Genomic DNA, 553,760 nt, shown 5'->3' with positions numbered 1-553,760 from the left:
AGGCAAGGAGGAGGGCGGAGGGCGGGGGCAACTTGATTGGGATGGGAATCGAATCGGACAGAGTCAGAAGCAGCTGCAGCAGGGGCCAGGGGTCCGCAGGCAGCCAGGCCCCCCTGGGGTGCCGGTCCCGGTCGCAACTGCGACCCCTGCGACCCCTATATGTACGCCACTGAGTCTCGGCAAAAAGGTGATTCCACACTCGGATATTCCGAGCAGCTCTTTCCAGCACAATTCTTTGATTTGGCCCTCTCGCCAAGCACGCTTGAAGAGGGACATATCTTGTGCTGGAAAATGAAGGTGGTGGACAATGAAGTCAATGACCCAAGGTGGAAATCCGAGCGAGGACAGCAGTACAGAGGGGGAGGGATCTGTTGCACCGCAACAGGCTGGAAGAGGCAGTGGGTGGCAAAAGGGAGAAAGCGGGCCACATCAAACAGGCCCGCAACTGTTCCCCGGAGCACACCCTTGCGGAAATCTCCCTTGCCAAGGGGCAGGTGTTCCGCAGTCTGGCACTTTTTTGAGGAAAGTGCGGACGACAAAAGAATTCTAATTTGCAACCTGTGCCATACAAAAATGAGCAATGTCACCATTACCAGCATATCCGTCACATGGTATCAAAGCACTGTAATAGGTGGGTCAAAAGACTGGGTCCACATTTTGTGTCTTCGGGTCACACCACTGCCTCCTTTTCACCTGTGTTACGTGCTGGCCAATCCCCTGTCCAAGATGCAGGCCAGGATGCCTCCCGCTCTGCACCTGGACCTTTGCAAGCACCATCAGCAACCACATCCACTTCCGTGTCCCAGTGCAGCATACAAATGTCATTACCCCAGGTATTTGAACGCAAGCGCAAATACCCAGCCACCCACTTACCCACAGGTCATAGCACTAAATGCACAGCTTTCCAAATTACTGGCTCTGGAAATGTTGCCATTTAGACTTGTGGACACTGAGGCCTTCCACAGCCTCATGTTGGCAGCCGTCCCGCGTTAGGCAGTCCCCAGCCGCCACTATTTTTCATGGTGTGCCGTGTCCGCCTTACACCAACATGTGTCCCTTAACGTCACACGTGTCCTGACCAACGCAGTTACTGGTAAGGTCCACTTAACCACGGACAAGTGGACAAGTGCATTCAGCCAGGGACGATACATTTCCCTGACGGCACACTGGGTGAATGTTGAGGCCGAGAGCGAGTCGTAACCTGGGATGGCACAGGTGCTACCAATGAGAAGGATTGCGGGCCCTATATCGATCAGGGTTTCCGCCAGCACCTTCGTTAGTGACTCCAACCCCCATTTTACTTCCTCTGCCTCTTCCTCCACTTCTACCTCTGAATTATCCACGTGCAGCACCAGTCAGTCATCAGTGGGTAGCTGGAAGCAGTGTAGCACTGCAGTGGTAAAGCAGCAACAGGCCGTGCTCAAGCTGATATGCCTAGGGGACAAACAGCACACTGCTGCAGAGCTGTGGCAGGGGATCAGAGACCAGACTAGGCTTTGTATCTTGGCAAGCTCAGACACATCCCATGCCTAGCCCACATCTTAAAATTAGTGGTTCAGTGGTTGCACAAAATCGACCCCAATTTGCCTGAGCTATTGGTGAAGGTGCTCCACGTGTATGGACATTTCAACAAGTCATCGACAGCTTCAGCTGGTCTCTCAACGCTGCAGCAGCGCTTGAAATTGCCAGCTCACCGGCTGTTGTGTGATGTGAGCTTGCGCTGGAATTCGACATTCCAAATGTTGGCCAACTCAAATGCTCGCTGCTCACAATTAAGGATGACGCTTTGCATGTGGAAGAGGTGGAAATGGGGGAAGACATTACACAGACTGATAGCCAGACCACCCTCAGGTCGTCTTCTCAGCGTGAATTGGACGATGAAGAGGAGGACGAGGAGGAGGAGAAGCAGGAGACGGTTGCCTCTGCTACTGTCACGGACGGTGTACAGGAAACAAGACAAAGCAACATGCATATATGACTCACTGGATCCAAAGCTAAGGAACCAAGGGGAGACCCCTGCACAAGACCTAGCACTTTCCCTGGCTGCTCAGCCTATGCAAAGATCCCAGAGGTGGATGGTTGCATATCCACATACCTCGACTATATAACCCCTGAACACCCTACAATAGTGAGGGGACACGACCACTGGCTCCCTACATCAGACACGGAGGGAGTCAGGGTCACCTGGGATCCAGCAAACAGAAAATAACAGATGAAAGTACAGCACTTAACTTTAGTAGCAGACTGAGAAATGGGATCAGCATGCACACACACTCCAGGAAGAAATATAAGCCGCTTAGTAATGCATCATGGGGAGGAATTTAAAGGGAAGCAATCAGTCCAACTACATGACAGCTGAGAGAGGCTAACGAGATGAGGAACTGAACAGCACAACAAAGAAAACTCAAGGAGGAGGTTCTGAAAGGCTTCTGTCAGAGCTTCTCAGCTGTCTGGTTGTGACAGTACCCCTCCCTCTACGAGTGGACTCCGGACACTCAGAGCCCACCTTCTCAGGATGGGACCTATGGAAAGCCCTGATGAGACGAGAGGTCTTAATGTCCGTCACTGGGACCCACATCCTCTCCTCAGGACCATAACCCTCCCAATGAACAAGGTACTGAAGAGAACCGCGGACAAGACGAGAATCCACAATCCTAGAGACCTGAAATTCAAGATTCCCATCAACCATAATCGGAGGAGGAGGCAAAGGCAAGGGTACAATGGGTTGAACATAAGGTTTTAATAAGGACTTATGAAAAACATTATGGATCTTCCAAGTCTGAGGAAGATCAAGACGGTAGGCAACAGGATTGATGACAGACAGGATTTTGTAAGGCCCAATAAACCTAGGACCCAACTTCCAGGAGGGAACCTTCAATTTGATATTCTTGGTAGACAACCACACCAGATCACCAACATTCAGGTCCGGACCAAGCACACGTCTCTTATCTGCCACACGCTTATATCTCTCACTCATGCTCTTTAGATTATCTTGAATCTTTTGCCAAATAGATGACAAAGACGAGGAGAATCTGTCCTCATCAGGTAAACCAGAAGACCCCTCTCCCGAGAATGTCCCAAACTGCGGATGAAACCCATATGCACCAAAAAATGGTGACTTATCAGAGGACTCCTGACGAAGGTTATTTAAAGCAAACTCAGCAAGCGACAAAAAAGAACACCAATCCTCTTGATTCTCCGCCACAAAACAGCGCAGATATGTCTCCAGATTCTGATTGACGCGCTCTGTCTGGCCATTCGACTGCGGGTGGAAAGCAGAAGAGAATGACAACCGAACCCCCAAGAGAGAACAGAAAGCCTTCCAGAATCTGGAAACAAACTGCGTGCCCCTATCAGAGACTATGTCTGAAGGAATACCGTGCAATTTGACAATGTGATCAATAAATGCCTGCGCCAGCATCTTAGCATTGGGCAAACCAGGAAAAGGGATGAAATGCACCATTTTGCTAAAACGACCACCAGCAGAATCACCATCTTCCCCGAGGAACGAGGCAGGTCCGTTATGAAGTCCATGGACAGATGTGTCCAAGGACGGGAAGGAATGGGTAAGGGAAGGAGAGGACCTGATGGCCGTGAATGAGGGACTTTGGCACGAGCGCAAGTATCGCAGGCTGCCACAAAACCCTCAACCGATTTACGAAGCGCAGGCCACCAGAATCTCCGAGCGATGAGATCCAGTGTGGCTCTTTCCCCTGGGTGCCCAGCAAGGACCGTATTGTGGTGTTCCTTAAAAATCTTGTGTCTTAAAGCGAGAGGCACAAACAACCTCCCAGGAGGACAAAGATCAGGAGCCTCTGACTGGGCTGCCTGCACCTCTGCCTCCAATTCAGAAAAAAGAGCAGAGACCACCACACCTTCAGCCAAAATGGGAACCGGGTCTTCAAAATTCCCGCCTCCCGGAAAACAACGTGACAGGGCATCTGCCTTCACATTCTTAACTCCAGGGCGGAACGTGACAACGTGACCATCTGGCCTGTCTCGGGTTCAGACGCTTGGCTGACTCCAAGTAGGCCAGATTTTAATGGTCAGTAAACACGGTAATAGGGTGTCTGGCTCCCTCCAGCCAATGGCGCCATTCCTCAAAAGCTAATTTGATGGCCAACAATTCCCTATCTCCCACATCGTAATTTCTCTCTGCGGAGGAAAGTTTTTTTGAGAAAAAGGCACACGGTCGCCATTTGGCAGGAGAGGAACCCTGAGACAAGACCGCACCCACACCCACCTCAGAAGCATCAACCTCAACTATGAAGGGTAAAGAAATATCAGGTTGCACCAAGATGGGAGCGGAAGCAAAACTCTCCTTGATATTAGAAAAAGCCTTACGCGCCTCTACCGACCAAGAAGAAAAATCTACCCCCTTTCTGGTCATATCAGTGAGTGGTTTAACAATAGAGGAATAATTCAAAATAAACTTCCTGTAATAATTGGCAAAGCCCAAAAAACGCATCAGCGCCTTCTGATTCTCAGGAAGCTCCCACTCAAGCACAGCGCGGACCTTCTCGGGGTCCATGCGAAAACCAGAAGCGGAGAGAAGAAACCTCAGAAATTGAATTTCTGGAACCGCAAACACACATTTTTCCAGTTTCACATATAATTTATTCTCCCGCAGAATGAGCAAGACCTGACGTAAGTGTTCCTTATGAGTTTTGAATTCAGGAGAAAAAATCTAAATGTCATCCAAATACACTAATACAAATTTTCCCATCAAATGATAAAAAATGCTGTTCACGAAATGCTGAAAAACGGCTGGGGCATTCATCAAACCAAAAGGCATAACCAAATTTTCAAAATGGCCCTCAGGGGTATTGAAGGCCGTCTTCCATTCGTCCCCTTCTCTGACCCTGACCAGGTTGTATGCCCCTCTTAGATCTAATTTGGAAAAGACTTTAGCCCCAACAACCTGGTTAAACAGGTCCGGGATTAGAGGAAGCGGATAAGGGTCACGAATAGTGATACTGTTTAGCTCCCTGAAATCCAGACAAGGTCTTAAAGAACCATCTTTTTTCTTAACAAAGAAAAAACCAGCGGCAACAGGTGACTTCGAGGGTCGTATGTGTCCTTTTCTCAGACTCTCAGAGATATAAGCATGCATAGCGATCCTCTCAGGTTGGGAAAGATTGTATAAACGAGATTTAGGCAGCTTGGCGCCTGGAATGAGATTAATAGGGCAATCGTACTCCCTGTGCGGGGGCAAATCCTGAACTCCACTCTCAGAGAAGACATCCGAAAATTCAGAGAGAAAAGATGGTACAGTCTTAGTAGCAACCTCAGAAACAGATGTCGTGAGGCAATTCTCTCTGCAAAAGTCACTCTAACCATTTATTTGCCTTGCTTGCCAATCAATGGTTGGATTATGTTTAGTGAGCCAGGGTAGCCCCAACACTAGAGGAGTAGGCAAACCGCTAAGGACGAAACATGACACATCCTCAACATGAGCATCACTCACAATTAAACGGATATTGTGAACTATGCCCTTTAATGATTTCTGAGAAAGTGGAGCGGAATCAATAGCAAAAACAGGAATATCCTTTCCCAAAGTGCACACCTGGAAACCATGAGTTATTGCAAATTGACTATCAATGAGATTGACCGCTGCTCCACTATCCACAAAAATCTCACAAAAAATGCTCTTGCTCTCTAGCGCCACCCTAGCCGGCAGGACAAAACGGGAACTACAAGCAAACGGAAAACCTTCAATTTCCGCCTCAACCCTGCCAATAGTAACAGACGGAACATTTTTAAAAGATTTTTTCCTGTTGTTTCTTTCTTACTCCCAGAAAACTGCCTGAATCTCCTAGAGGGACAAACATTTGCCAAATGATTTATACCTCCACAACAAAAACAAACCCTCCCATACGAGCTGAATCTTCTATTGTCAGAAGCAATCAACCCCAGCTGCATGGGCTCCTGCTCAGAAGGGGCTGACAGCGACCGAGAGCCCTGCACACAGAAAGAGACCGCTGCACTGTCCTGGGACTGAGTATGACAGGAAGGAGATATCTCTTCTCTCTCTCTAAGACGCCTGTCAATACGAACGGCCTGAGACATAGCAGAGTCCAAGGAAATTGGTCTCTCATGAAAGGCAAATGCATCTTTCAATCCCTCTGAAAGACCATGGCAAAATTGACTTCGGAGTGCAGCATCATTCCAACCAGTATCAGCTGCCCATCTCCGAAATTCTGAGCATTATATCTCTGCGGATTGTTTACCCTGGCATAATAGACGTAGTCTAGACCGTGCCCCCTCCGGCAGTGAAAAGGCCCAAGACTGAGCGTTACCCCTGAGCAGCGATATAATGATCCCCACCCTCCATTCCTCATCACCAGAGGAATGGGGAAGAAGGCGAAAATGGAGTTTGCAAGCCTCTCTAAAACGCACAGAATTCTCACTACTCCCGGAGAACGTATCCGGGAGCGAGATCTTAGGCTCAGAACAGACTCCATGAACGCAAGCTGAACCGGTCACTTGAAGCTGAGAAAAAGTCTTACGAAAATCAGCTACCTTCAATGAAAGACCCTGGAAGCGTTCAGCCAAAAGTGAAACCGGATCCATGCTTGAGACGGTTTTGGCGGCTTATAATGTCACGGACGGTATACAGGAAACAAGACAAAGCAACATGCATATATGACTCACTGGATCAAAAGCTAGGGAACCAAGGGGAGACCCCTGCACAAGACCTAGCACTTTCCCTGGCTGCTCAGCCTATGCAAAGATCCCAGAGGTGGATGGTTGCATATCCACATACCTCGACTATATAACCCCTGAACACCCTACAATAGTGAGGGGACACGACCACCGGCTCCCTACACTAGACACGGAGGGAGTCAGGGTCACCTGGGATCCAGCAAACAGAAAATAACAGATGAAAGTACAGCACTTAACTTTAGTAGCAGACTGAGAAATGGGATCAGCATGCACACACACTCCAGGAAGAAATATAAGCCGCCCAGTAATGCATCATGGGGAGGAATTTAAAGGGAAGCAATCAGTCCAACTACATGACAGCTGAGAGAGGCAAACGAGATGAGGAACTGAACAGCACAACAAAGAAAACTCAAGGAGGAGGTTCTGAAAGGCTTCTGTCAGAGCTTCTCAGCTGTCTGGTTGTGACAGCTACAGAGGGTAGTACCCATGGAAGTTTAATTCCATCTGTTCAGCGTGGGTGGGCCGAAGAGGAGGAAGAGGATGAGGAGATTGAGAGTGATCCTCCTGAGGACGACAACGAAGTCTTGCCTGTTATTACTCTGGCACACATGGTTGACTTCATGTTAGGCTACCTTACCCAAGACCCACTCGTTATAGAGCATTTTAGACATAGTGATGAGCAGGAGGTGCCATATTCGATCTCGCGATATTTCGCGAATATTCAATTGAATATTCGTGTTATATTCGTTGAAATCGAATATTCGTAATTATTCCAATTATCGCGAATAATATGTGATTTAATTAATCGCATATTGCGATTTTTCTTTTGATAGTATAAGGCAACGTTCCTATGACTAATTGACTATGGCTAGGCTAATATGTGCATTTTACGAAATTTCGTAATATTGCTCTAACTTCGTCTTTTAGAATATTACGAATATTCTAAAAGAAGAAGTTAGAGCAATATTAAGAAATTTCGTAAAATACACAAGTTTGTAATTTAGCTAATATAGTGCTATAATCCTGTTTTTTCTCAAAATTTTTTTGCCTCTTCTGAACTTAAGTTTTGTAAAATATGTACACTATTTAAAAAAATTACTATAGCAGTATATTAGCAAAATTACAATATATGTGTATTTTACGAAATTTCGCAATATTGCTCTCACTTCGTCTTTTAGAATATTCGTAATATTCTAAAAGACGAAGTTAGAGCAATATTATGAAATTTTGCAAAATACACATATAGATTGTAATTTAGCTAATATAGTGCTATAATCCTTTTTTTTTCTCTAATTTTTTTTGCCTCTTCTGAACTTAAGTTTTGCAAAATATGCACACTATTCAAAAAATTACTATAGCAGTTTATTAGCTAAATTACAATCTATATGTGTATTTTACGAATATTCTTAATATTGCTCTAACTTCGTCTTTTAGAATATTTGTAATATTGCTCTAACTTCGTCTTTTAGAATATTCGTAATATTGCTCTAACTTCTATTACGAATATTCTAAAAGACGAAGTTAGAGCAATATTAAGAATATGCGTAAAAAGTTGAAATCGCAATTCAATTATTATAATTTGAATTCATCGGATTGCGATTTCAACTTAACACTGCTATATTCCATATTCGTTAATTCTAGCCTAATATGGAATATAGCAGTGCTAAGTTGAAATCGCAATTCGATTATTATAACTTGAATTAATCGGATTGCAATTTCAACTTAGCACTGTTATATTCCATATTAGGCTTAGCCTAATATGCCATATAGCAGTGCTAAGTTGAAATCGCAACTACACACGCGTGGCGATCTCCATGCAGTCATGCACACCTGACCAGTTAGTCTGCTCTGGAGACTGGTTTTAAAGTCAGTATAAAACTGAGTCTGCTTATATAGCACCTATCAGTAGCCATTTGGCTCCAGGTGAAGTATATAGTGGGCTCAGCATGCATGTTGGTACTTGCATCCCTGCATCCGATGAAATCTGTAATGGCACCGGACGGGGTTAAAAGCAGAGTGTGCTTGGCGTGCATGCTGTGCCTGCGCTCCCTGGACTTTGTGTGGCTGTCATGGCCCATAACAGGTAGGAACTAGTGTTAGGGACCACTCATGGAGGTGACCTTGACGTGGTGAGTGGCTTATTACTCTTTGGCCAAAATGTACACCAATGCCTCATTCAACATCCAGCATAGAGGCAAGGCAGAGTGCTTGTTGCAGAGTGCGATTGCATTTGTGTTTGTATCTGTATTTCGCCATAGCAATGTGCACCTGCATAGGGTTGTGCTGACTGAACCTCCCACATTTTTTTCTTAGTAGTTTATAGGTGCATCTAATCTGTAGCTTGGCCTCTAGATAGTTTGTATAGGTTAATTGATTATAAAAATGTATTGATTTCTACAGCTGTTGGTTGGTGAATGTTGGTATCATCTTTCAGATTTACAAGCTATGATAATAGGTGCTGAATTCATCAGCGATGTGGATTTATTATTTTCCGGTGACTGCTCTTCATTTGTAAAAATGCCACTCTGGTCTTTACTCGCGCTGCTGTAACTCTGTTTGCCATTAATTTACTCGCTTTATTATAATAGTTATAGTAGGATAACTTGAGGACACTAGAGGATTTATCAAAGGCTTGAGCTAGATTATTTTTAAGGGCTAAGCAGGCGTGTAGTTGGTCATATATCTGTGAGGAACTATTGGCTTTGTGTGGCTTTCTAGTTTAGAGATTTTATTCAAGAGGTTTTATTCAAGTGGTTTCCTTACGTCAAGACCGATTGTAATGAAAGGTATTGTCACATAAGGATGGAGTGTGCGCTGCCCTGAGCTCCACCCACACCTCTGTCCCTGCTTACTAAAAACATAACTCACCTCATCCACTTGATCGCACAACCGGCATCGTCTTCTTTCTTGTTCTTTCAGGACCTGTTAAAGGACCTTTGATGGTGTAATTGCACTCACCATGTGGTGAGCGTGGCGACGTCAGCGCAGGTCCTGCTGAATGAAGATAGAAGGTCCTACCATCTTCATTCAGAAGGACCTGCGCTGACATCACCGCACTCACCATGTGGTCAGCTTGATTACGTCATCAAAGGTCCTTTTTGCAGGCCCTGAAAGAACAAGAAAGAAGACGATGCCGGCTGCGTGATCAAGTGGATGAGGTGTTATTTTTTATTTATTTTTTAACCCCTCAAGGCACATTTTACTAAGCATTCTGTATTAAGAATGCCATTATTTTCCCTTATAACAATGTTATAAGGTAAAATAATACAGTAAATAGACTTTAATGGGGTCCGGGGTTGGTCATCCCTATCATTTCATCGCAACCATGTGTTTCAATGGGTCTGTGTTTTTTTAAGTTTCAGTTCTGTGTTGCGTGAAAAACGCAGCATGTTCTATATTCTGCGTTTTTCATGCAGCGTTGGCCCCATAGAAGTGAATGGGGCTTCAGTAAAAAACGCTTTGCATCTGCAAGCAAGTGCAGATGCAGTGCGTTTTTCCACTGATGGTTGTAAAGAGATGTTTGTAAACCTTCACTTTTTTATTACACGCGTGAAAAATGCATCAAAACGCATTGCATAAAAAAAATGCATTTAAACTGAACTTGCTTGCAAAATGGTGCGAGTTTCACTGAACGCCCTCTGAACGCATCCGGACCTAATCAGTTACGCTCATGTGAAAGAGCTCTTATACCCCTTTCACACGAGCATGACGGATTAGGTCCAGATGCATTCAGGGTGCGTTCAGTGAAACTCGCACTATTCTGCAAGCAAGTTCAGTCAGTTTTGTCTGCAATTGCGTTCCTTTTTTTCCGCGCGAGTGCAATGTGTTTTTCACGTGCGTGATAAAAAACTGAAGGTTTACAAACCACATCTCCTAGCAACCATCAGTGAAAAATGCATTGCATCCGCACTTGCTTCCGGATGCAATGCGTTTTTTACTGAAGCCCCATTCACTTCTATGGGGCCAGGGCTGCGTGAAAAACACAGAATATAGAACATGCTGTATTTTTCACGCAACGCAGAACTGATGCGTGAAAAACAACGCTCATGTACACAGACCCATTGAAATTAATGGGTCAGGATTCAGTGTGGGTGCTATGCGTTCATGTCACGCATTGCACCCGCGCGGAAAACTCGCTCGTGTGAAAGGGACCTAAGGCTACATGAACACGACCATTGTGTGTTTTGCGGTCCGCAAATTGTGGATCCGCAAAACACGGATGGCGTCCATGTGCGTTTCGCAATTTGCGGAACGGCACGGACAGCCATTGATACAACTGCCTATTCTTGTTCGCAAAACTGACAAGAATAGGACAGGTTATATTTTTTTTGCAGGGCCATTGAACGGAGCAACGGATGCCGACAGCACACGGAGTGCTCTCCGCATCTTTTGCGGCCCCATTGAAGTGAATGGGTTCGCATCCGAGCCGCTCGTGTGCGGACCAAAACAACAGCCGTGTGCATGAGGCCCAATACAGTAATAAAAAAGTGAATGAGATATTGTGTGACAAATCTGAAGTACACTGCTTTTTTCTTAGATGCGGAAATTGACCTTCTGTGTGGATTTTAAAATTCACAGGATGTCAATTGTTTGTGCTATTCTTGTCCACCTTCTGTAGAGTGGTTTCACCATAGACTTCAATGGGGTTGTGTAGTAGCCCAGAGGGGGCACTACCATTCTTATACCTAGCTACTGTCTCTAATGGCTAGCAAAGAATAGCAAAGAATGTCATCTGTGTATTTAATTCCAGATCCTCTGATAATGTGCCTTAATAAAATTGATATGCAACTGTTATTACATATAATGTGCCTGTGTCACGGCGGGGAGTGGGGGAAAACCCCCACCATACAATGTAAGACGTATAATGGTAGCTACTAGGCCAGGATCAGGGAGCAGGTCACCTCCTATTGCATCCCTAGTCCTCTCCCTAACTCCTAACCGTATGAGCGGACCCTGATGGTGGGACGGCTCATACCCTGGAAACCTAATATCCTGAGTCGCCCTGGAAATCCCTCACTAAGGAGCAGGGGAGAGACGACCTGTTCATCCACAACATGGAGGAACAGGAGTCTCTAAAGGCCTAGAAGCAGGGAAAGGGAAAAACATACAGCTTAGGAGATGGCAGGTAAGCGAAACCAATAACACACTCACCTGCCACAGACACACTCACTGGAACCCGTGCACAAGTGCTGGTATCCACACCAACGTTAAAGGACACAGCACACACCACAAACCACAGAAGAATCCAGGACACCATAGCTGCAATGACATGAGACAGGGGAATGTCTAGAAAACATGACACCAAACACCACCAGACATGTAACACCAAACTAGACATATAAACACTCTGAACATAACCCACTCCATAAAAATAGGGACAGGAAGGGAAGGAGAAACTGGGGTGACATTGAACATCTATGACCACAAGGGTGGCCCTGACTGGAAAGATGGTAAAGCCAGGAGCAGTGAACCAGCAGCACACACCAAGCCTGGAGGAACAATCCGCTACAGGCTTCCAGCAGAGACTAAATAGCCCAAGCAGCCACATCCACAAACACATAAAGCCAGTGTTCACAAAACACTAGGAAGGGAGTTAACCCTTCCAACACCAGACAGAGGAAGGAAGCCACTTAAAGGGGAAGTGCACACACAAGCAAACTAAGCCACACGTTACCACCGGCAACAGCATGTGTGGCAACCATGTCACGGCAATCACCCAGAAGGCCGAGACACTGCCACCGCATGCTCTAACAGGAACACGTTGCCACGGGCAACCGCAAGTGTGGCAACAGTGTCACAGCGTTCACCATAGCCCGTGACAGCCTGGTTGTCCAGCAGGTGGCAGTGTATCTGGTAGAGAGTACCTTTAGGTAGAATGGAACTTACCATTCCATTCTCCCCCTTTTAGGCAGAAGTAGGCTAGTCCTGTTTCCTACCAAGGGAGGGGTTGGCGGAAGATATAGTGGAGTAGAGAGTGGAAAAGTTGAGAAATGGAGTGGATAGTTGGTCCTAGATTGTAAAGCAGTGTGGTGATGGAGCGTTTCCCCTCCCTTCTGCAGGAGCTTTGGGAAAGTAGCTCTGAGAGCAGCAAACTCCTTATATATAAAAGTTATCAGTAACTCTGAGAAGCAAAACAAAGTCAAAGACCCCTACTCAGCCAAACAGGTCACAGGATACCTCACTTTCACAAGAAACAGTAACTGAAGCTGATTGGAACCAGACTAAAGCCAGAGATTAGCACAGCAGCAGAGAGATAAAGCAAAATATTCAAGTTACCCTTAGCCTGCTGGAGCCAAGAGAAAGATCAAGTAATGTTTTGAACTTCACCAAGTCTGGACTCTACTTACTCCACCAAATAGAACTCTTTTGTTGCTGCGGAGCCTAACCCCGTGGAGTGACAGTATCCAGGTAAGAGCACGTGACACAAACTATTAGGGACACAACATACCACTCGGCATTCCTAAAGACTGGGACCCCATCGGCCTTTGGGGGTAGCATACTGCAGTTGTTTAAGTAAACAGAAAATCAATATGAAAATCCACAACAAATATTTCAGCCCCCCACCTTCTGCATGCTATATGGGACTATATGATCAAATCTGGATTTTGAGCACCATACTTTGAATAGTTCATTGCCTAGTGCTGGTCTCTTTATCTATCTATCTATCTCATATCTATCTCATATTTATCTATCCATATTCAATTTGTATACCTCTTGATCAATTGTGTACATTAGTTGAGTAATTTCCTTCATAACAGACGCATCTTTCACATTTGTATTTACAGCATTAGAAAGGAGTTCTGAATGCAGAAGTCCCTCTAGTGGCCTTGAATATTTGCACAGCTTTCAGATGCTTTCAGAAATCAACATCACAAGAGATCTTCCTGTGGTGTAATCTGAAAAACAAGTACGTATGTTATTAACATTGAGAATAATTTATTAGGTTGCATAATGTCATCGAAGTGCATTATGCAAATCCACCTACATATCTGCATTTGGTAAATTAGCCAACATTATGTAATAACTGGATTCCTCACAACGTTATAATCATATTGTAAGGTTTCTCTTAGCCTGTATCATCAAAGTAAAACATGACAAATTATGCTTCCGGTTAAACAATACTGATCATAGCGAATATTCTGATGAAAAGTATTGGGAATGTCTCGTCTCACACTCCCAAATCATTCATGACCTTACACTGACTGTACAGACTTATGTTCCTTCTCCCTTAAAGGATATGGACACCTTTGTTAAAAAAATAAAATAAATTTACACTAATTAATTTATGTGGAGAAAATCATTTCTCCAATTGGTTGTATTTATTTTTGTTTTATCGTTTTGATTCTGCAGCCTCTGTGCTTCCTATGCACAGCAGGCTGCTCTCAGTGAATTTACAGAGAATCCGTCATCTGACGGATTCTCTGTAACTCCTCCCGGCTCCACATGGGAGCAAGCACTGTCTCCCCCCCAACAGAATGGCTGAGGGTGCAGCGTGTCAATGACACTCTGCTTGAAACAGCAGATATAACCCCTTCCATGCTGTGGTCCTTTGCTAACTCTGTATGAAAGGGGCTAACCATCTGGCCGATGCTCTACTGTTGCAGCGGCCTGATACTTCAAGGGTTAACCCTCCCCCTTCTCCCTCTACCCTCCCTCCACCAACGCTGGTGGACAGAACACAAACACCCCCCCTTGTACTTTGTGGAGGGGGGACCGCGTGGTGCTGCTACCTAATATGTATACTTTTTTTTATATATTTAAGTTTTATGCACTAATATCATTTTTGAAGCAGCCATAGTTTATTAGAATTTTTTGGGAGATTCTCTTAGGTAAGGGATTAATTTTTGTGGGATGCGATGACGGTTTGATTTGTACAATATTGGGGTGTATATGACTTTTTGATCGCTTGCTATTACACTTTTTGGGATGTAAGGTGACAAAGAAATGGCTTTTTTTACACTTTTTTTTTAAGGTGTTCACCTAAGGGGTTAAATCATGTAATATTTTTATAGAGAAGGTTGCTACGGACACGGCGATACCTAATATATATACTTTTTTATATATATTTAAGTTTTATACACTAATATCATTTTTGAAAGAAGAAAAAAATCATGTTTTAATGTCACCGTAGAGAGACATATATATATATTTTTTTTGGGGGGGAGATTCTCTTAGGTAGGGGATAATTTTTGTGGGATGAGATGACGGTTTGATTGTTACAATATTGGGGTTTATATGACTTTTTGATCACTTGCTATTACATTTTTTGTGATGTAAGGTGACAAAATGTCTTTTTGACACCGTTTTTATTTGTATTTTTTACGATGTTCACCTGAGGGGTTAAATCATGTGATTTTTTTTTATAGAGAGGGTTGTTACGAATGTGGTGATACCTAATATGTATACTTTTTTTATTTGTTTAAGTTTTATACACTAATATCATTTTTGAAAGAAAAAAAAAATAATGTTTTAGTGTCACCATAGTCTGAGAGCCATAGTTTTTTTTACTTTTTGGGAGATTCTCTTAGGTAAGGTATCATTTTTGCAGGATAAAATGACTTTAATTGGTACAATTTTGGGGTGCATATGACTTTTTGATCGCTTGCTATTACACTTTTTGTAAAGTAAGGTGACAAATAAATGGTTTTTTTTTTACACTTCTTTTTATGGTGTTCACCTGAGAGGTTAGATCATGTGGTATTTTTTTTTTTTTTTTTTACATTTAACACAATAAAAGCATTTTTGAAAAAAAAAAAAAATCATGTTTTAGTGTCTCCATAGTCTGTGAGACATATTTTGGGGAGTGAGATTGTCCTATGTAGGGGCTCATTTCTTGCGGGATGAGGTGAAGGTTAGATTGGTACTATTTTTGGGGCCATACACCTATTTGATTGCTTGGTTTTGCACTTTTAGTGCTGTAAGGTGACAAAAATGGCTTTTTTTAATACAGTTTTTATTTTGCCTCTGGTGCCCGCCCGATCAGCCAGCCATGCATGTACTTATGCAACCACATTATTTTAGTTTTTTGTTTTCTTCCCTCCACCTAAAATATTTCAGTTTGTTTTTCAATTGAGTGGTACAGTTTATAGGTCACATTAAAGGTGGAAAAAGTTCTGAAATTATTTATCTTTGTCTCATTTTTTACATCACAGAAACCTGACATTTTAACAGGGGTGTGTAGACTTTTTACATCCACTGTATATATTATAATTATAACATAATTGGTTAAAATAAAAATTTTAAAATAAAAAACACTAAACATGTTTGGTATCGCCGCGTCCGTAATGACCTGATCTATCAAAAGATCACGTTACGCCATTATGGTGAACGCCATTAACAAAAAAAAACTATGATGGAATTGCAATTTTGCCTATCTCACTTCCCAAAAGATTGTATAGAAAGTGGTCAAAAGAGTCATATGTACCCAAAATTAGTACCAATCAAACCGTCACCTCATCCCGCAAAAAAATTAGCCCCTATATAAGACAATCGTCCCAAAAAAAAATATGGCTTTCAGAAAAAAGACACAAAACCAGGATTTTTTTCCAAAAAATTCGGTCTAAAAAAGCCTTTTTTTTCACCTTACATCACAAAAAGTCTAATATCAAGCGATTAAAAGTCATATCTGCCCCAAAATGGTACCAATCAAACCATCACCCCATCCCGCATAAAATTAGACCCTACCTAAAAGATAACAATTAGGCCTTTCAGAAAATGGAAATACAAAAGCATGATTTTTTTTCAAAATCACACACACACCTATTAACCTATATACACTGCCTGTCCAAAAAAAAATCGCCACATGGATTTAACTAAGCAAATAGTTATGAGCCTCCTATTGGATAATTACTGAATGGGCGATAATCTTTCAGCTGGCAACAAGTTATTTAACCCCAACTGGTGCAATGAGTTGCCTCTCATTTCTTAAACAACCATGTCGAAAAACACATCTCGTAGTCGTGAAAAAGATGTTAGTCTATTTGAGAAGGGTCAAATCATTGACATGCATCAAGCAGAGAAAACATCTAAGGAGATTGCAGAAACTAAAAAAATTGGGTTAAGAACTGTCCAACGCATTATTAAAAGCTGGAAGGATAGTGGGGACCCATCGTATTCGAGGAAGAAATGTGGCGGGAAAAAATTCCTGAATGATCATGATCGGCGATCACTTAAACGTTTGGTGAAATCAAATTGAAGAAAAACAACAGTAGAACTCAGGGCTATGTGTAATAGTGAAAATAAGAGCATTTCCACATGCACAATGCGAAGGGAAAACTACTAATCAGTAGTCCGCATGTCAGACAGTTTCTTTGTAGCGCTTGATGGTTTTTGTGACTGCACTTTCAACGTTTTCCCAATTTTTCGGACTGACTGACCTTCATTTCTTAAAGTAATGATGGCCACTCGTTTTTCTTTACTTAGCTGCTTTTTTCTTGCCATAATACAAATTCTAACAGTCTATTCAGTAGGACTATCAGCTGTGTAAGCACCTGACTTCTCCACAACGCAACTGATGGTCCCCACCCCATTTATATGGCAAGAAATCCCACTTATTAAACCTGAAAGGGCACACCTGTGAAGTGAAAACCATTTCAGGTGACTACCTCTTGAAGCTCATCAAGAGAATGCCAAGAGTGTGCAAAGCAGTAATCAAAGCAAAAGGTGGCTACTTTGAAGAACCTAGAATATGACATATTTTCAGTTGTTTTACACTTTTTTGTTATGTATATAACTCCACATGTGTTAATTCATAGTTTTGATGCCTTCAGTGTGAATCTACAATTTTCATAGTCATGAATATAAAGAAAACTTTTTAAATGAGAAGGTGTGTCCAAAATTTTGGTCTGTACTGTATACATATATATAACAATGGCAGCACATCAGGCCAAATCTCAATATGGAGGTGCAGGCCAATGGATCTGGCAACAAATCCAGGACAATAAAATAATTTTATAAAATGGCAGCACTCACACAAAAATGAGTGAAAAGAAAAATACTTTATTCACCCCTGTGGTCGCAACTAGGTATGAGCGAACTTGTGTTTCAAGTTTGGCGTACAAGGTTCTGGTTCGGGTTATTTAAGAATTCCATTATGGATTCTGCTACTACGGACCATAACTAAGGGTCCATTCACACGTCCGCAATCTTGTGGAAGGAGTGCGGACCTATTAATTTTCATTGGGGCCGCAAAAGATCCACACTTCCGTTCCACAGCCCCGCAAATAATAAAGAGCATGTCCTATTCTTGTACGCAGCCACGGACAAGAATAGGCATTTTTATCATAGTGCCAGCCATGTGCGGTCTGCAAAATACGGAACGCACATGGCCGGTGTCCGTGTTTTGCAGATACGCAATTTGTGGACTGAAAAAAAGTTGTGGACGTGTGAATGGACCCTTATGGTCCATGGTAGCGGAGTCCATAACGGAATTATTAGATAACCTGAGCCTTGTATGCTGAACTTGAAACACAAGTTCACTAAACACTAGTCGCAACGTTTTAGCTCATAGCTTGAAAAGAGACTCTGTGAATGAGCTGGAAGCATTGCGACCACAGGAGTGAATAAAGTGTTTGAGGGTGTAGACATTTTTTTATTTCTATACATATATATAGTCATTTTTCAAACTGGTGTAAAGTAGACCTGGCTTAGTCTACTTTCACACTCGCGTTTTGGCTTTCCGTTTGTGAGATCCGTTCAGGGCTCTCACAAGCGGTCCAAAATGGATCAGTTTGCATTCTAATGCATTCTGAATAGATAAGGATCCGCTCAGAACGCATCAGTTTGCATCATTTCAGTATCCATTTCGCTTTGGAGACGGACACCAAAATGCTGCTTGCAGCGTTTTGCTGTCCGTCTGATGAAGCTGTGCCAAACGGATCCGTTCTGACACACAATGTAAGTAAATGGGGACAAATCCGTTTTCACTGACACAATCTGGCACAATAGAAAACTGATCCGTCCTCCATTGACTTTCAATGGTGTTCAAGACGGATCCGTCTATGTTGAAGATAATTCAAACGGATCCATTCTGAACGGATGCAGATGGCTGTATTATCTGAACGGATCTGTCCATGACGGATCCGCACAAAACGTGAGTGTGAAAGTAGCCTTAGTTGTCCATAACAACCAATCAGATTCCTCCCTTCATTTTTCACAGCTTCATTGGAAAATGAAAGAAGGAATCTGATTGGTTGCTATGGGCATCTAAGCCAGTTCTACTTTATACCAGTTTTGATAAATCTCCCCCACTATGTACTTCTATGTGTACATAGTAGTGTTTATCGAGCACTATAGCGCTCTGGTGCTTGGAAGCTCGGGCCGAGCACCCGAGCACAATGGAAGTCAATGGGAGAACCCGAGCATTAAATCAGGCACCCCCTGCTCTGAAGAGGGGAGGGTGTCTGGTTCATAGGAAAAGGTCAGAAATTGATGGAAACACCACCGAAATGGTTCTGGAACACCATGGGGAGGATGTCTGGATGCATCTTGGACTCCCAGGTCGCTGCTGGGAACGATGTTGTCCGAGTAGTACACCACTTTTACAGTCTGACAATAATACACACAAAACTGAAGATAAAATTGATTTTAGAGGAAAAACTGTTAGGAAACATTCTGTCCTGTATATTTACTTGTATAAAAAAGTACAAGTGCTGCCAAAAATTACAAGAAAGAGGCACTGCGACACAACCTGTATATCACATAAAGGAGGGCCTCATTCACATTGTGGTACAATTGTTCAGGTAGTGGGACTCCACATTACACTCATAAAGCCTGCCAAATGAAAAGGCTGCCAAAAATTACAAGGAACCGGCACTCCAATAAACCCTTTGTTACACATCAAGGAGGGCATCATACACAGCTTTGAACAATTATGATTGATGGCCTGCTGTTGACCTTCAAAAACATTTGGAGCAAGGGCCTGCTGATCTGACCATCTAAAACATTATGGGCGAGGGCCTGCTGCCACTATGGTGACTTTAGATAACCTCGGCACGATCGCATGTCCCCGTGAAGGCGACGATCCCTTTGGATGTCTGCCATATCAACTTTCGATGTTTTTTTCAGCGCGAACCACGGTGACCATGGGTAACGGGGAATCAGGGTTTAATAGCAGAGAGGGAGCCTGAGAAATAGCTACGGCTACCACTTCCAAGCAAGGCAGCATGCTACCAGTAATCCGTGTTGCCTAAAATGCATATAACGCGTGGGTCGCAGGAAAGGCAGCCTAACATGAAGTCAGACAAATGGAGTACCAACAGGCGAGACTTTGCTGTTGTCATCAGGAGGATCACTCTCAATCTCCTCATCCTCTTCCTCCTCTTCTGCCCATGGGTACTACCCTCTGTAGCGGAGGCAACCGTCTCCTGCTCCTCCTCCCCTCCTCTTCATCATCCAATTCGCACTGAGAAGACGAACTGAGGGTGGTCTGGCTATCACCCTGTGTAATGTCTTCCCCCATTTCCACCTCTTCCACATGCAAAGCGTTGTCCTTAATTGTGACCAGCGAGCGTTTGCGTAGACACAGAAGTGGGATGGTTACACTGATAATAGCGTTATCGCCGCTCACCATCTGTGTTGATTCCTCAAAGTTTCTTAAAACCTCATAGAGGTCTGACATTCATGCCCACTCCTTGCTTGTGAATAGCGGAAGCGGACTGTAAAGGCGGCGCCCAATTTGCAGCTGGTATTCCACTACTACAGTCTGCTGCCCAACATGTGGAACGTCGAGTTCTAGCGCGTGCTCACGTTGCACAACAGCCGGTGAGCTGGCAATTTCAAGCGCTGCTGCAGCATTGACAGACCGGCGGAAGCTGTCGATGACTTGCGGAAATGTGCACACATGCAGTGCACCTTTACCAGTAGCTCATGAGAATTGGGGTAGATTTTGAGCAACCGTTGAACCACTAAGTTTAAGACGTGGGCTAGGCATGGCATGTGTCTGAGCTTGCCGAGCTCCAAAGCCGCCACCAAGTTACGGCCATTATCAGTCACAACCATGCCTGGTTCTAGGTTGAGTGGCGAGAGCCACAGCTCGGTCTGGTCTCTTATCCCCTGCCACAGCTCTGCGGCGGTGTGCCGTTTGTCCCCTAAGCAGATCAGCTTGAGCACGGCCTGTTGCCGCTTCCCCACTGAAGTGCTACACTGCCTCCAGCTACTGACTGATGACTGACTGGTGCTGCACGCGGATAATTCAGAGGTGGAAGTGGAGGAGGAAGCGGAGGAGGTGCTGGCGTAAACCCTGATCGATGTAGGGCCCGCAATACTTGGCATCGGTAGCACCTGTGCCATCCCAGGGTACGACTCGCTCCCGGCCTCCACAACATTCACCCAGTGTGCCATCAGGGAAATGTAGCATCCCTGACCAAATGCACTTGTCCACGTGTCCGTGGTTAAGTGGACCTTCCCAGTAACTGCGTTGGTCAGGACACGTGTGATGTTACGGGGCACATGTTGGTGTAAGGCGGGCACGGCAAACCTTAAAAAATAGTGGTGGCTGGGGACTGCGTAATGCGGGACAGCCGCCGACATGAGGCTGTGGAAATCCGTTCAGGATGCATCTGGATGTCTTCAGTTCAGTCTTTCTGACTTTTTAGGACAGAGATAATACCGGAGCATGCTGTGGTTTTATCTTCATCCAAAATTCCGGAACACTTGCCGGAATTCCGGTTCCGGTATTTTTTCCCATTGAAATGCATTAATGCCGGATCCGGCACTGAGTGTTCCGGCAAAACCGATCTGGCATTGCAGTCTGCGCGTGCTCAGACTGCAAAAAATAAAATGATGGATCGTTTTTTCCAAATGACACCGGAGAGATGGATCCGGTATTTCAATGCATTTGTCATACGGATCAGGATCCTGATCTGTCTGGCAAATGCCATCAGTTTGCATACGTTTTGATGAATCCTCTGCCGCAAGTGTGAAAGTATCCTAAGACTCACCATGTTGTGGATTGGAATAAAATCTTACAAGTTCCAGCAGCCTATTTGTAAGTGGCTGCTAGCTATGCTGTGTAACAGGATGTGGGGGCAGGGCAGCAGAGTTTGTGCTGGTGCATGTGAAATCAACAGGAACGCCCACAGATTCTCACAGGAGATGATAGCACTGAGCAAAAATCATATCGGAGCATTTCTGAGAGCATGTGAAGCAAAGCTAAAACCAGTAAACAAACCAGGGGAATTTTATTACGTGCTGCATTACGGTAAGATATAGGTTTACAGATTTTTAGTGCACAAAGTTGTCCATAGCCTTTAACCCCTCTAGCACAATGACAATCAATACACATTTTAAAGGGGTTTCCTACTAAGTAAATTTGAAAATACTCATTTGGATATTCTAGTTTATTAGATCAGGATCTGTCATTCATGACTACCTTCAATTAGCCAAAGTGGAACATGCAACTCTTGCTGTAGAAGACTCGTCAGGTCCATTACAGAGACAGTTTATTGATTTTAATAGGAACTATGTAAAGCTATATTTCCTCTGTAAGGGTGCTTAAGCATGTTTAAACAATTCTTTCTATGTTAAAGCTGATAGCGGGGTATCTCACCAGTGAGCAATATCCAGCAAAGGATATAGATATTGTCTCCTTTTTTGGAGGGCCTCTCCCGAAGATGTCTCCCACTGATCTATATGGGAACTGAGCAATGCTTTGTTTCTTCTGCAGGGACACTGCAAGAAAAGTGAACACTTACTGCCAGATTTCCCGACAAAGGATGAGTAACCTCTGTGGGTCCCAGCAATGGCACATGTTGTGATCAACTTACTATGTAAGAACCTTTCTAACAAGTAGGAATTGTTCAAGTGTCACGTGTCCTAGCATCTTTCCAGTGTCAGCAACATATTTTATATATAAAATCCATAATCCTACAAAAGCCCTAGTTTAAACTTCAGTTATTTGGTCAGTGATTTCCAACAGTGATTGTAAGCCAAAATCAGTAGTGGAGGCAACATAGAGATAAGGTATAATGAAAAGATCTGCACCTGCTCTGAGTTGTCAAAGTGCACCTGATTTTGGTTCACAATCACTGATGGAAGTTACTGACCAAATCACTAAAGTGTTACCTACAAAACCATGATAAAGAAAACGATAAGGCTAGGTCTACACGAGGGCGATGGATTTTTCTGCGACTGTCGCGTCGCAGTCGCAACATGTCGCATGTTGCAGTGCGACACCATAGACTGCCATTATAAAAATTGTCGCGCGACATTGGTGCAACAAAATGTCGCGCGACAACTGTTGCGCCCTATCTGTCGCGCGACTTTTTGTCGCGCGACAAATGTCGTCGTGTAGACCTAGCCTAACACTCCAGTGATGCTCCTTTCAGTTGGAAATCATTCAAAAATAGGTTCATTCATGTGGCTTAAAACTTGCATTGGGTCAATAAGGAATCAAATGAACCTTTCCCAAACTGATTTTGAGCTGAAGCTGGAAGTTCCTCCTTTACCAATACTAGGCTTGCTTGGGTCTTAACAAGGCTTGCACCATATATTGGCCTTTACTCTGTGTAGCTCATTTCTCTGTTATTAAAGAAAACCCCTGAGATTTCTGCTGACACAATGATTGCTCTTTACTTATAAACTATATTACTTGCTGCTGAAGATCCTTGGATTTTTTACCAAGTTTACTTTTAATTATTTTGGGAAAAGTAGGTTTCTTGTACCTATTCCCTCTTTTGCACTTCTAAGCCTGCAAGTGTTGCTATACCTTATGGTGGCTTCAGAGCACAGTTGGATCAGATTGGAACCCTCCCTTCTTGCCTAATGAAGCAAAAAATACAAATATGTCCTTCATATGCTTCAGTCATTAATCATTAAGCCTTAATTTTCATGTGAAGCTGTCTTATTTAACCCTTATGCTTTAAGATAGAAAGGTAAAAAGAGGAGACAGAACAACACCAATTTGCATTGTCAATTGCTTATAAAGTGTTCCTTTGGGGAAACTCTCCCACTCCTTCTGACATTGGACATGAAGAGATGCAACTGAGTACTAGGTGGTACAATTGTCAAGACAGCCATACAACACCCGAGTATTGTGAGTTTTGTGCATGAGTCTTATTGTAATTAATAGAATCCAAGATCCAAAAATGCACTGGTAGACAACCATTTACGCCTCTCACAGCAGTAGGTTGAAGTTTCTCTACTGCCTGTGGCATGTCTGCTGCTGCACAGTGCACAGCCTATAGCCTCTACAGTACAGGCCGGACCTAGGGCTGCAAGCCTGGGGGAGGCCTGGCATGACAGAGGCTTGGAGGGAGTGAAGCGATAGGGAATTATGGGGTTAATTGGTAGGTTAAGTGTGGGCATTGCATTAGGGGAGGAGGTTAAGGTTTTAAATGGGGTAGGAAGAGCTGGAAAGGGGCCATTTTGCAGGGGAAGGCGGATCTGCAGCAGCCCCCACCCACCCTTCGGGTTTCGTTTTTCAAGAGGTAGTTTGGTTTCCTGGAGTGATTGAGGTTCTTGGATTATGGTAGAGTGGTTATGGGTGGATTTTGGTTTGGTCAAGCAGGGACTGTTTTTGAATATCATAGCGGCCGGGGCGGTGGTTGGTCCTTGGAGTTGGTGGTTATGGTGGATCTGGCGTGGTGGGTAGGAGCCAAGTGGGCTCTAGACTCCGCAGGTACTGGAATTTGAGGCGTGATATGGCAGATATCTGCCCATGTTTGTTGCCCATGGTTACCATTTTCTGCCTCTAAACTGGCGTTTATCGGCTAGAGGAAATTTCATTTAATTGAGGGGTGGGTCAGTTACCCGTCAGGTTGCGGGGCTCCAAAGACCCTCCCTGTGTTTTTATGTGTTCCTTGGTCGGGCCTTCAGGTGGGAAGGCCTTTTGGGGTTGGTTAGTCATGTTATTTATTGTATGTTTGTTATTTAATAAATTGGCTGCTGTGGCCAATAAAAGCCACCTATGGTGCTGTGTCTTTATTTCGTTAGGAATGGGGGGACTTAGGGGAGAACGACTCGACAGTACACTTGTCATGTGCATTTTATGTACTTTAGCTACACATCTGTGGATCTACAGCATTCTGCTAACAATTTAGATGGATTTATAAAACTATAGCATCCGCTACAGTAATTTAGGCATAACTACTCTATCTTTGTAAAGCATAGGCAATGCATATGTAGTTTCTCGACCTACTGGACGAAGACAGTGATTTCTATGGTTAAGATGGCAGACATATATAGCACATTAAAGGGTTGCACTGGGGAAACACTGTAAAAATGTGGATGAGGTTAAGGGGTGACAGATACAGTCAGTGCCATAAATATTGGGACATCGACACAATTGTAAAATTTTTGGCTCTATACACCACCACAATGGATTTGAACTGAAATGAACAAGATGTGCTTTAACTGCAGACTGTTAGCTTTAATTTAAGGGTATTTACATCCAAATCAGGTGAATGGTGTAGGAATTACAACAGTTTGCATATGTGCCTCCCACTTGTTAAGGGACCAAAAGTAATGGGACAACTGGCTTCTCAGCTGTTTCATGGCTAGGTGTGTTATTCCCTCATTATCCAAATTACAATAAGCAGATAAAAGGTCCAGAGTTCATTTCAAGTGTGCTATTTGCATTTTGAATGTGTTGCTGTCAACTCGCAAGATGAGATCCAAAGAGCTGTCACTATAAGTGAAGCAAGCCATTATTAGGATGAAAAAACAAAACAAACCCATCAGAGAGAGGCTGTGCCTAAAATATTTAGGGCAAGCGTCCTTCTCCTTTGAGTTTATTTTTAATAAATATCTACTAATAAAATTATTATTATTTTGTTTTAGTATCCTCTTCAGGCAGTGAATATACACCAGAAGTCAACACCAGAACTACACAGCTCTATCAACCTTGTAGTGGAGGGATCTCGTTACCACAGTGGTGCTCCCATTGAAATCAATGTGAGTGGCGTTGCAATGATGAGCTTTTTCCAGTACAAGGTTAAGGGTGCTGTTTACTTAGCGCCAAATTAAGGTAATGGAGCTACACCCACACAGCTGATCAACGGGAGTACAGGGTGTGGGACCCCAACCAATCAGCTAGTGATGGCCTAGCCTGAGAAAAGGCCATGACTTCGTAAAGCTTGAAAAATAATATGCCTTTCTATGGCATACATAAATACATCTAAAAAGATGGCATTAGGACTGAAAGTCATATTTAAGAGGCTCCTGTGCACCTTTTCTGACATGTGCAACTGTGAAAATGTTAGCTGGACTTTAAAGCAACAGAGTGCAATCTCTGCCATTATTATAAAAGTAACATAAAATTATGTGAGGCGTAACAGACATTACAACTGTAAGGTGGGCCCATTCTAAATTTTGCTATAGGACCCTATAATTTCTTTATATGCCTCTACATCTAAGTCTTCGTGGTTGGAAGATAGATCACACTGGCTGTAGAGTCTAAAATTATAAATAGGGATTAAAATACACAAACAACAGTCTGCTGGGGAGGGATGGGGATTACAGAGGCTGTGTACTCACAACCTTCTACTTAGAGGCAAGGCTTTTAGCCACTCAGCTATAAAGCTGAAGGATAAACTGTGTCAGAAAAACCTCATAGTAGTTTGTCATGTAGTAAGTATTCCTAAACAGCCGAAGTATCATTTCATATTTCACTGCAAGTTAACAAGAAGTTGTATAGCAAAGTGGTTAAGGTTCTTGGCCCTAATGTAGAATGTAGTGAGTTCAAATCCTGGCAGAAACTTTTTAGAAATAAAGGCTAAATTTAACTTAAGCATATATATATAAATAAGTTTTTAGCCATAATATATTTACAAATGTTATTATATATTTAGAATATATAATATATTATAATATATGTAAATATATTATGGCTAAAAACATCATCAGTAGTTTCCCACATATTATGCATTTATATATATCAAAAGTATGATTAAATATATATATTTTTTTGTAATTACTAGTGTTGGTTGAGCATCAAAGTGCTCAGATGCTCGAGTTGCACCCGAGCACAATGGAAGTCAATGGGAGAACTCGAGCATTAAACCAGGCACCCCCTGCTCTGAAGAGAGGAGGGCCTTTGGTTCATAGGAAAAGGTCAGAAATTGATGAAAACACCACTGAAATGATTCGGGAACAGCATGGGAAGGATGTTTGGATGCATCTTTGACTCCCAGGTCACTGCTGGGAACGATGTTGTCTGAGTAGTACGCCACTTTTACTGATCGATTTTAGAGGAAAAATTGTTAAGAAAATATTCTTTCTTGTATATTTACTTGTATATAAAGTGCAAGTGCTGCCAAAAATTACAACGAAGAGGCACTCCGATACAGCCTGTATATCACATAAAGGAGGTGCTTATTCACATTGTGGTACAATTGTTCAGGTACTGGGACCCCCTACACTCATATAAAGCCTATGCACTAAGTGAAAGGGCGGCCAAAAATTACAAGGAACCAGCACTCCAATACACCCTTTGTTACACATAAAGGAGGGCATCATACACACCCTTGAAAAATTATGATTGATGGCCTGCTGGTGACCCTCAAAAACATTAGGAGCAAGGGCCTGCTGGTGACCAGGCGACATCAACCCAATGTCAGAGAGATGCTAATGACCCCCTTATACACGTAAGGCCAGTTAAATGGTCTGGCATTAAGCTGGCCTTACGTGTATAAGGGGGTCATTAGCATCCCTCTGACAGTGGGTTGATGTCGCCTGTTCCCCACTGCTTTACACTGCCATACTGACAACAACATTCAGTTGGCAACAGCCTGCACTAAGTAATACGGCATTGCCCTGCATTACAAGTAATAGGGTGGGAGGTGGTGCACCCCTCCATGCCCCGTCATTGCCGTTTAACATCTCAATTCTCTAGTGGAGTGCTAACTGTATTTTTAATATAGTATTTTTTGGTTTGTAAAATAGTTAATAAAGGTAAATAAAATGAGCACTCACTTAGTAATTCAGATTTTAATATATATAATAATAAAAGTGAAGTATTAATTTTCACCTGGGTCAAGATAGGTCTTATTTCCTTCCTAGGCATTTGTAAAATTATTTGTTAATAAACCTTACCCAGGTTAGGTCCTAATCATTATTAAGCTGACTATCTAAAAACATTTGTGGGCGAGGGCTTGCTGCCGAGCTGACAATCTAAGGCTACTTTCACACTAGCGTTCGATCGGATCCGTTCTGAACGGATCCGATCATATTAATGTAGATGGTGGCTCAGTTCAGAACGGATCCGTCTGCATTATATTGGCAAAAAAGCTAAGTGTGAAATTAGCCTGAGCGGATCCGTCCAGACTTTTACATTGAAAGTCAATGGGGGACGGATCCGTTTGAAGATTGAGCCATATTGTGGCATCTTCAAACGGATCCGTCCCCATTGACTTACATTGTAAGTCTGGACGGATCCGCACGCCTCCGCACGGCCAGGCGGACACCCGAACGCTGCAAGCAGTGTACAGGTGTCCGCCTGCTATGCGGAGCGGAGGCTGAACGCCGCCAGACTGATGCAGTCTGAGCGGATCCGCATCCATTCAGACTGCATCAGGGCTGGACGGAAGCGTTCGGGTCTGCTCGTGAGCCCCTTCAAACGGAGCTCACGAGCGGACAGCCGAACGCTAGTGTGAAACTAGCCTAAAAAATTTTGTTGGCGAGGGCCTGCTGCTGAGCTGACCATCCAAAAATTTAGGGGTGAGGGTCTGCTGCTGAGCTGACCCTCAAAAACATTATGGGCGAGGGCCTGCTGGTGAACCTCTAAAACATTATGGGTGAGGGAGGGCCCACTGCAGAACTGACCCTCTAAAACATTAGGAGCGAGGGCAGCCTAATAAGCATGTTGATATGATGGAGGAGGAAGGAGAAGGATGAGAAAAGGGAGATTGAACCATATACCCTTTTTAGTGGTGGAAGGGGTGTATGGGAATACAGTGTATTCAATACACCATAAAAGCCACATGTAGAGTGCCTTTGTGTTCAGCCGCTTTCCTCTGGTGGAGTAGAGAAGTCAGGGGCAATCTAGGCCTTGTTCATTTTTATAAGAGTCAACCGGTCAGCATTTTCAGCTGACAGGCAGATGCGATTATCAGTTATTATACCCCCAGCAGCACTAAATACACGCTGTAACAAAACGCTGGAGGCGGGGCAGGCCAGCACCTCCAACGCATAGAGTGCCAGTTCGTGCCACGTGTCCAGCTTGGACACCCAGTAGTTGTAAGGCACTGAGGGATCATTGAGGACGCTGACACGTTCTGCTATATACTCCTTCACCATCTTCCCCAAATTTTCCCTCATTGTGACACTAGGCCACGCATCAGGGTGAGGGTGCTGGCGGGGTGTCATGAAACTGTCCCAGGCTTTGGAAAGTATTTGCCTGCCACTGTTGAAACTGCTGTGTGTTCCCCTCGTCTCCCCTCCTCGGTTGGCCAAGGGACTACGCACTCTGCAGCCAGCTTTGTCAGCTGGAAATTTTTGGAGCAATTTTTCCACAAGGACCTTCTGGTATTGCACCATTTTGCTCATCCTCTCCACCACAGGAATGAGAGATGAGAAGTTCTCTTTGTAGCGGGGATCAAGAAGGGTGCGCAACCAGTAATCGGTGTTGGCCAAAATGCGTACAACGCGAGGGTCAGGGGAAAGGCAGCCTAACATAAAGTCAGCCATGTGTACCAGAGTCCCAACAGACAAGACTTTGCTGTCCTCATCAAGAGGATGACTCTCAATCTTGCTTCCTCTTCCTCCTCTTCTACCCATCCAAGCTGAATAGATGGAGTAAAACTTCCATGTGTACTACCCTCTGTAGCAGAAGCAACAGTCTCCTGCTCCTCTTCCTCCTCCTCATCATCCAATTGGTGCTGAGAAGACGAACTGAGGGTGGTCTGGCTATCACCCTGTGTACTTTCTTCCCCCATTTCCACCTCTTCCACTGATATTTCGGATACGCAAATGTTATATAGGAGATGTAGCGCAGATAATGTCGCTGACTGCAGCGGCCAAACAATTGTAAGCTATTTAGCGCAGGTTGCGCTAAAAATATATATTGCTGCCAGATACAACTATAGGACTTTTGGGTCTCTAACAAGTTTTAGCAATTTAGTGCAGGTTGCACTAAAAATATATATTGCTGCTACACACAATAGTCCTTAAAAGGACTTTTGTGTCTCTAACAAGTTTTAGCAATTTAGCGCAGGTTGCACTAAAAATATATATAGCACCCGATGATGCTTTCCGGCCAGCCAATCACTGTAATGCCAGCAGCCAACATGGCTACGGCATTACAGTGAATGTCAGTACCTACCTTCGTAGCAGCCAACTAACGTGTGGGAAGGAGACTCGAGCATCGCTCTCGAGTACACGCGGTATTCGGCCGAACACCGCAATGTGCCGAACTAGTAATTACACATTTATTTTGGGCCATACTTTTTTTACAATTACAAAAAAATATATAAAATATATAAATTTTATGCAGCCTCTCTTTCTGAAATGTTTCTGCCGGGATTTTAACTCTTAACAACTTTCTACTTTAGAGCCAATAACTTTAACCACTATGCTTTACAGTTACCTGTTAACCTGCACTGAAATATGAAATGATACTTCTGCTGTATAGGAATACTTACTACATGTCAAACTACTATGAGGTTTTTCTGACATAGTTTATCATTCAGCTTTATTGCTGAGTGGTTAAAGTCCTTGCCTATAATGTAGAAGGTTGTTAGTTGAAATCCTGGCAGAAGTTTTTCAGAAATAGAGGCAAAATTAGGTGTAAATACACTGGGTATCCTCATGCACTGACTCCATATATAGACATAGCTATATATGGAATCAGAGCAGGGACTTCTAAGCTGGGGACCCGGCACCCTCCCCTCTTCAGAGCAGGGGGTGCCTGGTTTAATGCTCGGTTTCTCCCATTGACTTCCATTGTGCTTGGGTGTAGAGCACCCGAGCATCGCAAAGTGTTCTACCTGAGCACTTTGGTGCTCGATCAACACTACAGGTGACATATTTGTTCAATTAATGTCAATTACCACTTTGTAAAATTGCTAAATCACAGCGAAAATGCATTTTTTGCAAAGAGTTTTTGATGCAGTGTTTTGCAAAAAAAATGAAATGCAAAGTTTAAACCCAACCTTCAACCTTTATGAGAATTGGATTTTGCAGCACTCATCATACCTAGCTAGATGTATTGCACTCAGGTAAAAGATAATTCGTTAGTTGGTATTTTGGCACGGTCTGTGTTTACGGTATGCTATGATTAAGAATCCACGGTGTGCTCGAAATGCTTAAGCCACTGTTTTTTTTTTTTTTTTATTGTCTATTTTTGTACATCATTTGGATTTTTATATTGTGCCATGGAGTGCTGGAAAAAAAAAATATTTTCTATATTTTAATTTTGTCCTGATTTCTGATTCTCCATAAGGCATTGTTAGGATGATAAAAGCATAAGCAAGTCTTCCAGGAACAGCGATATTCTTGTCCAACGGCTAAGTATCGGATATTGCAGGTCAACCTTTTTTTTTTGGGCAGTAACAGATACAGACTAATAACGCTGCTTCTGTGAGAATCACTTATACTTTTCTATTCTCACACAGTTCCTTTTAAAACCTGAAGTACTAACAGGCTGGTAAGTATGAGTAAAACTGCTGCGCTCTGTAGTAGAAAAAGAACTGGCTAGAGGTCTTACATGAATACTGACCAGTGATAAGTTAAGATTGATCCAATATTCTGGTAATGAGGTCCCACATATTAGGCCTTGTGCACACAACATATGTATTTTGCAGTCCACAAACTACAGTTCCGCAAAATACGAATACCGTGCTTGTGCCGTCCGATTTTTTTGACATGTTCTATAATTAGCAGATGGAAAAAAAATATGAAAAATACATATTGTAGTGTGCAAAAGGCCTTAATTTTGGATGTCAGACCAGTTTTCAAGAGAATATATCATCAAAAGATGACATATTATTTAAAACAGGTGTTGGTGATATTACTATTATTATTATTATTATTGTTTTACTTGATTACTCATATAAAAAAAAAATATGTTTTGAGACTGGCCACTGAGCATGCACTATAGGTTGACACCCCTTTTCTGTAAGTCACTTAGATTTTCTGTGTAGACTGGGAGAGAGTAAACAGAGTGATCTCGTTATTATTAGACAATAGGTGTTTAAATAGCAGCTGAATTATATTTATAGAAACCTACATAAAGCGGGTTAGCAATGCTATACTATACACACAGATTCGTCTCTGTTCCGGCCATTCACTGGCCAAACAACAAACACATTGGGGGGTTTACCATTCCCCCATAGTTTTATGGTGTGAAAAGGTCACAAATCCCAATTTTTTTACTTTTTAAATGACATTGTGACCACACCTGACATTTTGACACTACTTTCACAAGGTTTCAAAAGGAGGTCAATGAGGGTGGGTTGTCAGTGGTGCCATCCGCTCAAACACATTTTTTATTATTTACACCAGAAACTGGTATAAATAATGACTGAAACCTATACCAGCTACAAGCTGGAGTAGATTTCAGGCTGGTGCCACAGAAGGCTCTTAATTTACAATTTACACCAATATAGAATAGCTCCAACTTGATAACCACTGTGCAAAGCACATTAGAATCTCCACACCAAGCCAAGAACTTTAAATACAGAGTATGTAATTAATTCAAATATATATTTTATTAATTTCATATCAAATAACAATTTGACTGTCTCCCTTAATGAACTTTTGTATGGAAGGGTTTGCACTAGCAATTATGGGTACTCACCCAATCCCTTTCTAATGGTGGGAACTGGACTACGTATTAACGCCAAGTTCAGTGATGGGATTTTTTTCTTGATATATGACACGTCTACATCTTTTCTTTGTATATGTATGCCGCTGCTACTAACTTAATTTAGAATGAAGCCTGCCCTTGCCATAAATTAAATACCTCCTCCAGAAGTGCAGGTCCCATCAAGGTCGTCTTAATAAATTAGGGCTATTATTTATCTTCTGCATACTTACATCTAATTCATAAAACTAAAACAAATATACATTAATGCATAAATAAATATACATTTAAGCCATTTTTTGCATTGGACAAGCCAAACCCAATAAGTATTGGCACATCAAGAAAATGGCTGACTTTATACCAAACCCGCTGATGTGGAAGACGTATCTTATTTTTGATGTTGAAACACTGCTTTTCTCAGAAGCTCAAGCAAAACAAACTTATGTGTCAATGAACTCATGTGACATAAATTGTTTCTGGCGCTTAATCCATCAACACTCTGAGCAGCGAGGATACGACTAGCCTTAATCTGACACATTAACTGGATTTCACAATTTTATTAGAAAAATAATTATAGAGGGATCAGCTCGTAGACAGGAGACTGCTTTAAACTCTGCAGTGCTGGAGGGGGCAGCAATACACTGCATTGTAAGCCACTGCTGTTGAAAGCTTGCAGCCATGCAAGGGGTTAAAATATGAGAGTTACAGTATGATTAAAAAGTAACAGTGAGAATTACTAAAACAAAATGTTCAGTGAAACATTGGGTAAGCTTTGTAGCCTGCAGGAAATTATGTGGTCCACATTAAGATGGATTTATCTGCCATATCTCTGCAATGAGAATACACTGTTACTAAATTAATGGGGCTGTGCATGATAAGGAGAAACAGGCTGGAATATCTAAGTCAGGGCTGGGTTTATATATCACATAAATCTGCTTCTTCTCCAGATGCTCTGGAATAATTCCCTAGGCTGTCTGCAGGAAATAGGTACAGCTGCGTAGCTCTCCTCCATGTACTTGTGACGGGCAACACCTCATACTTCACATTAAATTTACTGTCTGGTCGCTGCAAAGAATATTATGCAAGGAATATACGATTGAGCCATAATATTAAAACCAACTGCCTGCCAAAACAGCTCTGACCCATAGAGGTATGGACTCCCCGAGACCTCAGAAGGTGTCCTGCAGTATCTGGCACCAAATCAAATTAGTTATTAGATGCGACCTCCATGGATCAGATTTGTTTTTTCCAGCACATCCTACAGATGCTTGGATGCTTGATTATATTGAGATACAGGGATTTTGGAGGCCAAGTTATCTATCACCTACAACTCTTATTCCTTGAACTGTTTGTCACATTCCTCAAACCATTACTGAACAATTTTTGCAATGTGGCCGGCGTTATTTTGTTGAAAGAGATAGGGAATAATGCTGCCATGAACTAGGGGTGGGGTGGGGGGGGGGTACATGTGCAATGTGCCCCCCCCCCCAGGTCACGATCGTGGTCCCAGTGTGTAGGAATGCCGATTGGTGATGCAGCCTTAACAATTCTGTGCATGTCATACTGCTCCTACCTAAAGGGGAGAGTTGTAGGAGGTGGAAAATAAGTTGAGTCCAGACTTTATAAAGTTCAACAGCTTTATTTGAATAAACTTGCATCCAGACAATACAAAAGTAGTCTTTCTCTTGGCTCCAGCAGGTTTTGGGGTAAACTGGCAGGCAAAGTTTGATACCTTGCATTATCTTTCTTTGCTGTGGTCTGGTAGCTGGACTTTATGACAGTTCTGATACCTTTTGCGTGGGGTGCCTTTGGCTGTTGACACCCTTGTGATATTCTATCTGTATCTGTAAGGAGTCATGGTGCTCTATGAGCTGCTTCCCTTTGGAGACTCCTGCTGCAGGAGGGGTGGGGCCATTCCCCTCACTACGCCATCTTTCATCTTCTCAGCTCCACTATCAAATCTAAACTAGACTAGACTGACTATAGCTTCCTGCAACCCCTCTGTTGGTAGGAAGGACTACCCCACATCTGGCCAAAAGGGGGCAAATGGAATGGCAAGTTCCATTCTATCTAAAGATCTCTCTCTCTCTCTGTCAGATACACTGCCACCTGCTGGATAACCAGGCACAGTGCATTAGATAACAATACATAACAGTTACATAGCAATATTAAGGCACAATGTAGGAGGAACTGAAATAAATACACAGATGACATTATTGTTAACCATTAGAGACAGTAGGAGGGTAAAGGAATGGTAGTTCCTGCTCTGGGCCACTACACATGGTACTGGAGGTGTAACTTGTGAAAGTAACATTCACATAAATGCCAGGATCCAAGTTTCCCCAGCAGAAAATACATAGAGCATGACCCTGTGTCTGCCATCTTGCCTTCTTTACATAGTGCAAACTTGTTTAATCTCTTCCTCAAGTAAGTTATGCGCATGAATCCAGCTATCTGCACAATGTAAAATAAAATATCCTTCATCACGCCGGGCCACATTTTCCATTGCCCCATGGTCTAGTTGCTCGCATGTCCATTGTAGGTCATTTCAAAGTTGCACAGGGTTCAGAATGAGCACTCTGTTACATAAGCTGCTTATGTCCGTCAGTGCCCCGCTACTTTTATTAGAAACATTATTCCTTGAACTACTACTCCTATTTTTGCCATCACCATCACTCCCCTCCTCTCTTTGCTCTGCGTGCAGTTGCACAGCTGCTTTTAATTGCTTCTGCTATAAATTCTTGGCTGCATTCTCACTCCTTGCCTGAGCTTAGGTTCCTAGTGTACTAGTTTAACCAATGAAGGGGTGGCATTCTGATTGTCTGCCTATTTACTGAACTTTTGCCTGTTTACTGAATCTTATACTTCTCTGCCTGCCCTGACCTTTGCCTGTCTATCTTACTGATCCTTTTTTGCATGAACTCTACTTGCCTTGACCTCTGCCTGTTTATGAGTATTGTCTGACGCCTTGGTGCTTCGCTGGGACTATTCCAAGAGGGAGCAGCCTGGTGGGTCCTCTGCAGCTAAGGCCAGATCCCTGTATAGGTTAAAAGGTGTAAACCAGGGGATTTTTAAAATAACACCCTTAAGCCTCATTCACACATACGTGGACCATGGTCCATGAAAACCCATCCTGCCATCCTGCTGAGATCATACAAGTATATTACTGTACAGCAGCGGCACAAAGCACACAGCATCATAGCAACCAATGATGCAGTGCGCTAGTGCACTCAGCAGGATGGCAGTCTGGGTTTTCACGGACCGTGGCCCACGTATGTGTGAATGAGGCCTCAGGACTAGCCCAAAATCAAACCGCTTAGCTGGTATAGTGGGTCCACACACTTATCGTAACACCCTCTGACTGGTCTTTGGCTACAAAACCCCATACATAGAAAGCAGTAATGCCCTGTGTGGCAACACTTTTCTATTATATCCACCATGAGTTTTTCAGAAATTAAGCGCTGATGTGGGATTGAAGCAGTCTGGATAGCCTTCTCTTTTCAAAAAACCCTTGGGCACCCTTTTTCCAGTTTCTTAGACAGTCTTTCCTGGACCTCTTTTGCTGAGTACTAACCACTGCATACAGGGATCACCCCATAAGACCAGCTGCTTTGACGATGCTTTGAAGACCCATTCATCTAGCCATCTCAATGTAGTGTCCCACCAGGTAAAGGTGGGCACTGCACAGGTTAATGTGTTGCATTGCATTAAATGTCATGTGCATGTTTTTCCCTGTATTATCTGGGTGTCAGGCCTGTCAGGGTGTAGTTTAGCCTCCCAGACGTTAGAGGGAGCTGGAGAGCCCTAGTTATATATAGGAAGGCCCAGACAGGGAAGTGTTAGTTCATTCCAGGGGACTAGAGGAGTCAGCTCGTCCACCTGAGGCTCCTGAGGCTAGGATTAGCTCAGTAGAGATACCCCAGTTGCAGGATCCAACCTCCTGGGAGAAAGCCTACAGTTATCCACCTGATAGGAGGAGGCGACCCAGGGTAAGCAAAGTGACCCTGATGGGCAGAGGATCTTAGGAATCATAGCAAGCAGTATAATACCTGAGGAAGGAAGTAACCAAGGATATAAGCCACCCTTTTAGGCATCCGGGCCTTGGGAGATATAAAGCCAGAGCAGGAGTTCTATAAAGGACAGTGTACAGTGATTCTGGGAAAAGTACAACCTGCTGCTGAGTGCTTGTGGAATTTACCCTCAGTGTAACTTGCATGACTATTGCCTGCCATATTTGTGAATAAGCCCCTTTTGTGGAACTGTAATATCAAGACTGTGCTACACCTGCTGTACAAAGTTGGATTGTCCAGTAAAGTTTACGTTTGGTTCACTATATACTTGTGTACCTTCATCATTCCAACCACCAACCGGCATGCCACCGTCCAAAGGCACTGGCGTCACGAATACCACAGGGACCTTGCCCCAGGCACACAAAATACCTGTAACATCCAGGGCACCTCAACTACCATCAGGCCTGGTCCCTCTCTACAGAGCGTGCCCCAGAGGAACTGTGTCTACCTCTCCTTCACTGCCACGTGCCTGCCCAGGGTTCTTCAAATACAGTGAGTACCCTCGATTGCCCATAACTGTGACCTCACTTCGTCATACCCTGCAGGTCTGGCGTGTTGCATCAATTTGGTCCTTGTCAGAATCACTCACTTCCACCACTTGCTGATTTTTTTTTCATTCCAGCACATGGACTCTTACAACTGAATCTTTTCTAGAAGCCACTGTAATAATATAATAATTGTTATTTGCTTCACACGTATGTGGGTTTAATTCTATCACTGTACTGATTGCCTTCATCAAGCACAAAGTTATATAGGGCGTAGAAGTAACCATCATACCTGGACCCAGAGGAGCACCAAAGGCCACTAGTGCTATAAATGCTGCAATGTTAATGTACAGTATGCTTTCCTACATTCACTCTGAGTTGTATGTGCCTGCGAATCCCATGAACTTTTCACAAGTCTAGCCAACCAGCATGATAGCAAAGAAATTTACTTTATCTGCCAGGTACAGATTGGATTGGATAGGTTCCAGCATATTAACTTCTGGATTTGCCACTGACAAAGTGGATTTTGAGGGCATGCAGTACCAACCTGATATAAGACTAACTGAAGAAGTGAATTGAGCAGGACAATCTGGTTCTAATGCAAAATACACATTGAATATACACTACCTATTTGCAGAAACTAAAGTACATGAAAGCAATGGATTTTTTTAAAATCTGTGCAGACTATTGGGCTGAAGACAGACAGCTGTCGGCGCCAAATACATTTGTTCGTAAATTGTAAGAGGTACTGCCAAGACATTTTGGATATTAGAGTAAACTATTTCCATGTTCATAGAGCAGAAAGAGCTGATATTGCACTAAAAGATCTCTCTATATGTAGCATATGGCTCAGCTCAAATGCTAGGCTCTGAACTTTTAGAAAAGTTGTATTTAAAGGGGTTGTCTGGGACGTGTATCTCCCTTTTACTAATGTTCTTCTTTCCCACCAGAGGTAGAACTCTAATGAAGGTAACAAAGGTGGTAGATCAGGCAGCACCATTCCCGAGGCAATTCTATGATGACCACAAAACTCCTTAGAGCACTGGAAATACCCATCAAAGTTATGATAGGATGTTTCCTAGGAAGTGATGGCACAGCACGTGTGATGTGATGGATCCCAATGAACAGAACGGCTTTTCCTAACCATATTCCATAACATTCATTTTAAATGACGAACAATCATGTGTTATCTTAAGAAAGTGCATTGGCCACATGACATGCCTAATAGGATCCTACAGGAGCATTTGGCCTCTCTATATAGTCTTAAGAAGTTCTCTTTAAGGTCATCCCCTCTGTGATTCCCATCAGCAAAATAGTTTTTTTTAAAGGATATTGGGGGTCAATACTCAGGGTTAACTGTGCCCATTTCTTTAATTAGGACCTGTCCCCTCCCCTGACATGTCTGTTTGACTGACTACTTTAATTTCCCATGTAATAACAAGGAAGATCTTTTCAAACAGCTCTGTTATTTATCCCCCCCAGTTATTGCCACTAAAAGTTTATAAATTAATCTGCAACTGGGTGTTACCAGTTAGGGGTGTGTCCCCGCACTAAATGATACTATCCAATCAGTGTTGCCACACTGTTAACACCTAGTTGTAAATTAATTAAAAAACTTCTAGTAGTAATAACGAAACGAAAAGATGCACTGGAATCGTTATTGCATGGCGAACAAAAATACTTTGTAAAACTGACATGTCAGGAGTGGTGACAGCTCCTCTTTACCTTGATTGAGCAATTCTACAAATAATATAAATAAATCATACCTTAGAATAGTGAGTATCAAACTCCAAACATTGTCCCTCATTGCTTCCTTAGAAGGATCATATCTATTCACTCTAGGCTGAAAATTGTTTGTGTTTTGAAGATCCACTTTCAATTGAGGCAAATTTTTTATTTCAGCTGAAATATATTCTCCATAGTTTATATTGGTCAAAAAGCATTTTTGCTGTGCAAATGATATTCTTTGATTAATTGATTGAATAATTCATTAGGCCTAACTTCTCTTAGGAAAGTAATTTCACTTAACGCAACGACAACAAGGCTCAGTTGACCTAAACCCGATTACATACACTGATTACATTTCTATAGTAAAATTGTAGCCACATGAGACTTGCAAATGACACAATAATGTAGTAGAGGAACATCTTGTAATCAGACATCAACTAATACATCTGAAGAGAGTCAATTTATGCTGCCATCCGCCTGTCATTTGTCAGTCACTTTATGTTCTCCAATTTTAATAATTCTTTGAGACGGAGAGCAGGGTGTTGGAATGAAAAAAAAAATTGCATTAGAGTAAGAAATGAAACTCTAAAACAGGAGTGGTCAAAAGTCTACTGTGTGTAGCCTGAGTTAGGTGATCTACCAGGGGACCAAAGACAATCAGATGTGGCATTGTTCATGGATGTAGGGAGGTCATGGAAGGTAGTGTATAGATCAAGAATGACCTCCTACGCACAAGGCTGTAGAAAGTCTGTGCACTGCTATATGGGCTCCATGCCATTGTGCAACCGCTTCTTGCTTTACCTTCTTCTTCATAGATCATCATTCAGCTTGAAGGGGTGTGTTGGACCCACACCAGTGAGTGAGGGCCACATTATTCAATACCAACTGTGTCTAGTCTGAAAGCCCCAGAAGAAGCCATGACTGTCGAAACCAGTGGTGCTCTTCAGTGCATTGGAAGCTATCCAGAAGGTGTGGAGCAAGGACTTGCTGAAAATTGCAACAGTACCCAGCAACCGGAAGAAGAGAGCTGCAACGCCATCAATCAGCTACGTGTTGCAGAATTATATGAATTTTTAAGTTTGAACAGCTAACTAGAATTAATTTCTTCAACATTCAGTGACATAGAGTGTATTTTTTTTCTCCAGCTAGAGACATTCTTACATGCCTTGTATATGTTGGAGGGTTGAGCAGTAGATGTTAGAGGTAACAGAGTAATCAGTCTGGTTCCATTATTTTCCACCTGTCTTCTTCCTTTTGCAAAATACGACTACATGGTTTGTTGCTTATTGTCTGTCACCATGGATACATATAAGCCTGTATAAAAGCTGTCAACAAAAACAGAATAGGATATTTTAATGAAGACATCATTGCTTAGATTTTCAATTTAGACACATTAAAATGGTTGTGAAGGAGGCACGTGGGGGCGCATTAATTAAGACCATCATTTTAGACATTAGTCTTAATAAAGCCCTAAGCTGGCGCCGGCCTCTCCATAACGTTGTCGCGTCCAGCGCCAGTTCAAAATGTAAGAGAGCTTCCTAGCTGTCTTACATTTAGACCTTTTTCTATGCTTGAAACAGGCGTAGAAAATGGTAAATAAGATGGGCCTGCTGGGCTGTCCCCTTCCTCGCCTACGCCACGCCCACAATTGTAGACCTGGCGTGAGTGGGGCGAAGTCGCATTTAGCGGTGCAACCAACCACACTCTGCACCTCAAATATGCCTAATATTTCTGAATAATATATGACCTCCATTGCCTTTAAAGCTTACTGTTTTTTACAGATTCCCTCTGTATCTTCCTCTTATATATTCTAGTGTAATGGTACGGTTGCATCAGTAATATTAGCCTAATTTTATTAAAATCTAATGTACAAGACCCGTTGCAGTCAATAGGGAAGAACTGACACTAGATTATTTCACATTAGCAAATCCTGGTCAGCACACTGGTATGGTTTGGTGCTCTGTGGTAGGAATATATCCACATCAAATATATAGAAAATAAATGTAAAGTCAATGCATATTCAATGTGTGGTAACTCACTGGGCACACACACCACTATTCTGAGCGTGAAGACAGTCCGGGGTGGACCAAAACACTGCTGGAGATCTGAATAAACTGAATATGCATTAAAGGGGTTGTCTCACTTTAGCAAATGGCATTTGTCATGTAGAGAACGTTAATAAAAGGCACTTACTAATGTAGTGTTATTGTCCATATTTCCTCCTTTGCTGGCTTGATTCATTTTCCATCACGTTATACAGGGGTTATGACCACTCTGTAATCCAGCAGCGGTGGCCATGCTTTCACACTATAGGAAAAAAAGCCAGCCTTATTGGTGGCTGGAACCATAGTAGTGCACATAGGCAGGTATCTGCAGCAGCTCCCATCCCAGCCACCATATATCTGCGCTGCAGCAGTGGCTGTAACCCCTGGATACGAGCAGTGTGAAATGTGATGGAAAAATGAATCAAGCCAGCAAAGGAGACAATATGGACAATCACAATACATTAGTAAGTGCCTTTTATTAAGTTTGTCTACATGATAAATGCCATTTACTGAAGTGAGACAAGCCCTTTAATTTAAAGAAGAACTCCTGCAAAAAAATGTTATTCTCTGACCTGTTAGAAAGGTACATGATGTAATCTGTAGTGAATGTAATCTTCTTACCAGTGAGCTTTCCCCTTCCTTCTGATCCTCAGCTGTGCCATGTGACCAGCAATCAGACTTTCCAAATAACACAGGATCTTATGTGTGGACAGGAAATCGGTTAAGCTATGTATTTCTATGCGAGCCTCACTCTCAGTCTCATAGGAATAAATAGAGAAGTAACTGACTTCCTGTCCTGCGTCAATTGGAGATTAGAGAGTTGGTCACATGACACAGCTGAGGATCAGAAGGGAGGTTAAGTCACAACTACAGTCACCGGTGAGAAGATTACATTTACTACAGATTACATCATGCACCTTTCTAATAGGTCAGAGAATAATATTTTTTGGAGGAGTTCTTCTTTAAATAATTTTTTTGTGCCGTAATTACTTTCTTTATACTAGATTATTCTGCTAAGGACTAAAGGACTATGTGAACTCTCATTTACTAACATTGCATAGCTCACCATTACAGAAAAACTACAAAATGACACAATGTGAACATGACCTGCATTATGTACTACCTGAAGGTTCAACTACTTAAATTGACCAAGAACAAGATGTGAGAAGTTATCAGTTCCACCTGGTAGCATTGGAACACTGTAACCATAGGGCGAATATCTGTAAAGAATAATTCAAGGCAACTGGACGTACTGTAGATTTCTTGAAAACGTTTCACTCGTTCTTCCAACGAGCTTTCTCAATTCTGAGTGATTGTACAAAAATTCTGGGAATAAAAATGTAACTGAATCCACATCTGGTAATTATGCCCAGCATTGGGTCAAAGGTGTTGATTCCATTATCCTAATTAGAGTCAGTAGGTGATAAAGACTTCCCAGAAAAAGGTGTCAAGACAGCATTGTATGTGGCAGACAATAGTACTTACCGTGCCGTGTACTTACATCTAAAAGGAACAGGTCACACCTTTGAAGACAGTCAAGTACGTGTTTTAAATAAGGAGGTCGATTGGTACAAAGAGGCGTGAAGGAGGCCATCTACGTAAAAATGGAGAAGTCAAGCTTGAATAGAGGTGGGGGGGGGTAAACATCTATTGTCAGCCACATACAATGCTGTCTTGACACCTTTTTCTGGGAAGTCTTTATCACCTACTGACTCCAATTAGGATAATGGAATCAACACCTTTGACCCAATGCTGGGTATAATTACCAGATGTGGATTCAGTTACATATTTATTCCCCGAATTTTTGTACAATCACTCAGAATTGAGAAAGCTCGTTGGAAGAACGAGTGAAACGTTTTCAAGAAATCTACAGTACGTCCAGTTGCCTTGAATTATTCTTTACAGATTTATACCATGACCTGGATAAATGAGAACCTTCACAGACATAGGGCGAATAGTGCAACTACACCAGGCCCACCGCCAGCAGCACATATGACTCCTGCCTCCCAACTAGCCCGGGTCTGATGGAACGGTTGGGATAATGCATCTTGTCCAGCTTTCATCTGCATCCTGAGGACAGCTACAGTGTAATGCAATGGTGAAGCAGGGAGTAGTCATCTGCTTCACCATTCCCCGGCCTGTGCTCTCTCCATCAGCAGGAATGATGAAGTGATGTCATTGCATCTGCTGCTCTGAGTGGCAGAAAGCACCAGCCTGGTTAGAAAGTGCTCCATTCCTTTGGGGTGCGTGGCTAGGTGAAGAGTGATTTTTTCTTTTACTACAGGGGCTTCACTATTCAGGCATGACTATAATGGGATCCAGCAGGAATCCGGCCACTCCTTGGCATTTTTGCAGGGACTCAACTGGACAAATATCACTGCGTGTCCAGCTGAATCCTGGCATAAATGCTGGGGAGCGTCCAGATCCCCGCAAGTTCCCATTGAAGTTACCAATTTCCTGTGCCCACTAATGTATTAACACGGCCCTGGATAATGGCATGGCAATCATACGAACAATACTTAAGATAAGAGCATGGGATAATGGAGCGATATGTTGTTCTTCTGCTTTGATTAAGAAGAAAAATCGTAACGTAGGAAAACATTAGGGACATTGAGCGTCTTGTGAAGTGATCTCAATGTCTGCGGAATTGCTATAAAGCTGCCTATTACTCAGGCAACGTATGCAGGCATTAGTCAGCGAGTATGCCGAAATAAACACAGAAACAGCCACAGTATCTCTTCTCTCCAACAGCACAGGATAAAACATGAGGACTAGTGCCCCATTACAAGCGCAATCAATATCACATTCAGATGGGTTAACAAGCAGCGTTCCTTTCCACCTAAGTAATAAGACAACAAAACTTGCTATCTCTACCCACAGCGACTGTAAATTCATTAGGGAAGGCAAGATGGAATTGAATAAGCTCCTTGAGAAAGGGCAGACACTTATTTTCAAGGATGCAGAGACTTCCCTATAATAAATATTCAAGGCACTGAGCATTGTGACTACCACCATGTACATATAGATGACATACTTATATCTTCTATTGAGGTCCACGGATGTTGGTTTGAATCCTCTTTTTCCAGGTCGAGAGAGCACATGCAATATATAACTCTATTTACAGCCATCGTTTCAACCCTGTCATGCAAGGTCATCTAATAAAATGTTATCCCCGGAATGAATTCATCATATAATAAATATAAACTATATGGACAATTTTTGCTATGACAGTCAAGGCAGCACAGGACTCATGTTTCATGCTAATGAATTTGATGCTTTTCTTACCCCATATATTGAAAATCCTTAATTCTGAATGATCTTACGGAAACGCTCAGAATGCAAAGAAATGCAAATTTCTAAATAGGATCTATAAAACGTCATGGGAACTGCATCAGTTTCTAAATAATTAGGCGCCTTTTATTTATTTGCATGCCCCTTTCTGTGGTTAAAACATCTCTAATTCAAAGTAAGTGTAGTTTATTTATGCCATAGATTTACCATTTAAATTCACAATTTTTGTGCACCCACAATTTCATGCTCTGCAGCACTCTGTAGATGACCTATTCATCCTGGTTCATGAATAGAATTCCAGAACTGCATTGTACTCTTTTATCTCAGTGTACAGCCATTTCTTGGATCACTTGGGTGCTTCAGTGAGTCAAAACATGCTGTTTAGCGTGACTGCAAAAAGGCCTTAAACATATCCTTAAATGCTATGTAGACCTATTGGAGGCAATTTTTGTTTCTGATTGCATTTTACTCATTTTTGGCTAAAAATCATATTTTCAATTGGCTTTTATTAAAAATATTGAGCCATTCTGTCACAAAGGGTTGACTGGTACTGACTTGTGCTTTCACTTTATCTCGGGCATCTAATAACCCTTATCTCTACACTACTAAGAGGTCATTAACACTTATTTAAGCCACATATTTATCAGCAAAATAAGGATTGAACTTTAATGATTGTTTATAATGTCAGAGAGCAGAGATAAGGAGTCCGTCAGTTCCCCAGATGACAGAAAATCCACATTCAACTAGTAGAGCATGTTGGCTCTGTACACAAAAAAGGATTCCACATTGTTAATAAAGACCAATTAAAAAATATATTTTTAGCTCAAAATAAGTACAATGCGATAATAAAAAGAAATGCCCTCAAAGGTATACATAGCCTTTAAATGAAAGCTGTTATGTTGAACATGCTGTCTAATCGGAGTCATGGTATACAGCAGGAGGAGCTGAGCAGATATATATATATATAGTTTTGTGAGGAAATATTCAGTGTAACGTGAAGTATATTGATTTAAATCTCTGTTCTTTCTATGCTTAGAAGTCCAGTGGGCGGTCTCATCAGTGACTGACAGCTATTTCTGCATGCATGCTTATACAGTGAACTCTGTCAATCACTGAGACTGCATACCGGACTCCTTAACTCAGAATGAGCAGAAATGACAATCACTACATTACAGGTTATACTGAATCTGTTTCCACAAGACTATACATTAATCTGCTCAGCTTCTCCTGGTCTATACCAAGATGCCTGTATAATACCTAACACTTTCATGGTGACAGGTTATATTTAATGTGATAAAACTTACAAATATAATCAGGGGTGGACTGGGAACTTATTGTGGCATAGGAAAAATAGTAAAAGTGGCCCCATTTTGTAGTCAAGTCCAAATTCATTGAAGGCATGCCAGCAATACCATTTTGTGGCAAATTATATCACCTCAAAAGAGGGAAATACCACAATCCATAACAAAATAGTGCCAGCAGCACAAAATACATCCCCCAAAACTTCCACTGGCCGGCCGTCAGGAGGGCTCAGGTTGCCCCTTTGGCATCAGCCCACTGGGAAATTTCCCTGTAAGGTCTATGGCCAATCCGCCCCTGAATACATTTCAACTATCCAAGGTGCACTGATCTGAAAATATTGCTATGGTCCCAGCACCTCTACTTTCAGCTTGTGCTTCAAAGAGGACAGCTTTTTGTGTCGACATGTCATGAGTAAGATGTGCAAAAGGGAATAGCTAAGTCAGCCTCCTTCTCCATCACAGCCAAATCAAAGAGGGGAGCTGGCTTAGGCTACTTTCACACTTGCATTCTGGGTTCTGCTTGTGAGTTCCGTTTGAAGGCTCTCAAAAGCGGCCCTGAACGGATCCGTACAGCCCCAATGCATTCTGAATGGATGCGGATCCGCTCTGAATGCATCAGTATGGCTCCGTTTGCAGCGTTTTCGTGTCCACCTGGCCGTGCGGAGCCAAACTGATCCAATCTGATCCATCCAGACTTACAATGCAAGTCAATGGGAACGGATCCGTTTGACGTTGACACAATATAGTGCAATTGCAAAAAAATCCGTCCCCCATTGACTTTCAATGTAAAGTCAGGAGTCCCTATTAATATACCATCTGATCGGAGTTTTCTCCAATCCGATGGTATACTTTAACTTGAAGCGTCCCCATCACCATGGGAACGCCTCTATGTTAGAATATACCATCGGATTCGAGTTATATTGTGAAAACTCAGATCCGACAGTATATTCTAACACAGAGGCATTCCCATGGTGATGAGGACGCTTCAAGTTAGAATATACTGAGAACTTTGTACATAACTGCCCCCTGCTGCCTGGCAGCACCCGATCTCTTACAGGGGGCTGTGATCAGCACAATTAACCCCTCAGGTGCCTGAGGGGTTAATTGTGCGGATCTCAGCCCCCTGATCGGGGGCTGCCAGGCAGAAGGGGCCAGAACCCCTCCCTCCCCAGTATTAAATTCATTAGTGGCCAGTGCGGCCCCCTCTCCCCTGTATTAAATTCATTGGTGGCCAGTGCGGCCCCCTCCCTCCCCTGTATTAAATTCATTGGTGGCCAGTGCGGCCCCCCCTCCCTCCCCTGTATTAAATTCATTGGTGGCAGCGGAGAGTTCCGAATTTTAGAAGCATTATACTTACCTGCGCTGTCTGTGGCCGGCCGGTCGCTCCTCATACTGGTAAGTGACAGATCTGTGCTATAAGCAATGCGCCGCACAGACCTGTCACTTACCAGTAGGAGGAGCTCCTGGACGGTCAGTAGCGTCCTGGCTGCCATGGTAACCGATCGGAGCCCCAGCGATTAAACTGGGACTCCGATCGGAACTCTCCGCTGCCACCAATGATGGGGGGGGGTGATTTTAATTAGGGGGGGAGAGGGGGGGCCGCACTGGCCACCAATGAATTTAATACAGGGGAGGAAGGGGGGGCTGCACTGGCCACCAATTAATTTAATACTGGGGAGGGGGGGCTGCACTGGCCACCAATGAATTTAATACAGTGGAGGGAGGGGGGCCGCACTGGCCACCAATGAATTTAATACAGGGGAGGGGGGGGTCGCACTGGCCACCAATGAATTTAATACAGGGGAGGGAGGGAGGGGGGGCCGCACTGGCCACCAATGAATTTAATACTGGGGAGGGAGGGAGGGGGGCCGCACTGGCCACCAATGAATTTAAAACTGGGGAGGGAGGGGCTCTGGCCCCTGCTGCCTCGCAGCCCCCGATCAGGGGGCTGAGATCCGCACAATTAACCCCTCGCACCTGAGGGGTTAATTGTGATGATAACAGCCCCCTGTAAGAGATCGCGTGCTGCCAGGCAGCAGGGGGCAGTCATGTACACAGTTCTCAGTATATTCTAACTTGAAGTGTCCCCATCACTATGGGAACCCTTATGTGTTAGAATATACTGTCGGATCTGAGTTTTCACAATCTGAACGGATGCAAGCGTTTGCATTATAGGTGTGGATCCATCTGTTCAGATACCAGACAGATCCGCACTGAACGCAAGTGTGAAAGTAGCCTTAGCTATTGAAATAAGCCAGTCAGCCAGCCAGCCACCTTCACACACACCACTGACAATGTGCTGCCATAAGAAAATGCTGTCCTGTGCTGAGCACAAGCCAAAAGTAGAGGTACCAGAACCTGGTACTTAAGCAGATATCGCCAGATCAGGGAACCTTGAATAAGTACTTATATTAGTAAGATTCATAACTTGCTGTTTAGCACATCACAAGACATAGGGAGTAATTTACTAACTTGCAATATGCCTAAATTAGGTGTATTTCAGGCGCAGATGGTGGTGCAGTGGTTAGTTGTGCCGCCATCTACGACTTTTCCCCGCTCAAGCCAGGACTAAAATTGTTGGCGTGGCGTGGGAAGGGAACGAGCCGGCAGGCCAATCACATTCATCATTTTCTACGCCTGTTTAAGGAGTTTAAGGAGTACAAAATAAGCTAAATGTAAGACAGCTAGGAAGCTGGCTTACATTTAGAACTAGCGCAAGATATGCCAAAGTTAAGGGTAGGCCGGCTCCTCTTGACAACTTCTGCGGATCCACTGCCAGCTATGGGGCTTATTAAGATCGGCGTCTAAAACCCCGTTCTTTATAAATATGTCTCATATTTTCTAAGTTGACAATCACTTTATTGGTCACATCATTTTTAACCTGCAAAATCACGTGGACATAAAAGAGTTGACCTTCAATGGCTGCACTTATTTTCATGAAAATAACAGCACAATTTTCAGCTACATTGTGGCCACGTATTGACCATCCAGTGCACATTATGCTTGTCCATACTCTAAGATTCTACTTAGGAAGCCAAGTATATAAAACTGATATTTGGGTTCCTGACAAAGCTAAAAGTTTACAACAATGCTAATGTAGTGTTTATTAATGTAATAACAAATTCTGGATGTTATACAGTTTTTTCAGCATGGAGTTATTGATGATCTTTCCTCAAGTTAGGTAGGCAACATCAGATAGGTTGGGGTCCAACATACAGGACCCCCACTGATCTGCTGATTTCTGCAGCGACCGATACTGGATACTAAACAGTTGATGGAGCTGGAAACATGAATGGAGTTTTTTTTTTCTGGCCATCCATTTTTTTGTTTCTGGTGCCAGCAGCTGACAGTTGGGGTGCCAGCTCTCCACCAATCAGGGGCGTAGTTATAGGGGGTGCAGAAGTAGCAGTCGCTACGGGGCCAAGGAGCCTGAGGGGGCCCAAAGACCCTTGTGCTGTATAAGCAAACACGGGTATTATAGAAAGTGCATGCTGGTCAAGGTACACCTCTGGCTGGAGGAAAGGGGTGAGGTCAAGAATTTGGCATGGGGGATGTGCCGTTTCAATTTTTGCCTCAGGCAGCATGAAGGCTATGTTCTTTCTCTGCCCCTGGCAACAAGGGACGGGGGTCCAAGCTGAACTACTGCACCAGGGCCCATGAGACTTTAGATACTCCCCTGCCACCAATTTGATACTGACTACCTATCCTAAAGATAGGACATCAATATATTTCCAGGCTGGAAAAACCCTCTTAAAGGGTTAGGTTTAGAGGTCCTTAAAAAAAATCTTATGTTTACACCTACAATACAGAGTGATTGACATAAGTGTTTTTCTCTCCTCTGTGATATCTCAGTAGATTGGATGCTTCATGGTACATTAATTCTTTTTAAGTTTATTTTGCCGAGCCAATACATCACATTGGTATAAGTAAAGCCAAGCCATGTTTACTTTTGCGCGGTATCAGGCCGGTTTCTATCAGATAATCGCTGCTTAGTGGACATTTCAATTAGTCTGTGCAAATAAAGAGGAGCCAATTCTAACAAAGCAAAACTATAGTATCTATTATCTCTTAACTAAATCGCCACATCCAGCCACATTGTTTATAGAATGCTCCTTTAACTGAGGTCCAAAATTCAAATCAAATCAATCGAAATTATTATATAAAGTGAGCAAATTAAGATTTTATGAATTGCAAAATATATTGTTTTTAATAATTTCAAGTGCTATGCTTTTCTTCGTGGCATATTGGATACATGCACATGCACTTCTTCAGCTCAGATAAGAATTGATGAACCCCCATTCACACTGTGCATAAGGGGCCTGCACACCATGCTGAGCAGTGAGCATTGACATGGCACACATGACCAGTATGGCTACTGATTGGCTGCAGTGGTCTCGCTGCCAAGACTGTACCCCCGACAGTTCTGGGCTGGGGGGGCCCAGGAGCCTCGTTACTAATTCAGAAAGAAGCCCAGATGCTCAAAGGGGAACATAGCAACTACGTCCTATCCATCGCTGGGAGTCCTTAATAATGGACCTCAAATGATGGCATCTTCTCATCTGCTCTAGGCCTCTTTCACACTTCTGTGTCCATGATGACATCCGTGACAAGATGTCCGTGAAGCATCAATGTTTGGTCCATGTGTCCGTTTTTTGCTCTCCATTTGACATCCATATTCCATGGACACTACTAACCTGAAAATTAGAAATAAACAAAAATGGAGAAAATATATGAAAATATCTCAAATAACTCCCTAACTACCACAATTAATTCAACTTAAAAGGACTGTAGGTAGTTAAATATTAAAACATAACTTTTTTGGGATACTAAGATAAGAAAATACAAAAATGACGTATAGGGCTAAGTGTGTGCACGACAACAATCATGCAACAATCATTACCCACAAAAAACAAATAACATTGCCATGGGTGACTAGACCTTCATAGTCACAACCACACGGCCAAATAACTAAATTTCCCAATCAGGTATGTATTCCACTTTGCAAAAGGAACAATCTTACCAGTAGATGGGGATCATCTGGATACCGTCTTGTGGTTCCAGTGATCAATCTTTAAGCACGGGAAGGGTTCTAATCAGACTCACTGTCCCTAGAATGCCCTGTCGGGCCTAGAAATCCCTATAGCCCAACCAAGGGCGGCCCGTCCGGAACCTAACACTAAAGTATTAGAGGCCCTGGACGTCCCTAGCTAAGGATACTAATGTAACAAGGACCCCTAAAGCAGGTAGAATCCCTACGTGTTTCGTCTATAATCAATAAAGCCCAAGACTCATCAGGGGATTGAGGGCTGGAGGGGGGTGGCCACCTATAACTGGTGTATACTAGAAGTGCCCCCCACTTTTACTAGGGTATATAAAGGATGATACCTGATGTAGAAAGCAAAACTGAATACACCTAAAAATACAATATGGAGACCAGGAGAGGCGAACTGGAGCATATGGCTACATAAGAAATTCCCCCTACTGGTTGCTCAGACGGTCTACTATCAGCAGGGAGAACGGCGTATGGCCTGTCCTCAGCATGTGTAGTGTGAGCTGGCGTGTCTCACCGCTCAGCATATAAGAGCGCACAAATAAGGCGCAAACCTCTCCTTCTCGCCGTGAGTCCCCGTGACGTCATCCGAACATTACTGGCAGCCGGGGAGGACACTTGAGGGGTGCGGCTTGGACGATGCGCTGAGAGCACTTTATGACTAGCAGCTGGATCGGCGCAGCGCTGAAAAATTTGATAGTTACTCCTATTGGAGTGTCATTATCTATACATTAAGGCAAAATAGAGACATTTTACACCGGCCTATTCTCAAATAACAGTACAATATGGTAACATTAAGGCTATGCAAATGATGTCTAAAACGGAGGTAAAGAAAAGAGAGATAATGTATTGACATAAAGTATAGACATCGGTCCGTATAGACACAGTAGCTTGGACAACCCAACCTTATGCTGTCCAAACAGTCTAGCGGGCCAAATCAGAACCTGGGGTGTTTTTACATTATGTTACCAATCAGTGATGATTCAGTGTGGTAAATCATCACATGATATCCTTTTTCAAAGTAATGGAATTAAAAACAGTGATAATGTAAACCATGTCCTACAAGGATCATTGCAAACCAAGGACAAAGCCAATGATCGTGGCCCTCAAATAAAACAGACTAAATGAATTGTTCATTTAGTCCATTTGGACCCCTGACTTGAGCATCGGAGCAGTTCATTCTCCGATGCTCTCCTTTGCCCTGCACTGAATCGCGCAGGGCAAAGGTATTTTGTGGAGTTCCCGTGATGTACCGGGCTCTCCTTCGGGCTGCCAGGTGGAGGCTTCCGCCCAGCAGTAAGCCCGGTGATGTCACCAGCACTGATAGGCAGTGCTAAAGCCCGCCCATCAGAGCCAGTGACGTCATCGAACACACTGCTGGGCGGAAGCCTTTGCCCGGCAGTATGTTATTGTAAATAAAAGAGCCCTTGCCCTATGCTAACATCAAGGGGGCTGCCTTGGGGAAATTATGGGTATGTCCGAGTTCAGCTCTGAACCCGGACAACCCCTTTATTTAGTGTATATAGAAAATATGTATGAGAAGAAGCACACAGAAATATGTGGGAAGGCAGCTAATGGGGTAACAACGTAGATATCAATCTACGTGTAAACAAGACCAATAAGAACTTAAAAAAAGTAACATAATGGGTTCATTATAACATAACTGTAATCATAAGTTTCGTCAGTTTTTTATTTATTCTCTGAGCAGAATCTTTAAATAAAGGAATTGATTAGAAGCCACCAGAGCCTGTGCTGCCATCAATATCCACCACTCTACGGGGGATTCTGGCTAGGGGGGTACAAGGGGGTGCAAGGTGTCTTGAGTTTATCCTACGGACCATCTTATGTTTTCCTATGAATTTTAACACTTGTTATTTAGAACCAATTTCCCGTGTAAGAAGTCTGATACGAGAAAGGATTATAACCCAGACCACCCCACAGTGACACATCAGACTAACACTAAGATCCCTCTGTTATTATTTAGACCCAATCAGTCAAACATCACATTATTAGCTTTGGATCACGATTTCATTCCTAAAAGGGTTTAGCGCTTCCTCTGGGGATAAAATAAAATAAAAAAACTGACAACACTTATGGATACAGTTATGTTATAATGAACCCATTATGTTGCACTTTTTGAACTTCTTTTTGGTCACATCTACTACATCACAGGTCTACTAAATATGTTCTTCAGCCCTGCTGCACCAGTGCTACTTGTCTGTGCTGCTCATCCAGACCAAAGGCTTAGAGGATCCATCTCAGAAGGTGAGAACATAATTACATACTGGACTGCTGCCCATATAATACCTTGATGAGCCAGGTCCATCAGAACAAGGGCACAATAGATCCACATTATTAGCTTTTCATTGTGGTTTATTCAGGGATACCCAAGCTGAGGACTCCCCTCCATGACATCCAGTGCCCTAATAGGACAAAAAATAGGGCAATCTTTATAAATTTCGAGCTTTTACATTAAAGTGGCTATCCCATGATTCATGTAAAAAATGAAAATCGTACATAATCTAGTACAAGACAATATATTTCTGTTTTGGATCTGGTCAGGGTACCAGGTAGGTTGAGAAAATTATCTTAACGTGCACAGATAAATCAAACTCTGACAAAGTAAATCTCTAGTTTAAAAAGTGATCACACAAAATATACCCTTCTGGTGGGAGGTGACTAAATGTGGTGCATATTTATTGGTTACTGGGAAGCAATAGCAAGCATTCAATTGGTTAATCTTACACTTCTTTTTCATCAGGCTGACTTAAGAAATCATCTAACAGCGCAGCTCAACAGCCCCCTCATTGACATGTACCTAGGGCTTTGGAATGCTCTCCTTCCTCCCTGCTATCTTTAAGATAGTGGGAAAGCTGTGTGCTCGCCTTGTGGTACATCCAGGAAGCGGGATTTTTCTACTGAGCGGTGTCTGAGCAGTGTGACGCAAGTGTATAAAACAAGCGAATATCCATACTGTTTCATTAGTCCATAACAGTCCCCCCTTGGAAAATTGATTGTAGGCTATGCCTAAAGCATAGCTAATCCACTGGGCATACCCTTCGTATCCTCTTCACCTGCAGTGGTGACAACTTATCTCTAATAGTTAAGCTCCCGGTTACAGAGCTTATGGTAGTACCCAGGGATTCATCTTACCCTATCTTTGCACGGCATCATAGCTGGGAGGGGGAACCGTGTTGAATGGCTTTCTTTTGTTCTTCCTCATTGTAGACAAGCATGATAGGTTGCTCATCAGTTTTCTTCATTCTTTTTGAAAGGCGGGTCACACAAGTAGAACAAGCTTAATTACCATATATATCACCAATAGTATTAGGACTACCTGAAATATTCCTTGGACAATTCCCATGAGCCAACCCCCAATACCTTTAAACCAGTTGGCGGGGTTAAGGAATGAGAAGGTATCAGACCACCATGTATCTTTATCAGCTTTATGTGCATCCAGCCATTTATCCCTTAGATCCGCGATTTTCTCTAGACCCACCTTAACTTGCAAATTACCCTGCGGGTCTATGTAATGGCAACAAACGGGTCTCACAACCTGGCACATACACATGTAGCAGGGATAACACTCAAACCCTTAACTCAAATTTCATTATGCTATCGGGTTATCTTGAAAGAAAAGCCATTGAAAAGCAATTGCTTAACGCATTTAGTTAACTTTAGTTTAGTTAACACATCTCATAATGCATGAGTCTTAACCCTACTACATCCGTACCTCCATCTTTAGCTGTAACATAGTCTAGAACTAATGTGTGTTGGTTGGTGACAACAATCAACTGGTTCTGCACGATGTTCAATGTATTCATAAGTCTCATCACTTCCCATATTTGATCATCTAGATCAGGGATCAGCAACCTTCGGCACTCCAGCTGTGGTGAAACTACGACTCCCAGCATGCACACCTCCTTGGCTGTACTCAGAACTCCCAAAGGAGTGAATGGAGCATGCTGGGAGTCGTAGTTTCACAACAGCTGGAGTGCCGAAGGATAATCAGTTGCTACCACCAAATGATCCCACATCTGCATTACCATGGGATATATGAAAAGGGTACTGAGAACTTTATTGGGAATGCTCATTTCTACAACATGTGGCTTACCATTTAGTCTGGGTGTTTTTAGGAATAGCATTTATGTCAATTTTAGAGTGTGGTACTATAAAAGTGGCAGGAGTAAGCCTGACAATGGTGCACAGTCCTGTGACATTGTTGGATAACCATTTGTATGCTTTGTGTCCACAAACTAAGTATATGTCCTCTGGAACTGCCACTGCTGTGCTATTGAATAATTGAGTAATTAATTTGGCAAATTTTATCCCTTTCGCCAGCCCATATCCTTTTAACTGATCTTCGGTGTTATTAGCTAATGTGCCTGTCAGGAGATCCTGTACAGTACGTCGGTTAATGGGTAGGTCTTTTCCGTTCTCGGCATCTACACCCATACACTCCATGTGGCTGTCTGTTTTTGAGTCACTGCAACCTCAGTGTATGTGTGGACTAAATGTCATGCCTTTGGTTTGTACTTGGAGACGATAACTGTTTGTCCAGCTAGGAAAACATGTGACATTAGCCCAGTATCCCACTTGCCAGGGGGTAGAGCTATGATCTATTGAGGGTCCTAATCTGTTTATCATGAGCCATGGGGCATCTACCCACCCTGCAACAGGCAAGGGCACCTTCCTGTCCTTATCATTACTTGATTTAACTTGGTATATGTTAGTGAGAAAGATAGTGGAGTTAGACAGGTCAATCAGTTCAGAAAGGTCCAGGGGGATTGCAAAATAAGGCATACTGGCTGAGCTCATGGAACTGTAGGTACAGATCCAACAATCTCTCAGAGTTTCAGTCTCCTTCACCCCTGGACTAGAATTAGATGGTGCTGTATCAGTGAATTGACCCATTCATCACCCAGTGGCGTGAACACTGCAGATATCCCTACGGTCAAAGTCATGATAAGTAGGTGGATCCTCATGGCTTATTGTTCCGGGGTCATCAGGACGGCCTTAACTCTTTTACAATGTGAGGCATGGATCCAGGTGGGTTTCCCTTCGAGTTTCATGGAAGTTGGGGTAGTCAACAGCACGTTGTAGGGTCCCTCGTATCGTGATTCAAGGGTGCTTCTGACGTGTTTCTTGGCTACTACCCTCTCTCAGGTTTAAGAGTGTGGCTTCCTTCTAGGTAGTCAGGATCTGGAATGGAAGAGAGCACTTGTGCATGTATGTTAAACAATTGTTTGCTCAATGCTATCACATATTTAGCAAAATATTCATAATGCATTTGTAGCTGCTGCGGAAAATACTGTCCCATTCTTGGCCCTGTCCCAAATAGGATCTCGTATGGGGTCAGTTTGTGTGGGGGCCTTGGCATGTGCCTAACTGAAAAAAAGGCAAGCACTGAACCCAATTAAGCCCTGTTTCCCTGGTCATCTTCAGCATATTTGATTTCAACACTCCGTTCAGTCTTTCAACTTTGCCACTGCTTTGGGGTCGGTAAGGGGTGTGAAACGCTAGGTGTGACCCTACCATCTTCCAGACCTCTTGGGTTAGACTAGCAGTAAATGCTGGGCCCTGATCACTCTCAATGATCTCAGGTAACCTTAAACCTACAAACAGTTTTTTGCATTAGTTTCTTAGCAGTCGTGGCTGCTGTTTGGTTTCAGACAGGGTAGGCTTCTGAACACCCAGAGAAAAATTCTATCACTACTAGCACATATTGAAACTCTTGGAACATTGGCATCTGGATGTGGTCGATTTGAATCCTTTGGAATCGGTACAAAGCTCTGGAAAGGCACTTGGTGGGTGTGGGTTCAGTCCTGCCTGGGTTGCACTCAGCACAAATGAGGCAAGACTGGGTATGTCTTACCAGGACTGGGGTGATTCCTGGGGCCACCCATATTTTGTCAATTAGTTATTTCATGATGGTTTTGGATTGGTGGGTGGGCTCATGGGCCACTGAGGCTTTAAAGAAATAGAGGGCTCTGGGTAGGCACACTCTCTTTCCTTGTGTCCAGAGTCCATATTCTTCTTCGAGGGCTGACTCTTTCAACCAGGTTTCCTTTTCCTTGGGACTGGCTTGTTTCTGCATTTGTTTAAGTAGGTCCCATGTGACTTCTTTCTGTTACAGGTCTTCCTATGCTACCATAATTTGGTGAGACTGGACTCTTTTCCCTTCCACTACTGCTTTCTTGGCTGCTTAGTCAGCTAGAGCATTTCCTCTGGCCTCAGAGGTGTCAGTTCGAGTATGGGCCTTTACCTTGATCACTGCCACTTGGGTGGGCATGAGTACTGCTGCCATTAGAGCCGCTACTGCTGAAGCATTCTTGATTGGGGTTCCTGCAGCTGTGATATAATCCCGGGCTTTCCATATTACTCCAAAGTCATGAACCACTCCAAAGGCATATCTAGAGTCTGTGTAGATATTGGCGGTAGAGTCTTTTGCAATGAGGCAGGCTTCAGTGAGGACAATGAGTTCAGCCTCCTGTGCTGACTGGTCTGGGCGCAATTGTCTTGCACACATCACCTCATGCTCACTAGTGACCGCTATGCCTGTATGGAACTTCCCTTTGTCATACCTTGAGCCATCCACAAAGAGTCCAATGCGGGTTTGTCAGAGGAGTGTCTTGGACTAATGGTGGTGTTCCTACTTCAGCTTCCATCATTGTGATGCAATCATGGTCTTGTTCCTTGTAAAGAGTGTCAGTTGAGGCCATAGTTCATATTCCTGAAGATCCTCTTCAGCATGTAGATGAATAGAATCTTCAGAATCTCCAGTATACTCCCCCCTTGGAAGAGGAAGGAGTGCAGCAGGGTTGAGGATGTGGCATCTCCGAATGGTGACACTATCTGTCAGGAGCAGACTACACTAGAGCTGGAGGTGGCGCTGTGCAGTGAGTTGTTTAGGTTGAGTCTGCTGAAGGATGGCAGAAATGTCATGGGGAGCGAGAATACTGAGGGGGTGACCAAGCACACTGTCAGATGTGACATCCAGAAGAGAGCTGGCAGCATGAATGCCTCTGACACAGGAAGGGGCGGCTCTGGCTACGGGGTCAAGGCGCTTATGATATTAACCCAGGGGACTTTTGCGGCCACCATTAATTTGAGTAAGGATTCCAGTTACGTGGCCTTGACGTTCCATGATATACATTCGGAAAGGTAGGTTGTAGTTTGAGATGCCAAGAGCAGGGGCAGAAGCAGTGGTGGCCTTCAATGACTGAAAGGCTTCTCTGGCCTCCATTGTCATCTGGAAAGGAGTAGTAGCATTGCGGGGTATACAGTCATATAGGGGCTGCATTAGGACTGAAGCATAAGGGATCCAGGGTCTGCAGTAGGAGATGAGTCCCAGAAAGGTTTGCAGCTGATGAGGAGTGTCCCGGAGTTGGATGTCAGAGATGGCATTTTTCTTGGCATCAGTGAGGTGCTTGCTACCTTGAGAGATACAATAGAAAGACAACTTTGGCGACACACAGCTGCAATTAGGCTTGTGAGACTCGACAGCCAGGAACTGGAGAAGGGAAACAGACATGGATAGGCAGACTTGTGGAGAAACGGCACAGAGGAGTAGGTCATCCACATATTGCAGGAGTTCCGCTTCCGAGTGGTCAGACTGCCAGGGTTGAAGAACAGAGGACATAGCCTTGCTGAAGCAGGAAGGGCTGTTTTGGGCCCCTTGAGGCATAACAGTCCAGGTGTACTGTTTGCCAGCATGAGTGAAAGCAAAAAGGAATTGACAGTCCTCGTGTAAGGGAACAGAAAATAATGCATTGGCCAGATCAATGACGGTGAAAGTAGGGGCGGTGGGTGGGATGCTAGCGAGGAGGCTGTGCGGGTTGGGGACAATAGGTGTCTCCAGGACAGTGGCCTCATTGACAGATCCTGAACCATGCAATAAATGGGAGGTTGTCCCTTCTCCCTATTCTTCTACACAGGGTAAAGGGGCGAGTTACAGGGAGAGGTACTTTGATTGCCCCATTCTGCAGGATGGCCTGCACTTGGAGTGTAATCGCATCCTGTTGTGAGACAGAAAGCTTGGGGTCCTTCAGGGTCACAGTGACTGGAGGGACATTGAGGCGTCCGATATCCTGGGGTCCTTTGGCCCAGAGGGTATCGGGGATGAGGTGCAAAATGGTTTGCAGCGAATCCCCTTGCTCACATGAATCAGTGACTTAAAGAGTTGTTAATGCCATGAAGAGGCAAGTTTCTTCCGGGTATAGGGCTGTACCAAGGGTGACCATCCCATCCTCTCTGAACTGGATATCACCTTGGATTTTCTGAAGAAGATCAGAGCATAACAGATTGAAGGGGCATGTTTGGCTGACAAAAAATTGCGACATGACTCCTGCTGGAAGATTGAGCCGAGGAGTTTTGGTCCAGGAGAATCCAGGTGAAGTGACTGAAAGTGGCTTGGTAACGGGGTTATGCTGCATGACCCCTTCTAGTCCAGAACAGGGTAATTGAATGTCAGTGAGTCAGGAAGGAGGTACTGCAGTCTTACATAAAAAAACTGCGGTCTGCACTAGTGTCTACAAGGAATAAGAGTTCCTTCCCTGCCACCTCAAGGGTGACTCGAGGGGTGGGACCGACAGGAGGGGGGGGGGGACTGCTATACATTGAGTGTCCCCTCCCTGCACTGGTTTGCCAGCGTCCTATTGTGATGAGGGAGGCGGAGTGTCTCCCTGTCGCTGTTGATTGGTTGGCCACAGATGTCTGCTACGGAAGTTCCGTTTGATGTGTGCGGGCTTGCCACACCCATAAAAGACACAACGTGGCGGGTGTTCTCCAACATCTTCTCCTGACAATGCGGCTATCACAGCCGCTCAAGTCTTCTTAGTGTTGCTTTCCAAGCCCTTTGCAATTTGCTCCAAGACTTCCAGGTCAGGGATTTCCACTCAGGACGACAGGTCACAAGGGCTTTGTTTATCTCTGGTCGCAGACCATCGACAAATGAGCGGGCCAGGAGTCTGAGGAGTACAGCTTCATTCTGGCTGAAACCCATGTCCTTGTAATTCTGCTTGACTCTCTGTGCAATCTCTCAACAGTTTTGGTTTTCTCCTGAGCCATGTCCTGCAATGTGGTAGATTGATCAGCTTACTTTGCTTTTGCCCATTTGTGTAACCTCTCTATGAAGTATCCCCCAGACTCATAATAAGTTGAAGGTCAGACCCCTTAGGATAGGGGTGGGAATATGGTCCATTATTAGTGAAGAATACTCTACTGTCTAGTTTTCCACAATACTCTGTAGGTCTGACCATGTACATCCATACGTTTGATGTACCTGTCACAGTTTCCTGACAAAGGGCATAGGATTGCTAGGGGCCATAAACGTGCTGTCTGGAATTTATCATTGGATATAACGGAGCCACTGGTGAGATTACAGGGGCGACAGGAGGATCAGGGCTAAAGAAGATTAATGGTCCAGCAGTGGGCGTCAGCTGGGAATAAGATGGCGCCGTAGCAGGGACTGGGAGGACATGCTTGGGGGCTTGCAGGGGTGTGATTATGTGGGCGTGGAGCACCACAGGCAAAACAAGTCTCTCGGGAGGTGGGGTTTTGCTAACAACATACATTACAGACCCACCCACTTCTTTTCTTCTCGGCGCCATTATAGGGTGTGGCTGCCCCAGCCCAACAAGATTACCAGGTTTACAATAATATCTGCCACTAGCTTCATCAAGATTTTGCTCTCCTCCTGTCTCTTCAAATTACTTGCTACAGTCCAGCCACATTCGGACTGTATCCACTAACTTCTCATCTTCTAATCTACCTTTCTTTTCTGTCAGCAAAGTTTACCATGTAGTACAACACAAAGTACCACCTTTACATATATACTGTATTCTTTCTCTAGCTTGCTCAGACTCTTCACAAATCATTTTCCTCTCCTGTCCGCCATGTATTGCTCAGGTGAGCAGTAACCATTTGGGACACTTGTGTTATGTCCTATTGTCTCTCACACCTACTGGAGCTGTCTAGAGACCTCTGTATAGAGTAATCACTGGACCTGATGAAAATTTGAGTCCCGGACAAGGACACTCTGGACTGCTGTGGTCCGGTCTCCCCCCTTCTGTGATCGAGTCAGACAACCGGGCTGCACTCCGATACAGGATAGGAGAACTCTTTGTCTCTCAGTCAGTGAAACTTGTCAACAGAGTCTTTACAGTTTTTAAACACATTGTTGTGCCTTTTCATAGGTAAATGCATTGATCAGTGGCGACTCTAGGATCAATATATAGGGGGACACAGAAGATACAGCATCAAAAATGGGGGGGCACTAATAATTTTCCTTTATAATAATGTACCCTGATATCCCTTAGTTATATGACCCCGCTGGGCAGTGGCGTAGCTAGAAATGACTGGGCCCCACAGCAATTTTTTGAATGGGGCCCCCCTCCCCCACTAACTTTTTCGCAGCCCCTTCCTTTCATGCCGCCCCCATTCCTGTGCCTAGTAAAGATCTCTCTTTCAGACCAGGCCCGGCAGCTGTTTCCATCCTTTTCCTACTCTGTCTGTACTATCTGTATATTTTTTCATAGTGTAATACTGTTGAGGAGGCCCTGACAAAATCTTTTAGTCCTCCTCCTCCTGGATGGGCCCCTTCTAGGTCAGGGCCCCAAAGCAGCCGCTTCCCCTGCAGCTACGCCCCTGGTGCCGGGGTAATATAATTAAGGGGTATCAGGGTACATTGGGTGTAATATAACATGAGGAGGGCTATCAGACATTATAAAGGGGTAATATAGCTTACATTACCCCTGTATTTCGTCCCTGATAGGATAGCACTCCTCAGTTATGTTACCCCTGTATAATGCACCCTGATACCCCTTAAATATATTATATAACTAAGGGATATCAGGGTACATTACACAGGGCTAATATAACTGAGGGGTATCAGGGTACATTATACAAGGGTAATATAACTGAGGAGGGCTATCATGGGACATTATACAGGGGTAATGTAAGCTATATTACCACCGTATAGTGCCTGATAGGCCTCCTGAGTTATATTACCCCTGTATAATAATGTACCCTGATACCCCTTAGTTATATGACCCCGCCGGGATCATATAATTAAGGGGTATCCGGGTACATTATTATACAGGGGTAATATAAGTTACTCAGGAGGCCTATCAGGCATTATACGGTGGTAATATAAGTTATATTACCCCCTGTATAATGTACCCTAATACCCCTTGGTTATATTACCCTCTGTATAATGTACCCTGATTACCCTCAGTTATATAACTAAGGGGTATCAGGGGACATTATGGGTAATATTATAACTAAGGGGTATCAGGGTACATTATACAAGGGTAATATAACTGAGGAGGACTCAGTGCTATCAGGGGACATTATACAGAAGGTCCTTAGTTATATTACCCCTGTATAATATACCCTGATACCCCTAAGTTATAGGGGTATCAGGGTTGAGGAGGGGCTGGGCGCAAGCAGGCAGGCCATGAGGCGAGGTAGTGGGGGTACATACTTTTTTAAAACTTTTATTCTTACTTTGTTTTCTTCTTAGCTTGCCTAGGGGCCGGCCGGCCAGGCAGAGTTCTTGGGAAGTTGCCACAGTGAGCCACACACAGTCCTCCTCTGGACCTCTACTGTCCGAAGCTGGGGCCTGGGCTGGGCACAGACAGGCTCACTGACACTAGCAGACGCAGTAGCAGAGCTGCAGAACAGAAGCAAGCGTTCGCGCGGGCGGGCAGGCACGCAGCTTTACGTGGTGAGTCGTGACTTCAACTCTGTGGCTGCCGCACTCCCAGCCTGCGCCCGCCCTGCACGCTCTGCCTCAGCTGGGTCTGAACGCCACCCGTACCCCCATCTGTCATGTCTGTGTATATGTTGTCTGTGTTGTGATTTGTGAAAAACCCGGGGGGCAAGGAATGACCTGGGGGGGGGATTGCCCCCATGGCCCCCCTGTAAAGACGCCACTGGCATTGATATCCAAATATTCCAGTCAAGATGGATGTTCATTACCTTTAAGAGCCATGCTTGACTATAGTTACAATTTTGTAAGTCTTGATTAGGCCTAAGTAAGGTCGCACAAAGGTTTATACTTTTTAGTGTTATTCTTCTCATGAATGTACCAGTCTGAGAAGAATACTCCTTGTTTACTCATAAATTTATGACGGGAGATAAAGATAAGCTCTATGCAGCTGGTGATAATTACCTACATAATTAGGTATTTATTAATGAAGCAAAATATATAATTTTCATGTATTCATTTAATGAACCTTAGTTAGTCCTTAGCATAAAACAATCGGTAGGACATATATACAGTACAGACCAAAAGTTTAGACGCACCTTCTCATTCAAAGAGTTTTCTTTATTTTCATGACTATGAAAATTGTAGATTCACACTGAAGGCATCAAAACTATGAATTAACACATGTGGAATTATATACATAACAAAAAAGTGTGAAACAACTGAAAATATGTCATATTCTAGGTTCTTCAAAGTAGCCACCTTTTGCTTTGATTACTGCTTTGCACACTCTCTTGATGAGCTTCAAGAGGTAGTCACCTGTAATGGTTTTCACTTCACAGGTGTGCCCTGTCAGGTATAATAAGTGGGATTTCTTGCCTTATAAATGGGGTTGGGACCATCAGTTGCGTTGTGGAGAAGTCAGGTGGATACACAGCTGATAGTCCTACTGAATAGACTGTTAGAATTTGTATTATGGCAAGAAAAAAGCAGCTAAGTAAAGAAAAACAAGTGGCCATTATTACTTTAAGATATTAAGGTGCCACGGTTATGGCCGTGACTCCTTGGGAGCCGCATACAGTTGCCTTCGGTTTGGGTTGTTGTTTCAACCGCAGCTTGAGGCATGATGTTGTTTGCCTCAGGTGCGGTTGCCGCGGACAACAGGTATGTGTGCGGTTCCCTTGGAGTTTGTGTGCGTGTATGTATGCACTGTTGTTTGTCTGTGTGCACTCTGTGTTTGCACTGACACCTTTCCTGCACTGTGGTTGCCCGTGGCAACGTTTGGTATTGTGTACATGTGGTGGCAGTGTCCCGGCCTTTGGGCTGACTCCCAGGACACGGTTGCCACCCATGTCGTTGCCAGCGGCAACAGCCACAGTGTGTTCTAGTGTTGGACACTTTCTCTTTATGTTGGTGTTTCCCTACCCTGGTGCTGTAAGGGTTAACTCCCTTCCCAGTGAGTGTGAGTCACTGGGTGTGTCTGACCGTTGGGTGTGGCCTCTTAGGCCTATAAAGCCTCTCACTTTGGCATGGCTCAGTAGGTTGCTTCAGTCATGCTTTGCTGTAGCAGCCTCCTGTGATTTCCATCTTCTTGTAAGGGCCACCCTTCCGGTCATAAATTCTATCACCGTGATGTGTTGTTGATGTCCTATGTCTTTGCTTTTTAGTGCGGCTATGGATGTCCTGGTTCCTGAGTGTTCGTATGTGTGTGCTGTTTCTCTTATGTTGTGTGGACAGCGTTTTCTGAGCACGGGTTGCAGTCAGCAAGGCTGAGACAGGTTTGTGTGGAACTGTTTGGTTCACCTGTCTTATCCATAGTCCTGTTTATGTTCCCCATCTTCATGCTGCTTGGCCAGTGAGACTCCTGCTCCTCCGTGCCTAGGAGGAGTGGGTTGTCTTACTCTGTTCTCTAGTTCAGGGCCGACTTGAGGGCTTGTAGGGACTATAAGGTTCCAGCGTATGAGCCCTCCTACCACCAAGGTCGGCTCATACAGACAGGAGACAGGGTCAGCATTAGGGACGCAATAGGAGGTGACCTGCTCCCTAATTCTGTGGTCCTGGACGAGTAGCGACTGGACATCCTCCACCACCGCACGGCTGAGGATTTCCCCCATCCTCAGCCGTGACAGAAGGTCAGTCAGTCCGAAAAATTGGGAAAACTTTGAAAGTGTCCCCAAGTGCAGTCACAAAAACCATCAAGGCCTACAAAGAAACTTGCTCACATGCGGACCGCCCCAGGAAAGGAAGACCAAGAGTCACCTCTGCAGCGGAGGATAAGTTCATCCGAGTCACCAGCCTCAGAAATCGCAGGTTAACAGCAGCTCAGATTAGAGACCAGGTCAATGCCACACAGAGTTCGAGCAGCAAACACATCTCTAGAACAATTGTTAAGAGGAGACTGTGTGAATCAGGCCTTCATGGTAGAATATCTGCTAGGAAACCACTGCTAAGGACAGGCAACAAGCAGAAGAGACTTGTTTGGGCTAAAGAACACAAGGAATGGACATTAGACCAGTGGAAATCTGTGCTTTGGTCTGATGAGTCCAAATTTGAGATCTGTGGTTCCAACCACCGTGTCTTTGTGCGACGCAGAAAAGGTGAACGGATGGACTCTACATGCCTGGTTCCCACTGTGAAGCATGGAGGAGGAGGTGTGATGGTGTGGGGGTGCTTTGCTGGTGACACTGTTGGGGATTTATTCAAAATTGAAGGCATACTGAACCAGCATGGCTACCACAGCATCTTGCAGTGGCATGCTATTCCATCCAGTATGCGTTTAGTTGGACCATCATTTATTTTTCAACAGGACAATGACCCCAAACACACCTCCAGGCTGTGTAAGGGCTATTTGATTATGAAGGAGAGTGATGGGGTGCTGCGCCAGATGACCTGGCCTCCACAGTCAACGGACCTGAACCCAATCGAGATGGTTTGGGGTGAGCTGGACCGCAGAGTGAAGGCAACAGGGCCAACAAGTGCTAAGCATCTCTGGGAACTCCTTCAAGACTGCTTGGAAGACCATTTCAGGTGACTACCTCTTGAAGTTCATCAAGAGAATGCCAAGAGTGTGCAAAGCAGTAATCAAAGCAAAAGGTGGCTACTTTGAAGAACCTAGAATATGACTTATTTTCAGTTGTTTTACATTTTTTTGTTATGTATATAATTCCACATGTGTTAATTCAGAGTTTTGATGCCTTCAGTGTGAATCTACAATTTTTATAGTCATGAAAATAAATAAATCTCTTTGAATGAGAAGGTGTGTCCAAACTTTTGGTCTGTACTGTATATATATATATATATATATATATATATATAACTTTATATTATATGGTTGTATGTTATGAAGAAGACAAAATGTATTCAGTATATTATATATATTTCTCATTAGGAGAATATTAGTCTCTAAAAGAGTGTCTGTAAAGATGTGTCTTTTGTAACAATGAATCACATCTTTGGTATGACAGGAGGTACTGATATCTCTGTGAGAAAACAAGGCCATTCATATCATTATGGTACATAAATCAACAGTGTGAGAAACATTCAGAGAGACGCCTAGAGGTCTGTCTCTAATTGCTAAAAGTGTCAGAATTAATCCTGCATAGCTTTGAATTAAAGCTTTTAAGGTCAAATGTATAAAATATGTTTTATTCAGACTTACATAAGTTAACCCTTTATACTTTGATGCAAATAGCTTATACAGCAGTGCCACCTAGGTATGAGTAGGTGACATTACAACAGTAGTAAAGTGCATTCTGGTCACGCACATCCGATAATGATTGGAAAGTTCCAAACTAGGAAGGTGTGCCTAACTGATAAGTTTGTGGTCATAAACCACACAAAGAAAAAAAGAAATAAAAGGAGGAAAGAGACAAAGTTGAGCACTGTAGAGGGGTCTATCAAGATGAAAGCCATGGTGAGATGTGCTATGATGGACCACCCAGCTTTTCTAGGAGCAGAAGTAAGATTCCTACTAGGACTTGGTAAGAGACACAGAAAATTATATTTCATTTTATTAATACTAATTGGATAGTATTGGTGAAATTATACCATCTAGATTGGCGAATAAATAAATTAATTAATGAATTGATCATCTTCATATTGAGATGTAGTATTAGGATATTGTGAGGCTTCATTCTACCTGCAGAATAATCAATACTCATAATCTAGCAAAGCATTAAATAGTTACAAATATATATATATATATATATATATATATATATACATATAATAAATGGCAGCACCAACCTTGGAATATTGGAGATTGGGTGCAAGCTCCAGTGGGAATAGCGTCCCAGGATAATATCAATGAAAAACAGAGAAGCACTCCACCACTGGGTTTATTCACCCAGTGTGTCACAACCAGACAGCTGAGAAGCTCTGACAGAGGCCTTTCAGAACCTCCTCCTTGAGTTCTCTTTGTTGTGCTGTTCAGTTCCTCATCTCGTTAGCCTCTCTCAGCTGTCATGGAGTTGGACTGATTGCATCCCTTTAAATTCCTCCCCATAATGCATTACTGGGCGGCTTATACTACTTCCTGGAGTGTATGTGCATGCTGATCTTGTTTTCCAGTCTGCTACAAAGTTAAGTGCTGAACATTTATCTGTTATTTTCTGTTTGCTGGATCCCAGGTGACCCTGACTCCCTCCGTGTCTGGTGTAGGGAGCCGGTGGTCGTGTCCCCTCACTATTGTAGGGTGTTCAGGGGTTATATAGTCGAGGTACGTGGATATTCAACCTTCCACCTTTCGGATCTTTGCATAGGCTGAGCAGCCAGGGAAAGTCTCAGGTTTTGTGCAGGGGTCTCCCTTTTGGTTCCTTAGCTTTGGATCCACTCAGTCATATATGCATGTTGCTTTGTCTTGTTTCCTGTACACCATCCGTGACATTGTAAGCCGCCAAAACCGTCTCAAGCATGGATCCGGTTTCACTTTTGGCTGAGCGCTTCCAGGGTCTTTCATTGGAGGTAGCTGATCTCCGTAAGACTTTTTCTCAGCTTCAAGTGACCGGTTCAGCTTGCGTTCATGGAGTTTGTTCTGAGCCTAAGATCTCGCTTCCGGATACGTTCTCCGGGGGTAGTGAGAATTTTTTGCGTTTTAGAGAGGCTTGCAAACTCCATTTTCGCCTTCTTCCCCATTCCTCTGGTGATGAGGAACGGAGGGTGGGGATCATTATATCGCTGCTCAGAAGTAACGCTCAGTCCTGGGCCTTTTCGCTGCCGGAGGGGGCACGGCCTCTCCGTTCAGTGGATGAATTCTTTTTAGCCCTGGGTCAGATATATGATGATCCGGATCGTATTGCTCTGGCTGAGTCTAGACTACATCTATTATGCCAGGGTAAACAATCCGCAGAAATATACTGCTCAAAATTTCGGAGATGGGCAGTTGATACTGGTTGGGATGATGCTGCACTCCGAAGTCAATTTTGCCATGGTCTTTCAGAGGGATTGAAAGATGCATTTGCCTTTCATGAGAGGCCTATTTCTTTGGACTCTGCTATGTCTCAGGCTGTTCGTATTGACAGGCGTCTTAGAGAGAGAGGAGAGATGTCCCCTTCCTGTCATACTCAGTCCCAGGACAGTGCAGCGGTCCCATTCTGTGCGCAGGGGTCTCAGTCGCTGTCAGCCCCTTCTGAGCAGGAGCCCATGCAGCTGGGGTTGATTGCTTCTGACAATAGAAGATTCAGCTCGCATGGGAAGGTTTGTTTTTGTTGTGGAGGTATAAATCATTTGGCAAATATTTGTCCCTCTAGGAGATTCAGGCAGTTTTCTGGGAGTAATAAAGAAACAAACAGGACAAAATCTTTTAAAAATGTTCCGTCTGTTACTATTGGCAGGGTTGAGGCGATAATTGAAGGTTTTCCGTTTGCTTGTAGTTCCCGTTTTGTCCTGCCGGCTAGGGTGGCGCTAGAGAGCAAGAAAATTTTTTGTGCGATTTTTGTGGATAGTGGAGCAGCGGTCAATCTCATTGATAATCAATTTGCGATAACTCATGGTTTCCAGGTGCGCACTTTGGGAAAGGATATTCCGGTTTTTGCTATTGATTCCGCTCCACTTTCTCAGAAATCAATAAAGGGCATAGTTCACAATATCCGTTTAATTGTGAGTGATGCTCATGTTGAGGATGTGTCATGTTTCGTCCTTAGCGGTTTGCCTACTCCTTTAGTGTTGGGGCTACCCTGGCTCACTAAACATAACCCCACCATTGATTGGCAATCGAGGCAAATAAATGGTTGGAGTGACTTTTGCAGAGAGAATTGCCTCATGACATCTGTTTCTGAGGTTGCTACTAAGACTGTACCATCTTTTCTCTCTGAATTTTCGGATGTCTTCTCTGAGAGTGGAGTTCAGGATTTGCCCCCGCACAGGGAGTACGATTGCCCTATTAATCTCATCCCAGGCGCCAAACTGCCTAAATCTCGTTTATACAATCTTTCCCAACCTGAGAGGATCGCTATGCGTGCTTATATCTCTGAGAGTCTGAGAAAAGGACACATACGACCCTCGAAGTCACCTGTTGCCGCTGGTTTTTTCTTTGTTAAGAAAAAAGATGGTTCTTTAAGACCTTGTCTGGATTTCAGGGAGCTGAACAGTATCACTATTCGTGACCCTTATCCGCTTCCTCTGATCCCGGACCTGTTTAACCAGGTTGTTGGGGCTAAAGTCTTTTCCAAATTAGATCTAAGAGGGGCATACAACCTGGTCAGGGTCAGAGAAGGAGACGAATGGAAGACGGCCTTCAATACCCCTGAGGGCCATTTTGAGAATTTGGTTATGCCTTTTGGTTTGATGAATGCCCCAGCCGTTTTTCAGCATTTCGTGAACAGCATTTTTTATCATTTGATGGGAAAATTTGTATTAGTGTATTTGGATGACATTTTGATTTTTTCTCCTGATTTCAAAACTCATAAGGAACATTTACGTCAAGTCTTGTTCATCCTGCGGGAGAATAAATTATATGCGAAACTGGAAAAATGTGTGTTTGCGGTTCCAGAAATTAAATTTCTGGGGTTCCTTCTCTCCGCTTCTGGTTTTCCCATGGACCCCGAGAAGGTCCGCGCTGTGCTTGAGTGGGAGCTTCCTGAGAATCAGAAGGCGCTGATGCAGTTTTTGGGCTTTGCCAATTATTACAGGAAGTTTATTTTGAATTATTCCTCTATTGTTAAACCACTCACTGATATGACCAGAAAGGGGGTAGATTTTTCTTCTTGGTCAGTAGAGGCGCGTAAGGCTTTTTCTAATATCAAGGAGAGTTTTGCTTCCGCTTCCATCTTGGTGCAACCTGATATTTCTTTACCCTTCATAGTTGAGGTTGATGCTTCTGAGGTGGGTGTGGGGGCGGTCTTGTCTCAGGGTTCCTCTCCTGCCGAATGGCGACCGTGTGCCTTTTTCTCGAAAAAACTCTCCTCCGCAGAGAGAAATTACGATGTGGGAGATAGGGAATTGTTGGCCATCAAGTTGGCTTTTGAGGAATGGCGCCATTGGCTAGAGGGAGCCAGACACCCTATTACCGTATTTACTGACCATAAAAATCTGGCCTACTTGGAGTCAGCCAAGCGTCTGAACCCGAGACAGGCCAGATGGTCTTTGTTCTTTTCTAGGTTTAATTTTGTGGTCACGTTCCGCCCTGGAGTTAAGAATGTGAAGGCAGATGCCCTGTCACGTTGTTTTCCGGGAGGCGGGAATTTTAAAGACCCGGGTCCCATTTTGGCTGAAGGTGTGGTGGTCTCTGCTCTCTTTTCTGAATTGGAGGCAGAGGTGCAGGCAGCTCAGTCAGAGGCTCCAGATCTTTGTCCTCCTGGGAGGTTGTTTGTGCCTCTCGCTTTAAGACACAAGATTTTTAAGGAACACCACGATACGGTCCTTGCTGGGCACCCGGGGGCAAGAGCCACACTGGATCTCATCGCTCGGAGATTCTGGTGGCCTGCGCTTCGTAAGTCAGTTGAGGGTTTTGTGGCAGCCTGCGAGACTTGCGCTCGTGCCAAAGTCCCTCATTCACGGCCATCAGGTCCTCTCCTTCCCTTACCCATTCCTTCCCGTCCTTGGACACATCTGTCCATGGACTTTATAACGGACCTGCCTCGTTCCTCGGGGAAGACTGTGATTCTGGTGGTGGTGGACCGTTTTAGCAAAATGGTGCATTTCATCCCTTTTCCTGGTTTGCCCAATGCTAAGACGCTGTCGCAGGCATTTATTGATCACATTGTCAAATTGCACGGTATTCCTTCAGACATAGTCTCTGATAGGGGCACACAGTTTGTTTTCAGATTCTGGAAGGCTTTCTGTTCTCGCTTGGGGGTTCGGTTGTCATTCTCTTCTGCTTTCCACCCGCAGTCGAATGGCCAGACAGAGCGCGTCAATCAGAATCTGGAGACATATCTGCGCTGTTTTGTGGCGGAGAATCAAGAGGATTGGTGTTCTTTTTTGTCCCTTGCTGAGTTTGCTTTAAATAACCGTCGTCAGGAGTCCTCTGATAAGTCACCATTTTTTGGTGCATATGGGTTTCATCCGCAGTTTGGGACTTTCTCGGGAGAGGGGTCTTCTGGTTTACCTGATGAGGACAGATTCTCCTTGTCTTTGTCATCTATTTGGCAAAAGATTCAGGATAATCTAAAGAGCATGAGTGAGAGATATAAGCGTGTGGCAGATAAGAGACGTGTGCTTGGTCCGGACCTGAATGTTGGTGATCTGGTGTGGTTGTCTACCAAGAATATCAAATTGAAGGTTCCCTCCTGGAAGTTGGGTCCTAGGTTTATTGGGCCTTACAAAATCCTGTCTGTCATCAATCCTGTTGCCTACCGTCTTGATCTTCCTCAGACTTGGAAGATCCATAATGTTTTTCATAAGTCCTTATTGAAACCTTATGTTCAACCCATTGTACCCTCCCCTTTGCCTCCTCCTCCGATTATGGTTTATGGGAATCTTAAAATTTCAGGTCTCTAGGATTGTGGATTCTCGTCTTGTCTGCGGTTCTCTTCAGTACCTTGTTCATTGGAAGGGTTATGGTCCTGAGGAGAGGATGTGGGTCCCAGTGACGGACATTAAGGCCTCTCGTCTCATCAGGGCTTTCCATAGGTCCCATCCTGAGAAGGTGGGCTCTGAGTGTCCGGAGTCCACTCGTAGAGGGAGGTGTACTGTCACAACCAGACAGCTGAGAAGCTCTGACAGAGGCCTTTCAGAACCTCCTCCATGAGTTCTCTTTGTTGTGCTGTTCAGTTCCTCATCTCGTTAGCCTCTCTCAGCTGTCATGGAGTTGGACTGATTGCATCCCTTTAAATTCCGCCCCATAATGCATTACTGGGCGGCTTATACTACTTCCTGGAGTGTGTGTGCATGCTGATCTTGTTTTCCAGTCTGCTACAAAGTTAAGTGCTGAACATTTATCTGTTATTTTCTGTTTGCTGGATCCCAGGTGACCCTGACTCCCTCCGTGTCTGGTGTAGGGAGCCGGTGGTCGTGTCCCCTCACTATTGTAGGGTGTTCAGGGGTTATATAGTCGAGGTACGTGGATATTCAACCTTCCACCTTTCGGATCTTTGCATAGGCTGAGCAGCCAGGGAAAGTCTCAGGTTTTGTGCAGGGGTCTCCCTTTTGGTTCCTTAGCTTTGGATCCACTCAGTCATATATGCATGTTGCTTTGTCTTGTTTCCTGTACACCATCCGTGACATTGTAAGCCGCCAAAACCGTCTCAAGCATGGATCCGGTTTCACTTTTGGCTGAGCGCTTCCAGGGTCTTTCATTGGAGGTAGCTGATCTCCGTAAGACTTTTTCTCAGCTTCAAGTGACCGGTTCAGCTTGCGTTCATGGAGTTTGTTCTGAGCCTAAGATCTCGCTTCCGGATACGTTCTCCGGGGGTAGTGAGAATTTTTTGCATTTTAGAGAGGCTTGCAAACTCCATTTTCGCCTTCTTCCCCATTCCTCTGGTGATGAGGAACGGAGGGTGGGGATCATTATATCGCTGCTCAGAAGTAACGCTCAGTCCTGGGCCTTTTCGCTGCCGGAGGGGGCACGGCCTCTCCGTTCAGTGGATGAATTCTTTTTAGCCCTGGGTCAGATATATGATGATCCGGATCGTATTGCTCTGGCTGAGTCTAGACTACATCTATTATGCCAGGGTAAACAATCCGCAGAAATATACTGCTCAAAATTTCGGAGATGGGCAGTTGATACTGGTTGGGATGATGCTGCACTCCGAAGTCAATTTTGCCATGGTCTTTCAGAGGGATTGAAAGATGCATTTGCCTTTCATGAGAGGCCTATTTCTTTGGACTCTGCTATGTCTCAGGCTGTTCGTATTGACAGGCGTCTTAGAGAGAGAGGAGAGATGTCCCCTTCCTGTCATACTCAGTCCCAGGACAGTGCAGCGGTCCCATTCTGTGCGCAGGGGTCTCAGTCGCTGTCAGCCCCTTCTGAGCAGGAGCCCATGCAGCTGGGGTTGATTGCTTCTGACAATAGAAGATTCAGCTCGCATGGGAAGGTTTGTTTTTGTTGTGGAGGTATAAATCATTTGGCAAATATTTGTCCCTCTAGGAGATTCAGGCAGTTTTCTGGGAGTAATAAAGAAACAAACAGGACAAAATCTTTTAAAAATGTTCCGTCTGTTACTATTGGCAGGGTTGAGGCGATAATTGAAGGTTTTCCGTTTGCTTGTAGTTCCCGTTTTGTCCTGCCGGCTAGGGTGGCGCTAGAGAGCAAGAAAATTTTTTGTGCGATTTTTGTGGATAGTGGAGCAGCGGTCAATCTCATTGATAATCAATTTGCGATAACTCATGGTTTCCAGGTGCGCACTTTGGGAAAGGATATTCCGGTTTTTGCTATTGATTCCGCTCCACTTTCTCAGAAATCAATAAAGGGCATAGTTCACAATATCCGTTTAATTGTGAGTGATGCTCATGTTGAGGATGTGTCATGTTTCGTCCTTAGCGGTTTGCCTACTCCTTTAGTGTTGGGGCTACCCTGGCTCACTAAACATAACCCCACCATTGATTGGCAATCGAGGCAAATAAATGGTTGGAGTGACTTTTGCAGAGAGAATTGCCTCATGACATCTGTTTCTGAGGTTGCTACTAAGACTGTACCATCTTTTCTCTCTGAATTTTCGGATGTCTTCTCTGAGAGTGGAGTTCAGGATTTGCCCCCGCACAGGGAGTACGATTGCCCTATTAATCTCATCCCAGGCGCCAAACTGCCTAAATCTCGTTTATACAATCTTTCCCAACCTGAGAGGATCGCTATGCGTGCTTATATCTCTGAGAGTCTGAGAAAAGGACACATACGACCCTCGAAGTCACCTGTTGCCGCTGGTTTTTTCTTTGTTAAGAAAAAAGATGGTTCTTTAAGACCTTGTCTGGATTTCAGGGAGCTGAACAGTATCACTATTCGTGACCCTTATCCGCTTCCTCTGATCCCGGACCTGTTTAATCAGGTTGTTGGGGCTAAAGTCTTTTCCAAATTAGATCTAAGAGGGGCATACAACCTGGTCAGGGTCAGAGAAGGAGACGAATGGAAGACGGCCTTCAATACCCCTGAGGGCCATTTTGAGAATTTGGTTATGCCTTTTGGTTTGATGAATGCCCCAGCCGTTTTTCAGCATTTCGTGAACAGCATTTTTTATCATTTGATGGGAAAATTTGTATTAGTGTATTTGGATGACATTTTGATTTTTTCTCCTGATTTCAAAACTCATAAGGAACATTTACGTCAAGTCTTGTTCATCCTGCGGGAGAATAAATTATATGCGAAACTGGAAAAATGTGTGTTTGCGGTTCCAGAAATTAAATTTCTGGGGTTCCTTCTCTCCGCTTCTGGTTTTCCCATGGACCCCGAGAAGGTCCGCGCTGTGCTTGAGTGGGAGCTTCCTGAGAATCAGAAGGCGCTGATGCAGTTTTTGGGCTTTGCCAATTATTACAGGAAGTTTATTTTGAATTATTCCTCTATTGTTAAACCACTCACTGATATGACCAGAAAGGGGGTAGATTTTTCTTCTTGGTCAGTAGAGGCGCGTAAGGCTTTTTCTAATATCAAGGAGAGTTTTGCTTCCGCTTCCATCTTGGTGCAACCTGATATTTCTTTACCCTTCATAGTTGAGGTTGATGCTTCTGAGGTGGGTGTGGGGGCGGTCTTGTCTCAGGGTTCCTCTCCTGCCGAATGGCGACCGTGTGCCTTTTTCTCGAAAAAACTCTCCTCCGCAGAGAGAAATTACGATGTGGGAGATAGGGAATTGTTGGCCATCAAGTTGGCTTTTGAGGAATGGCGCCATTGGCTAGAGGGAGCCAGACACCCTATTACCGTATTTACTGACCATAAAAATCTGGCCTACTTGGAGTCAGCCAAGCGTCTGAACCCGAGACAGGCCAGATGGTCTTTGTTCTTTTCTAGGTTTAATTTTGTGGTCACGTTCCGCCCTGGAGTTAAGAATGTGAAGGCAGATGCCCTGTCACGTTGTTTTCCGGGAGGCGGGAATTTTAAAGACCCGGGTCCCATTTTGGCTGAAGGTGTGGTGGTCTCTGCTCTCTTTTCTGAATTGGAGGCAGAGGTGCAGGCAGCTCAGTCAGAGGCTCCAGATCTTTGTCCTCCTGGGAGGTTGTTTGTGCCTCTCGCTTTAAGACACAAGATTTTTAAGGAACACCACGATACGGTCCTTGCTGGGCACCCGGGGGCAAGAGCCACACTGGATCTCATCGCTCGGAGATTCTGGTGGCCTGCGCTTCGTAAGTCAGTTGAGGGTTTTGTGGCAGCCTGCGAGACTTGCGCTCGTGCCAAAGTCCCTCATTCACGGCCATCAGGTCCTCTCCTTCCCTTACCCATTCCTTCCCGTCCTTGGACACATCTGTCCATGGACTTTATAACGGACCTGCCTCGTTCCTCGGGGAAGACTGTGATTCTGGTGGTGGTGGACCGTTTTAGCAAAATGGTGCATTTCATCCCTTTTCCTGGTTTGCCCAATGCTAAGACGCTGTCGCAGGCATTTATTGATCACATTGTCAAATTGCACGGTATTCCTTCAGACATAGTCTCTGATAGGGGCACACAGTTTGTTTTCAGATTCTGGAAGGCTTTCTGTTCTCGCTTGGGGGTTCGGTTGTCATTCTCTTCTGCTTTCCACCCGCAGTCGAATGGCCAGACAGAGCGCGTCAATCAGAATCTGGAGACATATCTGCGCTGTTTTGTGGCGGAGAATCAAGAGGATTGGTGTTCTTTTTTGTCCCTTGCTGAGTTTGCTTTAAATAACCGTCGTCAGGAGTCCTCTGATAAGTCACCATTTTTTGGTGCATATGGGTTTCATCCGCAGTTTGGGACTTTCTCGGGAGAGGGGTCTTCTGGTTTACCTGATGAGGACAGATTCTCCTTGTCTTTGTCATCTATTTGGCAAAAGATTCAGGATAATCTAAAGAGCATGAGTGAGAGATATAAGCGTGTGGCAGATAAGAGACGTGTGCTTGGTCCGGACCTGAATGTTGGTGATCTGGTGTGGTTGTCTACCAAGAATATCAAATTGAAGGTTCCCTCCTGGAAGTTGGGTCCTAGGTTTATTGGGCCTTACAAAATCCTGTCTGTCATCAATCCTGTTGCCTACCGTCTTGATCTTCCTCAGACTTGGAAGATCCATAATGTTTTTCATAAGTCCTTATTGAAACCTTATGTTCAACCCATTGTACCCTCCCCTTTGCCTCCTCCTCCGATTATGGTTTATGGGAATCTTAAAATTTCAGGTCTCTAGGATTGTGGATTCTCATCTTGTCTGCGGTTCTCTTCAGTACCTTGTTCATTGGAAGGGTTATGGTCCTGAGGAGAGGATGTGGGTCCCAGTGACGGACATTAAGGCCTCTCGTCTCATCAGGGCTTTCCATAGGTCCCATCCTGAGAAGGTGGGCTCTGAGTGTCCGGAGTCCACTCGTAGAGGGAGGTGTACTGTCACAACCAGACAGCTGAGAAGCTCTGACAGAGGCCTTTCAGAACCTCCTCCATGAGTTCTCTTTGTTGTGCTGTTCAGTTCCTCATCTCGTTAGCCTCTCTCAGCTGTCATGGAGTTGGACTGATTGCATCCCTTTAAATTCCGCCCCATAATGCATTACTGGGCGGCTTATACTACTTCCTGGAGTGTGTGTGCATGCTGATCTTGTTTTCCAGTCTGCTACAAAGTTAAGTGCTGAACATTTATCTGTTATTTTCTGTTTGCTGGATCCCAGGTGACCCTGACTCCCTCCGTGTCTGGTGTAGGGAGCCGGTGGTCGTGTCCCCTCACTATTGTAGGGTGTTCAGGGGTTATATAGTCGAGGTACGTGGATATTCAACCTTCCACCTTTCGGATCTTTGCATAGGCTGAGCAGCCAGGGAAAGTCTCAGGTCTTGTGCAGGGGTCTCCCTTTTGGTTCCTTAGCTTTGGATCCACTCAGTCATATATGCATGTTGCTTTGTCTTGTTTCCTGTACACCATCCGTGACACAGTGGTGACGCGACGTTTCGGCTCCAACATGAAGCCTTTCTCAAGCAATGTGGCAATACAACTGAACATACTTATAGTGTGAGGAAGTGACATCATCAAACATAATTAGCATTAACCCATGCCTATACAGGTGATAATTAAATGATAATAATGATACATGTGTATACATTTGTACATCAGGTGAACACAGTGCTTAGACATAAAATAGAACCGTGATACGATTGCATATCATAATACATTATCTAAATAAATGCAAAATTCATGAATGTAAAGTGCACTTGTGCAATGACCCAGGAAACAATTGGTTAAAATAAGGAGCTGTTACCACACATTCATCATGGGGAATGGACAGGTCACATAACTATGGACATGGATACATGCATACAATCAAACAATATATATATATATATTGATAGAACATTCTTTGCCAAGCTAAGTGATGGATTCCTACAGGAAAGACCTGTTTCAAGTCCTTCCCATTTAAGATATGGTCTAGCAAAGATCCTAGATCCCTGTTATTTGTCTTAATATTTTTACCAAAGTCATATGTGTGAAAATAGTCAAGGATACAGTTATCTCCTCTAAGTTACATCCTTGGATGGATTTGCCCATGCCTGAAGTCATGTGATGTGTAATTGGTTAGAGGGGGGTGGAATGTATTTAACATTCCATATTGATGTCTAGGATTAGACATGCCCATCCTGATATCATAAGGTCACCTCTGAACAGAAGTAATATATATAACTTATGTTCTTATTTTGATATCCTAACCTAATAATAGCTTGGTTATAATGTGACAAGTTATTTCCACTCACATGTATTGTTAAGCTTGTAATACTTTATATCAATGCTATATATATTCATTTGCATATATATCATTGTGTTTATTTACTTATATATGTTTATAACCTTGTAACCAATAAACCTGTGTATTATTGTATAATGCAGAACTACATGTTTGTCATTAGCATCATCTCACGTCAAAAGAACTTATTTATCTGAGGGAATAGTCAGACTCAGATGTGAATTGTCTACAATTCACCAGGTCATGATTTTAAGAATTTATGACAAATTTTATCATTTTTTTTATTATGGTTAATTATTTTTATGACCACAATTAATAATTCTTGATTGAATTATTACTTCCCGACAACATCAAGACTTTAAAACACATGGGGTTCCTACTTTCATGCCCTCGAGGACGCCCCAAGCTGACACGGCACCCTTCCCTTAGACAGACATGGATGGACTACACCAAAGGACACATGGAGACAAGATAATACGTTGTCCTACCTTTTATCACGGGCCTACAGTCTCGGTGTCTGTTAGTGAGGTCCTCCTCATCTGGTAATTGGGGGTACTGGATCAGGGGGTCATGTCCTTCAAGCCCCACATTGGGCAGCCAACTGTTTTGGATCTGGTCAGGGTACCAGGTAGGTTGATGTACTACTCCAAATTAGTAGAAAATTAAAGTCAAAGTAAATCTTCAGTTTATTTGTAAGTGTTCACACAGAATATACCCTCCCATTGGAAGGAGACTAAATGTGGTGCATTTTTATTGGTTACTGGGAAGCAATAGCAAGCATTCAATGGGCTTCTTTTTCATCAGGCTGACTTAAGAAATAATTTAACAGTGCAGTTCCCACATTGACATGTACCCAGGGCTTTGGAATGCGCTCCTCCCCCCTCCCATCTTCAAAATGTGGGAAAGCTGTGTGCTTGCCTGGTGGTACATCCAGGAAGCTCATGGTGTGTGTCCTTTCTCAGAGGGTGCATCTTTTCTGCTGCAGATGAAGCCAGCTAAAGGATGGAACTAACCATATGCTTCCATTTCAGTGAGCAGGACAGAGAAAGTAGGGGGAGAAAAAAGCAAACAGCAGGTGGCGCTATACAGATAGATTTTATTGAATTACTGTGTAGCTATAATAAACTTTTAATTACATGCAATTACAAAAGTATTCAGATCCAGGTGCTGGTTTGAAAAGTGCAGTATATTATTTGTGGGACAACTCCTTTAAGGTATCAGTATTTAAATATAAAGTATTAAATTATCCTCGTTATTATAACCATATATACACTGAAGAGTCCATGTAAAACCTGTACAGCAAACAAGCATAATTACTTGCAAATAAATGGTGATTAAGGTCCTTGTTTGTGACATGTTTCAGGCTCTGCACCATATGCTCTTGGACAGGGCACAAGTAAACTTGTGAAATTCCAGTGAGTGACATAACTTCATAAAAACTATTCTCCACAGAGTCTCGCCTTGCAGGCTCTTCCTGTCAATGAGAACAAAATGAAGCTAAAGCAATTAATCTTTACAACCCTCTTTCCCAAATGCATTATGTGGTATCCTGGAATACAATTGAAACAAATCTGACAGGGGGCTGATATTAATGAGTTCATTAAAAATCTCTCTGTCCACAGTCTTAAGTGCCAAGTCCATTAACACCATGTTATTGATCACAGCAGAATTACAATTGCGATTGGGCTATATATTGAGTATTCACTATTATTAAACATTTCATTTACAAATAGCGATGCCTATAATAATTTATCTCCCCAATGTATCCCTGTTGATCAGCATTAAATGGAATGTGTCATCAGAAAATGATTGTTTAAAAAAAATCCCCAAAATACAGTCCGCAATGCACCGCACCGACCGTAGGGCTGCCGTATGCGGATGCAGGACCCATTCACTTGAATTGGGTCCGCAATCTGCATCCGATGGTCTGCACCGCAAAAAAGCAGCGCATGCGCTACTTTTTTGCAGTGCGGGGGCACGGAGAAAAACCCCACGGAAGCACTCCGTAGTGCTTTCGTGGGCTTCCAATCCGTGCCTCTGTTCCGCACTGTATCTCCCAGATTACAGACCCATTTAACTGATAGGTGATACAGTGTGCACATGGCCGGTTACCCGTATATTGTAGACCCACTGTTTACGGGCTGCAATAAAAGCATGGCCAGGCAACAGCCGTGTGCATAAGCCCTAAGCCTAATTATAGAAGGAAGCTCTTCCTGTTCCGTAGGGATCGATTTTCAGCAGTATTCTGTCTTGATACACGTTCACACAGTGTGCAGTCTGACATTCTGCATAAACCATTCCTGTCTTCCAAATAAGAGGACTGTTCTTTGTAGTCTAACTTGTTTATCGGTAACACAGGAATATTTGATTGGTAAAACAACAAGAACAAAAATAGCAAGTATCAGTATAAAGTATATATAGCTTGTACTATAACATTTGCATTAACACAGAAACACATGGTAAAATGGCTGCCTGTACATAAGATTACATGTCTAACAATGCAGCGATCTTTGTAACAAGAAAAACAAAGTGTAATGCAATTTAGAACTGCTAGATGGTGCTACAACCACACTAATCACCACAGAAATAGTGAAACTAAAGCAGATGTGAAATAGAATCATTTTCCCTGACCCTGCTGGGCAGAACAAGCAGTCTCATTATCATCACAGAGATTATTAGAATAATTTACATTTCTGAATAGATAATATACTATCCACCATTTACCAAATGTGATGGCACAGCATTAGAGTTGAGCAAACCCGAACTGTAAAGTTTGGGTTCGTACCGAACTTTAGGTTTTTCGGCATCCGGACCTGAACCCGAACATTTACGTAAAAGTTTGGGTTCGGGTTTCGGCAATTTTTATGCCGCTTTTTGAAAGGCTGCAAAGCAGCCAATCAACAAGCGTCATACTACTTGCCCCAAAAGGCCATCACAGCCATGCCTACTATTGGCATGGCTGTGATTGGCCAACTGCAGCATGTGACCCAGCCTCTATTTAACCCCTTCCCGACCTATGACGTGTATACTCGTCATAAAGCACTGCTAGTTAGTGCTCCATGACGAGTATATTCGTCATGGCATTAAACTGTCACCATGTCTGCAGACATGGTGACAGCGCTGAGTGCCGGCTGTTACACACAGCCAGGCACCCAGTGTCAATGCCGAGGGGGGTCCTGTGACCCCCCGTATCGGCGATTGCTTCAAACCGCAGGTCAATTCAGACCTGCGGTTTTTTAGCGCTTTATGTCGTTTCTGATCTTTGCGGTCCCTGACCGCAGTGATCAGAAACTTTAAAATTCCCCAAATAACGTTTTTTTACCTCCCCCTGCACCCCTGAATGGTATTATGTGGGCGGGTGGTGCAGGGGGAGGGTTGCGGGCGGTGCGGGCCGTGCTGGAGGCGAGCGGTGCGGCAGGCGGGATCGCGATCCCCCGCCCGCCTCCCATTGCGTAATCATTGGTGTACAGTGGGTATACCAGGGTGCCAGCACATTGCTGGCACCCTGGTATAAACGGCTGACATCGTTGATGCGATGTCAGCCGTTTAACCCTTTCCATACAGCGGTCCGTACGGACCGCTGTATGGAAAAGGTTAACAGCGCAGGGAGCTCCCTCCCTCTCCAATCGGGGGGCTGCTGTGCCTTTGCAGCCCCCGATGGGAGAGGGAGAGAGCCCCCAGACAGCCCCCCCGCCAGCCCCGTCCTCACCCTTCCCCGTCTGCGCAGTTGTGACAGACAGGGAAGGTTCCCATGGCAACAGGATGCCTGCTCAGGCATCCTGCTGTCCATGGAACTGAACAGATCTATGCTGAAAGCATAGGTCTGTTCAGGCAAACTGTAAGTAAAATACAGTGCAGTACTGTATAGTATATTGTACTGTACTGTATTATACAGACATCAGACCCACTGGATCTTCAAGAACCAAGTGGGTCTGGGTCAAAAAAAATGTTAAAAAAAGTGAAAAAAGTAAAAGATAAAAAAAAAAACATTTATCACTGAATAAAAATAAAATAAATAAAAAACGCTACACATATTAGGTATCGCCGCGTCCGTAACGACCTGATCTATAAAACAATCATGTTACTTTCCCCGCACGGTGAACGCCATAAAAATAAAAAAATAAAAACTATGAGGAAATAGAAATTTTGCCCACCTTACTTCGCAAAAAAGATAATAAAAGTGATCAAAAAAGTCGCATGTACGCCAAAATAGTGCCAATCAAACCGTCACCTCATCCCGCAAAAAATGAGCCCCTACATGAGACAATCACCTAAAAACTGAAAAAACTATGGCTCTCAGACTATGGAGACACTAAAACATGATTTTTTTTTGTTTCAAAAATGATATTATTGTGTAAAACCTAGATAAATTAAAAAAAGGTAGACATATTAGGTATTGCCACGTCCGTAAGAACCTGCTCTATAAAAATACCACATGACCTAACCCCTCAGGTGAACACTGTAAAAAAAATTAAATAAAAACGGTGTCAAAAAGCAATTTTTTTGTTACCTTACATCACAAAAAGTGTAATAGCAAGCGATCAAAAAGTCATATGCACCCCAAAATAGTACCAATCTAACCGTCATCTCATCCCGCAAAAATGATACCCAACCTGAGACAATCGACTAAAAACTGAAAAAACTATGGCTCTCAGACTATAGAGACACTAAAACATGATTTATTTTGTTTCAAAAATGATTTTATTGTGTAAAACCTAGATAAATTAAAAAAAAGGTAGACATATTAGGTATTGCCACGTCCGTAGGAACCTGCTCTATAACAGTAGCACATAATCGTACCTGTCAGATGAACGTTGCAAATAATAAAAAATAAAAACAGTGCCAAAATTTTCCATTTTAATCCATTTTTTCCCGTAACAAAGCAAGGGTTAACAGCAAAATAAAACTCAATATTTATTGGCCTGATTCTGTAGTTTATATAAATGCCCCATATGTGGTCGTAAACTGCTGTATGGCCACACGGCAGGGCACAGAAGGAAAGGAATGCCATATGGTTTTTGGAAGGCAGTTTTTGCTGGACTGGTATTTTTGACACCATGTCCCATTTGAAGCCCCCTGATGCACCCCTAGAGTAGAAACTCCAAAAAGTGACCCCATTTTGGAAACTACACCCCTCAAGGTATTCAAAACTGATTTTACAAACTGTGTTAACCCTTTAAGTGTTCCACAAGAGTTAGTGGCAAATGGAGATGAAATTTCAGAATTTCTATTTTTTGTTACTTTGCCTCACAAAAAGTTTAATATAGAGCAACCAAAAATCATATATACCCTAAAATAGTACCAACAAAACTGCCACCTTATCCCATAGTTTCCAAAATGGGGTCACTCTTTTGGAGTTTCTAACCTAGGGGTGCATCAGGGGGGCTTCAAATGGGACATAGTGCCCAAAAAAACTGTCTAGCAAAATCTGCCTTCCAAAAACCATATGGCATCCCTTTCATTCTGCGCCCTGCCGTGTGCCCATACAGCGGTTTGCGACCACATATGGGGTGTTTCTGTAAACTACAGAATCAGGGCCATAAATAATGAGTTTTGTTTGGCTGTTAAACTTTGCTTTGTAACTGGAAAAAAAAATAGTAAAATGGAAAATTTGCCCAAAAATTGAAATTCTGAAATTTCATCTCTATATGCCAATAACTCTTGTGGAACACCTAAAGGGTTAACAACGTTTGTAAAATCAGTTTTGAATACCTTGAGGGGTGTAGTTTCTTAGATGGGGTCACTTTTATGGAGTTTCTACTCTAGGGGTGCATCAGGGGGCTTCAAATGGGACATGGTGTCAAAAAAACTGTCCAGCAAAATCTGGCTTCCAAAAACCATACGGCGCACCTTTCACTCTACGCCCCGCTGTGTGCCCGTACAGTAGTTTACGGCCACATATCGGGTGTTTCTGTAAACGGCAGAGTCAGGGCAATAAAGATACAGTCTTGTTTGGCTGTTAACCCTTGATTTGTTAGTGGAAAAAATGGGTTAAAATGGAAAATGAGGCAAAAAATGAAATTCTCAAATTTCATCCCCATTTGCCAATAACTCTTGTGCAACACCTAAAGGGTTAACAAAGTTTGTAAAATCAGTTTTGAATACCTTGAGGGGTGTAGTTTCTTAGATGGGGTCACTTTTATAGAGTTTCTACTCTAGGGGTGCATCAGGGGGCTTCAAATGGGACATGGTGTCAAAAAAACTGTCCAGCAAAATCTGGCTTCCAAAAACCATACGGCGCACCTTTCACTCTACGCCCCGCTGTGTGCCCGTACAGTAGTTTACGGCCACATTTAGGGTGTTTCTGTAAACGGCAGAGTCAGGGCAATAAAGATACAGTCTTGTTTGACTGTTAACCCTTGCTTTGTTAGTGGAAAAATGGGTTAAAATGGAAAATTAGGCAAAAAAATGAAATTCTCAAATTTCATCCCCGATTGCCAATAACTCTTGGGCAACACCTAAAGGGTTAACGAAGTTTGTAAAATCAGTTTTGAATACCTTGAGGGGTGTAGTTTATAGAATGGGGTCATTTTTGGGTGGTTTCAATTATGTAAGCCTCACAAAGTGACTTCAGAGCTGTAGTGGTCCCTAAAAATTGGGTTTTGGAAATTTTCCGAAAAATGCTTCTAAACTTCTAAGCCTTGTAACGTCCCCAAAAAATAAAATGTAATTCCCAAAATGATCCAAACATGAAGTAGACATATGGGGAATGTAAAGTCATCACAATTTTTAGGGGTATTACTATGTATTACAGGAGTAGAGAAATTGAAACTTTGAAATTTGCTAATTTTTCCAAATTTTGGGTAAATTTGGTATTTTTTTGTGCAAAAAAAAACATTTTTTTGACTTCATTTTACCAGTGTCATGAAGTACAATATGGGACGAAAAAACAATCTCAGAACGGCCTGGATAAGTAAAAGTGTTTTAAAGTTATTCACACATAAACTGACACTGGTCAGATTTGCAAAAAATAGCCTGGTCTTTAAGGTAAAAAATGGCTTGGTCCTGAAAGGGTTAAGCTGAAGTCACTTAGCGCCGCCCGTCACTCTGCTCAGATTAGTGTAGGGAGAGGCTGCAGCTGCTGTGAGGGAGAGATCAGAGAGCGATCTTATCAAGAACTGGTTTATGTACTCAGCGATCTACAGAAAAAGTTTTTGTGAGCGATCTACAGAAAAAGTTTTTGTGGGTGCAGTGCACAATTTTTTTAAACCTGCCCTGAGCCAACTACTGCTGAAAACGAATTTTTTTTTCTTCATTTCATTTCATCAATATCAATACCTGATCGGCAGCCATTTTATGCAACAATAGTGCACCAGCATAGGCTATCTGCAAATCCAGAAATACAGCTTTGGCATACTGAGGTGAAAAAACCCTCTAATATACTGCACATCTGGGATTAGACAAGCATAAGTGACTGTCACATTTAGGACAGAAATATGGCTTTTTGGTTAGGGTGAAAAAAGCCTCTAATATACTGCACATCTGGGATTACACGTGAATAAGTCACTGTCACATTGAGGACAGAAATACAGCTTTTTGGTTACTGGGGTGAAAAAAGCCTCTCATATACTGCACATCTGTGATTACACATGCATAAGTGACTGTCACATTTAGGACAGAAATACAGCTTTTTGGTTAGGATGAAAAAACCCTCTAATATACTGCACATCTGGGATTAGACAAGCATAAGTGACTGTCAAATATAGGACAGCAATACAGCTTTTTGGTTACTGGGGTGAAAAAAAACTATCATATACTGCACATCTGGGATTACACCTGCATAAGTGACTGTCACATTTAGGACAGAAATACAGCTTTTTGGTTAGGGTGAAAAAACCCTTTAATATACTGCACATCTGGGATTAGACAAGCATAAGTAACTGTCACATTTAGGCCATAAATATGGCTTTTTGGTTACTGGGGTGAAAAAAGCCTCTAATATATTGCACATCTGGGATTACACATGCATAAGTGACTGTCACATTTAGGCCATAAATACGGCTTTGGCATACTGGGGTGAAAAAACCCTCTCATATACTGCACATCTGGGATTACACTTGCATAAGTGACTGTCACATTTAGGATAGAAATACAGCTTTTTGGTTACTGGGGTGAAAAAAGCCTCTTATATACTGCACATCTGTGATTACACATGCATAAGTGACTGTCACATTTAGGCCATAAATACGGCTTTGGCATACTGGGGTGAAAAAAGCATCTCATAAACTGCACATCTGGGATTACACGTGCATAAGTCACTGTCACATTTAGGACAGAAATACAGCTTTTTGGTTAGGGTGAAAAAAAACCTAATATACTGCACATCTGGGATTAGACGTGCATAAGTGACTGTCACATTTAGGCCACAAATGCGGCTTTGTGCTTACTGGGGTAAAAAAAAACCTCTAATATACTGCACATCTGGGATTAGACATGCATAAGTGACTGTCACATTTAGGCCAGAAATATGGCTTTTTGGTTACTGGGGTGAAAAAGCCTCTGATATAATGCACATCTAGGATTAGACATGCATAAGTGACTGTCACTTTTAGGCCAGAAATACGGCTTTTTGGTTACTGGGGTGAAAAAACCTTCTGATATACTGCACATCTGGAATAAGACACGCATAAGTGAGTGTTACATTTAGGCCACAAATACCGCTGTCATATAGAGTAAAAAATAAATAAATAGAGTGCAATACCCCACATCAGGGTTTTTATTGGCGGTTAATTATTTTTAACATACTTAACCACTTTTTACTTTGCTTTGTGAACGCTAAGTATGAGGCAAACATCTAATGAGGGACGCGGTCATGGTCGTGGTGGTGGTGGTGTTGGTGGAGCCTCTGGTGCAGGGAGAGGATGTGGCCGTTCTGCCACAGCTACACGTCCTACTAAACCTACTACCTCAGGTCCCAGTAGCCGCCAGAATCTACAGCGATATTTGGTCGGGCCTAATGCCGTTCTAAGGATGGTAAGGCCTGAGCAAGTACAGGCGGTTGTCAATTGGGTGGCCGACAGTGGATCCAGCGCGTTCAGATTATCTCGCACCCAGTCTTCTGCAGAAAGCGCACAGGTAGCGCCTAAAACCCATGCCCATCAGTCTTTGACATCATCCTTGTGTATATCGGGGAACATGTCTGAGCCTCAAGTCATGCAGCAGTCTCTTATGCTGTTTGAAGACTCTGCTGGCAGGGTTTCCCAAGGGCATCCACCTAGCCCTTCCCCAGGGGTGGAAGACATAGAATGCACTGACGCACAACCACTTATGTTTCCTGATGAGGACATGGGAATACCACCTCAGCACGTCTCTGATGATGACGAAACACAGGTGCCAACTGCTGTGTCTTTCTGCAGTGTGCAGACCGAAAAGGAGGTCAGGGAGGAAGACTGGGTGGAAGACGATGCAGGGGATGATGAGGTCCTAGACCCCACATGGAATGAAGGTCGTGCCACTGACTTTCAGAGTTCGGAGGAAGAGGCAGTGGTGAGACCGAGCCAACAGCGTAGCAAAAGCGGGAGCAGGGTGCAAAAGCAGAGCAGCCGTCGCCAAAACAGTTTGCCTGCTACTAGCCACCGTCACCAGGGACCGAGCACATTAAAGGCAGCTTCAAGGAGTTTCCTGGCATGGCACTTTTTCATACAATGTGCTGATGACAAGACCCGAGTGGTTTGCACGCTGTGCCATCAGAGCCTGAAGCGAGGCATTAACGTTCTGAACCATAGCACAACCTGTATGATCAGGCATTTACATGCGAGACACGGGCTGCAGTGGAGTAAGCACCTTCAAAATTAAGAAAGGAAAGGGCTCAGGCCCCTCCTGCTCCCTCTTCTGCTGCTGCCTCGGCCTCTTCCTCTGCCTCTGGAGGAACATTGGCACCTGCCGCCCAGCAAACAGAGGATGTGCCACCAACAACACCACCTCCATCACGAAGCATCTACACCATGTCACACGGAAGCGTTCAGCTCTCCATCTCACAAACCTTTGAGAGAAAGCGTAAATTCCCACCTAGCCACCCTCGATCCCTGTCCCTGAATGCCAGCATTTCTAAACTGCTGGCCTTTGAAATGATGTCATTCAGGCTGGTGGAGACAGACAGCTTCAAACAGCTCATGTCGCTTGCTGTCCCACAGTACACCACTACTTCTCCAGGAGAGTCGTGCCCTCCCTGCACAACCAAGTATCCGATAAAATCAAGTGTGCACTGCGCAACGCCATCTGTGGCAAGGTCCACCTAACCACAGATACGTGGACCAGTAAGCATGGCCAGGGACACTATATCTCCCTAACTGCACACTGGGTAAATGTAGTGGCGGTTGGGCCCCAGGCAGAGAGCTGTTTGGCGCACGTCCTTCCGCCGCCAAGGATCGCAGGGCATCATTCTTTGCCTCCTGTTGCCTCCTCTTCCTACTCGGCTTCCTCCTTCTCTTCTTCCACCTCCTCATCCGGTCAGCGACAGACCTTCACCACCAACTTCAGCACAGCCAGGGGTAAACGTCAGCAGGCCGTTCTAAAACTGATGTGTTTGGGGGACAGGCCCCACACTGCGCAGGAGTTGTGGCGGGGTATAGAACAACAGACCGACGAGTGGTTGCTGCCAGTGGGCCTCAAGCCCGGCCTAATGGTGTGCAATAATGGGCGAAATCTCGTTGCAGCTCTGGGACTAGCCGGTTTGATGCACATCCCTTGCCTGGCGCATGTGCTGAATTTGGTAGTGCAGAAATTCATTCACAACTACACCGACATGTCAGAGCTGCTGCATAAAGTGCAGGCCGTCTGTGCGCGCTTTCTGTGTTCTCACTCTGATGCTGCTCGCCTGTCAGCGCTGCAGCGTAACTTCGGCCTTCCCGCCCACCGCCTCATATGCGACTTGCCCACCAGGTGTAACTCCACCTTGCACATGCTGGAGTGACTGTGCGAACAGCAGCAGGCCATAGTGGAGTTTCAGCTGCAGCACGCATGGGTCAGTCGCACTGCGGAACAGCACCACTTCACCACCAATGACTGGGCCTCCATGAGAGACCTCTGTGCCCTGTTGCGTTGTTTCGAGTACTCCACCAACATGGCCAGTGGCAATGACGCCGTTATCAGCGTTACAATACCACTTCTATGTCTCCTTGAGAAAACACTTAGGGCGATGATGGAAGAGGATGTGGCCCAGGAGGAGGAGGAGGAGGAGGAGGAAGAGGAGTCATCTCTAACACTTTCAGGCCAGTCTTTTAGTAGTGGCTCAGAAAGAGGATTTCTGCAACAGCAGAGGCCAGGTACAAATTTGGTCAGCCAGGGCCCACTACTGGAGGACGAGGAGGAGGATGGGGATGAAGCATATTCACAGCGGGGTGGCATCCAACGCAGCTCGGGCCCATCACTGGTGTGTGTCCTTACCTCTGGGCAGCCTGGCACACATGAGCTGCTACATGCTGCAGTGCCTGCGCGACGACTGCAGAGTTGCCCACATTTTAACGTGTGCTGACTACTGGGTGGCCACCCTGCTGGATCCCCATTAAAAAGACAATGTGCCGTCCTTAATTCCCTCACTGGAGCGTGATCGGAAGATGCGCGACTACAGGCGCACGCTGGTTGACGCGCTCCTGAGAGCATTCCCGACTGACGCCGGGGGACAAGTGGAAGCACAAGGCGAAGGCAGGGGAGCAGGAAGAGGTCGCCAATGCAGCTGTGTCAGCGTCAGCACCTCAGAAGGCAGGGTTAGCATGGCCGACATGTGGAAAAGCTATGTCACCCCGCCGCAACAACCGGCCCCAACTGCTGATATGGAGCGTGTTAGCAGGAGGCAGAATTTGAACAACATAGTGGAACAGTACCTGTGCACACACCTACACGTACTGACTGATGGTTCTGCCCCATTCAACTTCTGTGTCCCCAAATTGTCCACATGGCCAGAGCTTGCCCTGTATGCCTTGGAGGTGCTGGCCTGCCCTGCAGCCAGTGTACTCTCTGAACGTGTATTTAGCACGGCAGGAGGCGTCATTACAGACAGACGCAGCCACATGTCCACAGCCAACGTGAACAAGCTCACGTTCATTAAAATGAACCAGGCTTGGATCCCATAAGACTTGTCTGTACCTTGTGCAGAATAGACATTTATACCACCATCAAACATTCATTCTTGTACTCAAGTCAAGTGCAATGATTCTTTGTTTTCTTTTTTTTATTTGTCCCAATATTTTGGGGGCTACCTACCCAATAAAAAAAAAAAAAAAAAAAAAACATTGTTGGCTACCTGTTCCTCCTCCATTGCTGCCTCCACCTACAACACCACATTCACCGCCTCCTCAACCTCCGACTCCATATCCACCTCCTTCTCTCTGAGTTGCATGTTAATAATTTTATTAAATAATTACATACAAATAATAACAAGACCATGAAAGACAATAAATCTAAAAAATGTGAAGCAGCAATACAGGTGATGTTGCAAGTGGTAGCTCACATGCTGACCGGCATGTTATAAGATCCCAGAAGCAAAAATAAACTAGGCACCAAGTCAATACCAGCAGTGCCTAAGGAGAAAATGTCTATGTACCGATGTTGCCCTAAAAACGTGTCTGATATTCCAAAAGAGCCCTGTATAAACAAGCATCCAAATAAGGTCCCTGCAGGTAACCTGAAGTGGGCATACAGGCAGCAATAAACTAAAGGAAAAAAACCAGACAATACCTGGGCTATGGTGCAAAACAGGGATCCAACCTCCGGTCAGCTGTGAGCGCACCCCGACGTACGTTTTGCTCCGCTTTCTCAAGGGGCGTATCTAATTAAGCACACAGCCACCATATAAATCCAAAGATTGATTGCAAAAACTGGGGCATCTGTGGCTGGACCAATGGAGTGATTTCCCTTTGCCATGGGCGGAATCCCGCTGGGATAGTCACATGACAACAGGTATACTTAAAAATGGTGACAAAGTGAAATAAACTTGCACTTTATTTTACTTTGTCACCATTTTTAAGTATACCTATTGTCATGTGACTATATGAATTGCATAGACAATACAAAACTTTGACATGCTTATTCTTTATCATGTCTCTACTATATGTGCACTTTATATGTGTTTATATGCCTTGTGTAGTTATTTCACATTAGTACTTGTTGTTCCTTCAGATTCGGTACCCAAGCAAATGAATTCACCTATAAGCTGTATATTCAGCATGATTTTTAAATTTTCCCATTAACTTATGACACATCATTATATTATTTTTATCATATGTCGATTTGGCTGTCCTTGATATCTACTATGTATGTATAACCTGCATCCCTGTGGTTGAGATCTCTTGCTCACCTTAGGAGGAGACGGCCTGGATGCAATCACGTGACCTAGTGGCAACTGTCACGGTCATGTGACCACGATCGAGCGATGACACCATGTGTGGGATCTCACGAGACCTGGATCTCTGAGAGAGATATGGTACTATGCGTCTCCGGCATAGCGGTCACGTGACCGAGGCTGAGCCAGGCCACCCTGGTCACAGTATCGTGAGAATGGCTGTGACCTTAACTGTGACGCGAGATTGAAGGCAGTCCGTTCATGATCATGTGACCGTGATGACGAGGTATTACCTCCGGCCAGCGGGATCCCGCCCATGGCAAAGGGAAATCACTCCATTGGTCCATCCACAGATGCCCCAGTTTTTGCAATCAATCTTCGGATATATATGGTGGCTGTGTGCTTAATTAGATACGCCCCTTGAGAAAGCGGAGCGAAACGTACGTCGGGGTGCGCTCACAGCTGACCGGAGGTTGGATCCCTGTTTTGCACCATAGCCCAGGTATTGTCTGTTTTTTTTTCCTTTAGTTTATTTGCTGCCTGTATGCCCACTTCAGGTTACCTGCAGGGACCTTATTTGGATGCTTGTTTATACAGGGCTCTTTTGGAATATCAGACACGTTTTTAGGGCAACATCGGTACATAGACATTTTCTCCTTAGGCACTGCTGGTATTGACTTGGTGCCTAGTTTATTTTTGCTTCTGGGATCTTATACCATGCCGGTCAGCATGTGAGCTACCACTTGCAACATCACCTGTATTGCTGCTTCACATTTTTTAGATTTATTGTCTTTCATGTTCTTGTTATTATTTGTATGTAATTATTTAATAAAATGTAATATTTTGTGTATGTATGGGTGTTTGGATTACTTTTTGGGTTTCTATATGATGACATACATCTTACCAACTGGTTGTTGGTTAAATAGGTTGTACAGGTTAATAATTTGCAATTTTTAGTTATTTTATTTCATTTTCAGTTATTTCCCTCTCCACATTTGTTTGCAGAGCAGTTGCCATGCTCTTAAGCACATTTTACTGCCTTTTACATCCCTCTAGCCTTTTCAAGGACTATTTTAGAGCCATTTTAATTTAAAAAAGTGGCAATTTTAGTGCCCTAAAAAAAAAATCTTATTTTCAATTGTCGGGTGACTTTTTACCATTTTTGGCGTATACAAACCCCTGCTGTGCCTGGGTGACAGGGGCCTAAATCTCTCAAAATCCTCAGTTCTATTGCTGGGTGAAATGTACCCCCTTTTGCCATGAATGACCCCTGCTCTGCATTACTGACAGGGGCCTAAATCTCTCAAAATCCTCTGTTGTATTGCTGGGTGACATGAACCCCCTTTTGCCGTGAATGAACCCCTGCTGTGCCTGGATGACAGGGTCAACTAGAGGGCCAGGTATGTCAAAAAGGCCCACTAAATCCCAAAATTAAGTAGCAAAAAGTACTGATCCCGTAGGACAGAGGGATAAAACTTAGCATTTATTTTCGGTCAATCTAAAATTAAGGACAACAGAGGAGGAGCCTCTATACACAACAAATATAACAAGACAGCCCAGCGGGCAAAGTAATAAATACAAAAACAGTGTGACCAGAGGTTTGAATATAAGCAGGAACGTTCTCACCCGGTTGTTGATCAAGATGTCTCATGGAGAAGACTGGGGGTGAAGAACGGTCCTTGGATGCTTCTCGTTCACACACAAGAGATAGATGAGCCCCTTCAAGGATGGTTGGTGGCGAGGTGGTTAGCCCTAGGCAACCCTAAGAAGGGGGGCAGGGGCTAGTATGCCCTACCTATCTACACGGGGACTTACCCCGCAAGGAGCGTCCCCGTCCAGATACCTGTCCCTGTGGGGACAGAAACCCTAGTAGTCCCTAAGAGATGCTGCCTACGTGTCACGTTTCAGTTCGTTCACAGAAAATCATCAGGGGAGATAAATGGTGCACACAGGGCTATGGATTGGGCCTGTGCGACCAAAGAGACAAAATAATACTAAAAAGGGTATTTTTAGAACATGGGTCAGAAGCCTAAAAAAGTGTGAAGCCAGTCAGGCTAAGACACACGGGGCATGACCGCATTGGACGTGTTAATCAGGATAGATACACCAGTGGGTGCCAGCTATGCAGTAACACTGAGCCACAGGGACGATCAATCCAGGGGCAGGGCCGACAGCCTGCCCCTGGATTGATCGTCCCTGTGGCTCAGTGTTACTGCATAGCTGGCACCCACTGGTGTATCTATCCTGATTAACACGTCCAATGCGGTCATGCCCCGTGTGTCTTAGCCTGACTGGCTTCACACTTTTTTAGGCTTCTGACCCATGTTCTAAAAATACCCTTTTTAGTATTATTTTGTCTCTTTGGTCGCACAGGCCCAATCCATAGCCCTGTGTGCACCATTTATCTCCCCTGATGATTTTCTGTGAACGAACTGAAACGTGACACGTAGGCAGCATCTCTTAGGGACTACTAGGGTTTCTGTCCCCACAGGGACAGGTATCTGGACGGGGACGCTCCTTGCGGGGTAAGTCCCCGTGTAGATAGGTAGGGCATACTAGCCCCTGCCCCCCTTCTTAGGGTTGCCTAGGGCTAACCACCTCGCCACCAACCATCCTTGAAGGGGCTCATCTATCTCTTGTGTGTGAACGAGAAGCATCCAAGGACCGTTCTTCACCCCCAGTCTTCTCCATGAGACATCTTGATCAACAACCGGGTGAGAACGTTCCTGCTTATATTCAAACCTCTGGTCACACTGTTTTTGTATTTATTACTTTGCCCGCTGGGCTGTCTTGTTATATTTGTTGTGTATAGAGGCTCCTCCTCTGTTGTCCTTAATTTTAGATTGACCGAAAATAAATGCTAAGTTTTATCCCTCTGTCCTACGGGATCAGTACTTTTTGCTCCTGGATGACAGGGAACTAAATTTAGTGAAAACATCTGTTACTGAGGCCGGAAGATGCGCGACTACAAGCGCACGCTGATGATAGCATTCCCACCTGACAGCGGGGGCACAGTGGAAGCACAAGGCGAAGGCAGAGGAGGAGGAAGAGGTCACCAACGCAGCTGGGGCACCACCAGCACCTGAGAAGGCAGGGTTAGCATGGCCAAAATGTGGAAAAGCTTTGTCAGCCTTGGAGGTGCTGACCCGCCCTGCAGCCAGTGTATAGTGTGAATGTGTGTTTAACACGGCAGAGAGCATTATCAGAGGCCGCAGCCAATGTGGACAAGCTTACGTTTATTAAAATGAACCAGGCATGGATCCCACAGGACTTGTCCGTACCTTGTGCAGAATAGACATTTATACCAGCCTCAACCATCCATTCTTGTACTCAAGTGCACTTATTCTTTGTTTTATTTTGTTATATGTCCCAATATTTTGGGGGATACCCCAATTTAAAAATAAAAAATAACACAAATCAGTGTTGGCTACCTATTCCTCATTCACCGCCGCTTCCACCTACACCGCCACGTCAACCTACACCGCCACATCCACCCATCCACTGCCTCCTCAACCTCCTACTCCTAGATCCAGATTGTTGTTTTAAATTGTTCTGTATTTTATGTCATTTTAAGTCATTTCCCTATCCACATTTGTTTGCAGAACAGTTGCCATGCTCTTAAGCACATTTTGGTGCCTTTTGCAGCCCTCAAACCCTTTCCAGGACTATTTTAGAGCGATTTTAGTGCCCAAAAGTTCGGGTCCCCATTGACTTCAATGGGGTTCGTGGTCAAGTTCGGGTCCCGAACACAAACTTTTTTTTCAAGTTCGGCCAAACCCAAAACATCCAGGTGTCCGCTCAACTCTACACAGCATATCTACTGCCCTCCCTGCACAATGACATTTGCATGGGTCACAGAGAATGTCCACAAAAATCAATGTGTCATCTCTAGGCTACAGGTTCCTGTGGTAACATAGTTTGGAAGTTTGTAACATACGGTAGGTTGTAAATCTGAAAAAAAGACATACGGCTGCTAGAAAGCATACCTCGAAATGCTGTTAACAGCAGCCCAGGCAAGATGGCTGCTCCATTATCATGTGCAGAAACTAAAATAAAAACTAAAATCTACCATCAGAAAATAAAAACAGATTAGGAAATAAGAATTTTTTTAAGCATCTGATTGAATTAGTAAAATAAATCTAGGCGATACAAACCCTTTAATGCCAGAAGGCCACAACTGACTTCCACTGACAGCAACAGTATCGGTTCAGAGTCACCAGGCTCATCCCCCCATTATAGCATTAGAATATGAAAGAACCTGAGCCTTATCCCACCTATATGTGTATATATCTAATATATAAAGCTGAGTGTGTGTGTTTGTGTGTGTATGTATGTCCACTAAAGGAATCCGCACCATCGCATTTACAATCCCGAAATTTGGCACACAGGTACATCAGGTGTCTAGGAAGGTTTTAGACCGGGTCTCAGCTTTCTAGCACGTACCGTTACTGATAGATCCTTAAGAGAAATAAAATTGCCGCCGTCCTGTCAGTACACACAAAGCCTGTCCTAATCACACAGGAGGACAAGTTACTTCACCACAATGAGCCATAGTGCTGCCTCATCCTCCTCTCTGCTCTGATTGTCAGGAATCATGATCCTGAATACAGGTGTATCTCTGTGGGTATGGAGATGATGAGGAGACATGAGAGGAGAGTGAAGTGTGTTTAATGAGCAGCAACACTTCTTTACAATCTCCATTACCACAGCCTGTTCTGTCCGCCCTCTCTGTACTTCATGTCTCCTCATAAACTAAATTCCCCAGAGGTTCAGCTAAAGTTCCTATCATCTGTATTCAGGATCATAATCCCCGACAAGTAGAGGAGGATGAGGCAGCTCTTTACCTCAGTGTTGAAAAGTAACTTGTGTGATCAGGACAGGTTTTATTTGAACTAATGGGACAGCGACCATTGTGTTTCCCCTGTTCATTGCTCCCCAGACAAAATGAGCCATTATAAATGATGAAAGGCATTTGAGAATATATTTATAATAAAGTAATATTTCAGTATTTTCATTTTCGGAATTGCCAGAGAACCCCTTTAAGGAGATGGGGTTCTGTGGAAGTCACTAATAAAGGGGCAGCCGCTGTGGAGGTCACTGTTAAGGGGCGGGATGCTGTGGATGTCACTGTTAAAGGGGTAGGCACTGTGGAGGTCACTGTTAAAGGGGCAGCAGGGTACTGTGAGGTCACTGTTAAAGGAGCGGGGTACAGTGGAGGTCACTGTTAAAAGAGCAGGGTACTGTGGCAGTCACTTTTAAAGGGGCAGTCGCTATGGAGGTCTCTGTTAAGGGGGCCGAGAATGGTGGAGGTCAGTTAAGGGGACTGTAACCTATGGTCAGTGCTAAGGATCGGGTGCCGTAGAGGTCACTGTTAAGGGGGCAGGCCCCTGTGGAGGTCACTGTCAAGGAAGTGGGGTGCTGTGGATCTTACTGTTAAAGTGGCAAGCTACTTTAAAGGTCAAAGTTAAGGGGGTGGGCTGCTGTGGAGGCCCCCGTTTAGGGAGATGGGGCATAGTAGGGGATCAGTGTTAAAGGGTCGAGGCTGTGGAGGTCACTTTTAAGGGGGTGGGGGTGCTGTAGATGTCACTGTTATAGTGGATACTGTTGATATCTTTTAACCACACACACAAACATTAAAAATAGAAATAGATTAAATATACCCATGCGAAGACTGGTCCTTCAACTAGTATATATATATATATATATATATATATATATCCCCTACGGATGGCATAGTACAAGTACCCACGTAGACCTAATCTAAAAATATTAAACATTTCCTTAAAGATCAGTTGATGTAAAAGTCATTGCCACAGTTTATAGTTCCAGTGAAATTTGTTTAGTGTCTAATTCATCTCCTTTAAAAAATAATTATTTGATTAGTGGCTGAATCGATTCTACACAAATCAAATGTGTTTCCCAAATTCATATATGACACTCTGAGGTCTCCTAGGACTCCGTTTTTTGTAATGCCTATAGGTAGAAACAGAATTGAACAGTGAGCCTTGACCTAGAACCCAGCCCGCTTCCCTTACCTTCTTGCAATTCAAGCCCTACAGTAGGTAGCAAAACCACAACTAATAGCACCTGTTTTATTTTTCCCAAAAACCTGTTGAAATTTTTCTACATTTCATAAGTGTGCAAATAAGAGTATTTTAGTGTGACATAAGCAGTGTGTAGTTTGGTTACACTCGGGGTATGTATAATTGTGCCTTTTGCTGTTTCCTAAAAAGCTCTATCATTTATAAGTGCACACATAAGCGCACTTTGGTGCAACTTATTGTGTATTTATAAACTTTAAAAATTTAAAATCGGAATGGAGCAGTGTGTTTTTAATCAGGTTGTTCGTGAACGCCATCAACAATATTTTTACCCATAGCTATATATGTCAATGTCACTGACTTGATGACTTCTGTCTGCATTAAAATTCTTGAAAGAGGACAGACAAAGAGACAGAGAGACAGAGAAATGTGAAAAAAAGAGACAGAGTTTCAAGAGACCTCTGAGTGCAATATACACATTTTCAGGCCAATTGGATCACTTTTCATTTGGGTAAAATTGACTCAGACCAAAATCAACTTATCATTAGACCCAGGACTGAAACAAACTTAAAAAAATGTGCCCACCTCTAAGCAGTTGTCCTGGAACTTCCACAAAATGGGACACCTTTGCCTTCCATGTTTAAATCATTCTGCTATCAATATAAACTGTTTATCAACTTATAGTATCACACTACTAAACTACCAAATTTTGTTACATTTGCTACCTACAGCCAGCAGACGGTGCCAAGAGCTTTTTCGGCCACTATTAGGCAGAGGGTGCTGCTAGCACCACCTTGGTTGCATTTGTTTTCTTCTGTTAAGTGTACCAGGTGTATGATATACTATGTATATGGCATCTGAAATAAGATATATTTTCTGCTTTGTGGAGGGTTCCTCAACTCAAAAAGGACAACAGTTCCCATCCAATGGTTTGCCCAGAGCTTCTACCAGCATTGACTAAGCTATGGTCATTGGTAGACAAGTCGCACACCGGTCTTCTTCCTAACTATTTATTTTTGCATTGCATTACTTCAGTCCATTTCAGTTTATTTTCATGAGAGACATGTCAGAAGGTAGAATCCAGCAATGATTAATAGATACTCGGGCTGATTTACATGACATAAAGCAATCTATGAAGAATGTAATATTGCGGGAATGCTTCTTTTTACTGAGCTGTGAGGTTTTTCTTATCACTTGAACTTGAAGAATCTCCATTTTGTTGTGCTGCTCCAAGCTTCGCTTTCATTATCTTCAGCTGAACAAGATCTGGGGGGCGTTAGAGCGCCATGCTAATGCATAATGGGAAACAGTTACCACGTTGCTTTGTGAATATGTTTAATGCAGCAACATATTAAGCAGCAGACTGCTTTTAAATTGCTGGTAATGACCTGCAAGTTCACTTTCTAGAGAGAATTAAAGCACCATGAGGTTTGAGGACAGAAACCAGGACAAGTAAGAATATTAATGTCAAGACTTGACCTTTACTAGTTTTCATAATACTGTAGTCACTGCTGTGAGAAGTGAGGGCTATACTAGTTTTCAACATCTACAATTTCCAGAGTATATTTTAGCAATAATCCATGATGGTATCTAGTGCTGGGCTGGGGTTCCTAGGTCCAACTAGAGTCACTTACAGTTGTGCTCATAAATTTACATACCCTTGCAGAATTTATGATTTCTTAACTATTGTCCAGAGAATATGAATGATAACACAAAAACTTTTATTTCACTCATGGTTAGTGGTTGGCTGAAGCCATTTGTAGTCAAACAACTGTCTTTACTCTTTTTAAATCATAATCACAACACAAACTACCCAAATGACCCTGATCAAAAGTTTACATACCCAGTTGATTTGGCCTGATAACATGCACACAACTTGACACAAAAGGTTTACAATGGCTATTAAAAGGTAACCATCTTTACCTGTGATCTACAGTTGCAAGAAAAAGTATGTGAACCCTTTGGAATGATATGGATTTCTGCACAAATTGGTCATAAAATGTGATCTGATCTTCAGTCACAACAATAGACAATCACAGTCTGCTTAAACTAATAACACACAAATAATTAAACATTTCCAAGAGCTAATTGGAGTGAGGTGTCAGCCAACTGGAGTCCAATCAATGAGATGAGATTGGAGGTGTTGGTTACAACTGCCCTGCCCTATAAAAAACACACACCAGTTCTGGGTTTGCTTTTCACAAGAAGCATTGCCTGATGTGAATGCTGCCTCGCACAAAAAAGCTTTTAGAAGACCTACGATTAAGAATTGTTGACTTGCATAAAGCTGAAAAGGGTTATAAAAGTATCTCCAAAAGCCTTGCTTTCATCAGTCCACGGTAAGACAAATTGTCTATAAATGGAGAAAGTTCAGCACTGTTGCTACTCTCCCTAGGAGTAGCCGTCCTGTAAAGATGACTGCAAGAGCACAGTGCAGACTGCTCAGTGAGGTGAAGAACAATCCTAGAGTGTCAGCTAAAGACTTACAAAAGTCTCTGGCATATGCTAACATCTCTGCTAGCGAATATTTGATACGTAAAACACTAAATAAGAATGGATGTCATGGGAGGATACCACAGAGGAAGCCACTGCCGTCCAAAAAAAAACATTGCTGCACGTTTACAGTTTGCACAAGAGCACCTGGATGTTCCACAGCAGTAGTGGCAAAATATTCTGTGGACAGATGAAACCAAAGTTGAGTTGTTTGGAAGAAACACACAACACTATGTGTGGAGAAAAAGAGGCACAGCTCACCAACATCAAAACTTCATCCCAACTGTGAATTATGGTGGTGGGGGCATCATGGTTTGGGGCTGCTTTGCTGCGTCAGGGCCTGGACGGATTGCTATCATCAAAGTAAAAATGAATTCCCAAGTTTATTAAGACATTTTGCAGGAGAATTTAAGGCCATCTGTCGACCAGCTGAAGCTCAACAGAAGATATGTGTTGCAACAGGACAATAACCCAAAGCATAGCAGTAAAACAACAACAGAATTGTTGACAGAAGAAAATACGCCTTCTGGAGTGACCCAGTCAGAGTCCTGACCTCAACCCGATTGAGATGTTGTGTAATGACCTCAAGAAAGCGATTCACACCAGACAATCCCAAGAATATTGCTGAAGTGAAACAGTTCTGTAAAGAGGAATGGTCAAGAATTACTCCTGACGGTTGTGCACTTCTGATCTGCAACTACAGAAAACGTTTGGTTGAAGTTATTGCTGCCAAAGAAGGTTCAACCAGTTATTAAATCCAAGGGTTCACATACTTTTTCCACCTGCACTGTGAATGTTTACATAGTGTGTTCAATAAAAACATGGTAACATTTAATTCTTTGTGTGTTATTAGTTTAAGCAGACTGTGATTGTCTATTGTTGTGACTTAGATGAAGATCAGATCACATTTTATGACCAATTTGTGCAGAAATCCATATCATTCCAAAGGGTTCACATCCTTTTTCTTAAAACTGTATTTGCTTGTAATGAGAGGGTGTTTATAAAAGGTCAATGACTTTCTTGACTCTTGACAGACCCTTGCATCTTTCATCCAGTGCTTAAATGATGTTGTTTGGATTCTAAGTCATGGGGAAAGCAAAAGAATTGTCAAAAGATCTGTGGGAAAAGGTAGTTGAACTTGTTGTGGAAATTTTATTATATGGACATTTTACTTTAGGATATGTATTTAATATATTGTGTATTGTCATCATGTCTCTCAGTGTCAGGGTAAACCATTGGAGTGGATATCTTCCCGTGTATGTCCTGTAAAGGAACGTGCGCTTGTTGTCTCTAGTGCGCCTGATCAGCCGCTGGAGATAATGACGCTGTACTGTAAATAAACATGCATGTGGATCATAGTAACTTTATCTGGCATTGATCACTGAGCAAGGCTGGATAAAGTTTGCTCCAGTGGTATTTTATACGTGTTTGTTAGCTGGCTATGTTATTCTTGTCTTCCTATGTCATCACTTCCTGTATGTCATCACTTCCTGTATCCTTGTCTTGGGCCAGCCCCTTTTACACCTTTTGTTTAGTCAATAAAGGACGGACACTGGGCAAGGAGGAGAAGGAGTTGCTCAGAATTTCAATCAAGCTGGTAGCAACAGGGTCGGTCTCTAGCTGCAGCTGAGGGAAAATGGATTTACCTTTTTCCTTACACAAACTTTGATGCGAGCTGATTGCAACTATTAATATTTTGTCTACAACAAACTCTATAAAACAGTAAAGGGATATAAAAAAATATCAAAGGACTTGAGAATGCCAATCGACAGTTTTACGGTCAGGTAGACCAACTAAACTTTCAGCCACAACTGTTAGAAAAATTATTCGGGATGAAAGGAAAACCCCACAAATAACTTCAGTTGAAATACTGGACGCTGCTTGCAGAGTTATTCTTTCCGCGTTGGTGACACATCCAAACGGAACGGTATGCATTCTGGTGCATTTCATTCAGTTTAGTTTTGTCCCCATTGACAACGAATGGGGACAAAACTGAAGTGTTTTCCTCTGGTATTGAGAACCTATGACGGATCTCAATAGTGGAAAGGGAAAGCACAGATGTGAAAGTAGCCCTAATTTGATTCAGCACTACCAAACATATCCAGTGACTAACAAGTGATGTTCTGTCTTTCTACATGTTCACACAGTGTGCAGTCTGACATTCAGCATAAAACATTCATGTCTTCAAAATAAGAGGACTGTTATTTGTAGTCTAACTTGTTTATTGGTCAACAGGTTTATATATGTGAATATATGTGATTATATATGATTAATTGATTGATTAATTGATTCATTCATTCATTGATTGAGAAAACAGATATGCTTTTACAAGGATGGTGGAGTTTGAGAAGGAGACATGCACAGGACAGCTCTGACGAGGTGTCCTGTAGACTGGAGACTTATTTTTCCCAGGATGCCTTGCACTCCCATAATGCAGTGCACCACCCACAATGCAGTAGTCTTTGTAACAGGCAAACACTATGTAATACAACTTAACACCGCTAGATGGTACTGTAACCACACAAAACACTTCTGAATACCATGACTGAGGCAGAAGGTAGACTGCAATGATTTTCTAACCCTGCTGTGCAGAACACTCCCCACCTGGCGTCAACAGACACCACTACTGAATCCTTCTTTCTTAGCAACCCATTTTGGTCAATTATGGGATCAAGGTTTTTATGGGATCAAGTGCTATCCTTAAAGACTGTCCTTTGCTGAGGTAGTCGATTTCCTTAGTATAACATTCATGTTGTATAGTGCGAATTATCATGTTCTTGGACGTTACCAGATTAGTAGCGGTAAAGACGTGTTTGCAGTGATGCCAACATTTGCAGGGCTTCTGGCTCAGAGGTAATGTCAACTTGTAAGATTGAGCTATGAACTAGACAGGCTATAGCACGAACGAGTGACACCTGGAGAACATGTTGAAGCTATGGGATTTGAGTAGGTGGTCCGAAGTCACTGTATGCAGAACAGATACATCAGGTCGGATTTCTTCATCGACATCTGGGTCTACCAATACAAACGTGTCGGATCCGATGCTGCGAGATGTTGAACGATACAGGAATACAGGACCCATGAACCATACCGTATCCTTAAGGTGGCTCGCTGCAACGGGTCTAGTTGTGTAGTCCACAGGATTATGGTGTGTGGGCACATAGTGCCACTGTTTAGGACAAGTGGATCTCCTGATCCTTAGCACTCGATTGCTTACATAGATGTAAAAGCGTCTGGTTTTGCTGCAAATATATCCTAGTACTACTTTACAGTCTGTATAAAAGTCGACTTCCTCGATTTCCAGGTTCATTCCTGATGTTATAAGTTCAGCCAACTCCACTGCAAGTACAGCAGTGCAGAGCTCCAGTCTGGGTATTATGTGTTCGCGGAGTGGCACCAGTTTGGTCTGGCTCATGACAAACCCTATATGGCATTGTTCTTTGACATCTACGGTCTTTAGGTATGCTACGACTGCAATCGCCTTGACTGAAGCAACCTTGACCTCAGTTGATGGCACTGAGGCATACGGTCGTGCCACATGAAGGCTGGTCAAAGCTTTGAGAGACTTCCTCCAAACTGTTCACAAATCTTTTTTCGCCATGGGAACCGGATCATCCCAATCCGTTGTCTCTGTGGTGAAGTCTTTTAACATAATTTTGCCTTGGATAGTAACAGGCGCTAAGAATCCCAGAGTATCATAAGCTGTTTATGGTGGACAGAGCTCCTCTACGTGTGGAACTTCCCTGCTGATTTGGAAGGTGAATGTGTCTGCCTTTAAATCCAAGAGCAAAAAGAGGCTCAGCTGCATGGGAAGGGAGTTGGTGCTAATATCCAAGTCCTTTAGATCATTTGAATGGTCTTGGGGTGAGAAGGCCTCTATTAACTCACAGCTGTTGGAGGTAATTTTGTACAACCTCAAATTAGATAGAGCAAGCATTTTTTAGCCATTTTTAGGAGACTGGTTGCAGTCTTGTTCGTGGGTGTGGATTTCAAGCAGTCGTCCACATAGAAATCTTTTTTCACAAAGGACCTGACATCAGACCCATTCTTTGCTTCACCCTCTCGGGCTGAATGTCTGAGACCATTTCTGAAGATGTGCATTCTCATACAGCACTCAACAATGTCTTCATTGGGGTCTTTATTGCGGTACCAGAAGAACCTCAAGTAGTTTCTGTGTTCTTCCTTGATGAGTAAGCAGTGGAACATCTGTTGTGTGTCGTCCATAAATGCTACAGAATCTCTGCAGAAATCTGTTGTTGAGGTCTGGACCAGACAGTAAGACATCGTTTAGCGAGACACCTTCACACATGGCACTCAAGTCGAATACTACTCTTATCTGCCTTGGTTTTTTAGGATGATACACGCCGAATATGGGTAAGTACCAACACTCCTCGGAGTCTCGGAGCACGGTTGCCATTTCTGCATAGTTGTTCTGGAATATTCTTTCTGTGAAGGTAAAGAAATGTTCTTTTGTCTCTGGTGTCCTCTCAAGTTTGTGTTTGAGGGAGATAAATCGATTGTAGACAAGTTCTTTGTTGTTAGGTAAGCGTCGTCTCTGGGGTTTAAACGGCAAAGGTGTGATCCAGCTTTTTGACTTGTCTTTTACTATTCCTTGATCCATGATATCCATGAACAGCCTGTCTTCTATGGACATTGAAACTCTGTTGTCTTCTCTTCTTCTCTAGATGACTGTGCACCCGAAGTGATCTTGCTCACCATCGCAGGCGTGGTCTTCACAGAAGGGATCTGCGAAAGGACAAGGCACGGGAGCGCTGTGTGGCCATTATTCAGGAAACTGCTCTGACATGGCTGGAATAGGGAAGGATGTCCATTTTCAAATGTGTTGGTGAGCACACTGTTGACTGAGATCAGCTTATGTGCTCCTCCTAGACAGACATCTCCTATTATGACCCATCCTAGGTTAAGTTTCTGAGTGTATGGAGCGTTTTGGGGACCATTAATTTGTCCTCTAGCCTTATGTACTCGTAGTATGTCTCTTCCAAGAAGTAAGACTATCGGGGCTTCTGGGTCCTGTTCTGGTATCAGGTTATATGCTTCTGGTGGAGGTGGTATGTCACTATCTCTGGTGTAGGCATCTGAGACCAGTTGTCAGGAATAGTGACGGACAAACATCGTCCGGGACGGTTCGTGAACGCGATCACGCGAACGCGATCAAATGTTTGCGAACCATAAGTCCACGGCTGGCCCCTCTCACTTTAATGGCAGGCGAACATGAAAAACCTTCAAGTCATGTTTTCAGCCACTAAATACTTGCTAGAAGTGCGCAAATAGTCAATGACAAAAATTCCCCCAAAAAATAAGTATTTTAATCAGGGGCCATTTTTATGCATCTTAAAAGGAAATTCTCAAAAAAATGTGTCCCGCTGGAGCCTAGAAACATTTTAGGCCACAAGAGTACGGGCCCTAAAAATTAAGCATTCAACTGACATAAAACAACAAGTGATTATGTGGCTCGAGGTACAAATTTTACTGTAGTCCACTGGAGTACAGTCCCCAAACATTAGGCATTCACCGTACAGAAAAAATCAAGTGATTATGTGGCTGGAGGTATATTAGACGGTCATTGAATCACAATTGTACTGCAGACCAGTGGAGTACAGGCCCTAAAAATTTGACATTCACTGTACAGAAAAGAACAAGTGATTATGTGGCTGGAGCTACATTAGGCGGTCACCGTATAACAATTTTACTGTTGGCCAGTTAGATTACAGGCCCCAAAAATTATGCATTCACCATACAGAAAATATCAAGTGATTATGTGGCTGAAGGTATATTAGGGTACTTTCACACTACGTTTAGTTTTTTTTCGACACTGAGTTCCGACCCAGGTGCTCAATAACGGAAAAGAACTGATCAGTTTTATCCCCATGCATTCTGAATGGAGAGAAATCCGTTCAGGATGCATCAGGATGTCTTCAGTTCTGTCTTTTTGACTTTTCAGGATGGAGATAATATCACAGCATGCTGCGGCTTTATCTCCGTCCAAAATTCTGGAACACTTGCCGGAATGCCAGATCCAGCATTCATTTACATTGAAATGTATTAGTGCCGGATCCGGCATTAAAAATACTGCATGCGCAGACCTTTAAAAATGTGGAAAAAAAAAGAAACTGAGGATGCGTTCTTGCAATGCATTTGTGAGACCGATCCGCATCCGGGTCCGTCTACAAATGCTGTCCGTTTGAATGCAGATTGCCACTCTGCCGCAAGTGTGAAAGTAGCCTTAGACATTTAATGGATATCAATTTTACTGCAGGCTAGTGGAGTACAGGCCTCAAACATTAGGCATTCACCGGACAGAAAAGATCAAGTGATTATGTGGCTGGAGGTATATTTGACGGTCATTGGATAACAATTTTACTGTCAGTACAAATACATGTCAAATACATACAGGTGAAACTCGAAAAATTAGAATATCTTGGAAAAGTCCATTTATTTCAGTAATGCAAATTAAAAGGAATTGCATTAATGCAGCTTAAAATTGGAATTTTGTGAAAAGGTTCAATATTCTAGGCTCAAAGTGTCACACTCTAGTCAGCTAATTAGTCCATACCCCCTGAGCAAAGGGTACCTCAAAATTGTGACTTTGGTGTTTTATAAGCGGTAAGCCATAATCATTCAAATTATAACTGATAAAGGCTTGAAATATCTCGCTTTGCATGTAATTAGTCTATCTCATATGTTAGTTTCACCTTTTAAGTTGCATTACTGCATTAACTCGATATTCAAATTTTTTTAGATCACCTGTATGTTTAAAGAACTAAAAATATAAAATTGGATTAAAAACATGGCTAACAAAATCCCCCCTCTTGAATAAACCCCAAATTATAATAGGTCAAATTTGATAACACGTGGTCATCAAAGGTGTTGAATTCCTCAGAGGCCCCAACAATTAGGCACTGTACAGAAAATATCAAGTAATTATGTGGCTGGAGATATATTAGACGGTCATTGGATAACAATTTTACTGTGCGGCCAGTTGAGTACAGGCCCTAAAAATTATGCATTCACCGTACAGAATACATCAAGTGATTATGTGGCTGGAAGTATATTAGATGGTCATTGGATATACAATTTTACTGCAGGCCAGTGGAGTATAGGCGCCAAACATTAGGCATTCACCGGACAGAAAAGAACAAGTGATTATGTGGCTGGAGGTACAGCCACAGGTCAAGCCTGCACACCCAGTAGTCCAGGGGTTCCTTGCTTCTCAGAGCGTCCACATCAGCCATTAACCCAATGTAGTTGGACACCTGTGAGTCTAGGCTTTCCCTGAGGCTGGATCCGGAGGGCGGCTGCCGATGGGTTGGCTGCAAGAAGGATCTCATATCTGAAATAACCAACACATCTTTAAACCACCCTCTTCTTGCATGTGCGGTAGGATTAGTACCCGCACCTATTTTTCTGTGGGTGGAAATTCCTCTGCCAGCGCCTGCAACAGTAGAATGCATCATCTCTCACAGCAAGGCCTGGAAATGCTGCATTCTGACAGCCCCACTGTGATGCTGTTAACATGTCTGCCATTTTGTGTTTGTAAAGGGGGTCTAAGTACGTTTCCACCCACTACTTGTCCTTGCCCTTTATCCTTTTTAAACGGGGGTCCCTCTTCAAACACTGGACCATGAAGGCCCCCATTTGCACTAAATTGGAAGCAGTGGAGCGCCCTGGCTCCTGCTCATTGCCTAGGAGAATGTCGCCCTCGGTCTCCTCCCCTCAGCCACGGACAACACCAGGTTTAAAGCCTGCTCTTCTTGCTCCTCCTCCTCACCTAGCCACCATCCTCCTCTGACTCCTCTTCAGACTCCTGCTGACTTGTTTCAGATGGAGTAGCCCCCCTGGGAATTCATTCAGTAGTGCGACTTCCTCATCTTCCATCTCCTGCTCCTCGACGGCTTAATCAAGACGTCTGGACCCCGGGGTATTTGGCAATGAATCGCTGCATGACTAAGTCCAGGATGTGTGCCATGCACGGCAAGTGAGTTTTTTGCCATGTTTCAGTGCGCTCAGCAGATTGGCACCGTTGTGGCACACCACTTTACCAACTGTCAAATTGAGCGGGGTTAGCCACTAATTGGCCTGTGATCGAAGAGCTGAAAGCAGTGCAGGACCGCTGTAGCTCTTGGCTTCCAGGCACAACAGCAGCAGCACAGCAAGGAAACATCTCACCTGGCACATCAAATAGGTTCTGGGGAGCTTGGGGGGCGCAGCAGAAGAGGCGGTAGCAGTGGAAAAGGAGCAGGCAGCCGAGGAGGAGACGGATTGTGTAGGAGGAGGAGAAGAAGAGGCAGGCCTGCATGCAATCTGTGGCGGTTACACGAAATCCACACAGGTGCCACGGGTTGCATGCTTTACAGCTGTCAGAAGAATCACCCAGTGGGCAGTAAAAATGATGTACCTTCCCTGCACGTGTTTGCTAGACCACGTGTCTGTGGTCAGATGTATCTTAGCACAGACACTGTGTGCCAGAGATACATTCACTTGCCGCTGAACATGGCCATATATCTATGGGATGTCCTGGGAGAAATATTTCCTTCCGGCGACCTTCCATTGCGGTCTGCCAATGGCAACAAATATTCTAAAGGCCTCCGAGTCCACCAATTTATATGGCAGTAGTTGGCGGGCTAGCAGTTCCAACAAGCCAGCTGTCAGTATTGGGCAAGAGGGTTATCTGGCGTCATCAACTTTTTACGTTCGAACATTTGGGCCACGAAAGCCTGTCTTTTGGCAGATAAACGCGACAACCGCACGGTGGAAGGTGGAGTGGAGGAAAAATGGGAGAAGAGAGGAGAAGAGGCAGGACATGGAGTGAAACAGGTATATAGAACCCCTTAATAAGTATTTCCTGGAAGCTGGTATATCAAACCCCTTAATCAATATTTGGTGGAAGCCGGTGTATCACACCCCTCAGTCAATATTTTGTGGAAGCTGGTGTATCCCACTCCTCAATCAGTATTTTGTGGAAGCAGGTATATCAAACCCCTTAATCAGTATTTTGTGGAAGCAGATCTATCGCACCCCTTAATCAGTTTTTTTGGGAGCAACAGGTATATCACATCAGTTGCAATTAGTTATTCCGATAGCATTTGTCCCTCTATCTAGCTGCGGTATCTTAGCAGAACCGCACACAACTGCTGCACAATACAAATGCGCTATAATATATTTTCTATGTTATAAGGTATATTATAGTTATATCACACCCCTCAATCAGTTTCTTTTTTTTGGGGGGAGGGGCAACAGGTATACGTATATTACATCAGTTGCAATTAGTTATTCCAATAGCGTTTGTCCCTCTATCTAGCTGCGGTATATCAGCAGAACCGCACACATCTGCTGCACAATACAAATGCACTATAATATACTATGTTAGAAAGTATATTATAAGTATATTACGCCGCTCAGTATGTCACACCTATCGATAGCACACCTATACCAGTCCTCTAAAGGACTTTTGTGGCCCTATTAGCTAGTGTTTGGTGTCCCTTACAGTCTGTCCCTGCTCCACACAGCAACCTCTCTCTACACTGGCAAAAAACAGAATGTAAAATGGCTGCCATATCGGGTTTATTTATAGGGTGTGTCTATGTGCTGAAACATCTCAATTGGCTGTCTTGTCCTGTGTCATGGGTCAAAGTTTGGCACAATGCAAAAGAATATGGCGCTGGCGGACATCGCCATATATTCACATGTTCGGCGAACGAGCAAAGTTCACCGCGAAACAACTGCCAGGCAAACTGCAAGACCATCTTTAGTCAGGAATGTGATTGCACTCCAGTATGGTTGTCAGGGACAAGCAGGTCTGACCATCCTCAGACTCTACCTTGTGCCCAGTTGCTTTCCTCCCCGCCGTCACAACAGTACCAGCTCATGTACTTAAGGAGTAAGGAGAACTGGGCCCTATGATGTTGAAGGTGTCAAAGAAGGTTGTTGCTTTGATCATCTAAGATTGCATATACCTTGATCGCCTTATCTGGTTATTTGGGTGGCCAACCGGATAAACTCTGACAAGGCAGATATTTGAGAAGGACTTCCCCCCTACGAGTCCTTTACAAATTTCTGTATACTGAGAAGTGACTACTGGGGTGTCTATGTCAGTGTCTATCTGCTTTCCATCATGCTCCTCTGCTTGGGATGATACCTAAGAGGCTGGTCCAGGGTATAAAGCCATGTTGTGTTCTGTGCATGTTACACCAACCTTACAGTTCCTGGCGAAGTGTGATGTTGTAGTGCAGAGCTTGAAACCGATGTTTTCTTTCAGGAAATCTTTGCGGTCCTTTAAAGACTTCTCTCTGAAGGCTCTGCATTTTAGTAGAGAATGTGGTTTATTGTGCAGGGGACATTGTTTGGTAGAAGACTTAAACTGCCTGTAAGGAGAACCTGTGGAGATAATGTTAGTTTTGTGGACTGCCACTGGTGTTTTATGAGGTTTGACACCAGGAGTAGTGGGACATGACAATGTAAAGTTAAAACTGGGATAATTTCTAATCCTTGCCTGTTGAGTAACAAAGTCTACAAACACCAGAAAGGGGGGGAATGGTACATTATGAACCTGTTTATAACAGGAACCATGTGTGATTCCCTTCTCCTGTAGGTTACAAGGGAGGTTTTGGACAATCGGATTAACACCTCTGGTGGTGTCCAGGAATGATAATCCTGGCAGATCGCCTTCTGCCTGAGCAACCTGTACCTCTATCAACAAGTGACTGAGTTCCCTGATATTCTGGTAACCCCTAGCCACTATTCTGGGAAAAATATTGACCCATAACACTCATTAAGTCTTTCCCACACCAGCTTTAGGCCTTTGCCCGGATAGTTTATATTAATGTCTCTGATTCTTTTGGTGTGTTCAGCAGACTCGCTTCCAAGCCACTTTACTAAGAGATCTAGCTCCCCACTACAGGAAAGATTTAAGTCTCTTATGGCATTCTGGAAGGAGGCTCGCCATGCCCTGCAGCCAGTGTATTGTCTGAATGTGTGTTTAGCATGACTAGAGGCGGTTATCACAGGTCATATTTCCCAATGTTTTGGGATGTACCCTAATTTTTTTATTTATTATAATTTAAAACAAAAAACAGTGTAGGCTACCTCCCCCTACACTGCCACATCCACTGCCTCCTCAACCTTCTACTCCATATGGACCTCGTCCTCCTAGATCAAGATTATTATTTTTTATTTTTACGTATTTTATGTTATTTAAAGTCATTTCCCTATCCACATTTGTTTGCAGAGCACTTGCCATGCTCTTATTTTGATGCCATTTGCCGCCCTATAGCCTTTTCCATGACATTTTTACAGACATTTTAGTGCTTAAAAGTTCGGGTCCCCATTGACTTCAATGTGGTTCGGGGTCAAGTTCAGGTCAAGTTCGGGTCCCAAACTCAAACTTTTTTGTGAAGTTCGGCCGAACCCGTCGAACCCGAACACCCAGGTATCTGCTTAACTCTAGTTAAAATGCTTGGAAACAGCTTCATATTGCTTTCAAAGGCTAATATTAGATTTGAGCAAACACCTGGATGTTCGGGTTTGAGAAGTTCGGCCGAACTTCCCGGAAATGTTCGGGTTCGGGATCCGTACCCGATCTGAACTTCGTCCCGAACCCCATTAAAGTCAATGGGGACCCGAACTTTTCGGCACTAAAAAGGCTGTAAAACAGCCCAGGAAAAGGCTAGAGGGCTGCAAAAGTCAGCAACATGCAGGTAAATCCCCTGCAAACAAATGTGGATAGGGAAATTAATAAAAATAAAAATAAAATAAATAAAAATTAACCAATATCAATTGGAGAGAGGTCCCATAGCAGAGAATCTGGCTTCACGTCACCAGAGAATCAGTCTTCATGTCATAGCAGAGAATCAGGCTTCACGTCACCAAACACTGTAACAATCCATTGTCATAAATTTAGACCCTGGCACCCAGGCAGAGGAGAGAGGTCCCATAACACAGAATCTGGCTTCATGTCACCAGAGAATCAGTCTTCATGTCATAGCAGAGAATCATGCTTCACACGTCACCCACCACTGGAACAGTCCATTCTCAGATATTTAGGCCCCGGCACCCAGGCAGAGGAGAGAGGTCCCGTAACAGTGAATCTGGCTTCATGTCACCAGAGAATCAGTCTGCATGTCATAGCAGAGAATCATGCTTCACGTCACCCAACATTGGAACAGTCCATTGTCATATATTTAGGCCCCGGCACCCAGACAGAGGAGAGGTTCATTCAACTTTGGGTTGCCTCGCAATATAATGGTAAAATTAAAATAAAAATAGGATTGAATGAGGAAGTGCCCTGGAGTACAATAATATATGGTTAAGGGGAGGTAGTTAATGTCTAATCTGCACAAGGGATGGACAGGTCCTGTGGGATCCATGCCTGGTTCATTTTTATGAACGTCAGCTTGACCACATTGGCTGTAGACAGGCGGCTGCGTTTGTCTGTAATGACGCCCCCTGCCGTGCTGAATACACGTTCAGACAAAACGCTGGCCGCCGGGCAGGCCAGCACCTCCAAGGCATAAAAGGCTAGCTCTGGCCACATGGACAATTTAGAGACCCAGAAGTTGAATGGGGCCGAACCATCAGTCAGTATGTGGAGGGGTGTGCACAAGTACTGTTCCACCATGTTAGTGAAATGTTGCCTCCTGCTAACACGTTGCGTATCAGGTGGTGGTGCAGTTAGCTGTGGCGTGTTGACAAAACTTTTCCACATCTCTGCCATGCTAACCCTGCCCTCAGAGGAGCTGGCCGTGACACAGCTGCCTTGGCGACCTCTTGCTCCTCCTCTGCCTTGGCCTTGGACTTCCACTGCGCACACCAACGTGCGCTTGTACTCGCGCATCTTCCTATCACGCTGCGGTGCAGGAAGTAATGTGGGCACATTGTCTTTGTACTGTGGATCCAGCAGTGTGGCAACCCAGTAGTCCACACACGTTAAAATGTGGGCAACTCTGCTGTTGTTGCGCAGGCACTGCAGCATGTAGTCGCTCATGTGTGCCAGGCTGCCCAGAGGTAAGGACAAGCTGTCCTCTGTGGGAGGCGTATCGTCATCGTCCTGCGTTTCCCCCCAGCCACGCAGCAGTGATGGGCCCGAGCTGCGTTGGGTGCCACCCCGCTGTGACCATGCTTCATCCTCATCCTCCTCCACCTCCTCCTCATCCTCGTCCTCCTCGTCCTCCAGTAGTGGGCCCTGGCTGGCCACATTTGTACCTGGCCTCTGCTGTTGCAAAAAACCTCCCTCTGAGTCACTTCTAAGAGACTGGCCTAAAAGTGCTAAAAATGACCCCTCTTCCTCCTCCTCCTCCTCCTCCTGGGCCACCTCCTCTTCCATCATCGCCCTAAGTGTTTTCTCAAGGAGACATAGAAATTGTATTGTAACGCTGATAACGGCGTCATCGCCACTGGCCATGTTGGTGGAGTACTCGAAACAGCGCAACAGGGCACACAGGTCTCGCATGGAGGCCCAGTCATTGGTGGTGAAGTGGTGCTGTTCCGCAGTGCGACTGACCCGTGCGTGCAGCAGCTGAAACTCCACTATGGACTGTCCAGCATGTGCAAGGTGGAGTTCCACCTGGTGGGCACGTCGCATATGAGGCGGTGAGCGGGAAGGCCGAAGTTACGCTGTAGCGCAGACAGGCGAGCAGCGGCAGGATGTGAACGCTGGAAGCGCGAACAGACGGCTTGCACTTTAAGCAGCAGCTCTGACATGTCGGGGTAGTTGTGAATGAACTTCTGCACCACCAAATTCAGCACATGCGCCAGGCAAGGGATGTGTGTCAAACCGGCTATTCCCAGAGCTGCAACGAGATTTCGCCCATTATCGCACACCACCAGGCCGGGCTTGAGGCTCACCAGCAGCAACCACTCGTTGGTTGTTCTATACCCTGCCACAACTCCTGTGCGGTGTGGGGCCTGTCCCCCAAACATATGAGTTTCAGAATGGCCTGCTGACGTTTACCCCGGGCTGTGCTGAAGTTGGTGGTGAAGGTGTGTGGCTGACTGGATGAGCAGGTGGAAGAAGAGGAGGAGGAAGCTGAGTAGGAGGAGGTGGCAACAGGAAGCAAAGAATGTTGCCCTGCGATCCTTGGTGGCGGAAGGACGTGCGCCAAACAGCTCTCCGCCTGGGGCCCAGCTGCCACTACATCTACCCAGTGTGCAGTTAGGGAGATATAGCGTCCCTGGCCGTGCTTACTGGTCCACGTATCTGTGGTTAGGTGGACCTTGCCACAGATGGCGTTGCGCAGTGCACACTTGATTTTATCGGATACTTGGTTGTGCAGGGAAGGCACGGCTCTCTTGGAGAAGTAGTGGCGGCTGGGAACAACATACTGTGGGACAGCAAGCGACATGAGCTGTTTGAAGCTGTCTGTGTCCACCAGCCTAAATGGCAGCATTTCATAGGCCAGTAGTTTAGAAATGCTGGCATTCAGGGCCAGGGATCGAGGGTGGCTAGGTGGGAATTTACGCTTTCTCTCAAATGTTTGTGAGATGGAGAGCTGAACGCTGCCGTGTGACATGGTTGAGATGCTTGGTGACGGAGGTGGTGGTGTTGGTGGTACATCCCCTGTTTGCTGGGCGGCAGGTGCCAACGTTCCTCCAGAGGTGGAGGAAGAGGCCGCAGCAGAAGACGCAGAGGCTACAGCAGCAGAAGAGGCCGAGGCGGCAGCAGCAGAAGAGGTAGCAGGGGGAGCCTGAGTGACTTCCTTGTTTTTAAGGTGTTTACTCCACTGCAGTTCATGCTTTGCATGCAGGTGCCTGGTCATGCAGGTTGTGCTAAGGTTCAGAACGTTAATGCCTCGCTTCAGGCTCTGATGGCACAGCGTGCAAACCACTCGGGTCTTGTCATCAGCACATTGTTTGAAGAAGTGCCATGCCAGGGAACTTCTTGAAGCTGCCTTTGGGGTGCTCGGTCCCAGATGGCGGCGGTCAGTAGCAGGCGGAGTCTCTTGGCAGCGGGTGTTCTGCTTTTGCCCACTGCTCCCTCTTTTGCTACGCTGTTGGCTCGGTCTCACCACTGCCTCTTCCTCCGAACTCTGAAAGTCAGTTGCACGACCTTCATTCCATGTGGGGTCTAGGACCTCACCGTCTCCTGCATCGTCTTCCACCCAGTCTTCCTCCCTGACCTCCTGTTCAGTCTGCACACTGCAGAAAGACGCAGCAGTTGGCACCTGTGTTTCGTCATCATCAGAGACGTGCTGAGGTGGTATTCCCATGTCCTCATCATGAGGAAACATAAGTGGTTGTGCGTCAGTGCATTCTATGTCTTTCACCGCTGGGAAAGGGCTAGGTGGATGCCTTTGGGAAACCCTGCCAGCAGAGTCTTCAAACAGCATAAGAGACTGCTGCATAACTTGAGGCTCAGACAGTTTCACTGGTATGCATGGGGCTGATGTGACAGACTGATGGGCTTGGTTTTCAGGTGCCATCTGTGCGCTTTCTGCAGAAGACTGGGTGGGAGATAATGTGAACAAGCTGGATCCACTGTCGGCCACCCAATTGACTAATCCCTGTACCTGCTCAGGCCTTACCATCCTTAGAACGGCATTGGGCCCCACCAAATATCGCTGTAAATGATGGCGGCTACTGGGACCTGAGGTAGTTGGTACACTAGGACGTGTGGCTGTGGCAGAACGGCAACGTCCTCTCCCAGCACCAGAGGGTCCACTAACACCACCACGACCATGTCCGCGTCCTTTACTAGATGTTTTCCTCATTGTTATCGTTCACCACAACAACAAAAATATTATTTGGCCCAATGTATTGAATTCAAATTCAGGCCTTTTTTTAAAGATATCTAACACTATCTGGCTATCTATTTAGGTACCGTATTACACTAATACAGGCACAGCAGTAACCACAGATTTAGCTGACTATAAATTTGAGGACTATTATTTAGGCGCTGGGTGACAGGTATACGTTTACAGACAGAATTAGACTGGGATATGCACAGTAGCGTGTGTGTGAAGTTATTGAGAATGACCCTATCTGCACCTTGAATCTAATATACCTTTTTAGGGATAGATTTTTAGTAGGCCTGATACAGCAGAAACCACTAATTTTTAAGAATTGCTAAATTGGGAATTGTATTTCAACCCAGAACAAAAACTGTGCTTTCACGGACACTAAATAACTTGACCAGCTACAGCAATAACGACAGATTTGGATGACTATAAATTTGAGGCCTATTATTTAGGCGCTGGGTGACAGGTATACGTTTACAGACAGAATTAGACTGGGATATGGACAGTAGCGTGTGTGTGAAGTTATTGAGAATGACCCTATGTGCACCTTGAATCTAATATACCCTTTTAGGGATAAATTTAAAGTAGGCCTGATACAGCAGAAACCACTAATTTAGAGAATTGCTAAATTGGGAATTGTATTTCAACCCAGAAAAAAAACTGTGCTTTGACGGACACTAAATAACTCGCCCAGCCACAGCAATAACCACAGATTTAGCTGACTACAAATTTGAGGCCTATTATTTAGGCGCTGGGTGACAGGTATACGATTACAGACAGAATTAGACTGGTATATGCACAGTAGCGTGTGTGTGAAGTTATTGAGAATGACCCTATCAGCACCTTGAATCTAATATTCCCTTTTAGGGATAAATTTAAAGTAGGCCTGATACAGCAGAAACCACTCATTTAGAGAATTGCTAAATTGGGAATTGTATTTCAACCCAGAAAAAAAACTGTGCTTTGACGGACACTAAATAACTCGCCCAGCCACAGCAATAACCACAGATTTAGTTGACTACAAATTTGAGGCCTATTATTTAGGCGCTGGGTGACAGGTATACGTTTACGGACAGAATTAGACTGGGATATGGCCAAAAAATAACCACACTATTGATGGTTAAATGCACTTGGTGTGACAGCTTGACCAACCACACTATTGAGGGTTAAATGCACTTGGTGACAGGCTCAGCTTGCCCCTGATGTCGTATATGGCCAAAAAATAACCAGACTATTGATGGTTAAATGCACTTGGTGTGACAGCTTGACCCTGATGTAGGATTTAGCCAAAAAACAACCACACTACTGAGGGTTAAATGCACTTGTTGGCAGCTTGTGCTGGCGCACCACAAGACACGAAATGGCCGCCGATCACCCTAGAAAAAAGTGACTGAAAAACGCTCTGGGCAGCCTAAAAACAGTGAGCAATTCAATAGCAGCAGTTCAATCATCCACAGCTGCAGATCGATCTCTGAATGAAGTCTTTTGGAGGAGTTAATCACTGCCTAATCTCGCCCTAACGTTGCAGCTGCAACCTCTCCCTATACTGATCAGAGCAGAGTGACGGGCTGCGCTATGTGACCCCAGCTTAAATAGAGGCTGGGTCACATGCTGCACTGGCCAATCACAGCCATGCCAATAGTAGGCATGGCTGTGACGGCCTCTTGGGGCAAGTAGTATGACGCTTGTTGATTGGCTGCTTTGCAGCCTTTCAAAAAGCGCCAAGAAAGCGACGAACACCGAACCCGAACCCAGACTTTTACGAAAATGTCCGGGTTCGGGTCCGTGTCACGGACACCCCAAAATTCGGTATGAACCCGAACTATACAGTTCGGGTTCGCTCATCCCTAGCTAATATGTGTCATAGTTCATAGATGCATATTTTTTTACTTTACTTTGTCTTTAGATTTTTCCAAAATACACTCCAAATATGCTGATCTGCAATTTGATACGTATTTTATGGTCAATTCAATAGCTGAAAATGCTGCTGAGAAAAGGAATACACCAAAAAAATGCCTGTGTTTCAAAACTATGCTATGTGAACATAGCCTATAATTTAGTGATTTGTATGACAAAGGCATATTAGAAAACTGCTGTAAATGCAATTTAGTAAAATACAAAAAGGTCAATCTAGAATTGATGGTGATCTGCATTCTCTACCACTCTAGCCTATTTACATTCAAACATTTGAAATATAGGCAGAGATTTATAATAAGGTAAAGATATTGGAGGGCACTCACTTATCAGGTGTTGCACAGAAGTAGAAAATTGATGGTTAATAAACCATAATTTAAAAGTAAAAATATATAAATGGGTCAAGGTAAGCAAAACAATTAATTCCCCAAATTCACAGTCTCCTGGTTGTATCAATATCTGAATTTCCCATAGAAAAAAATCAGCACATACTACATTTTATACCACATAAAAATAATATTAAAAAATATGTTAAAAAGTAGAATAAATCAGAATGGATCTGATTAAATATATGGGGCACTGGTTTTGAATGTCAATGAACTTACTTTGAATATGTGCAACAATTAATTCCACACCAGTATGCTTGAACTGATGAATATATATAGTATTGTAATTAACTACTTCCCCTATATTGCATCTGAAGACTCCCAATTTATAAGTTATTGCCTGTAGGGAGGAGACACTTTAAATGAGCATCATATTCTTCATAAACACGTAGCAACAGATCAGAATGATTGTTAATCTAATATATGATTATGCATAAATCACAGCTCGGTTATCCAATAGAGTTCTTATAATGTTCAAAGTCTCTAAGGTTTTATGATAGAGCAAATTGATATTGGATATACCCTCTTGGTATGGAAGGTCCAGACAATATGTAAATAATTGACTATCTCCTGCAGTGGCTTGTCAGTATTCTCATTCTAATGCCGATATTAATGAGGCACCTATAGAGTGTTCATAAATAGTAACAAAAGTGATGGTTACATTACCACTCTTGGATCTGCAGAGATGTCACTGTGTCCGGTTGTAACAAAATCGCAAAGGCCACTTGGTTACGCTTGCTTGTTACCTCAGCGTCCCACATGGCGTCCCACGTGATCGGGAACAACTGCTTTGATACTGCTGCGATGTGTCAGGAGCCTGTATTCGACGATGTAAGTTAACGACCCACAGGAGGCCGGCACCTGGGTTGGAGTCAATTGATTTCTGTTCACTGGAACGTCAATGCAAATATACAAATAGGAAGTGAAGAACCACTGTAATATAGGCCTAAATAAGGGAATCCTGTTAGCTCGGGAGTTTAAATACATAATGGGAATGCAGAGGAGACTTCCTGTCTTCTACTGTATTCCCAAAATACACAATGTTTATAACAACCCACCCGGGAGACCCATCGTCTCTGGAATTGGTTCGGTCACCTCTAATTTGTTGCAATATATAGACAATATTTTACAACCAATTGTCAAGAAGGTACCATCATATGTAAAAGATACCACAGATATTATATCTATGGTTGAGAAACTAGATTTTCATGATGAATGGATCATGGGAACTATGGATGTTAATTCCCTATATACTATGATAGAGCATGAACAAGGATTAGAAGCTTTGGAAAAACAACTAGAAAATAATGGCTCATTGCAGATGGATCAAATAGTATTCATATTGAAGGGAGCACAGTATATATTATCACACAATTATTTCGTATATGAGTCAGAGTTTTATGTTCAGAGGAGGGGAACCACCATGGGTACCAGATTTTCCCCCAGTTATGCCAACCTCTTCATGGCACAATGGGAGGAGGATACCATCCGCTCCAGGCTGGGGACAAGTCTGGTACTCTGGCGACGTTATACACACAATATTCTCTTCATCTGGCAAGGGACTGAGCATGACTTACCTTTTTTCCTTCAGAAGATTAATACTAATGACAGAAATTTGAGTTTCACCACCAGTATAAGTAGAACACGTTGAATTTTTAGATCTAACCATAACAGTTGAAAAACAAAAGCTAATATGTAGCACTTATCACAAACCAGTGATGAAGAACAGCTACATTTTATATTCGAGCTGCCACCTCCCAAGGTGGCTTATGAATATACCCACTAGTCAATTTAGAATGATAAAGAAAAATTGCACGATTGATGAACAATTTGAAAAAGAAGCGGCAGAATTGAAATTAAAATGTAAAAATGATCCTAATACGATAGTTGATTTATCCCTTGAAACGTGTCTGAAGGTTCTCATTTATCCAGGTCATAGTATATCTGTAAAGAATAAATCAAGGCAACTGGACAGCAATGCATGTGGCAGACAATAGAAAATAATTTTTAATAAACATCACATCCCTGTCTGCTTTAAGCCCAGCAACACACTGAGGCAACAACTGGTTCACCCAAAACACCCAACGCCTAAACACAAGATGGACAACATTGTGTATTCAGTGCAGTGTAATGAGAAATGCTCAGAACTGTAAATCAGCTAAACAAAACAACAACTACATCAGCGTATGGCTCAGCATAGAAGAGCCAAAACCTCTGATCAAGATTCAGCGTGTACTTACATCTAAAAGAAACAGGTCACACCTTTGAAGACAGTCAAGTACGTGTTTTGGATAAGGAGGCCGATTGGTACAAATGAGATGTGAAGGAGGCCATCTATGTAAAAATGGAGAAGCCAAGCTTGAATAGAGGCGGGGGGGTAGACATCTATTGTCTGCCACATACAATGCTGTCTTGACACCTTTTTCTGGGAAGTCATTATCACCTACTGACTTCAATCAGGATAATGGAATCAACACCTTTGACCCCATGCTGGGTATAATGACCACTGACCCCATGCTGGGTATAATTACCAGATGTTGATTCAGTTACATATTTATTCCCAGAGAATTCTTGTACAGTCACTCAGAATTGAGAACGCTTCGTTGGAAGAACGAGTGAAATTTTTTCAAGAAATCTACAGTATGTCCATTTGCCTTGATTTATCCTTTACAGATATCCCTTGAAACGGTAAAGGCCATGAACAGAGCAACATTTTTTGAGACTATCAAAAAGGAAACAGTACAGGATGAGAATTTTCGCATGGTTTTACCCTTCCATGCACAATACAGGAGTGTGGAGCAAATAATTAAGAGGCACTGGCACCACCTTTTAAGGGATAGGACCATTGGTTAGTATTACGTATATAAAGGCCCCCAGTTTAGGCTTACAGGTTGCAACTACTATAAAACGAAGAAACATTGGAATTAAATCCAATTGGATGTCATTAAAAGTTTTTTTTCAGATGCTGCAGGTGCAATAATTGTAGAGCAACTAATTTTCCTAAGAAAAACACTGAAATTAGGTCAGCCCATAATACTTACCATCTGGAGATTAAGGATCATCTCACGTGTGACTCCACCGATATATTATACATGTTTCAGTGCCCATGCAACACAAATTATATATAGGCAGAACTAAACGACCTTTAAAGAAAAGAATATCAGAACACATTAATAACATTAGAAAAGGATACGAACAACACTCAGTTTCGAAGCACTTTGGGGACTAGCATAATAGAGATCCTACACGACTTACCTTTGTGGCTTTTGAAAAAATTAAAAGACCAATGAGGGATGGCAACCATATAGAAAATATGTCCAGGGCAGAATCAAGAATGATTTTTGAGTTTGACACCTTAATCCCTATTGGTCTCAATGCTGAGATGTGATACGGGGTGGGTGCCAATGTGGGACAGGACATCGAGGTCCGGCTGTTATACCAGGACCTCGATCTCCCCTCCCGGGTAGGCCCTCAACCCTTTATCTATGGGATTCCTCTCATGATTCCCCCTTTTATGAATTCCACCTGTCTGAAATATTGAATATATGAAATATTGAATAGTAGAAAGTTAGCAATAAAACAATAGGATAAAAGAATATATATTTTCATTGTATACCAGAAGATAGTCATAATATAATAATATAGCAAATATATGTATCTTTTGACCTATAATTATGCCATTCAGGATATAATCAATATTAAATCAAAATTATCTATGGAGCTTCTTAAGATCAATTAAAGCATATTAAAAATGCAATAAAAGCGCATTATTAACGCATATGCCTTTTTATACTATCTCTTATTGTTTTCACATTTATGTTCACATCTCCTCATAAGTTTCAGTTTTCGATTCCACCTATCTGAATAGTAGTAAGCTAGCAATAAAACAATCCAATAAAAGGATATACACTTTCAATGTGCACTAGAAGACTTTCAATGTATATTAGAAGATATCTATAATATAACAATAAGTAAATATATGCATCTTTTGATATACAATTATTCTATTCAGCATGTAACCAATATTAAATGAATATTATTTATGGAGTTATCCAAGATGAACTGAAGCATAGCAAAAACGCATTAGAAACGCATTACTAACCATTTATACCCACCACTGTTTATTCACCGACCATGGGTGGGTCGCGGAGTGTGCAGTTTCTTTGGAAAATTATAGTGGACAAGTAAGACTATTTTCCTTTGCACCAGTTTTCATAAATCAGCCCCAAAGTTTTAAAATTGTATTCACCTTCTTAACCCCTTAAGGTCGAGGCCTATTTTAATTTTTGCATTTTGGATTTTAACTCACCACATTCTAATAACCATAACATTGTTTTTTTCCATTCACATAGCGAAGGGCTTTCCATTCACATGTAAGGGCTTTTTTTTTTTTTTTTTTTGTGGGACAAGATGCATTTTTATTGCCACCATTTAATTTACCATATCTTGCATTGGGGAATTTGTGTGCCAAAACTGAAAAAGAAAAAACTGAATTCCACCAAGGTTTTTGGGGTTTTGACATCACAGAGTTAAATGTGTGCTAAAAATGCCATCCTTATTCTGCAGCTTAATATGAATGCGGCGATACCAAACATTATAGTATAGTATTGTTTTTTTTTTTTTTTTGTTTTTTACTACTTTGCATTGCCATATTCTGATAGCCATAACTTTTTTTTATATTTCGGTCTACAGAGCTGTATGAGGGCTAGTTTTTTTGTGTAACGAACTGTATTCTTTATTGGTACCATTTTTGTGGTATGTTTTTGATCACTGTTAATGAAATTTTGGGGGGACAAGATAAAAAAATTTCGAATTGCGCGTTTTTCAATTTTTTTTCCGTTATGGCGTTCATTGTACAGGAATTTTTTTGTAATATTTTAATAGCTCTGACATTTTTGGACGTGGCGATACCTAATATGTTTATTTTTTATTGTTAATATATTTTTTTATATGTAAAAGTGGTAAAGGGGGTGATTTAAACTTTTAATATATTGGTGTTTCTTTCTATTTTTTTAACTGTTTTTTTAAACTATTAGCTCACATAGGGACCTAATACATGGGATTTTTTGATCCCGTCTCCTATTGACACTAAGTCTACATTCACACGACCGTATGTGTTTTGCAGTCCGCAAATTGCAGATCCTCTAAAAATACGAATGATGTCCGTATTGCATCCGTTTTTTGGGGGGGGATCCATTGTAACAATGCCTATCCTTGTCCGCACAACGGACAAGAATAGGACATGTTCTTTATTTTTTGCAGGGCTATGGAACGGGCATACTGATGCTGATAGCACACGGTGTGCTGTCCACATTTTTTTGCAGAGCCAATGAAATGAATGGTTCCGCATCCTATCCGCAAAAAAAAAACCGCAACAGACATGGAAACAAAATACATTTGTGTGAATGTAGCCTAATAGATATCTATGAGGGTGAATAGGATTTACACACTGTCCATTCTGAGCTATACCTCGTGCATAGCTCAGTATAGAGAAAGCAATGGCAGGCCTGGATCTCTTCAGACCTGGATCGCTATTTCACTGCGGGGGCTCCGATCAGAAGGCAGAGGGAGCCGCATCCCTCTGCCTTCACTCACAGGCACCTGAGGAGTTAAATGACAGGGGCTGCATGATCAGTGTGCTTCCTGTCAGTGCGGGTGGGTTCTGGCTGTATGATACAGCTAGCACCCCCCATGTATGGAGCGGGCATGCAGAAGCCCGCTCCATACATCCCTTCACACATTATGATGTAGTTATGTCATAATGCATGAAGAAGTTAAAGACAATGATCAGTACTGTACTTAAAAAGGATTTTTTACAGTTCTATGCCATGGTCAAGTAGGATATTCAGCTACAACACTTATGCAGCCAAGTATACACAGACCACCTGAGAGAACCGGGTTGATGGAATGGCAGGACGATTTTACCAGTGAGAACACATTTTTTTGTCATTTTATAACATTTCCTCCCTTAGACAAATGTTCTAATAACCCAGAAACACATTAATGTTGAGCAGCAAAAAATAATCTGATAAGAAAATGAGAGAAACGAATTCAGTGTATTCTTGATAGATTCACAACAATGAAATTAGCAGCATAAATCCCTATAATAATGTCTACAGTATTTATATTCCACTTTTAAAAATCACTTTTAAAAATCAAGACTAATAAACTCAATCATAAACCTAGATTTTAAAAAAAGGAGTCACTTCTCAAATGGTCTTGTAAAAATATGTGAAGAATTGCCTTTCAGGGAATCTTCCTTGGTCACTTTCCGGACTGTACCTGGCTGGTGCGGAGGATGGGAGAGGTAGTGCTGTGTCAGGTGCAGCACTATGAAGTGATTTTTGCGCTGTGGCATTAGAAGAATTTTTATATCTCTGACTTTTAGTCTAACCAGACTGTCTATTACTTTGTAATTCCTCTAGCGCCGTTCTATGGAAACAGTAGGTTTAAAGAGCACAGCAAATGCTTCAAATAACTTATTTATTAACTTCAACTTTTCATCATATATAACACTAACACCTCTGCAGCAGATAGTCCATGTACAAAACACGTGTTGAAAAGATATCACAAAATGGCGGTATGCAGTTAGCAGTAACTATTTGCAGATTGGTTGAGTATGATCTGGTATGGTTGTATGCAATTTGGATTGCAATATATTTGTATGGTATTTGTAGTAGTTCACAGTTTGCAACTGTACCTTGCAATTTGCAATTTGTATTTGTACTTTGCAATTGAATTTGTATGGTTGCAATTGGTGGAACTGTAAGTAAACACATATATATCTAGTTCAGTATACAGTTCTAAACAAAATACTAACAATATAAACATAATATAACTGTTTTAAATACCTATATTGGCCTCTTGTTCCCATAAAACTCAGCTCTCAGTGGAGTGAATGTCTCTTCAGCTCATGTCTCTGGTGAATAATGATTCTAGCAGCAGGAGCTGGGCGAATTCCCAGAAAGGCTGTGTGTGAGGCTGGCTGGGATTTGTGAAAACTTTTGCTGTATGAGAAGCTGGCTGTGATTGGTCTAGACTTCTTCCCAGTAACAACAGATTAACATGTCTCATGCACCCTTGCTAATTTATTTCTTGCTATTTTTGAAGAGAGGTATATCTACACCGTCCAGAATCCATTAATTTGATATATCAAAGTTTACCTTCGATATATCGATGATATATTTATTCTTTCAGTGTTTGCTTATATCTTTGTGCAATTGACTAGCAGAGTGCTGTTACCTGTAGTTCTACTAATCCAATTGTGTTTCAGCCAAGGTAGCGTGCACCTGCGTTCTCATATTCACTTATTATGGAGGTGCTGGTTCGTTTTATTTTTTCCCCATTGTCACTGCCACTAGGGGGGTGGCTCCCCCTGGTGGTGAGATTGAACCGTGCACCATTAGCCCATTTACCATGTGCTTTTAATTAGATAGCTTGTACAGCTGTATTCTACTCAGCCCATACTGCAGGCTCAAAGCCTGGGAGAGGCATGCGTAGGATACAGCTTGGTACTACTTTGCCCAGATTGTCGGCTGTAAGCCCAGGAGAGGCATGTTAGAGTAGGCCCCATCTGATTAGAAGCTACCTTGTCGACTGGTAGATGGGCCCGAAATATTTTTGATCAATTATATTCGCAAAGAGCTTCTAGCTGCATTTGCAGTAAGTATGACCACCAAGTATTTATTCTTTCAGTGCTTATATCTTTGTGCAATTGACTAGCAGAGTGCTGTTACCTGTAGTTCTACTAATCCAATGATATATTCATTGTCTGGACAGGTGACAAACATATGTTTAGCGCATTCATGGAATATCTGAATCAAGCTAACAATATGAATATGTGGTTCACCAACACAATCAGTGCGGAGGAACTGGATTTTCTTGATGTCAAGGTAAGGGTTAAGGGTGGTCAGTTAAAGGGGTTGTCCGGGTTCAGAGTTGAACCCGGACATACCCTTATTTTCACCCCGGCAGCCCTCCTGAGCCTGGCATCGGAGCATCTCATGCTCCGATGCGCTCCCGTGCCCTGCGCTAGATCGCGCAGGGCACAGGCTCTTGTGTTTTCAATAACACACTGCCGGACGGTAACTGCCGCCCAGCGGTGTGTTCGGTGACGTCACCGGTTCTGAGGGGCGGGCTTTAGCTCTGCCCTAGCCGTTTTACTGGCTAGGGCAGAGCCAAATCCCGCCCATCAGTGCCTGTGACGTCACCGGGCTGCCTGTCAGCCCCATAGAGAGCCCCGGTACGTCACCGGAACTCAGAAAAATGCCTTTGCCCTGCGCGATTTAGCGCAGGGCAAAGGAGGGCATCGGAGCATGAACTGCTCCGATGCTCATGTCAGGGGGGCTGCCTGGGTGAAAATGGAGGTATGTCCAGGTTCAGCTCTGAACCTGGACAACCCCTTTAAACCCCACTATTTACAGAAAAGCTACATCCACCAATGCACTATGTGAGACAGTGACAGGTCTCACTCAGGTTAGAGGCAAGGAAGGGGTGGATAGTTCGGTCCACACCCCTGTTCCACCACAGGTGAGAGAAGCTGGAGGTAATCAGCCTAGCACAAAGCACCTCCCAGAGTGTCAGAAAGGGGGGAGTGTGGTACCTGTGGACAGAGGCCTGGAGGCTCTGTCTGTGTGGTCTCAGCTGGGCAATGCTGAGGGACCACAAGGCTGTGAGATAGCCTGGAGTTGGGGGACACAGCGACGCCTGGGAGGGTCGCAGGGCCATAGTCAGGCAGACTACTGAGCCCCAATCCCCCACAAGAAATACTGAACTGGAGACAATGGGCGTACTGTGCTCTGTACAGCCAGGAGGCTGTGGGACTTTGGCTCAGAAAGCCGCACGTGTTCACAGGGTGTGAACAGGGACTTAGGTGAGTCAGGCATCTATTTGTTTAGTTAGAGCCTAGCCGGGCAAGTGTTTGTTATTTTGTATTATTGTTTATGTTTAAGCGGATGTGCCGCAATAAAGCACAGTGTTTGGATCTTAAACTTGGTGTCCTGAAGATATCTGTGCGAATGACCCCCAAATAAGAGGCGATCCCTTACAACTATTACATTACATGAGTTATCACCCACCTCACATCAAAACCGCTATTCCATACGGCCAATTAATGCGCCTTGCCAGAATTGTGAAAGATGACACTGAGTTCAGAGAGCAATGTGGGGACATGAAGAAACGATTTTTACAGAGGGGTTACCCGGAGAAGATAATAAATAGCGCATATTTAAAGTGCATACACAGGAGGGAGGTTCTGGGTAGGGACATCAATACAAAAAAGAAAAAGAGGAGACAACAAAATAATGATGGTGAGTGTAGAGCAGCGTTCACATTCGACTTTCCCCCAATGGCTTCCACTATTAAAACAGTGATTTTGAATAACTGGCAGATGCTGCAAAGGGATCCCTCCCTGGCAGCTATAGTAGACAATCCCCCAATTGTTAGTTTCCGCAGAAGTAAGACTATAGGGGATGCCATCGTCAGGAGCAACCTCCCCCGTCCAGTGGATATCTGGCTGGGCAGGAGTGCTCCCAGAGGAAACTTTGCATGTGGACACTGCTCTATGTGCGCATATGTACATGAGCAGAAATACCTGCAGCTGGGACATGTAGTCAAACAATTCATACACTGTAAGACCCAATATGTTGTATATGCGATTTTGTGCCCATGCGGGAGATTTTACATTGGAAAGACACACAGGTGTCTATATGTACGCTTTAGGGAACATAAAAAATCTATTATTACAAGAAATTGAGCAACTAGATTAATTGAGCATATACATAATGAACATGCAGGGAACAGTCAAATTTTGAAATGTGTGGGTATTGAAGTGGTCCACACCCCCATGAGAGAGGGGGGGACAGAAAAGGCATTCTCCTGCAGCGAGAAGCTGCATGGATAATCAAAACGCAAGCCATGGGCCCTCTAGGGTTAAATGACCAGAATGACTTAGCTGTTTTCATTTGATTGGTTTAAACACACATGTTTTTTATATCACTTTAATTGTAACCAGTGACGTGCATGAGATGAGGGTATTTCTTACCCCCTCCTCCTCCACGTCACAGGAGGCTTGACAAAGCGCAACACAGCGCGAAACAGTATTCATTCACCTGTGTTCTGTCCGCATCCACGATGTGTATTGAGAAATAAACTGCAAACAGCAACTTTGTGACCAGTGGTGAGTGCCGTGGTGCTTTCTTTCTCATGCTATCAGATTAACACTATACTTTCTGTTATTTCTGCTGTGTCACTGAGCTTACCTTACATTACCAAATGAATCCTAAAGACATATTATCTTTTTCTGCTTCTGTGAATGCAAAATATAACAGTTATATGACATCCAAAACATGATGTTGCAGTAAATAACTCTGCTTTTCTCTCTAACACATAAACATAGGAACTGAATTAAGGCTATTGGCAGGTCTAGCTGTATACACATATAAGCTATACTAGAAACCTTGGACAGGTCTTAACTGGCCAGCTACACTCCTACCAAAATTACCTATAATTCTATGTTCTTAGTGGTAGGACTTGAACATGAATTTGAGGAATTTTCCATCAGGTTCTCAACTTCCAAGTGTCTTATATCACTCTCAATTAGAACAACTAACTTCTGTATAGGACGTTCCAACTTGAGTGGAGTAGTGAGACGTTTTCCTTTTTTGTCAAGTTTTAAGTCTCCGATTTGTAACAACACTCTTCTTACTAGTTTGTCTTCCTCCTTTTGAACTTCTAGAACTTTGGCCAATTTCCATTGACTTCTAGGTAATTCTTCTTTTTTTTACTAACACTATGTCACCAACTTGGAGATTTCTTCTGGGTGTTTGCCATTTACTTCTTAGCATAAGATTGTCTAAGTACTCTTTCCTCCATATTTTCCCAAACTGTTCTGATAGATATTGAACTCTTTGCCATCTCCTTCTGACATATACATCCTCTTTGGTGAACTTGCCAGGGGGTGGCTGTATGTAATCAGACTTAAAGGGAACCTGTCACTTGGAGTTTGGGTATAGAGCTGAAGACATGGGTTGCTAGATGGCCGCTAGCACATCCGCAATACCCAGTCCCCCTAGCTCTGTGTGCTTTTATTGTGCAAAAAACTGATTTGATACATATGCAAATTAACCTGAGATGAGTCTGAGCTTGAAAATATGACTCTTCTCTGGTCACACAAGTAAGATATGATCTTTGATGTTAATTTGCATATATATCAAATCGTTTTGTTTTTTTTACACAATAAAAGCACAGAGAGCTATGGGGACTCGGTATTGCAGATGTGCTAGTGGCCATCTAGCAACCCATGTCCTCAGCTCTATACCCAAAATCCAGGTGACAGGTTCCCTTTAAGGTGAAGTAGATGGTTGGGAGTTAAAGGGTCCAAACTTGTTGGATCGTTGATGTTATTAACTGTAAGTGGATGACTGTTACCAATAGACATTTCTTCATAGAATAGGGTCCTAAGTGAAGCATCATCTATTCTTCCGGCGTTCTTTTTCAACACTGAACTTAACAAATTTCTCACAGTTCTGATTTGTCTTTCCCAAACTCCTCCTGTATGGCTTGCATGTGGAGCATTCATATGAAAATCACACTGTTTCTCTAACAAATACTAAGTTACTTTTTCTTTATCGATCTCTTTTAGACCTTTCTTCAATTCATTCTTTGCTCCGACAAAATTAGATCCTTGGTCAGATCTAAGCTCTCTGACGGTACCTCTAATAGCTATGAAACATCTTAAGGCATTGATTAATGTGTCAGTTGACATATCCTCTAACATTTCCAGGTGAATTGCTCTAGAGCTCAGACATGTAAATATTAGTCCATATCTCTTGTACTTTCCAAAATCATGAGGTACAAAACATCTGGGTATTCGAAATTCTCTAAAGTTTTGCAAGTCTCTTATCCAACTCTCCCACCTTGGCCTCAAATTTTTAGGTATGGTTTTATCCCATTCCAACTTCTGTCTGCATAATTCTTGCAATATTTCTTTTGCTCTGAGGATTACTGGGACCAAAAATCCCAATGGATCAAATATAGAAGCCATGCGGAAAGAATGGTTCGTCTAGTTGCAACTTTCTCTTCAATAGATATTTCAAAGAAGAACTTGTCATTCTCTACATTCCCTCCCAATCCAAATACGTTCTGTACTGGAAGATGATCATAATTGAGATCTACATTCTTCATTGTTGCTGCATGTTCAAAGTCACTGATGTATTCCAGTTCCTCTCTGTTGTTTGAGATGAATTTGTGAAGGCGCAGGTTTCCTCTTGCGCATAACTCTTGGCTTTCTTTCACTATTTTGATTGCAGATTCTGTAGACTCTAGACTTATGAGACCATCATCTAAATAAAAGTTTTTCTCCAGAAAATTTGCAGCTGATGGGCAATCCTTTTCATTCTAATTTGCCAGGTGCTTCATACCATAATTGGCGCAACCTGGAGATGATGCTGATCCAAACAAGTGTACTTTCATTCTGTATTCTGCTGGCTCTGTATCTGTATCTCCGTCCTCCCACTGTGGAAACCTCAGGAAGTCTCTATCTTAATTTTTCACATGAAACTGGTGGAAAATCTTTTCAACGTCACACATGACCGCTACTGGATGCTTTCTGAATCTACAGAGTACTCCAATGCAGAGCGTTTGTAATATCTGATCCTTTTAGTAGATGATCATTCAATGCAACACCATTGTACTTTGCTGAGCAATCAAATACTACTCTTATTTTATCTGGTTTCTTTGAGTGATAGACACCTTGATGTGGCATGTACCACACTTCTCCTTCTTTAAGGTTGGTTATTAACTTTCTCTGTATGTCCTTCTTCGGGGGATGCCTTCCATGAATTTTAAATAATCCTGCTTGAATTTTGGATCTCTTCCCATCTTTTCCTTCAAACATTTCAATCTTGTTAGGGCAACATTTCTGTTATTTGGCAGATGAGGTCGTTCTCTAAAAGGTAAGGGAATTTCAAGATGACCTTGTTGATTCTGCTGAATACTTTCTTCTATAGTGTGTACAAACTTTATGTCTTCTTGAGATACACTGTTTTCTTTAGAACTTATATCTGCAAAGTCGGATTCAAGGATCTTGATTATGTTTGCTGGACAGATATTTGATGACACAATCCTGTCACCTGTTTTGAGTTTGCGATCTTCTGTTTTCCTCCAACAACACCCCATCCTAGATGAGTTTGAACAGCATAGGGTTCACCCTTTCCTCCTGTTATTATCTTTTGTGGTACCAAGGCTTTGGGACAATCGTAGCCTATCAACAGACCAACACCAATCTCCTTCAGCAGGGACATTTCATGAGATATGACAGATAGGTGCTCCCATTCATTGGCTGTTTCCCAGGTAGGTATGCGATCTCAATCTAGAGGTATATATTTTGTTGTATAAGCTGGAGGTAGATCCAATGTGCAGTTTGAATGAAGTCCTCTAACTCTCAGTCCTTTGACCCTTTGACTGTTCACTAATATGTCTCTGCCCATCATTGTGGTGAGTTTGAGCTTCAGTGGTTCTGTAGCCGCTTGTAATTTCTTGCAGATTTCTTGATCAATGAAGGTGACATCACTCTGGGCATCCAGTAGCGCATAGGCGTATACCTTCTTGTTCCTCCTTTTAAGATTTGAAATGCACACTGGCACAACCATTGATGTGCCATTGCTTTCTCCTTCCCTCACTTTGCAAGAGAATACCGATACTTTCTTTCCTTCCTCAGTATCTTTAGGTATTGAGGATTTATCTTTCTTTGGACGTTCTTCATGTAGTGGTGTAGGATGGCGTCCTTTGCAAACGCTGCATGTGGCCTTTTTCTTACACTCCTTAGTAACATGGCCTTTTTTCTAGGCATCCGAAACACAGTTGGCTATCCAGCACAAATGTTTTCTTTTCTTCTGGGGACTTTGCCTTAAATTGTTTGCACTTGTGTATGGAGTGGTTCTCTTCACAGAATATTCACTTGAAGGTAGTCTGAAGATTTGTCGGTTCCTTCTCTCTACTGATCCCAGTAGTGACTTTGAACTTGCTCTCGTGGGTATCTGGACCTTTAGCTGCTGTGTTGGTCACAAAGCTAGTTGCTCTGGCACGTCTTATCTCTCTTGCAGGCCTTTCTTCTAAGGATTTTATGATGTAAGATGATGTTACTGGATTACATGCTATCCGTGCTTCCTTATTGATGAACTCAGAGAACTCTTTAAAACTTGGGAAGTCCTTACCTAGATATAACTGTTCAGTCACATAGCGATTCCATCTAGAAGCCACTTCTTTAGGTAGCTTAGTTAGCATCCTGTGGTTTTCTAGATAGTCGTTCAGTACTTCCATTCCTTGAACGTGTGCGATGGCATTGCTGCATGCTTGCAGGAAGTCACCTTACTCTTGGAGTCTGAAGTGTTCTTTAGGACCTATTGTAGGCCAGTTATTCAATTTCTCTCTAAAAGCTCTTTGTACTAAGAAAGGATGACAATATCTTGCATTAAATTTTTCCCAAGCTTGCTTGTAGGCTTCTTTGTCTTTTCTAAAGAAGTTAGCTTCAAGAACTTTCTTTGCTTCCCCACCAACATATCTCTGAAGGTAGAATAACTTGATGCTCAATGATCATTTCAAAACTTGCCTTACACTCTATGAACTTCAGTACGTCTCCTGAAAATACAGTGGGTTCCGGCACGGGAAGTCTAGCGAGGGCTGTTTTCTGTTGTCCTGTTGGGACAATAGTTGTAACATTCTCCTGAGCATTGTAGTGACATCTAGGAATAGAATCATCCAGTTCTATTTTCTCACCCACCTTCACACTCTGTCACCTTGCCACTCTGTGGCCTCCTGATGCTGCCGCCACCTCCACCCTTTGTCAGTTTGCCACTCTGTGGCCTTCTGATGCTGCTGCCACCTACAGACTCTGTGATCTTCTGATGCGGCTGCCACCTCCACACTGTAATTGTGCCACTCTGCAGCTTCCTGATGCTGCCTCCACCTCCACACTCTGTCACTGTGCCCCTCTGTGGCCTCCTGATGCTGCCGCTATCTCAACACTGTCACCTATCCACTCTGTGGCCTCTTGATGCTGCCGTCACCTCCACACTCTGTCAGTTTGCCACTCTGTAACCTCCTGATTCTGCCGCTACCTCCAAACTATGTCATCTTGCCACTCTGTGTCCTCCTCATGCTGCTCCTACCTCCACTCTATGTCACCTTGCCACTCTGTGGCTTCCTGATGCTGCCGCCACCTCCATACTATGTCACCTAGCCACTCTGTGGCCTCTTGATGCTGCCGCCATCCAGTGGCGTACCGCCAATATAGGCAGGGTACGCCACTGCTATGAGGCCCGCGGCACAGGGGGGCCCCGAGTGCACAGAAGGCCCTGCCCCCTGCAACTGAGCTCACTGCAGGCTCAGCTTGAAGGCCCCCCTCCCCGAACTCTCACGGACTCTGTGCGCTCCCTAGGACCCAGCCTGGCTGCGTGCTTCCCTCGGCTCATATACCTGCACAGCACATTGGGCCAATCAGCATTAGGAGTGTGACGGGCAGAGACCCTTGACTTCTTCCCTAATACAGTCCAATTATTGTCCAATAGACAGTGTCAAAATATCATACTACAGTATACATATATTTCCTTCACTTGTCTATTGGACGATAATTGGATTGTATTAGGGAAGAAGTCAAGGGTCTCTGCCGGTCAGTGGTGCTGGACAACTGGGAGGGCCCATTCAAAAATCTGCTGTGGGGCCCGTTTAAAAATTTCCTGTGGGGCCCAGTCATTTCTAATTACGCCAGTGTCCCTAACGTTTTTGGTAGGTCATGTATACATTTCTTTATTTGCAAATGGGGGTGTGGCAGGGGAGGAGCCAAGGCAGAAGGTGGGATGGTCCAGGCTAGGGAGCGGGGTTAGGGGGCCCAATTCAGATTCTTGCTATGGGGCCCAATGATTTCTATGTATGCCCCTGCCGCCATCTACAGATTCTGTGATTGGGCCACTCTGTGGTCTCATCATGCTGCTTTAACCTCACCACTATGTCACCTTGCCACTCTGTGGTCTTCTCATGCTGCCACCACCTGCACACTCTGTCATTGTGCCACTCTGTAGCCTCCTGATGCTGCGCAACCTCCACTCTCTGTCAGTTTGCCACTCTGTAGCCTCCTGATGCTGCCGCCACCTCCACTCTATGTCACCTTGTCACTCTGTGGCCTCCTGGTGCTGCCGCCATCTCCACACTCTGTCATTGTGCCACTCTGCGGCCTCCTGATGCTGCCAGCACCTACAGACTCTGTAATTGGGCCTCTCTGTGGTCTCCTCATGCTGCTTTCACCTCACCACAATGTCATAGATACAATTCTGTGGACTTCTCATGCTGTTACCACCCTCCCTACTTCATTGCTGGGCCAGTATTTAGCCTTTTATGGCTTAGCTGACATCATTATTTATTTGACCCTTCCTCTGATCTGTCAGAAGGAAGGTAAAATGAGACACACAACGGATCCTGTCTGTGTAGCTGCTGTAAGGCCAGTGTGGTCCTATCAGAATTGGCTTGTGATTTGGTAGCCAAAAGCAGGAGTGGATACAAAACACAAAATACATGCAAATATTCCATTCATGTGTCATCTCTGTTTTGGATCCACTCCTGTTTTTTTTTTTTGCATTAGCAATATTGATGGATTACTGACCAAATGCTGACCGAGTGAAGGCGGATGCTCAACAGACAGGATCCGTTTTTTGTGGGCTATTGTTCTGACGGATCAGAGGAAGGGCAAAATAATCAGTGACGTCCACACACACTTACTGCTGACACCCTCTCCACTCTGTCGGGGGGCTCTACTTGTATAAGAGTTTAATAGGTTAAACAGGTTCTGTAGACATTTATGTGGAATCAGCTGACGGCGGTATAAAAGGAGTGCGCTTCTTCTTGGTGCTAACATCTACCTGTAAGGCTGAGTTCATACTTGAGTTATGTGGTTAGTTTTGGTCCCCTGATTGCCTAAATAAGTGAAGTGTGCAGTGATTCTAAGTGCGACACCTGTCATCTGCATGTCATACGGACTCACAGTATTATTTCACTACCAAAACAGACTCGCTATGACCAAAGCAGACTCTCTATACATGTTATTGCAAGGCACAGTGTTCTACACCACAATAAAGGCTCTGTGCAGCTAGGAAACAGCTGTTTTTTAACGTAATTAGCATCAAATTTATTTGGATCAAACCACATTTTTCTAAAAAAAATTGGCGAACCGGCAAATCGAAATTTAAAAAAATTCGCTCATCTCTAGTTGTACCCTCTACTTATTAAACATTTCTTACATATTACATTTGTATCATAAATCTTTATTGAAAGACATCTACATTTATAGTATTAAGTATTGAAGACACCAATGATTAGAGACTGACGATAGTTCATGGGCCACAAAAAAGTTTCAAAAAAGCATAAACAAATTTAAAATGTGGACCTTCAAGCATCTTTTTAGAGATTACTTATAGAATTAATCTACATACAAAGTTGACCATTAATGCATTTTATTTTGTTCTAATGAACCTAAGTTACAGTGTGTATTATAGCCCAGAGCTGCATTTATTGAAGGAAACAGTCAACAAGCTGGCAGTCATTCACATCCCTAAGGCCCCTTTCACACGAGCGAGAATTCTGCACGGGTGCAATGCGTGATGCGAATGCATTGTGCCCACACGGAATCTGGACCCACTCATTTAAATGGGTCTGTGTACATGAGCGGTGGTTTTCACGCATCACTTTTGCATTGCATGAAAATCGCAGCATGTTCTATATTGTGCGATTTTCACGCAACCCTGGCCCCATAGAAGTTAATGGGGCTGCGTGAAAATCTATTTTCACGGATGGTTGCTAAGAGATGTTGTTTGTAAACATTCAGTTTTTTATCACGCGCGTGCAAAATGCAGTAAATCGCATTGCACCCGGGCAATAAAAACTGAACAACTGAAAGCGATCACAAATAAAACTGAATGGCTTTGTTTGCGAAATGGCGCAGTTTTCACTGAACGCATCCGCAATGCATCCGGACATAATACGGACACACTCAACTGCAAGGGGCCTAACAGCTTGGTTTTCCTGACATCACATTACTCCTCAGTGCCTGATGTAACACCTTAAAAAGGAAAAATAAAATAAAAAGTGAAGTCCTCTGGACAGGACATACGGAAAAAGGAATGCACATGGAGTACCTTCAGGGTTTTTTTTGTGAACTAATTGAAATGAATGGTTCCGTATACGGTCCGCAAAAAAAACGGAACGGACACGGAAAGAAAATACTCCTAATTTATTAAGAAGTATGCATCTTTGGGCCAACCGTCCACCACTATGTGAAATCTATGGCAGCTACTGGATGAAACGGCTGTAATATATTATAGTAAATTTCTCTCTCTCTTGCTAAGCTTTACATACGGTATTTTTTTTAGAAAAGTGGAAAGAGCGATAGAAGAAGGTAAAAAGTAAAATAAAATCACAAACCATACAAATATTTACAAAAAAGGCATCATCCGGGAATGTTGGAGATTTTGGATCTGAACCTTACAGAATTGTAAATGCTGCTCTTGTATGTCTGTATATAAAAGCAAAGGTGCACATAAATAAGGTATGGACCCAAATCCTTAATACAGCCACATGCATAACCCTCACGCTTTTTTTTTTTTTGTGCTATAGAGGGTTATATAATATTATTCTTTTATTATTTTTATTAATTATTATTATTATTATTATTATTAATTCTGCTGTATGTTTGCAAATGTGTGCTAAATGATTTCTAGCTTTGGGCAGACATCTATATTATACAGTAATAATATAGGCATAATGATTATTATAACCATTATTAATAAAAAAAATCTAACTAAAGCAAATTTTTATTATTATTATTACAGTTATTGTTACAAATTAAATCAAAAATCTCCATGCAACGCCACCTAGTGGTCAATCCGGCGATTTTTTTGTTGTATGTGTCTATGCATAAACATTAAGAGATAATAAATGCCAGTCACTGTTGTGAAAACCTGACGCTGCCTTCTATCTACACACACTGAAATCTTATACGTATATTATACTTGATTTATTCTCTCCACATAATGATTGTCTCTGGTATCTGCAGCTGGTACTTATGATGCATAAATGATCAGCGACTTGTAACACTTAGCTTAAAGGGCTTCTCCGGGAATTATTTAAAATGGCTGCCAGCAATCTGTCCTAGAATTTGAGCAGGACATGTTGCAACCACTTGCAGAGCTGCCTAGGGGGTGAGGTGGCATGGCCTCACTATACACTACACTGCTCTACAATAGATATTTTGTAATTCTGCCTACGATATGTCATCATGGCCGAGCAGCCTGACAGGAAAACTGATCAGTATGTAGTATATGCAAGTGCCAGACTGTAGTGTGTAGTGAGGGCCCGTCCCATCACCCCGCTAGGCAGCTGTGCAAGTGGAGGCAACCCGTCCTGCTCACACTCTAGGACAGGTTGCTGGCGGCCATTTTGAATAATTCTCAGAGCGCCCCTTTAAAGGGGTTTTCCAGCCTGTAGATATCTTAAGGATAGGTCCTCAATATCAGATCGGTGAGGGCCTCTGTGCCCGACACCCTAACCGATCAGCTGTTTCACCCTGACTCTGTGGTGACTGTGCTGGGCTTGTGCAGTTGCCAGTCTGCAGGTGTGCCAGGTGTCAGCCCCCCACCTGTCTAATATTAATGCCCTATCCCGAGGCTACGTCATCAATATCTACAGGCTCGAAAACCCCTTTAATAAGAACAGTGAAGAGGGGTATTAATTAGAAGGTGTCTGCTGTAAGGGACAGTGTATCAGTGTATGGGTCAGACTCTTCAAGGATTCAGTGTACATTTAATTGAATAGAAACTTAGTGAAATTCCCTGGACAATGAATTAATTGATAAGTAACCAGAATTTTTTTTTTTTTTTTTTTTTTTTTTTTTACCAGTTATAAATGTTGGATCTATTCCTAAGCCTGACGGTAAGCAGCCATAAATGTTTGATGATGCCAGCTAGATATTTCAAAACCATTGCAGTAACATTTGCAAGAACACCATTTCAGCTGTACCGATGCCAATTAAGGCATTAACCCTTACTGCCGTCAGATGTCCCCCCAATAGAACTGCTGAGACTGGTAACTCTCTTCTGACGTTTGTCTAAGGCTCCATTCACACGTCTGCAACGTGTTTTGCGGATACAGGGAGCCGTGGATCCGCAAAACACGGAAAGCGGCAATGTGCGTTCCGCATTTTGCAGACCGCACATTGCCGGCACTAATAGAATATGCCTGTTCTTGTCGCAATTGCGGACAAGAATAGGACATGTTCTATTATTTTGAGGAACGGAAGTGCGGATCCGCAATTCCGTGTCCGGGCAGCACAACATGCTGCCCCTTAGGAATGAATGGGTCCGCAATTTCGTTCCAGAACGAAATTGCAGACGTGAGAATGGAGCCTACGGCTACATGCTCACAAACGTGGTTTGGGTCCGCAGGTGTGGACTCGTTTACTTTAATGGGGCTGCATAAGATGCGGACAGCACTCGTTGTGCTATCCGTTGCTCTGTTCCGTAGCCGCGCAAAAAAAATAGAACATGTCCTATTCTTGTCCGTTTTGCGGACAAGGATAGGCATTGTTACAATGGATCCACAAAAAAAAAGGATGCCATATCGACGTCATCTGCTTTTTTTGTGGACCGCAAAACACATACGGTCGTGTGCATGTAGCCTAAAGGGTACACACACCAGTTTTGCTCTTTTGATACTGTAATTTACATTAGCGGCTATTGTGATAGTAAGGCCTCTTGCACATGGTCGTATGTATTTTGTGGTCCGCAAAAAACGGAACTGCAAAAAATATGGATGACATCCGTGTGCATTCCGTATTTTGCAGAATGGAACAGCTGACCCCTAATAAAACAGTACTTTCCTTGTCCGTAGTGCGGACAATAATAGTACATGTTCTATTTTTTGGCAGAACGGAAATACGGACATACGGAAACGCAATGCACATGGAGTAACTTCATTTTTTTGTGTGGACCCATTGAAATTAATGGTTCGGTATACAGTCTGCAAAAAACCCGGAACGGACACAGAAAGAAAATACGTTCGTTCGCATGAGCCCTAAGGGCTCTTTCACACGATCGGATCCCGTGCGGGTAATCCGCTGCATGAAAGAGAGTCAAGCCCAGTTGCGGACAGCAAAGACACGGAGCATTAACATGATTGATAATGCTCCGTGCCTCTCTGTGATCATTTTACTACAAAATCAAAGTGAGATAAAGTTGTCACCGGGATTTTGTAGTAAAAAGGTCACAGAGAGGCAAAGAGCATTATCAATCATGGTAATGCTCTGTGTCTCTGCTGTCCGGAACGGAGCTTGGCACTCTTTCAAGCAGTAGATTACCCGCATGGGATCCGCTCGTGTGAAAGAGCCCTAATGGTACTTTCACACTAGCGTTGTTAGAATCCGGCAGGCAGATCCGGCAAGCCGTATACAAACAAATGGCTTTTTTGCCGGATCCGTTTCTGGAATAACAGATCCGGTATTAAACATTTTTTCAAAGATCAAAAGTAGCTCCTCCTATATCCCGGCGCATGCGCAGACAGGAAAACCAGATCCGGCAATTTTCCGAATACTTGGTATCGGATCCGACATTAATACATCCCTATGGAAATTAATGCCGGATCTGGCAAGTGCGGTATTGTTCCGGCATTTTGGCCAGAAAAATACTGCAGTCAAATACCGTACAAGGGACGGAACTGAAGACATCCTGATACATACTGAATGTATTTCTTTCCATTCAGAATGCATTAGGACAAAACTGATGTGTTTTTTTCCGGTATTGAGACCCTTTACCAGATTTCAATACCGGAAAAGAATAATGCTAGTGTGAAAGTACAGGTATTTGGATGTAAATACCCTCAAATTAAAGCTGACAGTCTACAGTTAAAGCACATCTTGTTCGTTTCATTTCAAATCCATTGTGGTGGTGTATAGAGCCAGAAATGTTAGAATTGTGTCGATGTCCCAGTATTTATGGACCTGACTGTACAGGTCCTTCTCAAACAATTAGCATATTGTGATAAAGTTCATTATTTTCTGTAATGTACTGATAAACATTAGACTTTCATATATTTTAGATTCATTACACACAACTGAAGTAGTTCAAGCCTTTTATTGTTTTAATATTGATGGTTTTGGCATACAGCTCATGAAAACCCAAAATTCCTATCTCAAAAAATAGTATATCATGAAAAGGTTCTCTAAACGAGCTATTAACCTAATCATCTGAATCAACTAATTAACTCTAAACACCTGCAAAAGATTCCTGAGGCTTTTAAAAACTCCCAGCCTGGTTCATTACTCAAAACCGCAATCATGGGTAAGACTGCCGACCTGACTGCTGTCCAGAAGGCCATCATTGACACCCTCAAGCAAGAGGGTAAGACACAGAAAGAAATTTCTGAACGAATAGGCTGTTCCCAGAGTGCTGTATCAAGGCACCTCAGTGGGAAGTCTGTGGGAAGGAAAAAGTGTGGCAGAAAACACTGCACAACGAGAAGAGGTGACCGGACCCTGAGGAAGATTGTGGAGAAGGACCGATTCCAGACCTTGGGGGAAACTGCGGAAGCAGTGGACTGAGTCTGGAGCAGAAACATCCAGAGCCATCGTGTACAGGCGTGTGCAGGAAATGGGCTACAGGTGCCACATTCCCCAGGTCAAGCCACTTTTGAACCAGAAACAGCGGCAGAAGCGCCTGACCTGGGCTACAGAGGAGCAGCACTGGACTGTTGCTCAGTGGTCCAAAGTACTTTTTTCGGCTGAAAGCAAATTTTGCATGTCATTCGGAAATCAAGGTGCCAGAGTCTGGAGGATGACTGGGGAGAGGGAAATGCCAAAATGGCTGAAGTCCAGTGTCAAGTACCCACAGTCAGTGATGGTCTGGGGTGTCATGTCAGCTGCTGGTGTTGGTCCACTGTGTTTTATCAAGGGCAGGGTCAATGCAGCTAGCTATCAGGAGATTTTGGAGCACTTCAAGCTTCCATCTGCTGAAAAGCTTTATGGAGATGAAGATTTCATTTTTCAGCACGACCTGGCACCTGCTCACAGTGCCAAAACCACTGGTAAATGGTTTACTGACCATGGTATTACTGTGCTCAATTGGCCTGCCAACTCTCCTGACCTGAACCCCATAGAGAATCTGTGGGATATTGGGAAGAGAAAGTTGAGAGACGCAAGACCCAACACTCTGGATGAGCTTAAGGCCGCTATCAAAGCATCCTGGGCCTCCATAACACCTCAGCAGTGCCACAGGCTGATTGCCTCCATGCCACGCCGCATTGAAGCAGTCATTTCTGCAAAAGGATTCCCGACCAAGTATTGAGTGCATAACTGAACATAATTATTTGAAGGTTGACTTTTTTTTGTATTAAAAACACTTTTCTTTTATTGGTCGGATGAAATATGCTAATTTTTTGAGATAGGAATTTTGGGTTTTCATGAGCTGTATGCCAAAATCATCAATATTAAAACAATAAAAGGCTTGAACTACTTCAGTTGTGTGTAATGAATCTAAAATATATGAAAGTCTAATGTTTATCAGTACATTACAGAAAATAATGAACTTTATCACAATATGCTAATTTTTTTAGAAGGACCTGTATATTGCCCACCTGTAGTTCCACCAGAATTTAATGCCCCCAGTAATTACAATTGCCCCTTGTATCCAGTATTTATAATTATCCCCTGTAGTGCCCCCAATATGTTTAATGTCCCCCAATAGTGTCCCTGAATTTATAATGATCCCACCCTCTGTACTGCCCCCAGTAGGAAAAAAAAAAGTACTTACCTGACACCAGCTTTATGCTTTCATCTGTGATGCAGGCCACAGGCCTCTTCCATTCTGCAGCCTCAGTTTCCTGAGCCCCGGAACAGTTACAGTCATGTGAAAAAATTAGGACACCCTTTGAAAGCATGTGGTTTTTTGTAACATTTTTAATAAAAGGTTATTTCATCTCCGTTTCAACAATACAGAGAGATTAAAGTAATCCAACTAAACAAAGAAAACTGAAGAAAAGTCTTTTCAAGATCTTCTGTAAATGTCATTCTACAAAAATGCCTATTCTAACTGAGGAAAAAGATAGGACACCCTTGCCCCTAATAGCGAGTGTTACCTCCTTTGGCTGAAATAACTGCAGTGAGACGGTTCTTGTAGCCATCTACCAGTCTTCGACATCGGTCTGAGGAAATTTTACCCCACTCCTCAATGCAGAACTTTTTCAGCTGTGAGATGTTTGAGGGGTTTCTTGCACGTACAGCCCTTTTCAAGTCACCCCACAGCATCTCAATGGGATTCAAATCTGGACTTTGACTTGGCCATTCCAGGACTCTCTCCCTTTACTGTAATGGCAGCCTTCTCACTCTGTGACTGTCTTGCACGATAATTACATATCCCGGACGAGCCCCCAAATGTTACCCGTGTTTGTGGAGGTAGTGCAGACTAGTGCCACGATGCAGCCGACAGCGTCTGTTTTAACAGAGAGACATGACATGTGGCTCAGTGGATGTCCAACTTTAATATGAGCATCAGGCCCTAACTCTCCTCAACCAGTGTAATCATGTTAGAGCTCCCTCTAGTGACAGCCTTATGTTTTTGTGCTGTTGGGAAGTCTGAATGTAACCCTGTTACAATGACATACAATCGTGACCAAAAATGCAAACAAAAAAATATTTAGGTGTTCATGCCAGCCTAACTGCTTCTTCCCGCATCCTCCACCAATTGTGGGGATTCTCTCTGGTAGTTAGGATAAATGGGTGCAATACAGATGCAAAATACAAGTTCGTAATTCAAACTTCAGTGTTTGTTCAAGCATGATGCCAAAAACAAAATGTCACTTTTACAGTATTGGTGTTACTTCACACCCAATGGCAAGTTAATATAACAAAAGTCACCTTGGTGGCAATTCTGCCTCAGAAAGTTCAAATACAGGCTTTAGACAGCCTGTTCCCCTGACACACGGGTCTCCGCACTCCAGCCCAGGCCTCAGATCCCAGCACACAGACCACCTGTACTCCACTGTCGGATGGAGGTCTATTCAGAGAAATAAGGAAACAAGATCTTCTCTTCTCTGTGTCTTTGTGTGCAGTGTATAGAAGAAATCATAGCAGCTAGTTTGCGTCCACTAGCTTAAGGAGAGCTGACAATTAGAATCAGAGCCTGTAGAAGGCAAACTGGTGAAAAAAGCAGAATACAAGTCACATAATGGTCACAAATAGTGTTATTCCTCATACGGACATATAGCAGCTAATTTTAAAAAATGCCCTAAAACCATAGGTACATAGTAAGCAACAGCTTAAAGGAATTAAACCAAGATTAGAAAAAGGATTTAAGTTTGTGCTCTTGAATGACCCCCTTTAAATGGATCCCCCACCGCTCCAGCATCGGCACTCTGTTATGTCTACCAGAAGACATACTGTATCATCAATGCAGCACAGTAAAGACTGTTGGGAAACACAGGAATTGCCCTGAATTTGACAGGTAAGCAATAGTTCTTTAGTTAATGTATCATGTCCTCAACTTCTCCTCTGGCCTAGGTCTTTTTGTTACCAGGAAAACTCAAGCAATCTGCATAGGATTTACCTATTTTACTGGATCATGCCCTAACCTTTTTATATGGCTCATGACAACGTCCTAACGACTCAGGCGCAAGCTCAGCATGCACATGGGCCCATGTGGTGGCGCACAGAGTCCACACAGTATCGTAAAACTCTTCATGCATACTATTTTCCTTATGGATTCTGAATGAATCAGTAAGAAAAATTAACTCTATTTGTTTTCTTATAAAATCAGAGGCACACAATATGTTCCTGGGCCACACCTCTGCAAGAAACAGTAAATGAACCCTTTGGAACAATTTAGTTTGATTGTGTGTGTATAATTGAGTCACATAACAATCAGACATTTGATTAGTAATCAGTGCACAAATACAGGTAATTACAAAAGGTTCACTTACTTTTGGGTGCTGTATTATGAATAGCAAGGGTTCGTAATACAGCCATGTGCGTAAGGCTTAGTTTTGGGCAAACATTGCATGTGCACTTCTCTTTCCAAGAGTTTCCCCTTAACAAATTAACAAAGTATATGTTTAGAATACCTTCTGTATATTTTACAGGTGAATTTTTCATTAAAAGGGAAGTTCTCCATCATCATAATGATAATAATGTCTCCTTTGCATTCATAGTGCATATTTTACACTCTTTTTAGTTTTCTTGTAACCTATAGCAACAATAAAATTTTGCTCTCGTTTGTCCCCATTACCACAGCTAATATTAAGCTATAGAACGTATGTTGGCAAAGAAAATCCATAAAAATTTGGTTTAACAAAAAAGTAATAGGATTTTGTTCTGACAATCACCATTGTGATTACTATTTTAGTATGTAAATGAGATTTAGGATATTTTTATTCTGAGGAGAGAAGAAAAAATGGGGAGCAATTCTTTCTGCAGAAATTGCCTCTATTCTAATTAAATATTTATGTCTGTAGACGATTTCAAATATCGAAATTGGTCTAATTGGTAAAACTCTTGGTATACTACATAATTTAAGGGGTTTTCTAGGATTTTTCTTACAGATTGCCAATACTCAGGATAGGTCATCAATATGAGATTGTCGGGGATCTGACTCCCGACACCCATGCCGATTAGCTGTATATAGAGGCTGTGATGCTCCGTGAGTACTTAGGCTTCTTCCAAGGCCATGTGATGTCAAGCTCATTAGTCACATGGCCTAGGCGTAGCTCAGTCCCATTCATGTGAATGGAGCTGAGCTGTGATACCAAATACAGCCGATTGCTATCCAATAGACAAAACTGTGCTTGGTAAGCTGTGAGGAGGCTGCGGTAATCATTGAAGCTCTGGTGAGCGTAGCTGATAAATGGTGGTGTCTGGAGAGACTTTCATCAATCTAATCCTAAAGACCTAACCTAATGATAGCCCATCAATATGAAACCTCCTTTCAAGTTGGTCATGGTTGTTAAGCATTGGCCATAATATAGTTTTCTTTTAAATTTAAAAATTATTAGGGAAGAGGCAATAAAAAAATCATATCCCCCTTGGTTCCTGATATAAGTAACATATACAGTACAGACCAAAAGTTTGGACACACCTTCTCATTCAAAGAGTTTTCTTTATTTTCATGACTATAAAAATAGTAGATTCACACTGAAGGCATCAAAACTATGAATTAACACATGTGGAATTATATACATAACAAAAAAGTGTGAAACAACTGAAAATATGTCATATTCTAGGTTCTTAAAAGTAGCCACCTTTTGCTTTGATTACTGCTTTGCACACTCTTGCCATTCTCTTGACTCTTGCCATTCTCTATGGCTGAGATATGCTAATTTCACAGCTGTAGGCACTGTGAGATATGTCAGTTTACAATTACCTTAAGATAGCATGCTCTACTAAGCTAAACTTAGGCAGGTGTCACAGGATCAAAAGAGCAAGTGTTGAGGGGAGTGCCCTCACATGGCTATGATAACACATTCCCAACTGCAGTAGCGCTTCACCACACAAGAAGTAGACTGGTTCATGGAATCTGGTATAGTCCAGTGGTGCAGGAAATAGTCCACATAGTTCCACTAATAGTCAGATGCTACTCGCGATGAACATCTCTTCGGGATGTTGGCCTCAGCTTCAGCTTCTCTCATGCAGGCCATTCTAATCAATGGGTGTTCTTCTAGTGTTCTCTTAGGGTGCTAGCCTCAGCATCAGCTCCACAGATCAGCCTTCACGACCAGACAGGAACTGTCTCTCTCTCTCTATAGGATCTATAGCTCCAGTATTTTAACTCCTGACATCTGGGCAGTGTTTAGTTGCCCCTCAGCATTAAAGGGTGCATTCCTAAATCAATGCTCTGCAGAAAGTGTCTTCTCAAAATGGACAATAAGTGTCATAGATGCCAAATGTCCTCCTTCTTCAATCTCAGCGGGAGGTCATTAGGTGGACGCCAACATCATTTAGCTCAGACATAGATGGACAATAAAATCTGATTCAATTATCTCCGCCTATTGTGCTGACTTCCAAGCTGGTGCAGGCAGGTTGGGCAATACACTTGATAAAAGCAGACAAAAATTATATAAAATCATACAAAATATGGAGATATGTAAAAAAACATAGCAGAAAATCATAATACCCAATTTCAACAAGGTTCTAGGGTGATCTTGATTTGGTCCAGTAGAACTACTCAGACTATGGGTATTACAGCTGTAGTATGGATCCTAATATACCACAGTCACCTAAGTGGGCCATAAGAGAGTGAGTGAAACACCTGCAGCGGAGGGAATTGTCAAACAATCATTAATTTATTTCTCAGTATTTCCCCATAATGTTTTCCTGCACTTTGCTTCACAGCTGGGATTTCTTTTTTTATTGGAAACAAAAAATACAATGTTTCTTCTGCATGCAAAAAATTGATTTTAATATTTTTTTCAATGTATACTAATACTTTTCCAGTACCTCTTTGGCAATGTATGGTAAGTACAGTGAAACCTCTTTTGGGGCGAATTGCACTGTGGGTGATTCTCTGAAAGAAAACAGTCAGTATGCATAATATAATGATAAATGACAGAACTGAAAATCAGTCCCAGATAACCAGATAACCAGATGTGTATAAGGGGTAGTCTTCTCAAACAGATGGTCTTTTGGGAGAAATCAATGTATTCCTTTAGGCTAACACCTAAGAACTATTACCTAGACAAACTTTCTTGCAGGGCAATCTGTACATTTCAAAGATACTATTTTGGTGTGTGTATTTTGACCACATTTTTTATTTGAAAAAATTTGAGAGGTGAAGCATCGTTCAACGTATGGGATAAATACTTTTATATTTTAATAGTTATAGGTGTTTTTTTCATTACAGAATACAGAATTCTGTATATTCCAATGTAGTGCTTCCACCTACAGGCCATCCTTGTAATATACCAGTAATACGCTTGGAAGCCTTGTACAGGCTCAGTCCTATCACTACCATTGAATGCCTTCCCCGTTCTCAGCACGCACTTCCGGTTTTAGCACTGTCTGATGCCATGGTCACATTTGATCACAGCATCTGAGCGGTCAAATGGCTGTGATAAAGGTTATAGCCATAAGGGAAATAAAGGTATGGTTTTTTTCAACGTTTTGAGCCCTACCTGCCTATATATCTAGTAGGGTATACATGAATCAGGTGACAGAGTGTCACGGAAGGTGTACAGGAAACAAGACAACACAAAATGAATATACAACATACTGGATCCAAAACTAAGGAACAAAAAGGGAGACCCCTGCATCAGACCTGGTACTCTCCCTGACTGCTCAGCCTATGTGAAAATCCCAATGATAGATGATCGCATATCCTCGTACCTCGACTGTATAACTCCTGAACACCCTAGAATAGTGAGGGGACACGACCACCGGCTCCCTACACTAGATACAGAGGGAGTCAGGGTCACCTGGGATCCAGCAAACAGAAAATCACAAATGAATGCACAACACTTATCTTGTAGAAGACTGGGAAGTAGGATCAGCATGCACACACACTCCAGGAAGAACTATAAACCGCACACTGATGCACTATGGGGCGGAATTTAAAGGGAAGCAATCAGTACAACTACATGACAGCTAAGAGAGGCTAACGAGATGAGGAACTGAAAGCAAAACAAAGGAAGCTCAAGGAGGAGGTTCTGAAAGTCATCTGTCAGAGCTTCTCAGATGTCTGATGGTGACAGTACCCCTCCTTCTACGAGTGGACTCCGGACACTCAGAGCCCACCTTCTCAGGATGAGACCTATGGAAAGCCCTGATGAGACGAGTGGCCTTAATGTCCGTCACTGGGACCCACATCCTCTCCTCAGGACCATAACCCTCCCAATGAACGAGGTACTAGAGAGAACCGCGGACAACACGAAAATCCACAATCCTAGAGACCTGAAATTCAAGATTACCATTAACCATAATCGGAGGAGGAGGCAAAGACGAGGGTACAATGGGTTGGAAATAAGGTTTTAATAAGGACTTATGAAAAACATTATGGATCTTCCAAGTCTGAGGAAGATCAAGACGGTAGGCAACAGGATTGATGACAGACAAGATTTTGTAAGGCCCAATAAACTTAGGACCCAACTTCCAGGAGGGAACCTTCAATTTGATATTCTTAGTAGACAACCACACCAGATCACCAACATTCAGGTCCGGACCAGGCACACGTCTCTTATCCGCCACACGCTTATATCTCTCACTCATGCTCTTTAGATTATCCTGAATCTTTTGCCAAATAGATGACAAAGACGAGGAGAATCTGTCCTCATCAGGTAAACCAAAAGACCCCTCTCCCGAGAATGTCCCAAACTGTGGATGAAACCCATATGCACCAAAAAATGGTGACTTATCAGAGGACTCCTGACGACGGTTATTTAAAGCAAACTCAGCAAGGGACAAAAAAGAACACCAATCCTCCTGATTCTCCGCCACAAAACAGCGCAGATATGTCTCCAGATTCTGATTGACGCGCTCTGTCTGGCCATTCGACTGCGGGTGGAAAGCAGAAGAGAATGATAACCGAACCCCCAAGCGAGAACAGAAAGCCTTCCAGAATCTGGAAACAAACTGCGTGCCCGTATCAGAGACTATGTCTGAAGGAATACCATGCAATTTGACAATGTGATCAATAAATGCCTGCGCCAGCGTCTTAGCATTGGGCAAGCCAGGAAAAGGGATGAAATGCACCATTTTGCTAAAACGGTCCACCACCACCGGAATCACAGTCTTCCCCGAGGAACGAGGCAGGTCCGTTTTGAAGTCCATGGACAGATGTGTCCAAGGACGGGAATGAATGTGTAAGGGAAGGAGAGGACCCGATGGCCGTGAATGAGGGACTTTGGCACGAGCGCAGGTCTCGCAGGCTGCCACAAAACCCTCAACCGACTTACGAAGCGCAGGCCACCAGAATCTCTGAGCGATGAGATCCACTGTGGCTCTTGCCCCCGGGTGCCCAGCAAGGACCGTATCGTGGTGTTCCTTAAAAATCTTGTGTCTTAAAGCGAGAGGCACAAACAACCTCCCAGGAGGACAAAGATCAGGAGCCTCTGACTGGGCTACCTGCACCTCTGCCTCCAATTCAGGATAAAGAGCAGAGACCACCACACCTTCAGCCAGGCGGTTTATAATGTCACGCAAGGTGTACAGGAAACAAGACAACACAAAATGAATATACGACTCACTGGATCCAAAACTAAGGAACAAAAAGGGAGACCCCTGCATCAGACCTGGCACTCTCCCTGACTGCTCAGCCTATGCGAAAATCCCAATGGTAGATGATCGCATATCCTCGTACCTCGACTGTATAACTCCTGAACACCCTATAATAGTGAGGGGACACGACCACCGGCTCCCTACACTAGATACGGAGGGAGTCAGGGTCACCTGGGATCCAGCAAACAGAAAATCACAAATGAATGCACAACACTTATGTTGTAGAAGACTGGGAAGTAGGATCAGCATGCACACACACTCCAGGAAGAACTATAAACCGCACACTGATGCACTATGGGGCAGAATTTAAAGGGAAGCAATCAGTACAACTACATGACAGCTGAGAGAGGCTAACGAGATGAGGAACTGAAAGCAAAACAAAGGAAGCTCAAGGAGGAGGTTCTGAAAGTCATCTGTCAGAGCTTCTCAGATGTCTGGTGGTGACACAGAGCCTCTGTAAGTAAACAATTAAAGAGGCTTTCCGAGATTCTGATGTTGATGGCCTATCCTCTGGAAAAGCCAACAATATATGATTGATGGGGGTCGCCCTTGTTACAACCTCGCCGATCAGCTGTTTGAAAAGACTTCTTCCTCTCCCTAGGCTATGTGACATCACCTTCATCGGTCACGTGGCCTAGGTGCAGCTCACTTCCATTCAAGTTAATGGGACTAAACTGTAATATCAAGCATGGCTTCTATCCAATGGACGGCGCTGTAATTCATAAGCTTCTAGGAGGCCACAAATCGGTGGCTGTGCGAGTTGTTAGAAAATCTCACAAATTTCCTGGTTGGCATATTAATAAAACTGTTGCATTTTATCCAGATAAGTGTGCTCAGATATAGCATTGTCTGCAGGTTCTGTTTGTTCAGTAAAATGTAGTTCCAGGTCGAATATTGACTTACAGGGTAGTTTCCTTCCAACTAGTGGCACCAGAGGCTCAGCTTTCTTTCTTTCTTTTTGGAAAGACAGCTCATTTGCTTCTGTTTTCCGCAGAGGAGCTTGCATAGCCTATAAGACTCCTTACGCCTACAAGGTTCTCTCCACAAGTACAAGTAGTACCCCCCTCCAGTTCTAAAGACAAAAACACTCTACAGTCCAATCTGGTCTACTGCTTTGTTTTAGGTTTGATTTCTTTGAATTAATATTGTGAATTGATTCAGGTATGAATCGATTCTGCCCTAATCAAAAGTATTTTAAATTCTAGGAAAAGTCTTTCTCTCTATCTTTCTCTCTCTCTATTTGCCCAAATCTAATCTGAAGAAATTTAAATTCTAACAAATCAGAATAAATTAAAAAAAATAAGGTAGGTCTAAAGACTCGATTTGCTCATCTGTCATCATGATGTTGTGCGTTTGGGTCAGAGGTGAAGTGTTCTGTTCGGGAAATGCGGTCATCAAGCAGAACGTGTTTCCAAGACTGAACACCTGAACACACTCAGAAGCTTTCATATGCTAACAGGCTTGCTTTTTTGAGCCGTGATTTTGCATCCTCCATACTTCCCATGGTTTTAATAAACTGAACTCTTATTTCCAAAGGTTCTGTTGAATATGGGGGTCTGGGTGTTTGGGTCAAAAAACACAATAATCAAAGCAAAAATTCTTATGTCGAATAATGTAAAAATCGCATGCTATGCTTAGAACATTTTGCTATAATTGAGTAATTTTCCATAATTTTATTGCTAGTTGAGCTTTTCAGAATCAATTAAATATCTGATCAATTTTATAACTGAGGGGGATTTTTATATTTATAACCCGCTGCCATATCATAGCAAAGATTCCCTGAACTGTATTTTTCCAGGGGGTACACACCATATCAAGGCATACTGACACTGTGCTCATGCTATGCCTTTAATACTGCAGCACAATGTATGATCATAGCCCATGGTCTCGTTCACATTACCGTGTTCATTTCACGTCTGTGAAAAAATCAGTCAATGGCACATCCGTGAAGTTGTCCGTGTTTGGTCAGTGTGTCTGCTTTTTTCCCTTCGTGTGGCATCCGTATTCCACTAACATTGCTAGGCTGAAAATCAATTTCAAAAGCATCTCCTATCAGTGGTCAATAAAAAACTAATACAACACGGATGCCATCCGTTTTATCTCTGAGATTTTTCACTGACCCATAGACTTCAATGGGCGTGTTGGGTCCACATCACAGGAAAAAGTAATGCATGTCTCCATGATATTTTCAATGACCCACAGTCAGTAAAAAAATACTGATGTGTGAACATATCAAAATAAATGGGCACGTGTGCTGTCCGCGGAAAACAGAAATGTGAACAACGCCTTAGGCCCCTTGCAGACGAGTGTGTCCAGATTAGGTCCGGATGCGTTGTGAATGCGTTCAGTGAAAAATGCGCGATTTCTCAGGCAAAGTCATTCAGTTTTGCCTGCGATCTTGTTCAGTTTTTACTGCGCGGGTGCAATGTGTTTTGATGCGTTTTGCATGCACGTGATAAAAAACGGAAGGTTTGCAAACAACATTCTCTTAGCAACCATCCGTGAAAAATGTGGATGCGATGCAATTTTCACGCAGCTCCATTCACTTCTATGGGGCCAGTGTTGTGTGAAAATCACAGAATATAGAACATGCTGCAATTTTCACGCAACGCACAAGTGATGCAAAACCAACCCACACGTACACAGCCCCATTGAAATTAATGGGTCCGGAATCCGTGCGGGCGCAATGTGTACGCATCACACATTGAACCCGCGCGGAATACTCGCTCGTGTGAAAGGGGCCCTTAGGGGTACTGTGATGTAACCTCTTTTGGTAGAGGCTATTTGCTTTAGTAATACTGAGACTGCCACATTGTTTGCTTTGAAAACGAAACAAAAACACAATAAAACATCTAATAATTTATAAATGTACATATTTACAAATAAAAAAAATGATACATAAATGGGGGCCTGTGCCTTTAAAAAATGGAATACAATAGTTAAAATAGGTGATCACAGCACTCAGACCTATGGAGCACTTGAGCTTATGTCCTGGAACCCATATGCTCTGGTATTCTATCCAAAGCGCTAAGGAAATATCATTTTAATATTACCCAGATTATTGTTAAATACAGTAGGAGGATCAGATGATTACTGACTATTACACAGACATTTAAGAAAATCCCCTTCTGCCAGCTACATGAGCTTCAGTGAAAGGAAGCAGTCAGAGCCCTGGGTGGTATAGCATGACTGACACAAAGACATCCTCCAGGCTAATGGCTGCGCAATCATTTTGATAGAAATAACATATTTAACCCTAACCCTGGTTCAAAGTGCAAGCCTTGCAATAGGACCTTGTGCATGCTTTGTATGGTCAATACATGGCCGGGAAGGAATGTAACTGAGAGGCAGATCATATACTCCATTTCCATTGTCCAGGAATTGATTTACAGTATGTCAAAATAATACATTATCTGCTGGTGCAATATACATACAGCATCAAAGCAGGACATTTCATATGCCAAAGGATGGTATATCTATCGCCAAACTATCTATCTTCTATCTATCTATCTATCTGCATTAGGAATATGATATAGAAATAACACACTTTTAACCCTTACTGTATGCAATAGTGCAAAGTACAGGACAATGCATATGATAAGAGGCACAAATGGGCAGCTCTATGGTATATATTATATGTACCAAGTGTGTCCATACACACTGTTAACCCTTATTTTGTGCTGGTGCAAATTCCATACACTGTGCAGAACACTGCTTGTGCATTTTCAAGACACACCAGGGGTCCTAGCCCTGCTATAGACATCATTGCACTGCTTTGTAATGAGACATATTGTACAGTGCAGCAGAACACATTCAGGGGCTGCAGCTTTAAAGCTCCCCCCATCTCTGCTGAGCTTTGAGAAGTGGTTAAGTGAATCCAGCTTTTATGCATTTGAACCTGTGCAGCCTCAGAAGAAAGCACCTGCTTTTCCCACGGTCTGTCCTAATGCATGCAAGCAGAGAGGAGGCTTGTCTAGTCTGCTAACCCCCTCTAGTGCTGAGCTCTGCATGTGACCTGCACAGAAGAGCCAGGGATCTGCTCCTCGATGTGCCCAGCTCTCATTCCCCTCCAGTGGAGACCAGAGCAGCTGGATCTTCTCCACTCTCCACGTCCTCCTCTCTTCTCCACATCTCCTCTGCTGCTGCTGTGTCTGCTCTGGAAGCTGCTCACTGACTTCCATAGGGATCTCTTACCTTCTGCTTTTCCATGGCATAGGCTGCAATGCCATATGTGGCTAAGCAATCACTTGTCAACTTGATTATATCTTGAGGGGGGGAAAGAGCTTCAAGTTTTCTATGAAGAGCCTGGAATATAAGATGTCCTGTCTGCAACCTTGAGCCACTGATTCCTCGGAGTGAGGTGAGATAGATGGAATTTCCCTGCCACTGACTTTAAATTTGGGAGGAAAGGAGATCTGCTGTTGATGGGAGAGGGGGATGGGGGCACTGTCATGGGAAGGGAGGGTCCTACAAGGAGCCTTCAAACTTCCCACCTGCAGCCCAAAGCAGAGGTATAGCCAAGGAGCACGACTTAGTGCACTGCAAATGACTGATCACTGGGGGGTCAGTGCACACAGCACATACCTCATGCACTGCTTGCACATCCAATACCTCACACAGTCTGGGAGGCTGGTATAGTCCATACTGCCTACACATCCAAAAGCCTGGGTGCAGGCTAGACCTGTACCGCACCAGCCCTGGCAACATCACCAGTGGAGTTTCTTCAGGACATGATGCTTCATGTGCAGTCTGTGCTGGGATTAACACTTGTCTAGCAGTGCAAGCCTTCAGTGTGTCCCCTTATATGCCTCCTGCACGGGGCTCCTGGCTCCTTGCACTGACTACCCTTCAACCTATGGCTATTTCTACCACCATGAAGCAGATAGCATTGCATATCCAGCAGGTTCAGGTACCAGACAGAGAGCAGCAGGATACTACCTGGTGGTGCTACATGGTGCGACTAGACTGGTGAGCCTCAGACTGAGCTACTGGCCAAGGTGTGACCACAGGGGACTTATAGTCGTGCTTGAGACTGTCTGCTACATATATGACTATGTGGATGCTCTATACGTCCTGTCCTGGACACCCCACCTGGTGAAGGAACACCAGGAGACTTTATCCTCCTGAAGGTACATGACTGTTGACTTCTTTGCAAGGCAAGTGCAACTTCATTGGAACTGTCTGCATGGATCCTCAGACCCTAGACAAAAAGCACACGATCCTGGATTTTACAACTGAATGAAAGGAGCTGTCTATAGCTTATATCCTATCAGGACATACAAAGGTTGAAGAGTAGAGGCATCTGGAAAGATTGTTTGGAGTACATTTCCGTTTTGCACATGGCCACTTTGGCTTTTTAACTATCTTAATTTCTATTGGTGGGCAGGGCTCAGTGCCACACCCCCACGGATCCTGCCATTACTACTGCTGGATTGGTAAGCGGTGGTAAGGCAAAAGGAAGAGGAGCTGGAGCCCTCTTCAGAGGGACCCAGCTAGACATGGAGTCCTGTAATGGGAGGACTCTGGTTTTGAGGGCTCTTCTCCTCCTTATTCTGCTCCTTAAATGCTTTGTCAGCTCCAACCACTTCTCTGACAACCAGGGTAAGTGACAGTTTCTAATTTTCTCCATGCCAACTCTTTGCTTTTCAGATAGCTATACCATGTGAAATCTATACATCTTGGTGAGAGTCATTTCAATTGCAAATCAGTTTAATAAAACATTATGGAATCTATAATTTACTGTGTGAGCCGAAATAGAGGAAGGGTGTCACAATTAGGTCACATTTGCATACGTTTTCTTCTATTAGAATTCTAACATACACTTCTCAGAAAAATACAGATAAGACCTAGGAATATAGATTGATATTAGGTAGATGATAGATAGATAGATAAGAAGTTGCAGATAAAACTTTGGCCTTAACTTTTTGAGAATGGTCTATGAAAGTTCTTGCTGGCTTCTTAAAAAAATGGCTACAATGAAGTATGCTGTTCTTCTCTCTATCCTTGGCTGTAGAGTAACTGGGGCTGGACCTTCACTTAGAATGGCCTCTGCAGGAACCTGTGACTGAAATTCACTTTGTGATGTGAATGGATCCTTCCAATATAAAAATGATCCTTTGGATGTTTTGTGTTTCTGAGGTCTTGTGAGAAACTTATAACAAACTGCTATGATCATACTGTTAATCATACTGTTTCATCATGTTACTTATGTATGTGGAGCCTAATACAACGGTGTCCCAAAGCTAAATACAATCAAACAAAATACAGAAGCAAAAATAAACAGATCGTGCTGTAGCATAACATTGCATTATCCTTCAGCACTAAGATTGCTCAGTACACCCAGGTACTGCGGTGTAATACTTTAGTATTTATGCTGCACAGTACTCATAAGCACCTAAATATTGCCCTGCTCTTTCATGTGAATATTTACTTTGCGTGTGAGGTTAGTACGCTATAAGATAAGGTATAAGTGTGTCCATGGGTGTGAAATACTTTAGATACAGCGCATCCTAGTTTGAGAACATATGGACATATTTACTACTGATACATGTTGCCACTTATTGTTTTACATCAGATGTATAGGAGAATGTGCTGTTTCTGTTCACTCACAAAGACTAGTTAGGCTACCTGCACACCTGGTGGATTTTGTGTGGCTTTTCCACGTGGATTTTCATGCAGAATAAACGGTGAGTAATACAGTACCAGCAAAGTGTATGAGATTTAAAAAAATGTATGTATGCCCCATGTATGTTTTCCATGCGGAAATTGACCTGCTCTGCCCTAGGTCAATATATAAAAAATATGTTACATAAACAGAAAATCATAAAAAAAAAAAAAAAAAAAACATAAAACCTTCACCAGAACCACACAAAATAAATATTGCGGATTTATGTGTGGATTTCCTACGCACTTTCTGTGTACAAATCTGCAACGTGTACAGGTAGCCTTATAGTATCCATACGCTTTCTTCCTGTGTAATAATAGTGTACACAAGCAGTGTAGCACCAGTATATTCAGTGGCATTGTAAAGAGAATGCCCAGTATCAGTTCCTGCCTCACAGAGGCTCACAATCTAATCACAAGCTACCTTACAGTACTGAAGTGTATCTGGAACCCTATAGCAGTTAGTATACTATTGTAGCTCTATATCCAGTAGGAAATTACAGCAGTGGATAGATAATTGCAGATTGATATCATACCGTATATGGCCAAATCTTAATTCTATATGTTTAAAAGGGAACAAAGTGAATAAATTGCTTCAAATAAATGAACGTTACAAGTTCGCCCCCATACAGAATCCGTGTGCGCAAATTATTCTCTATTGTATAGACTGCAGTACAGCTGACCTCAGCGGCGTTCTATGGGCCGCTAACATTGGCAGTGTACTGCTATTTTTATTTTATTTTTTATTTTGTTACCCCATCTTACCCCTCCTGTATAGTAGAAGAGATTGATTGTGTGACAATTCATCTACAAACCTCAGTGAAAGGCGCTCTACAGGTGCGCACGCTGTGACAGTCGTTGTGAATCAATTTGACAAAACATTATAAGCAATGAAAATGCTCATTGCTGTAGAATTACACTTTATGCGTACATGAGTGAACCAATATAGATCTTGATGAAGTCAGTGGTTTTCATGTACTAAAAAGGCACAATAAACAAAGTATATTTGTATTTCCCCTTTAAGTTAGATCTTTCTTTATGCATTGTATATGTAGGTAAGAATGTTCATCAAATAGTTGTTTGACAAGTAATAAAGTTATATCCAAAAAAGTGCAAAAGTACACAAACAGCCAGAATCGACCAGTCTTCTTTAGAATATGGAATTATAGTTGTTGCGTTGTCAATTGTCCCTCAAAATACCCCCTACTCAATAAATTATGTCTAAGTAACATCACGACTATAAACATACATTGAGGAACAGCAAAACTTGAGGACAGGACTGTTCCCCCCCTACATATATCCCTTGTAGCCCAAGTACTACAGGTTGATAAACTAAGGACTTGATATAGTTAAGTGATAACATATACGTATAGTGCAGAGTCTTTGAGATGGCCAACCAAAATGACAGTAAAAAATGGGTCCTCTACAGAGGTGGTCTTATCCAAGAAGAAGTCAATTAGAATTTAATCTACTTTAGATCAAACTAGACTGGAAATATCAATATATCTAGATGTTCTATTTAATTAAAAATGTTACATAAATTTAAAGCAAATCATCGCAGACTTCTGGTGTGTTTGTTGTGCTTTTACATGGGACTGACTGCTGGTGAGTAGAGTTGAGCGAACACCTGGATGTTCGGGTTCGAGAAGTTCGGCCGAACATCCCGGAAATGTTCGGGTTCGGGATCCGAACCCGATCCGAACTTCGTCCCGAACCCGAACCCCATTGAAGTCAATGGGGACCCGAACTTTTCGGCACTAAAAAGGCTGTAAAACAGCCCAGGAAAGAGCTAGAGGGCTGCAAAAGGCAGCAACATGTAGGTAAATCCCCTGCAAACAAATGTGGATAGGGAAATTAATTAAAATAAAAATTAAATAAATAAAAATTAACCAAAATCAATTGGAGAGAGGTTCCATAGCAGAGAATCTGGCTTCCCGTCACCCACCACTGGAACAGTCCATTCTCAGATATTTAGGCCCCGGCACCCAGGCAGAGGAGAGAGGTCCCGTAACAGAGAATCTGTCTTCATGTCAGCAGAGAATTAGTCTGCATGTCATAGCAGAGAATGAGGCTTCACGTCAGCCACCACTGCAACAGTCCATTGGCATATATTTAGGCCCAGCACCCAGGCAGAGGAGGGAGGTCCCGTAACAGAGAATCTGTCTTCATGTCAGCAGAGAATTAGTCTGCATGTCATAGCAGAGAATGAGGCTTCACGTCAGCCACCACTGCAACAGTCCATTGGCATATATTTAGGCCCAGCACACACACAGGCAGAGGAGAGAGGTCCCGTAACAGAGAATCTGGCTTCATGTCAGCAGAGAATCAGTCTGCATGTCATAGCAGAGAATGAGGCTTCACGTCAGCCACCACTGCAACAGTCCATTGGCATATATTTAGGCCCAGCACACACACAGGCAGAGGAGAGAGGTCCCGTAACAGAGAATCTGGCTTCATGTCAGCAGAGAATCAGTCTGCATGTCATAGCAGAGAATGAGGCTTCACGTCAGCCACCACTGCAACAGTCCATTGGCATATATTTAGGCCCAGCACCCAGGCAGAGGAGGGAGGTCCCGTAACAGAGAATCTGTCTTCATGTCAGCAGAGAATTAGTCTGCATGTCATAGCAGAGAATGAGGCTTCACGTCAGCCACCACTGCAACAGTCCATTGGCATATATTTAGGCCCAGCACACACACAGGCAGAGGAGAGAGGTCCCGTAACAGAGAATCTGGCTTCATGTCAGCAGAGAATCAGTCTGCATGTCATAGCAGAGAATGAGGCTTCACGTCAGCCACCACTGCAACAGTCCATTGGCATATATTTAGGCCCAGCACACACACAGGCAGAGGAGAGAGGTCCCGTAACAGAGAATCTGGCTTCATGTCAGCAGAGAATCAGTCTGCATGTCATAGCAGAGAATGAGGCTTCACGTCAGCCACCACTGCAACAGTCCATTGGCATATATTTAGGCCCAGCACCCAGGCAGAGGAGGGAGGTCCCGTAACAGAGAATCTGTCTTCATGTCAGCAGAGAATTAGTCTGCATGTCATAGCAGAGAATGAGGCTTCACGTCAGCCACCACTGCAACAGTCCATTGGCATATATTTAGGCCCAGCACACACACAGGCAGAGGAGAGAGGTCCCGTAACAGAGAATCTGGCTTCATGTCAGCAGAGAATCAGTCTGCATGTCATAGCAGAGAATGAGGCTTCACGTCACCCACCACTGCAACAGTCCATTGGCATATATTTAGGCCTAGCACACAGGCAGAGCAGAGAGGTCCCGTAACAGACAATCTGGCTTCATGTCAGCAGAGAATCAGTCTGCATGTCATAGCAGAGAATGAGGCTTCACGTCACCCACCACTGCAACAGTCCATTGGCATATATTTAGGCCTAGCACACAGGCAGAGCAGAGAGGTCCCGTAACAGACAATCTGGCTTCATGACAGCAGAGAATTAGTCTGCATGTCATAGCAGAGAATGAGGCTTCACGTCAGCCACCACTGCAACAGTCCATTGGCATATATTTAGGCCCAGCACCCAGGCAGAGGAGAGAGGTCCCGTAACAGACAATCTGGCTTCATGTCAGCAGAGAATTAGTCTGCATGTCATAGCAGAGAATCAGGCTTCACGTCAGCCACCACTGCAACAGTCCATTGTCATAAATTTAGGCCCAGCACCCAGGCAGAGGAGAGAGGTCCCGTAACAGACAATCTGGCTTCATGTCAGCAGAGAATTAGTCTGCATGTCATAGCAGAGAATGAGGCTTCACGTCAGCCACCACTGCAACAGTCCATTGGCATATATTTAGGCCTAGCACACAGGCAGAGCAGAGAGGTCCCGTAACAGACAATCTGGCTTCATGACAGCAGAGAATCAGTCTGCATGTCATAGCAGAGAATCAGGCTTCACGTCAGCCACCACTGCAACAGTCCATTGTCATAAATTTAGGCCCAGCACCCAGGCAGAGGAGAGAGGTCCCGTAACAGAGAATCTGGCTTCATGTCAGCAGAGAATCAGTCTTCATATCATAGCAGAGAATCAGGCTTCACGTCACCCACCACTGTAAGAGTCAATTTTCATAAATTTAGGCCCAGAACCCAGGCAGAGGAGAAAGGTCCCGTAACAGACAATCTGGCTTCATGTCAGCAGAGAATCAGTCTTCATATCATAGCCTAGAATCAGGCTTCACGTCACCCACCACTGTAAGAGTCAATTTTCATAAATTTAGGCCCAGAACCCAGGCAGAGGAGAAAGGTCCCGTAACAGACAATCTGGCTTCATGTCAGCAGAGAATCAGTCTTCATATCATAGCAGAGAATCAGGCTTCACGTCACCCACCACTGCAACAGTCAATTGTCATAAATTTAGGCCCAGCACCCAGGCAGAGGAGAGAGCTCCCGTAACAGAGGATCTGGCTTCATGTCAGCAGAGAATCAGTCTGCATGTCATAGCAGAGAATGAGGCTTCACGTCACCCACCACTGCAACAGTCCATTGGCATATATTTAGGCCTAGCACACAGGCAGAGCAGAGAGGTCCCGTAACAGACAATCTGGCTTCATGTCAGCAGAGAATCAGTCTGCATGTCATAGCAGAGAATGAGGCTTCACGTCACCCACCACTGCAACAGTCCATTGGCATATATTTAGGCCTAGCACACAGGCAGAGCAGAGAGGTCCCGTAACAGACAATCTGGCTTCATGACAGCAGAGAATCAGTCTGCATGTCATAGCAGAGAATGAGGCTTCACGTCACCCACCACTGCAACAGTCCATTGGCATATATTTAGGCCTAGCACACAGGCAGAGCAGAGAGGTCCCGTAACAGACAATCTGGCTTCATGTCAGCAGAGAATCAGTCTGCATGTCATAGCAGAGAATGAGGCTTCACGTCACCCACCACTGCAACAGTCCATTGGCATATATTTAGGCCTAGCACACAGGCAGAGCAGAGAGGTCCCGTAACAGACAATCTGGCTTCATGACAGCAGAGAATCAGTCTGCATGTCATAGCAGAGAATGAGGCTTCACGTCACCCACCACTGCAACAGTCCATTGGCATATATTTAGGCCTAGCACACAGGCAGAGCAGAGAGGTCCCGTAACAGACAATCTGGCTTCATGTCAGCAGAGAATCAGTCTGCATGTCATAGCAGAGAATGAGGCTTCACGTCACCCACCACTGCAACAGTCCATTGGCATATATTTAGGCCTAGCACACAGGCAGAGCAGAGAGGTCCCGTAACAGACGATCTGGCTTCATGTCAGCAGAGAATCAGTCTGCATGTCATAGCAGAGAATCAGGCTTCACGTCAGCCACCACTGCAACAGTCCATGGTCATAAATTTAGGCCCAGCACCCAGGCAGAGGAGAGAGGTCCCGTAACAGACAATCTGGCTTCATGTCAGCAGAGAATTAGTCTGCATGTCATAGCAGAGAATCAGGCTTCATGTCAGCCACCACTGCAACAGTCCATTGGCATATATTTAGGCCTAGCACACAGGCAGAGGAGAGGTTCATTCAACTTTGGGTAGCATCGCAATATAATGGTAAAATGAAAATAAAAATAGGATTGAATGAGGAAGTGCCCTGGAGTCCAATAATATATGGTTATGGGGAGGTAGTTAATGTCTAATCTGGACAAGGGACGGACAGGTCCTGTGGGATCCATGCCTGGTTCATTTTTATGAACGTCAGCTTGTCCACATTGGCTGTAGACAGGCGGCTGCGTTTGTCTGTAATGACGCCCCCTGCCGTGCTGAATACACGTTCAGACAAAACGCTGGCTGCCGGGCAGGCCAGCACCTCCAAGGCATAAAGGCTAGCTCTGGCCACGTGGACAATTTAGAGACCCAGAAGTTGAATGGGGCCGAACCATCAGTCAGTACGTGGAGGGGTGTGCACACGTACTGTTCCACCATGTTAGTGAAATGTTGCCTCCTGCTAACACGTTGCGTATCAGGTGGTGGTGCAGTTAGCTGTGGCGTGTTGACAAAAGTTTTCCACATCTCTGCCATGCTAACCCTGCCCTCAGAGGAGCTGGCCGTGACACAGCTGCCTTGGCGACCTCTTGCTCCTCCTCTGCCTTGGCCTTGGGCTTCCACTTGTTCCCCTGTGACATTTGGGAATGCTCTCAGTAGCGCGTCTACCAACGTGCGCTTGTACTCGCGCATCTTCCTATCACGCTCCAGTGCAGGAAGTAAGGTGGGCACATTGTCTTTGTAGCGTGGATCCAGCAGGGTGGCAACCCAGTAGTCCGCACAGGTTAAAATGTGGGCAACTCTGCTGTCGTTGCGCAGGCACTGCAGCATGTAGTCGCTCATGTGTGCCAGGCTGCCCAGGGGTAAGGACAAGCTGTCCTCTGTGGGAGGCGTATCGTCATCGTCCTGCCTTTCCCCCCAGCCACGCACCAGTGATGGACCCGAGCTGCGTTGGGTGCCACCCCGCTGTGACCATGCTTCATCCTCATCCTCCTCCACCTCCTCCTCATCCTCGTCCTCCTCGTCCTCCAGTAGTGGGCCCTGGCTGGCCACATTTGTACCTGGCCTCTGCTGTTGCAAAAAACCTCCCTCTGAGTCACTTCGAAGAGACTGGCCTGAAAGTGCTAAAAATGACCCCTCTTCCTCATCCTCCTCCTCCTCCTCCTGGGCCACCTCCTGTTCCATCATCGCCCTAAGTGTTTTCTCAAGGAGACATAGAAGTGGTATTGTAACGCTGATAACGGTGTCATCGCCACTGGCCATGTTGGTGGAGTACTCGAAACAGCGCAACAGGGCACACAGGTCTCGCATGGAGGCCCAGTCATTGGTGGTGAAGTGGTGCTGTTCTGTAGTGCGACTGACCCGTGCGTGCTGCAGCTGAAACTCCACTATGGCCTGCTGCTGCTCGCACAGTCTGTCCAGCATGTGCAAGGTGGAGTTCCACCTGGTGGGCACGTCGCATATGAGGCGGTGAGCGGGAAGGCCGAAGTTACGCTGTAGCGCAGACAGGCGAGCAGCGGCAGGATGTGAACGCCGGAAGCGCGAACAGACGGCCCGCACTTTATGCAGCAGCTCTGACATGTCGGGGTAGTTGTGAATGAACTTCTGCACCACCAAATTCAGCACATGCGCCAAGCAAGGGATGTGCGTCAAATTGGCTAGTCCCAGAGCTGCAACGAGATTTCGCCCATTATCACACACCACCAGGCCGGGCTTGAGGCTCACCGGCAGCAACCACTCGTCGGTCTGTTGTTCAATACCCCGCCACAACTCCTGTGCGGTGTGGGGCCTGTCCCCCAAACATATGAGTTTCAGAATGGCCTGCTGACGTTTACCCCGGGCTGTGCTGAAGTTGGTGGTGAAGGTGTGTGGCTGACTGGATGAGCAGGTGGAAGAAGAGGAGGAGGAAGCCGAGAAGGAGGAGGTGGCAACAGGAGGCAAAGAATGTTGCCCTGCGATCCTTGGCGGCGGCAGGACGTGCGCCAAACAGCTCTCCGCCTGGGGCCCAGCTGCCACTACATTTACCCAGTGTGCAGTTAGGGAGATATAGCGTCCCTGGCCGTGCTTACTGGTCCACGTATCTGTGGTTAGGTGGACCTTGCTACAGATGGCGTTGCGCAGTGCACACTTGATTTTATCGGATACTTGGTTGTGCAGGGAAGGCACGGCTCTCTTGGAGAAGTAGTGCCGGCTGGGAACAACATACTGTGGGACAGCAAGCGACATGAGCTGTTTGAAGCTGTCTGTGTCCACCAGCCTAAATGACAGCATTTCATAGGCCAGTAGTTTAGAAATGCTGGCATTCAGGGCCAGGGATCGAGGGTGGCTAGGTGGGAATTTACGCTTTCTATCAAATGTTTGTGAGATGGAGAGCTGAACGCTGGCGTGTGACATGGTTGAGACGCTTGGTGACGGAGGTGGTGGTGGTGGTGTTGGTGGTACATCCCCTGTTTGCTGGGCGGCAGGTGCCAACGTTCCTCCAGAGGCGGAGGAAGAGGCCGAGGCGGCAGCAGCAGAATAGGCCGAGGCGGCAGCAGCAGAAGAGGTAGCAGGGGGAGCCTGAGTGACTTCCTTGGTTTTAAGGTGTTTACTCCACTGCAGTTCATGCTTTGCATGCAGGTGCCTGGTCATGCAGGTTGTGCTCAGGTTCAGAACGTTAATGCCTCGCTTCAGGCTCTGATGGCACAGCGTGCAAACCACTCGGGTCTTGTCGTCAGCACATTGTTTGAAGAAGTGCCATGCCAGGGAACTCCTTGAAGCTGCCTTTGGGGTGCTCGGTCCCAGATGGCGGCGGTCAGTAGCAGGCGGAGTCTCTTGGCGGCGGGTGTTCTGCTTTTGCCCACTGCTCCCTCTTTTGCTACGCTGTTGGCTCGGTCTCACCACTGCCTCTTCCTCCGAACTGTGAAAGTCAGTGGCACGACCTTCATTCCATGTGGGGTCTAGGACCTCATCGTCCCCTGCATCGTCTTCCACCCAGTCTTGATCCCTGACCTCCTGTTCAGTCTGCACACTGCAGAAAGACGCAGCAGTTGGCACCTGTGTTTCGTCATCATCAGAGACATGCTGAGGTGGTATTCCCATGTCCTCATCATCAGGAAACATAAGTGGTTGTGCGTCAGTGCATTCTATGTCTTTCACCGCTGGGGAAGGGCTAGGTGGATGCCCTTGGGAAACCCTGCCAGCGGAGTCTTCAAACAGCATAAGAGACTGCTGCATAACTTGAGGCTGAGACAGTTTCCCTGGTATGCATGGGGGTGATGTGACAGACTGATGGGGTTGGTTTTCAGGCGCCATCTGTGCGCTTTCTGCAGAAGACTGGGTGGGAGATAATGTGAACGTGCTGGATCCACTGTCGGCCACCCAATTGACTAATGCCTGTACCTGCTCAGGCCTTACCATCCTTAGAACGGCATTGGGCCCCACCATATATCGCTGTAAATTCTGGCGGCTACTGGGACCTGAGGTAGTTGGTACACTAGGACGTGTGGATGTGGCAGAACGGCCACGTCCTCTCCCAGCACCAGAGGGTCCACTAACACCACCACGACCATGTCCACGTCCGCGTCCCTTACTAGATGTTTTTCTCATTGTTATGGTTCACCACAACAACAAATATATTATTTGGCCCAATGTATTGTATTCAAATTCAGCGGGATATAAATTTGAGGCCTAGTATTTAGGCGCTGGGTGACCGGTATGGATTTAGTGACAGAATTAGACTTGGAAATGCACAGAAGCGTGTGTGTGAAGTTATTCTGAATGACCCTATGTGCACCTTCAATATTATATACCCTTTTAGGGATAGATTTCAAATAGCTCTGATATAGCAGAAACCACTAAATTATGAAATTGCTAAATTGGGAATTGTACTTCAACCCAGAACAAAAAATGTGCTTTGACGGACACTAAATATCTTGCCCAGCAACAACAGTACAGCGGTGGGTAACGAGAGATTTAGAGGGATTTAAATTTGAGGCCTAGTATTTAGGCGCTGGGTGACAGGTATGGGTTTAGTGACAGAATTAGACTTGAAAATACACAGTAGCGGGTGTGTGTGAAGTTATTCTGAATGACCCAATGTGCACCTTCAATATTATATACCCTTTTTGGGATAGATTTCAAATAGCTCTGATATAGCAGGAACCACTAAATTATGAAATTGCTAAATTGGGAATTGTACTTCAACCCAGAACAAAAATGTGCTTTGACGGACACTAAATATCTTGCCCAGCAACAACAGTACAGCGGTGGGTAACGAGAGATTTAGAGGGATTTAAATTTGAGGCCTAGTATTTAGGCGCTGGGTCACCGGTATGGATTTAGTGACAGAATTAGACTTGGAAATGCACAGAAGCGTGTGTGTGAAGTTATTCTGAATGACCCTATGTGCACCTTCAATATTATATACCCTTTTAGGGATAGATTTCAAATAGCTCTGATATAGCAGAAACCACTAAATTATGAAATTGCTAAATTGGGAATTGTACTTCAACCCAGAACAAAAAATGTGCTTTGACGGACACTAAATATCTTGCCCAGCAACAACAGTACAGCGGTGGGTAACGAGAGATTTAGAGGGATTTAAATTTGAGGCCTAGTATTTAGGCGCTGGGTCACCGGTATGGATTTAGTGACAGAATTAGACTTGGAAATGCACAGAAGCGTGTGTGTGAAGTTATTCTGAATGACCCTATGTGCACCTTCAATATTATATACCCTTTTAGGGATAGATTTCAAATAGCTCTGATATAGCAGAAACCACTAAATTATGAAATTGCTAAATTGGGAATTGTACTTCAACCCAGAACAAAAATGTGCTTTGACGGACACTAAATATCTTGCCCAGCAACAACAGTACAGTGGTGGGTAACGAGAGATTTAGAGGGATTTAAATTTGAGGCCTAGTATTTAGGCGCTGGGTCACCGGTATGGATTTAGTGACAGAATTAGACTTGGAAATGCACAGAAGCGTGTGTGTGAAGTTATTCTGAATGACCCTATGTGCACCTTCAATATTATATACCCTTTTAGGGATAGATTTCAAATAGCTCTGATATAGCAGAAACCACTAAATTATGAAATTGCTAAATTGGGAATTGTACTTCAACCCAGAACAAAAAATGTGCTTTGACGGACACTAAATATCTTGCCCAGCAACAACAGTACAGTGGTGGGTAACGAGAGATTTAGAGGGATTTAAATTTGAGGCCTAGTATTTAGGCGCTGGGTCACCGGTATGGATTTAGTGACAGAATTAGACTTGGAAATGCACAGAAGCGTGTGTGTGAAGTTATTCTGAATGACCCTATGTGCACCTTCAATATTATATACCCTTTTAGGGATAGATTTCAAATAGCTCTGATATAGCAGAAACCACTAAATTATGAAATTGCTAAATTGGGAATTGTACTTCAACCCAGAACAAAAAATGTGCTTTGACGGACACTAAATATCTTGCCCAGCAACAACAGTACACCGGTGGGTAACGAGAGATTTAGAGGGAATTAAATTTGAGGCCTAGTATTTAGGCGCTGGGTCACCGGTATGGATTTAGTGACAGAATTAGACTTGGAAATACACAGTAGCGGGTGTGTGTGAAGTTATTCTGAATGACCCTATGTGCACCTTCAATATTATATACCCTTTTAGGGATAGATTTCAAATAGCTCTGATATAGCAGAAACCACTAAATTATGAAATTGCTAAATTGGGAATTGTACTTCAACCCAGAACAAAAAATGTGCTTTGACGGACACTAAATATCTTGCCCAGCAACAACAGTACAGCGGTGGGTAACGAGAGATTTAGAGGGAATTAAATTTGAGGCCTAGTATTTAGGCGCTGGGTCACCGGTATGGATTTAGTGACAGAATTAGACTTGGAAATGCACAGAAGCGTGTGTGTGAAGTTATTCTGAATGACCCTATGTGCACCTTCAATATTATATACCCTTTTAGGGATAGATTTCAAATAGCTCTGATATAGCAGAAACCACTAAATTATGAAATTGCGAAATTGGGAATTGTACTTCAACCCAGAACAAAAAATGTGCTTTGACGGACACTAAATATCTTGCCCAGCAACAACAGTACAGCGGTGGGTAACGAGAGATTTAGAGGGATTTAAATTTGAGGCCTAGTATTTAGGCGCTGGGTCACCGGTATGGATTTAGTGACAGAATTAGACTTGGAAATGCACAGAAGCGTGTGTGTGAAGTTATTCTGAATGACCCTATGTGCACCTTCAATATTATATACCCTTTTAGGGATAGATTTCAAATAGCTCTGATATAGCAGAAACCACTAAATTATGAAATTGCTAAATTGGGAATTGTACTTCAACCCAGAACAAAAAATGTGCTTTGACGGACACTAAATATCTTGCCCAGCAACAACAGTACAGTGGTGGGTAACGAGAGATTTAGAGGGATTTAAATTTGAGGCCTAGTATTTAGGCGCTGGGTCACCGGTATGGATTTAGTGACAGAATTAGACTTGGAAATGCACAGAAGCGTGTGTGTGAAGTTATTCTGAATGACCCTATGTGCACCTTCAATATTATATACCCTTTTAGGGATAGATTTCAAATAGCTCTGATATAGCAGAAACCACTAAATTATGAAATTGCTAAATTGGGAATTGTACTTCAACCCAGAACAAAAAATGTGCTTTGACGGACACTAAATATCTTGCCCAGCAACAACAGTACACCGGTGGGTAACGAGAGATTTAGAGGGAATTAAATTTGAGGCCTAGTATTTAGGCGCTGGGTCACCGGTATGGATTTAGTGACAGAATTAGACTTGGAAATACACAGTAGCGGGTGTGTGTGAAGTTATTCTGAATGACCCTATGTGCACCTTCAATATTATATACCCTTTTAGGGATAGATTTCAAATAGCTCTGATATAGCAGAAACCACTAAATTATGAAATTGCTAAATTGGGAATTGTACTTCAACCCAGAACAAAAAATGTGCTTTGACGGACACTAAATATCTTGCCCAGCAACAACAGTACAGCGGTGGGTAACGAGAGATTTAGAGGGAATTAAATTTGAGGCCTAGTATTTAGGCGCTGGGTCACCGGTATGGATTTAGTGACAGAATTAGACTTGGAAATGCACAGAAGCGTGTGTGTGAAGTTATTCTGAATGACCCTATGTGCACCTTCAATATTATATACCCTTTTTGGGATAGATTTCAAATAGCTCTGATATAGCAGGAACCACTAAATTATGAAATTGCTAAATTGGGAATTGTACTTCAACCCAGAACAAAAAATGTGCTTTGACGGGCACTAAATAACTTTCCCAGCTACAACAGGACAACGGTAACGAGAGATTTAGAGGGATTTAAATTTGAGGCCTAGTATTTAGGCGCTGGGTGACAGGTATGGGTTTAGTGACAGAATTAGACTTGGAAATACACAGTAGCGGGTGTGTGTGAAGTTATTCTGAATGACCCTATGTGCACCTTCAATATTATATACCCTTTTTGGGATAGATTTCAAATAGCTCTGATATAGCAGAAACCACTAAATTATGAAATTGCTAAATTGGGAATTGTACTTCAACCCAGAACAAAAAATGTGCTTTGACGGACACTAAATATCTTGCCCAGCAACAACAGTACAGCGGTGGGTAACGAGAGATTTAGAGGGAATTAAATTTGAGGCCTAGTATTTAGGCGCTGGGTCACCGGTATGGATTTAGTGACAGAATTAGACTTGGAAATACACAGTAGCGGGTGTGTGTGAAGTTACTCTGAATGACCCTATGTGCACCTTCAATATTATATACCCTTTTTGGGATAGATTTCAAAGAGCTCTGATATAGCAGGAACCACTAAATTATGAAATTGCTAAATTGAGAATTGTATTTCAACCCAGAACAAGAAATGTGCTTGAACGGACACTAAATAACTCGCCCAGCTACAGCACTAGGGACAGATTTAGCTGGATATAAATTTGAGGCCTAGTATTTAGGCGCTGGGTGACCGGTATGGATTTAGTGACAGAATTAGACTGGGATATGGCCAAAAAATGAACAGACTATTGCTGGTTAAATGCACTTGGTGTGACAGCTTCACCCTGATGTAGGCTTTAGCCAAAAAACAACCACACCATTGAGGGTTAAATGCACTTGGTGACAGGCGCAGCTTGCCCCTGATTTTGTATATGGCCAAAAAATGAACAGACTATTGCTGGTTAAATGCACTTGGTGTGACAGCTTCACCCTGATGTAGGCTTTAGCCAAAAAACAACCACACCATTGAGGGTTAAATGCACTTGGTGACAGGCGCAGCTTGCCCCTGATTTTGTATATGGCCAAAAAATGAACAGACTATTGCTGGTTAAATGCACTTGGTGTGACAGCTTCACCCTGATGTAGGCTTTAGCCAAAAAACAACCACACCATTGAGGGTTAAATGCACTTGGTGACAGGCGCAGCTTGCCCCTGATTTTGTATATGGCCAAAAAATGAACAGACTATTGCTGGTTAAATGCACTTGGTGTGACAGCTTCACCCTGATGTAGGCTTTAGCCAAAAAACAACCACACCATTGAGGGTTAAATGCACTTGGTCGCAGCTTGTGCTGGCGCACCACAAGACACAAAATGGCCGCCGATCACCCCAGAAAAATGAGACTGACAAACGGTCTGTGCAGCCTAAAAACAGTGAGCAATTGAGGATCAGCAGCTCAATGATCCACAGCTGCAGATCGATCAGTTAATCAAGTCCTTTGGAGGAGTTAATCTGCCTAATCTCGCCCTACTGTCGCAGCCGCAACCTCTCCCTACGCTAATCAGAGCAGAGTGACGGGCGGCGCTATGTGACTCCAGCTTAAATAGAGGCTGGGTCACATGGTGCTCTGGCCAATCACAGCCATGCCAATAGTAGGCATGGCTGTGATGGCCTCTTGGGGCAAGTAGTATGACGCTTGTTGATTGGCTGCTTTGCAGCCTTTCAAAAAGCGCCAAGAAAGCGTCACAAAAGCGCGAAGAAAGCGACGAACACCGAACCCGAACCCGGACTTTTACGAAAATGTCCGGGTTCGGGTCCGTGTCACGGACACCCCAAAATTCGGTACGAACCCGAACTATACAGTTCGAGTTCGCTCATCCCTACTGGTGAGATGTATGAATCGTGTAGCCACAATTTAAATGACAATTAAAAGCCCAATTCTGCTACAACTGTCCTTTACAAATCTACTCTTCATGGGCTGCGATCTGAAAGTATTTCTGTTCTGTATCTCAGCTATTATCTGTTTATTTTATAATTGCCATGAATGTGTGTCCCAAATTCTGAGCGATTTAGAAAAAATACACAAACTGAATCCAATTATTACTAGACTCAGCGATGTTGCTTGCATTACGTCCTAGTGATCCTATTTTATAATCTGAGATAACGTCTTCTTTCCGTCTGACAAGGACTTGGCAGTGATTCAGTTCGATGATCTGTGTTTTGGGTTCTCAGTCCCTCCATCTTCTACTTTCATTTTTGCCCTTACATTTTTAGCACTTGTGTTACATTGTCTTTTATTGCGTTGGCACAATTCCTAATGCTAGGGTTTATCATTGTAACATTTTTCTCACTTAGACTTTTCATATTGCTTTGGAGTGGGTTCACACGTAATATTTGCTGGTGTTTAACTGCACTTTTGTGGGTTTTGGTGTATTTTTTTGTCGTGGTAAAAACTCCAGCTGAAGGTCTACGGGAAATATGAAACACTGGACAAACAAGAGTTTGTTTGTTTTGTTTTTTTAACTCCAGGTAATTTTGTTGATTTGGTGTGCTTTTTTTTTTTTTCTTTCTGGCTTCTTTAAAAAAAAAACGCAGCATGCTGTAACTCTTGGCCTTTTTCCAATCATTTTCACATTACCTCTATAGGGAAAAGTGGTAAGACATACTGTTTGCAAAAAAATGCCTTAATAAATGGCACAAAAAAAATGCAGCAAAAAGCTAAGGGGTCCTAAAAAATGCGACTATGCTGGAGTTTTTTTTTTGTGGTAAAAAATGCCAGCCAAAATTTGAGTGCAAGGACCCTTATTGTGACGTAGATAGAAGTAGCGTAATTAGGGGCAGCGTACATCTATCTATGTTAGTTTGTGGCGACACTTATGTCTATAGATGAGCACTCACTCAGAAAGCTGATTTAATCCCATGCTTGGAGATAGAGATTTTGAAAACAAAAGCAAAATCAATAAAAGTATAAGCTTTATTAAAAGTCGACATTTACAACCATATATTGTGAATGTCAGAATGTCAAAAATAAAATAAAAAAGAAAAGTCATATTTGACTGTGAGTTGATGTGGTCAAAATGAATATTCTTTACATTTTTAAAGGTTACGGATCAATGTTTTGAATGCACGTTGGGGATTGAATGAAAATGAAGCTTCCTCATTCCCCGCCAACGCTACACTCACCTTGTATTTGGACAGGGCACTGAAAAATTCAAGTCATACAATCATGGTGGTCAAAAAATGCAAAACCTATAGAAGTGCAGGGAAAAAAATAATAAAACCAGTGACATATCGTATGTTGTACTTTCCATAATTGCTGTCACTATACTTCTAATATCTTGACTGTAGGCAATAGAGTTTCCAGTACATATGAAAGTATTCCATACTTCAGATACATCTTGTAGGTATGGAGCTCGGCATAGAACAAGTCTCAGTTTAAAGGATGAATCTTGTAGCATGTTCTGCATTCAGAGCTGCTCACAGTGTATGTTTACATGCCTACAATTGTGTAAGATTCTCTAAAAAGTTGACGCATGGCCTTCTCAATATTCAAATAAGGTATCCTTATAGCAGTAGATGAAGTTACCCAAAGGCCCAAAGAATACATTTTTTCACTAAAAAGTTTTCACTATATGTGCTTACTCCATTAATATCTATATACAGAAATGAGAATACCCTTTGAAAGGAGTTAACTAATCGGGCATTCTACCCCTCTATGACCCATTATCGAGATCTGCTTTAAAGCAACACCTCTTGCCGTGGTTGTCCCAGTTGGTCCATGTATTATATTGTCAGTCATTTGTTGAAATGGCGACATCTAATGCTACATTTTCCCTGTAGTGGTTGTTGTAGAGGAGCTGATGGCAGCTTCTCCTGGTAAAATCAGCTGTTTGCCAGGGGTTTTGCTCTTAGTATAAAAGAGTTGTCTGTGATAAGCCAACCCCTTTAACCTCTTCCTTCTCTGCTCCATAATAGTACATTGCTGCAAATAGATAGTGGTCAGCAATGTACTATATCGGCAATGTTTGGGTAGAGGCTCAGGAGGTGTCCATGTGCCATTACTTGCGGTTGGCAAAAAGGCATTATGTCAGTTTCTACAGTAACAGATATAATACACTGTAAGGGCACGGATGCAGACCAAATCTCAGGGTGTCATGACCAATCTCTGACCCTTTTGTGCCTGAGGTCAGAATGTCGCAGTGGGTGGCTACTCGCTTGGCTTCAAGAGATCACTCCATAACCTAGTGGTGGGAATGGATTCCGGTCCAGGTTTTTCAACTTAGGTTTGAGATCCTTTTTGTCCCATTTAGGAATCTGTAGCTTTTCCTTTCAGCTGTTCTCTGTCAGCCACTCCCAGCTCCTATATATTCTCCCTTTCTGCTTCCCTTGTTGCTAGATATAGATCTTCTAGTCTGACCACTGGTGGAGTTGGAGTTGCTTTGGAGGTGTTGGAACTGGAGCTGTCGGATCTCCTGTTTGTTGTCTCCTGTTTGTTGTTCCCTTTGAGGATTGTTTGTGTTGTTTGACCTTTCCCTGTTGTCACCTTAGGTGACAGTGGTGAGGACTAGTGCTCCTACCGTCCTACTCACTACCTAGGAGTTAAGCCAGGGACGAGGCATGTGATCGGCATACGGGTAAACAGCCAGGTGTCAGTGCTATGTGAGTTAAGGGTCACCACTCCTCCCTCTCCCTAGTGAAAGTATACTCTCCTTCCCTCCCCTCTGCGCCACATGTCTATTACTTTCCATATCAGACGCGAAACCAAAACTACGACCGTGTGTATGAACCCTAATATAGATGTTTTGCAGTGTTTTATATGGCTGATCAGTGGGACATATAAATAAAGTATGAAAAGTGTTTGGAAAAATAAAAGAAATCAAGAAAAACAAAACATTTAAGTATAGTATGTCAAAAATTTAATTAAATAAAACATATACATAATTGGAATCACTGCATTTGTAACAACCCATTCAATGAAATGACCACATTACTTGTCCTGTCTGATGAATGTCAGAAAATGAATTGAAACAGTTCTGTTTTTTGTTCATTCAACCTCACATAAATGCAATGAAAACAGCTCCATGGGTGAACAGCAAAAATGCTATGTTTTTGAATGCGGCAACACAAAATAAAATAGTTACATTTATAAAGAAAAGAATATATAAATGTGATATTGGCAGATCATACTGGCCCAGACAATTTGTATTACTTATAGCATACTGGGAACAACATGAAAAAAATATATATATAAAAAAAAAACGGCAGGATTAAGTAGTAGAGTTGAGCGAACACCTGGATGTTCGGGTTCGAGAAGTTCGGCCGAACATCCCGGAAATGTTCGGGTTCGGGATCCGAACCCGATCCGAACTTCGTCCCGAACCCGAACCCCATTGAAGTCAATGGGGACCCGAACTTTTCGGCACTAAAAAGGCTGTAAAACAGCCCAGGAAAGAGCTAGAGGGCTGCAAAAGGCAGCAACATGTAGGTAAATCCCCTGCAAACAAATGTGGATAGGGAAATGAATTAAAATAAAAATTAAATAAATAAAAATTAACCAAAATCAATTGGAGAGAGGTTCCATAGCAGAGAATCTGGCTTCCCGTCACCCACCACTGGAACAGTCCATTCTCAGATATTTAGGCCCCGGCACCCAGGCAGAGGAGAGAGGTCCCGTAACAGAGAATCTGTCTTCATGTCAGCAGAGAATTAGTCTGCATGTCATAGCAGAGAATGAGGCTTCACGTCAGCCACCACTGCAACAGTCCATTGGCATATATTTAGGCCCAGCACACACACAGGCAGAGGAGAGAGGTCCCGTAACAGACAATCTGGCTTCATGTCAGCAGAGAATCAGTCTGCATGTCATAGCAGAGAATCAGGCTTCACGTCAGCCACCACTGCAACAGTCCATTGGCATATATTTAGGCCCAGCACACACACAGGCAGAGGAGAGAGGTCCCGTAACAGAGAATCTGGCTTCATGTCAGCAGAGAATCAGTCTGCATGTCATAGCAGAGAATGAGGCTTCACGTCACCCACCACTGCAACAGTCCATTGGCATATATTTAGGCCTAGCACACAGGCAGAGCAGAGAGGTCCCGTAACAGACAATCTGGCTTCATGTCAGCAGAGAATCAGTCTGCATGTCATAGCAGAGAATGAGGCTTCACGTCAGCCACCACTGCAACAGTCCATTGGCATATATTTAGGCCTAGCACACAGGCAGAGCAGAGAGGTCCCGTAACAGACAATCTGGCTTCATGTCAGCAGAGAATCAGTCTGCATGTCATAGCAGAGAATCAGGCTTCACGTCAGCCACCACTGCAACAGTCCATTGTCATAAATTTAGGCCCAGCACCCAGGCAGAGGAGAGAGGTCCCGTAACAGACAATCTGGCTTCATGTCAGCAGAGAATTAGTCTGCATGTCATAGCAGAGAATCAGGCTTCATGTCAGCCACCACTGCAACAGTCCATTGGCATATATTTAGGCCCAGCACCCAGGCAGAGGAGGGAGGTCCCGTAACAGAGAATCTGTCTTCATGTCAGCAGAGAATCAGTCTGCATGTCATAGCAGAGAATGAGGCTTCACGTCACCCACCACTGCAACAGTCCATTGGCATATATTTAGGCCTAGCACACAGGCAGAGCAGAGAGGTCCCGTAACAGACAATCTGGCTTCATGTCAGCAGAGAATCAGTCTGCATGTCATAGCAGAGAATCAGGCTTCACGTCAGCCACCACTGCAACAGTCCATTGGCATATATTTAGGCCTAGCACACAGGCAGAGCAGAGAGGTCCCGTAACAGACAATCTGGCTTCATGTCAGCAGAGAATCAGTCTGCATGTCATAGCAGAGAATGAGGCTTCACGTCAGCCACCACTGCAACAGTCCATTGGCATATATTTAGGCCTAGCACACAGGCAGAGCAGAGAGGTCCCGTAACAGACAATCTGGCTTCATGTCAGCAGAGAATCAGTCTGCATGTCATAGCAGAGAATCAGGCTTCACGTCAGCCACCACTGCAACAGTCCATTGTCATAAATTTAGGCCCAGCACCCAGGCAGAGGAGAGAGGTCCCGTAACAGACAATCTGGCTTCATGTCAGCAGAGAATTAGTCTGCATGTCATAGCAGAGAATCAGGCTTCATGTCAGCCACCACTGCAACAGTCCATTGGCATATATTTAGGCCCAGCACCCAGGCAGAGGAGGGAGGTCCCGTAACAGAGAATCTGTCTTCATGTCAGCAGAGAATCAGTCTGCATGTCATAGCAGAGAATGAGGCTTCACGTCAGCCACCACTGCAACAGTCCATTGGCATATATTTAGGCCTAGCACACAGGCAGAGGAGAGGTTCATTCAACTTTGGGTAGCCTCGCAATATAATGGTAAAATGAAAATAAAAATAGGATTGAATGAGGAAGTGCCCTGGAGTCCAATAATATATGGTTATGGGGAGGTAGTTAATGTCTAATCTGGACAAGGGACGGACAGGTCCTGTGGGATCCATGCCTGGTTCATTTTTATGAACGTCAGCTTGTCCACATTGGCTGTAGACAGGCGGCTGCGTTTGTCTGTAATGACGCCCCCTGCCGTGCTGAATACACGTTCAGACAAAACGCTGGCTGCCGGGCAGGCCAGCACCTCCAAGGCATAAAAGGCTAGCTCTGGCCACGTGGACAATTTAGAGACCCAGAAGTTGAATGGGGCCGAACCATCAGTCAGTACGTGGAGGGGTGTGCACACGTACTGTTCCACCATGTTAGTGAAATGTTGCCTCCTGCTAACACGTTGCGTATCAGGTGGTGGTGCAGTTAGCTGTGGCGTGTTGACAAAAGTTTTCCACATCTCTGCCATGCTAACCCTGCCCTCAGAGGAGCTGGCCGTGACACAGCTGCCTTGGCGACCTCTTGCTCCTCCTCTGCCTTGGCCTTGGGCTTCCACTTGTTCCCCTGTGACATTTGGGAATGCTCTCAGTAGCGCGTCTACCAACGTGCGCTTGTACTCGCGCATCTTCCTATCACGCTCCAGTGCAGGAAGTAAGGTGGGCACATTGTCTTTGTAGCGTGGATCCAGCAGGGTGGCAACCCAGTAGTCCGCACAGGTTAAAATGTGGGCAACTCTGCTGTCGTTGCGCAGGCACTGCAGCATGTAGTCGCTCATGTGTGCCAGGCTGCCCAGGGGTAAGGACAAGCTGTCCTCTGTGGGAGGCGTATCGTCATCGTCCTGCCTTTCCCCCCAGCCACGCACCAGTGATGGACCCGAGCTGCGTTGGGTGCCACCCCGCTGTGACCATGCTTCATCCTCATCCTCCTCCACCTCCTCCTCATCCTCGTCCTCCTCGTCCTCCAGTAGTGGGCCCTGGCTGGCCACATTTGTACCTGGCCTCTGCTGTTGCCAAAAACCTCCCTCTGAGTCACTTCGAAGAGACTGGCCTGAAAGTGCTAAAAATGACCCCTCTTCCTCCTCCTCCTCCTCCTCCTGGGCCACCTCCTCTTCCATCATCGCCCTAAGTGTTTTCTCAAGGAGACATAGAAGTGGTATTGTAACGCTGATAACGGTGTCATCGCCACTGGCCATGTTGGTGGAGTACTCGAAACAGCGCAACAGGGCACACAGGTCTCGCATGGAGGCCCAGTCATTGGTGGTGAAGTGGTGCTGTTCTGTAGTGCGACTGACCCGTGCGTGCTGCAGCTGAAACTCCACTATGGCCTGCTGCTGCTCGCACAGTCTGTCCAGCATGTGCAAGGTGGAGTTCCACCTGGTGGGCACGTCGCATATGAGGCGGTGAGCGGGAAGGCCGAAGTTACGCTGTAGCGCAGACAGGCGAGCAGCAGCAGGATGTGAACGCCGGAAGCGCGAACAGACGGCCCGCACTTTATGCAGCAGCTCTGACATGTCGGGGTAGTTGTGAATGAACTTCTGCACCACCAAATTCAGCACATGCGCCAAGCAAGGGATGTGCGTCAAATTGGCTAGTCCCAGAGCTGCAACGAGATTTCGCCCATTATCACACACCACCAGGCCGGGCTTGAGGCTCACCGGCAGCAACCACTCGTCGGTCTGTTGTTCTATACCCCGCCACAACTCCTGTGCGGTGTGGGGCCTGTCCCCCAAACATATGAGTTTCAGAATGGCCTGCTGACGTTTACCCCGGGCTGTGCTGAAGTTGGTGGTGAAGGTGTGTGGCTGACTGGATGAGCAGGTGGAAGAAGAGGAGGAGGAAGCCGAGAAGGAGGAGGTGGCAACAGGAGGCAAAGAATGTTGCCCTGCGATCCTTGGCGGCGGAAGGACGTGCGCCAAACAGCTCTCCGCCTGGGGCCCAGCTGCCACTACATTTACCCAGTGTGCAGTTAGGGAGATATAGCGTCCCTGGCCGTGCTTACTGGTCCACGTATCTGTGGTTAGGTGGACCTTGCCACAGATGGCGTTGCGCAGTGCACACTTGATTTTATCGGATACTTGGTTGTGCAGGGAAGGCACGGCTCTCTTGGAGAAGTAGTGCCGGCTGGGAACAACATACTGTGGGACAGCAAGCGACATGAGCTGTTTGAAGCTGTCTGTGTCCACCAGCCTAAATGACAGCATTTCATAGGCCAGTAGTTTAGAAATGCTGGCATTCAGGGCCAGGGATCGAGGGTGGCTAGGTGGGAATTTACGCTTTCTATCAAATGTTTGTGAGATGGAGAGCTGAACGCTGGCGTGTGACATGGTTGAGACGCTTGGTGACGGAGGTGGTGGTGGTGGTGTTGGTGGTACATCCCCTGTTTGCTGGGCGGCAGGTGCCAACGTTCCTCCAGAGGCGGAGGAAGAGGCCGAGGCGGCAGCAGCAGAATAGGCCGAGGCGGCAGCAGCAGAAGAGGTAGCAGGGGGAGCCTGAGTGACTTCCTTGGTTTTAAGGTGTTTACTCCACTGCAGTTCATGCTTTGCATGCAGGTGCCTGGTCATGCAGGTTGTGCTCAGGTTCAGAACGTTAATGCCTCGCTTCAGGCTCTGATGGCACAGCGTGCAAACCACTCGGGTCTTGTCGTCAGCACATTGTTTGAAGAAGTGCCATGCCAGGGAACTCCTTGAAGCTGCCTTTGGGGTGCTCGGTCCCAGATGGCGGCGGTCAGTAGCAGGCGGAGTCTCTTGGCGGCGGGTGTTCTGCTTTTGCCCACTGCTCCCTCTTTTGCTACGCTGTTGGCTCGGTCTCACCACTGCCTCTTCCTCCGAACTGTGAAAGTCAGTGGCACGACCTTCATTCCATGTGGGGTCTAGGACCTCATCGTCCCCTGCATCGTCTTCCACCCAGTCTTGATCCCTGACCTCCTGTTCAGTCTGCACACTGCAGAAAGACGCAGCAGTTGGCACCTGTGTTTCGTCATCATCAGAGACATGCTGAGGTGGTATTCCCATGTCCTCATCATCAGGAAACATAAGTGGTTGTGCGTCAGTGCATTCTATGTCTTTCACCGCTGGGGAAGGGCTAGGTGGATGCCCTTGGGAAACCCTGCCAGCGGAGTCTTCAAACAGCATAAGAGACTGCTGCATAACTTGAGGCTGAGACAGTTTCCCTGGTATGCATGGGGGTGATGTGACAGACTGATGGGGTTGGTTTTCAGGCGCCATCTGTGCGCTTTCTGCAGAAGACTGGGTGGGAGATAATGTGAACGTGCTGGATCCACTGTCGGCCACCCAATTGACTAATGCCTGTACCTGCTCAGGCCTTACCATCCTTAGAACGGCATTGGGCCCCACCATATATCGCTGTAAATTCTGGCGGCTACTGGGACCTGAGGTAGTTGGTACACTAGGACGTGTGGATGTGGCAGAACGGCCACGTCCTCTCCCAGCACCAGAGGGTCCACTAACACCACCACGACCATGTCCACGTCCGCGTCCCTTACTAGATGTTTTTCTCATTGTTATGGTTCACCACAACAACAAATATATTATTTGGCCCAATGTATTGTATTCAAATTCAGCGGGATATAAATTTGAGGCCTAGTATTTAGGCGCTGGGTGACCGGTATGGATTTAGTGACAGAATTAGACTTGGAAATGCACAGAAGCGTGTGTGTGAAGTTATTCTGAATGACCCTATGTGCACCTTCAATATGATCTACCCTTTTAGGGATAGATTTCAAATAGCTCTGATATAGCAGAAACGACTAAATTATGAAATTGCTAAATTGGGAATTGTATTTCAACCCAGAACAAAAAATGTGCTTTGACGGACACTAAATAACTTTCCCAGCCACAACAGGACAGCGGTAACGAGAGATTTAGCGGGATATAAATTTGAGGCCTAGTATTTAGGCGCTGGGTGACAGGTATGGGTTTAGTGACAGAATTAGATTTGGAAATGCACAGTAGCGGGTGTGTGAAGTTATTCTGAATGACCCTATGTGCACCTTGAATATTATATACCCTTTTAGGGATAGATTTCAAATAGCTCTGATATAGCAGAAACCACTAAATTATGAAATTGCTAAATTGGGAATTGTATTTCAACCCAGAACAAGAAATGTGCTTGAACGGACACTAAATAACTCGCCCAGCTACAGCACTAGGGACAGATTTAGCGGGATATAAATTTGAGGCCTAGTATTTAGGCGCTGGGTGACAGGTATGGGTTTAGTGCCAGAATTAGACTTGGAAATACACAGTAGCGGGTGTGTGTGAAGTTATTCTGAATGACCCAATGTGCACCTTGAATATTATATACCCTTTTAGGGATAGATTTCAAATAGCTCTGATATAGCAGAAACCACTAAATTATGAAATTGCTAAATTGGGAATTGTATTTCAACCCAGAACAAGAAATGTGCTTGAACGGACACTAAATAACTCGCCCAGCTACAGCACTAAGGACAGATTTAGCGGGATATAAATTTGAGGCCTAGTATTTAGGCGCTGGGTGACAGGTATGGGTTTAGTGCCAGAATTAGACTTGGAAATACACAGTAGCGGGTGTGTGTGAAGTTATTCTGAATGACCCAATGTGCACCTTGAATATTATATACCCTTTTAGGGATAGATTTCAAATAGCTCTGATATAGCAGAAACCACTAAATTATGAAATTGCTAAATTGGGAATTGTATTTCAACCCAGAACAAGAAATGTGCTTGAACGGACACTAAATAACTCGCCCAGCTACAGCACTAAGGACAGATTTAGCGGGATATAAATTTGAGGCCTAGTATTTAGGCGCTGGGTGACAGGTATGGGTTTAGTGCCAGAATTAGACTTGGAAATACACAGTAGCGGGTGTGTGTGAAGTTATTCTGAATGACCCAATGTGCACCTTGAATATTATATACCCTTTTAGGGATAGATTTCAAATAGCTCTGATATAGCAGAAACCACTAAATTATGAAATTGCTAAATTGGGAATTGTATTTCAACCCAGAACAAGAAATGTGCTTGAACGGACACTAAATAACTCGCCCAGCTACAGCACTAAGGACAGATTTAGCGGGATATAAATTTGAGGCCTAGTATTTAGGCGCTGGGTGACAGGTATGGGTTTAGTGCCAGAATTAGACTTGGAAATACACAGTAGCGGGTGTGTGTGAAGTTATTCTGAATGACCCAATGTGCACCTTGAATATTATATACCCTTTTAGGGATAGATTTCAAATAGCTCTGATATAGCAGAAACCACTAAATTATGAAATTGCTAAATTGGGAATTGTATTTCAACCCAGAACAAGAAATGTGCTTGAACGGACACTAAATAACTCGCCCAGCTACAGCACTAAGGACAGATTTAGCGGGATATAAATTTGAGGCCTAGTATTTAGGCGCTGGGTGACAGGTATGGGTTTAGTGCCAGAATTAGACTTGGAAATACACAGTAGCGGGTGTGTGTGAAGTTATTCTGAATGACCCAATGTGCACCTTGAATATTATATACCCTTTTAGGGATAGATTTCAAATAGCTCTGATATAGCAGAAACCACTAAATTATGAAATTGCTAAATTGGGAATTGTATTTCAACCCAGAACAAGAAATGTGCTTGAACGGACACTAAATAACTCGCCCAGCTACAGCACTAAGGACAGATTTAGCGGGATATAAATTTGAGGCCTAGTATTTAGGCGCTGGGTGACAGGTATGGGTTTAGTGCCAGAATTAGACTTGGAAATACACAGTAGCGGGTGTGTGTGAAGTTATTCTGAATGACCCAATGTGCACCTTGAATATTATATACCCTTTTAGGGATAGATTTCAAATAGCTCTGATATAGCAGAAACCACTAAATTATGAAATTGCTAAATTGGGAATTGTATTTCAACCCAGAACAAGAAATGTGCTTGAACGGACACTAAATAACTCGCCCAGCTACAGCACTAGGGACAGATTTAGCTGGATATAAATTTGAGGCCTAGTATTTAGGCGCTGGGTGACAGGTATGGGTTTAGTGCCAGAATTAGACTTGGAAATACACAGTAGCGGGTGTGTGTGAAGTTATTCTGAATGACCCAATGTGCACCTTGAATATTATATACCCTTTTAGGGATAGATTTCAAATAGCTCTGATATAGCAGAAACCACTAAATTATGAAATTGCTAAATTGGGAATTGTATTTCAACCCAGAACAAGAAATGTGCTTGAACGGACACTAAATAACTCGCCCAGCTACAGCACTAAGGACAGATTTAGCGGGATATAAATTTGAGGCCTAGTATTTAGGCGCTGGGTGACCGGTATGGATTTAGTGACAGAATTAGACTGGGATATGGCCAAAAAATAAACAGACTATTGCTGGTTAAATGCACTTGGTGTGACAGCTTCACCCTGATGTAGGCTTTAGCCAAAAAACAACCACACCATTGAGGGTTAAATGCACTTGGTGACAGGCGCAGCTTGCCCCTGATTTTGTATATGGCCAAAAAATGAACAGACTATTGCTGGTTAAATGCACTTGGTGTGACAGCTTCACCCTGATGTAGGCTTTAGCCAAAAAACAACCACACCATTGAGGGTTAAATGCACTTGGTGACAGGCGCAGCTTGCCCCTGATTTTGTATATGGCCAAAAAATGAACAGACTATTGCTGGTTAAATGCACTTGGTGTGACAGCTTCACCCTGATGTAGGCTTTAGCCAAAAAACAACCACACCATTGAGGGTTAAATGCACTTGGTCGCAGCTTGTGCTGGCGCACCACAAGACACAAAATGGCCGCCGATCACCCCAGAAAAATGTGACTGACAAATGGTCTGGGCAGCCTAAAAACAGTGAGCAATTGAGGATCAGCAGCTCAATGATCCACAGCTGCAGATCGATCAGTTAATCAAGTCCTTTGGAGGAGTTAATCTGCCTAATCTCGCCCTACTGTCGCAGCCGCAACCTCTCCCTACGCTAATCAGAGCAGAGTGACGGGCGGCGCTATGTGACTCCAGCTTAAATAGAGGCTGGGTCACATGGTGCTCTGGCCAATCACAGCCATGCCAATAGTAGGCATGGCTGTGATGGCCTCTTGGGGCAAGTAGTATGACGCTTGTTGATTGGCTGCTTTGCAGCCTTTCAAAAAGCGCCAAGAAAGCGTCACAAAAGCGCGAAGAAAGCGACGAACACCGAACCCGAACCCGGACTTTTACGAAAATGTCCGGGTTCGGGTCCGTGTCACGGACACCCCAAAATTCGGTACGAACCCGAACTATACAGTTCGAGTTCGCTCATCCCTATTAAGTAGGCTTTTTACACCGTCACCCTAATGTATTGTATAAGGCTATACATTCATAGAATGTACCTCAAAATGGTGCTGTTAGGAAATACAACTCATTTCATTATGAAAAAAACAAGACCCCCCCTACATGGAACAATGTTGGCTACATTCAATAAGTTCCATAGTAGTGAATGGGGAAAGCCGGCTCATATTCACATTGGGTCCACAATTTTGAAATAGTAGCTGGTCCCAAAGGTGGAACCCTCACCTATTGGACATTTATGGCATATCCTAGTGATATGCCATAAATGTCCGGATGGGTTAATCTGTTTAATGTATCCATATGTAATAGAATTGCCCATCGTGTAACATGCAAATGAGCATAGGTGATTAAGGTGTTAAATTTGTTGTTGGGGGAGCAGCTTTTGTGGGAGTGTGTGTATATATAGCCACATAGTAATAGCTTGCCTAATTATAGCTTTCTGATTTTTAAAGTGCTGATTTTTATAAGTGCATTGGAGATACTCAGGAGGTAATCTGGAGGTGGATACAATCTAAACAAGTAAGATTTGTTTGTTTATAATCTTTCCCCTCTTTAAAATGGCAGACCTGGTTCGGTGCAGGAATTGTTCTGCTTTTATTTCAGGTTCCACTCTTCAGAGGTTTGGATGCTGTCTGATCTGTAGACAGCTCTCCATATTGCAGCAGGAAATTGCATTTTTGAAATTAACCGTTAAACAAACTCAGGCTGAGAACGTTGCAATGCCACTGCCACAAAGGCCCCCTAGAAATGGAAGATGGGTTACTGCAGGTTCTGGTAGATTGAGAGTTGTTGATAGAAGACATGTCCCACAGTCTGAAGCTCTCCATAATTCATTTGCAGCACTTTCAGAGTGCAAGAGCAACATGGAGGATGGCTCAAGCACAGTGGGTGAGGAACAATCATCTCCCAAGCCTAAAGTATGCAAGACTGCAGCCAAAGACAAAAAGGAGAAGGTGAGGACTGATAGTAAGCAGCTGTTGGTGGGCGATTCCATTATAAGAGGTGTGTGAAGTTTGAGAAAAATGGTGTTGTGAGATGTTTCCCTGGTGCTACCGCTAGCAGGGATAGACGACTGATCCTTAATATTGTTAGGCAAGCAAAGCAGGAAAGGGAGGTGGATGTTATTGTCCATCTTTAAACAAATGATCTGGCTTGCAATGAGGTTTCAAAGGTGAAGGAAGCTTTTCACACACTTGGAAATGATATACGGGAGGTTGCATCAACTGTTTCATTCTCTGCTGTTTTTCCTGTGCATAACTTTCAGCATGACAGGAAGATGCACATTAAGGAATTCAATGTATGGCTTGGTTAATGGTGTCTGAACCAAGGGTTTGGCGTTGTGTCTCATCTTAGCTCTCGTTGGAATGGAAAAGAACTGTACAAAAAAGATGGTTTGCATCTTTCTCTCAAAGGAAAGAATGTCCTCAGTGAACAGTTCCAAATATTTGCTAAGGAGCATTTAAACTAGGAAAGGGGGGCAAAAGAGTGATAATCCAGCAGTCCGACTGCCCCCTGGAACAATGCCAGAAGATGCCAGTAGCTTAAAGGTTATGAAATGACAAGCTCAGATTCTTGTCTAAAATGCTCGCAGCTTAGGGAATAAGATCAATGAACTTGAGGCTACAATGGCATCTGAGAATATAGATTTAGTGGCTGTTACTGAGACATGGTTCAATGGGAGTAATGACTGGGATATAACAATACCAGGGTTCTCTCTATACAGGAAAGACAGAGAAGGCAATAAGGGGGGAGGGGTAGCCCTGTATGTGAACGATAGCATGAAATCTAATTTGATACAAGTTAGCAAGACCAATTTAGAGTCAGTTTGGGTTACCTTGCAGCATGATAATCATAAGGTAACTCGTGTAGGTGTGATATATAGACCCCCTAGCCAAGTCAAAGAATTAGATGATCTACTAGTTGAAGAAATAGCTAAAATGGCATTGAAGGGGGAAGTTATCATTATGGGAGACTTTAATCTTCCTGATGTAAACTGGAAACCCAAAATAGCTAGTTCTGCTTGGAGTACAGATATTCTAAATTCCCTACTGGGATTATGTCTACAGCAAGTAGTTGAGGAGCCAACTCGGAAGGAGGCCATTTTACATTTAGTATTCACAAATGGGAATTTGGTATCTGATATTACTGTAAGGGAAAGCTTGGGATCTAGTGATCACCAGTCAGTGTGGTTTACTATAAGTACAGTGACTGAGTCACACCACACAAAAACAAAAGTTTTAGATTTTAGAAAAACAGACTTTTCTAAAATGAGATTAGTGGTATACAAGTCCCTATCAGATTGGAACAGTTTCCATGGAGTCCAGGAGAAATGGGACTACTTAAAAGTGGCACTATTGAAGGCAACAGATAATTGCAATTGGCTTGACAGTAAAAAGCAAAATAAGGAAGGGACCACTGTGGTACTCAGCAGAAGTGGCCCAAATCATTAAAAACTAAAAGATAGCATTTAGTAATAAAAAAAAAAAAAAAAACAAGGATGACAGGCAAATTTATAGAGTATGCTGAGAGAGGCCAAACAAGTTATAAGAGCTTCTAAAGCACAGGCAGAAAGAAATTAGCTCAGTCAGTGAAAAAAGGCGATAAGACATTCTTCAGATACATAAATAAAAAAAAGGGAACTAAAACAAGGAATTACTAAATTAAAAACAAAAGAAGATAGGTATATGGAAGAAGATAAAGAACTAGCTGACTGCCTCAATAAATACTTCTGTTCAGTTTTTACAAAGGAATAAGTTAGGAAAGAAGACTAATGAATCTTTTGATGCATGTGTCTTTATGGAGGAAGAGGTTCTAAGTCAGCTGTCTAAGATTAATACAAATAAGTCAAAGGGGCCTGATGGGATACACGCAAAGCTATTAAAAGAGCACATCGGCGAACTAGCAAAACCATTAACAGATTTATTTAACCAATCACTGGCAACAAGAGTCGTCCAAGAAGATTGGAAATTGGCAAATGTTGTGCCCATTCACAAGAAAGGTAGTAGGGAGGAATCTGCAACTATAGGCCAGTAAGCCTGACATCAATAGTGGGGAAATTAATGGAAACCATACTTATGGGGAGGATTGTGGAACATCTAAAATCCCATGGATTGAAAGATGAAAAACAGCATGGGTTTACCTCAGGGAGATCATGTCAAATAATCTTATTGACTTTTTTCATTGGGTGACTAAAATAATAGATGGAGGAGGTGCAGTAGACATCGCTTATCTAGACTTCAGTAAGGCTTTTGATACTGTCCCACATAGAAGGCTTATCAAAAAAAATTGCAGTCTTTGGGCTTGGACTCCCATATTGTTGAATGGATTAGGCAGTGGCTGAGGGACAGACAACTTAGGGTGTTGATGTTCCTGGAGGGATACACCAAATGGAAAAGGATTTAGGAAAACTAGAGGAATGGTCAAAAATCTGGCAACTAAAATTTAATGTTGATAAGTTCAAGATAATGCACCTGGGGCATCTGAGGAAAGACATTTAGGGGTCATTATTTCAGAAGACTTAAAGGTAGGCAGACAATGTCATAGAGCAACAGGAAATGCTAGCAGAATGCTTGGGTGTATAGGGAGAGGCATTACCAGTAGAAAGAGGAAGGTGCTCATGCCGCTCTACAGAGCACTAGTGAGACCTCATTTGGAGTATTGTGCGCAGTACTGGAGACCATATCTCCAGAAGGATATTGATACTTTGGAGAGAGTTCAGAGAAGAGCTACTAAACTAGTACATGGATTTCAGGACAAAACTTACCAGGAAAGATTAAAGGACCTTAACATGTACAGCTTGGAAGAAAGACGAGACAGAGGGGATATGATAGAAACTTTTAAATACATAAAGGTGATCAACAAGGTAAAAGAGGAGAGAATATTTAAAAGAAGAAAAACTGCTACAAGAGGACATAGTTTTAAATTAGAGGGGCAAAGGGACAAAAGTAATATCAGGAAGTATTACTTTACTGAGAGAGTAGTGGATGCATGGAATAGCCTTCCTGCAGAAGTGGTAGCTGCAAATACAGTGAAGGAGTTTAAGCATGCAAGGGATAGGCATAAGGCCATCCTTCATATAAGATAGGGCCAAGGGCTATTCATAGTATTCAGTATATTGGGCAGACTAGATGGGCCAAATGGTTCTTATCTGCCGACACATTCTATGTTTTTATGTTTCTATGTTTCTATATATAATTGTATAAAAATATTAAAGTGGTTTTGCGAGATTTTTTTTTAACTGATGATCTATCATCTGGATAGGTCATGAATACCTGATCGGTGGGGATCCGACACCTGGGACTACTGTTGACCAGCTGACGGCATTCACAGTAGCACCACAGTCTTCTTGCAGCTTAGCCTAGGCCATGTGATGTCACATTCATTGGTCACATGGTCTAGGCACAGCTCAGCCCCATTGAAGTGAATGAGGCTGAGCTGTGATACCAAGCACAGCCGCTAAACAATTTACAACGCTGAGCTTGGTGGGCAGAGAGAAGGCCGTGGCGCTACTGCAAGCGCCAGTGCCTTCTCAAACAGCTGATTAGGGGAGGTCCCCGGTGTCCAGGGACAGATTGGGAACTTAAAGTGTCTCTGGAAAAATAAATAAAAGTGTTCCCATGTTATGGTTGGGTCCAAAGTAACAGAAGGCAAGCAACACAACTAGTACAGGTCAAAACATGTGGTCAGGGACAACAGAATTAGGCGGAGACAGCAATACCATAATGCAACACAAGAACCAAATATCACAGTACAGCACAAAATATGGCCGCTCTAGCAGCAGTAATCAACTGTGAGGATGGCCTGCAGCCACCAGCCAGGTGCATAAGTACCTGATGCCCCTAGAATCGGTCCACTGGGAAATTTCCATGTAGGATGTATGGCCATTCCACCCCTGCGGGTATCAGCCCCCACCAATCAGGTACTGATGATCTATCCAGAGAATAGGTCATAAATTAAAAAAATCTCAGAAAAACCCTTAAAATAACATTTAGAGAAAATATATATGTTGAGAAAAAAGAATATAAAACCCCCTGGTGATACATTTGCTCAGTCAAATGAGGTCACTTCATATTCTTTTGTGCATTAAATACAGTAACGTGGAACTGTATTTTGTGTAATTATATTGACTTCAACTGACTGACTCAACTTTAGTAGGAGATTTTACTTAAATAGAGGTCTGAACCTACAGTATGGAAAATATCATTCTGTGTTAAAAAAATAAAATAAAGCATGGTAAAATTGACAGCTGTTGTCAGATACAGACTAGAAAAATCAGCACTAACCAAATTGTCCTTCCAGTACATCGACACCTTTTAAGGGCATTTGGTTTATTTTGCATTGCACTTATTTGGGGCTAAAACTCATCTTTCCAATTGTTTTTTTTTTTATTAAGAAATATTAACCGTGTGTCCTATACAGGTAGCATCTTTTCATATACAGGGCAGGCTGCTCTGTCTCCTTCATAGTCAGATCTGTCAGAGGAGCTGTCTGAGGGCTCGCTCTGTGATCCTTATTTCTGCAGTGTTGAGAAGTCCTAAATGATCATTTAAAGGGTTTCTACCACCAGGGTTTCTACCACCAGAAATACCGTTATGTAGCTGACTGACATTAGCTCATCGCTAATGTCAGCACCACATAACAGTATGTTATCGCTACATAACGTTATTTCTAGTGGAAGAAACCCTTTAAAGGGGTAGTGCCATGAGAATATTCTACATTTTTCGAACCAGCACCTGGATCTTAATTCTTTTGTAATTGCATGTAATTTAAACTTTTGTATAGCCACTGAGTTATTCAATAAAATGTATCTGTATAGCGCCACTTACGTTCTTATTTCGTTGACCTGCTCACTGAGAAGGCCGCACATGCTCAGTTTCATCCTTCAACTGCCCCCTGAGCTGTCATAGGGAGAGCTGAGACACGCCTCCTGAGCTGTGATAGGGAGAGCTGAGACATGCCTCCTGAGCTGTGATAGGGAGAACATGGACACACCCCCTGAGCTGTGATAGGAAGAACATGGACACACCCCCTGAGCTGCAGCACAAAAGACCCTCCACTTAAGCTCTCAGCTTGATATAAATCTAGCAGAGCAATGAATGTAGAGATCTCTGGATCCATGTGAGGTACAGGGCTGGTTCTAGCTTTATTAGAAAGGTATTGTCATGCACTTTTTACATTATTTGTGGGATAACCCCTTTAAACCAAATTCAATTTGATAAGAAATCAGCTTAAAAGGGGTTGTCAAAGTTATCTCCTAGGTAATAACTATTACATCAGTGGGGGTCCTATTGTTGGGACCCCCAATGATTATGAGAACCTGTCCCTATACCCCTGGGAGCCCCCCAAAATAAACGGAGCGGACGGTTGAGCATGTGCACTGCCACCCCATTCATCTCTACAGGAGTTGCGGAGACAGTTAGGGATATTGCTTGGCTGTTTCTGGAAATCCCACAGAGATGACTGGATCGGTGCTTCGTATGCCTGATCAGCCACTCTGTTCTCGTGATCAGTGTACCCTTTTGATAGATGAGCTGTCAGAAGTACAGAATTATGGGTTTCAGATTAAGCCACCAGACAACAGATTGAGCCACCAGACAGATCTCACTATGAAGGGGTCAGGGCATCCTGCACTACAGTATGTTAGCATGTGCAGGCTGTACCAGCCATTACAAATGATTAACACAGAGCTGTTGGAAAAATGATTTTCTTTTTTTCCCAAAATAAGTTCTGTGCAGTAATATAAAATGTCCTCAAAGGTGTCCATAACCTGTTTCCATCCAATAATACATATTTTATTAAATCTGATGTTAAAGGGAACATGACATCTCCATAATGCTGCCCCAACCGCCCGGGAGTCTGCACCTGCACAATGATCCTCCGAAGCCCAGCACACTACACCCGAGCACACTGCGCAGGTGCGGAAAAACATAGAGGACGGGGCAAGTGTGAGATATCAGGAGTGAAGGAGGCAGGATGGGGAATTGGTAAGATTGATTTGAAGCGTGAAGGCCACAGCCCCCTTGATGCCAAGTTGCCTCATTCACATACACAGAGCCAGGGGAATAAAGTTGATTTTCAGCTAACTTTTAGCCATCAGAAGACAAGATAGAGCTTTGAAGACAAGATAATTTGAGCTTTAAGATACTTGGGTGGGGGGAACATTATAGAGATGTCAGGTTCCCTTTAAAGTAATGGTCGTTTAGTAATGATGTTGGATTCATTAACAGGGATAGTGACATTTCCAAGTGACAACAGTAAGTGCATCCATGTTGGTTTTCACCACTGAATTGCTTTCTAAGCAACGGTTGGTTAGGCCTTATTCACACAGTCAGTGTTCTGTCAGTGATTTCCTTCAGTGATTTTGAGCCCAAACCAGGTACGGTTTTAACCAGCTCAGCCCCCCTAGCCAGGGGCGTAACTAGAAGTGACTTCGCACCTCCCTCCTCCTGTGTAAACCCCACTCCTTTGGCACAGTGTAGCGGTATACTGTATATTGTGTGGCACAGTGTAGGCTATTTGTGTATAACATAAACATATTTCATATGAAAACTTACAGTTACTTGGCCCTTTGGGATCTCGGACACCACTTCAACACTTGGCTGGGGGCTCGGCGGAGCTGATGTTGTGTTTTATCCTAATGAGAAAGATTCCATAATAAGGATTTGGAGAAGGGGCAGAGGGATAGCAGAGCAGGGAGAGGCTGGTGCTGCTACTAGGGGGTCATACCATGGGGGTGTAATAAAGACCACTATAATGCCCCCCAGTAGTAATAATTCTCCTTATAATGTGACAGTGCAAAAATACCCCCTTATAATGCCCCCAGTTGAGCTAATGTCCCCATAGTGCCCCCATAATGTGCCAGTATAAAATACCCCTATATAGTGCCCCCAGTAAATTCCCCCATAGTGCTCCTCTCCCCCCTTCCTGCTAGTGCCCCCCATAATGTACCAGTATAAAATGGCCCATATACAGTGCCCCAGTAGATGCCCCTCAGTGTCCGGCCTCTGATAGGCTGCCGGCCTAGTGTCCCCCATAATGCCCCCAATGTGCCAGTAAGTGTCCCCATAGATGCCCCCCATCATGTGCCAGTATCAAGTGCCTCTCTCCTCCCCCCACATGTCCCAGTATCATAGTGCCATCCCCCCCCAATGTGCCAGTATCAAGTGCCTTTCTCCTTCCCACCCCCCATGTGCCAGTATCATAGTGCCAAACCCCCCCATGTGCCAGTATCAAGTGACTCTCTCTTCCCCCCCATGTCCCAGTATCATAGTGCCATCCCCCCCCCAAAAAAAAAAGTGGCAGTATCAAGTGCCTCTCCCCCCATGTGCCAGTATCATAGTGCAAAACCCACCCATGTGCCAGTATCAAGTGCCAAACACCCCCCACATGCCAGTATCAAGTGCCTTTCTCTTCCCCCCCATTTCCCAGTATCATAGTGCCATCTCCCCCCCCAAAAAAAAAGTGCCAGTATTAAATGTTTCTCCCCCCATGTGCCAGTATCATAGTGCCAAACCCACCCATGTGCCAGTATCAAGTGCCAACCCCCCCACATGCCAGTATCAAGTGCCTCTCTCCCTCCCCCCATGTGCCAGTATCAGGTGCCAACCCCTCTCCACCCATGTGCCAGTATCAGGTGCCTCTCCCCCGCCCATGTGCCATTATCAGGTGCCAATCCCCCCCATCCCCCCCAGGTGCCAGTATCAAGTGCCTCCCCCCATGTGCCAGTATCAGGTGCCAACCCCCCCTCCCCCCAGGCGCCAGTATCAAGTGTCTCTCTCCTCCCCCCATGTCCCAGTATCATAGTGCCATCTCCCCCCCACCACAAAAAAAGTGCCAGTATCAAGTGCCTCTCTCCCTCCCCCCATGTGCCAGTATCAGGTGCCAATCCCCCTCTCCCCCAGGTGCCAATATCAGGTGCCAACCCCTCTCCCCCATGTGCCAGTATCAGGTGCCAACCCCCCTCCCCCCAGGTGCCAGTATCAGGTGCCAACCCCCCTCCCCCCATGTGCCAGTATCAAGTGCCTCCCTCTCTCCCCATGGCAGTAACAGTCGGCTATTAAAAAAATAAAATAAACACTCCATGTCAGCGATGTGATGCAGCCTCTTCCTGTGTCCCGCCCTGTATGTCCATATATGGAGTCAGTGCTTGTATAGCTGGCTAAGTGTACATCTATACACATGACAGCTGCTCATACATAGAGATATAGCAGTGCTGAGTGTGCTGGGACAGCTGTCATATAGAGATATAGCAGTGCTGGGTGTGTTGGGGCAGCTGTCATCTGTATAGATGTACACTTAGCCAGCTATAACAGTAGAAGTCTCATATTTTTTCAATCAGTTGCAATGCAGCCTTTATGGCTGTGTGGGTAAACGCTTTGCCACTGATACATTGGAGGTTGTGAGTTCGAAGGAGACAGTAAGATTAGATCACATTTCCGAGGGGGCCTGGTCAGCCGCTACTGTGAAGGGGCCCTGAACATTAAGACAAGAATCGATATTTAACTGACTTTAAAATAAACTGTCACACACGCTGCCGGGGCGCCAGGCCCCCTTGGCAGCCCGGGCCCCAAAGCAGCTGCTTGCCCGGTAGTTACGCCACTGCCCCTAGCTTAAACCCCCTTAATGACCAGACCACTGTTTACAATTCTGCACTACACTAATTTGACGGTTTATTGCTCGGTCATACAACTTACCACCCAAATGAATTTTACCTCCTTTTGTTCTCGCTAATAGAGCTTTCATTTGGTGGTATTTTATTGCTGCTGACATTTTTACTTTTTTTATATTAATCGAAATTGACCAAAATTTTTGCAAAAAAACGTCATTTTTCACTTTCGGTTGTAAACTTTTTCAATTAAAACTACATTTCAATATACATTTTTCTCTAAATTTATCGTTCTACATGTCTTTGATAAAAAAAAATGCAATAAGTGTATTTTTATTGGTTTGGGTAAAAGTTATAGCGTTTACAAACTATGGTGCAAAAATGTGAATTTCCGCATTTTGAAGCAGCTCTGACTTTCTGGGCGCCTGTCATGTTTCCTGAGGTTCTACAATGCCCAGACAGTAGAAACACCCCACAAATGACCCCATTTCGGAAAGTAGACACCCTAAGGTATTCGCTGATGAGCATAGTGAGTTCATGGAAGTTTTTATTTTTTGTCACAAGTTAGCGGAATATGATTATTATTATTATTATTTTACAAAGTCTCATATTCCATTAACTTGTGACAAAAAATAAAATTTTACATGAACTAACCATACCCCTCACGGAATACCTTGGGGTGTCTTCTTTCCAAAATGGGGTCACATGTGGGGTATTTATACTGACCTGACATTTTAGGGGCCCTAAAGCGTTAGAAGTAGTTTGGAATCCAAATTCGTAAAAATTTGAATATTCGTGATGGACACTAGTGGCAACCAGTTTGGACTTTCTTCCTGTTGTTACTTTCAAAAACGCTCTAAATAGGAAAAGCTAATATTTTGACTTTTTTTTTTTCTAATATTCAATTTCGGGTCGTGTGCATGAGACCTAAAGCTCGGGTGCGGATCCATTCACTTCAATGGGGCCGCAAAAGATTCAGACAGCACTTCGTGTGCTGTCCGCATCCGTTGCTCCGTTCCGTGGCCCCGCAAAAAAAATATAACATGTCCTATTCTTGTCCATTTTGCGGACAAGAATAGGCATTTCTACAATGGGCCGTTTTTTGCGGATCCGCAATTTGCCGACCGCAAAAAATGGAATGGTCGTGTGCATGTAGCCTTAGGCTTATTTAGTACATATTTTTTTTTTTTTACCAGGCTTAACTGCTGACAGCATTAGGGTACTTTCACACTTGCGGCAGGACGGATCCGACAGGCTGTTCACCCTGTCCGAACCGTCCTTCCTCTATTTCGCCGTGCCGCTGGACCACCGCTCCGTCCTGGGAAAGTAGCCTTAGGTAGGGGCTGGGGAAAGCAGTACAAACTTACATGAAAAATTTGTCCATTTTACAGGTGTTTTTTGTGTTTAAAAATTGCCAAACCAAATGTATGTGTAAATCAAGCCTTAAACGCGTTGTTCAGCTGTTTCAGAGTTGCTTTGTTGACAGAAATATGTGCTGAAACTACGCAGCTCTGTCTATTCTGTGGTGGACGAAGCTGGTTACTGCTGTATTCACTTCAATAGGAGCAACACAGCAGTAATCGGCCTACACTGTGGATGGAGCTATGTAGTTGAGGTGCCAACTTCCAGCGCTGGAGCTTCTGCAGAACAGTTCATCAGCAGGGGTGCAGGGTATCACAACTGTGCCGTTCAGATAGTGATCCAAAAGGAATATCATGCAGTATTAATCTCATAAAAAATTTACATTTTATTAAGAGTCATTATTTTAATACAAAAATGGAGTAAATCTTGAGAAAAAGTACCAGCAGTGTATATTATCCCATCGAACCATGTTTTCCTTTCCAACCAAGTCTTTATAAATACAAACTGAAAAGAATGGCGTGGTGTTAAACAAGCAGGAAGTGCTCAAACCCACATGCAGTCATGCATATATATAGGGGAGCAAATCCTGCACTTGTGGCCCATTGCTAATGACGATCCCCAGCAAAAATGCATACAGTGGAGGATGCCCGCAGCGGACCACAAGTACCACAGTAGACATCCTACACAAGATAGCAATTATGTGGCTGTGATAATCAATATAGCAATATAACAAAATAATAGCAAAGACAGAGTGCACCTGTCTTTGCTATTATTTTGTTATATTGCAAACAAGTCTTTACTATAAAACCCCATATACACAACTTCAGTACCAACAATAGTGTAACACGTGGCTACAGATCACAGTGGCGTGTTTACAACGTTCATATCCTCGGCACTAGAATCCATATACATAGCAACTAAGTCCAATTACTCTTCAGGCTGTCACTGTGTGCATGATCAGTAATACAGATACCCACAGAGGAGCCCGCACTACCAGAAATAAATGAACTGCCTCAAAGTATATTTTGTGTCCTCTTTGTCAAGAGGCGTCCTCTGATGGAGGGGACACTGAACTTGCATTAACCATTTCCTGACGGAGTGATTTTAAATTTTTTTTGTTGCATTTTTCGTTTTTTGCCGCCCACCTTCCTGGACCCTTAACTTTATTACTTTTCCGTTTTATATAACTGTACGAGGACTTATTTTTTGCAGAACACGTTGTAGTTTTTAATGGCACCATTTCATATTGCGTAGGATTTAGTGGGAAGCTGGAAAAATTACAAATGGGGTGGAATTGGAGAAAAAAAAAATGCGATTCTGCCACAGTTTTATGGGTTTTGTTTTTACGGCGTTCACAATTAGTGATGAGCGGCAGGGGCAATATTCAAATTCGCTATATTTCACAAAGTCAAGAATCCAAGATTTTTTTCTTGATTGCGAAAATCGGCAGTGAAACAGCAGACACTCGTTTGCTATGGTGCCTGCTTTGCACTAGAGCGGGAGCCAACTTTAAATACCTGACATCTGCCATACATGTATGGAGGATTTCGGGAAGGTGTACATGTTTTTTTGTTGATACTGTTATCAATGTTGCTGTTGCAACATTTTAACATGTTTCCTGTGGGTTATTGGTGAGTTGCACAAAATAATGTTACTATTATGTACTATGTTACTATGTTACTAATATTAGCTAATCATTGGCAATACATCAGGAAAAAAGCAGTCAAAATTGAACAACATTTACGTCATGTCTATGGCCAACTTGAAGTTTACATACAGTACATTTTTAGTCTTTTTAGTCCATTTTATATATACTGTGTGTGTGTGTGTGTATATATACAGTACAGACCAAAAGTTTGGACACACCTTCTCATTCAAAGAGTTTTCTTTATTTTCATGACTATGAAAATTGTAGATTCACACTGAAGGCATCAAAACTATGAATTAACACATGTGGAATTATATACATAACAAAAAAGTGTGAAACAACTGAAAATATGTCATATTCTAGGTTCTTCAAAGTAGCCACCTTTTGCTTTGATTACTGCTTTGCACACTCTTGGCATTCTCTTGATGAGCTTCAAGAGGTAGTCACCTGTAATGGTTTTCACTTCACAGGTGTGCCCTGTCAGGTTTAATAAGTGGGATTTCTTGCCTTATAAATGGGGTTGGGACCATCAGTTGCGTTGTGGAGAAGTCAGGTGGATACACAGCTGATAGTCCTACTGAATAGACTTAGAATTTGTATCATGGCAAGAAAAAAGCAGCTAAGTAAAGAAAAACGAGTGGCCATCATTACTTTAAGAAATGAAGGTCAGTCAGTCCGAAAAATTGGGAAAACTTTGAAAGTGTCCCCAAGTGCAGTCACAAAAACCATCAAGCGCTACAAAGAAACTGTCTCACATGCGGACCGCCCCAGGAAAGGAAGACCAAGAGTCACCTATATATATATAAACACCTGGATTCTTCAGCCTCTGTTGGTGTTTGGAAAATGTCACTTATTGTTTGTCGGTACAGTGCCTCCGCTGGAATCTTGCTTGAAGGTGGGTAGTGGGAGCTTCTTCCGCCAGGGATGACTCGGGGAAGGCCTGCCCAGAACTCTGTAAATAGTAATAATAGCACAATATATTTATACCATATGTTGGTATCATAAAAGAAAGAGGCCTATATTGCCATAGCACAGGTAGGCAGGAGTGGTGGGTCTAGTGCACAAGTGCAAAGCACAATCTACTAGAGAACAGGTGAAATATAATAGTAGTCATATAACACATAGTGAACACAGTACAAGATTAATACAGTAACAGCAAAAATGTCATCCCCACCCTCACACCGTGCCCACGTTCACACTCACTAGTACCTACCTTCCTAACTTGCTCACTATCTCTGAAGGCTAACGTTACATACTAGTCCCTAATGTTGGCAGCTGCTGGCATCTTTGGTGCACTTAAATGGGAGGGTAATTATACAATGTCCAGTCCATGTGGAGGCTAAGAGTAGTAGTAGGACTACTGGCTTCTATTTACTCAGTCCTCGTCACTTACCCACGGGCTGATGGGAAAGCAAAAGAATTTGGTCACCCTATTAGGCTCAAAATCTCTCACAAAAATGGGGCGGTTTGAGTCCCCTCACAGAGCGCCCCTCTCTGCTGTCACTGATGTTTACCTTAGAGTGTCTCCTCAGTCTGCCCCCAGTAGCGATGTCTCAGTTGCCATAGAAAAGCTAGGTACAGGGACTCAGAGGACGTCTCCCATGCCTGTCTCTGTAGTAGGGGGTCAGAGATTAGGGGACTCTCGGGCAGTAATGTCTCTAGTTGACCTTCTTTGTGGTCAGTCACGTTCTGTGTCTCTGTGGACTGACTGAGATTTGCACCTGACAGTCTGTATGCTGGGGATGGGCTCAGTAGTCCCCCTAACAATATTTACGTTGTGGCTGGGCTCTGTAGTTCTCTTGACATGCTGGAGGCTGTAACTGCATACTTACCAACGTTTCAGTTGGTATAATCGGGACATGTAGGACTCTTGTGAGTGGGGTTTGTGTTAGCCCCAACCAATGGGTCAGGAGCCTCTTTCAGCATAATCAACCCTATTAAACCAGGCATATTGCCTTTTTGGGTTGATCATGCTAATCAAAATGATAACTTAATTGTCTTTGTAGGCTGCAGTGTTCTCAAGATGTCAACATTTTAATCTTTATACAAATGCTTCAAGTACTACTACAGCTATGACCCAAGTGTTCATGACGCTCCACCCTCCATTTGATGGACAGGGCTAGTCCTTGTGTAGGAATGCTCCAGCTCTGAGGATGAAAAGTTCCGTATTTTCTGCTTCCCGCACAGCTCTTGCTCCAATGACTGCATACACATAAACCACAGCACATGATCAAAATCATAAATTCCTAGTGGTGTGCATGATTCTGATAAAACTCGTTGGCAACAGTGACTCCATATAGCATATTAACGCTGGACTATCAATGCCATCAACAGTTATTAGTGAATCACAGTGCAGGCGCCATTAGACAGGACTATTAGTTCTGTCAAAGAAAGGGGAGGGGCACTAGGGGCATAGCTGTTGTGGTGCTCAAAGCGCTACAGCCCAACCCTTGGTGCTCCACCTTCTCCAACTATTTAACCTACAAAGATAAATTAGGTTTTATTTTAATCAGCACGGTCAACCCTAATAGGCAGTAGGCCTGGTTTAACAGGGTTGATCATGCTGGCAGAGACTATTTAATACTGTAGCACTGGAAGCAAAGATCAGTTTGGCGCCACAGAACATTTGGAAAAGAGTTACAAGTTGTGAATAATTATGGTTTAGAAGAAAAGAATGACACTAGATAGGGCATGTTTTTTGTAATATTGTTCTACAGAATATATTGTTCTTTTGTAAGAAGGCACATTCATTTCTTGCAACTCAGGCACAATTGTATGAAGGCACCTGCTTGAATAGGATGACAGACAAAGATCCAGAAGGGTAGAGTAATCACTGAGAAGTTAAAAGCTTAATCCAGTACAGGCTCTGATATATTAGGCATACAGTATTACATACAGTAAATGATAGTATGGCTATACAGTACTAAGACTATGCAGAACCGTCATCTACAGTCTATGTCATACCATTTACCAAGCACCTTAGGGGGGGTCATTAGAGTTAAAAAGAGGATTAAACCTTCTAAAGGGCCTGATGAAGGGATGAGGTCAGTCCATTTTTATTAAGATGGTCGTAGTATGATAACCATTTAACCCCTTTAAGATGTGCAAACAGTTATGAGCATAAAGGGTCTCCCTGTTGCTTCATGTGCACCTTATTTGGGGCAGTCGCTGTGCAGCTATCTCGCATCCTATTGCCTAGCCTTGCCTGGTTGATTACAGTGGAGTTGCTGATTCCTGAGCATTTAAATGTAGTATTTGCTACTTGCATTCCCTTTCAGATATTTTGTACTTTGTTCTCAATTTTGGAATCTGAAGTCCCACAATTGTATTTTGTCTAGTGTGTTTTTCCTGTATTCTTGGATCTGTAGTTCCACGGTCTCTTGCTGTGTTGGAGATTTGTTTGCTGTTGAGCTGTTGTACTGACCATGATGATTTGCTGACTTGAATTAAGATAGGGTAAATTCAATATTGCTTTGTTTTTGTTCAACGCCATTTATCCATTATCTACCTGTACGTCATACATCTGCGATTCACTCCAGCATTCAGGTCCTGTCATCCCCCTGGAAAGTTTATTTCTTGTTTTCTGTGGGAGGTTTATATGTGCTCCATATGTTTTTTTTTTTGCGACTGTCAAGTCTAGTGCTGTTTAACCCTATTTTAAGGCCCCTTTCACACGGGCGAGTATTCCGCGCGGATGCGATGCGTGAGTTGAACGCATTGCACCCGCACTGAATACCGACCTATTCATTTCTATGGGGCTGTTCACATGAGCAGTGATTTTCACGCATCACTTGTGCGTTGCGTGAAAATCGCAGCATGTTCTATATTCAGCGTTTTTCACGAAACGCAGGCCCCATAGAAGTGAATAAGGTTGCGGGAAAATCGCAAGCATCCGCAAGCAAGTGCGGATGCGGTGCGATTTTCACGCACGGTTGCTAGGAGACGATCGGGCTGGGGACCCGATCATTATTATTTTCCCTTATAACATGGTTATAAGGGAAAATAATAGCATTCTGAATACAGAATGCATAGTAAAATAGCGCTGGAGGGGTTAAAATAAATAAATAAATAATTTAATTCACCTTAATCCACTTGATCGCGAAGCCCGGCATCTTCTTCTGTCTTGATCTTAGCTCTGTGCAGCAACAGGACCTGTGGTGACGTCACTCCGGTCATCACATGATCCATCACCATGGTAAAAGATCATGATATGGATCATGTGATGACCGGAGTGACGTCACCACAGGTCCTGTTCCTCAACACAGCTAAGATCAAGACAGAAGGAGATGCCAGCTTCGTGATCAAGTGGAATAAGGTGAGTCAAATTATTTATTTATTTATTTTAACCCCTCCAGCGCTATTTTACTATGCATTCTGTATTCAGAATGCTATTATTTTCCCTTATAACCATGTTATAAGGGAAGATAATACAATCTACAGAACATCAATCCCAAGCCTGAACTTCAGTGAAGAAGTTCGGGTTTGGGTACCAAACATGCGTGATATAATGTTTTGCACTCGCGCGTAAAAATCGCGTGTGTTCCCGCAACGCACCCGCACATTTTCCCGCAACGCCTGTGTGAAAGAGGCCTAAGTATTCATAGTATCTGAGTACAAAGACTCATTGTTATGAATTAGGAAATGTAACTACTTTAGGTGAAGTCCAGTTCTGCAGTTTTGTGCACAGTGAGCTTATACTCATTCTGGCCTTGGAACTGCAGTGTATTTTCCATGTTTGCCTCCTTCTGATCTGCCACAATATTTTGGTTCTTCTGGAGTGCTCTAGTTCAGGAGGAATGACAGATCTGCATCACGTCAGTAGCTCAGACCCGAAAACCATCAGGGCAGAGATTAATCAGCCCAAGATGACAGCCTTTACAGATCAATGTAAAAGAGTCATCTAGTCTAAAGCCAAAATAACCAAATCTAGATTTATTGTAAGGAAAGCCAAAGTCGGAGTTTCTGTAATAAATAGATTATGTACTAGGTTTACAGTTTTTTTTTGTTTTGGGTTTTTTTTACAATTATTTTTATGTTTTTATTGTATATTTCAGGAGTGAATGATTTCAATGGGTTTTCCAGTTTCTGAAAGAGTCTAAGGCATCTTGCACACGACCGTATGGCTTTTTCTGTATTTTGCAGTCCCCTTTTCACAGATCCGCTGTTCCTCTTTTTGTCTCCGTTGTGTTTCCATTTCCATTCCATATTTCCGCAAAAATATCTCCGTATGGTTTCAGTATGCGATCTGCTTTTTGGCGGATCGCAAACGGAAACATATAATTTGTAATAATTGCTGTAATGTACTGTAATGTTTGTAAACACATGGGCAAAGTGGGCATGGATCCGCAAAATACGGATGACATATGGATGTGTTCCGTATGTAATCTGTATCTTTTGGGGCAATAATAGGACAAGTTCTATCTTTTCACAGAACGGATATACGGAAATTCCCGAGTACATTCCATTTTTATTTTTTTTTGCAGAACCATTGAAATAAATGGTTCCGCATACGAAACCCACGGAAACAGAAAAAAAAAACATTCCTGTGCAAGAGGCGTAAGGGTTGGTCCACAGTTTTCCACAGTAATTGTAAAATCACCGCCTTCTCAGCCAATGAGCTTTCAGCATGATGAAAAAGGTGTTAAATTATGTAGAGAAAGAAAATGGAAAGGGATGGAAAGAAGTGCAACCCCTGATGAAATTATATTTAAAGCCATGTTATTTTCGGTGCAAATAACCTTCTCCCATAGTGCAGAATATACTGAAAGCATTTTAACATTGATTGGTGTGAGCTGTGTGGTTTGACGGAAAAGCCTTGGGTCCTAATCAACACTAACCATACGCACATTTGTGTGGAAATGAAACAGATCACAGAGTTATGTTTTGCATTTCAACTGAATGAGTATTCAGTCTCTGGAATGAAAAGTTCTACAGAATATATAAATATATATACATATATATATATATATATATATATATATATATATATATATATATCATATAGCTCTCTCTCTCACTATATATATATATATTGTGACGAAACCAACCTCGCCACGATGTTTTGGAGGGGGCTGGTTGCCAGCCTCTTGCCTCAGGATTATGGCCCATACTAACTTTAAAGAAGACAGGCCGGCCGCACAGCTTAAATCTGTCTTTGGAATTGTATTTTGTTATGTAAGGGTACCCAGATGGCTAGTTTAATTGTATTCGTGTGGTCTGAGTGTCATTCGCCTAACGATATGCACTCAGACTTGAGCTATCTGGGAATATGTTAAATGTCTGTGGTTGCTGGGAGGGTGTGACATTGTGTGTTTAACTGGTGATTTCTGTCCTGTTGTCCCCGCATGTGTATTGGCGATCTCCCCTTTGTCCTGAGAGATAATTGGATTATCCCCCGGTTGTCTCTGGGGCAGAGAGGAGGAAACCATGATGCATTGTGGGGATATGTTGTATCTGTTCGGTGTGTCGCAGTCTCCATTCTGGTCCCCTGTGGGCGTGTCCACCAGATATGGACCTGCATAAATACGGGCGAGTAGCCCTCAATAAAGTGTTCCTGTTTTATCCTTCATCATGCTGAGACTGGTGTTTGGATAACTGATCAAACTGGGGGATTGCTATACGCTGAAGATTTGCTATACTCCCCTGGCATAACTACTAGCTCTTGTAAGAGCTGTTCCTGCTCTCTGGCTGTAGGAGAGGTTCACCCACTGGAGCCTGGAGCCTTGTCGTAGGTCCAGCGTGGGTGGAGGACGGTGAGACCCCAACCAAGCTGCGGCGGTTCGTGGGGTCTGCAGGGTGTACGGTGTCAAGTGGAGTGCTTGGAGTCCTCGGAAAGCACTAGGAGCATCTATCGACGGAGGTACCCGGTCGGGGTGCTAGGCGATCCGTTACATTGGTGGCAAGCAGTGGGATGGCGTCCTAGTGTGAGGAGAAGCAGCTCGGAGACACCGTTCGTGGAGTATATTGAGGGCAACGCTAGTATCCGTACAGCGCCCCAGGCTACAGCAGGATGGAATCGGCTAGTCTTCGAACAGCGTTCCACTACGAGGAGGATGATGACCCGGACTGGAGGGATGCAGTCCGGAAAGGCGTCTGGCACGAGGCCCTGGAAGATGTACAGCGTCGGCGGGGCGAGTGTCTCCCCAGTGAGGAGCAGCAGTTGCGGATGCGAGTGGCCCTGCGAATGCCCCATCTGGGAGAGGAGCCCCTGAATGAGTGGGTGACAGAACTGGAGAGCCTGGTATGGAAGGAGCTTTGGCTAGATGACGCCTACCAGGCACTCTGGTGGTATGTGATTCGGCACTCTCCCTGGATGGCTGAGCACGACAGACCCGAGGGTGAGGATTATGATGGCCCTGGCCTGTTGTTTGAGGCCTTCGCAGAACCGGAGTTCGGAGATACTGGAGGGTCCCGGTTCTGGGATATCTATGACTACAGAGAGGCTATGCATGATTGGGCTACAGCGAGAGAGGTGAGACAAGACCTGGCATCTCTAGTGACAAAGGAGTGGGAGCTGGAGCAGGACTACCAATACTTCTTCAGCTCAATTCGGTCCCAATATACACTGCCAGAGAGCTGGGTGGCAGACCCAGATCTACAACCCTACAGCTGGGAAGACCCGACTGAAGTATCCCCTGCTTCAGTACCAGCTACAGAGGTAGGGGTCCTCATAGACTGGTCCTGTGAGGAACCACAACAGGCAGGTGGAGATGGGACCGAGGGCTCTCCACCGGGATGCTGGGATGCTGGCCCAGACCCTCAGCAGCAGCCGGAGTTGCCAGGTGTGGACGCAGGTGATCCTGACTCGCAAATGTTGAGGGACCTCACAGACTGGTCCTGGGAGGACCCACAGATGGCAGGTGGAGATGGGACCGAGGTCTCTCTACTGGCCCTACAGGGATGCTGGGCCGCCTGCCCAGATCTCCAGCGGCAGTGCATATCACAGGGAGAGGAGACAACCGGTCTCTCTCCCCAGCGGCAACCTGAGTTCCAGGGGGAGGAGATGCGGGGTCCCTCTGCCTTACAGCAACCAGAGTCCTGGGGAGGAGAGGCAACCGGCCTCACCTTCCACCAGCAGCCGGAGATACCAGGAAAAGGGGAACACAAGCCCCTCTGCATGGGCGCAGATGAGACCGCGGGCTCGGTGCCAGTCCTACAGGGATGCTGGACAGTCGGTCCAGATCCCCATCCATCTCCGCAGGGATACCAGGAGGAGGAGGTAAGCGAGCCCTCCCCTTCCCAGCTACTTCCCAACAGAGTTCTGGGGGCAGGGGATGAGCCTGCGCTACCCACTGATTTCTTCCCAGCAGAAGAGCTGGCATCAGGGCAGAGCGCAGTCGGCCTCTGCCCTCCTCTATCCTCTTCTCCAGAGCCGGACATCCCACAGGCTACCCCAGCGGAAGTGCTGGCATCTGGGCAGAGTGCAGTCGGCCTCTGCCCTCCCCTATCCTCTTCTCCAGAGCCGGACTCCCCACCGGCTACCCCAGCGGAAGAGCTGGCATCTGGGCAGAGCGCAGTCGGCCTCTGCCCTCCCCTACCCTCTTCTTCAGAGCCGGACTTTCCACAGGCTACCCCCGCGGAAGAGCTGGCATCTGGGCAGAGCGCAGCCGGCCTCTGCCCACCAAGTACCTACAGCTCCAAGCTGGAGAACCACAAGGCAGCAAGGAGTCGCAGATGCCCACTCAACAGCTGGGGACATACGGAACAGAGCCAGGCCCCAAAATTCAACAGGTCCAGTATGGGGTTGTGGTTGGACTGCCAGACTAACTCAGGTACTGACCGTGAGGTCAGGTATCTGGTTAGTCTTCCCTGGAAGGGGGAGATGTGTGACGAAACCAACCTCGCCACGATGTTTTGGAGGGGGCTGGTTGCCAGCCTCTTGCCTCAGGATTATGGCCCATACTAACTTTAAAGAAGACAGGCCGGCCGCACAGCTTAAATCTGTCTTTGGAATTGTATTTTGTTATGTAAGGGTACCCAGATGGCTAGTTTAATTGTATTCGTGTGGTCTGAGTGTCATTCGCCTAACGATATGCACTCAGACTTGAGCTATCTGGGAATATGTTAAATGTCTGTGGTTGCTGGGAGGGTGTGACATTGTGTGTTTAACTGGTGATTTCTGTCCTGTTGTCCCCGCATGTGTATTGGCGATCTCCCCTTTGTCCTGAGAGATAATTGGATTATCCCCCGGTTGTCTCTGGGGCAGAGAGGAGGAAACCATGATGCATTGTGGGGATATGTTGTATCTGTTCGGTGTGTCGCAGTCTCCATTCTGGTCCCCTGTGGGCGTGTCCACCAGATATGGACCTGCATAAATACGGGCGAGTAGCCCTCAATAAAGTGTTCCTGTTTTATCCTTCATCATGCTGAGACTGGTGTTTGGATAACTGATCAAACTGGGGGATTGCTATACGCTGAAGATTTGCTATACTCCCCTGGCATAACTACTAGCTCTTGTAAGAGCTGTTCCTGCTCTCTGGCTGTAGGAGAGGTTCACCCACTGGAGCCTGGAGCCTTGTCGTAGGTCCAGCGTGGGTGGAGGACGGTGAGACCCCAACCAAGCTGCGGCGGTTCGTGGGGTCTGCAGGGTGTACGGTGTCAAGTGGAGTGCTTGGAGTCCTCGGAAAGCACTAGGAGCATCTATCGACGGAGGTACCCGGTCGGGGTGCTAGGCGATCCGTTACATATATATATATATATATATATATATATATTAGGAAGGTACAAGTAATCATCGTGGATGATAGGTACGTGTCACCGAGGTTCCTGGCCTCGGTGGAGTAAGAGCCGTTTTTTATGTGTCAGCAGCAGTTGCTGTTTGACACTTTAATACTTAGTGTGGCTGTATAGCTGATTCGGGATGGCTCTTACTGGGAGTAGTCAAAGTGCTGGGTGGGTGACTACTCCCCATGTTCCAGGCCGGGTTTTTCCAGGCTTAAAAACCAGCCAGCACTGCCAGGTGAGGAGAATTACCTCAGTCTGACAGTGGAGCTCAGGAGGTGTGTGTGCTGGGATCTGAGGCTTGTGCCATGCTGGAGGGCTTAGACCCGTCTCTAAGGGAAATGGGCCCCCTAAAAGCCTGCCATGGACTGCTGGAGGCAGAACTTCCAACAAGGTTATTTTTGCTATGTGGACTTTCCATTGTGTGTGAACTAACACAAAGACTGCAAAGTGAGGTTTTGTTTTTGCTTTATGTGTGAATAAACACAGAAGTTTGATTTAAGAACTGGTAATTTGCCTCTGTACAGCGTCCGCACACCCTGTCTACCAGAGCGAATCCCCACAATAAATATATATATATATATATGTATATATATATATATATATATAGTGCGCGCTTTGAATGAATGAGCAATTTTCTGGCCTCTTGTTTTGGTAACGGAAAAAAAAAGAGTAACAGATAACTGTGGAGCTGTAATGAGTAACATAGGGGCAAGGTGGAATGGGTATCACAGGGGCAGATGCGACAGCTGAGGGCCCTAGTGCAATAAGGTTGTATAGGTCCCCATTACATTGCATTCAGAATCCTGCAGGGGCCAAGCCCTGCACCCACTTGTCAAGCACTATTTACTAACGTCAATAAACTACACCCCCTTGAAAACGTACACTGGACAGAGCCATGTTGGAATTTCGTGATCTCCTCAGAACCCTGCTGCTGTTACTTCATGTGTTAAAGTAGTTTGGAAGGCCTCCTACACAAGACCTATTGCACAGGCAATATGTCTACCACTTGTTAAGAATTAGTGTAGTGCAATAAGTATTTCCTTTTAAAAATTTGTTTCCAGAGACTATCCGAAACATTTGCCTCCCTCTGTTATGAGGATATCATAACAAAAGTCCCCTAAGAAGCTTTATATGGCTTCTGTGTCAAAATGTGTTAGTCTTGTTTTCTCTATAGCTCCTCCACATAGAAATCTGTCCTGAATACTCCTTTATGGTAAATATTCTTGAAAGGTGTGTTTTAGAAGTTGTTAGGGCAAAGTTTCAAGGTTACTCCGACAAAATGTTAATTAAGGACATCTTGGAATGTTAGTAACATGGCAGATTTTGTTCCAGAAAATCAGGTTGAAAATAATTTCCATTTATTTGAATAAGGTTGCTTTGGTGAGAAGCATATGCAGGCCATTCAAATTAAAAGAACTGATTTTCAGTTGCAGATATCTTTAGCAACAAAATTTGCCAAATATAAAGAAACCCAAAAAGGGGTGGTCTAATCTGACCAATGTCAGTGTTATAGGTGGGACCCTCTACAGAACAGGCCCCTGAAAGCAAAAGAGAGTGCACTGTGCATGCTCGGCGTGCTCGCCACTCATTTCTACAGAAGTTGAGAAAATAGCTGAGTGAGCTCACATTTTAGAGGTTCCATTTAAATGAATGGAGAGCGCGCCACGCAAGCACAGCCACCGCTCCATTCATTTCTGTGGGACTGCCGAAGATATTCGAGCCAGTGCTCAGCTATTTTCAGCAGTCCCACAGAAATTAGTGCAGGGCAGCCACGTATGCGCTTCTGCTCTCCTCTTACTTAAGAAGTCCCATTCTGAAGATAGGTGCAGATCCCATTGGTGGGACCCACACGTATCTGACATTGGTGACATAACCTAGTGATATGCCACCAATGTTCCAAATGAGACAACCCCTTTAACCTCATGTGTATGTCATGTCTATAATTTACTGTATAATGCCAATTGTTTGTTTATCTTGTCATCCTTAAATTTACATTTTTAACACTTAGGTTTGACCACAGCTGCTCCACATTTTGTAAATGGTCCTGTACCATTTTGTGTATATGAGGAGCTTCCTTGTGTACTTTATAGCCACAACATGGGAACAAGGTCTTACTGCTAAAGACACATCAATTTTAAACCTGTGGGTGCACTGATATTTGTTTTCATATCCTGTCTATGCTTAGGTATCTCCCCAGTTGTACCACAATGTACTGTTAAAGGGTTTCTACCACTTGGATTTCACATAATTAGGTGTCAGACACTAGCGCTCCGCTAGTGTCTGCTCTGCCAAACTATCCTGCTATAATAGCTTTTGGGGCAGCCGTTTACCTAAAAAAAGAACTTTTATTAATATGCTAATGACCCTCTAGGTGCTATGGGGGCGTCATTAGCACCTAGAGGATCGGTCTACCTTCTCAAGATGCCGCCGCCCAGCGCCTCCCTCCAGCCCGCCCATCTGCTTCGGAATGCATCAAACGGACGACTTCACGCGCATGCGCCGTGCACGGCTGTATTCGGCGCATGCGCAGTGAATGTCCGACCGCTTCCCTGTTCAGACATCTCCACTGCGCCTGCGCCGATGACGTCATCGGCGCAGGCGCAGTGGAGATGTCTGAGCAGGGAAGCGGTCGGACATTCACTGCGCATGCGCCGAATACAGCCGCGCACGGCGCATGCGCGTGAAGTCGTCCGTTTGATGCATTCCGAAGCAGATGGGCGGGCTGGAGGGAGGCGCTGGGCGGCGGCATGTTGAGAAGGTAGACCGATCCTCTAGGTGCTAATGACGCCCCCATAGCACCTAGAGGGTCATTAGCATATTAAAAAAAGTTCTTTTTTTAGGTAAACGGCTGCCCCAAAAGCTATTATAGCAGGATAGTTTGGCAGAGCAGACACTAGCGGAGCGCTAGTGTCTGACACCTAATTATGTGAAATCCAAGTGGTAGAAACCCTTTAATTGCCATAGTTCTAGACAACATGTATGCAACCAACCTGGTGCTTTAAAGAGAGTTGGGAAGTTGGCAGTATAGGTCAGAGACAGGAAAATCTCAGCTACAGTCTAAAGGGGTTCTGTTCTCCTAGGTGGTGAGTCCTGACTGAACCTCTCTTAATGCAAAAGTCCAAAATGTCTTAATAAAAGGCCAGATTATAAGATTTCTAAGGATCTTCAATTTTCTAGGAGCCCTCAACTCCCTGTTTCCTTCTGTGATTCAAGAAGCTTCCAGCAGTAAGACATGAGTGTTTTAAAAGTTTTTATATGCATCTCCATCTATATATCCTAGTTTGTGGTGGAGGAGTTGATTACGCAGCCTTACATGTTACTTGGGGTTGAAGTTCCTTTCTCCTTGTTCAGAGCTCTGATTTCTCATCCGCCTGCGCAGGAATCTAGCTCCTAAGCAACATGCATGGTTTTTGCCATGAGGAGATGGATTTAAGAGGCTGCCTGCAACTCTGGCTTTCTTATCCCCAGGCTGACCAGTGCATAGTTAGACCAAACTTGCCTGATCCTTGTTTTTCCTAACAGCAGACATTGGGTAACCACTGGGTGTCCACCATTGCATTTAATTCAGTGAGTACTGCTGATTTTCATGGCATCTGTCCACAATTATTTAATGTTTATGGTCAGCTTTAGTTAGACAGTTATTATATGACATTGGTATTGCATAAGGGGCACCCAGCAATAACTGTTTCTGGTGGCCACCACCAACCTTGAGCTGACCCTGTCTCTGTGACTTGTCAGAAGAAAGGAACGCAATAAAAAGTTCTGACACTTAGAAAATGCTGCTGCGTGGTAGGATCTGTATTCCATTGTACATAAAGATAATTACATGCTGAATTACCAAAGCAATTTGTCAAATTGGAGGCAGGCACATTACAATACTTTATTTGAACTACGGTACATCAGAATTTCTTTTGACTTGTCTTGTAAATCATGTTCCACTTTTATGTTTGTGTTCTTTTTATTGCTGTTGTTGTAAAATGGGAAATTGCTTAACTGAGCATTTGGTTTTTGTGAAAAATGTAATCATGCTTAACAATTCTTGTTGAATTTGCAGAAGCTTTCAGTTTTTCTCTGTAAGAACTCAGGATTGGGGCTACAGTTGTCAATCAGATGTCCTCTCTAGCGTTAGCTGAATCTGTCTCTATCATACCGCCAGAACATGCTAAGCAGGAAAAGAAGGACAGACGGTTTCCACTCTTTCTAATGGCATATGCAGCTCAGCCTCTTGCAGTAAATGGCGTAGGCAAAGCTCTTTGTCTCATTTCATAGCATGCTCTATCGTTCTTCTCCAACCTTGGTGTCTTAACCCTTGTCCTGGAGCTGAAGTAATTGCCCTGACTGGTCTCTGTTTCCTGTGACTGCCTATGCAGAGAAATAAAGATGAAACATGTCTTCTATTTGGGGGTTTTACCAATAATATGGTTATTGTAATAGAACATCCCCGTCCATATCCCCTATTAAGGCATGTGGATTGTCATAGATGGGGGCCCTTTGCTGAGCCTGAAGATCCATTGTATATGAGTGGCTGCAGTTCTGGCATATTTAAGCCACCTTTGTACATTGGATGACTATTTATCTGAAGGAGAAATGTCTGACCAAAAGAGAAATGTCTTGGCAAAAGTTTTCTTTGCCACGAACTGGACCCATGACGAGCAGCTGCCTTTGCTCTGTGCAGTCTTGCTCCTTCTGCTACCTCTTTCAGCCCCTCGCTCTCCTTCTTGATTGACAGGGCCAGGAGAGATGACTATGCAGGAACCAGGTCCTGTCAATTAAAAAGAGGTGGAGGGACTGGCAGAGGAAGTAGGAGGAGCAAGATTGACTACGGTCCGCCCCTTGGAGCACTTAACTGCTTATTTGCTTATTGAGTAAAAGTCCTTTTTCTCCAGAATGAAGGAATGGATCTCTAAGTGAAAGGCATCATTACATTGATCTGAGCTAGGCGTATACTGCATTGCACCTGATTTATCAGTGAATTTCCTGGTGACAGACTCCCTTTAAACATTTTCTTGTTTGCTGGATGTCTGGAAATAATGGAGTAAGGAGTGTTCCATTATGACGATAGATGCATATTGTAGGTCATGTGACCTTTCACTATAGATGTGTCCTCAAAAAATTTGGTTAAAAGCATTGTCCCTTCTTGGACCTTTATGTCACTTTGATAAGATATGCCATAAATGTCCAGTAGGTACAGGTTCCACCTCTGGCACCTAGTCCTATATGAAGAATGGTGCCCTACCATAAATGGACAGGACATTGTATTCAGGGCGGTGAATAGTTGGGTGCCTTTCCATCCATTCACTTTGAGGTTCCGATCTTGAGATGTGAGTGGGTCCCAGAGGTTCGACACCTTTTAAACATTAATGGCAAAATCTACCAATAGGCCATACATTTCCCAAGTGGGGACACCCTTTTAAATACTTGGGATGATCTTTTTGCATGTGTTCTATATAAATTACATCACGTATCCTTTCATGGGCTGTATCTACATATTCCCATACATTTTAATGTATGCATTTTAACTGTACAAGCTGCAAACTAATGGTTTCATACGTTTCAATAATGAAGAGATGGAGATATTTACTGTAAAACCAATTATTGACAATGTTGATAATGAATTGTGGAGCCATAAGCTTATGAATGTGCTGCCATATTTAGTTAAACTATTTAATAAATAATGACAAGATATGTTTAAATATTAATATCCCCATCAATTAGAAAGCTATAATCTATCACAGAGACATTATCTTCTTCATATTCCTATCTGCCTTGCCATTCCCTTTCCTGTTATCCTGTGTATTATTAACTGTTAAAAGAAAAAGATTGCTAAATTCTCAAAGGCAAGGTAAGTAGTTTGCTAAAGCTGAGGATCAGCTGGTACAAAACTTTTAAGTGTTCACTGCACTGGAAATTGAGACATCCAGCCAAAGCCATAACAAAAAAAAAAATCCAAAATGTTACTTCCCGCTGTGGCAAAGAGGATTATCACATCCGGAGACTAGATGTGAAGGAACAACTACATATAGACATTGTAAATCACTCTAGACCAGATTTTTCTGTGATAGAGTTTCAATTTCTTATATCCTAGGTAAATGTAAATTGAAATATATTGCTAATTATTATTAATGATTTAATAATTATTATTTTTTTAATTATGTACACATAGTTTCTGTTCGCGTCCGTGTTGGATGCTCTGCTGGAAGCCTTTCTAAGCAGATTCTGTTAAAAATGCAGGAAAATGTAAAAAATAGAAAGCCAATGATCCCAATTATGGTTAAAGGGCATCTGTTAGCAGATTTGTACCTGAAACTCAACCATGAAACTGGCTGACCCGTTACATGTGCGCTTGGCAGCTGAAGACATTTGTGTTGGTCTCATGTTCATATGTGTCCACATTGCTGAGAAAAGTGAAGTTTTAATATATGCAAAGGAGAAATTATATGCAAAGGAGCAATGGTGGCATTGCCATTACACCTAGAGGCTCCAAGCTGCCAAAGATCTCAGTCTGGTGTGCAGACTTCCAAAGGAAGCGTTTAATTTACATAAATCTTCATAAATTAAATTCCTCCTCCGGAATTACAGGCCCTACCAAGGCCAGCGTAGCACACTTCAGTCTTGATAAATCAGGTCCAAAGTGCAGTGTGATGTGACAAGGATTGCTAGTTGAACACATGATGGAGTGGAGATACCTGTGACCAGGTAAGGTCATGGACTTTGGCTCTATGACTTAGATCATTTTAAAGAAATGCTTATAACTGGGAATATTAGGAGCAAGTCATGGTCCAGGATAGTGAGTTCCACAGAATGGGTGCATCACGAGTGAAGTCCTGCGGACGGGGACGGGAGTAAGTGTCACAACCAGACAGCTGAGAAGCTCTGACAGAGGCCTTTCAGAACCTCCTCCTTGAGTTTTCTTTGTTGTAGTATTCAGTTCCTCATCTCGTTAGCCTCTCTCAGCTGTCATGTAGTTGGACTGATTGCTTCCCTTTAAATTCCTTCCCATAATGCTTTACTGGGCGGCTTATACTTCTTCCTGGAGTGTGTGTGCATGCATGCTGATCCTGTTTCCCAGTCTGCTACAAAGTTAAGTGCTGTACATGTATCTGTTATTTTCTGTTTGCTGGATCCCAGGTGACCCTGACTCCCTCCGTGTCTGGTGTAGGGAGCCGGTGGTCGTGTCCCCTCACTATTGTAGGGTGTTCAGGGGTTATATAGTCGAGGTACGTGGATATGCAACCATCCACATTTGGCATCTTTGCATAGGCTGAGCAGCCAGGGAAAGTGCTAGGTCTTGTGCAGGGGTCTCACTTTTGGTTCCTTAGCTTTGGATCCAGTGAGTCATATATGCATGTTGCTTTGTCTTGTTTCCTGTACACCGTCCGTGACAGTAAGTGGCTGCAATAAATTGTCGGCCTTTTGGTGCAGTAATGGGAACATGTAATTTGATAGATTGGGAGGGGAGGAGAGCAGAACAGTATTTCTAGACTAGTAGGAGAGGTTTAAATTCAATTCTACAAGAAATACAGTAGGTAATTGACTGAGGGCAGAGGTGTTAGTACTGAAAATCTAGGCAAACAGACCAACCTGACTGCTACATGTATGATGGATTGAAGTGGAACCGTTTTGTTTCAAGTAGTGAGAAGTTCTACTGTAACCCCCATAGACTAAGATCGGCCATCTCTGCATTGACTTCTATGGGGAAAGTAGACGGTCTTAATTGGCAACCAGTGTCCAATGCATTATGAATACATTCTCATCTTATAAGGACCTTAAGCTGGAATTGTTGTAAGCCACAGCGTTTTTGTAATTGTTACTGCATTGGAAAGTCTTAGTCTTTGCACAGAAACAAATGAAGCTGAAAATGCACATTATTCGATGAATGAGATGAATACATAGGTTATATGGTTGTACATTGCATGGCTTTTGACTTTCTTTTATTGTTCTGATTTCTGCTTAAAAATGTTGGCAGATGGTGAGTAGGAGACTCTTGTTTAGAGGCTGAGGTTACACATCATCTTCCTTTCCTTTTTATTCTCCTATTTTTCCGTACTAAAAGTGCAGCCAGCCAGTAGCGCATGGGCAACACGTGAGGTGCACGGTGGACCAATAAGGGGCCAAATAACAACACAGTTCATCAGTTTACTCATGGTTAGCAGAAAGCCTCCCTGGGCTGGCAGCACAGTGTTGAGGTGGACAGCATGAAATCCTCCGGGGCACGCTCTGCGGTAGGGAAGCATCAGCCAAGATCGTGGTTGAGGTGCCCTTGATGTTAGGGGTGCTTAGGGTGCTTGTTGCGGCTGAGTCCCTTGATGGTATTTGTCGTGACGCCAGTACCGTTAATTGTGGTACAACCAATAGTAGTAATAATGAGATAGACAGTGGTAAGGTGCAACTGACAACTTTTTCTGATGTTGACTTTGGCTGCAGCAGTACAGAATACAGTCTCTTGTTGGTATTAGAGTTAATCTGCATATCCACTGTTTCTAGGCTTGCTTAGGCCTTGATTCAGGCTGTGGTTATGGAGTACCTTATTCCTGTTGATGTGCTCAGTCCTATGCCTTGTCCTTTCCCTCGAAGCTGAATATTGGGACAGGTAGCTAATCTGTTTCCCAGAAATATGGTGTGGCTGCCAGAAGCTATAAGTCCTCCACCATGCGCAAAGGTGTCTGTGGCCCTAAATAATGGCTATTATCACCGATGAATCTTTCTGATGCTTGTTTCTATTCCAGGGAGGCAAACTCTCTCCTACTGGTCAGGGATGCAAGTATATAGTCCGGCCACAGAAGGAAAACGCTCTTCTTCGCCTCACACCTTGGTACTACCACATAGCGAAGTTGGCTCCACTCACTAATCTGTGGTGTGAAGTCTTCATCTCTGAGTGTATGATCTCTCCCACTAGTCTCAACTGACTAACTGGGCCTGACCTAGGTATATATATGACATAAGTTTTATCCCCATCTAGTAGTGGGATGTATAAATTACACCTAATCTGCCTGGTAACAGGAATTTTGCAGATAAGTTAGTACAAAGTCACATATCACAATTTTTAAGCAGAGCCTACACACATGTAGTGGGACACTGCATAAGTTTATTTGCATACTCTCAGAAATAAGCTGCCAACACGTATAGACTGCAAAAATCTGCTTCTGTAAGTCAAGCCACTTTATGTTTGCTCTTTGACACTTCCAACACTTCCTGGTAAAATGGATGGGCCTACATTTGACCCCACATGACATGTTGCAGGTCCTTCAGCATTGCAGTATGGTGCACTCTCCTCCACAAGACCTTCCCCGCCTGACATTAGACATCTTGACTGCCTGAGATAACGCCTACATCGCTCCCCAAGGTAGCTTGTCCAAACAACCAGTATGCTCCATCCATTGGTTGGGAAGGGGGCAACCTAAATCGGAGGATGTCTTGCCACATAATTAAATGTTGGAATCCCCCAGGCAAATGACTACCGGTCGAAACTTGTAGTCAGAGCCAAAATTGAAAGCAGACTCTAATCAGTAATGACATGTTTTAGGGGACTCCAGCACTGTTAAATTTTTCGTTTTTATTTGATAGCAAAACCCATTTGTTACATTGTATGGTAGTATTTAGTGTTGATTGCGAGTATTCTAATCGCAAATTTTTATCACGAATATTGGCACTTTGTAGAATATGGTGCTATATCTTCGTGATCATGAATATTCCAGATTTTTTTTTTCCATCTGTACTACTGCTTCTTGCTTGTGGGCCAATGAGAAGGCTACAATGTCTTTGTCTGAGCTTAACAACATATCTGGCAACCAATAGGAAAGTTGCCTACCCCTTACTATATAAGAACCTCCCCAGCAGCCATTTTCTGCAGTTTTTTGCAGTTTTGAGAGAGAGAGCAGTGACATTGTTGTGCTCTGTGCTTTGCTGTGTCGTTACATTAGATAGTTAGATAGCTTATATATATATATATATATATATATATATACAGATAGTTAGTGGGAGGTAGTCAGTGTAGGTTAGATAGTGATATAGTGTAACTGATAGATTCCAGTGCAGGGTGTTAGGTAGTGTGATAGGAATTACTGTACTGTGCATTTTCTCCAGTTTTAGGAAACTTCAAGCAGCTTGAAAAATGTAGCAAAAGTGAGCCACGACTGTATTGTGCGTGCAATACACGCATATTACATTGCTGATTTTCGCAATCAAGAAAATAATGACTGGAGATCACGAATTCTAGAATTTTCGAATTTATGGCGAATATTAGACCAACAATTCTCAAAATATTGTGAAAATGAATATTGACTATGCTGCTCATCACTAGTAGTATTATTTGGGCTTTGAATGGCAATGTTGTATGGGCACTATGGGTAGTGTTATGTTAGATATTATTTAGGCATTATGGTATTATTTAGACATTGCATAGCAGCATTATTTTGACACTAATAGGTGATATTTTATTGGCATTGTATAGAAGTATCAATCTGTGTTTTATACTTTATGTACATTTTGAAATTATGAAACCATCTAATATCTGTGTGCCAGGGAGTATATTGTACCGGTATACACTTTGGATTTTATAGAGAGGTACAGTACACTGCTTCTTTGCCAGGTTGAAATTCATACTATAATAGAGTGGTATTCTCTTCTCAAAGCATTGTTTCCAGTGGCACATAATGTAGCTGCAAATGTGTGCTGGGACGGTGCGTGGAGCAGTGCATAATCCCTTAAAAATGCATAAAAAAATTGAAATCTAGTATATATTTTATATGCTTTTATCTCCAGTAGTTCAAAATGTGCTCGTTTGTTACTGTTTTGGCTCACTTTTCATATCAGAATATTTGCTATTCAAGTCAGGTCCAAACTAATTTGTACTCATAAATATGTCTATAATTAATTTTTAAAAAAAACTGAAAGAAAGGCTGCATATTGACAGCTGGCATCACTAGTTGTACACTCCTCCACATGGAGTCTACATAGACAAACAGCTCATATTAGGAGAGCAAATCCCACACTCTGACCTTCCCGATTCAGCTGCTTATAATTTACAGAGTTACGTTACCACTGGAACTGGAGGATATTCTTGGCTTTGACTATGGTATTATTAGATTTTCTGATGACTCTCTCATGGGAGTACATTCTGTAAATTAGACTGTAAGTTCCTCACCCTAATAATATTTAAAGTGTACCTAACCTTTCAACAAACTTTGTATAAATCACTAGTACAGTATGTGTTCACTATATCTGGGCTTATATCTCCTGTAGCTGGAATTTTTTTACATTTTTTTCCTCTGTATGCCAGTTTGTAGTTCTGGATACTAGCTGCCATCCTCTGCACACAGAAAGTAGAAACTTTCTCTTATTCACTTACAAGCAGCAACAGGATCATGGAGGACATTATAGAGAACTACTATCCTGCATGTATGTGAATAAAACACTTGGGTGGAGACAAAAACTGTCAATGTAGTATCTCATAATGTGCCCGTCTCTGAGTTCCTGCACACTCCTCCTCTCTCCATAGACTTTATTGGCATGTGTAATCTGATTACTCAGGGGACATCAGGACATTTTTCAAAGAGAAAAACATTTAATAAAGAAGACAGGGGAGGGGAGTAAACAGCTGAAAACAGGAGAACTAGACATTTCTCTCTGATAAGGTATATTACAAAGTTTCATATGTTTGCTAGTAATTCTAATTTATGCAAAATTGTATAAAAAGTTAGCAACCATTTAATGCAAATGTTACACACAGCCCAACCCAATTTAAGATACAATCTTGAACGTATTAACCTACTCCCTTGAGCCTGTATACTTTGGAGAGTGGCTTTGTTCAAAGGGTCCCCGAAGGATAAGCTGAAAAGAGCCCCAGCAGCAATATGTGGATAAACCTGACAGCAAGTCCTTAATCTCCCTGCTTCTCCACTCCAGGAGAAATGAAGTATTAGGCCTGATTCACACCACCGTGCTCAGTCCAGAAAACAGGGACTGTGTGTCGGCCACATTTCTGAGACCAACTGTGGATCCTCTGCCCCAAACTAACTGTATGATAGTGAGTTATGATACAGTAAGTCTCTATCTGATTGTTGGTCTGTATTGTACTCTCGTGATGAGGTGAGCACTGTACAATAAACCCAGGATCAGATAGGAACTGACTACATCGTAAACTACTATGATGCAGTGAGTTAAGGTCAGGGGAGCCAGAGTCGGTCTGGGAGATGTGGTTAACACGTGGGCTGTGTATCCTAGACCGAGCATGGTCGTGTGAAACAAGCCTTACACATTATTCACTTAAAGGGGTTGTCTCATAAGGACAGCCCCAGTCCATAAGCCATGTTAGGACATAATGACCTCATAGAGGGTCCGATGCTCAGGAGCACCATCTTTGAGCTGGAACAGAGAATCCAATGGACTTGAGCTGTCCTGTTACAACATGTACCCATTTTTATAGGAGTATCCGATAATCTATCATTTATGACAACCTAATAGCCATCAGGTCCCATTGGTACCAAATTATAATTTAAGAGGTTTTATCTTGCATACTTGTATATTTTGCCCTGATCAATATTTTCTGGTGACTTTCTGGGCTACCATATTGATCCTGCAGTATTGAAAATATGTATAGAATACACATGAAACACACACTCAAAGCAGAGAAGAACTAAAAGGTTAACAGACAAAGTCACGTTTTCTATCTGTGAGAAGCTGTCACCACACAGCGGGCAGTTTTTGAGATATTTCAGTGATCAATAATAGGTCAGTGCACTGACTTCCTTTCTATTCGCAGAACATAAAGCAAAGTGTGTAAATGTCTTTGAAACACATCTCAATGACCTTAATGTTCAGCTTCCAGACTCTGGGGTGAAGTTGTGATAATGAAGGGTATCAGGTCAGCTCAGAAAATAATTACCTGGAAAGCAAAATTCATTTGGAGGAACTTGCTAGAACAGCCCGTCCCTCACACCAATCGTGTACCGCCCAGGCCATTATCTCTGACCGTGCCATGTTTTGTTTTAATTCCCCCCTTGTGACAAGGTGATTGTTACCTCTAATGCATCTGAAGACACTTAGGTAAAATCTCTCCCCTTTACTGCAAGTCCAAGCTCATTACTTACTGCCCTGTTCTGCAGAATAAGACTTGCTATATGCTGGAAGACCATGCTTTGCATTTGTCATTTGTCACATTATAGTGGTTATTCAACCACTATAATGACCCCCCTCAATACCCGAGCCCCTCATATAGGTTATACTTACCCTGTTCCCCGACACCCACGTCGCTCCTGATCCCCACACTGCTGCTGCTGCATCTCCCTGTCGCATGGATTAAAACATCCGGTGACGGGCAAGGTTGTGGGGTAAGCCAATAGCAGGCCTCGACGGGAGGTGACGCTAGAGAGGCTCGTTCCCGTCACGGCCTGCTATTGGCTGCTCCACCTTGTTGCCATATGTTTTGATCCGTGTTATGGGGAGAAGCAACGCGGGTGGTGGGGAGCGGAGTAAGTATGACCAGTATGAGGGGCATTGGGGTGCATTAAAAGGGCTGGATAACCCCTTCAAAACATTATATTTAGTGATGAGCGAAGTTATGAAAAATTCTATTTTTCGCCTGCTTCACCAAATTTCACATTGAAATTCAATTTGAGACAAGAATAGGCATTTCTTTAGGGGTGCCGGCCCGGTGTATTATGCTATACGCTACGGACGTGTGAATGGACCCTTAAAGGGAGTCTGTCACCTACCTGACCGGTTTCAAACAGGTGACATTGTTCAGTGGGGCACAAAGACATGACACAGATGTTACCAGTGTTTAGTTCTTCTGATGCTTCAAATCACCCAAAAAGTCGTTGTTATCATATGCTAATGAGCCGTCGCAAGTGCTCAGGGGCGGAGAGTTTTCTGAAAGTGCCCAAGTTCCCCCGCCTCACTCGAGCCTATCTCCGCCCCTCAGTAAGCTCAGGCCAGCCCTGTGACATCATATTTCCCTATAGGCTGTTCGCCATCACTGCCGGGGCAGTGGCACAGAGATATGCAGTGTGCATGCGCCAATTTCACGCCAGTAACTGGTGCTTGCGCACTCTATATCCCTGTCCCTCTGCCCACAGTGAGAAGAACACTGCGCATGCCCAGGCCGGGCAGTGATGCGCGAACAGCCTATAGGGAAATATGATGTCACAAAGCTTACTGAGGGGCGGAGTTAGGCTCGAGTGAGGCGGAGGAACTTGGGCACTTTCAGAAAACTTTCCGCCCCTGAGCACTTGCCACGGCTCATTAGCATATGATAAAAATGACTTTTTGGGCAATTTGAAGCATGTGAAGAACTAAACACGGGTAACATCTGTGTCATGTCTTTGTGCCCCACTGAACAATGTGATCTTTTCTACAACCGGTCAGGTAGGTGACAGACTCCCTCTAATGGGCCATTTGACAAGAAATGGTTTGCACACCATTGCTCCTGTCCCTTTTCCTGGCATATTCATTTTAGATCCATTTCCAGTATATGGTTGTACTTCACATTCAATGACCATTGTGGAGCATCTCTTCTTATGACTCCATGTTGTTGCATTCCTCTATTATTACTACAAGCAGTTTTTGAATAAATCGCCAACTGGGCGTTACCAGTTTGGGATGGGTCCCTGCGGAGTCTGATACTAGCCAATCAGTGCTGCCAGGGGCCCACCCCAAACTGGTAACTCCCAGTTGACAATTCATTCAACTTCTAGTAGAAATGATAGATGAAATACTCACCATAGAGTCATAGAAAAAGATGCCCCAGAATTGTCATTGCATAGGGAATGCAAATAGTTACCAAAACACGTCAGGAGAGGTGACAGGTCCTCTTTAAATCACAGTTGATTTTGTCCGTAGCCGTATTTGAAATTCCCAGTCTCCATTTACATTGTATGGTATTAATAGAAAGATCTGCTCCAGCAGCCGTTGTGCCAGAAACCGCTTCACTTTGCCTTTCTTGTGACAGAAGTGATTCCCCGGTGTTTTCTGCCACCCTGCGGAGTTACGGAGCTGGGTGTTATGGGTGTCACGGGAGAATGCGAATCTGTCTGGGGATTTCTTTACATCCCCTCCATTACAGCTTGTTTAGACTTTCTAGGAATTATCATAGGATGAGTAACATTAAAATAAAACCCACCAAGCCTCAGAACTTGATTAATCGCACTTGTCAGGGTTTTGATTGATCATCCCGCATTTTCTCCTGTCTTAAAACCAGATAATATTTCCTCGCCGCCCTACAAGGGGGGTCCCTCGTACGGACAAGCCCGCAATAGAGATGGCTTGGAGGGACAGCATGGGGAAAAATCAGCATGTGGATGTAAATTGATGAAAGTGGCACTTACCGGCTACTGATCATTAGCATGTACAAGCTTGGATTTTAGCTGGGCAGCCTGACCCCGCACCACTTGTAAAACGCTCCTACGGTGCAGGCCCTCTGCTTAAAATGGTAAATTATAAATGAAGAGCCTCTAAAAGCAGTGGCAGGCAGCGCGGCACAAAGAAAGATGGCAGGGACGTGGAATATTACTGCTTTACCTTATAAATCTGTAATTGCCCTGATGCTACCACAGGTAGAAGGGCTAAAAGGGAATAATAGGAGTTCTGCGCCTTAGGGGTGACAACTGATTAATGTGGCGCGTTCGCTGAAATATGACAATCTGCTTCTGCCAGCTCGGCTTTTATACACATAAACAGCATTTTATATGATGTAATTGAGAGAAAAACAATGAAAACGATGCTCTGTATCATCAGCGGAAAACTGCAGCGCTGAACGCTTTGAAGATGGTTGATAACTGGAGACATTGTTTCCCGGCATAAATGTTGCAGCAATAAAATGAGTAAATAATTTGTTTATTGGCATTTTCTTTTTTATTCTACTGACAGAAGGGGATGATGCTTTCTGCAGGTTTCCCTAAGGCCCCTTTCATACGAGGGTGTTTTCGGCCAGGCTGCGATGCGTGAAGTGAACGCATGGCACCCACACTGAATCCTGACCCCTTAATTTCAATGGGTCTGTGTACATGAGCGCTGTTTTTCACGCATCAGTTCTGCGTTGCATGAGACTCGCAACTTGTTCTATATCCTACATTTTTCACGCAGCCCTGGCCCCATTGAAGTAAATGGGGCTTCAGTGAAAAACGCATTGCATCCGGATATAATCCGGATGCAGTCCGGGTGCAATGCGTTTCTCATTGATGATTGCTAGGAGATGTTGTTTGTAAGTCTTCTTTTTTTTTTTTCAAGCGGGTAAAAAAACGCATCAAAACTGATTGCGCCTACGCGGAAAAAACAACAGAACGCAATTGCAGACAAAACTGACTGAACTTGCTTGCGAAATGGTGCGAGTTTCACTGAACGCATCCTGAGCCAATCCGTATGGTTCGTGTGAAAGAGGCCTTACTGTGGTTAAGTGTGCATTGAAGTTTTTTGAGAAACTGTTCAAGCGGGAAAAAAAACAACTAAAAATCAAATCTGTGTCATTATTGTCACATTGTATATCCGCCCTTGAACATAATTTTTTTTTCTTCTTAATCTAAATAGGTTTAATGTTCTGCATTGATTCATTTCTTAATATGTATTTATAGTGGTCAGAGCTATGGTTTTGTGGAACAGAGCCCCAAAATCCCTGCACAGAGTACAGGAAAATTATTAAATTGCAGCTGTCTGCAGACACCACTAGGGGGAGTTTAGGAACATTGTGCATACTGTTAAACATTGAATAAAACAGTACACAGTCAGCTTCCATCGTAGGCAGCTACAGGCAGCTGGATTTTTATAATGATTCATAGTTATAGTGAAATGTCTTGTTGCCGCACTCCTACCTCTGCCGGTGTGCCTCTCACCTCTGCCGCTCCTGTGGTCCTGTTTTCTGTGGATGACGCCCTGCTTCCGTTCCCCACCACTCCATAGACTGGGGCTGTCCTGCCCAGAGTCCTGCTCACAGGTAGTGTCTTTCTGCTTTGACGGTGATGATTCCAAGTTCTTTTAAAGGGTTCTTTGGTTTAATAATAAACTGCCCAAAGTACCCCAAACTCTGCATATTTTTGCTCCATGTAAATGTCTTTCATGTCACCACTTTCCTTCCCCTATTCTCGGCATCACTGCATCCTGGCAGGATGTTTATATGCAGAGCTTCCTGTTTTCATCAGCTTCCTGCTTTTTTTTAACCAAACCCAGCATGCTTTGTTCTGTACTCAGTGGCGTACCGTCAATATAGGCAGACCACGCACTGGCTATGGGGCCCAGCCAGGCTGCATGGCTCCGCCCACTTTCCGACCTGAATACACGCTGCATCAGTAGAGAGATAAATACCGGCAATGGCTGATTATAATAGGGCGTTTGGGTCGGCAGCCCTTGGCACAGTGTCAGTGAGGGGCCCATTGCCACCCCAAACGTCCCAGTGCCATTACATATTTACATTTTATTTGTCACTATGGGGAGCGCTGGGCTGGAAGGAGATAAAAAAGAAAAATGTAGCAGCACTACAAAAAATGAATATTGTTCCTTACTGTGGTGGTGCCCGCTGTGTCAGAAGCCAGTCTTGTGCTTCCCCAATCCAGATGCAATTGTAACAGAAACTGCAGCACTCTCCAGCCTTGGTCTTTACAAACTTTTATTCACCAATACAAAATGCGACGTTTCGATCTGTGTGATCTTTCTCAAGCAATATCTGGGCTGGAAGGAGGGAGAGTGAGCAGCCGCTTCCTCCAATTAGGTAGCAGCTCACTGCCTGATGTGCCCGCCCCTCTGTGATGTCTTTGGTGGAAGTTTGCTCCCACAGCTAGCAGCCCTGTATTTACTTTTCTCAGCAGTGATGTCCCACATGCTGACCCTCCTCTGGGTCCTCCTGCACTTCTCTATGCTTGTTTACCCCCAGCACTGCCATTCACTTCCTTCATACTATCCCTAGGCTGGGTGAGAGGTCAGAAGGAAGCAGAAGCGCTCTGCATGATGGAGCAGAGCTGAGGAGAGTGGAGCAGAGCTGAGGAGAGAGGAGCAGAGCTGAGGAGAGAGGAGCAGAGCTGAGGAGAGAGGAGCAGAGCTGAGGAGAGTGGAGCAGAGCTGAGGAGAGAGGAGCAGAGCTGAGGAGAGAGGAGCAGAGCTGAGGAGAGTGGAGCAGAGCTGAGGAGAGAGGAGCAGAGCTGAGGAGAGAGGAGCAGAGCTGAGGAGAGAGGAGCAGAGCTGAGGAGAGAGGAGCAGAGCTGAGGAGAGAGGAACAGAGCTGAGGAGAGTGGAGCAGAGCTGAGGAGAGTGGAGCAGAACTGAGGAGAGAGGAGCAGAGCTGAGGAGAGTGGAGCAGAGCTGAGGAGAGTGGAGCAGAGCTGAGGAGAGTGGAGCAGAGCTGAGGAGAGAGGAGCAGAGCTGAGGAGAGAGGAGCAGAGCTGAGGAGAGTGGAGCAGAGCTGAGGAGAGAGGAGCAGAGCTGAGGAGAGAGGAGCAGAGCTGAGGAGAGAGGAACAGAGCTGAGGAGAGAGGAGCAGAGCTGAGGAGAGAGGAACAGAGCTGAGGAGAGAGGAGCAGAGCTGAGGAGAGTGGAGCAGAGCTGAGGAGAGAGGAGCAGAGCTGAGGAGAGTGGAGCAGAGCTGAGGAGAGGTGAGCAGAGCTGAGGAGAGGGGAGCAGAGCTGAGGAGAGTAGAGCAGAGCTGAGGAGAGTGGAGCAGAGCTGAGGAGAGAGGAGCAGAGCTGAGGAGAGGTGAGCAGAGCTGAGGAGAGGGGAGCAGAGCTGAGGAGAGTAGAGCAGAGCTGAGGAGAGAAAAGCAGAGCTGAGGAGAGAGGAGCAGAGCTGAGGAGAGTGGAGCAGAGCTGAGGAGAGTGGAGCAGAGCTGAGGAGAGAGGAGCAGAGCTGAGGAGAGGTGAGCAGAGCTGAGGAGAGGGGAGCAGAGCTGAGGAGAGTAGAGCAGAGCTGAGGAGAGTGGAGCAGAGCTGAGGAGAGAGGAGCAGAGCTGAGGAGAGGTGAGCAGAGCTGAGGAGAGGGGAGCAGAGCTGAGGAGAGTAGAGCAGAGCTGAGGAGAGAAAAGCAGAGCTGAGGAGAGAGGAGCAGAGCTGAGGAGAGTGGAGCAGAGCTGAGGAGAGGTGAGAAGAGCTGAGGAGAGGGGAGCAGAGCTGAGGAGAGTGGAGCAGAGCTGAGGAGAAAAAAGCAGAGCTGAGGAGAGGGGAGCAGAGCTGAGGAGAGAGGAGCAGAGCTGAGGAGAGAAGATCAGAGCTGAGGAGAGAAGAGCAGAGCTGAGGAGAGAAAAGCAGAGCTGAGGAGAGCTGAGGAGGAGAGTGGAGCAGAGCTGAGGAGGAGAGTGGAGCAGAGCTGAGGAGAGAGGAGCTGACAAGAAGACAGGCTGTTTGCAGGGTGACTGAATTTACAGCTGTTAGGGTCAAACAGGAGCCCCAGCTCTGCTCACTGTAGTGCATATGCATTCTTTCATATGGAACCTGAGGCATGTGCTGGATGCTCCAGATAGACTACCACTGAGGTAAAAGGATGGGACATGCCTAAAATTGCTCAGCTCTGCTCCCTGTTAATAACAAAGACAGAGATCTAATGCTGTGGACCTGCACAAGATCTGTCCCAGGGGTCACATTGACCAGTGTGGACAGTCCTGCTGCAGTAATTAACCCTATAGGCTCTCCTCTGCTTTACACCTATCTAAAAATAAATAAAACTTAAAGGGTTAGGTCACTTTCACACTAAATAAGACACTGCACTCTTCCCAGCCTTTGCCAGCCCACTATCACACACTGAAGGTGTACCCCCACACACTTGCCAATAGATAAGACAGGCTTATAGTGATTACCTGTTCCTTGGCGCTTCCTCTGTGTCTATTCCTTCTTATGTGTGAACAGACGTGATGCTGGGTGTCAGGCTAGGACAGTGGTGGCGAACCTATGGCACGGGTGCTATAGGCGGCACTCAGAGCCCTCTCTGTGGGCACTCGCACCCTGGAAAAAGTCTATGGTGTACCAATATGCCTTAGACTTTTCCTGCCATTCATCAACGCAGGGCATACTATGAACAGCACAGGCAGGGCATTGAGGGTAGGCAGGATGTTATAGCTAAATTATAAATTACATTGAAGATATAATATTGGTATTCATTGCCATTGCAGTCTTGGCACTTTGCGATAAATAAGTGGGTGGTAGGGTTGCAGTTTGGGCACTCGGTCTCTAAAAGGTTCGCCATCACTGGGCTAGGATAACTAGATTACGTCTCGCGCCCCGGCCAGTGGCCTGATGCCAAGTGTATACTTCGTACCTCGCGCAGATAGTGACGTCACTATACAGACTACTGAAGTCTGTATAGTTACGTCACTATCTGTGCGAGGTACAAAGTATACACTCGGCATCAGGCCACCAGCCGTGGCGCGAACCGTAATCTAGTTATCCTAGCCTGACACCCAGCATCACGTCTGTTCACACATAAGAAGGAATAGACACAGAGGAAGCGCCAAGGAACAGGTAATCACTATAAGCCTGTCTTATCTATTGGCAAGTGTGTCGGTGACACCTTCAGTGTGTGATAGTGGGCTGGCAGAGGCTGGGGAGAGCGCGGTGTCATATCTACTGATATTTACAGTTTGGCAGCGGTTTGTGCGTAGTAGGTAAGCAGGAGTATAAGCGAGCGCCAGTGGTACTGTTTGCTACTTTCACTCTAGCGTTATTCTTTTCATGGATAGAGTTCCGTCCTAGGGGCTCAATACCGGAAAAGAACTGATCAGTTTTATCCCCATGCATTCTGAATAGAGAGCAATCAGTTCAGGATGCATCAGGATGTCTTCAGTTCAGTCTTTTTGACTGATAAGGACAGAGAAATGCCCCGGCATTTTTTTTTTCATAGGAATGTATTAGTGCCGGATCCGGCATTAAAAATACTGCAATGCCGCATGCGCAGACCTTTAAAAATGTGAAACAAAATAGAAACTGATCCATTTGTCTGTATGAAAAACGGACAGACGGATCCATTCTTGCAATGCATTTGTTAGACGGATCCGCATCCTGATTCGTCTACAAATTCTGTCTGTTTACATGCAGATTTACGGATCACTCTGCCGCACGTGTGAAAGTACCCTAAGGCCGAGCTTATAGTTTTTGCGATCCGTTTCATGTATACATACAGTGGGATCCTTCATCATAGAGTTTGAAAGAAAAATGTATATGTTAACATATACGCTTTTTCTACTGGACTCTGCCGGATAGAAAAGCGTGGGGTGCTGCACTTTTCCCTTCCCCCCAACATATACATAAAAACGTATGGCAAAAACGTGATGTGAACACAGCCTAACCTTTTATTTAACCCCTAATGTACCCCACACCCACACTAATCAGCTTTATTAATTGGACTTTTTATTGGAGGGGGGGTAATTCTGAGTTTTGCTATGGGGCCCCATGATTTCTATGTACGCCCCTATCTGTTCTGTTTCTCAGGGCTTGCTCTGCGTATCTAACATGGAGAGGAGAGGTATCGGAGGCACAACTACTGCAGAGCAACCCAGCAAAGTGTAGCTGGCCAGCTAAGTCCTGTCCTAGGTTGCTAACATAACTTATATGTTTATACAGCTAGACATGCTAATAACCTTAATACAGTTCCTGTGTTTGTGTGTTAAAGACAAAAACAGAGTTATTTACAGTGACTTCATGTTTGGATGTCATATAACTGTTATATATTGTGTTCACAGAAGCAGAAAAGATAATATGCCTTTAAGATTTATTATATGGATGTGAGGTAAGCTCAATGACAAAGCAGAAACAACAGAAAGCATAGAGTTAAACTGTTGTTGCTGGGCAGGAGTTTTGACCAATTACAGCCAGCCTCACACACAGCCTGTGTGGGAAATTCTCCTAGCAGGAGCTGTTAGAATCATTACTCCAGAGGAGAGAAGCTGAACAGACATTCACTCCACTAAGAGCTGTGTTTTATGGAAGCAGAGAGGCCAAAATAGGTATTTTAAAACAGTTATATAATGTTCCTACTGTTAATATAGTGATCAGAACTGTATACTGAACCAGTTATATGTGTGTTTACTTACAGTTCCACCAATTGTAAACTACAAAGTTCACAAACAAACAAACTACTGAGCCATACAATCATACAATCCAAACAAATTGCATACAAATGTAAACTGCTCATACCAAATCATAAGCAATTGTATAGAGCAAACCAAGTAGAGCAAGTGAACTATTGGTTAACCTCAGATACACCTATAAGAGAGAGATCATAAAGTGCTTAAATCACTTAAAGTGACAGTACAGATACTCAAGAGAGAAATATATCCACCATTTTATGTTAAATTACAAGATTGAACAGTTGAACCACCATCTTATCACCATTTTATGATACATTATGCAACACGTGTTTTGTACATGGACTATCTGCTGCGGAGGCGGCAGTGTTATATGAAGAAAAGTTAAAGTTAATAAAGAAGTTATTTCAAGCATTTGGTGTGCTCTTTAAACCTACTGTTTCCATGGTTAGACTAAAAGGTCAGCGATATCAAAATTCTTCTAATGCCACAGCGCAAAAGGCACTCCATAGTGCTGCGCCTGCCACACAAAGCATGCTGGGTTTGGTTAGAAAACCCATCAGAAAAGTGATGAACACAGGAAGTTCTGCATGTAAACATCCTGCTAGGATGGAGTGATGCTGAGTATAGGGGAAGGAAAGTACTGTCTTGAAGAATATTTACATACAGCAAGAATAATAAATGTTTGAGGTACTACGAGATAAAAAAAATTAAAATCCATTATGAAACTGGAGAAATGCTTTAAAAGCCCAGATTGCACCATAGTCCTCATGCTTCTGTCAGTACCCTCCACCCCCCACCACCCCCCTGCCAGTGTTTTAAGGGCTTTTCCTCCAATACTACTGCCTGCGGTCCGTAGTGTACCAGTCTATAGGTCTTCTGACCACATCTACCTGTTTTCAGACCTCTGTCTCCACCCTTTTTACTGCTGTTCCACTAAGCCTAGTGCAAGAATCGGACCAAATTAGTGCATGCTGCAATTGATGGTCTGTGTGGAAAATCAGACTCGAGAGTTGGCTCACTGACTATAATATGTCTGTTGTCAGTCTGTGTGCTGTCCGTTCAACCCTCAGACAGCACATGGACTTCATCGCTCAGCACGAACACTGTAAGTCCTAATAGTGGCGACTTCATACCATCACATTTGTCATACAGTGAGTGCTATCATTGGGTTTGTATGTTTGATTGATTGAACCATTTTGATCATTTATGTCGGGCAGCTATCAATATAATTTTTGAAAGCAGAGCTGACAAAAAGTGGAGCAGTTGCTGATAGCAGCCAGTGAAATCTTATTCATCAGCAGAAAAATGAGAGTTGAATTCTGATTTCTCCCCTGTTCTGGGTTTCGATACCTCTCCGTCAGTAAACCTTCAGATCTCCTAACATTGATGAATCAATAACATATCGTCTGCTCTCCCTTAGTGTTTCCATGATACGTTGCACAGAGCCTTAAATGCTGCCTGACTTTAGTTGCCTACGTCCCTCTGTGTTTGTCTATGTGAAGAACGGCAGGGCTGGCTGCGCAATATTGTGAGGAGGCAGAAAGGAGGGGAGCGGAGTCACAGCTCTGTGTTATGTAACCACACCAGCAGGCTGACCTTCACATCCGTTTTTTCTGTGATTTCTACATCTAAGACCAGAAGTAAATATTATCAATTTGATCTTACCGGTAAAAGGGGCTTTGTGAGTAATTCCTTTACAATATTTTATGTACCTGTATGGGGATAGCAGCATTATATATTACCATATCCCCATGAACAATATGTGACAATGGACACAGAAGTTCAGAACATGGGAGAGTGTCTGAGATTGACAGCTTCTCTCATGAGGTGAGGGCCAAGATTGGCAATAACCCAGATCCCAGCCATTTAAAGGGGTTATCCAATATCAAGAACCCCCCACCCCACACACACACCCATTGGGCCCCTCACCGGTAATACATTTACCCCGCTCCCGGCTCCGCTTCTGGTCCCCGCACCGCCGCTGTTGCTTCTTCCTGTACACGGATGAAAACATCCAGTGTAAGGGGGTGCGGGGACCAGGAGCGATGCCGGAAGCGGGGTAAGTATATTGCCAATAAGGGGAACAGCACATGTGGGGGGTTTTCTTGAAATTTGATAACCCCTTCCGCACCGCAATAGGTAGCAGTTAGTGTTACGCAAATCAGAGTCCACCGAATTTCAGGATAAATTTGATCTGCCACAAAGCCGAATTTCCTCTTGCTGGTGAATTGATTTAACCTGAAATAGTGCAAAAAACAAAAAAAATCATACTTACCTGCTCCATTTGCTTGTGATGGGCCGGCCGCTGCCATCTTACTTGAAGATCTCGGCCGAAATCCTGTGTGCACGCAAGATTTCGCGCCAGATCTTCAAGAAAGATGGCGGCTTGCTCGTCTAAAGCAAATGGAACAGGGTAAGTATGTTTTTTTTTTTTTTTCACCATGTTATGTACATCAGATGCCGTGATCATGTATGAATGCGGCATCTGAGGGGTATAATGACCGGGGGTAGCACAATTGCCGCTCCCTGTCATTGCACCCACTACTTCCAAAGAAATGTGCTTTGTGACAATGTCATTCATCATGAAGCAACTTTTTATTTAAAATTCGGCAAAGCAGACGAATCGAATTTCCCAATACTTCGCTCATGTTTTTTTTTTTTTTTCACCATGTTATGTACATCAGATGCCGTGATCATGTATGAATGCGGCATCTGAGGGGTATAATGACCGGGGGTAGCACAATTGCCGCTCCCTGTCATTGCACCCACTACTTCCAAAGAAATGTGCTTTGTGACAATGTCATTCATCATGAAGCAACTTTTTTTTTTATAATTCGGCAAAGCAGACAAATCGAATTTCCCAATACTTCGTTCATCTCTAGTAGCAGTCATGGTCCTGTCAAATGGAGAGGGCTTCCTTTGTATAACAATTACTGCCCCATTATTCCTCGGCAGACCAGGACATAACAGAAGCGCCCCGATCTGTCCAGGGCTGCTATCTATACTCTTGCAGGCTACCTGCCCCATTGTATATCCCCTAATTGAATTATAAAGCAGCAAAATAAATGAAAAGTTATAATCCTCTGCTTAAAGGGAGTCTTTCACCTAGATTGACTCTATTTAACCCTTGGCAATTCTGTGTAGTGCTGCTTAACAAATTCACAAGCATACAGTACCTTTTTTTAATATTAACCTTAATTTAGAACTCCAGATATTGAAGTTTGATTGGTATGCTAATGGAGCCTCAATGTGCCCAGCAGGGTGTGAATGTGGTCCCAGGGGTTCAAGACCGCCTCAAAAAAGAGCCCAGGCCAGCTTGCATCAAGAGCCCAGGCCGGCCTACATCTAGAACTCAGGTCAGCCTACATCAAGATCCCAGGCTGGCCTACTTCTAATGCCCAGTCTGCCTTCTTCAAGAGCCTAGGCCAGCCTACTTCAAATGCCCAGGCCTTTCTCTTCACTCTATCCCAGTACCTACCCTTGCACCATCAAATCCGCCCCCTCCTCTGTGATGTCATGATCAGCAAAGAACTTCTCCCGCTTGGGCTGGATGATGTAAGGGGAGGCACTGGGATCGAGTGAAGAGGCTGGTCTCAGCGGACGGGCACATAAGGCCTCATTAGCATACCAATCAAACTACAATTTCTTGAGCTATAAACTAAGCATAATAGTAACAAAGGTATGGTTTTGATTATGTTAAGCAGCACTACATAGCACTGTGAAGGGTTAAATAGAGTCAAACAACTGTAGGTGACCGATTCCCTTTAAGCTAACTTTTTATCAAACATGATGATTTAGCTTAATTGGGTTGTCCAGCATTTTGTCCTTTCTTAATTGTTCCCAGCAGCTGTTGTACGTTGTGCAAAAAATTATACTTACCTGGCCCCTGCCACTTTGTTCAGCAATCTTACTGTCCCCAGCCTATGGTTACATGGAGCCCTGACATGTCCCCAGGAGGCACGTCACTGCTGGGTGATGTCAGAACAACAGTGGAAGTGGACGTCTAAGACCACTAGAGCCTAAAAATTGGATATTGGTGCAGATTTACTTTTTTTATGGACAGCCCCCTTAAAGGGAGTCTGTTACCCCCAAAAAACTGTTTCAAAATCAGCATTCTACCATGTAGGACAGGCACTCTGAATCATACCTCCCTAGTGACACACAACCGGATGAGAGGAGCAGTGTTTAATAAGAATGGTATGGTTATGTTTTAGAGGTCCTACCTTTCGCTTACATGGTGATATGATTATCTTGAAGTCAATTTTGGAGGTGACAGATTCCCTTTAAAAGGGTTATCCAGAATTAGAAAAGCATGGCTGCTTTCTTTTAAAAACAGTGCCACATCTGTCTACAGGTTGTGTGTGGAAGTACAGCTTTGGTGCATTCACTTCTTTGGAGTAATACCAGCTACAACCCATAAACAGGTGTTGCATTATTTTTGGAAGAAAGCAGCCATGTCATTCTAAGTCTGGGCAACCCCTTTAAGTATATTAGCAAAAAATACTGGCAGAAAATATGAATATTTTTGGCCCAGTTCACTCTTCTATTCGCTGTTCTCTAGAAGCTTATTTTGACTGTTCTGTGCAAAAAAATAGAAATAAAAATTCTGTTGTTACCCTACATCTATTAATGATGATTCAAGAATGGCCTCCAGTTTTGCAACAGGCTGTGAAGCGAGATGATTTCTCCATCTCTTCTGCACTGACCTCTAATGGCCACTGCATAAACTACAGTATCTCAGATTTTATTCTTAAATGGATTTTCACATATTTTAAAGATACATTGTTAATACAGAATAAAAAATATCTATGCAGTTTGAACGATTCATCATATGTTTTTTTGTGGAGTGCTTTTAGATGTAGATAAGAATTCAAATGAATATTTGTATGCTAAGAAAGTGGTCTACATAAGCTCTATTATGCAATTCCATCAAAAAAAAAAAATGGGAGCTTCACATGGTGAATTAAATAAAAATTGGCTTTTGTGAAAGAGCTCATCATACCAGACATTTCCTCCTACACACAGCGGATTTAAAGGAGTGCACATTTTATGTGCTACCTCACCTATTTTATTACTTATTATATTCCTGACTGATTCATTGCTTAGTATAAAGCTATGGAGATGATTTACATTATTATTTTTACTGATATCTTTGAGGTTTTAAAATGACTACAGACTTCTTGTTTCTACTTTCTCACTCTCCTTTATTAGTTCTTGGTCAAGTACAAATGTCATAAAACATTTTGTTGCCAATGCAAAGTTAACCAAGCAATTTTTTAAAAGTAATGATAAGAATGTGTTATGTAACAAAGTGGATTTCTTTGACACTAAGGGCTCATGCACACGGCCGTTGCCCGTCCGTGGCCGTATTGCGGCCCGCATACGGTGGGTCCGCAATACACAGGCACCGCGTGTGTGCATCCTGCATCACGGATCGCGGACCCATTCACTTAAATGGGTCCGTAATCCAGGAGGTGCAGAACAGAGACACGATTTGCGAGCCCACAGAAACACTACGGAGTGCTTCCGTGGGTTTACTGTACGTGCCTCCGCACCGCAAAAAAGTAGTGCATGCACTACTTTTTTTGCGTTGCAGACAGATCACGTACCCATTCAAGTTAAATGGGTCTGGATCTGTCTACGGCAGCCGCACGGATGTTGCCGTGTGCATAAACCCTAAGGGCTGTTTCACACGAGCGGATGCCGTGCGTGACATCCGCTGCATGAATGACGGCCAAGACCAGATGCGGACAGCAGAAGCACGGAGCATTAACATGATTGATAATGCTCCGTGCCTCTCTGTGATCTCTTTACTACGAAATCACAGTGAGATAAAGTTGTCACTGTGATTTTGTAGTAAAGAAATCACAGAGAGGAACAGAGCATTATCAATCATGTTAATGCTCCGTGCTTCTTCTGTCCGCATCGGGTCTTGGCTGTCATTCACGCAGTGGATGTCACGCACGGCATCTGCTCGTGTGAAACAGCCCTAATAGTGTTAAAATAATTTCTGACACCCACTACACACAAACAGGATAGGAATGCTCAGGTAGCGTTATACAATAATTAGATTTCTACTTTTTTCAGTTGAGTAAAAGGGGATTCCTTAGCAAAGGCTAAAACAGAGGCCCCCTTTGGTGTTCACTGAACCATTCATACCTCTTATCACCAAAGGCAGGGGAAGGTAAAGGCATTACAAAAAGTTGAAATAAATCCCTAAAATAAATCTAAAGCTAATAATTCCCCAAAAGTGTCTTCAAAGGTAATTAGCACATGGTCTACCTGGATAGTGGATCAGCTGGATTGCCAGAGATGGAGATCAGCACCTCTGGTGTGGAATCCATGGGCAGTGATGGGCAGTTTGCAGTGTTTGCCAGCGAATACATGCGGGTTGCCATCTTTAGTAAGGTAGACTCACCCATCCGGCGATGCACAGGTAAGCCCTTACCTGTGTCGGGAGGCAGTCTAAAATCAAATGCGGTCACCGGGACCAGGCAGTTCCGAGAACAGCCGCCAGGGGCCTTCATCGGGCTGTTCTTGCAACTGCCTGCTCCCGGTGATCTCATTTGAGTTCAGACCGGCTCCCGGCACAGGTAAGGGCTTACCTGTGCATCGCCGGACGGGTGAGTCTACCTTACTAAAGAGTAGTAACCAATTCATAGTGGGAAAATTGAGAGATGGAATTTGTAGTCAATCAAGCAAAAAGTCAGGGCTGGTAGAGTCCAAGTCAAACTAAAATTAGCTAAATGGCAAAAAAGTTATGCTTAATGGGTCAAACCCCTCCGCTCCAGCGCTGCTGCTTCAGTCCTTTGTTTACATGGCTGCAGTAGTGATGTGTTTGTATTGGCAAATTGAATCATTTGCAGCCACTTTTATTCTGGAAACAGCTGTATAATAGTTTAATGGGCTGAGCTTAATTTACCTTGTACAGTACATCTGTAAAAATCACTAAAAATGCTGTGCTTGCACAACTATGCTGGATGTTGCACTATTAATATTGTGATCTGGCTGTAAAGTGCTGCGCAGTGTATTGGAGCTATACAAATACAGGCCAATGGTATGGTGATCAGTGAACGATAATGATGTGTAATAATCACTAGGTATCTACAGTATGTCACATAGATGTCATAAAATAAAGAGTTAAAAACAGTATATCAATCATAGTGGTCGTACAGAACTGTAGATCCTGAATTGCAGCTAATGCAGATTGTGAGCGCACAGTAAGGAAGAGAGAAATGATCCAATCCTAAAATGGAAAAGTCCCCAAGTAGGTTAAGTACCTGCAGGTATCAGCCTTTTGGATTGTGGCCAATATGTATACTAGAAATGTAGCCAGGATCATTTTAACCATGTGTGTCATATACTGTAGCTTTTGCAATTAAATTCCCATTCCCAACTCTGAAGTTACACAGCCAGGGAGTTATTTCTTTATAATGTACTGCATATGCCTCCTGCCTCAACTCTGTAAAAGCTGCCAATATGCAGATGCAGAAAACAGATAAAAGTGGAACGATGGAATGACTAAACTAGTAAAGAGCTGGGAAATAACCAGTTTATATTGTGCTCTTCTTTATAAAGAGCATTTCACATGTGACAAGGAATTTGGGTTATTGTTTTCTGTTATCCCAAGGGCAGCACGACCTTTACTATAGAAATGTATTGTGTTATATGACTCCCTTTTGTACTTTTTAAAGGGGTTCTACATTTTTCAAACCAGCACCTGGATCTGAATACTTTTGTAATTGCATGCAATTAAAAATTTAGTATAGCCAGTGAGATTTTCCAAAAATATTAGCATGCCAGTGTGACAGGAAGGGCAGCTCACTTACCATAATAGGCATAGCCACATGTATGCCATGATGTGTCTGGAATAACAAGAAAGAAGCCCCTAATTTTGATTGGTGTAGGTTTCGGTAGTTGGACAAGACATTGATGGCCTATCAATAGACATTTTTGGGAAACCCTTTAGAGAGGACCTGTCACCTCTCCTGACATGTCTGCTTTAGTAACTACTTGTGTTCCCTAGTTGGGAAAAAGATGCAAATATTTGTGCCAATGAGCCATGCATCAAAAAAAAAAATTCTGGTATCATTCTGATGCACAACAAGTGAATGGGTTGTCCAGGATTTTTGAAAAAATCCCACACCCATCCAACAGGACCTGCTCCCCGATGTTCCATTCCAGCTTAGTGGCCCCTGGGATCTTTTCACTAGACCCTTGGTCCTCATCTGTCAACCTATGCACATGAACCGGGTCACGTACGCCGTTGCACCTAATTACTGACTTCAAGGTGCACTTGACCAAGCAGTGATGTGCCACTTGGGGACACGTCAGTGCTGAGACCAGTCATTGGCTGAAAAAACGCATGCAACCCCTCCCCCTATTCCCTTCTATCCATATCCCAGCTGGAACTAAACAAACCAGGGACCCGGAAGGTCGTTGAGTAGAGCCAGGGTGCATGACCGGATTGGTACCACACATTAAGGAGACCCAGTCCTGGAATAGCCCTTTAATAAATCCCCCTATATTTTAGTAAAAATGACAGGTAAGGGCTCATGCACACAACCCTTGTTTGGGTCTGCATCCGAACCGCATTTTTTGCAGCTCGAAAGCAGACCCATTCACTTCAGGGGGCAGCAAAAGATGCCCATCTGTTGCTCCATTCCTCGGCTCCACAAAAAAAAAATAGATGTCTGTCTTGTGGACAAGAATAGGCATTTCTATCATGGGCCTCCTGTTCTGTTCCTCAAGGTACGGAACACACAAGGCCGGCATCCGTGTGTTGTGGATCCGCAAAACAGGGCGTGGTCGTGTGCATGAGCCCTAAGGCTAGGTTCACATCACTGATCCATGAGAAGAACAGAAAACAAAAGGATCCTATATTGTGGGGCGTCCGTTATGCTAATTTAGCTTCCGTTTTAGCCTTTTCCATCTGAGATCTGTTATATTAGATGAGAGCGAAACTAAGGACTTTTTCTTACATTTAAAATAACAGATCTCAGATGGAAATGGCTAAAACGGATGCAAAATGAGCTCAAGGGCTCAAAATAAAGGATCCATTTTTTTTCTGTTCTTATGACGGAAAACGAAACAGTGATGTGAACCTACCCTAAGGACTACAACCTGCTATAGAGAAGTAAGACACGTCAACTGTATAGTTAGAAATCTTCTCCTTCCGTTATATACCGTGTGATATTTCGCTATAGGGATTTTGTAGTAATTTGCTGTCAGCTTCCTACTGCTGCATTCAGGGGATTGACAACAAGTGTTAAGAAGAAACTTCTCATAACGTGACACTTAGGTTAAAAGTGCATCTTCCATATACTGTAGGTTACGGCGGCTGTACATCATCTGAGCACCTCTCGTCGACAGGCCTACCGGTTTGTTGTCACTGCCTCATGTCTAAGAGTCCTTATGTTTTTCCTCAAAAACTCCCCTCCTGTCGCTTCCATTGCCGAACTTCAGTAAAGTGCGTGCTATTTTAAGCTGACATGATAGGACGTGGCACATCAGATGCATCATGAGGTCTACAGCTGCCTGTCGGTTCATTGCTTATTGCAGAATTTTGCAGAAGCCAGAGCTCTCTGCTTAATGGCATCTCTAATACTTGATGACCTTAGTTGGGAGGGAAGTACTTTAAAAGAAAAAAGAGAAGAAGAAGAAAAAACCTCCTATCTGCCTTTTGCATTATGGTCAGGTTAAAATATTTTGACTGGAGTAAAGTGAAGGGACACAATTTTATCTTCAGTGGTGACAAGTAAGGAGGGACAGATAAGGTTGTCGGACTTGTGCGCTCTGTAGTAAATCTTACGATAATGCCCATATCTTGCTGTTTCAGGACTACTCCCTTACAGGTAGCCATTTGACCTTTTACAATGTTAACCTTTCTGCACAATATGTATGAATGATACGTCTATCGATAGTTGCCTTAAGGCTCCTACATAAGAGGGATTTTATCTCCTAGGTTTTTCCTATGGGAGGTTTTCTTTAAAAGTCATTAGCTTTTTTTTTTTTTCCTAGCGCGCTATCTATGTCTAAACCCTAATGATTTGGATAATATTCCATACTGTCAGGTTAGACTTGAGAAAATGTCATGCTTTTGGGTTAAAATGTCTTTGAACGTTCAAATGTGCTGACAGTTTTGTTTAAAAAATCCAGTTTTTAATGCTTCACGGTGTATATCCATGCCACGCGCCGCCAGGAGGGACTGCGTTTCATTTAGAGTAGATCATATATATATATATATATATATATATATATAATTTTTAATTCTTATGTTAAAAAAGTACAAAAATAAAGTATATAAGCCTTATGTATTTTATAATAATATTTAGATATGTTAGGGCAATGCTTTACGATAACAGTTTAAAGGGATTTTACAGAATTCAAATATTAATGACCTAATTCGCAGGTTTGGTCCTCAATGTCTGATCCGTAGGGGTCTGACTCTCTGCACCCTCATCAATCAGCTGTGGGAATGGACTTCAGCGCTCGGACTGGTGCTGCAGCCTCCCTTTATAGTATACCAAGCATAGCACAGTACATTATGTGGTGACTGTGCTTAGTATTACAGCTCAGTCTCATTCACTTTCACGGTACTGAGCTGCACAAAGGACATCACCCCCTTTAAACAGCTGATTGATGGGGGTGCTGGAAGTCAGACCCCTACCAATCAAATTGTTATGGCCAGTGGAGGGGATCCACTGGTCTAACCAGAGATTGTGGATTCTTTGGGTCAACCACACGAGACAGGACAGAACGCAGCAAGTGGGAACCACTGAACCACTACCTACAGGATTAGCTAATATAATTGACAGCTGACTCACTGAGTCAGACAACAGGTAATGCTCCAATAGCTCAAGTTGCAGTAAGAACCGTAGTTAGTGTGAACAGAGTCCAATAACAGTGGTATTGCAGTAAAGGCAGCAGCTGATGATTGTCAGAGGCAGAAGCTGAAGTGTGGTCAGAGACAAGCCAGAGGTCAGAAGCCGGTATCAGATAGTTGCGTGGTACAGAGTATCAGACAGGCTTAGGGTCAGTCAGTTCCAGTATTCGGTGCAGGCAACAGGCAAACAGAATGATCAACCAGGCTGGGTCAAACACAGACGATCAGAAGAGAACATTTTTTCTATTACTGATAGTTAGAGATGTCGCGAACATAAAATTTTCAGTTCGCGAACGGCGAACTCAAATTTCCTCAAATGTTTGCGAACGGGCGAACTGGGCGAACCGCCATAGACTTCAATAGGCAGGCGAATTTTAAAACCCACAGGGACTCTTTCTAGCCACAGTAGTGATGGAAAAGTTGTTTCAAGGGGACTAACACCTGGACTGTGGCATGCCGGAGGGGGAACCATGGCAAAACTCCCATGGAAAATTACGTAGTTGATGCAGAGTTGGGTTTTAATCCATAAAGGGCATAAATCACCTAACAATCCAAAAATTTTTTGAACAACGTGGTTTAAAAAATCCAGTGTGTGTATACGATCAGGTATGATGTTGTATCGATCAGGTAGTATAAGGGTTACGCCCGCTTCACAGACATTGACAGACCAAACTCCCCTTTTAATGCACCGCAAACAACCGCAAACAGTCCATTTGCCCAACCGCAAACTCCCCATTTACACAAGGTTGGATACCAAGCTAGCCATGTCCCGTTGATGTCATTGAAGGTTTCTTCCTCCACCCAGCCACGTACAACACCAAGGGTCCCCGAAAGGTGAATTGAATAGATTTTTCGAACGGGGAGATGGTTAAAAAAACGCTGGCTCCCTCCCCTTTGTTTGAATCCACGGTCACTGCGTCTGCGCCGTGCAATTTACTCTCACACCCGATATGAGTGTTATTTTCTGTAGTTCTCTTCTCATCAGTTTAATCCCTGTTACGTCCCCAATCTGGGGTCCATTTATTGAATAGATTTTTTGAACGGGGAGATGGTTAAAAAAACGCTGGCTCCCTCCCCTTTGTTTGAATCCAGACACTCACTGGCTTGCAACTGCGATTATATCACAGAGAAAAAATAAATTTACTTTAGTTTTATCTGCAAGGTATTGTGACACCCTGTAACGGTATGAGTGGTGGCCTGGCCAGTGGCCACAGTACAGTCTGTGGGCCAGACACTCACTGGCTTGCAATTGCGATTATATTTATTACAGAGAAATAATAAATTGACTTTAGTTTTATCTGCAAGGTATTGTGACACCCTGTAACGGTATAAATGGTGGCCTGGCCAGTGGCCACAGTACAGTCTGTGTGGGCCAGACACTCACTGGCTTGCAACTGCGATTATATTTATTACAGAGAAATAATAAATTGACTTTAGTTTTATCTGCAAGGTATTGTGACACCCTGTAACGGTATGAGTGGTGGCCTGGCCAGTGGCCACAGTACAGTCTGTGGGCCAGACACTCACTGGCTTGCAACTGCAATTATATTTATTACAGAGAAAAAATAAATTGACTTTTGTTTTATCTGCAAGGTATTGTGACACCCTGTATGAATGGTGTGCACACAGTACAATCTCAAGCACAGCCTCTCAATGTCTGGCAACTGCGATTATATTAAAATAAATAATAATAAATTGACTTTTTTTTATCTGCAAGGTACTGTGACACCCTATATGAGTGGTGTGCACACAGTCCAGTCTGTGGACCTGCAGCCTCTCACACACAGGCAGGCAACTGCAATATATATATATATATATATATATATATATAAAAAATAAAAAAAACGCAGACTGATGTACCAGCCCTAAAAAGGGCTTTTTGGGGTGCTGTCAGGATGCTGTCCTTACAGCAGATGAGTCTGTGGACACAGAACAATGCCTTGCTATCGATTTCCCTATTAAATGAGCAGAAGCTACACTGTCCCTCCTCTCACTAAGAATGCAGCTTCCGAATGAATCTAAAATGGATGCTGTCCAGGAGGTGGGAGTGTCTGGGAGGGAGGGTCTGCTGCTGATTGGCTGGAATGTGTCTGCTGACTGTGAGGTACAGGGTCAAAGTTTGCTCAATGATGATGTATAGGGGGCAGACCGAACATCGCATATGTTTGCCCGCCGCGGCGAACTTCCTGGAAGAGGAGGCTGATATTTAACCTTGCTGAGGCAGGAGATGCTGGGGATATGACAGGTGAGAAAGCTGGTGGTATGGCAGAAGGCCCAGGCCTAACACAAATATTGATATTTAAGACAATCCCTTTTAATGTAATTATTTCCTTTTGCTTAGCAGTATACAGATATTCTTATCGCTCACATTAGTTAATGTGCCAAGAGGGGTTCACATTCTTATTTCCCCTATCTCACATATGAACAGTAGGGCCAAATTCATAAGTAGCTAAAAAAAGGGGTTACGTTCACACTAGTGTTGGATCCATCACACCATTGGGTCCTTTTGGAAGGATCATTGACTTATAATGGGGTCTGTTGGGTTCTTGCAAGGTGTCCAACAGCACGATTTTCCCCATCAGATAGGGCATATTCTGAAGCAAAATCTACAAGCAGGATCTCCAAACCCATTTGAACAGAACCTAACCTGTCAGTATATCTTTTTTATTATAGGAGAAAATGAGAGCATTTCAATAAAACCCAGTCAAACACTGGGAAAACCGATACAAGGGATGAGGTCAAACTCCTGCACTCAATCATTGCTTATACACTTATATTATTGATATCCCCATTTCTGTAAGATTTCCACAGATCAATAGAGGATAACAGGAAAAGCATAACATCATAGGAAAAATACTCAACACGATTTGTCAAGGAAGACAGACCTGATTTACGGTATGTGTCTCCCCACCATAGGGTGGAAAGAAGCAGATATTGGTGTGACTTAAACATGGAGGATTACTTGCCTCACGTGGGACAAGAAGCTTCGTGGTTGCAATAGTCTTATGTGAGACAACATATTAATAACAGTACAAAAAGCAACAGGTGTAGTGGTTACACTCTCTAAGGGTACAGTGGCAACAAGCAATTATAAAAAATTAGAGGTGGGACAAATCCAATTTTTTTCAAATCCGAATCTGAAAAGGTTCTCGAATATATTGAATCTTTCAAATGTCGAATCCTACGAATCCTGTGCATAAGAATTGTGTGCACGGTGTAAGAAACAAAGTGATCTGTGGATGACACGGTTATGGGAGGGATCTCTGGGGATCTCTGGATGACACTGTTATGGGAGGGATCTGTGGATGACACTGTTATGGGGGATCTGTGGATGGTGCTGTTATGGGGGGGATCTGTGGATGGCATTGTTATGGAGGGGATCTGTGGATGACCATGCTATGGGTGGATCTATGGATGACACTATACTGTATATAGCATCTTATGCTATATGTGTCATCCACAGTTCCCCCCCATAACAGCGCCATCCACAGATCCCCCCATAACAGCGCCATCCACAGATGCCCCCTCATAACAGCGCCATTCACAGATCCCCCATAACAGTGCCATCCACAGATCCCCCTCCCCATAACAGTGCCATCCACAGATCCCCCTCTCCATAACAGCCCCGGCCCGGCAGTAACTTTTACTTTAACTTTAAATCAGGTTCAGCGCATCTTTATTACCTTACAATGAAGCTCCAGTAACAGGCAGAGCGGGCGGCGGCGTAACATCAATCACTCATGTGTCGCGCCTGCTCCGCCCACTTTTGAATGAAGCAGGCGGAGAAGGCGCGTCACGTGAATAAGTGACATTACGATGCTGCCCGCTCTGCCTCTTACTGGAGCTTCATTGTATGTAACGCTTTCCAGACCTCTGCCGTACATGTACGTCAGAAGCACTGTCTTTAAAAGTGGTTTAAGGCTGGGTTTACACGGGCGTTTTGGGAAAAGATGCGGGTGCGTTGCAAGAAAATGCACGATTTTTCCACGCGAGTGCCAAGCATTTTACTGCGTTTTGCACGTGCGTTAGAAAAATCGGTATGTTTGGTACCCAAACCCGAACCCGGACTTCTTCACAGAAGTTCCGGTTTGGGATCGGTGTTAGATGTAGATGTAGATTTTATTATTTCCCCTTATAACATGGTTATAAGGGAAAATAATAAAGATCGGGTCCCCATCCCGATCGTCACCTAGCAACCATGCGTGAAAATCGCACCGCATCCGCACTTGCTTGCGGATGCTTGCGATTTTCACGCAGCCCCATTCACTTCTATGGGGCCTGCGTTGCGTGAAATAACGCACAATATAGCGCATTCTGTGATTTTCACGCAACGCACAAGTGATGTGTGAAAATCACTGCTCATGTGCACAGCCCCATTGGAGTGAATGGGTCCGGATTCAGTGCGGGTGCAATACGTTCACCTCACGCATTGCACCTGCATGGAAATCTCGCCAATGTGAAAGGGGCCTAACATTTGCCAGGTTTCTGCTGTTTCATACAGGTCTAATATATCTGCCATCGACAATAATGCCGATCACAGGCATTTAACCCCTCAGATACCATGGTGAAATGCACTTGGAAAAGCTCCCCACACAACAATTGGGGAAGCTGTTCATTGTGAAAGGCATGAGCCTGCTGCAGGCTCCAATGCATGTAAAGGTACATTACATTATAGGCCTGCAGGTGGCAGCAGTACATTGGAATATACTATATCTTCTATTTATCAATGGATTTAATTAATTTGATAAATAGAAGTGGCAATTTGACAACTGCATACTATTAGGCCTTTGAGGGCCTAAACAATAGTAACATAAAAATAAAAAATAAAGTCATAGACATCCAAAAACATCCATACTAAAATAACTATAAAAAGTTATGAGGGGTAAGAATATGGTGATGAAAGTAAAAAAAAAAAAAAAAGTTTTTTTTTTCAGTATTAAAGGACAAGAAAAAACTGTATAAATTACTATTATTGTAATCGTCCTGACCCAGAGAATGAATGACATTGGGTCAGTTTTACTGCATAGGTAGCACCTAAAAACAAAACCCATAAAACTGTGGTGGAATTCCATTTTTTGGCAGCTTCCTGCTACAGTGTATTAAATAGTAAATGATGATGATGCCATTAAAAAGTACAACTTATTCAGCAAAGAACAAGCCCTCATATGGCTATGTGAACGGAAAAATAAAAATATAAATTTGGGAAGACATGGAGTAAAAACAAAAACACAAAAATAGAAAATCACAAGTTTCTCTAAAGGTTAGAGAGCACCTGTTACCCCAAAATGCAGTGTCATCTGCAGGCAGCATGGTGCAGAGCAGGCCTGGGCCGATTGATATATCATTTTTGGGGAAAAGATTTAGTAAAACTTGTAAGTTATACATTTATATCTCTGCCATTTCTAACTTCACTTTTACACGGTGAGGTGTTATCAGTGATTAATAGCATTCTGTGTGTAAGTGTATATACATATATAGCTGTCAGTCACTGATATCTGTACACAGGGCAGGTGTTATTGTTGGAGAGCCATTATGGGACGTGGCGGCATGACGTAGGGTGCGTGCCGCGTCTCTCCCCCTCCTCTCCGTTATTAATCTTAGTAGCAGCATGGTGTGGCCTTACTTCCCGATCCAGCATCTATTTTCCCCGTTCTGATTGGGAAGCTGATGGGACGCGTGCCTCAGCTTGGACGGCTGCCTCTCTGACTTCAGTTTCCAGCTGCAGAGGAGCGACTGCTACTGCCTTTTCCTGCCAGGGTCTGCTGGAAGCTGAGTAGGGTGTTGGAGGGCGGAGCTTCAGGAGAGCCGACATGGCGGGAGAGCATAGGAGCCTTGTGGGGAGTGTGCGGTTCTGGCGCCTGGTGGGTATTTGGGCAGAGCGGAGACCCCTACTGGAACTGGAGACACCAAATGGGTCAGTAAGAACCCTGTCGATTGCGGGGGGACCGGCTGTGAGCCTGGGGAGAGCCTCTGACCCATATTCATTCATTTTTACCACTTTAAGCGCAAGTTCACCGGTCTTCATATCAAGCTTAGTAAAACAATAGGTGTCGGAACCGCGCTATACGCCAGTGATATATGTCAGTTAGTTCAAATGGAATCCTATAGAAATGGGGAACTGAATTCGCATCCAGCTTTCAGAAGCAACAGTCACAGGTACGTATTTCACATACAGGGAAGCTGTTATACACCTCCAGAAAAATCCGGGAGAAAAAAAGGCGAAGTGTAGCGCGGCGATCCCTGCTGATAGGCGAAGGCCTCCCCTCCCCAGTGCCATTTTTTTCTCCCGGATATTCGTTGGACCTTCCTCCAATCAACATCTTCATCTTCACTTCCCCAGGGTTTTTTAGGCTGTACCATTTCCATCTATATCCAGGTTCACTCATATGAACATACTCCATTCTACACGCTCTGCTCTCCTGGACAAGGCTGAATGAATTATTTTTGGAAGATCTTGGCCTAATGTGGGAGGATGTAACAATCATGACACTTCCTTTACATGATTAGTATGACAAATTCTCTTCAAGGAGTTGTGGGCTATTTGTTTTGGACCATTTGACTCAGAAATAATTTGAAGGCAATTTTTCAGTTTTACAAGTACACTGCAGACAACAATGAAGTCATTGGTTCAAGTCTTACTTATTTGCATAGTTCTGAAGGTGGATCACATCAATTTTCATTTGAACCCCAAGGTCATTCTGGTATTTTGACCCGGTGTTGGAATTAGCAGTCGGTGGCTCATGACGGGATCTGAGGGCCAGCTGGACGTGTATAACAGCTTCCCTGTATGTGAAATACGTACCTGTGACTTTTGCTTCTGAAAGCTGGATGCAAATTCAGTTACCCATTTCTATAGGATTCCATTTGAACTAACTGACATATATCACTGGCGTATAGCGCGGTTCCCGCACCTATTGTTTTACTTTGCTATTGAGGAGACTGAACCTACTCCATTAAGGGCACCGCTGCTTTTGTCCTAGTTTTTCACACCAAATATTGTTTATATTTTTTCCCTTCATATCAAGCTTGCAGTGTGAACACTCTGCCTGCCAGCATAATCTACGGTTCAACATAGGTCTGGTGAGATCGATATGTGTAAAAAAAAAAAAGGGGTATGTAGTTTAAAAGTAGACACTGACTTTAATTCTAACTAACTCTAACAGTCCACTAATCTGCTCTGCCTTATAAATAATAGTATAATTAATGTCAATCTTGGTGCTGTAGTTGGAGACGCAACACGGTTTTGCTTTGGGAAACAAAAATCTGTCTATAATCTCATCTCCCTTCTACATCCTACCTTTTTGCTCTTATTGCTTTTTTTTGCTCTTATATTTCTATGGCCCCCAAGAACAGCAGAAAGTCTGGGGAGTTACTATGCCCCAAAGGCCGCCCTGGCAACAGGGTAGAGGAAGGGCCTCAAAGAATTGAAAAGTTTCTAAAGTCTCCTACAGCAAAAACTTGAACCGCTGTAAAAAATGCCCAGGGAGAGAGTTCAAAATCTATGAATACTAACGCCCCCTTAGATCGGCCAGTAATGGCCTCTGGTCCAATAGTAACTTGTAATCTATCAGATATAAATAATAAGGACTCTATGATCCTGGGCGAAATTCTTAAGCAGGTCAAAAGATCTAATGAAGCATTGGAAACGTTAACCTCTCAAATGGGTTCGGTGGAAACTGATATTTCTCTAATCAGAGATGATTTGAATAAAATGCGATCCAGAAATCAGGAGGTGGAATCTATAGTAACCACACTGCAAAAATAATTGAAATCTGAGGTTCTGCTACTAAAAGAAGATAGAGGGTCCTTACAGGCCAAACTCACTGACTTAGAGGACAGAGCTAGACACTGTAATATTAGGATTTTGTGAATCCCGGTGGGAGCGGAACAAAGTGATCCTGCATCTTTTTTACAGACCTGGATATTGGAGAGTCTGGGAAAAGATCATTTTTTTGCCTCTGTTTGGAGTGAAACACGCCTATCAGGTGTATGGGGGTAGGAGGCCCCCTGGGTGTATCCCTCCGATTATGTTGGCCAAAATTCTCTGTTCAAAAAACAGAGATATGATCCTGAAAAAAATCACGGGAAAAAACAGATCTAAGCTATAATGGCTCCCGGGTATCTATTTTTCCAGGATTTTCCAAGGCCACACAGGAAAAAAAAAAATAAGTTACAGTGCAGTTAAAAAGCAGCTGATTCACAAGAATGTTAAATATTCTTTTAATTTTCCTTTTAAACTTCGCATAGTTTATGAGAATAAGGTTCATATTTTTTATTCCTCAGCTGAGGTTGCAGAATGGTTGGATATGAAAGGAATTTAGTGTTCAATGTTTGTTGGGCTAACACGCTGCAATTTCAATTGGGGGGGGGAATGCCTAAGGTTAGAGTTCCCAGGTTAAATCCAGGGGACAATAGGATGGGGTAGGATGGGCAGGATGGGCAGGACGAGGGGGGTGGGAATGAAGCGATTGTGGGAGGTTAATGTTGGAGGTGAGCTGAAGTTGTGTGTCCCCCCTTTTTTTTTCTGACCCAAAATGTTGGTTAAAATCTTAGTGTGGAATATCCAGGGAATGGGGGATAGAGTAAATAGATGTGCCATTTTTAGTTTGATCCACCGACACCTTCCAGGAATAGTTGGTTTGACTGAGAGTCATTTAACTAAAGACACAGTTTCCCGAATCAGCAAAGACTGGGTGAGTCAAAGTTATCACTCAGTATACTGAAACTATTCCAGGGGTGTTTCGGTTTTGATTCACAATAAGATTAATTATAAGAATATCACCGTCTTGTGTGACAGAGAAGGGGGATTCATTTTTTTGTATGGTCAATTAAATGGCACAAAATGTATATTAGCATTTGTTTATATCCCACCCCCATACCCCCCATACATTTTGGGTCAGTTATTATTGTTTAAGGACCAGAAGGACGACTGTGCAAAAATAATTATTGGAGATTTTAATTGTGTGATGAATTTAGAGTTGGGTTTAGGGAATAATCATTTAAAAAGTTATGCATCACCGATGGCAAGGTTTTGTAAAGAGGCGGTCTTCGTGGATATATGGAGAAGTAGGAATGCAAATACCAAATCCTTTTCCTGTTATAGTAGCTCAGGGAGTTCGATGTCACGAATAGATCTAGCATTGGTGAACAGCCACTATATTAGTAGTGTTGGAAAAGTTGCTTATGAGCCTAGGGTTACATCTGATCATGCTCCTTTGGTAGTTTATCTTAATTTGGGTCAGGGTGGTGGCTGCATGGTCCCTAGGAGAATAAACCCTTACTGGGTGAATATAATTCAAGATCATAAGTAGAGTTGAGCGAACACCTGGATGTTCGGGTTCGAGAAGTTCGGCCAAACTTCCCGGAAATGTTCGGGTTCGGGATCCGAACTAGACCCGAACTTCGCCCGAACCCGAACCCCATTGAAGTCAATGGAGACCTGAACTTTTCAGCACTAAAAAGGCTGTAAAACAGCCCAGGAGAGGTCTAGAGGGCTGCAAAAGGCAGCAAAATGTAGGTAAATCCCCTGCAAACAAATGTGGATAGGGAAATGAATAAAAATAAAAATAAAATAAATAAAAATTAACCAATATCAATTGGAGAGAGGTCCCATAGCAGAGAATCAGGCTTTATGTCACCCACCACTGGAACAGGCCACTGTCAGATATTTAGGCCCCGGCACCCAGACAGAGGAGAGAGGTCCCATAGCAGAGAATCAGGCTTCATGTCATAGCAGAGAATCATGCTTCATGTCACCCAACACTGGAACAGGCCACTGTCAGATATTTTTAGGCCCCGGCACCCAGACAGAGAAGAGAGGTCCCATAGCAGAGAATCAGGCTTCACGTCACCCAACACTGGAATAGGCCACTGTCAGATATTTTTAGGCCCCGGCACCCAGACAGAGGAGAGAGGTCCCATAGCAGAGAATCAGGCTTCATGTAATAGCAGAGAATCAGGCTTCATGTCACCCAACACTGGAACAGGCCACTGTCAGATATTTTTAGGCCCCGGCACCCAGACAGAGGAGAGAGGTCCCATAGCAGAGAATCAGGCTTCATGTCATAGCAGAGAATCATGCTTCATGTCACCCAACACTGGAACAGGCCACTGTCAGATATTTTTAGGCCCCGGCACCCAGACAGTGGAGAGAGGTCCCATAGCAGAGAATCAGGCTTCATGTCATAGCAGAGAATCAGGCTTCATGTCACCCAACCCTGGATCAGGCCACTGTCAGATATTTTTAGGCCCGGCACCCAGACAGAGGAGAGAGGTCCCATAGCAGAGAATCAGGCTTCATGTCACCCAACACTGGAACAGGCCACTGTCAGATATTTTTAGGCCCCGGCACCCAGACAGAGGAGAGAGGTCCCATAGCAGAGATTCAGGCTTCATGTTATAGCAGAGATTCAGGCTTCATGTCATAGCAGAGAATCAGGCTTCATGTCACCCAACACTGGAACAGGCCACTGTCAGATATTTTTAGGCCACGGCACCCAGACAGAGGAGAGGTTCATTCAACTTTGGTTTGCCCCACAATATAATGGTAAAATGAAAATAAAAAGAGGATTGAATGAGGAAGTACCCTGGAGTACAATAATATATGTTTAAGGGGAAGTAGTTATAAATGTCTAATCTGCACAAGGGATGGACAGGTCCTGTGGGATCCATGCCTGGTTCATTTTTATGAACGTCAGCTTTTCCACATTGGCTGTAGACAGGCGGCTGCGTTTGTCTTTAATAACGCCCCCTGCCGTGCTGAATACACGTTCAGACAAAACGCTGGCCGCTGGACAGGCCAGCACCTCCAAGGCATAAAAGGCTAGCTCTGGCCACGTGGACAATTTGGAGACCCAGAAGTTGAATGGGGCCGAACCATCAGTCAGTACGTGGAGGGGTATGCACACTTACTGTTCCACCATGTTAGTGAAATGTTGCCTCCTGCTAACATGTTCCGTATCAGGTGGTGGTGCAGTTAGCTGTGGCGTGTTGACAAAACTTTTCCACATCTCTGCCATGCTAACCCTGCCCTCAGAGGAGCTGGCCGTGACACAGCTGCGTTGGCGACCTCTTGCTCCTCCTCTGCCTTCCCCTTAGGCTTCCACTTGTTCCCCTGTGACATTTGGGAATGCTCTCAGTAGCACGTCTACCAACGTGCGCTTGTACTCGCGCATCTTCCTATCACGCTCCAGTGCAGGAAGTAAGGTGGGCACATTGTCTTTATACCGGGGATCCAGCAGGGTGGCAACCCAGTAGTCCGCACACGTTAAAATGTGTGCAACTCTGCTGTCATTGCGCAGGCACTGCAGCATGTAGTCGCTCATGTGTGCCAGGCTGCCCAGAGGTAAGGACAAGCTGTCCTCTGTGGGAGGCGTATCGTCATCGTCCTGCGTTTCCCCCCAGCCACGCACCAGTGATGGGCCCGAGCTGCGTTAGGTGCCACCCTACTGTGAACATGCTTCATCCTCATCCTACTCCACCTCCTCCTCATCCTCGTCCTCCTCGTCCTCCAGTGGTGGGCCCTGTCTGGCCACATTTGTACCTGGCCTCTGCTGTTGCAAAAAACCTCCCTCTGAGTCACTTCGAAGAGACTGGCCTGAAAGTGCTAAAAATGACCCCTCCTTCTCCTCCTGGGCCACCTCCTCTTCCATCATCGCCCTAAGTGTTTTCTCAAGGAGACATAGAAGTGGTATTGTAACGCTGATAACGGCGTCATCGCCACTGGCCATGTTGGTGGAGTACTCGAAACAGCGCAACAGGGCACACAGGTCTCGCATGGAGGCCCAGTCATTGGTGGTGAAGTGGTGCTGTTCTGTAGTGCGACTGACCCGTGCGTGCTGCAGCTGAAACTCCACTATGGCCTGCTGCTGCTCCCACAGTCTGTCCAGCATGTGCAAGGTGGAGTTCCACCTGGTGGGCACGTCGCATATGAGGCAATGAGCGGGAAGGCCGAAGTTACGATGTAGCGCAGACAGGCGAGCAGCGGCAGGATGTGAACGCCGGAAGCGCGCACAGACGGCCTGCACTTTATGCAGCAGCTCTGACATGTCGGGGTAGTTGTGAATGAATTTCTGCACCACCAAATTCAGCACATGCGCCAGGTAAGGGATGTGCGTCAAACCGGCTAGTCCCAGAGCTGCAACGAGATTTCGCCCATTATCGCACAACACCAGGCCGGTATCAACGTTGCTTTACAGGTTGGAAGTTTTTATTCACTTAATATTATTCCCCTGATTATAAGGATTAAAGCAAAAGTGGTTAAAATCTGGTTAAAGCTGCCTTTATCAAAGGCAGACATGATTGCCCTTATAAAAATGGTTATTCTCCCCCAACTTTTATATGTATTAATGGCCTCACCTATATGGATTGACAACAATACATTTGTGGTAATTGAAAAATTACTAAATTAATTAATTTGGGGAAGAAAACGGGTCAGGTTGAAGATCAAGTATCTATATAGTTTGGTTGGGTTGGGTGGACTGGCGGTTCCATACTTCAGGGGGTATTTTGTTTCCTTTCAGCTCCATATGTTAGCGGAGTGGCAACAGAATAGTATTTTGTACGAAATGGTTCAGGATATGAGAACATTTTCAAATTGCTAGAATCTGGTCAATTAAAGAGGAAGAAAATTAGTTCACGTAATCACTTAATACATTTTGTAGATAAGACATGGGAATTTATAAAGGAATTGTTGGGTATCACAGCTGCATTTGGGTTTATACCTCTATGTATTTTTAAAACAATTTATGTTTTTTGACTTGTTCTGGGAAAAATCAGGTATACAATATGTTTCACTAGTATTGTCACATGAAGAACTTTCATCTATGGAGAGTGTATGTGGAATTGACTGGTTTAGATATAATCAATTATATTTGGCGTTTAGTCGCACAGGTCACTCTCGTTTCTTCACGATTGCAAAGAATAGGTGTGTAGATATGTTGGGTAATCCACATAGACATAGGGTTAAAGTGTCACACATTTATAAGATAATGATTTCTCATATGTTGGATTGTATGTCATATCCCAGTCAATCAAGATGGTGTCGGGAAGTTCCTGGGCTGAACCGTGATGGCTGGGATCGGATTTACAAAAATATGAGCAGTGGTTCGATTAATCGTAACCATGTAATGGTGCAATTTAATTTTGTGCATAGATTATCTCTCTCTCCTGTGATAGTGGCTAAAATGTATGGAAGACAGAGGTCAGTTTGCCCTCGTGGGGATCAAGAATCTGCCTATTTCATTTACTTATCCTGGTCTTGTAGATACATTAGAGAATTTTGGCAGGAAGTTTATGAATGTATTAAGAATAAGTTGGGGGTTTTGCTTCCTTTTGATATTAAGGTGGCTATCCTTAATGATTTAACGTGTCTCACTTGTCCAACTGGCAAGATTAAATGTATTTCTAAAGTACTTTTACTTGCTCGAGTGATAATTGCATGAGGTTGGATGGCTAGTGCCCCACCTAGTGTTACTAATCGGACTAACTTGATTAATAAGGTAAAGAGTTATGAAAAATGTTTTATTTCAATCATAGAACATTGGTCTAAAATATGGTCTGAATGGAATTAAATTTTATTTTTTCCCTCCCTCTCCATCTCTCCTCCAATCAGTTAGGTAAAAAGGGGAAAGAGGGGGAGGGGAAAAGGAGGAACAGGAAGGGGTAAAAAAAAAGGGGGGGGGGGAATTGAAAATTAGTTTATAATGTCTGAATTGGAAATTACTTTCTATTTATGGATTTTTAAGTGTATTTTGTATTAATAAAAAAAAAGTGTGTATACAGAGATAGCTGTCACTGATAGCTGTTCATGGGGGAGGTGTTATCAGTAATAGCATTCTCTGTGTAAGTGTGTATACAGAGATAGCTGTCAGTCACTAATAGCTGTACACGGGGAGGTGTTATCAGTGATAGCATTCTCTTTGTACCGTAAGTGTGTATACAGATATAGCTGTCAGTCACTGATAGTTTGCATGGGATGGTCTTATTGGTGATTAATAGCATTCTGTGTGTAAAGGTGTATACTGAGTTAACTGTCAACCTGTGTAAGTGAATGCATTTTCTAACTTAAAAAAAACATTTCACTGTTATACCAAAAGCAATATGGTCCACCAGTAAAATTTATTTTGGGGGCCCACCTTACATATACATTCAAATATAATAAATATTTTAACAAGTTTTTTATATGAGCATAGGCTGGTTGAGGTGATCTGCATTGAATACATGGTTGTAGAGAAGTAAATCCACTGTGTTATGTGACACTTTTGCAGGGGGTGGGAGACTAGGGACCCACCTTGCTCAGGGGCCCACCGGGGGATTCCCCTGTACCCCTGTGGGCCAGTCCGAGCCTGTGCGTGATCCTCCTTTCATCAGTTGCTTGGTGCACACCGAGGTAACTAGGAGCAGCACTATATGTGCAGGGTCTGCTCTCCTGAATGTAGATGTCCAATGGCATAGAGGTTTAGAGTAGGTTCTGTCTGACTGAGACCACCTTATTGCTGGTAGATGGGCACAGATGTGTTTTGATCAAAATATATTGGCGGAGAGTCTCAGATTTTATCATATCAGAATAAGGGCTTAGTCCTTATATATCATTTGCATCTATTGTTTTAGTGCATTATTTTCTTAGATTTTTCTAGTGTATTTTACATCCAATTTTTGGGAGTCCTGGAAGTGTATCAGACATTTTTGGTATAAACAGTTGAGTCATAAAAGGTTCAGTTGGTCATACCCCTTTAAGTTTATTTTTGGTCTTTGAGATTGGTTCAGTCTGACACTGGCCAGAAAAGATTGTACATCCCTATTTCAGATGGTCAAACCCTCTTTAGATTATAGCAGCTGATAGAAAACTAGGTGGTGAGGAATCGGTGTAAGTGATTTGGAGAAGATTTGAAAGGGTAAACTGTCAAAATTTGTCACCCTAATGGGGGTCCATATTATCTTTACTGTGTGGCTCCTCTTTTCTGTGTAGCTCAGTGTTGGTTCATCTTAACATAGTACACGTCCACACATTTAGATGCTTCCATATAATGAAATTGCATCCAAAGATTGCGATTACAAACCGTGGTGTGCCAAAATAAAAGTAATCAGTGAAAGTAATATACAGTCAGGTCCTCTATTCACCACCACAATCGATTTGAAATGAAACAAACCAGATGTGCTTTAACTGTAGACTGTCAGCTTTAATTTGAGGGTATTTACATCCAAATCAGGTGAACGGTGCAGGAATTACAACAGTTTGTATATGTGCCTCCCACTTGTTAAGGGACCAAAAGTAATGGGACAAGTGGCTTCTCAGGTGTTCCATGGCCAGGTGTGTGTTATTCCCTCATTATCCCAATTACAATGAGCAGATAAAAGGCCCAGAGTTAATTTCAAGTGTGCTATTTGCATTTGGAATCTGTTGCTGTCAACTCTCAAGATGAGATCCAAAGAGCTGTCACTATCAGTGAAGCAAGCCATCATTAGGCTGAAAAAACAAAACAAACCCATCAGAGAGATAGCAAAAACATTAGGAGTGGCCAAAACAACAGTTTGGAACATTCTTAAAAAGAAGGAACGCACCAGTGAGCTCAGCAACACCAAAAGACCCGGTAGACCACGGAAAACAACTGTGGTGGATGACCAAAGAATTATTTCCCTGGTGAAGAAAACACCCTTCACAACAATTGGCCAGATCAAGAACACTCTCCAGGAGGTAGGTGTATGTGTGTCAAAGTCAACAATCAAGAGAAGACTTCACCAGAGTGAATACAGAGGGTTCACCACAAGATGTAAACCATTGGTGAGCCTCAAAAACAGGAGGGCCAGATTAGAGTTTGCCAAATGACATAAAAAAAGCCTTCACAGTTCTGGAACAATGTCCTATGGACAGATGAGACCAAGATCAACTTGTACCAGAGTGATGGGAAGAGAAGAGTATGGAGAAGGAAAGGAACTGCTCATGATCCTAAGCATACCAACTCATCAGTGAAGCATGGTGGTGGTAGTGTCATGGCGTGGGCATGTATGGCTGCCAATGGAACTGGTTCTCTTGAATTTATTGATGATGTGACTGCTGACAAAAGCAGCAGGATGAATTCTAAAGTGTTTTGGGCAATATTATCTGCTCATATTCGGCCAAATGCTTCAGAACTCATTGGACGGCGCTTCACAGTGCAGATGGACAAAGACCCAAAGCATACTGCAAAAGCAACCAAAGAGTTTTTTGAGGGAAAGAAGTGGAATGTTATGCAATGGCCAAGTTAATCACCTGACCTGAATCCAATTGAGCTGCATTTCACTTGCTGAAGACAAAACTGAAGGGAAAATGTCCCAAGAACAAGCAGAAACTGAAGACAGTTGCAGGAGAGGCCTGGCAGAGCATCACCAAGGATCACATCTGGTGATGTCTATGTGTTCCAGACTTCAGGCTGTAATTGACTGCAAAGGATTTGCAACCAAGTATTAAAAAGTGAAAGTTTGATTTATGATTATTATTCTATCCCATTACTTCTAGTCTCTTAACAAGTAGGAGACACATATGCAAACTGTTGTAATTCCTACACCGTTCAACTGATTTGGATGTAAATACCTTCAAATTAAAGCTGACAGTCTGCAGTTAAAGCACATCTAGTTTGTTTAATTTCAAATCCATTGTGGTGGTGTATTGTTAGAATTGTGTCTGTCCCAATATTTATGGACCTGACTGTACATGAGTTAGTTTAAAGGGAATCTGTCAGCAGTTCTGACCATGCTAAACTGCTGACAGCACTAGGTGGTAGCTGGGGAGAACATTTGTTATTAAGCAGCTGAACAAGAAAAGAAGCGAACATATCCAGTTGGGACCCGGGTGGAAGAGCCCGTAGCCTATATGAGAACAGTGGAGACGGCAGCATTGGCTAAGTGAGGGACAGGTACTTATTAAATGATTTTCCTTCCACAGGGCTGAAAAAAGAATGGATTTTTTTTAAAGTTAGGAGAACAAAAAAGATTGAAGTATTTCTATACTTTGATACAGTTTCTATACAGTTTCTTATTTATTTTATCAGGAAATGTGTATTATAACACTGCAGAAAAATAAAAGCATAACTATAATAAAAGTTATGAATTGGACTACAATGCTTAATAGCGCATTGGGAAAAAAATAAAGGAAGCAAATTACAGACATTACTATAACTGCAGTAGATGTTTTCCTGTGTCAATTCCTACTGTGCTTTCTTAACAGAGAAATTGATGGAAAATATATTTTAAGCCTCTCTGACAATTTCACTCCTCTGCCATGTGATTTAATCATTGTTCCTGCAGAATGATTTGTGAATTTCTTCTAAGTTCCATGACAGCACTTATCTGCAATGTTGCTACATTGTATTGTATATACTTACGTAATGAGTAGTAGGTGCTAAAGAAAATGATTTAGCTTTTTCATCTTGACGTTAATGTCTGTAGGTTTGGATTTTTCTTTTAGAGGTATCCGTATGTAATCAGCTTTAATTGGGAAGCTCAGATTATTGAGGCGTTGCGGCCAGTTGGTTAGTAGAACATTTTAAGAGCAATGAAACTGTACTTGTATGAAACTAAATAACTAAGCTCTGAATATAAAATATTATTTAATAAGATTACAAGGAAAATGGGTGCCTACTATGATACCAGGAATCTTTGTGGTGCTGTTCTGTAAAATGTAGTGATATATGAGCAACTGACCTGATGTCTTATCCTCCAGGGTTTGATGATTTGCAATATTAGAACATCTATTTTTTTTTACAACTTTGCAAACTTTTGTTCTCACACTAAAAACAAGCAAAATAAGCAGATAAAAAGAAGTGAACTAAAAGTTTCTGGCCATTAAAGGGGTTGTCTAGAAACTTGATGCTGACAGTCTATCCTTAGGATAGGTCATCAGTATTAGATCGGCGAGGGTCTGGCTCCCAGCACCCTCAGTCACCGATCAGACGTTTGAATGGGCTCAAATCTGACCAGGCACATCCCCATGCATTGTATAGTGGCTGTACTGTATTAACTTGAATGGGACCGAGCTGTAACTAGGCCATGTGACCGATGAATGTGACATCACTGACCTTCAAACAACTGATTTTGAGGGTGATGAGAGTCAGACCCTCATCGATCAGATACTGATGACCAATCAAGAGTATAGGCTTTCAATATCGGAATGCAGGACAACCCCCGTAAAATGCCTTACTCAAGAGCTCATCATAATCTGGTACCATGATCTAGGTGAGAGGAATTACTTATCTGTATACACATCTCATCCATGGATGAAGAATTTATATGGGAATGAGACGCTCATCAATGCTTAGCAGACTACAGAATTTGAGGACTCTAATGACTTTCTGAGCAGTGATAAGTGGCCACCCTCTCCCCAGTCTCAAAATTCTGTTTTCATTGTTGAGTATAGTAAAAGAGATCATGTAGGTATGACTCCTTGGGAAAAATCTGGCATTTTTGGGCTAATTTGTCATTTGGACAGTTGTAGATTACAGTTTTACTTGCAGACACTTTCCTCTCCTCCTTGTGTAGTATTTTTTATAAGAAATTTTTCTTAAAGTATAGGGAGCTGGCTGACAATACATGGGGAACGAGATGCTGCTGAAATGGGATCAATATATCACCTTTCCCTGATAAGATATACAGTATTACAAAGTTTCATATGGTTACATTTACTACTAATAGATGCACAGTGTAGGACTGAGGTGCCTAGGGCAGTGCAATACATTCTGGACTGATTTTGGGGACCCCTGCACAGCTACATGAAAATACTACCCGACCCCTACTCACAAATCACTAAAACATCCAAAACACATTTATTTTAAGTAGTAGCCTGCTAACTAGCCTGTGCCTCAGTCTGTTCTGTCCTAATGCCCCTGTCAATATCCTGCTGACGGTCTCTTAGCTATGTGAGCCAGTAACACATATCCACAGTGTCAGTCTCTGCAAGGTGATTGATTATGGGGGCCTCTGCAATGATGTCGAGACGGCAGGTCAGTGGGGAAAGAGGATACTAGCGGGTCTGTGCTGGTCTGGCCTCTATGGCCGCTACACAGTGGATGGAGCCTTCTGCCTCCGGTTCCACCCACTGTGTAGTTTTTGCCACTGGCAGCTGCCTAAAATAAACGGTGCTTGTGTAGGGTATAGGACCCCCACTGAACTATCCTGAGGATAAATCATCATCAAAGTGCCAGAAAACCCATTTAAATAATCTACCCTTTTTATGTCTTTTTTTTTTTACAGATACATAGGGTGGTTGGGATTAGAGATGAGCGAATCTATTCACAGATTCGGAGATTCATTCCGAATCTCAGTTTTTTAGGCACCAAATCAAACCCAAATCTTTTCTAGTTTAATTTGAATTAATTTTGTAAAACGGAACTCAGCTCATAAGCAATCAACAGTGTTCTGTCAACACCAGGTGGGAGGTTATTACAATCAGTTGCAGCCAAGCAATAACCGCAGGTTACGGCGGCAACAATAAAAGTAGATACAGTTACACCTGACGCTGTAGCAGACCAAGAGGACGGGTGAGGGAAAATGAAAAAGCAAATAGCAAAAAAATTTACAAAATGAGATTAAAATCTGTGCTTTAGAAGACTAGAGGGGGTTATATACCAATTGCCAGGCCAATTGGAGCAACTTTGGTTCAGAACAAATAGATTCAGACCCGAATCGAACTTTTTGAAAAATTCGTAGAATACGAAACGAAACGAATCTTGGAAGATTCGCTCATCTCTAGTTGGGATGCTGTATGGCCCCGAGACCTAGAAGGGGATTTAGGCACAATTATGCTATAGAGCCATACAATTGATCTGTTTAGCTTTGTAGCCACATTTTCATGTAGAAAAATTCACATGTAATATAGAGTCAGAAGTATGTTATACAAATATGTTCAAGCAATGTACTTATCTTTGTATTGAAAGCTGTGTAATGGAAGGAATTGTTTACCTGCTTAGTGGGAAAAACATAAAATGAACGCAGCAGCAGGGAACCTAAATGTTTCCTATGAGATGCCAATATAAAGCAATGTATCTTAGGTTCTCTTTTATATAACAGAGAGAATACAATCATTGATGTTGTTAAAATTGCAATTATAGTAGGTGAGTTGTCAATGTAAAGTTGTAAAACAAATGTATGCGGCATATTGAATATAGTGGAACGATACAGGACAGCTAAATTACAGTATACTGCCGTTACTCAAATATGTTCGGTTTGTCATTATGTGCGACAACTGACTTGACTAGAAAATTGAAAATTACAGGAAAATTACAAATTACACCAGTGAGAACTGAAATTTCTGGAGGGATCGAAGTTATGAAAATGGTTTTATTCTTTGATCATTTTCTTGACAAACACCTATTTTTTATGTCTCTGTATTGCAAACTGTCAGTGTTAATTAAAGGGGTTTCCCATCTGCAAGATTTATGGCATAAATCAGTTCTTTTTGTAACTTACTATAACTTCTAAAGACCCGAGTGAGAAGAACCTAGACTTGATGTGACTGCCTAGTGGAACAGGGTTCCTGAAGGTGGAACGCCCACCTATCAGACATACCCTGTGGATATGAGAGGGAAACACTTCTTTGATAGGACACTAAAAATATTTAATCTCACAGCCCCTCCCTCTCCCTAATTGACAAGGTCGGGTTCCTGCATAGTCATCTCACCTGGTCCTGTCAATCAAGAAGAAGTGGGAGATGCTGGCAGAGGAAGCTGGAGGAGTAAGGGTGCACAGAGTAGTTGGGCCCCACCGTTGGTGCATCTAACTGCTTATTTGCATATGGATTATCATTTTTTTGCCAGAATAAAACAATGGATCGCTAAGTGAAAGGTATCATTAAATTTAGCTGGGCTACAAAGGAGATGACCTATGCTATCAGACTTGTGGGCGTTTGACTCCGGGCACCCAAACTGATCAGATGAATGACTTTAATAGGACTTACAATAGCTTTCAGTACTTTGCCTGTCATTTTATGTCGTGCTGCTGCTCCTTCAATCAGATGATTAGTGGGGGTGCAGGGAGTCGGACCCCCACTGATATGATATTGATGACCTATGCTAAGGAAAGGCCATCAGTTTTAAAATGCCACCATTTATTAAAGCTGCCTACCATTGCTCCCTGTGGTAAATCTGTTTTGATATTGAGTTGCTGTAAGTTGCATCCTGCATTGAAGCCTTGTAATGTAGGATGTAGGAAGTGTCATTGGTAAGAACAAGAGGCGTGGCTAGTGTCACGTGATATGGTCAGGACATGCCTCACTGCCCTAAGGCATGATGGGACAGCAGTCATATGACAAACCAGGAAGTAGGATTCAAGCATGGGGGGGATACGAAAAAACTGCAAACGGGCTATATAAAACAAATCCAACCCCTTTAAGTTGTGGAAACCCCTTCAACTTTTTTGTGCAGATTATATTTACATATACATGTAAATGAGCAGGGCACTCAAGGAAAACCGTGACCATGTATTTAATTACAATGATAAGTATTTATTATTAAATAAAAATGAATAAACAAGGTAAAGTTGATAAAACAACAGAATATATAACATGCAATAAACTTCACATCAGAATAATCGATTGCAGATCTAATAATTCAATTTGACCAACTTCCAAATGATCGATATCTGATCGAATATACTCCAGTCCAATATTGGTATCCAAGACACACTGTCAATAATTCTGATCGTTAATAACGAATCCAAGAAAGTCCTGCAATGTTCCAATTTAACACAGTGGCGTCTCACCACAACAGCGTGGGTAGCGGCGTCCCGCTACTGAATAGCTAGCAAGTGAGAATGATCCGTTACCTTTGTAGCGACCTGATGTTCGTCCGAAATTGTCACATGAGCCTTCAGATGTACTCACTCCCAGAATATGCCTTTTGATGTTTGTAGCACTATTCAGTCAGGATATTGAAGACGGCTCACTGTTCGGTTGCGGTCGATTTGTTGATATGGTAAACGTCTCAATACAGCAATGGGGTGTAGCACCAGACGCGTTTCGGGGTTCAACCCCTTCCTCAGTGGCATGCTTCACCCCATTGAAAGACTCCTCTTTTATACTGAACTTTCTTTACTTTGATTGGTCCCAATTTGATCGTCACATCCTGTTTGCCAATTAACTCAGATGTTCTCCATTACGGCTCAACCATGGATGCAATGATATATGGAATACAAAGGGTTATATAAAGAAACAGTAGAAAAAACCCTTTTAAACATCTTTAGCAATTCAACATGCTACTGCAATTTCATCCAGTTATACATTACTAGTTTCTACATTATTTAAAATAAAAATAAAAATAATAATAAATATAAAAACGCATCCATGCAAGTTAATTAAAAACGCATATATGCCGCATCAACACGCAACTTGCATGGATGCGTTTTTATATTTATTATTATTTTTATTTTTATTTTAAATAATGTAGAAACTAGTAATGTATAACTGGATGAAATTGCAGTAGCATGTTGAATTGCTAAAGATGTTTAAAAGGGTTTTTTCTACTGTTTCTTTATATAACCCTTTGTATTCCATATATCATTGCATCCATGGTTGAGCCGTAATGGAGAACATCTGAGTTAATTGGCAAACAGGATGTGACGATCAAATTGGGACCAATCAAAGTAAAGAAAGTTCAGTATAAAAGAGGGGTCTTTCAATGGGGTGAAGCATGCCACTGAGGAAGGGGTTGAACCCCGAAACGCGTCTGGTGCTACACCCCATTGCTGTATTGAGACGTTTACCATATCAACAAATCGACCGCAACCGAACAGTGAGCCGTCTTCAATATCCTGACTGAATAGTGCTACAAACATCAAAAGGCATATTCTGGGAGTGAGTACATCTGAAGGCTCATGTGACAATTTCGGACGAACATCAGGTCGCTACAAAGGTAACGGATCATTCTCACTTGCTAGCTATTCAGTAGCGGGACGCCGCTACCCACGCTGTTGTGGTGAGACGCCACTGTGTTAAATTGGAACATTGCGGGTCAGGACTTTCTTGGATTCGTTATTAACGATCAGAATTATTGACAGTGTGTCTTGGATACCAATATTGGACTGGAGTATATTCGATCAGATATCGATCATTTGGAAGTTGGTCAAATTGAATTATTAGATCTGCAATCGATTATTCTGATGTGAAGTTTATTGCATGTTATATATTCTGTTGTTTTATCACCTTTACCTTGTTTATTCATTTTTATTTAATAATAAATACTTATCATTGTAATTAAATACATGGTCACGGTTTTCCTTGAGTGCCCTGCTCATTTACATGTTCTTGTGCTTTCTTGTATTGAGTGAGTGGTCTCAATTTGCAGGAGCACCTGGTGTTGTTTCAGTGCCTTAGTGCGACATTTTTATTAATTTTTCAAGTATATTTACATATAAACTGTAAAAATTATGATTAAAGGTAAAATAGCTTTTAAATATAAATGTAATATGTAATGGGTGCCTTATGCTGACATGTTTCTTAATTTTTTCAGTTGTGCTTCTCGATACAACAACAGCCATTGGAGAATTAGGATGGAAGACATATCCATTAAATGGGGTAAGGATTCTGTTTTTATCATATTTATTAATTATAAATGTTCCTGGATTTGTTCTACCCAATACACAGGTACACTCTTTTTCTACTCATTCGTATTATAGGTTGTCCACATCGCTGTATATATAAGCTGCATATCTATTTCCGTGGACAGGAGTGGATCCTATCCTGGGAGATCATAAAGAGTATTCCCAAAGTAGAAATGAGTTGTTTGCATTGTATGTTGATTCTGTTCACCTTTAGGCCTCTTTCACACTACCGTTTTTTTTTTTTTTCGTTTTGCTGGCCGTATACGGTCCGTATACGGAACCATTCATTTCAATGGTTCAGCAAAAAAAAAAACTGAATGTACTCCACATGCATTCCGTTTCCGTATTTCCGTTCCGTTGAAAGATAGAACATGTCCTATTATTGCCCACAAATCACATTCCGTGGCTCCATTCAAGTCAATGGGTCCGCAAAAAAAAACGAAACACATACAGAAATGCATCCGTATGTCTTCCGTATCCGTTCCGTTTTTGCGGAACCATCTATTGAAAATGTTATGCCCAGCCCAATTTTTTCTATGTAATTACTCTATACTGTATATGCCACACGGAAAAACAGAACGGAAAAACAGAACGGAAACACAACAGAAACAAAAAAACGGAACAAGGGGTCCGTGAAAAACAGACCTTAAAACACTGAAATAGCCATACGGTAGTGTGAAAGAGGCCTTAATTTCAATATGTTAGAAAAATAGAAGAAAGTGTCTATCCGGAAAAAAAAGGCAAATATGTTCATATGAAAGGTCGATCAATGTTGTTGATGGTGGTGGGCCTGTTTCTGTGACTTGAGCGTGGATTGTCCCTCAATGGGGATTGGACAACAGAATCAAAAAGTACATAAATGGGACAACATATTGTATATGAATCAGGAGGGACCTGTTTCCGGTCTTCAGCGGGGCACCTTGTCTGTTACATTCATATGTCAGTATGTTATTAAAAGCAAAGTTGAAATGGTAGATATCAACATAATGTTTGTGGCCAGCATAGGCTAGGTTCACATCTGCACCTCGATATCCATATTTTGTTTCCTCATACGAAAAGAAAAATGAAAATGACAGCAACTCCAGATCCTTCAAATCATTACAACAATGGCGCTCGACCGACTCCATAGACTAAAATTAATGCTGTTGAGTTTCTGGAAATGTGTCAGTCGTTTTACCAGACAAGAAACTGTAGCATGCAAGCTATTTTTTTCATCAAATTTGATGGCATCTGCATTGAAAGCTCATGACGGAACCTGCAAAAAGGATATAAACCCAGCTTTGGGCCTCATGCATATAGCCGTGTCTGTATTATGGTCTGCAAAAAGCAGATTCGCCAAATACGGATAGCTTCTGTGTGACTTTCCTATTTTCAAACTTCCATTAATAGAAGGTGATGTTCTTGAAGAATCAGGCCTTCTCTATAATTTGCAGAACAGCCCCAAAGATCCACTCCACTTCTAGGAAGAGTATGTAGCAACAGTCTTAATTTTCTCTGTTTTTAGACTGATGTACCCCCAGATCTTTAGCAATGCTTTTGTAGCTTTTTCCAGCTTCATATGTCTCTATAACACATCTTCCAGGTCTTCTGAAAGTTGTCTGCATCGAGTCATGATTAACAGTGGCCAGTATTTTTTCAGAACACATTTGCCAGTAACCAGGCTTTGTGTGCCTTCTCTTTAAGGGCTTTTCTGAGTGTTTTATACTGATGACCAATGTTCAGGATTGGTCATCAGTATGTGATCGGTTGGGGTCTGACATCCGACACCCTCACCAACCAGCTGTTTGAGGAGGCCACGGCACACTTTAATGTGTTTAGCACCTGTGAAACCCACACTTCCAATCTCTTCTGCTTAATTTAAACACCTTTTGCAAATTAGCATTAACACCTCCAAGATCACATACGTTTCTTCCTGCACTGGGGATATTTTATTCATTGTGCTCAATAAAAGAAATGAATGGCATGACTGTTTGTATGCTATTAGTTTAGATTGTGTTTTTCTGTAATTATGACCAAACTGTTCTAATGGGCACTTACTATATTCTCTTCTACGAAAACCACATCATCTATAACTTGGGGTTGGGGGGTGTTACAAATAGTGAAGCCCTGATTTATGTTATAGAGGACACAACAAAAAGTAATTTCCCTTTTTTTATTAAATTACCACTCACCGATTACCATAATTATACTTAATTCTTATTAAGAAATTTTTATTTTTGAAATTCTTGATCACAGTGGAGGCATATTTTAAGGGTCCAGGGCATGAATGCACCATCAGCAACAGCTACTGCATATCATTCATAATGCTAGTTTGTTTTATTTATTATAGTCAGCCATATAGCACTGACATATTCCGCAGCGCTTTAGGCTGGGTTCACATCACAATTTTCCCTTCCGTTTAACGTATATAAAAAAAAAGGAAAATGTTAAATGGATGCTTCAGACTGATGCCATACAGTGGCATCCGTTCACCATAGAGTTCCATTGTAAAGAAAAAAAAGTATAATATAATTTAATATTGTAAAAAAAATGCATACTTTTTTTTTACTGGACTGTGCAGGATACAAGAATGTGGTGTGCTGCGTTTTTGCATCCTTTTTTTGTTGTTGTAACGTATATGTCAAACGGAGGCATAAAATGTGATGTGAACCCATCCTTGCAGACATTATCATTATGCACTGTCCCCAATTGGGCTCACAATGTAGGTTCTCTATCTGCATGTCTTTGGAGTGTTGGAAGAAACCGGAGTATGTACCTGGAGGAAGTCCACGCAAACACGGGGAGAACATGCAAACTCCTCATATAGAGAAGTGGGACTTTTCAGTGCCCATCAAACCCCAAGGCTCAGGTTCAACCCCATTTGATTATGTTTGCGTCATGTTTTCCTGAATGAAGTCTGGCTATTTCTATTATTGCATCTTAATGTTACATATAAAGGAAATATTTGGGCGAAATTTTAGTGAAGTTGAAAATTAATAAACACATCTTGTGCTTTGCTCAGGCAGCATCCTCTTCAGACCTCATACATTTCTCCCAAATTCTCCCGTTCTATGTGCCTTTCCGCTTGATGGAACTAACCAGATTGGGAAAAATGCTGCATTTTTTAGTGTTCTTTGCTAAGTAACTCTAGCATCTGGCTATTCAGACTAATGCCTTACAAACATATGGCCTACCCGCATCCATGTGTAGCACATATTTATAATTTTGCTACGTAATTAGGCTGCACCGATAGAACAAATCCCAATTATTGCTCTTAAAAATCGATGTTGCATTGACACTTCATGTGTACTCGAGGCGGACAGAGTAACATTAGTGTACCTTGCTAATAAATAGTTAAAGGCATTATAACGAGGAGTTATTTATGACATAGGGAGCTTCAGTGATCAAAAGACTCCAGTACAATTTAACATAACTTTCAACTCTCCCTAGATGACTGGACATCTTAATGAAATTATGTGGCAGCCAGGCAGCGTCGCTGGCAGTCTAATTCAAGCTCAACTGAAAAGCCAATATTAAAATCATATTAAAATCAAACTAATTTTAAACACTTCCCACTGCTTCCAAATAGTTTCTTCCCCTGGCAAGGTCATATATGACATCATATAAAGCTACAATTAGCAGAGAGGATTTAGTTTTTGCACCAGGCTGATTATTTGTAGTAATCTTTAATCAATTGTACTCGCGGTATCCTATATTATTAAAAAACACAATCAGTATACCCCCTAGAGTGCAATTGATTTGAGTACCAGGCAGAAATTGGCCATTATATATCACATACTTCCTATAAACAGGCAAAGAAGTGGAGGATTGCTGAAGACTTCTAATTAAAGACGAGCTTTAAAGGACATCTTGACCCAAAATGTTACATTTACATATGGGAAGGCAAAACGCTCTTCACAGAGACATGAGAAGCAGGCAAGACATCTTAGATTAAGTTATACTTTGAAGAGTTTCCAAAATGATTGCTTGAGTTAGAAATGGAAATATTCTGTTATGAAGACAATTGGTTGTACTGTAAGTCAGAACAGAAAGCTGTGTACATTGTGGTAGTGACTATTGAGGTCAGGGGCAGACAGGCCCACAAGAGTACTAGAGGATCCTCAGTTGGGCCCAAGCTCCGACAATAATAGACTTCTAATAAAAACAGGGCCATTGAGGTCCTATATGCACAGATGGTGGGCGTTCAGAATAATTTCCTCTGGTGGTCCCAAGGGACTTCAATCCGATGCTGATTCAGGTGTCGGCTGATTTGGATCCCTCTTTTTGAAAGAGCCTCTCCATAAATAGAACTACCACTACTGAGACTCAAGTAATCAGCTGTAATCTGTGTGGGTAGCTCACTGCATTGGTTCAGTTCCCCTGCAGCAGCACCACAGGATGAGTTAAAGGGGTTGCCTTTAATGTAGTATAGCGAATTACCGTATTTTTTGCTTTATAAGATGCACTTTTTTAAAGTGTCTTATAAAGCGCTCATTAGTACCGGAGGACCGGGAAGCGGTGAAGGCTCTGTACTCACCGCTTCCTGGTCCACGGCTGTTGGCTGTGCTGTGGCTGCGCTCTGTGACCTCACGCTGTGCGTGTTGGGTCACAGCACAACCGCAGCAGGAAGAAGACAGAGTGAGCTGGAGGTGAGGAGTGGCTGCGTCCAGGAGCAGGAGGTATGAGTGTTTATTTTATTTTATTTGATCTGTGGCATGGGGGCTCATAAATTACATGGGGCTCATAATGGGGGCTAATAAATGGAACTGGGGGCTCATAATAGGGGGCTAATAAATGGACACTGGGGGCTCATAATGGGGGCTAATAAATGGAACTGGGGGCTCATAATAGGGGCTAATAAATGACACTGCGGCTGATAAATGGCATGGGGGCTAATAATAGAGGCTCATAAATGGCACTGGGGCTCATAGATAGATACTCCATCCATTTAACCTTCTACTCCATCCATTCAGGGGATTGGGACTTCTGTTTTCATGATCATTGGGTCAGACCCCCACTGATCGGATACTTTTTCCCTATCCTGTGGAGAGGGTACGAGCATGTATTGTGGGAAAAATCCTTTTATTATGAATGACACAATATGGTGTTTGAAATAGATTTTCTAAACCAGACAACCACTTTGAAGTCTGGAGGAAATCAACAGTAACATTTAATTTATTCTACATGTGATATTGTCAAAAAATTCCAAAGTCTGACTCTTTCTATCTGGTACAAAACTACAAAATAATATGAACGTTCACCAGTTTCACAGGACCAGGAACCTAAAAGTGAGAAAAGAGAACCAATTATGAGACTTCTCTGCTCACAAATATGTATGGCATTAGCATATTTTATTTTTTGGATTGTCTTCTCTACTCTTTCACGTAAATTTGATTTGCCTATGATTGCATGAACATAATAATAATCTGATGCCTATTAGGTCTCAATAATTCCAAATTAAAACAATAATTCCATATAGAGTGCATAAAAAAAAAGGTGCTGATTGTATCAAGTCAGATGCTAAAAGACGTGTTCTGTCTCTACTTGTCAAGCTGGGATATGACCAGTGCCCCTTATGCGTGACCCTATTTCTTGAAGTTGCCATAATATCATCACATCAGGCATTCTTGGTACCTTCTTGGTTTAATGTATCCTTTCCTTCGTCATCTATTCCATCCCGTCATCTTCTGTTTGTCTATTATCGTTCATGTTTACTTCCGTGTCTGGTTCTTATCTCCTATATCTCACTTTCCAAAAGTTCCTTTCACGATTAAAGATCTTCAGCTAACTGAACTGTCACAACAAGCCAACGAGCTTCGTATTCATGATGTATCATCGTGGTGCATTATTTATTACTTGTGTTGTGAAGTGTGAATTTAAATGTCTTTATTATCAGTTGCAGTGTCCATAAAAATACTCGCACCGTGGAAGTGCATCGAGACCACATAAAATATGGTACATTTACAGCTAGGTATAAGATTCAAGCTGATGCAGTCAAGTGCAGTTTTTGCCTTGCCTGCCTATAGTTCAGGGTAGCAATGTATTGTCCATTGGTGCCCTTTACACTAACGCTAGCAGATGACCTCTGCCTTCCATTAGCACACGGGTATGATCTACAGTATTTGTGTCTTATTTGATCCAGGCATTTTAACCACAGTTGCATCTCTTATGATTCAATTAAACCTATGAGTTTTATGGTGAGCAGTTCAACATCTCCATTCACTTTTATTAAATAATGTTGTGCCGCCATTAAATGTTATTTTAATATACACATCATGAAAAAAGTGTGACTTTTGTAATTTACTGCTCCAAATGTGAGATATTCTCTTTATTATAATGGAGCCCCCCTGTGGTTTAATCTGTATAGTAAGGTGCATGTCCACCTACTGAGGTGGTTGCACATGCTCAGTTCCATCCTTTAACTGCTGCTAGCTATCTATTAGAAGCTGTGATAATTACAGGAAGAGAGCTGCAGCAGAAACGACATACCCCCTAAACAAAAAAACATAAAATTGTTGCAGAATATTTTTTTTTTTCCAATTGCCCCACCCTGGATTTTTTTTCAGTCTCCCTGTCACGGGTGAAGTTGCAGATAGCTGGAACTAATAAATAAACGACCGACTGGCTTGATCCCAAACTAAGGAGCATATAAGTGAGCCCTATAAAACCCTAAGAGCTCTCCCTGACTGCTATGCTCATGCAAGGGTCTCAATGGTAGACGATTGCATGCCCACGTACCTAAGACTGTGTTACACCTAAAAACCCTATAATAGTGAGGGGACACGACCACCGGCTCCCTGCACTTAATACGGACTGAGTCAGGGTCACCTAGAATCAAGCCAGCAAGGAAACACAATAAAGGAAAAGACTTATCTGAACAAACAGCAGCAGCCTCCAGCAGTGAACACTTCATCCAGGTAGTAGTATAAACCGCAAAGTTAGGCAGTATGGGAGGGAATATAAAGGAAGACAATTAGTCTAAATAAGTGACACCTGGGAGAAGGAAAGAAGATGACAAAGTGAAACCAAAACAAAGAACATCATACAAGAGGTAGAGAAGAACGTCTGCCGGGCCTTCTCACAGAACTGGCAGTGACACTCCCACTACATTATATGCAAAAGTAAATGGGGTTATTAGAAAGTACAACTTGTCCCTCAAAAAAAGCAAGCCCTCATATGTTTATGTGAATGGAAAAATAAAAAAGTTCTGGTGCTGGGTAGGCAGGGAGTGAAATTTTTTTTTAAGCAAAAATGGAAAATCACTGTGCCAGGAAGGGGTTAAAGGGATACTTTGGTCGTAACAAGTTGTCTCCTATCCACAGGATAGGGAATAACTATAAGATTGCTGGGGTCTGACCATTGGGACCCCCACCGATCGTGAGAACAGAGACACAATATCCTTTGAGCTTAAAGTGGCGCCATTCATCTCTATGGGTGTGCCAGAAATATGGTAGCTGCACTTCCTGCACCGATCTAATAGTTGTCCTGTATCCAGTAGATAGGACATAGCTTGTTACAACCAGAATACCACTTTAAGAGTTTTGGATTCTGATGATATTCCGCTATAATATATTACAGAGGAGTAATTATTGCTATTTGTTAACAGAAGCAGCATCTCTGCAGCGTGTCTGTCTGTCTAGCCTTTAATGCTCCATTAGTTATACAATATGTGTTACGTGAGGCTTAGTGAAAGCCGGCTGTGCACCCCGTGTGTGTACATAACAAAATAGATTGTTTTCACAAAAATGCTTGCGGTTTTCCTTTATTACTGTTCTCCTCAGGACTTAAAATGTGCTGTCATAGTAAACTTTGCTGAATTATGACTCATAAGTTGTTCTTTTTTTCTAAGCTGTCATGCAGATGGTAATTAAGGGGAAAGATTTACATTTATAAACTGGCGCTGGAGATGACATAGGTATGTGAAGCCCTCATTAGCATTCTTTAGGCTCTTTTTTTTTCTATAGCAGAAAGGGTTTGGTTTTTTTGGCAGCTGAAATTGATTAGCACTAATTGAAAAACTTATTGCAAATTGCTATGCTAATCGGGGTAAATCTAGTCCGAGCAGGTAGAGCAGATAAGAAGCTAAAATTATTTCTGGGTCTGTGCATTTGTTATTTTGGCTTCAGTAGACACTGGTATAGAAAATGCATCAAGGCCTCTGATTTCATCGATGAGCTTAGTGCTGTTGGGTGACTTAAAGTTCTACTTGTTCAGTTGTTACAAATAGGAAATGAGAATGCCATTGTACCACTGACCGATCATGTGAGAGGTTATAAGAAGGACTAAGCTGCGGGGACTAAAATGTTAAAGCATACCATGGTTTCCAAAAACAGTTTACATGGTGGCTGTGCTTCTTTGTAGAACCATAACTGTGAAAGAAGAGATCTTTTTTGGGCTTCCCTAATGTCATCCTCAGCCATATTATTCCCTGGTTCAGCTGCACAGCTAGATGCATTTCTCTCAAAGGCAAGGGGCATCACTTGTCTGAAGAATCTGTCAGTACTGTGTGCAGTGACCTCACCTCCCTTACTTTCCGCTATGTTTGTTTTCTTCTTGGGCTATTTTCATCTGCAAAATGGACCAGAATAGGACATCTTCCATAATTGGTGGAATGGGAAAAAAGGATCTTCAAAAAAAGACTGATGTTTGCATGGCCCAACAGTAATCGACCGGTCAATGTGCCATCTGCAAAATGTTCATTAAAGAGGCCATTTATATCCAAGTATTACACAGAACATACAGACAGATTTACTAATCCTAAAGATGTGGTAACCTTAGACCGGCTGTCTAGACCTGTACCAGATTTATCGTAGGGACTCAGGCTCAATGATAAATGTGGTGCAGGGAGAGACAATTTTCTCGGACTCTATACTATTGTTCATGTACGTGGACGTGTGCATCTGTGATGCCGTGGAAAAAGTAGGATGGATCCAGCTTCCCATAAAAACCTTTTTCTTTATTCTTGTTGCGGTAAAATGACATAAATGGACACCACAGTCTACGCGTTTCGGACAAAATAAATCTTAGTCCTTCTGTCATGAATAAGGACTAAGATTTATTTTGGCCGAAACGCGTAGACTGTGGTGTCCATGTATGTCATTTTACCGCAACAAGAAAGAAGAAAAAGTTTTTTATGGGAAGCTGGATCCAACCTTCTTTTTCCACATTGTTAGGGTCCGGGCTTTCATCCGTGCCTCCCAATACGTATACAGGTGAGCGCTGCAGTTGCTTCTCTTCTTTATCATCTGTGATGCCGTGCACAAATGGCTGGGGCCCGTACATTGTGCACCTGCTGTTTGCTGGCTGCAATATTGGCCCCAGCTGTTTGCGCATGGCATCACGAATGCAGACCCGTTCAATTGGCTGGGAGTGGAGGCACAGAACCCTAAGGAAGCACTCCGTAGTTTCTCTCTGTGCCTCCGCATCGCAACAAAAATAGAACATGTTTTATTTTTTTGCAGAGTGATCGGATCACAGGTCCATTCAAGTTAAATGGGTCTGCATCCGTCTGTGGGAACCCTATAGATGGCGCCCCAGCATTGGGGACTGCAAATTGCGGTCGCCAATGCACGGAACGGCCAGCACATGTTCGTGTGCATGAGCCCTTATTTTAAGGTGCAATTTTGGGGCAAATGCTGCATGTTAGTCCCCACCCTTTCTGTGAAGCTCAACCCCTGTTCTACTAAGCCTGGCCCCAACGTCGGAAAAAAGTGTAGAAAACTTAGATGTGCCAAGTGTTCACCACTTTTGTAGACAGATTTTTGGTGCAGATAACGCAAGGCCAGGATGTTTCTATTTTATTATTGCAAAATTGAATGTCAAGGGGCCTGGAGGGGGGGGGGGTTATTCGGTGTAGCCAAGAATGGGCTTAACTTATGGAATTTTAACATGTACTGTAGTTATATTATTATTTTAACTTCACTTACATTACCTAACCTTTGTAACTATGTGTTTGCCCAACTAAGGGTTCTTTCAAATACCATTTGTTTCCGGATCCAGATGCGGATCTGTCTGACAAATGCATTGAAATACCGGATCCGTCTCTCCGGTGTCATCCGGAAAAACGATTCAGGTATTTTTTTTTTCTCATTTATAATGGTCTGCACATGCACAGACCGGGAAACCAGATCCGTTTTTCCAGAACACTTGGTACCGGATCTGGCATTAATACATTTCAATGGTAATTAATGCCGGATCCGACATTCCGCAAGTGTTCCGTAATTTTGGCCGCGGTATTTTGTCTGGCCAAATACCGTAAAAGTGACTGAACTGAAGATATCCTGATGCATACTGAACGGATTGCTCTCCATTCAGAATGCATTAGGACAAAACTGAAGTGTTTTTTTCCGGTATTGAGCCCCTATGACGGAACTCAATACCGGAAAACTTTAACGCTAGTGTGAAAGTACCCTAAAACTGCAAACGGCTAACAGCACAAAGGAGATGGGTAAAATTGGCATTGCCTCAATGCACTGTAACCCTTCTTATAATTCATTCCTAGTAGATGGCAGCACAATAATAGATGTATCATCCTGCAAAAGGGGTTTTCTCTTCCTGCAATAAAGGCATTCCATGCATATAAAGCAGCAGGGCCCTATTAACCGCGGTACTGTCACCTATCCGTGTGGAATGTTCTATTTCTGTCCCCCGTCTGGAAGCAGGATCAGCATTTCCTGTTATCATTCTGATTGCAATAAGACATTTCCATGCACTTGATTTTTAATGTAAGCATAATTTTGGAGATCGCTGTGTGATTAAATGTGCAAGGCCTCCAGCTGCTGTCTCTTTTTTTTTCTTTTTTTTCTCGGAGTTGTCGGGAGGCAGTACGAGTGTCTGACATTAATATTTATACCCAAAATTCCCAATGTATGTCTCTTTTCTAGCAGTGTTTGCGAGAGGTTTATTGAGAGCGGCTGGGATAAGTCAGACTGCTCCGGTCCTGTGCTGCTTGCTTTTCGAATGAGAATGCATTGGCAGAAGTCTACTTAGCCTAAAGCTTATTAAATACACCATTATTATATCCATGACTACACAAGAATAGTTCTGTAGAGGTAATTCCATTATGTGAGTGAAATATTTTACTTTATGTATCCAACGGGGATAAACAAAGTGATTTATGTTATATTTCACCTCGGTCTCTTCTACTTTTTTTTATTTTTTTATTTAAATGAGCAGCGTAATAGCTTTTCTTCTCCCTGTTGTTTTCCACCACAAGTCGAGCCATTTTTCTTAAAGCTATAGACTGTGACCGGTGCAGATATATCACATACACTAGGCAGCCACTCAGTCTTTCCTCTTCATTAGTACTGTTTTCGACAGGGTCATTTTAAGTATTTTATTTGCCCACAGTTATGAAGATGAGGTCAGACCTGAAGCTACATTATATACTGAGGTTTTCTTGGGCTCACCAGAGGGGGTAGCCTTCTCTACTAGACCTTTGAAGCCCGTTATTGTGTCGGGGCCTGGGCCCACTAGAGCAGGCATGCTCAACCTGCGGCCCTCCAGCTGTTGCAAAACTACAACTCCCAGCATGCCCGAACAGCCTACAGCTATCAGCCTACAGCAGGGCATTGTGGGAGTTGTAGTTTTGCAACAGCTGGAGGGCCGCAGGTTGAGCATGCCTGCACTAGAGCATCCATTGTTCTCTCTAAGGCCTCTTTCACACGGGCATCACGTTTTGGCTTAGGAAGTTAGGATACGTCCCAGGTGCATTGCGGCAAACCCGCGAAGGTAGGTACGCAATTTCAGACAGTTTTGACATGCAATTGCGTTCCGTTGTTCAGTTTTTATCGCCCGGGTGCAATGCGTTTTGCAGGCTCGTGATAAAAAACTGAATGTCGTACCCAGACCCGAACTTCTTCACAGAAGTTCAGATTTGGGTTTAAGGTTGTGTAGATTGTATTATTTTCCCTTATAACATGGTTATTAGGGAAAATAATAGCATTCTTAATACAGAATGCTTAGTAAAATAGGGCTGCAGGGGTTTAAAAAATAAATAAAAATTAACTCACCTTAATCCACTTGTTCGTGCATCCCGGCTTCTCTTCTTTCTTCAGGACCTGGGTAAAGGACCTTGAAGACATCACTGCGCTCATCACATGGTCCATCACATGATCCATCACAATGGTGATGGATCGTGTGACGGGCCATGTAATGAACGCAGTGACGTCACCACAAGTCCTTTTCCTCAAAGAAGAAGAAAGAAGAGAAGCCGGCTGCGCGAACAAGTGGATTAAGGCGAGTTACATTATTTATTTATTTTTTTAACCCCTCCAGCGCTATTTTACAAAGCATTCTGTATTAAGAATGCTTTTATTTTCCCTAATAACCATGTTATAGGGAAAATAATAATGATCAGGTCCCCATCCCGATAGTCTCCTAGCAACCGTGCGTGAAAATCGCACCGCATCCGCACTTGATTTTCATTCAGCCCCATTCACTTCTATGGGACCTGCTTTGCGTAAAAAACGCACAATATAGAGCATGCTGCAATTTTAACGCAACGCACAAGTGATGCGTGAAAATCACCGCTCATGTGCACATCCCCATAGAAATGAATGGGTCCGGATTCAGTGCGTGTGCAATGTGTTCCCCTCACGCATTGCACCCGTGTGGAAATCTCGCCCGTGTGAAAGAGGCCTAAGCCTTTGTAGCCAGTCAGTGACAAAGGCTACTTTCACATCCGGCACAGGGTCTCAAAACCTCAGCACAACGCTTCAGTTTTGTCTTCATTCATTGTCAATGGGGGGAAAAAACGTAACAAACCAGAACGGAGTGTACCAGAATTTATTCTGTTCCAATTTGTTGCATTCCCCCGCCAGATACAAAATCACTGCCCCTATAAAGGAGCTGTCTCAGTGGTGTGCGGCAGCAGGACATAGAACGTCACCTCTGTAGCCAAACCGCCCAGGAAGATGACAGAGCAATAGTGCTGGCCTGGAGGTACGGTATTATTTTTATATTATTTTACCAGGCACCTGGCACTTTAGTAAAATAATTTAAGAAAATCAAACAACCCCTTTAAAGGGCATCTATCACTAGATTTGTACCTATGAAACTGGCTGACCTGTTACATGTGCACTTGGCAGCTGAAGGCATCTGTGTTGGTCCCATGTTCATATGTGCCCGCATTGCTTAGAAAAACTTTGTTTTAATATATGCAAATGAGCCTCTAGGTGCAACGGGGGCGTTGCCATTACCCCTAGAGGCTCTGATCTCTCTGTAACTCCTGTGTCCTCTGTACTTAGACAGGGCCAGGAGTAATGACAATTTCACTGCCTGATCAAAGTAAGAGATGGCGCGGCAGTTGCAGAGAGAGTAGAGCCTCTAGGTGCGACAGCGACGCCCCCATTACTCCTAGAGCCTCATTTGCTTTGCATATTTCACCAACCGACCCCATTAGTGTATTAAAAATGGACCCTGCATAGCTGTAATGACTTCTTTATAAATGTGAACAGAGGCAATCAAAGCTTTAGACCGGATATCATAAATCTCTAAATGATCATGCTGTATCCCCACACCAGAAGCCCCACGCAGGGCTCATTAGACAAGGTCAGGGTCTTACTTGTATATATGGGTCAGGGCATGCACACTGCCTGCAGTCTACAGACAGAGGATTAAGAAAATCTAATTCTAATCACAAAGCGGTGTGCGCGGCTTCAGATCTCTCCCGGCATTCACTGACATTAAACCATGATGTGTTTTTCTTTATGGTGTCTTTAAATTTACACAACAAGCCGCGTAATAATCTTTCTCTCGCAAACCGCCAGACAGATCCAAAGGATTTCCCACATGAACACCAGCATAATGCTATCTCACTTTACTGAATAACCTCCAGTCGAGTGGCCTCTGATTTTGTGTTCTGCTAGAAGCGGCACTCTCCTGGCTTTTGTCTGCCAACCAAATGCCAACAAATGCTTGCACAGCTTGAGTTCCATAGACCACATTTATTTGTTCTGTGATAAGGACGGGCTGATGTGCAGCTCGGATAAAGGAAACACTCGAATGGCGCTTTTCCGGCCAGAGATTTCTAAATGAATATAGAAATCCAAGTGGGATTGACCACATGACATTGCCGACCACTTTGCCAAACCTCTACACAGGAGCGTGCCTGTAGGTCAGGCGCTGCAAAGTGTTCCATGCTGGTTCCCATCTACTGAAGCAGGGAAAAAATGGCTAGCCAAGAAATTGGTTTAATTTTCTTCTGTCTCGTCTGTCGGATTGTGTGCTTCTGTGTCTTTCCTGTTGGCTCAACATATCCGAACAGTGTGGCACAAAATGACCAGCTTTAAAATATATATACCATATTTTTTGCTTTATAAGACGCACTTTTTTCCCCCAAAAGTGGGGCGGGTGAACGGCACTGCGCCTTATAAAGTGAATTCCTTTATGGAAGCTCTCACTAATATGTAGGAGGTGCAGGTGAGTTTAGTGCTGCTAGAGCTGGCTGTACTTACCTCTCCCTGGTCTTCTGTGGGCCTGAGCTGCACTGTCCTGACTGCATACACTGTGCAACATCAGCGCAGGGTGGCCACTGTCTTCACCCCATAAAGCCGGACTTCACAGGCCATGCCCCTGGCTCGGCTAAGCCACGTCTCCGTTACCAGCAAAAGGGGAAAAAAAGAACTGGAAGATGGGAAGGTGAGCAGGGGGTAGGCCAAGGTGCTTCTCTCACCGTCAGTCAGCCACGGAGAGCCATGTTAGCGGGCTCTACTGACTGACTGGGGGCAAGAGAAGCCTCAGTCAGTTTGTAGCTGCAGCTCATGCTCAGAAAGCACAATGTTGCTATTTGAACGTGAGCTGTTGAAAAGGAAACCATCCCTGAGTCTGTCCAGGCCCTACACCGGACGGAGGACAGGGAGACAGAAAATGGACTGTCTGACCTAAAACCAGACATCTAGCCACCCTAGTGCAACTGTGGGCATTAGGTAAGTTTGTTTTGTTATTTTTGGTCAGATATGGGGGTCTGATCTGAAGTCTGATATGGGAGTCTGATTTGAGGTCTGATATGGGGGTCGGATCTGAAGTCTGATATGGGAGTCTGATCTGAGGTCTGATATGGGGTCGGATCTGAGGTCTGATTATGGGGGTCGGAATCTGAAGTCCGGTTAAGATTGTGGGTCTTATCTTAGGTCTGATGAAGATTGGGGGTCTGATCAGACGTCTGATTAAAAATATATATATTTTTTAATTTTCCTCCTCTAAAACCTAGGTGCGTCTTATAATCCAGAAAATACAGTATCTAATGTGATATTCTGTCACATGATGTCTATCCTATATGTGTCCACCCAGTGGTTGTATTGGAAATTGTAGTCTGTCAAGATTTTGGTAGCATGTCACGATATGGACTCAGATTTAGCAATCCTGTAGATGGTATAAGCTTAGACAGGTTGTCTGGACCTGAACCAGATTTATCACAGGGGCTCTGGCTGGATGATAAATGTGGTCCAGGGATAGACACTTTTCTCTGACTCCATCAACTATTGTTTATCTTACTTTGAGACAGATTTTTATGCCAGAATTTTGGTACAAAATGGCATATCTTAGACCCCACCCCTGTCGCACAAAGCTCAGAATCTTGTCAGGCATGACATAAAAAATTGTGAAAACCCTAAATGCGCCAAATTGCGCCATTTTGTGACACTTTTTAGACAGATTTTTGGCACAGACACATAAGTAAATTTGAACCATTGTATTGAATTTGTTTCATGAGCAATTGGAGTCCTTAATTTGGGTTTAGGTAAGGATGGACACATCTGTACAGTAGCTCCGTTTATGATGATAGGGCCTTCTTTGATCATTGACAGTGACAATAGATGGACTCAACTAGCCTCCATAGACCTACAATAGTAGATACATCCGTACTATTACCCTGTTTAACCCCAAAAACTTCTCCCATATTGATTTGTGGCTTCTTTTAATTTCTGGAATTCAGTCTTCACCATCAATCAAGACCAGGCTTGACAATGGTATATGCCATTTAAGTAATATAGTTGATATTGCGGTTCATGGAAGTGGGGGTGGGGGCAGATAAAATGGATTTTAAATTGCATTATTGGTGTTAAAATATATGATTATCATGATTCACGCTGCCTTCTGTAATAGCATTTCACAGTCTAACTGGTTTGGTGTAATATTTTGTAAATTAAGTTATTTTAAACTACGGTTTGATCTCATTAGCTTGAGAAATTGCTATGTATTAGTCATTATGCCTAAAGTGTTTATTGAACTGCTGTAAATGGCTCAACACAATGTCAATGCTGGTAAAAAACAACTACCTATAAGTCAGAAGCTGAGAATATCTGCATTGTATGTGTACGGTATCTTCCTATCGTACGGATGGAGCAGGATTTGTTTCAGTGTGATATATCATGCAGCTCACACACACATTATACAAAGCGTACACATTTTTAGGTATGTTTAGTTTAGTGAGTATATCTATGGTACTCTTTGGGATTGTAGAGTTTAATTTGTTTTTATTTCTCATGGCCTAGGAGATGGTCTAGGGTCATTTAGGGGTTCATGATTACTTTATGTTCTGGTGGCAGACAGAAGTTGCGAAGTTAATGCATTTCATGTCTGGTGTTCTATGATAGCCAAGGAGTTAAAAGTAATTTCTGTCATAGTCTTGGTTAATGATGGTGCTAATGGAAACCTCCTTAGTAGTCATGTTGTTGACAGTGTTATTGGTAACATCCCAGGTGGTCTAGACTACAGAAGGGTTCATTCTCTTATATTTGGTATCCAGTGGTTTGGAATGCCCTCGAGGCTCCAGCATGTAGCAGTAATTCAGTAATACCCAAGCCCCTCACTCTTTCCCTGCTGTTTAGTAGTGATGAGCGGGAGGTGCCATATTCGATTTTGCGATATTTCACAAATATTCGATTGAATATTCGTCTTATATTCGTCGAAATGTAATATTTGTCATTCTATTTATCGCAAATAATATGCGATTTAATTATTCAGGTATTGCGATTTTCTTTTAACTGTATAAGGCAACTTTCCTATTGGTTGGCTATGGCTAATATGTGTATTTTACGAATATTCGCAATATTGCTATATATTCTTGTTTTAGAATATTACGAATATTCTAAAAAAACGAAGTTATAGCAATATAGCGAATATTCGTAAAATACACCTATAGACTGCAATTTAGCTACTATAGTGCTATAATCTTATTTTTTATAGTCTCATTTCAGATTTGGAAAAAATGTACACAATTAAAAAAAAAATGCTATTGCAGTCTATATGTGTATTTCACGAATATTCGCTATATTGCTATAACTTTGTTTTTTAGAATATTCGTCATATTCTAAAATTTAGAATATGACGAATATGACAAATATTCTAAAAAATGAAGTTATAGCAATATAGCGAATATATTCGTTATTTAGAATAGTCGTCTTTTTTTTTCCAATCTGTACTGTCGTTCGCATACTCCTCCCTGACAAGCGTCCCCGTCACCATGGGAATACCTGTAGGTTAGAATATACAATCGGATCTGAGTTTTCACAATCTCAGGGAAAACTCAGATCCGATGGTATTTTCTAACCCACAGGCGTTTCCATGGTGACGGGACGCTTGTCGGGGAGGAGTATGCAAACGACCGTACAGGTTGGAAAAATAAATGTGAATATTCTAAATAACGAATATATTCCCTATATTGCTATATATTTGTTTTTTAGACTATTCGTCATTTTATTTTCCATATGAAAACATGATTCCTTTCTGCTTAAGTTGCTTGTGGGCCAATGACTCATTGACCCACAAGAAAGAAGCAGGGAGGAATCCTATTTTCAGAAGTTAAAAAATGACGAATATTCGATATAGCGAATATATAGCACTATATTCGTAATATTCGCAAATTAGCAAAGTTGCGATATTTGCGATTTATATTCGCTATTCGAATATTCGCGCTCAACACTAATGTTTAGGGGTCTTATCATTGTTTGTCAAGAATAAGCATTTACTGTAATGTGCCAAATACTAAAGTAACCATAAAAAGAAAAATAAATGAACAAAATCAGACTCAGTGGTTTATCTAATGGAAACATGGTGGTTTAGGTTGATGACAGTGTTATTGGTAGCATCCCATGTTGTCTAGACAAGTGTTCCTCAACTCCAGTCCTAAGGGCCCACCTGCCGGTCATGATTTAAGAATAGCCCACAAAATAAACACCTGTGGTAAGTTCTGATGCATTGAAACTAATTCTATCACCTACTGAATACTAAGGAAATCCTGAAAACATAACTGGCAGGGCCCTGAGGACTGGAGTTGAGACACACAGGTCTAGACCACCTCGAATGTTACTAATAACAGTGTCATCAACCTAAACCACCATGTTTACATTGGATAAACCAAGGGTTCATTCTCTCATACAAGTATTTGGTGTCCAGTGGTTTGGAAGGCCCTGAGGCCCGGCTAGCATGTGTCAGTAATTCCTGACCACCTTGATACCCAGGTCCTTCACTCTCCCCCTGTTGTTTATGTGTCCTTTCATTTGCTGTAATGTTCCCAATACTGAATTAAACCTTAAAAAAAATAATTAAATGTGAACTAAGCCAAACTCTCACTGTGGGTTATACATCAACCACGTTTCTCTTGTACTAAATGCTGTTAATAATCATGCACGGGCTGCCTTTTGTTAATGTTCCTCATATTCAGAGGCTGGGGACCATTAGAGATTTAATCGTCAGGCATGTAATACAGTATGCATCCCTTAGGCAGGTGAAAAGCAGAGCAACGGATAAGAGATGAAGGATGACATAGCAACGTTAGTGACAGGGAGGAGATATGTGCAATGCTAAGACATTTGGAAAGACAAAAAAAGATTATTAGAAATGTTTTTTCGGAGAATTAAAGGGAAATGTAAGAAGTGTTACTATTATCTTTATTACAATTTATTAAAGCAGTTTTCTGAGGGTAGAACATTGATGACTTATCCTCAGGCACCTGACACCCCCGCAGATCAGTTGTTTGAAGAGGATGTGGCACTGCGGCTTCCTCACAACATACAGTACCTAAGCACAGTGCCGTACATTTTATGATACAGATCAGATATTGATGATTTATCCTGGAGGATAGCTCATCAATAGTCTACTCCACCTGAAAGACCCTTCAAATTATTTTATGTTTAGCAAGGCACATCAGAATATATGAAGAATTATGTTTACAGCATCTTGCAAAATGAAAAATATTCAAAAATTTTCTGTTTTTATATTTATATAAAGTATTTATACTATATCATATTTTTTTATCTGAAAATCCAAATATTTAGAAAAAAAGGGGTGTGTTAGGTTAATAAACACATCTAGTTAAAGGGGTTATCCCATGGCTAATGTAAAAAAATTAAATCAGACATCATATAGTACATGATAATCTCTAACAAAGCTACAACCAGCCCTGCACCTCACATGGATCCAGAGATCTCCTCATTCATTGCTCTGCTAGATTTATATCAAGACAAAAGCTTAATGGGAGTGTCTTTTCTGCTGGATCTAAGGGGGCGTGTCTCAGCTCTCCCTATCACAGCTCAGGGGCGTGTCTCAGCTCTCCCTATCACAGCTCAGGAGGCAGTTGAAGGATAAAACTGAGCATGTGTGTCCATCTCAGTGAGCAGGTCAAAGAAATAAGAAAAAGCACAAAGAGCAGGTGGCGCTATACAGATAAATTTTATTGAATAACTCAGTGACTATACTAAATGTTTAATTACATGCAATTACAGAAGTATTCAGATCCATGTACTGGTTTGAAAACTGTAGAGCATTTTTCGTGGGACAACCCCTTTAAGCATGTGTGTAAACTGTACTACATCTGTATATATGTGTATATTTATGTGTACAGCTCCTCTGCAAGTTATAAGGCAACAAGTAGAAAGTACTGATGATCTGTGTGGAAAATGAGGTACATTTTAGCATCGCATCCACATTTGTCTGACATAATAAAATAAAAGGGTGGGCAGGACTATGTTAAAGGTCATCTGTCAGCAGTTACATGTGCATCTGGCAGCTGTGTTGGTCCCATGTTCATATGTGTCCGCATTGCTGAGAAAAATGTTGTTTAATATATGGAAATGAGTCTCTAGGAGCAACGGGGGCGTTGCCATTACACCTAGAGGCTCTGATCTCTCGTCAACTGCCTTACCCTCACTGCCTGGTCCTGTCAAAGTGCAGATGATGCAGCAGTTGCATGGGCAGAGCTTCTCTAGGTGTAATGGTAACGCCCCTGTTGCTCCTAGAGCTGATTTGCATATATTAAAACATCATTTTTCTCAGTAATGCAGGCATATATGAACATGGGACCAACACAGATGCCTTCAGCTGCCAAGCGCACATGTAACAGGTCAGTCAGTGTCATAGGTACAAATCTGCTGCTAGATGCCCTCCACACCACTGCTACCGGCAGTCCCTGCTGAAATTGATGGGGAGTGACATGTCATTCTTGCACACATGACCGCAAAGGCCATCGATTGGCTGCAGTGGTCTTTGACAAAGACTAAATCCCCATCACTTCTGGATCAACAAAGACCATTGGGAGCCACAGCGCTGGAACAAAGGGCTTTCAACAGTTGTTTTTTTGTTTTGTTTTTTAACACAGTTTAACTACAGTTGAAATTGAAATTATACTGGAAAACCCCTTTATGCAGCACATGCCAAAAAATTGTTAACAAGTGATAGCAGATTACACAGATGGAAGAGATAAAAGGTGGCATCTGCTAAATGTGTACATGTACAGTGAACCTATTTTGAGACGACAGTCTGAAATTGCAGGGGAGTAGTCCTTCAAAGATATGTAGAAGAGAGCAAAATTGGACATTTGACACAGAAGAAAACAGAATTGAGAATTAGAGATGAGCGAAGTTCTCTAAAATTCGATTCAACAGCTTCGCCGAATCTTACAAAAAAATGTGCTTAATTACTAATTACTTTGCCACAAAGCGCATTTTTTGGAAATAGCGGGTGCAATGATAGGGAGTGGCGATTGCACTGCCCCCTGTCATTGTACCCCTCAGATGACTCGTTCATTGCTGATCACGACAACTGATATACATATTAACATATTTAATCATACTCATCCATTTGAATGCGAAGAGGCCACCGCGGCCATCTTGCCGAAACATCCAGCTCAAAAGCTCGCTTGGCGCATGATGGCGTCATTACGTTGACTGGCGTGGAGACATCATATGTCACCGTTTGGGATCTTCAAGCAAGATGGCCGCTCAAATGGATGATTTTTTTTTACTCCCATTTCAGGGAAAATCGATTTGTTACCACGAAGCATGAGTAAATTCGGCTTGACGGCAAATCGAATTTTTCCTGAAATTCGGATCGGTCCACTTCGATTCACTCAGCACTTTAATCACGGGTCGACTTATCAAATAGGTTGCCTCTTGCCTCACTATTTCAGTGCATTTTTAGTACCATAACTGTAGGAGAAGAAGACAACCCACACACACAAGGTGACTGTGAACTGCCACGCGGTTTCAGTGCAGTTTTTGGCCACCTAGTTTTTCATATGAAACATGCTAAAACCTATAAAAGTCTTGCCGTCACAAGCCACATTAGTGAAACGCACATTAGGGAGTGGTGTAAACTGTGGTCTGTTCACCTCCGTCTTTGCTGCTGTCCATGCTGTCCCTTTTCATTAGTACGGTATTTAGCTGTTGGTAGTAGCAGTTTATGTCTGAGCTCTACTAATACTGCCCTGTTTATGTCATCATGCTGATGTATCTGCCTGGTAAGGCTGTTATTGCATTGATTATATGACTCAATAAGATCTGATTGTTCTTCTATACATTGGGAGAGATGTATCAAGAATGGTGTTAACTACTTGATCTCTTGTCCGCTGGCTTGAGATGTTCCTAATTTTTTTTCAGATGAACATGCCTAGTAATTAGGGCCTCCATGTGCCAGAATCTCAGATCTGGGCCAGCTATGGTCTGGAGTAGACTCGAGCTATAATTGCTGCTAGTTTATGTTTCTATAGTGAATCCAGTGGGCCACAGGAAGCTCCCATCCCCTTCCACGAAACCTAAACCCCTTTCTTGCCACTTTAAAAGACACAAATTATGGTGCAAACATGGCATGTTTCATAATTTGCAACTTTTGTATCCTAGTGACGTTCGTAAATCTCCTCCTATTGTGTCCTGTTAATAATCTTCTATACGTGGTATGGTAAACAGATCTCTTGGGGCCCCATAGCAAAACTTAGGGCCCCATCTGCTCTATAACGTTTCCCAGTACTCAGGAATTTGTGATTTTTTTTAATTAAGTGGTAGACATTTACATATATATAATAATTGTAATTTAAAAAAAGTTGCCTTCCGCTTCCACAACTTAATCCAAACTTATATGTCGGAAAAAGGGGGACAGGTGCTTCATAAATATGGCGCTCATTCTGGACACTATGGCCCTAATTTATCAAACCTTCTCCACAGATTTCTGGCATCAAAAAGTTGCAAAAATAGGGCTTTTGCGACTTTTTGCACTCGCATGCGTAAAAATTAAGCAATTACGCCAAATTTTGTGACTTTTTTTTGCATTTTTACATCACTCACTCCAGTTTTGCAATGTGGGTGGGTAAGTGGGTGTGGTTAGCTATGTTAATAAGTTTCGCTCCTGATTTATAATTCGCATTCTCACTACAGGGGGAGGTTGGAGTAGGAAGACTAGATTAGCTTCTCTAGACAAAGTGTCTAAGGATAAGACACATTTATAAAGTAACTTGAGACATTTGATAAATGTGGCATAAAATACTCCAACTCAGACTCAAGGAAAACCGACTTCAGATTTCCCCCTCATGATGAATCCCCCCCCCCCTATATTTCTCGATGTAGTCACAACGGGCATAAATACATTGATAAATCTCCCCCGTACAGCTCTAAATTCTCTGCATCCTCTCAGTACACGATAAAACTGGCTGCCTAAAAGCCACCACTAGGGGGAGCTCAGTGACAGGAATGTATAGTTCCCTATTGCTATCAATGGAAGCTGTAAATAATCTCTATGCACTGAGCTCCTCCTAGTGGTGGATGCCAGAACATGCAGTGAATCTTATGTTGGGAAAAGGAGAAGCAGTCAGCCCCCGCCTCGCCTAGAAGTTACATGGTCTGCTCCCCATGGTAGGTCCCCCACCGCTTAGAGAAGATGACGGAAGCCAGGAAATGTTGATCATAGCCATATGGAAGTGGCTAATGTGTATAATGGAAGGATAAATATTTCATATAATCTTTACCAACTGTTTTGGGGATTCATTCTTTGCCTCGAGCAATTAGAAAATGGAATTAATTAGATTGGTGATGACAACAGGATAGTTTATATAATTGTCATTGTTTTGTACCAAGGAAAGCTCTCCTGTGTCGGAGGCATCACAGCAGATGAGGCTCTGCATCAGCCAGTGCCGAAATCTGGAAATAATGAGGACTCCAAAGGAACAAGGAAGGGAATCAAGGTCATTAACATATTATGAGTCAGCAAAGAAAATCACCATTTATGATAATGCGGCTGCGTTTGTTCATTTGAAGCTCTGTTTTCTGGATAATGTTTTTCAGCCTAAGAAGAGCTTTTGACTTAATATCCAATTCGTTCTGAGTGAGCTCTCCACACACAAGTGGGTACGTTTAATGGACAGATATCCTCCCAAGGAAATAGGCTCTGTAAGCAAGCAGATGCAAGTGTCTGATAAGCACTGAGATGTCTCTTTCTCCAGATTGCTCCGTACTGTAAGATGCAAAAGTGAAGTTGGCCAGAAAAAACTGTATCTAATATGACACAGCTCAGCCGACTGCATGTTACTGTACAGGCGAAAGGGAACTCCCCTTTAAGGGCTCATGCACATGAACGTATATTTTTTTTTCCCCCCGTGTCCGTTCATTTCAATGGAGCCACACAAAAAAACGGAAATGTCTCTGTGTGCATTCCGTTTCCGTATGTCCGCATGGCCTTTCTTCAAAAAAATAGAACTTGTCCTTTAATTGTCTGCAAGGATAGGACGGTTCTATTAGGGGCCAGCTGTTCCGTTCTGCAAAATACTGAATGCCCACGACCAGTATCCGTGTTTTGTAGATCTTCAATTTGCGGACCGGTAACACTACGGTAATTCAATTTCTGAACATGATTATGGGGCGGCCATCTTGCCTGAGCTGTTCTTAACAGCATTTAGAAAGCATTAAGAACATTTCTTTATGGCAGCCACACGGGCTGTAGACACAATGGTCAGGAGGGGACCTCATTGACTTCTATGGGAGAGTTTTCTGGGCTCTGTGACCTGTGCAGAGGTCATTGTACAAGTAAAGAATAGATGAGCTCTGACAATCACCGATTGTGAATGGTGAATCCTGTCTTATCTATACACAGAGGTGATATCATTACAGGCAGGATTAGAATGACAGATACGCAGGTAACTTCAGTAAAGTAATCTGTACAAATGAAGAAGTGGCGCCAATTATTAGGCTTAGTGGCCAGTGCTAAAAATGCTGGATTTTATTTTTTTATAAAAAAAAAAAAAAAAAAATGTTAAACATAAAAATGTGATTTAAACAATAGGTCATTTCATTTTCTGATGAAGCATTTCCTTTAAATATGTACATAAAAAAATGTAATGACTGTAAATCAGTATATATACAGTATGTATTAAGGGGGTTATTTATCACTTTGAAATATGCCTAAATTAGGCGTATCGTATTTGAGGCGCAGATTGCTAGTTGCGCTGCAATCTGCGACTTCACGCCAGGTATAAAATCGTGGGTGTGGCGTGGGCATACCATTTTATACGCCAGTTTTAGGCATAGAAAATGGTCTAAATTTAAGAGAGCTTGGAAGTCGTCTTTCATTTAGAACTGGTGAAGGATCCACCGAAGTTATGTGGAGGCCGGTGTCTGTACATAACTGCAGCGGATCCACTGCCAGTGCAGGGCTTTATTATGACCGGCTTCTAAAACCCCGGAATTAACAAATGTGCCCCAATCTATTTACGCCACTTTTGTTGTGTAAATTGGTCGCAAATTTTGTTGCACACCATTTGTGAGGTAACATTTGCAACTTTTCCAAAGTGGAGTGGGAGGGGAAGTGGGTGGGTGGGCCAACAGACCCAGCTCATTTGCCAAATGGCTTAAATCCATGCATACGGCGGGTCCGCAATACACGGCACCGGCCCGTGTGCACTCCACATCACGGATGCGGACCCATTTAAGTGAACGGAAGCACGGATCGGAACCCCACAGAAGCACAACAGAGTGCTTCCCTGGTGTTTCTGTCCGTGCCTCCGCACCGCAAAAAAAACTTGTTCTATTTTTTAGTTTATTTTTGCAGTGCGGACAGATCACGGACCCATTCAAGTTGAATGGGTCTTGATTAGAGTTGAGCGAACACCTGGATGTTCGGGTTCGAGAAGTTCGGCCGAACATCCCGGAAATGTTCGGGTTCGGGATCCGAACCTGATCCGAACTTCGTCCCGAACCCGAACCCCATTGAAGTCAATGGGGACCCGAACTTTTCGGCACTAAAAAGGCTGTAAAACAGCCCAGGAAAGAGCTAGAGGGCTGCAAAAGGCAGCAACATGTAGGTAAATCCCCTGCAAACAAATGTGGATAGGGAAATGAATTAAAATAAAAATTAAATAAATAAAAATTAACCAAAATCAATTGGAGAGAGGTCCCATAGCAGAGAATCTGGCTTCACGTCACCCACCACTGTAAGAGTCCATTTTCATAAATTTAGGCCCAGCACCCAGGCAGAGGAGAGAGAGGTCCCGTAACAGAGAATCTGGCTTCATGTCAGCAGAGAATTAGTCTGCATGTCATAGCAGAGAATGAGGCTTCACGTCAGCCACCACTGCAACAGTCCATTGGCATATATTTAGGCCCAGCACCCAGGCAGAGGAGGGAGGTCCCGTAACAGAGAATCTGGCTTCATGTCAGCAGAGAATCAGTCTGCATGTCATAGCAGAGAATGAGGCTTCACGTCAGCCACCACTGCAACAGTCCATTGGCATATATTTAGGCCCAGCACCCAGGCAGAGGAGGAAGGTCCCGTAACAGAGAATCTGTCTTCATGTCAGCAGAGAATCAGTCTGCATGTCATAGCAGAGAATGAGGCTTCACGTCAGCCACCACTGCAACAGTCCATTGGCATATATTTAGGCCCAGCACACACACAGGCAGAGGAGAGAGGTCCCGTAACAGACAATCTGGCTTCATGTCAGCAGAGAATCAGTCTGCATGTCATAGCAGAGAATGAGGCTTCACGTCAGCCACCACTGCAACAGTCCATTGGCATATATTTAGGCCCAGCACCCAGGCAGAGGAGGAAGGTCCCGTAACAGAGAATCTGTCTTCATGTCAGCAGAGAATCAGTCTGCATGTCATAGCAGAGAATGAGGCTTCACGTCAGCCACCACTGCAACAGTCCATTGGCATATATTTAGGCCCAGCACACACACAGGCAGAGGAGAGAGGTCCCGTAACAGAGAATCTGTCTTCATGTCAGCAGAGAATCAGTCTGCATGTCATAGCAGAGAATGAGGCTTCACGTCAGCCACCACTGCAACAGTCCATTGGCATATATTTAGGCCCAGCACACACACAGGCAGAGGAGAGAGGTCCCGTAACAGAGAATCTGGCTTCATGTCAGCAGAGAATCAGTCTGCATGTCATAGCAGAGAATGAGGCTTCACGTCAGCCACCACTGCAACAGTCCATTGGCATATATTTAGGCCCAGCACCCAGGCAGAGGAGGGAGGTCTCGTAACAGAGAATCTGGCTTCATGTCAGCAGAGAATCAGTCTGCATGTCATAGCAGAGAATGAGGCTTCACGTCAGCCACCACTGCAACAGTCCATTGGCATATATTTAGGCCCAGCACCCAGGCAGAGGAGGGAGGTCTCGTAACAGAGAATCTGTCTTCATGTCAGCAGAGAATTAGTCTGCATGTCATAGCAGAGAATGAGGCTTCACGTCACCCACCACTGCAACAGTCCATTGGCATATATTTAGGCCCAGCACACAGGCAGAGGAGAGAGGTCCCGTAACAGACAATCTGGCTTCATGTCAGCAGAGAATCATTCTGCATGTCATAGCAGAGAATCAGGCTTCACGTCACCCAACATTGGAACAGTCCATTGGCATATATTTAGGCCCCGGCACCCAGACACAGGAGAGGTTCATTCAACTTTGGGTAGCCTCGCAATATAATGGTAAAATTAAAATAAAAATAGGATTGAATGAGGAAGTGCCCTGGAGTCCAATAATATATGGTTAAGGGGAGGTAGTTAATGTCTAATCTGGACAAGGGACGGACAGATCCTGTGGGATCCATGCCTGGTTCATTTTTATGAACGTCAGCTTGTCCACATTGGCTGTAGACAGGCGGCTGCGTTTGTCTGTAATGACGCCCCCTGCCGTGCTGAATACACGTTCAGACAAAACGCTGGCCGCCTGGCAGGCCAGCACCTCCAAGGCATAAAAGGCTAGCTCTGGCCACGTGGACAATTTAGAGACCCAGAAGTTGAATGGGGCCGAACCATCAGTCAGTACGTGGAGGGGTGTGCACACGTACTGTTCCACCATGTTAGTGAAATGTTGCCTCCTGCTAACACGTTGCGTATCAGGTGGTGGTGCAGTTAGCTGTGGCGTGTTGACAAAAGTTTTCCACATCTCTGCCATGCTAACCCTGCCCTCAAAGGAGCTGGCATTGACACAGCTGCCTTGGCGACCTCTTGCTCCTCCTCTGCCTTGGCCTTGGGCTTCCACTTGTTCCCCTGTGACATTTGGGAATGCTCTCAGTAGCGCGTCTACCAACGTGCGCTTGTACCCGCGCATCTTCCTATCACGCTCCAGTGCAGGAAGTAAGGTGGGCACATTGTCTTTGTAGCGTGGATCCAGCAGGGTGGCAACCCAGTAGTCCGCACAGGTTAAAATGTGGGCAACTCTGCTGTCGTTGCGCAGGCACTGCAGCATGTAGTCGCTCATGTGTGCCAGGCTGCCCAGGGGTAAGGACAAGCTGTCCTCTGTGGGAGGCGTATCGTCATCGTCCTGCCTTTCCCCCCAGCCACGCACCAGTGATGGACCCGAGCTGCGTTGGGTGCCACCCCGCTGTGACCATGCTTCATCCTCATCCTCCTCCACCTCCTCCTCATCCTCGTCCCCCTCGTCCTCCAATAGTGGGCCCTGTCTGGCCACATTTGTACCTGGCCTCTGCTGTTGCCAAAAACCTCCCTCTGAGTCACTTCGAAGAGACTGGCCTGAAAGTGCTAAAAATGACCCCTCTTCCTCCTCCTCCTCCTCCTCCTGGGCCACCTCCTCTTGCATCATCGCCCTAAGTGTTTTCTCAAGGAGACATAGAAGTGGTATTGTAACGCTGATAACGGCGTCATCGCCACTGGCCATGTTGGTGGAGTACTCGAAACAGCGCAACAGGGCACACAGGTCTCGCATGGAGGCCCAGTCATTGGTGGTGAAGTGGTGCTGTTCTGTAGTGCGACTGACCCGTGCGTGCTGCAGCTGAAACTCCACTATGGCCTGCTGCTGCTCGCACAGTCTGTCCAGCATGTGCAAGGTGGAGTTCCACCTGGTGGGCACGTCGCATATGAGGCGGTGAGCGGGAAGGCCGAAGTTACGCTGTAGCGCAGACAGGCGAGCAGCAGCAGGATGTGAACGCCGGAAGCGCGAACAGACGGCCCGCACTTTATGCAGCAGCTCTGACATGTCGGGGTAGTTGTGAATGAACTTCTGCACCACCAAATTCAGCACATGCGCCAAGCAAGGGATGTGCGTCAAATTGGCTAGTCCCAGAGCTGCAACGAGATTTCGCCCATTATCGCACACCACCAGGCCGGGCTTGAGGCTCACCGGCAGCAACCACTCGTCGGTCTGTTGTTCTATACCCCGCCACAACTCCTGTGCGGTGTGGGGCCTGTCCCCCAAACATATGAGTTTCAGAATGGCCTGCTGACGTTTACCCCGGGCTGTGCTGAAGTTGGTGGTGAAGGTGTGTGGCTGACTGGATGAGCAGGTGGAAGAAGAGGAGGAGGAAGCCGAGAAGGAGGAGGTGGCAACAGGAGGCAAAGAATGTTGCCCTGCGATCCTTGGCGGCGGAAGGACGTGCGCCAAACAGCTCTCCGCCTGGGGCCCAGCTGCCACTACATTTACCCAGTGTGCAGTTAGGGAGATATAGCGTCCCTGGCCGTGCTTACTGGTCCACGTATCTGTGGTTAGGTGGACCTTGCCACAGATGGCGTTGCGCAGTGCACACTTGATTTTATCGGATACTTGGTTGTGCAGGGAAGGCACGGCTCTCTTGGAGAAGTAGTGGCGGCTGGGAACAACATACTGTGGGACAGCAAGCGACATGAGCTGTTTGAAGCTGTCTGTGTCCACCAGCCTAAATGACAGCATTTCATAGGCCAGTAGTTTAGAAATGCTGGCATTCAGGGCCAGGGATCGAGGGTGGCTAGGTGGGAATTTACACTTTCTCTCAAATGTTTGTGAGATGGAGAGCTGAACGCTGCCGTGTGACATGGTTGAGACGCTTGGTGACGGAGGTGGTGGTGGTGGTGTTGGTGGTACATCCCCTGTTTGCTGGGCGGCAGGTGCCAACGTTCCTCCAGAGGCGGAGGAAGAGGCCGAGGCGGCAGCAGCAGAAGAGGCCGAGGCGGCAGCAGCAGAAGAGGTAGCAGGGGGAGCCTGAGTGACTTCCTTGGTTTTAAGGTGTTTACTCCACTGCAGTTCATGCTTTGCATGCAGGTGCCTGGTCATGCAGGTTGTGCTCAGGTTCAGAACGTTAATGCCTCGCTTAAGGCTCTGATGGCACAGCGTGCAAACCACTCGGGTCTTGTCGTCAGCACATTGTTTGAAGAAGTGCCATGCCAGGGAACTCCTTGAAGCTGCCTTTGGGGTGCTCGGTCCCAGATGGCGGCGGGCAGTAGCAGGCGGAGTCTCTTGGCGGCGGGTGTTCTGCTTTTGCCCACTGCTCCCTCTTTTGCTACGCTGTTGGCTCGGTCTCACCACTGCCTCTTCCTCCGAACTGTGAAAGTCAGTGGCACGACCTTCATTCCATGTGGGGTCTAGGACCTCATCATCCCCTGCATCGTCTTCCACCCAGTCTTGATCCCTGACCTCCTGTTCAGTCTGCACACTGCAGAAAGACGCAGCAGTTGGCACCTGTGTTTCGTCATCATCAGAGACATGCTGAGGTGGTATTCCCATGTCCTCATCATCAGGAAACATAAGTGGTTGTGCGTCAGTGCATTCTATATCTTTCACCGCTGGGGAAGGGCTAGGTGGATGCCCTTGGGAAACCCTGCCAGCGGAGTCTTCAAACAGCATAAGAGACTGCTGCATAACTTGAGGCTGAGACAGTTTCCCTGGTATGCATGGGGGTGATGTGACAGACTGATGGGGTTGGTTTTCAGGCGCCATCTGTGCGCTTTCTGCAGAAGACTGGGTGGGAGATAACGTGAACGTGCTGGATCCACTGTCGGCCACCCAATTGACTAATGCCTGTACCTGCTCAGGCCTTACCATCCTTAGAACGGCATTGGGCCCCACCATATATCGCTGTAAATTCTGGCGGCTACTGGGACCTGAGGTAGTTGGTACACTAGGACGTGTGGATGTGGCAGAACGGCCACGTCCTCTCCCAGCACCAGAGGGTCCACTAACACCACCACGACCATGTCCACGTCCGCGTCCCTTACTAGACGTTTTTCTCATTGTTATGGTTCACCACAACAACAAATATATTATTTGGCCCAATGTATTGTATTCAAATTCAGCGGGATATAAATTTGAGGCCTAGTATTTAGGCGCTGGGTGACCGGTATGGATTTACTAACAGAATTAGACTTGGAAATGCACAGTAGCGTGTGTGTGAAGTTATTCTGAATGACCCTATGTGCACCTTGAATATTATATACCCTTTTAGGGATAGATTTCAAATAGCTCTGATACAGCAGAAACCACTAAATTTTTAAATTGCTAAATTGGGAATTGTATTTCAACCCAGAACAAAAAATGTGCTTTGACGGACACTAAATAACTTTCCCAGCCACAACAGGACAGCGGTAACGAGAGATTTAGCGGGATATAAATTTGAGGCCTAGTATTTAGGCGCTGGGTGACAGGTATGGGTTTAGTGACAGAATTAGACTTGGAAATGCACAGTAGCGGGTGTGTGTGAAGTTATTCTGAATGACCCTATGTGCACCTTCAATATGATCTACCCTTTTAGGGATAGATTTCAAATAGCTCTGATATAGCAGAAACCACTAAATTATGAAATTGCTAAATTGGGAATTGTATTTCAACCCAGAACAAAAAATGTGCTTTGACGGACACTAAATAACTTTCCCAGCCACAACAGGACAGCGGTAACGAGAGATTTAGCAGGATATAAATTTGAGGCCTAGTATTTAGGCGCTGGGTGACAGGTATGGGTTTAGTGACAGAATTAGACTTGGAAATACACAGTAGCGGGTGTGTGTGAAGTTATTCTAAATGACCCAATGTGCACCTTGAATATTATATACCCTTTTAGGGATAGATTTCAAATAGCTCTGATATAGCAGAAACCACTAAATTATGAAATTGCTAAATTGGGAATTGTATTTCAACCCAGAACAAAAAATGTGCTTTGACAGACACTAAATAACTTTCCCAGCCACAACAGGACAGCGGTAACGAGAGATTTAGCAGGATATAAATTTGAGGCCTAGTATTTAGGCGCTGGGTGACAGGTATGGGTTTAGTGACAGAATTAGACTTGGAAATACACAGTAGCGGGTGTGTGTGAAGTTATTCTGAATGACCCAATGTGCACCTTGAATATTATATACCCTTTTAGGGATAGATTTCAAATAGCTCTGATATAGCAGAAACCACTAAATTATGAAATTGCTAAATTGGGAATTGTATTTCAACCCAGAACAAAAAATGTGCTTTGACGGACACTAAATAACTTGCCCAGCCACAACAGGACAGCGGTAACGAGAGATTTAGCGGGATATAAATTTGAGGCCTAGTATTTAGGCGCTGGGTGACAGGTATGGGTTTAGTGACAGAATTAGACTTGGAAATGCACAGTAGCGGGTGTGTGTGAAGTTATTCTGAATGACCCTATGTGCACCTTGAATATTATATACCCTTTTAGGGATAGATTTCAAATAGCTCTGATATAGCAGGAACCACTAAATTATGAAATTGCTAAATTGGGAATTGTACTTCAACCCAGAACAAAAAATGTGCTTTGACGGACACTAAATAACTTTCCCAGCCACAACAGGACAGCGGTAACGAGAGATTTAGCGGGATATAAATTTGAGGCCTAGTATTTAGGCGCTGGGTGACCGGTATGGATTTAGTGACAGAATTAGACTGGGATATGGCCAAAAAATAACCACACTATTGCTCGTTAAATGCACTTGGTGACGGGCGCAGCTTGCCCCTGATGTAGTATATGGCCAAAAAATGAACAGACTATTGCTGGTTAAATGCACTTGGTGTCACAGCTTGACCAACCACACTACTGAGGGTTAAATGCACTTGGTGACGGGCGCAGCTTGCCCCTGATGTAGTATATGGCCAAAAAATAAACAGACTATTGCTGGTTAAATGCACTTGGTGTGACAGCTTCACCCTGATGTAGGCTTTAGCCAAAAAACAACCACACCATTGAGGGTTAAATGCACTTGGTGACAGGCGCAGCTTGCCCCTGATTTAGTATATGGCCAAAAAATGAACAGACTATTGCTGGTTAAATGCACTTGGTGTGACAGCTTCACCCTGATGTAGGCTTTAGCCAAAAAACAACCACACCATTGAGGGTTAAATGCACTTGGTGACAGGCGCAGCTTGCCCCTGATTTAGTATATGGCCAAAAAATGAACAGACTATTGCTGGTTAAATGCACTTGGTGTGACAGCTTCACCCTGATGTAGGCTTTAGCTAAAAAACAACCACACCATTGAGGGTTAAATGCACTTGGTGACAGGCGCAGCTTGCCCCTGATTTAGTATATGGCCAAAAAATGAACAGACTATTGCTGGTTAAATGCACTTGGTGTGACAGCTTCACCCTGATGTAGGCTTTAGCCAAAAAACAACCACACCATTGAGGGTTAAATGCACTTGGTGACAGGCGCAGCTTGCCCCTGATTTAGTATATGGCCAAAAAATGAACAGACTATTGCTGGTTAAATGCACTTGGTGTGACAGCTTCACCCTGATGTAGGCTTTAGCCAAAAAACAACCACACCATTGAGGGTTAAATGCACTTGGTGACAGGCGCAGCTTGCCCCTGATTTAGTATATGGCCAAAAAATGAACAGACTATTGCTGGTTAAATGCACTTGGTGTGACAGCTTCACCCTGATGTAGGCTTTAGCCAAAAAACAACCACACCATTGAGGGTTAAATGCACTTGGTGACAGGCGCAGCTTGCCCCTGATTTAGTATATGGCCAAAAAATGAACAGACTATTGCTGGTTAAATGCACTTGGTGTGACAGCTTCACCCTGATGTAGGCTTTAGCCAAAAAACAACCACACCATTGAGGGTTAAATGCACTTGGTGACAGGCGCAGCTTGCCCCTGATTTAGTATATGGCCAAAAAATGAACAGACTATTGCTGGTTAAATGCACTTGGTGTGACAGCTTCACCCTGATGTAGGCTTTAGCCAAAAAACAACCACACCATTGAGGGTTAAATGCACTTGGTCGCAGCTTGGATGCACTTGGTCGCAGCACCGCACAAGACACAAAATGGCCGCCGATCACCCCAGAAAAAAGTGACTGACAAACGGTCTGGGCAGCCTAAAAACAGTGAGTGAGCATTTGAATTTCAGCAGCTCAATGATGCACAGCTGCAGATCGATCGATTAATCAAGTGAAGTCCTTTGGAGGAGTTAATCTGCCTAATCTCGCCCTACTGTCGCATCCGCAACCTCTCCCTACGCTAATCAGAGCAGAGTGACGGGCGGCGCTATGTGACTCCAGCTTAAATAGAGGCTGGGTCACATGGTGCTCTGGCCAATCACAGCCATGCCAATAGTAGGCATGGCTGTGACGGCCTCTTGGGGCAAGTAGTATGACGCTTGTTGATTGGCTGCTTTGCAGCCTTTCAAAAAGCGCCAAGAAAGCGTCACAAAAGCGCCAAGAAAGCGACGAACACCGAACCCGGACTTTTACGAAAATGTCCGGGTTCGGGTCCGTGTCACGGACACCCCAAAATTCGGTACGAACCCGAACTATACAGTTCGAGTTCGCTCATCCCTAGTCTTGATCTGTCCCGGCCGCCGCACGGACGTTGCCCGTGCATTGGTGACCGGAAATTGCGGTCCCCAATGCACGGAACGGATGCACATTGTTTGTGTGCAAGAGGCCTTATGTAGAGGTCTGTGCCTCTACATAATTTTGGTGCTGCCTCCGGCAGCGCAGAGGGTATTAAGACCAGCGTGGAAAACGCTGGTATTAATAAATGTCCCCCTATGTGTTTTGTTAAACCAGTGACCATGTTTAAAGGGGTTCTCCAAGAACAATTTGAAATGGCTGCCAGCAACCTGTCCTAGAATGTGAACAGGATGGGTTGCCACCACTTGCAGAGCTGCCTTGGGGGCGAGGGGGTCTCACTACACACTACACTCTGGCATTTGCATATACTACATATTGGTGAGTGTTCCTGTAAGGCTGCTCAGCCCTGATGGCATATCATAGGCAGGATCACATCATTACCATCTATTGTACAGAAGTGTAGTGAGGCCCCCACCTTCTTAGCCTCTCAGGCAGCTCTGCAAGTGGAGGCAACCAGTCCTGTTCACATTCAAGGACAAGTTGCTGGTGGCCATTTAAAATAATTCCCAGAAAACCCCTTTAAAGATCACCTGCCAGCAGAATCAACACTATTAAACCAGGCATAATACCTGGTAGAGTTGATCCTGGTGATTGAAATGATACCTGTCTCGTGAAAATCAGCTGTGACGTTTCCAAGAAAAAAGACTTATTATATATTATATATATAAATAATTATTTTTTATGCTTCAGTGGGCTGGGGTCGTGGCCTATCTGCTTGGCGCATCTTACCATTGCTGGACACACCCCTTTGTGCACTGAAGCCCTAATATTTTTTTTAAAAAGTATTTATTTTTTCGGGAATGCCTCAACTGGTTTTCACAAGACTGGTGTCATTTTAATCAGCAGGATCAGCCCTACCAGGCAATATGCATTTTTTTTTATAGCACACGTGTTACTAGTACAGGTCTACATACAGTGCTGCTGAGGAACCCTTTGCTCTATACCGTATGTTGACCCTTGGTGCCTACCACAACAGCCTGGAGTGACCCTTGGTGCCTACCACAACAGCCTGGAGAGCCTGGGGTTAATCATTCTAGTTGATGGGGTTATTATTAGTAAAGCCGTGGTGCTTTTCCTGGATAGAATACACTTAATTCAGTTTTAGCCGCTCCCTGTCTGCAATTATTTAGGGCTCTTCTAATTCATTTTATTCTAGGGCAGTGACATTCAATTGACAGGGTAAACCCCATGAGATTCCTTCTCATATAACCAGAATGTTGCAAAAAAGCCATCAGTATGTTCCCTTCTTCCGTGTGTCTTCCATATCAGCTGAGCGCTGCAGAAAGGTCACTTACTTTGTGTTCAGTGAAGACCACCTGTGTGTTGATGTCTTTCAGCAGCTCTGTCTGTGAAACAATTGTGAAAAGACGGTGGAAATGTCTTGTATGTCCTCACACACAAGGCTTGCTGATGTCTCCATTTTCATTGCTAGCAATAAATCGACCTGGTGTTCAAGAAGTATATAAAGTAAGCCGAATGTTTAGTTCTGCTGACATTACACAGCCCAGTTTTATGTTCTGTATTTTTCACTTTATAAGATTTATAAAGCACACCTAGGTTTTAGAGGAAAATTTGAAAATAAATATTTTTCATCAGACTTCAGAACAGACCCCCAATCTTCATCGGACATCAGATCAGACCCCCATATCAGACCTCAGATCAGACCCCAATATCAGACCTCAGATCAGACCCTCATATCAGACCTCAGATCAGACCCCAATATCAGATTCCAATATCAGACCTCAGATTAGACCCCAATATCAGATCTTAGATCAGACCCTCATATCAGACCTCAGATCAGATTCCAATATCAGAGCCCCATATCAGACCTCAGATCAGACCCCAATATCAGATTCCAATATCAGACCTCAGATCAGACCCTAATATCAGACCCAAATGTCAGATCTGAAATCAGACCAAAAATAATTAAATTAACTTACCTGTAGTCAAGATAGTGCATTGCAGCTCCCAGATAAACCAGGGAGCGGTAAGTACAGCCAGTAGTAGAATTGCCCTACTTGCCACTCCCTGTGCCCACTAGTGAGCACGTCCATAATTTTGGGGTAAAAGTGTGTCTTATTAAGCATAAAATACATTACCTATACCTAGAAAAATGCAACTAATAATTAACTGCTTCATTACTAGGCGATCTTTGCGTTTTTCACTCCCTGCCTTTCCTAAGCCATAACTTTTTTATTTTTCAATTTATATAGCTGCATTGTAAGATTGTGAAACTTATTGCATGAACACTGCTATTTTGCTGTTTGGCCACAAGAGGCCACTGTTTCCCCACACAGCTAAACAGACTGCTCAGATTAAAATATTCATAGGAGGTAGAGCTGTGTGTCTAGAGGAAGGAAGCTGGCATCCATTTTAGCTGCAGACAGGAAAAGTGTGTGTGAGAGAAGAAATCCATTAACATCCTAGCGTGAATTCACCCTTTTGCAAAGGACTCTGCGGTACCGCAAGTGTGTTTGATCAGCCTTTGTTCAGTTCGCAGTCACCAGCAGAGGCAGAGCAGACCCAGGTCGGTAAGATAGAGCGTGCACGCACCTCAATATAGGATTGGCGCTTAAATACCAGAGACTGAGATCAAACCTGCCGGTAGTTAGTTAGTGTTGCTGCTTGTTTATCACAAATACTTATCAGTTAAAGTTTTGGTTCGCTCCAGAGAACAGAGAGGACTTCACCATAACCTTCAGTTACCCCAGCGAGTTTATCCGGAGTGATATATATTAGGCATGTGCCACATTACCAGTTTTGGGGAAAAGGGAGGGAGAAATCACTGTATAGGCCGGTAAGGATTGTAAGCTGCTGTGTCGCACCGCGGGCTAGCCTGTATCTCACACACACGATTGTTCCTGTTCTTCAGGGTGATAACAGGTATAGCGAGGCAGAGTTAACTGTGCTCGCAGTAGGTAAATTGCGCAAGTGTTTTCTGGCTACCATCGTAGGGCGCCGACTTGTGCGACACAGGGGTCTCAGCCTCCGGGCTGAGAGTATGCAATCTGTTTTTTTGTTCACTGCATTTGGGAGTGTGTTTGATCCCGTAAAAGTAAAACAAAGTCTGTTCTACAAGAGCTGGTGTCAGTCGTTTTCCTTGTTTGTGACTACGCTGTATCCTGGGGAACCTACCCCGGTACACGGCCTACAACTTGATGGCTTGTTTGATGACCCATTAAAGTAAATGGTGCAATTCACACTTTTTGCTAAGCTGGTCATTTATTCCTAGCCGTTTTTTGTCAAAAGAATGGGTCCGGAAAGAAATGGACACAGCAGGAGACCACATGGATTTCCACATACAGTATGTCTGTGTTTTGTGGACAGAAATCAAAATGGCTGTCAGAGTGTGGCCTAAGGCTTTGTATGGCAGTATTATTTGAGCATACAATGGTAGTACTGAATGGCATGGATACTACCTTATAGTATTAGATACTCTTATTTTGGCATTATATATATCAGTATTATTTGATATAGCAGACGAGTCCTTACTATGAATGTTTTTAGAGTTATACAATTCTCCCAATTCACCCTTTCTATACTATCTTTGAGTGTGCAGAATGTCCACTGTATCCAATGAGATGCAACTTCACACTGCTACCCCCTGCCTCCTGCTTGTAAAAGCTGACAGGGAGACACCTATCACAAGCAACAGGTAGGAGAGCAGTGTGAAGCTGCATCACAGGATACACTGAGAGGATGCAGAGTCCCTTACAGGGCAGAAGTTCTATGTCACTGATCTATCTTGCTGCTGATAAATGATAGGACCCCACCTATCTGTCTGTAGTGTACATGAAAGGAACCATATCAGAAAGATAAAAAGAAACCTAGATGGCAGAAAGCAAAATGGCACATCAGGGTATAAGCAAGGCATAGACCAGAGCATATATATATTTAATACTAACATACTATACGCAGCTCCTTATGGAAAAAACTATGCTGGAGCACTTGTTTGACATACAGTATGCAAAAATAAATCTGATAACATTTGACACGATCACCACAAACTAAAATTATTTCCTGTTGTTACTATTATGGCTGATTTGTTACTGGTTTGCAAGTTCCATTTCTTTTGTTCTGTCATGTGGATAATTCAGCATAGAGTATCAATGATGTCCAGTATTTTGTGCTAATATGTCATCCTGTGCCAAGCTGCAGTAGGTTTCCATGGATTAGAGCAAGGTCTCCATGACAAGTTTACAGTGACAAATAGAGACCATAGAAAACTAGCCCGCATGCAGAATTACCCTGTGCCTTTAAAGGGAATCTGTCACAGGAAATCCACTGTTAAACCAGACCTACCCTTTAATTTAGGGCTCATGCACACAAACGTATTTTGTTTCCATGTCCATTCAGTTTTTTTATTTTATTTTTGCGGCTTATATGCAGAACCATTCACTTCAATGGGGCTGCAAAAAAACGTTAATGACTCCGTATGTCTGTTCCGCAAAATAATAGAATATGTCCTTACGGACAAGGAGAAGACTGTTTTATTAGGGGCCAGCTGTTCCTTTCCGCAAAATACAGAATGCACACGGATGTCATCCGTATTTTTTGCGGATGCGTGTTTTGCGGACGGTCGTGTGCATGAGGCTTCCTTCTGGATTTAAAAAAAGTACTTTTATTCCATTTGCAAATAAGCAGTTAAGTACACAAAGACTTGGTCCACGTTACTCACGAAGGAGAGGGAGGGCCTAGCAGAGGAAGCAGGAGGAGCAAGGGACCACCCTCAGTGCACTTAACTGCTCATTTGCCTATAGATTAAAAATACATTTTCTCCAGAATGATGCAGTGTTCACAGACCAATTCCCTGTACCGCACTCTCCTCCTACACAGCCCAGCAGGCACGATGTGTCAACGCAGACACAGTTGAAATTGTGACATACCCCAGAAAACCGCCCAATCCGTGATGGTCGGGAGGTATGAATTTCCTGGTGACAGATTCCTTTTCATTTCCATGCTCCATTTCAGGCCTTTGTTTCTTGTCCCTGGAATAAAATATTTAGTTTGTGTTTCTCGTTTTATTTTTCACTTTACATTCCCGTTTATGATGTAGTTTGCCCTTGAAATTCTTAATTTCTGGGCATTATATATTAATATTAATTGAATATGAATATTTAAAGGCGAGAAATTATACTCGATTGCCGTAAACAAGCTGTAACTGGAATTGTAGCACACAGAGGTCCAGCAGAGACAAATGGCATGGGATGTGATTAGATACAGCTGCTCATCAGAAAAGTTTCCCTGGAAAATATTTTTATTGTTTCCCTCAATATGCGAAGTCGTTACCCAGCTGAGCTTTGTGAATGCAGGAGCGAGAGGGAACAGTTACATCAATGCCGCTGCTGCAGGAGTGCTGTGTCAGTGCTTCTGAATTATGGAAACAACCAAAGGTTCCGGACAAATTACTGAACCCCGCATTCTCTTTGTTCCAAGCATCGCTGGTGCTTTGTTTGTTTTTCAGTTCTGAAACTTACATAATAATAACATTTTACAACCCAAAAAAGTAAAATATGGAAACTTGCCCTAGAGCACAAAATACCTTTCAGCTCCCTTCCAGCAAAATATATTAAAAATTCTACTAAAATTAATTTTGATTGGGAACTGCTGATAATCTGATGTTAATAGGAATGACCCATTTGCATACTTAAAGGGGTTGTCTCACTTTAGCAAATGGTATTTATCATGTAGGGGTTACGACCACCGCTGCAGCGCAGATACGAGGTGGCCAGGACGGGAGCTGCTGTGCATGCATGTTCGGCCACCAGAGAGGCTAGCGCCTTTTCCTACATTGTGCAAGCACGGCCACGGCTGATGGATTGCAGGGGGGTCATAACCATGGAAACAAGCAGTGTATAATGTGATGGAAAAATGAATCAAGCCAGCAAAGGAGGCAACATGGACAATCACACTACATTAGTAAGTGTCTTGCAGTAATTTTGTCTACATGATAAATGCTACTTGCTGAAGTGAGACAACCCCTTTAAGGCCTCTTTCACACTACCGTTTTTTTTTTCCGTTTTGCGTGCCGTTTTTTGCATTCCGTATACAGTCCGTATACGGAACCATTCATTTCAATGGTTCTGCAAATAAAACGGAATGTACTCCGTATGCATTCCATTTCCGTATTTCCGTTTTTCCGTTCTGTTGAAAGATAGAACATGTCCTATTATTGCCCGCAAATCACGTTCCGTGGCTCCATTCAAGTCAATGGGTCCGCAAAAAAAACGGAACACATATGGAAATGCATCCGTATGTCTTCTGTATCCGTTCTGTTTTTGCGGAACCATCTATTGAAAATATTATGCCCAGCGCAATTTTTTATATTTAATTACTGTATACTGTATATGGCATACGGAAAAACGGAACTGAAAAACCGAATGGAAACGGAAACACAACGGACCGTGAGAAATGGTCCGCAAAACACTGAAATAGCCATACGGTAGTGTGAAAGAGGCCAAAGGGTGGAAGTAAGGCTGATGACCATCTTAAAATGAATCCCTACCTTCATGGCATTTTATGCTCAAAATGATGTTGATTAATCTTTAGTATATCTACTGTATATATCGGTCAGAGCTCAGTTATTCGGATAGAGTGACAAATCTTCTGCCTGATGTATATTTCGTAGATACAATTCCACACTTAGCTCCCTCTAGTGGCAGGCAAGTATGCAGTCTTTTACATTTACAGGGGATTTGGAGCTTTTATGAGAAAAATATAGCACAGACCACTATAAAGATATTTTAAGAAATTCATTAGTGCAGAAGTGTGGACATTCTTTATGTTGCAGAGTTTTATAAAAATAAAACACGGACAAGCCTCATGTAATAGGGGCTGTGCAACGCTACAATATTGATTGCCTATACCCAAGATCGTCTGTCTAGATCAGGGATGCCCAACCTGCGGCCCTCCAGCTGTTGCAAAACTACAACTCCCAGCATGCCCGGACAGCCTACAGCTATCAGCTTACAGCAGGGCATAATGGGTGTTGTAGTTTTAGTTTAGTTGTAGTTTTTAACAGCTGGAGTGGTGCAGGTTGAGCATCCCTGGTCTAGATGGTAGTGGCGGCGCAGGGTGACTACGACTCCCCTTCATTTAATCTGGACGCGCAGTTATAATTACACCGTACAGCCGCTATGAGCTAGATGGTGTGCCTTTAAACAGTGAAGAGAACGCAGCATTTGCACAAACGCTGCAACCCCTTCACACAGCTGATTGGCAGGAGTCCCGGGAGATGGACCTCTGCTGATCTAACACTGATGGGCTATCCTGACGATAGGTCATTAATATCCTAGCACTGCCCTTAAAGACTACTCTTTGCTGATAGAACCTGCAGCACCTACAAGGAGGTGCTAGGGCGCAGTGGGCTTTCATCATTGAGAATTTCTCCGCGGCAGTAATTACCGCAGCCATCTAAACACAGGGTGATCAATGGCGAATGATATAGAGATTATCCTTTGTGTGTATCCCTCTCATTTGTGCGTGCTACAGTTAATCTGCATGGCAAAATAAAGCTCATGATGCCCACTGCGTAAAACGCAAATGTCACAAGGCTCTAATCCAGTTAGTAACGCCATCAGCAGGTCACAGCCATGGCGAAAAGTCTGAGCAGATTTTTTTAAGCAATGCTGCCTTTTGTCGGGGTGTAATGAGATGAATTAAAGAGCTTTGACATTTGCTCAGTCCCAAGTGTGCCACTAAATCCTGTTCTGTTAGATATACACCACTGTTCAGTAGATACTGACACTTTCATTTCTAATGCAGTATAGCAAAGCTAGTAGGTTTAAAGGGAGATTGTACCATTGCGGTGGGCGAATGTGTGGCTTAAAGCCCATGGGGCCCAGTGCAAAATCTGTCACTTTTTACCCTGTATCATGTATAATATTGGTGTCTTCGTATGTGGTAGAGAAGCCTTTGGGTCCCAGAGTGACCAGGTGCAACCTCTGCACGCCTTATAGCACTGTCCTTGAGGTATTAAATATTCATAAAATCCTTCCCTCTCCTTGTCATCTGTACCAGTTTTTTTTAAAGGGAATGTATCATCTACAGTCCTGGCCAAAATTGTGAAACTGACAAAATTTTGGTTTTTAAAAAGTTTGCTGCTTCAGTTTTTATGGTGGCAATTTGCACTAAAGGGGTTATCCAACCCCTGAAATGCCTCCCCCATATGCCCGGACCCCTCACACACAATGTACTTACCACACTCCCCGGCACCCGCGCCGCTCCTGGTCCCAGCATGGCCACTGCAGCTTCTCCCCGTGCACGGGGTGCCAGGGAGCGAGGTAAGTACATTGGGCCAGATTTATCACGACTCTGACAGCTCACTCCACTTTAACATGTGGCTAAAGTCAGTTTTAGCCAAGTCAGATTTATGATCGGCCCTTTAAGACTGTAATAAATGTGGTTTGACGATAGCAGTTTATCCTTCAGTAAGCAGCTTTACAAAAGTCGCACATCTTTACGAAAAAGTCTCATAAGATAAGCATGGTCCTCACTGGAGTAAAATTGTGCATTTTTGTGCGACTTTTTAGCGACTTTTTAAATAGTCGCAATAGTAAATCTGTCTAGAGATTCATTTACATAAGAAAACACGACCACTTTCAGAAAACTGGCGAGCATAGTGCAGAGCAGAAAAAAGTCGCAAATTTTTGCGCAGTTTTAGTGATTGCGCAAAAATTTGGGACTTTTTCACTCCATTATTCTGACTTGAGCTAATGATAAATCTGGCCCCTTGTGTGTGAGGGTCCCGGGCATATGGGGGGACATTTCAGGGGTCGGATAACCCCTTTAAACTCTAGATTGTTATGAAGAGAGTTCAAATGAATTGCAATTATTTGCATAATTTTTTATTTTTTTTGCCATGAAAATTAACTGAATCACAAAAAAAAACATTTCCACTGCACTTCAGCCCTGCCACAAAATGGCCTACTAATGTCATTTCAGTGATCTTCTCGTTAGTGCCGGAGAAAGTGTTGAGGACAAGGCAGCCGATATCGCTCTTTCATGCTGATTGAATTAGAAGAGCAAATAGGTTGCTTAAACAGGTGTGGTGGTGCTTGAAATCGTTGTCTTCTTCTGTTAACCATGGTTGCCTCCAAGGAAACGTGCAGGTATCATTGCTTTGCATCAAAAAGGCTTCACAAACAGTTACATTGTTTCTTCTAAGATTGCGTCTAGGCAAAATGAGAGCATGCTGAAATCCAACGATCCTTCTTTCCCTGACAGCCTCATACACATTATATGGATGGCAGCTCTCATCGAAATTGGTGGGTTTGGCTCACATTAATGCATAAAGTCAGCTTCCCCTCAATTTTAAGTAAGTGGTTTAAGGAAATAATCCCAGGATCTCATGTTTACTACTAATTACTATCACAAACTAATTAATGACCTACTTAAAGGGGTTGTCCCACAGAAATATTCTGCAGTTTTCAACCCAGCACCCGGATCTGAATAATTTTGTAATTGCATGTAATTGAGATGTTTGTATAGCCACTGAGTTATTCAGTAAAATGTATCTGTATAGCGCCACCTGCTGTTTGTTGTTTTTCTTATTTCTCTGTCTTTCTTTCTGAGGGGGATGTACATGTTAATTTCGAATCTTCAATTCCCTCCTGAGCTGTGATAGGAAGAGAGAAGCACAAAGGACACACCCCCTGAGATGTAGCAGAAAGGACTGGTCCCTTTAGCTGCCAGTTTGACATAAATCTAGCAGAGCAATTGGAGCAATGAATGGGGAAATCTCTGGATCCATGTGAGCAGATATTATGTCACAAGGTGTCTATCCTGCATGTCTATGTGCGGCCACCCAGTGGTTGTCATGTGAGTTGCAGCCTGTTAACAGTTTTGCTGGCATGTCGTGATATTGTGTTGAATTGGTTTCAGTAGCTAATAAGCGGCTTGCAATGAGATCCTGGGGTGCCAACAACCCATCAGGCTGCACCTTGTTGTGGGGGTAGTCACATGCTCAGTTCTAGCCTTCAACCGATCCCCGAGCTGTGATAGGAAGAGGGCAGAATAAAGGACACGCCCTCTGAGCTGCAGCACAAAGGACACGCCCCCCTGAGCTGCAGCACAAAGGACACTCCCCTAAGCTGCCAGCAATCTAGCAGAGCTATTGGAGCAATAAATGGGAAGATCTCTAGATCCATGTGAGGTACAACGGTGGTTCTTTGTCAAAGACACTGTCATGTACTGTATGATGTCCGATTTCTATTTTTCACATTAATAATGGAATAACCCCTTTAAGGGTGTGGCCACAATATCGGCATGCGGATTACCACTACTTGTTGAGGCATCACCTATACAGTACCTGTTATTTATGGGCACCTTTATTAGGATTCTTACCACTGGCTAAGGACATGACAGATATGCAGTGTGTTACAGGAATCTTTGACGTTAGTATGTGCAGCCTTTTTCCTTATTGAATGTGATTTCTCCGCTTTCATATTTCTGCTACATTTATTCTAGAAACTCTTTCTTTATGCAAAATAAAATAGTATTTTACCTCTGCACAGGCAGATGGCCTTTCAAAAAATTGGCAACCTGAGCACTCTGTCAAAGCATTCAGCAATGGCGAGAAAAAAGGCTATTCTCACAATTTAACAGATGCTAACTTAAATTTCTTAAAACTCAAATCCTGCATAATTTTAAATAATTCTAACCATATGTATTGCTTTAGCAAGAGTTGGTCTATAATTGTCCCAGTAGCTGTATGGTCTAATGCTTTGTCACCTTGAAATGGAACCAGGGTGAGCACTGTATGTCTGAGCTCAGCTAAAGAAAGAACAGTATATTGGGTTTATACCTTTTAGAACATTCGCCTTTTGCATTGTACTTACACTATGGCTAGGGCTACACAACGACAAGTGTCGCACAACATATAGGGTAAAACTGCACTGCAACATGTGTTGCGCAACATATTTTATAATGCTAGTCTATGGCAGGGATGGCCAACCCGGGGCTCTCCAGCTGTTGTAAACCTACAACTCCCACCATGCTCTGCTGTAGGCTCAGGTTGGCCATCCCTGGACTTTGTTGTCACACTGCAACATGCAACATGCTGCGACTGGGACACAACAGCCGCACAAAAATCCATCTTGGATGGGTTTTTTGGGACTGTTGTGTCACGTTTGCAGCGCGACAACATAGACTAGCATTAGAAAATATGTTGCGCGACACATGTCATCGTGTAGCCCTAGCCTAGAAGCAACTTCATAGGAAATCAAATAAGTATAGTGTTTCAGAAGGAACAAGAACATAGAAAAAAGTGTGCACCCCAGATATGTACTAAATGCAATCTAAGGACCCTGGTTGGACTCAAGCCAAGACCATAGGGACGCAAGATAGCTGTAGAGGATGTAAAAATAAACAAAATTAGGAACAAAAAAGGTATCCCAGCCTAAAAAGCAGAAAAAAAGAAATTGGATGCATTTACATGTCCTGCAGTCTACTTCTACCTTGTATATTTCTATGTTAACCAATCAGCCCCATAACAAAACTTATAATAGGGTCTTTCTTTGCTGTGACCACCATTGGTGTATATCCCTCTCTTTTCTAATGGCAGAACCACAGTGATCTCCCCTCAACTGACCACTAAGATGTCTCCTTTACCTGTGAAGGTGGGTTAGACAGCTCCTGAGCCGCATAACAATTGTCCTGCCTTCCATTCTGATGCCCTTATCATGTATCATGAAGAAGGCTTAGATAAGAGCCACCAATGTTCCCTTCCTTACTCTACCTTTTGGCTGTACATCTCCTGTATGTCACAAGGTAACCAACTTTTGAAAGCGGATATTTTGTCACAAGATGTCTATCCTGTGTGTGTGGCCACCCAGTGGTTGTTGTATGAATTGCAGCCTGTTAAGGGATTTGCTAGCATTTTGTGATATTGTGTTGAACTGGTTTCAAAAGCGAAGTGGTTCAGAGGGAGGAGGTCTCCCGTTGGCGGCTTGTGAATGAGATCCCGGGGTGGCGACAACCTCGCGTGGTGGCCTAATGAAGGTCCAAGCCCTGCCTGCATTGTATGCCAATCAGGCTGTGCCTCTATCTCCAAGTTCCAAAAATACACCTTTTTTCCATTGAAAAGTTCTGTAAAAAAAAAAAAAAGACACAAAGCAGAAACATTTAAAGATTTTTATTATGCAAAAGTAGTGAAACATAAAAAAATATATATATATATTTGGTGTTGCTTTAATACTAAGGCCCCATTCACATGACTATATGGTCTGGTTCCATTTTTTAGAGATCGCACATGGACCCAATCAAATAAAATAGGCAGCAAACAATTTAGTTAGAGAATCTAGAGATGAGCGAAGTTATGAAAAATTTCACAAAGAAATTCGGAGGAATTACTTCGTCGCAAATGGAATTTCTTTTGTATGTAGCAGGCACAATGACAGAAGCCCCCCCATCATTGAACTTCTCAGACGCCGCATTCATCATTGATCGTGGCATGTGAGATTAAAAATTAATGTCTTTCAGGGGTTAATCCGGTTTAAAAAAAAAAACATACTCACCTTATCTATTTGATTGCGGAGAGGCCGGCGCGGGCATCTTAATTGAAGATACTGTCCAAAATCTTGCGTGGTGATGAGATGACGTCATCACGCTGGCCAGATACTCGTCACGCCTCTTGGGATTTCTTGCGGTTTCTGCAATCAAGATGACAGCGATGGCCTCTTCGTGGACAAATAGATGAGGGATGTTTTTTTTTTTAACTGGATTAGCCCCAGAAAGGCCTTTGTTTTAATATCAGATGCTGCGATCAGCGATGAACGCGGATTCTGAGGGGTCCAATGATGGGGGGGGCGGTGCAATCAAAGAAATTCAGCTACGTGGCATTTCTTCAACCACATTGGCAAATCCACAGCATTTTAAATTACCAACAACGTGGATGAGATCTTAAGAAATGTCAGCCACATGCTGCAGCAAAAACTTCCATAGTGAAATTGGACCTGCAGTGCAGATTTTACAATGTGCAGTTTATTGATTGCATGCTGCAGAAATCCACCATGAAATTTACCCTTTGCAATGCATAGAACAAAGTTTGCTGCAAATCCACAGCAGAATTGCTACAGGATAAAATATGCCCCTTAGAGCTGTACCTTTACTGTAGGCCAACATACCTTTTTTTCTGATATGCTGTAATCCAAGACAATCCTTGTAATCCAGGATCAGGGCAATTTACAATATTTTTTGCTGTATTTACTGTATACTTAACCTCCATACGTGACACCTTAATAGCCAAGTATTGTGAACATGGCCATGCTTGTTAATCTACTCATCAGATTCTTTATTACTTTCTACACTGAATTTATTAAATTAATTGATTAACTTATAGGTTAATGCACAGGTATACATGTATTATAAAGACAAATGGCACTTACTGTACGCCGTGCAAATTCAATGTACTTGACTCTCATTGACAATGGTTCACAATGGTTGCCTATAGTTTCAATGAAATGTACAATTTAAAGTCCACAGATGTCTGGGTTAGCTCATCTTTCTCGTTGCCCTTGTACCTCCATATTAAGAACTCCAGTATAGCTTGGAGATATTTTATAACGTATATTAGGAGCTGCAGATTTAGGTAACTTTCTAATATATGGGTTAGTCTCTGAATTACTCAGAGAGAAGAGACTAGAGATGAGAGGATCAATTCTAATCTAAACTAATTGGATTCATTCCGAAAATTCAAAAAAAAATTGCCTGCCCAATGAATCCAAGCTTATGCACATTGTTTTAGATGAATATTGGAAGGGAAAATTATGAAAATGGAAGAAGATGGAGGATCAGATGACACTGGGAGGAAGTGAGGGGAAGGGTTTGCTGCCATGATCCGTTTAGGGGCTGACAGTTTGGATCAACTATTCGGGGGGCAGTGGGCAAGCAGCTCTTTAGACTTAGGTTGTGACACCCTTGTGACACTATCGCTGACCCTGTGGTGCCTGGGGTCAGAAGGTTGCAGCGGGTGGATATTCGCCCGATTTCAAGGGATCGCTCCATAACCTAGTTGTGGGAATGGGTTCCGGTCCAGGTTTTCCTGTTTTGGTTTACTATCCTTTTTGTCCTATCTAGGTATCGGTAGTTTTCCTTTCTGCTGTTCTGGGTCTGCCACTCCCAGACACTATTTAGTTTCTCTTCCTACTTCCCTTGTTGCCAGATATAGACCTTCCTCTCAGGTTATCTATTCTGACCTTAGGTGGTTTTACTGTGGAGTTACTGGAGCAGTTGGAACCAGTGCGTTTGGATCTCCAGTCCTCTTCAGTTTGTTGTATCCCTTTGGGGTTATATGTGATGTTTGTGTTGTTTGTCCACTCCCACTTGTTACCCTAGGTGTCAGTGTTGAGGACTAGTGCTCCCATGGCCCTAATCACTACCTAGGGCTTCTTCCAGGGTAAGTCAGGGACGAGGTACGTGATCGGCGTACAGGTGAGCAACCCATCTAGGGACGTCAGGGTAGCCAGGTGTCAGTGCTAGGTGAGTTAGGGACAGGGCCGGCTCCAGGTTCATGTGGGCCCTTGGGCGATAAATCCCAGTGGGCCCCCATGGGCCATGAGGCATTTTTTTACATTGACATGTCCCCCTGTGGCTCCCACACGGTATAATGACCCCCCAGTGGCCCCTATACAGTATAATGACTACTAGTGGCCCTTCACACAGTATAATGACTACTAGTGGTCCTTCACACAGTATAATGAACCCCCAAATCCCCCCCCCACTGTATTATGACCACCTGTGGCCCTGCATTCAGAATAATAACCCCCAGTCGCCCCCATTCAGAATAATTACCCCCAGTAGCCCCCACACTGGGGGAATACTGTATGGAGGGGGCTCTGGGGGTCATTATACTAAATGGGGGACACTGGGGGTCATTATACTATGTAAAGGGCCCTCACAGTATAATGACCCCACAGTGACCCTCCATTCAGAATAATGACCCCCAATCGCCCCCACACTGGGGGTTATACTGTATGGAGGGGGCACGAGGGGTTATTATATTATATTTAATGGGGGCTCTGGTGGTCATTATGCTAAATGGAGGGTCAATGGGGATCATTATACTAAATGGGGGGCACTGGGAGTCATTATACTGTGTAAGGGGCCCTCACAGTGTGATGAATGACCCCCCAGTGGCCCCCTCACATACCTATCATTGCAGGGGAGCCGGTGGTCCTGTCATTCACTAACCGCAGCTCCCTGCGCTCCTTCTCTCCGGCGGCCGCTGCAGCAGTGAGCCAGGCCTGGAGGAGAGAAGGAGATGTGCAGTGATGTAGCTAGAACTGACTGGGCCCCATAGCAAATTTTAGTACGCCCCCCTCCCCCCCAATGTGTGTTCACATCACGTTTTTCCTATCGGTTTGATGTATACAAATGTGCAGCACTCCACGTTTTTGTATCCTGCAGAGTCAAGTAAAAAATGCAGACATTAACGTATATGTTTTTTTACAATGGAACTGTATGGTGAACGGACGCCACTGTACGGCATCAGTCTGAGGATTGTATGGTGACCGGACCCCGCTGTACGGCATCAGTCTGAGGCATCTGTTAACGCATACATTTTTGGTATACATTAAATGGATGGCACAAATGGGATGTCAGAATAAGCACCAGTACACAGCGGAGCAGTATGGCGGAGAGGGGAGGTCGCCATGTACTGACAGAGCGCTACCTGGTCCTGGTGGTCAGGGATGAGGACTTTGCTTCCCAAGGATCATTTTCTACTGGGAAATACAGGGCACAGTATAATACACTAGAATCTATATAATATAGATATTAGCCCTACCCCCCGAATAATAATACAATTAGGGGGTCATTTATTATATAGAAATACGTCTATGTTAGGCTACTTTCACACTTGCGTTCGGGGCTCCGCTTGTGAGTTCCGTTTGAAGGCTCTCACAAGCGGCCCCGAACGCATCCGTATAGCCCTAATGCATTCTGAGTGGACGCGGATCCGCTCAGAATGCATCAGTCTGGCAGCGTTTGTCCTCCGCTCCACTCAGCAGGCGGACACCCGAACGCTGCTTGCAGCGTTCGGGTGTCCGCCTGGCCGTGCGGAGGCAAACGGATCCGTCCAGACTTACAATGTAAGTCAATGGGGACGGATCCGTTTGAAGTTGACACAATATGGCTCAATTTTCAAACTGATCCGTCCCCCATTGACTTTCAATGTAAAGTCTAAACAGATCCGTTTGCATTATCATGCAAACGTATCCGTTCTGAACGGATGTAAGCGTTTGCATTATAGGTGCGGATCCGTCTGTGCAGATACCAGACGGATCTGCACCTAAACGCAGGTGTGAAAGTAGCCTTAGGCGTATTTCTGACCCAGATTGTGGCACAAAGGTCCTTAGCACCTCAATCTGTATCTTTTCCCGCTCATGCCAGGTCTAAAAAAGGATGGCGTGGGCATGGAAGGGGATACAGTTATGGCCATGCAGTTATTGGATACCACCGCCATATAGTGATAACACCGCCATACAATGATAAAACCACCATACAGTGACCGGATAAAAGGGTATAAGAGGGCACAGTACAGGGAATGACTATGGGCACTGCACAGGGTGTGGTAAGAGGGCACAATGCAGGGTATAAGTGGGCACAGTACGGGGTGGGGGGCACAGTCACATGACCCTGTGACGTTAGAAGGTCCTTATGGTGAATACTGTTCAGATGCCACCATAATGAGAGGCAGAGGAGTGAGACAAGAGCCCTGGATGGACAGGAGGGGTGGACACAGCAAGTAGGTTGAAGGGGCTCTGAGGGGGATTCATACAAGAAGTAGGGGCAGGAGGTCTGTGCAGGGCAGCAACAGGAGATAGGAGGGTGGGACAGGAGCTCTGGATACATGAGGGAGAAAAGGAGACAGCAGGGGCCCCATGAGGATGAGATAGGACAGGATATGGGGGGGGCAGATGTGGGGGGGGGCAGGTATCATGGAGGCAAACTGCTTAATGAAACAGTGATGCAACTAAATAGAATGAAGCAGCAGATCGGAGAGTCCCCCCTTCTGTCCCACAGACAAGAGACAGTCACAGTGCAGACTCACTCACAGCTCCAGCCCTCCGGTCTCTCTCCTCAGGCAGCGTGTCTGAGTCCCTGCAGCTCAGAGGGCCCACCAAAGGGGTACTGCGTAAGTGAAATGACAGCAGTGAGAGCTCCCATCTGTATTGATGGAAGTGCTCATAGCAGCTCAGTGGGCCCCGGCACTTGCCCGGGGATGCCGGGTTATGACGCCGACCCTGGTTAGGGATCACCACTCTTCCCTCTCCCTTGTGTTAGGGCACCCGGTTTCCCTTCCCTTCGAGACGCACATCTGGTGCCTGCCGTACCAGACATAATACTTAGGCAGTAGAATCACCATTCTCTCTTCAGCTTGTGACCTGGAAGGGTCAGTGGCAGTGTCTGACAAAAAGTTATTTCAGACAAAAGCCACTAATGTGGTGTGATAGGGAGACTATAAACAGAGTATAGAGAGAGAATAAGATATAATTGGGTAGGTTTTAGGGAATTTGATCAGGGAAAACTTTAAGGGAGTGAGGGGGTGATCAGCCAATTGTGTGTTTTATACAGCTGCTGCTGGCAGTTAGTTCTGCATTGCAAACCATCCTGCAAGAAAAATTAATTCATTTTTTTCTGTATATGTACAAATGGCTTTAAAAAACAAAACCTCAAATTTCTATAGTTTATAGGCTTATTGCCAACACTGCAATAGTATTCTGCTGCAAAGTGTAGGAACCTTAGATGCACCACATTCCATCAATTTGCACCAGTTTTTAGGCAGATTTTTAGTGCAGATACATTAGAAAATCTGGGCCAATGTGGCTACCCCTATTGCATCCGTGACATCCCCTTTAATCACTGTTAGTGTTCAGCAAATCGAAGTTCACAAAGCGGACTTCGATCTGAATTTCAGGGAAAACTTGATTCACCGTGAAGCCAAATTTCCCTGTACTTCGTGGTAACTAATACATTTTCCCTAAAATGGCCGTAAAAAAAAAAAATCATACTCGCCTCACCCAGACCATTTGCATGCGAAGAGTCCGCTACGGCCACCCTGACTGAAGATCTGGCAGGAAATCTCGTGCGTGGTGACGTATGATGTCACAATGTCGGCCAGATTTTGTGCTGGATCTTCAATCAAGATGGCCACGTCTTCACGATCTTCACGATCAAATGGATAAGGTGAGTATATTTTTTACAGACTGACCCCTGACAGCCTCAGTGGTGATCTCAGATGCCGCGATCAGTGATGAATGCGGCATCTGAGGGGTTCAATGATGGAGGGGGTGGCACCATCGCCGTTCCCAGTCATTGCGCTTGCTACTCACAAAGAATTGCACTACGTGGCAAATTATTTCATCGCAAGGCTAATTTATTTGTGAAATTCTGCAAAGTAGCCGAATCAAAGTTTTGAGAACCTCGCTCATCTCTAATCACTGTGTTAGCTGCCTTTACTAGTTACTCACAAGGCACAGAAAAAGAACATAAAAAAAGACACTGGACTCTGTATATATACTCTCCTCAAAATTAAAAATTCCTACACCAAGAAGGACAAGCCATAAGGTTATGAAAATTGAGGAAATAGCAGGTGTCACTAAGATCTGCATGATTAGTAAAATGGCCCACAAATGCTCTACTGGAGAAAAAAGAGGATTTGAGCAAGCCTACAGCCACAGAAGATTTGTGGCTAGTGTTTGGAACAACCTCCCGGCCGAGTTCCTCCAGAAACTGAGTACCCTAGAGGACCTGAAGCTGTTTTGAAGTCAAAGGGTGGTCAGTGGTCACACACAACATTGATTTAGTTAAATTTTTTGTTGATCCACTTTACATTTGGGTTGATAAAAAAATAAAAATAAACCATCAACACTTCTATTTTTGAAAGCATTCTTACTTTACAGTATTTTTTTCAGTTTTGTATATATATATACAGTATATATATATATATATATATATGTCCAAGGTAAGGATTTATAATTAGGAAATTAAGTTTTAAATGAAGACCAGGGGATGGAAAGATGTATATCGCACACATATAGCCACTTATAAACCCATAGAAATGACTGCTATTACTTTATACTTTATATGCAGTTCTCGCATATTGTGTGTTTGTCATTACACTAAAGGTGACGGAGAGTCAGCTTTTCATTTAGAATTTTCTGCCGTTGCCATTATGTGCCTGTGGCTAACAAAATGCAGCAGTAGTGAAAGGCATCGCTGATACACGGAGCCAGCTGTAATCCACAGAAGGAAACAGCCGAACATGGGGGATAAAGCATTTCTGGCTGTACTGTTAACTGGTGGGGGGTCAGTGTGATGTTTGAGGGCTCAGCAGCTGGATTAAGCAAATGAATCGTTGAATCATACATAATACAATAATATGAATGTAAGAATAATTTACATAAGTCATGAAAAAATGATGTAGCGTTTTTAAGATTTCAAGGGTTAAATGTTTTTAGTTTTTTTTCTGGTATTTGGTCTCCATACATGTGAAGCTTAGTTTACTGCCTAGAGGTGTATACTATAGTGTTTTCTCCCAGCAGCTTTCTACCCTCTCCCATTCACTATATACTGTATGCATGTTCAGCCGAGCATGCATATGGTTGAGAGGAGTGATAGCTGTCGGCCGAATTAGAATTTTCATATGTATGGTCAGCTTGAAGAGGACCTGTCATCTCTGATGGTAACTACGTGCATTCCCGATGTAATAAGAATTCTGAAGGATTTATTCTTATGACCCTATGTTGTGTTATTCCTTTTATTATTCCTGCTAGTTATGGATTAATTGCTAGTAGTTAGCTATGACGGTCTAGATGTGTGTCATCAGCTGCGGATGTGTTCCGGCACAGTCTGACATTTTCCAATCAGTGCTCCCAGTGTCAGACTGTGCAGGGACATACCCTTAGCTGGTAATACCCATCTGGACCTTCATTGCAAACTGCTAGTAATTAATTAATAACTTCTAGCAGGAGTAAGAAAGGCCCAAGTCAGTCATAAGAATAAAACAGACATGTCAGGAGAGGATAGAGGTCCTTATTAAAGGGAATCTATCATCAGCAAGCTCCCTATCCAACTGTTTGCATAGACACATAACTGTGGTTTACCTGATTAAAATGCTGTTTTTCGTTTGTTGATCCAAGACTTTGTTCCCGAGTTAGGATACTTTTTCTTAATATGCAAATTAGGCCTTTGGTTCATCACCATTGCTCCTGTTGCACCCAGCTTCGCCTCCTTTCTGCAATCAGTCCCTGCCTCACTGTTTTGATTGAGAGAGTCAGGCACTGGCAGAACAACCTGGGAGGGGCCCCTGAGGATCCGGTGCAGAGAATGGGAATTGTAGTGGCCCTGATGAGATGTTGTGTCACAGTGTACTCCTTTAGGCCATCGCTCCCTTGGGTTGGGTGCATTGAAAATGTAGTTTGAAGAATTAAACGTGTAGTAGTCTCCCTTTACTTAGTGCAAAATATAACTTATGACACATTCAGCAGTATTAAAATACAATGTGCAGTTTCTTACACCAGATGAGAAGGTATGGTGGCTGGTTGGATGGCACTAGCAAGCACTTGTGGATTTAGATTTCCATTGTAGTAAAGGTTTAAGGTTACCCTGGACTAGTGATGGTTTATGTAGGTGGTAGTGTCTGAGCTGTTGTCCCTCACCTTGCAGCATTGTCTATAAAGCTGTATTTCAGTGATCACACTGCTGTCATGTCTCTCAAGTGTTTTTTTTTTTTGTTTTGTATTTTTAGGTAGGATTAAGTTGTTCTCACAAAAGGAGAATATCTAGTTCCTGAGTTTCCTCACAGGGAATAATAAGATGCCACACAGATTAGAACAGGAACTCTCCTCTCTGTCTCACTAGACTGGAACCCTCTCCACCATTTCATGGCACGAAGCAGGACTAGGAGAAGAACAGGGAGGTTAGCCCTGTTCCTGCACAACCATTGCATAACTGATGTCAGATGCCTTAGATATCATATAATTTGAGCTACTTATGTGAACATCTAAATATGATGAAAATGACTTATTTGCCTGCCGCTTTCTAATTGTCATGCCAGTTGACCTTCTGCATATTGTTGATAGTGGTGCCAATTGACCTGCTGCATATTGCTGGTTGTGGTGCCAATTGACCTTCTGCATATTTCTGGTTGTGGTGCCAATTGACCTTCTGCATATTGCTGGTTGTTTCGCCAATTGAGTTTCTGCTTATTGCCGGTTTTGGTACCAACTGACCTCCTGCATATTGGTGGTTGTGGTGCCAATTGACCTTCTGCAAATTTTTGGTTGTCGTACCACATGATATGCTCACTGTTGCTCACTATTGTAGTCGTAGGTAACAAGTATACTACTAGCTGTAACTGTTGCTTACTACTGTTAGGGTACTTTCACACTAGCGTTATTCTTTTCCGGTATTGAAATCCAGTAAAGGGTCTCAATACCGGAAAAAAACAGTTTTGTCCTAATGCATTCTGAATGGAAAGCAATCCGTTCAGTATGCATCAGGATGTCTTCCGTTGTACAGTATTTGACCGGACAAAATACCGCAGCTTGCTGCTGTATTTTCTCCAGCCAAAATCCCAGAACAATACCGCACTTGCCGGATCCGGCATTCATTTCCATAGAGATGTATTAATGCCAGATCCAGTACCAAGTGTTCCGGAAATTGCCGCATCGCCGGATCCGGTTTTATGGTCTGTGCATGTGTCGGGACATAGGAGGAGTGGGTTTTGCTTTTGATCTTTGAAAAAAAATTTTTTTTTCCGGATGATACCAGATAAGACCAATCCGGTATTTCACTGGATCCGTCTACTGGATCATTAAAAAAAGTATATCCGTTTGCATCCTGTTCTAACAACGCTAGTGTGAAAGTACCCTTAGACTGTGCAGTACCCATCGGCCTACTGTGTATTGCTAGTGATCTGTGACATAACATGTAGCCTTCTGCTCATTGTTTCTGTCTGTATTGTAGACCTTGGACTGCAATTTACTCTTGGCAGTCATGTTATACCCACTAGTCCACTGCTGACTGTTGGTGACATCTTGGTTGGAGGATCTAGGACAGGGATGCCCAACCTGCAGCCCTCCATGATCTGATAGCTGTAGGCTGTTGGGGAATGCTGGGAGTTGTAGTTTTGCAACAACAGGAGGGCCACAGGTTGGGCCACACATATATATATATATATATATATATATATATATATATTTGTATTATTCATGATGTTTTGCTCTAATCCAGTAAAATGATGTTTCCAATGGATGCTGAAAGTGACTAAACCTTTTAAGGTAATAATGGAGCATATTCAGTCCTTACTAAATATCACACTCTTGACAGCAGATTCAGGGCCTTCTGTCCAGGAAGAACCATTTCACTTTATAGTGCAGATATTGTTTCAAAAAGAAGGCATCAGTGAGGATTAATTTATAATTTATGGTCTGTGGGGTAAAAAGAAATATGCACATCCTGCATGATTTATGCTGCTGTGATATATTATGCAATAGATTATGGGTAGTACCAATAGGTTTCCCAGAATTAATCAGAAGCTTTATATTGATCTAACGCTTAATTAAAAGTTAAGCCATTATAAAAGCCCAACCCAACTTATTATTAATTGAAGAAGTGCATCAGAAACACGGCTTTATAGGCTCACAAATAATACATATTTCAAGAAAGAGCTCAAATGGTTTTACGATCAGCCGACAACTTGCATTGTTTTCGTGTTATAACCCCTGTGATTTCCACCATATTTTTGCAGCTTGTCAGAGCCAAACTAGGTCCTAAAAAGTAGCCTGGGACCTAGGTTTGCTTATTGTAATGCTTTATGATGAAGCTGACATCTTATCATAACATTATGTAAAGGTGGAGGCTACATTGACTGACACTATTGGTACTGATTGGACAATGTCTGACTGTGTAGGGAGGCCCCGCACCCAGTTGTCAATTTGTTTAGCATTTCTAGGACGAATACCAGTTGAGTGTCACAATGCACAGTTTTGGGGAAACATTAAATAAAAAATTAAAATATTTACTAAAACAGACAGTGGTGGTCCAGTGACCCAGTGGATCACTGCAAAAGGGTTAAAGTAAGCAAAGAGCACTGCTAAAGAGCTTATCTTATGATAAAGAGTTAATGTTGAAATTTATTTTTAAATATATTTATTTTTTATACCCTGTGTTTCACAAATTTTTGCCTACCCAATAGTTAAAACTAGCAGTCTTAATGCAGTTGTCGGGGTGAATGGCTGGTCCCGCCCCATGTTTAGAGAGTTCCCAGAAAGCAGAGCGAGGACAGGCCTATTGAGAGCTCCTGATAACTAGGCCAGGAAATCATCATCCCTGAGACTGGAAGCTGCCAGAGAAGCAATTGAACTGAAAGACTTCTCTGAGAGAAAGAGAACAGACATTTTTGAAGGTTGAGAACCACTTACAAGGCTGTGCTGTCGGGCAGTAAGGTTCTTGCTCGTTTATGGCAAAAGATTTTATTGCTTGCGGAAATGGTATACTGTTTTGGCGCCCCTTAAACTTTGGAGACGGCCTGGCCAACCAGATCTGAGTTCTGCACCCTGCACCCGGGGAATTGCAGAAAGAGTCAATGAGAACTGAACTGTGTGCCTGTGGTTATTTGGGAAGATTGCAAAGAGACAGGGAGGATTATTACCGTCATTGCTACTGCCCATACACAGCTATTAGGAAAAGCCTACACTGTAATATACTGTACCTATTGCTGCTATATGTACTGCAACTCCCATCATCTGTTTAGTAAAGACTCTGTTGATTGCAACTAAACGGGACAGGTTATTGACTCCACCATGATCTGCCATCCCGATGTATTCTCTTATCCTCCTGCCTTGCACCCAGTTATCCCCACATCCAATATATAGGTCACCCCAGCCACCCTCAGTGGAAGCCCCCAAAAGTCCAAGGATTACCCTGAGGGAAGAAAGAGTGCACCCTCCACTCACTGTATGTGTGGCCCAGGGAGCACTAGGGAGAGAGGAATTAGCCACCCTAATTTCCACTGCCACTACTCCCATCCTCTCCAGCCAACATGCCATCCTGGGGGCCAGCACGCTGCAGGGACAGGCCCCGTTTAAATTATAAAAATTCTGTCAGCCTGTCACTGGGGGGTGAGGGGGTGTCAATCTTTTTATCGAGGTACAGAATCATTTGCATGGGTGTGTAAAAGGAAGCAGAAAACATAGACCCCTATCTCCAATTAAAATATATGCTCCAGTTAGATTAATCAGCACAGAATTAGAACTATTTACTTTAAAAATAAAAGTTGTCAGGCTAAAAAACAGAGAGAAAATAATGATGAATAATTTTTATTAGCCTCGCTCTGGGTCTTTTGAGTTAACCCCATAATTCCTTTATACTGCTTCTTGCACATTTGACAATTCACAGACAATATAAGAGGTTGGGCACATACTGTAGACCGATCATAGATTGACCTGTGTGAACTTCAAGATGAATGGCAGCCGAAAGGGCTTGACAAAATGTAGCAGGGGCCTGTATAGCATGTAGTGTACATCCACCCGGTTTCCGTGGTACTGAGATAATTGTTTACAGACTTAAAGGGGTTATCTAGGTTTAAATAAAAAAAATTAAAAAAAATGTAAAAGGGAATTTGGAGTTACTAGAGGAGGACCTCAAGTTTGGGACCCTTATTACAAAGAGCAAAAAGCAGATGCAAAGAGTGGCCCAATTTTACTAATCCTAAAGATGGTGTAAGCTAATACCCGCTGTCTAGAGCTGCACCAGATCTATCCCAGGGGCTCAGGCTGGATGATAAACCTGGTGCAGGGATAGACACTTCTATCTGACTCAATATCAACTATTTAGTTGGCATACTTTGAGGCAGATTTTTCCACCGGAATTGTGGTGTAATTTTGGCACAAAATGGCATAGCTTAGACCCTCCCCCTTGACCATGAAACTCCTCCTCCTTTCCGCTAAGTCATGCCCCCTTTTCTAGCATGTTGAAACAAAGGGTAAAACTCTAAATGTGCCAAACTGCACCAATTTGCATACTTTTCAGACATCTTAATAAATATGGGCAAGTGTTTCTAACTATGGATAACGCAGATCACCCACGTATTACACAAACAACCCACTAATTTCAATCTGCATTTCTAATGTTTCATTTTTCCTGTGATGGAGCGGCTGGGGAACTGAACATTTGCTACTAAGGGTAAATTTACAAAACGGTTAAAGGGGTTGTCTCACTTCAGCAAATGGCATTTATTATGTAGAAAAAGTTAATACAAGGCACTTACTAATGTATTGGTATTATCCATATTGCTTCCTTTGTTGGATGGATTAATTTTTCACATTATATGCTGCTTGTTTCCATGGTTACGACCAGGTTTTTTTTTCTGGCGGAACGCACCGGAACGGCGTTCCGCCACCTTTTGACATCGCAGCCTGCTATGCTCCAGCATCGCAGGCTGCAATGTATCAGCAGGGAGGGACTGGGAGGAGGAGCTGGGGGCCGGTGCGTTCACTGTGCTTCGGCCCCCAGCTCCAGTACAGTTATAGAATGTGTAAAATTAATAATGATTCTTCTATTCATGCTACCCCCTCTGTAGTACTGTATAACATTCAATATATTCATCCTACCCACAGGGCTACTGTTATCGTAATGCAGGCCGGCCGGGCAGACGAGCGGCAGCGTCACTGACTGACGTCACGTGCCTGCGCCGCCTGTTTCATTCATAAAGTAGGCCGGGCAGGCACGTGACGTCAGTCGGTGACGCTGCCGCTCGTCTGCCCGGCCGGCCTGCATTACGATAACAGTAGCCCTGTGAGTAGGATGGATATATTGAATGTTATACAGTACTACAGAGGGGGTAGCATGAATAGAAGAATCATTATTAATTTTACACATTCTATAATTGTACTGGAGTGGCAATGGGGGGTCTGTGGATGGCACTGTTATGGGGTGGGGGGGTCTGTGGATGGCACTGTTAAGGGGGGTCTGTGGATGGCACTGTTATGAGGTGGGGGGGTCTGTGGATGGCACTGTTAAGGGGGGGGGTCTGTGGATGGCACTGTTAACGGGGGGGTCTGTGGATGGCACTGTTAATGGGGGGGTCTGTGGATGGCACTGTTATGGGGTGGGGGGTCTGTGGATGGCACGGTTATAGGATGGGAGGTCTGTGGATGGCACTGTTATGCGGTGGGGGGGTCTGTGGATGGCACTGTTATGGGGTGGGGGGGTCTGTGGATGGCACTGTTATAGGATGGGGGGTCTGTGGATGGCACTGTTATGGGGTGGGGGGGTCTCTGGATGGCACTGTTATGGGGTGGGGGCATCTGTGGATGGCACTGTTATGGGGTGGGGGTGGTCTGTGGATGGCACTGTTATAGGATGGGGGGTCTGTGGATGGCACTGTTATAGGATGGGGGATCTGTGGATGCCATCCACAGATCCCCCATAACAGTGCCATCCACAGATCCCCCATTAACAGTGCCACCCCCATCTGGGGGGTTTCTTTGCTGGGCTGGATTTTATAGACCCCCAAATTTTACTTTACTTTTAATGTTCTCTAAAGGGGCGGTTTTAGGGGGGCGGTCCTAGGGGTGGGTAGGGGCGTGGCCAGGGGAGGGGGGGTGAGTTCCACCTCCTTTTCTCTGAGAAAAAAAGCCCTGGTTACGACCACCCTGCAATCCAGCAGCGATGGTCATGCTAGCACACTATAGGAAAAAGCACCAGCCTATGTATGCTCCCACGGTCCCGGCCACCAGAGAGGCTGATGCTTTTTCCTTTGGTGTGCAAGCACAACCACCACTGATGGATTACAGGGTGGTCATAACCATGGAAACAAACATTGTATAATGTGATGAAAAAATGTATCCAGCCAGCAAAGGAAACAATATGTATAATAACAATACATTAGTAAATGCATTGCATTAACTTTCTCTACATGATAATGTCACAAACGTTCCCGTGACAGGTGGCAGTAGATCAATAAGATTGGCAACACGTGGTTTGATCTGACATGTTTTCCATTTGGATCAAATGACATCTGTGTTGTTTCTGGTCCTTGCCACACCTTCTTTCCCCAGGTGTTATGGTCATTTAACCTTCTCTATTTATTGTTGTTTCTCCCACTATGCTATGCGGTTTATAACTTCTGTTGGAGTTGTGAATTGCTGGTGTGTGGATCTCAGCTGAGTTCCTGGTGCTGCCATAGCCACTTGAAGTTAAGTGTTTTCTTTCCCTTTTGTATTTTGTTTGGGTTATTTTGTGTGTTGCATTTCCCTGTTATTTGTATTAAAGCCTGAGGGAAACTCCTGTTCATCTTTCCTTTTGGAGAAATGGGTTGTCTCAGTCCTGACATTAGTACCAGGGTCCTATAGGGTGAGTTAGGACACTAGGTATTCCCGTGTATGAACTCAACTACCTCTGGGGTCTGTTCATACTGGTAGTTAGTCAGGACAGGATAGGGGTTTTACTAGGAAGTATCCATCTCTAATTCCCTCCTATGTTCGGTGTGGTGTTTCCCTCCGACACACAATTGTGCTGAAGTGAGACAACCCCTTCAATAAATAGTCCGCTAAAAATGGCAAAATGGCCTGTTTATAATAAGCTTTCTTTCAACGTTTTCCTTCTAGAAAACAGTCTGTGAAAATGGCCAAAATAGGATATGTCCTTTTTTGACTCCTGTTACTCACTGGCAGAAAAGAAAATTATGTGAATATGCCCATAGACTTGCATTGTTCTGAAAATGACAGCTACTGTAAATGTAGCCTAAGTTCTGCAACAAATTACAAATGTTTTCTGGAAGTGGAAGCAGTAGCATACTATGAGGGTCATTTATTAAGACAGGCATTTTAGGCGCCAGTCTTAATAACCCCTATCTGTGGCAGTGGATCTGCCGAAGTTATGAAGAGACGCTTGCCTCTGCATAACTTTGGCAGATCCTCCACAACTTCTAAATGTAAGCCAGCTTCCTAGCTCTCTTAGACCACTTTCTACGCCTAAAACAGGCATAGAAAATGATGAATGAGATGGGCCTGTCGGCCTGTCCCTTTCCCCGTCCAAGCCATGGCCACTTTTTTTTAGACCTGGTGTGAGCGGGTAGAAGACAGTTAGTTGAGCCGCCATCTTCGCCTAAAATACACCTAATATAGGCATATTTCAGTAATAGACCCCCTCTGAGTCTATGGCTTATGACTAAGGGACCCTTCTAACAAACAAAGATTTTCGAAAATATACAAACCCTTTAAAGTTACCCATTGGAACATGTAAAATGCAGCCAATACAACTGGTAACAAGTATTTGTACTGATAATAAGTGTGACCTCGATCTCATTAATGAGAATAGTACGGTATTTGGTTGCAGACATGGTAATCTTTTTTTCTTTGTAGACACGATTGTCGTAACCCCTTTGCTTGCATTACAACATGACAGTTTCTTTGGCTGTTAGAATAATTTTTTGTAGAAAACATGAGCATGCAGAAGTATTCGCTTGTTAAATTGGGCATTTTTTAATTAAATTCAAACTGTTGGCAAAACATATCCTCACCAATGTCACACCTAGAGCATGCTGTGTGCGAAAAGTACAGAAATCTCTACTTCACGTCTTGCTATTGATCACTGGCAAATTACTGGCTGCTGTGTTTTTAGCTAAACAAAACAATAGACCAAACAATGCCACATAAAACCTTCCAAAATTTGACCTTAATGATGTGTGCTAGCAGTAGAAGACTGGATTCACATACAGTATTTTTCCAATGTACTATAGAGAAACCTATGGGAAAAATACCACAGACACCAATACATAGAGAATAAAAACAAAATGCCACCAAAATACTGCAAACAAAAACACTCTATACAAAGGGCCGTCTTTAATATTGATTGGACCCTGGGCAAAAATTTACTTGGGCCCCCTGGATCTCGCCTTCCCACACCTTAGCAGGCAATCACACCACAACACACACACACACACACACAAAATCCACACATCTGGTAGAGTACAGTGAATGACTGTAAATACTTCCAGTTCTGAAGACTCCAGCGGCTCAGGATCAGTGCTCTGGGCAGCTGGGCTCAGGCTGGAAGTGGGCACCGCTCTGCAGGAAGGAGACCAGGGCTCGGCTCACCCTAGTGTTACAGTGCACCCCAGCACCCCACAGTATGCAGTATAGCACCCTATAGTATACAGCACCACACAGTATGCAGTATAGCACCCCACACTATACAGTACCCCACAGTATATAGTAGAGCAGTATAGCAGCCCACAGTATACAGCACCTCACAGTATACAACACCTCACTGTATACAGCACCCCAAACTATAAACGACACAGCCCCCCACACTATACAGGCCCCCCACAGTATACAGGCCCCCCACACAGTATACAGCCCCCAACACAGTATACATGCCCCCACACTATACAGGCCCCCCCCACACTATACAGCCTTCCCACACAGTATACTGCCCCCCACACAGTATACAGCCCCCCCCCACACAGTATACAGCCCACCACACAGTATACAGCCCACCACACAGTATAAGCCCCCTCACAGTATACAGACCCCCACACAGTATACAGACCACCACACAGTATACAGCCCACCACACAGTATACTGGCCCCCACACAGTAAACAACCCCCCCCACAGTATACAGCACACCACACAGTATAAGGCCCCCACACAGTATACAGCCCACCACACAGTATACAGCCCCCCACACAGTTTACAGCCCCCCACAGTATACAGCCCCCACACAGTATACAGGCCCCCACAGTATACAGCTCTCACACAGTATACAGGCCCCCACACAGTATACAGCCCCCACAGTATACAGGCCCCCCACAGTATACAGGCTCCCCACAGTATACAGCCCACCACACAGTATAAGGCCCCCACACAGTATACAGCCCACCACACAGTATACAGACCCCCACAGTATACAGCCCCCACACAGTATACAGGCCCCCACAGTATACAGGCCCCCACACAGTATACAGCCCCCACACAGTATACAGCCCCCACACTATACAGCCCCCCACAGTATACAGGCTCCCACACAGTATACAGCACCCCACTATACAGTAGTTTACAGTATATTAACATAACAGCCCCTGTCACCTTTTTCTGATGTAATCTTCACACAAAAAAGCTCTACAGTTAACTTCTGCAACACTCCTGCTAGGACCTGTGATGACCTCATAGCCATGTGACCAGTAATTGCTAGGTTACTGGTCACATGGTGATGATGTCATTAAAGGGACACTGAAAGAAATAGTGTCAGGAGCAGCACAGCAAACGGCTTGTGAAGGGCGATCAAGTGGTCTTGCAATAGCTGGGCAAGGGGTCACAGATCCAACGTGATCCAAAGGTATATAGAAAAGGTAGGAGGCCACAGCAGCATATCCACGAAATCCTCTTTATTCAAACGAGCGCCTCACGACAGGGCATAAAAATTAACAGCGACGTTTCGGCTATGACTAGCCTTTATCAAGCATGTATAACAATTAAAATCACTGCATATAAATACCCATATTAGATACGCCCACAATACTGCTCAACCAGTAAAATTTAGAAACTGTAGGTAACACCCACCCATCACTAGATGTCATCAAAATTAATCACATAGATCAGCTGACTAGAATCCCATATTCACCTGTGGGGAACTGTGTCATCTGTTTCTCCTTACAGGTGATGGCGTTACGCCGTCCATAATGCGCATGTTGTCAATCTCCATCGCATCATTAAAACGCGTCAACTGCAGAGCGCCGTCAAGCAACCACATGATGTGTACGTCAGAGGGCAGCTCTCCGCTCCGCCTATCCGCATTGATGAGCGTCATCAAACAGTGGCCCGCTTGCTTCATCGGAAGCGGCCGGCTATGCATCATCAATGCGGGCGGCTGAAAAGACGTCATCAAGCGGCGCCATGCTTATGAATTATAGTCGCGTCGCATAGCGATGTGAAAAACAGACATGCGCATAAATGAGCAGCGAAACAACAAATAAGCAAGGTTCATATGTCAAAATAAATCATGTATGGAGTGACAAATATAGAGACACATAACCCCATACATGCTGACAAGTAATACAATAGATAAGATCAATATTGTGAAAGTAAAGGTCAGGGGTGAGTGGCATGTGGGCCCAATGGTTATGGGGCCCCCATGCCAACCAGGCCGTCCCTTAAGGGAAACAAATAGGTGGGTGTATCTACAGCGCTTTTTTAGAACTTTGCGTTTAAAGGGCTTCTTTGCCTCCAAAAAATTGGAAAATAAAGTATCTACAATTAACAAAATACCTGATGCATTGTTAACATGTAATGAATTAGCACTTAAGAAACCCAGTGTCTTTTCACCACCGCATTCCAACCATGTGGTTGAATCATATATCCATATAGTCCATAGGCAGATCGAATCCCTTAAATCGACCAGCCTCGGTCCCACACAGTTCCCCACAGGTGAATATGGGATTCTAGTCAGCTGATCTATGTGATTAATTTTGATGACATCTAGTGATGGGTGGGTGTTACCTACAGTTTCTAAATTTTACTGGTTGAGCAGTATTGTGGGCGTATCTAATATGGGTATTTATATGCAGTGATTTTAATTGTTATACATGCTTGATAAAGGCTAGTCATAGCCGAAACGTCGCTGTTAATTTTTATGCCCTGTCGTGAGGCGCTCGTTTGAATAAAGAGGATTTCGTGGATATGCTGCTGTGGCCTCCTACCTTTTCTATTAAAGGGACACTGACAGGCCCAAAAAGCATATTTAGGTATATATATGACAGTACAGGTCATATAAAGTGTATTAGAATCATCTAAGTATCCCCCCTGTCCACCTTATAAATACAGTAAAAAGAAGTTTTATAACCTGCTTTCATCGTGTTCAATCTGCCCAAGGGGCGGTGTTTCATCTTAACTTGTGCCGTTTGAAGCGCCGCCCAGCTAATCAATATTCACTTCGCTGGGCGGCTACTCTGAAGCGCTGCTGTGCCCGGCGCATGCGCATTAAGCAGAGGCTGCATCGGAATCAGACTGTGCGCAGGCGCGATGCGATCCCGGCCAGTGAGGGTGCCGGGCGCATGCGCTGAAGATGGCCGGGGACACTAGTAGCTGCCCAGCGAAGTGAATATTGATTAGCTGGGCGGCGCTTCAAACGGCAGTTGTGGCGAGGCTGGCTGGGCGCAAGTTGAGATGAAACACCGCCCCTTGGGCAGATTGAACACGATGAAAGCAGGTTATAAAACTTATTTTTACTGTATTTATAAGGTGGACAGGGGGGATACTTAGATGATTCTAATACACTTTATATGACCTGTACTGTCATATATATACCTAAATATGCTTTTTGGGCCTGTCAGTGTCCCTTTAAGGTCTTAGATCACAACTTTAACACAGTACGATGCCTGTGTAGCTGACAGCTTGACACCCGGGGCAGTAGCTAGCAGGGCTCAAGAGGCAGCTGCCCCTTTTTTCCCTTGGTAAAGACGGCCCTGTTTATACAGGTAAATAATTCCCTGCAGACTTTAAAGAAATACTTATCCAACAGCATATTTGACATCAAAAAGCCATTAAAGGGATTTTTTTTATGTAAAACCAAATAGCAACACGTCTTTTTTTCTAATCAGTTTGAATTTTTTTTAAATTCTGTTTCTGAACATGATCATGGGGGTTGTTAACAGAATTTAGATAGCATTTAAAGGGAATATGTTATCAGAATATGACCTATTGTTTAAATTAAATGTTATGTTTTTAACATATTTTAGACAATTTTTCATATTTTGCATTTTCCATGTCAATATCTATATTAAACAAGAAACATAAAATCCTGTAGTTTTCACTCACCACTAAACCTAATAATAGGCACCATTTCTTGGTCTATTCAGATCCCTTTACTGTAGTTACCTGCTTAGGCTACTTTCACACTTGTGCTAGGTGCGGATCTGTCTGGTATCTGCACAGACGGATCCGCACCTATAAATGCAAACAATGGTATCCATTCAGTGCGGATCCGTCTGCATAACAGCTTTTTCAGATATGAGTTTTCAGATCGTGAAAACTCAGATCCGACAGTATATTCTAACACAGAGGCGTTCCCATGGTGATGGGGACGCTTCAAGTTAGAATATACTAAGAACTTTGACTTACCAGTAGGAGGAGCACCGGAGGAGCGCCGGCCGGCCACAGACAGCGCAGGTAAGTATAAGCTAAGCAACCATGGCAGCCAGGACTGCAGTAGCGTCCTGGCTGCCATGGTAACCAATCAGAGCCCCAGCGATTAAACTGGGACTCTGATCAGAAATGCCGCTCCGCTGCCACCAATGATGGGGGGGAGGGGGTTTTTTAGCCTGTGGCCACTGCTACCAATCCTTTTAATACTGTGGAGGGAGGGAGGGGGGGCGTACTGGCCACCAATGCTTTTAATACTCGGGAGGGGGGGGGCCGCACTGGCCACCAATGCTTTTAATACTGGGGAGGGAGGGGGGTCTGGCCCCTGCTGCCTGGCAGCACCCGATCAGGGGGCTGAGATCCGCACAATCAACCCCTCAGATGCGGCACCTGAGGGGTTAATTGTGCGGATCACAGCCCCCTGTAAGAGATCGGGTGGTGCCAGGCAGCAGGGGGCAGTTATGTACACAGTTCTTAGTATATTCTAACTTGAAGCGTCCCCATCACTATGGGAATGCCTCTGTGTTAGAATATACTGTCGGATCTGAGTTATCACAATCTAACTCAAATCCGATGGTATATTCTAACATAGAGGCGTTCCCATGGTTATGGGGTCGCTTCAAGTTAAAATATTCCATTGGATTGGAGAAAACTCAGATCCGATGGTATATTAATAGGGACTCCTGACTTTACATTGAAAGTCAATGGGGGATGGATCCGTTTACAATTGCACCAATATTGTGACAATGTAAACGGATCCGTCTCCATTGACTTCTATTGTTAGTTCAGACTGATCCGTTTGGGTCCGCATCGCCAGGCGGAGACCAAGCAGCGTTTGGGTGTCCGCCTCCTGAGCGGAATGGAGGCGGAACTGAGCCAGACTGATGCATTCTGAGTGGATCCTTATCCATTCAGAATGCATTGGGGATGAACGGATCCATTCGGGGCCGCTTGTGAGAGCCCTCAAACGGATCTGACATGTCCTTTCTTGGCACGGTCAAGGTTTTAAACCACAGGCCACACAAACAGCAGTGCTGCCTCTAATTGGAAAAAATGAAAGATGCACACTACATGGGTACCAGCATAATTATGGCACGAAATTTCAGGTCAAAATTCCGAAATCTGATGAAACACATGGGGGGGGGGGGGACAGGCAATAAATGTTTTTGTGCTTTTAGGAGTGCAATAACAAGACTGATGAGCGGCAAGGATCATAGTCGAATTCGCAATATTTCGCAAATATTTTGTAGAATATTCGCGAATTCGAATATTCATTATATTAGAATTTTTTTTTACTCAAAAAATCGGCACGGTAGTGATCGCATAATATGCGAATTTTCTTGATGCAAATTTTATCGCAAATTTTTTAATTGCCGAGAAAAAAAAATGATTCCTCCCTGCTTCTTGCTTGTGGGCCAATGAGTCATAGCACTATATCGAATATATTAGTTTTTTTGAATATTCGTAATATTCTAAAACAAGAATATATAGCAATATAGCGAATATTCCCAAAAACTAATTTAGCTAATATAGTGCTATAATCTTTTTTTTTAATTGTTGTAATTTTTTTCCAATCTGATCTTCAGATGAGAAAAAAATTACAACTAGTAGACAAAGAAGATTATAGCACTATATTAGCTAAATTGCTCTATATTCGTTTTGTTTGTTTTTTCGAATATTTTCTATATTGCTATATAGTCTTGTTTTAGAATATTACGAATATTCGAAAAAACTAATATATTCGATATAGTGCTATATATTAATTTTTTAAACTATTAGTCATTTTTCCCATCTAAAGTCATGATTCCTCCCTGCTTAAGTTGCTTGTGGGCCAATGACTCATTGGCCCACAAGCAAGAAGCAGGAAGGAATAATGTTAATACTCGTCAATTGAAAATTAGTGATAAAAATTTGCATCACGAAAATTCGCATTATGAAAATTCTCAATCAACACTACTCCTAAAGTTAAAGATACTGCAGCCTTCTCATTGGCCCATAAGCAAGAAGCAGTGAGGGGTCATGTGTACTGATTAAAAAAAAATCTCGAATATTCGAAGTTACGAATATATATCACTATATTCTAAGTATTTGCAAATTTTCAAAGTGCCTATATTCACGATAAAAATTTGCAATTCGAATATTCGTGATCAACACTACTGATTAATCCAATAAAAGTAAAGTTTTAATGTACATAAATATGGCAAATGTGAAAGGTAGTAGACAGTATCCAGTAGTCTAATTGTATTTAGATGTGGCACATATACCATACATTTGCCAAGGTCATATAGTTTAGAGTGACCTCCATATTGACCCTTCGTTGCCTGCCGACCTCATACTGTTTATTGCATTGCTCATAACCTGCCCTGACCTCAGCCTTTCCCTGATTATGGCTATGGTTGATCCCTCAGTGCTCCACACCAGTGTCTCTGATCCCTATAGGTCCTCTGTCAGTCATACAGAGACTACTCCAGAAGTTAGCAGTCTGGTAGCTCCCCAGTAGAAAAGTATAGATCCCTGTACAGGGTTTAAAGGGTGAATACCAGGGCACAGCCAGGATAACTCCTTTAGGTTTAGCCCAAAGTCAGATTTCCCAGTTGACGCAGTGGTTCCACACCCACTGTCCGTAACAACAAGTCATTTAGAGAGAGTCAGGAAAAAGTTGAAAATGAACCTCATATTAGTTGGTCAAGAACCCCAACCAATGTAGACGAGCAGACTTATGTTGAATAGTCAATCGGTCAGGTTTCTGCATGCATTGGAAGTCAAAATCAGGAGTGAATTCAAAAAAGAGGAGAAGTTATATCTGCTTTTTCTACTTTCTCTCCTGTCGTGGCTTCCTATGCATGCAGAAGTTTTGTTGTATTCACAAAATAAATTCCTGTTTATATCTGAACACCCCTCGTATGAAATGGATCCTTTTGTTTGAAAGAACTGCCCCACCACCAAATGTCTTTTGAAGGCATTGTCTGAAAGAGTTTGACAAAGAAATAATGTTGAAGATGTTTTCTTTATTTTTTATTTTTTTAGATAGGCTATAATTGGATTATACTGAATTAAGGCTACAATCCAGGATTTAATAAACCAAAGTAAATCTGTGTCAAAGAAAAAGAAAATGATAGTTACATTTCTATTTCCACACTGCCATCCATAACACAATTCTCTGTGAAATGAGCATTTAGCATAAATGAATACTCAGTCTTGCATCTTATACAGCTTGCTCCTCGGTTTAATTATTTTATTGTAAATTATTTTAAAGCAAGGGTGTACTTCCAATCAGATGAGTCATTTGGGGAACTTAAATCTGATAATTAAAAATCACACTAATGAAAAATTAATCACAATGAAACATATTAGCTGCTGTAGCTGTCTTTCCGTTCATGGCACAACAAGCTGAGAAAGTGTGGATTTCTGCAAACAGCGGTTATTTATGGTGTTATCCAGAGCATAGATGACAATAAAGCAACCGGAGCGTACAGTAAAAACTTGTAATAAAGAAATATATGGAGCAAACAGAGAAAAAAAATCATATAACCATTGGTGTTGCACAAGCCCTAAAGTGCTTGTGTGCTCAAGTAGAACACTTTGCGATGCTCAGGTGTTCTACCGAGCACCCGAGCACAATAGAAGTCAATGGAAGAATCCCAGGGACCCCCTGATCTGAAGAGGGGAGGGTGTCGGGACTCTAGTTCGGCTTAGGAGTCCCTGCTTTGACTCCATATATAGCTATATCCATATATGGAGTCAGTGCTTGGGGACACCCCACTATATTTAAATCTAATTCCTGAAAAGTTTCTGCCGCGACTCAAACTCTCAAGCTTGTACATTAGAGGCAAGGAACTTATCCACTCAGTTCTAAAGCTGTATGCTAAACTGTGTCAGAAAAACCTCATAGTAGTTTATGATTTAGTGAGTATTCCTATTTAGCAGAAGACTTATTTAATATTTCTGTGCAGGTTAACATGTAACTGTATAGTGTAGTTAGTGTAGTGGTTAACATCCTTGCCTTTAATGTACAAGCTTGGGAGTTTGAATCCCGGCAGAAACATTTCAGAAATAGAGATTACCGGTACATTTATATATTATTTTTTAGTAATTGTAAAAAATGTATGGCACAAAATAAATGATTAATCATTATATATATATATATTTTTTTTTTTTGTAATTACACATGTATTTTGTGCTATACATTTTTTACAATGACTAAAAAACATATAAAATATATGAATTTAATTTAGTCTCTATTTCTGAAATGTATCTGCCGAGATTGTATTACTTACTGATACGGAAACTACTATGAGGTTTTTCCAGCACAGTATATCATTGAATTGTACAGCTTGCCTCTAATGCAGAAGCTCATGAGTTCAAATCTGAAATACAGACTAAATTCGATTTAAATACACTGGGTGTCCCCAAGCGCTGACCCCATATATGGACATAGCTATATATGGAAAGCAAAAGTAACAGCTTACGATCCTTCGCGCTGCACGGGAATGGGCATTCCCCAGATCAAATCCAGCAAAAAAGGTCCCAGCAGACGTTCTAGTTTTCAATCAGTTGTATTCTTTTATTGTGACTAAGTAATAACAGGACGCGTTTCGGCCTGACCAGCCTTTCTCAACTGCTGTTGAGAAAGTCTGGATGGGCTGAAACGCGTCCTGTTAGTACTTACTTAGTCACAATAAAATAATACAACTGATTGAAAACTAGAACGTCTGCTGGGACCTTTTTTGATAGCTATATATGGAGTCAGAGCAGGGACTCCTAAGCCGCAGACTCGCACTGGGGGATAGCTGCACTGTACAGCGATATTCTGCATAGACATATAGGCTAAATTAGATTTAAATACACTGACTTGAGCACATGCGGTGTTCTGCCGAGCATGCTCGCTCAACACTAATAACAATTTGGCTTCACTACTAACAAGAAAATAGTAATTTTATTAGCGCAGCATTGTAATCAGGGAACATGGTGGAGTCATGTGAAAAATCACCCTTGATTAAAGTGAAACCCCTGACGCCATTTTGTACCTATGTTTAATGAATTGCTTTACATTTACTTGTGTAGTGGTCTATGAAGCACTCAACCTCAGTCTTAATATTTATCTCATCTTTTGGTTTCGTTCACATCTGCTTTTTGTTATATTCTACATTCTTTTTTACTAAAAAATCGGCAAGGTAATGATTGCTTAATATGCGAATATTACACAATGAATACAGCCGTGGGTCAAAAACGAATATATTGCACTGTAGAATATAGTGCTATATATTAGTTTTTAGAATATTCGTAGTTTTTTTCCATCTGAACACATGATTCTTCCCTGCTTCTTGCTTGTGGGCCATTGAGTCATTGACCCACAAGCAACTTAAGCAGAAAGGAATCATGACTTCAGATGGAAAAAAATTACGAATATTCTAAAAACAAATATATAGCACTATATTGAATATATAGTGGGCATGCTGATGGACTCTTACCCAAAAAGAGTGCTGTAATAAAATCTAAAGGTGCTTCAACAAAGTATTAGTTTAAGGGTGTGAACACTTACGCAACCATATCATTTTATTTTTATATTTTTTCTTCCCTCCACCTAAAAGATTTTAGTTTGTTTTTCAATTGAGTGGTACGGTTTATAGGTCACATTAAAGGTGGGAAAAGTTCTGAAATGATTTATCCTTGTCTAATTTTTTCACAGAAACCTGACATTTTAACAGGGGTGTGTAGACTTCTTATATCCACTGTATATCCTTTTAAAGAAAAAAAAAACTGTACAAGTTTAACTCGCATTAACAGACAATGATATCTGGAAGTGTTCCTGAGCTCATGCAGTGATCTCCAGTACAGAATCATGCATCTTTTTAATGAAGTGCCACCTGGGGACTTGTAGATCACGAGCATCCAATATTGGCTGTCAACCTTGTCCCTTGCACTTATGGATTTCTGCAGATTCTCTCAAACTTTTGATAATATTAATTTTGCAATTTTACTTTGAGGAACATTTTTAGGAAATTGTACCACAATTTGTAGACACAGGTTTTCGCAGATTGGTGAACCTCTGCTTATCTTTGCTTCTAAGAGACTCTGCCTCTTGCATGCATTTTTTATATCCAGTCATGTGACCTAGTTGCAAATTGCTTCTCCAGATGTTTTTTTTTATTAGCACTTACTTTTCCAGCCTTTTGTTGGCCATCCCAACTTTTTTGAGATGTGCTGCCATCAAGTTCTAAATTCGTTTTTTTTTTTCATGAAATGGTAAAATGCTTCATTTTCGACATCTCTTATGTGTTCTATGTTCTATTGTGAATAAAATCTGGGTCTATGGCATTTGCATATTAATGCATTCTGTTTTTTATTTATATTTATTTACATTGTCCCAGCATTTTTGGAATTGGAGTTGTACCTCATAGGGGGTTCTGCTGTTCTCTGAGCTCTACATGATAATAGGCTGAACTGGAAGAATATATGATTTTATTCAGCCTTACAACCCCAGAAGCAGACGCCTGGCCTAGTCGGGCTCCCCTTATAATATAATTTTTTGGGAAATTGCTGTCAACATTGGATGAACCTTCTGACACTTATCTACTTATCTAATGTTTATGGCTAGTCACACTTATATAACACTGCTACTTGGTAAGGACCATCACCTAACATTTCTTTTTGCCAAAGGGCTTCCTGTACCGGTGAAAGAACAGTATCAATATATAACTATATGAAAGCTCAGTACAAAGATATCTCCCCTGATCTATTTATACCAAGGACTGTGACTGTGACGAGGGGAAATCCTCTACATCTGGAGGAAAGAAGGTTTGTACACAAACATAGAAGAGGATTCTTTACGGTAAGAGCAGTGAGACTATGGAACTCTCTGCCTGAGGAGGTGGTGATGGTGAGTACAATAAAGGAATTCAAGAGGGGCCTGGATGTATTTCTGGAGTGTAATAATATTCTAAGTTATAGTTATTAGAATTCTGGAGAAGGGTTGTTGACCAAGGAAGTTATTCTGATTACCAGATTTGGGAAGGATTCTTTTCTCTAAGATTAGGAAAATTGGCTTCTACTTCATTAGGGCTTTTTGACCTTCCTCATTTTCCTCTCAATTTTGCAGGATAGCAGGCTGAACTGGATAGATGTACATTATGTCTTTTTTTCAGCTTTACAAACTTCTGTATGATACTGTGTTACAACCCTGTCCATAAACATGAAGCACCATGTGAGGTCCTGCACTTACCACTTGTGATTAGAGCTGAGCGAAGTTTTGGAAAATTCTATTGGGCTACTTCGCCGAATTTCACAAAGAAATTTGATTTGTGATGAATTACTTTGTCATGAAGAGCATTACGTTGTATGTAGCGGGCACAATGACGAGGAGCGACGATTGCACTGCCCCCTGTCATTGAACCCTTAAGATGCTGCATTCATCGCTGATCACGGCATCTGAGATTAAAATGAATGTCTTTCAGAGGTTAATCCGGTTAAAAAAAAACATATTCCCCTTATTCATTTGATCACTGGGAGGCAAACGCAGCCATCTTGATTGAGGACAACGAACACCTGGCCAGCTCGGTGGCGTGATGATGTCACACGTCACCCCACGCTAGAATTTGAGCAGTTTCTGCAATCAAAATGTCCGCAATGGCCTCTTTATGAGAAAATGGATGGGGTATGTTTTTTTTTTGTTTGTTTTACTGCCATTTCAAGAAAAATTGATTAGTTCCCACAAAGCGCAAGGAAATTTGGCTTTGTCCCATTAAGAATATTCTACATTATTTAAACCAGTGCCTGAATCTGAATACTTTTGTAATTGCATAAAATTAAACATTTATTATAGCTACTTAGCTATTCAATAAACACTATCTGCATAGCGCCACCTACTGTTTGTTATTTTCTTTATTTTTCTGTCCAAGACAGTAAAATCACTGAGGTGGTTGCACATGCTCCGTTTTATCCGTCAACTGCCACTAGGCGGATCTTCTGTTAGAAGCTGTCGCAGAATGGACACTCCCCTGAGCGGTCAGCTTAAAATAAATCTAGCAGAGCAATCGGAGCAATGAATGGGGGAAGCTGTGGATCTATGTGAGATACAGGGCTGGGAGAGATACAAGGGATGCAATGAGATTGTCATGTACTATATGTTTGATTTTCATTTTTCCCATTAATCGTAAACCCCTTTAAGAGCCACGCTCTCACTTTTATTTCTGTTTATATTTCAGTACACATTTTTTTTATTTATTTTTTTTGCCAAAGATATGTTTAAAGTTCTTCAAATACAATTATAGCTGATTTGAATGGTGCTCCAGTTACTTTGCAATTTGCGTTTATTTTATTTTATTGAATGCAGTAAGTGGTTTTGGAATATGAAAATCTAAAATTGTAAGAAGGCTTAAGAATGATTTACAGAGTACAGAGTCAATTAGGGTCTGTTTCAGTGCAGCCAAGAATTAAATTTACATTTTCATCAGCGGAATTTTGTAAGGGAGGTTGTAATCACCTGAAGAAAATAATACGGGTGTGAAAATACCAGTGCTAGAACATGAGCTTGGTGCTAAGCAGGAATCTCAGAATACTGTAGCTATTTGACTATTATTCAACTAGAGTGTTATATGGGGTTTTGTAAAATAACATATTTTCATATGGCGCCGTGTAATGCTGCCTCTATGTGTGATAAATCCTCATTGTCCTCATTTTACTTTCTTTTCACATATTGACAAGATCCAGATGGCTCAGTCAAAGTAACAATAAGCGGAGATTACCACCTACCACTTACAGTCGTGCACAAGATATTCATGAAATCCATTTAAAGCTATATGATAGGCAGTTGTGAATTCTCCTGTCATCACTTCTGGTGGGTGAGTCGCGGCGCTCATCTTTACAGATGTCGAGTACCACTTTTCGAAGCTCGTCTTTAGGCCATCACGAAGTGGTGCTCTGATGTTAATTAATAAATGATATTAATTTTCGCTTGCCAATTATCAGGAGTGGACACATCAATGAAAAGCATATTTTCTGAGTAGGTGATTTGCATTCAAGGGTGACCTGAACATTCAAGCATGAAGAAGGCGCCCAAGGACTTATGGTCAATAGCTCCTCGATCAAATGCTGAACTGATTAAAGTTTAACTGTAGACTCTGCAAAAAGAAAAGGAATGACTACAATAGTTGGTAAGGGGCCCCTGATCCTCTTTGCCTGGGGACCCCCTGCATTCATACAATCATTAGGTCATACCTTCATTGCTTGTTAGGAAGTTGCTAAATCAGAATGCTGCACGTTGGTGGGACATCCACATTTGAAACGAAAGGCAAAGTGAACCCCTTCACTGTGTCTAAAAGTGCCAATTTTGGGGCGTTTGTGGCTTTGTTCTTAAAGTGCAACATCTGCACTAGTCATGGTGGCACACAGTGGTAATACGGTGGCAAGTGTTGGGTCTCATGCACACGGCTGTGTCCAGATTTTGTATGGATCCGCAGAGTACTGATACCTTCCATGTACATAGCACATTTTTCTCTGCAATACGTACCAGAATAGGACATGTTCTATAATTTGCGGAACAACCACAGAGATCTGCAAAAAATACCGAGGTGTCGCATAGCACCACAGGAATAAATGGGTCAGTGTGATATCTTCATGCAGAAACTGAAGCTCATGGATGAAATAGGTAAGTCATGTGCATGAACCCTAAATCTAAGGGTACTTTCACACTAGCGTTAAATTGAGTTATTGAGTTCCATCATAGGGGCTCAATACTGGAAAAAAAATGCTTCCGTTTTGTCCCCATTCATTGTCAATCTGTCAAACTGAACAGAACGGAGTGCTCCAAAATGCATTCTGTTCCATTTAGCTGCATTCCCAGGCCAGAGAGCAAACCGCAACATGTTGTATTTTGCTTTCCGTTCTGGTAAAAACAGAAAATCGGATCCGTCATGACCCCCAATGCACGTCAATGGGGATGTTTTCTCTGACACAATCTGCCACAATAGAAAATGGATCCGTCCTCCATTGACTTTCAATAGTGTTCAAAACGGATTCGTCTTGGCAATGTTAAAGATAATACAACCTGATATGCTGTGCCGCTTCGGGACATGTCACAGCTGAGGCCAGTCTTTCGGAAGTTTACGTATGGGGACCAGAAGACCAGTGAAGGAGCCAGGGAGCTGGAACAGATCAGCAGGGAGCAGGTGAGTATTGCTTTATACACAGGTACAGCAGGCTGGGGTTGAAATCTGCAAAAGTAAAAAAGTTGGACAACACCTTTAAACCAACCATCCAATTCCATGGTGTTCTTTTGTTTAGCTTCTTGTGTATTTGTGACATCATGTCTCATGTACAGTGATTTATTTGTTTTTTTATTCAGTGGTTTTTGCTCTAGTCATAGAGTTCATGGGTTTTGTGTGCCCAGTCACTTGTGTCATGTTTCTTAGTGACCCGTATTGCCATTGCCAGGTGCCCAGGGATTTCCTGCTTGAAGTCTTTTGGTCCCAAAGTTTAGGTGCCCTCAGTCTATGTTTCCCTGGTGCCTAACAGTCTCAGTTCTTGTTATCCAGCAGTTCTGTACCTAAGTTCTCGCTCCCATATTGGAACCCCTCAAAAGATAGGGAGCTCCTGTGTATGTGCTAGCATTTTTGATAACAGAAACATTTGCAATTATCTGACAAAATACCAGAGTGTGCCCCATCCTTGTTGCTCAGAGGTCCTGGCTACATTGCCATATCTTGATGACTATTTAGTTTCCTCTTCCTTCTCATGCTGCTTGCCCCTCTAGGCGGCTGATGATAGGAACTTCCCCATCAGGTTCCGTTCTAATTTTTAGCACTTTACTGACTGATTGCTACTGTTGCTGACTTTGAATTTACCTCTGACATTTCTTTTATGTTACCCCTTGCACTTCTTCTGTCACTGTTGCTTTTGTTGACTGTTTCCAATTCCAGCCTGGTTCCTGATTTGACTTCTGTTACTGGCCAATCCCAGACTGCCCAGCTTGAAAATTGGGGAATCGTTTAGGCTCCGAAACATAATTTATCTAGCACAAATTGAGCTGCAGCTTACAGTGTCCATCACTGCTAGCATTAGCGTAACAGTCCTCAAACTGGGGGAAGATATTATAATGCTTCCCATAGTCAGAGGTCTCTTCTTCTCCTGCCTACCTCAACAGAAACACAGTCTCCAGTCCATAACCCTAATTTTGATAATCTTTCAGGGTACTGTAGTTGCCCCATTCCAGTTATTACTTTAGTTGCCCTCCTCTGAACTCTCTCCAGCTCTGCTATGTCTGCCTTGTTCACTGGAGCCCAGAACTGTACACAGTACTCCATGTGTGGTCTGACTAGTGATTTGTAAAGTGGTAGGAATATGTTCTCATCACGGGCATCTATGCCCCCTTTTGATGCAACCCATTATCTTATTGGTCTTGGCAGCAGCTGCCTAACACTGGTTTCTACAGCTTAGTTTGCTGTTCACCAAAATTCCTAGGTCCTTTTCCATGTCGGTGTTACCCAGTGTTTTACCATTTAGTATGTACGGGTGACTTGCATTACTCCTTTCCATGTGCATAACCTTACATTTGTCAGTGTTAAACCTTATCTGCCACTTCTCTGCCCAAGTGTTGCTGGTATACATAGAGGCTCAGTTCTCTCACCAACTGCTGCGCCCTCTACACTTTATCGACGTATAAACGTGAACACGCCTGGCCCTGATTTCTGATAAAGTCAATGACAGTGGAGAGGGCGCAGCTGTTGCAGAATAAGCAGAGCCTCTAGGCTCCTAGATGATCATTTGCATATTTTAAAACATCATTTTTTCTCAGCAATGCGGGCACGTATGAACATGGGACCAACACAGATGCCTTCAGCTGCAACAGGTCAGCCAGTTTCACAGATACAAATCTGCTACAGATGCCCTTTATAGGGGTTGTTCAGTGGTGTAAAACTAATGACCTATCCTCGGGATAGATCATCAATATCAGACCCTCAAGGGTCCAACCCCTGACACCTTGTCGATCAACTTTCATGCGAGAGCTGAACAAATTAAACCTTGAGGGAGGCCAGTGTGCCGAAACATTGATATTATGTCCTTTTGTGCTCCACAATAAAGCATTGAAAAATATATTCAAAGGTGTCTTAGACCTTTCTTCCATACTGAACTTCTTTTTAAAATCTCTTTTTATATAGTTCTGATGCATATTCAGTAGACCTCCTTGGTCATTTGGATGCATTAGGGTGTTGTATGCTACAATATTGAACTTCTACTCCAATTTACAGTCGACATCCACACGTCAGTATGCATGGAATCATAACATAAACTCTTATATAAACCTTACACCACACAAAAAGTAATAAACACCATTTTTATTCATCCAAAATTAGGACATACATATATTACAAGCAATAAAAATTACATATACTGTAGGAGAGCAGGATTGTGGAGAAAAATCCTTCCAGTAACTAGGAATACGGTGCAATAATATAGCTCTACAGTCACTGTGCATTATAGCCTAAACCACTTAGTTAACATAATATAGTGCCAAACGGTAAGGAGACAGTGTTGTAACCATCGAATGGAACAATCAATCCCTTAGTTATGGACTGAGAGCAATTTTAAAATCATGATACCAACCGACCTGGAGGGAATGGCCCAACGTCCATTTCGCAGTTGCTTCTTCACAGGGCACCATATTGGACTTCTGTGGTCAATCTAGGTTGAACCTACCTCCGAGTTAGTTTGCCTCAGGCAGGGGTGCACCACCAATGAGGCCAGTTGAGGCAATCGCCTCAGACAACACCAGGTATGGGCAAGAGGGGGGCAGCGGATGGTCCATGGGCAATAAGCACTTTCATTGTGGCAAAGGGGTTAGGTTAGGTTAGGTTAAGAAATTGGCATGGGCTGGGACGCAGAAATGCTAAGTACACTCCTGTCCTCCAGTTTACCTCTTGCACACAATACGTAAATTGGATTCACAATCCACAGGATAGAGGATTAATTTGTGATTAAAGGGAACCCCATCATTGTGACCCTCCACGGTCATTACAACGAGGGTAGCAAACTGCAGTGCCAACTTTAACTGCAGTGCAACTTGGCTGCAGATTCTGGGTGACCTGACAGGCATGGCTGAATCCATTAAAGGGTTTCTGTCACCTGAAAAATGGGTATTAAGCTGGCTGACATTAGTGATGTGCTAATGTCAGCTGAACATAACTATATTACTGCCTAAAGCCTTTATTGAGAAAAACAAACTTTTAGAATATGCAAATTAGCCTCTAGGCGCAAGGGGGGGCCGATTCACAGGGCCAAGGCAGCACTGCTCTCCTCCAGCTGGCCGTGTCTGCAGTCTAAATCTCGCACCGTTCAGTATTTGCCGCAGGCAAGTGGAGAGTATTAAGTATCTGGGGATTCAACTCTCGCCCAGGATCATGGACTTTGAGGAGTTAAACCTGTGTCCACTGCTGGTGAAATTTAGAGTGAAGGTTAGGGCATGGTGTAAGTTATTTCTCTCGGCGGTGGGTAGAGTAAATCTCTGCAAGATGGTAATGATGCCGCAACTACTATACATACTTCACAACGCCCCTGTCTGGTTACCCCTGGATAGATTTCATAAAATGAACATGTATTCAGGGATGTAATATGGCGGGGAGGTCAGCCTAGAATTAAATTGGAAACATTGCAATATGCTAAAACGTCGGGGGGTGGGGACGACGACTGGCGGTACCAAATCCTTTGACCTTTTATCTAGCAGCGCAGTGTCAGCATCTTAAGGGATGGATGGATGGACTATACGCTGGTGGATATGACTAGTCTGATCCTACAACAAAAATAGGTGAGAGAGATCTAATGTGGATACTGGAGGGTGCAGGGATCTATATTCTGGAGGAAAATCGACCCTTGATAGGGCTTATCAAAACAGTATGGGCTAAGGTTAAGCAGCTGAGAGGTGCCATGCGCATTAGCGAATTATCCCCGTTATGGAACAACCCCCTTCTACCTGACTTTCTATCTATATCAGGACTGCAGGATTGGAAGAATAAGGGGATTCCTTGGATAGGTGATCTATCAGATAATGGAGTGTTTAGGTCCTTTACGGATATACAAGAGAAATTCCAGATCCCTCGCACAAGCTTCTACCAATATCTCCAACTGCGCCACGTGTACGACACTACGCTGAAAAAAGGCACTAACCTTATTAAACTAGAGGTGGCCCAAAAATTAATGCTCACAGGGGGAGATAAGAGAGGTCTGATATCTGCACTTTACACATTGCTAATGGATAAGTTCTTGGACACTCAGAATTACCTGTATTTTCATATATTTACATATATAAAATAACTTGACAGTACACAGCAGATTGTACCAAATAGATTTATTTTTTGCTATGATTCGATATGCTTAATGTGTATCTGTAATGACATTCTTGACAATAAAAATGATCTGATTTAGGCCTCTTTCACACTTGCGTTGTCCGGATCCGGCGTGTACTCCACTTGCCGGAATTACACGCCGGATCCGGAAAAACGCAAGTGTACTGAAAGCATTTGAAGACGGATCCGTCTTCAAAATGCTTTCAGTGTTACTATGGCACCCAGGACGCTATTAAAGTCCTGGTTGCCATAGTAGGAGCGGGGAGCGGGGGAGCAGTATACTTACCGTCCGTGCGGCTCCCGGGGCGCTCCAGAGTGACGTCAGAGCGCCCCATGCGCATGGATCATGTGATCCATGCGATCACGTGATCCATGCGCTTGGGGCGCCCTGACGTCACTCTGGAGCGCCCCGGGAGCCGCACGGATGGTAAGTATGCTGCTCCCCCTGCTCCCCGCTACACTTTACCATGGCTGCCAGGACTTTAGCATCCCGGTAGCCATGGTAACCATTGAGAAAAAGCTAAACGTTGCATCTGGCAATGCGCCGAAACGACGTTTAGCTTAAGGCCGGATCCGGATTAATGCCTTTCAATGGGCATTCATTCCGGATCCGGCCTTGCGGCAAGTCTTCAGGATTTTTGGCCAGAGCAAAAAGCGCAGCATGCTGCAGTTTTTTCTCCGGCCAAAAAACATTCCGTTCCGGAACTGAAGACATCCTGATGCATCCTGAACGGATTTCTCTCCATTCAGAATGCATTAGGATAAAACTGATCAGGATTCTTCCAGCATAGAGCCCCGACGACGGAACTCTATGCCGGAAGACAAGAACGCAAGTGTGAAAGAGTCCTTAAAAAAAAAAAGTTATGCTAGAATATTGCAATATTGTATTATAGTTTTGCGAGAATTAGAGTCCTTATGAAAATTAGCAAAAAGTTGAGTGGGCCTATCTGTATGTGCATTGTCCCTGTAAATGCACTTAAACCATTAGATGATCCTCAATCATTCAGTATTTTCAGTAACTCCTGAATTTCTCTACATTTTATGCTGCAGCTCTGAAAAATAAGAGAGAACCTGGCTTTATTAAAAAATCCGGGCAGTATGTGTACCTCATCTGTCAATGTCAGGAAAGTTGCTTAATCATTGTTTATGATCATGGTCTTAAAGCATAAAATCATGCATTGGGTAATCTTTTGAGGTATTTGTGGAAATAATCAATCCTTATTTCACTTTCATCTTAACGGGAAATATCCCTTTTGCAGGTTTGATAAATGCAGATATTTAGTTATCTTGTCAGCCCTTCACTCTTTCTTGGGACTTACCCAAAAGCTCTGGTCGCAAAGACTTAGCGAGCAGGAATGTGCATGCCACTTGTATAATGTTACTTAGAATAGGAAGGTAAGACCACAAATGCATCAGAGACCAGGCCGGAGACATGGGGAGAGGGAATAAACAAATTTTCAACCATCTGTCTGGTCTCTGTGAAGGTTCTCATTCATCCAGGTCATGGTATATCAGTAGTAATAAGTCAGAGCAACTGACTGGCTTTCTCAATTAGAGTGACTTGTACAAGGTATCCCCGGCATTAAATACTGCTGACTGAAGCATGAGGCACCACCATTTAAAGTCGGAGATTCCTTGTAGAGGTCATTCTAATTGATAAAGCCAGTCGGATGACTAGTGAAATGTCTTCAAGAAAAAATCCTAAGTTGCTTTGACTTATTACTACTGATAAACCATTTGACTTCTGAAGATGTCTGGACTTGAATTTCATAAAAATAAAAGCGCCAAAAACTGTAGAGTCTTCTATATTTTTAAGGGGAATTGGCCTATGGATTCTGGAAATGGAGTGAAAGGAGAAACAAACTCTAGGCCCTTCCTCCCTAAGTAGCAAAAGCTAACACCATAATGGGGCATCCCCCGTTATGCCACAGTTTTGGATGCTATAATGAAGATATGCACCCTCCAAAGTCCTAATCAAGGAGCCTTATATAACAAGGGGGTGTCCTGCTTCTAAAAAAGCTTTTTGTACTATTTAAAATGCGAGCACCGCTTCCTCTTCATTACATTGCACTACGTCTCAGTAGTGGAGTGTAATGCAAGTACTCGCTGCATTCACCTGAATAGAGAGAGTGCTTGTAATTACACTACGCCGCCAATTCACAGCAGATGAGGCGTGGTGTAAAGTCCAGGAAGCAAGCGCTGCCTTCTCGTCAAACAGCTAATGGGAGGGGGTGCCGGCTGTCAGACCAATGCCGATCAGATATTGATGACCTATCTTGAGGATAGGTCATCAATGTAAATAGCTACACAACCCCTTTAACCCGCTGAGGACATTGTGGAAACTTTCATTGTGAGTACAGCAACCTGTAAAAAAGGTGCAGAAATTACTCTGATACTGGGGTCCGCCCCGTGGTTGCACAGTAAAAAGTGTTGCACCCCTATTTTTGGATATTTAGACTTGAGAGACAAGTGCAGTGTGAGGGGAAAATTGCTTCAGAGAAAGACCTAGACCTGTTAACTATTACTGCAGCCTTGTAATATGTAAGAACTGTGGAGAATTTGCACATTAATAACTGCCAGCCCATGCATTCTGAGAACTGAGAACTGTTTTGCTTGGCCTTATTCTTTCCTGCACTATTACACTGCACCACGATTTTCAGCTGCTACGGGACCCTACCTTGCTCACCTCCCAGGAACCCTCAACACCAAAGGCACACCAACCAACACCTGTCAGGAGAACAGTAAGCTCTGCATGGCCTAGGGAGCATCTGAACTGTGAGTACATTTACTCCTATCGTCCATACAGCCCCTGCAGCTCTCTGCACATGGTTTATAAATCTGGGGTAATCATAAGGAGAGCATTACCCCCTGCCCTCGGGGTGGTAATTAAACTTATACATATCCACCTGTCAATTGCCATCTTGAGGGGTGGAGGTAGGCTAGAGAAGCCAATGGAGCTCACTGCTCAGGATTCCTCTGTATTCTTTCATAGCTCCTAGTAGCCAAACAGTGTATTTTTGTACCCCTTTTGACTAACTAGTAGTGAAGACCTGTTGCTATAATATGCTAACCATACATCGGGCAGCATATTACCTACCCTTTTAACTTCTGACAAGTGGTGGGTAAATTCAGATATACAGTATATACTGTAAGAGTTAAACAAGTTATCTGGGAATACAGCATTAATGACCATTTCTAGTGTTGAGAGAATCGTAGTATCCAAAGTGGACTTTGACCCAAATTTCAGGAAAAGTTAGATTTAATGAGCATTCAGACGACCGGAGTGTTTTGCAAAATGCGGATCCGCAAAACACGGATGCCGGCCTCTGTGCATTGTGCAATTTGCGGACCGCACATGGCCGGCACTATCATAAAAAATGCCTATTATTGTCCGCAGACAAGAATAGGACATGTTCTATATTTTTTTTGCGGGTCCATGGAACGGCATGCGGACGCGGATGTGAACAGCTCATGGTGTGCTGTCCTCATCTTTTGTGGCCACATTGAATTGAATGGGTCTGCACCCATTCGGCAAAATAGCTGAACGGTTGCGGACCCATTCATATGGCCGTGTGAATGGGCCCTAATGATAATGGATCTACAGTATTTTTCCTGAAATGTCGATAAAAAAACAACATACTCAGCATCTATTTGCACGTGAAGAGGCCGTCGTGGTCATCTTGATTGCAGAAACCTTGTGAAATCTCGCACGACGTGAGGTGTGTATCACCACGCCTGGCCAGCGTGATGAGATTTCACGCAGTGTCTTAAATCAATCACATGGATAAGATGAGTATGTTTTCTTTTTTAACCGGATTTATCCCTGAAAGGCCTTAATTATAATCTCAGATGCCATGATCAGTGATGAACGCGGATTCTGAGAGGTTCAATGATGGGGGAGTTTTTCATAACTTTGCTCATCTCTAACCATTTCATCAGGATAGCTGAACGACGGTGGTCCGACTCCCTGCACCCCCACTGATCAACTGTTTGAAGAGGCTGTGGAACTTAAATAGGCACTGTGGCCTCCTCACAGTATACCAAGCGCAGAGCTGTACATGGTATAGTGCCTGCGCATGGAATTGCAACCTAGGCCCATTCACTTGAATTGGACTGAGCTGCACATAGGCCACGTGACCAATAAACATGATAGTGGCCAAAGTGCTCAATGGAGAGCCGTAGCCTCTTCAAACAGATGATCGGTGGGGGCGCTGGGAATTTGAACCCCATAAATCAGATATTGACCACTAATCCTAAGGATAGATCATCATCAATTCTATATTCATGGAAAACTCCTTTAAGGCCCTTTACATGTGCAGACAGAGTACAGAGATACATGTACAGACAGTAATACATGCAGCAATTACCCCCTCTGTACGGGAATAAGCGATCACTGCCCAGAAATAACGATTTTGATGTCTACATCAGGGACACTTTTACTGGGGTGATCTGCTGCACTTTTATACAGGGCAGTTATTGAGAACAAGCATTACTAGGGGCCTGCTTTTCATATAATTGCCCCCGATCGTTGGCCCATGTAAAGTGGACTTAATGTGGGTCCTTGAGCATTAGAGACACAAAGAGCTCCATTATGCCTCAAATGTTATATACATCCACTACACCATATGTCATTAATGCCGCAAGTGGTACGTAGGGCGTGGTCACACATGGCACTTTTGCTGGTATTTTTCTGGCCCTAATGGGCAAAAATTTACCCTTATTCATCCTTTAGGTCTATAATACATAGTGATATTTACGGCCAGACATATTTCCTTTGGGCTTGTTAAACTTCACAGTGATCGGGACTGACAGCAATTACTTTAAACTTTTGATGTTCCGTGTGAGTTTTTGACTTGTGAATACTTTTCCCAAATAGATTGGCGGTGTTACACCGTAACAAGATATGTTCCTTAGGTGTCCAATTAATAAAAGCAAAGGAACAGCGGGGAGCATTGAACTACTTACAGCAGTGAATAGCAGATTGTATTGGCCTTTGTTCATATTGTTTTAATAATTAAAAATAAATTAGGTATGTATATTACTTTTCTAATTGGAGAAGGAACAAAGGTTACAGGGAGGTTACAGAGCGGCAGGGAGTCACTTAATATCCCCCCTTAAGGAAATATATTATCAGTGTTTGCTTTTTTTATGTAAATTAAGTTGACCTGAATATTGAAAAAATATACAGTACTCCGTGCAGAGTTGATTTCAAGATGGAATTTTTGTTAAAGTTAATTTTTTCCCCCCCAAAGTGGTAAAGAAAACAAAACTTCTACTCATAACCTTCATAGATCAAGATGGAATTTGTTTTCCTCATCTAGTTTGTTGGGAGCCGGTATCTAAAATCAAAATAGGGTTCCTCTTTATTCTTGGCCATCACTGGAGGGTCTGGCCTGGATTGCCCTTAGCCAAGAATGCAATTATGGTTTTGTGGTCAACCTAAATTAATGGGGTTGTAATGTCTTGTCGTCTTTAAGGCACTAAGTGCCAGCCACTAGGTGGCTGGGAAACAGGGGAGCTGGTTGGGGCTTCTCTGTTTTCGTATCTCCAATTGCAGTACATGGGAGCAACTAAAACAATATAGACACGCAAGCTATGCAATTTCTATGACTCGTAAACATCATAGATTGCCGCGCTATGCTGCTTGGGTAGCTCCCGTTCGCTACAATGGGAGCTACGGAAACAGCAGAGCCCTGTCCACAAATCTGTCTACCAACCAGCTAGTGGTCGGTGCTTAGTACTATTTGGCCTTAGAAAGAGCAAGACAGGATGCAGTGGACCGGACCGCAGGGGCAACACGTGAGGCTACAGTGGGAAGATGGGAGCAGTAGTTCATTTACTCACGGTTAGCAGAGCCTCCCTGGTTCAGCGTGCAGTGATGGGGAAGACAGCACTAAATCCTCCTGGGCACTCTCTATTGCAGGGAACACCAGCCAGATGGAAATAGAAGTTGAGGTGCCCTTGATGGCATAGGTGTTTAAGGTGCTTTGGTGGCTGGGCCCCTGTGTTCGTGATGCGAGCACCATAAGGTGCAAATGTTGAGAGTAGTAGAAAGGATGAGGAATCAGTTGTAAAACAGTTGAACATTTACTGACTCAAATCGTCTCAGGGCAGTTGATACAGTTCATCAATATATCAATGGTAATAATTCAGATGTTACTTTAGCTGTAATTCCTTAATACAGGTCTGGCACTTGTCAGTTGAGGAGTTGTCTTAATACTTTGGCTTTAACAGGCAGAATGACAATTCTTGCTTAAGTAGTTCACTTTCTAGCACTCAGGTACTGAATATAATGATTTCCTATTTATCTTGAGCAATCCAATAAGGGCGTTCTCCCTCGTGACAGGCAAACTCTCTGTTACATTATTTGATGCAGGATGCTCTTCTGAAATATTCAGGTCCACTATGTTCCCAGAAGGCATTTAGTGAAAACGATAATTCTGCGCACTAATTATCCAGTTGTGTCCAGGTACCTTTAAGTTCCTCCTGGTCACTTGTGCTTGTGTAGTCCTTTGGCTAGACTCTAATCTTTACTATACTTGCTTTATATCCATACATAGACTTACTGTCTTGTGCAGGGCTGCTGTGACTCCTTGATCTGTCATCTCCAGGCTTGATCAGAGCCCAGATGAAAAGAAAGGCAGCTACACTGTGGAACTTGCCTGTGTAGTTCCGATCACCGCCGCGCGGCGGGCGGTGATCGGAGCTTGGTGCCTGCTGAAATCAGTCAGCAGGCACCCTGAGTCAATGCCGAGGGGGGTCTTGTGACCCCCCCCCGTATCGGAGATCGCTGCAAACCGCTGGTCAACTCAGACCCTCTTTGTGATGTGCCGGTGGGCGCAGCGGGAGGGGGGTGCGGGCGGAAGTACGGGTGGCAGGGCGGGAGGACGGGTGCGCAATGATCCGCCCTCCCTCTTATTTTCAGGATGGCCGAGCGGTTAGCAAGCAGAGTGTCAGCACATTGCTGACACTCTGCTTGAAACGGCTGACATCATCACAGAGATGTCAGCGGTTTAACCACTTCCATGCCGCTGTATGGAAGAGGTTAACAGGGAGGGAGCTCCCTCCCTCTCCCATCGGGGGCTGCTGTGCCTTTTCATCCGCAGATTCTGGACGGGATCACAGAGGGAGGGGGCCCCCTCCCTCCCCATCACCGGCTGCTCTGTTGTGGCAGCGAGTGGTGGTTACCATGGCAAACGGACGCATTGACAGGCTTCCGGCTGTCCATGGTAATGATCAGACTAAGTAAAGTGAAAATACAGTACAGTACACTATATAGTGTACTGTATTGTATTATACAGACATCAGACCCACTGAATCTTCAAGAACCAAGTGGGTCTTGGTCAAAAAATAAAATAAAAAAGTGAAAAAAAAGTAAAAATAAAAAAAAATTATCACTGATTAAAAAAAAATAAAAAAAAATTCTCTACGCATGTTTGATATCACCGTGTCCGTAATGACCTGACCTATAAAATGATCATGTTACTTTCCCCGCACAGTAAAAGCCATAAAAAATAAAAAACTATGATGAAATTGAAATTTTGCCCACCTTACTTCCCAAGAAAGGTAATAAAAGTGATCCAAAAAGTTGTATGTATGCCAAAATAGTACTAATAAAACCGTCACCTCATCCCGCAAAAAATGAGCCCCTACATGAGACAATTGCCCAAAAAATAAAAAATAAACTATGGCTCTCAGACTAAAACATGATTTTTTTGTTTCAAAAATGCTTTATGTTAAACAAAAAAAAAAACATATATAAAAACAATAGACATTTTAGGTTTCCCGGCGTCTGTAAGATCCTGTTCTATAAAAATACCACATGACCTAAACCCTGAGGTGAACACCGTAAAAAAAAAAAAAAAAATCTAAAAAGCAATTTTTTGTCACCTTACATCACAAAAAGTGTAATAGCAAGCGATCAAAAAGCTGTATGCCTCCAAAATAGTGCTAATCTAACTGTCATCTCATCCCGCAAAAATTATACCCCACCTAAGACATTCACCCAAAAACTGAAAAAACTATGACTCTCAGACTATGGAGACACTAAAACATGAAATTGCTATGTGAATGAAAAATTAAGTTATGGCTCCTGGAAGGGAGGGAGTAATAAATGAAAATAAAAAGATGGAAACTGACTGTTTCAGGAAGGGGTTAAACTGCCAAAAATCTTATCAAACCTTGCCTGTGGCAGGTAAATTATTGCAAGTTATGGTAGAAGCAATCAGATGATCACATGTTAAAGTTCCCTAGGGGGACTAAAAATAAGTTAAAAAATGTAAAACAAAATAGAAAAATAAATAAAAGATATCAGCTGCCATCCCTGCAAAAATAGCCACAATATTTAATGAACTAAGATTATTTTAACACTTTCCTTGCCTGGGTACCCAGCTTATTAGACACACAGAAAACAATAAGAGTTTTACTTCTGAGGGGGAAAAAACTACTTTTGGAGTATCTTAACAGGTGATAGAAATATAATAAATGTCATGTTATATGGAAATTCTCACTGCAAAACTGTATTGTGATCTCAGTTAATCTATTAAAATGTATTTTATTCCAAAAAAATATTGCTTCCATGCCGCGAATAAATGTTAAATATTTAATATCTCTGCATATGTCACTCCTTGACATTTATAGACCATTTACATTGATATTTACATTAAAATATGGTCATAAACTGGGTAATGTCCTGGGTTATATTCTGTCTACTGATCTCGCTGCTTGCTGAATGACAACACATGGTTGATGTCACTGATTGTTTCATGCAGACAGTTCACAATACTGATGTGTTTAGAAGATTATTCTGTCTTCATCTGTGGCTTGTTTGAATGCACCTCTCTGTGACAGTGTGCCAAAAAATCTGGATTTTATCACTACTAGTCTTTGAGTTGTATGCGGTTCTCTTCTGGTGTCTCCTTACTGTTAAAAAGCAAAGCCATTAATACCGTGTACAAAGTCCATGCAGCAACTATGGTGCCCCTGGGGAAGGGAGTCCTTTCCAGTTTGGTCTTGTCCCCATTTTAATGAGTAGTAAGAATCGGTACAAGAATGTTGTCTCCATGGGCGCTGTAATGCGGGCAAACTATAGATTAGTAAAGTCCTTGATTTACTGATGGCCCAGGAATTCCTGTTGGGATTGGTCAGAAGTTTAAAAAGGGCCTTCTATTTATCGGGTCCCTTGGCTCCTTCCACTTTGTGGTCCACTGTGTCAAGGAACCATGAACCAGACGTACAACAAGAGATAAGTGGAAATAAGAAGGCTTTATTGAAAATCAAGCTGTAAGGCAAAAGTCCAAACGGATGGCTAAACCGAAGCAGGGTCTTGCGAAGCCAGAGGTCAGGAACCAGAAGGGTAGTCAGACGAAGCCTGGATCAGGAACCAGCAGGGTAGTCAGACGAAGCCTGGATCAGGAACCAGCAGGGTAGTCAGACGAAGCCAGGATCAGGAACCAGAAGCAGCAGCAGTCTTAGAAGCATGTGAACACAGGAGGACCAAGCAAGGAACTGAAGCCACAGACCTCCTATATATATGAGCTAGGCATCCAGCTCCTCCCAGTGGGAAGGAGAAGCCGCAGGGTGGGAGGCTACAAGAAACCCAGAAACCAAGATGGCCGCCAGCACATGTCAAACGAAGGAGAACAGCAAGAAGGTAAGACCATGACAGTACCTCCCCCTCAAGGGCCCCTCCTCCGCGGAGTAAAGAACGGTTTCTGAGGGAAGCGTGCGTGGAAGGCTCGGAGCAAGGCAGGAGCATGGACATCTGCGGAGGGAACCCAGGAACGCTCCTCTGGACCATAACCACGCCAATGGACTAAAAACTGCACCCGACCGCGGACCAGGCGTGAGTCCAGGATATTGCTCACCTCATACTCCTCACGATTGCGCACTTGGACCGGACGAGGCCGAGGAACCGAGGTAGTGAAACGATTACACACCAGTGGCTTCAACAGGGAGACATGAAACACGTTGGAGATCCGCATGCCAGGAGGAAGCGCAAGGGCATAGGCTACCGGGTTTACCCTGCGAAGCACTCGGAAGGGACCAACAAAGCGAGGCGCCAGCTTGGGAGTGGGCACTCGAAGGTTGAGGTTGCGGGTGGACAACCATACGCGGTCTCCGACCTGGTAGGAAGGAGCGGGCGCTCGTCTGCGATCAGCCTGGAGTCTCTGGCGCTGCGCAGAGACCTCAAGGGACCTCTGGATCTGTACCCAAGAAGCACGTAGGACGGAAAGGTGATCCTCCACAGCCGGAATATCCTGGGGAGAGAATACCTCTGGTAACACGGCAGGTTGGAACACATAATTGGCCATGAAGGGAGACGTCCCAGAGGAAGAGTTCACCGCCGTGTTCCTGGCAAACTCAGCCCAAGGCAGGAGGTCAACCCAATTGTCTTGGTGATCGGAGACATAGCAACGAAGGAATTGCTCCAAGGCCTGATTGGATCGTTCTGCGGCCCCATTGGACTGAGGGTGGTAGGCCGAGGAGAAAGAGAGATGAATCCCCAACTGGGAGCAAAAGGAGCGCCAGAACCTGGACACAAACTGACTCCCCCGATCCGACACAATCTCCTTGGGCAAACCGTGCAACCGGAAGACCTCCCTGGCAAAAATCGTGGCCAACTCTTGTGCAGAGGGTAACTTCTTGAGAGGAACACAGTGGCACATTTTGGAAAACCGATCCACAATCATGAGAATGACCGTATGGCCTCGGGATGCAGGGAGGTCCACAATGAAATCCATCCGCAGGTGTGACCATGGACGCTCCCCGGTGGCTATGGGTTGCAAAAGGCCCAACGGACGGTGCCGAGGGGACTTACTCTGGGCACAAACGGAGCATGCCGCTACATATGCGGCGATGTCGGAACGTAGAGAAGGCCACCAGAATAGACGTGAAACAGCCCAGGACAACTGATTCCTTCCAGGATGCCCCGCGGCCTTGGAGTTATGGTAGGTTCGCAACAACCGAGTGCGCAACTCCTCAGGCACAAAACATCTGCCGTTGGGTCTCCCAGAGGGAGCACCAGATTGAGCCGCCAAAATCTGCTCACCCAGGGGAGAGGTCAGGCTGGTGCGAATGGTGGCCAGGATCTGATTCGGAGGTATGACCGAAGTCGGAATCGACTCCTCCCCGGACAGCTCGGAGTACTGCCGTGATAAGGCATCCGCTCTGATGTTCTTGGAACCGGGTAGGTAGGAGACCACGTAATTAAAACGTGACAAGAACAGAGCCCATCTGGCCTGACGTGGTGTCAATCTCTTGGCCTCAGAGAGGTAGGTCAGATTCTTGTGGTCCGTCAGGATGAGAACCGGAACCACCGAGCCCTCGAGCAAGTGCCTCCATTCTTTAAGGGCCTGCACGATGGCCAATAACTCCCTGTCACCAATCTGATAGTTGCACTCCGCGGAAGACAGTTTCCGGGAGTAAAACCCACAAGGAAGCAGAGGACCCTCTGGTGTTCTACGCTGAGACAGAAGGGCGCCTACTCCCGTCTCAGACGCGTCCACCTCGAGGACAAAAGGCAACCCAGGGTTGGGATGCGACAGAATCGGAGCCGACACAAAGGCGGACTTTAGAGCCGCAAAAGCTCGGATGGCCTCGAGCGGCCAGACCTGGGGATTACTGCCCTTCCTGGTCAGATCCGTGAGAGGCTTGGCTAGCATGGAAAAGTCCCTGATGAACTTCCGATAATAATTGGCGAAGCCCAAAAAGCGCTGCAGGGCACGAAGACCACTGGGCTGGGGCCACTGTAAGACAGCCGAAACCTTCTCAGGATCCATGGAGAACCCCTCAGCGGAAATGATGTAACCTAAGAAGGTTACCTGGGATCGGTGAAATTCGCATTTCTCAAGCTTACTGAACAGCTTGTTCTCTCGTAACCGTTGCAACACTCGTCTGACATCCAGAATGTGGGCCTCCATGGATTCAGAATATACCAAGATGTCATCCAAATAGACCACCACACACTGCTGCAACAGGTCACGGAAAACATCGTTGATGAATTCCTGGAAGACTGCGGGCGCATTGCACAACCCAAAGGGCATAACCAAGGATTCATAATGACCGGTCCTGGTGTTAAACGCGGTCTTCCACTCATCGCCCGCCTTGATCCTTACCAGGTTATATGCCGCCCTCAGGTCGAGTTTGGTAAAGACCGTGGCCCCTTTGAGGCGATCGAACAGCTCGGAAATCAAGGGTATCGGGTAAGCGTTCTTGATCGTGATGCGATTGAGACCCCTGTAATCGATGCAAGGCCTCAACTCACCGCCCTTCTTTTTCACAAAGAAAAATCCAGCCCCTGCCGGGGACGAGGATTTGCGAATGTGTCCGCGTGAAAGAGCCTCCCTCACGTACTCCTCCATGGCCTCATTCTCCGCTACCGACAGTGGATAGACTTTGCCACGAGGAGGAACGGCACCAGATTGTAACTCTATGGCACAATCGTATGGGCGGTGCGGAGGTAGGGCAACCGCACGCACCTTATCGAATACATCCCGGTACTCCTCGTATTCAGGAGGCAACAGAGAGTCCGAGGAAGTACACAGCAACTTGACAGACCCATGGATGCAACTAGCCCCACACTGCGGTGACCACGAGAGGATCTCGGCCAATCTCCAATCGAAAGTCGGATTATGCTTCTGGAGCCAGGGGTACCCCAAGACCACCGAGTAGTGTGGAGACGAAATAACCTGGAGACAGACCGACTCTCTGTGAACGGCACCAATGGCCATCCCCACTGGAAGGGTCTCATGAGTCACGTGTGGCGGCAGAAGGGGTCGAGGAGACTCCACCCAAGATCTGCCCCCGACAGGATCTCAGGTGCGAGCGTTTCCTGGACTGTTCGGGCATGCCAACCGAAAATGCCCACCGAGACCACAGTACATGCATCGGCCCTCGCGTCTCCGGAGTGCCCTCTCCCCCTCGGACAGGCGAGCAAACCCCAGCTGCATGGGTTCACCCCCAGACAAGTCATCCCCAGGAGGCGTGGGAGGAGAGGGAGGCACGGGTGGGACAGCAAACGTAGGCGCCAATCTGTTAGAAGACCTCCGCAGGCTCTCTTTAAAGGAAGGTCTCTCCCTGAGTCTGGTGTCAATCAAAATCAGGAAAGAAATAAGAGACTCGAGCTCCACTGGTAGGTCCTTAGCTGCAACCTCATCCTTCAAGGCATCCGAGAGACCATGAGAGAAAGCAGCAACCAGAGCCTCATTATTCCAGCCCACCTCTGCTGCCAGGGTACGAAACTCAATGGCGTATTCAGCTACGGATCGTGAACCCTGTCTGATGGACATAAGGAGCTTCGCAGCAGAGGCAGCACGAGCCGGCACATCGAATACCTTCCGAAGAGAAGCAACAAAACCGGAAAACTCGGCAACCACCGGATTGTTGTTCTCCCATAAAGGGCTGGCCCAGGCCAAGGCCTTGTCCGAGAGCAGCGAGATCAAGAAGCCCACCTTTGATCTCTCAGTAGGAAAGGCATGTGGCAGCAACTCGAAATAAATGCCCACCTGGTTAAGGAAACCTCGGCACTGAGTTGGCTCTCCCCCAAAGCGCTGTGGAAGGGGGGCAGAACCGGTCATACCCCGAAACACCGCAGGCGCAGCAACAGGTGTCGGGGTAGACTCTGGCGCAACAACCGGAGCGGCAGTAGGAGCGGGCCCAGGAGCGACAACCGACCCATCGGCAACGGAAGCTAAATGAGCCGTGCGTTCAAGCAGGGTTTGCAACGCCACAGCGAACCGACCCAACAGGTGATCCGGCTGATCAAGTCTGGCAACCAGCGTAGGTAGCGAGGATGGCCCTGTACCGTCAGAATTCATGGCTTGGTCCTAATGTCAAGGAACCATGAACCAGACATACAACAAGAGATAAGTGGAAATAAGAAGGCTTTATTGAAAATCAAGCTGTAAGGCAAAAGTCCAAACGGATGGCTAAACCGAAGCAGGGTCTTGCAAAGCCAGAGGTCAGGAACCAGAAGGGTAGTCAGACGAAGCCTGGATCAGGAACCAGCAGGGTAGTCAGACGAAGCCTGGATCAGGAACCAGCAGGGTAGTCAGACGAAGCCAGGATCAGGAACCAGAAGCAGCAGCAGTCTTAGAAGCATGTGAACACAGGAGGACCAAGCAAGGAACTGAAGCCACAGACCTCCTATATATATGAGCTAGGCATCCAGCTCCTCCCAGTGGGAAGGAGAAGCCGCAGGGTGGGAGGCTACAAGAAACCCAGAAACCAAGATGGCCGCCAGCACATGTCAAACGAAGGAGAACAGCAAGAAGGTAAGACCATGACACACTGCTTTAGAGGTCCATTCTCTGCTTCTTATGGACCAAGAGGAAAAAAAAAATTGTAATTGTAAACAATGATTTGCAATAAGGTGCAGCTATTGCTATGAGAACCAGCAAATGATAGGTGTGGTAAGAAAATGACCTACCAGAAATGCAGATTCCAGATTCTGAAATTAATACTTTGGCTGTTTGGCACTACCTCACCTCTAAACTTTCCAGCTCTTCTTGCAAACAATGATGTGGTACCAAACCCTTGTTGTAGATCTCAGGATAAGGCCATTAAAGGGGAATGTGTCATCAGAAAATGGCCTATTGTTTCAACCAAGTTTTTATGTTGCAACATATTTTTTTATAATTTTTGGTGATATTTTTAATGTTCTATGTATAGATAACACAAAATCACACCAACCACAATAGATGATGACCACAACTTCTCTACTGCCTCTCCCTGCACAATGACCCCTGAATAGGTCACAGAACATTCCTAGTGTAAGTTCCTATAAATGTCAATAAGCAACTTCAGTCTATTGTGTCTATGGTTCATGAGGCTGCAGTAAAGCGTATCTCTAAATACTTTTAACAACAGCTCAGGCAAGATGGTCACTCCCCCATAATCATGTACAGAAAATAGATTTTAAAAATAATCTACAATCAGAAAATAAATCAAGTTTTATTTTAGACATATTTTTACGTTTTGGTGATGATATTTTTAATTTTCTATGTATAGATAACACAAAATCATACCAGCCACAATAGATGATAGCCACAGCTTCTCTACTCCCCCTCCCTGCACAATGACATGGCACAGAGCACATCTACTACAGTTTTGCACAGATGCCAATAAATTTCTGTAGTCTATTGTGCATATTGTTCATGTAAAGCATATCTCTAAATGCTGTTAGCAACAGCTCAGGTAAGATATTCACTCTCCTATTACCATGTTTAGGACATAGAATAAGAAAAAAATTATAAATCAGAAAATAAAAACAGATTGGAAAAAAGGCTATATGTGTCAATTGGTTTAATTAGGAAAAAAATAATATAGGTGATACTTTCTATTTAAAGATAGGAGAGGGATTTAACACTGCTTGGTAAATTCATGGAGGTGGGAGATGTAGGCTGAAAGTGGCTAAAGACATTCACCAAAAACAGGAAGTTCCATTTGCATCATGTTTCTAGTTGCTGAATTAACCCTTGTAGCAATGTCCTATTGTGAGATGGAGAAACAGCTCTCCTTGTCTGAACACTGTTTGTGTAGATTAAATTAAATGTTCTGGACTGACATTCTGCTGTTTGGCCACAAGATGCCACTGTTTCCTAAACACAGCTACAAACTGCTTATATTTCCATATTCATGAGAGGTGGAGTTACACAGAGCCTGGAGAGGAAAAGAGATGAAGCAGCTATCTTAGAGGGAGCTGAGACTGAGGAACTGTGTCGGCAGAGGATCCAACAGCATCCAGATGTAGGGGCATACCTCAGTGACCAGAGCGACAGCTAAGTGAAGCTGATTGTGTTCAAGACCCTGATGTTGTAAAGAGGAACGAGGATTGCTTTCAGGAATGCTGATGAGAGCTGAGGAGCAAAGCAACATATACTGCAAGACCGCATTCTAGTTGGAGAGGCATTTGTTCTGTTCAGAGTTACCAGCAGGGGCAGAGCAGACCCGGGTCGGTAAGATCGCGCACACACCTCATTACAGTGTTGGCGCCTAGAGACTGATACCAGGCCTCTAGTTAGTTAGATAGCGTCTCTGTGACAGGCCACAAGTGTTGCTATTGGTCATTGCAGGGACTCCATAACTTAAAGGGACATTTCACACTGGAGAGCTGATAAACTTCCCCACAAACTCAAGCCAGGCTGGCGTTTTGCTCAGGAGGAATACTCAGACACGTGCTACAACGCCAGTTATGGGAGGGGGAATCCTGTAGAGCTTTGTAAGATTGTAAGCTGTTGTGCTGCACCACAGGCTAGCCCATACCACACACCCATAGAGTTATTCTTGTTTTTTAGGGTAATAACAGGTAAGGTGTGGCAGTTTAGTTGTGCCCGCCAGTAGGCAAATTACCAAGCTTTCCTTCTGCATCCATCCGAGGGCACTGCGCTATGCAGCACAAGGTTCTCAGCTTTAGGGCTGGGTGTATGTAAATGTATTGTATGTTTCCAGCATTTGTGGTTGTGTTCATTACTACTTTTAAGTAAAATTCTGTTTTGGCAAAAGCTGGTGGTGGAGTTGTTTTCTTCGTTCGTGACTTTGCTGTATCCTGGGGAGCCCACCCCGGTACACAGGTTACAGTATAACAGCCCGAGTGATAACAATAATAGTTTAGCTGGTTTGTTGCTGTGCATGTGGAGCAGAGTTTGTTGTAGCGATGAGTCGTGCCTTGTAAAATGTCTTTGAATAATAAATGGCAGCAAAGAAATAATTTGTGCTAATTGTGCTATTATATACTCGTGCACAATGCTATACGTGTCTAATACATACAATGAAAAAAAAAGAATACAAAAAAAAGAAAAAGACAATGTAATACAAACGTAAAATATTTCACATGACCTTTCAAATGATTTTCATTTATTTCTAGAGAATCGTTTTAATTTCCCACTATATAACCTCTAGACATAGTAATAATATTAAGATATTGCTTTAAAGGCTTTTTTCACCTTTACAACCAATTTTTCTATCACCCTTAATTAGGCAACTTTGAAAATGGTCTAGATTAAAAATATCCTGCCATTTGTGACTGTCTATCGCTCTGACATAGACCTACTCTATGTGTTTCTGTGGTCCAAACTATGAACATACACTATATAGTCTACTCCTGCTGTCATATACTCTTCCATCTGTGCCTCACTTCTCGCTAAGGTTAGTTTCACACTAGCGCTAAAATCTTCCGGCAGAGGAACAGCCTGCCGGGGGTTTATCTTATTAGGCATAGCCAGAGAGGGCCGGAGCACCACCTGGCCCCATTGAGTGTAATGGGACCAGGTGGGCATGCGTAGTGCAAATATCACTGCCAGCAAGAGTTTTTGTCCGGCTAAACCCCAGCGCTAATGCTGAAAACAGGTCAAACTCCCGCCGGGTTCTATTACAGTAAATGGACTCCGGCGGGTAAAGGTAGCATCCAGCGATGCTGGAAGATTTTAACGCCAGTGTGAAACTAGTCTAAGGCTATGCTCAGATCGCTGTTTTTCTTTTCTGTTATTCTTTTCCGTTATATTACTACTTATGTTCTCATATGATTCTTTTTTTTCTTTGCATATCTCTCAAAACAAACCAAACACCAAGTCATTTGTTGCTGCTACCACACTAGCAAAAAGAAAAATCAATTTCGATGTGTTCTCTCTCTGGACCTAGACAGTGGGAAGTTGTCATTGTCCTTATTTAACCTCCCATCCTAACACTTCAAGACACCAGCTAACTGCAGAGTATCTTTCCATGGTAGAATATTCTAGTATGTACATCAGGGGAACGCTTCTGTGGTTACGCCAGTCTGGTTCTAAAAACAGATCTTCAAGCTGCTGATGAAAGTTGTCACAAGAACTGTAAAGTTTATTTATTTGATTGATTATTAATATTGACAAGAACAACAATGTCAGGATACTGTCAGAAACTGCAGAAAAAATAAACTTCTTAAAGCACTGGTGTTGTAGACGTAAGAATCAGTGTCTGCGAGATGTATGGGCAATATTCCTAGTCTATTGGGATATTTCACAATAGCATTTGTCTTTATTCCCAGGCATAATCCCATTCTGATGATGTCACAGCAGTGTCCACACCTAAAGGAAAAGTTAAGGGATGACACACCTGTCCTCCCTTAACTTTTCCTTTAGGGCTCATTCAGAAGACCGTAATGTTTAGCGGACCCGCAAATTGCAGATCTGCAAAACATTGATGCCGGCCCGCGTGTGTTCCGCAATTTGCGTACCGCACATGGCTGGCACTATTGTAGAAAATGCCTATTCTTGTTCGTAATTTTGGACAAGAATTGGACATGTTTTATCTTTTTTTGCGGGGCTGCGGAACGGAATTACGGATGCGAACAGCATACGCTGTGTTGTCCGCATCTTTTTCGGCCCCAGTGAAATGAATGGGTCGGCACCCGTTCGGCAAAAATTGCGGAATGGGTGCGGACCCATTCATACGGCCATCTGAATGCACCCTTAGGGATCATGCACACGACCGTATGTATTTTGCGGTCCGCAAAAAAAAAAAAGTTTGTGTGCATGAGCCCTTAGTGTGATATATCCCAAGTAGGGATGAGCGAACTCGAACTGTATAGTTCGGGTTCGTACCGAATTTTGGGGTGTCCGTGACACGGACCCGAACCCGGACATTTTCGTAAAAGTCCGGGTTCGGGTTCGGTGTTCGTCGCTTTCTTGGCGCTTTTGTGACGCTTTCTTGGCGCTTTTTGAAAGGCTGCAAAGCAGCCAATCAACAAGCGTCATACTACTTGCCCCAAGAGGCCATCACAGCCATGCCTACTATTGGCATGGCTGTGATTGGCCAGAGCACCATGTGACCCAGCCTCTATTTAAGCTGGAGTCACATAGCGCCGCCCGTCACTCTGCTCTGATTAGCGTAGGGAGAGGTTGCGGCTGCGACAGTAGGGCGAGATTAGGCAGATTAACTCCTCCAAAGGACTTGATTAACTGATCGATCTGCAGCTGTGGATCATTGAGCTGCTGATCCTCAATTGCTCACTGTTTTTAGGCTGCACAGACCGTTTGTCAGTCTCATTTTTCTGGGGTGATCGGCGGCCATTTTGTGTCTTGTGGTGCGCCAGCACAAGCTGCGACCAAGTGCATTTAACCCTCAATGGTGTGGTTGTTTTTTGGCTAAAGCCTACATCAGGGTGAAGCTGTCACACCAAGTGCATTTAACCAGCAATAGTCTGTTCATTTTTTGGCCATATACAAAATCAGGGGCAAGCTGCGCCTGTCACCAAGTGCATTTAACCCTCAATGGTGTGGTTGTTTTTTGGCTAAAGCCTACATCAGGGTGAAGCTGTCACACCAAGTGCATTTAACCAGCAATAGTCTGTTCATTTTTTGGCCATATACAAAATCAGGGGCAAGCTGCGCCTGTCACCAAGTGCATTTAACCCTCAATGGTGTGGTTGTTTTTTGGCTAAAGCCTACATCAGGGTGAAGCTGTCACACCAAGTGCATTTAACCAGCAATAGTCTGTTCATTTTTTGGCCATATACAAAATCAGGGGCAAGCTGCGCCTGTCACCAAGTGCATTTAACCCTCAATGGTGTGGTTGTTTTTTGGCTAAAGCCTACATCAGGGTGAAGCTGTCACACCAAGTGCATTTAACCAGCAATAGTCTGTTTATTTTTTGGCCATATCCCAGTCTAATTCTGTCACTAAATCCATACCGGTCACCCAGCGCCTAAATACTAGGCCTCAAATTTATATCCAGCTAAATCTGTCCCTAGTGCTGTAGCTGGGCGAGTTATTTAGTGTCCGTTCAAGCACATTTCTTGTTCTGGGTTGAAATACAATTCCCAATTTAGCAATTTCATAATTTAGTGGTTCCTGCTATATCAGAGCTATTTGAAATCTATCCCAAAAAGGGTATATAATATTGAAGGTGCACATTGGGTCATTCAGAATAACTTCACACACACCCGCTACTGTGTATTTCCAAGTCTAATTCTGTCACTAAACCCATACCTGTCACCCAGCGCCTAAATACTAGGCCTCAAATTTAAATCCCTCTAAATCTCTCGTTACCGCTGTACTGTTGTTGCTGGGCAAGATATTTAGTGTCCGTCAAAGCACATTTTTTGTTCTGGGTTGAAGTACAATTCCCAATTTAGCAATTTCATAATTTAGTGGTTTCTGCTATATCAGAGCTATTTGAAATCTATCCCTAAAAGGGTATATAATATTGAAGGTGCACATAGGGTCATTCAGAATAACTTCACACACACGCTTCTGTGCATTTCCAAGTCTAATTCTGTCACTAAATCCATACCGGTGACCCAGCGCCTAAATACTAGGCCTCAAATTTAAATCCCTCTAAATCTCTCGTTACCCACCGCTGTACTGTTGTTGCTGGGCAAGATATTTAGTGTCCGTCAAAGCACATTTTTTGTTCTGGGTTGAAGTACAATTCCCAATTTAGCAATTTCATAATTTAGTGGTTTCTGCTATATCAGAGCTATTTGAAATCTATCCCTAAAAGGGTATATAATATTGAAGGTGCACATAGGGTCATTCAGAATAACTTCACACACACGCTTCTGTGCATTTCCAAGTCTAATTCTGTCACTAAATCCATACCGGTGACCCAGCGCCTAAATACTAGGCCTCAAATTTATATCCCGCTAAATCTCTCGTTACCGCTGTACTGTTGTTGCTGGGCAAGATATTTAGTGTCCGTCAAAGCACATTTTTTGTTCTGGGTTGAAGTACAATTCCCAATTTAGCAATTTCATAATTTAGTGGTTCCTGCTATATCAGAGCTATTTGAAATCTATCCCAAAAAGGGTATATAATATTGAAGGTGCACATTGGGTCATTCAGAATAACTTCACACACACCCGCTACTGTGTATTTCCAAGTCTAATTCTGTCACTAAACCCATACCTGTCACCCAGCGCCTAAATACTAGGCCTCAAATTTAAATCCCTCTAAATCTCTCGTTACCGCTGTACTGTTGTTGCTGGGCAAGATATTTAGTGTCCGTCAAAGCACATTTTTTGTTCTGGGTTGAAGTACAATTCCCAATTTAGCAATTTCATAATTTAGTGGTTTCTGCTATATCAGAGCTATTTGAAATCTATCCCTAAAAGGGTATATAATATTGAAGGTGCACATTGGGTCATTCAGAATAACTTCACACACACGCTTCTGTGCATTTCCAAGTCTAATTCTGTCACTAAATCCATACCGGTGACCCAGCGCCTAAATACTAGGCCTCAAATTTAAATCCCTCTAAATCTCTCGTTACCCACCGCTGTACTGTTGTTGCTGGGCAAGATATTTAGTGTCCGTCAAAGCACATTTTTTGTTCTGGGTTGAAGTACAATTCCCAATTTAGCAATTTCATAATTTAGTGGTTTCTGCTATATCAGAGCTATTTGAAATCTATCCCTAAAAGGGTATATAATATTGAAGGTGCACATAGGGTCATTCAGAATAACTTCACACACACGCTTCTGTGCATTTCCAAGTCTAATTCTGTCACTAAATCCATACCGGTGACCCAGCGCCTAAATACTAGGCCTCAAATTTAAATCCCTCTAAATCTCTCGTTACCGCTGTCCTGTTGTAGCTGGGAAAGTTATTTAGTGCCCGTCAAAGCACATTTTTTGTTCTGGGTTGAAGTACAATTCCCAATTTAGCAATTTCATAATTTAGTGGTTCCTGCTATATCAGAGCTATTTGAAATCTATCCCAAAAAGGGTATATAATATTCAAGGTGCACATTGGGTCATTCAGAATAACTTCACACACACGCTTCTGTGCATTTCCAAGTCTAATTCTGTCACTAAATCCATACCGGTCACCCAGCGCCTAAATACTAGGCCTCAAATTTATATCCCGCTGAATTTGAATACAATACATTGGGCCAAATAATATATTTGTTGTTGTGGTGAACCATAACAATGAGAAAAACATCTAGTAAGGGACGCGGACGTGGACATGGTCGTGGTGGTGTTAGTGGACCCTCTGGTGCTGGGAGAGGACGTGGCCGTTCTGCCACATCCACACGTCCTAGTGTACCAACTACCTCAGGTCCCAGTAGCCGCCAGAATTTACAGCGATATATGGTGGGGCCCAATGCCGTTCTAAGGATGGTAAGGCCTGAGCAGGTACAGGCATTAGTCAATTGGGTGGCCGACAGTGGATCCAGCACGTTCACATTATCTCCCACCCAGTCTTCTGCAGAAAGCGCACAGATGGCGCCTGAAAACCAACCCCATCAGTCTGTCACATCACCCCCATGCATACCAGGGAAACTGTCTCAGCCTCAAGTTATGCAGCAGTCTCTTATGCTGTTTGAAGACTCCGCTGGCAGGGTTTCCCAAGGGCATCCACCTAGCCCTTCCCCAGCGGTGAAAGACATAGAATGCACTGACGCACAACCACTTATGTTTCCTGATGATGAGGACATGGGAATACCACCTCAGCATGTCTCTGATGATGACGAAACACAGGTGCCAACTGCTGCGTCTTTCTGCAGTGTGCAGACTGAACAGGAGGTCAGGGATCAAGACTGGGTGGAAGACGATGCAGGGGACGATGAGGTCCTAGACCCCACATGGAATGAAGGTCGTGCCACTGACTTTCACAGTTCGGAGGAAGAGGCAGTGGTGAGACCGAGCCAACAGCGTAGCAAAAGAGGGAGCAGTGGGCAAAAGCAGAACACCCGCCGCCAAGAGACTCCGCCTGCTACTGACCGCCGCCATCTGGGACCGAGCACCCCAAAGGCAGCTTCAAGGAGTTCCCTGGCATGGCACTTCTTCAAACAATGTGCTGACGACAAGACCCGAGTGGTTTGCACGCTGTGCCATCAGAGCCTGAAGCGAGGCATTAACGTTCTGAACCTGAGCACAACCTGCATGACCAGGCACCTGCATGCAAAGCATGAACTGCAGTGGAGTAAACACCTTAAAACCAAGGAAGTCACTCAGGCTCCCCCTGCTACCTCTTCTGCTGCTGCCGCCTCGGCCTATTCTGCTGCTGCCGCCTCGGCCTCTTCCTCCGCCTCTGGAGGAACGTTGGCACCTGCCGCCCAGCAAACAGGGGATGTACCACCAACACCACCACCACCACCTCCGTCACCAAGCGTCTCAACCATGTCACACGCCAGCGTTCAGCTCTCCATCTCACAAACATTTGATAGAAAGCGTAAATTCCCACCTAGCCACCCTCGATCCCTGGCCCTGAATGCCAGCATTTCTAAACTACTGGCCTATGAAATGCTGTCATTTAGGCTGGTGGACACAGACAGCTTCAAACAGCTCATGTCGCTTGCTGTCCCACAGTATGTTGTTCCCAGCCGGCACTACTTCTCCAAGAGAGCCGTGCCTTCCCTGCACAACCAAGTATCCGATAAAATCAAGTGTGCACTGCGCAACGCCATCTGTAGCAAGGTCCACCTAACCACAGATACGTGGACCAGTAAGCACGGCCAGGGACGCTATATCTCCCTAACTGCACACTGGGTAAATGTAGTGGCAGCTGGGCCCCAGGCGGAGAGCTGTTTGGCGCACGTCCTGCCGCCGCCAAGGATCGCAGGGCAACATTCTTTGCCTCCTGTTGCCACCTCCTCCTTCTCGGCTTCCTCCTCCTCTTCTTCCACCTGCTCATCCAGTCAGCCACACACCTTCACCACCAACTTCAGCACAGCCCGGGGTAAACGTCAGCAGGCCATTCTGAAACTCATATGTTTGGGGGACAGGCCCCACACCGCACAGGAGTTGTGGCGGGGTATTGAACAACAGACCGACGAGTGGTTGCTGCCGGTGAGCCTCAAGCCCGGCCTGGTGGTGTGTGATAATGGGCGAAATCTCGTTGCAGCTCTGGGACTAGCCAATTTGACGCACATCCCTTGCTTGGCGCATGTGCTGAATTTGGTGGTGCAGAAGTTCATTCACAACTACCCCGACATGTCAGAGCTGCTGCATAAAGTGCGGGCCGTCTGTTCGCGCTTCCGGCGTTCACATCCTGCCGCTGCTCGCCTGTCTGCGCTACAGCGTAACTTCGGCCTTCCCGCTCACCGCCTCATATGCGACGTGCCCACCAGGTGGAACTCCACCTTGCACATGCTGGACAGACTGTGCGAGCAGCAGCAGGCCATAGTGGAGTTTCAGCTGCAGCACGCACGGGTCAGTCGCACTACAGAACAGCACCACTTCACCACCAATGACTGGGCCTCCATGCGAGACCTGTGTGCCCTGTTGCGCTGTTTCGAGTACTCCACCAACATGGCCAGTGGCGATGACACCGTTATCAGCGTTACAATACCACTTCTATGTCTCCTTGAGAAAACACTTAGGGCGATGATGGAACAGGAGGTGGCCCAGGAGGAGGAGGAGGAGGATGAGGAAGAGGGGTCATTTTTAGCACTTTCAGGCCAGTCTCTTCGAAGTGACTCAGAGGGAGGTTTTTTGCAACAGCAGAGGCCAGGTACAAATGTGGCCAGCCAGGGCCCACTACTGGAGGACGAGGAGGACGAGGATGAGGAGGAGGTGGAGGAGGATGAGGATGAAGCATGGTCACAGCGGGGTGGCACCCAACGCAGCTCGGGTCCATCACTGGTGCGTGGCTGGGGGGAAAGGCAGGACGATGACGATACGCCTCCCACAGAGGACAGCTTGTCCTTACCCCTGGGCAGCCTGGCACACATGAGTGACTACATGCTGCAGTGCCTGCGCAACGACAGCAGAGTTGCCCACATTTTAACCTGTGCGGACTACTGGGTTGCCACCCTGCTGGATCCACGCTACAAAGACAATGTGCCCACCTTACTTCCTGCACTGGAGCGTGATAGGAAGATGCGCGAGTACAAGCGCACGTTGGTAGACGCGCTACTGAGAGCATTCCCAAATGTCACAGGGGAACAAGTGGAAGCCCAAGGCCAAGGCAGAGGAGGAGCAAGAGGTCGCCAAGGCAGCTGTGTCACGGCCAGCTCCTCTGAGGGCAGGGTTAGCATGGCAGAGATGTGGAAAACTTTTGTCAACACGCCACAGCTAACTGCACCACCACCTGATACGCAACGTGTTAGCAGGAGGCAACATTTCACTAACATGGTGGAACAGTACGTGTGCACACCCCTCCACGTACTGACTGATGGTTCGGCCCCATTCAACTTCTGGGTCTCTAAATTGTCCACGTGGCCAGAGCTAGCCTTTTATGCCTTGGAGGTGCTGGCCTGCCCGGCAGCCAGCGTTTTGTCTGAACGTGTATTCAGCACGGCAGGGGGCGTCATTACAGACAAACGCAGCCGCCTGTCTACAGCCAATGTGGACAAGCTGACGTTCATAAAAATGAACCAGGCATGGATCCCACAGGACCTGTCCGTCCCTTGTCCAGATTAGACATTAACTACCTCCCCATAACCATATATTATTGGACTCCAGGGCACTTCCTCATTCAATCCTATTTTTATTTTCATTTTACCATTATATTGCGATGCTACCCAAAGTTGAATGAACCTCTCCTCTGCCTGTGTGCTAGGCCTAAATATATGCCAATGGACTGTTGCAGTGGTGGCTGACATGAAGCCTGATTCTCTGCTATGACATGCAGACTAATTCTCTGCTGACATGAAGCCAGATTGTCTGTTACGGGACCTCTCTCCTCTGCCTGGGTGCTGGGCCTAAATTTATGACAATGGACTGTTGCAGTGGTGGCTGACGTGAAGCCTGATTCTCTGCTATGACATGCAGACTGATTCTCTGCTGTCATGAAGCCAGATTGTCTGTTACGGGACCTTTCTCCTCTACCTGGGTTCTGGGCCTAAATTTATGAAAATTGACTCTTACAGTGGTGGGTGACGTGAAGCCTGATTCTCTGCTATGATATGAAGACTGATTCTCTGCTGACATGAAGCCAGATTGTCTGTTACGGGACCTTTCTCCTCTGCCTGGGTTCTGGGCCTAAATTTATGAAAATTGACTCTTACAGTGGTGGGTGACGTGAAGCCTGATTCTCTGCTATGATATGAAGACTGATTCTCTGCTGACATGAAGCCAGATTGTCTGTTACGGGACCTTTCTCCTCTGCCTGGGTTCTGGGCCTAAATTTATGAAAATTGACTCTTACAGTGGTGGGTGACGTGAAGCCTGATTCTCTGCTATGATATGAAGACTGATTCTCTGCTGACATGAAGCCAGATTGTCTGTTACGGGACCTTTCTCCTCTGCCTGGGTTCTGGGCCTAAATTTATGAAAATTGACTCTTACAGTGGTGGGTGACGTGAAGCCTGATTCTCTGCTATGATATGAAGACTGATTCTCTGCTGACATGAAGCCAGATTGTCTGTTACGGGACCTTTCTCCTCTGCCTGGGTTCTGGGCCTAAATTTATGAAAATTGACTCTTACAGTGGTGGGTGACGTGAAGCCTGATTCTCTGCTATGATATGAAGACTGATTCTCTGCTGACATGAAGCCAGATTGTCTGTTACGGGACCTTTCTCCTCTGCCTGGGTTCTGGGCCTAAATTTATGAAAATTGACTCTTACAGTGGTGGGTGACGTGAAGCCTGATTCTCTGCTATGATATGAAGACTGATTCTCTGCTGACATGAAGCCAGATTGTCTGTTACGGGACCTTTCTCCTCTGCCTGGGTTCTGGGCCTAAATTTATGAAAATTGACTCTTACAGTGGTGGGTGACGTGAAGCCTGATTCTCTGCTATGATATGAAGACTGATTCTCTGCTGACATGAAGCCAGATTGTCTGTTACGGGACCTTTCTCCTCTGCCTGGGTTCTGGGCCTAAATTTATGAAAATTGACTCTTACAGTGGTGGGTGACGTGAAGCCTGATTCTCTGCTATGATATGAAGACTGATTCTCTGCTGACATGAAGCCAGATTGTCTGTTACGGGACCTTTCTCCTCTGCCTGGGTTCTGGGCCTAAATTTATGAAAATTGACTCTTACAGTGGTGGGTGACGTGAAGCCTGATTCTCTGCTATGATATGAAGACTGATTCTCTGCTGACATGAAGCCAGATTCTCTGTTACGGGACCTCTCTCCTCTGCCTGGGTGCTGGGCCTAAATTTATGCCAATGGACTGTTGCAGTGGTGGCTGACGTGAAGCCTGATTCTCTGCTATGACATGCAGACTGATTCTATGCTGACATGAAGCCAGATTCTCTGTTACGGGACCTCTCTCCTCTGCCTGTGTGTGTGCTGGGCCTAAATATATGCCAATGGACTGTTGCAGTGGTGGCTGACGTGAAGCCTCATTCTCTGCTATGACATGCAGACTAATTCTCTGCTGACATGAAGACAGATTCTCTGTTACGGGACCTCTCTCCTCTGCCTGGGTGCCGGGGCCTAAATATCTGAGAATGGACTGTTCCAGTGGTGGGTGACGGGAAGCCAGATTCTCTGCTATGGAACCTCTCTCCAATTGATTTTGGTTAATTTTTATTTATTTAATTTTTATTTTAATTCATTTCCCTATCCACATTTGTTTGCAGGGGATTTACCTACATGTTGCTGCCTTTTGCAGCCCTCTAGCTCTTTCCTGGGCTGTTTTACAGCCTTTTTAGTGCCGAAAAGTTCGGGTCCCCATTGACTTCAATGGGGTTCGGGTTCGGGACGAAGTTCGGATCGGGTTCGGATCCCGAACCCGAACATTTCCGGGATGTTCGGCCGAACTTCTCGAACCCGAACATCCAGGTGTTCGCTCAACTCTAATCCCAAGGTGTGTGGTGTGAGATAAAAAAAAAAACACATACATGTTGTGGGGACTCGCTTTGGTAGTCAGGACCAGCAGACACAGTATAGAGGCAAAGACCAGTTTATAACTCAAAACGTCAGTGTTTATTCACACTTGTTGCAAGTACACAGTGCAACAGCTCATATGCAGTATTGGTGTTAGTTCACACCCAGATAGCTCAAAAAAAGCAAAACAGTCACCTTTTACTGTCACTGTTAAGTTAATCCACACCCGACCAGCATAGCTCAGAACAGAGCAGTCCTCCCGGTTTTAGGCTTCCAGCATAGCATAAGGCTCAGATCCTGGTACAGAGATTGCCAGAGCTTCAATGTCAGAGAGAGATACAATTTCCCACACCTGACACTGCTGGCTGTTTTTTATAGGCCTGACAAAACCTGGCCTGGAATGTTGGGAGTAGTCACCCACCCAGCACTTTGACTACTCCCAGTAAGAGCCGTCCCGGATCGGCTATACAGCCATACTAAAAAGCAAAGTGTCAAACAGCAACTGCTGCTGACAGATAAAAACGGGCTCTTACTCCACCAAGGCCAGGACCCTCGGTGACACATACCTACCATCCACGATGATTCCTTGTACCTTCTTACAATGTATACACCTGACAGATTCCTCAGAATTATTCCATATGTCGTCCATCCGTCACCATAGGCGCCCTTGTTATAAAAATCCCTACCATCCCTACCACTCCGCTTATCTGGTGAAGAAAAAGTTTCAAACTCCATGTTTGCAACTTTTTTAACACCAATTAAGGTCCCATGCACACGACAGTATTTTTTCACGGTCCGCAAAAACGGGGTCCGTAGGTCCGTGATCCGTGACCGCTTTTTCGTCCGTGGGTCTTCCTTGATTTTTGGAGGATCCACGGACATGAAAAAAATCGTTTTGGTGTCCGCCTGGCCGTGCGGAGCCAAACGGATCTGTCCTGAATTACAATGCAAGTCAATGGGGACAGATCCGTTTGACGTTGACACAATGTGGTGCCATTTCAAACGGATCCGTCCCCATTGACTTTCAATGTAAAGTCTGGAGTTCTTTTATACCATCGGATTGGAGGTTTCTCCAATCCGATGGTATATTTTAACTTGAAGCGTCCCCATCACCATGGGAACGCCTCTATGTTAGAATATACTGTCGGATATGAGCTACATCGTGAAACTCTGACAGTATATTCTAACACAGAGGCGTTCCCATGGTGATGGGGACGCTTCAGGTTAGAATATACAAAAAAACTGTGTACATGACTGCCCCCTGCTGCCTGGCAGCACCCGATCTCTTACAGGGGGCCGTGATCCGTACAATTAACCCCTCAGGTGCTGCACCTGAAGCGGTTAATTGTGCTATCATAGCCCCCTGTAAGAGATCCGGGCTGCCAGGCAGCAGGAGGCAGACCCCCCTCCCTCCCCAGTTTAAATTTAAGAGCAAGATGCGTCCCTCATTAACTTTTCAAATGCATAGGGGTTGACTTGAATGGGTCCGTGAACCGTTGTCCGTCAAAAAAATAGGACAGGTCATATTTTTTTGACGGACAGGATACACGGATCACGGTCTCGGCTGCAAAACGGTGTATTTTCTGATTTTTCCACTGACCCATTGAAAGTCAATGGGTCCGCGAAAAAAACCGGAAAACGGCACAACGGCCATGGATGCACACAACGGTCGTGTGCATGAGGCCTAAGGCAAATGCTGGCACAAGTTGGGTTTGATGATACCCTTGCCACTTTCTTAATAAGAGAATGTGTCGACCAGGTCAGCTGGTCTGACACATTTATCTTTATTTATGCCAGTTTTCTGGTGTAAATGAAGACAGAAATCGAAGGCACCTCCGTGCTGCTGTAGATGTGTGCATGGACTGCCAGAGGACAGGCCTGTCACTTGACATAATTTAGGAACATCCTGCAGCAGTGCCCGGGATATCATAGACTGGCGTAAATGCTGTGTTATGATAACTCTACCCCTATGCATTTGAAAAGTTAATGAGGGACGCATCTTGCTCTTAAAGGGGTTGTCCCACAAAAAATATTTTACAGTTTCCAAACCTGCGACTTGATCTGAATACTTTTGGAATTGCATGTAGGTAAAAATTTAGCATAGCCACTGATTTATTCAATAAAATGTATCTGTATAGCGCCACCTGCTGTTTGCTCTTTTTCTTATTTATTTGACCTGCTCACTGAGAAGGCCGCACATGCTCAGTTTCATCCTTCAACTGCCTCCTGAGCTGTGATAGGGAGAGCTGAGACATGCCTCCTAAGCTGTGATAGGGAGAACTGAGACACGCCCCCTGAGCTCCAGCAGAAAGGAGACTCCCCTTGAGCTGTCAACTTGATATAAATCTAGCAAAGCAATGAATGGGGAGATCGCTAGATCCATGTGAGGTACAGGGCTGGTTCTAGCTTTGTTAGAAAGAGATTGTCATGGACTATATGATGTCTGATTTTCATTATTTCATTATTAGTCATGGGATAACCCCTTTAACTCCTAGGCATAAGCGCAATGTGATTGTGTCACAATAGTGTAAGTTTTCTTTAATCTATGGCTGTGTTCCTTTGCAGTGATGCCATAAGGCTACATGTCTTCAGACCTTGGTTGTGTTGTGTTGTTTTCTGTCATGTTATGATTGTGTTTGTCTTTATTCCTAAGTGTATTCGCAACTCTTAACCCTTTCTACCCTGAGTTTTTTTCATTTTTTCGTTTTGCGCTCACTGCCTTTATAGAGCCATAACTTTTTATATTTTTCCATTCACATAGCCGTATTAGGGCTTTTTTTTAATTTTTGCGGGATAAGTTCTACTTTCAAATGCCACTATTTAATATTGCATATGATGTAGTGGGAAGCAGGAAAAAAATTCCAAATGGGGTGGAATTTAAAAAAAAAAAAAGCATTTCCGGCACAGTTGAATGTTTTTTTTATTTACCACATTCGATTTGCGCTAAAACTGACCAGATACTTTAATTCTTGCGCTTTGATACTGATAAAATAATAAAAAATCTTGAAAAAAATCAGGTTTTTTCATTGCCATATTCTGACTCCTTTAATTATTTTGCATAATTTATTGTAATCAAAGTTTCTGATTATTGACTCCAAAATCCATATGCTGGCCACTGCATCTGCCCTCCTGCTGTGCACCCAGCCAAACTGTTCTCCATCAAGGGCACCCAACTACTACCAGCGTGTGGCCAGAGGGAAGAAGTTACTACACAGCTGTAGGGAGTGCCAGGGCAGAGCAAGCAACTGTGAGTACTACTACCACCACCATAGTCACTTCCACTTCTCCAATCCTTGCGTCCCCTTTGGGACCCTGCACAGTCTGACACTGGCATCACTAATTGGAGAATGTCAGACTGTGCAGGGGGAACACAAATCGTTAGCAGTACATTCATTACTTCTAGCAGTAATAATAATAGAGGAACGACACAACATAGCGTCATAAGAATAGATGCTCTAGAATTGTTACCACATGGAGGATGCAAATAGTTATTCAATCAGACATGTCAGGAGAGGTTACAGGTCCTCTTTAATTCATTGGCTTCCTTGGTGAGGATGTCACAATAGGTTTTGTATTTTCTCAGGTTGTGTTCTGTTGTGATAATGTTGTCTATTTTGATGATAGCAGATGTTATGTTTGTCATTATTGTCTCTATTGTGATGATGTCAAAATAGTGTTTGTCTATTATTCTGAGGTCTTAATTCCTAGGTAGTGTTCTGCTGTATGATGTCATACAGCCGTATTTATTTCCTGGCTGTGTTCCATTGTGTCCTTGGTAGACCCCTGTTGTGATGATGTCATAGCAGTATCTTCTTATTTCAGTCTACAGTTGCACTGTGATTATGTAACAATAGTCTTTGTCTTGTATACCACAGTCTAATTCTGTTGTGATGATGTCACAATAGTTAAGGTGGATTTAGATGGGACAATTCTGCAGCCGATTGTCGGAAAGGAGGCGTTCCTTCCCGACATTTGGCTGCTCGTTCAGTGAAGGAGACCGCACATTTACATGCAGCGATCTCCTTCACTTCACAGTGAGCGTTTCACTCATTCATTGGGTGATTGGCGGCACATTTCCATAGGAAGATCGTCGGTAAAGACCGTTTGCAGGTCATTACCCTATAATATGGATGTCACGACCATGGTCATGGCCGTGACACCTGGAACCGCATGCAGTTGCCAGCGGTCTGGTCTTGTTGTCAATCACAGGTGAGGGCTGATGTATGTTGCCTCACATGTGGTTGCCGCTGGCAACATGATGTATTTGGCAGTATAGCAGCCTGAGCTGTTGCTAGGCAGCTTGCTGTCAAGTGCATGCGGTTGCACCTGGCAACCTGTCTTTGTATGTGTGCACTTTGTCTGTTTTGTGTGCATGGGGTTTATTTGTGTGTGCACTTTCCCTTTAAGTGGCTTCACTACCCTGTCTGGTGTTGGAAGGGTTAATTTCCTTTCCAGTGTGTGTCTGTGTGGGTGTGGCTACTTGGGTTATATAGCCTCAGTTGAGACCTGAAGCTGAGCGGTACTCCAGCCTTGTGGTAAGTTGGAGTCATCCTCCTGGTCTTATACCATCTGCCAGTGAGGGCCACCCTTGTGGTCATGAAAAGAATGTCTGATGTTAAGTTGATGTTGTTATCCTTTCTATGTTTTTGCAGCTATGGATGTCCTGGTTACCTGTGTGTTTTGTGGTGTGCTGTGTCCTTAGCGTTTGCGTGGACAGCAGTACTGGTGCATGGGGTCCAGTCAGCGAGGCTGTGGCAGGTAGATTTGGAACTGGTGTAGTTCACCTGCCATATCCATATGTCTGTATATGTTCCCCCTTCCTTGCAGCTTGGCCAGTGAGACTCCTGTTCGTCCGTGTCCTGGAGGAACAGGTCGTCTTACCCTGCTCCTAAGTCCAGGGATTTCCTTAGGGCTAGTAGGGACCTTAGGTTACGGAGTATGAGCCCTCCTACCATCTGGACTGGCTCATACGGATAGGAGTCAGGGTCAGCATTAGGGACGCGATAGGAGGGGACCTGCTCCCTGATCCTGTGGTCCTGGCCTAGCAGCTACCAACATCTTCTGTCATCGCACGGCTGAGGGTTTTCCCCATCCTCAGCCGTGACAATGGACGATTATTGACTTGTGTAAATACAGATTTAGGCCTCATGCACAGGACTGTTGTTTGGGTCCGCATCCGAGCCGCCGTTTTGGCGGCTCGCATGCGGACTCATTCACTTCAATGGGGCCGCAAAAGATGCGGACAGCAATCTGTGTGCTGTCCGCATCCGTTGCACCGTTCCGTGGCCCCACAAAAAAAAAAAAATAGCATGTCCTATTCTTGTCTGTTTTGCGGCCAAGAATAGGCATGTCTACAATGAGCCACCCGTTCCGTTCTGCAAATTGCGGAAGGCAGACGGGCGGCTTCTGTTTTTTGCGGATCGGCGGTTTGCGGACCGCAAAAAACAGCACTGTCGTGTGCATGTAGCCTAAGTCTTTACAACCTGGGAGTATTTTCTATTTTGTTGATGTCACAATGTTTGTCTCTACTCTTATGTTGTGGTAAATTGTGGTGACATCACAATAGTGGATGGCCCTGATTTATCAAACTGGATTTGTCTTTATTTTATAGTAAATTGACACATTTCTGTCATTTTAGGCTACTTTCACACTTGCTCTTTCCCTTTCCGCTATTGAGATTCATCATAGGATCTCAAAAGCGGGGGAAAACGCTTCAGTTTTGTCCCCATTTACTGTCAATGGGGGCAAAACCGAACGAAACGGAGTGCACCAGATTGCATTCCGTTCTATTTGGTTGCGTTCCCATTTCAAGCAGCGTTTTTCTGTCCGCGATGTGGTGCGGAGCAAGACAGATCAGTCATGACTCACAATGTAGGTCAACGGGGACGAATCCGTTTTCTCTGACTCAATAGAAAACAAATCTGTCCCCCTTTGACTTACAATGGTTTTAGAGACGGATCCGTCATTGCTATTTTAGAGATAATACAACCGGATCTGTTCATAACAGATGCAGATGGTTGTATATTATCGTAATGGAAGTGTTTTTGCTGATCCATGACGGATCCAGCAAAAATGCTGGTGTGAAAGTAGCCTTACTTGTAAGACACAATTATCAATAGTCTGCGACAAGTCAAAGCAATTTTATTTGCGCCTGCTAAATCAACTTAAGAAATCTAGCTGTTTTGCAGGATTTCCTGAGGTTTTTTTTTGCCTTATTTATCATTGGAAAGTTGCCATATGTTGTCTCGACTGCACACCGCCATCAAATATTTTCTTTATTTTTAGCGTTAATAAGGGGTATTAATCAGAGAAGACTTTGGCTATTAAAGGGGTTGTCTTACCTCAATAATCAACTTTTAATAAGTTCCTTGTAGTCCTCAGATCGTTTCTGCAATGTAGTTACATTTTCAGTTTTGCCTCTGCCACCATGTTTTCCTCCTCAATAAACCTCAAATTGCATGCTTGTTTCTAGAGGTTACGGCCACCGCTGTAATGTTATCAGCAGTGCCCATGCAGGCGCGCAGAAATCTATCGGATGGCTGCTCTGGAGACCGGGTTTCACAGAAGCGAGCATGTACATACTCTTGCGCATGCGCAGTCACTACCGGCCCCGGCTACCTCGTCTGTAATGTTAGAGTGTATTATAAGTTGCTAGGATCCCTGGGGCTGTTAATGATTCTATTACACTAGCAGCCTCGGGAGCGCGCATGCACAAGCAAGGAGCAGGGTTGCATTCTTCCTGCCCTGCACACTGTGCCATCAATCTCATTTAGAGTGTGTTATAAGCTGCTAGGATCCCTGAGGCTGTTAATGATTCTATTACACTAGCAGCCTCGGGAGCGCGCATGCACAAGCAAATAGCAGGGTTGCATTCTTCCTGCCCTGCACACTGTGCTATCAATCTCATATTACAGCTCTGCCCCCAGGCCCTAAGAACCGCGAGGGAGCCAAGAACAAAGGGGAAAAGGTGTTTTCCAGGATTAAGAAAAAACATCCCAAATGAAGGGAATGTGGTAAAATAAAAGAAAAAGTTTTACCTACTTCTAAATCCATGACTCCTCCCCACTGGTTTCTGTTTACGTCTCTTTATGAAGGGACAACTTTACTGCTGCAGCCAGTCACTGGCCAGCATGTACGGTACCAGACCACATCGTTGTAACAAATGCCAATAAGACTGGCAAGGACCACTGGAGCAACGGGGGTCAGCAGTACAACCCCCCAAAAAAAAAAGAATCCTGTCTTTTGAGCATCTGCTTTGACACGGTCAGTATTTGTTCAGTAATTAATCATTATTGGTAAGGCTAAAACAGGAGTGGGTCCAAAACAGGGATGACACGTGAGGAAAATATTTGCATATCTCCTGTGTTTTGGACACACTCCTTCGTTTGGCTCCCAAATCCTGATGCAAAAAGCTTACTGTGTAAAAGAGGCCTCATGCTCAATTTGCATGAGTTTTGGCCATTTGCGTCCGAAATCAGTTTTATTCAGATGGAAAAGAAGTCCTGCATGCAGGACTTTAATGGCCTCTATCACACAGTCAGTATTTGGTCATTTTTTTGCATCAGTATTTGATCAGAATTGGTAAGGCAAAAACAGCAGTGGGTCCAAAACAGAGATGACACAGGATGGAAATATTTGCATTTCTTCTGTGTTTTGGACCCTCTCCTGCGTTTGGCTTCCAAATCATGATCAAATTGGGTGCAAAATACTGACCGTGTGATAGAGGCCTTATGGACTACAGGACCATTTTTTTTTTTTTCCTGTTCTTCTGACTGGGCACCAGCGTCTGGAAATATTTTGTGTTGAAAGGCAAGTTCTCTTTGGGATAACTATACCACACTACTGGCCAGGCAAGAAAGCTGCCCACAAGTCCAGGGGATCTTGGATCTGAGGTGACAGAGTGCAGTCCAAGTATGCTACCACCTGCTGTTTCAAGTTCTGCTCTATGTCCTGCTGCTTCTGGGTGTTTTTTTTAGTAGGCGGCTGAAGAAAACTGCTCAACAGAGACTTAAAGGGGTATTCTCATCTTAATGATCACTGTTAAATCTGTTAATGATTTGACAATGATCATTTTTCTAAATACATGTTATTACCCAATTCCCACCCTTTTTTTTAGAAAATAAGTCCCCTCTTACCGTATGTTGTCTTTGGTCTCCCCTGGTTACGGCCACCTCTCCTGTCAAATCCCGCCGGGCCGCACTTGCGAAGAAGACTAAAGATTCTGTCCCGGCCAGGCCGCGCAATGTCCTGAACGCGCACGCCAGCTCTGTACTATACAGGTCAGGAATAAGTCACCATGGCGCATGCGCGGCGGCGTGCGCGTTCAGGACATTGCCCGGCCGGGAGAAAATCTTCAGTCTTCTGCGCAAGCGCGGCCTGGCCGGGAGAAGAATCCAGGAAGTGAACGTCGCGCTAAAGGAAGGTAAGTATGAAAAGGTAGGATGAGAATACCCCTTTAAGTTGCTGCTTATGGATCTGGTGCTGCTCCCCCCCCCCCTCCAGCAGTCATGGCAGTGGAGCGTCAGCTCATGGGGTCCCCCCCGGTTAGACCTTTGTGAGGATGGGCAATGGCACATAAAGGCAGCAACCAACTGACTACAAAGTATGTCTTGATAGTAGTAGAGTTTTTCATCTCTCTCAGAAGGTGTAAAAATGGTGTTCAAAATGAACGCCATATATTTGACGCACCTTTTCTAAAAAAATTTCAGACCTAAAAGTCGGATAAAGTGGGTGAGGCCACAAACAACTTTTCCTTATTACGATTTGTATTTAATTAGAATTTCTTTCACTTGATAAAAAAAATATATATATAATGATAATAAATTAGACGGAAATCTGGGGCTTTGCACATGTTCTGCCTTGCCTGGGAGTGATTGACGTGCATGCACTGGGAGAGTGCAGGGGGCCCATACTGAGTTTTGCTATGGGACCCTATGAGATCTTTGTATGTTCCTGAAAGTATCCCTCTTAATTGTAAGTATATACAGTAGAAGCTAAAATCAGGTCTGTCACTTTTTCTGTGCTCTCTTTTATTCCCTACACTATTTCTCTTGTGTGACCCATTTTCCCTACCTCCCAGTAATCACCCACATGGGAGGCTGTCCTCACACAGGCCTGTCTATATTTGTTTCTGGGTAAGGTGATACATTGGTACGGATACATGTAATGTTCAGCAGGCAACATTTCAAGTCCCTTTGTTTTTATGCTCTATTTTAATGAAAATAGTGGGATGCATGAAGTGTTGGCATCATCATTTCTAGTCCTGCATGTTATGTGCAATTTATCAGTAAGAACATTAAAGAAATTCCCATAAGATATCTACTCGTAGAGCAATAAATTAAGGTGCTGGGTATTCACCTGGGAAATACAGTCTCATTTTACTTATACTTTTAGCCTATATTTTGAATATGTATGAAACCGAAATTCCTATCTATGATCCATACGAGTGATAATGTAGCTGCAAGTGCTTATGACAGGATATCATTTGTAGCATTTAATTATTCTAAATTGCGAAAATGCAAATCTGGGACAACGCAAATGGAAAAGAAATGCAGTTGATTCATCAAGAAGAAAAATGAGACACAGTTCTGCTGGTGATTCAGAGAGGTTCTTTAAAGAGAAAGAAATTTGCAAGCATTTTTTTGCCTTTCTAGCATTTTTATTTATTTATCAAACCTTATGGTTTTGGAGAAGAGAAGGTTGAACTTAGATGCATGAAGTGCGGAGCTAAAAGCTAATTAGTATGTAAATAATAGACTCTCTGCTGGGTCCTATAATGTAACGTGGCCATGTTTGGCCTATTTTCATTCTATAAGACTATATTTGGTTTACTAGAATTATTTTAGTCTAAGTAGAGTAGACTCTGCGGAGTCAACGTTGATGGGTTTGGCCAACATACACCTAAAATGTATAAAGTCACCAAGGAGAGTAACAAACACAGAAAAAGGTGCTTGACCACGGAAGTTAAAAACAACATCATTATTAAGCAAATACACTAAAAATGCACAAGATAAAAAGACGATAAATTGCTAAATTGAAAACGGATGAGTCTGTAACAATAATATACACAACCGATGTAAAACCAATTGAGGCAAAAATAATAGTAAAGTGCCAGAAAACATCCATATACAGGACAGTGTGTGCAGGTACATAGGGGGTAATTTTTTGAGACCCGTGTTTTAGACGCCAGTCTCAATAACCCCTATAGCTGGCGGTGGATCCGACAAAGTTATGAAGAGGCGCAGGTTTCTACATAATTTTGGAGTATCCTTCTCCAGTCTAAATTTAAGCCAGCTTACATTGCCTTTGAGACGCAATCTGCACCAGAAATACACCTAATATACGTAGGTGTATTTCTAGATAGTAAATGACCCCCATAGTGTGCAACAATACTGAGCTCACCCACAACACATGCGTTTTGCACAATGATTTTGTCCGGGGGAGGTTGTGGCCATACCTGCAATTATTTAAATATCCAAGAACCAATGAGAATCTGCATAAAGTTATCAACTTATATAATATAATGTAACATAATTTGTTATTGTTGTTGCATTTTCACATTTTGTGCTAAAATAAAATAAAAATAAAAAATCCAAGTTTTTCCCCACCATTCTGCACTGAGAAAGTGAAAACAGAATGTTCGACATTTTTGCTAATTTATTGAAAGGAAAAAGTAAATCTTGCACTGATATAAGTAGTGCCTTCGTTCAAAACTTCGGATTAATGCAGCATTAAAATGTACGGCCTCCGATGAGGTAAAGTTAGTAATTCGCAAAGTCTTGTGAGACTTCATTAAATAACTTCGGTAGTTGATTTTTAAAGTGGAAAACCTGCTGCAGCCTCTTCCTAGGTCACGTGGCCTAGTTGCAGCTCAACCCTGCTCAAGTTAATGGAGCTGAGATGCAATACCAAGCACTGCCACTATACATTATACGATATATGATTTATCACCTCACCACTGACCTAGTCAGCGCTGAATCAGAAGGGAATGGACCAATGGACTGGTATGCACACTACCACTCCATTCACAGAGGGGACTCAGGGACCCTCATCCTTAGGATCGCGTGATTCCATATTTATCACCTATGCTTTGGATAGGCGATCAATTATTTTCATGGGATAACCCCTTTTAAAATGGGAATTCCCCTTTAAGAATGAGGTGGTTTTTGAGCTGCATGTCTCTTCCCTCTATTTCTACACCCTTCACAGAACTGAGTCCCACTACAGTTACACATTGCTATGGCACTCAGTCCATACTTGGAATCCCCTATCCTGCTTGTCTGTGCAACCTGCAGGATAGCCTTACGTTGCACAGAAAAGGTTCTCCCACAGCGACTACGGATATTGCTGAAGCAGAAGGCCTTTTCTAGGAGTGTCCTAGTGTCTGACACCGGCAGAATCACGCCAGCCAACGTGATGAAGTCATACATCACGACGTACGGGATTTCTGCTGAGATCTTCAATTAAGATGGCGGCGCTCGGCTCGTCGTGAGCAAATGGAGGAAGTAAGTATGATTTTTTAAAGTTTTTTACACTATTTCAGGTTAGATCGATTCATTGACACGAAGGACGAAGAAATTCAGCTTCGCTGCAAATCAAATTTATCCTGAAATTTGGATCAAATTCCTCTTTGTTAAATTCGATTCCCTCATCTCTAGCTATATTTCATGTACAACAGCAGTGGTTGCTTATAGCAATTCTTATTTTTAACTTAACAAGTTGCAAAACAGTTGCGAGAAACTTTGATTTGACTTTTGAATGACTTTTGTGGCATAACATCATGCTGTGACGCGATATCACAGTCAAGTTGGAAGCTGCTTCTCAGAAAATGTCCTTTACTCAGTGCATAATGTGGCATTAAGCGTTCGCCGTCTTGTTCCAGTGATTTCAGTCTTTGCCGTGCCTTGCTTGCAGTTCTGCGTTTATTGCGTATGCAGTCATTTCTGTTGCTTGCATAGTCTGTAAGTAATGGTCACAGTTACAGCTGTAAAGGGAAGAGCTGTGTATTTTCATCTGCCAAATTTCTATCCAAACAACATACGGGACAACTACTGTGACGATTGGGGAATTGGCAAACGTATTCAGACCTTCTGTCTACTCAGAGATGGGAAGCCATAGTCCTGTGTCATGATATCACAACCCAATATAAAATCAGGTTTACAAGGAAATGGTTTATTCATGTGACTGCCTCTTTCTGGAAGCATGCATGTGGAGGATTTATCATTCCCCAATGCTATTTTTCTGGTCCAAAAAAGTCCCATGTTCCTGGATTTAGTTGCAAGTGGTTTTTCTACTCTCCCCACCCCACTTTCTGAGACCTGGTGAGGGCAGGGAGGGGGTCGGGGCCAGAGGGCCTGGCACATTTATTTTCTTTTACTCCAGATTTTAGTTTAGGTGCACAGACTGCCGGAGGATGCACCTAATGCATGACCAGGCCTGAGCAGGCTTCCTGCAGTGCAGGTGATATCAAGACTGGTGTACCTGCTGGTCTTCATAGATCTCCACGTAAGCCTCTGGTGATTAACCACCTAACTGTTCTGCCGGAGCAATGCGTTTTTCACTGAAGCCCCACTCACTTCTATGGGGCCAGGGCTGCAAGAAAAATGCTGAATATAGAACATGCATTAAAAATCTACAATAAAAAAGTGACATTTTTTAGAGTTAGTTTTTTTTTTCAATTTTACCGTGACTGTTAATGATTCCTCATTACTTTTCTGTTAATACATTTACAGGTACATGTGTTACCTAAACAACTTCAATAATAGCATACACTTACTTATGGATGAGAAATATTTGATATTTATCCCCATGGTAACATACATTTTTACTACAATTTTTGCGCTTACAGTTACCTGAATAAATAGTCTTTACAAATTTACAAATGTTAGAGGTTGGAACAGATTTTGGCAGCAACCTCTAATTCTTTTTCAGACCCTTGATATGCATTTTTTAGCTTTCTCCAGACTTTTCTCATGTAGACATGTCCCTTCCTGTAATACATGCTGTATATGAGTGAGGTCTGTGTGTTCAGGATACTGCAGCCTTCACTAGCTCTCTTGCATTACCACAGCTTCCTTCATTCCAAGACTGCTTCTAGGGATCTTTTCTCCCTTGTGCTGACAGGCACTAATGTTGAAAGCATGTAAATTACTCAGGGTTGAACTGACTTACCAGAGTACCAAAGGATCCTTCAGTAGGACCAGGGTCTAATTACACAGTAGGGCCCAAATATCCAGGAGAAAAATAAAAAAATAAAAACATTTTGAACTATTAAAGGGGTTGGCCCCCATAAGTTCAAAAACTATAAAGTGCTCCAGACAATAACTGAAGCCAAGAGGTATTTGTATCATTGCAGATATACTGTGTATACAGTCAGTACCATAAATATTGGGACATCAACACAATTCTAACATTTTTGGCTCTATACACCACCACAATGAATTTAAAATGAAAAAAACAAGATGTGCTTTAACTGCAGACTGTCAGCTTTAATTTGAGGGTATTTACATCCAAATCAGGTGAACAGTGTAGGAATTACAACAGTTTGCATATGTGCCTCCTACTTGTTAAGGGACCAAAAGTAATAGGACAATTGGCTTATCAGCTGTTCCATGGCCAGGTGTGTGTTATTCCCTCATTATCACAATTACAATGAGCAGATAAAAGGTCCAGAGTTCATTTCAAGTGTGCTATTTGCATTTTGAATCTGGTGATGTCAACTCTCAAGATGAGATCCAAAGAGCTGTCACTATCAATGAAGCAAGCCATCATTAGGCTAAAAAAATTAAAGAAACCCATCAGAGAGATAGCAAAAACATTAGGCGTGGCCAAAACAACTATTTGTAAATTTCCTAAAAAGAAGGAATGCATTGGTGAGCTCAGCAACACCAAAAGACCTGGAAGACCACGGAAAACAACTGTGGTGGATGACTGAAGAATTATTTCCACGGTGAAGAAAACACCCTTCACAGCAGTTGGCCAGATCAGGAACACTCTCCAGGCGGTAGGTGTATGTGTGTCAAAGTCAACAATCAAGAGAAGACTTCACCAGAGTGAATACAGAGGGTTCACCACAAGATGTAAACCATTGGTGAGCCTCAAAAACAAGAAGGCCAGATTAGAGTTGGCCAAAGGACATCTAAAAAAGCCTTCACAGTTCTGGAACAACATCCTATGGGAAGAGAAGAGTATGTAGAAGGAAAGGAACTGTTCATGATCCTAAGCATACCACCTCCTCAGTGAAGCATGGTGGTGGTAGTGTCATGGCGTGGGCATGTATGGCTGCCAATGGAACTGGTTCTCTTGTATTTATTGATGATGTGACTGCTGACAAAAGCAGCAGGATGAATTCTGAAGTGTTTCGGGCAATATTATCTGCTCATATTCAGCCAAATGCTTCAGAACTCATTGGACGGCGCTTCACAGGGCAGATGGACAATGACCCAAAGCATACTGCAAAAGCAACCAAAGAGTTTTTTAAGTGAAAGAAGTGGAATGTTATGCAATGGCCAAGTCAATCACCTGACCTGAATCCGATTGAGCATGCATTTCACTTGCTGAAGACAAAACTGAAGGGAAAATACCCCAAGAACAAGCAGGAACTGAAGACAGTTGCAGTAGAGGCCTGGCAGAGCATCACCAGGGATGAAACCCAGCGTCTGGTGATGTCCATGTGTTCCAGACTTCAGGCTGTAATTGACTGCAAAGGATTTGTAACCAAGTATTAAAAAGTGAAAGTTTGATTTATGATTATTACTATGTCCCATTACTTTTGGTTCCTTAACAAGTGGGAGGCACATATGCAAACTGCTGTAATTCCTACACCGTTCACCTGATTTGGATGTAAATACCCTCAAATTAAAGCCGACAGTCTGCAGTTAAAGCACATCTTGTTCGTTTCAGTTCAAATCCATTGTGGTGGTGTATAGAGCCAAAAATGTTAGAATTGTGTCGATGTCCCAATATTTATGGACCTGACTGTATATAATTTTCCTACTGCATTCTGCATAGCATGCTCCCATTGATGAGAGGCTGTGTGGGCGGAGCAGCTGCAAAGTGAAAGTAAAAATCCCAGCATGCATCACAGCAAGCATCTTCAGAGGAGCAGTCACATGACATCTCTGCCTACTTGTGATGCCATAGAGACAACAGCACATCGGGTGTCATCTCATCAGTCCTTCAGTCAAATAACTACATAGAGAAATCAACATAATGATAGCAATCCATTCCCAACATTGAAAAAAAGGTTACTGCTTTTCCCACAGCGGTTAGGTTGGAGGATGGCGCTGGCTGGGGGACATGGATGAGGGCAAATGGTAATGGCATGGCAGAATAAAATAATGTATTGCGATGTATATCATTATCGCACATACTTCAAATATTATTGCGATATAGATTTTAGGCCATATCGCCCAGCCCTAGTGTGTAGATATAGTGGTTTCAGCAAAGTGTAGTTTGCCGAGACAGGTTTTGTTCAGATTCTGTTCTAGGTTTTTGCTGTTTTAACCCGTTCGCTACCAGCGCTGTACATGTACGGCACTGGAGTGATGGCGCTAACTACCGTGATCACGGCATCAAAATGGTCAAAAACATACACAGGGGGCATTTATGTTGACAGATCTACATGTTAATATGGGTTACTGTCGTTCCTCTGCCCTCCTACATTTCTGACGGTAGATTTGGTATACCGGTTTACCATTGTGGCAAGAACAGACGGCCTGTTATACCATGTCATAATAATAATAATCATTTATTGATGGCTTCAAACAGTTAATATTGTGATTTTAGTTGCAGTACTAATTTGCTGCCAAAATAATCCCTTGTAGCCATTTATTCCGAGAGAATAGTCTCGGCTCATGCAGTAACAAATGAAAGCGTACTGCCTGTTTTGTTCTTCAAAGGGACGGCAGGCCTCATCCTTTAGTAGGAGATTGTTCTATATTCTTGGCCGGATTTGTTTCATACCTCCCAATTCTTATTTGTTTTCTCTTTGATCTTCATTATGGAACAATATTTCATTGTCAGCAATTTCCCACGGCGGTTTTACAAAGTGTCTACAGTACCATGGACAGCGCTTACAAACTCAAAACTGTATAGGTTTTGTATGAAAAAAGCAATGTGCCATAAAAATAAATTATCAATCCTGAAGATTCTTCATTTTCATCCTGAGCCAAGAGGCAATGCGTAAACTTTCTGGTTTCCCTACATTTCTGCAGTGCAGTCTTAGTCTAAAAGTCTTCACCCACAGGAAGTTACAGCTGCTTCCTATTGTAATAGATAGGCAAACCACCCACCTCCAGTACACGTGCAGCAACTCAGAGGGAGGAGGAGAGGCGTGGTAGTGGCTATGATGGTGGTAGTAGTGCTCACAGTTCAGGGTGGCAATCCTTCCTGTGGCGTTGCCTTGGGCTATGCAGTGAATGGAATGAGCACCCTTTCTTCCCTCTGGGCACACTGTGGTATTGGGGCTCCTGCCTAGTGGTAGTTAGGGTGACCTTGAGGGTAGATAGTTGGCAGGGTGCAAGGCAGGGATATGAATGCAGCGGCCGGATTGAATTATATTAAGGAGGAAGTCTCTTTATTGAGGATGATGAGAGTTACATAACAGCAACAGGCACAGTTCTGAAGTATACTTTAGTATAATCTTCTCCCAATAGCTGTGTATGGGCAGAAGCAATGATGGTAGTAGTAGTCTCTGAGCTCATTCTAAACACTGCCACGTCAGTGGCATGCAAAACTCTCTCAATCACTGCAGTTCCTGGGCTGAAGGGTCAAGATCAATAAACGGGCAGCTATCCTGTGTGGCTGGTGCAATATTCTCTCCACAGCAGCAAAGTCTTGTGCCATAAACGAGCGTACCTTTGCTGACACACACATCCTTGTGAACCTAGACAGTCTGTGCATATCTGTTCTCTTTTCCTCAGGGCTAGTCTCCTGGCACAACTGCTGTTTTCTGGCAGCTTCCCACTCTATGGCCTCATGCACACGTTGTTTGGGTCCGCATCCGAGCCACCATTTTTGCGGTTCGGGTGCGGACCCATTAACTTCAATGGGGCTGCAAAAGAAGTGGACATCACTCCATGTGCTGTCCGCATCCGTTGCTCCGTTCCGTGGCCCCGCAAAAAAAATAGAACAAGTCCTATTCTTGTCCGTTTTGCGGACAAGAATAGGCATTTCTACAATGGGCCCCCCGTTCTGTTCCGCAAATTGTGGAAGGCACGCGGGCAGCTTCCGTTTTTTGCAGATCCGCGGCTTGCGGACCGCAAAAAACGGAACAGTCGTGTGCATGAGGCCTATATCTTATAATCCCACGGAGATGAATGGAACAGCAACCCATGCTCAGCCACTTCTTCATTCATACAAGGGGGACACTTGACCCCCATTCTTGTGTTTAGTGAAGGTCCCAACTATCATACCTCCACCAATCAGACACAGGGACCCAACAGCTGGACTCCTAACAATCATACTGTGTATAGGGGATAAGTAAATGGGACTATCCCTGTAAATGTTCCGATTTTGACCTTTTCAACATTGGTAGGAACTGAAATGTTGCCAAGTAAAGCAGTAATGAGAATTATGTTGGCTCAGTAGGAAATTATAGTATTATTTTATTTAAATAGTGCCAACATATACCATGGAGATTGTCATCACTTACATCAATCACTGTTCCCATTGAGGCTCACAATCTAAATTCCAATTGAAACAATTGGTACATATGTTTGTTGGCATGTACGAAAGGTTTACCAAGGTATCGTCAGTATAGTCAGTGGTAACCTAAGGCATTATGCATTGATCACATAGGTTTATGCATTCGTAATACAGCGCCCATACAGTACCTCAGTATGACTTTCATTTTATTTGGAGGCACATATAGGTTTTCTGTTATGGATTAATACAAAGCATTGTGCTATAGTCCATTGCATTCTGAGGCTGTTATGATCTGTCGATGTGGATATAGCAGGAACTGTATTGATCAGGCAAAGGGCTCATGCGCACGACCGTAGCTGTTTTTGCGGTCTGCAAATTGCAGATCCTCAAAACACACATACCAGCCGTGTGCATTCCGTATTTAGAACAGTTCTATCCACGTTCTATGTTCTATGCGGGTGCCGTGGAACTGACGTGTGCTTTTGCGGCCCCATTGAGATGAATAGGTTCGCATACAACCTGCAAAAAATAAGGATTGAATCTCGACAAAAACACGGTTGTGTGAATGAGCCCAAAGAGAGAGACAAATAATTATTAACTAGTATCAGAAGCTGGACAGCAACGCCTAGAGCAAGGAGAGTAAGGGCTCATGCACACGACCAGTGTCGGACTGGGGTACCTAGGGCCCACCAGTAAAATTTATTTTGGGGGCCCACCATACGGATACATTCAAATATAATAAATAATTTAACAAGTTTTTTATATGAACATAGACCGGTTGAGGTGCTGTACATTATATGTACCGTATTTTTCGCCCTATAAGACGCACTTTTCCAACAAAAAAATTGTGGGGGGAAAGGCAGTGCGTCTTATGTGGCGAATACTTGACTTTGTATACCGCCGACCGCATGCTGCGCAGCGCGGTGGCGGGTGTATTAGTGGGCATGGATGAGGGAGGAGGGGCCGGCATCCAGCTCTGTAATTACAGCGGGCCCGGTGCAGTCACTGTATTCTGCTACACCGGGCCCGCTCACTGTAGGAATCCTAACTGCAGGCAATGCTAACAGTCTTTTATCCAGCCTGTACTTACGATACTAACTTTCCGGCAGGCAGCGGGCAGGAGGCTGAACTGGTGGGCGGGCGCTTACAACGTAACTCACTATGTCACGCGCCGGCTCCGCCCACTTTATGAATGAAGAAGGGAGAGCCGGCGCGTGACATAGTGAGTTACGTTGTAAGCGCCCGCCCACCAGTTCAGCCTCCTGCCCGCTGCCTGCCGGAAAGTTAGTATCGTAAGTACAGGCTGGATAAAAGACTGTTAGCATTGCCTGCAGTTAGGATTCCTACAGTGAGCGGGCCCGGTGTAGCAGAATACAGTGACTGCACCGGGCCCGCTGTAATTACAGAGCTGGATGCCGGCCCCTCATCCCTATTGGGGGTCATTCTATGGATGGCACTGTTATGGGGGTCTGTGGACACATAGCGTAAAATGCTATTTATGTGTCATCAACAGATCCCCCATAACAGTGCCATCCACAGTCCCCAATAACAGTGCCATCCACAGTGCCCCCCATAACCGTGCCATCCACAGTGCCCCCCATAACCGTGCCATCCACAGTGCCCCCCATAACCGTGCCATCCACAGTGCCCCCCATAACCGTGCCATCCACAGATCCCCATAACAGTGCCATCCACAGATCCCCATAACCGTGCCATCCACAGATCCCCATAACCGTGCCATCCACAGATCCCCATAACCGTGCCATCCACAGATCCCCATAACCGTGCCATCCACGGACCCCCCATAACAGTGCCATCCACAGACCCCTATAACAGTACCATCCACAGATCCCCATAACCGTGCCATCCACAGACCCCCATAACAATGCCATCCACCGACCCCCCCATAACAGTGCCATCCCCAGATCCCACATAACACCATTAGGCACACCTTTTGGTTCAAATTTTTTTATTTTATTTTTTCCTCCTTAAAAACCTAGGTGCGTCTTATGGGCCGGTGCGTCTTATAGGGCGAAAAATACGGTATGTAGGGCAGTAAGTCTACTGTGTTATGTGCCACTTGTGTAGGGGGTGGGAGATTAGGGGCCCACCTTGCTCAAGGGCCCACCGGGGAATTCCCCTGTACCCCTGTGGGCCAGTCCGAGCCTGCACACGACCGCCGGTTGTTTTGCAGTCCACAAAATACGGATACATTTTGCGAAACAGAAAGATCGGCCCCAAATAGAACAGTCCTATCCTTGTCTGTAATGTGGACAGTAATAGGACATGTTCTATTTTTTATTTTTTTGCGAAATAGCCATGCGGACATCCACACCCAGAGTTATTTCCCATTTGAAGTAAATGGCTCGTATGCCGCAACGGAACAGACACAGGAAGAAAATATGTTTGTGTGCATGACCCCTAAGGGTGTGACCTCCGCAGTGCTGAACCCGAGGTGAACCTTTCCTCAGGATAGGTCATCATTATCTGATAGGTGGTGGTCTGACAACAGGTACTACCACCCATCAACTGTTTGGTGGCGCTCTGGTGAGTGGTGCAGCCTCCTCACTGCTTACCAAGCACAGCACCATACTTTCTTTAGTGGCACAGGTACTCAGCTGCACATATAGGATTGATGAACATCACTGGCCTAGGAGGAGGCCATAGTGCTCACCGGAGTGCCTCATCAAACAGCTGATCTTCCTTCCCTCCTTCCCTCGCTCCTTCCTTCCTTCCTCTCCATATCATATTTATACATACAGTAGCAGTAAGAATTTTAGAGTCATTATATCCTCACTAATTGATATTTGGAAAAATAAGACATTTGATATTAATTCTCTTAAGTCTAAACATTAACATACTGGCATTATAATTATCCTAGAAATATGAGAAGATACACACTGCCCAGACTGATTGGCCTTTGTGCTGTTCATCTAGTCTAAAGAAGTTTTCAATTTTAAAACACCAGTGGGAGTCTCATGTGATTTCTAGTTCTTATTCAGAATCCCAGACAGTCATCTGCCGGTGAGAAATCGAAGCCAACAAGAAAATAATTTAAAGTTAATGCCAATACTATGTGTGTTTGCTATAACATGTTGTCGCGTTGTAAAAATGCTATTATTATGAAAGTATGATGAATGTAAAATACGTCCCCACTGTAACCTAAGCCACAGAAAAGGTAAGAGTCCCACCAGGACTGGATCAAAGTTGGCCAAAGCTATTTGAAAAAACTATTTAGGTCATGGATCATGGTCCCTACTAGTGTTAAGCGCGAATATTCGAATCGCAAATTTTAATTGCGAATATCGCCACTTTGAGAATTGGCAATTATTTAGAATATAGTGCTATATTTTTGTATTCGCGAATAGTGTTGAATATTCTAATTGCTAATTTATAGTGAATCAATAGTGAATTTATCTCCAATGACTGGAGATCACGAATTCTCAAATTTCTGAATTTATGGCGAATATTCGTCCAAAAATGTCCGAAATATCACAAATTCAAATATTGCCTATGCCGCTCATCACTTGTCCCTACCCAGTAGCATTGTCATATAATTGTGCCCAGCCATGCACATTAGATAAGTGTCAGAAGGTCCATCTAATGTTGACAGCAACCACCAAAAATCTAATATTGTTACTGAGGCCTAAGCATCTGCTCCTGGGGCTGCAAGGCTGAATTAAGGGTACTTTCACACTAGGGTCCAAATATATAAAAATAGGTCCATTATAAAAATATGTCCGTTATATGTAACCTATAATGTAAAATGGAGAATAAAGACGACGCAATGACAAATGTATCCAGTGCCGGAATTCCTTTCTTGACTTTTATACTTTCACACTAGCGTTAGAAGAATCCGGCAGGGGGGGGGGGGGGCGGAGCCAACGGCTGGGCTGTGAGGACATGCTTTGCTGAGCTCCGTTAACTCTCCTGCTAAAGGGACCTGATTACGATCGCCTTTGTACTCCAAGATGGTGAAAATAGGAGGACAGAAGACTACAGACCAAGCTGTGATCCTGAAATGCCCTAATCCGGGCACAGGAATGGTGAAATACCTAAAGAAATAGGCCGCTTCTCCTGCTCCTAAAGAATCCAAGATGGCGCCGGCAGACGAGCGCTCTGAAGCAGGAGCTGAAGGAGGCACGTCTGAGGGGGAAAGCGATGGTGGTGAGTCAGTATCCTCCCGCTCCCGACCTGTGTCCAGGCGATTTATTAAGCAGGCTCTAGCTGAAGCCCTTTCACCCCTGATGCAAGAAATCTCCATACTCACACAGGAGGTGCAGCACGTCGGTCACAGGGTAGAATCTCTGGAGACTATCACTCAGGCCACCCTGGAACATAGCACCGCTGTCTCTCACTCCCTTTCCTCCTGTCAGCAACACATTAATAATCTGCATGCTGCAATGGAGGACCAGGAAAACAGGGGCAGGAGGAATAACCTCCGATTCAGGGGCATACCAGAGACTGTGCCTAGTGAGGAGCTAAAGTCCACCATTAAACAGATAGCTGCAAAACTTCTGGGGAATGAGGATTTGTCTGATATGATCATTGAAAGAGCTCACAGAGCCCTCAGACAGAAACCAAAAGACACAGAACCTCCCAGAGACATTATCTGCCGTTTTTTAAACTATGCAGACAAAGAGAAGATCTTTAATGCAGCCAGAGCTTCTAACTCCATTTCTTTTGGGGACTTTACCATCAAGATTTTTCAAGATCTCTCCCCTGTCACATTGAATAAGAGGAAAATCCTGAAACCCCTTACAGACCATTTGCGCAGCAAGAATATCTTATACAGATGGACCTTCCCTTTTGGTCTGGCGTTTAAATACGCGGGAAAACAGATGAAGATTTCCTCATATCCGGATCTTCAAGAAGCATTTTCTTCTGTGGACTTTCCACCAATGGACATAGCAAGCTGGGATGCTGTGACCGAGATCTCTACTCTGCCTGATCTTCCACGACTGACCCCCTGGGAGAAGGCTTCTACTCCAAAAAGACAGCGGATGAAGAATCGCAGTGGCAACCTGACTCCAAGGAGGATAACTGGGACTGTGTCTTAGATCCTTTTCTCTCTACTCCTGTGGGCATGTTGTAAGCTATACACAGTATCTCCAGCTCCCACTGGATCTACCTCCCTAGCTTTCTCTCAATCTCATCCCCTACCATGTCTTTACTCATCTGTACCCCTATATCTCTCCTCATCCCTCCTTTAATTTCCTCCTTCTTTTGTCTGGAGTACATGACTAAAAGCTTAAAATGTTCCCATCATTAGCAGGGCCATATACTTGGGTTAACCCCAATAATTCCCCCCCCCCTCTCTGTAGAAGCCGTTACGCTTCTTGTTACTCTTAAAGCGGCAATTTGATTTTCCCTATGCCGCATTACTGTTTTACCATTGTTTATGGTTATGTTTTTCTTTTATGTTTTTTCAGTTACGGAATACCCGGATACCGGTTGTGCCTATATATGTCAAGTGGAGGGACTGTGCTCGCTTCTCTAGGGGCCGCTAGTACGGTCCAATCATTCAGCCATGACTGACCTTAAATTAGCGTCCTTTAATGTGAAGGGCCTCAGATCTCCATCTAAGAGATCCCAAATTTTTTCTCTTCTTTGGAAGGAAAGATGCTCAATCTTATTTTTACAGGAAACCCACTATAAGCATGGCAAATACCCGGACCTCTCATTCTCCAAGTATCCTACTTGGTATCACTGCGGTGCGGGAGGAGCGGCCTCTAGAGGAGTGAGTATAGGTTTCAAAGGTAATGTTCCCTTCACTTATTCTGCACATACACAGGACCCAGAAGGCAGATATATCATTCCTTAAGGGCACTATTGGTCGCAAAATGTACACATTTGTCAATGTCTACGCCCCAAACACTGACCAGATAAACTGGTTTTTGACCCTTTTAACTCTTGTGGAGGACTTGCAGGAGGGTACCTTAGTCTTGGCAGGTGACTTCAATGTCGCCTTACAGCCCCTTGTTGATACATCCACTAAGAAATCCTCTTTTTCTGCTAAATCTCTTAAAAAACTGAACTCCAGACTATACGATTTAGGGACTTATAGACATATGGCGTTGCCTCAACCCAAGCTACACTGACTATTCCTTTTACTCTGCTCCAGGTCACTCCTATAGCAGGATAGATTATATACTCGTACCAAAGGATCAGATACCTACTTTCTTAGATGCAAAAATTGGCAACATCACCATATCTGATCATGCCCCTATTTTCTGCACTATCCGGCCACCCTCAGAATCAGGTAGAACTCCTGTTTGGAGACTTAAACGAATCCGTGCTGAGCAACGATGGCCTTAGAAAACATTTCAAGTCCCTCTTGGAAGAGTACTTCTCTCTGAATAATACCCCAGAGATTTCCCCCTATACCCTTTGGGATGCCCATAAAGTCTTTATGAGAGGCCATTTCATTCAGTAAATGCTCCTATTTGAAAAAACAAGCGGATAAACAGCTTTCTTCTCTTCTGGACCAGATTCATGTGTTGGAGTCTCTCCACAAGAGATCCCTAGCAGCCCAACATCTATCGGAACTCACAGCTCTTAGAACAGAGCTCAAAAATCTCTTGAATGCTAGAGCCGCTAAATACTACTTATCTTCCCAGCATAAGTTTTTTGCACATGGCAATAAAGCCTCAAAGTTCATGATGCAGCGTATTAAACGTAGGAAATTAGCTAGGCATGTTTCTTCCATTAAAACACCCCAGGGCCAGCAGCTCTTCTCCTCGGAGACTATAGCCGAACAATTTAAGCTTTTCTATGAAGCCCTGTACAACCTACCTCCCCCCTCAGGGAATCCCCCATGCTCATAATAGAGACTCGTCAATTAAGGCCTTTTTGGCAACGCTTAACCTACCTAAACTATCCCCAGACCAGCAAGAAACCCTACAAAAGCCTTTCACGGCATCCGAGTTGGCTGCAGCTCTCAAATCCTCCCCAAAAGATAAATGCCCGGGCCCGGACGGCTTTCCTACCGCTTACTACACCTCCTTCCAAGACTCTCTAATCCCAAGTTTTCTCCCAGTCTGTAATTCTTCCCTCGGTAATAAACCTTTATCAGCCGATATGACTACTGCCCTTATTACTATCATACCTAAAGATGGCAAAGACCCCTCCTCCTGTGCTAATTACCGTCCTATTTCCCTTTTGAACATAGACTTGAAAATCTTAGCAAAAATGTTGGCCACTAGACTCCAAACTTTCCTCCTGACTTAATCCACTCTGATCAAGTGGGATTTGTGAAGGGTCGTGAGGGGAAGGACAATACTACGAAAGTTCTTGATGCCCTCTTCTATGCCTCCCACAAGAAGAAACCCTTGGTTCTGCTAGGCACCGATGCTGAAAAAGCATTTGATCGAATAGACTGGTACTTACATAAAACATACCCTATACGAATTCCAATTTCCTGCCCCATATGTTAATGCGATTTTCGCAATGTACACGAATTCCTCTGCTTCAGTCTTGGTCAACAGTCTCATTTCTGCCAGATTTTTGATCAAGAACGGAACCCGTCAAGGATGTCCCTTATCTCCCCTTATATTTGTTCTAGTGATGGAAACCCTTTTGCAGGCCTTGAGGAAGGAGGAGGGCATCAATGGACTAAAATTAGGCCCAAAAGATTTTAAACTAGCTGCTTTTGCAGACGATCTGCTTATTCTTACAACAAATCCTATAAGGTCCATTCCTCTTATATTGTCCCTTTTAAATAGATTCGGTCTTCTTTCAAATTTCAAAATCAATCCCCAAAAATCCCAAATTCTTCACTTAGGCTTATCCCCTGTTGAAATTTAAGCCCTCCAATTGAACTCGCCTTTTGACTGGTCCAATAGACATTTAACCTACTTGGGCGTCAAATTAACTTCTAATCTCTCTGAATTGTTTCAGCTCAACTATACCCCCCTATTGAGGGCCATCGTTGCTCAGCTGGATTCTCTAGACCTTCCTTACCTGTCTTGGTTTGGAAGAAAAAATCTAGTAATGTCCCTGGTAATTCCAAGACTCACTTACCTCCTGCAGGTCCTTCCTATTGCTATCCCTAGGTCCTTTTTTAGGTTGTTAAATGCCCAGATCTGAAAATTTATATGGCAGGGTAAAAAACCCAGAATCTCCTTCTCTACTTTGACAAAACCCAAACACCGTGGGGGGATAGGCTTGCCTGACCCGGAACTTTACATGAAGGCTATACACTTAAATAGAGTGATTGACTGGCTTCGACCCTCTGGTCCACAAGCAATGGCTACCGCTGGAAAATATTTTATTTCCCTCTACCATTAGGGCCCTGTTGTTGTCGGACAGTCCACTTCCTGCCCTTTCCTCTATCCCAAACCCTATAGTGCGCACTTCCTTGAAGGTTTGGAAGTGGTTCTCCTCCAATTGCTCTGCCCTGCCCCTACCCTCCCCTCTCCTCCAGGTGGGGGATATTATCTCGTTAGCTCCAAAAGAACTGAGAGACACATGCCCTATAGGGATTAGATCTTCCAATAAGTTAATAACTGACCTACTGGACGGAGATGGATGTGCCCTCTCTGGAGAATCCCTCTTAAACAAATTGGGAATCGATTCCGCACATGCCCTACTCCTCTCTTATATCAGTAAGGAAGTTAGCGTCAGAGCCAAATCCTTAAACCTACAAAAACCCCTGGACTGGTTCGAAAATATGTTGAAGTCCAATACCTATCCTTCTAAATTGATCTCGGCCCTTTATAAGAAGCTGAATTTACCTGCCCTAAGTGTTAAACCTGCAGTAATTGCACTGTGGGAAAGGGACCTGGGAAGGCAACTCTCCCAACCCGAAATAACCAAACTCTTCATCACTCCACACAAACTTTCAAGATGTGTCCGAGTCCAGGAAAACGGCTACAAAGTCCTAGTTAGATGGTATAGAACCCCAGACAAGATCTCCTCATTCTATCCCAATATCCCAGATAATTGTTGGAGATGCGAAAAGAATAAGGGGTCTTACTTCCATATTTGGTGGGAATGCCCTTTGTTAAAACCCTGGTGGGGGGAAATCTTCAAATTGAGCAACACCATATGCGACACTGACTTTCCCATCTCCCCTGAGATAGCGTTGCTCTCTTTGGGTATACAAGGGGTAGACAAGCACAAAAAAACCCTCTTTTCATTTCTGATATCAGCGGCACGTCTATTTGTCCCCGTGAACTGGCGTAGCTCAGACATACCCACCATAGATCAATGGATAGCTAAGGTCGATCAATTTTATCGTCTTGAGGAACTCTCACATTGGGAATTGAAAACCAGAAATACATTTCTCAATATATGGTATTTCTCGAAAAAATACAGGAACTTCACTTGACTGGGTACGGTTATGTTCTCAACCTAGGTATTCCGTCGTTCTTAGGTTTTGTTCCTATGCACATTACATTATATGTGAATGAGAAAAACACTGTATCTACATACGTATGTAATGTTTGTTACTACAGACTGTGCATTATGGCTATTTTTATTGCTCCATGATATACCTTTTCTGTAATGTACAATCTATTAATATTTAAAAAAACAAAAACAATAAAAATTGTTTATACAAAAAAAAAGAAGAATCCGTCAGGCAGTTCCATTGCCGGAACTGCCTGCCGGATCCGGAAATCCGTATGCAAACGGATATCATTTGTACAAATGCATTGCAATACCGGTGTCATCCGGTGAAACGGATCTGATATTTATCTTTTTCACAGATTTAAAGGTCTGCGCAGACCGGTAAACCGGATCCGTTTTTCGAGAACACTTGATACCGGATCCCGCATTAATACATTTTAATGGCAATCCAGCAATCCAGCTAGTGTTCCGGAATTTTGGCCGAAGAAAATACTGCAGCATGCTGCGGTATTTTCTCCGTCCAAATACTGCAAAAGGGACTGAACTGAAGACATCCTGATGCGTACTGAACGGATTGCTTTTCTTTCAGAATGCATTAGGATAAAATTGATGCGCTTTTTGCTGGTATTGAGCCCGTATGACGGAACTCAATGCCGGAAAACTTTAACGCTAGTGTTAAAGTACCCTTAGACAGATGTCCATCCAGTTTAGCCTATTATCCTGGTGGAAGCAATTTTCCTCATCTTAGGAAAATAAATTCCTTCTCAACTCCAATTAGACAATTAAAATAACTCCCTGGATCAACAACCTCTCCAGAAATCTAGTAAATATAACCTGTAATATTATTACGCTCCAGAAATACATCCAGGCCCCTCTTGAACTGTTTTATTGTACTCACCATCACCCCCTCCTCAGGCAGAGAGTTCCATAGTCTCACTGCTCTTACCGTAAAGAATCCTCTTCTATGTTGATGGAGAAACCTTCTGTCCTCCAGATGGAGAAGATGTCCCCTCTTCACAGTTCTGGGTATAAATAGATGATGAGGCATCTTCATTGACTTTGATATATTTATACATAGTTATTAGATGTCCCTTTAGCCATATTTTTTCTAAACTAAATAATCTAAACGAAATAATCTAAACTTAATTTATCTTCGTCTTTTTGGGTACTGTAGTCCACCCATTCCTTCGACAAGCATTTTCTCCTTTGTTCCAATAAAGATCAGCAGGGCAGGATTTTGTTTTCAGCTTATCCTCCTCTACCCACAGTAGTACAATATACATGAATGCCCCATTTGACTACGATGTATTATTGCGGGAAGATTGGACATTGGGGCTCCTATGTTTTTTAGCTAGGAGTATCTGGAAAGAGATTGGGGTGGAGGCCTCTAGACAAGCGTGCTTTTTTCGCTTCTAACAGTCATTCCTGTTCACATTCCAAACCTCATAACTTCCTCAACCATGAACAGTTCAATACAAAGTTTCCTCTATGCCATTATTTTTATTATACCATGTTTTATGGGATTTTTTTTTTATATTTGATCGATCCAATCAGCTAAATGCAGTCACGTGCACTGATAACATTTAGTAAAAATCTTCCAAATAAAATTCACCCCACACAATGCAAAAGGTTAATAAAGCCATCCTCACAGTTTTACAGCAGTGAACTTACGCAATCTGGCATTTTAAGTTGTGTTTACGAGCAGATGTTCTGCTTATTATGATATCATTTTGCATTAGCAATTAAATCCACGCCGAGCACAATTTGAAAGGCCGCTCAAAGCGTTGTGCCACAGGCTTCATTTATATAGTTGTCTGCTATGCAATTTTCAATAAAATATAAGACAGCAAATACAGCTCTGGAGTTATGGGAGAAGTGCTGTACGCGAGTGCACATCACAATGGAAATCTGACGGGAGCAGAATCTCGTTCAGAGAAATCAGGAGAGAGAGGAACAAAGTTAAAGGCAGACACTTAAGACAAGATGGGGATGTGGGAATGCATGCTGTTCGAGGGAATATTCCTGCCACATTCTGGGGATGGTAGCTCCCGATTATTGATTCTGCCTATTATAACGTGCATTGCAAAAAAATAATACCACCAAATAAAGGTATATTGCTCCCCCATGCATTCAGTGATTCCGTTTGCAGTCGTTAAATGGGAACTTTTATTGTTTACTTCCACAGGATTCAAATCTGTCCTGGTCATGTGATGATCAAAAAGGTTCAGTGTGTCCGCCACATGACTAGGACAGATTTTAAAGGGAACCTGTCATCAACTATATGCTGACCTCACTGAGGGCAGCATAAAATGGTGACAGAAATTCTGATGTCAGCGGTGTGTCACTCATGAGCTAAAAGTAAGCAGTTGCCGAGAACCAGCATCATAATCATTGCAGCCCAGGCCTTGAAAAGAGTCAAATCTACCTGAGAAGAGTCCTGGTTATTCATAATCTCCTGCTCTCCCCCATCTGCTGATGATTGGCAGATGACCCATTGTAGACATGCCTATTCTTGTCCGCAAAACGGACAAGAATAGGACATGCTATATTTTTTTTGCGGAGCCTCGGAACGAAGCTATGGATGAGGACAGCACACGGAGTGCTGTCCGCATTTTTTGCGGCCCCATTGAAGTGAATGGGTCCGCACCCGAGCTGCAAAATTTGCGGCTCGGGTGCGGACCCGAAAAACGGTCATGTGCTTGAGGCCTTACTAGAAGGCGCAAGTCCTTAAAAGAAAAGTTTGATACCAGAAGCTCAATGCAAACTGAGTATCAAGGGATCTGAAAAATGAATGAAGGAATGAAGCAGACTGTAACTTAGCGCAACTTTTCTTACTCAAGATAACCACTGATATATAGAAGTCATTTTTTTTTTTCTGTGCTAAAGGTCTTCATAACCTTTGGGGTGTAAACAAATCACAGTTCCTATTCAATGACTACAGAGGCCAAATAAGCCATAAGGAACTGAAACAAAAAAAAGTGTTATTTAGGAAAAGTTATTTTCTTAAATAAAAATAAAAGCCTATTGTAATTAGTGATGAGCAAAGTTATGGAAAATGTAATTTGGCTGCTTCACTGAATTTCGCAAAGAAATTCACTTCATGACAAATTACTTCTTCATGAAGTGCATTTCTTTGTATATAACAGGTACAATGATGGGGAACAGTGATCGTGCCGCCCCCGTCATTGAACCCCTCAGATGCAGCGTTCATCTCTGATCGCGGCATCTGAGATTAACATTGAGAGCTTTCTGGGGTTAATCAGGGTAAATATATAAATACTCACCTTATCCATTTGATCAGATAGAGTCCCTCGTGGGCATCTTGATTTAAGATCCAGCATGAAATCTTGCACGGTGACATGATAACGACATCACGCTGGCTAGTGTGGTGACGCATACGTCACCACGCGTGAGATTTTTGCGCGGTATCTTCAATCAAGATTACTGCAACGGCCACTTAGCACGCGAATGGATGAGGTGAGTTTGTTTTTTCTGCTGTTTCATGGAAATTGATTTGTTACCACTGAAGCGCAAGGAAATTCAGCTTCACGGCAAATCACATTTTTCCTGATATTCGTATCGGAGTCAATTCGCTCAACGCTAATTGTAATACTGTGCATATTGTATATATGTTTATTATATGTTGATCACTCAGGCCTATCTGATGTGTATTTTAAGATACACCTCTAAGGGTACGGCTACACGGTGACACTGGTCATACAGTACGACAGCTGTTTCCACCAGGATTCAAAAATGAATGGAATCGCCACAGCAGACGCAAGAAATCCAACACAGATGGATTTTTTGCGACTGCCACGGTGATCCCATTCATTTCTATGTCATTGTGTAGCCCTAGCCTAATGGTAAGACCATATGTCACGCTCAAGTACCGCGTGGTTGTACGGGCCATCGCGATTCTAATTAAACTAATGAAGACCGCACTATTTAGTCAGTCTGTACTGTTAATGGCCATGTGGCATCTTTAGTACCCCGCACCGTTTACCATGCAGACTGACTAGTGCTCGACCAGAGTGCAGCCCCGCTTTGCGACCGCGACACGACCATGCCATGTAGTTGTACCCGAGATCAGTAAGCCAATTGCACCACAAGTCATAGTTAGAGACACAAGACTATCTAATGCAATCTGTTCCCGGCAGTGTTGATCCAGAAGAAGTTTTGTAAATTAATGTAACTGAGGAGCACTGCAGCTGAGCGGACTAGAATAAATGCTGTAGAACGCGATGACTGAACCTGTCAGACTATAAATAGGACGCAGTTCTGCCGTTCTGTGACGAGGAGCCGGGTATGGCTTGCAGCTGTGTGCTGGCAATCTCAGGAAAATGGATTTCAGAGCTTTTCTGCTCACAGGAGGTAAATTATCAATGACCCAGTGCAGCCATTACAGCAAAAGTGATGAAACCTTTACTTTAAGATGGTTTATTTGGATTTCGTACATAATGTGAGGAGTCTGGCTTTCAGCAGCACAGTCGGTGAATAAGCACAGCCAGCGAGCTAATGGCAGGGTCAGATTTGCTTGTGGCATGGACATTTTCAAAGGCGATTTTGCACATCTCAGTGGATGTTCCTCCATTCTGGTCCAGCTAGCTCCTCCAGCATCTTCTCAGCCAGGACATTAGTAATGTCAGCCTCCTTACACTGAAGAAGTCTGAAAACTGCTGTGATTGTAATTTCCACTAAGCTTCGGTTTGGAGTTATTTCAAAGATTTCTGTGGCATTACACATCGGTACATGCCATGTTCTGATGAAATGTTGATGCTATAGTCCATGGGTCTGCAACCTCAGGCATTCCAGCTGTTGTAAAACAACAACTCCCAGCATGCTCCATTCACATCTGTGGGAGGTGTGACAACAGCTGGAGATCGTTGACCCCCATTGTAGTCTGTGTGCTCTACATTAAAAGTATCGGTATCTATAGTGGAAGATCTCTGTTTAACATGAGAACTTGTGTTATGGGTCCCAACTGTAACCACCTTGGACCCTACAGGGATGCAACTGTATATTGCAATTTCTTAAAAGGGCAAGCAAGGCAAAAATGTAGGTGCCACCACATATCATCTTGGTTTGCATTTTTTAGCTCAAAAAGTTTTTGTAAAATTTTTAAGACATTTTAGTGGTTTTTTTTGGTCGTCCCCCCCCCCTCAAAACAGTGTTTGAGCACAGGTTTGTTTGCATTTTTACATAGAAAATATGTACTTTCTGTAATGGCACTTCCTCTGTAGAGCAGTAAAACATGCCATGCAAAAATGCTATTAAAAATGCAATACACATTGCCACTTGCATTTTTCATGCAGAAAGAAAGCAAAACAATGGTTGTCTATGGGCCAAAAAATGTGGCCAGGGGCAGGAAAGCACATAGCCTTCTGCTGCTGAAGCAAATATTGAAACAGCACCCCCCATCTTCCCCGCTTCACGCCAAATTCTCAATCTACCCCCTTCCCTCCAGCCAGAGGTGTTACTTGACCTGCATGAACTTTTTATAATACCGGTGTGCGGCACAGGGGTCTTTGGGCCCCCTCAGGCTCCTGGACCCGGTAGCGACTGCTACTTCTGCACCCCCTATAGCTACGCCCATGATTAATATGTATACACCAATACACATTAGTGTATTGTCGACCAAACACGCCAAGAATGACACATTCGGCCAAAAGTCTAATGTATGTGGGGAACTCCTAACTCTCCCCCAACAGATGAGGGTGAGGAAGAGAAAGACTGGGTGAAATTTTTTACCAAATCCTTTTGTTCTCCCACCAGATATGCCACCACCAGAAGTATCTGGCATGTGCTTTCTTCTCTCTCCCCATTGACAGCGCACACGCATGGAGCTGAGCGAACGTGTATGTGTATTGTATACTCGGGAGGGAATTCGGAGAAATAGCTGTCGGACAAACACTCATACCGACAGCTATTTAATGTGTATGGTCGGCTCAAGGATTGTGAAGGTCCTAGTAGTTGAACCCCACAATCCATAGATTAGCAATGTTCTAGCAGCACGCCATCACTGGTTGCTTTCCATTTGAAAGCCTCTACAGATATGAATGTAGAGTCCATAGGCACTGTGGCCATGCATAGGTGACTTCTACTGCATACAGAACATCCTCTGCATCTGTAAGCTGCCGTGGACTAAATAAAAAAATAAAAAACTTAAAGGGGTTACCCAGGGTTTAGAAAACTTGGTCTGCAGTTTTTTTTTTAAACAGTACCATTCTCGTCCATGGACTGTGTCTGGTGTTGCAGCTCATCCCCATTCTGTGCTAGAACCCTCTCCGCTACACCTTTAAAAGCCATGTACAATCGAATGATTTAAATGAGTCATGAGAGGCCAGATTTACTGAGCGGTGTTAATCTTTAAGTCACCTTTCTTGCCATTATTTAACAGTTCATTTATTTCAATGGCCCATAAGGGCATATTAACCAAGACTGACTGGGAAGTGGTTAATATCGTTCTGCATAGGAAGAAGAACAGATAATGTACGGTAGATGATGCTGATTATGCTGTGACCGTACAGATATGAGCTGATGCTGGAATGATAATACATGGCATATGCTGCACGCTCCTCCCAGCCAGGCACTCATCATCTCATGAAAATCTACGGCGCAGTTCACTGGACTTTTCTATCATCAGGAAGGTTTATCCACATTTTGGAGGATTTTTCTCTATTAAATGTTTTTGAAATATTTGTAAAATGATTTAAACTATTCCAAAAGTAACTTGAAACATTTTTAAACACAATTTTGAATATATGTTTTTGGTGAAGATTTACATAAGCACTAGTTCTTCATAAATACAGTTCATTTGGAAAATCTTTAGGCTCTTTCACCTGTTCACATTTTGATATGTTGCGGTCTTGTGCTAAAATAATAATTAGTGTTCAGCGAATCAAAGTTCATGAGGTGATCCGAATTTCAGGAAAAATCTGATTTGCCGCAAAGCCGAATTTCCTCATGCTTCATGGTAATAAATAAATTTTCCCTAAAATAGCGGTAACATTTTTCTGCACGCAAAGAGTCGCCGAGGCAATCTTGATTGAAGATCCCACGCAAAATCTTGTGCATGGTGACGTATGACATCACCAGGCGGCCAACGTGGTGATGTCATCATGCACCCCACGAGATTTTGTGCTGGATCTTCAACCAAGTTGACCGCAGCAGATTCTTTGCGATCAAATAGATAAGGTGAGTATTTTGAACATTTTCTTTAACAAATGAACCACTAACAGCCCTCAATGGTCATCTCAGATGCTGTAATCAGTGATGAACACAGCCTCTGAGGAGTTTAATGATGGGGAGTGGCGCAATCGCCCTTCCCTATCATTGTACTTGCTATTGACAAAGAAATGCATTTTGTGACAAAGTAATTTGTCACTAAGCAAATTTCTTTGTGAAATTTGGAGATGCAGCCGAATCGAATTTTTAAGAACTTTGCTCATCTCTGATAATAATAATAATAATAATAATAATAATAATAATAATAATAAAAAAATGTCCCCCCATTATTCTGCACTTAGTACACCATAATGACAAAGTGAAAACAGATTGTTCAAAATCTTTACTACTTTATTGAAAAGGAAAAACTGAAAGATTGCTTTGGAATGGGGATTCAGACCCTTTACTGAGTACTTAGTTGAAGCACATTGGGTTGTGGATATGCTAGCTGTTGGTCCTTGCGAAGGTCCAGGTGCAGGGCAGGAGGCATCCGGGCCTGCGTCTTGGACAGGGGATTGGCCAGCATGTAATACAGGGGAAGAGGAGGCAGTGGTGTGACCCGCAGACACTGATTGTGGCCTCAGGCGTTCAGCCCACCTATTAGGGTGCTTTGATGCCATCTGGCGGATCATGCTGGTGAGGTTGCTAGTGCTCATGCCACTGCTCATTTTGGTACGGCACAGGTTGCAAATGACAATTCTTTTATCGTCCACACTTTCCTCAAAAAAGTGCCAGACTGCGAAACACCTATCCCTCGGCAAGGGAGATTGCCGCAAGGGGGTGCTCCGGGGAGCAGTTGTGAGCCTGTTTAGTGTGGCCCGCCTTCTCCCTTTTTCCACCCCACTGCCTCTTCCAACCTGTTGCGGTGCTGCGGATCCCCCACCCTCTGTACTGCTGTCCTCGCTCTGCTTGCCACCGTCCTAGGTTGGGTCAGTGATTTCATCGTCCACCACCTCCTCTTCCACTTCCTCACTCTGGTCATCCTCCTGACTTGTTGACCTAACTAGAACCTCACGTATTGAGAACTGTGTCTCATCCTCATCATGAACCTCTTGACACTAATCACGGTTGACTTAGTGGCAACTGTGTCTCATCATCATAATCCACCTCGTGAAACACTAATTGCGGTTCCCCACCGTCATCTTTTTCGGACTGTGGATGCCAGGGGCGTTGCTAGGGTCTCAAAAGATCTGTTGACCAAACGCACTCCCCCAACCAAACCTCCCCCCATCCCCGGAAAGCACTAGCACTGAAGACATTTTGCTGTACTTGCTATACAGCAGCACATACCGCTCACATCCAGTGCCTTCCAGGTAAAAAATCACTATTCAGACTGTTACTTTTGCATGACTAAAATCGCCGGATATTCAAAGAGAAACAAGTCACAAATTGTGTATCCTGGCTGCGAGTCTGCTCTTAAACCAGTACCACACAATGTAGAGAATCCAGTGCCTGCCCCTCCCACAGCAAGAACGGCAAAAGAAACAGACGGTTCTGATCCTGATGAAGATGTTGATTGTCACAATGTATTTCCTGATCCAGAACAACTGGAGGGTCAGCCGCACTTGCTGAGCCAATCAGATTTAGATGATCTGGTAAAAGATCTGTCATTATCTAAAGAAAAATCAGAACTGCTAGCTTCTAGACTTCAGGAATGGAATTTACTACAACGAGGCACCACAACTTCACACTTTCATCATCGACAAACCAAGTTAGCTGAATACTATGCAATGGAAAGCGATGTTTGTTTCTGTACTGATGTAAATGGTCTTATGATGGAGTTAGATGGTACACATGTTCCCGATGAATGGAGGCTATTCATAGACTAAACAAGTTTGAAAGCTGTCTTGTTGCACAATGGTAACGAAAAACCACCTGTTCCATTGGCTCATGCGGTTGGAATGAAAGAGACCCATGCTTCTATGGAGTTAATGTTGAAAATGATCAAATACTCAGAACATAAATGGAAAATTTGTGCTGACTAGTGATGAGCGGCAGGGGTAATATTCGAATTTGTGATATTTCGCAAATATTTGGTAGAATATTCGTCATATGTAGGGATGAGCGAACTCGAACTGTATAGTTCGGGTTCGTACCGAATTTTGGGGTGTCCGTGACACGGACCCGAACCCGGACATTTTCGTAAAAGTCCGGGTTCGGGTTCGGTGTTCGTCGCTTTCTTGGCGCTTTTGTGACGCTTTCTTGGCGCTTTTTGAAAGGCTGCAAAGCAGCCAATCAACAAGCGTCATACTACTTGCCCCAAGAGGCCATCACAGCCATGCCTACTATTGGCATGGCTGTGATTGGCCAGAGCACCATGTGACCCAGCCTCTATTTAAGCTGGAGTCACATAGCGCCGCCCGTCACTCTGCTCTGATTAGCGTAGGGAGAGGTTGCGGCTGCGACAGTAGGGCGAGATTAGGCAGATTAACTCCTCCAAAGGACTTGATTAACTGATCGATCTGCAGCTGTGGATCATTGAGCTGCTGATCCTCAATTGCTCACTGTTTTTAGGCTGCACAGACCGTTTGTCAGTCTCATTTTTCTGGGGTGATCGGCGGCCATTTTGTGTCTTGTGGTGCGCCAGCACAAGCTGCGACCAAGTGCATTTAACCCTCAATGGTGTGGTTGTTTTTTGGCTAAAGCCTACATCAGGGTGAAGCTGTCACACCAAGTGCATTTAACCAGCAATAGTCTGTTCATTTTTTGGCCATATACAAAATCAGGGGCAAGCTGCGCCTGTCACCAAGTGCATTTAACCCTCAATGGTGTGGTTGTTTTTTGGCTAAAGCCTACATCAGGGTGAAGCTGTGACACCAAGTGCATTTAACCAGCAATAGTCTGTTCATTTTTTGGCCATATACAAAATCAGGGGCAAGCTGCGCCTGTCACCAAGTGCATTTAACCCTCAATGGTGTGGTTGTTTTTTGGCTAAAGCCTACATCAGGGTGAAGCTGTCACACCAAGTGCATTTAACCAGCAATAGTCTGTTCATTTTTTGGCCATATACAAAATCAGGGGCAAGCTGCGCCTGTCACCAAGTGCATTTAACCCTCAATGGTGTGGTTGTTTTTTGGCTAAAGCCTACATCAGGGTGAAGCTGTCACACCAAGTGCATTTAACCAGCAATAGTCTGTTTATTTTTTGGCCATATCCCAGTCTAATTCTGTCACTAAATCCATACCGGTCACCCAGCGCCTAAATACTAGGCCTCAAATTTATATCCAGCTAAATCTGTCCCTAGTGCTGTAGCTGGGCGAGTTATTTAGTGTCCGTTCAAGCACATTTCTTGTTCTGGGTTGAAATACAATTCCCAATTTAGCAATTTCATAATTTAGTGGTTCCTGCTATATCAGAGCTATTTGAAATCTATCCCAAAAAGGGTATATAATATTGAAGGTGCACATTGGGTCATTCAGAATAACTTCACACACACCCGCTACTGTGTATTTCCAAGTCTAATTCTGTCACTAAACCCATACCTGTCACCCAGCGCCTAAATACTAGGCCTCAAATTTAAATCCCTCTAAATCTCTCGTTACCGCTGTACTGTTGTTGCTGGGCAAGATATTTAGTGTCCGTCAAAGCACATTTTTTGTTCTGGGTTGAAGTACAATTCCCAATTTAGCAATTTCATAATTTAGTGGTTCCTGCTATATCAGAGCTATTTGGAATCTATCCCTAAAAGGGTATATAATATTGAAGGTGCACATTGGGTCATTCAGAATAACTTCACACACACCCGCTACTGTGTATTTCCAAGTCTAATTCTGTCACTAAACCCATACCTGTCACCCAGCGCCTAAATACTAGGCCTCAAATTTAAATCCCTCTAAATCTCTCGTTACCGCTGTACTGTTGTTGCTGGGCAAGATATTTAGTGTCCGTCAAAGCACATTTTTTGTTCTGGGTTGAAGTACAATTCCCAATTTAGCAATTTCATAATTTAGTGGTTCCTGCTATATCAGAGCTATTTGGAATCTATCCCTAAAAGGGTATATAATATTGAAGGTGCACATTGGGTCATTCAGAATAACTTCACACACACCCGCTACTGTGTATTTCCAAGTCTAATTCTGTCACTAAACCCATACCTGTCACCCAGCGCCTAAATACTAGGCCTCAAATTTAAATCCCTCTAAATCTCTCGTTACCGCTGTACTGTTGTTGCTGGGCAAGATATTTAGTGTCCGTCAAAGCACATTTTTTGTTCTGGGTTGAAGTACAATTCCCAATTTAGCAATTTCATAATTTAGTGGTTTCTGCTATATCAGAGCTATTTGAAATCTATCCCTAAAAGGGTATATAATATTGAAGGTGCACATAGGGTCATTCAGAATAACTTCACACACACGCTTCTGTGCATTTCCAAGTCTAATTCTGTCACTAAATCCATACCGGTGACCCAGCGCCTAAATACTAGGCCTCAAATTTATATCCCGCTAAATCTCTCGTTACCGCTGTACTGTTGTTGCTGGGCAAGATATTTAGTGTCCGTCAAAGCACATTTTTTGTTCTGGGTTGAAGTACAATTCCCAATTTAGCAATTTCATAATTTAGTGGTTCCTGCTATATCAGAGCTATTTGAAATCTATCCCAAAAAGGGTATATAATATTGAAGGTGCACATTGGGTCATTCAGAATAACTTCACACACACCCGCTACTGTGTATTTCCAAGTCTAATTCTGTCACTAAACCCATACCTGTCACCCAGCGCCTAAATACTAGGCCTCAAATTTAAATCCCTCTAAATCTCTCGTTACCGCTGTACTGTTGTTGCTGGGCAAGATATTTAGTGTCCGTCAAAGCACATTTTTTGTTCTGGGTTGAAGTACAATTCCCAATTTAGCAATTTCATAATTTAGTGGTTTCTGCTATATCAGAGCTATTTGAAATCTATCCCTAAAAGGGTATATAATATTGAAGGTGCACATTGGGTCATTCAGAATAACTTCACACACACGCTTCTGTGCATTTCCAAGTCTAATTCTGTCACTAAATCCATACCGGTGACCCAGCGCCTAAATACTAGGCCTCAAATTTAAATCCCTCTAAATCTCTCGTTACCCACCGCTGTACTGTTGTTGCTGGGCAAGATATTTAGTGTCCGTCAAAGCACATTTTTTGTTCTGGGTTGAAGTACAATTCCCAATTTAGCAATTTCATAATTTAGTGGTTTCTGCTATATCAGAGCTATTTGAAATCTATCCCTAAAAGGGTATATAATATTGAAGGTGCACATAGGGTCATTCAGAATAACTTCACACACACCCGCTACTGTGTATTTCCAAGTCTAATTCTGTCACTAAACCCATACCTGTCACCCAGCGCCTAAATACTAGGCCTCAAATTTAAATCCCTCTAAATCTCTCGTTACCGCTGTACTGTTGTTGCTGGGCAAGATATTTAGTGTCCGTCAAAGCACATTTTTTGTTCTGGGTTGAAGTACAATTCCCAATTTAGCAATTTCATAATTTAGTGGTTTCTGCTATATCAGAGCTATTTGAAATCTATCCCTAAAAGGGTATATAATATTGAAGGTGCACATTGGGTCATTCAGAATAACTTCACACACACGCTTCTGTGCATTTCCAAGTCTAATTCTGTCACTAAATCCATACCGGTGACCCAGCGCCTAAATACTAGGCCTCAAATTTAAATCCCTCTAAATCTCTCGTTACCCACCGCTGTACTGTTGTTGCTGGGCAAGATATTTAGTGTCCGTCAAAGCACATTTTTTGTTCTGGGTTGAAGTACAATTCCCAATTTAGCAATTTCATAATTTAGTGGTTTCTGCTATATCAGAGCTATTTGAAATCTATCCCTAAAAGGGTATATAATATTGAAGGTGCACATAGGGTCATTCAGAATAACTTCACACACACGCTTCTGTGCATTTCCAAGTCTAATTCTGTCACTAAATCCATACCGGTGACCCAGCGCCTAAATACTAGGCCTCAAATTTAAATCCCTCTAAATCTCTCGTTACCCACCGCTGTACTGTTGTTGCTGGGCAAGATATTTAGTGTCCGTCAAAGCACATTTTTTGTTCTGGGTTGAAGTACAATTCCCAATTTAGCAATTTCATAATTTAGTGGTTTCTGCTATATCAGAGCTATTTGAAATCTATCCCTAAAAGGGTATATAATATTGAAGGTGCACATAGGGTCATTCAGAATAACTTCACACACACGCTTCTGTGCATTTCCAAGTCTAATTCTGTCACTAAATCCATACCGGTGACCCAGCGCCTAAATACTAGGCCTCAAATTTAAATCCCTCTAAATCTCTCGTTACCCACCGCTGTACTGTTGTTGCTGGGCAAGATATTTAGTGTCCGTCAAAGCACATTTTTTGTTCTGGGTTGAAGTACAATTCCCAATTTAGCAATTTCATAATTTAGTGGTTTCTGCTATATCAGAGCTATTTGAAATCTATCCCTAAAAGGGTATATAATATTGAAGGTGCACATTGGGTCATTCAGAATAACTTCACACACACGCTTCTGTGCATTTCCAAGTCTAATTCTGTCACTAAATCCATACCGGTGACCCAGCGCCTAAATACTAGGCCTCAAATTTAAATCCCTCTAAATCTCTCGTTACCCACCGCTGTACTGTTGTTGCTGGGCAAGATATTTAGTGTCCGTCAAAGCACATTTTTTGTTCTGGGTTGAAGTACAATTCCCAATTTAGCAATTTCATAATTTAGTGGTTTCTGCTATATCAGAGCTATTTGAAATCTATCCCTAAAAGGGTATATAATATTGAAGGTGCACATAGGGTCATTCAGAATAACTTCACACACACCCGCTACTGTGTATTTCCAAGTCTAATTCTGTCACTAAACCCATACCTGTCACCCAGCGCCTAAATACTAGGCCTCAAATTTAAATCCCTCTAAATCTCTCGTTACCGCTGTACTGTTGTTGCTGGGCAAGATATTTAGTGTCCGTCAAAGCACATTTTTTGTTCTGGGTTGAAGTACAATTCCCAATTTAGCAATTTCATAATTTAGTGGTTTCTGCTATATCAGAGCTATTTGAAATCTATCCCTAAAAGGGTATATAATATTGAAGGTGCACATTGGGTCATTCAGAATAACTTCACACACACGCTTCTGTGCATTTCCAAGTCTAATTCTGTCACTAAATCCATACCGGTGACCCAGCGCCTAAATACTAGGCCTCAAATTTAAATCCCTCTAAATCTCTCGTTACCCACCGCTGTACTGTTGTTGCTGGGCAAGATATTTAGTGTCCGTCAAAGCACATTTTTTGTTCTGGGTTGAAGTACAATTCCCAATTTAGCAATTTCATAATTTAGTGGTTTCTGCTATATCAGAGCTATTTGAAATCTATCCCTAAAAGGGTATATAATATTGAAGGTGCACATAGGGTCATTCAGAATAACTTCACACACACGCTTCTGTGCATTTCCAAGTCTAATTCTGTCACTAAATCCATACCGGTCACCCAGCGCCTAAATACTAGGCCTCAAATTTATATCCCGCTGAATTTGAATACAATACATTGGGCCAAATAATATATTTGTTGTTGTGGTGAACCATAACAATGAGAAAAACATCTAGTAAGGGACGCGGACGTGGACATGGTCGTGGTGGTGTTAGTGGACCCTCTGGTGCTGGGAGAGGACGTGGCCGTTCTGCCACATCCACACGTCCTAGTGTACCAACTACCTCAGGTCCCAGTAGCCGCCAGAATTTACAGCGATATATGGTGGGGCCCAATGCCGTTCTAAGGATGGTAAGGCCTGAGCAGGTACAGGCATTAGTCAATTGGGTGGCCGACAGTGGATCCAGCACGTTCACATTATCTCCCACCCAGTCTTCTGCAGAAAGCGCACAGATGGCGCCTGAAAACCAACCCCATCAGTCTGTCACATCACCCCCATGCATACCAGGGAAACTGTCTCAGCCTCAAGTTATGCAGCAGTCTCTTATGCTGTTTGAAGACTCCGCTGGCAGGGTTTCCCAAGGGCATCCACCTAGCCCTTCCCCAGCGGTGAAAGACATAGAATGCACTGACGCACAACCACTTATGTTTCCTGATGATGAGGACATGGGAATACCACCTCAGCATGTCTCTGATGATGACGAAACACAGGTGCCAACTGCTGCGTCTTTCTGCAGTGTGCAGACTGAACAGGAGGTCAGGGATCAAGACTGGGTGGAAGACGATGCAGGGGACGATGAGGTCCTAGACCCCACATGGAATGAAGGTCGTGCCACTGACTTTCACAGTTCGGAGGAAGAGGCAGTGGTGAGACCGAGCCAACAGCGTAGCAAAAGAGGGAGCAGTGGGCAAAAGCAGAACACCCGCCGCCAAGAGACTCCGCCTGCTACTGACCGCCGCCATCTGGGACCGAGCACCCCAAAGGCAGCTTCAAGGAGTTCCCTGGCATGGCACTTCTTCAAACAATGTGCTGACGACAAGACCCGAGTGGTTTGCACGCTGTGCCATCAGAGCCTGAAGCGAGGCATTAACGTTCTGAACCTGAGCACAACCTGCATGACCAGGCACCTGCATGCAAAGCATGAACTGCAGTGGAGTAAACACCTTAAAACCAAGGAAGTCACTCAGGCTCCCCCTGCTACCTCTTCTGCTGCTGCCGCCTCGGCCTATTCTGCTGCTGCCGCCTCGGCCTCTTCCTCCGCCTCTGGAGGAACGTTGGCACCTGCCGCCCAGCAAACAGGGGATGTACCACCAACACCACCACCACCACCTCCGTCACCAAGCGTCTCAACCATGTCACACGCCAGCGTTCAGCTCTCCATCTCACAAACATTTGATAGAAAGCGTAAATTCCCACCTAGCCACCCTCGATCCCTGGCCCTGAATGCCAGCATTTCTAAACTACTGGCCTATGAAATGCTGTCATTTAGGCTGGTGGACACAGACAGCTTCAAACAGCTCATGTCGCTTGCTGTCCCACAGTATGTTGTTCCCAGCCGGCACTACTTCTCCAAGAGAGCCGTGCCTTCCCTGCACAACCAAGTATCCGATAAAATCAAGTGTGCACTGCGCAACGCCATCTGTAGCAAGGTCCACCTAACCACAGATACGTGGACCAGTAAGCACGGCCAGGGACGCTATATCTCCCTAACTGCACACTGGGTAAATGTAGTGGCAGCTGGGCCCCAGGCGGAGAGCTGTTTGGCGCACGTCCTGCCGCCGCCAAGGATCGCAGGGCAACATTCTTTGCCTCCTGTTGCCACCTCCTCCTTCTCGGCTTCCTCCTCCTCTTCTTCCACCTGCTCATCCAGTCAGCCACACACCTTCACCACCAACTTCAGCACAGCCCGGGGTAAACGTCAGCAGGCCATTCTGAAACTCATATGTTTGGGGGACAGGCCCCACACCGCACAGGAGTTGTGGCGGGGTATTGAACAACAGACCGACGAGTGGTTGCTGCCGGTGAGCCTCAAGCCCGGCCTGGTGGTGTGTGATAATGGGCGAAATCTCGTTGCAGCTCTGGGACTAGCCAATTTGACGCACATCCCTTGCTTGGCGCATGTGCTGAATTTGGTGGTGCAGAAGTTCATTCACAACTACCCCGACATGTCAGAGCTGCTGCATAAAGTGCGGGCCGTCTGTTCGCGCTTCCGGCGTTCACATCCTGCCGCTGCTCGCCTGTCTGCGCTACAGCGTAACTTCGGCCTTCCCGCTCACCGCCTCATATGCGACGTGCCCACCAGGTGGAACTCCACCTTGCACATGCTGGACAGACTGTGCGAGCAGCAGCAGGCCATAGTGGAGTTTCAGCTGCAGCACGCACGGGTCAGTCGCACTACAGAACAGCACCACTTCACCACCAATGACTGGGCCTCCATGCGAGACCTGTGTGCCCTGTTGCGCTGTTTCGAGTACTCCACCAACATGGCCAGTGGCGATGACACCGTTATCAGCGTTACAATACCACTTCTATGTCTCCTTGAGAAAACACTTAGGGCGATGATGGAACAGGAGGTGGCCCAGGAGGAGGAGGAGGAGGATGAGGAAGAGGGGTCATTTTTAGCACTTTCAGGCCAGTCTCTTCGAAGTGACTCAGAGGGAGGTTTTTTGCAACAGCAGAGGCCAGGTACAAATGTGGCCAGCCAGGGCCCACTACTGGAGGACGAGGAGGACGAGGATGAGGAGGAGGTGGAGGAGGATGAGGATGAAGCATGGTCACAGCGGGGTGGCACCCAACGCAGCTCGGGTCCATCACTGGTGCGTGGCTGGGGGGAAAGGCAGGACGATGACGATACGCCTCCCACAGAGGACAGCTTGTCCTTACCCCTGGGCAGCCTGGCACACATGAGCGACTACATGCTGCAGTGCCTGCGCAACGACAGCAGAGTTGCCCACATTTTAACCTGTGCGGACTACTGGGTTGCCACCCTGCTGGATCCACGCTACAAAGACAATGTGCCCACCTTACTTCCTGCACTGGAGCGTGATAGGAAGATGCGCGAGTACAAGCGCACGTTGGTAGACGCGCTACTGAGAGCATTCCCAAATGTCACAGGGGAACAAGTGGAAGCCCAAGGCCAAGGCAGAGGAGGAGCAAGAGGTCGCCAAGGCAGCTGTGTCACGGCCAGCTCCTCTGAGGGCAGGGTTAGCATGGCAGAGATGTGGAAAACTTTTGTCAACACGCCACAGCTAACTGCACCACCACCTGATACGCAACGTGTTAGCAGGAGGCAACATTTCACTAACATGGTGGAACAGTACGTGTGCACACCCCTCCACGTACTGACTGATGGTTCGGCCCCATTCAACTTCTGGGTCTCTAAATTGTCCACGTGGCCAGAGCTAGCCTTTTATGCCTTGGAGGTGCTGGCCTGCCCGGCAGCCAGCGTTTTGTCTGAACGTGTATTCAGCACGGCAGGGGGCGTCATTACAGACAAACGCAGCCGCCTGTCTACAGCCAATGTGGACAAGCTGACGTTCATAAAAATGAACCAGGCATGGATCCCACAGGACCTGTCCGTCCCTTGTCCAGATTAGACATTAACTACCTCCCCATAACCATATATTATTGGACTCCAGGGCACTTCCTCATTCAATCCTATTTTTATTTTCATTTTACCATTATATTGCGATGCTACCCAAAGTTGAATGAACCTCTCCTCTGCCTGTGTGCTAGGCCTAAATATATGCCAATGGACTGTTGCAGTGGTGGCTGACATGAAGCCTGATTCTCTGCTATGACATGCAGACTAATTCTCTGCTGACATGAAGCCAGATTGTCTGTTACGGGACCTCTCTCCTCTGCCTGGGTGCTGGGCCTAAATTTATGACAATGGACTGTTGCAGTGGTGGCTGACGTGAAGCCTGATTCTCTGCTATGACATGCAGACTGATTCTCTGCTGACATGAAGCCAGATCCTCTGTTACGGGACCTCTCTCCTCTGCCTGGGTGCTGGGCCTAAATTTATGACAATGGACTGTTGCAGTGGTGGCTGACGTGAAGCCTGATTCTCTGCTATGACATGCAGACTGATTCTCTGCTGACATGAAGCCAGATCCTCTTTTACGGGACCTCTCTCCTCTGCCTGGGTGCTGGGCCTAAATTTATGACAATGGACTGTTGCAGTGGTGGCTGACGTGAAGCCTCATTCTCTGCTATGACATGCAGACTGATTCTCTGCTGACATGAAGCCAGATCCTCTGTTACGGGACCTCTCTCCTCTGCCTGGGTGCTGGGCCTGAATATATGCCAATGGACTGTTGCAGTGGTGGGTGACGTGAAGCCTCATTCTCTGCTATGACATGCAGACTAATTCTCTGCTGACATGAAGCCAGATTGTCTGTTACGGGACCTCTCTCCTCTGCCTGTGTGTGTGCTGGGCCTAAATATATGCCAATGGACTGTTGCAGTGGTGGCTGACGTGAAGCCTCATTCTCTGCTATGACATGCAGACTGATTCTCTGCTGACATGAAGCCAGATCCTCTGTTACGGGACCTCTCTCCTCTGCCTGGGTGCTGGGCCTAAATTTATGACAATGGACTGTTGCAGTGGTGGCTGACGTGAAGCCTGATTCTCTGCTATGACATGCAGACTGATTCTCTGCTGTCATGAAGCCAGATTGTCTGTTACGGGACCTTTCTCCTCTACCTGGGTTCTGGGCCTAAATTTATGAAAATTGACTCTTACAGTGGTGGGTGACGTGAAGCCTGATTCTCTGCTATGATATGAAGACTGATTCTCTGCTGACATGAAGCCAGATTGTCTGTTACGGGACCTTTCTCCTCTGCCTGGGTTCTGGGCCTAAATTTATGAAAATTGACTCTTACAGTGGTGGGTGACGTGAAGCCTGATTCTCTGCTATGATATGAAGACTGATTCTCTGCTGACATGAAGCCAGATTGTCTGTTACGGGACCTTTCTCCTCTGCCTGGGTTCTGGGCCTAAATTTATGAAAATTGACTCTTACAGTGGTGGGTGACGTGAAGCCTGATTCTCTGCTATGATATGAAGACTGATTCTCTGCTGACATGAAGCCAGATTGTCTGTTACGGGACCTTTCTCCTCTGCCTGGGTTCTGGGCCTAAATTTATGAAAATTGACTCTTACAGTGGTGGGTGACGTGAAGCCTGATTCTCTGCTATGATATGAAGACTGATTCTCTGCTGACATGAAGCCAGATTGTCTGTTACGGGACCTTTCTCCTCTGCCTGGGTTCTGGGCCTAAATTTATGAAAATTGACTCTTACAGTGGTGGGTGACGTGAAGCCTGATTCTCTGCTATGATATGAAGACTGATTCTCTGCTGACATGAAGCCAGATTGTCTGTTACGGGACCTTTCTCCTCTGCCTGGGTTCTGGGCCTAAATTTATGAAAATTGACTCTTACAGTGGTGGGTGACGTGAAGCCTGATTCTCTGCTATGATATGAAGACTGATTCTCTGCTGACATGAAGCCAGATTGTCTGTTACGGGACCTTTCTCCTCTGCCTGGGTTCTGGGCCTAAATTTATGAAAATTGACTCTTACAGTGGTGGGTGACGTGAAGCCTGATTCTCTGCTATGATATGAAGACTGATTCTCTGCTGACATGAAGCCAGATTCTCTGTTACGGGACCTCTCTCCTCTGCCTGGGTGCTGGGCCTAAATTTATGACAATGGACTGTTGCAGTGGTGGCTGACGTGAAGCCTGATTCTCTGCTATGACATGCAGACTGATTCTCTGCTGACATGAAGCCAGATTCTCTGTTACGGGACCTCTCTCCTCTGCCTGTGTGTGTGCTGGGCCTAAATATATGCCAATGGACTGTTGCAGTGGTGGCTGACGTGAAGCCTCATTCTCTGCTATGACATGCAGACTAATTCTCTGCTGACATGAAGACAGATTCTCTGTTACGGGACCTCTCTCCTCTGCCTGGGTGCCGGGGCCTAAATATCTGAGAATGGACTGTTCCAGTGGTGGGTGACGGGAAGCCAGATTCTCTGCTATGGAACCTCTCTCCAATTGATTTTGGTTAATTTTTATTTATTTAATTTTTATTTTAATTCATTTCCCTATCCACATTTGTTTGCAGGGGATTTACCTACATGTTGCTGCCTTTTGCAGCCCTCTAGCTCTTTCCTGGGCTGTTTTACAGCCTTTTTAGTGCCGAAAAGTTCGGGTCCCCATTGACTTCAATGGGGTTCGGGTTCGGGACGAAGTTCGGATCGGGTTCGGATCCCGAACCCGAACATTTCCGGGATGTTCGGCCGAACTTCTCGAACCCGAACATCCAGGTGTTCGCTCAACTCTAGTCATATGTTTACGAATTCGAGATTATTTTCTCGATCGCGAAAAATCATCAATGTAATATTCACGTAATGCGCGCAAAATACAGGCGTGGGTCACTATAGCTACATTTTTTAAGCTGCTAGAAGTTTCCTGAGACTGGAGAAAATGGTTGGCACGACAGAACATTACAATAGCTTTATATTCAGATAGAGTGCTCTAATATATTCGTGATTGCGCAAATCTGCAATTAGTGATGCGTATATTTTGGCGCAATACGTGCAACTTCACATTTTAACAGGTCTGACTACATTGGTGTACTAAGAATTGTTGTGAACTTGTGACATCACAGCACTATGTCTGTAGCATGTATGTATGGACAGCAGAACCTATCACACTGCACTGGAACCTGTCAGCTACACTATATCACTATCTAACCTACACTGACTATCTCCCACTATCTATCTGTATTATATATATAAGCTATCTAACTATCTAATGTAATGAGACAAGAAAGCACAGAGCACAACAATGTCACTGCTCTCTCTCAGATCTGCAAAATACTGCATAAAAGGGCTGCTGGGGTGGTTCTTATATAGTAAGGGGGAGGCAACTTTCCTATTATTTGCTAGGGATGTTGCTAAGCTCATACAAAGACATTGCAGCCTTCTCATTGGCCCACAAGCAAGAAGGGAGGTTACTGATGAAAAAAAAAATCTAGAATATTCAAAATTACGAATATATTTCACTATATTCTAAATAATAAGTGCCGATATTCGCGATTAATATTCGCTCTTCGAATATTCGCGCCCAACACTAGTGCTGACCTGAAAGTTGTAGCACTGCTGCTTGGCCTACAGTTAGGGTACACAAAGCATATGTGTTTCTTGAGCCTATGGAACAGTCGTGATGACAGCGATCATTAAAAAATTAGACAGTGGCCTCTCAGAGTCAAGCACACAGTTGGTCAGTACAATGTACAACACAATCCACTTCAAGTTTATGTTCCACCACTTCACATTAAACTTGGTTTAATGAAAAAATTTGTAATTGCACTTGATTGTGATGGAAATGGTTTCCAGTATTTGAAAGAGAAGTTAAGCACACTGAAAATTGATGCTAAAATAAAGGCCGGAATTTTTATTGGCCCTGAAATCAACAAACTAATGCATGATGGCCCATTCAGAACAAAACTCAACCCTCTGGAACTTGCAGCTTGTGATGTATTTGTGCTAGTAGTGCAGAACTTCCTTCAGAACAGACGAGCTGCAAACTATGCTGAATTAGTAGACAACATGCTTACAGCATATGAACAACTTGGCTGCCGAATGTCATTGAAAGTGATTTCTTACATTCCCATCTTGACTTTTTCCCACCCAATTTGGGACAAGTAAGTGACGAACATGGAGAGCGGTTCCATAAAGATATTTCTACAATGGAGAACAGGTATCAAGGCCGCTGGAATCCCAACATGCTGGGGGACTACTGCTGGTTTTTGCAACGGGAAAAAATGACCGTTCCCAAATGCAAAAGCAGATGCCTGAAGCACTTTTAACAGTACTGGGCCTTGCTCAAGTAAAACTTTTAAACTGAAAAACTAGACTTTTTTAAATTTTGCTATTCCGTTACATTTTCATACACTGTTTACTACGCAAACTTTGATGTAGATAAGGTAATTGTTGGAGTAAAACTCGTTCTGTTCAAAATGATTATCTTTCCAAATCTTGTCCAATCAACTGCATTTATCACAGGTGGACTCCATTTAAGGTGTAGAAGCATCTCAAAGGGTGCTGCCATAGTCTTTTCTGTCTGCTGGGTGTTTTCCCTTTGCTGGAAGAAAATGCAATAAGTATGTTGTTGCAAAACCCTCATGTGTTTTATTGTGCTTCTTTTTTTTTCTTTTTTTTGCTACTCTAAAAATGCAGCACAGCCGTTATGTGTGGTAATACCCAATGATGGTCAGGAGAAATGGGAGTCTGAGTACTTAGGTCCATGCAAAATAGTATTTTTTTTTCTTTTTGAATTCATTTGCAAACATTTCTAAAGTTCTGTTTTCATTTTAATCAATGGGGATTGAGTGCAGTTTGATGGGGAATACATTATTTTATTTTATTTTAGCACAAGGTCGCAACTTAACAAAATGTCAAAGAAGTGAAAGGGTCTGAAGACTTTCCGAGTGTATAACCTGCATCTAGACTGCCTCGGTGCTGCACCACTTTTTTTGCCAGTGGTCTACATTGAAAGGCGCCCGTGAAAGACAGTAATGAGTCACTTGGCTCCATTCCATCTACAATAAGTTAACTGACAGCTGGACGACTTGATGGTTCTTAAGATCAGTTTTGGTATAATGGTTCTTTGCATCTGCACCGAAGTTGCTCCGCTGAGACAATAATCTGATAAATGTGCCCAGATGGCTCTTAAACCATTGCTGAATCAGTGTCCCTTATTGCTAAGGTCACTATAATTGTTGTATCTATGCAGCTAAAACAACTTTCCAAAGCAGTGGTGACATTTTGCTGCGCTTCTGGAGATAAGTGCCTGGGTAATGTGGCCAGACATCGTCATATAGTTTCAAAAAAAAATTAAGTGTCACTGTTTTGCTGTTATCTTACTTATTTGGTAGCAATTTGTTTTTCATGAGCCTCTGGATCCTAAGTGCTTTCTATTACTCATACAAAATGTAGCTACATCCCCGGAAATAAGTAGGTTTATCTTTTCATGCCCGCTCCAGCAGGTAATTAATTTGTAGCCGTTGTGTCAATGTGCTCAATAGTCGCATTGCCTAGTTAAATCTTCCAAAGACATTTTGTGCTGGTCCAATTATGGGCACATTGAAAAGCAGTTAAACCACTCTAAATTTCCATGCATGGAGGCAGGCTGACATTTTAGCTTAATTCTGATAAATAATATACCATTCACCAGTGGGGTTTTTACTTACCGATAATTTGTATATTTATTCTTACCAAGCATAGGGGAGAAAAGGATTAATTACTGGAGTGGAGACTTTCTTTGAATGTAGCAGAAAGCTCGGCGTTACATTGTTCTCTAACTCCTGGACTTTGCACTTCAGCTCAAGCCTCTTAGTTGCTTGTGTATGGTATCTTTACATATTTTTTTATTTTTTGGGTTAACTGAATATTACAGGTTCAGCAAATATAGGGTATTCTTTAAATGAACAATAAACCATGTTGTTATATGCCTTCTGTCTAAATTCCTTACGGTTTTTATGATTCCTGCTTGATGTGAGTTAAAGGGGGTGTCCAAGTGTCCTCTGGATAGGTCATCATTATCTGATCGGTGGGGCTCCGACGCCATGCTCCCCCGCTGATCATTTGTTTGAAGAAGCTGAGGCGCTTTGTTGAGAGCCATGGCCTCTTCCTAGACTTATGATGTAACGTTCATTGGTCACATGGCTTGGGTTCAGAACAGTTCCATTCAAGTGAAAGTGGCTTAGCTGCAATGCAACGCTATCCAGTGGAAGGAGCTGTGCTTTATTAAGTACAAAGAGACCATGCAACAAGCCAGACCACAGGGGAAACACGTGAGGCTACGGTGGGCCAATGAGGGTAGTAGTTAATTTACTCACGGTTAGCAGAGCCTCCCTGGGCCGGCGTGCAGTGGATGGGAAGACAGCACTAAATCCTCCGGGGCACTCTCTATTGCAGGGAACACCAGCCATATGGAAGTTGAGGTGCCCTTGAAGGTATAGGTGTTTAAGATGCTTTGGTGGCTGGGCCCATGTGTCCGTGACGCCAGCACCGTAAGTTGCAAATGTTGAGTGTAGTAGTAGAAATGATGAGGAATCGGTTGTAATCAAACAGTTGAACATTTACTAAATCAATTGTCTTCAGGTAGTCAGTACAGGTACAGTTCATTTGTATGGCATGAGTGATGACTTAGAATTAAGTTCAATAGAATTCCTTTTATCAGGTTTAGACAAATGTCAGTTGAGTTCTCTAGTACTTTAGCTTTACAGGCGAAGAATAATTAGATTTACTTTAAGTCCACTTTCCATAGAACTACTAAATATACTGTTTTCTACTTATCTTGAGCTATCCAATAAGGGTGTTTATCCCTCGTGGCAGGCAAACTCTCTGTGACATTATTTGCAGGATGCTCTCCTTAAGTATTCAGGTTCACTATATCCCGGAAGGCTTCTAGTGAATAAGGATAATTATGGCCTTTAATTATCCAGTCGTGTCCAGGAACTAGGAAAGTTACTCTTGGCCACTTGTGCTTGTGAACTCCATAGGCCAGACTCAGCTCTGACCTTCACTAGGCTCGCTTCATATTTAGACGTAGACTTACTGTGAAGTGCTAAGCTGCTGTAACTACTCTTAGTTTGTCCTCTCTAGGATTGATCAGGTCCCGGAGGAAATATATTGCAGCTACATAGTGGATAAGGCCTGTTTCTCTCCTCCATACACTTGCTTTCCTCCTCTACAACACTCTGAACTTCCTCTTTAACAAACTTTATTAGCAAACCCCTGGCTATATATATTGTTTGGCGCCAGCACCACCTACGGGTGAATGGGTGTAATGACATTGCCAGACTGATAAATAGGAAATACCATACATTGCACATGCATTAAATAAATAGGCAGATTTTTAAAGTGTCCCTTTTACACACTTAAGTGGGATGCTGCAGCCACAGTGTTCACCAAAACACCGCAGGCATTGCAAACAGCTGATCAGAGGGTTGCCAGGTGATCAGATACTGGTGACCTATCCTGAGGATAGGTCTTCAGTTTTAAACACTCTGAAAACCCACTTAAGAGGAACATTTATTGTTTAAAGGGGCTTTCCCGATGTGAATTACCGATGGGCTGTCCTCAGGATATGTCATCAGTATGTGATTGGTGGTGGTCTGACTCCTAGAACACCCGCTGATCACCTGTTTGAAGAGACTGCAGCATTCCGGTGCTTCCTAGGCCAGTGATGTCACATTCATTGGTCACACGGCCTATGTGCACTTTAGTTCCATTCAAGTGAATAGGTCTGGGCCGCAACTTCTGTCACTATAATAGATGCACAAGTTATAGCTGCGCCTATGCTGGTGCTCATCTTTGGAAAACTTGCATAGCCTCTCCTGCACAAACATGAGTAGCTGGAAGCATGGGCTTCTGAAATAAAGGTGCAGACTTCCCAGGATGCCTTATGAACCAGAGTTCAATGCAGGTAGCAAGCATAATCAGGTCATCGAGTGTAGCCAGTGCATCCTGACCTTCCAGTTCATCCTCGATGTGTCCAGACAGTCCCTCCCAGAAGGAGGACACCAGGCCCTTGCTGTTCCAGCTCCAAGGCGAGAGTATAGAACTGTATGGCATGCTGTCCCCATGTACGAAGAGTAAAGAAGAGGCAGCTGAGGCTATACTGCATACAATGTGACCGGAGAGCTGCGGCCTATAGAAGTGGAGGGGGGGGGGGTTGTTTTTTGGAATCCCTCCAATCTGATATTGATGACTTATCCTGAGGATAGGCCATCAATATTGTACTATCCCATTGATTCCCGTGGATAAAATATGTCTTGCGGTGGACACACAGCTGCTTGGTTTGGTTTCAGTCGTGCCTATCCCAAGGCCAGGACAGATTTGTGTCCGCTGGAAGAAAGCACGAAAGCAATAAAAGTTGAAAACAGTAGAAATATAATACATAATACAGAAACATAATAGAGAATGTTTCTGAGGAAATCATATCACTTTCCATTATACAAAGAATAAACTTTATTTACTAAAGCCTCATACCCCTTTAACCTCATATTTCTTGCTGTGTACGTGTTAATGCATTGCGGCTGAAGGGATTTTAGTTTGTTGGCTTCAACTTTACAATGACTTGGTTTTCTATCATATTTTAGTACTGATTTATAGCTGCTGTATAGTCAAAGATCTTGTCAAACTTCATTTTGGATATATCCATTGAATTGAATGGCAGGATTGCTGGCAGAGCTGTCTGCTGTTTGGGTGATATTATATGAATGCTTGCCGCTGTATGGAAGGCTTGACAATAGGATGTCTGTAATGTAATATTACCTGTAGAAGCCGCGCTATGCTTAACCTTACTAGTACATTATCACTAAAGAGGAATTCTGAGATATATTGGCAATTGGCATAATCCTGTTTTATTGCGGTAGCGATATTTTCAAATGTAATAAAAGTTATGCAGCAATACACTGACTATATATACAGTACAGACCAAAAGTTTGGACTCACCTTCTCATTCAAAGAATTTTCTTTATTTTCATGACTATGAAAATTGTAGATTCACACTGAAGGCATCAAAACTATGAATTAACACATGTGGAATTATATACATAACAAAAAAGTGTGAAACAACTGAAAATATGTCATATTCTAGGTTCTTCAAAGTAGCCACCTTTTGCTTTGATTACTGCTTTGCACACTCTTGGCATTCTCTTGATGAGCTTCAAGAGGTAGTCACCTGAAATGGTTTTCACTTCACAGGTGTGCCCTGTCAGGTTTAATAAGTGGGATTTCTTGCCTTATAAATGGGGTTGGGACCATCAGTTGCGTTGTGGAGAAGTCAGGTGGATACACAGCTTATAGTCCTACCGAATAGACTGTTATAATTTGTATTATGGCAAGTATTATGGCAAGAAAAAAGCAGTTTTTCTTTACTTAGCTGCTTTTTTCTTGCCATAATACAAATTCTAACAGTCTATTCGGTAGACTTCTCCACAACGCAACTGATGGTCCCAACCCCATTTATAAGGCAAGAAATCCCACGTATTAAACCTGACAGGGCACACCTGTGAAGTGAAAACCATTTCAGGTGACTACCTCTTGAAGCTCATCAAGAGAATGCCAAGAGTGTGCAAAGCAGTAATCAAAGCAAAAGGTGGCTACTATGAAGAACCTAGAATATGACATATTTTCAGTTGTTTCACACTTTTTTGTTATGTATATAATTCCACATGTGTTAATTCACAGTTTTGATGCCTTCAGTGTGAATCTACAATTTTCATAGTCATGAAAATAAAGAAAACTCTTTGAATGAGAAGGTGTGTCCAAACTTTTGGTCTGTACTGTATATATATATATATATATATACATACATTTTCTTGACAGCTGTGAAAGTTTGCTGATAACTATTTTAAATGATCAGAGATGGAGACGACCTTTAAGTTGCAATTTAAAGATGATTTGAAATGTTTTTAGGAGTTGTGCAAAGATTCAAATGTATCCCCGTTGCACAGGAAAGGGAGTGTCTTACCTTTGGGACCCCCACAGATTATAAGAAAGGGGGTCCTGTGCAGGGGAGGATTGGCCATTGAACCTACAGGGAAATTTTCCTGGTAGGCCAATCCCCAGCCCTCCTCTCTTCTGCTGACCAGGTACATAATGACCTCTCAACAGTAATTAACGCTGTAAGAATCAGGCACTCATGTACCTAGCCAGTGTTTGCACATGTCCGCCTGAATTCAACTGCTGTTGCCCACACCTCACCTGGAGGACAGAAGATGGTAGCTATTGATGGCCACCACAGAGGGCCAGCTTTTGGAGCAGTATATTGTGCTACACTGTTATTTGATTCTGCTGGGATGGTATTTTTCACCATTGTATTGTTGACCCCACCTACTTGAGTTGCATCGTCTTCAGTTAATTTGGACCTGCCTACAAAATGGGGCCACTTTTAGTTAGTTTTTTTCTTTTTCAGGGCCACTTTAAGTTCGCAGTCCACCCCTGGTCCTGTGTCCCCCATATGAATGGAGCAGCAGTCAAGCATGTGCACTACTACTGTTGCATACATCTCTATGGAAATTGTGAAGAGCAGCACAGCAATTATTGACATGATAGCTAGGATACATAACCTATATTTTTGTGTATGATAGGTGTCCTAGTGGTCAGTCTTTCACCAGTCAGACAGACCAGTCCTCCTCCATCCTGTGGAAAGGGGACACTTTAAATATCGGGTAACGTTTTAATGATTAGAAAGCTCATCCACGTTTGGCGAGAAAAATCTGTGTGGAATTTAGAGCATACTGTGGGATTTTCTAATCTGCAGCTAGTCGGTTATATAGTTTATTCACCACAGGTTTTCATCCCTTCCAATATTTAGGGTAAAAATGAATCCAATATCTGTATGTACAGTAACACTAGCAGATGTTGCAGATTTAACAGAATTAAACTTTTTGGAAGAGTTTCCCCCAAAAAATAAGGTGATCACAAGTTATCGCACCGCTCGGACACCCAGCAATCAGCCATAGCACCACTAAAAGAGAAATGAAGCTCAGTTTCTCTTTAAGAAAACCACCCCCTTAATGAGAGGACATTTCCTGTGACGTCATGTATGCTTTACTGCCATATTCTTTGAGAGGACAAATTTTTAATGCATTTTTGGGTGGTCGTCTCGAAGAAGTTTCACTGTATTACATTGTGCCCACTGAAATTAACAGGTTGCCCCGTTATGCACTGAGGTAGCGAATGCTCTAGAGTGAGATGCTCTTTATTTGCTGGTTTATACATGAGGGTCCTGAATGGGGGATCCCCTCTGAGAACTCAGAATAGGGGTTTTGATTGTGGGTTTTCTAAAACAGACAACCACTCTCAAGTCAAGAAATTGGAAAGTAACAACCTCCATTCAGGCCCTTCTATTCTACATATGAAAAATTGTGAAATATATTATTTTGTGGTATAATAAATACTGTACACAGGGGTGGACTGGGAACATAAAGTGGCCCTGGAAAAAATACCTAAAAGTGGCCCCATATTATAGAAGGGTCTAAATTGACAAAAGACGGGGCAACAAAAGTAGGGTCAGCAATAACAGTGCAAAATACAACATACCACAATACAATGTACTGCCCCAAAAGCTGTCCCTCTGAGTTGGGCATCAATAGCTGCCATTTTTTGTCTCCTGCTCTTCCAGTTGTCTCTGATTAAGATATGGAGCAGGGGGCTTAGGAGGTGAGGTGTGGGCCACAGCAGTTGAATTCAGAAGGGCATGTCGCTGGTACAAGAGTACCTGATTGATTCTCACAGCGTTAATTACTGTTGAGAGCTTATGATGTACCCAGCCAGTGGCAGAGATAGGGGCTTGACCGGCCCCCAGGGCATCAGCCAACCAGGATATTTCCCTGTAAGGTCTATGGCCAATCCGATTCTACAATAAGAAAGTATGCAGTTAAAAAAGTCTATATTTAAAGGGGTTGTTTAGAATTTTTTTAAGTCCCCTTCCCTCACAGGACCTGTGAAGAGAGCTATACTTACCTGCTCCCTGTCACTTAGTTTGTGGTCCGTGGCTCTTGACCTCTCTTCCCGGACTTCCTGTCCCTGCCTGTACACTTTCTGCACAAACATGGTCACATGCGCTGCTGTCGCCAATTAGTGGAGGTGGCATGTGGCATGGATACATCACCACTGAGGCTAGTCTCAGGTTGCAGCAGTGTACGTGACCCCTTCCAAGCAGGAACTTTGTATGCTGGGGACCAGAACTCTGGTAAAGACAGCTGGGGAGCCACAGAGCCCGAACAGGTGGCAGAGGGCAAGTAAGTACAGCTCTCTAAACCGGTTCCACCAGGGGAGGGGCGTCTAAAAAAAAATCTGGACAACCCCTTTAATGAAGTTCTATTTTACAGCCACCACAAGGAGAATATATTCACTTGAATAGACAAGATGTCCTCAGTGATGGTATTTCTTGCTCTATTCTGTCTTATTGTATTATCAGGTCAGTCATTGGTTTTGCTCTGTTCCGGTGTACTGTAAGTCAGTGTAATTGATATTACTTTGTGTTTGTATTGACAGTGGGATGCCATCACAGAAATGGATGAATACAACCGACCTATTCATACATACCAGGTATGTAACGTCATGGAGGCAAATCAGAACAACTGGCTTCGTACCAACTGGATCTCTCGGGATGCTGCGCAAAAAGTGTTTGTGGAGATGAAATTTACACTCAGGGACTGTAACAGCATTCCTTGGGTGGTGGGCACCTGCAAGGAGACATTTAACCTTTACTACATTGAATCCGATGAGGCACATGGACAAAAGTTCAAGCCAAGCCAGTATAGTAAGATAGACACCATTGCTGCTGACGAAAGCTTCACCCAGATGGATTTGGGTGATCGCATCCTCAAACTCAACACTGAAGTGCGGGAGGTGGGTCCCATTTCTAAAAAAGGATTCTACCTTGCTTTCCAAGACATTGGTGCCTGCATTGCTTTAGTCTCTGTGAGAGTCTACTACAAAAAGTGTCCGTATATGGTGCGCAATCTGGCAATGTTTCCGGATACCATTCCAAGAGTTGATTCGTCTTCCCTTGTTGAAGTCAGAGGGTCCTGTATAAAGTACGCGGAAGAGAGGGACACTCCTAAATTGTACTGTGGAGCTGATGGGGACTGGCTTGTACCTCTAGGACGATGTGTCTGCAGTGTTGGCTATGAGGAGTTGGATGGAACCTGCCATGGTGAGTGATTTTTGAACACATTTTACAATTTTATGTGGTTTTTGAGTTCTCTAGATCTAAGTTCTTTAGATTTTTCCTTGTCATTGTTAGCGATTGTAGCATTTTTGTAGAAAAATTGTTTGAATAAAACAAAAAAAATTGCAAGAGCTGAATAGAAATTATTTGGAGAAGATTGGCAAATATTGGTGGTGTGGTCAGCAATAATTAGCAATCTGAAGTATGTAGTTATCATCCAAATGTCTTTGAGGGCGCAGCCACATGGGGTGGATATGCTGCAGATTTTTGCAGCGGAATGTATCAGGCCTTGTTCACACTTAAAGGGGTTGTGTCACTTCAACAAATGGTATTCATCATGTAGAGAAAGTTAATACAAGGCACTTACTAATGTATTGTGATTGTCCATATTGCTTGCTTTGCTGGCTTTATTCATTTTTCCTTCATATTATACCCTGCTCGTTTCCATGGTTACAGACCACCCTGCAATCCAGCAGCAGTGACCATGCTTGCACATTATAGGAAAAAGCTGTAACCATGGAAACGAGCAGTGTATAATGTGATGGAAACATGAATCGAGCCAGCAAAGGAAGCAATATGGACAATAACAATACATTAGTAAGTGCTTTGTATTAACTTTCTCTACATGATAAATGCCACTTGCTGAAGTGAGACAACCCCTTTAAGTGTTTGGTCAGTGATTTCCATCAGTGATTTGTGAGCCAAAACCATGAGTGAAGCCTACACAGAGATAATGTATAATGGAAAGTTCTGCACCTTTTCTGTGGTTTTGACCCGAACCTGGTTTTGGCTTACAAGTCAGTAATGGAAATCACTGACCAAACACTGACGTGTGGATGAGGCCTTACAGTAGCACCAAAAAGTAGGTGAGATTTAAAAAAATCTTACCCACATGCTGCATAAAATCGACCACCACCAGAACTTGACCTGTCCTGTGGATTTTAAATCTGTAGCACAGGGATCAGCAACCTTCGGCATTCCAGCTGTTGTGAAACTACAATTCCCAGCATGCTCCATTCATTTCTATGTAAGTTCTTAGAAGAGCAGAGCAAGTATTCATGCTGGGAGTTGTAGTTTCACAACAGCTGGAGTGCCGGAGGTTGCCTACCCCTGCTGTAGCAGGTCAATCTATATTGGTTTGCAGTGCACAGGGTGAAATCGACGGCAAACTCGCATTTACACTGCAAACTGAGCCACACAATGTGCACCATTTGATGTGGATTCTGGAAGACGCATGAGGTCTCATGCAGAAGGCAGGTGGCACATACAGGACTCTGCTGCTGTCCGACGCTCCGTCGAGTACCTGATGTACAGAGCTATTCTCTTTTAGAAGCAATCTTGTAGAGAACAGCTCTATACAGATGGCATCCGATGGAGCATGCACAGCGTTTTCCTGTCAGACTTATAAGTAATTTGTCCGAAAATAAATCTCCAAATAAATTGGAGGCCTACAGGGTAAAAGCACCTAACAGTGTCAAAGACAGAGCCATTATATGGTCATGTGCATGAGGCCTTACCCAATGGATTGATCCAACATACAGTAGGGTCCGGACCCACCCTCATAACTCATTTGGGTTCTTGGAATTGTCTAAAATTGACAACCCCTTTAAGCTGCTCTGTTCCTTCTAGCCTGCCATGTCTTCATCATTGCTATGCTAATGGGACCCTCGACTTACTCCCTAAGCCACTAGTCAGGCTCTACTTGTTATATTATTATGTACTTTGAAAGCTTCTTTAATGCTTTTTTAAGACGTTGCTAACAGATGTTTTAGAGGGGAAATGTTTGTTTTAAAGTGCGTTTTCAGGTTATAAAATTCTACTGTATGTATTATCAAGATAATACAAGCGCTTTCATTTGTTGTGGTTTTATTGGGTCCCGGATCATAGCACAACATTAATTTAAGGTAAAGCGGAGAAAAAGCTCCGGAGTCTGGAAGTAGACACTAAGGGGGTCATTTATCGAACTGGTGTAAAGTAGAACTGACTTAGTCGCCCATAGCAACTAATCAGATTCCACCTTTCATTTTTCACAGCTCCTTCAGTTTGATAAATCTCCCCCTAAATATGTTCATGTGAGTACATTAGCTAGACAGATGTCAAAAGAGTGACATTTTACCTTCTCTGCCGACGATATATACTACAAAGAAACCCCAAAAAGGCATGGAATGTTGACCTAGACTATGCTATTCTATGCAAACCATATTCATAAAAAACAGACATATAAAATATCCCGGTAAATATAGATAGATAGATATGAGAGTGATAGATATGAGAGTGATAGATATGAGAGTGATAGATATTAGATAGATAGATATTAGATAGATAGATATTTTTTTATCTATTTAAAGTGTACATCCCGGCATATACCTTAAACAGAATGCATAAGTGTGATGTGAACAGAGCCTGTTCGGGTGGGTTCACACTAGCGTTATGGAATCCGTTATGGCTTTCAGTTATAACAGGGTTATAACGGAATCCATAAGACGGAAGGACGGATCCGTTTTTCTGGCCATAGACTTGCATGATGACGGAATGCAAAACGGACGCATTTAAAAGGCATCCCGTTTGCTCTCCGTCCTAATAGAAGTCTATGGGAATCAAAACGGGTCCGTCTGGTTCCCGCTATGCAAGACGGAAAACAAAGTCCTGTCGACAGGACTTTGTTTTCCGTCTTGCATGACGGAACCCAGACGGATCCGTTATGTTTTCCCATAGACTTCTATTAGGACGGAGCAAAACAAAATGCCTCTTAAAGGCTTCCGTTTTGCGTTCCATCCTATGGATTCCGTTATGTTCCGTTATAACCTTGTTATAACGGAAAGTCATAACAGACTCCCTAACGCTAGTGTGAACCCACCCTTACATTGTCAATGCAAGTTCTACCTTATGTTCATGTACAAGTTCCAGCAAACTCCCCACAAACCAGAAATGTCAGATTTAGCCTTCTTTATAAGCTTATTCCCCTCTCTGTGAGTTGTATCACATCTCCTTACACATCAGAGATTGTATAGCGCTGCCTTACAGTACGTACTCTGTACATTCATGTGGATGAGGTCTTACTGTATTGTGATAAAATGTACTTATGAAGGTTGGAATCCTGCAAACTGCAGAACATACGGTACATCACCATGTGCCTCTTCATCTGCTAAGAGTGCAATGCTTTATTAGGGAACCTGAAAGCGTTTTTCCTGTTATAATGATTTTTAAGCAAGTTCCTGCTGAAACAGAAAATGCGCACTTACCTGCTCCACTCCGGTCCCTGCGCTGTATACATCTGACAGTACATGAGCATGGTCACATTCACCACTCCAGCCATGGATTGGTTTCAGCAGTGATGTGACCACAAGCCTCCCCATATTATAGTCATGCCTTATTGTACCTGAGCACTTTTTATTAAATACGATGATCAGTTATTAAGTGCACAGAGGGTGGGCCTGAGCCACTCTCTGCACCATTGCTCCACCGCTTTTCCCTCCTTCTTGATTGACAGGGCCGGATGTGATGATGTTGCAGAAGCCTGGTCTTGTCTGTCAACCAAGAGAGGGAGGGACTTGCAAAATAAAGCGGAGGAGCTATGGTGCACCAAGTGCACTTAACTAATTAGCATATTTAATAAAAGTGCACTTTCTCTGGATTGCAGCATATGAGCAGGCACATACAGGTATGATTATAATATGGGGAGTCCGCCCTACAAGACACTTTGTCCAGTTTTATTTTTCTGAAGACACTCCCTTTAACCCCTTCACTACCGAGCCACTTTTCACATTAAATCCAAGGCCAATTTTGCAAATCTGACATGCGTTACTTTATGTGCTAATAACTTTGGAACACATTTACTTATCCAAGCCGTTCTGAGATTGTTTTCTCATGACATTTTGTACTTTATGACAGTGGTAAATTTGATTTCAGAAGAAATGGACAGCACTGCGCTTTCATTAAGGTCCGGGTGCACGGTCAGCAGGTCGGATCCCCATCAAAATGTAATAAATAGACCGGCACTCCGTAATTTCTTTGCAAAAAAGAAGACTTCTTTATTCGTCACTTATATGTGATGCGCGTTTCGTCACAGATATGTGCCTTTGTCAAACAACAGGTGATAGATGGAGCTACTATCACCTGTTGTTTGACAAAGGCACATATCTGTGACGAAACGAGCATCACATATGGGTGACGAATAAAGAAGTCTTCTTTTTTGCAAAGAAATTACGGAGTGCCGGTCTATTTATTACAGTGGTAAATTCGAGTCAATCTATTTCACCTTTATTAATAAAGAATCCAAAATGTACCCAAAATTTTAAAAAATTCACAATTTTCTATATTTCAATTATCTACTTTTAAGACAGAAAGTGATACCTCATAAAATTGTTATCAATGAACATTCCCCACATATTTTGGCATAATTTTGTAAATGCAATTAAATTTTTTTAGGATGTTAGAAGGCTTAGAATTTTAGAAGCAATTTTTCACATTTTCAACAAAATTTCCAAAACCATTTTTTGAAGCACCAATTCAGTTATAAAGTGATTTTGAGGGGCTTACGTAATGAAAACCATCCATAAAAAAACAACACCCCTCAAATTATTCAAAACTGATGTTACAAACTTTGTTAACCCTTTAGGTGTTTCACAAGAATTAAAGGAAAATGGAGGTGAAATTTCAGAATTTCACTTTTTTTGTAGAATTTTTATGTTAATCAATTGTTTTCTTTTAACACAGCAAGGGTTAACCGCAAAACAAACCTCAATATATATTACTCTGATTCTACAGTTTACAGAAATACCCCATATGTGGTGGTATACTGCTCTATGGGCTTGTGGCAGTGATCAGAAGGAAAGGAGCGCCATATGGATTTTTGAGGCAGATTTTGCTAGAATGGTTTTTAGGCACCATTTTGTATTTGAAGAGACCCTGACGTACCCCTAGAGTGGAAAGCCACAAAACGTGACCCCCTTTTGGAAACTACACCCCTAAAGAATATATTAAGTGGGGTACTGAGCACTTTGACCCCCTAATCGTTTTACAGAATTTGGAAATACATGGCTGTGAAAATGAAAAGTTTTATTTCTTCCAATAAAATGTTGATTTAGCCCCAAATTTTTCATTTTCACAAGGGGTAACAGAAGAAAAAGCACCCCATAATTTGTTACCTATCTTCTCCTGAATACAGCAACACCCCATATGTAGTGGTAAACTTCTGTGGGGGCACATGGCAGCACTCAGATAGAAAGGAGCATCATTTGGCTTTTAAAGCAGATTTTGATGGATTGGTTTACGGGTGCCATTGGTTTTTATTTTTGTGTGATTGTCTAATGTGGAAGTTCATTTTTTGCGGGAAAGGTGATGTTTTCATTGGTATCATTTTGGGGTACATAAGACTTTTTGATCGCTTTGTATTAAACTTTTTGTAAGAAAAGGTGACCAAAAATTGCATTGTTTTTTTTTGTTTTTTTTTTGAGCATTCATCCGAGGGGGCATATCATGTGATATTTTTATAGAGCAGGTTGTTACTGATGCGGCAATACCCAATGTGTCTATTATTTATATTTTTTTACATAATAAAATCTTGTTTTTGTGTTGCCATTTTCTGAGAGACATATTTTTTGAATTTTTCGGCAATTGTCTTAAGTAGGGGCTCATTTTTTACGGGATGAGATGACGGTTTGATTGGTACCATTTTGTGGTACATAAGACTTTTTGCTCACATTTTTTACGGCATTTACCTGACACGGTGGATCATGTTATATTTTTATAGAGCCGATCAATACCTAATATGTATACTTTTATTTGTTATTTTATTTCTTTACAAATTTTTTTAATTAATTTTGGGAAAATGCTTTTTTTTTACTTGAAACTTTCATTTTTTTTTTTGCTAAACTTAATTTTTTTACTTTTTTTTTGTCCCACTCTGGGACTTCAACTTTTGGGGGTATGAAATGCATTTTAATACATCTGCCATTACTACCTGTTGGTGTAGGGCAGCTGTGGTGAAACTATGACTACCAGCATGCTTTATTAATTTCTACGGAGTTCTGAGAACAGCCAAGCAAGTGTGCATCTTAGGAGTTGTAGTTTTACCACAGCTGGAGTGCCAGATGTTAGCCATTAAAGGGGTAGGGCATCCACCGTTTGAGTACTTTTACTGTAAAGAACTTTCCTGTATTATCTAAATCGCTTATTATCAATAGGCAAACAATGTCCCCTGGGCCTTTGAGAATGTCCCCTGATCATTAAGAATGTGCTCTGGTCCTTTGACATCGTAACCCATTTATTGTGACATCATAAAATATGATTATGACATCATAAATGAAAGTGAAACCCAATCTCATGGACTCAGCACATCCATGTGTTCATTTAAATGGCCACTGTGTTATATTACATTTATCCTCTAGTGGCCGCTGTGGGTTAGAATTGCTGTACCAGCAGATGATCTTCAGTTCCTCTACATGAAGCGATTGTCAGTTCAGGCCTACTTTTTACTAGGGTCTTCACCTTGTAATTGCATTATCATGCAGTGGGGTATGCCTTTAGAGAAGGAGATGCTGGGATTAAGCACGCTTGTAAGAAGCACCCACATTTCCCTCAGGCCTCTTTTACACGGGCGTCATGTTTTAGGGCCGGATAAGATGCGGGTGCGTCGCGGGATAATGCACGATTTTTCCACGTGAGTGCAAAACATTTTAATACGTTTTGCACGCGCGTGAGAAAAATCGGCACTGGCAGGTGGAAAACACAGGAGGCTGCTCCAGCTAAGCATGGCTGAAGCAACCCTCAGACATGTGCTAAACACTGAGGCTTTATAGGCCCAAGTAGCCACACCCAACAAACCCACCCAGAGCACACACATACTGGGAAGGGAGTTAACCCTTCTAGCACCAGGGAAGGGAAACACAAACTTAAAGGGAAAGTGTCCAACCCAAGAACATACTGTGGCTGTTGCCGCAGGCAACGACATGGGTGGCAACCATGTCCTGGGAGTCAGCCCGAAGGCCGGGACACTGCCACCACATGTACACATACAACCAAACGTTGCCACGGGCAACCACAGTGAAGGAAAGATGTCAGTGCACACCAAACATAAAACAGAGTGCACATCAGACATACAAAAGTGCATACATACACGCACACAACTCCAAGGCAACCGCACACATACCTGTTGTCCGCGGCAACCGACCTGAGGCAAACAGCAAAATGCCTCCAGCTGCGGTTGACACAACAACCCAAACCGCGGGCAACTGTATGCGGCTCCCAAGGAATCACGGCCATAAACATGGTCGTGACATTCGGGTTTGGGATCGGTGTTGTGTAGATTGTATTATTTTCCCTTATAACGTGGTTATAAGGGAAAATAATAGCATTCCTAATACAGAATGCTTAGTAAAGTAGGGCTGGAGGGGTTAAAAAAATATAAAAAATATTTAACTCACCTTAATCCAGCCTGTTTCAGTTTAATCGTTATTTTCAATTAATTGAATTCTTAAATTTTTTTTTGTCTCACTCTCATTTCTTCTTGTTGCATGTTGAAGCTCTACTTGGAACCTTGTTAAGATCCAACAATGTAAAATATTTTTTTTTGCCATTTTTCAGGTGGTCTTAAACTTTTGATCAGGACTGTATGTTAGTTATAATGCACAGTGAACTCTGTAAAAACAAAGCCTCAAAAAATCAATGGCAGAATTGCTGTTTTTTTCCATCCCTTTCCCCCAAAAAATGTTATACAATGCATTATGTGAAAAATAGTCCCATTAAAAAAATAACTCATCTCACAAAAAAACAAGCCCTTTTGTTGCCACATTGGATAGAAATAAAAATATATAGCAAAAAAAAAAAAAAGTCTCACGCACACAACCGTATTTTGGGTCTGTGTCCAATCCCCATTTTTTTGTGGATCACACACAGACACATTCATTTGTATGGGTCCGCAAATTATAGAACAAATTATAGAACCTGTCCTATTCTTGTCCATTTTGTGGGCAAGAATAGGCTTTTTTACAGTGGGTCCCACGAAAATGATGGGATGCACAGAGGCTGCATACGTATTTTGTGGATCCGCAATATACGGTCATGTGGAGGAGGCCTAAAGGGGTTGTTTGAAATAATAAAAAATCTTGGACATACCCCCCAATTACCTAAAAAAACAAATCATGCTATACCCCTGCCGCTGTGCACCTTACTGCGCAGTGCACAGTGACATGCAGTTCTATGGCATATCACCACTGCAGCCAATCACCATCCTCAATGGTAGACCATTGAGGACAGTTCTCTCTATACAGGAAAGACAGAGTAGGCAAGAAGGGGGGAGGGGTGGCCCTGTATGTGAAAGATAGCATAAAATCTAATTTGATACAAGTTAGCGAGAACAATTTGGAGTCAGTTTGGGTTACCTTGCAGCTTGATAATCATAAGGTAACTCGTGTAGGTGTGATATATAGACCACCTAGCCAAGTCAAAGAATTAGATGATCTACTAGTTGAGGAAATAGCTAAAATGACATTGAAGGGGGAACTTATCATTATGGGAGACTTCAATCTTCCAGATGTAAACTGGAAAACCAAAATAGCTAGTTCTGCCAGGAGTACAGATATTCTAAATTCCCTACTAGGATTATCTCTACAGCAAGTAGTGGAGGAGCCAACCCGGAAGGAGGCCATTTTAGATTTAGTATTCACAAATGGGAATTTGGTATCTGATATTACAGTAGAGGAAAGCTTGGGATCTAGTGATCACCAGTCAGTGTGGTTTACTATAAGTACAGTGACTGAGTCACACCACACAAAAACAAAAGTTTTAGATTTTAGAAAAACTGACTTTTCTAAATTTAGATTAGTGGTACACGAGTCCCTATCAGACTGGAACAGTTTCATTGGAGTCCAGGAGAAATGGGACTACTTAAAAGTGGCACTATTGAAGGCAACAGAAAATTGCATTAGGCTTGTCAGTAAAAGCAAAAAAAGGAAGAGACCACTGTGGTACTCAGCAGAAGTGGCCAAAATCATTAAAAACAAAAAGATAGCATTTAGGAATTATAAAAAAAAAACAAAATGAGGATGACAGACAAATTTATAAGATTAGGCAGAGAGAGGCCAAACAAGTTATAAGAGCTTCTAAAGCACAGGCAGAAGAGAAATTAGCTCAGTCAGGGAAAAAAGGCGATAAGGCATTCTTCAGATACATAAATGAAAAAAGGAAACTAAAACAAGGAATTACCAAATTAAAAACTGAAGAAGGAAGGTATATGGAAGAAGATAAAGAACTAGCTGACTGCCTCAATGAATACTTCTGTTCAGTTTTTACAAAGGAAAATGAAGGAGAAGGACCTCAGTTAGGAAAGAAGACTAATGAATCTTTTGACGCATGTGTCTTTACAGAGGAAGAGGTTCTAAGTCAACTGTCTAAAATTAATACAAATAAGTCACAGGGGCCTGATGGGATACACCCAAAGCTATTAAAAGAGCTCAGCGGTGAACTAGCAAAACCATTAACAGATTTATTTAACCAATCACTGGCAACAAGAGTCGTCCCAGAAGATTGGAAATTGGCAAATGTTGTGCCCATTCACAAGAAAGGTAGTAAGGAGGAATCGGGCAACTATAGGCCAGTAAGCCTGACATCAATAGTGGGGAAATTAATGGAAACCATACTTAAGGAGAGGATTGTGGACCATCTAAAATCCCATGGATTGAAAGATGAAAAACAGCATGGGTTTACTTCAGGGAGATCATGTCAAACTAATCTTATTGATTTTTTTGATTGGGTGACTAAAATAATAGATGGAGGAGGTGCAGTAGACATCGCTTATCTAGACTTTAGTACGGCTTTTGATACTGTCCCACATAGAAGGCTTAGTTATCAATAAAGTGCAGTCATTGGGCTTGGACTCCCATATTGTTGAATGGATTAGGCAGTGGCTGAGGGACAGACAACAGAGGGTTGTAGTCAATGGAGTATATTCAGACCAAGGTCTTGTTACCAGTGGGGTACCTCAGGGATCTGTTCTGGGACCCATATTGTTTAATATCTTTATCAGCGAAATTGCAGAAGGCCTCGATGGTAAGGTGTGTCTTTTTGCTGATGATACAAAGATTTGTAACAGGGTTGATGTTCCTGGAGGGATACACCAAATGGAAAAGGACTTAGGAAAACTAGAGGAATGGTCAAAAATCTGGCAACTAAAATTTAATGTTGATAAGTGCAAGATAATGCACCTGGGACGTAAAAACCCAAGAGCAGAATATAAAATCAGTGATACAGTCCTAACCTCAGTATCTGAGGAAAGGGATTTAGGGATCATTATTTCAGAAGACTTAAAGGTAGGCAGACAATGTCACAGAGCAGCAGGAAATGCTAGCAGGATGCTTGGGTGTATAGCAAGAGGAATTACCAGTAGAAAGAGGGAAGTGCTCATGCCGCTCTACAGAGCACTAGTGAGACCTCATTTGGAGTATTGTGCTCAGTACTGGAGACCATATCTCCAGAAGGATATTGATACTTTGGAGAGAGTTCAGAGAAGAGCTACTAAACTGGTACATGGATTGCAGGATAAAACTTACCAGGAAAGATTAAAGGAACTTAACATGTATAGCTTGGAAGAAAGACGAGACAGAGGGGATGTGATAGAAACTTTTAAATACATAAAGGGAATCAACAAGATAAAAGAGGAAAGAATATTTAAAAGAAAAACTGCTACAAGAGGACATAGTTTTAAATTAGAGGGGCGGAGGTTTGAAAGTAATATCAGGAAGTATTACTTTACTGAGAGAGTAGTGGATGCATGGAATAGCCTTCCTGCAGAAGTGGTAGCTGCAAATACAGTGAAGGATTTTAAGCATGCATGGGATAGGCATAAGGCCATCCTTCATATAAGATAGGGCCAGGGGCTATCCATAGTATTCAGTATATTGGGCAGACTAGATGGGCCAAATGGTTCTTATCTGCCGACACATTCTATGTTTCTATGTGATTGGCTGCAGCAGTCACCGGTACAGCTAGCAAACAAGAAGTGTCAGGAGCAGTGGCGTGAGTATAACATGATTTAGAATTTTTATATATTTTAGACAATCAGAGGGCTTCCCCGAGTTGTTAATTATCTCAGGCAACCCCTTTAAATCCCAAAAAGGCAGTATCCATCAGCCATTAACAAATCTATGGTTGTCCACAACCCAGAAGCTGGACCGGTGTCAATCAGTTGATCACCCATTCAGCTTCAATACAAATAAGGGTTGTTGAGATCAGGCCCAAAATGAGGAGGATACAAAATAAAATACACATTTTGCATCTGCATTTTTTCAAACGCTGGTAAATACAGCTAAATATCTTCAGCGGTTCTATATGGCTCTGCTGGGTTTATTTTCGCAGGTGCAGCGTGTCTTTGTGAATATATACCTCTACAGCTGCACTGTATTTATATCTACAAGACGACAGCTGGATGTACCTGGCAGTTCTCCTAACTCTTCCCTAAACGGCAAAGGGACAAACAACAAAAATGGTTTTAGATATAATTTTCCCTCTGCATCCTAGCAAACAATTGTACCTAAATAGAAGCCGAAACGCGCTGCTGTATAAGGCCAGACCATTACCAACAACATTTGCTCCAACATAACATTATTTTCTTGCTAAAACTTTTTCTCCCTGAATAGAAGCTGCTAGAAGAATGCCTGCTTCTTCACGCTGTGAATCTAATTATGACTGTCAGCGACGCATAAGGCATTTGTATGTTTATTGAAGCTTGTAGTCATGCATTATGTGTGACTGAACCGTACTCTGTGATTTCCCCTAAATAACTGCCCCGCTGGAGCCGAACTTCAGGCCGGAGAAGTGGTCAAGACAGTCTTGTCAGCTGTATATTATCTTGCCTTCAGCTTGTAACCTCCTAAGCCTCGCCATTTCCATCCAGCTGTTGAAAAAGCTGTAAAAATGCCAGCAGCCTTATTAAACATGCCACCTTGAATTCCAAGTGATTATAATGCTGCCTCGTTTTTCTCCAAAATTGCCAGCAAATGCAAAATACTGTGGGATATGAGAGTAATAAATCGAAAGAAATATGCTGCATCGCTTTTTTTTTTTTTTTTTTGCTTCTCCTGTAGATTACGGGGCCCATGCCAGGATTAGAAGAAAGACTTGGCTATGGTTTGCGCACCTTGTCCCCGATCCGGCATCATTCAATGGTATCACAAAACAGACATCTGACTCATCTCTGTGAGAGCGTTTTCAAAGGGCGCACATAAAGTATTCCAGTTATTATGCTCCCTTGTGGGGTTTTCTAGGAGTATTCTCAAAACTTGTCCAGAGTCAATCTGTAAACCCAAGACCTCCTGATCTTGGTAATTATTAGGCTACATGTGCACTAGTGTTAAAATCTTTTCGGCAGGCTGTTCCGGCAGAGGAACTGTCTGTCAGAGTTCATGGTATCTGGCATAGCCAGATATTGCCTTTTCCTGGCGGAGCCTATTGCCTATAATGGGACCCAGTGGGGATCCAGGGCCCATTTCCGGCATTAGTGGCTTGGATTCGGCTGGACAAGGCAGCGTTTTTTTTGTCCGGCCAAATCCTGGCACTAATGCTGGAGACAGGCCGGATCCCCACTGGGTCCCATTATCGTCAATGGGGCCTGGCGGTGCTCCAGCCCTTTTTGGCTATGCTGGATATGATTAACTCTGACAGGCTGTTCCTCTGCTGGAACAGGTTGCCAGACAATTTTAACAGTAGTATGTAACTAGCCGTAGTTTGCTAACCGCGTGTTATCTAACGCAAATGTCATCCCTATTATAAAATGCGTTACAGTTAGAGAGCACATTTCTATACACAAAAGTAATAGGGTATATAAAGTAAATACCTAATAATGTGTCTATTAACAGAAATCCCACAAAAAATGCACTAGATCAACAATCAATAAATAAAATCATGACTTTATTAGATAAATAGATAAAATACACTTAGAACAACATATAAGAGGAACATACCTAAGATAAGGCCCAACACGTGCTCAGGAAGTGATGTGTCTGGCACTTGGGCAAACATGTGAGTGTAACGAGGCACTAAGTTAATATATTAATTATCTTTGTTATATCATTGTTATATCATTGGTGGGCTGACATATGAAATGCATTACAGATGATCCCTATGCCCCCCTTCCCCCCCCGAAAAAACTCTGGGTGTGAAACGCGGACAGATAGTATATGCATGTAGCTTTACAGTGGGCCCCAAAAATTAATTTTACTGGTGGGCCCTAGGCTCCCCAGTCCAACACTGGTGAAATATACATCGGGGTGGGTGTCCGGTGCTCCACTGTGATCGGCATAATTGGTCTTTCATTATCTCAATTATATATATTTATCTAACAAGGTCATGATTTTATTTATTAATTGTTGGTCTAGTGAATTGCTTATAGTTTTTAAATTTCTGTAAATTCAATTGGGGTATGGTCTGATTCAATCTGGACCTGAATGGATTCAAATCAGAAGTGCTTCAATTGCCCTGAAAAGCTGTAGACAGCATTCTGTTCGCTCTCTCTCACACACACGTTCCCTCTCCTGCTCTCTCGTAAAAGTCTCCAGAATCTATTCATCTAAAATTCTGATTCTATAAAATCCAATTTTTTCAAAATATTCAGGTTGAACTCGGATTCTATAGAATCAATTGGCTGACCTCTAATTACAATCTTATTATGCAAGATATGCAAAAGTGCCATACAGCATAGCTAGGAGAAGTAATTTCAAGAAAAGGAACAAGATATCCATAATAATGGAAAATAAGAAAATATTAGCTGAGCTAATTTTGTCAGATGTGGTATAGCTTGCTGTCATAAAAGGGGTTATCATCAAAAAGATCATGATAACCAATCCTCAGAATAGGTCATCCTTATCACATGGGCAGGGTCCGAGTCCTGCAGCCCCGCCAATCAGCTGTTTCAGACCTCCTGGCAGCTTACCAAGTACAGAGACATATATTGTATGGTGGCTGTGCTTGGAATTGCAGCTCAGCCTCATTGACTTGAATAGTGTTGAACAGCAACTAGGTCATGTGACTGATGTATAGTGACGTCACTGGCCTAGGTAGAGCCTCCAATGCTCACGAAGCACCTGATCACTCTCTACTAACAGCTGATCGGCAGGGGTCCCAGGTATTGGTCCCCCACAGATCTGATATTGATGACCTATCCTGAGGATAGGTCATCAATATCTTTTCCCGGATAACCCCTTTAGCGCTAAACTCATTAGTGTAAACCGTGGTTTTTCATTTCCTGCATTATCCAAACCCAAAGACTTATTGCAAGGCACATTGTGAGTGTAAAGCAGAGAAATGAGGTGCTAGAAATGGAGTGCCCCTTTTTGGTACTGTCAACTTTTGGAAGGTTCTTCCAGGAGGTCCTCAAGCCACTACATAAACATGCCCCTTTCCTGAAGTCCATGCACTTTTATGATCATGCCCCTTTTCATGCCACAGTGTCACCCCTTCAATGCCCTGTTTTTGTGCCAGGAGTCCAGGAGAACTACTGTTCAGGAGAGATTTAACAACTGTTCCAGGAGGTGTCTGCTTTTCCTGGGAGAGTTGGCAAGTATGTGTAAACCAGAAAAATTGCTAAAAAAAAGGTAATGGTTCACTCTCCCATCTACAAGAATTGGTGCTTTAGTCCAATTGAATCACCCTTCCAATGATTCAATATTTATGTGTAACCCAGGACAGAGAAAGGAGCCTGGTGCCTCCATACAGGACCAATGCACACAGATTTGCTGTACTCAGGAGGCCTTAAAGAGGTTGTCCCATCTCATACATTGGGGGCATATCACTAGGTTATGCCCAATAATGCACTTCTGGGGAGCGCACCTATCTCTAGCATTCCACCAGCATACACTGCTATTATGACGGAATGCAATACAGAATGCTTCTTATAGGTTTCTGTGGTGCATGCTGTCATAGAATTCCGTTATGGTCCATGGTAGTGGAATCCATAACGTGATTCATAGATAATCCAAACCCGAACCTTGTACGCTGAACTTGAAACACAAGTTTTCTCAACACTATTGACAGAACGTTCCATAAATGTCTGATAGATACTGCTCCTCTTACATCGATCCTGCCTGGTGAGGCCATTGCAACCAGGTGAAGAATGAAGGGAGAGGTGGCTGAGAAGTGGCTCCATCCACTTCTATGGGAGTCATAGCTCCTCTGTTTCCATGACCCCTATGGAAGTTAAAGAGGACCTTTCATCAGGCTAGCTCTACTCTAATTATTATCCTACCTTATAGGGCGGCCCCCACTGATGCCATTGCACATTTTTTTTTTCTACAGAACCCCCCCGTTTGTCCTCTGTTGGCCCCGTATATGTTGGCGCCTTATATTATAATAAGGCCGAATGCACACGGCCGTGTTCCGCTACCGAGAACGGTCCTTGGTATGCCGGGCTGGATTTCTGTTCAGAGCAGGAGCGCACGGTGTCATTGGTTGCTATGACGCCGTGCACTTCATGCCGCCGCTGCTGTACAGTAATACACTATACAAACAGGAATCCAGCCCGGCATACCACGGACCGCTCTTGGCCGCGGAACACGGCCATGTGCATTCAACCTAAGGCGACTCGGTTATACTAGGCGAAGACTTGTATTTTCCCTGGGAGTGGTTATCTTCTCTCTGGCTGTGAGCGCATCCAATCAGAGCGCCCAGCTCTTAGCCAAGGAGAATGAGCTCAAGGATATCTACACGCTCAAGTTATCGCGATTCTCTTAGAACTTGAGCTCATTCTCCCTAGCTGAGAGCGGGGCGCTCTGATTGGATGCTCTCACAGCCAGGGAGAAGATAACCACTCCCAGGGAAAATACAAGTCCCTGCCTAGTATAACCAAGTCGCCTTATTATAATATAAGGCGCCATAATATACGGGGCCAACAGCGGACGAACTGTAGAAAAAAAAAGTTCTGTAGTAAAAAAATTAAGTGCCATGGCATCAGTGGGGGCCGCCCTATAAGGTGGGATAATATTAGAGCTAGCCTGATGAAAAGTCCTCTTTAAAGGGGTTGTTTCACTTCAGCAAATGGCATTTACCATGTAGAGGAAATTAACACAAGGCACTCACTAATGTATTGTGATTGTCCATATTGCCTCCTTTGTTAGCCCGATATATTTTTCCATAACTTTATACATTGCTGGTTTCCATGGTTACAACCACTATATATTCCATCCGTGGTGGTCTTGCTTGTACACGATAGGAAAAAGTTGCAGCCTCTGTGGTGGCCGGGAACGTGGGGAGGCACATAGGGTAATGCATTTTCCTATACTGTGCAAGCACGACCTCCACTGATGAATTGCAGGGTGGTCGTAACCATGGAAACTGGCAGTGTATAATGTGATGGAAAAATGAATCCAGCCAGCAAAGGAGGCAATATGGACAATCACAATACATTAGTAAGTGCCTTGTATTAACTTTCTCTACATGATTAATGCCATGTGCTGAAAAGATACAACCCCTTTAATGGAGAGAGTAGCACACCTTCTGTCCACTCATTCCTTACTTGGATGCAACAGCTAGCTCACCAGGTGGGATGGGGGATTGGGGGACCCAATTGTGGAGATAGACGTGAATCCTAAAGGTGTGATCCTTATTATCTATCCAGCATTTAGAGCATACCTAGTCACGGGAAAGAATACAAAATCAGGATATGTTGGCATAATTGACATGCTTTATGTCTCTAGTAGAGAACCGTTCCACACATGCCCTGTTGTGCTCTTCAGTCGTCTACATAAAATTGTTATTTCTAAGGGTACTTTCACACTTGCGGCAGAGGATTCCGGCAGGCAGTTCTGTCGCCGGCAATCCGGACGCAAACGGGTGGCAATTGTCAGACGGATCTGGATGCGGATCCGTCTGACAAATGCATTGAAATACCGGATCCGTCTCTCCGGTGTCATCTGGAAAAACGGATCCGGTATTAATTTTTTTTGCATTTTTAAAGGTCTGCGCATGCACAGACGGGAAAGCCAGATCCGTTTTGCCGGAACACTTAATACCGGATCTGGCACTAATACACTTCAATGTAAATTAATGCCGGCATTCCGACAAGTGTTCAGTATTTTTGGCCGGAGAGAAAACGGCACCATCCTGCAGTATTTTCTCTGCACAAAAAACGTAAGAGGGACTGAACCGATGCATCCTGAACAGAATGCTCTCCATTCAGAATGCATTAGGGTAAAACTGATCCGTTTTTTTTCCGGTATTGAGCTCCTGTGACGGAACTCAATACCGGAAAACAAAAACGCTAGTGTGAAAGTACTTTAAGCTATGTCAGGTTTTTGGAATAGCGGTGTGACATATGACTGCTACGGCAGAGGATTGCAGATGTCTCAGATTCCTCAATGGAAGATCTGCCTAGGCAGTCAAACCTTGTAGGGATCTTTCTCTCAGCCATATTGGTCGGGATCCAGCTTTTCTAAAGCAAAAGATTAGCTGAATATGTTATTTGCAACTTAACAAGAAAGGACAAGCCAATGACTTTCTTGTTATTTTTTTTTATTTTAGGGGGTGTACGGTTCTTGAAAAGCAGATACTGTAATAGGAAGCAGCATTTTTTTAATACCAGATTGTGATTGCAGTATTAAGTTCTTACTGTACATGGAGTTCACGGTTCCTGTTAGGTGCTTGCTCCCTCTGTCGGCATTACATTTCCAGAAGCTGCTGAGTCTCCTCCACAATAGAGAGATAATGGACTAGGTCACCTTAGGGGGATTTAAAGGACGGACCGTTAACTAAGTTTGACATTTTCTGTGTTATTTGTTTGGCAGCAGCCAGCGCACACAGTTATCTTTAAAGGGGCATCCAGTGAGTTAGTGTTTAGCAGTAGATTTAGAAGAATTTTCTCCACAGTTTATTCTCCATTCTTTTCTTGAAGATTATGCTTAGGTAACTTATTTAAACAACACTTGCATAAGTGTGTCATAGAAGTGCCCCGATCAACTTCTGAAACTGTATCCACCATTTAACAGCAATGTTGTACTGATCATTTTCTAAATATATATTTATAATGGTCAGATTTTGAGCTCCAAATCCTCTACATAGACATAAAGTTAAATAAAAGTATACTGCTGCCGGCAGTCTCCACCACCGGAGGGACCATACATTAAACTAAATAATAATAATAACAGTATACAGTTAGCTCTCATGCTCCCTCTGGTGGCAGCTGCATGTAGCCGTAAAGTTATGTTTTAAAATTGTGTCTATGCGGGGAATTTGGAGCTTTGTGTCTTAAAAATCAATCTTGGGTCACTATTAGAGATGAGCGAATCAAAGTTGTCGAAGTGGAATTCGATCCAAATTTCAGGAAAAATTTGATTTGCACCGAATCCAAATTTCCTCATGCTTTGTGGTAACAAATCACATTTTTTCCTAAAATGGCTGCTGCACGTGTTAGGACATGGAGCAAGGAACTCTGGTAAGGCGGGATCACCCACAATGCTATGCATGCAGCCAATAAGCAGCCATCCAGCCCCTGTGATGTCACAGCCCTATAAATAGCCTCAGCCATCGTGGATTCAGCCATTTTCCAGTGTACTTAGTGCAGGGTGAGACGTCGGCAGGTGCTAGGGACAGTGGTAGAAAAGACTTTCAAACTTTTTTTTTGCTGTATAGAAGTTCAGGAAAAGGATATAGAGGAGGAATCATTCCACAGTATTGAAGCACAACAGAGTTCAGTAGGGGAGGTTACAGCCTGGGTAATAGGAACATTCCTATTACACCTTGCTGCACTGACTGCGGATCTAAATTGCCATTATAAAGCTCTGTAATTCCAGCAAAACGTTCTTGTTATTGGGGTGTAAGTGCTGTTTGTTACAGCCATTAACAGGGTTTATTTCAAGGAAATATTTCTACGTCTTATTTTCCCTTGTGCGGTGCAGTTATCTGTTCTAAAGCATTTTTTGGCTTGTATTAGTGGGCAAAATAAGAGCTTATTAGCCGTTGTGTGGTGAAGTGAGAAAATCAAACCGTTTTGGCGTGTATTAGTGGCAAAAAAAAATATATTATTTGCCGCTCAGTGGTGCAGTTATATGTTCTAAAGCCTTTTGTGGTGTGTATAAGTGAAAAAAATATATGTACAGTGCCTTGCAAAAGTATTCACCCCCTTGACTTTTTTCGTATTTTGTTACATTACAACTAGAGTTGAGCGAACACCTGGATGTTCGGGTTCGAGAAGTTCGGCCGAACATCCCGGAAATGTTCGGGTTCGGGATCCGAACCCGATCCGAACTTCGTCCCGAACCCGAACCCCATTGAAGTCAATGGGGACCCGAACTTTTCGGCACTAAAACGGCTGTAAAACAGCCCAGGAAAGGGCTAGAGGGCTGCAAAAGGCAGCAACATGTAGGTAAATCCCCTGCAAACAAATGTGGATAGGGAAATGAATTAAAATAAAAATTAAATAAATAAAAATTAACCAAAATCAATTGGAGAGAGGTTCCATAGCAGAGAATCTGGCTTCCCGTCACCCACCACTGGAACAGTCCATTCTCAGATATTTAGGCCCCGGCACCCAGGCAGAGGAGAGAGGTCCCGTAACAGACAATCTGGCTTCATGTCAGCAGAGAATCAGTCTTCATGTCATAGCAGAGAATCAGGCTTCACGTCACCCACCACTGTAAGAGTCCATTTTCATAAATTTAGGCCCAGCACCCAGGCAGAGGAGAGAGGTCCCGTAACAGAGGATCTGGCTTCATGTCAGCAGAGAATCAGTCTGCATGTCATAGCAGAGAATCAGGCTTCACGTCAGCCACCACTGCAACAGTCCATTGTCATAAATTTAGGCCCAGCACCCAGGCAGAGGAGAGAGGTCCCGTAACAGACAATCTGGCTTCATGTCAGCAGAGAATCAGTCTTCATGTCATAGCAGAGAATGAGGCTTCACGTCACCCACCACTGTAAGAGTCCATTTTCATAAATTTAGGCCCAGCACCAAGGCAGAGGAGAGAGGTCCCGTAACAGACAATCTGGCTTCATGTCAGCAGAGAATCAGTCTGCATGTCATAGCAGAGAATGAGGCTTCACGTCACCCACCACTGCAACAGTCCATTGGCATATATTTAGGCCTAGCACACAGGCAGAGGAGAGAGGTCCCGTAACAGACAATCTGGCTTCATGTCAGCAGAGAATCAGTCTGCATGTCATAGCAGAGAATGAGGCTTCACGTCACCCACCACTGCAACAGTCCATTGGCATATATTTAGGCCTAGCACACAGGCAGAGGAGAGAGGTCCCGTAACAGACAATCTGGCTTCATGTCAGCAGAGAATCAGTCTGCATGTCATAGCAGAGAATGAGGCTTCACGTCACCCACCACTGCAACAGTCCATTGGCATATATTTAGGCCTAGCACACAGGCAGAGCAGAGAGGTCCCGTAACAGACAATCTGGCTTCATGTCAGCAGAGAATCAGTCTGCATGTCATAGCAGAGAATGAGGCTTCACGTCACCCACCACTGCAACAGTCCATTGGCATATATTTAGGCCTAGCACACAGGCAGAGCAGAGAGGTCCCGTAACAGACAATCTGGCTTCATGTCAGCAGAGAATCAGTCTGCATGTCATAGCAGAGAATGAGGCCTCACGTCACCCACCACTGCAACAGTCCATTGGCATATATTTAGGCCTAGCACACAGGCAGAGCAGAGAGGTCCCGTAACAGACGATCTGGCTTCATGTCAGCAGAGAATCAGTCTGCATGTCATAGCAGAGAATGAGGCTTCACGTCACCCACCACTGCAACAGTCCATTGGCATATATTTAGGCCTAGCACACAGGCAGAGCAGAGAGGTCCCGTAACAGACGATCTGGCTTCATGTCAGCAGAGAATCAGTCTGCATGTCATAGCAGAGAATGAGGCTTCACGTCACCCACCACTGCAACAGTCCATTTTCATAAATTTAGGCCCAGCACCCAGGCAGAGGAGAGAGGTCCCGTAACAGAGGATCTGGCTTCATGTCAGCAGAGAATCAGTCTGCATGTCATAGCAGAGAATCAGGCTTCACGTCAGCCACCACTGCAACAGTCCATTGTCATAAATTTAGGCCCAGCACCCAGGCAGAGGAGAGAGGTCCCGTAACAGACAATCTGGCTTCATGTCAGCAGAGAATCAGTCTGCATGTCATAGCAGAGAATCAGGCTTCACGTCAGCCACCACTGCAACAGTCCATTGTCATAAATTTAGGCCCAGCACCCAGGCAGAGGAGAGAGGTCCCGTAACAGACAATCTGGCTTCATGTCAGCAGAGAATTAGTCTGCATGTCATAGCAGAGAATGAGGCTTCACGTCAGCCACCACCGCAACAGTCCATTGGCATATATTTAGGCCTAGAACACAGGCAGAGGAGAGAGGTCCCGTAACAGACAATCTGGCTTCATGTCAGCAGAGAATTAGTCTGCATGTCATAGCAGAGAATCAGGCTTCATGTCAGCCACCACTGCAACAGTCCATTGGCATATATTTAGGCCTAGCACACAGGCAGAGGAGAGGTTCATTCAACTTTGGGTAGCCTCGCAATATAATGGTAAAATGAAAATAAAAATAGGATTGAATGAGGAAGTGCCCTGGAGTCCAATAATATATGGTTATGGGGAGGTAGTTAATGTCTAATCTGGACAAGGGACGGACAGGTCCTGTGGGATCCATGCCTGGTTCATTTTTATGAACGTCAGCTTGTCCACATTGGCTGTAGACAGGCGGCTGCGTTTGTCTGTAATGACGCCCCCTGCCGTGCTGAATACACGTTCAGACAAAACGCTGGCTGCCGGGCAGGCCAGCACCTCCAAGGCATAAAAGGCTAGCTCTGGCCACGTGGACAATTTAGAGACCCAGAAGTTGAATGGGGCCGAACCATCAGTCAGTACGTGGAGGGGTGTGCACACGTACTGTTCCACCATGTTAGTGAAATGTTGCCTCCTGCTAACACGTTGCGTATCAGGTGGTGGTGCAGTTAGCTGTGGCGTGTTGACAAAAGTTTTCCACATCTCTGCCATGCTAACCCTGCCCTCAGAGGAGCTGGCCGTGACACAGCTGCCTTGGCGACCTCTTGCTCCTCCTCTGCCTTGGCCTTGGGCTTCCACTTGTTCCCCTGTGACATTTGGGAATGCTCTCAGTAGCGCGTCTACCAACGTGCGCTTGTACTCGCGCATCTTCCTATCACGCTCCAGTGCAGGAAGTAAGGTGGGCACATTGTCTTTGTAGCGTGGATCCAGCAGGGTGGCAACCCAGTAGTCCGCACAGGTTAAAATGTGGGCAACTCTGCTGTCGTTGCGCAGGCACTGCAGCATGTAGTCGCTCATGTGTGCCAGGCTGCCCAGGGGTAAGGACAAGCTGTCCTCTGTGGGAGGCGTATCGTCATCGTCCTGCCTTTCCCCCCAGCCACGCACCAGTGATGGACCCGAGCTGCGTTGGGTGCCACCCCGCTGTGACCATGCTTCATCCTCATCCTCCTCCACCTCCTCCTCATCCTCGTCCTCCTCGTCCTCCAGTAGTGGGCCCTGGCTGGCCACATTTGTACCTGGCCTCTGCTGTTGCCAAAAACCTCCCTCCTGAGTCACTTCGAAGAGACTGGCCTGAAAGTGCTAAAAATGACCCCTCTTCCTCCTCCTCCTCCTCCTCCTCCTGGGCCACCTCCTCTTCCATCATCGCCCTAAGTGTTTTCTCAAGGAGACATAGAAGTGGTATTGTAACGCTGATAACGGTGTCATCGCCACTGGCCATGTTGGTGGAGTACTCGAAACAGCGCAACAGGGCACACAGGTCTCGCATGGAGGCCCAGTCATTGGTGGTGAAGTGGTGCTGTTCTGTAGTGCGACTGACCCGTGCGTGCTGCAGCTGAAACTCCACTATGGCCTGCTGCTGCTCGCACAGTCTGTCCAGCATGTGCAAGGTGGAGTTCCACCTGGTGGGCACGTCGCATATGAGGCGGTGAGCGGGAAGGCCGAAGTTACGCTGTAGCGCAGACAGGCGAGCAGCGGCAGGATGTGAACGCCGGAAGCGCGAACAGACGGCCCGCACTTTATGCAGCAGCTCTGACATGTCGGGGTAGTTGTGAATGAACTTCTGCACCACCAAATTCAGCACATGCGCCAAGCAAGGGATGTGCGTCAAATTGGCTAGTCCCAGAGCTGCAACGAGATTTCGCCCATTATCACACACCACCAGGCCGGGCTTGAGGCTCACCGGCAGCAACCACTCGTCGGTCTGTTGTTCAATACCCCGCCACAACTCCTGTGCGGTGTGGGGCCTGTCCCCCAAACATATGAGTTTCAGAATGGCCTGCTGACGTTTACCCCGGGCTGTGCTGAAGTTGGTGGTGAAGGTGTGTGGCTGACTGGATGAGCAGGTGGAAGAAGAGGAGGAGGAAGCCGAGAAGGAGGAGGTGGCAACAGGAGGCAAAGAATGTTGCCCTGCGATCCTTGGCGGCGGAAGGACGTGCGCCAAACAGCTCTCCGCCTGGGGCCCAGCTGCCACTACATTTACCCAGTGTGCAGTTAGGGAGATATAGCGTCCCTGGCCGTGCTTACTGGTCCACGTATCTGTGGTTAGGTGGACCTTGCTACAGATGGCGTTGCGCAGTGCACACTTGATTTTATCGGATACTTGGTTGTGCAGGGAAGGCACGGCTCTCTTGGAGAAGTAGTGCCGGCTGGGAACAACATACTGTGGGACAGCAAGCGACATGAGCTGTTTGAAGCTGTCTGTGTCCACCAGCCTAAATGACAGCATTTCATAGGCCAGTAGTTTAGAAATGCTGGCATTCAGGGCCAGGGATCGAGGGTGGCTAGGTGGGAATTTACGCTTTCTATCAAATGTTTGTGAGATGGAGAGCTGAACGCTGGCGTGTGACATGGTTGAGACGCTTGGTGACGGAGGTGGTGGTGGTGGTGTTGGTGGTACATCCCCTGTTTGCTGGGCGGCAGGTGCCAACGTTCCTCCAGAGGCGGAGGAAGAGGCCGAGGCGGCAGCAGCAGAATAGGCCGAGGCGGCAGCAGCAGAAGAGGTAGCAGGGGGAGCCTGAGTGACTTCCTTGGTTTTAAGGTGTTTACTCCACTGCAGTTCATGCTTTGCATGCAGGTGCCTGGTCATGCAGGTTGTGCTCAGGTTCAGAACGTTAATGCCTCGCTTCAGGCTCTGATGGCACAGCGTGCAAACCACTCGGGTCTTGTCGTCAGCACATTGTTTGAAGAAGTGCCATGCCAGGGAACTCCTTGAAGCTGCCTTTGGGGTGCTCGGTCCCAGATGGCGGCGGTCAGTAGCAGGCGGAGTCTCTTGGCGGCGGGTGTTCTGCTTTTGCCCACTGCTCCCTCTTTTGCTACGCTGTTGGCTCGGTCTCACCACTGCCTCTTCCTCCGAACTGTGAAAGTCAGTGGCACGACCTTCATTCCATGTGGGGTCTAGGACCTCATCGTCCCCTGCATCGTCTTCCACCCAGTCTTGATCCCTGACCTCCTGTTCAGTCTGCACACTGCAGAAAGACGCAGCAGTTGGCACCTGTGTTTCGTCATCATCAGAGACATGCTGAGGTGGTATTCCCATGTCCTCATCATCAGGAAACATAAGTGGTTGTGCGTCAGTGCATTCTATGTCTTTCACCGCTGGGGAAGGGCTAGGTGGATGCCCTTGGGAAACCCTGCCAGCGGAGTCTTCAAACAGCATAAGAGACTGCTGCATAACTTGAGGCTGAGACAGTTTCCTTGGTATGCATGGGGGTGATGTGACAGACTGATGGGGTTGGTTTTCAGGCGCCATCTGTGCGCTTTCTGCAGAAGACTGGGTGGGAGATAATGTGAACGTGCTGGATCCACTGTCGGCCACCCAATTGACTAATGCCTGTACCTGCTCAGGCCTTACCATCCTTAGAACGGCATTGGGCCCCACCATATATCGCTGTAAATTCTGGCGGCTACTGGGACCTGAGGTAGTTGGTACACTAGGACGTGTGGATGTGGCAGAACGGCCACGTCCTCTCCCAGCACCAGAGGGTCCACTAACACCACCACGACCATGTCCACGTCCGCGTCCCTTACTAGATGTTTTCCTCATTGTTATGGTTCACCACAACAACAAAAATATTATTTGGCCCAATGTATTGTATTCAAATTCAGCGGGATATAAATTTGAGGCCTAGTATTTAGGCGCTGGGTGACCGGTATGGATTTAGTGACAGAATTAGACTTGGAAATGCACAGTAGTGTGTGTGTGAAGTTATTCTGAATGACCCTATGTGCACCTTGAATATTATATACCCTTTTAGGGATAGATTTCAAATAGCAATGATATAGCAGAAACCACTAAATTATGAAATTGCTAAATTGGGAATTGTATTTCAACCCAGAACAAAAAATGTGCTTTGACGGACACTAAATAACTTTCCCAGCCACAACAGGACAGCGGTAACGAGAGATTTAGCCGGATATAAATTTGAGGCCTAGTATTTAGGCGCTGGGTGACCGGTATGGATTTAGTGACAGAATTGGACTTGAAAATGCACAGTAGCGTGTGTGTGTGAAGTTATTCTGAATGACCCTATGTGCACCTTGAATATTATATACCCTTTTAGGGATAGATTTCAAATAGCAATGATATAGCAGAAACCACTAAATTATGAAATTGCTAAATTGGGAATTGTATTTCAACCCAGAACAAAAAATGTGCTTTGACGGACACTAAATAACTTTCCCAGCCACAACAGTAACGAGAGATTTAGCTGGATATAAATTTGAGGCCTAGTATTTAGGCGCTGGGTGACCGGTATGGATTTAGTGACAGAATTGGACTTGAAAATGCACAGTAGCGTGTGTGTGTGAAGTTATTCTGAATGACCCTATGTGCACCTTGAATATTATATACCCTTTTAGGGATAGATTTCAAATAGCTCTGATATAGCAGAAACCACTAAATTATGAAATTGCTAAATTGGGAATTGTATTTCAACCCAGAACAAAAAATGTGCTTTGACGGACACTAAATAACTTTCCCAGCCACAACAGGACAGCGGTAACGAGAGATTTAGCGGGATATAAATTTGAGGCCTAGTATTTAGGCGCTGGGTGACCGGTATGGATTTACTAACAGAATTGGACTTGGAAATGCACAGTAGCGTGTGTGTGTGAAGTTATTCTGAATGACCCTATGTGCACCTTGAATATTATATACCCTTTTAGGGATAGATTTCAAATAGCAATGATATAGCAGAAACCACTAAATTATGAAATTGCTAAATTGGGAATTGTATTTCAACCCAGAACAAAAAATGTGCTTTGACGGACACTAAATAACTTTCCCAGCCACAACAGGACAGCGGTAACGAGAGATTTAGCGGGATATAAATTTGAGGCCTAGTATTTAGGCGCTGGGTGACCGGTATGGATTTACTAACAGAATTGGACTTGGAAATGCACAGTAGCGTGTGTGTGTGAAGTTATTCTGAATGACCCTATGTGCACCTTGAATATTATATACCCTTTTAGGGATAGATTTCAAATAGCAATGATATAGCAGAAACCACTAAATTATGAAATTGCTAAATTGGGAATTGTATTTCAACCCAGAACAAAAAATGTGCTTTGACGGACACTAAATAACTTTCCCAGCCACAACAGGACAGCGGTAACGAGAGATTTAGCCGGATATAAATTTGAGGCCTAGTATTTAGGCGCTGGGTGACCGGTATGGATTTAGTGACAGAATTGGACTTGAAAATGCACAGTAGCGTGTGTGTGTGAAGTTATTCTGAATGACCCTATGTGCACCTTGAATATTATATACCCTTTTAGGGATAGATTTCAAATAGCTCTGATATAGCAGAAACCACTAAATTATGAAATTGCTAAATTGGGAATTGTATTTCAACCCAGAACAAAAAATGTGCTTTGACGGACACTAAATAACTTTCCCAGCCACAACAGGACAGCGGTAACGAGAGATTTAGCCGGATATAAATTTGAGGCCTAGTATTTAGGCGCTGGGTGACCGGTATGGATTTAGTGACAGAATTGGACTTGAAAATGCACAGTAGCGTGTGTGTGTGAAGTTATTCTGAATGACCCTATGTGCACCTTGAATATTATATACCCTTTTAGGGATAGATTTCAAATAGCAATGATATAGCAGAAACCACTAAATTATGAAATTGCTAAATTGGGAATTGTATTTCAACCCAGAACAAAAAATGTGCTTTGACGGACACTAAATAACTTTCCCAGCCACAACAGGACAGCGGTAACGAGAGATTTAGCGGGATATAAATTTGAGGCCTAGTATTTAGGCGCTGGGTGACCGGTATGGATTTAGTGACAGAATTAGACTGGGATATGGCCAAAAAATAACCACACTATTGCTGGTTAAATGCACTTGGTGACGGGCGCAGCTTGCCCCTGATGTAGTATATGGCCAAAAAATGAACAGACTATTGCTGCTTAAATGCACTTGGTGTCACAGCTTGACCAACTACACTACTGAGGGTTAAATGCACTTGGTGACGGGCGCAGCTTGCCCCTGATGTAGTATATGGCCAAAAAATGAACAGACTATTGCTGGTTAAATGCACTTGGTGTGACAGCTTGACCAACCACACTACTGAGGGTTAAATGCACTTGGTGACGGGCGCAGCTTGCCCCTGATGTAGTATATGGCCAAAAAATGAACAGACTATTGCTGGTTAAATGCACTTGGTGACGGGCGCAGCTTGCCCCTGATTTAGTATATGGCCAAAAAATGAACAGACTATTGCTGGTTAAATGCACTTGGTGTGATAGCTTGACCAACCACACTACTGAGGGTTAAATGCACTTGGTGACGGGCGCAGCTTGCCCCTGATGTAGTATATGGCCAAAAAATAAACAGACTATTGCTGGTTAAATGCACTTGGTGTGACAGCTTCACCCTGATGTAGGCTTTAGCCAAAAAACAACCACACCATTGAGGGTTAAATGCACTTGGTGACAGGCGCAGCTTGCCCCTGATGTAGTATATGGCCAAAAAATAAACAGACTATTGCTGGTTAAATGCACTTGGTGTGACAGCTTCACCCTGATGTAGGCTTTAGCCAAAAAACAACCACACCATTGAGGGTTAAATGCACTTGGTCGCAGCTTGTGCTGGCGCACCACAAGACACAAAATGGCCGCCGATCACCCCAGAAAAATGTGACTGACAAACGGTCTGGGCAGCCTAAAAACAGTGAGCAATTGAGTATCAGCAGCTCAATGATCCACAGCTGCAGATCGATCAATAATCAAGTACTTTGGAGGAGTTAATCTGCCTAATCTCGCCCTACTGTCGCAGCCGCAACCTCTCCCTACGCTAATCAGAGCAGAGTGACGGGCGGCGCTATGTGACTCCAGCTTAAATAGAGGCTGGGTCACATGGTGCTCTGGCCAATCACAGCCATGCCAATAGTAGGCATGGCTGTGATGGCCTCTTGGGGCAAGTAGTATGACGCTTGTTGATTGGCTGCTTTGCAGCCTTTCAAAAAGCGCCAAGAAAGCGTCACAAAAGCGCCAAGAAAGCGACGAACACCGAACCCGAACCCGGACTTTTACGAAAATGTCCGGGTTCGGGTCCGTGTCACGGACACCCCAAAATTCGGTACGAACCCGAACTATACAGTTCGAGTTCGCTCATCCCTAATTACAACCTTAAGTTCAATGTTTTGTTAATCTGAATTTTATGTGACGGATCAGGACACAATAGTCTAAGTTGGTGAAGTGAAATGAGAAAAATATATAAAACAATTGTTTAGAAATAGAAATCAGAAAATTGGCATGCGCGTATGTATTCACCCCCTTTGTTAGGAAGCCCATAAAAAGCTCTGGTGTAACCAATTACCTTCAGTAGTCACATAATTTGTGAAATGATGTCCACCTGTGTGCCACGTAAGGGACAATGTTGTTGACAAGTACAAGTTAGGGTTAGGTTATGAAAAAATATGAGCAATGGGATCAGGAAATAACTCTGCCTGCAATAACCACCTCTGATATATAGCACCTTATCTCACCCAAGAGATATTTGATCTATCTGCATATTCTGCCTATCTGAATATTGCAAACTAACGATAATCAAGTTTGTGCTTCACTGACTCTTATGTCCCAATCAAGAGCCTTCAGAGCTCCAATGATCAGGTTCATACAACATATCACTGTTCATTAGGAGCGTCCAGTGACATTTTTTCATTATTTTTTATTTTTTATTGTTCATCTTTTATATTTTTATATTTTTGTCGCCAAATTGTGTGTTTCATTGTTATATTTTATCCATTGTATTTCATCTATTGTCCTCCATGTTTTGTCTATTTTAAGTGACCCACAAAAGTAGACCACAGCACCATATTTTTTATCTATAATAAATTACTATATGCTAGAATCGTGTCCTCAACATCACTGTCTATCTGGCATCAGATAGTGGAGTTCCCCCTACCATTTCACTCATTTGCTAGTTCCACAATAGCAAACCTGCCAAGAGACGGCCGCCCACCAAAACTCACAGACCAGGCAAGGAGGGCATTAATCTGAGAGGCAGCATAGAGACCTAAGGTAACCCTGGAGGAGCTGCAGAGTTCCACAGCAGAGACTGGAGTATCTGTACATAGGATGACAATAAGCCATACGCTCCATAGAGTTGGGCTTTATGGCAGAGTGGCCAGAAGAAAGCCATTACTTTCAGCTAAAAACAAAAAGGCATGTTGTCAATTTATGAAAAGGCATGTGGGAGACTCCCAAAATGTATGGAGGAAGGTGCTCTGGTCTGATGAGACTAAAATTGAACTTTTCGGCCATCAAAGAAAACACTATGTCTGGCGCAAACCCAACACATCACATCACCCAAAGAACACCATCGCCACAGTGAAAGATGGTGGTGGCAGCATCATGCTGTGGGGATGTTTTTCAGCAGCCGGGACTGGGAAACTGGTCAGAGTTGAGGGAAAGATGGCTGTTGCTAAATACAGGGATATTCTTGAGCAAAACCTGTAACACTCTGAGCGTGATTTGAGGCTAGGACGGAGGTTCACCTTCCAGTAGGACAATGACCCCAAACACACTGCTAAAGCAACACTTGACTGGTTTAAGGGGAAACATGTAAATGTATTGAAATGGCCTAGTCAAAGCCCAGATCTCAATCCAATAGAAAATCTGTGGTCAGACTTAAAGATTACTGTTCACAAGCGCAAACCATCCAAATTGAATGAGCTGGAGCAGTTTTGCAAGGAGAAATGGGCAAAAATCCCAGTGGTAAGATGTGGCAAGCTCATAGAGAGTTATTCAAAGCGATTTGGAGCTGTAATTGCCTCAAAAGGTGGCTCTACAAAGTATTGACCTTAGGGGGGTGAATAGTTATTCACATTGACTTTTTCTGTTATTTTGTCCTATTTTTTTTAAAGTTGTGGGCATGTTCTTTTAAATTAAATTATGCAAATCCTCCAACAATCCATGTTAATTCCAGCTTGTGAGGCACCAAAATACGAAAAAAGTCAAGGGGGTTGAATACTTTTGCAAGGCACTGTATTATTTGCCATTCAGAGGTGCAGTTATGTGTTCTAAAGCCCTTTTTGGCGTGTATTAGTGGCACAAAAAAAGTATTTGCCGTTGTTTGGTGAAGTGAGAAAATTACAGCCCTTTTTGGCATGTATTAGTGGCAAAAAAATATATATTTGCTGTTCAGCGGTGCAGTTATATGTTCTAAAGCCTTTTGTGGCATGTATAAGTGGAAAAATTTAAGGGCCTGTTTGCCATTCAGCGGTGCAGTTATATTTTCTAAAGCCCTTTTTTGGCGTGTATTATTGGAAAAAAAAATGGCTTATTAGCCGTTGTGTGGTAAAGTGAGAAAATTACAGACTTTTTTGGGGTGTTTTAATGTTATTTTTATTTATTTATTTATTTGATCTAACAGTATGTCAGAAAGAGAACTGCCAGACCCTGCAGAGGGGAGTGGCAGAGGCCTAAATATTTCTGGCGCAGGCACAGGTCGCAGCAGAATAAGGAGGCGAGGGCTGAGCTCCCGGTGACATCAGACACATCCAGCCATGAGTTGGTGGGTTCGTCAGACATAACCCTTAGTTGGCATGGCCCTGGAGCAAGCCCTGTGCCCTCACCTGTCCTCAATCTGCCTCTGTCCTTTTCTGTTCCCTCAGCCAGAGAAGTATTATATGCTGTGGGCTCAGCTCCATTATGCAGCGATGATGAGCTACTAGAGGACAGTCAGCAGCTACTGGCCAGCCCAAATGTGGAGGAGACATCCACCGCTTACTCCGGTAGGTGGGCAAGTAGCAATGAGGAGAGTAGAGTGCTAGCTGGTGTTGCGAGCGGTCATGCTCCTGACCCAGAGACTGTTGAGGAGGACATCAGTGATGTGCAGACAGTACTCGATGATGATGATGTAGCTGATAACACTTGGGAGCCGGGTGAATTAGGGGCTTTATCATCATCGGAAAAGAGGAGGGTGCCAGCTTACCCATGAGGCAGCGGTGGAGCCAGTAAGTCACTAACTTGGCCGGGAGTCAGCAGGGTGGCAGCAGTGGGAGCCAAATGTGCCCAGTGTAGACCACCCGCTTCACATGAGCCTACCTGCCCAGAAAGTAGTGGTGAGGGGGTTCATGGAAGCAGCGGCTGTAGCAGTCAGCAGTCAGTGCGGAGTGTTGGGGGTAAAATCACCTACTCGGCGGTGTGGCAGTTTTTTGTTAAGCCGCCAGAGGAGGTGAACATGGTCATAGTAAAGTGGCCTGGGAGAGAGGGTGGCTCCGATGTGTTGGTCCAGCCTGCCGGAGCAACCGCTACGTCACCCAGAAGTGCGCCTAGATCTCACGGCCACATGAGCCCTGTGGGAGCTGAACTGGAGGAGGACATTGGAGCACAATCAATGTGTAGCGAAATGGGTGGTTTTTCTACACAGGTGACAGGAAAGGAGGAGCAGGAGCAGCCAGAGGAGGAAGACGAGGCAGAGGACCCAGACACACCGTGGCAGTATGAAGCGGAGATGGAGGCAGGGAGTCCCTCCGAGTCACTTGCACAAATGGCCTGATGCATGCTCACTTGCTTGCGTAGTGACAGCCGAATTGTCACCATTCGGCAGAGGGATGACTTCTGTCTCTCTATCTTGTTGGAGCCTTGCTACCGGTCCAAAATGGGGGCCTTTTTTTCACCCGCTGAGAAGGAGGATAAACTGAACTACTATAGAGACATCCTATGTAGTCAGCTGGCCGCTGCCTATCTGCACCATCGTCCATCCTCTCGCAGGTCTGACTGGGGGCCCTCTGCGCTTGCATTCCTCTGCCATGGCTGCTGCGGTAGGGTGGGGGGGGGGGGTAGGAGCAGTTCCAGCTCCATCAGCAGCAACTTGAGTATAGAGTCGCTGATGAGCAGCTTTCTTCACCCACCTAATGAAGAAACTACTCACCAGCAGCAGCAGGACCTAAACCAACAGGTGGTGGCATACTTGGATAGCACCATGCCACCCCACATGAAGATCCGCTGGACTACTGGGCAGCCAAACTGGATTTGTGGCTGCAACTGGCAGAGTTTGCCCTGGAAAAGCTGTCCTGCTGGTCAATAGTGTGGCATCAGAGCAGGTGTTTAGTGTGGCGGGGACCATAGTTACCCCAAGAATAGTTCATCTGTCCACCAAAAATGTAGAGAAACTGACCTTTGTCAAGATGAATCAGGCATGGATCAGCCAGGATTTCCACCCACCAATTCCTGATGCATCAGACTAGATCATCCATGGTGCCACACCAACACTTTGACAAAAGAGACCGGTTTCTTCTGGCTACTTGCCTCAGCTACAGTACTATTCTGATGCTGCCACCAGCCTGAATCCCCACATCTGATTTCAAGTGCTCCTTCTTTTACTCACCATCTTCAGCTGGTACTGGTATTGCCACCCACCTCCCCACTCTGTCACCTGGTCACTTTGTGGTCTCCTGATGCTGCTGCCACCTCTACACTATGTCATCTTGCCACTCTGTGGTCTCCTAATGCTGCTGCCACCTCCACACTATGTCACCTTGCCACTGTGGTCTCCTGATGCTGCTGCCACCTCCACACTATGTCACCTTGCCACTCTGTGGTCTCCTGATGCTTATGCTACCTCAACACTATGTCCCCTTGCCACTGTGTGGCCTCATGATGCTGCTGCCACCTCAACACTGTCATTGTGCCACCCTGTGGCCTCCTCCTTTTGCTGCTGCCGCCACCTCCAGACTCTGTCACTGTGCCACTCTGTGGCCTTCTCCTGATGCTGATGCTGCCTCCACCTCCATACTCTGGGCTACTCTGTGGTCTCCTCAGCTGCTTCCACCTCACCACTATGTTATAGGGCCACTCTTTGGTCTTCTCATGCTGTTGCCACCCTCCCTATTTCATGGCTGGACCACTATTTTGCCTCTCAGCCTGGCTGACATCATCATTTATTTGACCCTTCTTCTGATCTGTCAGAAGGAAGAAAAAATGAGACGCACAACAGATCCTGTCTATGTAACAGCTGTAAGGCCTGCATGACATGGTCCCTATTTTGCATAATGTAAAAAAGTACAAGGAATCATTGTTGATGATAGGTACGTGTCACAAAGGTTCCTGGCCTCGGTGGAGTAAGAGCGGGTTTTTATGTGTCAGCAGCAGTTGCTGTTTGACACCTAGGTACTTAGCATGGCTGTAATAGCTGATCCGGGATGGCTCTTACTGGGAGTAGTCAAAGTGCTGGGTGGATGACTACTCCCCACATTCCAGGCCAGGTTTTGACAGGCATATAACCAGCCAGCACTGCCAAGTGGAGAGCATTACCTCCGTCTGACAGTGGAGCTCAGGAGGTCTGTGTGCTGGGATCTGAGGCCTGGGCTGGAGAGCAGAGACCCGTGTGTCAGGGGAACAGGCCATCTAAAGCCTGTATTTGTATCATAACTGCCACCAAGGTGACTTTTGTTATGCTAACTTGCCATTGGGTGTAAAGTAACACCAACACTGCAAAAGTGATGTTTTCTTTTTGGCATCATGTGTGAATAAACACTAAAGTTTGAATTACGAACTTGTATTTTGCCTTAACTACCAGAGCGAATACCCACAATCAGAATTGGCTTATGATTTGGTAGCCAAAAGCAGGAGTGGGTACAAAACACAGAAGACATGCATATATTCCATTCACGTGTCATCTCTGTTTTTTATCCACTCCTGTTTTTTTTGGCTTTAGCAATACTGATGGATTACTGACCAAATGCTGACCGAGTCAAGGAGGATGCTCCACAGACAGGATCCGTTTTTGGGGGTTATTGTTCTGATGGATCAGAGGAAGGGCAAACTTACTGCTGACAGCCTCTCACCCTGGCTCTACTTGTATAAGCGTTTAATAGAACAGGTTCTGTAGACATCTATGTGGAAGCAGCTGATGACTATGTAAAAGGAGTGCGCTTCTACTTTACGCAAACATTCACCTGTAAGGCTGAGTTCACACTTGCGTTATTTGGTCAGTTTTGGCCCTGTAACTGCCCAATTAAGTGAAGTGTGCAGTGATTCTAAGAGCGACGCCTGTCATCTGCATGTCATACGGACTCACAGTATTATTTCACTACCACAGCAGACTCCCTTGTTACTGCAAGGCACAGTGTTCTACACCACTATAAAGGCTCTCTGCAGCCAGGAAATAGCCGTTTTTTAACGTGATTCGCCACAAATAAATTTGTATCAAACTGAATTTTTTCCAAAAATTTGGCGAATCACCTGAATTGAGTTTTTGAGAAATGTGCTCATCTCTTGTCACTATATATATACATATCATAATGCTGCCTGCAGCCTCCACCACTAGAGGGACCATACATTAAACTCAATAATAGCTCTCAAGCTCCCTCTAGTGGCAGCTCCATGTAGCCGTAACGTTATCTTTTAAAATTGTGTCTATGCAGGGAATTTGGAAAAATTACATATATATATATATATATATATATATATATATATATTTATATATATATATATACTAACCTAAAGAATTATTAGGAACACCATACTAATACGGTGTTGGACCCCCTTTTGCTTTCAGAACTGCCTTAATTCTATGTGGCATTGATTAAACAAGATGCTGATAGCATTCTTTAGAAATGTTGGCCCATATTGATAGGATAGCATCTTGCAGTTGATGGATATTTGAGGGATGCACAGCCAGGGCACGAAGCTCCCGTTCCACCACATCCCAAAGATGCTCTATTGGGTTGAGATCTGGTGACTGTGGGGGCCATTTTAGTACAGTGAACTCATTGTCATGTTCAAGAAACCAATTTGAAAGTTTTGTGACATGGTGCATTATCCTGCTGGAAGTAGCCATCAGAGGATGGGTACATGGTGGTCATGAAGGGATGGACATGGTCAGAAACAATGCTCAGGTAGCCCGTGGCATTTAAACGATGGCCAATTGGCACTAAGGGGCCTAAAGTGTGGCCAGAAAACATCCCCCACATCATTACACCACCACCACCACCAGCCTGCACAGTGGTAACAAGGCATGATGGATACATGTTCTCATTCTGTTTACGCCAAATTCGGACTCTACCATTTGAATGTCTCAACAGAAATCGAGACTCATCAGACCAGGCAACATTTTTCCAGTCTTCAACAGTCCAATTTTGGTGAGCTCGTGTAAATTGTAGCCTCTTTTTCCTATTTGTAGTGGAGATGAGTGGTACCCGGTGGGGTCTTCTGCTGTTGTAGCCCACCTTTCTTTCCCATTCTGACATTCAGTTTGGAGTTCAGGAGATTGTCTTGACCAGGACCACAACCCTACATGCATTGAAGCAACTGCCATCTGATTGGTTGACTAGATAATCGCATTAATGAGAAATAGAACAGGTGTTCCCAATAATTCTTTAGGAGAGTGTATATATATATATATATATTGGGGGGATTCGCTCTGGTAGTTAGGATAAGCGGGCGAAGTATAAAGGCAAAGTACAAGTTCGTAATTCAAACCTCAGTGTTTATTCACACATGGTACCAAAAACAAAACGTCACTTTTGCAGTGTTGGTGTTACTTCACACCAAATGGCAAGTCAATATAACAAAAGTCACCTTGGTGGCAGTTCTGCCTCAGAAAGTCCAAATACAGGCTTTAGGCGGCCTGTTCCCCTGACACACGGGCCTCAGCTCTCCAGCCCAGCAGAGGCCTCAGATCCCAGCACACAGGCATGGCTTCTGAGCCCAACTGCCTATTTAAGGACAGCCAAGTGCTGCCAAAACCCGGACCGGACTTAAAATCCGGTCTGGTATTTGACCTCACCTAGCTGTAAATCAGCCAAGCAGCACATGCTGGGAGGAAAATACCTGCTTTCCCAGACCAAACCACTCTCTGTGTCAGAATATATATGTGTATATATATATATATATATATGTATATATATATATATATATATATATATATATATATATATTAGATTGAGTTAAAGGTGTTGTCTCACTTCACAAACTAGCATTTATTATGTAGAGAAAGTTAATACAAGCCACTTACTAATGTATTGTAATTATCCATCTTGCTTTCTTTGCTGGCTGGATTCATTTTTCCCATCACATTATACACGGCTTGTTTCCATGGTTACGACCACCCTGCAATCCAGCAGTGGTGGTTGTGCTTGCAGACTACAGGAAAAAGCATCATTTTATGTGAGCTTCCACATACTGGCCACCAGAGAGACCAGCAAATTTTTCCTATAGTGTGCAGGCACGACCACCACTGCTGGATTACAGGTTGGTCATAACCATGGAAATGAGCAGTATATAATGTGATGGAAAAATGAATCAAGCCAGCAAAGGAAGAAATATGGAGAATCATAATACATTAGGAAGTGCTCCGTATTAACTTTCTCTACATGATGAACGGCACTTGCTCAAGTGAGACTACCCCTTTAATGACCGCCAAAGAACTTGTAGTGTAGTCAGTTCTTCCAAGGAATTATTGTACAATCCAACAGGAGACAAAGCTTCAAGCAAATTCCAAAGCACCGTCCCACCAGTAAACTCTGATATTTCCCTGTGGCATAACTTTAAGAGTCTTCTGGGCTTAGGTTACATAATTAATATCCAGTTGGTGAGTGGTAAGACACCCAGCGCCTCCAGCTGTTCTCTGCTGCGAATAGCACTTTGAACAGATCCAGATGCACAACTGCATTCAAAGTTTAGTGTGCTTATCTGGTTACTGCAGCTCAGCTCCCATTCAAAAGAATGTAAGCCACCACTACATTTTAAACAGATGCGTCCAAGCACATTCAAAGTGGTGGTCCCAGTGCCAGAGTCTGAATGGGATCATCTGATCAGTGAGGGTGCTGGGTGTCGGACATCCACCAATCGGATATTGATGAGGGTGGGTCATCAATATTGAGAACTCGGAAGAACACCTTTAAGTTTGCTGTAATTGCGGATATGTTCCTAGCAGGCTGAGCTTCTCAGAACAGAGAGGAGTTTGCAATTTGGTTTAACTCATCATCACAGCATTGGGTATTATTTTGAGATGGCTAGGACCGCAAGAAAGTCTGCCTCATTACACTATCATAGTAAGTTATCACACACACACACACACACACAAAAGCAACAGGTGACATATACAGTCAGGTCCATAAATATTGGGACATCATCACAATTCTAATATTTTTGGCTCTATTCACCACCACAATGGATTTGAAATTAAACGAACAAGATGTGCTTTAACTGCAGACTGTCAGCTTTAATTTGAGGGTATTTACATCCAAATCAGGTGAACGGTGCAGGAATTACAACAGTTTGCAGATGTGCCTCCCACTTGTTAAGGGACCAAAAGTAATGGGACACAATAATCATAAATCAAACTTTCACTTTTTAATACTTGGTTGCAAATCCTTTGCAGTCAATTACAGCCTGAAGTCTGGAACGCATAGACATCACCAGACGCTGGGTTTCATCCCTGGTGATGCTCTGCCAGGCCTCTACTGCAACTGTTCCTGCTTGTTCTTGGGGCATTTTCCCTTCAGTTTTGTCTTCAGCAAGTGAAATGCATGCTCAATCGGATTCAGGCCAGGTGATTGACTTGGCCATTGCATAACATTCCACTTCTTTCACTTATTTGGTTGTTTGTCCATGTGAGTCATTGTCCATCTGCACTGTGAAGCGCCGTCCAATAAGTTCTGAAGCATTTGGCTGAATATGAGCAGATAATATTGCCCGAAACACTTTAGAATTCATCCTGCTGCTTTTGTCAGCAGTCACATCATCAATAAATACAAGAGAACCAGTTCCATTGGCAGCCATACATGCCCACGCCATGACACTACCACCACCATGCTTCTCTGATGAGGTGGTATGCTTAGGATCATGTGCAGTTCCTTTCCTTCTCCATGCTCGTCTCTTCCCATCACTCTGGTACAAGTTGATCTTGGTTTCATCTGTCCATAGGATGTTGTTCCAGAACTGTGAAGGCTTTTTTAGATGTTGTTTGGCAAACTGTAATCTGGCCTTTCTGTTTTTGAGACTCACCAATGGTTTACATCTTGTGGTGAACCCTCTGTATTCACTCTGGTGATATCTTCTCTTGATTGTTGACTTTGACACACATACACCTACCTCCTGGAGAGTGTTCTTGATCTAGCCAACTTTTGTGAAGGGTATTTTCTTCACCAGGGAAAGAATTCTTCGGTCATCCACCACAGTTGTTTTCCGTGGTCTTCCGGGTCTTTTGGTGTTGCTGAGCTCACTGGTGCGTTACTTCTTTTCAAGAATGTTCTAAACAGTTGTTTTGGCCATGCCTAATGTTTTTGTTATCTCTCTGATAGGTTTGTTTTGTTTTTTCAGCCTAATGATGGCTTGCTTCACTGATAATGACAGCTCTTTGGATCTCATCTTGAGAGTTGACAGCAACAGATTCCAAATGCAAATAGGACACTTAAAATGAACTCTGGACCTTTTATCTGCTCTTGTAATTGTGATAATGAGGCAATAACACACACCTGGCCACGGAACAGCTGAGAAGCCAATTGTCCCATTACTTTTGGTCCCTTAACAAGTGGGAGGCACATATGCAAACTGTTGTAATTCCTACACCGTTCACCTGTTTTGGATGTAAATACCCTCAAATTAAAGCTGACAGTCTGCAGGTAAAGTACATCTTGTTTGTTTTATTTCAAATCCATTGTGGTGGTGTATAGAGCCAAAAATGTTAGAATTGTGTCCATGTCCCAGTGTTTATGGACCTGACTGTAAAAGTCATTTTTTTATACAAGTCATAGTTAGATCCTTCCAGGCACTTTTCTAGCTGATAATAAATTGATTTCAAGCACAAACACCACTAGCAATGAAGATTATTAGTGTGTTTCTAACGGATCTCCTGTGGTACTGACAGCTTCATATGTCTTCATACATGGAGATGCTATGGGCGAGCTTTGCCCGAGGTGTGTAAACCCTGCAGTTACATATGCATCTCTCATGTAATTAGTGGTTTGCTGCAAGACATTTATAAAGCAATTTATCTACCTCTGTGCTATGGTCATTTGTGAGTCACCATCCATTAAGTACTCATTTTATACATTATGCTATGAATACGTAGCTGGTAAAAGGATCAGGAAATAAATAAGTGGTGGTCTCTAAGAAGAGTCATTTGAAACATATGTACTATAGTTTTTGTAACTCCACTGTTATTTTCGAATGTTCTGAAGGACCCAGTTGGTTTCTGACTACTTGCGTTAGTGTAAAGCCCATGTTCATACTACATTTTGTTCCTACGCATCATGAAATAATCTAGTTGTGATCCTGTACATGGCCATTAGGAGGGTTGATCTGCCAACTAAACAGACCCTGGTTGGTCAAACTGACTGTGAGCCTGGACATCGAGCCAATCAAGAGTGTCCAATACTAGAACCAGGAGGGCGGTGTGTGTGTGTGTGTGTGTGGGGGGGGGGGGGGGGGGGTCGATTTAAGCTTTCTGCTAACTTTGTTTTGCCTGTGATTTTGGTCCTGGCTCCTGTTTGTTCTGTGTGCTCAGTGCAATGATATATTTATGTTGGATTGTCTTGTGTACTGACCTTGGTCTGATTCTGGATTGGCCCCTTATCTACTGATTAGGTTTTTACTGTTTCTCTTGGCTTTGACTACTCTTCCTGTTTCTGGTTTAACCCTTTGTCTGCTGTTTTGGCTTTTATTGACTCTCCTGGCTCAGATTCCAGCTTGTTTTACTGTCCTGCTACATCTTGGCATCTGATAAGTCTGCCTTTTCTGGCAGTAGTCCAGGATGGCGACCCTGTATTCTTCTTCAACTGTGTTTCTTTATACTAGAACTAGAAAACTATACTAGAAAATAAATTTGCCATTTACATTTTTGTTAAATGTGTGGGTGTATAGGGATGATACTTTGCATATAATGGGTGTTTTTTAATGTACTGTTTTTTGTAATTTATGATTCTATACTGTTCTCCAAAAACAGTTGCTGTCATACAGGAGAACAAACACAGTCAACGGTATATCTCTTTTGGATTGCATTTGGGCTATTAAAGTATGGATACACAGAGGATATGTATGTTTGAATACTTTTTTATGTTGAGATGTATATTTTGGTGTAGAGTAATTATGTGAACAACATTGATGTTGAGTCTTTTAAAAGCCTTATTTAAATAGAGTAACCGCTGTGTGCAGCACAGACAGCAGCTAAACGGGCTGGGAGTGACTCAGTAAGGCCCTGGTAGGTTGTCACAGGTATCTGGAGCCATGCTTACTGCAGAACATCCCACAGTTGCTGGAGGGTGCTTGAGGAGGATCCATGGAGTTGACACGGAAATCGAGGCACAGATGTTCAGTTGGGTTCAAGTCTTTAGAATTAGGGTGCCAGGGTAGTCTTGGTCATGCTCTTCCAACAAATGTTGGACATTTCTAGCCGTGTCACTCGTTACATTGTCTTGCTAGAAGATCCAATCCGCCCCAGAGAAGACAATCATACATGGATGTAAGTGATCTGCAAGGATGGATTCATACCCAAATCGGTTGAGAGGACCCAGAGAATGCCACAAAAATATTCCACAGACGATAACATTGCCACCACCAACTTGTGTTTTTACAGCAATTGCTTCTCGCCTGACAAGCCAACATCCATCCGTTCAATGAAGCAGAAAATGTGACTCATCGAAGAAGGCAACCATTTGCTCCACTGTAGCATGTTGGTATGTCCTTGCTCACCTTCGTAGTCAACGTTCACTTCTCACATCAATAGAACGTGGTGTTCCACAGTTTCCATGTCACTTATTCACAATGGTGCCATTTGTCCACTCACAATACACTTTCACCACAGCAGCACAGAAGCATTTTACAAACTGTGCTGCTTCAGAAATACTGTCACCCATGGCCAGAAAGCCAGTAATCATCCCTTTTGCAACTCTGATAAATATCCCCTATTACCAGTGACAGCAGGTATAGACGGATATGTGTTCAGACACCTTATATACCCACAATGCCAGCTCATGACATGATTACCTTCATGAGCTACACGCTGCCTATGTTGCAAGTATGAAGGGGTCATAATAATGTGACTTAACTGTATATATTGGCCCAGATTGACTAATTTACTAACAATCTGTCTAACAGGTGACACAGTTTGGCACAACTAGGGTTTCTATATTTTTTTCCAACTTGCTTGAAAAGGGTGTGGGGCTTATCAGAAAGATTCGGAGCTTCACAAGAAAAGGAGTGGCCTGAGATGCACCAAAATTGTGTGAAGAAAGGGATACAAATGAGATCCTAACAAGCTCTGCCTCTAATGCCACCAGATGTAAGGCAGCTATCGTATAAGTCAATGTTCGACCCTTTACATACACCTTGAGACGTGACTCGGATATTAAATAATCCAGCAAATCATCTGCAGACAGCACCAAAATTGTGCCACAGTTCTGGCATGAAATTCTGTCTCAAAGTAAGCCAACGAACAGTTGGTATAGCAGTAGTCAAAAGTGTCTGTTGCCCCTGGAGCACATTTCGATCTACCCTGAGACACTGTGATATGTAGTGCAAGTCTAGACAGTTTACGCCATTTATAGGATTAGTATTTTTGGGCCTTTGAATATTGTATGTACACAAAAAAACTATATTTTTGTAAAAGTAAAACAATTCTCCTATTTTATGTGGAAAGGTCAGTATTGAATTCAGTACGTTTTTATTTTTTATAAATGGAAGAAATGCTTGATTTTGCTTTTAGGACTTGTATGTCAATATTCATGCCCAGTGTTCTTGAATTCATCTGCCTGATGACAATGCGGGCACCGAATGCTGGCACATCACCCAGCTTGGCATTGCCATTGCTCTAACCCTCAGGCATTTTCAGCTCATTAATCTGTTGCAGAAGAATTCAATGTCTAAAAGAAGAATCTTACTTTTTCTTCCTGCTCTAATTATGAATTTTGTAATGAATCAGAAAGCTTAATAACTTGTATCATTTATCCTCTTTGTTCCAAGGAATACTGTGCACATGATTTCCCAAGAAACCTGTCCAAAATGTCATACTTGGCTACAAAGGGCTGTGCAATATAGATACTCTAGAACAGGCATCTCAAACTGCGGCCCTCCAGCTGTTGCAAAACTACAACTCCCAAAATGCCCTGCTGTAGGCTGATACCTGTAGGCTGTCCGGGCATGCTGAGAGTTGTAGTTTTGCAACAGCTGGAGGGCCGCAGTTTGAGATCCCTGCTCTAGAAGGACAGGAGTGCAAAATATCAACTGAAGTAACATGACAAAACAATTTGAAGACCCTGTTAGTCTCAGCACACTCACTATACTGGTCTGTCAGGTGGCTCTTACAGCATGTGTTCCTCTACAGCAGTGATGGCTAACCTTGGCACTCCAGCTGTGGTAAAACTACAACTCCCAAGATGCCCCCCTTGCTTGGCTGCTCTCAGAACTATATAGAAATAAATGGAGCATGCTAGGAGTCGTAGTTTCATCACAGCTGGAGTGCCAAGGTTAGCCATTACTGCTCTACAGTATGAACACCATTCTAAAGAAGGGTTGTTAGAGTTGTGCAAAAATTGCGACTAAAGGCAGAAAGTTGTCTGGCCAATCCTATAAATGGTGTAAACTTGCTACAAAGCCTCCTGATTTTCGAGCAAGTTGGGAAAAAAGAGTGGAAAATCTAGTTGTGCCAAATTGAACCAAAGGCAGATTTTAGACACATTAGTAATTCTGGACAGCTATCTGTTCTGCACTAATGCCTTTTGGGAACATTTGCATGTCTACATCAAATTACGGTGCAGTGTCTGGTGTAAAGAATTCACTTTTCTGAATGCTAATTAAAAAATAAAGGGGCACATTTATTAAGACCGATGTTTTAGACGCCAGTCTTAATAAAGCCCCATAGTTGGCAGAGGATCTGCTGAAGTTATGAAGAGACTTCTCCATAACTTTGGCACATCTAGCACCAGTTCTAAGGCCTATTGCACACGACCGTATTGCTTTTTTTTGTGTTTTGCGGTCCGCAAAAATACGGATGACATCCGTGTGCATTCTGTTTTTTGCAGAACGGAACATCTGGCCTCTAATAGAACAGTACTATCCTTGTCAGTCATGCGAACAATAATAGGACATGTTCTATCTTTGAACGAAACGGAAAAATTAAAATACAGAAACGGAATTCATACGGAGTACATTCCAGTTTTTTTGCGGACCGATTGAAATGAATTGTTCCATATAAGGTCCGTATACGGAACGCAAAAAACGCAACGTAAAAGGAAAAAAATACGTTTGTGTGCATGAAGCCTAAATGCAAGACAGCTTCCTAGCTGTCTTACATTTAGACCGCCCATGCCATGCTCACAATTTTAGACCAGGGAGAAATCGGTATAAGGCATATTTCAGCATAATAAATGACTCCCCAAACTTTGTGGTGGTAGATGTAAGCTCAGCAGCCTTCAGGATTGTGAGATCACTCTGTACAATAGTAAAATATAATATCTAATGTAGTAAGTAGACATGAGCGACATTTAGAAAAATTCGGATTAACTTTGGATGCTTTGATTTGCTCAACACTAGTGCAGTACCCGGAGGGTATTGCGATGTGAGGTCACGGTTAATAGGCAAATGAGGGTTGGTCTGGGTTACTCACGGTTTGTAGAGAGACCCTGGGCAGGCCTACAGCAGTGATGGAGAGGCTGGCACAGAAGTCCCATGGGGCACTCTCAATGTATAGGGACCAGGCCTGATGGTGGGTGAGGTGCCCTGGATGTTGCAGATGTTTAATGTGCCTGGGGCAAGGTCCCTTTGCCGATTTATAGTAGTAATAAGTGAGGAACACAGGTTGTTGTTGTGAACCATACTTCCTTTACTGAAAACTGTTAACTTTATACAGTCTGAGTTCAGTTCCACATGGCAGCAGCAGTTATAAGCAGGCTTAAACAATAATGGCAGGTACACTGTTCTTTGCAAGATATTCAGAGGGTAAAAACAACACTTACAGACCAGGCTGCACTTTTCCTCAGAAATCCTGTGCACTATTCCTCAGAACTCCTGGCTGTCTCAATCCCAAGGCCCGTATGCCCTAATGCTGGCTTTATCCTTGGTAACAAACTTCCTCAGGTATATATCCCTTGCTTTAGGTTAACAATCCTTCTGCCCTTCAGCTTACTTGTCTGGCTGGAATACTCTTCTGCTCTGCTTGGTGCTCTGTGGGAACTGCAGGTTTCTCCCAGGAGGCAAACCCTTCTCCTGGGGTGAATCTTCTGAGCTAACTCAGGCTCAAGAACTTCAGGCGGGCTAGAATCCTTCCACTGGCCTCCTGGTGGCAGCTAGAAGCCTGGGCTGTCTAGCTGCATGTCAGGAGGAGGCCCTCAGCTTGTCTCTGGCTAAGGTACCCTCTCACTTCTGTCTCTCCACAGACTACTGACTACACAGACTGACCTCTCCCTGTCTGGGCCTAAATATATATACTAGGGGCTCCCTATCTCCCTCTAGTGTCTAGGATGATTAACTACACCCTAATAGGCCTGCACACATCACAGGGAAGAAATAAACATGAATACATATTAAAATGCATTAAAATGGACTGAGAAATACACTGCCACTGTCCCTTAGGAGTAGCAGAACCACGTGGCCCAATTGACCCTTGTGTAGTGCCCAAATTTACCTAGTGGGACACTACACTAGTACGGAGGAATACTATAACTAGGGATGAGCACAATTTTTAACATTTGTTTTTGGTCTGATTTTAATCCATTGGTTGGAAGATTCAATTAGGAATGAATCGAATTATGAATAAATTTGACTCGAATCAGAAGTGTTTAGATTACCCTGAAAAGTTGTGTATGACATTTTGGGCTCTCCTTGGACTGTATGCAACTACTTTTAAGGTATTTAACTCCCTAGACAGCTTTATCAAACCTAAACTGGTCATCTCCACTTAGACATTGGTGGCATATCGTTAGGATATGCCACCAATGTCTTATAAGTGTAGTTCCTACATCTGGGAATGGCACCTATCTTCAGAATGGGACTCGCAGAGTGAGCAAAGAACAGCCGTGCATGCGCGGCCAGCCCTCCATTAATTTCTATGGGACTGCTAAAAATAGCAAAGCACTGGCTTGGCTATCCTCTGCATCCCCATAGAAGTAAATTGAGCAGTAACAGCATTTGCATAGTGAGTGCTCCATTATTTTCTATGGGACTTCAGAAAATAGCCGAGTGCCCTCCTTCACTTTTGAGGGCCCGTTAAGGAGATAGGGACCTGCAGCTTTCTGACATTCGTGGCATATCCTAACAATATGCCACCAATGTCTAAGTGGAGACAACCCTATTAAAGTGACAGCATCATATATAGGTATACGCTTGGTTGATGCTGATAACAAACATCCTGTTTAATAACACTGTCTGTTTTGTTATGGCTTTAAAAAAAATATATACAAATGGCCAAAAAGTTTTCTATTATTGTAGGTAGATGCCTCCCATTGTTTTCACAGACACAGTAATATTGAAAAAATTTGTGGCTTGTTCTGATCAATCTTTCAAAAATTATTCCTGTTTCGGGAACAACAGCAATGCAGTATGGAACCTGACAGACAAGTCAGGAGACTTGTGGCTGAGTAAAGCTAGTGGAAAAAAATGCACAATTAAATAGAATGTGCAGGTGAAATATACACTGACCAAGATGCTGTAAAATATGGTTATTGTGCACTTATTATTATTAATTGAAGAAACTGTGCACCAGGTTTTTTTAAAATAAATCAGACACAGCCTGTGGGACAAATATATCCTGATGTTGTTGCTGGAAAGCGTGCTTATTGTACACATATTTATATGAAATGTACTTTGCAACAGCTTTTTGGGGGAAAAATGTGTAATTGCACAATGTGCAGTGCAACTATGATGATCAGTAGTAAGGGTACTGTATAGTGATGAGTGAACTGATTCATACAAAATGAATTCACTCAAAAATAAGCTGTCAGTCTGGCACCTGCACCGTTGATCTGAGCAGTGGTGCAAGGGCAGAGGCTCTGCTACTGCTACCTGAGCACCGCAGATGACAACTGTGCATGTGCCTATAACGTCTGGGTGTAGCCTTAAGTATAGTAACACAGTCACTGTCGTCATCTGCTCTGTTCAGGTATCAGCAGCTGAGCCTCAAGTGCTGCACAATGGCGCAAGCATGAGATAGAAAGGGTCAGGCGAGATTTCTGGCCCTATCAATCAAGGGGGAAAGTGGAGTCTCTTGAGCAACAGAGTCCGCCCCAGAGGATGATTTTTTTTAACATATTTTATTCATACAAAACAATTTGCTCATCTGTAGAACTGTAGTTTTAAAAACTGATGTGCAGTGCAGCAGTCTGTATGAATGTGAACAGCTCCAGCCCTGTAACATACACAGTACACTAACTGACCCTGTGCTTATTGCACTTTCTATCAATTAATTAAATCTACCCAACTAGATGTATCTTCCTAATCCTTCACGCTGTCCCTGTAAGACCCTAAACGCACTGTCTTGTATGTCTGAATTGCTGTGACTGACAGAGACATCCTGTGTCCTGTCACATCAGTGGACAAGCTGGTGTCTCTGAGACCTTACATAGCGCATGTAGCGCATGTTTAAATTGTCATTCCCGATTGGCTGTAAGACTGACTGCAAGGCATTATGGCCATCCAGGACCCAGAGTCATGTGATCCTCTATCTTCAAGAGATGAGCGAATCTTCCAAGATTTGGTTTGTTTTGGATTTGACGAATTTTTAACAAATTTGAGGTCAGAATCTATTGGTTCTGAACCTAAGTGGCTCCAAATGCCTTGTAGATTGGTATATTACCCCCTCTAGTCCGCTAAAACACAATTTTTTTTTAATGAAAAGCTCCTATCTTGTTTCGGAAATGTTTTACAAATTTTTTCATTTTCCCTCGCCCATCCCCTTGGTCTGATACAACGTCTGGTCTAGCTGGGCGCCATTTTACAAGATTTGTCCGAATCGAACCAGAAAATATTCTGGTTCGATTTGATGCCTAAAAAATCAGCGAATATGCACTAATGTGCATAAGAGATGTGAATTTGATGTGTAAAATGACAAATCCCATTTTGTGAAATTTGCCCAAATTAAATCTCCATATCTTTGGCTTCATTTGGAAGCAGAAGTTTTGGGAAGTTTTTAATTTACTCTTTTAGAATGGATTAACTCATCTCTAACTAAAATCTTATCTTACGTGTAATATGTGTGTAAACTACAGAATAATGTTTGGGGTTGAACTTAGTATGTAAATTCCTTTTATGAAAGGTTTTTTTTTTCTGGAGAATTTATTGGCTTTCTATCATTTCTTTTTCTAATTGTACCTTCACCGACTACAATGTAAATGTATTTTTCATAAAATATACTTTTACTTGTCATCCTTCTAAAGGCCATTTCCATGTGTCTAAGTGCTACTTACCTTATTATTATTGCCTTTTTACTTAGCCTAAGATACTTGCATTATGTAAGCGCAATTTTAGATCGCTTTGACACAGTCAGTGTTTGTTCAGTGATTTCGATCAGTGATTTTCAAACAAAACCAGAAGTGAAGCTTACATGGAAATAAGCTGCAATGAAAAGATCTGCATGAAAATGCAAATCGCAAACTGACAATATCCAAGTTTTGCTGACGGCAAAACAGATACGGTTGTGTGAATGACCCCTAACCATGATAGTGCAGTATAAGGCTATGTCTACATCATTGTCCTGATGGCGCCTCTATAAGGACACTCAAGGGACTCCATCAAAAAGGTCTTTCAGGCACTGTTGGCATCTATCATGTGATGGATATAAACCATGACACAGATGTAAACAGAGCCTAAACCTAAAGTCACCATGTTCAACCTTATTAAACCAGGCACACTGCCTAGTAGGGTTAATCTTTTTGACTACAATGAGCCATTTTTCTCTGCAATCTCACCAATTACATTTAGTTATATGCAAATGGGGGGCTCAGAGCACCAATGGGCTGGCTTAGTCCCCCAGAGCACTGCTTCACCTCCGCTTCTCCCATTTGCCACTCCCCCTCCCTTTCACACATGCCCTTTCAGCAGCACCACTAAAGATCAGTAAAGATCTCAGAGCGTCTATGAAAGGGGTGGGGATCCTCCGGAATCAATTCATATGGCCTCTGACCCTTGCCAGAGCATATAGTGAAAATGCTAATGACCGCTTCCAGCGCAGCAGGGGGGATCGTCATCGATGAGCGCACTCGCCTAGCTCACGACAGTGTGGACTACCTCACATTTTTTAAAATGAATAAGGCATGGATCTCGAAGGAATTCAACACCTGTGATGACCATGTGTAATTGAATTTCCTCATGACAGCCCACACATATCCGCCACCAAAATATGCAGATTGCGGTGCTAAGGACCTATGCACCACAATCTGTGTCAGAAATACGCCTAACATAGACGTATTTCTATATAATAAATGATCACCTAATTGTATTATCATTAATAGGGCTAATATCTTTATATTATATAGATTCTAGTGTATTATACTGTGCCCTGTATTTCCCAGTAGAAAATTATCCTTGGGAAACACAGTCCTCATCCCTGACCACCAGGACCAGGCAGCGCTCTGTCAGTACATGGCGGCCTCCCCTCTCCGCCACGCTGCTCCGCTGTGTACTGCTGCTTATTCTGACACTAGGGCTGGGTTCACATCTTATTTTTGCCATCCATTTAATGCATACCAAAAATGTATGTGTTAACAGATGCCTCAGACTGATGCCGTACAGTGGCGTCCATTCACCATACAGTTCCATGGTAGAAGAAAATGTACGTTAACGTATGCATTTTTTTAATGGACTCTGCAGGATACAAAAACGTGAAGTGCTGCACATTTGTATACATCAAAAATATAATTTTTCTAGGCTCCAGCAGGGCACATTTTTGAGAGTTTCCCTTTAAGACACATAAAAATGGCCTCTGAATAAAATACATATTTTTTGTGGGAATTTTTGCCAATGATCCTCCTCTGGTATATCACTGTCCATGTTGTGGGACTATCTGTGCACTTCTAGTAAGTGTTTGCTGGCTGCAAATATGACCTGAAGGTTTTTCAGGTTCGCCTGCCACTAAAGTGATTGGGGTCCGCACGAACCCGGCCGATGTTCGTCCATCACTACTCTTCGCTATTAAACAGAGGAGGTAAGTATGATTTTTATTTTATTTTTTATTTTACTACTTGCTGTAACTTAAGGATAAAGGATTGTGACAGCTTTTAAGAACAGTGCTGGTTTTTACTTTATGGATTACAAAAGGTCGGGAGTCAGACTACAACCGTGCGCGTCTGGTACAAAAAAGGTACTGGCAAGCTGGAGCTTACTTTTCAATATACTGAGTTATTACTGTCAGATCGCGGCATCTGAGGGGTACAATTACAGGGAGCGGTGCAATCGCCGCTTCCTGTCCCTGCACCCACTACTTACAAAGAAATCTGCTTCATGACGAAGTAATTCATCATGAAGCAAAGGTTTTTTTAATTCGGCAAAGCAGCAGAATCAAATTTTTAAATACTTTGCTCATCTCTAATGGCAGTGGTCTGTAAAAGAGAATATAAAAATATTATAAAAAAGTTAAATAATGAGGGCTGAATTGAGGCATTTGCACACTCAGTATATTTTTTTGTTGCAGCAATAATTTACTGCCCTGTCTGGATGGTAGACTGTAGTAAATAGGATTTTTATAAAATCTCATTCACACAGTGCAATTGAAAACAGCTTGGTTTTAGAGGCATAACACTGTTCAAACGCTGATTAAAATTTTTTCATATTTGTACAATAATCCTATAGATACATAAATCCCAAAGCATCTTCCTCTAACCTCATCTGTCCCCATCACACATTGCTCCGCTGCTGCACTTGACAGGGATCAGCATGCGCTAGATTACATTTTCACTGTTTTTGCTGCTTCCAATCTTTAAAACGCTTGTTTTCCACTTTTTGTTCATTCAAGGTACTTGAACACACTCAAGTAACCTTAAATGAACAAAAAGTGGAAAACGAGCTTTTTCAAGATTGAAGCCAGCAAAAACTGTGAAAATCTAATCTAGTGTATGCCGATCCTTGTCAACTGCAGCAGCGGAGCAGTGTGTGACGGGAAAAGGTGGGGTTAGAGGAGGACAATTTGGGTTGTCTGTAGGGTTATTGTACAGATATGAATAAATGTGCTTGAACACTTCTACTTGAAAAGCTAATTGTGGGGACAGCTATTTCAGGAGCACTGTGCCAAATAGGTAGCTGGCTCAATAGAGAACTGTTAATCTTCACTTTACATCAATGGATATAAACATGCTGAATTAATATATGTCCTCTCTGTGCAGCAACACCCATAAGACGAGAATGATAACCCACCATTAACCTCAAATTACCGCCCCGCCGCCGCCGCCTCATGTATAATCTGTGAGAGTGATGTCCCTAGCCACGAAGGCTCGGATTAGTGCTAATGGACAGATAAGCTCTCTCTCTTTATACAAAGGTTTTATTTAAATTAGGGATTGGAAAGTTATCCATTTGCATAAATATTTTCCTTATTCAATAGAAAGTTGACACTAATGACATAAGTTGACATTCTAATACCCTTTCTGGATATTGCCTGTAATGGTAGATATACATCATTCAGACACTATTACTTAAAGCCGTTGCAGGAATGTGCCGCTTGCTCTGGAAAATACAGCTAACCTTCTCTGGATAAAGTGGTAACCTCATTTTTGTGAAATGAAAGCTGTAGAGAGATGCATTATCTGTTTCCTGTAACTGTGTATCTTCAAGATGGAGTCAGTGGTGAAACTCATTACACACTCCACATTAGCTTCACGCATCTCTTACCTTCAATTGATAATAGGCGAGATAGAAATGGCGATTTTTGAAATGTATTTCTAAATGTATTTTTAAAATGTTAAATTTAGTGTTGCCTTTAAATGGAAAAGCTGAATTTATTACATTTGGAATCGGCTCCATGCAACTCATGCAAATGGATAATGTCTATTCTCACTGACATATTTGCTTTTCTGCCTTTACCTTCAAAATGTTTTATTTTTTTGTACGGTGTGCTCCTCATAGAGAGTATGAATATGAAAATCCCTGAGATACTGATACCACCACGATTTACATCTGAATGGATTTTATTGGCATTTAAACATGTAGGAATAGTCGCATATAGAGCAGTGGGTTATCAATGGGAAGTCTCGTGGTTCCATCAAGGTCTTCTAAAGGGAATGTATCACTTAGATTTGTTTTACTAATTAAAGCCAGATACTGATCAACATAGTATTTTAATCTATTTTTATTGTTTACTATAGATTTTTTTTTGTTCTATTTTCTGGACATCCACCTAAACATGGAGAAGGGGGCCATAGGGACCTTTAGTCTGGAGAAGACTTATTGAGGGGCATTTATTAATGTTTTCACGCCACTATTGTTACGTGATAAAAGTCGAAAATTATGGTCCATGCCATATTTGCTCCTTAATTTGTGATGTTTTGAGCTTCTCAACACTTTTCTAAAGGGGGCTTAGCATAGCCCACCCGATTTAGTATAAGTTACTCCAGAAACTGGCGTATATTTGAGTTTTTGCCAGATGGAGTGCCAGACATGTGCATAATGCCTCGGCCTCTTCCTAAATTAGGCACATCTTACTACAGAACAGGAGGATCAACACTGGCATATCGGAATGCTAGTCTTGGTAAATCTCCCCCATTGTCTTCCATGTGAGAGTTCTCTTGACATGTTCTATGACCTGTGCAGAGGCCATTGTGCAGGGAAGGGGAGGAGGTGGGCTGTAATTACTGTATCACCCATTGTGAATTTTAAATCCTGTGTTATCTATACATAGGTGATATCTGTCAGTGTAAGGGCTCATGCACACGCCCGTATGTATTTTGCGGATGACATCCGTATGCATTCGATATTTTGCGGAACGGAACAGCTGGCCCCTAATTGGACAGTCCTATCCTTGTCCAAAATGCGGACAGTAATAGGACATGTTCTTTTTTTTTTTTGCAGAACAGACATACGGAAATGTAATGCACACTGAGTAATTTTTTTTGCGTACCCATTGAAATGAAAAATAAAAATAAGGAACGGGCACAGAAATAAAATGTGTTTGTGTGCATGAGCCCTGATCCTGACTTTGATGATGAGATACCGGTGAAAAGTTATCTCTATAGATCAGGAATTGTCAGTCAGTGTCATATAGTCTTACAGGAATTGGAATATACTCAGTTTATGTTCATATTTACTCTACATGGGGATAAAGTCTCAGTAAAATTGTGTTGGCTTTTAGCCATTTGTGTGATTGACCTCAATTCCCTATTATCATGAGACTTAGGCCTGATGGGATGTGATGACATCCATGAAAAGATGGTGATTGGTTCATTCGTGAAGATGTTCGTGAAGGATCCGTGTTTGGTCCATGTGTGTCATTCGTATTCCAGGGACACAGCTAGTCTACAAAAATAATTTCCATATTATCTCCTAACAATAATCATTGAAAACTATGGACCAAACACAATGGTATCCAAGTTATGTCAGTGATTTTCACTGACCCATAGACTATAATGTGCGTGAGGGCTCCGTAATCACAGACCAAAATACAGCATAATTTCATGGTGTCGCCACAGACCCACGGTGTGTGGAAAGCCACTGATGTGTGAATACACACCATGGACAAGACCATGGACAGCACGTGTTCGCTATTCACTGTGAAAGATCCCTGAAAGAGGACTTATTATTAACACACTGGCACTTTAGAGAACATCTCAGAAAGATGATTGTGGATATGGCGAAGCTCTGACAGAAAAAAACGTTCCCACTCCATTATAGTAAAAAAGCTAAATAGAAAAGTCAATGAGACTTTTCTGCAGTGCATCGAATGAGAGAAAAAAAGGATGAAATGTAATATAAAGACAAAGATGATTGCACCGAGCATGTGATTATCATTAGTAAGCAGGAGTCATCCATTACCACAAGTCTATGGAAACCTCCAGGAATATTTGATATATAGTATATACTCTGCATAAATGTTACCTGTACAGCATACATTAAAATATCAATAGGGAAGCTCCTTTTCACTAGTAGTAAAAATATATTGCTGAACCAGACATATTAATAAGCGTATACATGTACATAAATATGTGCTCCACCCATAAGCCTGTGCGTCTGCAGCACCAAATGTGTTCAATAAATTATACACTTTTTATGTAGGAGCGGTTAAAATTCATGATGCAGGAACATGACAGGATTGTTCAATGAATTGAAGAGTAGGCAATGTATGAGGCTAAAAAGTAAAGCAGTAAAGTGTGAAGTGTAGTACATAAATCACCTTCATCATCTCATGCACCAACTATAGCTAAGCATTGTATGCATGTGGAATGTGGATGGAAGAAATGTAATCATTACTCAGTATATGGGGGGGGGGACTCACCAAGCAGTAGGAGCTCTCCAGACCTACTGTAAAGTGCCCATCATTAATACCAAGGCAGAACCTGCTTTCATCATGGAACACTATTGTTTGCCATTGATGGCCATTTCAGAGTTCGCAGGACGTCTGGAGAGCATCTACTGCCATCATGCATGGTGCGGAGACACACAGGACAAACACAGGTGTCATGATGTGGGGCTCCATTAGCTATCTTGGCCATTCTTATCTGGTATTCATGGTTGGAATATTGACCAGCCTTTGGTACGTCCAGGACATTGTGCAGCCAGTCTTAGTGCCTTTTTTGACTCAGGAGACATGGTGTTTCAACAGGATAATGCCTGCCCATACACCGCATGCTCTGTACAACGTGCTCTTCAGGGTATTCAGAATCCCCTGGCTAGCTCTATCTCCCAGATCTCTCCCCATTTGAGAATGTCTGGGACTGGATGGGGCAGTGGATTTCTCGTGCCTATCAGCCGACGATCACCTCAGGTGAACTATGGTTCCAAGTTGAAAAAGCTTGGAATGACATACTACAGGAGGATATCCAGCCTCTCTATAACAGTTACCCTGTCAGAGTGGCAGCCACCCAGTATTAATGTGACCCTTCTGCAGCACCCAAAATAAAGGTTGCACCACCTTGGTTGTGTGATCATTGACCAAGCATCACTAGCAGTTTATACTTTGTCAATCTCAGCTTAATCGGATTGAGTTTTCCATTATTCAGTACTGTGCACTGTGCAAAAGATTTAGGCAGGTGTGGACAAAATGCTGCAAAATAAGAAGGCTTTCAAAAATAGAAGTTTTACTTGTTTTTTATTTTTATCAAGTGAATGAACAAGAGAAATCTAAATTCAATCAATATTTGGTGTTGACCACCTTTACCTTCAAAACAGCATCAGTTCTTCTACAGTAGGTACACTTGCACTTATTTTTTGAAGGAACTCGGTAGGGACGTGAATGTAGGCTTGCTCAAATCCTTCTGTATCTTCATGTGATCCCAGACAGACTCCCCAGTGATGTAGTGTTGAGTGAACTGAAGTCAAACAAATAGATTTCATTCTGAATTTCAGGAAAAACTTGATTCGCCGCAAAGCCAAATTTCCTTGCACTTTATGGTAAAAAAAAAAACAATTTTCCCTGATATGCCAGTAAAAACAAAAAAAATACAAACTCACCTCATCTATTTGCATGCAAAGAGGCCGTCGCAGCCATCTTTATTGAAGATAATGCCCAAAATTTGTCACCATGCCAGCAAGCATGATGATGTCATCACGCCGCCGTGTGAGATTTTGTGCTGTGTCTTTAATCAAGATGGCTGCGACGGCCTCTTCGCAATCAAATAGATGAGTATTTATTTCTTTATTTTTGTACCCTGATTAACCCCTGAAAGGCGTAAATCGTAGCCTCAGATGCCGCGATCGGCAATAAATTCGGCATCTGAGGCGTTTAATGACGGGTGGCTGCGCAATCGCCGTTCCCTGTCATTGTGCCTGCTACATAGAAAGAAATGCGCTTCGTGACAAAGTAATTCATCACAAAGTGAATTTCTTTGTGATATTTGGTGAAGCAGTGGAATCGAATTTTCCTTAACTTCGCTCGTCTCTAATGTGGAGATCAGGGCCCTGTGGTGGCCATATCATCACTTCCAGGACTCCTTGTTCTTCTTTACACTAAAGATAGTTCTTAATGACATTGGCTGAAGTGGGTTCATTGGCAGAATTAATTTGGAGCCAGTCAGACATCTCTCTGAAGGTACTGCATGATGAATAAGTATCTGTCTATATTTTTCCGCATTGAGGGCACCATTAATTCTGACAGGATCTCCAACTTAATTTGCTGAAAATTTAGTGCAGCATATAAAAAACATATCATGCTTACTTCTTTTTATTAAATTTGAAGATGTCCAGCAGTTCCATCAGGTCTGAACTGGCAGAAAACAGTGGTACCCGGGTACACTTATCTGCTGTTCAGAAAAGTCTGGCCAAAAGTGGTCTTCATGGAAGAACTGCTGCCAAAAATCCATACTGTCGATGTGGAAATAAGGCCAAGCGATTCAGCTATGCACAACAATATAGGAATTTTGATTGGCTCCAAATTTATTCTGCAGCAGTGCAATGACCCAATGACACAGCCCATGTCATTAAGAAGTATCTTCGGTATGAAGAAGAACATGGAGTCCTGGAGGAGATGGTATGGCTCTCAAAGAGCATCATCATTGATTTAATCTGGGATTGCATGAAGAGACAGAAGGATTGGAGCAAGCATACATCCACAGAAGATCTGTTTTTAGTTTTCCAAGATGTTTAGTGCAACCTCCTTGCTGAGTTCCTTTAAAAACTGTGTGCAAGTCTACCTAGAAGAACTGATGCTTTTTGAATTTAAAGAATGGGCACACAACATATTGATTGGATTAAGAGTTCTCTTTTGTCCATTCGCTTTACATTTTGTTAATTGATAAAAAAAAATACTATTACTTCTATTTTTAAAAGCGTTCTTACTTTGCAGCTTTTTTCCCACACCAGCCTAAAACTTAGATACTTTTTAATACATTTCTGGTTTAATTGTATCCTAAGTTTGTCTTGAACTTGGACTCCAGATATATTGTAGAAGAGAATGGCTGCATGTCTCCCGCCTGCCAATGTGCCGGTCTCTTGTGCCCGGGCCGCCAGTACATTTGATGGAACACTGCACATCTTTGCTCGGAGATGGACAAGTATACAGAGGAGATCAGAGCTCTCGACATTGGGCGGCTTGCATGCCATGAACATAGTGACAGTGTACTTGAAAGACAGCTAATCCCTGATTTTCTACTGTTCAGTGAAGCAGGAGAAAATACCAGATCACACCGCTACTAGGTACACATAAAGCACCCACCAGGTAAGACAGGCCTAATGGATATAAAGCTACATTACTGAACCCTGGAAAGCGCAGATAGAAATCACAGTCTGTAACACAGACAAAACCCATTAAAGAGTATTTCCTAGTGATCCTAACATATAATTCCACTTTATTATACAAAGCTGTAGACCTTCTTTTCTGCTCTCCTATTTTTTTTTGTCTGCACATCAGTCTTCATTGTAGTCCTAGAATATATATCACAACTAATGATAGAACACATATCAGATGTTAAAATTGAGACATTTTAAGAGTTCATGAAAAAAAATCAACTCATGTAGAACTTGATGGCAGAAACGCATCTGAAAAAAGTTGGGCCATGGCCATGTCTACCATAGTGTCGCATCGCCCTAGTTGCTACTAATTTACATTTGATCAGATCCATGTACGGCTTTGACTTTCATTTGAGCGAGTTTTCCATCCAGGTTTTTGTGTGTTTTTCACACATCATATCTACGTTCAAGAAAAATCTCAACATGTTCTACCGTGTATTGTGCATTTTTCACACAATCCTGGCTCCATAGAAGTGAATGGGGATTGAGTGAAAACAGAAAGCATCCGGATGCGATGCGTTATTCACTGATGGTAGCTGGGAGATGTAGGATGTTATTCTTCAGGTTTTCTTCATGTGCATAAAAAAACGCATCAAAAACTGATTGCATCTGCATGCAAAACTGAACCGCCGAACGCAATCTCAGGCAAAACTCATTGAACTTGTATGCAAAACTATCAGTTCTCCCCTGAACAGACCCTGATTCATCTCATATCACTCATGTGAAATAAGCCTTATAATATCGGTTTCTGGACAAGAGTTTAGTAATTAGTATATACTGTAGCCTCATGAAATGCCCCCCCCCCCATCCCGAAGATTAAGCAAAAAATAAATCACAACGCTGAATCAAGCAGACAGCAGTTTTAGAGTTAAAAGGGTTTTCCAAGATTTAAATACTGATGACCTATCCTCGGGATCAGTATTTGTTCGGTGGGGGACCGGCACCCGGGACCCCCGCCAATCAGCTGTTCGAGAAGGCATTGGGGCTCCTGCGAGCTCAGTGGCCTTCTCCATCCTTACCCAGGGAAAGCTGTGAGAAGGCTGCGGAGCTACTGTGAGCGCCACTGCATTCTCAAACGGCTGATCGGCGGGGGTCCGGGGTGTCAGACCCCCAACAATCAGATACTGATGAGCTATCCAGAGGATAGGTCATCAGTGTTAGGATCTCAGAAAACCCTTTTAAGGCAAAATAAATAAATAAATAAAAACATCATGGGTAAAGGAAAAGATATTTACACACAATAGATTTATGCAAATATAATTTTTATATCCATATATTTTTTATATCTATGGAAAATTGTATTGATTTTTTTTTTTTTACTTCTAAGAGATGTAGGTCTGTACAGTCAGATACATTACTCCTGCTGCTCCTTACAATAGATCCATTGCTTCTCTGCTGTGCTGACATGTAGTCTCTGTACGGAACCTGTTGGGGGGTATTCTCCCGTAGAAGCACGAGTTACTGCACAATATTCCTATTTGCATGAACCCTAAAGCTTTCTTCCTCTAATGTCCTCAGTCACTTCCAGACTTGGGGCCAAATTTATTATTTAAATATGCCACTTTTGTGGTGTGAAAAATTTGCAAACTGTACATTTGCAACTTTTTCAATGGCACTTACGTGAAAAATTTTGCGCAAATGCCTTTACTCCAACAGCCTCACCACTTTCTAGAGAAAAGGGGTGGTGGAGAGGTCAGATAGGGGGCAACTCCAACAGCCCCGTCACATTTATCATCTTCTATGCCAGGGTCTGGTGTAGATTTCAGTTGAGGCACATGGACTGCTAGTCGCTGAGTCTATTTTATGGCAAGCTGCTGAACAGTGATGGCCAGTTCTCAGTGTACGCCAACGAACACATGCGGGCTGCCATCTTAACTCACAAGTCCGGCAATGCACAGGTAAGCCCTTAACTGTGCCTGTGCTGTGAGCCGGTCTGAAATCAAATGCGGTCGCCGGGAACAGGCAGTTCTGAGAACAGCCACCGGGGGCCTTCATCGGGCTGTTCTCGGAACTGCCGCTCCCGGTGACCGCATTTGTTTCAGACCGGCTACCGACACAGGCACAGGTAAGGGCTTACCTGTGCATCGCCGGACTTGTGAGTTAAGATGGCAGCCCGCATGTGTTCGTTGGCGTACACTGAGAACTGGCCATCACTGTTCAGCAGCTGCACTCAATGCCAGGCAGCAGCTGCAAAAGATACAAAAAACAAAGGTTCTATTATTTTTCCAATATGAATCCATACATCTTAAAGGGGTTTTCCAAGTGTTTAATACCGATGAACTATCATCAGGATAGGTCATCTGTATCCAATTGGTGGGGTCCGACTCCCAGCACCCCCACCGATCAGCAGTTTGAAGAGGCCGCGGCAATATGATAAGCGCCATGGTCTCTTTGCAGCTTACACAGCACAGCACTGTCCATAGGACATTAAAAGGTGAATAGGAGAGGGATTTTTATAGTCACACATGGTTATAATGGTTATAATGAATGGGGCAGATTTATCGTAGCCGAGTGAGCTGCCGGATGCTGCGTCTGATTTATGAACTGGCCATCACTGCTGCTGAATAGCCTCCTATACATCTCCAGCTATGTTTTCCACAGTGCTATTCCCTTAATGTATAGGTAAGGGGATAAAAGGAGGCACCTTAACGGTCGATTGTACTAAAATATTGTATAACTATGGGAGATGCTTCTTCTTCTTGCATATTTTAGGATTCTTGTACGTCTTCACAAATATGTAGCCATATAAGTGAAGGAGAGAACAAAAAAATGCTTTTCACAGCAATGCTAAAGATTTTGACTTTATTTTCATTACTTGAAATCAGGAAAATGATACTTTCCAGAAGCTGCACATTCATCACAATAGCAAATATAAAATCCCCACAGGGCTCGTCTCTCCCACTGCGTCTGCCTGCTGGAGCTGTCTATGTGAAAGCCTGTTCATTATACCGAAAGGCTATCTTTGATTTCCATTGCTTAGATCTATTGGATGTTGATGGAGGTTATCACTTTGCTGTTGGCAATTTACATCACTGCTCTTATTATATTATTCTATCAATGAAATTGAGAAGCTGAGTCTTTCATTTAGCTGAACCATTTCTGACTTTTAGAAGAAATAATGTAATTGTGAGAACAGAGGCTCCATGTGGGGTACACGCGTTCTTGCGGTGATTTAAGCTCTTTTTTCTTAGGGGTAGTGCTTGTGTTACGAGGTATCGTAGTTTTCTGGTACAAGGATACTGAAGTTGCTTCAGATATGATGCTTAAAGGGAATTTTGATATTGATGATCTATCCTCAGAAATGGGATTGAGTTGCCCCTCGGGGTGGGGGGGGGGGGTCGGACCCCTGCCAATCTGATATTAATTGGAAAGTATTGGAAAATTTGATTTGGCTGCTTCACCGAATTTTACCCCAAAAAATATTTGTGAGTAGTAGGTGCCATGACATGAAATGGCAATTGCGCCGCCCCCCGTCATTGTACCCCTTAGATGCCGTGTTGATAGCTGATCGCAGAATCTTACATCAATATTATGGGGTAAAATACAAAAAAAAATTATAAAATCATACTTACCTTCATCCATTTCATCCCAAAGAGCCGGCCGCCACCACCTTGAAATCTTGTGTGGCCCGTGCTAACATCATCACATCGGCCGGCATGGTGACGTCTTACTGTGCGGGACCTTCAATCAAGATGGTGGTGACCGGCTCTTCGCGGTCGGATGAGGTAAGTATGATTTTTTTTTTAACATTACACTGACAAAACGCCTAAGAGAAGTGAATACTTTTTCTTACTCTAGATGTGCAACAGCCAAAACTGTGAATTTTCCATTTACTAGTTTCTACTAGGCTTGAGCAAATCAAGCTTCGGATCATAGACCCGAAGTCGATTTGTTAAAAACCTACATTTGTAATGCTGTTTTTATACAGCAATACAATGTATAGGAATCCTAAGTGGGCTTTGGTACTGGCTGGTACCTCGGTACCGAAGCCGACTTTGGTTTCCTATTTTAAAATGTTTTTAAATACGCAGATCGAAATCTTGCGCAACTTCGGCCAAGACATAGTTTTGCTACGCGGAGCCCATGCATTTTAATGCTGTACGGAAACACCATCTCAAACTTAGTTTTTTAATGAATCGACTTTGAGTCTATGATCTGAAGCTCCATTCGCTCAATCCCAGTTTCTACACTTCTATTATTTTCAAACTTTTTAAAGCCATCTGTATTCTGCACCTGCATTTTTACAATAGCCTCCACATTATACAAGGCCCATTGGATTGACTACGTTTAATCACCTTGTTGTTCTGCTCTTGGCCGTGTTCCTTTGAAATATAATAAACTATTCTCATTCATTCATGTGCCTAGTCTATGTATGTTTTGGCTCATGTCATCAAATCATAGTGAAATCTGGAAAGAAATCACATTTCATGAATATGTTATAGGGTGTTATATGTTTAAAACAGTGGCACACATTTACTAAGCTGTTTAAATCAGTTTTTGGTATAAATTGTGGCCATAAAAAGCTACAAACAGTATGTGTGACAAGTTTGCTGTAGAATTGGCATCCTTTCTTATAGGGGGACCTGTGCATAATGTGCACTGTGTTAATATACCCTAAAGGGGTTGAACCAATATGCAAATATAGTCCCTATCCCAGTCCTAGTAGGGAACAAGAACACTACCGCTTCATTCATTGAATATAGGACTGACAAATAAAGCTGAGTGCTGAGCTCTGTTCTCTGTCACTCCTATAAGACAGTGAGCGGGACAGGACCATGTATGTGTGACCGTCGCTTTAGGGTTGCCCTTTCTCATTGACAGTGGGGTTCCAGCTGTCAGACCCCCAGTGATCATATATTTATTATCTTTCCTGTGGTTTGTGGGCCAACACCTATATTTGGTAGCTGTAAGCACTACTATGGGATGGAATTTCTCTCACCACCATAAGCAATTGTAGTGCCCAGGATCAAGGGTACTATGGAGTATGGATGCTTGTAGACAATTAATGCTAAGCAAATTCATTAACACAACTTTATTTCACTTTGAAGGGTTAACTTGCACTATGATTTATGCCATTGTTTATACCTAAACTGCTTTATATTGTTGAACTATGTATATCCATTTGCTCTGCATTGGCACTGAACTGTGGAAAGGGTTAATTGATAGCCAGCTAATACCAAGAGACTTTGGGACTTTCAAGTCTGTACACTGAGAAGACAGTAATTTTCCACGGCTAAAATAAAGTACTGTGCTAAGTTTTGAAGGGAAAAATCTGACACAGTGGACTTTTGACTGTCTAGTTTAGCTCTGTCAGAGGGTTGTTTACATCAGGAAACTGTTTAGTCATTCCCATTGACTTGTATTGAGACACAATACAAGTGAATACTGTGGTAACCAGCTTCATCCACTACACCAGGGATAAGCAAACTTCGGCACTACAGCTGCTGTGAAACTCCCAGCATGCAAACTTACTCGGCTGTTCTTGTAATTCCCACAGAAGTTAGTTCCATTTTCAGAACAGTTGGGGTGCCGGAGGTTGCTGATCCCTGCACTACAAAATGGATGGAGTTGCATACTTCCTGCACCAGGCCACCAATACCAGATACAGTTTTTGAAACAAAATGAAGGAAAGATTCTACTTCTGCTCCCTTTTAATCCAGTACTTGCTTTTTGCATCACTGCAACACTGCATCAGGTACCTTAAGAGCATCTACACACATTAATTTTGTCTGACGTGTCAAAAACTGCCCATGTGAACCTAGCCTAAAGGTGATTTTTATATACAGTAGAAAGATTAAACTGCCCCAAAATTGTATCTTTGGAAATTAAATTTGTAAGTTCCCATTGTTTCAGCACAATAGTGTCAGTCTCAGAGTTGGGGGTTACTCCTTCTGTGAATATGTTTCTTGCAGAACATACCAGGTATAAGATTAATGACGCCTGTGCAATAAAGGGTTGAAGGGATTCTCTTGAAGGCTGGGATACATTGCAGAGACTTTCCTACTCAGCCTCTGTTGATGGTAGTGAATAGTGTTGGGCGAGCATGCTCATCCGAACACCATTTTGACTCGCAGCCAATAAACATGCAGGGAAGTACTGGCACTCACTGTAATGGCGTAGCCATGTTGGTTACTGGCATTACAGTGATTGGCTGGCCGAAACACGTTATCGGGTGCTTTATAGCACCTGATGACATGTGGTTCGGCTCAGTCTTAGTCAGGGAGAGTTGCAGTATAAGGGACAGATAGTGTACATCTACATTAGTGGCTGCAACCCCCCTTCTCCTCCTCCACCTCCGTCTCCACTTCCACCTCTGAATTCTCCTCTTTCAGCACCAGTCAGACATCAGTCAGTAGCTGGAAGCAGTGTAGCACTGCAGTGGGGGAGCAGCAATAGGTCGGTGCTGAAACTAATTTGCTTAGGTGACAAACAGCAAACCGCCGCAGAGCTGTGGCAGGGTATAAGGGACCAGACTGAGCTGTGGTTCTCGCCACTCAACCTACAACCAGGCATGGTTGTGTCTGATAATGGCTTGGTGGCGGCTTTGGAGCTCGGCAAGCTCACACACATACCATGCCTAGCCCACGTGTTCAACTTAGTGGTTTAGTGGTTTCTTAAAACATACCCCAATTTGCTACTGGTGAAGGTGTGCCGCGTGTGTGCCCATTTCCAAAAGTCATCTACAGCTGCCGTCGGTCTGACAACGCTGCACGTTCCACATGTTGGCCAGTCTTTGTGATCAGCAGAGAGCAGTTGTGGATTACCAGCTGAAACGTGTTCGCCGCCTTACCAGTCAGTTTCCGCTTTTCACAAGCGAGGCGTGGGCATGGATGTCTAAACCCTGTGAGGTTTTACGCAACTTTGAGGAATCAACACAGATGGTGAGCGGTAATGCCGCTATTATCAGCGTAACCATCCCACTTCTGTATCTTTTGAAACGCTCGCTGCTCACAATGAAGGTGGAAGCTTTGCATTTGGAAGAGGCGGAAATTGTGGAAGACAGTACACAGGGTGATTGCAAGACCACCCTCTGTTCGTCTTCTTAGTGCGAGTTGGATGATGAAGAGGATGAGGAGCAGGAGATGGTTACCTCCGCTACAGAGGGTAGTACCCATAGCAGGTTTATTCCATCTGTTCAGCGTGGCTGGGCCGAAGAGGAGGAAGAGGATGAGGAGATTGAGAATCATCCTCCTGATGAGGACAGCAAAGTCTTGTCTGGTGGGACTCTGGTACACATGGCTGATTTTATGTTATGCTGCCTTTCCCTTGACCCTAGCGTTATACTCATTTTGGCTTAAACAGATTATTGGTTGTTCACCCTTCTCGACCCCTGCTACAAAGAGAACTTCTCGTCTCTCATTCCTGTGGTGGAGAGGACTAGCAAAATGGTGCAATACCAGAATGTCCTTGTGGATAAATTGCTCAAAACATTTTCAGCTGACAACATTGGTGGCAGAGTATGTAGTTCCTTGGGCAACCAAGGAGAAGAGACAAGGGGAACACACAGCAGTTCTAACAGAGGCAGGGCAACACTCTCCAAAGCTTGGGATAGTTTTATGAAACCCCCCAGCACCCTCACCCTGATGAGCGGCCTAGTGTCAAGAAGGAGGGAAAAGTTTTAGAAGATGGTGAAGGAGTACGTAGCAGACTGTGTCAGCGTCCTCAGTGATCCCTCTTTGCCTTACAACTATTGGGTGTCCAAGCTGGACACGTGGCACGAACTGGCCCTCTTCACCTTGGAGGTGCTGGCCTGCCCTGCCGCCAGTGTTTTGTCAGAGTGGGTATTTAGTGCTGCTGGGGGCATAATAACTGATAAGCACATCCACCTGTCAACTGAAAATGCTGACAGGTTGACTCTCATCAAAATGAACAAGGCCTGGATTGCCCCTGACTTCTCTACTCCACCAGAGGAAAGCAGCTGAACATAAAGGCACTTTAAATGCGGCTTTTATGGTGTATTGAATACACTGTATTCCCATGCACCCCTTCCACCACAAAAAGGGTATATGGTTCAATCTTTCTTTTCTCGTCCTCCTCTTCCATCATATCAACATGCTTATTAGGCTGCCCTCGCCCATAATGTTATAGAGGGTCAGCTTAACAGTAGGGCCTCGCCCCTAATGTTTTAGATGGTCAGATCAGCAGCAGACCCTCGCCCCTAATGTTTTTGAGGGTCAGCTCAGCAGCAGACCCTCACCCCTAATGTTTTAGATAGTCAGATCAGCAGCAGGCCCTCGCCCCTAATGTTTTAGAGGGTCACCAGCAGGCCATCAATCATAATTTTTAAAGGGTGTGTATGATGGCCTCCTTTATGTGTAATAAAGGGTGTATTGGAGTGCCAGTTCCTTGTAATTTTTGGCAGCCCTTTCACTTAGTGCATAGGCTTTATGAGTGTAGGAGTCCCACTACCTGAACAATTGTACCACAATGTGAATGAGGCCCTCCTTTATGTGATAACATTGTAACATAGTATATAAGGCCGAAAAAAGACATTTGTCCATCCAGTTCGGCCTGTCATCCTTCAAGTTGATCCAGAGGAAGGCAAAAAAAAAACTGTGAGGTAGAAGCCAATTTTCCTCACTTTAGGGGAATAAAAAATTCCTTCCCAATCAGGCAATCGGAATAACTCCCTGGATCAACGACCCCTCTCTAGTAGCTATAGCCTGTAATATTATTATGCTCCAGAAATATATCCAGGCCCCTCTTGAATTCATTTATTGAACTCACCATCACCACCTCCTCAGGCAGAGACTTCTATAGTCTCACTGCTTTTACCGTAAAGAATCCTCTTCTATGATTGTGTACAAACCTTCTTTCCTCCAGACGCAGAGGATGTCCCCTCGTCACAGTCACAGTCCTGGGGATAAATAGATGATGGGATAGATCTCTGTACTGACCCCTGATATATTTATACATAGTAATTAGATTCCTCCTTAGTCATCTTTTTTCTCGTTGTCTTAATCATAAATAACCCTAATTTTGATAATCTGTTAGGGTACTGTAGTCGACCCATTCCAGTTATTACTTTAGTTGCCCTCCTCTGAACCCTCCCCAGCTCTGCTATGCCTGCCTTGTTCACAGGAGCCCAGAACTGTACACAGTACTCCATGTGTGGTCTGACTAGCGATTTGTAAAGTGTTAGGACTATGTTCTCATCGCGGGCATCTATGCCTCTTTGATGCAACCCATTATCTTATTGACCTTGGCAGCAGTTTAGTTTGCTGTTCACTAAAAGTCCTTTTCCATGTCAGTGTTACCCAGTATTTTACCATTTAGTATGTACGGGTGACTTGCATTATTCCTGCCCATGTGCCTAACCTTACATTTGTCAGTGTTAATCTGCCACTTTTCTGCCCAAGCCTCCAATCTATCCAGACCCATCTGCAGCTGTATATTGTCCTCTTTCATGTTAATTACTTTACAAAGTTTAGTGTCATCTGCAAATAATTTTACTGTGCAAGCCTTCTACAAGATCATTAATAAATATATTGAAGAGAATAGGGCCCAATACTGACCCCTGAGGTACCCCACTAGTGACAGTGACCCAATCTGAGTGTGTACCACTAATAACCACCCTCTGTTTTCTATCCTACAGCCAGTTACTTCCCCACATACAGACATTTTCTCCCAGTCCAAGCATTCTCATTTTATATACTAACCTCTTATGAGGTACAGTGTCAAATATTTTGGAGAAGTCCATATATACGATATCCATTGATTCGCCGCTGTCAAGTGTAGAATATACCTCCTCATAGAAACTGATTAAATTAGTTTGACATGACTGATCCCTCATGAAGCCATGCTGATATGGCATTATTTGCTTATTTTCATTGAGGTACTGCAAGATAGCATCTCTTAGAAAATCTTCAAACTGTTTACCCACAACCGATGTTAAACTTACCGGCCTACAGTTTCCGGGCTCCGTTTTTAGACCCTTTTTGAATATTGGCACCACATTTGCTATGCGCCAATCCTGTGGAACAGTCCCTATCAGTATAGAGTCCTTAAATGAAGACAATTAACAATACAATAGATGAAGACAATGACCATCTGGAAGAAAAAAAGTCCACGAGCTTTGTTAAGGAACTGTATTTCATTGGGAACGTTGGTAAACTGGTTGTACTGAATAGGACAAAATACTTTATGGGTGTGGGGTCTATCGAGTCCAACAGAAGAGGAACTTCTATCTCTTTGTTTTATGGATGCAATTAACAGGCACAGTCACTGCAGCTTTTTCCCATTCATAGGCTGTATAGTTGTAAAAGTTGATTTAGCAGTATGTAGTGTCGCAGGAACACTAATAGGTGTGCAGCAACCTGGGGAGAGCTGGAGCGGGGGCTGGAAGTCGAAGTGACAGTCACAGTCAATCTCCACACAGTTGCTCCTTAGGGCCATACAGAAAAAGAAGAATGCACCCTTTCTTCCCTCAGGGCACTCCCTGGGTCTGGGGTACCTGTCTGATGGTAGTTGGGGTTCCCTGGATGTTAGGTGTTTGGATGGGGGCAAGGCAGAGCGTGTAGCGTGCAATGGCCAGTATATGGTGTAGGAGTCAGAAAACCAGGCCAGAGACAGTAGAGTAAACGTCTCTCTTTACTGTAGTGCAAAATGGGAGTTGTCGTACACTCATCTATAGTAAAAGACAGTTCCAACTGTTCCCAGTGCAATTCTCTCCCAGATAGTGATGTATGGATTTAGGTAAGGATGGGAGTTATACCTTCTATCATGCTAAAGTCGCTATCAATAGAATCTATGGCTGACAATAGCAGATTGGCAAAAATGGCTGTAATCTCCACTGCGGGTTATTGGGTCTTGATGGCATTTCTGGTCACCTTAACTTTGCCTATGCTTGATCATGCTGATTCTAAGTTTTCCTGTTTTCTCCTTTGTCTTTCTCCTTCTCTTTCTGTCGTATTCTCCCTTTGTCCTGAAAAGCCGATTATAAGTCAGTAGGACAGCGGTTTTCTGTCATGTGACATGTTGTCTAAGGAGTAAAATGGTCTGCAGATAAGGAACTTGGTGGAGTCAGTCCATGCATCCATTACGTCTGAAATGGAAAAAGAAAAAATCTATTATTGAGAATGATGTCCTCTCTTAAAGAAACAGTAAATTTATAAATAAACACTCAAATTGATTATGGAATAATCTTGTCCCCACTGCTTATCAGTCTTCTTGATTTTCTGCATATTTAGGAAATAAAGAGTCATTTAGATATCCTGTAGAGAACCGAAAGGGTCATTTGTTGATCTCTTCCATTTTGGTCTATAGAATGGCTGAGGGTGTTGCGTAGCTATTGGGGCAGGGCTTAAAGGGATTTACTAGGACTTAAATATTGATGGGCTAAAAGAAGCAGGACAACGTCTAATTCACACTATGCTGTATATTCAAAACAATGCTTCTGAGCTTGGAGTTCCACCTATCCAATTTGTCCACCAAATATATATATATATGAAAATACCCCTAAAACAATGTTATTCCAAATGCATGCAGCCAAAATTAAAACTAAACATAAAATAAAACACTAGATGTTTGTCTTTCCATCAATGTGCAACTTGGCTATGTATATTCCTGCACAAGTGTGCGCTGTAGTATTAATACATTTTCATTTTGGACAGTCCACTGCGCGTTAATTTCTGCAAAATACCTGTGACATCAAAATGTTCACTCCACCACTTAATACCTTGAGGGATGCACGATCTACTGTACATACATTTTTGCAAACCACCAGTGTGGTCAGAGTGCTCACTACATCACTTGAAAATGTCTTTGAGGGGTGTACTTTCCAAAATGGGGTCACTTTGGTCACTTTTTGTGAAACGGTTAAGAATGCATCTATAATGTGAGGAATGTCGTTTCTAAAATTTGGTAGTTTATGGGTGGCTTTTCCTTTGTACAGTGCCTTGCAAAAATATTCACCACCTTGACTTTTTTCATATTTTGTTACATTACAGCCTTAAGTTCAATGTTTTGTTAATCTGAATTTTATGTGATGGATCAGAACACAATAGTCTAAGTTGGTGAAGTGAAATGAGAAAAATATATAAATAAAACTATTGTTTAGAAATAGAAAACAAAAAATTGGCATGTGCGTATGTATTCACCCGCTTTGTTAGGAAGCCCATAAAAAGCTCTGGTGCAACCAATTACCTTCAGAAGTCACATAATTAGTAAAATGATGTCCACCTGTGTGCAATCTAAGTGTCACATGATCTGTCATTACATATACACACCTTTTATGAAAGGCCCCAGAGACTGCAACACCTAAGCAAGAGGCATCACTAACCAAACACTGCCATGAAGACCAAGGAACTCTCCAAACAAGTAAGGGACAATGTTGTTGAGAAGTACAAGTCAAGGTTAGGTTACAAAAAGATATCCAAATCTTTGATGATCACCAGGATCACCATCAAATCTATCATAACCAAATGGAAAGAACATGGCACAACAGCAAACCTGCCAAGAGACGGCCGCCCACCAAAACTCACAGACCAGGCAAGGAGGGAATTAATCAGAGAGGCAGCACAGAGACCTAAGGTAACCCTGGAGGAGCTGCAGAGTTCCACAGCAGAGACTGGAGTATCTGTACATACACAATAAGCCATACGCTCCATTAGGCTTTATGGCAGAGTGGCCAGAAGAAAGCCATTACTTTCAGCAAAAAACAAAAAGGCATGTGGGAGACTCCCAAAATGTATGCAGGAAGGCGCTCTGGTCTGATGAGACTAAAATTGAACTTTTCGGCCTTCAAAGAAAATGCTATGTTTGGTGCAAACCCAACCCACACATCAACCAAAGAAAACCATCCCCACAGTGAAAGATGGTGGTGGCAGCATCATGCTGTGGGGATGTTTTTCAGCAGCCGGGACTGGGAAACTGGTCAGAGTTGAGGGAAAGATGGATGGTGCTAAATACAAGGATATTCTTAAGCAAAACCTGTACCACTCTGTGTGTGATTTGAGGCTAGGATGGAGGTTCACCTTCCAGCAGGACAATGACCCCAAACACACTGCTAAAGCAACACTTGAGTGGTTTAAGGGGAAACATGTAAATGTGTTGGAATAGCCTAGTCCAGGGATGCTCAACCTGCGGCATGCCTGGGCAGCCTACAGATATTAGGGCATGCTGGGAGTTGTAGTTTTGCAACAGCTGGAGGGCCGAAGGTTGAGCATCTCTGGCCTAGTCAAAGCCCAGATCTCAATCCAATAGAAAATCTGTGGTCAGAATTAAAGATTAGAAACATAGAATGTGTCGGCAGATAAGAACCATTTGGCCCATCTAGTCTGCCTAATATACTGAATACTATGGATAGCCCCTGGCCCTATCTTATATGAAGGATGGCCTTATGCCTATCCCATGCATGCTTAAACTCCTTCACTGTATTTGCAGCTACCACTTCTGCAGGAAGGCTTTTCCATGCATCCACTACTATAGAAACAGATTGCTGTTCACAAGAGCAAACCATCCAACTTGAAGAAGCTGGAGCCGTTTTGCAATGAGGAATGGGCAAAAAAATCCCAGTAGTAAGATGTGGCAACTGCTCATAGAGACTTATCCAAAGCGACTTGGAGCTGTGATTGCCGCAAAAGGTGGCTCTACAAAGTATTGACTTTAAGGGGTGAATACTTATGCACATTGATTTTTTTGTTATTTTGTCCTATTTGTTGTTTGCTACACAATAAAAAATAAAATAAAAATCTTCAAAGTTGTGGGCATGTTCTGTAAATTAAATTATGCAAATCCTCAAACAATCCATGTTAATTCCAGGATGTAAGGCACCAAAATACGAAAAAAGTCAAGGGGGTGAATACTTTTGCAAGGCACTGTAAGCCTTCCTCACTTCAGAACTAAATTGGTCCTTTAAAAAATCGGTTTGGAACATTTTCTTGAAAGTGTGAAAAACTGCTTGTAACATTTTAAGCCTTCTAACATCTTAAAAAAATAAAATGACTTTAAACAAAATGAAGCCAACATAAAGTAGACATATGGTAAATGTCAACTAATAACAATTTTGTGAGTTATGACTGTTGCTACTTTTTCCAAATTTTCTGTAGAGTTTGGATTTATTTTTTATTTACCACTAACATGAACTACAATGTGTCAGGAAAAACAGTCTCAGAATGGCTTGGATAAGTAAAAGTGTTCCAAAGTATTACCACATTGAGTGACACATACCAGATTTGCTAAATTATGCTTGGTCAGGAAGAACTGGCTCAGTCTTGAAGTGGTTAAATTAAAAAAATACTTTTGTACCAACGATATATTGCAAAATTCACTCTGTAACTGCAATAACAATAATCAGTTTATGTCTTGTTATTCCTTCATGTGTTTCCATGTATTTTTCCTCATCTACCACCTTAACATATCAAACAAGTACAAAAAAAATCCCGATCTGAGGTTCACAGGACAGCAGAGTAGATTTATGTGAGAATGACAGGTCCACTTTAAATCTGAACTCTATTTGTATGAGAATCATAATTCTTGTTGCATCCAGAGGCTCAGAAAGCTGCAGGATACCGGCTTGACCACTGCGCTGAGCATATTGCTGATGTCTCCATGAATTTTATTGCTCAATTCAGGAGCACAAGATTCTCTTTCTTATCGACGTACTGTAGATTATATCACATTCTTACGTAAGCCACTCTTAGTAAGGAAGCCAAGGAAACAAGCTCTGTTTATCCGGGTAGATCTGACCATAGAAACCTAGAATGTGTCTATGGGCAGATAAGAACCATTTGGCCCATCTAGTCTGCCCAATATACTGAATACTATGGATAGCCCCTGGCCCTATCTTATATGAAGGATGGCCTTATGCCTATCCCATGCATGCTTAAACTCCTTCTCTGTATTTGCAGCTACCACTTCTGCAGGAAGGCTATTCCATGCATCCACTACTCTCTCAGTAAAGTAATACTTCCTAATATTGCCAAGACAGTTATTGTAAAATCATAGATTAGGAGAAGTCTGAGCAGAAGAAGCAGCTAATGATGATGACAAGGACACTGTACTGCTGGGGATGCAAGAAAACCAAGACATGACGAGCCTCAGAAAATAATATAATATGGCCTGCCCCAATTAAACAGAAGAAAACCTATACAAAAATCCTATAACAGGGAAAATAAGAAGCAAAACACAAGACCATGAAGAAAATATGATATCTTTTATTACAGCGTAAATAAATTTATGTATAAATATTAATCATACAAAATGAGGACAAAACATCAGATCAAGGAACAGTCTCCACGATGCTACACTGAGTGTGGACCCCTAAACACCCCCATCAATCCCACAAAAGATAAAAAGATACATGCAAATAACACAAGGGTTAGCAAAGCTAAACCAGTCCAAATAATCCTTCAAAATAATGGGGTCAAATCTACACAGCAGACCTAACACTACAGAGGGGATAAGATAACATACCCGCTCAGAGGATTACCTTACTCCTAAGTCACTGTAGGACCAGGAGAAACAAAGAGGAAAAGACCCCAATTAATATAACACAAAAAACATAAAGGTCAGGAAAATAACCAACCTGTGGAGGTTTGAGGGCAGTGTTTTGCCCTACGCTCCCTCAAACCTCCACAGGTTGGTTATTTTCCTGACCTTAATGAGCATTTTGCTTAGATTCTTCAGAAGGCTTTGCCCCACGCTCCCTCAAACATGTCCACAGGTTGGTGGATTATTTACGCTGTAATAAAATATACAGTATAATATTTTTCTATATTATCTTGAGTTCTGCCTCTTATTTTCCATGTTATAAGGTTTTTGTATAGGTTTTTTCTGCTTGGGGATGCAGCCTGACTGCCACAAAGAAGATCAGGAGAAGGGGACAGACTTGTTCTGATTCTGAATGCTGGCCAGTTCTATTTGACCACAGGATCCGGTGATGGCGCTTCATGTGCTGCAGTAGAGTCGTGGCACAGTACCTATGTTTGTGTTTCAACGCCCAAGGCTTATTTGAATCTTGCAGATCTTGCACAAGGCTATGGTTTGGGTGCTGGCCTTGTTGAGAAAAATCACCATGATGTATGATGTCATCATGCCGGCCGGCGTGATGATGTAATCTCGCGCCGCATGGGATTTCGCCTGAGATCTTCAAGCAAGATGGAGGCTGGCGGCCCGTCTCGAGCAAGTGGAGGAGGTAAGTTTTTTTTTTTTTTTTTGTTTTTTATACTATTTCAGGTTAAATTGATTCGCTGACACGAAGCACGAGGAAATTCGGCTTCTAGGTGAATCAAATTCATCCTTCGTGGGATTTGATTTGCTCATCTCTAGTATCTTACATAGCGCATGGGCTTTTGTTGCCTCTTCTTATGGAAAAAAAAGTTGCTTTACTATGAGAAGGCAGTGAAGGCAGAGATAGTGCAACTGAAAGGCTTATATGGGGTTGCAAGAGGGAGGAGCAGGAGGAATGCTGTGCTCCTTGGCTCCAACAGACTCAGAGATGACATCCACATGATTCTGCTGTGACTGAGAAGAGGAGTGAGCCATCCAGTCCACAATCTCATCCTCTTTGTCCTCAATAATAATGTGGCACCTACTGGAAGTCAGGGAGACCTGTTATGTTGTTTTTTTGTAACTACCCATTATCTTACAGTAATATATAATGCATTCAATTACACAGGTATAATAATGTCATTATTGCAGTAAAATGCTTTTGCTATAACACTAAAAGGTATCCTGCAGTAATATATAATAAGGGTATAATGCACTGAAAATGCCCAATTACAGACAGTAAATATAAACTTTTTAGGAGATAAAAAGGGGCAATTCCTTAGTGTTTGCAGCAGAATGTATGCTATTGGGGTGCTGGCAATATGCCTATGAACTGTGGAATCTTTTTCTTTCTTTTTTTTACAAAAAAAAGCTGTCTGTTCCTACAGAAATATGAGTTTCTTTCACGATATTGTAATGCACAAGCTATAAAAAAACAACTGAGATCTGAGTCCTAACTCGCTCTCTAAGCTAAGCTCTCCCTGATGAAACTCTAAAATCTACCCACTTATATCTCCATATTTTCTCCCTATAGTGTCCCCAGTAACTGTCTTGTGTCTGCAATAGTTTTTTTTTTTTTTTTTGCTAGCCTTTCCCACAACACATCCTTTCACAAGCCTAGCAGGGAACAGAAGGAAGTTTTTTCCTTATGAGTAGAAGGTGCTGCATGCATACTGCTCCCTGATTGGCTGATCAGGCTATCTGTCATCCTATGAGCCAATCAGGACAAGCCGTCCTCCTCACTTTCTCCCAGTGTGATGTGATCTTTCATCTTCTTCCTCCTTCCTCTTTTCCACCCCAATTTTTACAGTAAAATGGTGCTGGATGCCGTCTTCCAAAAATGTCATGTTTGGCTGACTTTTTTTGTGAAATTCATAAGGAATCCAATTTGTTTAGAATAGATCCGATCATCTCTACTGCACATATATTATTTGCATATGTATTATGGATCATATGGGCCCATGAAACCTTGCAGACTGCTATCCTGTCATATTACAGAGAAGATGAATGTGGACAGGAGGGGAACAGGTTGTATATTGTTCCCTGAAGTTACACAATGCAGATGTTGTTGAATCATTGTTTTTATAGTATGGAAGAAGTTCCTTGTTCTCTTATCATTAAGAGCACTAATTATTGATTCAGAGCTAGGAGGATTAATTACGACTCCAGTCAAGAGGTGTTTGGAGAGTATAATTTTACAGGACGTGCCTTTCCTGCGTTGAGCTTCCTTACGTTTATTGCTGAACAGTCTGCGTTGCAGTTTGTCAAGTCTCCATAAAATAATATTTTAGAAAATTAAATAGAAGTTACATGAAGTGTAGTGTAATATACTAAGAACACTGGTTTTATGGGTCTTAATAAAGCCTAAAGTATGTTATTCCCAGCGACATTTAATGGAATCTACAGCTAGTTGCGGGGAGAGGCTGAGTGTAGTAGTACATTTCAGTGTGGCTGAATATAGGGTAAGTTCAAATCAGGTTGGTTTTTGTCATCCTTTTAAGGTATAGAAAAAATGTATACAGTAAACAGGACCTAGACCCTGGCTCTAATTTCAAGTAAGTTTATGTGGCTCTATAGGAGGTGGAGTGAAAATATTTAGCCCCCCCATTACTGGCTACTGGTCGTGGACCTCTTATAACTCACTATAGTTATGATGCACTTGAGTCGGGTTAGCACATTGGGGAAAAGCTCCTTAGTGGGCGTGAGGAGTCTTATAGGCCATACATGCTTCTCTCGAATTCTGGAAAGAAGGGATGCAAATTAGCTCTTTGCAAGCTCTGCCTCTGATGCCAACATGTATGTAAAGCAGCTATCCTTTAAGTCAATCTTCGACCTTTTAAATAGGCCTTAAGACATGACTTAGATAATAAGTAAGCCAGTATCTCATCTGCAGACAGCTGTTTCGAGGTGATTGCCCCTCATCAGTGCAGAGCAGAGAGTAGTGGCTTAATTGGGTGAGAGGCCTAGGTCAAGATTTGGAGAATACACTATCTCCTTATGGAGAGCGCCCTAATTGGCGTGAGGAGTCTTATAAACCATGCACGCTCCTCTGGAATTCTGGGAAGAAGGTATACAGGAAAGTTTATTTGCATACCTTTTTCTAGGGAGATTTAATAGGCCATATGTGCAGAATTCTTGCTCAGTTTCTGCAAAAAATATTTATTATGTATTTTAGACACTTTTGGAGTCATGCTAGACAAGGGTTTGTGGCTTAGAGCAGTGTTTCCCAACCAGTGTGCCTCCAGCTGATGCAAAACTACAACTCCCAGCATGCCTTGACAGCCTTTGGCTCTGCGGGCATGCTGGGAGTTGTAGTTTTGCAACAGCTGGATGCACACTGGTTGGGAAACACTGGCTTAGAGAAATGGGATGTGGGAGAAAGGGCATAACTTAATTGTGGCACACTGTGCCAACATTTTGGGGGGAAAAACTTGGGGTGTAAGGTAAGACAACTAAAGGTGGCGTGAAGTTTCTAAAGATGCACCAAATAAAATTAGCACATCTGTTCTCACCTGTCATAAATTTTAAGACAGGTTTATCCCATGATTGATGTAAAAAATGAAAATCAGACCTCATATAGTACATGACAGTCTATTTCTAACAAAGCAAAAACCAGCCCTGGTTCCAGAGCTCCCCGTTTCTTTAAGAAGTAGTGGGCCCATTTTATCCATTGGCCCCAGGGCTATAATGTCATATTTGTGCTTTTCTGCACTTCTTGCTTGGATATTGTTTACACAGCATAGGTTTACTTTTGCTGGGTATTTGTTACACTGAGCTTCTATTTCACATTTTACATTTCACTGTAAAATTTTATCTTCAACGTGACTACATGTTTTATCATTTAAGCAAATTGAAATTACAGCAATTACTTGGTAAATGCATTTTCATGTCATTTTGTAGCCTTTATTGGCCTCTCTCTGATCACAGAACAAACAGAACAAATTAAATATAACTGATCAGCGGAATACACTGGTGCTTTCTATACAAAGGAATATTATACAGAAATCGTGGGGGAGCGATGCGCTGAATATTTATGTCTGCGTAGAAAGGTCATTATCTGGAAATATAGAACACGCCATGCAGTACAAGTTCTGCTGTAGGTGGCATTGATTTATTGAGGTGAAGGATTTACTATCTACAGATGGTGTAATGTCACGTGTAGATATCATCGCTGTGTGATCATTGGGGTCCAAGAATAAAAAGTGCTACAGGGCTGTTTTACTGTTAATGGGGATGTAACGCAAATTCGGAGCTCCGACTACTGCTCCATAAGCGGCAGGTGCCAGCTGTATAATACAGCTGACTCCTGTCTGCAGTGACCAGGATCGGAGATAACTCAGATCCCAGACACTTAAAAGGGTTGTCTCACTTCAGCAAGTGGCATTTATCATTATGACCACCCTGCAATCCATCAGTGATGGTCGTGCTTGCAAATTTTAGGAAAAAGCGCAGGCCTTTCTGGTGGCCAGGACCACTGGAGCGCGCATAAGCTACTGCTTTTTCCTATAGCATGCAAGCACGGCCACCGCTGCTGGATTGCCGGGTGGTCGTAACCATGGAAATGAGCAGTGTATAATGTGATGGAAAAATGAATCAAGCCAGCAAAAGAAGCAATATTGGTGATAACAATACATTAGTAAGTGGTTTGTATTAACTTCCTCTTCATAATATATGCAATTTGCTGAAGTTACACAACCCCTGTAAGCCTTCAGATGCCACAGTCAATAGCGACCGTGGCATCTGAGCGCTTAGACATAGGGAGAGGGCGAACTTGACTAGTTGATTGTGGGGGTAGAGATATTTAAAAATTTGCTATGGGGTTCAGCTTTTTCTAGTTATGCCCCTGAATGGCCATAATACTTCTTTCCAGCAAGTGCTGCTCCTGATCAGGTGCTGATCCTGATATTGCAGCACAGTCTCATTCAAGAGAATATGACTGTATTGTAGCTCCTGCATACAGTACATAAGCTAGCTAATTTTCTTTACCTTGCACTCATGCCGCTTTGTTTTACCCATTTTTGGATTAGCACGATTAACACAGTGCAGAAAAACCTATTTTTCCAAAAGTGACAAAAGTTTTTTTTATCCTGATTCCTGAGCTTTCTGGTTCATGTATTTCATTAATTACAGATGTGTCCCTCCTTACCTGTCCTCTTGACCTGACATACAGTATCCTGAGATGCACAGCCTTGGAAAAAACTAAAAACATGATCTCTTGATGCTCTGTCAGGAGATGTATATGTAATATATTTGTCTATGTGTGGCCACCCAGTGGTTCAGATGTGAATTACAGTCTTTTATAAGTTTTGCTAGCTTATCGTGATATTGTGTGAAATTTGTATCATGAGAAACGGGAGACTATAACAAAATTTGGAAAGAGCAAAACTTTGAAACATCTGTACCACCAGTGTCATTTTCCCCAATGAGTTTACTGTGTAATTTCCTATGATACACGTGGTTCAGCCGGCAGCCAACGATGATTTAGGTGACCGCGTATAATCGCCGTCACCTTTACACAGATCATTGCTAACCAATGTTTGTACAAAAGCTAGTTGTTAGTAATAATTTGCCTGGACATCGGGCAGTGTAAAGGGGCCCAAAGCCTTAGTAGAACAAGATATACACAGTTGAAACCAGAAGTTTACATACACTATATAAAAAGACACATATGCATGTTTTTCTCAATATCTGACATGAAATCAGAATAGACCTTTCCTATTTTGGGTCAATTAGGATTACCATAATTATTATTATTTGCCAAATGCCATAATAATGAGAGAGTGTTTGAGGCATTTTTATTACTTTCTGCAATGTTAAACATTTACATACACTAAGATTACTATGCCTTTAAACAATTCTGGACTGCCCATATGATGTCATGTGTTTTGAAGCTTCTGTTGTTGGCAACATCTGAGTTAGTTAGCGACACGCCTGAGGATGTATTTAACTGCACACTTAAAAAACACACTGTTTCTTTGTGTAGCATCATGGGACAGTCTAAAGAAATCAGCCAAGATATCAGGAAGAGAATTGTGGACTTGCAGAAGTCTGGCTCATTCTTGGGTGCAATTTCCAGATACCTGAAGGTGCCTCCTTCATCTGTACAAACAATTATACGCAAGTACAAACAAGATGGGAATCTGGGAATGTCCAGCCATCATACCGCTCAGGAAGGAGATGGGTTATGTGTCCCAGAGATGAACGTGCTTTGGTCCGATATGTGCATATCAACCCAAGAACAAAAGCAAATGACCTTGTGAAGATGATGGCGGAAGCTGGTAAGATTGTGTCAATATCCACAGTGAAACGAGTACTGTATCAACATGGGCTGAAAGGCCAGTCTGCCAAGAAGATGCTATTACTCCAAAAGAAACATAAAAAAGCCAGATTAATGTTTGCAAATGCACAAAGGAACCAAGACCTACATTTTTGGAGACATGTCCTGTGGTCTGACGAAACTAAAATTTAACTTTTTGGCAATAATGACCATCGTTACGTTTGGAGGACAAAGGGAGAAGTTTGGAAGCCTGAGAACATCATCCGAACTGTGAAACACGGGGGTGGCAGCATCATGTTGTGGGGTTGTTTTGCTGCAGGAGGGACTGGTGCACTTCACAAAATAGATGGCATCATGAGGAAAAAAGATAATGTGGAAATACTGAAGCAACATCTCAAGACACCAGCCAGGAAGTTAAAGCTTGGGTGGAAATGGTACTTCCAAATGGACAATGACCCGAAGCATACTGCCAAACTGGTTACAAAGTGGCTTAAGGATAACAAAGTCAATCAATGTTTTGGTGTGGCCATCACAAAGCCCTGATCTCAATCCTATTGAAATCTTATCGGCAAAGCTGTGAAAAGGCAGCAAACATGGCTCAGTTACACCAGTTTTGTCAGGAAGAATGGGCCCAAATTCCAACCAACTATTGTGAGAAGCTTGTGGAAGGATATACAAAACATTTGACCCAAGTCATACAGTTTAAAGGGGTTCCCTGGTAATGAAAATACTTAAATATTACTTTATTATAAATATATTTTCAAATACCTTTCATTATTTTTAATGGTTCGTTTTGTCTGGGGGGCAATCATCAGGGGAAACAAAATGGCCACTGTTCCATTAGGTCACACAAAACCTGTTCTGATCACACACTTTACAACACTGAGGTAAAGAGCTGCTTAATCCTCCTCTCTGCTTGTCAGGGATTATGATCCTGAATACAGATGATAAGAACTTTAATTGAATCTCTGGGGAATTTATTTCATGAGGAGACATGAAGTACAGAGAGGACAGACAGAACAGGCTGTGGTAATGTATTGCTCTGGTAATGGAGACTGTAAACAAGAGCTGCTGCTCATTAGCCACACCTCACCCTCCTCTCAGGTCTCCTCATCATCTCCATTCCCACAGAGATTCACCTGTATTCAGGATCATGATTCCTGACAAGCAGAACAGAGAGGAGGATGAGGCAGCACTATGGCTCCTTGTGGTGAAGTAACTTTGTGTTATTAGTCGAGGTTTGGTGTGTACTGATAGCACGGTGCCCAATTTATTTCTCCTAATGATTGCTCCCTAGACAAAACAAGCCGTTCTACAGGGAGTGCAGAATTATTAGGCAAGTTGTATTTTTGAGGATTAATTTTATTATTGAACAACAACCATGTTCTCAATGAACCCAAAAAAACTCATTAATATCAAAGCTGAATATTTTTGGAAGTAGTTTTTAGTTTGTTTTTAGTTTTAGCTATTTTAGGGGGATATCTGTGTGTGCAGGTGACTATTACTGTGCATAATTATTAGGCAACTTAACAAAAAACAAATATATACCCATTTCAATTATTTATTTTTAGCAGTGAAACCAATATAACATCTCAACATTCACAAATATACATTTCTGACATTCAAAAACAAAACAAAAACAAATCAGTGACCAATATAGCCACCTTTCTTTGCAAGGACACTCAAAAGCCTGCCATCCATGGATTCTGTCAGTGTTTTGATCTGTTCACCATCAACATTGCGTGCAGCAGCAACCACAGCCTCCCAGACACTGTTCAGAGAGGTGTACTGTTTTCCCTCCTTGTAAATCTCACAATTGATGATGGACCACAGGTTCTCAATGGGGTTCAGATCAGGTGAACAAGGAGGCCATGTCATTAGTTTTTCTTCTTTTATACCCTTTCTTGCCAGCCACGCTGTGGAGTACTTGGACGCGTGTGATGGAGCATTGTCCTGCATGAAAATCATGTTTTTCTTGAAGGATGCAGACTTCTTCCTGTACCACTGCTTGAAGAAGGTGTCTTCCAGAAACTGGCAGTAGGACTGGGAGTTGAGCTTGACTCCATCCTCAACCCGAAAAGGCCCCACAAGCTCATCTTTGATGATACCAGCCCAAACCAGTACTCCACCTCCACCTTGCTGGCGTCTGAGTTGGACTGGAGCTCTCTGCCCTTTACCAATCCAGCCACGGGCCCATCCATCTGGCCCATCAAGACTCACTCTCATTTCATCAGTCCATAAAACCTTAGAAAAATCAGTCTTGAGATATTTCTTGGCCCAGTCTTGACATTTCAGCTTGTGTGTCTTGTTCAGTGGTGGTCGTCTTTCAGCCTTTCTTACCTTGGCCATGTCTCTGAGTATTGCACACCTTGTGCTTTTGGGCACTCCAGTGATGTTGCAGCTCTGAAATATGGCCAAACTGGTGGCAAGTGGCATCTTGGCAGCTGCACGCTTGACTTTTCTCAGTTCATGGGCAGTTATTTTGCGCCTTGGTTTTTCCACACACTTCTTGCGACCCTGTTGACTATTTTGAATGAAACGCTTGATTGTTCGATGATCACGCTTCAGAAGCTTTGCAATTTTAAGAGTGCTGCATCTCTCTGCAAGATATCTCACTATTTTTGACTTTTCTGAGCCTGTCAAGTCCTTCTTTTGACCCATTTTGCCAAAGGAAAGGAAGTTGCCTAATAATTATGCACACCTGATATAGGGTGTTGATGTCATTAGACCACACCCCTTCTCATTACAGAGATGCACATCACCTAATATGCTTAATTGGTAGTAGGCTTTCGAGCCTATACAGCTTGGAGTAAGACAACATGCATAAAGAGGATGATGTGGTCAAAATACTCATTTGCCTAATAATTTTGCACTCCCTGTATGTAATGAAAGGTATTTGTGAATATATTTATTATAAATAATATTTAAGGCTACTTTCCCACTTGCGGCAGGGCGGATCCGAGAGGCTGTTCACCATGTCGGATCCGTCCTGAGGCTATTTCAGGACGGATTGACTATAATGGGGACGGGGGCGGAGCTCCGGCGCAGCACGGAGGTGCACGGCGAAAGCCGCCGGACTAAAAAGCCTGACATGCAGTAATTTTAGTCCGACGGCCTTTCGCCGTGCTGCGCCGTAGCTCCGCCCCGTCCCCGTTATAGTCAATGGGGACGGAGCGGTGGTCCGGCGGCATGGCGAAATAGCCGCAGGACGGATCCGACATGGTGAACAGCCTGTCGGATCCGTCCTGCCGCAAGTGTGAAAGTAGCCTAAGTATTTTAATTTTTTTTATTCCTGGAGAACCCCTTTAAGGACAATGGTACCAAATATTAATGAAATGTATGTAAACTTTTGACTTTGCAGAAAGTAATAAAATGCCTTAAAACATTGTCTCTCTCATTAATCTGGTATTTGCAAAATAATAATTTTAGTAATCCTAATGGACCAAAAACAGGAAAAGTTTAATCAAATTTCATGTCAGATATTGAGAAAACATGCATATGTGTCTTTTTATATACTGTGTGTAAACTTCTGGTTTCAACTGTATATAGAACAATGATGATGTAAGTGCCATTTGTGGTTTGTGGAAACCTGGAATATTCTTTGGGGACTGTAATAGCTGATGTTGGTGGCCATCACTTTTAGAAATCCAGCATTTGATCACAAAATCACAAGGACATCTCAGGGACCTCTATTTTCAGATATGTATCTTATATTCTAGGTAGGAACCAGGGGCCTATCTTCCATGGAGAAAGACCATGCAACTGTTATGGGGCCCGGGCAAGAGGAGCCTGCTGCTGAACTCCTTCTTCTGTTCCCGACATGAAAACTTCATTTTCATTTAGACAGCACTAGGGGAAGATAATTTTTACAGCTTCCATTGCAGTCAGTAGAGGCAGTATAAATTCCTATTCATTAAGCTCTATCTAGTGGTAGCTTTAACCAGTTTTATAATGCTATTTTTATTTTGATTTTACATTTTCATAAAAATTTCTACCGCTTAATAAAAACCAATAGTAAATTCATCAGAAATGTGGATTGTCATGCTTTGTGTTCCTCATTGACTGGGATTGTTTGATGAATGCATACTGGGAAACTGGGAGGGCCAGGGGGGCCCATACTAAGTTTTGCTATGGAGCCCTATGAGATCTGCAAACGCCCCCCGGGAGGAAATGTTCTATAGGTTTTGCTGGATAATGAAATAATTAGAACTACAGTATATAATAATTGTTTCCAAAACCTATGTAATTATCCAATAAAACACGTGTACTGCGCGCTTCTGAGCATCGATACAATTTATAATTTTACTTCCACGTAATGTGGCTATTTATTTTCCTCTTCCTTTCTCATTTCACTCATTGCAGCTTTTTGGTATTCTGAAATTTTAAAGCCACGGCTTTATTGATTCCTGTTATTTGTTTCAGCGCTGAACACGTCTGTAATAGATTGCAGGGCAATCAGCCGTGAGTCATTTAAATTTCTTCTGAAACTTTATTAATGGCTCTTCTTTTTATTCCATAATTTTGACATAATTTTATTGGGTTCTAAATCAGTCTTTCCCCTACTACATTATGCATTTACTCTGTTATAGAAAATACACCTCCGCCTGTGTCCATGTATCAGGTGGTAGCGGTTCCAAGAGTCTCCTTTAATCTAAGAGTTTGAAAACCAATTTAAATTCACACAGCCCATCTCGCCATACGCTGCTTTTATTTATCATGTGAATAAAACTGATCCAACGAATACATTTTTTAAATTAAATATTCCATTTATACAGAAAACTGTCTGAGAACGTGCATCAGTCCATTGTCACAATGCACCGGCGCCTTGGAAATGTTTGTTTGTGATTCGTTTTTTCATAGAAAATACTTCTGATACTTATCTGTGGTCAGAATTTCCAACTATGTGAATCTCATCTGAAGCTACTCGGAGAAAGAGATGGCGGGCACAGGGGAGATCCTTCTTTTATTTTTCACAGTATCATAGTTTTCTTTAGAAAATTTCGCTCGCTATTGTTATGAGAGTCATTCAATAGACCTCTCCAGTCTTGACTGTCATAAAAATTACTACTTCACTATAGGAATATATATATTACAGTAAGACAGTGTTTGCATGACATATTTCATCTCCATTTAACATAAAGACTGGAGGGAAAAAAGAAACAGACGTATACATTGGCATCTGTCAACCATAGTCTATAATGACGTCCATTTAACTCACAATGTATGTGTTTAAAGGGGTTACCTGGTATATTGTATTGATGACCTATTCTCAGGAAAGGTCATCAATATCAGATCGGCAGCGGTCTGACACTTAGACCATGTGACATCACCACACATCACAGGTCACATGGCATTAGCATTAACTTATTTTAATGGATAGATAGAAGGAGGTCAAAATTGCACTCTTTTGGCCTCTGACTGGCCAGGAGATGGACATATTTAGCGTCTACATATGGAGCCCTTCCTGCTAAAGCTTTGAGTAAGGACCATTGTAGGTAAGAACCAAGAGCACCTTATCCTGATAACCCAGCTGTAGTGATCCACAGTCATTTGTGTAGGTTGGAAATGTGTTAGGCTACTTTCACATTTGCAGTTTCCCTTTCCGCTATTGATATCCATCATAGGATCTCAATAGCGGGGAGAAAACGCTTCCGTTTTGTCCCCATTCTCAATGGAGACAAAACTGAACTGAACGAAACGGAGTGCATCAGAATGCATTCTGTTCCGTTTGGTTGCGCCCCGATCGTGGAGAGAATAATGCTGCAAGCTGAGTTTTTCTGTCCGCAATGTGGTGCGGAGCAAGACAGATACGTCATGACTCACAATGTAAGTCAATAGGAACGTATCCGTTTTCCCGGACTCAATCTGACACAATAGAAAACGGATCCGTCCCCCATTGACTTTCAGTGTAGTTTGTGACTGATCCATCTCGGGTATTTTAAAGATAATACAACCAGATCAGTTCATAACGGATGCAGACGGTTGTATTATCAGAACGGAAGCGTTTTTGCTGAACCCTGCCAGATCCAGCAAAAATGCTGGTGTGAAAGTAGCTTTAACTGTGCTGTATTTGTGCTTGGAGTTAGTGGATTTTGAGGACTCCTAATAAAGAGTGGAACTTTTATCTTGTGGACGCTGGAGCTTTTTTCCGTATGAATTACATGTGTGTGGTCTACACTAGTTCTTGTGTCTGTTGAATAGCAGGTGAGCTGAACAATATGTGATTTTGTACCTGCTAAATGTGATAAAATAACATGATGTAAACAGGCCCTAACCCCATATGAAAGTTTTATCTTATAGTTCTGCACTGTACATAAAAGTGAATGCTAAATTATTTATCTAAATCGATTCTTATTTGCATTATGTTTTCAATAATAACCTTGGAAGGGGTCCGGGAGTTGGGAACCTCATAGTTGTAATTTTTGTAGAAGTACTGCACTAAGGACCAAGCTGAACCCATTTACCTCCTACTGGTCCATGTTTGTACAGTATTTCCCATAACTCAATATACACAGTCTTTTGATGTTAGTGGAGCCTTGGCTCATCCGTTCTGACTGTGCTAGGGAGTTCGTCACACTGCTATGTCAAACAGATATTAGATTGTCCCGAACATCAATAAATTAAACTACTTTAACATTCTTCCATATAGGTCATCTTGGAAGGTCCCAGCCTCCTGAAACACACCAGTGTTAATATTTCTTGTCAGAAAAACTAACTAGAAAAGGTTTGATGTGTTTTTTGACGAGTTCAATATGAAGTTCACTGAATAATTTCATACAAAGTGGCATTAGGTCAAAAATGTTCATTGGTGGAGGTCCGGGACTCCCACTGTGGAGGATCTTTATAATGATCTGTGGTAAGCAAGCTTATAGACCTCCCATTTAGGGATGAGCGAACTCGAACTGTATAGTTCGGGTTCGTACCGAATTTTGGGGTGTCCGTGACACGGACCCGAACCCGGACATTTTCGTAAAAGTCCGGGTTCGGGTTCGGTGTTCGTCGCTTTCTTCGCGCTTTTGTGACGCTTTCTTGGCGCTTTTTGAAAGGCTGCAAAGCAGCCAATCAACAAGCGTCATACTACTTGCCCCAAGAGGCCATCACAGCCATGCCTACTATTGGCATGGCTGTGATTGGCCAGAGCACCATGTGACCCAGCCTCTATTTAAGCTGGAGTCACATAGCGCCGCCCGTCACTCTGCTCTGATTAGCGTAGGGAGAGGTTGCGGCTGCGACAGTAGGGCGAGATTAGGCAGATTAACTCCTCCAAAGGACTTGATTAACTGATCGATCTGCAGCTGTGGATCATTGAGCTGCTGATCCTCAATTGCTCACTGTTTTTAGGCTGCACAGACCGTTTGTCAGTCTCATTTTTCTGGGGTGATCGGCGGCCATTTTGTGTCTTGTGGTGCGCCAGCACAAGCTGCGACCAAGTGCATTTAACCCTCAATGGTGTGGTTGTTTTTTGGCTAAAGCCTACATCAGGGTGAAGCTGTCACACCAAGTGCATTTAACCAGCAATAGTCTGTTCATTTTTTGGCCATATACAAAATCAGGGGCAAGCTGCGCCTGTCACCAAGTGCATTTAACCCTCAATGGTGTGGTTGTTTTTTGGCTAAAGCCTACATCAGGGTGAAGCTGTCACACCAAGTGCATTTAACCAGCAATAGTCTGTTCATTTTTTGGCCATATACAAAATCAGGGGCAAGCTGCGCCTGTCACCAAGTGCATTTAACCCTCAATGGTGTGGTTGTTTTTTGGCTAAAGCCTACATCAGGGTGAAGCTGTCACACCAAGTGCATTTAACCAGCAATAGTCTGTTCATTTTTTGGCCATATACAAAATCAGGGGCAAGCTGCGCCTGTCACCAAGTGCATTTAACCCTCAATGGTGTGGTTGTTTTTTGGCTAAAGCCTACATCAGGGTGAAGCTGTCACACCAAGTGCATTTAACCAGCAATAGTCTGTTCATTTTTTGGCCATATCCCAGTCTAATTCTGTCACTAAATCCATACCGGTCACCCAGCGCCTAAATACTAGGCCTCAAATTTATATCCAGCTAAATCTGTCCCTAGTGCTGTAGCTGGGCGAGTTATTTAGTGTCCGTTCAAGCACATTTCTTGTTCTGGGTTGAAATACAATTCCCAATTTAGCAATTTCATAATTTAGTGGTTCCTGCTATATCAGAGCTATTTGAAATCTATCCCAAAAAGGGTATATAATATTGAAGGTGCACATTGGGTCATTCAGAATAACTTCACACACACCCGCTACTGTGTATTTCCAAGTCTAATTCTGTCACTAAACCCATACCTGTCACCCAGCGCCTAAATACTAGGCCTCAAATTTAAATCCCTCTAAATCTCTCGTTACCCACCGCTGTACTGTTGTTGCTGGGCAAGATATTTAGTGTCCGTCAAAGCACATTTTTTGTTCTGGGTTGAAGTACAATTCCCAATTTAGCAATTTCATAATTTAGTGGTTTCTGCTATATCAGAGCTATTTGAAATCTATCCCTAAAAGGGTATATAATATTGAAGGTGCACATAGGGTCATTCAGAATAACTTCACACACACGCTTCTGTGCATTTCCAAGTCTAATTCTGTCACTAAATCCATACCGGTGACCCAGCGCCTAAATACTAGGCCTCAAATTTAAATCCCTCTAAATCTCTCGTTACCCACCACTGTACTGTTGTTGCTGGGCAAGATATTTAGTGTCCGTCAAAGCACATTTTTTGTTCTGGGTTGAAGTACAATTCCCAATTTAGCAATTTCATAATTTAGTGGTTTCTGCTATATCAGAGCTATTTGAAATCTATCCCTAAAAGGGTATATAATATTGAAGGTGCACATAGGGTCATTCAGAATAACTTCACACACACGCTTCTGTGCATTTCCAAGTCTAATTCTGTCACTAAATCCATACCGGTGACCCAGCGCCTAAATACTAGGCCTCAAATTTAAATCCCTCTAAATCTCTCGTTACCCACCGCTGTACTGTTGTTGCTGGGCAAGATATTTAGTGTCCGTCAAAGCACATTTTTTGTTCTGGGTTGAAGTACAATTCCCAATTTAGCAATTTCATAATTTAGTGGTTTCTGCTATATCAGAGCTATTTGAAATCTATCCCTAAAAGGGTATATAATATTGAAGGTGCACATAGGGTCATTCAGAATAACTTCACACACACGCTTCTGTGCATTTCCAAGTCTAATTCTGTCACTAAATCCATACCGGTGACCCAGCGCCTAAATACTAGGCCTCAAATTTAAATCCCTCTAAATCTCTCGTTACCCACCGCTGTACTGTTGTTGCTGGGCAAGATATTTAGTGTCCGTCAAAGCACATTTTTTGTTCTGGGTTGAAGTACAATTCCCAATTTAGCAATTTCATAATTTAGTGGTTCCTGCTATATCAGAGCTATTTGAAATCTATCCCAAAAAGGGTATATAATATTGAAGGTGCACATTGGGTCATTCAGAATAACTTCACACACACCCGCTACTGTGTATTTCCAAGTCTAATTCTGTCACTAAACCCATACCTGTCACCCAGCGCCTAAATACTAGGCCTCAAATTTAAATCCCTCTAAATCTCTCGTTACCCACCGCTGTACTGTTGTTGCTGGGCAAGATATTTAGTGTCCGTCAAAGCACATTTTTTGTTCTGGGTTGAAGTACAATTCCCAATTTAGCAATTTCATAATTTAGTGGTTTCTGCTATATCAGAGCTATTTGAAATCTATCCCTAAAAGGGTATATAATATTGAAGGTGCACATAGGGTCATTCAGAATAACTTCACACACACGCTTCTGTGCATTTCCAAGTCTAATTCTGTCACTAAATCCATACCGGTGACCCAGCGCCTAAATACTAGGCCTCAAATTTAAATCCCTCTAAATCTCTCGTTACCCACCGCTGTACTGTTGTTGCTGGGCAAGATATTTAGTGTCCGTCAAAGCACATTTTTTGTTCTGGGTTGAAGTACAATTCCCAATTTAGCAATTTCATAATTTAGTGGTTTCTGCTATATCAGAGCTATTTGAAATCTATCCCTAAAAGGGTATATAATATTGAAGGTGCACATAGGGTCATTCAGAATAACTTCACACACACGCTTCTGTGCATTTCCAAGTCTAATTCTGTCACTAAATCCATACCGGTGACCCAGCGCCTAAATACTAGGCCTCAAATTTAAATCCCTCTAAATCTCTCGTTACCCACCGCTGTACTGTTGTTGCTGGGCAAGATATTTAGTGTCCGTCAAAGCACATTTTTTGTTCTGGGTTGAAGTACAATTCCCAATTTAGCAATTTCATAATTTAGTGGTTTCTGCTATATCAGAGCTATTTGAAATCTATCCCTAAAAGGGTATATAATATTGAAGGTGCACATAGGGTCATTCAGAATAACTTCACACACACGCTTCTGTGCATTTCCAAGTCTAATTCTGTCACTAAATCCATACCGGTGACCCAGCGCCTAAATACTAGGCCTCAAATTTAAATCCCTCTAAATCTCTCGTTACCCACCGCTGTACTGTTGTTGCTGGGCAAGATATTTAGTGTCCGTCAAAGCACATTTTTTGTTCTGGGTTGAAGTACAATTCCCAATTTAGCAATTTCATAATTTAGTGGTTTCTGCTATATCAGAGCTATTTGAAATCTATCCCTAAAAGGGTATATAATATTGAAGGTGCACATAGGGTCATTCAGAATAACTTCACACACACGCTTCTGTGCATTTCCAAGTCTAATTCTGTCACTAAATCCATACCGGTGACCCAGCGCCTAAATACTAGGCCTCAAATTTAAATCCCTCTAAATCTCTCGTTACCCACCACTGTACTGTTGTTGCTGGGCAAGATATTTAGTGTCCGTCAAAGCACATTTTTTGTTCTGGGTTGAAGTACAATTCCCAATTTAGCAATTTCATAATTTAGTGGTTCCTGCTATATCAGAGCTATTTGAAATCTATCCCAAAAAGGGTATATAATATTGAAGGTGCACATTGGGTCATTCAGAATAACTTCACACACACCCGCTACTGTGTATTTCCAAGTCTAATTCTGTCACTAAACCCATACCTGTCACCCAGCGCCTAAATACTAGGCCTCAAATTTAAATCCCTCTAAATCTCTCGTTACCGCTGTACTGTTGTAGCTGGGAAAGTTATTTAGTGCCCGTCAAAGCACATTTTTTGTTCTGGGTTGAAGTACAATTCCCAATTTAGCAATTTCATAATTTAGTGGTTCCTGCTATATCAGAGCTATTTGAAATCTATCCCAAAAAGGGTATATAATATTCAAGGTGCACATTGGGTCATTCAGAATAACTTCACACACACGCTTCTGTGCATTTCCAAGTCTAATTCTGTCACTAAATCCATACCGGTCACCCAGCGCCTAAATACTAGGCCTCAAATTTATATCCCGCTGAATTTGAATACAATACATTGGGCCAAATAATATATTTGTTGTTGTGGTGAACCATAACAATGAGAAAAACATCTAGTAAGGGACGCGGACGTGGACATGGTCGTGGTGGTGTTAGTGGACCCTCTGGTGCTGGGAGAGGACGTGGCCGTTCTGCCACATCCACACGTCCTAGTGTACCAACTACCTCAGGTCCCAGTAGCCGCCAGAATTTACAGCGATATATGGTGGGGCCCAATGCCGTTCTAAGGATGGTAAGGCCTGAGCAGGTACAGGCATTAGTCAATTGGGTGGCCGACAGTGGATCCAGCACGTTCACATTATCTCCCACCCAGTCTTCTGCAGAAAGCGCACAGATGGCGCCTGAAAACCAACCCCATCAGTCTGTCACATCACCCCCATGCATACCAGGGAAACTGTCTCAGCCTCAAGTTATGCAGCAGTCTCTTATGCTGTTTGAAGACTCCGCTGGCAGGGTTTCCCAAGGGCATCCACCTAGCCCTTCCCCAGCGGTGAAAGACATAGAATGCACTGACGCACAACCACTTATGTTTCCTGATGATGAGGACATGGGAATACCACCTCAGCATGTCTCTGATGATGACGAAACACAGGTGCCAACTGCTGCGTCTTTCTGCAGTGTGCAGACTGAACAGGAGGTCAGGGATCAAGACTGGGTGGAAGACGATGCAGGGGACGATGAGGTCCTAGACCCCACATGGAATGAAGGTCGTGCCACTGACTTTCACAGTTCGGAGGAAGAGGCAGTGGTGAGACCGAGCCAACAGCGTAGCAAAAGAGGGAGCAGTGGGCAAAAGCAGAACACCCGCCGCCAAGAGACTCCGCCTGCTACTGACCGCCGCCATCTGGGACCGAGCACCCCAAAGGCAGCTTCAAGGAGTTCCCTGGCATGGCACTTCTTCAAACAATGTGCTGACGACAAGACCCGAGTGGTTTGCACGCTGTGCCATCAGAGCCTGAAGCGAGGCATTAACGTTCTGAACCTGAGCACAACCTGCATGACCAGGCACCTGCATGCAAAGCATGAACTGCAGTGGAGTAAACACCTTAAAACCAAGGAAGTCACTCAGGCTCCCCCTGCTACCTCTTCTGCTGCTGCCGCCTCGGCCTATTCTGCTGCTGCCGCCTCGGCCTCTTCCTCCGCCTCTGGAGGAACGTTGGCACCTGCCGCCCAGCAAACAGGGGATGTACCACCAACACCACCACCACCACCTCCGTCACCAAGCGTCTCAACCATGTCACACGCCAGCGTTCAGCTCTCCATCTCACAAACATTTGATAGAAAGCGTAAATTCCCACCTAGCCACCCTCGATCCCTGGCCCTGAATGCCAGCATTTCTAAACTACTGGCCTATGAAATGCTGTCATTTAGGCTGGTGGACACAGACAGCTTCAAACAGCTCATGTCGCTTGCTGTCCCACAGTATGTTGTTCCCAGCCGGCACTACTTCTCCAAGAGAGCCGTGCCTTCCCTGCACAACCAAGTATCCGATAAAATCAAGTGTGCACTGCGCAACGCCATCTGTAGCAAGGTCCACCTAACCACAGATACGTGGACCAGTAAGCACGGCCAGGGACGCTATATCTCCCTAACTGCACACTGGGTAAATGTAGTGGCAGCTGGGCCCCAGGCGGAGAGCTGTTTGGCGCACGTCCTGCCGCCGCCAAGGATCGCAGGGCAACATTCTTTGCCTCCTGTTGCCACCTCCTCCTTCTCGGCTTCCTCCTCCTCTTCTTCCACCTGCTCATCCAGTCAGCCACACACCTTCACCACCAACTTCAGCACAGCCCGGGGTAAACGTCAGCAGGCCATTCTGAAACTCATATGTTTGGGGGACAGGCCCCACACCGCACAGGAGTTGTGGCGGGGTATTGAACAACAGACCGACGAGTGGTTGCTGCCGGTGAGCCTCAAGCCCGGCCTGGTGGTGTGTGATAATGGGCGAAATCTCGTTGCAGCTCTGGGACTAGCCAATTTGACGCACATCCCTTGCTTGGCGCATGTGCTGAATTTGGTGGTGCAGAAGTTCATTCACAACTACCCCGACATGTCAGAGCTGCTGCATAAAGTGCGGGCCGTCTGTTCGCGCTTCCGGCGTTCACATCCTGCCGCTGCTCGCCTGTCTGCGCTACAGCGTAACTTCGGCCTTCCCGCTCACCGCCTCATATGCGACGTGCCCACCAGGTGGAACTCCACCTTGCACATGCTGGACAGACTGTGCGAGCAGCAGCAGGCCATAGTGGAGTTTCAGCTGCAGCACGCACGGGTCAGTCGCACTACAGAACAGCACCACTTCACCACCAATGACTGGGCCTCCATGCGAGACCTGTGTGCCCTGTTGCGCTGTTTCGAGTACTCCACCAACATGGCCAGTGGCGATGACACCGTTATCAGCGTTACAATACCACTTCTATGTCTCCTTGAGAAAACACTTAGGGCGATGATGGAACAGGAGGTGGCCCAGGAGGAGGAGGAGGAGGATGAGGAAGAGGGGTCATTTTTAGCACTTTCAGGCCAGTCTCTTCGAAGTGACTCAGAGGGAGGTTTTTTGCAACAGCAGAGGCCAGGTACAAATGTGGCCAGCCAGGGCCCACTACTGGAGGACGAGGAGGACGAGGATGAGGAGGAGGTGGAGGAGGATGAGGATGAAGCATGGTCACAGCGGGGTGGCACCCAACGCAGCTCGGGTCCATCACTGGTGCGTGGCTGGGGGGAAAGGCAGGACGATGACGATACGCCTCCCACAGAGGACAGCTTGTCCTTACCCCTGGGCAGCCTGGCACACATGAGCGACTACATGCTGCAGTGCCTGCGCAACGACAGCAGAGTTGCCCACATTTTAACCTGTGCGGACTACTGGGTTGCCACCCTGCTGGATCCACGCTACAAAGACAATGTGCCCACCTTACTTCCTGCACTGGAGCGTGATAGGAAGATGCGCGAGTACAAGCGCACGTTGGTAGACGCGCTACTGAGAGCATTCCCAAATGTCACAGGGGAACAAGTGGAAGCCCAAGGCCAAGGCAGAGGAGGAGCAAGAGGTCGCCAAGGCAGCTGTGTCACGGCCAGCTCCTCTGAGGGCAGGGTTAGCATGGCAGAGATGTGGAAAACTTTTGTCAACACGCCACAGCTAACTGCACCACCACCTGATACGCAACGTGTTAGCAGGAGGCAACATTTCACTAACATGGTGGAACAGTACGTGTGCACACCCCTCCACGTACTGACTGATGGTTCGGCCCCATTCAACTTCTGGGTCTCTAAATTGTCCACGTGGCCAGAGCTAGCCTTTTATGCCTTGGAGGTGCTGGCCTGCCCGGCAGCCAGCGTTTTGTCTGAACGTGTATTCAGCACGGCAGGGGGCGTCATTACAGACAAACGCAGCCGCCTGTCTACAGCCAATGTGGACAAGCTGACGTTCATAAAAATGAACCAGGCATGGATCCCACAGGACCTGTCCGTCCCTTGTCCAGATTAGACATTAACTACCTCCCCATAACCATATATTATTGGACTCCAGGGCACTTCCTCATTCAATCCTATTTTTATTTTCATTTTACCATTATATTGCGATGCTACCCAAAGTTGAATGAACCTCTCCTCTGCCTGTGTGCTAGGCCTAAATATATGCCAATGGACTGTTGCAGTGGTGGCTGACATGAAGCCTGATTCTCTGCTATGACATGCAGACTAATTCTCTGCTGACATGAAGCCAGATTGTCTGTTACGGGACCTCTCTCCTCTGCCTGGGTGCTGGGCCTAAATTTATGACAATGGACTGTTGCAGTGGTGGCTGACGTGAAGCCTGATTCTCTGCTATGACATGCAGACTGATTCTCTGCTGACATGAAGCCAGATCGTCTGTTACGGGACCTCTCTGCTCTGCCTGTGTGCTAGGCCTAAATATATGCCAATGGACTGTTGCAGTGGTGGGTGACGTGAAGCCTCATTCTCTGCTATGACATGCAGACTGATTCTCTGCTGTCATGAAGCCAGATTGTCTGTTACGGGACCTCTCTGCTCTGCCTGTGTGCTAGGCCTAAATATATGCCAATGGACTGTTGCAGTGGTGGGTGACGTGAAGCCTCATTCTCTGCTATGACATGCAGACTGATTCTCTGCTGACATGAAGCCAGATTGTCTGTTACGGGACCTCTCTGCTCTGCCTGTGTGCTAGGCCTAAATATATGCCAATGGACTGTTGCAGTGGTGGGTGACGTGAAGCCTCATTCTCTGCTATGACATGCAGACTGATTCTCTGCTGTCATGAAGCCAGATTGTCTGTTACGGGACCTCTCTGCTCTGCCTGTGTGCTAGGCCTAAATATATGCCAATGGACTGTTGCAGTGGTGGGTGACGTGAAGCCTCATTCTCTGCTATGACATGCAGACTAATTCTCTGCTGACATGAAGACAGATTCTCTGTTACGGGACCTCTCTCCTCTGCCTGTGTGTGTGCTGGGCCTAAATATATGCCAATGGACTGTTGCAGTGGTGGCTGACGTGAAGCCTCATTCTCTGCTATGACATGCAGACTGATTCTCTGCTGACATGAAGCCAGATTCTCTGTTACGGGACCTCTCTCCTCTGCCTGTGTGTGTGCTGGGCCTAAATATATGCCAATGGACTGTTGCAGTGGTGGCTGACGTGAAGCCTCATTCTCTGCTATGACATGCAGACTGATTCTCTGCTGACATGAAGCCAGATTCTCTGTTACGGGACCTCTCTCCTCTGCCTGTGTGTGTGCTGGGCCTAAATATATGCCAATGGACTGTTGCAGTGGTGGCTGACGTGAAGCCTCATTCTCTGCTATGACATGCAGACTGATTCTCTGCTGACATGAAGCCAGATTCTCTGTTACGGGACCTCTCTCCTCTGCCTGTGTGTGTGCTGGGCCTAAATATATGCCAATGGACTGTTGCAGTGGTGGCTGACGTGAAGCCTCATTCTCTGCTATGACATGCAGACTGATTCTCTGCTGACATGAAGCCAGATTCTCTGTTACGGGACCTCTCTCCTCTGCCTGTGTGCTAGGCCTAAATATATGCCAATGGACTGTTGCAGTGGTGGCTGACGTGAAGCCTCATTCTCTGCTATGACATGCAGACTAATTCTCTGCTGACATGAAGACAGATTCTCTGTTACGGGACCTCTCTCCTCTGCCTGGGTGCCGGGGCCTAAATATCTGAGAATGGACTGTTCCAGTGGTGGGTGACGGGAAGCCAGATTCTCTGCTATGGAACCTCTCTCCAATTGATTTTGGTTAATTTTTATTTATTTAATTTTTATTTTAATTAATTTCCCTATCCACATTTGTTTGCAGGGGATTTACCTACATGTTGCTGCCTTTTGCAGCCCTCTAGCCCTTTCCTGGGCTGTTTTACAGCCGTTTTAGTGCCGAAAAGTTCGGGTCCCCATTGACTTCAATGGGGTTCGGGTTCGGGACGAAGTTCGGATCGGGTTCGGATCCCGAACCCGAACATTTCCGGGATGTTCGGCCGAACTTCTCGAACCCGAACATCCAGGTGTTCGCTCAACTCTACTCCCATTACTTAAAATTTTTATATATTCTTATCATTTGTATAAACTCTTCCAAACCTGACTAATTTGAGACTCAGCGGTAGCTATCACTGTCTGACAACCCAACCAAAAAGTCATCTTTAGCAACTAGAATGGTGATGTTTCAAAGAGAACTCCTGTCAACATTATGTTTTTCAGTATATGGACACCATTGTAGGGGAACCTTCACTCAGGATCCAGACTAAAGAGCAGCCAAAATAGGAGATGTAGCTCTGGTTTGAACCATTATTGGTAATCCAATTATTTGAATGGCTGGTTGGCACTGGTGCCTTGCAGAGCTGGGATCGTAGGTTCGAATCCGACCAAGGACAATATCTGCATGGGGTTCATATGTTCTCTATGCAGGGGTGATCAGCAATAATAGCTGATAGCTAGGGGTTAGAGAAGCAAGACCTTATCACTATTATATAAAAACTTTATCAGATTTTTCTATAAGATTTTAAAAATACCTCTAAACTAAGAATAACTGAACTGAATAATAAATTGATAGTCAAAAGTAAAAATTGATGTACCTACTGCATGTCATCATAAATGCTGTATGTTATTGTTTACACAGACTTCCAGTATGGTATATCACAATCTTTCAAATAATATCATATTCCATGATATTGTATACATCTGCGGATTGTTTTGACAGCGGCAACATGTCACACATAGAAAGCTTGGTTTATTGTACTCAACAAAACAGGCATTAACAATAACAAGCATGTTATTATTGCGCTTCTGTAGTAATTCAGATAGAAATGATGTGATTTTTATGCATTGCAGAAGATGCAGTGTTACTTTATATATTTTTCTTGCCTGAATGCTCTCCTCTCATCTGTGGGTCTAAAATATTCCAACACCTCATGTAAAGTGCAAAAAAATCCCAATGACATTATGTCTGCCTAAGTTTTTTTATTTCCCTAAAAACCTATGTTCATGTAAAAGTAACTAAAATGAACGAGCTCTTCTCACTTCAATTTCAGCCATGATGGTTATTTATGCATCCAGCCCATTGCCTGCTATTGCCCCTTCCTGCATTTCTCTTGATAAGTACTTGACAAAAAGAAACTTCCATGAGGTCTGTTCACATTGATTTTCTTGTGCAAGTGAAGGTAAGACGAGCGCACAATTTGATTGCAGCAGCAGTAGCTAACAATGGTCTATTATTTATAGAGAACTGTCCTTGGTAGCACACCGACACAAATTATAGCGTTTCCTCTGAAAAGGAATTTCCATTCTGCTTCTTCTAAATTCACTGTGATGTGCTTGACAACAGACCTGGTGCTCATTTACGAATATCCTAGGGTGAATACAAAATCCTGGTCAACTCCGTTACCATCCTGATTCTTCACTCAGAGCTCAAGCTGTTAACATAATGGAGTCAGCTTAACGCAACTAAATACATTAATAGGTGGCACTGTGCAGTGCTTATTAACACTCCAAGGGTACGAAAGGGGAACAGCTAAACTTTACTAGGAAAGTTTGTAGATATGTATATATTTATAGTATATATACTGAATAGCAAAAAGGCAGCACTCTGAAAAAATATTCAATATGTGCAAAAAGTTTATTCACCCATGTGGATACACGATGTTTCGGCTCAGCCTTAAAGCCTTCATTTTGTAAATTGGGCAATAAGTCTAGTCCCCTCGGGCGTGCACCTATCTTGTTTTTTTATTCATTTTTTCTCTAGTGCTGCCATTATAGATATATATATATATATATATATATATATATGAAAGATGGACAGCACACCAAGGCTATAAAATATAAGAAAATGTATTCACCCATGTGGAACAAAATAGCAGCAGCGACGTTTCGGCTCATCCATAGAGCCTTCCTCAATATATGCCAGATAGCAGCACGTCCACTAGGTAAAGCAGCCGGTCCCAGATTGTGATGTCCACTTAAAAGGGTATTACAGTTTTAATGAGAATGGGATGTTGAAAAAAATTCTAATATACAGCTATTTAAAATATTGCTTGCAGACATTTTTATATCCATACAGTAGGGAAAAAAATTATGGGGGTCATTTATGAATCTGAAATAAGCCTATATTTGGCGTATTTCAGGTGCAGATTGCAGCGCAACAGTTAGTTACGCTGCAATCTGTGACTTTTCCCCGATCACGCCAGGTCTAAAAAAATGGGCATGGCGGGGAAGGGGACGTCTCATTCATCATTTTCTATGCCTGGTTTAGAAAATATTTTAAATGTAAAACAGCAAGGAAGCTGACTTACATTTAGAAGCGGCGCTGGATTCACCGAAGTTATGTAGAGGCCCTCTCCTGTACATAACTTTGGCGATCCACCGCCAGCATAGGGGCTTTATTAAGACCGGTGTCTAAAATACTGGTCTTCATATATGACCCCCTATATGCCCATTTTAGCCCTGTAAAATGTATCCATAGAAGAGCTGGATAGGACTAAATATGGCATCAGTCATGTAACCCTCACAAGTATCATGCGCCATGCACTTCAATATCCTGCGCCGGTGTGATATAGGAAAGAGGCTCGCCAGCTGTTCTCTCCTGTACTGTGAGCCTCCTTCCTGTACTGCTCCTGTGCCAGATACAGGAGTGAGAAAATAGTCTGGACGCAACCTTAATTTAAAAATAAAAAATAAAAGTGTCGTTCCAATGCGTGAAAGTATTAATTTGGAGGGAGACTGCAGTATTTGGTGGAGGAAAAGTTTTTCGCTGCCACTTTGAAATCCGCCATATTTTATTCAGCTCCTCTTTTTCCAACAGGAAGGAGGTCATGTGATATATCAATCTTGGCAAGAATTTACTCAGAAACACATTATACTGTCATTTTTTACCTATCTTTACCTGTTAAGGAGTTAACTGAGGTCAAATTTTCCTGAAGTGCTTTACATGACGCGTTCTACTATATGTATCCACCATTCTGCAGGAGTGCGCATGGTTAAACATTTATTCCAGTCTTCATGAACACGCTGAAGAACCGCAGGTGATACTTCTTCACAGCACTCTAGGATTCGCCATGTAAGACGAGCCATACTGAGTATTGAGAATCTGAGGCAGTTGAACTTGGGCCTATATATTTTATATTCCGGATTCGGCATGGGAAGTGTCTAGGGAGAATTTATACTTTTATATAACAGTTTTTTGGGCGATTTTGCTTTGGGCCATTCAGCTGCCTCTGGGTATACATGAATATTTGAAGTGTTGTATCCAGCATAATGTTGTAGAAATGACTGAAAGATAAAACAATACAAAATAACAGGTAGCAGGACACATACAGAGCTGAGGCTATGTGTCACTTAGAATCTCTATATCTTCCTATATGTTAGAAATTTTTATAGGATAGGGTAATGCGGTTCTGAGGGGCAGATACTGGAAACATTTGAGCTATTCCAATAATCACAGTAAAAGGTACCATAAATTTAGTTTGGAAGTTACTCTAAAGTCCATAAAGATGGAGACTTACTGTAGCTCATAGTGGCCCGATATTCCCTTCCCCCTGCAGGGCTTAACCTTTTCTGCATTGCTCTGAGGCTGTTCACTCCGATTAAATAGCATTAGAACGATGCTGTAGACAACGCGGCCATGGCTGCCTATTGGCCTACATGGCACCAAATAAGAGCAGGGAATATATTTGTATAATGGTGGGGGGGGGGGGGGGGGGGTCATACGTATAACAGAAACACATTAGCTAAATTGGCTAAAAGCATTGATTATGTCAGACAGGCTATATATATCAGGTTCTCTTTAAGACGTATATGAATTGGCTAGGGCTAAAAAATAGAGACCTTTATTATCATATTTATGCCACTATTGTGTAAATTATTTATGTGTAAAAAAGTCACAATATTCATGGCAAAGTTTATGACTTTTCTACCTTCTCAACACTTTTCTGAAGCAGTGAGAAAAGAGGGCACGGCAAGGATGGGAGGGTACGGAGCCAGTAGGCCCCGCACATTTACCGTATCTGCATTAACACCACTTTTCTGCCGAAAATTAAAGAAGCACTCAAAACCCAAAGATATTTCTATAAGTACAGGTGAAACTCGAAAAATTAGAGTATCGTGCAAAAGTCAATTTATTTAAGTAATGCAAATGAAAAGGAATTGCAGCTTTAATTCAGCTTAAAATGAGAATTTTGTGAAAAGGTTCAATATTCTCATAGGCTCAAAGGGCCACACTCTAGTCAGCTAATTAATCCATACCCCCTGAGCAAAGGGAACCGGAGATTGTGACTTTGGGGTTTCATAAGCGGTAAGCCATAATCATCCAAATTATAACAAATAAAGGCTTGATCTGGTCGCATGACTTTGCAGCTTAGTGATTGCAAGCATTCTATTCTGGTGTGGAGGAGGAGGAGGAGGAGGTGGTGGCTGTCGTGGGTGGGATGAAGAGCTGCTGAGGGGCGGACATGCAGCAGATGACAATCTTCCTTCAGACTCTGCTTGTAGTTTTAAGGCTACTTTCACACTCGCGTTTGCTGCTGATCCGTCAATGATCTGCACAAACACTTCCGTTCAGATAATGCAACTGCATTAGAACGGATCTGTTTGTATTATCTGTAACATAGCCAAAACGGATCCGTCTTGAACACTATTGAAAGTCAATGGGGGATGGATATTGTGTCAGTGAAAACTGATCCGTCCCCATTGACTTACATTGTGTGTCAGAACGGATACGTTTGCCTCCGCATTGTCAGGCGGACACCAAAACGCTGCAAGCAGCGCCTCCAGAGCGGAATGGAGGCGGAATGGCAGCAAACTGATGCATTCTGAGCAGATCCTTATCCTTTCAGAATACATTAGGGCTAAACTGATCTGTTTTGGACCGCTTGTGAGAGCCCTGAAACGGATCTCACAAACGGAAGCCAAGACGCCAGTGTGAAAGTAGCCTAATCTGCACAGAACACAAAGAAACTGGCTTCCTGGTGAAGACATAAGTATAAGGACAGAATGGTTAGTCCTATCTAAGTCCCATGATGCAGTAACTGAAAATGAATATGCAAATGTTTGTATAAACTAAACATCTAAAAATGTTACTTTATTTCCAAAGGAGGTTTAATATCTATTTGAAATGCAAGTTTGAAAAAATATGTGGGAATGGTTCTTTAAGACAGAAACCTATAATAATTAGGAGGCTGCATATATTTTAGTCTGTCGCACAGCCAGCGGGAGGATGCAACAAATCTTTGAAGGGCTGTGCAGGGGGAATCAAGACCAGCGATGAAAACGGCAGTCTTGATAAATGTCCCCCAAAGTCTTTTTTCGCTGAAACAGGATCACATATGTCTGTGCATGGTGTGGCAGCAGATCCTTTTAATAGTCCACAACAACCTTTTTAAACTGGAATTAAAGGGGTTGTCCCACTTTAGTAAATGGCATGCATCATGTAGACAAGGTTAATAATACAAGAAGTGTCTTGTATTTACTTTGTCTACTTGATAAATGCCATCTGCCGACGTGATAAAACCCCTTTAGGCTTATGTCCATCTGTGAACACCATTTTTGGGCTCTTTAAAAAATGCTTCACCGAAATTCTGTGCTGATTGATTTCTCCTTTTTATAATATATCTTTATAGTGGTCAGGATTAATGTTAATAATACAGAGGAAGAAAGAAATCCAGGACCACGCCTGACACCATCTCTAGAAAACTCTTAATCTGCTGCCTAAAGTCTCCTCCTTCACCACTCTGCTTAGTAGATCTAAGGCTACACCTTGGTGTTCACTGGTTGGACTTGGCTGATCGGCACACAGTTTATATCTGTGGCAGATGTGGCCTCACAGGTAACAGAGATATCAACTATAGCAGGAGTATAGCCAGAGTCAAAGCTAGGAGAATCAGTAGAAGCCAAAACAGTGGCAAGGGGTTGTCAATCCAGAAACCAACCAAAGTCAGTACACTGGAAGGTCCAATAGAAATGCAGAAACACAAACAGGAGACAGAAATTAAAGAATCACAAGCACTGGCAAGTAGTAAATGCCTGGCTTAAATCCCCTGACTAGTTCTGGGATTGGATATTCACTGATCAGCTAACCATCTGGAACTTGGCTGGTTGGCATGGCAATCCTCTTGGAGTAGCAACGCGGCTGACACATGAGCCATTCTAGATCCCCCCAACACCACTGTACTGACCAGCGCAGTGACTGCTGGCCAGAAAAGAAGCCAGCGCTGGAATGTGGCTGGGTAAGTTCCTGACAGTTCATTTTTTTTTCACCAGTATCCAAACCCCTACATAGTCTTAGATAAATTAATACAAATCTAGATGACTCAGCCACCACTAGGGGCAGTTTAGGAGCTTACTGACCAAAAGCCAAATAAATCAGTATGCAGTAATCTCCTAAGCTCCCTCTAGTGGTGGCTGCAGGTAGATAGAATTTTTTTCAGATATCAAAGTACTGCAGAAAATAGGGTTCTGTTTTAGGTGTTAATAGTGAACAGTTACTTTAAGCCTCCATCCCTAACCTTGATGCCACAGAACTAAATCTTTGGTTTTGTCAATTTTATTTTTAGTGAAAAATGACTATTCAATTTTGTATGATTAAGATCTATTACATGGAGTAATTGAAGACTGCCAACTGCTCCACTGAGAAAAACGAATTATCCTTTGGAAAATGCCTACTGAATTTAGAGAAAACCCTTAGGGTCTATTTTCCATACAAAGATACAGCCTCAAGTAACCTCACTTATGGAATGATAATTACCTTACATATATCATGCTCATCTTAATTGGCGTAGATTCTAGGTAACCTACAAAGCAAATACACCTCACATGGGAAGGTGAACTTGGAAAGCAAACTACTGTATTTTGTCTTCGCCTATTCCAGAGATTCTGCTGCTAACAGTGGAATAAATTATGCAAAGTATCATACCTAACATTAAACATCTAAAGGAGTCAAGAACTGCTCTTGAAATGCATGCCTCTAAAAGACCGTTACTTCAAAGACAGCATGATCAAAGTCTACAAAAATTCTCAAAGGACACCCAAATATATGCAGAGGGGGACTTTCTCCACTGCTAACAATGAGTGTTTGGTTATTTGCTGTGTGGTTGTTATATAATACTTTATTATGCATTGGAAATGTCTTAATTTAACTGTGACAGTTAGAACGCTACCTATTTCACAGTAAGTCTGGCGCGTAATTTTGGTTGGGGGGAGGTAAAGAGAAAAAAAAAAAGGAGTTAAAAAGAGTTAGTTTTTATTATATAATTCACGACGAGGCAACATGGCCCGGTGACAGTCACAGAGGGAACGAAATTAAATAGATTTGTTACTGTCCCGTCGGACGGATGCTTACATGGCGGTTATATATATATTTTTTTATCCTGATTTTGAGATTACGTGATTAAAGTCATATATTCTGTAATCTTAAAGGCTCAATCTCTCTAAAACCATGACGGCGCGCTATTTAATTTTTCCGGAGCCACTGCAGCGCTGACAGCCGCATCACAAAGGCGACAAGACTGTGCTTTGTTCTTTAAAGATAAGTATTTATAGTCCATCATGAGACTGCTTGTAGCGGCAGACATGAATGATGCGTGCTTTGTGTGAAGAAATGTTTAATTGCCGCAGGATTAGACTGACGATGTTGCCTGGACCCTGATAAAATGTCTAGTGAGGTTGTTAGGATCATGATACCATTGTGTCACCGGCCGTCCTTCAGTGTTTGTCTGCGCTCTTTGTTCTGCAAGGCCTATTTACCTAATTTATCAGTCAAATAAAGCCTCAGCGTGGAAGGAGGACTGCTGATGTGTACTCTATGTTCTGCCTTCATAGAAGTCTCATGAAAGTTTTACAACAGTATAATAACGCAAACCACTAATTACTGTGAGGACTGTTACAAAGGCCGGGTTCTATGGGTCCTCTGCATGGGCTGCAATGACTGTGGCTTGGACAAGTTCAGCAGTTCAACCTAATGTGACACGAACACAGGAATATATTCTTCAATGAACAGTTTCAAAAGGGGCATAGATGCCCGTGATGAGAACATATTCCTACCACTTTACAAATCACTAGTCAGACCACACATGGAGGACTGTGTACAGTTCTGGGCTCCTGTGAGCAAGGCAGACATAGCAGAGCTGGAGAGGGTTCAAAGAGGGGCAACTAAAGTAATAACTGGACCGGCTGGACTACAGTACCCTAAAAGATTATCAAAATTAGGGTTATTCACTTTATAAAAAAGACAACTGAGGGGAGATCTAATAACTATGTATAAATATATCAGGGGTCAGTACAGAGATCTATCCCATCAGCTATTTATCTCCAGGACTGTGACTGTGACGAGGGGACATCCTCTGCGTCTGGAGGAAAGAAGGTTTGTACACAAACATAGAAGAGGATTCTTTACGGTAAGAGCAGTGAGACTATGGAGCTCTCTGCCTGAGGAGGTGGTGATGGTGAATTAACTAAAAGAGTTCAAGAGGGGCCTGGATGTATTTCTGGAGTGTAATAATATTACAGGCTATAGCTACTAGAGAGGGGTCGTTGATCCAGGGAGTTATTCTTATTGCCTGATTGGAGCCTGGAAGGGATTTTTATCCCCTAAAATGAGGAAAATTGGCTTCTACCTCACAGTTTTTTTTTGCCTTCCTCTGGATCAACTTGCAGGATAACAGGCTGAACTGGATGGACAGATGTGTTTTTTCAGCCTTATATACTAGGTTACTATGTTTGTTATATCTTCATACACGTTCACCCAGTGTGCAGTCTGACATTCAGCATAAACCATTCCTGTCTTCCAAATAAGAGGACTGTTCTTTGTAGTCTAACTTGTTTATTGGTCAACAAGTCGTACATATGTGATTGATTGATTATATACAATTAGTTGGTAAAACAGAATTGTTTGATAAAACTATAAGAATACAAATGACAAGTATAAGTATTAAGCATGGATAGCATGTACTATAACATTTGCATTGACAGTGAAAACACATGGTAAAATGGCTGCCTATAAATAGGATTGCATAGCTAGATAACACTAATAACAACTCCCTGAGTAACAATTACAACTGACTGAATAGCCCTGCATCACATAATGTCCCTGAAACAAAGGTAGATCTCTTACCAGATATGCTTTTACAAAGATGGTAGAATTTGAGAAGGAAATATGCAAAAGGACAGCTCTGAACTGCGTCCTGGAGACTTCTCTTTCCCAGAATGCTTTGCACTCTCACAATGCAGTGCACCACCCACAATGCAGTAATATTGTAACAGGAAAAACAAAGTGTAATACAACTTAACACCGCTAGATGATGCTATAGCCACACTAAACACTTCAGAAATACCAAGACTTAGGCAGACGTGATCTGTAATGATTCTCTAACCCTGCTGGGCAGAACAATGTTACTGTGTTACTAAGTCACTAATGTTTTTTTGCTCTGCCTCGCAGAAGGATCCCCCTACCTTGGCGACTCCTAATAGGCCCTATTGACACTCTAATGGCTGAAATATAAGAAAAGAATGCCCTGTCACAGGAAACTAAATAAAATGTAAAAGTTATAGCTGGTAACCAACATATAATTGATAAACTTGTTCTGGATATTAACGAGCAAAATACTTCAGTAGTGAAATGGTTAAGCTCTTTGTTGATTCATTATGTTCTACGTTACCATAGCCATTATTCTTTTTAATATAATTTGCAGATGATTTCCCCCACTTTCTACCATACATACAAGAGGTGTTTTATTTAATTTTCCCAGTTAACAAGATTAAATACTGTTAGCGAGCCAGCGCGGTTCACACAATTTATAACACAACAATACGGGAAGTGCAAACTTTCCAGCAGGTTATCAATACTGCGCTTTCTCTGTGCTTGTTATTTACAGTGTAGGCAGCTGAATACACAGGAACCACAGTGGGGGTTTCTATTAGTTGCTTCCTGATAAAGGTTTTCCATTTAAAGTTGCTATCAACTCCAATTTCATTCTTCTTTGTTTTTTGTGTTGCGCACTGTGAATAGGACCAAAACAGAATTGTGTTTCCTGCTGAAAGCTAAGCCATTGTAGAAAAGTCTAACAAAATAATTATTTCTGTAAATAAGGTATTTACACATAGAAATATAAATTAGTGGATCTATATTAATGAATACATTTGATTGGAGATGCTACTTTGCATGTTGCCTAACATGCTACCACGTGTTTGCCCACCATAGGAGTCAGAATGTCCACCACAAAGCCAATGATATATGCCAAGGGCACACGGGTAGAATTATTGGCCCACTGTTCTTTCCAGAATTGTCTTAATTTGGTTACATTGGAGGGGTTTCAAGCAGAATTAAAGGGGTTGTGCAGGAGTTTAGGAGTTTGCAGGAGTCATCAATATCTGATAAGTGAGGCTCCAAAGCTGGGTACCCACGCCAATCAGCTGATGAAGGAGGAAGCAGCTCTCCCTGCAAGAGCTGCAACCTGTTCATTACATTCCACTTTGTCTCAGAGTATTCAGCGGTGCGGTGTAATGACAAGTACTTGCTCCAGTCACTTGAATGCAGGGAATACTTGTATTTACACTACGCCCCCACTCCACAGGAGATAACGCGTAGTAGTGTATTGAACAGGAAGCAATGCCCGCATGCTGCCTCCTCTTCCATCAGCTGATTGGCATGGCAGCTGGGTGTCGGACCCCCGCTGATCAGATATTGATAAACTATCCTAAGGAGAAATCATCAATATATATATGAACTATCCTAATGATAGGTCATATATATATATATATATATACATACACTCACCTAATGAATTATTAGGAACACCATACTAATATGGTGTTGGACCCCCTTTTGGCTTCAGAACTGCCTTAATTCTACGTGGCATTGATTCAACAAGGTGCTGATAGCATTCTTTAGAAATGTTGGCCCATATTGATAGGATAGCATCTTGCAATTGATGGAGATTTGAGGGACGCACATCCAGGGCACGAAGCTCCCGTTCCACCACATCCCAAAGATGCTCTATTGGGTTAAGATCTGGTGACTGTGGGGGACATTTTAGTACAGTGAACTCATTGTCATGTTCAAGAAACCATTTTTCCAGTCTTCAACAGTCCAATTTTGGTGAGCTCGTGCAAATTGCATCCTCTTTTTCCTATTTGTAGTGAAGATGAGTGGTACCCGGTGGGGTCTTCTGTTGTTGTGCGTGTTGTGGCTTCACAAATGCTTTGCTGCATACCTCGGTTGTAACGAGTGGTTATTTCAGTCAACGTTGCTCTTCTATCAGCTTGAATCAGTCGGCCCATTCTCCTCTGACCTCTAGCATCAACAAGGCATTTTCGCCCGTAGGACTGCCGCATACTGGATGTTTTTCCCTTTTCACACCATTCTTTGTAAACCCTAGAAATGGTTGTGCGTGAAAATTCCAGTAACTGAGCAGATTGTGAAATACTCAGACCGGCCCGTCTGGCACCAACAACCATGCCTCGCTCAAAATTGCTTAAATCACCTTTCTTTCCCATTCTGACATTCAGTTTGGAGTTCAGGAGACTGTCTTGACCAGGACCACAACCCTACATGCATTGAAGCAACTGCCATGTGATTGGTTGACTAGATATTCACATTAATGAGAAATAGAACAGGTGTTCCTAATAATTCTTTAGGTGAGTGTATATCTATTTCTGCACAACCTCTTTAAGGTCTTGCCATATCATCTCAATTGGTTCAAGTCAGGACTTCTTTTTCTTGGTCTACTCCAGAAAACTTAATTTTGGGTCTTTTGAGCTATTCAGAGGTGGACTTGCTTATGTACTCTGCTGATTGGCCAAACTGCACCTTAAGGATTTTCTAATAGAGAGCAGAATTCATAGTTCCATCAATTATGACAAGACTTCCAGGTCCTGCAAAAGCAAAGCAGCAACAGACCATCACACTACCAACCACTATGCTTTACTGTTTGTTTGATGGGAAAATGTGGTTTAGGTCAGATGTACCAGGCCCCATGTCTTTCAAAAACTTCAAATTCAGACTTATCATTTTACATAATATTGTCCCTCATGTTTTAAGGGGTCATCTAGTTTTATTTTTGGCAAATGCAAGATGAGCCTTGGTGTTCTTTTTGATCAGCAGTGGTTTGCACTTTGCAGCTCTCCTAAAGATGCAATTTTTGGCCACTGTCCTTCTTATTGTGGAATAGTGCACATTGACTTTAACTGAGGTGAGTGAGTCCTGCAGCTCTTTAGATGTTTGTCTCGATATTTCGTTACCTTGTGGATGATTTGTCGATGCGTTCTTGGTGAAATTTTGGTAGGCTGGCCACTTCTGGGAAGGTTCACTACCTTTCCAAGTTTTCTCCATTCGTGGATCTCACCCTAGTTCTCTTGAATTCCAGAGCCTTAACAATGGCTTTGTTACCAAACTGTAAGATTTCAATGATTGTGTTTCTCATCTGTATTAGAATCTCTTTAGAATGTAGGCATCATGTGCTGCTTCTGAAACCTTCTAACTGTTTTACATTGTGATTTAAGATTCAATAGGTCTGCCAATAATTATACCCGGTCGTGGATAGTGAAACTGAACCAGATTTTCAATAGAATTTGGTTGATTTAGTAGCTAAGGGGGCAATTACTTTTTCACATAGAGCCAGGTAGGGCTGAACAGCCTTTTTAATTCAATAAATTAAATCCTCTTTTAAAAACAGTATTTTGTAATATATTTGGATTATCTCTGTATAATACTAAAATAGTTTAATGATCTGAAACATGCAAAAATAGGGGTTATTGGTTAAATACTTTTTCATAGCACTGCACTTCTTAGGCCAGAGGATCATGGAAAATTATTTTTACAAACTGTATGTTAGTGATTACCTGGAATAAAAAATAATTACACTGATTCTAAGTCTTCTCTGCAATCTTCCTTTACTTTCAGACACCCTGATATTCACTTTGCAGCCTGCTCCTAGTTTCAGACTTTTCTTATATGAGCATGTCCTTCTGAGCAATGAATGTAGAATGTGGGGTCATGTATTTATTGCAGACAGCCTTGAGGGTGCTTTCTTCCCTATCTACAACCTGTGGGATCTATCCTTCTTGGATCCTCTCACCCTTCTCAACCTGAACCTGCCATGTACAACCTTCTGCTGCTATCTCTAACATTAAGAGAAGGGAGGGGGAGAGCAGAGAGAGACGTCCGATTCTGTAACTCTTGCCGATAAGCAACAAACACACTTTACAGAAGCAAAATGGTTGGCTATTTTGAAAGAATTTTGTTTAGAAAGATGCCTTATTTTGCATTTATAAGCAAAAAAAAATTTTTTTTTTAATTGTCCATAGCCTTTTATTTGCAACATGGTCTAAAGATTTTTTTTGTAAATTATGTTTTTGGCCAGGTCATAGGACTATTTTCTCTAATCACATAGACAGTCTCTGTGATCAAAGGCCTTTTTATAACGTTAGCCTTGAAAAATATAATCTGCACAGAAACAGTTATTTTTCGCCCTTTATGTGTAATTTATCACTCGAGTTATTATTTACTTACATAAACTTACAACATTAATAACTTGCTACATTTACAAAAATGCTAAAGTATCATTGCTTTAATTTTAGCATTTGATCTGTACTTAACTATTGCGATGCTCAATAAGATGATGACTTGTGGTATATCCTTGTGTAGAACATACAGAAGCATGTTTATGGCTTGTCCCTTACCCTATATCTTCTCTTCTTGTCATATGGATTGGCTTTCCATTTACAAAAATAAATAATAAATGTAACCCGTACATTACATTGCCTTTTATGGCTCCATCTGCCGTTCATTTCCAGCTGTGACTTATACTAAATTAACTTTCAAGCTGTCCTTCAAAAGAACATAGTGACAGAAGAAAAGTGCAGGACATATCAGGAGAGTTTTATATTGTTACAGCAAGAGGTTTATATATTTAGGTGGTAGAAGTGTGAAAGTGATATGGATTTTGACTCATAAGGAGCCATTTCTACAAGGTAGCGCTAGCGAGATGGTTCTCTTTCCTTGGGAGATACCTCTTTGCAGTGATATGGACTGTAACATGCCTGCTTTAGGTTGATGGACATCATGGACAGGGGTGCACCACCAATGAGGCCAGTTGAGGCAATTGTCTCAGGCAGCACCAGATAGGGGCAAGAGAAGGGCAGCTGAATGGCCATGGGCTGAAGGGAAGGGGTTAGGTTAAGAAATTGGCATTTGGGAGGGGGGGGGGGCGCTGTTTCAGTTTTCGTCTCAGGCAGCAAAAAGGCTAGGTGCACCCCTGGTCAACAGCTGAATTGAGACATTTTTCATGATATCACTGAGGATAAGTGTTCTTTTTTTCTAGAAGTGCAAGCAAATCTATAGTTTTATCTTATCTTTGGCTCTGATACTGTGATTTATCTGTAGTTTGGAAATAAAAACCACTGAGACAACACAGTACAATAAAGGCAATTTACACGGCCAGTGATCTGTAAGAGACATTTGCACTAATGTTCATTTGCCCATTCTCTATTCTGTGGTTGCTCAGTAAATCTTTTGGTTTATGGCAAGTATGTGAGCTATATAGACATTTTGTCTATATCTTGGGTAATATATATGTGTAGTGATTAAAGTTATGTTAGTAGTCAGATTTGGGAAAACCACAGAATCTGCAAACACAGTTTATTCTAGGGGAGGGACAGCCATCTAGCAGCAGGTATTAGGTGTAGTGGGCCATCTCTCTCTGTCGTCGGAAAATGCAAGATCTCGTGAGAGTTTGAACACTCAGGTAAGATCTCACGTGAAAGTCTCACGTGAATGAGTACTTTCCTCTGAATTTTTTTTCCATTAGAAGTGTGATGATTAATCCCCCAACCAAAGATCATAGTTGAAATCTTTCATCTAAACTTGGTTTCTCAATTTTGTCCAGGATATTGTGCCCTCAAGTCTAGATTGTGATGCAGAGTCCATCTCTATATCTGTAGGGCTTCCTTGCACAGATTTAATAATTTACTACCCCCGTTCTTATTCACATCCTACATTCGTTTTATTGTGCATCTGTAGCATAACCAAATGGTGTAGGGGTAACAGAGAGGTTATCTTATGTAAACCCAGCTTTGCTACTTAGAGTTCCAACAGATTGATATGGAGATTGTCTATTGTGAAGAGTCTCCCCACCCTTTTAGGGATGCATCTGAGGTTATCGTCTGTGTCTTATTTTTCTTTGGGAACTTCTATAGAAAGATGTGTCATATCTAAAGTGAACCCTAAAAAGGTTAAACACTTTATTGGGACCAGTATAGACTTTTCCATGTTCACACAAAATCCTGCATCCGCAAACATGTTTTTGTATTTTCCCTTTAGGGTTAAAAGAAGTCCACATGAAAGACTGTAATGCATGTTATTCCTGATGCTCTCAAGTTAGAAATTAGAACCTTCATTTACAGTATGTGCGTAAGGCCAAACACCAGGATATTTCAGTGGTAAATCTCCCCTTTCCATTTGAATTGTAGTAGATGTCTGTGTTTTTGAGCTGCAAGTATAGCATGAAAAGCATCTTTTATGTCTATCTTTTTAGATAAATGTTCTTCTGGAGAAGGTAATGTAAATCTATCATGCTCCATTTGGAACAGATTTGACTGTAAGAATTTCTTTAAAGCCTTTACATTTAAGACTGATCTGATATACCCATCAGGTTTTTGAACTACAAAAATGTTACTTATCCAACCCCTTTTCTTTTTGTCTATTTTGGATATCTTTCCTTGAGCAAGAACATTCGTAATATTGTTCGAAAACAAGGTTCTAGTAATAGATAGTAGAACAGGGTCTATTTCTGGGACATTTAGGGCCTGAATGTCAGGTGTCTCTAGAAAATGTCTGAGAACTAAATCATCCCCTTTAACCAAAGAGGAACAAAAGGCCAGTAGAGCAAACTCTCTCACTTCCAAAATTGAGATTTGGCTCATCCGTGAGAAAACAATTTGGATGGTGGGGTCCACCTCAGACTCAGACCAACAGCAGCCATGTAATATAATTGCTGTGAGGCAAATGTTTCATTCCTGTTATATGGAAATTTACTCAAACAAATCTTGTTTCCATGGGCTGATGTTATCTTTATTTGGTAAAAAAAAAAAAACTCCATAACGGCCTTTTCATAATAACTCAAATGAGGTCACCATTTTCTCTGAGGAGGGATATTACCTCAGAGTCTAAATGCAATTGCTAAAATACATCAGCCCTGTATATCTAAATATAATTTCCTCATCCGAAGAAAAAGATGCAGAGGGTGGTTGATGTTTTTGGGATCCTCTGAGAGATTTGTTTAAATGTCCCCACTGACATGGATGCTGCTCGTGAGCAAGAATCTGCTTCCATCGCCACCAGAAAAAAATTCTGATGAAGTACTAGCTTGCCCAAGACTTTGCAGTGAGATTTTGCTTAAGTGTTTATGAGATCTTGCTTCTTTCCAATGGCAGTGAGAGCCATCCACCTACAGTATACCCAATAGCTGGTGCTAGGTGGCTGCCCCCTGCCGAAGAGTAACAACCCTCCCCTTAACAATGTCTGCATAAGACCACTTTAACATTAGCATTTTTTGCTGATCCATCATGGATCTGCAAAAAACGCTTCCGTTACAATAATACAAGCACATGCATCCGTCATGAATGGATCCGATTGTTTTATGTCAGATCCTTTTCCATTCAGAATGCATTAGGGCAAAACTGATCAGTTTTGGACCGCTTGTGAGAGCCCTGAACGGATCTCACAAACGGAAAGCCAAAACTCTAGTCATTAACCAAGCAAGGTTAATGGGGGTTTACCATTTTTATTTAATTGAAAAGGGAGTAGGGGGCTATGTAAAATAAAAAATAAAAATCCTTAAATGGGTTTTTAATACAAGGCCCTTCCTAATGTATTGTGATTGTCCATATTACTTCCTTTGCTGGCTAGATTCATTTTTCAATCACATTATACACTGCTCGCTTCAATAGTTACGACCTCCCTGTAATCCATCATTGGTGGTCATGCTTGCACACTATAGGAAAAGGTGTTGGAATCTCTGGTGGCCAGGACCGTGGGAGCTCACATAGGCTGGTACATTTTTCTATAGTGTGCAGGCACAGTCACCACTGATGGATTGCAAGGTGGTCATAATTGCAATTTGCTGAAGTGGCACAACCCCTTTAACTTTCGAAATACCCCACCAGTTCTGAGCTGCTAAAATCCTCTCTGTGCCTGTACTGTTCATGTTATGTTCATCCTCCATGTGACTACAGCAGCCAGTCGACTTTCCTCAGTGGTCATGTGTGCCTGGAAAGCTGTGATCACTGAGGCCAGTAATTGGCTGCAGTGGTTACAGGAATGATGAACAGCTTGTGACCCTGCAGGGATCAGAGCGGTGTGAGCTGGAGCGCATGTGTTTAAGTAACCCTCTGACAAATTGTTCAACATCTGGTATTCATCAATGGAAACTAATATTTTCCAACAACATCAGAACTTACAGGTCATGAGCAGTGCCATGAGAACTCAATGGATGGTGTTTGTATAGCAATTACCTGCAGCGGTTGTTGTTATATTGTAAGCTTTAATATTGTCATTTATTGTAATTACGTTACAGTTGTAGATAATTGAAATTAATTTATAAATTTATGTTTTGCACACTCTCTCAAAACAGTTGGGTAATTGCATTTTAACTAATATAAAAGATAAATTAAGCTGTATATTTATGCTTGAGTGTCTTGAATTAATAGTAATAATTAAAATTATTATTATTACAATAAATAATCACCACTATAAAAGGGGTTGTCTACTCCTTTACTATTGATGGCCTATCAATTATCTAATCGGTTGGTTCTGACACCCCGCACCCCATCAATCAGCCATTTGAGAGTAGCCCCAGTGCCACAATTTGGCACTAGCACGAAACAGCTCCGTCCATTGTGCAGTGGTCAGAACTTCTAACTGCAGCATTGTTCCCATTCACTTCAACGGGTGCAGTACTGCAGTAACCAGTTCTGTCCACTACACAATGGACAGAGCTGTGTAGTTCTGATTTCTGATAGCAGAGCTACTCTGAGATAGGTGATCGTGAAGGTGCGGGGTGTCCAACCACCACCAATCAAATATTGATGGCCTTCAGGCTCTAAGAGAACAACTGCTTTAAGTGTACATGTAGTAAACTCAGATTTAGGCCTCATGCACACTGCCGTGTTTCACAGCCGTATGCGGGCCGTGGAACCGCGGCCTGGTTCCCTCCTGAGAGCAGGAGCGCACGGCGTCACTGGTTGCTATGACGCCGTGCGCTCCCTGCTGCCGGCACAGTACAGCAATACACTGGTATGATCTATACCAGTGTATCACAGTTTTGCGGCGGCAGCAGGGAGCGCACGGCGTCATAGCAACCAGTGACGCCGTGCGCTCCTGCTCTCAGGAGGGATCCAGGCCGCGGTTCCACGGCCCGCATATGGCCGTGAAACACGGCAGTGTGCATGAGGCCTTAGGCAACCAGTTTTCTAGAGTGCAATGGCTACAGGCAGGGTCTTAATAAGCAACTCTTGGGTCTCATGGCGAAATGTATAATGGGGTCCTATTCCACCTCTAGTAGGAGGTTCATAACCTGAAAAGCTTGAAAACATTTTGGCCTTCCTTAAGCAAAGGAATAGTGCACACAGTGATGTCACAGTTCAGGAATAATGCACACAGTGATGTCACAGTTCAGGAATAATGCACACAGTGATGTCATAGCACAGGGATAATATACACAATAAGGGAGCATTCACACAACCGTGTTTTTCTTCCGCGTCTGTTCCGCGTCCGTTCCGCAATTTTTGCGGACAATGCACGGACCCATTCATTTCTATGGGTCCGCAAAAATTGCGGAATGCCTTTCATTGTCATCCGTGTGCTGTCCGTTACGTGTGTCAGTTTCTTTTATTTTAGAACATGTCCTATACTTGGCCGCAAATTGCGGTCCATGGCCCCATTAAAGTCAATGCATCCGTATGTCATCTGTTTTTTGTGGACCCCTGGACTGAAAACATTCTAGGAAACCCCATTTCAGTCCCATTTCAGTTTTTTGCGAACCGTGAAAAACGGATGACACACGGAAGCATCACGTCCGTATTATACAGACTTACGGAACGAAAACGGAAAGATAACTGAAGACATACGGAACACACGTGTGAATGCTCCCTTATATGGTAGACAGGAAAAATCAACTCAGAAGTTATTCATTTACACATTAGTAAATTATAAAATGGTGAAACAACAGAGGGACAATCCAGTGATGTCATAGTAGAGGAGTATTGCAAAAAGTAATACTGCAGAGAATGGATAAAGCACAATGCAGATGTTAAACATGGGGCTCTAAAACTAATTCTAGAATGGGGCAAATTCAATTTCCTATGCGCCCTTGCATCATCTATTCTCTATATATTATACATCTGTCTTTCTATGCATCATATTGTGTATAAATCGGCAGAACAGAGGGTTTTCTGTACTGACTGTTGTATCTGAAAGTTCATTTGTAACATGTAATCACAATTTTGCACTTGGTTTACTTCTTATATGTAGGAGATTTGGAGAGAAGGATTCAAATGCCATGGCCAATTATAGTCTTTGCAGACTTCCATTTGTAAATTCTTAAACAACCCATCCCTGATCGATTCTAATTGATTTTACCTGTCTGCGGTGATCCAGCTGGGAGATTTTCCCCTGAAAAAAAAAATTTAATTCTAATCTGTCAGGCCTCGTAGTGACAATGTTATAGTTTGTTTTCAGCAAATGTTCTAGGATTAATACAATTGTACATCACCATAGACAGGACACCTTACCAGGCTCACTTTTATTGGTTTCTAGGCTTTTACACATCTTACTGGCTGGAAAACATAAATATGCTTGATATATAAATTCACCTTTTCACGGGCATTATTTTTGCTAATCAAAATTAGGGTTATTCACTCTAGAAAAAAGACAACTGAGGGGAGATCTAATTACTATGTATAAATATATCAGGGGTCAGTACAGAGATCTATCCCATCATCTATTTATCCGAGGGGACATCCTCTGCGTCTGGAGGAAAGAAGGTTTGTACACAAACATAGAAGAGGATTCTTTACGGTAAGAGCAGTGAGACTATGGAACTCTCTGCCTGAGGAGGTGGTGATGGTGAGTACAATAAAGGAATTCAAGAGGGGCCTGGATGTATTTCTGGAGGGTAACAACTTGCAGGATGACAGGCCGAACTGGATGGACAGATGTCTTTTTTTGGCCTTATAAACTATGTTACTATGAAATGGGACTGATATAAAAAAAAGTGACTGGCAGAAATAAATCAGTGTAGATACTTATGAAATCATCTGCTACTGTTTGTGAATGCTGCCGATTTTTTGAAAAATATGTTATCTACTGTGAAAAATGCCTTTTCAGGAGGTTCCCCTGAGGATAAGCTTAGCACAGGTCTGAATGTTCTCATCGGGGGTCGGTAAGCCCAACCTCAGTTATTGATTATTGTATACTAGTACTGAGGCTTTCGGGAAGATTGTGTAAAAACAGAGACTGTCAATTTTACATATATATACAGTACAGACCAAAAGTTTGGACACACCTTCTCATTCAAAGAGTTTTCTTTATTTTCATGACTATGAAGGCATCAAAACTATGAATTAACACATGTGGAATTATATACATAACAAACAAGTGTGAAACAACTGAGAATATGTCATATTCTAGGTTGTTCAAAGTAGCCACCTTTTGCTTTGATTACTGCTTTCCACACTCTTGGCATTCTCTTGATGAGCTTCAAGAGGTAGTCCCCTGAAATGGTCTTCCAACAGTCTTGAAGGAGTTTCCAGAGATGCTTAGCACTTGTCGGCCCTTTTGCCTTCACTCTGCGGTCCAGCTCACCCCAAACCATCTCGATTGGGCTCAGGTCCGGTGACTGTGGAGGCCAGGTCATCTGGCGCAGCACCACATCACTCTCCTTCATGGTCAAATAGCCCTTACTATCAAAGTTTTCTCAATTTTGCGGCTGACTGACTGACCTTCATTTCTTAAAGTAATGATGGCCACTCGTTTTTCTTTACTTAGCTTCTTTTCTTTTTTCTTGCCATAATACAAATTCTAACAGTCTATTCAGTAGGACTATCAGCTGTGTATCCACCTGACTTCTCCTCAACGCCACTGATGGTCCCAACCCCATTTATAAGGCAAGAAATCCCACTTATTAAACCTGACAGGGCACGCCTGTGAAGTGAAAACTATTTCAGGTGACTACCTCTTGAAGCTCATCAAGAGAATGCCAAGAGTGTGCAAAGCAGTGATCAAAGCAAAAGGTGGCTACTTTGAAGAACCTAGAATATGACATATTTTCAGTTGTTTCACACTTGTTTGTTATGTATACAATTCCACATGTGTTAATTCATAGTTTTGATGCATTCAGTGTGAATCTACAATTTTCATAGTCATGAAAATTTAGAAAGCTCTTTGAATGAGAAGGTGTGTCCAAACTTTTGGTCTGTACTCTATATCTTCAGCATATTCTGAAGTATGTGCCGCAAGAGGCCGAGCTTTGAAAAAAAATAAAAATGAGTTGACTATAAAAAATGAGAGGACTACCACAAAGGATTAACTATTACCAAAAGAGATAAGTTAAATACTGTGATATGTTGTTAGGCATTCACTTCTTTGCTCATTGTGTGAGCCTAATAGCGATATGTATGGGCAATAAAGGGTTAATGGCGGCAGATTTTCTAGGTTGCCAGGGTGAAGGTCCGCCCCCTAGTTGGGTAGTGTTGAGGAGTCTGGTCTGAGCAGAACTACAGGAAGGACCAAGTTCAGAGAACCTCTGTCTCTGAAACCACAGCTTGCCAAATGAGCAACTCTACTACCCGAATATCCCTGAAGGAATAGATCAGACATCTTAAAAAGTCTAGAACTGACCAGGCGCAAAATCTGGATCTTGTTTATGGCTGCAGAATATGTCAGTGACTTATAAGTGAGTAAACTAAATAAATAACTGCATGGCTGTGGTTATTTTGGAGAAACTGCAAAATGTTTTTAGAAAAAGAGAGAGACTACAACCTCCATCAGCTATACACTTCTATTAGGAGAAAGACTACACTGTTTTGTACTTTGGAACTGTCCATTTTGCCGATGTATGTACGGTACTACTACTCCAATCATTAATACAGTAAAGAAAAAGACTAGATTTATTACAACCAATGGGCCTAGTTATTGACTTTATCATCCATCCGCTGGCCACTGCATCTGTACTCCTGCTTTGCACCCAGCTAAACCGTTCACCATCAACAGCACCCCAACTAGCACCAAGCAGGAACCCCAACACGAACGTGTGCCCCAAGGGAAGAAAGGGTGCGCCCTCCAGTCAATGCACGTCTCTTGGGAGCACCAGGGTGGATCAAGCTACCATGAACTACGAATACTACTACCAACATAATAGCCACTACCACTCCTCCTATCCTTGCCTCCACTCTGGGTGGCTGTATATGTATCTATGTGTGGTCACCCCCTGGTATTGATGTGATTTGCAGTCTGTCAAGCCTTTTTCTAGCAACATTTTATTGAATTTGGATGAAAGATTGGAGTCCTTAAAGGGGTTATCCCATGATTGATGTAAACAATGAAAATCAGACATCATATAGTACACGACAAGCTCTTTCTAACAAAGCTAGAACCAGCCCTGTACCTCACATGGATCCAGAGATCTCTACATTCATTGTTTCAATTGCTCTGCTAGACTTATTTCAAGCTGGAAGCTCAGGGAGTGTGCCCTTTTTCACTGCAGCTTTCTCCCTGTCACAGCTCAGGGGCTGTGTCCTTTTTCAGGGGGTGTGTCCTTTTTTACTGCAGCTTTCTCCCTGTCACAGCTCAGGGGCTGTGTCCTTTTTCAGGGGGTATGTACTTTTATCTGCAGCTTTCTCCCTGTCACAGCTCAGGGGCTGTGTCCTTTTTCAGGGGGTGTGTCCTTTTTTACTGCAGCTTTCTCCCTGTCACAGCTCAGGGGCTGTGTCCTTTTTCAGAAGGTCTGTACATTCATCTGCAGCTTTCTCCCTGTCACAGCTCAGGGGCTGTGATCTTTTTCAGGGGGTGTGTCCTTTTTTACTGCAGCTTTCTCCCTGTCACAGCTCAGGGGCTGTGTCCTTTTTCAGGGGGTATGTACTTTTATCTGCAGCTTTCTCCCTGTCACAGCTCAGGGGCTGTGCCCTTTTTCAGAAGGTCTGTACATTCATCTGCAGCTTTTTCCCTGTCACAGCTCAGGGGGCTTGTCATTTTTGCTGCAATTTCTTTCCCTGTAAATGTCGCAGCTTCTAACAGTACGGTAAGTAACTCATGACACTCTGTGGTAACTGGGGGCATAGAGTTGGGTTCCAGTCCTATTCAAAAAGTAAAAAGGAACTCTTGCACTCCAAAAGCTTCGCTAGGATGCAAACTTGCAAAGTATACCTGCTTCACGAGCGGCTGTACACAACATGTGACGTTTCAGTCTATTACCAGATACAGCTGGTGGCTGAAGGATGGAACTGAGCATGTGTGACCACTTCAATGATGGTACAGAGGTGGAAGGAGAAATAAGGAAAAGAGCATACAGCAGGTGGCGCTATACATATAGATTGTGTTCAATAACTCAGTGACTATTCCACATTTTTAATTAATGTACGTGCAACTACAAAGTTATTCAGATCTAGGTGCCATGTCATGCTTGCAGGAAAAGTAAGCATACACCAGTGCGGACCACCAAAGCATTGACGCTGAGTCACAGGAGAGTTAACAAGTAGCTGTAATTAATTTATAACATTTCCAATATTCTACAGTTTTAAAACCAGCACCTGGATCTGAATACTTTTGTAATTGCATGTAATTAAAAAGTTTGCACTGAGCCACTGAGTTATTAACTGAAATCTCTCTGTATGGCGCCGCCTATCTTTGTTCTTTTTCTTACAGTATTTCTTTGTCCAGCACACTGAGATGGCCGCACATGCTCAGTTTCATCCTTCACATTCCTCCTGAGCTGTGATAGGGAGAACATGGACACGCCCTCTTAGCTGCAGCAGAATGGACACACCTCCTGAGCTGTGATAGGGAGAGCATGGACACGCCCCTTGAGCTGTAACAGAAGAGACACTTCCCCTGAGCTGTCAGCTTGATATAAATCTAGCAGAGCAATGAATGGGGAGATCTCTGGATCCATGTGAGGAACAGGGCTGGTTCTAGCTTTGCTAGAAAGAGACTGTCATGTACAATATGTCAGATTTTTATTTTTTTACATTAATCATAGGATAACCCCTTTAAGTTCTTAACTTCAGGACAACCGATTTATATAAACCCCTGGATAATCTAGGGAGAGCTATGGGATATCTGCTCTGTGCGTCGATATGCTTATCTCTAAGACAGTATGATGTCACCCAGCGAGCTATCCGCCTTGACACAAAAGTACCACCTGTCCTTTTGACTTTACAAAGTTTTTATCAAAGGAAAATAACTATATGCCCTTAGAGAAGCCATAGAGAACAAAAAACCTATAAAGCACAGCGTGCGCCAGTCCTGCTGAGATACTAGAGAGCGTCTTATGATAACAGATAATCATCAACAGATTGCTTAATGTTATGATGAGCTAGGAAGTCATATTCACAGACTTACATTTCATTTAATCCACTCAGCAGTAACAAGAGTCAGGGTATGATTGGTTACAGAGATACAATTATCTCCATGTTCTGCAATATAAATGTAACACTTGCGATGCTCTCTAAGCTACTGAGAAGTACTGTAATGACTGTTTCCTCTCAGTAACCAAGGTATTATTTTATCAGTTGGCATATAGGGAAACATTGAACTCCGCAATACTGGCCGTTGGGTTTTGTGTTTATGAGTTGGCCCTTACTGGTGTTAAAAGGGTTGTGCAGCTTTTATTGAGGGAGCATTCACATGACAGTGTTGGTTTTGCGGTCCGCAAAATCACGGATCCGTGTGTTCCGTATGTCTTCAGTTTCCGTTCCATAAGTCTGCATAATACGGACCTTGTGCTTCCGTGTGTCACCTGTTTTTCACGGTCCGCAAAAAACTGAAATGGGGTTTCTGAGAATGTTTTCAGTCCAGGGGTCCGCAAAAAACGGATGACATACGGATGCATTTCCGTGTGCTATCCGTTTTTTACGGACCCAATGACTTTCCATGGGGCCACGGACTGCAATTTGCGGGCAAGTATAGGACATGTTCTAAAGTAAAAGGAACGGACACGAGGAGCGGACAGCACGCGGATGACAATGAAAGGCTTTCCGCAAATTTTTGCGGACCCATAGAAATAAATGGGCCCGTGCATTGTCCGCAAAAATTGCGTAACGGACATGGAAGAAAAACACTGTTGTGTGAATGCACCCTAAAGGGCAGATTTGTCCCTATGACACTGGATGACCTGTTACATGTGCGCTTGGCAGCTAAAGGCATCTGTGTTGGTCCCATGTTCATATGTTCCCACATTGGAAAACTGGTAAAAAACTTATTTTGACCACTTTTTCCGACGCTTGCTTGGAAGGATTGAGACCCAAGTCATCGGACAGATAAGGGGTTTACTTTTATTTGCAGGGTAGTCAACGCGTTCCGAGGGCTGGATTGCCCTCTTCTTTAGGACTGTATACACTTATGATACAGACTGTCTGTAAAAGACCAGTGAAAAAGGACAGGAGACATCAAGGAATCATAAGTGTATACAACCCTGAAGAAGAGGGCAATTCAGTCCTCGAAACGCGTTGACTATGCTGCAAATAAAAGTTAACCCCTTATCTGTCCAATGACTTGGGTCTAAATCCTTCTAAGCAAGCGCTGGAAAAAGCGGTAAAAATATGTTTTTTTTTGCCAGTTTTCCTTTTAATACTTCCACTGTGTACACCTCATCTCCTGGGGCACCGCAGAGGGACCGCGGCTGCAGCCTGGAACAAGCTGGTGTGCTGGTCGTCGAACCATAATTACCAGCAAGGCTCTCTACAGAGGTTGGGACTCCTCACAACCACAGATGGTAAGCGTGTACCCTAACCTTTACCAAACCACTTTCTACAAAGTGACACCGCACATCTGGCGCTGCCTCCCTCTTTTCTTGTTTTACATGTTCCCACATTGCTGAGAAAAATGATGTTTTAATATATGCAAATGAGCCTCTAGGAGCAAAGGGGGCGTTGCCATTACACCTAGAGACTCGGCTTTCTCTGCAACTGCTGCGCCCTCTGCACTGTGATTGTCAGAACCAGGTATAATCACATTTAACATGCCTGGCCCTGTCAATCAAAGTGGAGATGGTGCGGCAGTTGGAGAAAGAGCTGAGCCTCTAGGTGTAATGACAACGCCCCAGTTGCTCCTAGAGGCTCATTTTTGTATATTAAAACATCATTTTCCTCAGCAATACGGACACATATGAACATGGCACCAACACGGATGTCTTCAGCTGCTAAGCGCACATGTAACAGGTCAGCCAGCGTCATAGGTACAAATCTGCTGACAGATGCCCTTTAAGTGATGACCTATACTCAGGTGTAAAGTCAGACAACGATATCTAAAATGCACCAAATTTGCCACTTTGATAAATGTGGTGCATCTTTAGACTAGCTAGTCTAGGTTTCTAAATAGAAGTTATTGTGATGTGATGGATTGAGAGATTTCCTGCAAAAATGTAGAAACCACAAATCTGCCAGAACCGCTTGATGCTGTCACATCAGCATTCAATATCATATAGGAATCTCTGAGAAACAATAATGCTAAAACTGTAGATAGACAAGACAGACAATAGATAGACAGATAGATAGTTAGATATGAGATAGATAGATAGATAGATAGATATGAGATAGATAGATAGATAGATAATAGATAGATATGAGATAGATAGATAGATAGATATAGACAGAGATAGATAGATAGATAGATAGATAGATAGATAGATAGATAGATAGATAGATAGATAGATAGATAGATAGTAGATAGATAGATAGATAGATAGAGAGATAGATATGAGATAGATAGATAGATAGATATAGATAGATAGATAGATGATAGATAGAGATGATAGATAGATAGATAGTAGATAGATAGATAGATATGAGATAGATAGATAGATAGATAGATAGATATGAGATAGATAGAGAGAGATAGATAGATAGATAGATGATAGATAATAGATAGATAGATAGTAGATAGATAGATAGATATGAGATAGATAGATAGATAGATAGATAGATAGATAGATAGATAGATATGAGATAGATAGATAGATAGAGAGAGATGAGATAGATAGATATGAGATAGATAGATATGAGATAGATAGATAGATAGATAGATAGATATGAGATAGATAGATAGATAGATAGATAGATAGATAGATAGATAGATAGATAGGAGATAGATAGATAGTATGAGATAGATAGATATGAGATAGATAGATAGATAGATAGATAGAGATAGATAGATAGATAGATAGGAGATAGATAGGAGATAGATAGATAGATATGAGATAGATAGATATGAGATAGATAGATAGATAGATAGATAGATAGGAGATAGATAGATAGATAGATATGAGATAGATAGATAGATAGATAGATAGATAGATAGGAGATAGTTAGATAGATAGATAGATAGATAGATAGATAGGAGATAGATAGATAGATATGAGATAGATAGATAGATAGATAGATAGATAGGAGATAGTTAGATAGATAGATAGATAGATAGACAGATAGGAGATAGATAGATATGAGATAAATAGCAAAGTAGCAGAATGTATTGTTTGCCAGGTAACCATTAAAGAATAATAGTTTACAATTAGAGCATGAAATTGAAATGCTATATGCAAAAGGTACCTAGTCACTGTAGATAATGAGATGCAAATCACATGCGCATAATTAGTTCATGCTGACGTATATGTAATCAACATAAAAGATGAAATAAATCATATGCGCAGTTTAGTGTTATTGGTTTAGTTGAAAATGGATGTTCTCAGAGAAGAAATATAATATATACCTTGCAAGGAATGTACAAAAAATTGCTATAGCATATTTAACAAAATTTGCCTATTTATTGGTTTACATCAGGGATGCCCAACCTGCGTCCTCCAGCTGTTCCAAAACTACAACTCCCAGCATGCTCGGACAGCCTATAGCTAGCATTCTACAGCAGGGCATAGTGGGAGTTGTAGTTTTACAACAGCTGGAGGGCCGCAGGTTGGGCATCCCTGGTTTACATGTTTAGCCCTCTTTTTACCCACCGCAGATCAATCTATAATAAGAGTATATTCACCTTTAAACACCTTTTTTTCAAATCAAATTAATCTACCGAACAATTTGACTACCTTTGTAAATACCTTACCTTCCTGTACGAATGCTGAGCTTCCGCTTGTGTTATATATCCTAGGGCTGCATTCATAATTCTGCAAGTTTTAGAGCCGACAGCTCACATATTTTCCTGCTGGATGAATGTACTCACTTGGCCATGCTTTTGTGATGAGCGTGTCATGATGGAAACTGTAGAGATGCATTAGTCAATAAGCTTTCTGACGGTTTCCAATGGCAGTTAGCTGAATTGTAACTGTTCCCCTGGAGTGTAATACACTAGCTTATCACATTTTGGAATCATTTTGGCCATTAGACTACATTGGCCAGAGATCATTGAATGCAATATATGTTTCTATTTTTTATTTCACAAATTATATCCATAAAAAATAGACAGTGACTTGTAGGCCATTTCCTTCTACTAATACAGTAGGGTTACTGTCAGCAGGCTAGACCCTGCAAAGCAACTGACAGAGCTAGGTAAGGGCAAACCTCTCCTTTGTGGAGCTTTTATTGTCAGGAGTAGTGTGAATATTAACTTTAACTCTGCAAGATTCTGTTCCTGCAACTGGCCAGGAGGTGAAGCTTCACCACAAAGTGCTCTATGCATTCAGCTGTTTCACAGCCTCTCTTCTCAGCTCTGTACGATAGCTGAAGCATCCAACCTGGAGACCACTGTGCTG

General features: G+C 43.3%; 1 protein-coding gene across 1 annotated transcript; it reads left to right on the top strand.

Moving 5' to 3' along the window:
• Positions 1–153,978: 153,978 nt before the first annotated feature.
• On the top strand, positions 153,979–429,251 carry LOC122931874 (ephrin type-A receptor 6-like). The gene is made up of 3 exons (XM_044285926.1): positions 153,979–154,081; positions 261,265–261,329; positions 428,580–429,251. The coding sequence occupies exons 1-3, from the start codon at positions 153,979–153,981 to the stop codon at positions 429,249–429,251; spliced, it is 840 nt and encodes a 279-aa protein (XP_044141861.1).
• The last annotated feature ends 124,509 nt before the right edge of the window (positions 429,252–553,760 follow it).

Source organism: Bufo gargarizans, chromosome 3 (genome assembly GCF_014858855.1).
Source record: "Bufo gargarizans isolate SCDJY-AF-19 chromosome 3, ASM1485885v1, whole genome shotgun sequence".
In the NCBI taxonomy this organism is placed as follows: Eukaryota; Metazoa; Chordata; class Amphibia; order Anura; family Bufonidae; genus Bufo; species Bufo gargarizans.
This window is presented reverse-complemented; position numbering and strand designations above follow the sequence as displayed.

Bases quoted from the DNA above. Each gene is read 5' to 3' on its own strand.
- LOC122931874 (XM_044285926.1), top strand. From the start codon at position 153,979: ATGGAGTCCTGTAATGGGAGGACTCTGGTTTTGAGGGCTCTTCTCCTC. The intron at 154,082-261,264 runs GTAAGTGACAGT...TAATTTTTTCAG, and splicing joins CCACTTCTCTGACAACCAGG to TTGTGCTTCTCGATACAACA. The intron at 261,330-428,579 runs GTAAGGATTCTG...TTGTATTGACAG, and splicing joins AGACATATCCATTAAATGGG to TGGGATGCCATCACAGAAAT.